Source organism: Peromyscus maniculatus, chromosome 10 (genome assembly GCF_049852395.1).
Source record: "Peromyscus maniculatus bairdii isolate BWxNUB_F1_BW_parent chromosome 10, HU_Pman_BW_mat_3.1, whole genome shotgun sequence".
Taxonomy (NCBI): domain Eukaryota; kingdom Metazoa; phylum Chordata; class Mammalia; order Rodentia; family Cricetidae; genus Peromyscus; species Peromyscus maniculatus.
This window is the reverse complement of record NC_134861.1, coordinates 49,698,007-50,274,722: the sequence shown is the minus strand read 5'-3', so window position 1 is coordinate 50,274,722 and position 576,716 is coordinate 49,698,007. Positions and strand designations below refer to the sequence as shown.

The 576,716-nt window shown below is 43.5% G+C and overlaps 4 protein-coding genes, 2 long non-coding RNA genes and 2 pseudogenes across 17 annotated transcripts; 5 read left to right on the top strand and 3 right to left on the bottom strand.

Moving 5' to 3' along the window:
- The first annotated feature begins 18,337 nt into the window (after positions 1-18,337).
- On the top strand, positions 18,338-49,925 carry LOC121832774 (uncharacterized). The gene is made up of 5 exons (XM_076546307.1): positions 18,338-18,477; positions 20,248-20,319; positions 35,294-35,412; positions 49,340-49,541; positions 49,892-49,925. Exons 1-4 carry the CDS (start codon positions 18,460-18,462, stop codon positions 49,467-49,469), a joined length of 339 nt encoding a protein of 112 aa, XP_076402422.1. The 5' UTR covers positions 18,338-18,459; the 3' UTR covers positions 49,470-49,541; positions 49,892-49,925.
- Positions 49,926-68,383: 18,458 nt separating this feature from the next.
- Tbc1d19 (TBC1 domain family member 19) lies at positions 68,384-188,065 on the bottom strand. Of its 5 annotated transcripts, XM_006994927.4 has the most exons (21): positions 187,836-188,065; positions 168,231-168,303; positions 167,280-167,325; positions 162,498-162,573; positions 154,322-154,396; positions 152,820-152,883; positions 151,340-151,386; positions 151,067-151,177; positions 146,619-146,691; positions 144,645-144,683; positions 143,064-143,176; positions 137,300-137,374; positions 133,257-133,319; positions 120,734-120,818; positions 117,610-117,654; positions 104,085-104,117; positions 93,041-93,150; positions 92,000-92,091; positions 85,639-85,754; positions 80,204-80,274; positions 68,384-69,656 (listed from the first exon to the last, which is right to left on the bottom strand). In XM_006994927.4, exons 1-21 carry the CDS (start codon positions 187,932-187,934, stop codon positions 69,582-69,584), a joined length of 1,581 nt encoding a protein of 526 aa, XP_006994989.1. In that variant the 5' UTR covers positions 187,935-188,065; the 3' UTR covers positions 68,384-69,581. The 5 variants fall into 5 exon arrangements, with proteins under 5 accessions (XP_006994989.1, XP_076402419.1, XP_076402420.1 ...); XM_076546304.1 differs by lacking the exon at positions 80,204-80,274 and having other exon boundaries at positions 187,836-188,064; XM_076546305.1 differs by lacking the exon at positions 168,231-168,303 and having other exon boundaries at positions 187,836-187,962.
- Positions 188,066-209,627: 21,562 nt separating this feature from the next.
- On the top strand, positions 209,628-214,581 carry LOC102908842 (large ribosomal subunit protein eL8 pseudogene; annotated as a pseudogene).
- Positions 214,582-264,400: 49,819 nt separating this feature from the next.
- On the top strand, positions 264,401-275,678 carry Cckar (cholecystokinin A receptor). The gene is made up of 5 exons (XM_006994926.4): positions 264,401-264,574; positions 265,301-265,552; positions 268,486-268,747; positions 271,072-271,199; positions 272,090-275,678. Exons 1-5 carry the CDS (start codon positions 264,463-264,465, stop codon positions 272,623-272,625), a joined length of 1,290 nt encoding a protein of 429 aa, XP_006994988.1. The 5' UTR covers positions 264,401-264,462; the 3' UTR covers positions 272,626-275,678.
- A 34,836-nt stretch (positions 275,679-310,514) lies between these two features.
- On the bottom strand, positions 310,515-517,677 carry Rbpj (recombination signal binding protein for immunoglobulin kappa J region). 5 transcript variants are annotated; one of them, XM_076546299.1, is made up of 11 exons: positions 517,550-517,677; positions 343,791-343,829; positions 334,071-334,166; positions 325,022-325,187; positions 323,749-323,923; positions 319,027-319,164; positions 318,756-318,868; positions 316,988-317,128; positions 315,375-315,530; positions 314,935-315,038; positions 310,515-314,827 (listed from the first exon to the last, which is right to left on the bottom strand). In XM_076546299.1, the coding sequence occupies exons 1-11, from the start codon at positions 517,579-517,581 to the stop codon at positions 314,512-314,514; spliced, it is 1,476 nt and encodes a 491-aa protein (XP_076402414.1). In that variant the 5' UTR covers positions 517,582-517,677; the 3' UTR covers positions 310,515-314,511. The 5 variants fall into 5 exon arrangements, with proteins under 5 accessions (XP_076402414.1, XP_015843958.1, XP_076402415.1 ...); XM_015988472.3 differs by lacking the exon at positions 517,550-517,677 and adding an exon at positions 389,565-390,658; XM_076546300.1 differs by lacking the exon at positions 517,550-517,677 and adding an exon at positions 389,305-389,414.
- LOC102907903 (reactive oxygen species modulator 1 pseudogene) lies at positions 319,649-321,261 on the top strand (annotated as a pseudogene).
- LOC121832579 (uncharacterized) lies at positions 410,320-412,211 on the top strand. Its single transcript, XR_006076196.2, has 2 exons — positions 410,320-411,398; positions 411,988-412,211. It is a non-coding gene; the product is annotated as an uncharacterized LOC121832579 (long non-coding RNA).
- Positions 517,678-536,443: 18,766 nt separating the features above from the next.
- On the bottom strand, positions 536,444-561,826 carry LOC121832773 (uncharacterized). Of its 4 annotated transcripts, none has more exons than XR_013042904.1 (9): positions 561,753-561,826; positions 559,256-559,418; positions 558,511-558,613; positions 557,677-558,373; positions 550,579-551,745; positions 545,601-545,708; positions 544,114-544,185; positions 538,847-539,223; positions 536,444-538,035 (listed from the first exon to the last, which is right to left on the bottom strand). It is a non-coding gene; the product is annotated as an uncharacterized LOC121832773 (long non-coding RNA). The 4 variants fall into 4 exon arrangements; XR_006076492.2 differs by having other exon boundaries at positions 561,662-561,799; XR_013042903.1 differs by lacking the exons at positions 536,444-538,035; positions 538,847-539,223; positions 544,114-544,185; positions 545,601-545,708 and having other exon boundaries at positions 549,349-551,745; positions 558,494-558,613; positions 561,753-561,819.
- Positions 561,827-576,716: the final 14,890 nt, after the last annotated feature.

Below are 576,716 nucleotides of genomic sequence, written 5' to 3'. Positions count from 1 at the left end.
AAAGCCTCTCAAAAGACTTGTTTTAAAGGATTCAGGCACAGAGTGTTACTCTTGAGCAGTGATGGACCCTTTAGGACATTAGAGTCTAGTGGAGGTCCTAGCTCATTGTAAGTGTGCCTTGAAGGGAGAGTGTGGGACCATAGACTTTTCCTCTTTTGCTTCTTAGTTGCAAGGTAGATTTGGCCCTGACATTGCGTCTGTGATGGCCTCATGCCTCACCACATACATAAGGATTAGCTATCCCATCATGGACTCGAACCTCCAAAACTGCGAATTAAAAAAATATATATCCAAAACCTTTCTTCTTTGTAAGCTTATTACCTCATGCATGTGTTGTAACAGACAGCTAACACAGCTTCTCAAATTCACATATTTGACAACTGTGTTCCAATTATTCTCTCCAGAGCTACATTCTCTCTAGAGTCCCCATATCAGTGAACAATTATGTCATCCATCCTCACATTTCCACACCTGATCATGTGACAAGTCCTGTAGGTTCTACCTTCAAAACAGGAAAGGAACATGGCATTTTCTTACCAATTTACAGCTACTGCTTTCACACAAGCAAACATTGTCTTTTCACAGGTTTCTCTAAATTTCCTCTGAGCATGTTCTCATGTTTTGCCCATGTTCTCCAGCATCTACTCTTGACATACCTGCCTTGAACCCTCCAACTAAGCTGGGCGACATATTCCTATAATCTTACTGCCAACAAGGCTGAGGCAGAAGGATTTGCATCTCTGAGGTTATTCTGCATAGTAAGTTTCAGGCCAACCAGGGCAATGCAATGAGACCCTGGCTAAAACAACACAACACAACACAACACAAACAAAAAACCCAGTGACCACAAACATCTCCACCTCTTCAACTGAAGTAAAATGGTTCATGGGATCTTCCATGATCCAGCCCTACCTGGCATTCTGATCTCATTTCCTGTTGCTTTCCTGCTCATTCAGTTGCTGGAGCCAGTCAGTCTCCTCATTGGAACAAACCAACCATCTTGCCTCCTTTTTAAATGCTATTCCCTCAGGAGTAGAAGTGGGAGTTTTGATCAGGTCAGTGTACTAAGAGAGGACATATAATGGAAGGAATGAAAGATAGAAAGAAATCAACCTTAGCAAGCAGAGAAAAAGTACAGCGAAAAAACCTGAAGATCAAAAAACAAGAATGGAAAAAAGAAGTAGGAGAGAGCTATCAAACAAAGAGTTAAAAAAAAAAAAAAACCAACCAAAAGAAAAAGTACAAATGGGAGGCATTTATCTGTGAGTTATGCATTTCTGCATTGTACATCCACAGATTCAACCAAACACAAACCACAAAATATACAAGCAAACGCTGAATATGGTCTGAACATGTACAGATTTCTTTTTCTTTCATGACTCCCTAAACAATACAGTACAATAACTATTTACATGGTATCTTCATTGTATTCAGTAACTGCAAGTACCCAGAGGTGATGTAAAGTATATGGTGCACACAAGCAAAGTTCAAATATTCTGCCAATTTATATTAGAGACTTCAGCATCCATGAATTTTGGTATTCAGAAGAGTCCTAGAACCAATTCCCTATAGATACTGAGAACAACTATACTTTGAAACAGAATGGTTAGCAGTATCAAATGTAGCAAGAAGGTAATAATAACACTTAAAAGTATCCATAGATACCTTTCAGTTGCTTAAAAATGTAGATAATTTTATACCATATATCAGATGAGCAAAGTGTTGCATCCAAATATTCAGAAAAGACATATATTTTAATGTAGGAAAGAACTTTCTAAGTTTAAATTATATAGTTTACAAATTTCCTGCTAGTTCTGACTCCATTAAATGAAAATTACTCTTTATCAAAAGGATACTAAAGAAAAATAAAATAAAAGTAACAAAGTAGTAAATCTGACAATGGGAGAAATTTTTATATTAAAAACTTACAATAAGAAAGATTAAGATTCTGGTACATGAAAATAGAACTATAAGCAGATGCCAATGGATCTTGTTGATTAACAAATGAAAGGGATGATAAGGTCATAAAATTTTTCTCCCATTAATTAACAGAATTTTAAAAATATAATTATGGTAACTGAATTGGGAGATAATATCACATATATGTTGTCAATATACCAAAGGAACTATAATCCATTTTAGAAAGTAATTAAAATATATGTTTGCAATAGCCAAAAGGTGGAACCCATCCAAACATCTATCAGTAGATAAACAGAGACAAAATATGGTATTTTACACACAGCAGCTTGTTATTGAGCCTTTAAAAGGAATGGAGTACTGATGCATGCTATAACCTGGATGAACTTGACATTATAATAAAGGATATAACTCTGACACAAAAGGACAAATACTGTATTATTCCACCTGAATAAGGTATCTACAACAGTCAAATCTGTACAGGAAGAAGGTAGAGTGCTGGCTTTCAAAGTCCAGGAGAGGGAGAAATGGGGTGTTCTTGTTAAGTGGGCAGGACTTCAACATCAGATAATGGACATTTTCTATAATGGTGATGGTTACACAACACTGTGAATACATCAATACCGATGTATTTAATTATAGACTTTGACATAGTTAAAATATCAGTGTTACATGATGTGAATTTTATTATACCACAATTAAAAAAAAAAAAACCTTGACAACTAATAAAATCTTGAAAATGACCCAGAAATTCTACTTTTAGAAATGACTCTTGTGAAAATGAACCAGAATTTAAGCAAAGATTTTTTTATCAAAAATATTATATGTAATTGCAAAACAACTCTTGCAAACAAAACAGTAGGACAAATAATTGTGGAATATTCCCACTAAACTGGCAGCCACAGGACAGCAGGGACCTTGTCTCTTCTTGCTCTGCATTTTCTCTCCACCTCCTTCCTCTGGTTGAAACCCAGAAAACACTCAATGGCTGATGGTTGTTGTTGAACTAATTAACATGCTGAAGTGATGGGTACAAGGGTATTTTAAAGGACTTTAACGACATAGGAAAATGGATTGATAACAGGAACTGAAAAATGCAGGCTAAAACTTGCGTGCCATTTCACTTCAGCTACGTTAAAACAAGGGTTCTCATTAAGCAAATGAATGAATTCCCTTATTGTTCAAGCCAATCTTGAGTTGTGGCTTATTACATCTGAAAGCTTCCTAGCTAATCCTCCCACCCACACAAGAACTTCACTCATAAAGAGCTCTTCCTGCTTTCCCAGAGCTTGTTAAAGAGAAAAAGCAGAAAATTTAAAACAAACACACAAACAACTGGAGTGGGGAATCATTCATAAAAATTACCTGACAGCAAAGGGAAAAAGTGAGAAAATTATTTAATCCATGCACAAAACAACTTATAGCACCATAGAGCACAGCTGCATGGAACCGTTTAGCGTAGGATTTGACAGCTTTACAGTGAGTAACTTTTTAAGCTATTCTTATAATGATAGATATTTGCAATAATGGTTCAGTGTCACCAATAGAAAGCCTGATTTGTGCGATGTATTTTGTTTGAGAAGATGGTGCCTTATGTAACATAGTTCACAAAGATTTTCAACAAAATGTTAAAATATTTAACATTAAACAAGGTAACCTGAAGTTTTGGTAACTTCTCTCAACTGGAGCTCCCCTTTTTCCAATGTTGCTAAAAGGAATGAAAAAAAAAGGCTATTTTGTTTGGCAATCTAAGTCTTGAATTTATGTCGGAAATTGGGTTTTTCTACACTTTGGAATGCATGGCAGATGGCCTGGAATGCATGCTGGATGGCCTGGGATGCATGGTGGATGCCCTGGCATATGTGGTGGATGCCCTGGAATGCATGGTGGATGCCCTGGGATGCATGGCAGATGCCCTGGGATGCATGGCAGATGCCCTGGAATGCATGGTGGATTCCCTAGGATGCATAATGGATGCCCTGGATGTGTAGTGGATGCCCTGGGGTGCGTGGCAGATGCCCTGGGATGCATGGCAGATGCCCTGGAATGTGTGGTGGATGCCCTAGGATGCATGACGGATGGCCTAGGATGGAGCAGAGGCCCTTCAAAATTTTGATGGATCTGAGATGGAGCTTAGGGACTGCTGTTGTCAACAGATGCCAAAGTGTCTGAAGTGGGATGGTCTAGATGTTCTGAAACAGTAGAATTGAACTAATTAGACTTCATTTAGGAATTGCTAGAGAGTTCTATGTTTTCTAATCCTCAAGTTCAGGACATAGCAATGCTGGCCATTCTACCCATGAAGAGGGTCAAGGAAAAATTTAACCTACCCAAAAACATGCACCAGATTCTTGAAGTAGGTGAAGATCATATCAGTTCTGACTCTGCCAGGATTTTGTGAGCCTGTGTTGAACTTTAAATCCTGTTCTGATATTAATAAACTCCAAACCAAAATTGGATTTAACAGTTCTACCTCAGCTTTATATTTAATGTTGATTAAAGGTAATAAAGCACATGTCATTGGTGGCAGCTTGTGTCAGCATGCCATGCCGTGAGTGCTGGGTGCTTTGACACCAGCCCTCTTTCTTTTGGCTCTTTGAGAGGCGGAATCCCTGCATCTGACACCTACATGGAGGGTGGTTTATTTGTAAGACACTTGGAAGATCATTAGGCAAATAGAGAGTGCACATTGCTGACTTCTTGTTGTTGTCCTGACCAAATGTCTGGCAAGAAGCAACTTAGGGAGAAGGGGCTTATTTACTCACGGCTGGAGGATCTAGTCTGTCATGGTGGGGAAGGCATGGCAAGCAGGAGCTGCTTGTGGCTGGCAGGGGAGCGTGGGCTACTGGACCCCGTGTCAGCAGAATGAGACACAGGAAGGGATGCTGGTGCCCACATCATCTCCACCCCCTTTGGGTTCAGTCTATGTGATAGCCGGTCAGGTTCAGTATGTCCCCCCTCCATCGTAATTCCTCTCTGGAAAAGCCTACACAGACACACCCAAAGATAGGGCTCATCAACACTTTAGGTGTTCCTTAATCTAATCGGACTGACGGACTGAGGGATCTTCACTGTAGGTGTGGCATGAGAAAGCTTAGGAAATAGGTCAGAGCAGACCTTTAACAGACAACCATGAAACTTTAGCAAATACCGTGTTAACATAGCCCACTAAAAATTTTAACTGTAAGGTTGATTTCAAACACTCATCAATTTCCACTATACCATGCTTTTGTAACTAAAGGCACTCCCCCCGACACACACACACACACATGCACGCTCCTGTTTTCTCGTTAAACTTCCTAACATCTGTGCTGAAAATGAACCTCTAGCCCCCTAGGAACTCCTAGAAATAAACTATTATATACTATATGTGGTGCCTCAAATATCTATCCATTGTTCAAAACCCAATTCATCCATGACCTCTTCCCAGAAGCCTTTTCATAACTGCCCAGGCAGAATTAGTCATCCTTCATTCTGTGATCTTACAGCTTGCTACGACAACATTTACAACTTTTACGATAACATGAACATTTATGCTCATTTGTATGTCTGCTTCTCCAAGCAGACTATGAACCAGTCAAAGGCAAGACCTGTATCTGGGTGGCAAGAGACTCATTGTGAACTTGAGAATATGAGAGAGCAGGAGTATTAGAATACAATGGCAACATGGATATGAGACATAATTCCCTTCATTCATTCATTCATTCATTCATTCAACAACTTGTCAGCTAACCTATTATAAGAGAATATTTAGGTGATATTTAATTAGAGAAAGAGGAAATACAAGGCAAGAAACCATCATGGAGATGAGATCAGATGAGCAGACTTTATTAAGGTTACCTACAACCCTCCCTCTGGGTGGCCTTGCAAAGCACACCCTCTGATGTGAGTCTAGAGGGGAAGAGCTGGGTCCAGTCTGTAGCTATAAGAGAACCTTCAGCCAATGGAGACCTGGGAAGAGCCAACTACACCATGGTTAGGGCCTGGTGAACAATGAAACTAAGGCCCGTTGAAGGCAGAGGAGATTGCCATGAAAGTCACTAAAGGACTAGAATGCTAGGCATTAAGAAAGCATCTCCATCCATCCATGGTCTGACTCTCAACGTATTATGGTGTTTTTTTTTTTTAAATCTGCTATTTAATGTTCTAAGTAGTGAAAGTGTATTATTGGCATTAATTTTATCGTCATTTTTGTATTGTGATAGCAATGCCAAATATAAATACCAGAATATTTTATTCATGTGTAGAACCACCAGAACCATGCAACTCACTCCTCTTGGCCTAACCCAAGAGGTACCTGAATCTGATCAAAACTCATGAACAGAGGATAGACTAGGAGGAATCAGGAAAGGGTCATCAGGCACAGGTTGACCTGGAGACTCTCAGAGCAAATTCAGACTCTCTTGAGGGCTCAAGGACCAATCTGGGGACTCAGAAGGTCTACGTGAACTCGGGCCTGGTAGTTGATACACTGTCCCTCCCACAAACCGTGTAACACCTCTCCACCAGGGGCAAAAAAAGGCCCCTTCCATGAGTCAGTCTAACTGATGGCAGATGGTCGGGTGTCCCTCTAAGGTGTTGGAACATCTGCATCAGAATATGCCTGCTCTTTAGACTGGGGTTGTTGAGATGTGGGCCTCACCAAATGCCACCAATAAATTATGTTACTCCACCTAAAGTGGGAGAGACCACTGCTGCCACACCTTTCCCCCAAATACCATTGAGTACAGGCACAACGACCCCAATCCTCTTGTCCCTGAACGTAGTTCCCTGCCAGGGTGGGGGGAAAACAGCAGTCTTGGGGTGATGGGTAGAAGAAGGGGGCAGGCAGGAGCCAAGATAGAAAGGGAGGAGGAACAGGTGGCCAGAAGCCTTCCTAGGGAGGAGATGGATTGCACTTCGGCTGAAATGCCAAGCTCCAGCACATGTGCTGCTGTCCCATGGAACCTCTCTCACAGATCGAGACAGTATTATAAGAATTTCATGACAGCAGCTGCAGAGCATTAGGCTGGGCACAGAGCCTTCTGCGTGTGGGGCCCTGGACAACTGCATTGGTTGGTTGAAAGCCCAGAAAGCTTGCCCTGGTCTATGACATGGCCCAAGAGGATTAGAAAATAGAAGAGGACCAAGGAGAAATGCTGGGGAGCCACAGCATGGGAGTGAAGGGTGCTATAAAAGACCGAAATGAGTGGGCAAGTGGGAGAGAGAACCAGCCCAGAAACCACAAGAATCCAGGAACCATCAACAGCAGAGGCCTCTCGTCAGAGGTCTAGAGATACGTGGATTGTCCCATGAGCATTTTTAAAAAGTTGAGTCCATGTTTAGAAACTAGAAACATTCCCATAAGAAGCAGGCTTTTTACAACAGCAACAAAAATAAATCAGAAGATGTAACGGTGTCCACAGTTCCCCCATGGCCAACATGAACCGTAGAGGAACAGCAGCTGCATCTATGGAAGGGACAGACACATGCCCACTCCAGCATCAGACTCCTTCTGACTCACCAGTGTCTGCCCAGACAGGCTTGCTGGATGCAGTTCTATCGTGAGGGTTACAGCCATCTAGTGGGACTACGTGCCTCTGGGACTTGTGCCTGTACCCCTATCCAGTGCGACAGAAAGTTCACCTAGGAGGGGACCTAAAAATAGGTCAGTGGATTAGGGATGTTGGAAAACAGCAGCCATCTTCATGAGAACATCTCAATGGGACGTGGGGATGGAAGCCAGATGGTGGTGGGCTGAGAAGTGAATGGGAGGTAATGAAGTTGAGGCAGAAAGGGTACAGACTAATTTTTCAAGGTTTTTTTTTTCTGTCATAAAAGAGAGTGATGGAAAAGTAGATTGAACCCACCCAGCTATCCCTGTTCCTCCCTCATGCTCCTTCCCACACACCCTCTCTGACTAAATAAAGAAGGAAAGCGACATGAAATGAAGCAAGATCTCTGTTTGAAATTTTACACTTCAGAAAAGTATCAATTCCAGACCAGAAGTGGAAATTAACTGGGATTTTAGCTGTTCCCCGGGAAGTGTCACATTCAAAGCTATCCATCTCTCGGAGATCCAAGTCCCTTATGTAAAGTTCTGCAGTATTGCCACACAATGCGTGCTCATCTTCTCAGGTTCTTTACAGTATCTTTAACTTACTCTCACTGTCTAATGCAATGCAAATGCTATGCAAATTAGTTGTTATGCCATATTGTTTCTGGAATAATGTGAACCAAAGTCTGTACATGTTTTGGTTTTTTTTTCCAAACATTTTTGATCCTCACTTTGAATCCATAGCTGTAATGATAATAAGGAGATAGAAAGCTGACGATATTTGTTGCTACTGTTGTTAGTAATTAGAAAAATAAAGTTAGGTTGAGACTAATTCAGAGGTTTTTATTTTACCCTTTGGCAATGGAATTTTTGTATGGGAAGTTTTAGGACAAACCTGTTTATATTAAAGAAAACAAAACAGAGTTACACAATCTGGGAGGTACTCTAAAATCTCAGAAAACAATGTGACAGCCCAATTTTATTTTCTGAAATAAAACTACTCAGATCCTAAGACGCTGTGTCAAACAGGCAACATCCCCCCCTTCGATTGTTGGATAAACTAATCTTTAAATAAACGATGACATCTGTTTCCACCTACTGCACCAATGTTTGGATGTTTTACAGGCTTGTTTGTTCATAAGAATGAAATTGGAAAGGCTGATATTTTATTATGAACATATTTAGATTTGGATTTAGCAGGCTCTGCATTTTATGAAGAGTTTGTCTTGATTAAGTAGATGCTGGACCTGAAGTGGGCCTTAGCAGAAGTATGAGAGCTTCATGCCTCGTTCTGGAAGCTACAGGGGACGGCCTGATTTGTGAAAGGCTCCTGAGAGGTGATTTAGGTTGGATTTGGGGATCTTCGTAAAGTCATCAGACTTAACTCTGCTTCAGTACATTTGCCAAAGAAGAGGAAACCGTCTCCCTCTTCTGTGGCCAGCAGAGGACTGTGGCCTGCGAAGTTCACTGTGGTCTTGGAGATACTCAGTGCTCAGTACATATCAGTGACTTCTGTCAGTGTGATTCTGTAGCTTCACGTGGGTGTACAATACACAATGCAAAGCTACACCTATGAGGAAAAAAAGAGGGGGGATTATAACACTTATCGCATTCTTTTGCTCTGACATTTTGTTCTGTTAGGAAGTCAGATGGCCCTCACTTAGTAAATACTAGAACTCCTTCAGAACTTTGAGTTAGTGTCTAGCACTGAGGACACCAATCTTTGATGTTTAGCCATAACTTGAGCACATCCGATAAACTGAAGTTAGTCACGTGAACTCTGTGTCTACTGAAGTTCAAGCTCACAAGTCAGTAAGCTAGCTTCATATAAATAAGACCAGCCACTGGCCTGGACTGGACATCAGTCAGGTGATGTCGTGGAATGTGTAAGAGAATCTTCTGAGGGATGCTGGGTGGGGGGCGGCAAGGGAAAGAATCCAACAGGGAGAAGAGAGAGGCCATCCTCAGCGCCCCCCTTCCTACTCGGCTGCTTTTCAGCCCTGAGAAATGTGGACTCTGTCTCCACTACATCACTGAAATAACCCTCCTAGTCGTCGTCCCCCCCCCCCCCATCTTCTTAACATCTGGTAGGACATGGCTGTGTTGGCAATTCTCATTTTTTCTTGATCTCTCTTCCCTTCCTTAGCACAATGCTGTCTAGGTCCTTATGCAAACTTTCTGCTAACCTGTCTTTCTAACCAACCCTTTTCTTGCCTCCAACACATCTTTTCTCCCCTTCCCCCTCCTCCCACCACCCATGCCATGCATCCTCGTAGGCCTGACTTTTTCTATTCTCCCCCTTGGTGATCTCATCTGCTCTCACGCCTTGGATCTTCTCTGCATATGGTTATCAGATTGTGGTATGTAGCGTTAACCTCTTTGCCAACTAGTGGAAAGAGCTGAAAAAATGGATTCTGATCCAATGAGATCACACAAGTGGAGACTCAAAGTGCTGACTACAAATGCCTTTTCTGCCTTCCACAGCTTCCCAGGCATTTCCACTCTGCCTTGCTGACGTCACGGAATGACCCCCACCTTCCAGTTAAATGGGGGAGATTGTGGTGTCCTCTTGGGTTTTCCTCCTACTCATTACACCCAACCAAGTGCCATAGCCTCTTAGTACCACTTTTTTGACAGTTTTTTACATCTTTTTTTCCCCTTTCCTGGCATGTAGCCACTATCAGAAATAACGTCTCATGCCCACTTCCAATCTTAGCGCTTAATTCAAGACCTCAATGAATCTCCAGTGTTAGCCAAAACCAGCACAAACTTTTCTTCGTGGGGTTTCACTCTTTCTGCAACACGGTCCTTTTTTGCTTCTGTAGCTTTTTGTTATACTTCTCTTCAGCCACCATGTTCTGGCCAAATTGAAAGATTTTCCACTCCCCAAGCCCCTTTCCAAACTCTATACCTGTGGACATTTGCTTATGGAGGTCTAGTCTATAGAGTGCCTTTCTCCCTCTGCCTTTGCCCTTCCAATGGGTGTACCAGTCCGGATCTAGGCGGGAGCATAGAAACTGCCGTAAGAGTTTCAAAGTGAAGAAATTTGATGCAGGTAGGCAATTGGGTTCTCCGATGGTTAAAAGAAGGAAAACAGGGAGAGAGGGCCGAGGAACAAAAAAGAGGCTGTGCCTAAGCAGTCATAGATTGGAGGCTCGACATTTACACCTGCTGCTGGTCAGTTCTGCATAGAACAGAGAGTGGGCCTGCACCCTCTGTTGCTCTGCCTGGGCTGCCACAGTCCAGAGGCCGCACCCCTGAGCCGCTCCAGCAGCTGCCAACACTCTGCCTCAAAGCCAGAGCTCTTTCCGGGCTCTCCGATTCCCCTCTGGACACAGCTGACATGGGAGTATAGCAAACACAGTTGTCAGGCACCCAGCCCTGCCTCTACCTAGCAGGAGGATAGGTGGGGGTGCAAACAACCAATGACTCCATGGAGGAGGGCCAATACAAATAACACATGCTTCCTAAAGTGTCTCCTGGGGCCTCGCCTCTTCCTGCTCTCTCCAACACCGCCAGCTAAAGGAACCCCCTCCCCCAACCCCTGGCTCTCTTGAATTCTGAACCCAGGCATCTTTGACGGGATTTTATATTTTTTGGGGGAACTACTCCCCTCCGGGTATTGTCATCTGTGCTGAAAATATAGCTGTGGGGCGAGCTTGGCTTCCATTCCTCTGAAGTTATGTGGGTTTGAAGGTGTGGTTGGAGAAGGCACAATTTAGTGTGTGATCACAAGGTAGTTTGCTAAGCACTAAAATAGAGGAGGGGAAAGTATCAAGCTATACACTGGGAAGGTCGGGAAGCGCTTCCAGAGGAGGCCAAAGTCTGAAGCCGAATAGATAGAAGCCAGGGAGAAATACTTTTGGTAGAAAGAAAGTCATATACAAAGGTCAACTTATAGCAGAATAGAGAAAAGAGTCCTCTATTCAGGAGACAGAATATGTATGGTACAGGGAAAAGAGAAACGAGTGAATGGGAATAAGAGGGTTTGAGGAAACAGTAGGTACCATAGAGTACAAGGTCTGGCCTGCAAGCCAATAAAGGCATTTGGGACAACAGGAAGCTATGGAAGATTGTTAGGAGGTGCGTGACATGAGCTGATCTTTAAGTTTAGGAAATGTGTGTTGACTTTGAGGACAAGAACTCACTGAAGGGAGATGGGGGGCCAATTAGGAAGCTGTCAGAGAAAACAAGAACAATGGCTGAGAAGAGGTTATAGCATTGGAAATAAATGAATGTTCTTTGAGAGGTATTTAGAAAATAGAGTGGAGATGAGTCTGTAGGAGGAGGTAGGGAGTCAAGGATGGGTCATCAATGAGCTTTGCCTTGAAAATTTCCTTGGTCAGAAGTAGCACATGTAAGATGGAAAAAATACAAGAGAGTGATATTTGAAGAGTGTATTGCTACTTTAACAAATTATCACAAACTTTAGAATTCATAATCATACAAATTTACTAGCATTATAGGTCTTGATGTCAGAAGTCTGTGTTGTCTCACTGGATTGAACTACAATAGTATGGAGGCTTTACTTCATCTAGAGCCTCTAACACAGAGGCCATTTCTTTGTCTTCTCCAGCTTCTCCAGGCCACAAGAACCCCTTTGCTCCTGGTCCCCTCCTCCACCTTCAAAGCCACCTTTAAATCCCTTTCTGTGATTCTGCCTACCTCTTGTAAGGGCTCCATGATTATACTGGGTACACCCAAATAATCCAGGACCACCTTTTCGTTTCAAGATCCTTGACTCACATCTGCAAACTCCCTTTTGCCACACACACACACACACACACACACACACACACACACACACAATAGTCACGTGTAACCCAAATTTTAAAAGGTCTTATTAATAAAAACAAAAACAAAAACACTTTCACTTGGGGTGAAAGCTGAAAGATCAGAGAGCAAGCCAGCCATGTTCTTACCTCTACGAAAACCTCAGCCTCAAGAGAGAGATTTCTTGTTTCCTCATGCCTTATATATTTTCTGTGTCTTGCCATATTACTTCCTGGGATTAAAGGCACGTGTGCTTCCCAGTACTGGGATTAAAGGCCTGTGCCACCACTGCCTGGTTCTGTTTCTAGTGTGGCCTGGAACTCACAGAGATCCAGACAGATCTCTGCCTCCAGAGTAATAGGATTAAGGTTGTGTGCCACCAGCGTCTGGCCTCTATGTCTACTCTAGTGGCTAGCTCTATCCTCTGAACCCCAGATAAGTTTAACTGGGGTGCACAATATATCACTGCAGTCACATGTCTCTGGAGCCTCTTGTCTTGCCTACTACAAGGAATGAAGGTACAAATAGGAGTTCAATTTTGCATGTGTGGAGTTGGTAACGATGATGATGGCAAACTAAATAAGGCAAGGTATGGGGGCTTTCTGTCTAAAGGGGTCTGGGAAAGTGCCTTCCTGGCCACCAATAGGCAACAGAATGATGGACAACATTTCGTCTAGAAATAACACACCTACATAGCTCTCATCATCTATGGGACTTTTAAAATGGCTCTCTGCCAACTCCACCATCTGCTTTAAGATGCCGTAGAGACATTTGATCTCTAAAAGCTCCTCTTGGAGGTTAGATTCTTACTTCTTATGCTACTTTGTGTGGTTATGGTTATCGAACAATCTGGAAAAGAGAAAACTAGAAGAAGAGCAGCTGCCGGGGGCTGGGAGTGGCAAGAGCAGCCAACTGAAAAGGGGCAGGAGGGAAGTGCCATTTTATAACCCTGTCAAAACTTGTACGACTATATACTGAAAAGGATGATTTCCATCTGCTGTAATAGCTTAATGAACCTGACTCTTAGGAAATACAAAAAGGAGGAGGGAAAAAAAACACCAAATTCCTTTCCTTCCTGCCGACTCATGCCATGACTGAACCCCAACTCCTTTGGCCTTGGCCCCATAACGATCAGATCACTCAGGTTCATGCGAATATATCTGGTTCCCAGAAAGATAAAGTCTTCCCTTGCCCTGCTTATATTTGATTGCTTTTCCTGGGGTGACTCTCAGCACTCACTGATTTCGAGGGGTTTGTGTCAATCCAGAAGATCGTTACAGTTTTGATTAACTTTTCTTAGTAGCTTTTGGCTTGTCTGGTGCCAGGTCTTTTTCTTTTTCCCATTAAAGAAAGAAAGAAGGAAAGAAAGAAAAGAGAAGTAGACCCTCTGCTATTGCTTATGCGTCAATATGAATGATCTCACTAGATAGCATGTAAAGGTAAATATTAAACAGGAAGGTAAAATGATATCTACTTATTTCAAATGTTGGGGGGTAGTAAAGAGCAGAGTCCCCATTGGTTGGCTTTGAGGAGGGAAGAAATGATAGACTTCAAGAGTCATCTTTTTTTCTCTCTCTCTCTCTAGTTGGACAAGCACCAGCCTGAGCCTGGCAGACTCCACCTGCTTGCCTATGCAGTGCCGAGCCTGTGATTCTGAAGATATCAGGTTTCTAGAAAAAGCAGAAGCCTACCTGTGGAGGATCAGGGTGGGGTTTCCCACATGGAGTGAGGCCTCAGGGCGAGAAGATTGTTTTTACCACAGTCGCTTGCCAACAAGCTGATTTCCTTGAGTCGCCCAGAAAGGTAAATCACAGCTTAAAGAACCCAGTGTTACATTTGTCTTGTGCCTTCAGAGAATCAGCCTGTGGAGTTGTCGATTTTTACTGTCAAGTGTTAACACCACCCCGACCTTGTCCAGGATGTAGAAATCTTTGTTGAAATTTGTCTTCATCCCACAACCACCACCAATAGGGACCGAAGTCTCTTGAAGTCAGTACGTGTTGTAGACGTGGCAGATATGTGAGCCTTATTGTTCTCATTCAATAGCTTCTTTAAACAAGACAGAGTTCAGCAACTAGCATAAGGACAAAATTGGGCCTTACACATGTGCTTTTGTAAATAAAGTTTTATTGAAATCCTCCAAGCCTGTGTATTATCTAAAGCTGCTTTTTCACTACAAGGACAGACCCGTGTAGTTTCAATACAGAGAATGTGACCTGGAAAGCTGAGACTCTTCATCTCTAACCCTTATCCCCAGAGGGTATGATGCCTCCTGCTCTAAGAGATCACAATTTCCAGAACCTGTTTTAGAAGGTCCACCAGGCCTGCACTCAGACATCCTTATTTTTGAAGGTAAGAATGGAAACATAGCATCTAAGATGTGGTAGTCTCTCATCAGAATTTATTTTTGTTCTCAAAAGGCTCTTAGGCAAATTTCCCATTGCCCTTTTGGTGACATGGCATTTTTGTCTCTGTGTCTGTGTCTTAGTAGTAAATCACTAAAATAACTATAGAATAAACTATACTTTGGCTGGGCAGTGGTGGCACACACCTTTAATCCCAGCACTTGAGAGGCAGAGGCAGGTGGATCTTTGTGAGTTTGAAGCCAGTTTGGTCTCTACAGAGTGAGTTCCAGGACAGCCAGGACTGCCTCACAGAGAAACCCTATCTTGAGAGAGAGAGAGAGAGAGAGAGAGAGAGAGAGAGAGAGAGAGAGAGAGAAAACAAGCTATACTTAAGTTGTGGTGGGTTAGACCCTTTGGGCACCTGCATATACAAAATGATCTCTTTTTTGGGACTGAAAATGGGCATATGCCCATGTTGAGATCACGGATCACAGAGGTATAGGCTAACCTGTTCATGCAGGTAAATTACTCTTTTTCTGAAGGAAGAGTCTTCATAGGCTAAACCCCGGATGCAGGTTGGGAATGTAGCTTAGTTGTAGAACACTTTTCTAGCATGTACAAAGCCCTGAGTTCCATCCCAGCACCACAAAAGCCATAAACAAATACATACATACAAACAAGCCAGTTTGAGGAGGGGATCGTGGGAGTCAGAAGGTAAATCAGGGTATCTCTGGCATCTGTGCAAAGATACTTCATAAATGACCACTTTGCTTTATAAGTCTGACATCTTAAATGGTTTTAAAAATGGAGGGCCTTGGGGTTCTGGTTCTATGTGATCTTAGGCACAAAATGAAAACATTTGAGACCTGATAAACTGAAGAAGCTACAATGGATGATTCTGGAATGCCCAGTTGTAGAAGATGATGGCAGAGGTTGATTAACAATATTATTAACAGATAAATGCAAACACTGAACAGTTTGAGAGTTCTGTGAGGCCCACACCTAACTCCATGGCCTGTGCTGTCGTGCGGTGGAAGTTAGTTTGAGAGGAATGTCGGGTCTGCAGAAGGAGGATGTCACACACACTTGAAGTAACTAACATCCTCATGCTGGACTCCATTGTCCAGCCTGAATACAGGGGGAGGTGCTTGGTCTTAGGGCAGCTTCATATGCCGTGCTTTGCTCATGCCCCGGGGAGGCCTGCCTCTTTCTGAATGGATACAGAGGTGGGATGGATTGGGGGATGGGAGGGAGGGGAGGCTGTGGTCGGGATGTAAAATTAATTAATTGATTAATTAATTAATTAAAAAACAGAGAAAACGATGAAATAGAGCAGCTACCGTACTGCAAAGGTCATCGAGTCGAGTTGAAGAACAGAAGTGAGTGAGGTATAGCAGTGTAGGACGGTATCTTAGTGCCGAGGAGGCTGAGGCAGGCAGATCTCGAGGTCACTCTGTGTTAGGCAGCAAGTTCCAGGCCAGCCCGAGCACGTTCACAAGACCCTGTCTAAAATAAGTAAAACTGAATTACAATAAAGGCTGTAGGTGTAGCTTGGTGGTAGGGTGCTTGCCTAGCGTGTTCAAACCCTAGATTCAATCTCCAGACTGATAAGTAAATGAAACAAAAGTAAAGACTGATACGATCTGGGGGTTAAAGTTTAGCTGAGGTGCCGAGGGCACTGTCCCTGAGTCCTGGTCAAACAAGGCCATTTGCATGTGTCAATAGGCCTGTTTAGTCAGAGATGAAACAGGGGGGTCATTTGCAAGGATTTGTCAGGTTGAGTAAGCAGTTATGCAATTCTCCCCTCCAAATTCAAATGTGCAGAGAGTGCTGCTCTCTGGAGGGAGCTCGATTTCACGGAGAAATCTGTTTGCTGATCTTGGTTGCTGCAGGCCAGTAAGCTAGAACAGAGTGGAAGGCCATCCCTTGAATCACAGTTCTGGGTGGTGTTTTACTATCTTGCACGTGTGGGCAGGATGTTAAGGAAATTCGTAGCCCTGTCTCTGTGGGGACAATGCTGAGCTGCCCCTTTATCGGATTGTGTTGCTTACTGAAGTCATCCTAGAGTTCCTGCCCAACACACATGCACACAGTGCCCCAGACGACAGAGACTGAACAGGACCCTATCCACATATGTCACAAAATGCTGCCAGGACCAAACACAGCAGCAAGATTTAGTCCTAATGAAATGAAAATAAAGGAAAAAATAACTTTCATGGCCGCTAATAACTTCTGCCTTGGATAGTTGATGATGGCTTGCTCAGCCCCAGACTTTGATTAATAATTGTGCCATTCGTCTACGATCAGATTATCCTTTTTTTTCTGTGTATGTGTGTCAGGAAAACCAGAAAATTTCACATCTGCTTGTGGCAGCTTCCTTTGCTCTCCCTCCCCCTTCCCCCTCGTCCCTCCCCCCTCCCCTGTTGCTCTCCCTCCCCCATGATCCTGAAGATGAGTTACAGAAAGGGCTGACCAGGGCTTTAAAAACTTGAGCTGGGCCAGTATTGATTTCAGCTCAGACAGTTGCTAAGTGGCCTCAGGCAAATCACTGAACTCCTTTGACTTTTTTTTTTTTTTTTTTTTGTCCAGCTGTAGAAAATGAGCTTCAAGGTTGGCAAGGGAGCTGGCTCGGTCAGTAAGTCTTGTTTTGCAAGCACAAGGAGCTGAGTTTGATCCTCAGAACCCCTGATTTAAAATAAAATAAATAATAGCAGCAAAAACCCTGGGTGTGGCAGAGTATGCTTGTAAGTCCTGGGGCAGAAGGATTCCTGGGGCCCTTTGGCCAGCCTGCCTCACCTGGACTAGATAGAGATCCAGAATAACGTCTGAATAAAAAAGTGGACAGTGCCTAGGGGACAATACCACAGATTGTCCTCTGACTTCTACACATACATGAACACACACATTCACACACACACACACACACACACACACACACACACACACACACAAGTGGGAACACAAGAGAGAAGGGGAGATGGCGTGGAGAGAGAAAAAGAGAGAGCGTATGTGTGTGTTTAGGACTGAATGGTTATGAAGCACCCTTCCTTCTCTAGAGTGATTTTGCGGCTGCTTTGGAGTCCTTTGGGGGCAGTCCCAGAGCCTTTGACTCTCACAGTAAAACCAGAGAGAACGGAATGGCACTGCACCAGTGAGGAGCCTGACCAAGAAACTAAACCACTTGGCCACTGTCACCGAGTCAGTAACAACAGAAGCAAGATTTGGAGGTGCTGCACTCCCAGGCACATGGCTTTCCAGCATTGTTCTTGGTCAGGCACACACTTGTGAAGCAATATCACAGTGCAGTTTTAAAAACGTCATTTCATCAGGAATTCACCGTCCATGCAATAGGCTAGTCCAAAGATGATTTGAACACGGCAAGGTGATTTGGTAATCTTCCAGCGCAAAAGGGTTTCAGGCCAAGCTAGAGATCAAAGGTCAGGTGGCCTCCATTTAAGGTATCGGAGGCTAGATTCCAGGAGGCGGCCAAAATTAATGTCCCGAACTGACGTACATTGTCTACCCAGGAGCAGTAATCAGAATGGGCGGCACTCATGTACACACAGCCCTTTGGTCCTCTGCCAGGCCTGTTTCATAAAAGAGGAAACGGAGGTGCAGGGTAGCCGAGGCCTCCCTTGGGGACTACACGACTAAAGGGAGCCAGGACCAGGTCTAGAGCTGGGGAATTCCAACCTGCCTCTTGGACACTTTCCATTTCCCCCTTATCGCCGCGCCTGTCCATCACAGTCTTGGAGAAGCCATCTTCAGAATCAGAATCTCCAGGCACGGGTTTGCTGGGCATCCTCGGTTACCCTCAAAGCTCCACTCCGGGAAAAACAGTTGCTTGACTTGCAGTGGGTTCCGGGCCAAGTTTGAGCCTCTGGGCTGATGGGTGTGGTGACTCAGGTGAGATCCTTGAGGAAGAAGCATAGTTACAGATGAGTGTTTTCATTTGGGGAAAGTGAAAATAAGGGCTTTCTATCTCTGTGAGTAACTCGTCATTTCAATCTGTGGTGGGGAATAAAAGTCGGGCTAGGAAATCAGTGGGCTTCGGAGCACCAGAAAGCATCATGGGGAGGCCAGTCTAGTGTGGTTAAAAATTAAAAATGAGTTACCTTTCCCCATGATATAAATGAATGAGCACATTAATAATTCATAAAAAGAGGTTGTGAAACTTGGTCAAGAAAAAGAATATTATGTAACCTGTTTAGAGGAGAGCCTGCCACCTCCCTCGTCTCAGTGGGGGGTTGGGTTACACGTCTGGGAGGTTCCTTCCTGTGTTGTAATGATTATTATTTCCCAGGAAGGGTTTATCTTTTATTGCTAATTATAATTTACTCTCCTCCGTTCCCTCAATCTACGTCACTGCCCACACCCAGAACCACTGTAAACATCCATCTTTCCAGCTTGGGGCACTAACTTTCATGAGGAGAAGTTGAAACGTCGTTAGGTCAGCCTTCACTGGGTGTATTGTTAGGGCTGCTGACTATTGTAGCTGAATCCCATCCAACAAGGGTCACGTCAGCATCAACGGTGACAGTGACTCAAATCGAGAAATCTGAAAGGAACACTGCAAGAAGAGAAGCACTTATGATTGTAACAGCCCTAGCATCCTCGTAAGGAGAGTTCCTTTGGAATTCAAAGGATGGTTGGCAGTAACACTATGTGTTTCTTTCTCCTGCATAATTTTCCCTTAAAGACAGTAAGGGATACTAAAAGCTGAAGAACAAATGGCTGTTTCTATTGACTGAATCACAGTAAACACTCAAATGGGCTGGGTATTGTTACATACATCCATTACTAATAGCTAACGCCCAGTGAAAGCTTAACTTGTACCAAGGCCTGCCGTGGGGCTTCATTCCTTGGTATCATAACAATCCTATAAAGTGGGTGCTTGTGCTAGTTACTGTCCTCATTTGTTACTGAGACAGAACACCTGACAGAAACAACTTAAGAAAAAAAGGACTTGTTTGGGCTCAGGATTTTAGAAGTTGAGGTCCACCGTGGTGGAGAAGGTGGGGTAGAGTTCATTGCAGTCGGAGTGTGTGTCCAAGACTCCTCACATCTCAGCAAACTAGCAAGTGGAGAGAACTCAGGAAGAAGCTGGCCAAGCCACAGCTCATAAGGCCAACCCTCCAGTGACTGACTTCCTCCAGTGAGGCTCCCCCCTCCCAAAGCTTCCACAACTTCCCCTAACAGTACCACCAGTTAGGGGACCGAAGTGTTCAAAGCATCAACAGTAGGGACCTGCTACATTCAAACAACAACATTTCTATTATTTCTACTTTATCAATGGGAAAACTAAAGCACAAAGATTTGGTTTTAAAACAGTGTTATCAAACAGCTACAAAATAGTTGCACTGGGATTGGAGCCCCTAAAGTCTGGACCAAACCTCTTTTGTTAGCTATTGTAACAATACAATAGTGCTTCTCCAGTCATTTTATTTCATTTGTGACAGGTCAGGCCAGTGTTAGAGGAAATTGGCAGCAAAAACTCAAAAGAATATCCACCAAATGTTTCTAACCAATGCCAACAGAAAACAAACAAAAATGAGTAGGCCACATACCCTTATAGGCTTAGTTTCCTCCTACCAAAAAATTAAAAGAAATTTTAGTTATGAAGAGGCAAATCAATAACATTACAATAAAAAAACATGCTCTTCTTAATTTGAACAGAACCATCCAGAGACCATAGATGAGTCACCAAGGGAAACGTTCAAGTGGCCTGCTGGACAGCAATTTTGCAAGGTATTATCAGAAGCCTGAGCAGGCATTGCCTCTACTCAGCAATTCTGCTTCTAGGAGTTTATCCCATGCAAAACAATGTATAAACATGCTCACTTAAAGATGTTTAAAAACAGTGGGTAAAAGAGAACCCGAGCACACGTGTGGGCATGCAAAGCCATTGTGAAGAGTGACCATGCCTGTGGGCTAAGATTCATCATCACAGATGCTCATGATAATAATAACTAGTGAACAACAGGGGTGGGGGAGGGAGGAAAGAAGGAAGGAAGGGAGGAAGGGAGGGAGGGAGGGAGACAGGGGAAGGAAAACAGTGCCGTCAGCTGTTGAAAAGAGGTAACTAGTTAACTAGGCTGTGGTGCAGGCGTATAACATGGACATTATGTATTGACTCACAAATAGTGCATGGAAAACGACACACTCTAAGACATCAGTAGCCACAAGTTCAGACTTGTTGGGTTCAAAGGGAATTTTGCTTTCTCTTCTCTGTGTTTTTCTGTGTCTCAGATTTTCTGCATTACGCATTCATTAATTTTAGACTAGGGAGCCAGGCATATTATAATAAATACAAATAAATGTTTGTTAGTCTGGGGAAATTCTTATCTACATTAGTCAAGATTCTATCGTCCAAGTGATAGAAAACCCATCTCCAACTGTCTTAGTAAGTGGGAAGCTATTGTTTCACTTACTTCGGATGTGGCCAGATCCTACACTGTTAGGACTCCGTCTTTTCTCAACATGCCTGCATCTCCTGTCTTTCTTTCCTCTGTACTACTGCCTTTTCAGGGTTGTTCTTCATACACCCCTTCAGCAAACCCAGGCAGTTGCCTTTTCAGTAGGAATGAGAATAAAAGATCCCAGACTTATTTTCATAGACCATCATGACAGCATCTACCTTTTCCTGATCTATTCAAATGGTCCCTTAAAAGGATTGCCCTGTTTGTGCCTGGGCCATGTGCCCAACTCTGGGGCAAGGAGTTTAGGGTCAACTAGCGTGATGACAGGTCAGATGCCCAAAGGGCAAGCTGCCTAAGCTTCCTGGGTGTGTGTTCTGTAAGAAAAGAGAGAGGGAGAAATGTTTGGAGGTGACAAAGAGCCAGAAAGAAAAACACTCTGACCACAAGATCAGCAGTTCCCAACCTCTGGGTCGCGACCCCTTCAGTGGTCAATTGACCCTTTCACAGGGGTGGCCCAAGACCATCGGAAAACACAGATATTTACATTACATTCCCAACAGTAGCAAAATTACAGTTATGAAGTAGCAGAGAAGATGATCTTATGGTTGGGGGTCACCCCAACCTGAGGAACTTATTAAAAAGGGTCACTGCATTAGGAAGGTTGAGAGCCATGGCTTTAGATGTTGACCTGGCTGGGAAGAGAGTTCACAGCCTTGAATAATTTAGGTCTCTTGCAGTTACAAGTAATAGAGAACGGGGAATTTATTTGCTCAAATATCTGAAAGTCTAGCAGCAGATCTGGCCCCGAGTAAGTCCATGTTGCACAGGATTTGCCATCTGTCATCTCTGAAGCGATAATTGGCAGTTCTGGACTCTCACCACACAAGAGAAAACTGCCCTGGAGGCTCCACAGCTGACCGGATTTTGTCACCAAGAACCGGTGATCACCACCTCTCTTACTAGCCCAAATGGGATGGACTGGTTCAACCCTGACCCATCAATGTGGCTTAAGGAAGATGTGTTGACTGGCTGGAGCTGGGTAAAGTCTATTCCTGAGGAGGGGCCAGTCCCATCCAGATCACCAAAGAGAATGGAAGAGGGTTGTCTTCCTAAGGAAAAGCCACACAGGAGAAGGAAAGGGGGTCCCAGCAGGGAAGGGGAGAAGCAGATATCTGTCGTAACCCCTGAGGAGCGAGGAAGATCGTGGCATGTTTTAAATTCTATCAACTGCTCTTTTTATCTGGCAAATATCTACCAAAATGACTGCCTGCTTGCTGTAGATTGTTGCTGACTGGTGGGAATAGATGGTTTCACACACTTCTCAATTTTCTCTCTCCAGGGTGTCGCTGCTATTAAGGGGTGGAAACAGCACACACCCTGGGAGAGTCCTCCCTGAGCCTACAGGCAGCCTCTCTTCTTTGGGTTCTAATAACCTGAATGCAGGTGTGTGTGTGTGTGTGTGTGTGTGTGTGTGTGTGTGTGTGTGTTGGGGGCTTGTTTGTTTGTTCTTTAGAGGTGGGTCTTACTTTGTAACTCAGGCTGGCCTCAAACTCTCAATTCTTCCATTTCTATTGAGTATTGATAAGATTATAGGAGTGTGTCACAATGCCAAACCCTTAAAAACAGTGTTTTTTTTTTTTAAATTAAATATATCTTCATGAGATTTTGTTTAGGAAAACGTGTGGTTTGGAAATGCCAGCACCCTGGGAGGAAGTCGGAAGTGCAGCGTTTTGTGCTCCTGTCTCCTTTGTTTACAGTGTGGGTTCAAAGTCGTGCTGGGTTAGCAAGAAAAACAAACAGAAGGATCTGGTGGCTCTGAGTGACATCTGTCCACTAGTAGCTTGCTTTTGGTTTTATAAAGTTTTTTTTTTCTAGACAGCACTGGCTAGGAAAGAAACACATCCCCTCTGAATCCAGAGGAGGTTTGGCAGGACCCCTTCAAAGGGAGCCTCCTTGGTGGTCGATACACCAGCCTGTGCCAGAGTGCAACCAGTAAACCTCAGCAACTGACAGCTCAAGTGGAGGACGAACCACCAAGGCTAATGTCCTTGCAAATGAGGCACAGCTTCGAGGTTGCGTGATGAAAACTCGCTCTGCAGTCAACAGCGGGCCTTGGCATATGATGTGACTAACTGATCTGTTCTCCCATGTGGCCTCTGCTACAGAACGCTTCCCCCTCTCGCCTCACATGAATCAACAGAGCTCTACTAAAGTCTCATAAAATGCCAGGAACATAGATCTGCCATCAGGGCCCAGGGGATGGTGGTGGTAGAGGTGGAGCGAAAAGGTCCACCTGGTCACCAATGCCCAGGAACTTAGGTTGGCTGTCAGGAGGCGTGGGTAGGGATCCCGGCTTCAAGGCCACTGTAGTGAGGCATACCTTGACTTTGCGACTTCTCCACACCGCCACGGAACATCATAGCAACTCCACTACAAACCCGGGACCTGTATGAGCACTCAGGAAAGTGAGACTTCATTTTTCTGACTCCCACCAGGGAAGTTGATGGAGGAGATTTAAAGGGTTCAAGACCGAGGCCTGATGAAAAGGCGGCAGCCCATAAACAGGGCTGGATCTCAAAAGAAAGTAATGGCTGTCTTAAATTACATGAGAAACAGTGAATTGCAAGTTCACAAGCGTTTAAGTAGATGGACGAATATCATAGGACAAATTGATTGCTCATAAAAATTTAACTACATTTGAAACAGTTTTTAGTTTAGATTTTAGTTCACTTACAAAGAATTGATGACTGCTGAGAGTCAGAGCCAATGTAAATTAAGTGAGTCATGCTGCGCATTGCCAAGTGATTTCAAAGCGGAGCTATGATATTGCTTTGAAAAAGGGTTCAGCCAAAATTATGTTTCATGCGGAAGGTAAACATTTAAATATCTTGCTAAGACACGAGGTGGGTCCATCAAAAAGGAAGAACAGCAAGGACACAAAATCCATCCCACCTGAAATTGAGGGCTTCGTTTACTTTTCTCACACTCAACTATTCCAAATTTTCATATCTGTTCTTCTCTCTCTCTCTCTCTCTCTCTCTCTCTCTCTCTCTCTCTCTCTCTCTCTCTCTCTCTCTCTCTGTGTTATATGTGCACTTGTGTGTGGGGGGGATGTGTCCACTTGTGTGTGCTGTGTCAGTGTGTGTGCACTTGTGTGTGCAATGCTCAGAGGCCAGAGCAGGAAGTCGGTTATCTTTGTCAATTTTCTCCTTACTCCCTTGAGACGGGGTCTCTCACTGGACCTGGGGCTGGGCTGGCAGCCAGGAAGCCTGTGTGACCCTCCTGCACACACACGCACACACACTACAGCACTTGGGGTTACAGAAGCATGGGTCATGTCCTCATATTTATTGAGCAAATGTTCTTTCCTGCTGGGCCATATCCCCAGACAAGCTTTAAAACATTTTAATGAACACTTTATTTTATATATTAAATACATGGAATTTCAAACTTGCCAGCTCGTGACTATGAATTTTTAAAGTTAGCATACAAAGAAATAGGTTTTTGTCAGGACATTTCATGCACACATGTCATTATACTTCATTCTGGTTTGTGTCCTTCCCCGAATCTGCACCCACACTCCCTGTGTCTTTCTGGTAGGTTCTATCCCTTCCCCCCAGGTGATCCCTACTTCTGCTATCATGCCGCATATATTCCTCTCTCCTCTCTCCTTTAAGATCTCTCCCTCATCTCTCATGATCCCTGTTCTAGTTACTACACACACCCCTAAATACCACCTCCACACATGTTCGTGCACACACATGCATAAACACACACCCCCAACAGCCCCCTCACTCCCCCCTCCACAATTTCCCTGTATGAGATAAAACATGAAGTAGTTGTCTTTCTCAGTCTGGCTTACTTTACAAGTTTCATCTATTTTCTGACAAATGTCACACTTTCCTTTTTCTTTATGGCCGAATAAAATTCCGTTGTGTACACGCACTACATTTTCTTCATCGATTCATCTGTTGAGGGACAGATTGGGTGGTTCCATTTCCTGGCAAAAGTCCTTTCTTCATGTACCACATTGAGACTCGGTGCATGTCTACCCAATGCAATGCAGAGACTGGGTTCCCAGCAACCTGAAGAGAATGATTCCAGTCTGTGTACAGCAAATGGAGATTTACAGGTCTGCTAAGTTCCAGGAGTTCTTCTGGATGCTGAAAATGCAGCTGTAAAAAACAAATAGATCCCAGAACTGACGGTGCTTCCAGTTCAACTGGGCAAACATTACCCCCATTATAATAGTTAGATGCTCACTGTGCTAGGTGGTTAGAACTGAGATTAAAGCAAAGCCAGGAAGGGAAATGTTGAGGGTTGCCATGTTTGACCATAGCAGCCTCATTGTGCAAGGAATTACAGTTGAAGAGGAATGTCATGTAGGTATGTGACGGGGGAAGCATTCCAGGTGGAGGCTTGAAGGGAAGACACGGAGCATCTGAGTCATGACAGGTATGGGAGTCTGAGGAGCAGGCAATGGGGCAGGGCAGGAGAGTTACAGCAGAGCGGTCATGGCTGAGAGGAGTACCTGACGAAATTAGAGGTGTCTGCGAAGCAGTATGGGTAAAGACATGCATATACAGCGAAGAAAGCAAGCTGCCCACAAACACAAGGAAAAAGGGCAGCTGGCTCCCCTGCCATCTTAGGGGCCCGATCTCCATGGCCTTGTTGCCAGTGGCTGTCTGACAAGGCCACGCCTTGACTGTGTCTGCCCAGAGTCTGTCTACCTGGCATCCCCATCGTCCCACACACCACAGTCCCTTTCCTAGATGCATTGTGTACAGTGAGCTGAGCCTGGAGGCTCACCTCGTGTGTGTCTGACATCCCGGAGGGGGGTATTTTCCTGCAGGACTTAGCCTCCAGGGTCTTACTCACCTTCAACTTGCTTTTCTAAACAACAGGGGTGATTTTTAAAAACTTAAAGCACTGTCAAGATAACATTCCTGCTCTCTAAGGCGAAACGACTTGATGCAGCATGATTTGTGGGTATATCAAGATTCAGTGTGCTCGGGGTCCTTCATATTAAATACACATTTAATTATTTCATTTTGTTATTATTTATTATTATCATTTTATCACTTTTACCAAGTGCTTCTTATGCACTGTAACGTGTAAGACTTTGCCCTTGACCTCTCTGTTAATGCAAAACTGTGCGTATGCATTTACTTGTGCACACACTTTTATGGAAATGAGACGTGACTCAGCACAGAGGAAGCCAAAGAGCACAGACCCAGGGGAGCTTGGCTGTTTTGACTCAACAGTGTATCACTGATAACCCTGCCTCTTGATCTGCAGCTGTAGGGAAGGACACACCATTTCACTGTCCCCAGCGGTGGCCATTTGTGTCCTCCTCCATTGTCTGGAGCCGATTTGCCAGCTCATTTTGCTCACTCTGAGGCTGTGTCCTCTTGGCCAACTGATGTAACTTCCTGAAGACTTATTTTTCTCCTTCTTCTCTTCAAGGCGGTGATTAACAATCTCTACAAGGTGGTAGGATTAAAAACTGTTTTTCTCCCAAGAGAAAGTGACCAGCATACAATCAGTGGTTAACTAATAGTTGATTGTCAATCATATTCTGACGGAGCTCTTACTTTGAGGTCTAAAAATATGGTGTTCTGAAACAAGCCTCCCTCATCTGAGCTTGGATGATGTAGCAGTGTGGCTTGTAGGGTGGAGCATATGTGGTATCTGAGCAATGCTTTACTTTGCAGGGATGAAGTTTAATGTGGCTGTCTTCATGGCTGCTTACTTCCATGGTGCAAAAAGCACATGTTTGTCAGCTTTGGAGGACATTCCTTAGGATAGTATTGAACTCTTCCCCCCCCCCTGGTTTTTAATTTTAGTATGATTTCAGATATGGAACAGCAATAGAAATAGTATGGATATTTTACTATGTATCAAGGGTTACCATTTACTAAATTTGTTTTGTACCCATGTGTACACACATTTTTCTTCTGAGCCTTTTGAGAGTCCATTACCATTTACAAGATCAAGTCATCAAAATTCCTGCAGCAGGAAGCTTCACTGTCCCAGGCAAGCTGAAAAGATTAGTCACTTTGGGGGTGGTGTGACTGTGCTGGAAACAATGACTAATATGGATAATGGTCAAAATCTGGACATTAAATTTGATACAAAATGTTTTCCAAGCTATAGATGCATTTCAGATCTTGCCAATGTCCCCACCACTGTTCTTTATAAACACAGATTCTTTGTACACACCTTCATGGACCACGTGTTCCATCTTGTTCTTTTCCATTCTGGCCCAGTTCTCCAATCCTTATTTTTCATAACATTGGTGCTTGCAGAGAGTCTGGGTTTAACATTGTCTACAGTGTCCTCCACCCTCCTGTGTTTGCTTGATGGTTTTCTTGACTGGGTGCAGATTAATTATCTTCAGCAGGGATGTCCAGAAGCACATGGCCTGGGGTCAGTGTGTCTTAGAGTGAATCTCAAAATAGTTTTGATCACTTGCTTGGGCATGGGGTGGGGTGGGTGTGGGGTCAATCCTGGAAAGTACTCCTGTGAAATCAGCCTCTTCTTTGCATGAATAAGTGTGTAACAGAGAGTTATTAGTATTTGGAGATTATGTAACTACCCCATTTCTCATTAGATTCTCCTACTATTCACTAATGACTTTTGCCTAAATCAGTTATTTTTCTGATGGGTTATTCAGTGGTTGGACTTTCTTTTTTGAAAATGATTGACAGAGGAGTCTTTACTAGAAGAAACCCAAGAGTTCATGGAGAAGACTAGCAACTTGAAGCTAATTATAGCACAATACAGCAAGTGCTCTATTAGAACAAACAAGCTACACCTTTCTGGATAAATCCACACAACACCTGCCTTTGTAGATGGAGTTTTACTGGAACACAGTCATACCCAGGTGCTGACTTTCCTATTGTCCGTGACAGACTGCTTCTGTACTGGGGAGTTTGTTGGGAAGTTGCAACTAAAGTACATGACAGGTAACACCTAACATAATTGCTCCTGAGCCTTTGCAAAAATGTGGGCTGGACTTGGGTAAAAGGCCCATGGAGAGAGTCCTGATCAAGTGAACTTCAGTTCTGTTTAATTCACATGTAGAGGCCTTTGGAGAAAGGAACTAGACCAAGTCCAGTAGATTGAACTAGATTCCAACAATAGGTTATTGTACACACTGCAGAGAGTTGTGTCCTTTCTTACTTAAGGGCCATAAACTCCTTGGAAAGATGAGGCAGAAGGATTGTCTTGAATTTGAGGCCACTAAGTACCATAGTAAGTACCAGGCCAGCCAGCAAGATACAGGGAGACTTTGTCACAAAAACAAACAAACAAAGAAAGAGATAAAACCACATCAAACAAGCAAAGAAAGAGATTAATTCCCTTTTTAGAATGACTATACATTATCAAGAATAAAGAGAGTCATACCAAGTTACAATAATTTAAAAAATTATTATAATTAGCCTGACCAAACTGTGTATTTCAAAATAATGCCAAAGCATTGTAAAACATCCTTTTTAGTTCTAGCACACATTCAATACAACAAAACTCCAGGGATGAAAAGAATTTGAACAACTCTCCAAGTTCATGTAGCGCAAACATAAAAATCTGTCTTGGCACTGGGTCTGGTGAATGCAAACAGTAAAACAGCAAGGGTTATCGGGAGGCTAAGTGTATTAATTATTCATTTACATGTGAAAGCCTTTTTATTTCCAGATTGTGTCTGGTTTCTTAAAGCACTCCCCACCACACACACACACACACACACACACACACACACACACACACACCTCCCTTGTAGCATTAGACTACACTGGATGAGTTGCTCAGAAAGCTGTATTTTGTGATAGGAAGAGGGAGTTCTGGAAAATCAATTAGGAACTCAAAGTAACTTAATCGTGTTGATTGTTCTCTTGTGTGAGACACACCCATGTGCTGCTTGGAGCCTCCCTGGGAAAAGACCTGACTTGAGGGCCAGGCTGATGTGATCCAAGTAGAGGAGAGTGTTAAATGTCTGGTGAATTCTGGCCACTGAATGTTGACCTCAACTTTTCAAAACTCAAAGCAACAGTTGTTTATTGGTAGACGCCACCTGTAGGGCATGCTTGCTTAGACATAGTGTTGACATGAGGGGGTGAAAGATGTTTGAAAGGGTCAGGGTACTTACTAGAAAGTCTGGCTTTATGAACTTGGGAAGTCTGCAACTTAAAAGCAGACAGTACAGTCGAAACACAGGATAGAGTGTGGATGAGAAGCAAACCCAGATGATAACATGTCAGGAGGGATGCAAAAGACACATCCAAGAGGATGATGAAAATTAAAACACAGGCATCGGAGCACCATAGCATCCCCAAATAGACAAAAACAAAGAAAAGAAGCCTGCCTGGGCTTTTCCAGCCACGCTGTTGCCTGCTTGGGTCTGAGCACAGGGTGTTGGTATACTTTACGTTAAACAAAGCATAGGCTCCTTTGTGCACAGAGTCAGAGGCGGCTAGTCAGAATAACCGCATAGTTGGTTTCCTTTAGCTCTTTTGCTTTCTTTTATAGTTTCTAGGACATTTTCACCTACACCCATTGGTTTCATCATGACAGCTTGCTCTGAAAAAGGCAAGACTGGCCTCTTCTTCCAGATAGGAAAACTACGGACTAGAAAACTAAGTGACTTAACCAAAAGCAGCCAATCTTCAAAGGAGGGTCTCTTGATCTGAGCCCAGTGCATTTCAAGGGCGTTCCGGGCTCGGATTCATCAACTCCTATTGAGAGCAAAGGGATGGGGTACAGATCCAAGAGAACTGCGAGGGGGCTGGTCAGTCAGAAATGGTAGTAGCCACCACACTCCAACTTTCATAGAACTGCAATATGCTAAAAATGTCTAATTCTAAAATTAATTTGAACCTACTTTATAGAGGCCCACCATATAATCTGTTATGTGCCCTCTGAGTCCAGTGTGTTCCAGAGTTCTGAATATTTTTTTATTCTAGAACAATACAAACAATGTCTAAGTGTGCTTAAACTTTCCATTATGTAATGCTTCTCATCAGGGCATAGGGTAGAACTCTGTAATAAAACACATTGGTATTTCAGTGATCTAAAAAAAAAATGTATAAATAATTACTTGGAGATAAATACTGACTGTAAATAAGTTTCCATTAGTTCAGGTCAGCATATGATACTACATGTATTTTAATGCTAAATTATCCCCTAAATTGGATTTGGAGCTTTTAGGGTGTTGGGATTGTGGATAAGGAATTATTAAGCAGTGTTTTAGCTTCCTAGGACCTCATGGCCTTTTGTGGTCATCATCATGAATGCCGACTGTCCCAAAAGCTTCTTTTATTTCCAATGGTTACATATATTCACCCATTTCTGGATTCTATAAAGTGGGAATTTATCTTCCAAAGTTTTCAAAATGTTTTAGTTGAAAGATAAAAGACCAGGGCAATTCACTTTACAACAGGACTTGGTACCGGAAATGAGTCATCCAGGGTTCTAGCCAGCATCCGGGTGGTGACAGTTCGGCTTTGTTAACAAAAAAGTGGAGTTGTCCTTTTCCTGAGTAGCTGTGAAAGCTATGTAAGGGACACCCTGAAAGTGAAGAGGGCGCCTCCAAGTCAGTCTCCATCCTCTGAAAGTCGGTCCTCTCTGAAATACCCAAGTGTCACATAGCGAGCGAGTCATGGCTTCTTGGAAGTCAGTGAGGACCTTTGGTAGCAGTTACGCTGGCAAGCACTCTTACTCTCGAAAGCTCTGAAAACTCCAGTTCTCAGAACCACTTAACAGGAAGCCTCACCCAGTAGCAGAGGAAGCTGAGGAAGGAAGGAAAGATGGCCGTGCTGGGGGAAGGGGAGGCAGATTAAACAATGAATGAAGTCACAGCTCTGGGATTCTTTGTGGTCCAGGACACACCCCACTTAGATGCCCCGCCAGTCCAGAAGCGCGGCTCAGCATCCACTCTCTTGCTGGCCTGGATTACTCCTTTCCCAGGTTGGCTCAGAAATATCCTCAGGGTCCCCATCTCTGGAGGCTTCCTCTCCCTGCTCCTCATCACCTCCAGTCTTTCGACTTAGCTCTCACCTCCTCCATGACCTTCAAAATCAATGTTCATCTCTTCCCAAAGAAGTAACCACTGACATTTTTTCCCACTCCATCAGACCACAAAGTGGTTTACAATTTCCTCAGAATGTCCACTGTATTTTACTCCATATGAGGAATCCTTTTATCCCTTCTACAAACTTAAATGTTTTATCCCTTTATGAAGTTTTTCAATCCGTTAATCAAGCACTTATTTAAAAACCTACTGTGTGTACAATAGCATGTTGGAAATTTGGGGATAAGTAAGAGAATTCCTGCATTCTGGAGTTTATAGTCTAGTGGGAGAAAACAGGCACCATCAAAATAGTGTCCTCATCTCTCAGTTTGGGCGTCTGCTGGTTGAAGGTGGTCAGGGAAGACGGAAGCCTTAAAGACAAGTGGGAGGTGGATGAATGAACGTCCAGTGGGTGAAGGCTGTTCCCAGCAGGGAGGACAGCATGGCAGAGGGCCACAAAACTTGAGCAGACCGTGTTCCAAGAACTGCCTACAATTGAGCGTGGCTGGTGGCTAGAAAGAAGTCAAGCAGGGGCGTGTTCTGGAGAAGGGGAGGGGGGAAGGGGCAGTGAGCAGAAGACCGATGGTCAAGGCTTTTTGGGACCTTGCTAAGGAATTCAGTCAGTTCATTGTGCTTGCGTGGCCTGTTTCGATGGGCTGTCATTTGTGTTCCAGGTGTTTTGGTTTGAGTTCTCATGAAGCAGAGTCTGAGACAGAGTTTCAAAGGCAAGTGGGTTCATGAGGCCGTGATCCTGTGACAAGTCAGGACAGTGCAAGTCCTCTGGTTTGGGTGTGTGTTCTTCCATATGCAAAGGTTTATAACGTCCCTGGGAGGTGCTGTGGGCCTTTAAGAAGTACAGCCTGGTGGGAAGTCCTTAAGCCAGTGGAGGTGTGGACTGTGAAACCTCATTTTTTTCCCCCTTTCCCTCTGGCTCATTAGGTTATGCTGTCATGCTCTCCTGCTGTTGGCATCTGGAACCTTCAGTAGAGGCCCAAAACCAACTGGGCTGCCCAGTCTTGGAGTTGAACCTTAAAAACTCTGGACTAGACAAGCCTCCTTTTCTTCATAAGTAGAGTGTGTTAGGTATTTGCTGTATTAATACAGGCATGGCTGATGAAGTGGGAGGTAAGTCAGGAGGTGGTTCAGGAGCAGGAGAGCTGGCAACTCAAAATACACCAATACATAGCTTGTTGCTGTAAGCAGGTCAAGTCAGACCTCTAGAAAACCGTAGAAGTACTTTGGAGGCACCCTACCTCAGGATCAAAAGGTCCAGGAATCATTCACCAGTTCCCCTCAGGCTTCCATTTAGAGCTGTTCAAACGGCCTGCTCTGTGTGAGGCACTCAGGAGAAAACCCTTCAGACAGACAGCCATGGATGCTTGAAGAAGCCTTGGCTGATGATAAGGATGTGGGCGGGACATAAGCATCTACTACATCCGATTCTACATACGGAAAAATGAAGGAAAATATGGAGGGTTTGGACCTTCACTCTTTCAAAGAGTCAGGGCAGGAAAGACATGGCGGTGCCCTCCAGGGGCTGACAGAAGACTGTGATGAGGGGTGAGTCACCGAGGTGTGGGTACCTGAGGGAGCCACAAGGAACAGGGGCTGCCCCCCTAAGTTCACACCGTCAGTCAGGGAGGTCAGTCAGGATTAGCCCTGCTTCTGAGCTGCCACATTTGAAGAGGTGGGAGCCCTGCCTTCTCCCTGCTCAGGTAGGGTAACTCTGAACCTCATCCTCTTTCCCAGAGCTCTGAGCCCAGTGGCTCCTCCGTGCACATTCATGCCAAGCTGCATGCCTTGTGACGCTGCCCTCCTTCACCCGACCCACTTCCCGACTCCCCTACACCAGGCTTCCCAGCCTCACCTCCCAGGTAATCTACCTGGTGGACGAAGGCGAGAGCTGGAGTCAAGAGAAAGAGGTTGCTCAACCCAGGTGTCACAAAGATAGAAAACTGCAACCCTGCCAAGTTCCAGCTTGTGTGGCAGGAAGCTGAAGGCAAAAAAACACTATGTGCCTTTTTTCTTGTCCAGTTCCCCAGCCATGGGTGCTGAGAGCCAGAGGACAAGGAAGTCCCAGGACATGCATGGTCCAAGAGAAGTATCTCCTGGGGCTTGGAGCAGGAGGGATGTGGAGAGGACACTTAGCAATGCCCTTCTTCCACACTAGAGTGTGTCTTTGTGACCTTCCCTGTCCAGACATGTGTCAGAAAGCTCCAGACTTCACGAGAGCACCAAGTTTCCCAACAGCCCCTTCTGTCGGTAGGCTTTTAACCGTTAGCTTCCATTGGCTTCAACGTAACTGGATCATCTGGGCCAAGAAGGTGATTAGAGCCATTCTCGACTGAGCCAGGGCCCGAGCCTTATCTGTCTTTGCAATCAAAGTCAAGCGTCCACTGCAGTACTTCACGTCTTCCCAATAAATGGGAAGTGTTGGTGCTTGGCACTGAGTGATTTATTCAGTTCACCCGAATATTTTCATAATAGTTCAGTTGGCCGTTGGAGCCAGAAATCAAATGCCTGATTCCCACAGACAACTTTTAGCTTTGAGTTTCTTAGTTTGACCATGAGCTAAGTTAATGTGTAACTTTAGATGGGACCTAAGGTGAGAATATCTGTCTTCATGAGGCAGAACTTCATACAAGTCTCCACAGGGTGAAGGATGTAGATGGATGTAAAACTGTTTAGTCCCAAATGCACCTACGCTAGCACTTCACAGTCAGACAGATCGGGGTCCAAAGGTGGGGATATCCTGTGCAAGCTTACTCTGCTGGGAAGGGTGGATCCAGGAAGGTCATATATATTTCACTGGCTCCAATGTCACACTCGTCTGTTTCGGTATGGGTTTCTGATGTAATATTGTTCAGAAAAGCACACTATTTGCTTCTAGAACTTCAACCAAAAGCACACCCAGAGTTGTCATCGTACAGCCTTTAGTGACAGTGTGAGCATGCTTCCTGCAGTGGTAGGTATGACTTCTGCCTAACTGTCACCAGTGTGCTCTTAGGCCTGGTCATCTGTCATCAGCTACTGGCCTGTGAGTCTTGTTCACTGCATAACCTTGGGAAAGCAGATCAGTCCCCCGTGACTCAGTTTCCCCATCACCAAATTGGAGTGAATGGCCATTCTGGGGGTACAATAAACACTAAATGAAGTTAATGGTGCCCGGGATGGAGAAGACGGTGGGTAAAATCCCAGTGTGATCGTTTGGATTAGCTAGCATTGCCCTAGCCACCCGATCATTCTGTAGAGAAATGCCTTCAACCCCTAGCTTGCCCTCCAGAATACAGAGATTCACCTGGAGAGGCTAAGAAGTGTGGGAAGAGGAGAGAAGGAGAGGGGGCCGGGAGGAGTACACAGTGGCTGGGTGCTTTTATGCCCTGGGTGATGCCACATGTGGCTAGGACAAAATGAACTAGCCAAGCACGTGGCACATTGAGAGGTGGAGATTCTTGTCAGAAACATGATTTCCTCTGTGGTTTCTCTGAGCTATTTTTGTCTTTGCCAAATGACCCCCTTGGGAAATACAGCTTTCACACACTCACCCCGTGTGTGTGTGTGTGTGTGTGTGTGTGTGTGTGTGTGTGTCTGTCTGTCTGTCTGTCTGTCTGTCTGTCTGTGTATACACACACTACCTCTAAGACTTGAAAGGGGAAGTGGTAGGTTTCCCTGGAGAGGGCAGGTCAGGACCTGGGGCACACAGTATGAACCCAGCACCGGACACTGGCAGGCACTTGGGATTTTCCAGACAATGGAAGGCTTTGAGTGACGTAGGTTGTGAAAAATCAACCACCCTCCTGGGCAGAGGACGACAGTGTCTTGGTGGCAGGTGGTGGCTCTGGCATCTTGGGTCATGTTGAGCTGAGCTGGTCTGAGGCACAGTGGCTGCTGCCTCATCTCTAAGTTGAAGGTGGGGCGAAGTCTGAGTCCTGACTCCCTCCTGAGAGAGCCGGACCTGCAAACCCAGAGAAGGAAGGTGTTCACCCTGTCCTGGGGTTCCGAGGGCTGGCAGAGGTGTCTGATTACTTCTTTATCCCTTCTCTCACTTAGAAATCCATTCTTTCACAGTCCTAAAGGACAGAAATGCACGCTGAGAGGGCTGGCCTCTCTCTGCGGGCTCGCACAACTCCCGCACCGCTCCCCCCCCATCCCCCTAGTTTCTGGCTTTACAGGAAATCTCTGCGGCTCCTTGGCTCAGAGCCGCAGAACTTAGTCTCGGCATTCTCTTTCACAGGTCTCCTTCCTCTGTGACTGCCTCTGCGTTGGCTTCACCGTCTTCTGTAAGAACGGTTGTGGTCCTGTTCTGATCCCATGTGACCTCACCTTAGCTGCATCTGCAAAGACTATTTCCAAGTAAGGACACACATTGAGACCCTAGGAGGACGTGCACTGGGTGGGAGGGTACTACCGACCTCAGTACAGGTGGCTTCTTTACGCCAGGCACCCTGCCAGTTGGCCTGCCAACCACGATGAGTAAGACCCCTCCTGTCTCAGAGTCTCCTGAGGAGATAGACACGTGAATACGTCGCCATGATTCCACAAGATAAATATGTGCTAACATCATACGTTGATTGGGCACTTCCCACATGCCCGGCGCTATTTAAAGAAATGTCCATATAATCCTCTTAGCAACCCTGGGCACTCTTGTCAAGATCCCCACTTCACAGGTGAGGAGACTGAACTCTGGAGAGCACAAGTTGCCTACTGGGGGTCGTGGTGGGGGTGGTCCCAGAGTCCCATCTTTGGCAGTAGAGGTTGTTCCTGTCTCTCTGAGGAGCCGGCGTCCGAGGAGAGGACGGCCAACGGTGCAGAGGCTGGGGGCATGCGGGGTGAAGACCGGGTTCCAGGCAGAAGCCAAGGCCGATGCCAGTGCTGAGTCAGCCAAAAAGCTGCACATGCTTTAAAAGGGTGAAACCTCTGAGCTCAGGGAGGGCTGCCGGGAGCCAGATAAGGTCAGGGAGGGAGGGCCCTTAGGCCCATGCTGAGGAACAGGAATCTGTTACATGTGAACGTCTCAGTCTTGTAATCATGGGACCTGGGGGTTTGAGGCATTCCTTCCAAGGTCTCGTTGGCTGTGGGTGGAGGGTGAGCCGAAGCGTGAAGAGCAGTGGGTTTGGTCAGAGGTGGGGAGGACAGGCTGGGCTCTGGGGTGTGCTGGTGGCACTTGCTGATGAATGTAAAGGGGTAGAAGAATACAAAATGACAGGCACCTAGTGGCTGAGGGGCAGATGGGGGACAATATGCCCCGGGGTACATAGAACATGCCGTGGGTAAAGCGGTGGCAGGAAGAAGCAATGAGCATCCTGGGTTGGGCATCCAGGTGTTTGAGAAGCCGGAGTTCGAATCCCGCCAAGACAACCTAGGGTGAGAGTTCTTCTAGTCAGTGTTGCGTGGGAGTACAGGATCCTAGGTCCAGACCCCGCTGCTCAGCTGAAAGACCTAGGCAGCATGTTCACAATCACACACAGTCCTGTGCTGTGTCTAGAAACCCTGATTTTTTTTCATTACCCTATGCTCTTAGTAGGAATTCTATAAAGTAGTAATAGCTCACATTTCTGAAGCAATTCCTATGTTAACATTTTGCCTCGATTTTTGAAAACTCTCTTTAAAATTCTGTGACGTGGCACACCTCCAGTTGTAGGTAAAAACACTAAGGCTCAGAGGAGCCCAGTGATTCGCTAGACTCTGGTAGCCAGTGCTGACCTCTGCAAGAAAGGACGGTGGCCTGCAGTCTGAAGCCCTATGTGGGTGCCACTGTGCCGCTGGGCCAGGCGACGGCCTCTCCTGCCTCCTTCCGACCTTGGGTTTGTCTCCTCACTGTAGAGGCCTAGCTTCCGGAAGGCGGCCTTCTGCTTCCCCCCTCCATCTAGGTTAACTGGTTCCAGCCTCAGTCCATCTCCTCTTTGTCTCCGTGTTTAAGTCAACTTCACATTTTTCCTCGTCAACCTTTCCAAATAAAAATAGACCTCGCCTTCTGGACTGGGTTGGCAGCTTCCCACACACTTGAGAGCTCTGTGTAAGGTGCCCAGGATGAGTGTGGGCACAGCGGGGCTGACAGATCACTGATGTCTGATGGAGGAAGAAGGGAACCCCTTCTCCCCACAAACCCAGATGCCTCTTCCATTGTTGCTGGGCTGCTCGGCCTGGGCTCTGTAGCCTTGATGTGTATGATTCTCTGGGCTCGTCACAGCTAGGGCACCTGCACAGAAACCAGATCCTAGCTGCTTGCTGTCTATGTCCTGGGGCTGAGGTCTCCCTGTTTCCCTCAGGCCAGAGGGTGTGCCACCTTCCTGACCGACTTCCAGATGCCAGTCAAGGATAGCACAAGCAATAGACCTTTAATAATAACCAAAACATGCAGCCAGCTACTTGCTTTGAAAAAATTATTACTATTCTGTACTTCAGGCCCGGGCGTTAGATCTTTACACCCTCAGAAACAGGTTCAGAGACCGAGGGACTGAAAGGGCTGACTCAGCTTGCCCACTTCGTTTCCAGAAAAATCTGTCTTTCCCATCATATTTCCTTCTCCCCTGTTCTCTTTGATTATAGTTCAAGGAGATCTTAGCACACACACCAACAGGAGCGTCCGGATGATTGCAGACTTTGACGCGAGGAGACTTTTCCTCACCCTCTTCCCCTAGCCATTCTCTCTTCCTCCTCTTCTGCCAGGGCCTGCCAGATTGCCAGAGCCACCCAGGAACAGACTTCCTCTCTAATCTGCTGCATCTGTTCACCCAGCCTACTCCACGCTAATCCTCCAAAGCGTACTGTTTGCCACAAACGGGCAGGAGACAACTGGGGTGAGACCACAGGGCGGGTGCGTCACTTCAGCCACTCACGTGTCCTTTCGTTCTCATGGGCAGCAAGGGAGCCACCTTGATGCCGACAGCCGAGTGACACTTAAGAACCCTTTAGTCACAGGGTCAGCTCCAAGTTCCCAGTCCACACAGCCAAGCCTTTGTCATTTATCCATTTGCGCACATCAATTTTACGCCCGTGACTTAGTTATATTTATCTGGGAATGGTTCAGATTCAAGCCATGGGAAAGTCAGGAGGCTTGCATGATATTTATGGTTCAGTAATTGCCTTACTGTGGGGCCCAGGCTCAGGAGCCTGTCTTTCTCCATTGTGAAACAGGGAGGAATCTTCATGCATGCAAGGTCAGATGTGTTGGAATCTGCTGTTACAAGCCTTGATTTATTTCTTCTCTCCTGTAGAAGTCCGCCCCCCCCCAGCCTTGATCCCCAAAGAACATGTGAGAACTTAGCACCAGTCTCCTATAATCTAAATGTTCAAATATCCACCTTCCAGCCCCAGCCCGCAAATTGAAGCCCTAGGCCCCAAAGAGATGGTATTCAAAACTGCTTCCTCTGCTAGGTAATTAGCTCCTGAGGCCGGAGCCCCAGTGAATGGGATGATTGCCCTTGTAGGGAGAGAAAGAGACACCAGGTCAGCTGCTGCTGCCACATGAGGACACAGCCACCCAGGAAGAAACTTCATCAAAACCAAGTCAGCCATCACCTTGATCATGGACTTCCAGCCCACAGTCCTGTGGGGGAAAAGCCACCCGGTTCAGGGTGGTGTATCAGCTCAAACTGACTGAAACACTGTCCCTCCACTATGTGTTCCTCCATATTCATATGATTATTGACATCAACAAGCATCTAGAAAGATCAGTACGTAAGGTATTTGCCATTGAGAGAGAGAGAGAAAGAGAGAGAGAGAGAGAGAGAGAGAGAGAGAGAGAGAGAGAGAGAGAGAGAGAGAGAGAGAGAGAGCACTTAATACTTAGCACCTAAGGGGCTCTTAATTCACTTGCTTCACTTTCAAATTACTCTTTTTAGTGCCTGAATGTACCAAGGAACAACTGTGTGATATAGTCAACTAGTCCCCAGGTGAGCATTATTTCTAGTTTTTTTTTTTTTTTTGCCAGTTATAAAACAGTACACATAGCTTTGCTTCTTCTAGGAGGGAATGGGACATCCGGGTCAAACCTTTGTGTGTTTTAATCATGACAGACATAGCCAAATCACTTCCCAAATGGACCATGTCTGTATAGATTTCCAATCAGAAATGTACAAAAGTCCCTCTTATTTTTAAAATTTTTTTTTCCTTCAGCAACAGGAATTGTAAGTCTCTTTGATGTTTTCCACCAGAGTAAATCTGAGTGAACTGACATATCCTTGAAACTTTAAGTAGTAACTTCCTGACTGCACATGAACCGAGTCTCTTCCTATATGTGTTGACTCTGTGGATTTGGTTTTAGGTCCCTGGCTTGGCTTTCTGCTCAGGTGTTCATCGCTGTGTTACTTGTTTTGCAAAAGTTTCACATGTTTTTCACATGTTTGAACCATTTGCTCTTTCTGCTCTCTGAGGGTCTGTTCTTAGTCTGCCAACTTTGTGTCTCAATCCAGAGGCTGTAACAAAAGACCCTTGACTGGCGCTTTATAAATAACTGAAATTTACTGGATGGAGGCTGAAAAGTCCAAGGTGAACAGTCAATGTCTAGTGAGGGGCTGTTCCTCAGCTACTGCTTCTGAACGCTAACAAAGTGGAAGGTGTGCACTAGCTCCCTCGAGCCTCTTACAAAGACACTAACCCCAGGCCTGAGGACCTCACCCTCATGATGTGACCATTTCCTAAATGCCCCATCTCTTAATGCCATTTCCCTGGGTAAAGTTAGGTTTCCACATATGCACTTGGTAGAAGAAACAGATATTCAGACCATTCATTTTCCATAAAGGGTTCTTCCTGTCTCTGTACTCTACTAAGCCTGTCTGTCCTTCTGCAGCTTTCAAATAAGAAGGCACTCAATCACCTTCGAGGTGGCATGTGTGCCCTGGTATTGGTGTTGTGTAAATGTTCCCAGGTATGTCTTCAGCTCATCTACAACTGATTTTTTACTTATGGGATAAGCGCTTAAAAGTTGCTCAAAGAATGTGTAATATAAGAAAGGTCACACGATCTGATAAAGAAGAAACCTGCGTGTTCTCCACTTACATGCAGGTCCTAGCCTATGATACATATGAAAACAACATATGTTCTCTATGTACGTATGAAAACAAATACACACATGGGTACAGTACAGCATGTAGGCATGAGAACAAGAAGGGGAAAGAAATTATTAGGTGATGAGGAAGGACTGAATGAGGTAATGGACACTTGAGTCATGAAGGAGGTTAGAAAGCTAATTGTTCTTCTAGTTTTAACTCTGACATGGATTTTTTCATTTTTTGGTGGTGGATAAGTGCATAGAAATATCTTTGATAGTGAAAGTATAAAATCCAGTGTGAAGCTCCACAGAACTTCATTGAGGGGTACAGACTTTGGGTCTGGTTAACATCAACATGTGATTCTTTTTTTTTTTATTGGCAAGTTCTTTATAATGAAGTTTTAATACATTTTAAAAAATAGAAAAGATATTCAAGTGGGAAAAAAAAACACAAAGAAAATGTATGGAGAAAGATTTTGTGGCTCTTGACTTGGCAGTAATCCAAAAGCTTTGTACTACACAGCAGTGATGAGGTTTCTGGCAAAGACATTCTTATTCATTGCTGGTAAGACCGTGACCCCTTGGGATGACCCCCAGGGAGGGCAATCTGGCAAAAGTTCAAATGCATATTCCCAGCAGTTGTGTGTTTGGGAAATGATTCTACAAATGCTTTGGCCAGGGGAAAAGGTATATATTTGGGGACACAACTTGTATTGACAGAATATTAAAAGCGACCTCAATAGTCGATAGTAGGGGACCAAGTGTGTACAACTTGATCAAGTGGAAACTAGATCAGCTGCAGTGTAGGTGACAAGAGAGACCTTTGTGCACTTACAAGTATCTTACAGACTCAAGCAGAAGCATGATGGAGTGTGAGAACATTCTACTGTTTGTGCAAAACACCATAGGAAAAAAATCAAGCTCCTTATCCATATAAAAAAACTCCTGGAAGCATCTATCTGGTGAGACGTGAGACTGAATTGAGCAGATGTGAGATACAGATGGGAGAAAAGTTTTCACTACATGCTCCCCTTGAATTTAATTTTATATTAGCCTTTTATCTATTCGAAAACTTTCTCCTAGTTACTCTTGGGCCCTCATCCTTCCATACATTTTGAGATAATTTAATCTAATGTCTATCTTCTCCAACAGTAATTGATTATGTTTATTTCTTAATTTTGGTGAGATGGACCTTTATATTATATTCATAACCAAGACTGAAATATTTCCCCCATCTGTCAAGATCTTGGTTTAGATCTTTCATAAGATGTCAATACTTCATGTCTTTCATTTTAAATTCATTTCTAATAAAAAGACCATCTTTACTGTGATTGAAATGTGTTTCCCATTCTCTTTTCTAGGTGATGACTGTCAGAAGAGATCACTTCAAGTTCCTTATTTAATTTCTATAGTGTTGACAAAATTATCCTTTTCTTATTTAAAATTTTTTTGTGTATGGATGTTTCACCTGCATATATGACTATGAACCACATTTGTGCATGGTACCCACAGAAGCCAAAAGATGGCATCAGATCTCCTGAAACCAGAGTTACAGAAGATGGTTGTGAGCTGCCATGTGGGTGCTGGGACTTGAACCTGGTGTCCTCTGGAAGAGCAGTCAATGCTCTTAACCACTGAGCCATATCTGCAGCTCCAAATCATATTGTTTTCAAAGCATATAACCACATTCTCAACATAAACATGCTATGTCAATATTTATAACAGTTATCTCAGATTCAATTCTTAATTTGTTAGATTCCAATAACAATTATAACTTCATTTTCAGGTTCCTGACTTTAATGGAGGCAGTTCCTAGTATTTTATTTTTTATTTAGGTTAATATTAGGCTGAGCAGATTGTTGTTATACAGGTCTGGAAGAATTGAACATTGGGGTTTTATTTGATTCGGTGTGTTTGTCCTTGGCTTCCACACCTATTTTAGGTATTTATTTGAAATTACTTTTACACCGTATCAAATGCATGGTTTGCTGACTGTGGTAGACTGTGGTAGACTGTTACCTAGAACAACTGTAGCTCTATGTGTTTCCTGCCTCTGTGCTCTTCTTTCTCACATTGATTTGACACATGCATGTGACCCCAGCCAACTGGACATGGCCAGCATGATGCAATCAGAACCGGATCAGCAATTGCACAATAGAATTGCTGCTCTTGGAAGAGGCCCACACTTAGAGTCCTGTACAGTCCGTATTAAAGAATGGGTTAGTCTACGAATGATAAGAAGCTGCTTGGTCCCTTTCAAAGACAATTATGTAAGTCACACAGTAGCACCACGTGGAACAGAATTACTCACCTGAGTCCAGCCAAACCGTAGAATCACAAAGAGTAACATATTGTTATTAACTTTAATTGAAATCAGCTCTTGTCAATCAGTGGGTCATGACCCCTCTGAGGGGTAGAGCAACCCTTTCACAGGGGTCAAATATCAGATATCCTGCATCTCAGATATTCACATTATGAATCATAACAATAACAAAATTACAGTTATTAAGTAGCAACCAAAATAATTTTATGATTGGGGGTCACTACAACAAGAGGAACTGTATTAAAGGGTCACAGCCTTAGGAAGGTTGAGAACCACTGATTTAAATTAATTAATTTGTCTTTTATAATAAAAAAACACATCACTGGGAGATTGTTGTAATAGTGAACCATGGTGACAGATTTTTCTCCTCTGGGGAAATTTTGAATTTTGAAATAACTTCAAATCGTGTAATTATTAATTATCCTTTAGTTACTATTTTTGATTAACTGCTGGATTCTTATTGGTTGATTTAACTTTTTCATTTAATTTTTGATTGTTTTTTTTTTCTCTTCTAATATTGATTTACACAACAACTTCAGTTTCTCCATGGCCTAGAGTTATTCAGGTTATAGTTTAACCATCTATGTTGAACAGTTAAAACTAAAGTGAAACTCTCAGGGCATAAAACATTCTAGGGTTGATGTCACCCTTTCCATATCCTCCAGAGTAACTCATGCTTATATTCACTAGATGTTGATATTTTACATATTGCTTACAGAGTATGTATATTTTAGATATCAATAGTTAGAGCTTTTTGTATCCTTTTGTGACTTTCAATTTCTTTCATGTATATGATTTTGCCTCTTTTTTATTTCCCAACTTATCTGCTTAACTCTTTTTTTTTTTCAATACTTTTTTTGGTGTTGGGAGTGGTATCTAGGGCCTCATACATTCTAGTCAACTGTACCACTGACCTATATCCTTAGCTCTATGATTTCTTTTATCTTCAATGAAGGTTTTATAATCTATTTATTAGGTTTTCCAAATAGTTGAATTTGGGATCGATTTACTTTTTATCATATTGTCTTTTTATTTTTTGCCTTTATTAATTTAATCTTCCTCATTTCTTTTGGCTTGCTTTCTTTTTAAAAGTTCAGTTTCAGAATTGAGAGCAGTAACGAAGGATGGTGCTGTCTGTACTCTTCCATGCTTTCACTCCATCCTCACTCCCTGGGTCATCTTTAACAGCAGTAAGGATCCCTCATTGAAAGAAGAGCGTTTCCTTTATAAGGAAATTGGCCTCAGTAGTGGAGCCACACACTATTGTCCAGTCCCTCCTGCAGCATGCTTCTCCTGTCTCTTTGGCAAGTGAATATTAATTTCCCTTTACGGCACCTGCCTCCCTGTGATCTCATCTCCACCCATGCACAGTCTGTGACTCAGGCCTAGCTAATCAGAATTCTCTATCTGCTTGGCCAGTGAGTGACTCAGGAACTGACACGTGACCCAAAATGGGCCAATCAAACGCCCTCCTAGGGATTAATTAGAGCTCTTAGGAAAGAGGCTGCTCTGTCCTGGATTTCAGCTGCTATGACCTAAGATTATCAAGAGCTGCTAGAGGTTGCTAATCTTTATTGTTTCTAGAAAACCATTGCAGAATGACGACAATGCACAGGAGGAGAGAGAAGAGATTTTTTTTTTTTTTTTTTTGAGACAGGGTTTCTCTGTGTATCTTTGGAGAATGTCCTGGATTTCACTCTGTAGCCCAGACTGGCCTTGAACTCACACAGATCCTTCTGCCTCTGCCTCCTCCCGTGTGCTGGGCTTAAAGGCGTGCACCACCGCTGCCCGGCAAAAGATGGGTTCTTTATGACATCAGTTGTGCCCATGATCAGCATGCCTGGTGGGGGAGGGATTCATTCTGTTTGTAATGTGAGTAAATCTTCACTTTCGTTTAGTGAGTCTGAGTGCCCTAAATCATAGGCTGAGTTCTGACAGACATAGAAAACATGGCGTCTTAGTCAGGGTTTCTATTGCTGTGAAGAGACACCACGGCCACAGCAACTCTTCTAAAGGGAAACATGTAATTGAGGTGGCAGCTTACAGTTCAGAGGTTTAGTCCATTTTTGTCATGATGGGAAGCACAGCAGCACACAGGCAGACCTGATGCTGGAGAGGTAGCTGAGAGTTCTTCATCTAGATTGAGGTTTTGAGACCTCAAAGCCACCCCCAGTGACACACTTCCTCCCACAAGGCCACACCCACTAATAGTGCCACTCTCTGTGGGCTATGGGGACCATTTTCATTCAAGTCACCCCGCATAGTATCAGGAAAAGCCTGTATCTGCCCATGAGAGTCAAATCACCCCACACAGTCTAGATGTCACCATGGGGGCCCTCCCATTTGTATCCTCCACTGTTCCTAGCTCACTCGGATGCTTCACCACCACACCTGCTGCATTATTTGGTTGCCCAAGTCTTTTGACTGTTAGATGTTGGTGTTAAGGACAACAGAAAAACAAAAAACAAAACAAAACAAACAAACATAAAACAGTCCAAATACTTTTTATCTGAAAACCTGCTAGAGTTTGAGCTTTCAAAGGGAGAAATATAAGATTGTTTATTATTGCTGGAATAGAATCACCTTCTTAGTGAGTCTATTTTCCTGGAAAGGTGGGAGGCTCCAAGAATCCAGTCAGGCCTAACCTGTGTTGAGGTAGAGGGAGGGGCGTCAACAGGGCAGCTCTGCTGCGGGGTGGAGGCCAGGAAGGCTGGGGCGACCAGCAAGCTTGTTCTAAATTCAGCCTCTCCGACAACAGCCTACATGTCCTGTCCAGTGCTTCAGGGAAATGGGACAAGAATAGCATTTCTTTGTGCGGATTAATTTTACTAAAAGACTGGCAGGAATCAGATTACTCACAAATTAAAACAACCTTCAGAACAAAAGGGAAAAATTCACATTTACAGAAAACTTACTATCGTTATCTGGCCGCTTTGGTCAACGTATCTAAGTACGATGCAGTTTAGCCGGCCTGAAGGAACCCCCCTGTGGACCTGGTGTTCCCCTCCAGCCCAGTCCTGGTGAGTTGCCTCTGTTACAGTCCCACTCACGGAACAGGTTGCGTCTGAGTTGTCTGTGCTCACTTCTCCCTGTCCTGATCTTTTCCCAGCCCACTCCTCGTTTGCTCTTGTGAAGTCTCTAGAAGATTCCACGTTGCTAACTGCAGTGGTCCATTTCCAGCCCTCGGTGTGTTGACCTCTCTGGGAGTTGATCCACCTCCTCTGGAAGCACTCCTTTCCTTGGCTCCCAGAACCCTGCATTTTGCCAGGTGCCTCTCCCAGTAGCCACTCCTCTGGTTCGTCTCTTTTGCCGTTCCTCCTCAGCTTCCAGACCCCTTACTATGGAGGAGCGCTTCTTTGACGTCCACGCTAGCCATGTGTTCTGACCTATGGTCCCAGCCGGCTTCCCAGCTTCAAATGCCATCTATATGCTGACAACTTCCAAATTTGTTCCCCTGCCTGGACCTTGCCCCTGAATTCCTATTGCATACTTGTCATCCCCACTTGGATGGGGAACATGCATCTCAGACTTAACACACTACCCAGAAAGGAAACCCATCCTCCCTCAGTGAGCCGGCTCCTGCCCTGTCTAGTTACACGGCAAGGCTTTCACGTTTTTAGGCTTCAAACTGTGGAGTCAATTTTTATACCTCTTTTACACTTAAACCCCCACCTCCAATCAGCCTGAAAACTGCCGGGCTCTATCCTCAAATATATGTAAAATTTCCACTCCTACCGTCCTCACCCTGGCCCAAGTCACCATACTCTATTATCTCTTGCCAAGATTCCTGTCCTGGTCTCCTGCATTCGCACTTTGCCTGGGCTTGGCTATCCTCCATCTAGCAACTGGCATGATCCCTTCCAATACATAGGTCAGGTCCTGCCATCCCCTGCCTGGAATCATCCTGGATTTCCTCCTTGCTCAAAGTCAAAGATACCCTCCCTATGAAGCTCCCGGAGGCCTTGCTTGATCCCACGTGTTCTTCCTAGCTCCTCACGCACCCACCCCATCACTTTCTCCAGCCTTGGTATAAATGCTTCACTGTTCCATGAGTCTTTATCACCTGGCTTAAAGTGGCATCTTCCAATTGCATTCTGAAATTATTATGCTCTCCTGACTTGTTTTCTGCTTGCATTTATCATATTTAATATGTCATGATTTCACTTATGTATTCTTTAGATTTTTACATTCAAATGTAAGCTTCAGAGATTTTTTTTTACCTGTTTTATTTACTACATTAGCTCATAGTCCATAGCAAGTACTCCCCCGCCCCCGAAAAAAAATCCATGCTATTTTGGGTTCTTCCCTAGGAAAGCCTGCAATTCTCTGGAAGAGGCAGGATGTGGGGCAGGGGGAAGTGGTAAAGGGGGTGTCCTGGGCAGTGAGGAGGACGTGGTGGTAGGTTGGCCGGATCATCCTGGTGATGAAGAGAAGATTGGTGGTGACTCGGGGTCTCTGCTTTGTTGGTGGGGACAGAAAGGCACCACTGTCAGGGGAACTCCAGCACTTGGTGCAGAGGACCACAGGAAGTCCACCCTCACCTGCTCACCCATCCCCTGCATAGGCACATCAGTGATGATTTGGGAGGAAAAATAGAAATTATTTTTGCATAAACACTCTATTTGGTTGAGAAGGAATGTTCTAATCGTCTACCTCATCTAAAAATGTATCTATCTAAAGGAACTGGTTTTGCACTAAGGACCATGATAATATATTAATAAATAATAATAACTAATAAATGACTCAACATAATTTTCTTTAATTTCATATTTTGCCACCAAAATGTAAACTTTAGAGCTGCACACACACACACACACACACACACACACACACACACACACACACACACAAAGAAATATGACTGTGGTCTACTGCCTTTACAAACTCTTTTCTTCTCTCTCTCTATTTTGCTTTCTCTCATTAATTTACCTAGGCATCCATCACAACAGGACTCACATATATAGATCATTTATATATGTCCCAGAAAGTGTTTCCTATGCTAGTTTATTTAAGTCTGCCAACCACCTTGTGGGACAGGATACCCTTTATAAAAAGTCACCCTAAATTCTAAGCCTTTTAGCGTAATAATTTTCTTTTAATTTTATTAATTTGGTTCTTTTTAATTAGATGTTCAGTGAAAATGTTTGGCAGTCAGCCTCTCTTGCGGTAACTGGAGGCCTTAGGCCTTAGGCTTCTTTACATGGTAGCTCGATCACTCCCCAAGGCTCTTGGGTCGGACACACCCTCAACCAGCAGGTGGTTAAGAGAGAGTGGAGGATCACATTCCATTGGCAAGAGAATCTAACTACACAGCAACCCTGACTGCTAGGAAAGCTGGATTGGGAGGACCAGGGTGGCCATGGCAGGAATGTCTTAACTGTCGCATGCCAGCCTCTGCCAATGGCAGATGCCTGGTATTCACCTAGAGGAAATCCAAGTGCAGAAGGACAAGAAACTTGCTGAAAAGTTAGTCAGCAATGCATAACGGAGCTGGGACTTAGTCCCAGGCTCTCAGTCTCCATGTGGGCTTTTTGTCATTATGGCTAGGGTAGGAATTAAGCCAATCATTTTAGGATGACAGTGGGTCATCCAGATGAATGAGAGGAACAAAAGGCAATGGCACACCCCAAATTGTTGTTCCGGTTTATTTTCCAACCGCTCTTTGCCAAGTGAGTAGCCACCTGGGCCAGAGCTTGCCCACTCTACCTCCTTGACAGTGCTGGGTAGTTAAGAACCGTCTTCAGCCAGCATGCATAGCACCAAGAGATGTCCCCTTAACCGGAAGTTAGCCTGACAGGTAGGTGGGGGCTATGCAGAGGAAGGCTAGCTAGAAGGAGGGTGGGGCTCGTGGTGTGAGGGCTTTCTAAGTAGGCTTTCACATGTTGAATTTCTGTCTTAAAGCCAGAATTAGAATGTCTCAGAAGGCTGCTTATTTTAGGCTCTTGTGGTGTCAGGGGAGTAGAAAAGGTTGAGACTCTCCTCTGGTGTAGACCAGTTGTGTGACAATGGACCAATCACCACAGTGAGTCTATGTGTGGGCAAAATGAGGAAGTGAGACTGTGTCAACTGATACACAAAGTTCTTAAAAGAAAATGTGTCTGATTGAAAGGGAAGGTCCTGGTTGGGCATCGCAGCATGTGCCATTTATTCCCAGCACTCAGGAGACAGAGGTAGGCAGATCTCTGAGTTCGAGGCCAGCTTGGTCTACAGAGTGAGTTGCAGGACGTCAAAAGCTACATAGAGAAACACCACCAGAAGAAGAAGAAGAAGAAGAAGAAGAAGAAGAAGAAGAAGAAGAAGAAGAAGAAGAAGAAGAAGAAGAAGAACAAAGAAAACACACAGAGAAAGAGAGAGAGAGAGAGAGAAAGAGAGAAAGAAAGAAAGAGAGAGAGAGAGAGAGAGAGAGAGAGAGAGAGAGAAGGAAGGAAGGAAGGAAGGAAGGAAGGAAAGAAAGAAAGAAAGAAAGAAAGAAAGAAAGAAAGAAAGAAAGAAAGAAAGAAAGGTGGGGAGGAGAAAGAGAGAGAGAGGGATAGAGAGGGAGAGGAGGGAGGGCAGGTTCTTCTCATAAAATGAACTCACTAGCCTAAATATTAGAGTTCACAGATTCCCTGAGAGAGAGAGAGAGAGAGAGAGAGAGAGAGAGAGAGAGAGAGAGAAGGAAGGAAGGAAGGAAGGAAGGAAGGAAGGAAGGAAGGAAGGAAGGAAAGAAAGAAAGAAAGAAAGAAAGAAAGAAAGAAAGAAAGAAAGAAAGAAAGAAAGAAAGAAAGAAAGAAAGAAAGGTGGGGAGGAGAAAGAGAGAGAGAGGGATAGAGAGGGAGAGGAGGGAGGGCAGGTTCTTCTCATAAAATGAACTCACTAGCCTAAATATTAGAGTTCACAGATTCCCTGCAGGGTATCCCTGAATTGCCTACTCAGACCAGGTGGATGGTGAGATCTTTCGTTTCTTGGGCTCTTTCTTCCCAAAGGCAACCATCACTGCCCTGGACTCTGCTGCCTCCTACAGAAGGGACCTTCCAGGCTCTAGGTTACTGTGCCAGCCTCCCTGCAGTCAGTGTGGCCGGAGATACAGTCTCTCCCCAGAATCATTGGCCCTGAGGAGCCTCCAAGCACCTGGAACTGTGCCCCGGATCTGCAGCCACAGACTGTTCTGGAGCCTTGTTGGAGAGGGTGAGTGAGGACACGGCCGGATGCTCTTTTGAGTCAAATGAGGTTGAAGGCTTTGCTTCCCTCAGTACCATCTAATCTTCAAAACTCATTGGCACCAGATGTAGTGGCCTATGCCCATAATCCTAGCACGTGAGAGGCTAAGGCAAGAGGGTGGCCATGAGTTCGAAGTCAGTCTTAGACTACATGGGGAAATCCGGGCTAGTCTGGGTTGTGTGAGTAGACCCTGCCTTAAAAAAAAAAAAAAAAAAATCAAAAAAAAAAAATCAAAAAAAAAAAAATCAAATCAAAACAAAACAAAAACCTTCAACCACATTGACTTCCTGCCAACTGAGAGTTTCTGTCTGCTGCAGCCTTGAAGCTGCTCCCTGGGGATGGAAGAGAGCTGCAGCTGCTGTGGACACAGGAAGTCATGGTCACTTGTAAAAGGTAAAGAGAACTATAAATACTGTTAAAAACAGAGCTTCCCAGGTCAGAGGAAGTCCGGATGTTGTCAAAGTCAGGCCGTGGAAGAAGGGGGCCCCTGGGAGCCTTCCCAGTTCTCTCTGAACCTTCCAGAAATCTCTCTGCTGCTATCCAGGGGAGGCTCCTCAGCATGGCCAGTCTTCAGGCTCTGACTTGCCTTTCCTGCCCCATGACTCTATAGCAGCCCCCCCTTCCCCCGCCCCCCGCCCCCTAGCCTCTGAAATTCCAGGCCCAGGTTCTGGTGCATCACAAACTACCCTGTTCCTCCTTCCCACCATCTCTGGCCACTCTTTTCTTGAGCCTGGCTTAAACCCCAGGAATACCTGTAAGATTTTCTAGACACCACTAATGTGCCTGAAAGGCTGTTCTCTTTGCTAAGGGCCTACTACCTGCCTGGTGCTCTACAGGCCTCATAGTTCATTCCCTTAACAAACATGCCAGGCAAACAGTGTCATCCCCATCTTAGATGGGGGAGAAGTTGGCTTTGGAGCAGCATTTAAATATCCTGAGGTCACATCACCAAGAAACCACAGAATAGCAAATCTTGTCTAGATCCAATGCCATTATATACAACTTACAATCTCTCTGTCCATCTGCCCACCCTACCATTCACTCAACAGACCATCCATCCATTTCCGTGTCCTCTTCCCATACTTAGATGTAAAGTCCTGAGTCACTCAAAGTTTGTGACCATGCTCAGTCAGCCCACTGTGGTGCTTCTCCTGGAGTAGGCATTAATCTTGAACTGTCCTAGGAACGCCAAATACAGGCATTCCTTACAAAGCCTGGCTGGTCTCACACTTTGAGGGCATTAGATGAACAACTAGAAGACAGCTGAATGCCCATCTTTGAGTATAAATGTGGTGATATTTTATTTGGCTCTGGGGTTTTTATTAATAAGCTGGTTTCGCAATTTGTGTTACATATAAATGTTCCTAGGGTACAAGGGTAGTTATGTTCCTAGGATCTAGGATTCAATGCCATTGGGCAACCAGGCCCAGGGAAGGCCATTCAAGAATTAGCAAGAGATGATAAGCTCCTTGCCAAAGCCCAAGCCAATGTCCTTCTGGACTCAAATGAAGCCCAGCTCAACTTTTAAAACTATCAACACTGCTATCAAGAAACCCTGCCACAGAAACATGAAAAGTTACCCTTGAGATTACAATCACAGGAAATGTAGTGTCGGCTTCTTTAGTAGACATAATTCATTTTCTTTCCATCCTGCTGGCTGCCTGGTTGTATAACAACGAGATCTCTGATGCCTAGAATGCAAACTGGCAGCATCCTAAGTATTACCTTTGGAAAGCCCCGGGAGATCCTGGTGCTGTGCGGCTCACACAAAAGGACGTGATGAGAGCATGCGCTGTCTGAATCCAAGGCGGTGCTGGCTGCAGAGGCAGGCAACGGTACCAAGAGTCGTGTATACACATGCACACTCTAAGTCTGGTGTGGGAAAGCTTTTGTCCCAAGAGCACCTCTGCCGTAGTCTCCTGTCCCTGGTGCTGGCCGCAGTCTCTGCATCTCTCTCACTGTATTATCACTGTCGTGTGATTATTTCCTTCAGAAGGCAGTTGTGGAGAGAAGGAATTGGTCCTTATCATGGGGGTGATAGTCAGGTCACTTTCAGAACTCAGTGAGTTGGAGAGGCCGTTGAGAGCCAAAGTCATGTGGCTAAAAGTCTCAGCAGGCTTGGTATGGAGGACTCCTGGAGAGAAGGGTGTGGAGCTCTGCTCTGACTGGTTCCTGGTGGCCAGGACAGAAGCTGGGGAGTAGCTTTGTGGTGATGGTGGACACCAGAAGTGTGCTGTGAGAGCATGTCCGACATGACCATTCCACCCTACAGCACACAGCAGTAAGAATAGGCCATATCTCTAAATACAGATGAGGAGCCGCCTTCCCAATTTGTGCACCCACCTGCCCTGGCCCTCTGTTGGCAGCTCCCCCCCCCCAGAAGTTATTTTGACAATGCACTGCCCATCTTAATACTTCAGTTCAGAAAGCATAGCCACTCGATTTATCAAAGGTGACAAACTTTCTGCCAACGGGGGAAATACAGCTGGTGAGTCTACATATACACGGCATCTCTTTAAAAGTGCTCTCTTAACTTGGTGTAAGACATGCCACGTTGTTCGGATCCTCCCCATCTATGTAAAACATTTTTTTTTCAGGTCTTCATTTCTGAAACAAAATGTTTTTCCTTGTGTGGTTCAGTAGAAAGTGTTTCTGCCTCCAACCCTGGTAGCTGGCCGACAGTTGATCGCATCTCAAATCAATCACTCCTCATGCCTTAATTAGAGCTCCAAATAGAAAACTGCATAGTGAAATTCTCTGTCCAAAATACCAAGTGAAAACACAAGCAGGCTTCATTCCCGGTTGTAGCCACGCCAGTTTTCCATGATCTGACCTGCAGTTGACATCAGTGGACCAAGACCTTTCTTCAAAGGCGTGCATATATTTTTATAACCTAGATGCACGAGATGATGACAGAGGATTATCTTCGGTCATTGAAGATGCTGGAACATTCTTTCATACGGATGGAAAAACTAGCCCTGTGGTTACTTCAGAGCCATGTTGAAGCTGACTTATCTTTTGTTGTCACATGGCAGGGACTCTAACTGTCGCGTGGGCGGCACCTGTACTTATTAGGATGGATATTTAAAAGCATAGTGATTACACGGCCCACATGTTCTATGGTCAGCCCCATTTTTACACTACATTTGAAAGTCACAGGTGATACACACACACACACACACACACACACACACACACACACACACACACACACACGATCTGAACTCTTTCCACAGGGCAAGCTGGCTGTCAGGATGTGCTGTATTTTATTATTCTGTGACCTTTTGGTTGTTTTGTGAGAAAAACAAAGCCAAACCTCAATGGTGTTTTTGATCGACACATTCTCTTCTTACAGAATATAAGTAAATAAATGCTCAGTTATGAGAAACACCAGTGTAACCACAGGATGCCAGTGTCAAGGGAAATTTAGCTTCACAATAAAGCTTTTGGTTTAAGCTTCTCCCTCACATAGATTGCACAATGAGAAAAAAAAAATCAAAGAGACAGATTCGAAACTTTCCGTGTCCATGAAAGGAGATTAGATCTCTACTCTTGATATTTGACTGTCCTGTTTCCATAGGTGCACCTAGTTCACGGGCAGAAAGCCTGTCTGTGGAGCAGAGAGAGTGTCTCAGGCCAACACCACCTCTGGCCACAAGTGAAATCCAGACACTGTTGACTTCCTCTACCATCTCAATCATTTTTTATTTTATTTTAACTGACTCTGGTTCCTGCTCTTCAGCAGAGAGTCTCAGTCATAGCAAACCATTCTAGACCTTCTTTTGCAAGCATGCTAAGTGCATGTGTGCAGACGTGTGACAAGTCAGTTTGGGAATCTAAAGATTTGGGGAATCCCAGCAGCATCACCATTAATTTTTACAAGTCTGTGTGCATATGAACATCATACATCTAAGCAGAAAAAGGGTACAAAGGAATGACTAAAATAGCTACTTCCTGTGAGTGAAAGGATGGGGTTTATTTTTCTTCTCCACATTTCCTTGTGTTTCCTAAAATTTCTGTTAAAAATGTCTATTTTTATAACAGGAAGCCACACAGTGTACAATACAGTGAAAATGTTCTTCATTACAAGGTAAGGTAAGTGCTCAAATAATTTTGCTTAGTTTTGTCAGATTTAATTACAAATTTAAAACAAAAGCATCACATGATCTGGTCTTCATCTCTTTAAGCAAAACAAAAGATACCATCCCGCCTCCAAGAGTGTAAGTGCATGCAGCTAAATTTCACTTTTAAAGAGTTTTAATCTAATCTTTGAAAGTATTTGGATAAAAGCATTGGAAAACATATTTCTGCTTAAAAAAAATAAATCCTTATCCTCAGAACTCAGAGGCTAAGCTGAATTACTCAGGCCCAGAAACATTTAAAAAAGTTAATTAGAAACGCATTAAGGGCAGCATTGTATACATGGATGTAGCCATCTGCTATCTTGAGATTTTTGTCCTAGGCATAAATTAGGTTTTGCAGACTTCCTTTTAAGTAGCAAGGTAGAGAAGGTAGAGGCAAACTCTCTCTCTCTCTCTCTCTCTCTCTCTCTCTCTCTCTCTCTCTCTCTCTGTGTGTGTGTGTGTGTGTGTGTGTGTGTGTGTGTGTGTTTTGTGTGTGTGTTTTGTGTTTGTTTTTGTTTGGGGGGGGGGTTCTTTTCGGCAGTACTGGGAACTGACTCCAGGGTCAAGCAAGCTCTTTGCTCTCTTCCACTGAGTTACACTCCCAGATCAGCTCATCTCATTGATTGGATGCATCAGGAAGAGGGCCGCTGCGGCCTCTTTGCAGTTGTTATTTTGAGACAGAGTCTCATTATGTCACCCAGGCCAGGCTGGAGCTTATACCAAAGCCCAGGCTGTCCTTGACCATGCCATTCTCCTCAACCTCTCAAGTAGCTGTGTTTTCAGGCCTGCGATACCTGGCCCCGGGGAGACAAACTTTGAAATGCCTGACACTCACGACTGCCCTGAAGAAGAGGTTGTATCTGCCCCATCTCAGAGTCAAGGAAACCCATGAACCAGGCTGCGTCACTATCAGGTCTCAATTTAGTTTTTTAAGGCCCTCTTTGTGACCTCTACCCCCTTACCTCTGGTGGATCCCCATTCAGTCTCACCTAAAGGAGCTGAAAGAATCTCATTAAAGCAGTGACCTTCCAATATAAGCCTCTACCAGGATCGTGTGGACAGCCTGTTGAGCACAGCCCTGGGATCCTCTAGCAGACATGCATTCTGACTCAGCAGCCTGGGTTTCCAGGTGACGCGGATGCAGCTTCCTGGAGACTACACTGAGAACCAGTGGGTGAGGCAAGAATCTTAACTGTGGTACATATAAGGCAGTTGGCTTAAGGCCTGGATCCTAGATGCCTCAGATAAGTTCGCCTAATTAATTGGATGCTTAAAGCTGCAGGCCCACCATGGCCTTGCTCCACCTCCAGAACTCAGAGACAGCCTGTCTGCACCCAGTGAGTTTCTCAATCCCCCAGGGACTTCCCTCCGCCATTGTTTGTCCTCTATTGGCTAATTAGCTACCCCTAAAGTGAATTTTCATTAGGCTAATTACTCACTTAGGGGCCAGGATATTTCTCCTCTTATTTCATATTCAAAACCCCACAATTAAATAGCAGCCCCAAGGGAGGTGGTAGTAGGCTGGGGGTGGGGGGAGGAGGAAAACACGAACCTGTTTTGGCCAGTCACAGGCAACCAGAGACCTCTCCGCAGAGGCTGACCAGCCTGCCTGGTTGGGTACCTGATCATTTGCCAACTAGGGCCGTGGTCTCAGGGAGGTTGTCGAAACACATCGTTTGGGAAACCAAGCCTTCCCTCAGCTGTCCTTTAGAGAATAGCTAGGATTAACGTCTCTTGATACTCTTTGTAAAGAAACCTCTGGGCTATGTGAACATTTTCAGGTCTTGGGGCGGCTTTTCCTGAACGATTTGGTGCTGGCCCCAAGCTAGGGCCTGTAGCATCTGCATGCGTATTGGGGGCGGGAACATCAGAGTCCTACTTAGTCGCCTGCCCATTGGACAGTTTCAGCTCTCAGTTTTCCTTTCCAGGAAGCCTAGAAAAAAAAATGGATTAGTTTGCTCCGTGGTAGAGGTTACCTTTGGCCCCGTGGAATTCTGGGGAGGTGTTCTATCATCTCAGGTGCAGTCAGCTCACGTGAGTTGTGAGCGAGGGTTCCTTGGACTTGGAACCTCCAGAAAGCAGGACCTACCCAGTCTTTGTTTTCAGAATCAATCATCTCCACTCTACCCCCCCAGGCCAGGGGAGGTGAGGCGTATTCTCTGGGCTATTGCTAAACCCAACATAGACTTGCCTCGGTGAGGTAAGTCCCTCACAACCTGCTGACGACAGTTGCTCAGGTCTTGCCAGAGAGAAAAGTATGTAAATTATAAGCTGGGGTGAGAACAGTGCATGTTAAATCCTGCTACATGGCAGTCATCAGACCAAATGCTGCCTGTCATGAATGGAGTCAGAGTGGAGAGCTGATCAAGTTCTGTCACGCCACGTCTCCTAGGCATTCGTCACCACGGCCCCTTTCCTCTCCTGGCTTACGTTCCTTAGTTTCATGGCTAAGACTAAAAAGTTTTAATTTAGTCCAAACCAAGGAAGCTTTCTGGACTCGGGAAGTCAGGAAAAGCAAGAGAAGCCTAGATAGGCTGGGAAAGAAGCCGTAGATGGGTGGTAAGGACACTGGCAGGGAAAAGGGGGTTCGATTGCAGGAGCTGTGGCCCTGGGGCGCCAGGGAGTGGCTGGAGACTGAGTGGCCCCCTGGGCCCTAGGAATCACGCCTGCCCCACATGCACCAGTACACATTAGGTGTGAGGTACCTGACGGCCCCTCAGGAGCCTGGAGCACCCCTCCCGTTCTGTCAGAAATCATTATATTAGCTCAGAATTAACACACCAGGACCACAGTGCCACAGCAGGGGTTGCCTCCCTTCCCTATTTGTCATCACAGGCAGTGCTGAAGGAAACCCTGGGCAGTTTCATTTCACTTTAGAAACACCTTGGGCCAGCAACACCCCTGCCACTGGGGGCCTTGTTACCAGGACCAAATCTTGGCTTCCACTGAACTAGCTAGCACATGTGGGCTAGTGAACTTGACTATACCTGGGAGCTAGTAGCCCTTATGCATGGGCTGGTGAATTTGACTGTACCTGGGAACATTTGACTTCCAAACACGGTGATCCAAAGGCTAGAGGTTCTGGTCTGGCAACTTAGATTTTATATGATTTCAGGGGATATAATATGAAGTGAATTGAGAAATACAACCTAAGCTACCTTCTTTCTCTCCTTTCTCTCTTCCTCACAGGCAAAGAGGTTTACTGGCATTTTAAAAAACGTAAGACTCCCATCATGTTGGCCCTCTGTGTTTCTATGTGTCCCCAAGTAATGCCAGGGCCACCGGTTCATGGAGAAGCAAGGCATCAAGGCATATGAGAGTAACTGTGTGAAGGAACACAGGCTGTAAGCATGGGAGGACTCTGTGCCAGATTTGGACCAAGTGGCAGGGTCCTGGAGCCAACTCAGGGTTCAGAGCTGGGCAGAGCTATGTTCTGGTCTTACCCCAGCTGTGGGACCTTGAACAAATTCAATAATCTTCCTGGTCACTATCAGATTTCTCAATTTAAAAATGGAGCTATGTGGTGCAGGGTCACACATGACTGTACTCCCAGCACTTGGGAGGGTAAAGCAGGGCACAGCAAGCATTAGGCCAGCTTGGGCTAAATCGCAAATGTCTGCCTCTCTGACCCCAGAGAAGAGGATAATAATGACACACAGTGACTCAAACTGTCTCTTCTTGTAGACAATGTAGCCAAACAGAATACATAGTGAAAATAAACTACAATTCAAGAAGGTTTTCCTGAGCTTTAAAAAGGAGATTAAGATTACATATTGAAGGGGAATACCATGAACCTCGGAATATGAACACAGCCAACCAAGACATTTTTTCCTTACAGCTTACTTTAAAAAAAAAAAAAAAAAAGGACACACATCTCAGGATAGCTGTACAAAAACATTACATGGCTTCTAAAGGAAAGAAAGTCAGATTGGAGCAAGGAGAAAATAAGAATACCACATTTAAGATTCTCAAGGAAAACACAACCAGGGATTTTATACCCAACTAAACTTACTTTTAAATAAACAAGGTACGCAGAACTTTATGCTCACCATGTAGCTCCTAGGGAAAATTGCTCTGCTACAACCCTCTGGGGGAGTCCACTAGAAAGCAAGAGTCACACAACCCTAATGATTAGGCAAGCCACAGGCAATGTAGAAGCAAGACTAGTATGAATGAAATGCAAGTGTGTGCTGCATGCCGATGATGGAGGTGTGCTGAATGTTTCAGCAGCCATTCTAGAACAGGGAGAGCAACTATTACATGTGGGTTGCTGGGTGAAGCAAATGAATACTTTATCTGTCATTTTGCCAATACTTGAGATCTGTGATTTAGTGTGGGGGGTGGGGTGAGGGTGGGGGGTGGGAGCAGAATATAAACTGAAGTGAGAACAGTTTGTATTGGAATTGGGAGTTGACTGCAGGTGCCTGGAAAGCCCTGGTACCAACAACCAACCTTGTTACAATGAATAACACTGACAAACAACAACTGGGACTTTTTGGGTAATTGACTGATTTGGGGTTTAGGGAAGAAAATGTACAAGACGAACTTGGGACATCTTGCTACACCAGACAACAAACACGCTTTGAGTGATGAGTCAGTAATATCAAAAGGACCCAGCAGGCTCCACAGAGAGGCTGCAACTGACCAAAAATTGGCCACTCAAGCTCCAATGGTAAAAAACCTGCAATGTCTTGAAATTTGTAAATAATTCATTATTGTGTTTAAGCTAATGTTTCACCATGATTAAAAAAAAAAAAAAGATCACCATTTAGAATAAGGAGCCAATTCAGTATCTTGATAATAAATAAAGAGAAAGAATCAGTATATTCTAACAGCTCTATATATTCTCATACTAGTGGATTTGTGTTGCTACGACAGAATATGGAACCCAGAAGTTATAAGAACAAATTTATTGGCTCATAGTTCTGGAGGCTGGAAAATCCAGTATCAGGGCAACAGCATCTACATATAAGGAATCTTCCTGCTGTTTCGTCTGACATTGGAGGACAAAGAGAAAATTCCTGCTTCTGAAAGCCCTTTAATTAAGGAGTAGGCCCACCTGCCAGGGTGGAACACTCATGGTTTATCAGGGCATTAAAAGCCCACCTCCTAAGGCAATGCTGTTAACACTGGCTCCTGAATTACAATATAAAGTTTGGAAAGGATAAAACCTAGACCACAGCAGTAGAGTGCTACATTAATCAAGATAATCACTGATCTGTCTTATTAACACATTAAAAGAGAGAAATAGTGATTATATCAATACATATAGAAAATGCATTTTTACAAAATTCAACACCAATTTCTAATTAAAATTAAACTCAGCAAAGTTAGAATTTCTTGAATACGACAAAAGGTGCCTATTAAAAATTGGCTGCTTTGATATCAAGGTAATTTCAGTACTTGGGAAGTTGATGCAGTTAGATCATGAGTTCAAAGCTAGCCTCGTCTACTTGTAGTCTGTTTGTATTGCAAAGTCCGTAGCCTGTTTCCAAATAGTTAAGTCTGGCCCTAGGCCACAATACATGCAGGTGCAGAGAATCCAGAACAGCCAAAACAACTTGAGACCATAACAAAGTCAGAAGGCTAACCCTGCCTGCCACCAAATGTATAGACATGAAGTTTTTCATGTTTTCATGCATATATCATCTTGGTTGTTTCTGATGCTGGCAATTTTTTTTTACCCTTATCAGCTCATATACAGCTTTATTACTTATTTTGGTCTTATCAAGGTCTTATCTTTTTTTGATATTTTTTATTTTTGTCCATTTCATAATTTTTTTGCTGTGATCTTTGTTATTTCCTTTGTCTTACTTAGTTTTGGTTTAATTTTCTCTTGTTTATTTTTCATAGCACTAAAAATATTTCAAAACACTGAACATCAAATCAGCCCTGTCAACAGAACTTTCAGTGTACAATATGCCTGTTTACTATCAGCACATTTTGTAGAGCAGGTCTCCAGAACCTGTTTCTCCCGAGTAGCTGAAATGTTATCCCCCAGTAAAGTAGCTCATTTCTCGAGATCCTGCCTCTGGCAAGCGGAACTCTGGCTTCTGCTCACAGTTTCATGTGCACTGCATATATATTGTTTGTCCTTCTGCAACCGGCTCATTTCACTTAGCATAATATTCCCAAGGATTATCCAAGTTTTTACAACACGCAAGATTTCCTTCTCTGCGGTATGTTTACACCACATTTTCTGTATCTATTGATTCATCAATGAAGTAAGTGTGTTGTTTTCATGCCTTGGATATTAAAATTAATGCTGTAACAAACACAGGAGTTCAAATAAATCTTTGAGATTGTCATTTTAATTTTTCTGCATAAATACTAAGAAGGATTGTTGGTTGTTACTATGTTTCTATTTTTAAACTTTTTGAGGCAACCTCAAATTGTTTTCCATTTTGGTGGCATCATTTTATATTCTTAGAAAGTGTGCATAAGAGTTCCAGTCTTTGCTGCATATCCTCACCAACACACACACACACACACACACACACACACACACACACACACACACACACACACTAAAGTTCACACTTACTGATGATCTCTTCTCTCTTGTCTCATTTTAGGTTGGTCTTGTGGTCCTTAGAATTCACACTAGTGTTTTCTTCCAAGAGGTCTAACCTCTTTTTAAAGCAGCCCCTTGTTCTGCATGTTAGATGTTGCATTTTCTCTAAAACATTGTCTTGGAACTTTCCAAAGCATCATCCATGGGGCTGGAGGATTCCTCCGCAGTTAAGAGCACTTGTTGCTCTTGAAGACCACTGGGTTCAGTTCCCAGCGTTCACATGGTGGCTCACAACCACCTGTAACTCCAGCTCGGAGGGATCTGATTCCCTGCCCTGGCCCTACATGTACCTGAATGCATGGGATGCATATAAATACATATATACACTCAGAAACACATGGTTAAATTAACAATGTCTCCCAAAACTCCATTTCCTGCAGCCAGATTCTTCTCTACCTTCTTGCTAAACAGGAAATATTTATAAACACTTTATTTGCCCACTCTGTTATCAGTGTCAACTTCAGTTTATTAATTTTGTTCTTATTGAGTCAAATGTTTCTACTTCTTGATGTTTGGCAATGTTTTAAATGAAGTGCCCAGTGTTGTGAGTTTTACCTCACTGGGTGCTGGATATATTTGCATTCTTGTAAGTAGTCTTGAGTTTTGTTCTAGGATAAGTTACCTAGGAATCATTAATCCCCTTGAGTCTTTTAAATGTTCGCAGGAAGTGATCAGAATAGCATTTGGTCTAGGGTTAAGGCTCCCCCTTAATGGGGCAGCACCATTCTGAGTGTACTACCTAATGCTCCAGGTATTAGGAAGTTCTTCATTCTGGCGGTCAAGGACAGGCGCTATTCTGGGCCCCACGTGAGCTTGAAGCCTCTTTGCCTCTAATCCTTTTGAGCAGTTCTCTTGTGACCTTGGGTGGTTTTCCTTACACAAGGGAGGCTCTCAGCTGTGGGGCTGAGGGATCTTTTGGATCCTCAGTTTTCTCTCGTGGTGCATTTTCCTCCTTTCTGGTTATTCTGTTCTTTCTTCAAACTTCCATTGTTCTGTCCTTATTCTACTTGGAGTCTTCTCTCAGGGAGATCCCTGACTTCTCCTGGAAGCCCCCTTCTTAGACTACATAACTGAATCATCCTACAGACAGCAAGTTGGTGCCCGCAGATCTTAGTGTTTGGTTTTAACTTAAGAATGGTTGTTTCTTCTGGTAAATCTGCTTCTACCGCATCCGTTATCTTAGACTGCTTTGGGGTGCCATAATGAACTATCATAGATTGGGTGGGTTAAACAACAGATATTTATTTTTCATAGCTCTGGAGAACAAAACGTCCAGGGTGCCAGCAAGGTAGTATTTATTCTAAGACCTCTTCTGCTGGCTTGTAGGTGGTCACCATCTCACCATGTGTTCAAGTGGCCAGTGTGTGAACACTTAGGGAGAGAACATCAGTCTCTTCCTTTTCTTATAAGGATATTAACTCCACTTTGGGTACCTAATTTTATGCTCTCTTTTAAGCACAATTACCTCCCAAAGGTAATTGTGGTTTTGGGGCTCATCATATGATTTTGAGGAAGGCACATTTGGTCCTTAATCTTCATCTTATTCAGAAGTGGGAATCCTCTCAGACTGTGTTTTGAGGAAGCCTTACCTTCAAGATGTGCGATATCAAGGAGCTCAGGCAGTTAATCAGGTAATTTCACCGTAAGAACTCCAGTCTCTAACGTCCTTGCGTGCAGTGTGAATTCCCATGAGGGATATATAGTACGGAAGAGCTCCCAAATGTATTATGAGAAAATTCTAAAGGGCAAAGCATGTTTGATGGAGCCCGCTGTTCGGACATCACTATTTTTGCATGTTTATGTACCTGTTAATTGTAATCCAGTCAATGAGTGGTGTCTCTTTTCCTTCTGATAGTTCAACTTTTAGTGTTAAATGTTTTATATGTTTTATACATCCTTTCATATTAAGAGGACCAATGTTGGAACACAGTCCAAGAATTCTGAGTGCTTGTGAGGAATCTCCAAGAAAACAGTCAAGAGTCTTGTGACCTCCGTTTCCTAAAAACATGGAATTGTTCTTGGGATGCGGTTTTTGTGCCCCTCCCAGGCATAGCGGGCAAGAGTGAGGTTACTTCCGATTATTCATTACACCTGGCTATTGTTATGTGTTTCTATGGAAAAAACATGCTTTTGCCGTGTGCTGCTTATCTATCACATGAAGCTTGCCGTTGTGATTGGACACTTTACTCATGTGACTCCTCTTAATTCTGAGTATAAATCGATCCTCTGAATAAAGGTGGCTACTGCATAATACTTTAATCCAACCTCACTTATTGGCTCCATTCTCCCAGGCTCCACTTGGTAAAGAGACCGAGTCCTATTTAATTGACATTCATTTGCATATTACATAGGAAGAAATGAAAGCTTATAAATGTTAGGCAACACATTCAGCAATGGTGGAGGCAGAATTGAATTCCATTTTTGATAGCCTATAAACAAAAAAATGGGGAGATATTTGTGCATCCACATGAGAATCTGTAACTGTAATGTCTGTTTTCTGTGTCTGCAGATCAAGGGTGACTAATATGCAAATTTTATACACGTAGGAAATGTGCCCCTCCCTCTCAGTCACCTCCCTCACTTAGACTGGATGTACCTTAGAAGGGGAGGCCTGAAGGTAATCCTGGGAGGTGACTTCATACAGCCAAGGATTTATACTGGTAAGAAGAATCTGGAATGCCAGGACGAGTGCTGTTGCCTTTCTCTGAGTCCACTGACTTGGTTTGCGGGCTAACGAGCTGGGTTGGCCTTCTGTCGAGGAGCGTTAGTTCCTTGTCACTCACAGAGTGTCTTACCACATGTCCGTACTTGAAGCAGCTTGGCATCATCCAGAGTTGACAAAGCTGGCTGGTGTGTCCCTTCTATCTATCTGTCTCCTCTCTCCTTTCTGCCCTCCCTCTTTCTGCCCTATGTGTTAGTTCATCTTCAGGTGGAGTCAAGCTTTGTGCATTATGTGTGCCGGGAAATTTGTATATTAGAGATAATGCATGCTTTCTAGTTCAAGGGAGCTTTATACTAATTCCATTGATGAAGAAAGAAGAATGGTGAAGTCTAGCGATGGCTGGCTGCTTCTTGAGATAGCAAGAGCTATGGACAGGTGCCTCTGCTCTGGCACTGTACTAGTTGGGTGACTTGGCTATTTCCCTTTGTCTGATGAATTTGGTTCTCTTCTTCCTCTTTTGGCTTCCTCCTGCTCATTATTTCTATTTGCTCAAGGCATGGAGAGAGATTATTTGAATTGTTCAGGAAGAACTCTTCTTGGAATTTACTGTAGATTCTAATCCATTGCAGAGAGAGAGAGAGAGAGAGAGAGAGAGAGAGAGAGAGAGAGAGAGAGAGAGAGAGAGAGAGAGAGAGACCAGCTAAAGGCACAAAGATTTGAAAGAAGCAATATTATCTTTATTCGAAGTTAATATACTATATATGTAGGAAATCCTAGGGAAGCTACAAAAAAAGGATAACAGACGTATTAAGTTTTTCAAGGTCTTTAGGATACAGGGTCAATATAAAATTCAGTTGTACTTCTATATATTAACAATAAACCATTGGAAATTGAAGGTCAAAAATATAATTTACAAGAACATAAATGTGAAATAACTAGGGAGAATTTTAACAAAATGTGTGCAAGAACTCTTCACTCAAAATTACATTATATTATTGAGTGAAAATGTAAAAAACCTAAGTAAATGGAGAGATAAACTGTGCTCATGGATTGGACAACTCAATATTTGTGATATCAGTTGTCCTCAAACCTATTTATAGAGCTAATGCTGTCTATTAAAAAAATCTTTAACAAACTCTTTCGTGGAAAATGAAAATGCTGATTCTAAAAGTTATTTAGAAAAGCACTAGTGAAGTAGCTTGAATCATTTTGACATCCGTGAACAGTTGTACTGTCAATCCCCAGACCTGCTCTAGACTCACAGAAATCAAGATGCTTTGTTGTTGTGGTAAGGACGACACAAACCCACAGGAAATAAAATCACGCTCAGACACCAGCTAGCTCCTCCTGACTCTATGGAGGTCCTGATGCAGAGGCAAGAGGGGGCTCTGCTAAGTAAACGGTGGGTATCCAAGGTGAGAACATGAACTCAGCCTTAACTTGCCACACACACTAAAAAGAACTTAAAAAAAAAAAGTAGACCTAAATGAATGAGCTAAATTTATAAAGTTTACAGAGGAAAACATGGAGAAAGTATGTGTAACTTTGAGTTAAACAAAGATTTTATAGATAGTATGCAAAAAAACTGTAAAAGAAAAAAAAAGGTAAATTTGGTTTCAATAAAATTAAAGCTTTTGCTCTTGAAAAAGATAGTTTAGTCAGTGCTCTGCATGGGGAGGTAATAAATTGTATGCAAATATGAATGAGAGCAAACTTTTAAATAAAATTAAAAAGAAATGGGAATGGTTAAAAAAAATAAGGGATAACCCACAGAATGGGATTTCTAAGCTATATTCACAATCAAGAAGTCTTACAATGTAAAAAGAAGGTCATTGATTTTAAATGGACAAAAGATTTGAGTATAAAATAATACTTCTATGTATAAACAGCAACTACGTGTAGTAAGATGCTGTTGTATCTAACTAAGGAGATAATAGGAAAAGTATGACCACCTATTAATGACAAGCAGGACTTGGAGCGACTTGGGTTGTTGGTGGGAATGTAAATGGTGGAATTCCTTCACAAAAGAACCTGGAGACATCTTAGAAAAGTCAACAAGTGCTTACATGTGACCAAGAAATTATACTGCTAGGCAACTGCCCAGGGAGAGGAAGATGCACGTCCATATGAAGATGTGAATTTGGCAATAGCCAACAATGAACTACCAATCCCACAGTACGGATCTCAGCACATTCTGCCAAGTAAAGCAAGGCAGATGCAAGAGGACAGATGTGGAACCTCTAGAGAAGAAGCCCTAATCTTTAGGGCTAGCCACAGTTCTATGTTTGAAGTGAGTGTCTGGAGGACTGAATAGGAAGGGCACAAAGGGAACCGTTTTGGGTGATGTAAATATTTTGCTACTACAATTGTTGAAAGTGGTGACATCGGTACATTTATACATTCATTTGTACATACACTTAAAGTGAATTCTACTTTACATATGTACAGCTTTATTGTATACATACTCACTTAAATGAAAAAATGAGGCAGTAATCTTTTTCCTCTAAAGATATTATTCCCGTTGAAACTTCCTCTGTAGGAAACTGAAGGTGAAGCGTCCAAATCTCACTGGGCATGTCATCGCTCTGAACAATGTTCCCCATGACAAGTAAAATGAGTATGGAATAAGATGGCTCACTTATTCACTCGTAAACACTCATTACGCCTATGACGGGGCAAGGACCATGCTGGGCTCTAGCGATGTAAAGCTAAAATGAGACCATTTCTGCCCTCAAGGAGTTACCCTGTAGCAGAAAAGCAAGACAAGCTCAGACTGGCATGACCCGGGCTGATTTAGGGTATGAGGAACAGTCTTCCTGATGATGCAGCACTTGAGGTAGGTTCTGAGGTACAAGTTATAGTTAGGTAAGAAAAGAAGAGAAAGCATTCCAAGTGAGGGAGCTATATGCTAAAAGGCCAAAGGTCAAAGACCCTTGTTAGGCATATCAAGTAGGCACGGAACATAGGCTTTATCCTTGTAAGGCCACAGTTTTTTGCCTTGACTGAGGGAAGTTTAGAAATTCTACACCAGTTTGAATAGTGTGTAGATGGGACTTCCTCATCTACTGGATCTCAAACCTGAAAGGAAAATAACCATAGAAGTTAGGATCCTTTCTATTGCAAAGAAAATCCTTTGGCTTATGTACAAAAGGGTCCAGCGGAAGCCTACTTGGGTGTGCTCTGAGGACCCACAAGGACCAAGAGCAGCTTTTGTCTCTCTCCATGGGACACCAGGACACCAGGTTTGGAGCATACTCTTTCTTTCTCACATTCAGTTTCCCTGAAAGTTCGATCACAGTCTTCTAACCAAGTGCCACTGGCTTTCACTGGTCATAGACTTTGAGTTGATCCCAGAGCCATCCCATGGCCAGTAGGATGGCACATGTAGCTGCCGGGCCAACCCAGAGAACTTGGGGGTAGGACTCTGTCACCTGAAGCACATTAGAAAGAGGCAACCATAAGTAGAACTCAGAGCCTTTGTGGAAGAAACGAGACTAGTATTTGTGTTGAAGAAAATTATATCCCAACCATTTTGGAACAACTAAGGAAATGCAAAAACATGTGGACGATCTCTTCTTGTGACTTGGACAGCTAGGAAGTTAATGACAGTTGCCTTAAGAATACCCACTATGACAAGCACCACATGAATGGATGGACAAAGACACAGAATAATTCTAATGTGTAGGCTCCAGCATATCTTGGCAACAGAAGAACCTTTTCTGAGTGGGACCTTGAATACATGGGCTCCTTTAACAGAGATAAAATGAAGGGAACAGCCAGACCTGGCCGAAGATCATCCTGCATTTTGCTGAGGTTGTGCACGGGAATGGATCATCACAAGGAAATGGAAAGGCCAGGTTACGAGGAATTACTCCTGCTCTACTAAGGAGTGGGGACTTCATCTTTTAAGCAACAAGGAGACAAACTTTGTAAGCACAGAAATAACTCAAACTGATCAGCATTTAGAGAACTACAGAAATAGATGAGAGACTTTGAGACAAGAAGGAAGAATTAAGTATGGGGATCAAGCTAAGCTTTGGACTAGAGGGTGGAGAAGGTACAGGCTTATTGGTCTCTCTTCTCCCTGTGGAGTAGGAGAAGAGTCCAGGTGGAGCAAGACACACTAGGCAGTTAAGTCAAGGTGGAAATTTCAGTTAGCCAGGAAACTGCAGTATCAAAGCATCCTGATCCAAAGATGCTCAGACAGGCTCTTCCAGACACAAAGCCGTGGTGCATGTTTGTGGACTGAGTTCAAAAGGACCAAACACAACTTGCCTGTGAGGCTGCTTCACTATGTGTCCATGACCATTAGCACCCACCACTAGTCTCCCAGACCCCTGTGGTCACTGACCGAGCAGAAGGGGAGGGGGTGTCAGTGGTTTGATCAGAGATGACACAGGAGAATGCCCTCGGAAGGAAGCCAAGTGAGGCAGTATGAAGAGAGAGTCAGTTAGGGATGGAGTGGGCCAACGACCTGATTGCTCTCTTTATAGTGCTTAACCAGCAGCACCAGCGGCTTAACCAGCAGCTAAGAGCAGCCTGACAGGGGTTTGCCATCATGGCAAAGTGGGAAGTTGCTTACCCGCTTTGGTTTGGGACTAAGATTCAGAGCTACTGACTAGAGCTAACTGCACTGAATGAAAGCATCTATCATGTAATGATTCATTTCTCAAGAGACATAATCTCAAGGTGTCACGAAATAAAGAACACGTGCCAGTGAAGCTGGGCATTCTTCATATGTCACCTTCTAGCAGGTGACCTTAAGCTGTCACATACAAGTTAATAACACTATATTTAATTGGTGTTTCACATTTAAAAAAATCACTTTCAGATATATTCTCTCATGTGGTCCTTTACAATCTTGTAAGGCAAACACAGCAGAAATAACAATTTGTTACTGTCTGTGTGATCTCCCTCTCAATTGCCAACAATAGAGATCTAATTATTTAGGAACATGTACTCAGGGCAGAAGTCTCTAATCCAGTGTATCAGACAAACTAATTAATAAGTTTATATTTTTCTTTAAAAAGTTTAAAGATGGGCATGTCAGTTTACATCTACTAATCATCTAAAACACAACTGCTTCCTAATATTTTTGCCACTGTGGCAAAGGGAGGGGACACTAGCTCTGAAATCATGCTTGTCCTCTCCATGGAGGTGCATGTGGACATGCACAATGGCAAGGCATATGACATGAATGTGTCACTTTCAACAACCATAACATGGGGGTTTATTAGGAATCAATCACAGAATAAACTGTTTAGTCTTCACGAAGTCAGCAGGTACCTGATGAAGAAGAGAATTTAGATTTTTCAGTAAATTCCTCATACCTAATTTCACCACACTTGAAGTATTATGTTGAATTTCATACTTTTCCTAATATATGCTGTGACAATAACAGTTTTGTAAGATACATTTGGATGAGACTTAATGAAATTTCAGATAAGGAGAGTATTAATCTATTGATTTATTTGAGCTTTATTAGTGTGATCAGCATCTTCAATTTTCATGTAAAATCAGAAGACAATGGTTTTTTTTCACATCCTATTATTTCATATACTAAAATGGTATGTCACTAAAGTACTATAAAACAAAACCTTTTGCTCATAATAAACACTGAAATAAGACCCGATGCCTTGAATAATGGCTTCAGTTCTAGAATGGATGAATACTTGTGGTGCCTCTGAGCTGTTCTGCTCCAGAAGTCAATCTGGAAGGACCAAGCTTCAGCAAAGCCACTGTGGTTTTGATTCATCCTCCTTGGATTCTCCCAAGGAAAGAGACTCTGGCACCATGCCTCAGCAGTGTCAAGGCTTCTACGTAAAAGACAGAAGGTTTCAGGGGTGCAAAGGGAGCCCTCTATACCTTTCTGACTTCCAGAGTGAAGAATAAACTATTATGCGATGGAGGCAGGTGGAGTGGAACACACCTGTAATCCCAGCACTTGGCAGACGGAGGCAGGCGGATCTGGAATTCAGTCATCCTCTGCTACACAGTGAATTTGAGGAGAGCTTGGGCTATATAAAACTGTCTCAAAAAAAACAACAACAACAAAAAAAAAATTATGGGATGGAGATAGCTGTATAACTTTATCAAATAGAGTTGTTTAATGGAGAAATAAAATGGAAGGGATCTGAAAATCCATCATAAAAGTTGATAAAAAAAAAATTACGAAGCACATTTGAATTCCCATTGAAATGGATTATATTTCCAAGCCTTTTCGTGTCCTATCCCATCATTGGCTTTAGTGGGGAGCAATTTGTAAAACAGAACTATGATCTAGGGAGAAGTTTACAAACCGACAAGAAGCTGGGTTACCTCTTGAAGTTTATTACAGTGCCTTGAGTTCTTATTGCATAATATGGTGCGTGCCCGTTACAAGTTAGCGATCTGTGCAGGTAGGATGCTCGGTTCAGCAGAAGAGATGTCTATTGCTTCTCTCTTGACCATCATCAGCATGCAAATGCAGTGTTTGGTGTGGAGGGCTATTGTCTCCGAAAGTGAACAACTTCTTAGCGTTAACTGAGGAAGGAACATGATCTTTATTGGCTTATATGCAGAGTTTAATTTTGGTTGTATGCAGAGTTTGCATAGTTCATGATTAGTTCCTAATGAAAAACTAGATGTGGTGTCAGTGACCTCGAAGATCAGGTGACAGTGGCGAACAGAAAAATTTGAAGAAGAGGCATAACTTTTAAAGTAGAAAGGTCAGCCAGAACTGCCTGGAACAAAAAACCAAAAAGGAATTATTAACACCAAAGTCTGTCAAATCAAGCACAACATAAACACCTGTTCAGTGCGATCCTGGCAGCGACCCCTCTAAGTTCTTCGGCTGGCTTCACTCTCTCCCAGGGCTACAACTTCCTTCTTGGGATCTCTGAACGTGTGTAAAATCTAAAGTACACATAAGAAAATAACCCGACCTCAGCCTTGCACTCTCTTCACATCCACAAGGCAGCAGGAGTTTATAGGAGGTCTAGCATTTCAGCTCGCTTCTATAAATAAACCTCCATTAGGAAGCCTAGACCCATTACTCTAGTGCAGAGTAACTGCGGGGAATCCTGCTGAGATGGAGTTAATATTTAGTCAGTTGCAAGACATATAAACATCCTCTTCCCTTTAAACACAACATGGAGGCAGCTATTTGAAGGACAAGACTTACATCTGTCTGAGAGAACACATACGGTACCACGGCAGGCACTGTTTAATTGAACCACATCTCAGGTCTAAACTCTGTTATTGAAAGAAATCAGCCTTAAAGTTTATCAGTGGTTACACCATGGAGAGGAATGACACGCCCCTTGAACAAGAGTCAATGGCAAATAGGCCCTCCCCTGGGCTCCAGTTAATGCAGAGACTCATAAGTGGTCAAAGTGCTGGTAATAGGTGATTGTCAAGTGCTCTGTTCTCCTCTAAAGCTCAGCAATATGGTGATATTTTATTTGTGCTGAAATGTGATTTTATTTGTATGTTAAGAAATAAAGTTGCCTGGGGTCAGAGCTAATAGTAAGCCATAGTGGAGCTGGGCGTTTGTGGTGCACTCCTTTAATACTAGCACTTGGTAGAAGAGCTAGGTAGATCTCTGTGTGGTCAAGGATACAGCCAGCATTGGAGACACATGCCTTTAATCTCAATACCAACCATGGAAGACCTGGAGGTCTGTACAGACAGGCAGTGATGAGGCGGTCATGTGGTTGGGTTTACAACCAATGAGAAGGCAGAACAGAAAGTCTATATAAAGACAAACACACAGGAAGTAGGTCTCTCTTGGCTGAACAGGATTGCTGAAGCAGGAAGGGTAAGGCTCTTAGTTCTGACCTCTTGAGCTTTTATCTTTACATTGGCTCTGTGTTTCTTATTTAATAAGATGGTTACTTCTACATTTGGCACCCAACGTGACAAGAATCCATTAAACCACTTGACTTGGCTTGGCGGCAGGTCCGGTTTCCTGCCTGGGCGGCTGGATCCCTAGCTCGGGCCCAGGTTGGCTTGGTCTCAGGCCGGACTGACCATTGCCCCATTGCAGCTGGAGCTACTTGCTTAAAGCCGGTACTACAAACAACTCAGGCCTGCCCTGCCGAACAGGGCCCCTGCCTGTAAAGCCAACGCACGTGGTCGGAGCTTAAGGAAGCTGGAGCCAAGGCTTGACTCAGCTCAAGTGGGAACAGTGGCTGATTTAAGCTTTTAGCCAGAACTTGTGGCTACACTTTCTTGCTCTCTCTCTATCCCTCCCTCCTCCCCCTTCTCTCTCTCTCTCTCTGGATTCACACCTCAAACACTAGGTGGCTGTTTTGAAATTCCCTCGGATTTCTACTGTTCTATGCAGACTTGGTAAGTCAATTAACATATCAGATATTTTAAAGGAAACTATTTAAAAGAGAAATTTTTTCCACATTTAAAAAAAATGGGTTTTATGTGTACATTGCAAGAAAATTGGGCTTTGTTTGAAATTTTAGGCAGTATGACAATGGAACAACTACATGAGAAGATTAATGTTGATTGTATTATGCAGTTTATTACTTTTCTTATCCTCATTTTACTATTTAAAAAGATAGTCAATTTAAGTGCCAGGATAACAGTTTTAGAAAAACCTGTTAAACCTGTAAAAATGAATTATAGAGAAATTCAAATTCAGACAGAAGAAATTAACAGTTGTTTCAAGATTGGATCATAAGGTTACAGAAAAAAAAGCCTGTTTTCACACAGTCACCCTTAATTTATCCTGTAACCGTACAGCAGTTGCCTAATCAAATGACTACACAAAATATTTGGGCTCCAATTGAGATGTTAGGTTTACAAAGGTTTAAGGAGGCAATAGTATCTTATGGCATGCATTCCCCATATGTAAAGCAAATGTTAAACTCTTGGTCAACATATAATAGGATTATAGCACAGGACTGGTAGGAGCTGGCACAGGCTGTTCTGGAACCCAGTCAAAGGCTCCAGTGGCAAATGTGGTTCAAGGATGAGGCTAAAAACATAGAAAAACAATGGAGGGATAAAGGAATACAAGTCTTCCAGGATCAGCTTATTGGAGAAGGCCAATATGCTTCAGTACAAACACAATGTTTATATAATGTCCAAACCCTAATTCTATGTCAAATGGCAGCCTTGAAAGCATGGGACAGAGTTGAGGAACCAGGGAAAAAAATCTGAGTCATTTACAAAGGTTATACAAGGCCCAAAAGAATCTTTCACAGATTTTTTTTTTTTTACAAAGACTGGCTTCAGCAGTAAAGAGAATGGTCCCGGATTCAGAAGCTAGTCAGATAATAATTGAATCTTTGGCCTTTGAGAATGCGAATGCAGCATGCAAATGAATAATCAGGCCGTTAAAGGCAAGATCTGCACCTTTGGAAGATTGGATTAAAAACACGGTTAATGTTGAGGCTCATGACCATGATGATATGTGGGTAGGAGAAGCAATTTCAAAAGGTTTGAGGAATGTTAGATGTTTGGGATGTGGAAAGCAAGGACACTTGAAAAGGGACTGTAAACAGGTCATTCCTAGAAACAATGTTTCTTCAAGGAACAATGGCAACAGAATGCCCCTTCCTTCTGGAGTATGCAGAAGGTGTGGTAAGGGAAAACACTGGACCAACAAATGTAGATCAACAAGGGACAGGCAAGGTAATCCTTTGTCTTGGTGGAAACTCCCAGAGGGGCCTCATGCAGGTCCCCATAGCAAATCCAGTTAAAACCTTTCCCGCAGTTGTAGAAGAAACCCCTACTCAGAGCAATTAAATAACCAAATGCCTATTGGAATAAATCATGCTGGTCAGGATGATGAAACAGAGAGAATAGAAAATTCAGGAGAAAACATAAAGAAAAACTTTTGGCAAACTTCTATTAATGAACAAAGACCAAAATTAACAATAAAAATATATGGTGTTTTGTTGTCTGGTCTGGTAGACACAGGTGTGGACGTTACCATAATCGCACCAGAATTTTGGCATCCAACTTGGCCTCTTTAGGAGGTAAACATTCAACTGTTAGGAATTTGGACATTATCTCAAGTGAAACAGAATGCAAGATGGCTCGAATGTATAGGTCCAGAAGGACAGAGAGGAAAATTAAAACCATATGTGGCTAACATAGCTATGAACCTGTGGGGTCGAGACTTGTTGCAACAATGGACTACTCAGATTAACATCCCTCCAATCTCAGAAACAAATCATAAACTAGCACATGTTTCTGAGAGAAATATTAGAAGATATTGTTCTAATGAGTGGTCACCAGCCATCCATATTATACAAGAACAGGGCACAACTGATGATCTTCCAAAGACACCAACAGCTCTACCTTTAAAATGGTTAACAGACAAGCCTGTATGGGTCCAACAATGGCCTTTAACAACAGAGAAACTCCAGGCTTCAGAAGAGCTGATAGAAGAACAGTTAAATGCTCATGATATTGAAGAATCAACCAGCCCTTGGAATTCTCCTGTATTTGTTATTAAAAAGAAATCTGGTAAATGGAGAATGGTAACAGACCTTAGAGCAATTAACAAAGTAATTCAGCCAATGGGCTCTCTACAATCTGGAATTCCTTTGCCTATTCTGTTACGAAAAGGATGGCCTCTCATAGTTATTGATTTAAAAGACTGTTTCTTTTCAATACCCTTACAAGAAAAAGACAGAGAAAGATTTGCTTTCACAGTGCCTATTTATAATAATTCTCAACCGGTTAAAAGATTTCAATGGAAGGTCCTCCCAAGGGAATGTTGAATAGCCCAACTCTGTGCCAATATTTTGTACAACAGCCATTGGAAGTGATAAGTAAAACACTTCCTAAATCTATAATTTATCATTATATGGATGATATTTACTACCTGACTCAAATGCAGATACTTTAGAAAGAATGTTTGAAGAAGTAAAGAAAATTTTGCCTTGCTGGGGATTACAAATTGCTCCTGAAAAGATACAAAGAAGAGATTCTAGTAATTATTTAGGATATAAAAATGGAGCTACAAAAAAATTAGACCCCAAAAGGTGCAAATTAGGAGAGATAGACTACAGACTCTTAATGACTTTCAAAGATTATTTGGAGACATTTCTCATCTACGAACTATTGTTGGGGTAAAAAATGACGAACTGAATAATTTGTTCAAAACCTTAGAAAGTGACAAGGACTTAAATAGTCCAAGGGAATTATCACCTGAAGCTGAGAAAGAATTGGCCTTCGTACAAAAGAAAGTTCATGAAGGGCACATGGATCGTATTGATCCAAAGCTAGATTGCATTTTGGTTATTTTACTTTCTAGGCATTCTCCTACAGGAATATTAATGCAGAGGGAAGATATTATATTAGAATGGATATTTTTACCAAATAATCCGAATAAAAAATTAAAAACTTATGTGGAAAAAAATCTCTGACTTGATTTGGAAAGGAAAATTGAGACTTCGTCAATTAATAGGAATAGACCCAGCAGAAATTGTCATACCTTTAACTAAGGAGGACATTGAAAAATTATGGACAGAAAGTGAACCTTAGCAAAGAGCTTGCAGTAATTTTTTGGGAGAAATTAACAGCAAATATCCTAAAAGCGATAGAATTGATCTTTTAAAGAGAGCTGATTGAATCTTGCCTCGAATTGTACGGGAAAAACCCATATCTGGAGTTCGTCCCTTTTATACAGATGCCAATAAACAAGGAAAGGCAGGTTACAAATCAGAAAATTTAAGTAAAGTGGTTCAAAGTCCTTATAATTCAGTTCAAAAATCAGGATTGTATGCTATTCTGTTGGTATTAATGGATTTTTCAGAACCTCTCAACATAGTAACTGACTCTCAGTATGCTGAAAGAGTGGTATTACATATTGAGACTGCAGAATTTATCCCTGATGCTTCAGAATTAACTTCACTATTTATCCAATTACAAGATACAATCAGGAAAAGGAGTCATCCTTTATATATAAATCACATTCGATCCCATACTGGTCTGCCAGGCCCTCTAGCACAAGGCAATGATGAGATTGATAGAAAATGTGCTGGAGGCCTCAGAATTTCATAAAAAACATCATGTCAATAGTAAAAGTTTAAAAAAGGATTTTTCCATAACCTGGAAACAAGCCAAAGAAATAATAAAGAAATATCCTACTTGTTCCTTCTACAATCAAAGGCATTATCAGCAGGATATAACCCAAAGGGTACTCAGAGGAATGAAATTTGGGAGATGGATGTGTTTTACTTTGCAGAATTTGGAAAATTGAAATATGTACACCATACCATCGATACTTATTCAGGATTTCAATGGGCAACTGCTTTGAGTTCTGAAAAAGCTGATTCTGTAATCACTCATTTGCTAGAAGTTATGGCCATCGTGGGTATACCTGCACAAATCAAAACTGACAATGCTCCAGCATATGTCTTTGTTAAAATGAAACAGTTTTTTGCTTATTACAATATAAAGCATGTTACAGGTATACCACATAATCCTACAGGTCAAGCAGTAATAGAAAGATCAAATAGAACTCTAAAGGATATGCTAAATAAACAGAAAGGGGTAACAAAACCCCCCAGAAATAGACTGCATAATGCTCTATTAACTTTCCATTTTCTCAATGCCAATGAGAAAGGAACAACAGCTGCAGAGAGACATTGGATAAACTACAGAGACATTGGAAAAAACTACAGAATTAAATCAGCCTATATACTTTAAGGATGTGCTGACCTCAGAATGGAAACCAGGGTATGTATTACATTGGGGACAAGGTTGTGCTTTTGTTGCTACAGGAGAAGATAAGCTGTGGTACCATCAAAATTGATAAAGGTTCAATTTGAACAAGAGAGACCTCTTAATTAGAGGAGGTGATAGTTCATCAACCAGCATGAACATCCAATTTAAACTAACTTATACCAAAAACACATGCCTTTTCATTTAATCAGATAATAACTTGCCAAAAAGGAACACCCCCAAAATTAGTCTTGGGGAAAGGTTTTTGTTTTTGTCTTTTAGGAGAATGAAGGTTAAGGAATTTGAAGAACACTGGACAAATCAGACAACTGAAGAAAAGGGACAAATCATCTATCCCAGGAAACAGAGTGAAATGGCGTATGGGTATATCATCTAAAAAAAATTTTTATAAGTCTTCCTAAATGCTTGTTTCTGCTCTTCTCTAAAGATTTAACACTATTTGTCCCAATTCAATTAAAATTTAAAGCTGACTTTGGAGTTGGAGAATGGCTCTCTCCTTCTTTAAACTCAATCTTGTTGTTAAAAGGAAAATGCAAACTCCCAGTATCATGCCAGAAGAAAAGAGCCATCTTCTGCTATGGGACAGGAGAAAAACCCAATTAATTAAGGGACTATTCTATTACTAATCTCAACTCTTTGATTCTATTCTGATTCTTTAAACTTTTCTTAAAGTATGAATTTTATGTCAAAATTTACAAGATATATATATATATATATATATATATATATATACACACACACACACACACATACATTTTAAACTTTGTTAAGATATGGTCATATAGCCGGGCGTTGGTGGCGCACGCCTTTAATCCCAGCACTCGGGAGGCGGAGGCAGGCGGATCTCTGTGAGTTCGAGGCCAGCCTGGGCTACCAAGTGAGCTCCAGGAAAGGCGCAAAGCTACACAGAGAAACCCTGTCTCGAAAAACCAAAAAAAAAAAAAAAAAAAAAAAAAAAAAAAAAAAGAAAAGATATGGTCATATAGAATACTAACTAATTCTAGAAAAAAAGGCTTCAATTAGCTGCATATATATGTCTTTGTGTTCGAGTCTCTTATCAGTTTTCTGCAGGAAATCATGGCCAGGCCTAACATCAACTGAAGTCTCCAGGAAGAAGATGGGGCCCCACAACAACAATTCCACGTGGACAATAATAATATCACTAAGCTGACAAACATCATCTATAGATCAGCTTTGAACTACAAAGTGCTCAGAACAATTTTGAGAGGGCTAGCTGAGATGATCCAGTCTTAAAGACTACTTGAATAAGGACTTGAGATAAACCCTGAACTTTGCATTATACACAGACTGGATAATGAAGGATATAGTTACCTTTCCTAGAATTTCACAATTAACCTAAAATTTTTCTTTTTAGGATAAAGATACCTTGGCCCATACCCAGCAGGAAGCAATTTTAAGAATACGATGCCCATATTCCCAAATAGGTGGTGTGGGGAGGGTGGCTTTTTGGTCTTTTAATGGGTTTTGTGTCTGGGATAATTTTCATTATTTACGGGGGTTGGTTACAAGTTGTCAAGGGTAAGGAAAAAGGCTAAGCAAAGGAGATTAGATTTAAGGTTCTTTTTTTTAAAAAAAAAAAAAAAAAGAAAGAAAAAGAAAAAGACAATTACTAGTTTTAAATACTTTACATTGGATTGGATTGTTTTATATTATATACAAATTATATATATTGAAATTGATATTGTTAGAAAATGCTATATGTATATTTCTAATCGTACTTATACTGTTCATCTAACAATGTAATGCAATTTTCTGATCCTTGAATGTTATTATTACCAACTATTAGGATATAAAGAAATGAAAGTTAGTAGTTCAACATTATAATAGAACTTGTAGTCATATTAGGTATGTTTTCAAGATTGAGCAGATATATTTTAGATAGACAGGTCATCTTCAAACCCTTCAGAGATCTACAGAATATGGCATTTAAAATGCTTTAATAACTTAGAAAATTTTTCTTTTTGTTATGACTATGAGACATGTTGGCTCCTGGCAGTACCAATCTACTTCAGAGAAAATATGGGCATTGAAGAAACTGCATATGGAGTTAACTTTCATTGTGGCAAAAATTAGCCACTGAACAACAAAGTATCCTCGAATCAACTGCTGACAAACAGGACAGACAGGACATGAAACAAAGGACTACTGATTCTCGCCAAAACAAGTGTGGTTATGGCTTTATCAAAAAGCATCTTCTGAGGCCAGGACAAAATGGCATCATCCCTGAAGTGGCCTTCGTAATCCGAAAAAGGTACAGTGCCCTTTTCTTCGAAGGCAGCTGAACAGGCGGTGGGCTGATGGCTTCTGATGTGCAATGGAACAGCAGTTGAAACAGTTATTCTTGAAGAGCAACTAAGCTCATGCCTCTCAATAGTAGACTGGCATTTAATAGAGGGATGTGGAGAAGAACAGGATGCTGAGATGAAGCCATATATACACAGCCAAGAAGAATGGACAGCTGAATTCAAAAACTGTCAACAATTTCCAGAATTTAAAATCCTGAATCATGACATGACACTAGTGGAATTCAGGTGTTTCTGGTACACGGACTGCTCTCACCCAATGTGAGGTTGAACTGTTGACCTTGTGTACATCCTACTTCACAAATGAGTCTGTCAGATACACTAAGCCTATAGGCTGAAGATGATACCCCAACACTGCGGAGAAACCTCAGGTGACTGTCCAGGCAGCTGGCTGTTTCTGTCAACTCACAATTTTTTTGGAAGTTGCTTGCATGCACTTCCTGTTTTTATTTTTGTTAGGTAATATTATTTCTTTCTTGGGTCTCTGAGGGAGTTGAAGATTAGTTAGTTATAGTTGAAAATTAGTTAGTTATAGTTGAAGACTAGTTAGGATAGAAAGTGAATTACATTTTGGACTTACCAAAATAGGATAGATAATGGAATTATTTTCTCTGAATTTGTCAAATACAAATGGACTAGACATTATTTAGGTATTTATTACTTGTATATATTGTATATAGTTATTGTACTTTTGTATATAGTTTTTCTTATGTTAGTTATAACCTTTTTTCTTTTTATTAAAATAGAAAAGGGGAAATATGGTGATATTTTATTTGTACTGAAATGTGATTTTTTTGTATGTTAAGAAATAAAGTTGCCTGGGGGTCAGAGCTAATAGTAAGCCATAGCGGAGCTGGGCGTTTGTGGTGCAGGCCTTTAATCCCAGCACTTAGTAGGCAGAGCTAGGTATATCTCTGTGTGGTCAAGGATACAGCCAGCATTGGAGACACACGCCTTTAATCTCAATACCAACCATAGAAGACCTGGAGGTCTGTACAGACAGGCAGTGATGAGGCAGTCATGTGGTTGGGTTTACAACCAATGAGAAGGCAGAACAGAAAGTCTATATAAAGACAAACACACAGGAAGTAGGTCTCTCTTGGCTGAACGGGATTGCTGAAGCAGGAAGGGTAAGGCTCTTAGCTCTGACCTCTTGGGCTTTTATCCTTACATTGGCTCTGTGTTTCTTATTTAAGAAGATGTTTACTTCTACACAGCAACATCGTGGAAGAGGGAAGAAAAAAAATGTAAGAGGCAGAGGATGGGGTGGCGGGCTGTGAGCCTGTGTCATATGGACAAGACATGGTCACCTTGCCCATGAACTCACAGTTGTCCTTATCTTCTCAAGGCCTACACCAATTTAAGCCTGTCAAAATTCCATCTGCATGGGGGAGAGGTTCATAAGGTCCTCACTGTCCCAGAGGAGTTCTTGATGGTTAATGGCTGATGGAGAACGGGGGTCATTTTCTCCAGTGGTGTAGCAGCTAATAAGCTGACCATACTTCAGTCAATAGCCCTACGCCCGAGCTCATGGAAGCAACCCTAATTAAACCCCTGGGGCCACACACATACATAGTGTGGGGAGCAGAGTAAGAAGCATGGGTATTGATTAATGGGAAAAAAGATTTCATCGAGAGAGAGGGATGAGAGGGTGTAAGCAGGGTGGCTGAAATTGACCAAAATTCACTATATAATTATATGAACATAATTGTCAAGGGAAAAAAAAGGCACAAACAGAAAAAAAAATGGTAGAACACCAGCAAAAATCATGCCTGGATTTGGAGATGGACAGAAATGAACAGAGATGACAAAAAGAAAGAAAGGTAGGAAAGAAGAAACCAGCTTTACATAGTTAATTCACCACTGAAAAGAGTCCAAAGCTTGTGCCATTAGAACTTCCTTCAAACACACACTATTTAACTCCTTCAACTAGCATTCCTGTTTGTAACGCATGCGCACAGAAAGCGTACCGTAGGTTTCCATTAAAATCAGTAGGTATTGGGTTTCCCATAATGATTATAATGGTTTCCTGTAATAATCTTGTTTATGACCCTTCATAAGAAGGTTGTTTTCAAGTGATTAGGGAAATCTGAGCACTTAATAATACTTAACTCAGAATTTATAGGTTTTACCCGAGTTACAAAATTCAGCTACAAGAAGTGCGCGTCCTATGCAGCAGACACTAGAGTGACAGCCTGGCGGCCGCCCAGGAACTATTTCCATCTCATCGGAGTGAAACTTATCCTTACTTCAGCTGCAGCCAGTGATGTCACCTCCATCAGGTTCACTGCTCGGAAGGCAAACACGGCAGCGGCCAGCACTGGAAAAGAATGCACACTATTTCAACTGCTGGCCTCCTCAGCAGCCCGGACACTCACGCCCCACCCACAGTCACCACACCATGCCCAAGGAGCCGGCAGGGCAGCTGTTCCCCTGTGGGACACCAGCTAGAGAACAGTGCCTGCCTGGCCACTTGACCGAGTGAGTCCACAGTTTGGGGAAAGGAAAATTCAGTGGCCTTAAAAAGTCATTTGTAAACTATCTCTTTCACACCTGAACTAGCATTGTATCTAGTTAAATGCATGACACTCTAATGGTGGTTTTAGAAATCACAGTTCATTTTGACACAGATATTTCTAGTTATGAAATTGAGAAGCCTTGAAAAGTTACATGAAGTTAAAATTTTAAAAAGTCATGTGTTTGAGGGAGGTGTCCCGATATAAACATGGGCATTTAAAAGTAATTTTATAATATCTTGTTAGAGTTATATCTTTACATTGACTTTCTTAGTATCACAAATGAATAGTTCTATGCAGAAGGCTGTTGTGGGGCTAATCTTGATATTTACAAAGTCAGGTACAAGAAAAAAAGGTTGAAAACTTGAAAACATATAGACAATTTAAAGTTTAGTAACAGACATGAAGTGGAAAACATTGGACTGTTTGTTTCTGTTAAACACACTCAAGAAGGGCCAGGCAAGCACACACTGTTTATCAATATAGGAATGACCATGAAACTCCATGCAAGTGATGAGCTATGAGGAGCAGAGGACCCACATACTAGACAGGCAACGATGGGAAGTAAATAGAATTGCGCCGGGCAGCAGTGATGCACACCTTTAATCCCAGCACTCGGAAGGCAGAGGCAGGTGGATCTCTGTGAGTTCGAGGCCAGCCTGGGCTACAGAGTGAGTTCCAGGAAAGGCTCCAAAGCTACACAGAGAAATCCTGTCTCAAAAAACAAAAGAAAGAAAGAAAGAAAAAAAAAATAGAATTGCTTGGGGAGAACTCCTTACTACCATTTTCTCAACATGGCCTGAGGTGGTAGCACACTCCCTACCTTTCAAAGCACTGAAGTTGGGGGATACATGGTAATAAGCATTAAACAGGATTTGGGAGACTGATTCCTGGGTGTACTGCATAGTCAACACAAACCTTTTTTAATGATTTTTGCTATGAGAATAAGCATGGCAGTTAATTTTCACACCACGCACTAAGTAGTATCATCAAGTCCATTTTGCTAGTGTAGGAACTGAGGCATGGTGAGTTGGCTGACATGTTTTTGGTCACACAGGGAGAAATAGTAGAGCTGATACTTAAGCCTGGTTCTAAAGCCTGTGCATGTGACCCTTGCATGATTTCCCTACTGAGTTCAAAGGTAAGGAGTAGGACTCAGCCCTGACACCCGAGTCTGTGCTCTCCTAGGGAGGGTCAGCTTTGCTGCGCCTCACGGACTTCCAGATGTGGCCTGCAAGGTAGGGCTGGGGTGGTCCTGGGCCCTGACAGGAAGGCTGTGCTTGAGGAGTGGATATGCGGTTCTTGCTGTCCAGGCCTCCAAATCACCCCAGGTAGGGAGCGGGGCAACCTCAGGGGAGCTCAGGCATTTTGCTTGGGGGTGAGAGATTTGGGGAAGTCTGGGCAAGAGCATTATAAATTAGATAGAAAAGAAGAGCCTGGAAAAAACCAGGGGATAGTAAGAAGACAAATTCAAATAAATCATCTGGAACTATTCACCATGAAACAAGGGATATGAGAGATCTGGATCAAAGGATTATTTTCTCTTTAACTGAAAAGAATTAAAAAGGAATGTAAAGTCATGGGACATCATGTTTACAAGAGTATTCAATCCATTTCTGTAGGCCAGCAATTGTTTACTGCTTCCCACTATCTGGAATTATATTTTGGACAGTGGAAACACTTTAGAAGCTAAGAAATACACTTTCCACTTTCATTCCTGTATATAATTGAGCAGTTGGCTGAAAGCTGAACAGGATGTCCAAATAGTCTGCTGTAGCAGGAAGGAGTCTTAGATGGTGGTCAGCTGTTGTCCAAAGGTAGAGGAGTCCACTGATTGAACTCAGCATCCAAATGTGTGCTCATAGCCTTTATTTATCTTGGTGTCACATCACAGAAGTGCCTTTCTGTTTTTGCTTCATGTTGAGTTTGTCCAGCCCTTCTGCACAGAACAGGGTTGCTTGCTTTGGAGAGAGGACGCATACTGTGGGATATCCTTAACTGAAATCATGCTGCATATGAAATGTGGAAATTGTGTTCACTTTGGGATTTTTACAACTATTCTCACTACTTTGATCTTAATAAACTATCATGACATTAAGATACTTCTGTTTTAAGCTCTTCTTTAGTGGTCCGTAAATCAGAGTAAAGGACAGATATATTTATGAAAAGATTTCTTAAGACTCTATAATAACATTTGATATAAAAAAGTAGCTCTTAATTACCTTTATCAAAAGTATATGACAGAATTGATGGAAATCTACCCATTACTCTGTGGGGGACCCCTTTCACTTTTCCCTAGGGTACTCTTGAGGAGGGTGAAGTGAGAAATATTTAGATAGAAGGATAAAGGGGAAAGAAACAGATAAACACAGGATAGCCTCGGGAGGGCCTGGATCATTATCCATCAGCCCCTTCTGTCTCATCTAAAGGGCCTTTTATAGGAATAGCAAGCAAGGGGTGGAGCAAAAGACCTTTCCCTAGCACAGCCAAGTGCAGACCCTTTCCAATCACCTGGTAACCACACATGTGGTCAAGCAATCATCTAAATGCAGCCCTGCTGGGTAAAGCCAGCTCAGATCTCACTAGGAAACCTTTGTGGGCCTCTAGAGAAATCTGTCTCTCATGCAATGATCTATTATTGCGGACTTTCATCTGAATTCCAAGGTTGAGAGCTCCCAACATTCCAGTTTCATTCGTAGATGGTCTAAAATTCTTCCCTGTGAGTTTTGAGAGCATTCAGGCAGCCGAATGGATGCAATATATGGACCAGTTTCTATCTCTAGGCCAGTCTTTTTGTTTGTTTGTTTGTTTTTTGAGACAGGGTTTCTCTGTGTAGTTTTGGTGCCTGTCCTGGAACTCGCTCTGTAGACCAGGCTGGCCTCAAACTCACAGAGATCCACCTGCTTCTGCCTCCCAAGTGCTGGGATTAAAGGCGTGCACCACCACAGCCTGGCTCGCCCGTCTATTTTTAATTAATTCACTGTGCTAACAGATTACCTGGTAAGGAGCAAATCCAGCATTCCACATACTTCTCTCTACCTTTCCCTTCAGCTACAGCAGTGTTGAGGAACAAAATCAGAGAACTTGAATCTGAAGAGTCCTGAAGGTTATCTGAATCAAAGCTTCTTTCACATGAAAACTTTCCCACTTTTCAGGTGACAATTTGGTTCACTCAATTACTCTCTGAGGAAGCACTTTCCCACACTGAGCATTCATGCTATAGCTACTCTCTGAGGAAGCACGTTCTCACACTGAGCTCCTTTCTTTAACGCTCACTCACTGTTTTCTCTGAAATGATACCAAGTGTGGAGGAGTATGCTTTTCAAAGTTTCTGGTATACACAAAAAAAGAGTAGCTTGGTGAAGTCTAAAATCCAAACATTTGTGAAATGGTAGCAGAAAACCAGACTCTTAGTCTAGAAAATAGTAGAGTCTAGGGAAAGATGGGTGAAACAGAAAAAAAACATGAAAACACCTTGGTTTAAAAGGGACATATTTGGAGCTGTAGAGATGACTCAATGGTTAGGAGCACTTGCTGCTCCTTCATATGACCCGAGATCAGTTCCTAGCATCCAGGCAGAGTGGCTCACAACTGCCTGCGATTCTAGCTCCATGAGATCAGATGCCCTCTTCTGGTGTCTGTGGGTACCTACACACACATGGCAAACACACACACACACACACACACACACACACACACACACACACACACACGTCTTTAAAAAGAAAAAAAGAATCATTTTTATCTTAGCAGTTATGTTATTTATTTTGTGTGTGTTCACATATGTATGTGTGTGGCTGTGAGTGCCACGGTGCACATATGGAAGCCTGGTATGTGTGTGGCAGTCAGAAAACAACTTGTGGTTCTCTCCTTCCACCATGTAGGTCTTGGGAATTTAACTCAGGCTGTCAGGCTTGGCAGTAGGCATCTTTACCCACTGAGCCATCTCAAAGGCCCTAAAAGGGGCACATGTTAGTAAGCCATATCCGTAAAGACATGGGGGCTCTGAAAGGGCAGGATTACCTAGCACTTCAGTATGGAACAAAGGATAAGAACAGTTGGTCAGAAATGTCTGAAAAGCCAGAGGGCGCTTTCTGGCATTCCTGCTTTCCTAGGTGATCTGGCACTGTCTTTTAACTAAGCTGAAGAAAGTAGACTGTTCTTCTCGAACAAGTTGGTATGAGCTTTAAGAAAAATGAGGGAAGGATGCTGGGAGTTGTTAAAGCATCAGTCAACGCCAGTCTGACTGCACCCGAGGTGACATCAATCTTCATGTACTTTATAGTTATTCTAATTTCACCTTTCCAAATGTCACCCAAATACTATGGGCTCGGACATTCAAGAAAATGTTAATATAGTGCCCAGAGAATATTCTTGGCACATTATTTTTCTAACTAAGCCTTATTTCCACAAATCCCAGAGAGGTAATTGTAATGGTAAAGAAGCAAACAAAACATTCCCAGCTTTTCTGTACCCCATGTGTTGTTGCAGAAATATCCGAGTTGTTACTTGAATTTTCTAATAATCCTAGTAATAAAGTAACTGAGTCAACTGTGCACTAGAGGTGCAGAACATATAAGGAACATGTACCTGGTGTGTTACAGGATGATTTACATCTGCTGTGTAAACTGCTTAATCATTAACAGTGGATGAATCTATGGCTTCCTTGTACAAAGGAAGAAATGCCTTTTTAATTTTTTTTTTTTAAATGAGAGAATACCTTAAAGAAGAAATTTTGGCACCAGGGTAGAAGCCAGAGACTACTAGAAAAAATGAAAAGGTTTGGAATCCAGGATAAATTGCAGTCTAGAAGAGATGTGCTTTGAGATATACAGAGGGGCTCAGTCTCTGAAAGGGGGAACCGGACAGAATGTTATGAAACTCATGGGTTAGAGCAGAAAGCAAATGTATCTGCTGCACGAACCTCACTGAGACTAGGAATAGACTGGTATAGAGTAGTTAGATGGATGTATCAAAAGTGCAGAACTTCAGAACATGTTTTTTAGGCCTGCCCAATTTATTAAAAGTCCATAGTCCTGCTCAATCAATTAAATGTTCAATGATGAATGTAGACCCTTCTCTAATGACAGTAGGTAAGTATTAGACAGGAAAGGAACTTCATGGAGAAACAGCATGGATTTAGTCCACAGACAAGCACTTACTCTTACCAGCAAGAATTTCCAGAGAGTTGTATCCTAGGATTCTATCCCACAAAAGCAAGAGTTGATCTGTAGCTAAGTATCCAGAAAAAGCTCGAACCATCCATTTAAATGATATACGAAGTCTGTAGACAAGAAAAATAAGAATTAATTTTGTTGTTAGGTCCTTCCCTCAAAAAAAGGGAATATTAGAAGAATCCAACCAATTTTGTCATTATTACAAATCTCTTGACTCCTCATTTCCTAAAAGCTGAAAAGGGTCAGTGACAAGAAGGTGGGTCTTCAATTTGATGTTCCTAAACTAAGAGGAAGAACTGTGTGTGACGGAGTTCATGTTTACAAACCATCTTACATTGTACCTTCTTGGAGTGCGATCAACAGCTGGATCCTAATAGTCTTAATTTTAGGAAAGCCAGGACATTTTGGATTGCTCTTCTAAATACTTTAAAGAACATTCAGTGCTTTTATACTTTTCAGTTTAATAAGTTTTACCCGTACATTTCAAGCAAACTGTTACATTGGGTGGATAAAATAAAGTAAACAACAAGTAGAAATCTGGAAGAAAAATGGTTTAAAGTAACAACATACCTTAAAACCCTTTGTTTTAATGAGGAGGTCAAAAAAACCAATTCAACTGAATTCATTTTGCTACAAAAAGTTCAAAGATGTATAAGGTCCCACTTTTATAAGTCATCTATATTATAGTAACAGTTTTTCACTAGAATTAGGAATGAGCCCTTTGGTTTATAATGCCCTAAGAGATAAACAAACCTCTCAAATTTCTGTATTATTTACCAGTATCTTAAAATCAAATGACTGTACCTGAGAGGTCACAGTCAAATTCTTTGTTGAATTATTCTAGATTCTAATATGATCAGTATTGGTCAGTAGTATTTACAAATTAAGTCTTTTGATTGGTTTAAAATCAAACAAAAGAAAACTTTGTCCATAAATATTTTAATATTGAAAAAATACATCTAAATTATTACATTTAATCATTTTCATTTTATTCAAATTCTCAGTGTTTTGGGGAAGGAATAGTGTCTCTTCCCATAGAGATAGCACAGCGATGGCTTTAAAAGCATAAAGTTTACTGGGGGATGATTTAGCATAGCAGAATCTTACCCTTGCAAGTATATAGTTCCATGAATTTTATATGAAAGATGACAGGAAGAAAACCGTAACATTAAATAGTATAATAGTTATTTGAAAAAGATGAAACATAATGATAAAACCTCCAAGTCACTGAGTAGGTCTGATAGCAGACTGAAATGACCAAGGAAAGAGTCGATGGATCCGACCATATATATCAATAGAATTATGATCTAAAGAAGTCTCTAGTCCAAATCACAGACAAAATGAATGGAGAACCAAATAACAAAAATTAAAACAGACACATAAACAAAAAGCACATATAGAGCTTCAAGCATCTTGGTGGTGGGGGTCGGGGGATTGAAAGTATTGATGTGGCATCATTGTAACCCAGAAGAGGAGAGTAAGTGTGGTGCTCAAAACATATCTGGAGGATGGAAGCTAACCAAAAAGTCCCACAATATGACAACAGCTGTCAAGTCATAAGATGATCAACAGAATACAAAACTAAAGAAATCTAAGTCTAGATACACTGCAATCAGGTTGCTGAAAGGTGAAGACGTGAATCTTGATAGCAACCACAGACAGGAAGGATTAAAATGATCCTTCCTGAAATGTTCAGGAGCACTTCTAGCTTAGAATTTGTTTAAAATTGGAATATGCTGTGAAAGAGGAGGCACCTACCAAAGATCGTTCATCAGCAGCACAAACAAACAAGGAATGGTGTGGATAAACTGGGGTAAAAAGTGCCCAGTTTTAACAGGAGGCACAAGATTTCAATCACACAATATCAATTATGTTAATAATAAGTGGCATAAACATACCAGTTAGAAGACAGGTTGCTATGTAGGAACACTATACTTTGACAAGAAACCCACTTGAAAATTAAAAGCACTGATAATTGATCAATTAAAAACAGAAAACACCATGCAATTTGTAATCAAGAAAAAGCTGTCATAGTTGTATTAGTATCCAGTACAGCAGATTTATGGTCAAGAATTAAGGACAATAATTAGGCCATCTCCTTAAAGCAGAGATTCAAATTATATATAACAATGAAGGAAGAAGACACCCACAGTTGTTTATAGAGACTAATATTAATCAATAAATAAGAAAAGAAAACTGACAAAGAGTTGAATAAAAGTAGAAAGAAGGCTTTTCAATATGAGTTGATTTATTGACATTTACAGACTTCTGCCAAATATTCATGCAACATAAATCTTTCGTGTGTGTGTGTGTGTGTGTGTGTGTGTGTGTGTGTGTGTGTGTGAGAGAGAGAGAGAGAGAGAGAGAGAGAGAGAGAGAGAGAGAGAGAGAGAGAGAGAGAGAGAGAGAGAGAGGGGTGGGGAGTTATAGAACAACTTTTAGGAGCGGGTCTTGTCTTCCAATTTCTTCTGAGGCAGGGTCTCTGACTGTTTCTCAATCTGTGCTGTGTACTTCAGCTCAGTAGCTGGTCTGTAGGTTTCTGGTACAGCCTTCATTTCTGCCTCCCACGTTTCCACAGTAGTGCTGGGATTACAGGTGTAAACTACTACATTCAGCTTTTTATGTCGGTCCTGGGGATGGGAAGCTGGGCTGTCAGGCTTGTGCATCAGATATTTTTACACACAGAGCCATTTCTTGGCCCAAGAACATAAATTCTTTTCAGGTGGATATGCAACATTTGTCTTGATAGATTATATTTGAGTCAAAAACAAATCTGAAAAAGTTAAAAGCACTGAAATCATATGAAATGTGATGTCTAATAACAACAGAATGAAAAGAGAAAGCAATAATAGAAAAATATCTAACCTTTCCAATATTTGGAAAGCAATATCACATTAAAAAATTATGGGATGGGGATTGAGGCAGCATTTCTCTACATAGCCCTGGCTGTCCTGGAACTCATTATGTAGACTAGGTTGGCCTTGAACTCATAGAAATCTGCCTGCCTCTGCCTCCCAAGTACTAGGATTAAAGGTATATACCACCACACCCAGCTCAAATTTGAATTTTTAATAAAATATTTTTCATACAATATATTTTGATCATATTTTCCCCCCTCTCTATCCACATAACTCCCTTTTCTTTTGCTGTCTTAAAAACCCCATCAAACACCAAACCAAACCAAACCAACAACAAAAATCACAAAACAACAAAAACCCATAGAGTCTGTTTTGGGTTGGTCAACTACTTCTGATCACAAAGCTTGTCTTGAAGTGTGGTTGATATACACAGTGTCATTCCACTGAAGAAAACTGATTTTCCCTCTCAGCAGGTATCAACTGTAAATAGCTTCTTGGTTAGGGGTGGGACTTGGGGCCCAGTTCATCTTCTCTTGTGCATGTTGTCACAGTCTCTGTGAGTTCATTTGTGCGTCAGCCTTGGAGGATGTGGAAGACACTGTTTCCTTGGAGTCATGTACCAACTCTGGCTATTATTTTCTTTCCACCTCCTTTTCACATAGATCCCTGAACCTTGATGGAGGGGGCACTGGGATTGATGAAGACATCCCATGAGGGCTGAGTGCTCCAAAGTCTCTCATTCTTAGCACATTGTTCAACTGTGGGTCTCTGTGTTAATTGCTATTTACTGTAAGAAGCAGCTTCTCTGTTTAGAGATGAGAGATGCACTGATTTATGGGGATATCAATATATCATTAGGATATCATCATATCATTAATTGGCTATATTCATTTAGTAGAATAATAGTAAGTTTTCTCTAGGGACCATTACCTGTCTAGTTCTTGGACTTGTTAGCAGTTAGTTAGTTCTATCTCTGGTTCCTGGACTTGTTAGCAGTTTCAGGTATGGATTGTATCTCATGGAGTAGGCCTTAAGTCCAGTCAAAACTGGGTCAGTTACTCCCCTAACGTTTGTACCACTACTGTACCCGTGGGTATATCTTGCAGGCAGGCTGCTATTGTAGCTCTCAGATTCATAGCTGGGTAATACTGATGATTATTTGTGTAAGGTACCAAGGATGCTATGTCAGTAGGGGTGAAGCTTCTAATGGGAGCATGAGCTCAGTTTCTCCATAAACATCACAGTTTTAATATAACTGACAACCAAATAGGAAGTCACAAAAGAAATGAAACATTTTTAATTCAATGAAAATGAGATGATAACATATCAAACTTTACTAGGTGGAGGTAAAATTGACTTTGAGAGAAATTGATAACATTAATGCTTGTATCAAAGAAGGAAAGAGAGGTACCTTAAATAAGAGCAAAATAAACCCAAAGCAAGTGTAAAGGAAAAAAAGATATAAATGGAAGAGCAGAAATGAGTGTAACTGAAACTGTAAAACAAGAGAAAACTCAATAGAACATAAAACTCATTCTTTCAAAGATGGATAAAGTTAATAAATCTCTAGGCAGAAAAATCAAGAAAAAGAGACAGGGCAGGCCCTCTCAACCTGATGACCTGAGCCCTAGTCCAGGACCAACTCCAACAAGAGAAGAGACTCATGCAAATTGTCCTCTAATCTCCACACACATGCTTTTGTGTGTGTGTGTGTGTGTGTGTGTGTGTGTGTGTGTGTGTGTGTGTGTGTGTATGTATGTGAGAGAGAGAGAGAGAGAGAGAGACAGAGAGACAGAGAGACAGAGAGACAGAGACAGAGAGTGCACAGTGTGTGTGTGTAAATACACTAAATAATAAGTAAAAAACAAAAACACAACAGCAGTAGTTCTCACTTATGAAAGCCTTTTAAAAATTGATTTCTACCATCTACGGAGCTTTTTATACTTCCTCCTGTTGAAGAATAGTAGACTAGAAAAACCATCAACATTTTATTTTCTAGAAATGAACTAAACATCTTCCACCCAACAAAGGCCTAGTTATAGCCAACTGCTAATTTCACAACAGTAAACAGAGGTCAGTGAACTTTTGCACTCAATATAAACAATTTTTGCCACATTTCTGTTTTATAGTCTCATTGAAGAACAGAATATTTTTCAAAGGGGGCCATAAAAGAAAGAGTATCAATTCTGAATTATCAAAGGATAATTTTTTTTTTTTTTTTGGTTTTTTTTTTTTTCCAAGACAGGGTTTCTCTGTGTAGCTTTGCGCCTTTCTTGGATCTCACTCTGTAGACCAGGCTGGCCTCGAACTCACAGAGATCCACCTGGCTCTGCCTCCCGAGTGCTGGGATTAAAGGCGTGCACCACCACCTCCCGGCCAAAGGATAAATTTTAAATAACACTTGAAATCTTTTTTAAATCCAATGGAGCTTTGGAGAAAGGCGATAGAGCATTCACATCTGTGCCTTCCATGTCTGCATCTCGTCTATACTCACTGAACCTGGAAACAATTCCACAAGGTGGGAATTCTCTTCATTTTAAGATAAAGAAGTTATCTTGATTTAAGTATAAATTGAATTTACAGCATAAATAACTTCACCTGGAAGGCATGGCTTAATAGAAAGGGAGTTTGCAGCAGGATTAGGTTGATATCCACTAAGCTAGGCATTTGCTGCAGATTGACATCTGAAGAAGACAACTATCACACTTGGTTGCCATGAAGTCCTCTCAAAGAGTTAGTGTCCCCTTTTCACATAGACCTTCCTTAACAGTGTGTGAGGCTGCTTAGAGAGGACAGGAGCAAAACCCTAATCTAGATAAGAGTATTTAACAGGAGACAGAACCATTTACTGAGGTCAGAGCCAATCTGCATATTTAACCCACTGCTCATACTGAGATCAGTGAAGCAAATGTAAACATCTGTCTGTAAGGGAACACACGGGACAGCTGCTGGGAGGTGTATGGTCTGCTTCCCTTGAGTGAAAACAGCAAACTTGAACCTTACACATTTCAGAGTTGGGCTCTGATAACTCTAAGTCACACTGACTTAATTTTGGTAGTATCACATTTCCCAGGCTCCATTTGTTTCCATAAATGTTTTCTTTATGAATTGAAGTTAATTTGTTGATTTCACAGCAGACACAGAAGCCAATCCCAGGGAATACAACTTCTAATAGGACACTCGTCATTGTTCTAAGTATATTTTGCCTTCAGTGCTCGACCCTGAACCCAGAGGCTCACACATGTCCGCCAAGTGCTTTCCCACTGAACCACAGACCCAGCCCTCCAAGAATCTTTCTTTCTTTCACAATAGAGTTGGGCTTAAGGATTAGTACTTTTGCGGGAAGAACTGTTGCCTTACTTCCTTGAGGACATGCTGTGGCTGTGTGTGTGTGTGTGTGTGTGTGTGTGTGTGTGTGTGTGTGTGTGTGTGTGTTTCCAGCTTCACCATGGGGAAGCATTGTGAAGAGGCAGCGAGGCAATAAAACTACTCACGGTTGAGCGCCGATTTCTCGCAGATGATAAAAGAGTTGGGGAAGATAGGTTTGAAGAAGGGTTTCAAACAGCAAACACAGTGACACGATACCCTGGATCCAAGAACAAATCAAAAGAGACATGGTTTAGTCTTTGAATATGAACGATGGGGGCAACTCATTCAAATATGACAATGCATACTAATATTCTTTGCGAATCAAAACAGAGCACACCAGTGGATCTCTGACACCGCATTTAAAGGTATATTTTATGTCATCGTGCATACACACTTGCTGACATGCTAAGCAGTCTCCTTTTAAACACAGTAGCCCTCACTCCCCACAGCTGGAGAACCCAAGGCAAACACAAACGTTCTGTACAGGAAATCTGCCACTGTGTGAGCCACATACCACCCCTCAGGTCTAGCAAACTTCGTTTTCTCTGGCTGTGTTCCAGTTCCCAGGCCCTTCCTGGTGCTGTGGGCATTCCGGACCCTCTCTCCCCATGTGTGTCTTTGGGAAACCATTTCCTGCTTTTCTCACCTCTTTGAATCACATCAAGAAGTTATCAGACAAACATATCTGATAACTCAGAACAAAAATTTTGTTTACTAAATCTACTTTTTTAAAAAGGGCATTGTTTGTAAAGTAGAAGTAACCAACTTAAACAAGTTTTTTTTTTTTCAAATGTATTTAGTCCTTAGCAACTCTGATTAAAAGTTTTCCCACAGCAGCACAGATGACCTCACCAACCTCTCTTCTCAGATGGAGACAGCAGTAAAGAAGGCTGGTAGCATCTTTGTCAAGGATGAGAATCCAGACAGCCCAGGTTTGCTTGTTTGGTTTTAAATTTTTGCACAGAGTGCTAAAAATCTAGTTAATAAGAGATGTTTTTCTCTCTACTCTGCAAAATATTTAAACATCACTTTCTTTTCTCTCATTGATTCTAGAAACACATTTGAAACCATAAATTACAATTTCTTGCTCTGTAATTTGAGTGGGAGACTTCTTCCTTAAGGAAAGAACAGTTTAGAGGCTGAGATGACCCAGCTCAGGAACTTACAGAAGGGTGTGAGGAGATGGAGTGCAGTCGGAAGAAAAAGCGGACGTACATCTCCCGGAATATCTGATACAATTTGTAAGGTTCATGATACAGAAAACACAGTGGAGCAACTAAAAGAAAAGAGAATTGGTAATACTGCATGACTAAAACATTTAGAATAAGTTCATGAAGTGCAAAGAATAGAACAAGAAGGCATAGTGTTCATGCCCACAGCAAAGTCTGTTGTCATATGTCCACTGTGTTTTAATGTTCAAAGGGAATATACCCATGTGGAAGTCCAGACAACTGCTAAACATTATAGATGTACAAGTTATGACACTTAGGATCACAGCCTATCATCTGACTGAGAATGGAGTGACAGAGCTGGTATACATAGAAATGAGGCCACAAGAAAGCAACACCCAAGCATTTCTTACCCTTTTTCTGAGACAGGGTGTCATAGCCCATGCTGGCCTTTACCCCGAGCTCCTTCTGCACCTCAGCCTTCCAAGGAGAAGTTCCTCCTTCTTTCTTTTAGTCATCATAACAACTAGAATTAGAACAACTGTTATCTGAAATTTGCAGATAGAGAAACTGAGGCACAAGGGAGCTGAGGTATTTATCCAAGGCTACAGCACAGACTTATTTCAGTGTCTGTGTTTCCATCTGTTACACCAGTTGTTCATGTGCCCTTGGAGAAATGAAGACCCCACCCCACAGCACATCTTTACCCTAAATCAGAGCTTCTACAAAAGATGTAATTTTCTGCACCTTTGTTGTTAGTACATAGGTAAAAAATTTCCCTTTGTATGGATTGTGTATTCATCAACCTTATTAAATTCATTTATTAATCCTCACCGATTATTGGATTATTCTTTTAGATTTTCTATGTATATAATTACAATATCTGATAATAATGGAAGTTTTATTATCTTTCCAGTATCTGTTTACTTATTTCCTTACTTTTTTATCTTGCTTTGTTTCATTGGTTATGACCTTCAATGGACCAAACTGTACAACAGTACCAAGGGGGGATCTTTATCGGTTTCTTAGAGACAAAGCTTTTAATATTGCTAAGTATAATATTTACTATATACTCAGGTATTATTGATATGAATAAAGATATTCCCTCCTATTCTTATATAAAAGTTCTTATCACAAATATTTTGCTTATTAGTATAAATTATTCATAAATTTTCATTATTACATTTTCATATACATATATAATGCATTTTATCAAATTCACCACCAGTTCCCCTTCGTGACTTCTTTCTGCAGTGGACAGTGGTAACTGCAGATGTTCACAACTGGTCAAAAGGATGGAAATGAGTGGCAGTTGAAAACTCAACCATGAATGGGGTACCTGTGTTACCCCTCCAAGTTTCTGGAAACACTGCGGAAGAATGGGTGGAGAGAATGTAAGAGTGGAGGAAGCAGGAAGCAGTGTGAAAGTAAAGATGTGGAACATGGGCTTCCTCACATCACAAGGCCGTTGCATTCTTCAACACACAGTGGCTATGATTGCCTACACAAGATCAACATTCGATTATAGACTGGGGAGGATCTCATCAGGCTCCAACCCTCCCTGAGGATTTATATTCAGTTAATATGGGGAAGGGGGGCATATTCCATTTTCTTCAGTGGTGTAGCGAACTGGCAACATGCCCTTGCTTCTCGTAAAGAATTCCTCAAAACAATCCTGAGCAAGAAGACCAATGTGGAAGGAATACCATTCCAGACCTCAAGATATATTCCAGAGCCATAGTAATAGAAACGATATGGTACTGGTACGGAAATGAACACGCAGATGGAACAGTGAGATGCTTCTGCTTCCTCCAGTTCTTACTTTAAGAACTCTATGTTCAGAGTCCTAGCCAAGTTTTTAAACGTGTCTTTGGTTGTTTGTTTTTTGACTGCTATTAGTTCTTCATATATTCTGGGTAGTAATCTTCTGTCTGATGTACTTCTGGCAAAATTGTCTCCCAGGCTTTGGGCCTCCTCTTCACTTGATTGTGAAGTAATTGAAGAAAAACAACAGAATAAAACAGAATACCCAAGTAAGAGTAACTACAGCCAACTAATATTTGACAAAGATGCCAATCACATACACTGGAGAAAAGATAGCATCTTCAACAAATGATGCTGGGAGAACTGGATGGCTGCAAGAAGAAGTATAGATCTGTATCTATCACCTTGAATAAAACTAACTCCAAATGGATCAAAGACCTAACTGTGAAACCTGAAAACTGAAATTGCCACACAAACACACCCGGGCAGTATCTTACACGACTTAGGTGTATGAGTGGAAATTCTGAACAGGACCTCATCTGCCCAGGAATAAAGTCCAACAATTGACAAATGGGAACTTACAAAAATAAAAGGCTTCTTGCACAGCTAAAGGAACAATCAATCAAGTGAAGCTAAAAGTCAATCTACCATATAACACAACTACACCACTCCTTGGCATATGCCCAAAGGACTAGACATCTTACTCCACACATAATTGTTCAGCCATATTCACTGATGGTCTATTCACAATAGCGAGGAAATGGGAAAATAACCAAATGCCTGTCATATGATGGATAATGAAAATGTGGTAAACACACACCATGAAATACTATTCAGTTGTAAAGAAAAACAAAATCATGGACTTTACAGGTAAATGGATGAGCTGGAAAAGGTCATATTGAGTGAGATAATCCAGAATCAAAAAGACAAGTGTGGTATGTTCTCTCCCATCTGTGGCTCCTAACTCTAGCTATTTAGGTGTGCTCCTGTAATCTAGAGTAACTACAGAGACCAGGAAAGTAAAAAGGGACCAGGGAAGATGGAGGAGGAGAAGAGAGGGAAAAAGAATGGTGCAAGTGATGTGAAGAGGGAAATGGTTAAAGAGTGTGTGTGTGTGGGGGGGTGCTACTTGGAGAGGGGAAGGATGCCAATACAGAGGGAGAGGGAATAAAGAAGGTAAAATAAAAGTAAAGATGTCTGGAAAACTCACAAGGAATCATATTATTATCTATTTACTGAAGTTTCATATAATACATATAAGTTTATGTGTATACATATGTAAATTAAGTGATATTTTCCTATGTAGGCTGACAATGAGCCAAAGACTAACAAGAACCCCAACACCAGGCATGAGAAGCTCCTTTCCAGTTATTGGTCATGGTAGTTCAAGACATTCCCCCAAATTGTAGGCTACTGCTGTTGCCACCAGTTATCTCCCAGAGGTGGAAGGTAAGTCCCTATTGCTGAAGACACCATGTACTTCAGACCAGGTTTCAGATGATCCAAGCTGAATCTGCCTGAAAACCTTCTCCCTGAGGTTTAGATTTCAATAAAGCAGAAGGTGCCATATAAGCTTCCAAAGGAGGGAATCCAATAATAGTTCTACCTACCTATGACACCTATGAAAAACAACAACCAGCACACACAATAACCCTACAAGTGCAGTAGTGGCAGGCATATCTGGGCAGTAACCAACAGCTCTCTCAATGGACTTTAGGCCACCTCAACAAGAGGGAAATCATGCCTGGTACTGGAAACCTAGTCAACTACGCAGGGCAGTGAGGTTATGGATGCTGGTGGAAAAGCTACAATTAACACTTTATTAAACCAGCAAAACCCCTAACTACATCCTAAATATTTGTCCTTATATCCATCCATAGACAAGTATAGCTCTCACCAAAGACTTCTCCTTGCAATAGATGGAGAACATTATAAAAAAAATCTACAATCAATAAAAACACAAAAACAGAGAACACGTAATAGTGGTACCCAACTGATACATCTACAACACAACTCCTGCACCACGGCTCAAGGATGATTGTAGGAAAAGGGGCAGGAAGACTATAAGAGCCATAAGAACAAGGAGTCTGCCCTAAGACTGGCTCTCCTAGAAAATCCAGGGAAGATCTGAACGAGGACGGCACCAACAGACATGGCAACATGGAAGGGCAAATCTCACGGGGCCTCAGCCCTAGACAAAGAACGACAGGCAACTAAGGAACACTGAGAGTGGGAGAAACAGTCCTTCTGAGGGAAGAGGCCCCCCGTTAGTTATCCAGTCCCCACATAGTCAGCCGTAAAATCATACACATCCAGGTAACATCATATAAACTGAGCAGGCTGTATTTATATAACAGAAATGAAAGAAAAACGAGGTTACAAATTGGAGAAAGAGCAAGGTGTATTTGGGGGGCCATGGGAGGAATTGAAGGAAGGAGAGGGGATGAGGAAATTATACTTTAAAAAAAAATTGTATGCATATTTGTGTGTATACATACAAGTGTGTGCAAGTACACACATGTGAAGACCAGGGGTCAATGCTGAGTGTCTTCCTTTATCACTTCCCACATTACACCGTGAGACAAATGTGGAGTGTACAAACTGGCTAGCCTGACTCCAAAGATCCACCTGTCTTCATCTCTCCCCAATGCCTGTCCCTCCCCAACTCCACCCCTAGTGCCCAGTTAGGGATGAGTGCCACCACACCGGGCTGCTATGTGGCCGCTGAGGGTCAGAACTCGGTCACCATCATACTTTGTGGCAGGCACTTTACTGACTGTGCCACCTCACCAGTCCTCAAGAACGTTAATTTTGGAAGTTAAGTAAGTAAAACATAAGATGACTTCTCAACATCTTTAATTAATTCACTTTGAAAGCAAACATTTGAATAATGTCTTCCTACTACTGGTTATATTAAATGTTTTATGGTCTCAAACTCACTATGGGGCAGAAGATGACTTTCTGATCTTCCTCCCTCTACCTCCTGTGTGCTGGGATCATAGGCATGCACCACATGTTCCTTTTGTTGTTGTTTTGTGATGCCGGGGAGTCCTGCGTGCTAGGTAAGCTGGCTGCCACCTAAGTTACATTCCTCAGCCCCTGACATATCAAAATAGCTTCCATCAACTTAACATGCTTCTTGGGCCAAAGATTCAATTTGGTAACAAGTGCTAAATGACGTTTTCTTTTGCATCCAGTTATTGTCAGTTAAGCACACTGTGGGATGTCAGAAAATGCTAATCATGGGGACCAATCTGACCACATGATCCTACTATGCTGACAAACAAAGGCACATTTTCCAGGAATATGAGTATAAACAATGCAAATATATAAAACTGAATCTCTAAATATTAATTTTAACAAAAAATGTCTGGCTTATTTGTAGTATTTTCATATGGTACAAACTGGCTTGGGCTCTATAATATCTTGGTAAACTCTGAGGACAGTGGATGGACATTGAGTAAGCAGGGAAACCAGTGGAAAAATGTAGCATTCTTCTTTTTGACAAAGTGAACAGAAAAGTTATAAAAATATTGTAATTGCTTGTGCACAAAGCTTCAATTACAAGCCTAAAGCACAGTTTGCACTGTGAATGATAAATTCAGTGAAGTCAGCATTTCATATGGCAAATTCTACTTTTTCTGTAGGGTATGCGAGGAACAAATTACTTTCAGGGGAGTTAAAATATATATTAATAAATGAATTACTTAGAAATAGAAAAAACTCATATATAGTACATATTTTATATAGATATACGGTTGATAGCCAAAGAGGTATGCCCTTTCATTTCAAAACTAACATTTGAAATTTATCAAAATACATTGCTACTTCCAGAAATAGCCCAAATTAAAGCACTCCATATACCTAAAATTATAATTCATGCTTTAATTTTAATAAATTGTTAATAAAACTACAAAATGAATAATTGGAATTTATTTCCAATTTCCAATGATTAAAGACTAGGACATGAATTTAAGGACAGGAGGAGTAGAACGGGAGGAATTGGAGGGAGAGGGGGGTGTATAAATAATGTAAATATAGTAATCATGTATGAAATTCTCAAAAAATTATTTTTATTAATTAAAATCTGCAACCTCCAACTGAAGATTTTATAGCTTCTGAGATTATTAACAACCATTCTAATGCAGAAATGAAGAATGAGCTTAAAAATAAATACATTTCCATAAACATAAATAATACAAAAACTTCTACAAGTAGTCAGTATTCAAGGCACCACAATATTTTGTTGAATTTCCTGAAAGAGCAAAAAAACAGCAAACCATCAATCTATTACATATGACAGGTAAAAAGTAAACATGACCGAAATTTTGATTTCATGCATATTCCCCTACTTGGTTCTTCCATAAAAAGAAATGTATTCATTAACTTTTAAAGCAACATAAATGTGTGGTGGAACTTTACCAATGAAATGATAATGGCTATGTACTTATAAGACTATCTATATAAATGAGGATCAGAAGACAGTTTAAACTAGTACATTTTGAGTGTATTTTGAGAACAGATAAATACTGTCATTTGTAAAATGAAGAAACTGAAATGGCCAAGTGCTAACTACTTTGCGATGGTTTGCTGTGCTGGAACACTGGTGCCGTTAACTGGCTGCTGCTAATGTCTCCACGGATGCCTCCTGTTTCCTAACGCGATATATGTGAACTCTCCATCAAATATTTTGCATCATTTATTTCCCTATCAAACATTTCTCCCTTAGGTGTACCAGTGTGAGCCTACTTAAGTGATCATGAACATGAATGGGCAGAGTCTGAGTCTACTAAAATATGCCAGGTGTCTAATCCTTCATGGCATCAAGTAGACTTCAATTCACTTGTGTATACTAAACATTTGTTTGTTTGTTTATCTGTTTTTGCTTGTTTTTTAGAGACAGGTTTTTCTTCTGTGTGAGTAACAGCCCTAGCTGTTCTGGAACTCACTCTGTAGGCCAGGCTGGCTTCAAACTCACAAAGATCTGCCTGCCTCTGCCTCTCCAGTGCCAGGATTAAAGGAATGAACCACCACCACCAAGCTAAACATTTTTCATTTGTAAAATGTTGAAACTTGGAGCTATTAAATTAAATAATAAAATTCAGACATTATTTATTGTTAAGGGTAAAGTTTATATTCTTAACCTCTTCATGTTTCTTGTTTCTGATTCCTTACAATCTTATAAAATTAATATGCCAGAGGTTCACTATAATACTGCAAGTTTATAAAATAGAGCACACTCTCATGCAAGCCTGTGAACAACACCATCTGGACAGCACAGTGTGAAGGTCTTCTAGGTCCCCTGCACATTTCTTACTGTTTACAACTTTGAAAAGTACATTCTGTCATTCATAATGACTTTGATTGTCAATGTGGCAGTGTTTTTTTTTTTTAAAAAAGAGATATTGGTATATTGCTTGGCTTGTGTTAAAATGGTAAAATATTTAAGTATTTCTATGTATCCTAAAGGTCATGGGGAGAATAAAATAGATGCCATAAGTTTAGGTAACTCAGGAACACTTACAATCTAAGTGACATCATGAAGTATAGTGTGTTCTTCCTCTTGCCAATCTTTGTTAAGTGTTCACTATTCCTCAATGACCTGTAAGGCCCCCACGGCCTCCGAGTTCTCACGTCTGTACAAGACACTGATCTATGGCATATAGCAGTATGTCACTAGGGATTATTGTATTGCTATGTTCCTTTAGCAGAATAAGGTAATAGCTTTTCCTCCAGGCCCATGATCTATGTTGTCTCAGGTTCTTGGCCACATAATAAGCATCAGGTAAGGGTTCCATCTCATGGAGTGGGCCTTAAATCCAATCAAAAGGTGGTTGCTTCCTCCCTATGGAAGAGGAGGTGGAAAGAGTATAAGAGCCAGAGGGGATGGAAAACACCATGAAAACAGGTCCTCTAAATCAGTATGAGCAAAGCTCATATGAACTCACAGAGACGGAAGCAGCATGCAAAGGGCGTGCACAGGTCTTCACCAGGTCCTCTGTGTATATACTATGGCTTCCAGTTTAGTGTTTTTATGGATTCGATTCCCGAGTGTGAGAACACATGGGTCTCTGATTCTTGTACCTTCTTTGTGGCTCTTTTCCTTCTGTTGGTTTGTCCTGACAACTTTAATGTGATAGTTTTTGTTTTATCTTATTATATTTTGTTATATTTTAATATTATCTCTTAGAAGTCTGTTATTTACTAATGAGAGACAGAAAGGAAGGGGATCTGGATAAGAAAGGAGGTGAGGAGGAACTTGGAGAAGTGGGTGGGGTGAACTGTAATCAGGATAAATTATGTAAGAAAATAATATATTTTTATAAAAGGGAAAAAAAAAGAGTGGTTGGTTCTTCCCATAATATTTGCACCACTATTTCACTACTGTATCTGACAGGCAGGTTACTGTTGTAGATCACAGGGTTTGTAGCTGGGTGATAGCGATGATTATCTTTCTTCTCTGAGAGTGAGAAGGCTACCTTCCAATACAATAATGGTAGTCATTACTGAAGCTTCTAGGTAGGCACAGCTCAACATTTCTATGTTCGATGATTTAATTAACTGTTGTCTTCAGCAGTAGGGCCTTACCATCAGATTGTAGAGAGCAACCAATAGCCTTAACAATATCCTATGTTTGTGGGTTTCCATGGAGCTCCTTTGGCCAGTGATGCAACAAGATGTAACCTATTCCTGCCCTGAAGGTTTACTTGGTGACACAAGATGTCTAGCTGGCACACTGTCTCCCCCATTATTTGGTGATTTCATTTATATTCCTTTTATATATGCGTTTGTGTGTGTGTGTTATATAAAGCATATTGATTTATATATTAAATTTATATTTATACATTAATTTACTATATATAAATATATATTCAACACAAATATATTTATGAATATAAATATATAGGTATGTCTATTTCAGAAATCTTCTATAGTAGTAGGTATCCATATGGTTTTTCAAATGGCCTTTAATATTAATTGGCCTTCCCCATATTCCTTCCTTTACTCTTCTCTTCCATCCCTCCCTATTTAATCTTCTATTCTAGTTTCCCTCTGACCCTCCATAACACCGTATTGGAGGTTCTCTCCTGCCCCCAGTCCCTTACTAGTTACCTAACCTCTGTGGTTATTTGGATTGTAGCATACATACTTACTGAAGGCTTAAAATCTAAATCCACATATCAGAGAAAATACACAATAGTTGTCTTTTGGTGTCTAGGTTATTTCAAGCAGGGTGATTCTTCTACCTACAACCACTTACCTACTAATTTCATAATTTTATTTTTCTTAACAGCTGAATTCTGTCCCATTGTGTAAATATAGCATATCTTCATTATCTATTCATCAGTTGAAGGACATATAGGCTGTTTCCAATTTCTGGCTATTATGACACAGTAATATTATGACACATCACAGTAGCAATGAACATGGGTGAGCAAGTATCTCTCTGTAGTAGGATAGTCCTTTGGGTATAAACCCAAGAGAGGCATAACTGACTTCTGAGATAGATCTATTCCAGCTTCCTGAGGAATCACCTTAAATTTCCATAGTGGTTGTAGCAGTTTGCACTCCCACCAGCAATATATGAGTGCTCCCTCTTTCTCCATATCCACACCAGCAGGGGCTGTCACTTGTTTTACTGATCTTGGCCATTCTGTCTGGGAAGATCAAATCTCACAGGAGTTTTGATTTGCATTTCCATCATGGCTAAGGATGCTGAACATTTCTTTAAGTGTTTCTCAGCCATTTGTGTTTCATCTTTTGAGAACTCTCTGCTTAGCTCTGTACCCCATTTTTAATTGGGTTATTGCATTCTTGATGTTCAGAACTTTCAGTTCTTCATATATTTTAGATACTATCTCTTTATCAGATGTGTAACTTATGGTGATATTTTATTTGTATTAAAATGTTATTTGTATGTTAATAAATAAAGTTGCCTGGGGGTCAGAGCTATTAGCAAGCCATAGGAAAGCAGGGCAGTGGTGGTGTACGCTTGTAATCCCAGCACTTGGTAGGCAGAGCTAGGTAAGTCTCTGTGTGTTCAGGGATACAGCCAGTATTGGATACACATGCCTTTAATCTCAATACCAACCATAGAAAACCTGGAGGTCTATACAGACAGGCTGTGATGAGGCAGCCATGTGGTTGGGTTTACAACCAATGAGAAGGCAGAACAGAAACTCCATATAAAGACTTTAACACAGGAAGTAGCTCTGGTTAGGAGAGGTAGGACCACCGCAGGAGGAAGGGTAAGGTTTTAGCTCTTAGCTCTGACCTCTTGGCTTTCTTCTTTGCATTGGTTCTGTGTTTCTTATTTAATAAGACGGTTGGTTACATCTACATGTAACTGGTAAGGATCTTTTCCCATTCTGCAGGCTGCTTCTTTGCCTGCAAGATGGTGCCCTTTGCTATATAGAAGCTTCTCAGCTTTGTGATGTCCCATTTGTTTGTTTGTTTGTTTTTTGAGACAAGGTTTCTCTGTGTAGCTTTGGAGCCTGTTCTAGAACTCGTTCTGTAGACTAGGCTGTCCTTGACTCACAGAGACCCGCCTACCTCTGCCTTCCAAGTGCTGGGATTAAAGGTGTGTGCCACCACCGCCCGGCATGATGTCCCATTTATTAACTGTTGGTTTTAGTGTTGTGCTATCAGTGCCCTGGTCAGCGTTTCCTTTCTGTGACAATGAGTTCAAGCCCATTCTCCCCTTTCTCTTTTATCAGAGTCAGGGCATTTGGTCTTATGCTGAGGTCCTTGATCCATCTGGAGTTGAATTTTGTGCAGGATGATGAGTATAGGTCTATTTCTTTCTTCTACACGTAGCCATCCAGTCTGATGAGCACCATTTGTTGAAGATGCTGTATTTTCTCCAGGATGTATTTTTTACTTCATTGTAAATACACATTGTATCCACGGCATGTGAACCTAGTCTGGGTCTTCAGTTTGATTCCATTAATCAGTGTGTCTGGTTTTGTTCCAACGCTGTTTTTATTACTATAATAGAGCTAAATACTAGTGTGTCCTTATTACATTAGATTAGTTGGCAAAGATCACAGCAACCTTCACAGTGTGTTTTAATTCTCATCTGATGAGAAATCATTACCTGAACAATTCTGATCTTTATGATTAATTTTCTTAATTAGAAACATAAAAATACTGAATTTAATGTTTAAAATATACATAGTACGTTAAGCATGTATGAATGGTGAGATATAAAGCATTATCATTATGTTTAAATTTCAAAAACATAACAAAAATGGTGACTATATCAAGCCCAACTTACCATACATGGAAAATCCATGGAAAGGGATTACACCTGCAAAGTAAAAAGAGTATTGGTCACACACTCTGCTTCATGCCGGAAGTTACAGGATCAAAACTTCCAGTGGAGTTGTTTCTAGCTGTCTTCTACTTTGTTTGAAATGTCAGAAAGACAGTGATTGTAACCAATAACAGTTGTTTTAACACGCTTAGAAAAGGAAACTAGACATTTTCAAGCATATATCTGAGACTGAGTAAGCAAGGAATTAGCCACGAGGTGACTGTGGAAAGCTACAGTAGCCTTTGTCTTAGGCAGGAAGCTAGAGAAACGACCTGCCCACGTCTTGGCATGTGTGTCCAGTTACGTTTAGAATGCAGCTTTGTGCATGAACATCCTTTACTGCAGATGCTTGTTCCCACTGTGTCGGGAATTAAGGCGTTATCCTTTCCTAACCATGACTTGGGCACTAGCAAGGGTCAAGTTACTATCATCCTCAAAAGCCCAGGGTTAAGCTTTAATCATAACACGTTTGCATTACAGTTTGGACCTTTTCCCTTGTGGCCTTTTCATAGGAAGATATGCCCTATAAAGGAGATGGGGTTCACCATGATTTGCAAAGGGGTAAAAAGGTTACCTTATGTCCATGAATAAACATACCACAAGCTTCATAAATATTTATAAAGCAGTAAAAAAAAAATTGACAAGGCAGTACCCAACTGTCTATCCCCACACCCGCCCTCACCCCTACCCTTACCCCCACCCCTACCCCTACATATACAGATTTGGGTCAGCCTGCTCCAATCTCTCCAGATTGTTCTATCATTTTACATTGCTTTGAAAATTAACTTCTGCCACTGTCTGTATCTCTTAGCTAGATTCTTTCCTTTGGAAAGACCAGAATCGAAAGGAAATCTTCACCTGATGAGACATGCAATTAATTTTCTATTGAGATGGTAGAGCAAGAAGAACTGAATATACATGATTACAAAAACCAGAATCAAGCTGTAAAGGCTGGCCATGGGACTAAATTTGAGAACCACCTCAATGATCTTAAAGTCAGGTGTTAATGTTCCTCCTTAACAACTACATCCAGCTTACTAGAATCCAGTCTGCCAAGGACCAGTGAGACTTTCAAGGCACTTTTTGTAAACATCACTCTATAGAAATTACAATTATTTCATCAGTTTTACTAATAATTACATCCTGGAAGTGACTTAGGAGACATATTGACAGGGCTATATTATAAATTCATATGGTATAATCATTGCCAAAAATTTTACACAAGCCGGGCTGTGGTGGCACATGCCTTTAATTCCAGCACTAAGGAGGCAGAGCCAGGTGGATTTCTGTAAGTTCGAGGCCAGCCTGGTCTACAGAGCGAGATCTAGGACAGGCACCAAAACTACACAGAGAAACTGACTTGGAAAAAAAAATTACACAAAATCTACATTGTTTACAAAGAAAGACCCAAATCTTAACTAAACATTTTGCTATATTCTGTGAAAAATTGGGATTTGCATAGCTTTGGTTCTAAAGAGAGCATCTGTAATATATACCATTGAGAATCTTGCATGCACTAAATCAGTTTAACAATGCACTCTAGAAAAAAATTCAAGTTTATATTTATTTATTTTGAAGTATAGAAATGCTGTGTTCTTCTAACCAGTCCTGGAAGGCCAACTAGACTAGGTTATAAGAAACCCCAGCTGGTTCTCAGTCTAAAGCATGCCCAGCGATAGAGGACATGGGCCACTGCCAAGGCATCTTTGTGGGCAAGTTTCTCATCTGGTTCGATCTCCAACTACCTCTAATGATTACTACTACCTCTAATGATTACTTCTTTTTCTTTTAAATTTTTTATTCATTTACATACCAACCACAGTTACCTCTCCCATCCCTCCTCCTGCTCCCTCCCACCCTCCTACCCTCTAGCCCCCATCCAATCCTCCAAAAGGGGAGTCAACAAAGCCTGGTACATTCAGTTGAGGCAGGACCAAACCCCTCCCCCTGCATCAAGGCTGAGCAAGGCGTTCCAACACTCCTCCACTGCTGGTGGGAGTGCAAACTTGTACAGCCACTTTGGAAATCGGTATGGTGACTTCTCAGAAAATTGGGAATCAAGCTACCTCAAGACCCGGTGATACCACTCTTGGGCATATACCCAAGGGATGCTCAATTATACTACAAGGACACTTGCTCAACTATGTTCATAGCAGCATTATCCCTAATAGTCAGAACCTGGAAACAACCTAGATGCCCCTCAACTGAAGAATGGATAAAGAAAATGTGGTTCATTTACACAATGGAGTACTACAATGTAAAACAATGACATCATGAAATTTGCAGACAAATGGATGGAACTTGAAAATATCATCCTGAGTGAGGTAACCCCGACTCAGAAAAACAAATGTCTACCTCTTATTCCTAATTCTGATCATGAAAGTCATATGCAACATGTCTAATTTGCTTTCTAATGTACAGGAAAATGTTCAGAAATATTTATTCTCACCCTAGCCCTGTTAAAATTGGGGACCCACAAAGGCTCTATGAGGTTCTTGAATGATCTGGCTCCCTGATTTATTCTCATCTAAAAGTTTATGACCAAAACCTCTAAGTGTTTTTTTTCATCCCCACATAGCCACTATGTCAGTGCATCTGGACAGCTGATTTTGGACCCGAGCAGCGGCTGTCCTCTTATCTGCTACATTTCTTCTTTGGGGAATCACTCCAGTTGGCGATAACTCTGGGTTTGCATGGTTATCTAACGTGTTTGCCATTCTCTCTGACACATACTATCCACGTGCCCATCTAAGGCCACACAGAATGGTGAACAGGAAAGGGTGAGGACAGCAATGTCACTAGACCACCTTCCGGTGGGCTCCAGCTCATTACCCAGAGCCCTTGTGGGTGGGGAAGAGCGTGCGGGGGGAACAGCAGAGTTGGTGGCTAACCTGGTTTTGTCATTTAGGAGCTTTTGATGTCCTTCAGTAAGGTTCTTAACTTCTGTGGGCTTCAGTTCCCTTATCCACAAATCAGAGAACATGCTAGAGCTAGTTTACATGATCACATGAGACAATGGCTGTGGTTCAGCCATCAACAGAGAGTTAAAATGCTTGGGCTTGTAATAAACGGATAAGCAGTCACAAAGCGATGTTATATTTCTTTAAAAACAATTTAATAAAAACATTACGATGGGAATGCAGTTATTCTTTTGAGCTAGTCCTCCAGAGCCCCCAGAAGTCAGGCAGCATAGCTCTTAGATGTCCCACACTTGAAGTTTCATTCCTTTCTTAGGTGTCTCACCCCACAGCTCGCGGCAGGGTTCTAAGTCATTGTCCACCCTGGCTGTTTCTGGGCTTTCGGGGTTCTATTTGTCTAGCCACTCTCTGCTTTGAAAACGTTCTCACTTTTAACACCCAGCAGACCTTCCTTCCCCTGCACGAGAAGGCTGACGTCACTGGCGTGGACTCTGACCTGGCTGTGGTTTATATTCACTTTTCTCACTCACATTCTCAGCAGGAAGACATTTCCCTTTCCTCTCTCGGATCCCTAAATCCTGGTCCTTTAACATCCGCAGCTGTTAGCAAGCTAATTCTGCTCTACAACCTGTTTATGTTTGCCTCGTGAGCCCGAGGATGGCTTTTGTATTTTTGAGGACATATATAAAAACAAATAATAATATGGAGCAGAAAGACGCTGGCCAGAAAAACTGAAAATATTGACCATCCAGCTGGTTAGAGGAAAAGTCTGCCAACCTTGCTTTGGAATCCCGTCCATCAAATTATCCCTTCTCCCTTCCATGCATCTTATTCAACAAGTATCTGCTGAACTTCTAGTACGTGCTGGATGATAGTCTAAAGACTGCACTGACCTTTGTTAGAGAAAAATCCTAAGTTCCTACATTCTGACAGTGATAAGTACGATCAAGAAAAAGAGCAGACTGAAGAGGGGTGAGGTTGACAGCCAGGCCAGGGGGAGGAAGCCACTGAGGCTGTACAGGTTAAGTTTTGGGTGAAGGGAGCGGAAACGCTGAGAGTCAACTGATGGCTGTGAGGAGGAGGAAGTTCACTGTTCACAGGTGGTTCTAAGGTGGCTGGCGGTGGGTCTGCTCTTTACTTCTACTATGGGGGCACAGAGGTTCCTAAGTTTTTGTAACTTTCGTTTCCATGGAAACTTTTCAAAGATTTTACACACACACACACACACACACACACACACACACACACACACACACACACACACACACCTATACATCTCCTCACACATCATCAGAAGTCCACTTTCTTCCCCAGACACCCTTCTATGAGGAAGTCTATTTTCTGCGTATATGGTGATAACTTCTGATCACCAAATCTCGGGGCTCTCTGCCTGTCATGACTAAGTTAGCTTCCAACAACTGAAGCATCTTCTCAACCTTGTCCTTCACATGGCAATGATGACCTGGCCAGATCAGGCTGTTCCCCCCAAACTTGAGTTTCCGTGGTTTGTTTTCTGTGGTTCTTCTGCTCATTCCTAATCTCAGCTGCCTTCCAAGACTTTACTTCCATTCTCTCCCAGAATACTCATTTTTACTCTTTAATTGAAACTGTGAATACCAGAATCTTGCCTCCTTCTGGATGCTGTTTGTATGAATGCACAGCACATCTCCTGACAAGCAGGAAAGGGATCTTTCGGCTACTACTGCTTCCTAGTTCTCTTTTGGATCTGGAACCCGATGTAGTATATGTCTCTTTCTGGTCAGCTGTGCGCTTGGCTACACCAGCAACATCATTCTTTTTGCCTACCCTACAAACATGACTCTTCCTCCCCAGTGGACAGCCTCCCCTTTAGCCTTTGGGTGGACAGGGCTACAGGCGATGGCATTCTCCTCCAGCCTTGTCCCTGACTTACCCTTTAAGGTTTTTTTTAAAAAATATCACATTATTTAAGAACTTATACAATGTATTTTGATCATATTTAGCAACGCTCTAGAATCATCTCCCCACATTTCTTGACTTTCAACAGTTCATCACAGAACACTCCTGTCCCAGCTCACCTGCCCTGACCAAATGAGGCACCACTTTTTCTCTGTGTACCCAGGCAACACTATGCAAATCTAGCTTTATCACTGTCTACAGACGTGGAGGGAAGTTACTGAACCTATTTGTTCTTCCAGAACTCTCTCAGGCTATGGACAGTGGCCCTGGGCAGAGGACTCTGCTCTGACAATACTCCCTACACCAAGTTCACGTCTCCTTTGAGTAACCATCCCACACTTCCAGGCCAAATTCCCTGAAGCCAGCTCACAAGGCTTACACGTTCTTTTCAGTCCTGATGGATGTATACTGCAGGACAGAGAAGTGGTCCAGGGGTGGGTCACTGTGGAAGCAAGAACAGGATGAGAGGGGTGTGTATATTGTGCTCTGCCGAGGAGTCAGAGAATCCAAACCTGGCCTTCCGGGTTGTTATGAAGGTGTCTGTGTCCAGGAAGAAAACACAGAAAGTGTGACCAGATTACTGCTTTGATTTACAACTTATAATATTTAGATTTATGGTAGATGGATCCTGTGAGGGTTATGGATAGACCAGCTTTCATAGGAAGTGTTGCCCATGGGATGGTTGGGTAAATAAGATAATGTATGTAATGCAGCACAGTATTTGACAGAAGTCAGTAATTAACACAAGCCATTTTCCTTCTCTTATCTCACTGTCCTATAATTCATTTTTAGGAATATAAATCCTTTGAGCATAGGAACTACTTATTACTTATCTATCCACCAAGATAAGCACTGTGCCAAGAAAATAAATGTGCCCATTACACGCTTTCAGAAAGAGTAGGGAGCCTAGAGAGCCTGCTTCTGCTATTTCTAAACCTTTTATTTAGTTACCTTACATCCGGGACCTGTAATTGAACTCTATGAGCTCTTACCTGTGGTTCTGCAAAGCCTCCCAATTTCTGCTCCTCCCTCCAAATGCTCGAGTCACTACCAACTTTTGAAATTGCTCGTTATCTTCTGAAATACTGCTCAAACTATGAGGAAGGCCTCTACATCCGGGGCTTCCTGCTGCCTATTCATCCTCCACTGAGTCAGTTGAGACTATAAGGAAGACCTCTGCATCTACAGCTTTCTGTTGTTCATTCATCATCCACTGAGTCAGCTGAACTTCTATTGTTGAATTAACTGATACTCAGATACCTACTCTGTAGCCTCTAGAAAGGTTAAAATAAGTGAGATACAGACCCTTCAATACTGAAATTCAAATTCTGCTTTTGTTACTTTGGTTAAATGTCTACAGAGGGGAATTTAAACCTGGGACTTGGCCCCGCAACCTGAGATACATCTGTTTCTTCTTTATTGTACGATCCTGAGTCCAGAGCCTCTAAGGTGTAGCAAACTAGATTCGCCATCCAGGGTACTTTAGGTCTCATCAAGTACTTTCATACTTCAGTAGCTTTTAATAATGATTCTGTATACAACACATCCTATCAAAACTCTATTAAAATGAGCTATAACCTAAAAAGAAAAAAAAAAATCCCTAACCTCTTAACCTTATCTCAACACTCAGAGCACCTGAACTCTTATGCATACTCCATCCCTTCCCCCAACCCCCCACCCCCCGCAACATTTACATTTAAAAATAAAATACATTTTTTAAAACCTCTACTGTCTTTCCCTGTTAAGCCTCTACCGAAACATTTCATCAGTGGGTTGAAATGAAGCCATTGTTATTTTTATCGACAACAAATCCTGAGGATGTGCTAAGGGAGTCATAGCTTCATCAGGACAGGCACTTTCAACAAGGACGATTAAGGTGAGGTGCTGGTGACCTGCACAGATGCACAAAGGGGCGTGCACATCGATATCACTGTGGCCAGTTAAACTTTCCCGACATTCTCCCAAGACCTGACATCTGCAACTGCTCCACATAAAGCAAGGCCCACGTTTCACACTGTGGATCTTCTTCAGAATCCAGCACAGCCTCTTCTGTGAGGTGCCAGATAGTTAGTGCAGTTAAAGTTTAGAAATACAATAAAGGCTTGTAAATAAAACATTCAAGTAAAAACTCATGTATAAATGTGTGATTACCATATAGCACAGGATGTTCTATATGACAGTGTAAAGAACAAAGACTCAGTGATGTCATATAGACATGGATTTGAATTTGTTGTGACCTTAGTCAAGCTACCATTCTCTCAATCCTTGTTTTAATTTATGGACTTTTGCTGGGTTCCCTTCAAACACAAGTGAGTTGTTATATTTAAAATATCCCAGTATAATCTCTAGTACACACTGATGTTCAATACCCACAGCTATTTTATGCTCTTCACGGAGAAAGAACCACAAAGGATGAGCATAAACCCAAGAAAAGCCTGACCAACACTAAAGAGTGCTCCAAAAAGCCTCCATAGTCTGAAGAGGGACACAGTAAAATGATGGGGGAAAAAAGCAGGGGCCTGAGGAGCAGTGAAGTACCCATGAGCACTCTGGGATGTCCACGGGGTTTCTTTGATTGCAGGGCTGTTTCTTAGTCGTTTCTTCAGACCCATCCTTTGTCTCCCAACACTTCAGCCTTTCAAGAGTCAAGTTTCATTCACCTGGCTCCTATCCAAGCATGTGTTTTCTGCAAACATCAGAGCTGGGGACACTTTTTGCATCTGGCTTCCAAGTTCCACAAGTGTGCTATGAGTGGCTGTTTTCAGATCCATGCCTCCCTTATGCATCTGAAGAAGCTCTCAAATGTTAGCTGCCCATCCCAAGTAATATGACTAATGGTCCAAACATACCCTTGTCAGATCTCAGAAAACACTGTCAACGAAAATACATCTTGAACTAGATAAGATATAGATAGTAAATATGACTCACAAACACCACAAATATCAGCACGCTTCATACTTACAAATCTGTTGCCCCCTTTCCTGACTGTCTTTATAACTTACATTTGATTCACTTCAACTCACACCACTTGAAGGGGTTACACCCCTTCATCTGGGATTGCTTAGTACATTTTATTACATTCATTTGTTGAACTAATGAATTCCTCTGTTTATTCTCACCTTGCGTATAGCCAACATGTCAGGAAGGATAGAGATTAAGACATGGACAAACTGGCTTTTTAAGCTATTCTCATCATCTTTCTGAATTAAAACTTTAAACTTTGACTTTGATGCTTTATTTAAGTAATTAAAGTTTTCCAAAGCATTACAATATAACAACATCTAAATGTGAATCCAAAGGTCATCTTTAATATAAAATTTTAATGAGTTTCTCAATTTACATCTAAATTCACGCTCTAAATAGACATGAGGTGTCTGCTGACAATCTCTGTTCTAGAGCCCAACCTTCCCTACTCAGTGTCATTTAGTGATTAATGTTTAGTACATTATGGCCTTACAAATCACGCACAGTGAAGTCTCAGGCAGATGTCTGGGTATTTTTCCTGCTATCATAGGAAGATCTCCTCAGTTCTCTTCTTGGTCCTCTGGATTCTTCTGCATTAGTTCCCTCATATTCATCCCATAATGTTTACTGATTACAGACTTTATGCTACATATGATTACAAATGCTGGATATATTGATCATCAAAACTGTTCAAGTCTGTGTTCTCTTCAAGTTTACATGGTAAGGACACTCATAGTGTACATAGAAGCCAGGATGATTGTAGTCGAATGTTTTTTGACAGTATTAATCAGAAAGTGGAAGAGAGCCATCATGAAGAAGAACGGAGGAGGCAATTCTCAAACACTGTCCCTTTAGTTAAAGCAATGCTTAACCGAAAAAAATGCTAGAATCAATTTTTTTAAACACTCTGGAATCTAATAAAAAAAAAAATACCCTCACAACAAGGGGGAAGCTCAATGAAGCAAGAATTTTGGTAAGACATAACTGTGGCATTTTAATTTGGCCACCCACTGCCATCCCCGACTCCCCAGCCTGGCAACAGCCATGAAAACAGCAGCCCACATCCCTGGTGTAACCTGCTTGTGTGAAAGAGGGAACAACACAGATCTCTATGGGAAAAAAATGTTCCTCTGTGTTCTGAGCTGTCTAGCAGCTACCTGAAGGACAGGTTCAGGTATGCTTTGCTACCCCTGCTAGTCCCAGTGATTTCTCAGGACCAAAGTGGCCTGCCAGGCAGCATTTGTCATGAGCTTTAAAGGCAAATACAATAACTATGGCTCCACGGAAGAAGGAAGAACAGATGGGCCAATAAAAGACAGACTGAAAAGCATGGAAAGGAACAGGCTCAGAAAGGAGCTACTGGAGGAAATACGGACTTTGAGATCTCCTGCGTACAGAATACAAAGGGTCGAGCAAGGACCTGAGAACCCAGCTTTCACTTCTGACTTTAGGCCTCTGTAAGAGAAGTGCACACTAACAGAGTTGTGAATTGCCTAGATAACCTTCATTGTGGGACCCATTCCAAGGCAATTTGCAAACACCGAGGTAATGTTTTAATTAAAAAAATTAGTTCTGAATATTTAGGGAAATTCTCATCAAATCACTAGCTCACTATTAAGCTAAAGGAATAGAGATTTCAGTACACACAAAAGCAATAAATAAAATAATTATAGGAAGAGTTGTCATAAATACTAAACAAACGAATACAAAGCACAAGCAGCAACCGTGAATTCTGGGGGACGGAGGGGAGTCTAAGTCCCCCAAATCACTGCATCATAATTGGGGAGACAGCCAACTTTCAGCAATGGAAAAAAAAATCCACTAGGTATGCAAAGAAATGAAGTACAGCTTATCCACGAGGGGGGAAAGTAGAAAGAAATGAATACAAACTGTCTTAAGTGATCCTGGATGGACTTACAGCAATCATATCCCACCCTGGTGTGGCCCGTGTTTGCCTCTCCCACTTACCCTGTGTCAGCTCATTAGATGTCACCCTACCCATCGTCATGTTCTTCAGACCATCAGTCTTGGTCCTGCTCTTGCCCTTAAACATGCTACGCCCTCCCTCTGGAATGTTCTTTTCCCACTGCTTGGCATAGCTCGCTCCGCTCACTCAGATTCTAGTCTTTTCTACTTCCTCTGGGGTGCCTTTTCAGCTGCCTTATCTACACCAGCCAGGCCTATCCCAACTCCCCACACTTTCTGATACCTTTTCTGTTTAGTTCACCACCCTCTCCAGGATTTTCTCTTCCCTCTTGTCTCTCTACTACACTAGCATGAACGGTCCTTGGCAGCAGCTCCTGTATTTCTAACTTTCCTGCCTTGGGTCACTCAGCTTTGAGCCAGAGTGAGCAGAGGCAATCTATAGATGGTGAATAACAACAATAAATATGAAAGACTTTGAAGACATCTGTGAGAAGTCTCCCTCAGCTCAGACATCTTGTTTAAGAATTTAATTTATCAGAGAAGATCTGTCCACTGATGACTCTTCAGTGAGGTAATGTCTCATGCCACCATGGCTTTCATTTCCATCCTAGGAAAGGTAGTCGTGGGTGCGTGGAGGGAAAATGTGGGTGGGGGTGAGAAGACTTCTGTCCACGGGAGCACTTGCTGGTCAGGGACAGAGCACTCTAGAGAGCTGCAGGGCAATGTCTCTGCCCAGGAAAGTCAGGCCAGTCCTGACTGGGACAGTGCTATAGATATCCCTCAGCTTTCAAAGTACTATTATTCTGGCAGAGGTTGGAAACTGTGAAATATGCTGTAGTATTGCCTAAGCTTCAGAGAGAGGAGTCCGTACACGAAGTGGACTTTGTTTCTAGAAAAGTGTGCTTGACTCTGAGTCCTAAAACCACCCAAAGGAAGTGATTCTGTAGAATTAAATTTAGGAGCAGCTATGAGTTTACATCCCTTGTATTCAACTATTTCTTTCTAGTATGTGCAGAACTCTTTGGAGGACTACTCTATGCAACTCTTTGTCAATACTGTAGCCACTTTCTTTTCCTCCAAAGATACTATAACAACTTTAGTTACATGTTCTGAGGCTTAGGGGCAAGTCATAAAAATACTGTTTCTGAAAGCCAGATATCCTGGGTTCAAAGCCTGGTTTTTGTCATTCACTAGCTGGGTAGCTTAATCCTTTGTGCCTCAGTTTCTTTAACTGTAAACTGAATAACAGTAGTATCTGTATCATAGGGTTATTATAAGGATTTCATGAGTTAATATATACTTAACACAATTCTGGCTGCTTAGTGTGGCTCAACTTCTCCTAAATTGTTATGGTGACTGTATATACATACTTCTTGAAATGATTATAAAGATCTTATCTTAGGGCTAGAGATATAACACAGCAGTAGAACATGTGCCTAGCATACCTGAGACACAGGGTTAACACCCAGTACCACACACATACACAAAAGAGCTGAAATTACAATGTGTACACCTATAATCATTGCAAAGATCAGAGAGTTACTGGCTTTTATATAAATCAGTCCCAGGATGATTTGCTGGAGTGCTCCTGTATAATGTTTTATAGTGTGAGGTCTTTACATTTCAGTTCTGACACATGTCGGGCATGTGTTTAAGTAAAAGCTAAGATCTTCTAAACCATGCCTCCTGTTACCTTAAGTCTATGAACACTTTTTTTCCCAGTTACTGAGACATTTTTTTCTGATTTTCTATTTCTTAAATATTAAAAAGTTATTGGAAAATTAAGTCCCTGGGATAAAGGATAAAAAATTTATGTCTACAACATAGATATTAAAATTAAAACATATCTAATTTAGTTCAAGTAAACTTGCTGCAATATTACTATATGTTAGATACTGGGAGCGCAATGATGAAAAAAGAATATGGCCCTGGACTTTATGAAGTCTGCAACATTGAGAAGGAGATGAAGTTGAGAGGTACCAAAGTTCTCTGTCCAGACACATGAGAGCCAAGAGAAAGGCCCTTAACCTAAGAGGAATGCAATGATGCACCCAAACAGTTCATGTCTGAACTGAGCCTCCACGATGACCAAGGGAAGAAAAGCTGAATGGTCCGTCCTAAGCTAGAAACAATACTGGGCATGAGGTTGGAAACAGCACAGTGCTTATGTCAGAGTGTGTGGCTGTGTGTGAGAATAAGCAATTGGGTATCGATTTTAATTTTTTAACACTGAGATGGGAAATGGTAATATGTGAAGCTAGGGAGTCGAATGTACAGGAGTCAGACCCCAGGGGTCCCACAATTTGCAACATACTGAGAAGCCTGGGTGTTAAACTTTTCAGCAACATTAAGAAACTTTAAGAAAAATGGCAATCTTCAGATTTTCATTTTGGAGGTATAACTGAGATGGCGGAGGCAAAAACCGAGAACTAGAAAAGGTAAGGAAGAGGCACCCGCTTAGATGGTCATCACAGTTCCACGGGAGACAGTCAGGTCAGACGGAGGGCAAGGCAGCCGTGAGAGTGAGAAGAGACGACCCCAGATGAGAGCGAAAGGCTCTGGAGACATGGATGGGGCAGGGCGAGACCGAGGCGTCTAGGATGACTTCCAGGTCTCAGGCCTCGGGAAACCGAGTAGAGGAAAATGGCAGTTAACTGAGACAGGTATAGGTTGGCTGCTTGTTATTTTAATTTGTTTTTGTCTTGAGGGGCACTAAGTTGGGTCACATTAAGTTTGGGGTAATCACAGAAGAGGTTAGAACTAGAGAGAGAAATGTGAGTAATTAACAAATAGATCCATGAAAGGTGGAGGGCTAGGGAAATGTGTGAAAAGAAAGAGGAGAAGAGCACCAAGACATGGATGTCAGGACCCAGGTCACAGAGCTGGAAGGTACAAGATGGACAGGCAGGAAAGCCATGTCTGATTTCAGACAGTGCTCGATCCTGCTAAACACAACCACCCTGGCTGCACTGTCCGCACTCGCTAAGTAGGCCCTGTGCTCCTGTTTTCATAACAGACCTCATGTGACCATTATCCACATGCTAAGCTGATGAGACTTGAGGTCAGGGAGGTCAAGTAATTTAACCAAGGGCAGAGGATGAGATGGCAGAGCTCAGATCTGAACCCTGAGTTACAACGCCCAAGCTCTTAATTCCTCTAAAGCAAATGTTCTTCAGGGTGTAGCTTAACCCTGGCAGGAGGAGGACAGTTACAAGCTGTGTTTCTCTACATACTAAAAGACATGGATACTGAATGTCTAAATGGTAAATATAGGTCATGTGCAATCACGTCTCAGCAAGTTCAATGATTTTCTTCACAATCTTTATATTTCATAAATACACACTGACTGCTTATGAAGACAATGAAATATAGCACAGGGCAGTCTGCTCCCCTAACTCCAGCACTGTGATGATAACATAGAGTGAAAAAAGTCCTAGTTGAGCTAGTTAGTGTTCCTCAAGGAGAACTACGTGCCTTATACCTGGGTGCTTGCATTGACTCAGCTTCTCACAAATCTATTGGTCCCAAGCAGAGCTGGAAAGGCTGTGTGCAGTTTGGCATTGAACTACACAAACATGGAGGAAGTCACTAAAATATAGCTTTTAGAGAAGGAAGGAATATTCCAGATGATAATTTGTGCTCCATTTTAAGGACAGAATGAGGAAGTTACATGCCCGGGACAAGAGCTGTCATTTCCCCATCTCCCTCTAGAGGAAGCCGAAGCATCACTTATCACTTACCGTTTGGTGGATAAAAGACAGCGTATTCTTCTAATCCTAGCTTTCCTGTAAGAGAAAGTCATACACACGGTAAAATAAAGTTTGCTGGTTTCGTTTTGATGTTTTGAGACAGGGTTTCTCTGTGTAGCCCTGGCTCTTCTCGAATTCATTGTGTAGACCAGGCTGGTCTTGAATTCACAGAGATCCCCCTGCCTCTGCCTCCTGAGTGCTGGAGTTAAGAGCATGTGCTACCACGCTCAGCTAAAGTTTTAAAAACCAACATTCTGTGAATGTCCCAATAACGAATGGATAACGAATGGAATTTTAAAACTAACCACAGTTTAACTTTATTTCATTTCCTTATATGGAATTAGTTGAAAAATCTGTCAGCCAATTATCTGATATCAGCAAAGTCTTTTAGGAATTAAAGTCAATAATACTGTTTAAACAATGTTTCCAAATTTCCTTAGGCACTTGAGAATAATTTGAAAGCATAAAATTATTTTTTCTAAACTTAAAAACCCTGTCCCTTAAAGCAAGTCTGAAGTCTTGCCATATCCCATTAGCTTACATTTTTAGAAAATGTACTGAAGAGTTAAAAATTAAGCATCTTCAACTACAACAGTCATCTATCCTGACTCCCAACATAGTTTGTATGATCAGAGAAAAAGAATAAACATTTGAAAACAGAATTCTTCTACGCAAGTACATTCTCTATAATGTTCAACAGCTGCTCACTTTCCCCATCTTCCACTGAATAACTTGAGGTACTGTGCTGGCTAGTTTTATGTCAGCTTGACACAAGCTAAGGTTATCTGAAAGGATCAAACCTCAATTGAGAAAATGCCTCCATAAGACCAGTCTGTAAGCAGACAAGCCTGTAGGACATTTCTTTTTAATTAATGACTGATGGAGAAGGGCCCAGCCCATTGTGGGTGGGGCCATCCATGGGGCTGGTGATCCTGGGTTCTATACAAAAGCAGACTGAGCAAGCCATGAGGAGCAAGCCAGTAAGCAGCACCCCTCCATGGCCTCTACTTCAGCTCCTGCCTTCAGGTTCCTGTCCTGTTTGAGTTCCTGTCCTGACTGCCTTAGATGATGAACTGTGATATGGAAGTATTAGACAAATAACCCTTTCCTCCCCAAGTTGCTTTGGTCCTGGTGTTTCCTCTCAGCCATAGTACCTCTAAATAAGACCGGTGGCTTTGGTTCTGGTATCTCCTCACAGCAATAGTTTTCTTAACAACTCTGGACTTATTAAAAAGACATTCATTTTTGTACTGGGATTTGAATTAAAATTAATTATTAAGTTTTTGGGGGGGTATACGGCAGGAAGAAGAGAGAGTAAAAAGTGTGGCCTTAGGTGAAGGTGAAGACACACAGAACTGATCTTCGTGAGAGGAACAAATGGAATACTGAATACAGACACACAGTTGACTAAGTAGTAGATATCAAGACAAACACAGCAAACAGAGGGCACAGTTCCCACCCACCTTATAATCCAGGGCAAGCCACAAATAATAGACTACGTTTGCTGACTTCTTGTAAATGGGCTTTAAGGGTTTCAATGCCTGGGAGGGGGGGATTGATGATAGGTTGGTAGACATGAGATAGAGGCTAGTTCATCGAGGACCTGTAATTTGTGGGGAAGGAGTGTGAAGCTTTTCATGCACCAGGGCTCTGGAGGGGGGCTAGAATGAATGTAGCACATTGTGAGATAATCGGGGAAGGAAAGGAGGGTAAGATAGTGTGCACAGGTGGAGTGTCTTAAAATTATAGCTCATTTCAACCCGCTAGGAAATTAAATTTTATTACCACTCTATGTGCAGGTCGGGATGTAGGGGTGTGTTGTGCACCACGTGTAGGGGTGTGTGTGTGTGTGTGTGTGTGTGTGTGTGTGTGTATGTATGTATGTATGTATGTATATATGTAGAGATCAGAGATCAAAATCATCTGTCTTCTGATCACCCTCCACCTTATGTTCTGATGATTCAGCTAGAACGGATGGCCAACGAGTGTCCGGGACCCGCTTGTCTCTGTACCCCAGTACTAGGGTTATTTATAGGCATGCTGCTCTGCCTGGCTTTACTGGGGAACCAAAGTCAGAGCCTCAGGTTTGCACCACAGGCAATTTATCCACTGAGCCATTTCCCCACCCCAACAATCGCTTCAGATTAAAAGAAAAGGAAGCTTTTCTGTATTCATGTCAGCCCCAAGCTGCGGGAGCCTGACTCCAACACACGATGGTGGGGTCTGTCCCAGGGCAAGAGTTGCAACAACCAGGCAGCGGTAAAATCCTGCAGAAGTGGTTTCATTCTTCATGGAAGTGGCCGAAGGGCCACACACAAACACAACAGGGCAGTGAGACTTTAGAGCTCGGTGTTTACCCCTCCGTGCAAAGGGGAGAAGGGCTCAGGTTAGTTCAGTCTTAGGTGATGACAGACACTGACATGGATACGGTGAGGCAGCCAGCGTTAGAGAGAACACGAGAATAGAAATTAGAGGGGTAATAGCACGTGCTTTATACCACAATTTTAAGTGTAGGTGGTATAAAGAATAGACAAATTCAAAGATTAATTTACAAAAAGAAAGTTAAAAGACAAAACAAAAACAAAAACAAACAAACACAAAAAACAACTGTGATGAGTGTATGGGTAGAGGAGAGAAGAAAAACCGGCAGGTTTGGCACACATGGGACAGGGAAGCAGGAGATGACGAGGACAACCGCAACGTATCTCTGTCACTGGAGGAGGATCTGTGATCTGTTGCTTGGGTGCTCACATTGAAAGGAAAAGACAATAGTCAGTGCTGCAGAGAAATCGGAAATGATTTTCACTTTAAAAACTGGAAATACAGCTGGGCGGTGGTGGCACACACCTTTAATCCCAGCACTCAGGAGGCAGAGGCAGGTGGATCTTTGTGAGTTCGAGGCCAGCCTGGTCTCCAAAGCAAGTTCCAGGAAAGGCGCAAAGCTACACTGGGAAACCCTGTCTCGAAAACAAAACAAAACAAAACAAAACAAACAACAACAACAAAAAAAAAAAAAACCCTGGAGATACCAATGTAAGATATAAAACATTCAAACATCCTTGGAATGATTATGTAAGTGTTTAGTAATTTATCTTTAGTATTATGAAAATATTACCTCTGATGTACGATTTCGGCGGTGAAGCACTGTTGTATGCAAAGTGACCCAGTACAGACGTATCCCGTGAAAAACAAAGTAATACCTGCATATAACATTGGAAAAATAAACAATGAGCACTGCTATAGAACAACTGATAGCAATTAAATTAATTATAACTTCATGGGGAAGAGGCACTGGAGTGAGACCGCTCAAGTTCGGCACTGGGCTTCGCAATGGGAAGAGCGCCCTCTATCGGTACACCTACATTACTCCTCACGAAGGCAGGCAAGTCTCATAAAGATTTTTCCTTATTTGCTTCCCAGACTTTGAACACCAGAAAATGCACGTTGCTAACTATAAGCTGATTTTCCTGTGTTTTATCTGGAAAACAAAATAACCTTGAGAAACTTAACAGATCAGAACTACATAGGGGCACCTGTGGGCGATCACACACAAGCACTGAGGGTATAGGAAACTGAACCAGACAGGTGGGCATGTCAAGAACGAGGGGAGGGCATCCATCCCCAGACAGGATGGCGGCAGCAAAGCAGGAGTTTTCCCAGTACAGGTAGAAGCTGGCTGTCCTGGCCAGCAGGGGCACACGGCAACTCTATCAAGAAATAAAATGGAGAGGGTGCAATCAGGACCCAGGCTTCCCAGTAGAAGCAACTGGATTGTTGACACTGGTCTGGAATTGGGGGCAGGAGTCCAGTCCTCAGGAAGGTGAAAGGACATTTAGAAGACCCGGGATTCTAAGGATATCACAAAGACAACTGCATAAAGAAAAATGGGCATAGAATGATTTGGGACCTTTTGTGCCAGGGCAGTTACCCATCTAGACTTAATTTTGCTGGACTTTAAACTGTAGCTACACAGTTCATTAACTGGATGACAAGGGCAAGTATTACATTTTTTTAATGATCCCCACTTTTCTCTGTTTACTTTTACAGGACTTCTATAATTCTGACCTACACTTATTCAACCTTCTGTCCTTTTCAATTATTTTTATCACTTCGAACTCCACTTTGGAGAACCTCCACAGATTTCTAAAAATTCAGTCTTACTGTACACCAAGCACAATGTCAGGGTGAAGCAGGGGTACATCAAAGGAAGACACGCGCTGGGCGGTGGTGGGCGCACACCTTTAATCCCAGCATTCGGGAGGCAGAGCCAGGTGGATCTCTGTGAGTTCGAGGCCAGCCTGGGCTACAGAGCGAGATCCAGGAAAGGTGCTAAGCTACACAGAGAAACCCTGTCTCGGAAAACAAACAAACAAACAAACAAACGTACAAAACAGACATGCAAACAAAGCACTGCGCACAGTTCCAGTGGAGGAGGTAATAGAGAGCCACAAGCGTGGTGAGTGAATTAAGCAGCACATTAGGGAGCAAGTGCTGCAGGAACAGGATGAAGGAGACCCAGGGAAGGGCTTGCCATCCCATAGAAAGTGGTTTTTGAGAAGCTGCCCTTTAGTCAAACACTTGAAAAGGGTTGGGAAACTTAAGTGTGTGGCTAACCGGGGAAGAGTACCCTGGGAGGGAGAGGCAGCGGCTAAGAGAGGAGGCTCTGGGGCAGTGGAGATGGACCGTGACGCCCAGTGGTAGGCGCAGGTGCCTTTGCGTCAATGGGAATATGCCCAGCACTTAACAGTAAGGAATGCTAAATTACATTAGGACAGGAATGCTGCTATTATACAGACACAGTTATGCTGAGAAATGCATTTCCTTTCTAGGATATAAGTGGTATAAAATGGATATTAGGTTGTAAATATTAACAATGTAAACACTGAACATCACCAACTGCACACTAAGGAATGGTTAAGGTGGCAAATTTCATGTTTTTTTAAACCACAATTTAAAAATATTATTAAAACCAGCTCAGAAAATTATTGGCATCTACTGAGTAAATTTTTAATTTTGACCTATTAATATAATGTATATTTTCCAATAATTAGGCAAAACCATTGGTCTCAACAATTATAAAGTTATAAAATGTTATTGAACTGGTATATAATATTGATCTCTTCTCATTTTGTGTACTCTGATTTTATTTTTAATTTTAATTTGTTTAGATTATCATATCATTACAACATTCTCCTTTCCTCTCTCCTACCATTCCCATGTAACTCCCATCTTATTTCATTCAAATTCATGGCCTCTTTCTATTTAACTGTTATGTGTGCAAGTGTGTGTGCACATTTGTGTGTGTGCGCGTGCACACGAATGTATGTTCCTAAACATATAAATACAACCTGCTCAGTCCATATAATGCTCCTTGTGTGTATACGTTTCCCGGGCTGAGCATTCGATACTGGATAACCAATTGGTGTGCTTTTCCCGAGAGCAGATCTCTGATGTCGGCATCGCTCAGGTGCCTGTACTTCTAAGGCTGTCTAGGGTTGAGGCCTTGTGAGCTATCTCCTTTCATGTTAGTATGTCACTTGATGACGTCCTTGTTCAGGTCATGGTTAGTCAGTCATATTGGTGAGACTTCATGGACGAAGCCTCTCTGACAGATTTCTAGGAGACACAATCTCAGCAAACTTCTTGGTCCTCTGTCTTTTACAATCTTTCTGTCCCCTCTTCCCAATGATCCCCAAACCTTACTTACAGGAATTACGTTCAAGATGTGTGGGTTGGCACTGGGGTCCATAAGTGATCAGCTGCAATGGTCTCTGCCTGTTTCACAATAACCCTAAGGGTGCAATACTTGCCTGCATATCCTAGTAAGTCTAACTGGACTTGAGGCTGGCTCACTGAGAGGGAAATCAAGCCTGGTATTGGGTATTGGCAACCCGGGGATAGTCCTCAGGGAGGGGCATTCAGATCAGTTTCAGCTCAGGGGCCTCTCTCTGTGCTCTATATCTGAAGTGCACGGTGTCTTCAGCAATAGGGACTTACCTTCCACTTCTGGGGGGCAACCAAGGGCAATATCAATAGCCTATAAGACTTTGGGGATCTCCTGAACAACTCCTATACCTGAGGCTCAGGGGACATTTTGGAAAGAGAGTGGAAAGATTAACACAGAAGAGCTGAACGTTTGCTGTGAGTCTGCGTCTCCTAGAAACATCCAACGCTACCCCCATGAAATCTTAGCAACACAGCTGCCTAAACATGAATGGAACAAGGAAGAGACCAGGAGATATGCAAATATGGGAGGGGGGAACTCATGAGGCCTCAGCAAGAATGAAAGAGCCTTCTAGAAGCTGGGAAGACAAAGCAATGGGTTCTTCTTCAGAGCCCAGAAATAACACAACCCTGTGGATACCATGAGTGTGACCAAGTCAAACCACTCAGATTTCTGTGTTTCAGAACCTTGAGAGGATTTATACACTTTAAATCACTGAACTGTAATAATTCATTACAGTCCCAGCAGTAAGCTAATACAAACAATAAACTAATATAATAGATACATCCAAATAAAGGCAAAATACCCAAATGTAAATCTTTAATAATTTATCGTTGCTTCAGAGAGGAAAATCCCAGGAAAATGTCTATATGAACATCCCCTTGGTTTAGCAGGCTGGGGTAGTACAGTAACTTTAGAAGAAGCGCTGTGCTTAAATATATCCCCGTGGAGGCCCCGCTGCCTGTGGCCTGGGGGAAGGCACGACATCTGAGACTGCTCCAGGAGAACCCTAAGGCTGTAAAGTGAGAATGCCAGAGGCGGTGGTTAGACAGTGTGTACTGGGTGCAAGCCTGGCCTACAAGCAGAGAGCTGCCAGCTCCTACTCCAGTCTGAGCTGGTTTAATGCTGATTTCCTTATCTGGAAGGAGATGGCAGGCTCACTGTAAATCTGCTAGGATATATGCTCAGAAGATGGTGGCTACTTAAAAATTAAGAAAAACATAAATGTACTAGGCGAGATGACTCACAGCAGGGCTCTCCATTATTTAAAAGAACCATAAAGAAACCAGGCATTAATATGAACTGTGGGCGGATACCACAGAGTTAGACCAAGAATGTCTGCAAAGGGTTTACTTGGTCTGAGAGCTTTCTTAATATGTCAAAGTATATTTCTTCTAAATGTTTGTAAGAAAGAAGTCGTTTGTGTCATGAAAACCACAAAAGAAATGATGGGTACCAACTGGACAACATCTTTAACCTATAAGTGCTATACATCTTCCCATTTGTATACTTCTGCATTTTCTCCAAGCTAATGAAGAAATGATCAAATTCCAAGAACGGTTTTAAAAGTACTCTTCCCTGCTGTAAATTTTCATAACTTCAAGGGCAGTGTGGCTCACTGGGTTTTGGACATGGACGGAACTGGCTGGGGGTTCTGGTAGTTGTAGGAGCTTGGGATCTTATCTTCGGCATTTCATCTGCAGAAAGTGAATAAAGTTACCCCGTAGAGCTAGTCATCCCTGCAGTCGTGTCACTTGAGATTAGCCTGAGGCAGGAGGATCACTAGTTTCAGGACAGCATGGACTATATAGCAAGACCCTATTTCAAACTCAAAGCCAAACAATGGACCATTTTATGAGGTTGTACGAATTGGCTATCAAGAGAGTTCTCCTAAGATGATGAAGTAGGAAGCACATATTGTCCCATGCAGAAAACCACCGTGCTGGCAGATAGGTCTGCTCTAGCTATTGGGAAGCATGGAGTCGGCTGACATCCTGGAATTTTCAGGGGCACCTTCAGTTGTGGTTAACCTGCTCAATGCCAGCTTGTAACACAGCAGCATTTACCCACTCCCCACTCCCTAGTCTTGACAAGCAGCTGTGTGTATGTTCTTAAGACTCTTGTAAATAAAGCAAATAACTACCATGCATAACTCCACCCAATACAAATGCAATTTTTACTTACTTTGTAAGTAACCAAATTTAAGTTTTCTAGGTACAACTGCTACTTCCTTAAAGTGTACATCCTAGAAAATTCCAGCATGCCTGCCATTTCCTTACAGAATGTCACATCAGAGTGGGAGCTGACAGCCCCTTTCTTGCTGCACTGCCGAGCTGCACACCACACAGGACACCTGCACCCCGACTGCTGGTTACGACGATGTCTGCCCGGAGTGGTGCAGAGGCAGAGGGTGGAGCTGGAGGAGGGTCTGTGTTATGCACACCTCTACTGCTTCTGAGCTGAAGTGAGGGCCTGGGATTTAAAGAGAGAATCATCCCGACCCCACCCTGCTCCTTTCTCCCTTCCTCCTGTTTGGAGACAGGACATTACAGCAAATGCCCCTCGCTACGGAGAGAATGAGGAGGTGATCTTACATGCCCAGGTAAAAATGTAGGCTCAGGAAAGCCCTGTATGGACCTTAATGGTATGTCTCGTGCGGTTTCAGAAAGAACTTACAAAAACTAAAGCAACAAAAACAAAAATTCCAAACAGTAACCAAAAACCATGAGCTGAAAGATGAACAGAGTATAATTTTCAGAGATACATTATTATACTCCAATATCCAGTTTTCAACAAAAATCATAAAGAATAAATACAAAAATGTGGGAAACTATGGGCCATTCAAAGGAAAAAGTCAAATAACATTGTTCCTGAAAAGATTCGATGGCAAACTGAATAGGTTCAGGTGTTAAGACAATGCTATCAAAGATGTTCACATAAACAATGACATTTGAACAAAATGGAAATCCAACCTAGAGACAACCAACTCAGAAAAACAACAACAGAACAAAACAGTAACCCTGCGCCAGACAGGAAAGACAATAACTGAAGTGAAAATTCACTGGAAGATGAAAGGCAGATTTGAACAGGCAGAATCTATTCAAGACAGCTGAAGATAAAGCAATGGAAATAAACAGGTTTGTGCAACAGAAACAAAATAGTAAAGTGAACAGACATTGGAACCTATGCCATGACACTGACCACTGTATGCGCTGTGGAGAGTCCAAAAGAAGGAAAGAAAGAAAAAAGAAGGGAAGAAAACGCTTGGGAAGTATGGTGTAGGGATTCCAGAAAAAGACATCAGAGAGGAGGAAACACAGAGAAATCAGCCAATGAATGAGAATGCCAGCAGGTAGGACACAGGAAACTCATGCGCCTCATATCCTAAAGGTCAGGAAAAGAAAGAAACTTGAAGAGGGCATGACCAATTGTGCACATAATCTCACAGGGGCTCTGACTGCATGCTCAAAACCTGGGTAAGGACCAAGCAAGACAAAATCCCTATGGACAGGGGAGAGGCTCATGAAGTCCCACCCGCAGCTGAGGAACTATTGGCAACTGATGACTGATGGAGAAGGAAAGTCAGTTTTCTTCAGGAATGCAACCCCTGACAGGCTATCCATTCTACAGGAGATGTTCCCCCACCAATGCACACATAGGCAGCCTTAACTGGACTCAGTGTTTTGTTGGTGATGGTTTTGTCTTTGTTTTTCTAAAAAAGAGCATATGAAGTTGAGAGGGAAAAGTGATGGGGATTAGGGAAAGCTTGAAGGGGAAGGAATGGGAATGCATATTTATATGTATGTATGAAATCCCCAAACAATAAAAAAGTAGACATTGCTTAAAATGTTTCATTCTGTAGTTACTACTGAACTCTGTGCATTCCTAGAATTTTAACTGATTTTGCACAGAACTGAACACAAACCTCTAGTATACTTGTCAAATAATATCTATATATTTACAATTCTCCCAATTTCCCCAAAAACATAAGCTTTAATAAATATCATCTTTTGCTAGCACCCAACAGTGTCTATATCAGAACATTCAAAAATGTACTTAAGTGGACACATGAATAAAAGAAGTTCTTTCTTACTGAAAGCATTATCTCTGCAGCATTAGTGCTGCACCCTGAGACACAGAAGCAGCAGTGACATGCTCAGGGGCAGCCTGCTGCAGGTGCAGCATGGCCAGGATGCTTTTAAAAAGGATCACTGGAGACTCCCCCTTCTGTACACGGATACCACCATGCCACATGCCATCTAACTCTGTAGTCTAGTCACAAAATCCAATAGACTCACATTAGCTGGAAGGGATATAAGCCCTTATGCCAGAAAAGCCAAATTTACTCTATTACCATTAATAATTTTCCTTAGAGCAGCTGTGTTGCTAGAAAATGGCCAATGGAAGTGTAATTAAAGATGAGCAAAGTTTCTCCTGTCTTACTGTTTTTTTTTTTTTTTTGGTTTTTCGAGACAGGGTTTCTCTATGTAGCTTTGCACCTTTCTTGGAACTCACTTGGTAGCCCAGGCTGGCCTCGAACTCACAGAGATCCACCTGCCTCTGCCTCCCAAGTGCTGGGATTAAAGGCGTGCGCCACCACCGCCCGGCCTCTGTCTTACTGTTTTTAATGACACACACATATATGTTGCGAGATATTTGATTACACTGTGTAAACTTATGTCACTCTGATTGGTTTAATGAAAAGCTGAATGGCCAATAGCTAGGCAGGATTTCCAGGCACAGAGGACTCTGGGAAAAAGAAAGGTGGAGACTGGAGGAGATGCCAGGGATGCAGAGCAAGCTGTATGGGCATTACCAAGTAAAGGTAACCGAGCCACATAAAAGAACATAGATTAAAAAATATGGGTTAATTTAAGTTATAAGAGCTAGTTAGAAACCAGCCTAAGCTATTGGCCAAAGTTTCATAACTAGTAAGTCTCCGTGTTGTGATTTGGGAACTAGCTTTCAGGACAGAGAAAAACTCACTACAAATATATATTAACAAAAATCTGTAAAAATTTCCCTGAGGAAAAAGAACTCATTTTTTAATAGTCAAATGTTGTTTTCAATGCATACAATTATATATATATATATATTAAACTTTAAATAATTCAGACTAATTCTAAAATAATTATATTAAAAATATTTTTATACAGCTTATATTAATGTTTCTCCTCCCCTGATTCTTCCCACATCTTCCCCACCTCCTTCTTCACCCAACATTATGTTCTTTTTCTCTTTCATAAAAGAAAAAAAAACAGCAAACAAACCCCTCAACAACACAAAAATTAAAATAAAAACACACAAGCAAAACGTTGATAAGACAAAGAAGCCCCAAACAAAGCAAAATCAAACAAAAAGTCCAAAAAACACCACTGAGTTTCTTTTGCATTGGCCGACTACTTTTAGGCATGGACTCTACTTTGGAGTGTCGTTGATATAAACTGATTTTCTCTTTGTCCGTGGGCACCAACTGCAGACAGTGTCTTGGCTGGGGGCAGGAGCCTGTGTTCAGTTCCCCTCCTCTCACTGCTGGGACCCCATCAGGTTTGAACCAGTGTAGGTCTTGTATGCACTGTCATGGTCTCTGTGAGTTCATATTTGATTTGGTCCTGTAGTGTCTGGAAGATGCTGTGTTCTTGGAGTCATCTATCATCTCTGGTTCTTAGAATCTTCCTGCCTCTTCTTTAACATAGCTCTGGTACTGGAGGGGAGGAGTTTGATGAATTCAGAACTGAGTGCTCCAAAGTCTCTCACTCTCTGCACATTGTCCACTTGTGGGTCTCTGTGTTAATTCCCATCTACTGCAAGGAGAAACTTCTCTGATGAGAGCCGAGGAAAGCACTGATCTATTAGTAGAGCAGTATGTAATCAGGAACCATTTTATTACTATGTTCCTTTAGTGTAGCAGTTCTCAACCTGTGGGTCACAACCCTCACAGCGATAGCATATTAGATATACTGTGTATCAGATATTTACACTATGATTCATAATAGTAGCAAAATTACAGTTATGAAGTAACAACAAAATAATTTAACAGCTAAATACTATCCCATGGTGCAAATGTACCATATTTCCATTATCTATTCATCAGTTGGTGGATATTTAGGCTGTTTCCAGTTCCTGGCTATTAGCAATAGAGCAGCAGTGAACATGGCTGAACAAGTACCTCTGTAGTTGGACAAAAAGTCAGGTATTTGCCTACAAGTGGTATAGATCTTGAGGTAGATCAAGCTCAGCTTTCTGAGGAATCATCACACCGATTTCCACAGTGGTTGTACCATCTCACAATATGACCATCAATTAATAAGTGTTCCCCTTTCCCTACATTCTCGCCAGCATGTGCTGTCATTTGCTTTATTATCTTGGCCATTCTGACAGGGGTAAGAAAAATCTCAAAACAGTTTTAATTTGCATTTCCCTCATGGCTAAGGATGCTGAACATTTCTTTAAGTGTTCCTTGGCCATTTGTGTTTCATCTTTTGAGAAGCTGTACCCCATTTTTAATTGAGTTATTTGAATTCTTGATGTTCAGAACTTTTTAGTTCTTCATATATTTTAGATACTATCTCTCTACCAGATGTGTAACTGGTAAGGATCTTTTCCCATTATGCAGGCTGCTTCTTTGCCCAAAAGATGGTGCTGTTTGCCATGCAGAAGCTTCTCAGCTTCATGATGTCCCATTTATTAACTGTTGGTCTTAGTGTTGTGTTATCAGTGTCCTGGTCAGAGTGTCCTTTCTGTGACAATGAGTTCAAGCCCATTCTCCCCGTTCTCTTCTATCAGAGTCAGGACATCTGGTCTTCTGCTGAGGTCCTTGATCCATCTGGAGTTGATTTTGTGCAGGGTGATGAGTATAGGTCTATTTCTTTCTTCTACACGTAGCCATCCAATCTGATGAGCACCATTTGTTGAAGATGCTGTATTTTCTCCAGCATGTATTTTTGGCTTGTTGATCAAAAATCAGATGTCCTTTGGTGTATGGACTGATGTCTGTGTCTTCAATTCCATTCCACTGGTCAATGTATCTGTTTTTAATGCCAGTACCATGTTGTTTTTATTGCTGTAGCTCTGTAGTACAACTTGAAACCTGTAATGATGAGACCTCCAGAAGTTCTTTTATTATTCAGGACTTTTTTTGCTAGCCTTTTTCGTGTGTGAGTGTGTGTGTGTGTGTGTTTCTATATGAAGTTGAAGATTGTTCGATTTCTTTGAACTGTGTTGGAATTTTGATGGAGATTGTGCTGAATCTGTAGATTGCTTTTGGTATCGTGGCCATTTTCACAATATTAATCCTATCAATCCATGAGCATGGAGCTCTTTCCATCTTCTGGTGTTTTCTTCAATTTCTTTCTTCAGTGTCTTACAGTTTTTATTATACCAGTTTTTCAGGTGCTTGGTTAGAATTATCCCAAGGTGGTTGTTGTTGTTGTTTTAGGCTATTGTGAAAGGTACTTTTCCCTGATTTCTTTTTGTCACTCATATATAGAAAGGCTAATGATTTTTTTGTGTTAATTTTGTATCCTGTTACTTTGCTGAAAGTGTTTATCAGCTGTACAAGTTTCCCGGTAGAGTTTTTAGGGTGTTTTATATATAAAATCATATCATCTATAAGTATATTAATTTGCTTATAGTTTTAAATAATCAGACTATTTATAAAATAACTTTAAAATATCATCATGAAGAAAGTATTTAATACCTGACTATATAAAAAAATTAAGTCCTCAAAAGTGTTGTAATTATCTTCTCATTATGCAATGAGGATAAAGATGCACATCAAAGCTTATTTAGAAAAATGAACAAAGAAAATGGTGTGTATACACAATAGAATAATGTTTAGTCTTTAAAAAGAAGGACACCCTGCCCCAGGAGACAGTACAGGTGAACCTACAGGATAGAGCTCCTTGAGGTAAGCCTGTCACATAAAGCCAAAGATGGCAGTATCCTACTGATATGAGACTTCCAAACAGTCAAACGCACAACAGCAGAGACCAGAATGGTCCTTGCCAGAGTCTGGAGAGGGCACAGAGGGAGTTGATATTCAATGGCATAACATTTCAGTTATGCCAAAAGCAATCATAAATTTGTGAGCGAGGCTATTAAAGGAACTGTGGTTTATACAGTAAGGATCCCCTGAAGATTGTCCTGGTTCTCCTCAGCAAACACATGCCCTGCTTGAAAATGATTCTGCTGTCTGACGTGTTTACTTTCAAGTTTCTTACACATCGTCATTTATGTGTGGGGAAAATGGATATGCTCTTACGGGTCACTTTCTGGTATTAACTGGAGAAATTGTTATGCTTGCTCACTGGCTCTGTCAGCAAGGAAGATGCATTTGTCACCTAGCAAGAAGCTCCTGTTACCACCACAAAAGACTTTATAGTTGGAACTTAAAACTGACACTCTCTCTTCATTCACCAGTGAAACAAACTTGTCAAATTTATACTCTCTGTGACCACACATAGAAATACAATAGTCTGAGACTATGAATCATGTCATTGTTGGATCTTGGTCGATACATGGTAACTGATATGTCCATAAGTTTGGTGTTATAACACTTTTAAAATTTGGTATGTTATGCATGCATGCATGTATAGATGCATGTGCATGTGTATATGTATACACATTTGCATGTGTGCGCATGTCCACATGTGTATGAAGATCCAAGATTGATGTCAGAAGTCTTCCTTGATTGCTCTTTACCTTAGTCATTGAGGCAGGGTCTCTCACTGAACCCGTAGCTAGAATACAGGCACCATAGTCTAGCCAGCTGATTTGCTCCAGGGATCCTGTCTGTGCCTTCTGAAAATTGGAATGATTGGCAGACCACATGCCCACCGACATCTACATGCATTCTGGGGATGAGAACTCTAGTCTCTGAGCTTGCATGCCAAGCTTTCTTCAGAGAGCCACGCCCTTGGTCCTGCTGCACAGCCATTTTGTGTTTGTGATTGAAACAGCATAAAAAGGACCACACGTTTTAATAAGCAGAGAAAGTTAGACATTTCAGGTTTTTTTGGTTCAAATGATATCTTTACTTGTATGACATTAACTACTCTAATTTCCTTAGGAATCAGTTCAGAAAAGGATCCATTACAACAGGAACTAAACCATAAAAAAAGGAAATCTAGAACTCTATGATACTGAGGAAACCTCAGCCAGATAGGAATACTAAAATACTAAAAACAGTCAACTTTTGGATAAGGAAAGCAAGTTCAGTTCATTAGCTACTGATCTATCTTCCAAGTTCGTTGATTACTTACTGATTTTCCAAATATACTGTTGAGCCATCCAGAGGATTTTTCATTTCAGTTATTTTATTTTTCAACTCTAGAATTTATCTTTTTTATTTTCATCTCTTTATTGACCTTACCTACTTGATTAACAAGTCATCATACTTTACTTATTTCAGAGTGGCTTCTTTTAGTTCTTTGACATACTTATTTTAAAAAGTGTTTATTTATCCTTTGACAATTTTATACATGTATACAATATATCTTTCCATATGCCCTGAACTCTCCTCTCTTACTTACCCTGTACTTTGAAATATTTCTAATGGATGCTTTGAAGTTTGTGTCTGTCAAAATAATCAGAATACTCATGCTTCTCCACATTGATTTTAAAACATTTAATTATTTATTAATGTAGCCAATAGAAAGTATCATGTAAAATGCATTCTCTAACATCTTGGGACTGCTTAAGTATTAAGTTGACATCGAGTTTTAGAGTTTGTGCCAACAAAAATTTTAGAAAATTGACCTGCTAGCATATCCTGGCTGTAGCATATACAACCAAAAGGGGCGGCCCAGAAAGTCATTTGGGAATTCGGAAGATTTACTTAACTATAGAATATCTTTAAAGTATTATAACTTAGAGAACCTAAAACAAAGATCTGGATAATGTAAAAACTTACCTGATATAAATAATCTTCAAATACAAAATAGTAATCGTCATTGCTTGCTGTCAGCTTCACATCCTAGAATTAAAGTTGCAAAGCACTGAAAATTACTCAAAAGAATCTGCCTCTAATTCTAAAGAATAAATACAACATTTGGAAATAATATTACAATGAATTTTATATCTTATGTGATGTTATAGAAATTTCCTGGTGAGAATTTATTCCTATGACATATTTATTCGGCAAAATATGTACTACATTATTTGATTTCTAATTCCTTAAGGTTTCATTAATAACTCCTTATGATTTATTTCAGTTAATCTCCTCTTAGATGTCTTAAAGCTGTAAAAGAAAACCAAACAGGATCATAACTCCAGCAGCAATCATAACACTCTCTTTCCAGACTAAACTCTGTCTTCATCACTCACACCTAAGACACTTAGGCATTCCTTCAACTGTCTCCTATGTGTGTGTCATTGGTTACCTGAGAATCATCATGTGCTCCTGGGAGGCTAACATCTGAGATTTCCTGCCCCATGAACTTCAGGGCTAGTGCATGTCATCCCTTGGATAGAACGTTGGTCCTTTCTTTAGCTACTTCTATGTGGATTTCCTGACCTGGGGCTACTTAAAAACATTCTCCTCTCCCAGTGAGTGAGACTGAGGACTCTCTCAGCTCTAGCACCTTGCTTCATACACACCTAGCTCCCTCACAGGGTCTGACACCTAAGTGTCCAGCACATGTTTGATGAGTCAATGATAAAGTGAATAGAAACTAATTGCCTAATTGCAGTTCTCTGGGATGCTGTTCTCCAACAGCAAACAAACATCAGCTCATGGGAAAAGCAAAATATCCACATTCCCCCTGGACGATCTCTGAACAGTTTTTATGGTGAGATGAACACACTCATCATGTACTTCAGGGTGAAGAGCACAGACATTCCACCAGATCTGACTAAGAGTTTAATTCGGTTACACCACTTCTAGCTACATAACTTTGGCTAGTTACTCCAAATCTAGGTCACTGTGCTTTGATAAGTGACCCCTAAAAGCCTATGTGTTAAAGGCTTAACCTCCCCCCCCCCCCCACTTCATGTACTCTTGAGAAGGGCTAGAACTTTTAAGTTCTGATACCCAATGAGGGAAGTCCAGTTACTAAGAAGTGATTCTGAGGGGATATGGAACCTGGTACCTATCTGTCCTTTTCCTTGTACCCTAGCTGCCACAAGGCAAGTAGTTTTGCTCTACCTTGACTCTTGCCACAAGGTACTGACTTGCCAGACCCAAAAGCAATAGAGGTCCACGGCCATGAACTACACAGTAAGGTAAGCCTTTCCTTCTTCAATGATAGTATCTCACATGCTGTCACTGTAACAACAGAAAAATGAGTCTCCATGTCTGTAAATGGGTAGTTACTATGTTTGCAGGATATTTGTACACTGTGAGAAGATGTACTGCTGTGATTGGTGTAATAAAAGGCTGAACGGCCAATAGCTAGACAAGAGAATATAGGCGGGACTTCCAGGCAGAGAGAGAACTCTGGAAAGAAGGAAGGTGGAGCCATCAGCCATATGCCAAGGCAGCAGGATGGAAAAATGTAGATTTTAAAAATATGGGTTAATTTAAGTTATAAGAACTAGTTAGGAACAAGCCTAGGGTAAGGTCAAACTTTTATAATTGATAATAAGTCTCCATGTCATTATTTGCGGGCTGGCGGTCCCAACCATAAAGTACTGCTACATTACTACTTACTTCAAAAGGTGTGGCAAGTGCTTAGAATAGCATCAGATTCTGAGCCAGTACTCAAAAAACTCTGAGAGTTGATCAAAAGCCCCTCCAGGTATATACTGACTATACCTTGAAGAACCTCTGCACCCAAAGGATGGTGATACTTTTGAACCCACCATATAATCATTTCAACAAGTACTGATTGGTTGATCAGGATGAAGTACACCAAAAATCAAAACACATACAAAGAAAACAAAGATAATGTTTACTTTTCAGGAAATCTACCATATTGGCTGGAGAGATGGCTCAGTGTTTAAAAGCACTGGTTGCTCTTCCAGAGGACCTGAGTTCAATTCCCAGCACCCACAAGAGGGCTCACAACTGTCTATAACTATAGCTCTATGGGATCTGTTGCCCTCTTCTGGTGTGCAGATATTCACACAGACAAAACCTCCATATACATAAAAAAAAAAAATCTACCATAGCAATGAAAAGAACAAACATGTAATAAAAATGTGGGAAGACTCACAATGACAGATTAAAACAATCCATGACTACATAGCTGAAACAGTCCAGGACATTCAACTAAACAGCTGAACCAAAGAGAAGTCAAGGGCTCGATGGACTAAGTCCTGCATAGCTCTGGAGAAAACTTGAAACTACAGAGTACAGGGGAAAAAATGGATCATTCGTCTGACGTCGAGGTTCCATGGGTGGACATGAGAGTAGTACCTTCTCAGCAAAGGTGATACTGACGCAGCCAAAACTGGTCCTGGGGTTAAAATTATGAATTACAGTGGCACGTGGAGCCCCAAAGCTAATCCTCACTCAACAGAGTCTTGTTCACTGTCATTTATTATTAGAGATGAATTAAGCTTTTCCCTTAGGGGTATGAGAGTAAAGAATGAGAAACACTGGTGTAACTGGCAGGCCAGAGTAAAGAGTAGAACAGAACTAGAGGCTCCAGACACGAGGCCAACTGTGGGGAGGTGAGGGAACCCAGCACAGGTAGAAGAATCCAAGTGTTCAGTTCCGGGAAGATATTAAATATGACTTCCCACACAGTCCTAGAGCCACAAATTATCCCAGGGGGAAATCTACCCAAGGGGAAACTCCTGGCACCAACAACTCAATGTATCTCTACAATAAAACTTAAGATATACTTGGCCACATACTTAGAAGCTTAAAAAAGTGTTTGTTTTCTTTTTGTGGCTGAAGAGATGGTTCAGTGGTCAGTACAGTAGTACTGCTCTTTCAGAAGACTCAAGTTTTCCCACTTCAGACAGCTCACAACCACCTGTACCTCAGGGGTACCTCATTCACGTGCACACTTCCACATGAAGACATATACACATAATTTAAATAGCTTTATTACAAAGAAAATATACAAAGACCTAAATAATCATGAGACAAATAGGATTACAATACCATACTCTTGTTTTAATTTTAGCTGCTTTTCCACTCTCTTTGTGTGGAATGGAAAAACAGACTTGAATTTAAGATGAACAATGTTTTTTCTCTTCATGAAAACATGGAGAGACTGGGAAAAGAACACAAGAACAACTCCCTAGGGAAGAAGACCACAGTGTCTGCAGGCCTCAAGCTTGGGAAGCCAGCCTCGACTTCACAGGCACAATGATCACATCAGGCATTTCCTTCCCTCCCTCCCTCCCTCCCTCCCTCCCTCCCTCCCTCCCTCCCTCCCTCCCTCCCTCCCTTCCTGCCTTCCTTTCCTCTTTCTTTCTTTCTTTCTTTCTTTCTTTCTTTCTTTCTTTCTTTCTTTCTTTCTTTCTTTCTTTCTTTCTTTCTTTCTTTTCTTTCTTTCTTTCTTTCCTTTTTCTTTCTTTCTTTCTTTCTTTCTTTCTTTCTTTCCTTTTTCTTTCTTTCTTTCTTTCTTTCTTTCTTTCCTTTTTCTTTCTTTCTCTCTTTCTTTCCTCTTTCTTTCTTTCTTTCCTCTTCTTTCTTTCTTTCTTTCTTTCTTTCTTTCTTTCTTTCTTTCTTCTCTCTCTCTCTCTCTCTCTCTCTCTCTCTCTCTCTCTCTCTCTCTCTCTTTCTTTCTTTCTTTCTTTCTTTCTTTCTTTCAGACAGGGTCTCAGGAAGCCCAGGTTAGTTTCAAAGTCACTATGAATCCAAGCATGACTTTGAGCTCCTGGTCCTCCTTTCTCTGCCCTCAGGTACAGGGATCCTAGCTATGTACTATCACACAGCCACTCCAATTATTTTTCAAGTTTAATATGTACTTTTGCCCACAGTTCAAGCCCTGCAGAGAGAAAACTCTTCATTGTAAATGCTATTGATGAAATGGAAAAACAATGGATACTTATACTTACTTTATAAATTAGACTGTCCACCAGAAGGTCATGCTGTATCACGTTGGTTTTAAGTTGCTCATAATACAGGATGTCCTATATTTGAAAGTAAAATACACAAAAATTTAATGTTTATAAGGTCAGCCTCAAACCTTAATAAACAATAGTCAATAATAAAATTATAACCATTAAGAGATAGGGACTCTTTTATTCATTACTACATAATGATAGCTAAGTAACAGTAGATGTTTAATAATACGCCCATTTCCAATACTGGTATCTAGTGGGTATTCACTCAATATTTACTAATAATAAATACAATATTTATGAACTAGGTGCATCTTACAATTCCTTTAACAACATGAAATGGATCAGTGAGAATTATCTCCACTCACATTGGAGGAGCTTAGGTCCAGAGAGAATGATAACTCGATGTCCAGAGCCACAGACTGGTCACTGTCATGGCTCCACAGTTGGGCAGGACTACTGTAAATACTATAAGAGCTGGTCCTCAGGAGAAGGCTTCCAGGTCAAGTCCTCTAAGTCTCGGATATCACAATTTTAAACTCATGCCCCTAAAATGGAGACTCAGGCTGTCTCTCGGTAGTTTGTCCCTACGCATACTGCTATAATAAATACCCTTCCTGTGCTGTGCTCCCCTGTGTGCAGGACAAATGGGCAAAGCAGAGCTGGAGGGTGAAAACTATTCTCATCTTACCTCAGCATATGAACTGCCTGACCACTTCCTAAGAACAATAGCAATCCAAATTTCCCCCAGCCAAATGAGGTGCCATTGTGTCTACACCTTTATCTCAGAAATGATATTTCATTATTGTGTTCATTGGTGCTTTTTCAACCAGCAACCTGAAGAGTCTCCCGCTGTTCCCTGGCCACTTGGATTTCCACAGCAGGGATTCGCCCTTCCCAGTAGTATCTGCCTGTCCTGTAGGTGGTCTTTCTCGCTAGAGTGTGTCAGCCTCTTCATTAAGAAGGAGAATCGACCTCCTGCCATTGCGCTGTAAGCACTTTTCTTCAAAGTAACATGTTCCTTGAATTTTATGATAAACCTTGACAATTTTAAGTGTTCTTTAAGGCTTTGGGTTTTCTTGCATTAGGACAGGCTTCCATATCACATGTTCATACAAATAGTTTTCACTCAATTAGCTGTACATTTCCTCGATCTTATTATCGTGCCTTGTATCAAAAGGTCTTACTGTTCTCTGCCAGTGTAACAGTTAATTATCAGCATCAGCACTCTCAACTGAAGTAAAATTACAGAGCGAGAGCTATCTATTAAGTCACTACTCCATTTTCCTTAATAATGGATTTGGTTATTCTTAGACACTTAACCTCCATAAAAACCTTAAGGTAACTACACCCAGTTAAAAATAACAGAGATTTTCCCAAATATTTGTTTAGAAAAGAAGGGATGTTTCATGATGCTAAGGCATCCCATCAAGAATATGATGGAGATCTTTGTCGTGTAAGGCAAATCCACAAGCTTTTGTGGGCTTCAGAGAACGATGGCAGCCCCTTTTCTGTAGGGCTGTTGTGGGGAAAATGGAAACATACCATAAGCTCAGGACAGTGCCAGGCAGGTTTTACTGTTCTGCCTTTTGTGTCCACTGTTTTCCTCATAGGGGCTCCAAGGCTCTCTTGTTCTCGACATTAAATGTTTTCATGTTCCTGCTATTATAAACCTGGTGTTTCTCACTTCTGTATTTCAAGTTGATAATATGGATAAAAGAAGCCAGGCAGTGGTGGTGCAGGCCTTTAATCCCAGCACTTGGGAGGCAAAGCCAGGAGGATCTTTGTGTGTTCGAGGCCAGCCTGGTCTACAGAGCGAGATCCAGGACAGGCACCAAAAACTACACAGAGAAACCCTGTCTCGAAAAAACAAAAATATGGATAAAAGCAACTAATTTTTAAATATTTTATATAATGTCTTACTAAAATATTTTATAGTAAATTTTTAGTCTTCTAGGTACTCAACCATGATCATAATCATCTCTGGAGAATATGACGGTGTGTCTTCTTCCTCCAATCATAAACCAGTTCATATTCCTGACTTACAACATTGGCTAGAACCTAAACAATGATGCTGCGTAAACTGGTGCTACTGCAGCCTTCTGCTGGTTCTAACAAGGAGAGTGGGAGAACTGCTCCTCATTGCACTCAGATGGCTTGTAGGTACAGTCTCCAGTTTCAGTACTTTCATTTCAAGATTTGATTTGAAAGGGCTGCTGGATGTCATCTAGGCCATGTGGCACCCACTGCTACTTTTCTCTATGAATACACTGATGTCTGTGATTTGAAGGCCCAGGGCCACCCATCACTCAGTGGCCTGCCAGTGTGAATTCAGTTGATCCAAGCTGAACAGGACACTTTCTTTCCCCCCCTTGGTGACTGTCTACAGTGTATGTGTGGCCAAAGATGACCATTCCTGTCGGAGGGGACAGCTCTGCAGTTGAGAATCACCAGTGAGATATTGCACTAAACCACATTTTATCCTAGGACTTTTACATCTCCCATAGAAAGCAGAGAGAAACACAGTCCTGGTGACATCTGAAAAAATAGTGCTTTAGAAAAGAAAGGTTCAGTGAGTTTACACTATTAATATTTATTTTAATTTGTTGTTAAAACTTTTTGTTCATATGTATGCCGACATAAATAAATAAAATAAAATCAATTATAGGAATTAATTCCTTGGGTAATAAATACTGGGAAATTAATCTGCATTATTATTTATGAATTATAAATGCTCACAGAGAACTTCATTTTAATTGCTATACTCAACATTATTTATTTTCAGTTGTACTTGTAATGCTATTTATTATCAATTAATTCATGCTTTTCCTGGCTATTGCTAGAAAAGTAATAAATATCTTAATAAGAGTAATTAAAATACTAATTTTAGGATCAAATATTTCTGTAAAGAAATATGTATTCGGGGCTGGAGAGATGGCTCAGAGGTTAAGAGCACTGACTGCTCTTCCAGAGGTCCTGAGTTCAATTCCCAGCAACCGCATGGTGGCTCACAGCCATCTGTAACTAGATCTGGTGCCCTCTTCTGGCCTGCCGTCATACATGCTGTATATATAATAAATAAATAAAATCTAAAAAAAAAAAAAAAAAATATGTATTCAAAAGCATTGAATAAAATTTTAAACACAAAGAAAAATTTTACTGGGCCCAATTACTCAAAATGTCAACAATCCCATAAATATATTTATATAGTAATCTTGTGAGTTAGTTGAACTGGCTACAATTCAGACAAGCAATGAAATATTGTGCAACAAATACAAAATGCTGGGTGACTGAGTGAAAACAAGGTCATGTTGGTTCAGAAACTCATCTGTCCATAAAATTTCAAAATCACAGGCTCGATATCTAAGACACTTCATAAAACAAGTTCACATTCTTTTCACTATGTAGTTAAAATATATTGGCTTCTTCTAATAAACAAATGGAGTTGTTTCTGTAGCCTTCATAAAATGATGATAACCATAGTACCTTCACATTGATTTTAGTACCAATTAGCATACAAAATAAACTATAATAATTTATTGATACTGCCATGTACCAAAGCTTCTGTGTACTCAAGAAATAATTATACAATTAAATATCTTTGTACTTTGCTTTTAATTATTTTTTAATGTCATATGACTTGCTAAACAAATGTTTAACCTTTAGCATATTTATTTAAAATTGTTTGGACATTTAATATCCTATCTTTTGGAGATAGAGCTAGGGAAAGAATCTAGATAGACAAGTTATCTTCACAAAACTCCACTGATAAACATTTACTGAGTACTGTCTGTTCTGAGTGCCCAGGCTCAAGCCTGCAGGGCTATGCCGAGGGACGGATGCACCGAGACACAACTCTTTTCTGCGGTAGAATTTGCTCATCACGCTTGAACGACACTCTCTAAGAAAGAATGTGATGGCCATAAGGCTAGTCATACTAATTCTCCATAAACATGCCTATCATTAGACGTCTCAAAAATTCAGTAAGTTGGGGTTTGGAGAGATAGCTCAGCACTTAGGAGCACTGGCTACTCTTGCAGAGGACTCTGGTTCAATCCCCAGGCTATAAATTCCAGCCAGGGAATCCAGTGCTTTCTTTTGGCCTCAGAGGGCAATCATTATCTGTCATTATTAAGGTAATATTTTTTGGAAACTCCTAAATTTGATTGTGAAAAGGTAGCATTTCCTTTGCACAGAGAACAGGACTTGTTTGACTCTGCAGCAGTTGAGGGTGGCATGTTACTTGGAAACTTAAACCCAGTGAAGAATTATGTTTTCTAGAAAATCACACAAACAGAAAAATGTCTGTTTTGTAAACAATTCTCTCCAAAGTGTTACAAAAGATAGCAATACCTCATGCTGCAAAACTGTTCTGCAGCAAATCCCAAGCTTTCTTCTTTCAAATAAAAGATATGGACAGTGCTGTTCACAGAAGGAAACTTGAAACACACACACACACACACACACACACACACACACACACACCATACATAGATATACACACATACTTCACATAATTAGCAAAGGTTAGAAATGCAATTTTTTATAACAAACATTAATGTCTTATTTTATCAGAATTATTCATTACAATTAATCTGTAACATAATTACAAGTAATACTAATTATTATGACTACTGCCATTAGTGGCAAACATTTGTGTCCATTATTACATAATAGACATATATGTTACTTTCTGTATATTTATCACAAGTCTGTGACATAAATATTATTACCTATATTTATGTACAGGTTAACTTAAGCTTGAAGAAATTTAAGCAATTTGCTCAATGATATGTCTTCAGTAAGTTAGGGAACTCTGAGTTTAAACCAGGTTTATATAATCATAGAACCTGTCACACTATTAGTATGACAATGATTAAAAATCTTTAAATGGGTGAATTTACAAATATATATATTACAAATATATATATATATATAAATTCACTATACATAGGTAATTACATATGTGCATGCAGTGAGAATATTCCAGAAGTCAATGTCTTATGCAGGTTTTCATTACTAAGTCTGTGACCTCGGCTGGGGATATAGCTCAGTTGGCAGAGAGCTGGCTTTGCAGGCATGAAGCCCTAGGCTCCATCTCCAGCATCAGAAAACAAAACACCCATGGTCTGTTAGTGATTTTCTCACTTCCTTTAATATTCATTGCATTTCTTGAAAAAATAATCATGTATTTGGGAAAATAATATTTGTACATTATGTCAAATTTTAGAACCATAGGGATAGCACACACTTCAAAGGGAATCATAAATCCAAGTGTGGTTGTGCATGCCTATAATCCTAGCACTTTCAGAAGCAGAGACAAGATCATTGGGAGTTCAAGGCCAGCCTCAGCTGCCTAAATGAGTTTTTAAAGCAATACAGGCTACATGAACCCTACCTCAAAAAACCAACCAAATAAATAAAAAAACCACGGAGAATTCACTTACTCATTCGCAGTTGTTTTTCTGCATTACTTGCTATTATAACATCCCACTCTGTCACATCTTCGCTGATCTGAGTTCTTAAGATTTAGCTTCTTGTTTTATTACATATATACAGGATCACGGTATTTAGAAGTGTCTGTTGAGCATACTGATCAAGTTTGGTGTTAAATCCTGCCTTACCTTAAAACAACTGTGATGCTGGGAATGAAAAGCAGGGTGAATAATGAACTACGTGGCAGCTTTTCTGCTTTGAAAAACCAAGATTTAGAAAACAAACTGAACAACTAAATTTGATCCCTCTCTTTGCTTCTTACCTCGGGTTGACTGGAGATATTCAAAATGAGCGCCCAGAGCTCAGCTCTCAGTGCCGTGGGACTTCCTTGTCGGATGTACTGCTGGGCAGCAGCGCTATCCTGCTGCACTAGAACTGTCAAATGCATGTGATAATCCTGTTAGAAAAGTCACAATGCCAGGAGCGTCTCAGACATCTCTCATTACAAATCTTTTGGGAAGCAAAACTTCAGTCTCTGTATGTGACCTCACGGATCTATCTTTTTCTTCCTTCACTCTCTGGGTTTTGAGATGGCCCTACTACAGACCAAAAGTTTCAAGCCTTAATCTCCCTTAGCTCCTCCTCAGCCAATCAAAGCTTTCAGCGTTGAAAGCTTTAGATCACTGTGCTTTTCCACAGCTCCACAGATCTACAACTACTACCGAGAAGGGTGTCTGCCTACCATGACCACGCAGCGCCTCATCTTCAGAACCCACAATTTTCACAAATGTATGCTACCAAGTCATGGAGCTTCTGTTATTTGGAAGCAGTACTGTACATGCAGTATCCTGCCCAAGAATAATGTATAAGAATGTTAAGACACCCATTCTACCAAATGACTCCTTAGCTCTGAAAATTTTTTTAAAAAGGTCAGATTGGGAAAGAAATGCAAAACAGACTAAGAAACTTTCAACAAAATTATCATTAAGCACCCATATTAAAAAAAATCAGTATAGTATCATTTTGCTTCCATTTTTATTTTCTTTAATTAAAATATGAACTATTCAACCTGAAAATAAAAAGCCCACAAAATAAAAGCAAACAAACAAAAATATGAGACCACCACACATCCAATGTTTATCTAACAGCATCATTTTCTTGTTTCCTTTTAAAGGGAAGAGGAAATTTTCTAATAAAAAAAAAGACATGATGAAAAGACACATGGAGAGCATAATAATTTTAAAGAACATTCTTTATCTGAATGTTTAATGAAAGAGGCCAAGCCTACAAAAGAAGTCTTTGAAATTAAAATGACTTTGAAGCGCTGAAGTAGGGACATTGGTACATGACAATAATTGTCACAGACGGTTCGGTCTGACACACAGCCTTCTTACCTCAAAGACAGTCAAGGATTTATAGAAACAAGAGAAAGAGCCAAAGGATGGGCAGTTGTTCCCCAGGATATGGAGACCTGCTACGCTTATTAAGCCTTATCATTGTGAGCCATCAGCAGGATTTAAGAGCTCCATCCTCTCCTGATGCAGGAGCATGCCCTCATTAGCGCTAATGAGAGGTGTGTGGGTGCATTAAAGAGGAAGCTGCCTCTTTGATTGTGAGATGAAATTCTGCTGTAGAGTGCTCGCCTCTCATGCGGCTGATGAATGTAGGTCTGCATTTCCTGTTCAGGGAGCCAGCTGTGTGCTTAATTTCCTAAGACAGCTAAAACCCTGCATTGGCTTCTAAATAAAGATCCCCGTTAGATTACCTGCTTGGTTAAATATTATGACTCTCCGGTGCTTCACTTTACAGAGAATGAATTTCAACTGAGACTATTTCATGGGAACCGTTACCTAGAACTCTCTCAATTTTTTTTATAGATTTTAATAAATGTGACTACACTTACCTTTTTGCCCAATACGCACATGCTCATTTTCAAAAAGTTCTAAAAATATTAAGAGAAAATAAAATTATTAGACACAAACATGATTAATTACAGTTAGAGTAAGAAGTATTTCCCCATTACTGATACTTATTTTTAAAGTTGGATAACTATGCAGAAAATGTAAGAATGTATTTGTTTATTTATCTGTCTGTCTGTCTGTCTGTTTATTTAATTGAGACAGATTCTTGCTGCCCAGGCTGGTCTTCCTCTAGCAGTCTGGGGAGGCCTCAAGCTCTCAACCCTGTTGACTCAGCCTTCTTCATTCAAGGCACACACTACTACACTGACTCTGAACACTGGAATAAGCAGCCTAAGTGCAAAAAACCCTAAGTTGTTAAAAGTAAGTTCACGCATTTAATTGGGGAACAAAAATGGACAAATTAAGTTTTCTTTTGTTAAAACAGAATGTATTCTTATACAAAAAATATTTCTGTACATCCAGAAAAAATTCAAAAAAAGGTTGTTTTTACTATTATTCCAGTGGCTGGAGACATGGCCCAGGGCTAAGAGCTGTTGCTGCTCACTCAGGAGGACCTGAGACCTGTTCATAGCGCTCATGTCGGCTGCTCAAACCCCCTGCAAACTCCAGCTCCAAGGGATTTAGCACCTGCTCCAGTTCTGTGGGCACCCTCTCACACACAATCACACAACTGCATAGACACATACATATAGAAGTACACATTCACACACCACATAAATAATATAAAGTAATTAGTTTTAAAAAATCAAGAAAAATTTCTTTGAACTAAAAACCCAGCCACCTTGCTAACAGCTTCATTTATAAAGTCTTATTTTCACTCCAGTTGAGCATCAAAGGCTATCTAAGCACGGCCTGCCTCTTGTAGGGAGAAGCTCTGCCTCATGAATGCTATGCAAAAGCTTTCACTGGAACAGTTGCTCTTTAAAAACTATCAATCATAATGCAAACAGACTCATTAACTACGACATATTAAAATAAACTCTGTTCACAGTAAAAGAAAAGAACACCATCAAGGGAGTTTTTTCAAGGTAAGTTTCTGAATTTGTAATGTGTATGTGGCAGAGGGCTTGTATCCAGAATTTACGAAGACAGTCTTACAGAAAGAGGCACTTGCCAGACACAAATAAGCCAAGAGTTTGAAAAAGTTCTTTACCAACAATCAACCAACAATGGTACAAAAAAACCAGAAAACATAAAAACTGCTTGACCCTATTAATCATCAGAGAAAATAATTAGAATGCATATAAAACATGGAGCCATGGCTGTGGTAAAAACAAAAAAAGACTGGAAATCTGTGGTAAAAACAAAAAAAGACTGGCAATTTTAAATGAAAAAACGTATGGAGCAATGAACTTCTCATACAAAGTTGATGGGAGTGTACGTCGGCATGGTAACTTTGGAAAACTGGCAATATCTACTGACATTGTGCATATGCACATGACATGATAACTATCAGTTCACTCTCAGGTATGTGCCCTCAGATGGACATACACATCCAATGGCCTGTCAAAGAATATTCACAGCAGGACAACTGACGATTACCAAATGATGAGAATAATTCAAATGGCCATCAACCATCTTCAAAATAGACAGCAGTATTTGCATATGGTGGATCACAATACGAAACTGAAACAAATAATTTTTTGTCACAACACTATGTATCTTATAGACAACAGTAAGCCAAAGAAACCAGACGCAAGTGGGTGCAGCGAATAAATCCAAACAGTCTACACTAGCCCTCTGGTGTTTCAAGCAGGATAGCCGTTACTATGGGGATGGCAGAGTCTGTACCTGTGCCCAGGGGGCATCTAAGCTGTTGGGATATGTTGTTTCTTGACTGAGCTGAAGGTCACACAGTGTGCCCACTTTGTAACCCACTGATCTGCATACAGATGGCTTGTGTACTTGGAAGCTATCACTTGTCACTAATTAAATGTCGCATGGGAAATACTAACCAGGAGGCACTTGTGTAGAATCATCTATACCCAGTTGTCCTGTATTTAAGCCAAGTTCTACAAAGCATTCTTTCTGAAAAATAACATATGAAGAATTAGCACACATCTCAGACTCTGGTGTTTTCAAAAAAGGTTACTTTTACCTAAATATCAACAAGTAAAGAAAATCACATGTAAAAATGAATCTTTGTTTCATTCAAATATCAAAAATAAAAGAACAGTAATAGACTCTAAACATTAAGGGGCAGAGTAACCACAGTTGTGTACTGCAGATAGGGCTATGCATTATTTTCATGAAATAAACGTGACTAGAAAAGCCATAGCACTTAGGAAAAATTAGTAAACATAATGAGAAAAGAACATAAACATACAGTAGTTTTCCAGTACAGGACCTTTGGTAATGTTTTTCTTTCCATCACTTTTTTCTTTCTAAACTTTTTCACTTTGAACACTTTGGACAGGATGAATACTGGCATTATCTTCTTCAAAAGTTTTCTCTTCATTTTGCCTCCTTAGGTAAGCCACAAATCAGCATAGTAAGAGGTGATGACTGTCCTTCTAGGTAAAGGCATAGTAATGCTCTAACCTTTCCTAAAGCAAGCAAGCAAGCACACACACACACACACACACACACACACACACACACACACACACACACGCATGCACGCACACATGCATGTAAACACACACACAGACACGCACACTCACTCACACACACAGAGCACTCACTCACTCACTCACATCATATTTATCAATTTTATCTAACACCACTGTAAAATCACCAACATAAACTTCTCTGTGTTTTCTATGACTTGGCATCTTACTCTGATGATAAGAAGCTAAACCACAAATATCCAAAACAAGTTCAGTTTTGAGCCAAAATGAACTATTGAGTCCTCAGCTAAAATAAGGATGGATTAGAATTATTCATAAGATTTCCTTCTCTTATCTGGTAATGTCCTAAGACAATAATCACATTTGTATTTTGTAAGCATAGAAAACCCCATATTAATCATATTATTTTATTTTACAAGTAATTAAATATTTCTATTAATAGTTGCTTCAGTGTTTTGTAACTATTCTGATTGATGAGCCATACTTCATTCTCCTTTAAGATTGAAGGGTTTTTTTTGTTTTTTGTTTCTTTGTTTGTTTTTTGAGACAGGATTTCTCTGTGTAGCTTTAGAGCCTGTCTTGGAACTCACTCTGTAGACCAGGATGGCCTCAAACTCACAGAGATCTGCCTGCCTCTGCCTCCTGGGTGCTGGGATTAAAGATGTGCGCCGCCACCACCTGGCATAAAATTGAGTTAATTTTAATTTTTCCAAATTATCTGTTCTGTATGTTGGTGAGTTTCATGATTCTTCCATTTCAACCACTGTCTTCCATGTATTTTATGACTCTTCTTTCACTGAATCATTACTGTTAATGATTACGAATCTCAGTTTAAGAATAGCATTGATCTGGATACTAAAACACAAATCTACGGCCAAGCAACACTTCAATACTAGGTTCTGTAATCAAAATGAAGAGTTTTACTTATGACATGTGAGATCTGAATGTCCATTTTCCATGTCATTGCTCTGGACTGTGTGTCATTCAACATTAGCAAATTCTCAGATTCCCATCAAAATTAACCATAGGGAATGTTCCTCCCCAGACGTCTTCCTTGCTGTGCCAGGCTGACAAAAGGCACTCTCAATATATTATCTTTACTCAGCCTTTACCTATACTATACTACACTATACTACACTACACTACACTATACTGTACTATCCTATTCTACACTATAGTAAAACTGTTCTTTTACTGTCCATCCCCCTACTAGCCTGCAGTCCTTTGGAGATGAGGACTGTCTCTTAGTACTGAGCTCTCCAGTACTTATCAAAGCACCTGACCCAGCAAATACTGAACACCGGTGTCTGGTCCCATCTGGCTGCTCCACTAAATTAGCCACAAGCCCTCTTTAGAGATATTAGATCTCCATTTCAAGAAATGTCCTTGTACCTTGGGAGAATCAGAATCACCCTGACACAGTGTACGGATTGCAGGGACTGGTCCTAATGACTACAGATGAGGAGTAACCACACTCTTCCATGCTGCAATACTGACCTGGCAGGCAAGATGTGCCCACTGGCGGTGCAGTGGAGGCATGGCCGCTATGGTGTGACTAGCCACTTTCTGACTGGACTTGAGGCCTGCTCCACAAGAGGGACTATCGTGCCTGGTACTATAATCCTTGTCAAAATCCATGACCAAGAGATCATAGGCCATAGGGTAGAACCTGCAAGCTTTATTTTGCCCAACAAATACTATTCTAACCATAGAGAAGGGGAATTTCTAGAAATGGCAATGAAGAGAGAAAATAGAAGGGAAAAGACTCTACCAGGACCCCAAACAGACCAGGATTGGAGCCAGAGCTTGAGACCAGGAGAATGTATTTTTGACATCAGTGCTGGAACACTGGCATGTCTGTTTTCTGTCTGTGTCATTCTATAAATCTAAGTTATTGTGGGGTCAAGCTGTGGCCTATTCTCTTCATGTCACCCTAAATCCAAACCTTAAACATCTACAACACCTACTAGTGGCCATTCTATAAATTTATATTCATACTCATTCAGTCTCGGTCTTTCTCCCCATCCCCCTCTCCTTTTGGTCTCCGAGTTCATTGCCTCATGCCCTCAAATTGCAGCAGTTTAAATATCTGTGGGCTTTAGCTTCACCACTCAAGTCTGAGAATAAAGCAGTAAAATGTGATTAGGAGCTATGCAGTAAAGACTTTCCTGGAGTGTGGTGGGCCTCTCTGTCAGACAACTCTGTAGCCAGCCAATTTGCTTTACATAAGGTTCTCCAAATCTCCACCAGCTTTGCCGGTGTTCTAGAGTTGGTAGAGGGTCAGGAAGCAGAGCAGCAAAGATAAGAATATAGTCTCACTACTCCATAGACTTTCACTTGATCCCCGTGTTAATGACTTCCATCTTCCTACTGTACATCAGAGGTTTCTGAGCTTACAGTTGTTCTGAGTCTGTATCTCTGGTGAATGTGCCTCTGGGCTCCTATGGGGATGGAGAGAGTCGTGTGACTCTGAATAGTGGGAAGGAGCCCCGCATGATAGTCTTCCACAGAAGTTCTAATCTCAGCCCTGTGGGTTGCCATGGCAGTACTCAGGATGTCTCTGATCCTTGAGCCTTTCCAAGGTTCTTCGAAGAAAACCATTTTGCTTCTTTCATCAGTCAATTTCTACTTAGGAAAGAAAAGGCATGCCACAGGCGTCAAGAGGGAAAAACAGAAGTAGCAAACGCAGAAAGCAACGATGGCTTCTCAGAGCACAAATGAAAAGGAAGTATGAAATCACAAGTGTCCTCCCAGGGCTCAAGGCCATGGTCAAGACCAAGGGTGGTGGGGGAAAAAACGCCCAAAGGAGCCGGCTGGATCTGGGCTGCGGATGACATTATTACACATGGGAATCAGAACGGAGACGACGTCCTCCTGCGGGAGCCTTTCAAATGTCCCTCCACAATCATCCTTTCACTGACAAAATAACACGAGGCCTGCTGCCAAGATGAAACAGTCAGGATCTAGCACAATGCTGCAGATCACAGAGTGGAAGATGTGCATCCACACTTTCCATGCGCTCTGACTGCTCAGGCTTTAGGTTATTTATCAAGGCCTCTCCATCTTTAAAGTTCAGAGCGTCACCACAGAGGTGCTGACTATGCTGTGTCCTTTATTACTTTGGAATGGGTGACAGAAGTGATGACAACATGGCTCCACCATCAGGAAATCTGCTCACAATTCATCTTAAAAACGAATGCCTCCCTGAAACGATAGCTTCCAGAGCAAACACAGTTTCCCTTAGTGTCTCACCATGTTCTGGGCTCCAGGAAAGTTAGTTAAATGAAATGACATGTGCTTTCTTTTTTTTTTTTTTTTTTTTTTTTTTTTTTTTTTTTTTTTGGTTTTTCGAGACAGGGTTTCTCTGTGTAGCTTTGCGCCTTTCCTGGGACTAACTTGGTAGCCCAGGCTGGCCTCGAACTCACAGAGATCCGCCTGGCTCTGCCTCCCAAGTGCTGGGATTAAAGGCGTGCGCCACCACCGCCCGGCTAACATGTGCTTTCTTAAACATCCTTTTATAAATCTTAGAATTTATTCCAATCATTTTTGCAGCCATGCATCAGAAACCTGCGTCCCAGCAAACTCCCTCGTAAATATTTGCTCTTTATTGAAATACTGGGCAAAACATTTATAGGCCAATGGGAGCTTGCTTTGACTTCTACATAAAAACTTGTTCTTTCTATGCACATATTTCCAACTAAAAAGATATCACATTAGAAATTTGTTTAATGCATCCATGACTCTTCTTATAATAGATACATGCTGCACTAAAATGTTTTTCTAGTGGTTATCTTCTAATACACGTTAATTTATTCTTTAATGTCTATACTTACCAATTCAGGGATGTCTTTTACTTTCAGAGGAACTTGGATTAAACCCAAATGAGTCCTAAAACTAAGAGAGTCACCATTTTCATAATTTGGGTTGCGGAGATTAATTAATACCTTTAAAAATAAACAACAAGCCTGGTTAGTGTTTTGTATAGATTTGCCCTTGCCAAACATGACAATTCTTGTTGCAAAGCCATAGGTTAAAAAGCCATTTGAGGCCATGCACTGTCTTCAATTACACCCATCTTATTTGCATATCTTTCCAACAGAACATACCTCAAGAAAGTCCTTAGGTGCATAAACAGGTCGAAAAAGGCTTAAATCTGGAATGAGTTAAACAAAATTTCAGGTAATATATGAAATGACTAATAAATACTAATGTCACTTTACTGTGTTTCTATAGAGATGGATCACATATGTATTGAGTATTGATTATTAGTTGTACATTGTGTGAAACACTGGGAACACAGAAATAAAAAGACAGTCCTTGACAACTTAAACAACATATTACAGAAGATCTTAAGAGTTTCAAATAAAGATTCTGTATTTAGAATACAGATAATGCATTCTCAGTGAATTCCTCTGCTTGTTTTAAACTTCTCTGATTTCAGGTGCAACATTTCCTATTATAGCATGTTGCTTGCCTGGTTCCCAGACTAGCTTTAGTAGTGGGGGCCACAAGCTGGGGCCAGCCATGTATGCATCTGTCCATGTAATTATAGGCATCTACAGTATACAGTTGTTACTCATTATATGTTTATAAATCTGGCTGTATATTAACTTTAAAGAGAGATAAAATACAATTTAAAACACTTTAATTTTTGAAATTTACTTTTCATTAGTCAATCTCCTCAGCATAATCAAGCTTACAGAATTTCTACCTTGGGAAGCTATTGAATCCATTTTCTTTACTTGTTTGATTTTTTTCATTTTCATTAGCATTTACCAATTGCATAAACTGACAGGCTTCATGATGACATTTCGCACATGTGTATAACCTACTCTGATGACTTCAATCCCCGTCACCGCCCACCTCCTGCCACTGTCCCACTCTCTCTAGCTCCAAGTCCCCCTTCTGAATTCATGGATGATCTCTATTGCCTTTCTTCTTTAATTCTATAAACACAACCAACCACGTCCACTTTGTGTTGCTCATAGCATGTCTTTAGGGCCGACCACTCGGCATTGGATAACTGTTGGGGCACCCCTAGGGGAGGCTGGTTTTCCTTCTCTCAGCAGATGTTAACTATCTGCAGTCCTTCCTCCAGGAGAGGGGGCTTCATGAGATCTTTCCCCATCCACGTTGGCAAAGCATCTAGTGTCCTTGTTCAGGTCTTGTTTAGGCCACACTGCCATGCTGCTGTCATTTCATGGGCACAGCTTCCCTGTCCTGTATAGAAGACATCATCTCACAGCAGATCTCCTGGCCCTCTGTCTTTTACAATCTTCCCCAATTGATAAATCTATTAACAGACCCTACCCCATGGCTCAGTGAACATCACAGAAGAGGGGGCAGAAAGGCTACATACTTTCTTATAAAAATGTTTAAAATGCTATCTGAAAGAAGGGAAACGTGGTTTAACGCTGTCTAAGCAATGGGAAACACAGCCTAAAGTTGGGAGTCCTTGAGCTGCAGACCAGACACCAGCAAATCAAACACCCAGGGATTAGTGGAGATGGAAGGTTGCAGTTTTCCAAAAGAAGTATTCTGTTACTTCAGTCAGATTAGAAATCTTACAGGAAATCCTTCACATACCTGGCTCATCAGTTCCCATTTCATTCCATTTATTGAGAAGTTCTTTCTGTTCTCCAACTGGTCTCTAAAATTTGTTTTAAGTAGTTTCAAAATCAATAACTTATTCAAAAGTTTAAGGTACCATAGCATAAGATAAACAAATTACACATGGACAACTTCTTTGGAATTACACTTAAATTAACTTTTAAAATGATTGAAACATATCTAGTCTCAATGGCTTAGTTAGAAGCCAATGGCTTGGTGCCAATGAGTCCAAGAAGAGAAGGTAAACGATCAGACTGGCCAGTAACTCTCACAAAGAACTGCCTGCTCCGCAGCCACATCCTACGGTTCCTACCCCATCAGCAAGCTCAGAAATGCATGGCAAGAGGATTGGCTGAGGAAAGATGCCTGACTCAGTAGCATAATCTTCTGATGTGAAAGACAGTATCAAATCATACTACACATGCAGACAGGTTCTCGTCTAAGCTTTTTCTAGACACTACCCTGGTGGTGCCTTCAGTGGCTTCTCCTTGGCTCTCATCAAAAGTGTATGCACCCAATCTACTCAACAGATAACTGGCAAGCAGAGAAAGCAGTGAAAGGAAAACTCATTCTCTTCTACTTGTGAGCAGCCATAGTATCTAGAACAGACTCCTGGTGATTTTTCTCTCACTTCCTACCTCTCCCACCATTAAGTAAGGACTAGATCTAAATAGACGTCCATGTCCGCAGAGATACAATAAACTATTCTTTTCATTCCTTATACTAGTACTGCAAGATGTTATCACATTGCCAATGACAAGATTGCAGTCATCGTGGCCCTCGAGGAATAGTGCTACTGTGCTCACTGGCTCACAATGTACAAAGACTAAATGTCATTAAAATCTTTAAAGTGGACTCACGCTTCACAGCGTGGTGGTTTGAATGAGATGCCCCCTAAAGTTCCGGGCATTGAATACTTGGCCCCCCCACTAGTGGTGCTATTTGCGGAGGTTAAGAGGTGTGGCCTTACTGAACAGTATGTCACTGGGGGTGTGCACTTTGTGAGTTCAAAGGTTTGCACCATTCCCATTCACTCTCTGATTCCTGCTTGTGCTACGGGCTGCTGCGCCGTTCAGCAGGCCTGTCTACAGGACACCCTCCTGTCCTTCACTGCCATGCTTCCCCACTGCGGCAGTGAAGGACTCTACCCTTCTGGAGCAGTCAGCACCAGATAAACCGTTCTTTCTACAACTTGCCTTGGCCACACTGTTTTAGCACAATAGAAAAGTAACTAAGACAACAGCCAAATGTCTTAGTAGGCTACAGCACCAGTTCATTATAACAACCACTAAAGTATATAAAGTACGAGTATGTGTAAGACATAACCAAACAATTGACACTTACAGGTTTGCATTAAAAAAAAACAAAACTGATACACCAGCAAATGAAGACTAACAAGCCTAACAGCTGCACAACTTTGTGACATTTTTCAGTTAACTCACAATAAAGGTACTTCAGCAGAAAAATGTTAAATTTACCTTTCGTGCCAATGGGATACTCAGTTCAGTGCACATACTATTTAAACTCTTCAAGATTCTTTTTTCCCAACTTCCCTGAAACAAAAAGAACAATCTGTCATCGTTTTTCACTAGCAATATCCACACTAATAAGAAAAAACATTACCATGATGTTCATAGAAATGACAAAGATGGTTGAGATCAGCATCCTCATTAGTTCACTCAACAAACACTGATTACTTCTCACTCTGAATCGGGTACCGCCCATAGTGCTGACATCAACCGTATTGTAGTTTGGTCAGTCAGTGTTCTTAGACCCATATATTAAAGTCTTGGACCCCAGCAGTGGACAGTTGAGAGGAAAGGGGACTTTCTGAGAACTAGAACCCAGTGAAAAGTCCTTTAAGGCATTGGGAGGGTGTCCTGTAGAGCACTTTGGAGACTGATAGACATACACATGGTGGTTTTTGAGTTCCACAAGTAGATAAGGGCTAAATGAATTCTACCAAGAAGCATGGATTCTGGTGCACACTGTCCGGGTCTAGTTCCACTGACTGCTTTGGTGAAGTTAAGCAGAGTGACTCTCCTCATCAGCTGCCATGGATACTAAACAAATGGCCACATGTGAAGTACTAAGTTGCTGGCACATTAGAGCTCTGTGTGCCACTGGCACTAGTTTAAAAGAAAACTGACCCATTTACAAGCACCACACTTGTACCAGCTTCTTTGGATACTGTTCTTTGAATGTACCAAAGCAGTTCCCAAGGTTTTTTATACAGAAATGGGGTTTCACAATCATGGAAGTTCAAATAACACTGGATAAAATTTTACACGTTTAAATTTCACTTAATCCAATGTTGTTCAAATTTATGTGACTATGGAAGCATGACTGGTAGAAAAGCTGCAAACTCTTAGTTCAATATGAACTGAGCTCCTGCTGCATCGAGGTCAGGAGAGTAGAGGCAACGGATGCAAGGATGCTTCAAGTGTCCTTTGAGGGGCAGACAGCTACAGAAGGGTGTGTACAGAAACTGCTAATGCAGCTGATGCTAAGGGCTATAAAACAGAGAGATGTGGGGTTGAAGCGGGGCAGATCCTTTCATCGGGGATACTGGACAACAACATCAGAGAAAAGATGCCACCTTAATTGAGCCTCACAAAATAGATGGCATCTTGATGATACAAAGCAAGCAGAAAGCTCTTTCCAGGACAGAAAGACAAAGCGCAAACAATGTTCATAATGCAGGAGAGAAGGACCCAGTACCCCAGATGAGCACACAGGACAGTCATACAACAGCGGAGAACACGGAAGGGAAGCTGAGGGCTGAGAGTGGAAGTTCTTCATGCCGAGCTTTAGATTAGGAGCTCCACCTCCCAGGCAACTGGGAATCACAGCGATGTCTTAAATGGCTTGGTTTATCAGACGATCACAAAATTCTCAACAAAGTAAGCGACAGACACTAAAGAGGAGTGGGACACTAGTAGAACTGTAAGTCATTCAAGCATGGCGAAGTTCTGGTTCAATCTAAATGGAAGGCAGATACTAAGTAAAAAGTATAAAATTATTAGCAGGAAGAAAATTAATCCATTAAAAGTTAAACAAATGATTTTGGACTAATGGTTAACAAAATTAAGTGACTTTCTGACCCCAAAGTTGTCAACAGTTTGAGAGGAGGCAATAGACAGTAGAAGTACCATTAGTCTAAGGACTTGAGCAGCAAACAAAATACATCTGAAGGAGTAAAGGATTCTGAGGCACAAGAAGGGACGTGATAAAATGGTAGTCATGAGATCTAGACTAAGTAGGCTCCCTGGAAACTGGAGAACATTGCTCAACAGGACAAGGGACTGAACTGGCTTTCCTATGGACAGCAAATACAGGGAAAAAAACACTGGTATTAACTAGGAGAATATTCTAAGGGTTTGAATACAAACTGCTCTGCCACAAGCTATTATTAACTGGCAGTCAATAGTGTTTGGGAAGTGGTTGGATCCTGAGGGTTCTGACTTAATGAATTAAACTACTGATGAATCTATAATATAATTTCATTATTGGAAGATAGTGGGAAATAGGAGGTGGGACCTTGTGGGAGGATTTAGGTCACTGGGGACACACCCTACAAAGATGTGTCTTGTCCTCGACCCCTGACTCTTAGCCATTTTCTATCTGACAGAGGAGAGAAAATCTGTTCCTCAACAGCCTTATGCCATACCATGGCACAGAACACAGGAGCTAACTGATCATGCGCTGAAGCTTTTGAAGTGTGAGCCATAAACCTCCCCTCCTCTTGAGTTGTTCTCTCAGATACTTGTCACAGTCATGAAAAGCCTAATAGGAAATTGGTACCAGGAGTAGGATCATTACTATGACAACACTCGACCATGTGGTTTATGGTGAGAACCAGGAGAGGAAAAAATGCAGATCAGAAAGATTCAAATATTGAGGTTTGATCAGAAACATCTATGTAAAATTGGGGTTAAGGAAGGTTTGTTTTATGAAGAGATTCACGTTATTAAAAAGAAGGCAGATATTTGAAATTCAGACAATAGAACAGACATCTTGAAGGCATCCCAGGAATTGGCCAGAGCCCACCTATTACAAACCCAAAACTACAAAAGGTACATTCATTTGAAATTGTCTCATGACAATAGCATGTGTTGAGACAGGGTACCCTGCTGGCAGAGTCACTGTGCTCAGCTGGCCAGGGAGGCAGAGGCTGCTGCATGCACAGTTCCGAGAGGCCTGGCTGTCACTCTGGCTGAGGCAATCTTGTTGTCATCCATGGGATACTGGCTTTGCAAGCACACAAAATGTACATAAGCACTCTGGTGCCACAGAGGCATTCACCCAGATTTCAAGTAAGGATAAACTGATGCCAGGAATGTGGAATGTCTGTAGGCTGGGAGAAGCCAGCATAGGGGAGAAGCCATGTGGACTGCAGCTGGACACATCTGCAGAGGTGGGGCTGCCCAAAGCACCTGGGGCTCATGTCAAACTACCCTGTGTCCCAGATGACAGATTAATATTCTGTTGGGTCACAGTCTTGCTTTGGTTTGACCCTTCCTTTCCATGACCCAATTACCTATCTTTTGGAATAGAATTGTTCACTCTGTACCATTGTGTAAGTAGGTAACTTGCTTTTTTAAATTTATAAGGGTTCACAGAAGAGTTTTCCCTAAGTCTTAGAAGACAATCTGGACTTAGATGTTTGAGCAATAATAGAAGTGTTAAGAATATGGGGACTCTTGAAGATGGAACTAAATGTCATCACCTTATGAAAAGAACGTGAACTTTTAGGAGCAGGGAGCCCAATGTTACAGTTTAACTATGAGATACCTCCATAAGCTTATGTGTTGGGCAGGAGCTTTATTGTTGTCAGCTAACTGAATCTGAAAAGTGAACGGGTAATAAGACCTCTGAGATAACTGGTGGATTATGCCCTTACAGACACATAATACTTAGTATTACTGGGAAGTGGTGAGAGAGGGAGACAGAGACGAGTTGGAGGAACTGGGTCTCTAGGAATCTGTTCTGTGAAGATGGATCTCATCCCTGGTCCTTCACCTTCCCTGTGATTTCTGTCCACCAAGGGATAAACAGATCTGTTCCCCCACACCCTTCCACCATAACGCTCTGCTCAAACACTGCACAGAAACCATGGAGCTGATCATGGACTGAACCTCTCAACACTGAACCAGAATAAATCTATCCTCCTTCTCAAGTGGTTCTCTCAGGTACTTCCCACAGTGACAAAGACCTGACTAATAGAAAGAGATAGTTCATAGGGCATGGGTAAGGAATCAATTAATTCAACAGACACTTATTCAGAAGTTCTCTAGGCTAGGCACTAGTGGGGTGCTGGGGCAGATGGTCTCAAAGGCAGTAAACATTTGGAACAAAAGAACAGGTAACACTACAGGTTTTTCAGGTCACAGGGCCTCCATTGCAACTACTTAACTCCTGCAGTGCAGAAAGGGTCCGAGACAATATATAAATGATTAAGCATGACTATTTCCAAAAATATATTTTAGAAATTCCTATCATTTTCCTGTGCCATAAACTTATTATTCCTCACTGCTTACAGATAAAAATTTTCACACATAAAAGGTGAAAAATAATTCAATTGTATATCCATATACATACCACCAATAATACTTACAATTCTTACCTCAGTATGTAACTAATGTGCATAAGAGAAAATGCATAATCTAAGTGTGTCATTCCACAGAGCTCACACAAATAGATATACATGTATAACCTAAACCATAACGAAGACACTGAACATGATTGTCATCCACAGCAAATTCCCTCACACTTCTTCCTGTAAACTTCTACCCTCAAACTTCCTTATTCTGAAACTTTCCTACTCGATTAATTCCCCCATCCTAGAACTTATCAATGGAATAATATAGCATATATTCTACATTCTTTTTTAATGAACTTATTTAGTTTATGTATATGAGTACTGCATGTACAACTTTACGCCAGAAAAGGGCATCAGATCCCACTATAGATGGTTGTGAGTCACCACGTGGTTGCTGGGAATTGAACTTAAGACCTTTGGGAGAGCAGCCAGTGCTTTTAACTGCTGAAGCATCTCTCCAGACCCTAGCATACACTCTTTATGTAAAGTTGATACAACTCAATATAATATGTTGGGGTTTATTTATACTATAGTGTGTATTAATGGCTTGTTTTTATTCCTATTTGAATGATAGTCCAACTATGCAAAGGACACAGCTCATTATTTTTCTAACTGATAGCCAGGTGATTCTAGTTTGGAGCTCATAGGAATAAGGCTTTTGTGAACATCCTTCTAAAGGTCTTTTCATGGATACTTATTTTTTATATTTTGGACAAAAGATAGGGGATGGAGCTTGCGGGTCACAATACACACGTTTATTATTGTATGAAACTATCAGACTTCACTCCAGCGGTGACACCACTGAATTCAGGCTGCCACCACCCCACCAGTGTTTATCTTGTCAGTTTTCAGTTGTGGCCATTCTTCTGGTGTACACAATTCAGTTCTTAATATTATTCTAATTTGCTTTGCAGTCAGTTAAAAACACTTGTAAAACTCCCCTTGTTAGTCCTAAAAAACAGGTGTCAGACTGCACTGAGACCAAAGGCTATTGTGTGACAAGTCCTCAGTCTGAAAAGAACACAGAATCCATCATATACAGAATAAACTGATACCACTCAGAGTCGGCCACTGGCAGTTTTAGAGATGAAGTTACTATTTGCCTGTTGTCTTACTTAGGGTTGTTATTGCTGTGAACAGACACCATGACCACAGCAACTCTTATAAGGAAAACATTTAATTGGGGGGCTCGCTTACAGTTTCAGAGGTTCAGTCCATTATCATCATGGTGGGCAGCATGGTGGCATATAGACAGGTGTCATGCTGGAGGAGTAGCTGAGAGTCCTACATCTTGCAGGCAGCAGGAAGTTGACTGAGACACTGGGAAGTATCCTGAGCATATTAAACCTCAAAGCCCACCCCCACAGTGACACACTTCCTCCAACAAGGCCACACCCACTCCAACAAAGCCACACCTCCTAATAGTGCCACTCCCTGTGAGATTATTGGGGGCCAATTACATTCAAACTACCACACCTCTCTATCTCTCCTTTCAGTCATGCTAGAAAGCCAACCTCTGCACTTTGTTTCTCAGATGCTAAAACTGATGGTTTTTCTATATTCATTAATTACAATTTTCTGCTAGGCCTGGTAGTGCACACCTTTAGTCTCAACACTCTAGAGACAGAGGCAGGTAGATCTTTGTAAGTTTGAGGCCAGTCTGGTCAACATTGTGAGTCCCAGGCCAGCAAGGGCTAAATAGTAAAACCCTGTGATTTAAAACTATTTTTCCTATCCTGGCATGGTGGTGTACATCTTTAATCCCAGAACTACAGAGGCAAAAGCAGATGGATCTCTGCGTTTGAGGTCAGCAAATTCCAGACTCGCCAGGGCTACATAGTAAGACCCTACCTCAAGAAAAATAGTTGTTTTTTGTTTTGTTTTGAAAAATCATATCAAAGCCCAGGCTGCTGCCAAGGACCATGTCCATGGTCCTATAGCCAGGGTCTGTGTTGATGTTCATGGCCCCTGGTGCCACACAGATGCCTAGGGTGTAGGTCACAACCTGTGGCCATGTTGGTGTCCAAGGGCCATGCCACCACTGGGGCCATGCTGATCTCAATGGCCTGTGCTGCCACATGGGGCCATGATGACTTCTGGGCCTGAGCTGTTGCCAAGGGCTATGTCTGGGCCCGTGGCCGTATGGTAACCAGGGTCTGTGTTGATGTCCATGGCTTCAGTAATCACCAAAAGCTGAGAGGGTACCTGGGGTCTGGTCAGCCACCTGAGGCCATGTTGGTGTCTAAAGGTTATGCTGCATTGGGGCCATACAGATCTGGGTGGGCTGCACTGCCACAAGGTGCCACGGTGACATCTGGTCCTGGGCTGCAGCTGAGGGCCATGTCTGGGTCCATGGTTCTGCTGCAGCTGGGGTCTGTTAATACCCACGGCCCATGTTAACACAGGGGGGCCATAGGAACCATGCATGTTGAAATCTGAGGGCCTGTGCTGGGTTGGCTCTGGTCTTGGCCCTGGCTGGACACTGCAGCAAGGGAGCTGGCCCTGCCCCTCATGGGAATGCTCCCCTACCCCCGCGCCACAGGTTTGGGAGAGCTGGACCTGCTAGCATGGGCCTAGGAGAGCTGGCTCCACCCCTTGCCTGAGGTGAGTGGTCCACTCAGGCCCACATCCTGGGCCTTGGGTTGGCCCACCCTAACATCTATGACCTGCTGGAGCTTTTGAGGGACTGGTCCTGTAGAATGATAGCCGCAAGATCTCCATGACTCAGGTCAAAAGCAGGATATCTGAGAGGATTTCCAGTGAGGCTCCAGTGATGATGATGTACCAGAAACCAGAGGCCTCAAACCGGACCAATGACTCATGACTCATTGGAATGAACATTTTGTTGGTAGGGCTGATTGGACAAAAGGGTATACCACATGATACATCACAGCTCCCAATGCCACTAGGATGAACGAACAGGTGTTGGAAAGACAGAAGCGAGGTGGTGGGTTTTTTTATTTTGTTTTTAATTAATTTTTGGAGGGGTTTTCTTTGGAGGGGGATGCTGCAGAAATGAGGGATGGATATGGAGGGACAGGAGGTAAGTGGGATTGAGGTATGTGATGTGAAATTCCCCAAAAAATCAATAAAGAATTGTTATTAAAAAATATTTAGACCTTACCTTTCTAGGCTTTTTTTTTAGTTTAAATCTTTATAACAAAAGCCATATGACTCTTTCATGAATATATTTAATTATCATGCTTTTATACAAACAGATAAATATTATCTGACCCTAGAGATACCACCTAGAAATAAATAGATTTCTGTTCCACTGTCTTTGTCAGCATCTAGTTGAAGGTGGTTTTAATGAGGATAAAAGGTAGAATCTTGCTAACATACACTACTGTGAAGCTGGAAACTGACATGGCAGAGCATTGTCTACAACAGCAATGGCATGTCGGCTGGAGCAGAGGGATGAAGGCACAGGATTTCTGTAGGAATGACTTCAATCTGTTTCGGAGGCCATGCTGGAGAGAAGAACCCAGTATATATATATATATATTGGTTTATGTGAGACAGGGTTTCTCTGTATAGTTTTGGTGCCTGTCCTGGATCTTGCTCTGTAGCCCAGGCTGGCTTCAAACTCACAGAGATCTGCCTGGCTCTGCCTCCCAAGTGCTGGGATTAAAGGCGTGTGCACCACCACCGCCCGGCATGTATTTTTAATATGGTATCGGTAATATAGGCTTCAAAGGACAGAGGGTTTTTTGTTTGGGTTTGTTTTTTATGTTTGTTTTGCTTGTTTTTTAATGCATTATTCCATTCTTTTAAATGCACGGGCCATGAGGAGTAGATTGTTACAGAAGATGTTACCCTATTTCAGATTTCAAGCCCTTTCCTTTCTATGTACTGTTTTCCATGGTTACTATAGTTAAACAGGTATGAACCTTGATTACCAAAAATAAAAAGGCAGAGTGTGCAAGAATTATTAACATTGCTTAAGAGGTTCTCACCCAGTCTTTATATGAAGTATATATTGCCAATAAGAATATACTCTGCACTGCATTACTGAGTATGGAAAAAGAAAACAAAGATGAACAGTGGCCAACCTGTGCCTTCCTCATGTACACCAAAGGCTCTTTGAGATGCTCAGGAGGTGCAGAAGGATGACTGGGTAAAGGGTACCTGGAAGCAGAAACAGGCAGCTAAGCAGCATACTGAGCTCGCAATAATGAATTCTCTTGGTAAAAAGTAACTTACCTCTGCAGTGCCTGCTATGAACAAAATAGAGTATCTGTTAACAGTTCAGGTGTGCACACCAGATCTAATAGAAATTTTAATTAGACCATTCTAGTACTGGTAATGTTTTGTTCTGTATTTCACACAGGGTCTTATTGGATAGCCCTGGAAGGCCTGGAACTTGCTATACAGACCAGGCTGACCTTTAACTAGTCCCTGCCTCTGCTTCCCAAGTGCTGGGATTATAGGTGTGCATTACCACACCCAGCTAAAATGTAATCAGTTAAGAACAGAAGCACTCTGGCTTACAGTTCTAGACCCCAAGAAGTCAAACATCCAGGCACCAACATCTGCCAACATCCTCCTATACCATCTGGTTGTTGCATTTATTTACATTATGGAATATTTGTTTAACTATGTAAAGATGTGTTGCATTTGTTTAATTATGTAAAGATGTGCTGCTGGTTTACATTGCCTGCCTAAGGCACCTGATTGGTCTAATGAAAAGCTGAATAGCCAATACTGAGGGAGGAAGTATAGGTGAGTAAGTAAGAATTTAGGCTCAAAAAAAGAAAGAGAAATCAGGGAGATGCCAGGGGCCAGACAGACAGACAGACACGGAGGAAGAAGTAAAGTAAGGCATACAGAATGAAGGAAAGGTAAAAAAAAAAAAAAAAAAAAAAAAAAAAAAAAAAAAAAAGCAAGGCAAAATGTAGATGAATAGAAACAAAATAAATTAAATTAAAAGAGCTAGTGCAACAAGCCTAAGCTAAGGCCGAGCACTCATAATTAATAACAAGTCTCCATGTCTTTATTTGGGAGCTGGTTGGTGGCCCAAAGAAAAATTGCAATGACATCTGGTGACAGAAGGTAAGAAGCTCACTGGGAAAACAGGGCCCAAACTGGCCTTTCACAGTATCTCCAGTCCAACCCATAAGGGAAAGGCTCTTGTGCCCTAATGGCTCCTAAGGGTCTCAGTTGATAATACTGTTACAGTGGCAATTACATTTCACCCATGAACTTGGAGGGGACATTTAAACCATAGCATCCCACTTAAACAGTTGCTAGGTCTTCGCTCAGGGCAGCACAAAACAGACTAAGACATTGTCTGGGCATTTACAGACAATGGGCTCATGGACCATATGTGCCCAAGTATAGCTATGAATGTGACTCAAAACAAAATCACAAACCTATTTGTCTTAGAGTTTCTATTGCTATGACGAGACATCACGACCAAAGTAACTCCTTTTAAAGGAAAACATTTAATTGGGGCTGGCTTACAGTTTCAGAGGTTTAGTCCATTGTAATCATGGCAAGAAGCATGGCAGTGTGCAGGCAGACATGGTGCTAGAGAAGGAACTGAGAGTTCTACATCCAGACTGGCAGACAACAGGCAGTGAATGTCACACTGAGCATGGTTTGAACATCTGAGACCTCAAAGCTCGCTCCCAGTGACAACTTCCTCCAACAAGACCACACCTCCTCCAACAAAGCCACACCTCCTCCAACAAAGCCACACCTCCTAACAGTGCTACTCCCTATGAGCCTATGGGGGCCATTTTCTTTCAAACCACCACACTACTTAAAAATTATTGGCTTAATTGCATTTTTTTCCTTTGTAACTTGATTGAGTAGTTGAGTATGAACATTGCAATGTCAAAAAATTGGGCATGTCAGGTAGACTGCTCTTCCATAAAATGCTGATAATATGAATTCTTACTTGGTAGAAGTGGTTATAAAGATTGCATTCCATCTTTTTCTCTCTTTTTTCATTCTTTTAGGGGAGTAGTGCTGGGCATTGAACCTATGTCCTGGTACATAAATAAGCCAAAGAATATAAAGTGTTCAAGACACTGATACAAAGTAAGCATTCCAGCAATGCAAACTGTCACCAATATAACCTGGATAGCTGTAATACAATAGAAGGTATATATTTACTTTAAGTGAATGGAAAATGAAATAAGGTGTGCAATCTGAAGTGGGAAGGACCAAACTGAGCTAGAGTGGCAGATTTCATGTAATAACAGAGTATGAAAGACCTTCTGTTCAATAAAAGCCTAAAATCTTTGAAGTGTTCATTAAAACAAATAAAATGAGGTAAGCTTTATTAGGCATGAGTGTGTGTGTGTGTGGAGTGTTTAGATCAATTATTTGTTACCTAACAAATATTTCTACCCTACACTTTGCCTTTAAAAGGATTTATTTTACTTGTAATTAAGCATATGTGGGAGAGGAGGTATGTGCACAAGGGCAGGTTTTCACTGATGCCAGAAGAGGGAGTCGTTGCATCTCGTGTTGCTGGTGACAGGTAAGTGAACTACCTGATGTTAGTGCTGGGAATCTAACCTGGGTCTTCCACTAGAGCAGTATGTGTTCTAAACCACTGAGGCATCTGTCCAGCCTTTTGATTTATCCATCCAGTGGTTGCTGCTAATGAAAAGTGCAACAGAACTCATTCTATAGACCAGGCTGGGCTAGAAACTCACAGAGATCCACCTGCTTCTGGCTCCTGAGTGCTGGGATTAGAGACCCTGTGTCAAAAAAAAAAAAGGAAGGAGCCCCAACAAATACACTACGTCCACTTTCTCCTTTTGCTCACATCAGTGGAGACGCATTTTCCCCATTCTCGATGTGCCATTTCCTGGGAACAGAGCCCGTCTACTACAGCCTCGGCTTCTCCCCAAGCGTCACCATGTCACAAGTATTTGTTAGAAGTATTCTTAACACCTTCTCCAACCTTTCAATCCGAGAGGACTCAACCACGCTCGCTAACCCTGATCCAGCTATGTGACTGGATTTTTAAGACTATCTAATCTTTGCATTGAGGTTAGGGTTTCCCTCAACTCTCATTATAAGCTGTGGCCTTTATTCAGTCTTTAAAAAAACCAACTCTATGTGTGTTTACATGTGTGTGAACTCGTGTGAGCACATGTGCATGTGTCCCTTAGTCTCTATCAGTCATGAAAGTCTGATTTTGAGCTTTCACTTACCATTCTGTTTTATCATTTTTCTCCTTTTGTTCAGAACTCAAGTAAGAAGAAAGGCAGTATTAGTGAGCCCCCATATAACTCTCAATTAGTCATTAAAATATATATAAAGTTGCACTGTGTAGGGTACTGAAGATATGACAAAGAATGAAAGATGGGCCTTGCCATCTTTGACAGTTGGCCATACAAAACTACTTTCAGAAATTAGATCTCCAAAACAGAAGTCACTAGTAATCTCAGATTGAAAACCCAGTATTAGGAATAATATACAACAGGTCTATCTATTACATTGTGTGAATTAATATTTTTATTTGTCATGACAAACATCTATTCCTTTGGCGGCCAGAACTCTCAATGATATGGTTACACTCAACTTCAGTAATAGATACCACTTATATCTTATGTTATCTGAGAATTCAAAGACCAAGTTGAAGATGGTGATAAAAAAACACTAAAAATAATTTTTTAAATGTCTGTGGTGGTTTGAATGAGAATGGCCTCCATAAGCTCCTATATTTGAATGTTGGGTTCTGAGGTTTTGGAACCCTTTGGGAAATATTAAGAGGTGTGGCCTTGTTGGAGGAGGAGTGTCACTGAGGTGTAGGTTTTGAGGTTTCAAAAGCCCACACAGGCCCAGTCTCTCCCCCTCCCTCCCTTCCTCCCCCTCTCCCTCCTCTCTACCTTGGCTTACCCATCAGATGTGGGCTCTCACTATTACTCCAGGCCTATGCCTGTTTGCCCGCCACTTTCCTCCCCACCAGGATGGTCATGAACTCACCCCCTGAAACTGTAAGCAAGCCCCCAAACAAATGATTTCTTTTCTAAGTTGCCTTGGTCACGGAGTTTCTTCACATCAATAGAAAAATAACTAAGTGTATGCCCAAAGTGTGAATTGACCGATCTTCATCTGGGCCTACCTCAGGAGCAGTCTGGTTAAGCAAGGATATCTTATTTCCCAGTCAACAACAGGTTAAACAGAGAATGTGGGAAATGGGAGTGTTAGAAACTGGAAAAGGCTAGAAACAGAGCAAGTGGTAAAACAAAATAGCAAACAGAGAAACTCCTTGGGCCTGATTATTACACATCATGAGAACAGGATGTGGGCCTCGTTTTCTAATCTACACCCCGAGTGCTTCTCATCCCACTACCACACAGTGAACACTCCATGAACAATGGGTAAACAATGGGGTGTTGAATAAACTAGTATTCTGCGGCTATAGTTTTTTAGAGTACAAGTTCTATATGCTTTAATAAGCCCTGTTGGTAAATCGAGACAAATAAAAACATTGGGTTCTTAGCAACAATAGTAATCCTACAAAGAAAAAGAAGTATTCAGAATGATCAGTTTGTAATGTCAGAAAGAAGTATGACATTCAAAATTCAACAATAAAAAGAATGCAAGTATTATGAGAACTATCCCATTACCTAATTACACTGGATGAACACATTCTCTGTATACAAATTTGGTAATAGAGAAAAGTACCCCCAATCATTACTCATTCTCAGACCAGACTAGGGATTTGTGACAATAACTTACTAGAAGCCCTATAAGTACACTAATTCAAAATGGAAATATACATAAGGACAGCAACACTAATTTTACTACATACAAACTATATCTACTTACACAAAATAGTATCTCAAAATAGACAGAAAAGAACTCACACATTCAGTTCACTATAAACAGCATTCTGAAGTTTCTTCTCCCAACCTGTTTTAAGTTAAAACAAAACATTAGTGTCTTAAATATGCAACAGAGTAAAATTTTTTAAACTTCTAAAATGTATTTATTTTACTTCATGTGTGTGTGTGTGTGTGCCTGAATGTACATATGTGCACCAAAATTCATGCATGAGCCTGCAAATGTCAGAAGAGGGCATCAGATCCTCTGGAACTAGAATTCCAGGTTGTTGTGGGCTGCCATGTGTGGGCTGGGATCTGAACCAGCATCCTCTGCAAGAGCAGTCAGTATTCTTAACTGCTGAGCTATCTCTCTAGCCCCAACTTACAAAAGTGTTGGCATCGTGGTTATTTGTGAAAGAATTTTGTCAACCATTAACTGTTATGGAAGTAAAACTGCTGAGTCATTTTTTCAAGTTAAGAGTAACGCCTTCCTCTGTCAACCTGCTAAATGAACACCAGTGGCTTTGAACTGATGCTGTGATGGATGTGTCAGGAAGAAGGACAAGAATCTGGTACGTGCCAGAAACAGAACAAAGAAGCAGTTACAGATAACTAGTCATCAAACTGCTGGCCAGCCAAGGCAGAATGAACATTCTGAGGTGCTGCCACTTAATCTCTCAGCTCCCACATTCCCACATGCAAGGGTTGACGCCAGGTCAACCCTTCTGTCCAAAAACTAAAGATAATGTAGAAGGAGAAGAGCCTCAGCAGGAAGTAAAAAGACAACAACTAAGTAAGGATATATTCACCACACTCGGGACATACTTTGAGTAGGAAGCAGTCATTTCTACAGTGTCCTTGAGTATTTGCACAATTTTATCAAAATGTGAACTCTAAACCTCTCCGAACAGAAGCCCATCAGCCAAGTTATATTAGTTTTGAGGAAGAAGCTGAAAGTCTGTGAATGCTTAAAGAGAGGGGGGCTTTACAAACCTGATATTTTAAAGAATTCCTTAATATCTTCTTTGAGTGACTCAAGTCTGATCTCGGGTCTCTGAAGGCAGGCCTAGATTTTTGGGAAAGAAGGCAAAGAGAAAAAAGAAGTGGAAAGTCACCAGGCATTTGAGTTCATATGCAACGCTAACACATGTGTAGAAGGAAACACCAGATGTCTTCACATGCACTGGAGGGTAACGCACCTTAGACACATCCAGACTGGCTCACCATGGAGAAGGTCTCACTCACTCCTCTCATGATAGCACACCAATCTACACAAAGCACACGGGTGTGCAGCTTACAAACACTTAGCATGTTTACCTAAAGTCCCAAGTAGAAATATGCTCAGATTTTAGCAATCTCTTCTCATATTAGACCCCAAATCCATGGTACCCTGCTGTGGGATGTTCTGTAGGTCCTGTGGGAGCCCATTCTCAGGTTCTTTGTGGCGTTACCCAGCAGGTCCGTATAGAGGATGATTAGGACCATGGGCCTGAGTGCAGGTGTCTGAGATGGTCTGCACTTGGCTGTGCTGGGGGATGGTCTGTATGTCAAGTTGCTCTGATTGGTTAATAAATAAAACCTGATCGGCCGTGGCTAGGCAGGAAAGATAGGTGGGACTAACAGAGAGGAGATATAAAAGGACAGAAAGGCAGAAGGAGACGCTGCAGCCGCCGCAATGACCAGAGAGGCTGCAGCCGCTGCCATGACCAGCAGCATGTGAAGATGCCAGTAAGCCACCAGCCACATGGCAAGGTATAGATGTATGGAAATGGATCAATTTCAGATAAAAGCACAGTTAGCAAGATAAGGACAGTTAGCAGGAAGCCTGCCACGGCCATACGGTTTGAAAGCAATATAAGTGTCTGTGTTTATTTGGTTGGGTCTGAGCGGCTGTGAGACTGGCGGGTGACAAAGATTTGTCCTGACTGTGGGCAAGGCGAAAAAACTCAAGCTACAGTACCCATACCTAGACACCAAAGCACCAGCTCTCTCGATGTAAGTGAGTGCAGTTTGGATGTCTGTTCAATGTACCCATGTGTCATGCCCGTTTATAAAAAACACATAAAAGTCCGAATTTATTAGTGTTTGTTACTAAGGTCTCTTTCATCTTCAGATGGATGCTTTGTATTCCACACTGCAGTTTTTGCCATAAATAGTGTATTTTTTTCTACTTGTGATAGAATTGATCACCCTCAAGGTGTTGGGGTTTCATGACTCAGCTCTGTCTAGGAATGCTTAGAAGCACAGTTCTTAACAAGACATTTCCGTTACTTCATGGTATTTTATGCTCACTTCAAACCTACTAAGACAAAGCTTGCTCTCATCCTCATGTACCTTGCTCTTTTCCTAAAACTTTAAATATTCTTCAGGGAAACGGCCACCCATCTCATCGTCCAGGTCAAATCTAGTTATTCTCAACTGTGCCTTAACCCCTCATGGCTCAAGCTCTTGCTGAAAGAGGAGGCTGGTAGCCGTGAACAGTGTGTAAGATGTATTTTTATTATCTGTAATTTTGCAGATATATGTATTTATCTGTGCAGGAGTATGAGTACATAAGTACAGGTGCCTGGCGAAGACATAGGCATCTGATCTCCCTGGAGCTAGAATTATAGGAAGTTGTGAGCTGCCCAGCATGAATGCTGGGACCAAACTTGGGTTCTCTCAAGTACTGTGTACACTCTTAACTACTGAGTAATCTCTCGTTTAAAGCATTTTTTTATCTTATTTATTATCACATACAAAACAGACCAACTAATAACAAAACCAAAATTCCAGAAAAAAACATGTATAGCAAAACTAGGTGATATCTATCATAAACCCAAAATACGACTGGCTATGACCACTTAACAGCCAGGAGACCTGTATAGTGTCAGCACCCGTGTGGGGAAAAGCCAAAGATCAGGAGTACCTGACACGTGTGGGAAAACACAACCCTCAAATAGCCAATAAATCTGCTCTGGAACATTTAATGAGTCAACCGTAGAGCAGAACCTAAAGCCTGGTGGGGCTGGTCTACTCCAGTGTGAGACATGAAGACACTAGAGCAGTCCAACCAATCTGGGCTCCCTTTTCTAATAAGAACACACTAGAGCGAAAACATGGATAGAGTCACCCAACTGTGGGTGATGGGGAAATATCCCATTTACCTTGAAAACTGATAAATAAAGAAAACACATTTATCCTGTCTTTCTAATAAGAACTGTACAACTGAGAAACCAAACCATAAAGGGAAAATGTTTATTTAGTAAGTATTGCAGCTTAAGGGCTGGAGAGAGAGCTGGGCAGGTAACACCACTTGCTGCTCTTACCAGTACCCACATGGCAGCTCACAACTGCCCATAACCCCAGTTGGAGGGGTTCCAAAGCCCTCTAGCCTCCATGGCACCAGGCATATATGTGGTGCATGAATATACATTTCAGTAACACACACACATAAAAAATTAAAGCATTGTAGCTAATAACTAAAACAGATCTGGTTAAACCATCACATTTGCAATCCCAGTGAATTGCTGACTCTAGGCCTTAAGCAGACACAGCTATTAACTCTGCAGAAGAGACACCTAGACAGTATGTGCCACTCATGAAAAAACACTCTGCTTCCAACAGCTGTGCCAAAAGGATGGCACCTCTCCTGCAAATGTAATAATATGAAGTAGGATATCAGCTGATTATGACAAGCTAATACCTGGAAGAAGCCAAGGGCCTTCCAGAGGTCAAGCCAAGGCCCAAGGTCTTGGTGATATTAGCTCTTGAATATTAGCCATTTTGCTGCAATGATACTTCTTGCGTGCTGTCGTAGCTTTTTCATTAGGTTCCTTTTCTAAGAACAGTGTGTTGATCATCCATTGGGCCCAATTTCCCCTCTACTAATGGAATATTTAGATAACCTTCTGTGCAGAAATGCAGCCAAGATCCCTAATTTCAGGCCTTTCTATAATTATCGTCATTAGCAGCATCCAGCCAGAACCATCCCCAGATGGATGAAAGTATCTTATCTGAGATACTTCACAGATTCTCTAAGAACAGACTTAAGCATCCAGACTATCTGCTTGAGAAGACCTGGCAGATGTGCTAATTAAGCTTAACTTTCTCCTTTTCAAAGTCTTATCTCTAGTTTTAGTTCCATTCTTAACAATTAACTCAGAACAAAAGGGTTCCTACTTACAGGTACATTTCTCTGTGATGGAAGTTGCCTAGCCAAATCGCCTAGTGACCGAGCACACTTCCCCTGCCCTGCCAGAAATGGCAGGAGCAGAAATAGCTTGGAAAGATAAGGGCCAAAGGGAGTTTTATTTTCAGAGCAAGGATGGAGAAGAAAAAAGAGAATGGAAGAACTAGATGGGTAAGAACTGGAGGGGAATGAACTGAGATGGACTAGATTGGAAGAGAACTAGGTTAGAGAAGAACTAGATTGGAGGTCTAGGAGAGAGAACTAGAAAGATGAGATGGAAGATGGGGAAGAACGAGATGAGAAAGACCAAGATGGGGGCAGAACTAAGATAAAGGAGTCAAGACAGTCTTAGAGGGAACAACAGAAAGATGTGGAGAGAATCAGGCAAGGAAGGAGCTAAGTGTGAGAGCAGAAAAGAAGCTGTGTAGAGAGAGAACTGACTACGAAGAATAAAATGTATGGACCAAAGAGTTTCGTGTATATAGATTCATCCACCATCCTTAAGATTAGACTTCTCAGCTGGTTGATAGATTCTTCCACAGACCCTGGGGGAGTGCTGTCGAGGAGCTGGACCCCAACAGTCCTCAATACACCTGAGTCTGATGAAGCCTGGGGTCCACCTGCCAATCAAGAGAACAGACAGAGGACAGAGCATGGTGAGCTGCAGTATGAGTTTACAGTCAGTAAGGTACAGGCTATGAGAAATGCTAAGATCAGCCCTTTAGCTAAAGAAGCGTCCTTGAAAAGGAAGGGAGAGGCTGGAAAGAAGATTCGGTGAATGAAGTGCTCCCTGTGAGAATGTGAGGAGCAGACAGGGGAGCCCAGCACTCACAGAAATGCTACGCAGATACAGTGGCCTGCTTGTACTTCCAGGACTGGAGAGACAGTGACAGGGATCTCAGAGCAAGCTAGCTCACCAGAGTAGTCAAGTTAGCAAGAGCTTGGTTTGTGTGAGAAACCCTGTTCAGTATATATAGTGAAGAAAGCTGGGGAAGACGCCCAGCATCAATCTGAGGCATCCACATACATGCAAACACATGTGTACATGTACCTAAGCACACACACGAGCATAAACACACATGACTATGTCTACACACACACACACACACACACACATACCACAAAGATAAATATGCAAACCTAAATTAAAAAGACTAGAAGGCATTCGTTTTTTGAGTTGGCGAGAATAAGCTATACTCAGAGATATACATATGCAGGAAGTTGATCACCATAAACATCAGGTGGCTGGGAAGAACTGGTCTGCAGTTCTAATGAGGCCAGCAGAGGGTCTGGCTGTGACAGTCTGACCTGCTTCCATGGTAGGTGATAGTCATTCACCTTGAATAATGCATTACAGACTTGTCACTTGTTTATATGAGAAAGCTTCAAAAATGAAAGAAAAGAAACATATCTTCCCAAACACCCCGTTTCTCCACCTAAAGTCTCACCTTTAGTCTAGTCTTTTTTTTTTTTTCTTTTAAAATATACACAGGGAGAGGGTGTCAGATCCTCCAGAACTGGAGTTACAGACGGTGGTGAGCACTGGATATGGGTGCTGGGAACCAAACTCAGGTCCTCTGTAGGAATAAGTGCTCTTAACCACTGTGCTGTCGCCACAGCCCCTGGCCTCGTCTTTTCCCTGAGTAACTACAATAGTTTCTGAACTTGGCATGTTGTTATCTTACTTAGATGGCACTCCTCACCTGGCATGCCCAAGCTCCTGTACTTTTTCTTCTTTCTTAGCATCTCCTAGCTCCTAGCCTATGCTCAATCAATTCATTTACTATGTTTATTGGCAAAGCATATGTCTCACTGTTTAATGGCCAGCTCCACTAGGGTAGCTATCTTTGAGCCTAAACTAGTTACTTTCATAAAGTGGATACACAATGTATGCTCATTGAATGAATGAATGAATGAATGAATGAATGGACCAACATCTCCTTTTCCAATCTGCTCTCTAATGCTTTCTTCCTAACAGAAGTCTGTCCTGGCTGTGGCTCTGCAGACATACAAAAGAGCCAGAAATTTTCCACAGGCATACACAGTCCTTTGCAATGTAAATCTACTTTATCCTACAGATCTGCTGCTGCTGCTGCTTGACCAAGCTAAAGATGCTCTCAATTTCTCATCATGGTAGTCACTAGTCATAGGAAATTACATCCAGTGATCCCACAGCTGGAAATCCCTTGAGGGCTCCAAGCTTCTGTTCATGTCATTTCCTTAGGAAAAAATGCTCCCTCATCACAAATCCATAGTAGCTTCCAAAGCCTCCTCCCCAGCTCCCCTAACACAGACAGGACACCATGTCCTCGGTGACAGCACGGAGGCTATACTGGAGCGCTCATCTCACTATCTTTCTGACTAGATTATCTACTGAAGGACAAGGGCCAGGTCTCCACTGTTACATCCTACATATTACCCTGGCATTAATCGCTGCTTGACAAAATTTTATTGACCAAATCATGTTCTTTCGTTTTTAGTCAATTTTATCCCAAAATAAATAAGGAACTTCATAAAATTATTTTTAACTGAGCAGAATAATTTCCAGTCCATTATTCCCAGGAGTATTTTAAAAGCTGTAAAACCTCCGGCTCATTATTCACAATGGCCAAGGCAAATGGAAATTTAACTTCTCTTGTCTGTCTTTCCCATCTCTGGCTTGTATTTGGAAATGATTCAGAGTACCATTTAAAGAATTTGAAGAGAAAAGATTCTTATTATTTCTAAATATTTTCACTATTTCAACGGTGCTAGGCCTCCCTGATGGACTTTTTATACTAAACACAAGCCTGTAGAGAGAGGGAAGCCTGAGTGGGTGGGAGTCCTGAGTGAATATGTACTGCTGAGCTGGGCACAGCTGGGTCAGAGACTCCAGAGCCTCAGGTCCATGGAGGAATGGCAAAGCCTTCCCTTCTGGTCCATGTATGGATGGTGACAGTGTAGAAAATATCTACCATAACAATCCCCTAAGATATTGACTGAAGACTACTTCCCCACAAGATAAGATAAATCTGTCTCCTTGGTTCAGCTATATACCATAAACCCTGCCTCCTAGATTACCTGTATGCAATAACTCATCTCTCTATTCAACTCGATTATAACAAGCACACTGAGCTGGGGCGGGGGCAGGGACAGGGCCTGAGGTTTCTCTAGCAGAAAGTCCAGTCCACTGGGTCACAGTTTTCTGCCTGTGTGTCTGTCTGTCTGTCTGTCTGTCTTTTCTTCATCTCCTCGCTGCCCCAGTGAGGTCCATTCCCAGAGCCCTGCTGGACATGGGACAAACCAAACTCACTAGCCATTCAAGTTAATTATTAAAATCTTTAGAAAATGGAGACCTGAAGCAGGACAGGGTAGGTGAGGATGTAGCTAAGTGGTAGAGGGTGGCCTAGAAGGCTCAAAGATCTGGGTCTGAGCCCAGGACCACAACCACAGCCACCACGCAAACCAAGACACAGAACAGGGCAGTAACTCAGCATCACATGCTACTGTGACATAGTTCTGATGCATGATTCAGTAGCATGAGCCTCTCTGAAAACTCCCTCGAAACACTCTTGGGAATCCGGCTGTATAAACCACATTGAAGGCAGCTTTCCTACACATTGAGAATGAGCCTTTTCTCACAAACATTCAATCAGTGTTTAAAAGGCGCAGCTTCTCTGATACAGTTCCAATATCTTATTGCTATATTTTGTTCTGATCACTCAACATGGACAATAATTCTGATTCACAGAGAAGTATTTGCATTACTAATTTCCTAGCAACCTAACCACACTCCCAAATTAAAGCAATGCAGGAAATTGACAGAGAAGTTGTTAGAAATTTTTAGGATAAGTCCAAAATTCCCTTATCACTAACACAGAAATTAGACTAGGGCTTCTGACCCACCTGCCCAAGTGTGTGTGCATAGTATTCCTTCTGCTTGGTGTGGGGCAGCCCAGCAGCAGGCTACAGTAGCAGCCCCATGAGCATGCGCACGGTGTTCCCCCAACACCCTGCCTTTCACAACAGCTACAGCCGCATGCATCCTCACTTACACGTGCAAATGCAGATGTCTGCAGGAGCCATGCACACCATGCACTAAACGACTTTTTTGGTGCTTAATGAGTTGGAGAAGTTATTTTAAAAGTTCTTAAGCCGGGCGGTGGTGATGCACACCTTTAATCCCAGCACTTGGGAGGCAGAGCCAGGCGGATCTCTGTGAGTTCAAGTCCAGCCTGGGCTACAGAGTGAGTTCAAGGAAAGGCACAAAGCTACACAGAGAAACCCTGTCTCAAAAAAAAAAAAAAAAAAAAAAAAGTTGTTAAATTGCCTGTTTTTAAGCTTGGATATAAAAAGCACAGTTTAAAAAGCACTTAGGATGGCATGTGCATGGGTTTGGCACCAGAGAGCTGAAATTATCTCCCAGACTTACTTAGTAATTTGATTAAGCCATTTAACATCTCTGTATTTGTTTCATTATTTAGCAGAGAGAACAAAACTAAGTTATTATGATAATCAAGGGAAAAATTATCAAAGTAATTTTTAGGCTATGTAGTCCAATATAAAGTGGTGTTATAAAATAAGGTGTGCCCAGATGGTAATAGCCTGGATATCTGTAACAGATTTTCATGGAAGAAGATAGGAGTCTTGGAGAGAGATGTTTTTAAAAGATCTACAGGCAGAACTTTAGTCTTCTTTAAACCCAATGCCTCTAGCTCACAAGAACTGAACATGCTCCTCTAGCAAGACAGTGAGTGGGTAGAAACTCGGGGTTCTGAGCCTGTGCTCACTCTCCATCCTTTCATGCTGATGGTGACATCACCCTTCTGTGTGTCAAAAACATGATCTTCCTCTTCCCAATGCACAGGTGTGCAGACACACTTGGTCACACACACACACACACACACACGCACGCACGCACGCACGCACGCACGCACGCACGCACGCGCACACACACGGTTTCCATTCCATTCCATTCCCACTCCAGCAGTCCTAAATTCAAAACGTTGGCTATGAACATCTAGCATCTCTGATCTCGGTGAGTAGAGGAAACTGGAGAAGGGAAACAGCAGCTGGGTGGGAGAAGGAGGCTGAGGCCACAGGCTCTGGAAGGGAAAGCAGGGCACACAGCAGGGTTCACCAAAAGTGCTCTGTGAGCCTCTGCTGGATGGACCCCATCACCTCCTCTTCTTACTACACTTACATACCAATGCTGGACTCCAGGAAGCCATCGATGCCTGAAAATCATGGAAATTTAGGATTAGAAGGGACCATAAGGAGCTCTGCTGGGCCACTAAGCACTTAAGACCCCTGCAATCTGCAAGTGGTGATCTGCCTGAGAAATCCAACGTGGAAGCTGAACCAGCTTTCCAGCTTAGAAATGGTTTACATCCCTACCCTAGCAATGTCCTACCTTGCCTTACATTATTGCTCTGAATTATTGTCATGAGATAAAATGCACTAACCTAACATGAGCCACCACTCACCCCTCCACCCTCAGGCCACAGTAGGTTTGATCCCTTTTGGTGAGAGGCCTTTAATCAGAGCTATCATGCCTTCTCTGAATTTGCTTTCCTCACGGCCACATCTGTGCCAAGCTCTCTCCCCTGGCCGGCGTCTGCCACTGCTGTGGCTTCCTAACTGACCTGGTTCACTTGTTCCTCCAGATCACTTATTCTCAACCTTTCCGGTTCAGGCTCCCCATTTTCTTAAAATCAAGGACTCTGGGAGGCTTTACACGGATTATACATATTGGTACACCATTTGATTAAAGTAAAAATAATTAAAAATAATTATTAGTATGGTGATTAAAAATGAAGCGCATGATTACTGTGTGATTTGGGAATTCTCCGTCTGGCTACATACCCAAAGAATGCAAAGCAGGACTCAAACAGATACTTGACACCAGTACTGTTCTCAACAGCCCAAAGGTGGAAAGAGCCCAAATAGCTATCTATAGATAAGGAACAGATACACAGAATACTATTCTTCCTTTTAAAAGTAACTTCTGAAGCATGCCATGTAGTATGGATGAACTTGAAGACATCATGCTACATGAAAGGGACATACATAAGAAAACAAAAGCAAATACGATGATTTGCTTTTGCCCAGAACAGTCAGCCGAAACAGAAAGGGGCATGTGGTGACCAGGATGGGGAGAGGTTGGGGAGTCAGTATTTAATAGCACACAGCTTCAGTCGGGATGATGTTCAACAGTCTAGTGTTTAATAGTGCAAATGTACTTAATGCCAAAGGACTGCACCCCTAAGGGACAGAAGTAAACTTTATGCATATCTGATCACAATAAAGAATAGCCTGATTCATTTTAAAATAATCATAACTCATTACATATTAGACTAAATATTTAAAGTAGCTGAATTTTCAGAAACAAATGTGAATTCAAAACATCAATGAGAAGCACTATGTAATCTTTCAATGTATGAATCAGTAGATGGAAACCATCACATCCTTGAAATGTCCATGGCAGTTAGTCTATGGCACTTGCTGTTTTGTCTGATGTATATGGAGCACACATATGTGTAACTGGAAATGGAGTCGAATTTTATTATCCTTGTCAGACAGTTCAAGATGTTCTTTTAAGAATATACCAAAATCTGCTAAGTAGTGGTTTTTGAAAGATTGGCTGTGATGTGGACTCTGACATCAATAAACTCTCCAGTCTCTAACACTTAAAAATGCATTGGTCAGCCTTGAACTTGAGTCTGTTCCCTATATATGATTCTGTTACAGCATGCATGGTCAAATACTGTTTAACTAAGTCAAGTGATTGACACAAAGCACTGAACAACATCAAAAAGTAATATTCATTAATGTCACCACCAATACCACCCACAAATAGTTTTTAGATATTGACAAGCCATTAAATTCACAGTGGCAGGCACACTTTCCCAATGTCACATTTTTATTCAGAGCTTGAATTTTATCACCACACATAATGCCTTTCTTTTAAAGGACATGTTAACTTCATTCATTTTTTGATAAAGTATCTTCCAAATACTTTTAAATAGTAACATGAATTCTATGATAACAGCACACATGAGTAAATATGGATTATAATAGCTTTTGACAGTTGCTCAACTGTTTCACTTTTGAAAAGTCAATTCCATTTCCTTGTAACTCCTAAGTGGTTTTGAAATTATTTCTTTTTTTCTTTGAGATTATAATTAAATCATTACCCCCTTCCCTTTCCTCCCTCCAAACGTTCCCATACACCTCTCCTTGCTCTTTTTCAAATTCATGGTTTCTTTTTTCATTAACAGCTGTTACATAAATATACATGCATATTATTCCTAAATATAACCTGCTCAGTCTGTATAATGTTACTTGTATGCATGTTTTCAGGGCTGACCACTTGGTACTGGATAATCAGTTGCTGTGCTCCTCCCTAGGGAAGACTGTTTCTCTAGCTCTCAGTGTTCCTTGGTTGCCTGTAGTTCTTTATGTAGGGTTGAAACCTCCTGGGATCAGTTTGTGCTCTGTTTGTGGAATCACAGATGGTTCTGTAGAATGTAAGAAGTAAAAGTAAGTAGAGGAAGGGTCCCATCCACCCCATCTCTCCTGATTAAAGGAGCATGTGTGTGCTCTAAAAACAATCCTGTGCTTTCCCCCTCCTGAAAATACCTCAAGCCCTTCATGCCCTGTATAGTTAACAACAATAATAATAGCAATAACTGATACTCATTCATGAACTTCAAACTCTCCAAAACACTAGTCCCACCCAACCTAGATACCTTTACCTATCTAGAAAGTTCCTGCACTTGGCCTTCTCATTGCCTCAACACCGGTAACTGGGTTTCCTCTCCCCGGGCCCCCCCCCCCCCCGCCCCCCGAGTGCTACACAAGACTTCCTAACGCTGACTCTCCGGCCACTTCTTTTAGGTGCATTTATGTTCCATTTATCTGTATTGCTCTTGCAATAATTAATTGAATCCTTTGTACATGTCAGTTGTTGAGTTTAAAAATAAAAAGAAGATAGCCTCCCTTACTTTTGAAGATCTCACAGCATAATTAAAGACATAAAAACAAAAGTGAGAGATACTATTTAAAAAGATATTGCCCTTTCCCATAGTAATTTCCAAACATCCTTGTCATTACCATAATTGTTCTGGACTTCATCCAATTCCTCTCAAGAGCCTACTACCATCACTAATGAGATGCTCAATGAAAACATGTTGAATTGAGTATCTCCATTTCTTCCTAATACTTCTGGTTCCATCTAAAACTGTAGGGCAGACTCATTGCTGTAATCCTAGAAGTCCCAGTGGACACCCTGTAGCCAGGAGTAAGCGTTAATTTCAGATTGGAAGGTCCGGCGCCCAGAACACTGACTGTGCCTTACACTCTACATGTGCTGTATAATTCCAGCCCGACTCCAGTTTCTGTCACCTGAAGATGGATCCTCCCTTGGCCACCTTCTGCTGACATGCCCAAGCTGACCCATTTTTCTGCCTACACTCTCTTCCTTCATTCTCACCATTACGTCTTATTCTCTTTCATAGAATCATTCTCAGGTCACTTTCTGTGACCAATTTTCTCCCTTCGCCCTTTTAGCTTGTTCTTACTAATTCAGGAATCCTGTGAGACATTTTTTAAACAATTCAGTGATGAAATAAACCACAAAATGAACAAGCCAAATTCACATTGTAATATATATCTTGTATTTTAGGCATAAATTCCATACAGGCAAAAGCTCTTGGAATTCTGTATGCCACCATTCATTTCTTTACTATCCTACCTTATAGAATTAAAGATACAACAAAAGACAACATAAAATGGATAAGGAGGACATCACTTCCTGGTTCAGGACAACTAAGGGACCCTGAGTTTCTAATTTGTATATCAACTCTAACAGTCCAATCCAGATCTTCCCCAGATATATGCTAAATAGTACCTAAAAATATACCATACTATGCATACTGCTCTTCCGCAGGATCCAAGTTTAGTTCCCAGCACTGACATCAGCCTGGTTACACCACATATGATTCCAGCTCCAGAGAGATCGAGATACCTCTAACCTCATGGGCAGCTGCATTCACAGGTACACACACACACACACACACACACACACACACACACACACACACACACTCACATACACCAGATCGAGATACCTCTAATCTCATGGGCAGCTACATTCACAGGCATACACACACACACACACACACACACACACACACACACACACACACTCTCTCTCTCTCTCTCTCTCTCTCTCTCTCACACACACACACACACAATTTTAAAATAACTTTTAAAAATATTTTTTAAAAGATAGAATTATTTTGCTTTCATACTAATACAAATTCTATATATCAGAGATATAATTTCATGAGTTTTTTTTTTCCTAGTATTAAGATGTTCTGGGGTTCTAGACATGATAGTACCTATTACATATTCCTCTCTCCAAAGTCTATCTGTCTATCTTGTTTCAGGGCCCTTCCTGTTATAATTCTACTATTTATAATTAAAAATTGAATCACAGCCGGGCGGTGATGGCGCACGCCTTTAATCCCAGCACTTGGGAGGCAGAAGCAGGTGGATCTCTGTGAATTCGAGACCAGCCTGGGCTACCAAGTGAGTTCCAGGAAAGGCACAAAGCTACATAGAGAAACCCTGTCTCAAAAAACCAAAAAAAAAAAAAAAAAAAAAAAAGAATCACATAGATCTCATCCATTTCTCCATCATTGGGCGATCCCCGTGTCTTTCTTGGGGCCCTGTTTTCCAGGTAGCCTCCCTGGTGATGTGAGTAGCAGTCCAGTCATCCTTGTTCCACATCTAGTATCCTCCTATGAGTGAGTACATACCATGTTTGTCTTTCTGAGTCTGGGTTACCTCACTCAGGATGATTTTTTCTAGATCCATCCATTTGCCTGCAAACCTCATGATGTGACTGGACCTGCCTGGACTGAGTCTACCTGGTTGATCTCAGTCCTCGGGGGAGGCTTTGCCCTGGAGGAGGTGGGAATGGGGGGTGGGCTGGGAGGAAGGGGAGAGGGGTGGGAGGGGGGAGAACAAGGGAATCTGTGGCTGATATGTAGAACTAAATTGTATTGTAAAATAAAATAAAATAAAAAAACAAAAAAAATTGAATCACAAGACATATTAAATGCTTAATGGAATAAAAATAACATTCCAGGGCTTCATATAACATCCATTTTAATCACAATAAAATAAAGTAACAATACTGATGTTTCACTGGACATCAGTTTGGAATGGGACTGTCACCCCAGTGTTTAGGGAATGAAGGAGAAAACTCCATCCTAAGATTAGACTAACTTCAAGACAGCTACTTGGGAATATTCAGAATTATATATACTAAAGACAACATTAGATTGCAAGGAGAAAAATCTAAAAATCTATATTTAGCCTTGAAACATCTATGCAAATATATTTTTCTATGTAAGTTGCTCTACTAATTTCTGTGAACACCTAAATAGAAAACTTGAGGCAGTACAGGAGCTGGGCCAGAGGAAAATATGCTAATTAAATGTAAAAGACACATAGGATCCCCTCAGCTATTCAAAAGTACTTTAGCAAAGCTAACTAAAGGAATAAATAGGTCAGTGTTTCAAGGGTGAAAGGCAAAGTACTGTATGAACACTGAGACAATGAAGGACACTGGAGGAAAAATGCTGTCTCATTCACACCTTAAAAAAACCCAGGTTTCCTTTTATAAACCACTTACTAGTAAGTGTGAGATATATATTATCATGTGATATATATATATATATATATATATATATATATATATATATATATGGATAAATCTGTACAAGGTGGATGGAAAAACTGCTAGCTGGTTAATACTCTTGTCTAGAACAAAGATTAGAGATTCTCTCTCTCTCTCTCTCTCAGAGAGAGAGAGAGAGAGACAGAGAGAGACAGAGACGCAGAGAGACAGAGAGACAGAGAGAAGTAGAAAAGCATTGCTGAGTAAAGAGGAGTTAGAGTAACAAGAAACCCTCCTGGGAGGGGAGAGTAACTGGCTACACTTCCTCTGGATGGTAAGCCTATTGGGAAAGACATGGGCTTGAGGATCAGGACCAGCCCAGCACAAAGCCTCATGAAGAACTGCCAAAGACCACAAAGAAGTAAGTAGGGACTTTGCAAGTATGAAGTATCCTCAAGAACTGGGACTCTGGGGGATAGAAGGCTAAAAACCTAAACACAAAAAAAGCACTGAGGAAGTATTTCAGCAGTCCAAAAAAAAAAAAGATTAAAGTTTTACATCCAAATGTAAAGGACTCACAGAATACATCAAGTCCTTTGCTGAAAACCTGAGAGACCCAGGAAAGAACCAAGGGCAAGGTGATCTTGAGAAAACTCAGCCTTGACTCAACACATTCCAAAATGGCATTAAAGTGGGTAATTAGTCCCAAGACTGACTCGTGGGGCAAGGTGACAATGATGTTGTCATTTGAGGTTATATTTTAATTTGTACAGAATACAAAGCTTTCAATAAAGGCATGCTGCGGTCTGACTGACATCCCACAAACAGAAGCAAGAGGAAAAAGATTACAAAGAGCTCCATGAGTAATCTAGGTAAATGGAGAGGGACTGTTACAATATGAAGACACAGCACCTAACATCACACATTTATGGAAAAATGATTATAAAAATCCAGGAAAATAGACTCAGAACTGGCTTCCGTAAACAATAATCCCCTGAAAGGGCTGGCGACAAAGCTCAGCGGTTATGAGCACTTGCTGATCTTCCAGAGACCTGTCTAGTTCCCTAAACCCAGTCCCAATGGCTCACAGTGCCCTGTAACTCCAGCTCCAGGGGACCTCATGTCTTCTGACCTGCACCTGCACACACACTTATGGCAGGCACGCATGCACGCACGCACGCACGCACGCATGCACGCACATATACATCTTTACAAGAGAACCACCTGGAAATTTCAGAACTGAAAAATGTATGGATAAGAACTCACTGGGTGGATTTACCAGAGATAAGAAACAGCACAACACAGAATGAATGAATTAGAAGGTACAAAGGAAATCTCTAAACTAAACAGGATGAGGGCAGGGGAATTACTAAAAAACATTAGAGACATAATTAGCCACGAGGCCCTCTGTGGAACCAAGGAACAAGTGGCAGAACAGGCCTTTGAAAGATGCCATTCAGATGATTTTCCAAACTGGTGCTGGGTTTAAACAGGCTCCAGACCCTGTCTTACTTAGGGTTACTAGTGCTGTGAGGACACACCATGAGCAAAAGCAACTTGGGGAGGAAAGGGTTTATTTGGCTCACACTTCCACATCACTGTTCATCACTGGAGGAAGTCAGGACAGGAACTCAAACAGGGTGGATCCTGGAGGCTGAGCTGAAGCAGAGGCCATGAAGGAGTGCTGCTTTCTGGCTTGCTCTCCATGGCTTGCTCAGCCTGCTTTCTCATAGACCCCAGGACCACCAGCGCAGGCGTAACACCACCCACAATGGTGTTACACCCACACCTCCCCCATCAATAACTAATTAGTAAGAAAATGCTCCACAGGCTTGCCTACAGCACGATCTCATGAAGACATTTTCTCAACTGAGGCTCCCTCTTGTGTCAAATTGACATAAGACTAGCCAGCACAGACCCAAACAGAATAAATGATCATCAATAATAATACAAAAACAACAATACCTTACCAATGTGCATCTTAACAAGTCTGCTGAAATCCCCCAAACAGAAAGAAAATGTTAAAAGCCACCAGGTAGAAGCAGGCAACACATATTCAGTGATGACAGAATTCTCAACAGAAGTCAAAAAGGGAAAGACAATGGATAACACCCCAAACACTGCCAGAAAACCACTGCCAACTTAGAAAGCCGCGTGCAAAAGAAGTATCCTTTAAACTGAAGATAATGAAACATCACCAGATGGATAAAAAACAAGAAATGTAAGACTCGGGGCATAACTCAGTGGCGGAATGCAAGCAAGACTCTGGATCAATCCTAGACCCTAGCCCCCATGCAAAAGCTAGCAATTTGATCTAGAAAATGTGTCCCGAAAGAAATGCTATGTCACATAATGAGTCACACATACCAGACATGGGTGACTACAAGTACTGGAAAAAATGTGATAAAATGGGAATTGTCGTCCGTTGTTGATGAGAATAAAAACACGCTGTAGCCCCCGGGAAGACCAGATGTCATTTTCTTGCAAATTAACCATAATCTTAGCATGCAACCCATCAATCACTGTGCTTCGGATTGTTGAAAATGTATGTCTACACCTGCAGCATAAATATGAATTGTCTAGAGAAGCTTCATTCATAACAGCCAAAACTTGGAGGAAACCAAGATTTTTGTTCAGCAGTTAAGTATACAAAATGGTGAGTTTACACAGTAAAATATTACTTAGCAGAAGAAAAATTATCAAGTCATGCAAAAGACACTAGGAACTGATGCGTTATTGGTAAGTTCGAGAAGCCAGTGTAAAGACCACATACTGTGTAGGTGTGATGGTATGACATTCTCAAAGGGAAAAGTTTAGAGACAGAAAATGATGGTGGTAGATGGAGTCTGGGCACTCAGCACAAGGAAGGGATGAACAGCACAGTGGGGCACATCGAGTTTTACATGATATATATCTCTGAAAGCTCTGGAGCTATACAGCAAGAAGAATGAGCCCTAGCGTGAACTACAGAGTGCAGTAATAGTGAATCAGTTTTAGCCATCCGTAAGAGCTGCACCACACAGCAGTGGGACAATAAAGGGAGCTACTTGGAAGGTTAGAGCAGTGACTCTATACTTTCTGCTCAACTTTTATATAAACCAGAAGCTACTCTAAAACAAAGTGTGTTGATTTAAAAAATTAACTTCCCAAGCAGAAAACCCTAAACACCGGCTATATTGGAGAACTCTCCCCAGTGTTTAAAAAAAACAAAATTTCTTAACACTTGCAGAGCGTAGCAAATGAAAAAGGAGGTAACACTCCCTTACTCAGTTTATGAGGCCAGAATACCTCTATATAAGATGTGACAAACACATTAGAAAAATGGTACAGAGATTTTTCTCATGACATAGTTATATTCCTTAATACACATATCAGTGGGTTTTTGTCAACTCCATCTTAGAAAGCCAATGTGAGACAATCTCATGCACAGACTAACAATGAGAAAAGTATATATTATTTATAAAGCCATAACATTTTTGCCTTTAAAAACTTACTTGTAACAGAGACATAGCAATAAATAAATGTAACAAAATATATTATACAATAAATGTATGTATAAATACGAGACTGCAAAGAACTTTGTATGGTATAAGAAATGGGTAGAAATTTTCACAAAAATTTTACCAAATTTTACAGTATAAATAGAAATTCATTTGACAGAAAACAATAGAAGTAGAAATGGAAAGTAGATTCTAGATTTAAAAAAAAAAAAAAGAAAAGCAAGTGTAGAGGTGAGAACCCTAGCACTCTGAGTGTTCTACCTTAGCAAAACCCCTAATTGGGATTTATTTACTTATTTATTTATTATTTTAAAATTTCACAAAAATTAACACTGTAGGATTAAAACCATAGTTTGGCCCCAACACAGGATTAGTGAGTGATTTCAATATCCAATGCTCACCAAAAACAGGTCATTTGAAATAAAATCATAACTTTTTCTCTTTTCTTTTATTTTGGATTTTTGAGACAGGGTTTCTTTGTGTAGCCCTAGCTGTCCTGGAACTCACTCTATAGACCAGGCTGGCCTCAAACTCACAGTGATCCACCTGCCTCTGCCTCCTGAGTGCAGGAATTAAAGGCGTGTGCCACCACCACCTGGAAAAATCATAATTTTTCAGACCACTCTGACTCACCTCCAAAGAAAATCTGAAAGTGTTAAGAACACAAAACAAACCAGATTCTAAACAAGGTCATACAAGGACAAACTGGTCTCCAAACTATTGGCAGGGCATGGGAGGAAAAGGGGGGCTGACACACAGGCGGCAATAGCAATCAACTACTAAACATATAGACTGATGTTTTTCACTTTTGTTATATTGATTTTTAATTATTACATTTCTCTATTTTAATTAAAATCTTTTCAGACCATATATTTTTATCATGTTCCCCACCCCATGCCCCTCAGATTCTCCCCACCTAGCTACCTACTCAATTTTATGTTCTTTTTCTCTCTCAAAAACAAAAACAAAAGATAAAGAAAATCAAAATAAAGTGCCAAAAAATCAATGAGACAAAAAATGGCAAAGTGAAACAGAAAGTCTACCAAAAAAAAAAAAAGCCATTGAGTTCATTTTGTATTGGCTAAATATTCCTGGGCATGGGGACTGCCCTGGAGCGTGACTGATAGACCCAGTTACAATCTATTGGAAAAAACTGCTTTTCTCTTTGCCAGTGGACACCAACTGGCGATTGAAATTGAAAGTGTATCCACTTTCCCCTCTCAGGGATGGGACTCCATCTGACTTGAACTTGTGCAGGTCCTATGTATGCTACCAGTCTCTGTGAGTTCATATGTGCAGTGGTCCTGTTGTGTCTGGAAGACACCATTTTCTTAGAATCACCCATCACTTCTGGCTCTTACAATCTTTCTCTTCCACAAAATCTAAATAATTAACATAATATGAATGCTCTCCATCATGGAGTTAAACTAGACATCAACAAAAGAAGGATATTAGAAAGGTCTCGCAAAATTTGAAAATTAAACAGTGCATTTTCTAGATAACCCATGGATCAAAGATAAAGTCACAGAAAATACATCTTGACATTTCCCATAATTTCTAAACAACCTAAATATCCACCAGGAAAGCACTACAGAGAAACTAACAATGAGGCTTCCAAACAATGAAATACTATTCAGCAATTAAAATGAACAGAAGTACTGAAATACCAGCAGTATGGGTGGACCCCAAAAGCCTAACACTGACAGAAGCACCCACAAAAGTTTACATCCTGTATGATTCCATTTACACGACATTCTCATATAGTAAAGATCTCCCGGTCATTCTATGTATTCGCGGTGCCTAGTCTGTTTGAATGTGTTGAATAAATGCTAGATGGGCACGTCAGAAACCCCTGCAGGGACAGTGAAATGCAACAAAGTGACACATTTTTTAAAAAATGCATATTGGGCCCCAATCCACCCACAAGACAGTAAAAGAGAAGGAAGGCATGCCAGTCAGTGAGCCCAACGCTTAAGAGAATAGGTCCCTTAAATGACTACAAGAATAGATAAAGAAATGAGACGCCTTTGCCATTCTCTAGCCTGAAGAAAGGCATGATGTGCCCCACCCATCTTTAATAAAATACAATCGCCCCACCCCTGGGTCTGAGCAAACCAAGGTGCGGGGTTCAGGGAGGGGTTTAAGACACCAAAAGAGGTGGGGAAGAGCAGACAGCTCTGGCTTGGGTGAAGGCAGTGTGGCAGACAGGACGTCCTGCGGCCCGCCGGTCTCCATAGCTTCCCATCAGCCCCGCTTACCCAGGCCTGCCGTTCCAGCTGAGCGTACAAATTGGAGCCCTTGAGTTTCTGGACTATCTGGGCAATGATAAGAGACAGGTCGGACTCCTCCTGCAACATTTCCCCTGCCCTAGCCCGCCCAGCCGCGGGGACAGCCGCTGGCACGGAAAGAATGCGCTGCAGAGTCCCACTCCCGGCCGCTGACACTTCTCCCGGACCTTTTTTACGCTGGGACTCCTCCAGCGGGCGTTGCCAGGCAACTGCTGGGCCGTGTGTCCGTCCCTTTCTGGTCCCCTCCGCATCTGAAAGGCGTAGCACTTGCGTTCCGAGGACGGAAAGAGCCCAGAGCCGGGAAGTAGATTTCATTTCATTGTTCCTACCCAGTTTGATCGAAAACCCAGAACAAAAGCTTGTTCTTCGGCAGCCACAAGAGTGTGTGTGTGTGTGTGTGTGTGTGTGTGTGCTGAAATTTAATATATAGACTCAGTCTACCTCTTCAGAACACGCCTGTGAACACAATTGCTGGTGATCCTACCCAAGAACTGTGGACTCTGATACTAGCTGTCGCATTTCAAGGAGGTGCTTAAATTTCAGAATTCAGTTTACACCAGTTGACAGGATGTTTTGATGGTTGGGTGAGGTAGCAAACAATGCATGAAGTTGCACTTTTGTTTCCTTTTCTACTGTTTCTTATTCTCTAGAGTCATAACCTAAGACTAGTCTCCTTACAGATAGAAATTAACCAACAAACATAACTAGTACTTTTCTTTTTTAGCATTATTAATTCAAAGATGACTAAGGTATTGTCCTGGTCTTCAAGAAATTTACATCTAGATATCTCCTCTTCCATGTGTTCATTCAGTCTTTTAGTCATGGTTCAACTTTCAGCTTATCAAACATTTACATACAAGGAACTGTGTGAGCACAAATATTTAATAAAATGCAGTACTTGTGCTCAAGGAACTATATGAAAGACATTTGTAATTAGAAGAACTGATTTAACTAATTGAATGTCAACCCAAAGGCCAATTGTAGCTCAACAGAAGCCCTAAGGTAAAATTACACATTAGAATAATATCACTGGAGTAATTAAGGATTAATTTCAGTTTTGTGTGTGTACATGTATTTTAAGCAAGGCAAAAGTAGCATTTCAGGAAACCAGCCTGAGATTGCTGAAAAGGCTACTCTGGTCTAATTACATTGAGCTTTAATGAGCTTAAGAATCACAGGAGATTTTGCTAAATCAAATGTGGGTTCTGATTCAATGAGCCTCTAGTGGGAGCTGGTAATTTGAATTGCTGACAAAGCCCTGGAGATTGTAATGCTTGTAATCAAAAAGCTAAACTCTAAATAGGGAGGGACTAGAGCAGATAAACAAGAAGAATTCAAAGACCTTGAACACTTATCATCTATGTACACCTACCACATCCTGGCATCTGTCAAGCCATCGCAGAGACACTATGAAGATAGATACAGATTCTAGATAACCCATCTGGTCTACATGGTTTAGGAAAACAACTCTGAAAGAGCCGAGCAGGAAAGGGATATGGTACTTTCTTTACAAAATAGTCCCCCACAACACAGAATGTCTCGGACCTGTGGATGAATTGATCTGGATTCTTTGTTGTCCCTCCAAAGCAATACCCTGCCTGCTCATGAACCTTCAAAGCAACCTGACTTTGAATAACAATAAAAATTTTTTTAAAAAAAACATGGTAAATTCTGCTTTGATGTTGAAAATAAGGGGCTGGTAACAAAAGAGGTAACTGTGCTTGCTTGGGCTTAGAAGGGTCTTGGAGTAAAGAAGCAAGACTTGCATTCAGAAAACATTCTCGCTCCCTTCCTAGCATGTGCCCCAAGAATTACATGACTTCTTTCCCTTTCAGCTTTCTCACCTGAAAAAGAAGTAAAATGCCATCCTAGGAGTATTATGAGAGAAAGGGCATCTAGTATTTAAAATTTAGTGAATAAGATAACAAAACTGAGGTAATTAGATAAAATAATATCCCATAATATTGACAGGGAACAGAATGTAACTAACCATACAAGAAATGTGTAAGTGCCTGGCAAGTTTTTGTACAGATGTCTGCTTTAAATTATTTCTGAGAGAACAATTTTCTGGCTTAAAGCAACAATCAAGAAGTTTGTATTTGACTTTGAAACCATACACAAGGAAAATAAACCCTTCATCATAACACTAAAAAATGTTTCTTACCAATATAGAAGCAGGTGTGTCAGAGTATGATTCAATTCTAGACTGCCCTCTGCTCTCTTTTTCCAATTCAATTTGGCAAGACCTTTCAAAGCACCTGCTGCGGGCTAAGACTGGCAAGAAATACAAAGAGAAGTAAAATGGTCCCTTCTCTCATGGAACTCTCAGTCCTCCGGGGATGATGCAAAGAGCTGTACTAAAGATAGACCCTGTTGGCCTCCCACCTGTGTGTATGCATGTTTTTTTGTGCTCAGGTCCCCGATCCACAGTTAACTGAACAGGAAAAGCCTCATCTCCAGTCTCCAGTTGAGGACTTCGTAATCAAAATCCTTACTGCACCCACAATGAGCAGAGACTGAGAAAATGCTCCAGTTTTACATTTGAGACTGAAACCTGACTCAACCTAATAGGTGAATGACAGAGTCCAACCTCACCTGAGTGGTTACTGCTGCCTAAACAGAACCGGAAGTAAAACAGTCCGAGAGACATCTCCTGAACTGCTCCAGGACTTGTAAGAGCAGTGCTCTGGAATCAGCGGATTTGGGGTCTCTCAGCCCCGCCCACCTTCCTCAGACATGCTCTGCTTTGCTGTGTGGGTCTCACTGGGTAGAGGTTGAGCCACGCCTGTGAAAAAGCACTGAACAGTGGTACCAATGACAAGGATGTGGATTGTGTCAAATACACCCTTCCAGCCTGAGAAGTCATTGAGGCGTACCCCAGGGGTACTGAAAAGCACCTTTCTTTGCTCACATGAGCATGGTTTTCATAAACTCTACTGTCTATACTGAGAATTATTCCCACTTGCTTTAAAAGAAGATGCAGATTTTAGCATGTTGTATTACAGAATAAATTGAACTACATGCTGTCAGGAATTGACTTAAAAGATTAAAAAAAAATCCAAGCACATGTATTCCATGTTATCCCAAATGCCACACACCTCACTTACTTTGGGAACAAATAAGTTTATGATTATATCCATTACCTATCAGTTGGTGGACTCTGCTACAGAGGTATGATATGTGGTCCAAATGACATTAGCATAAGGGTGGCTTTGTGATGGAATATTTGTAGTATTTGTAAATAAGCATACTTGAGTGAGCCATGTGCTAATCAGTCCTATACAGACTATACTTAAGAGTTAGGCAATCTCCAGGTTCAAGACCATTCACATAGAACTCATATCAAAAAATCCAAAGTATTTATTTATGTGGCATGTTTCTCAGTGTCATGGTGACATTTTAAAAGCAAAGAAAGAAAGAAAGATGGGTGGCCTTTTGAAAATATGGTTTGAGAGTATGTGACAAGAGGAGAATGTTTGCAAATGGTATTTTAAAAAATAGATTTAAAAGATGGATGCCTTGAGAAGGAAGTAGCTTGTTTGGAAATACTTCCATCTAATTCCTCCCTCTGTTTGGAAGCCACTCTGATAGAATTCTTAGTGATTTTCTTTGGCTGTACAAAGGAGAGTGGACTTTGGAAATACAATTTGCACTATTTGGAGCAAATGAGTTTCACTGGTTAATTTTTAAAACAGAAGAGGAAAGAAAGGGAAGGAAAGGCAAGGTGACTCCCTGGTTTCTCCGGGTTCTTCCTGCAGGTGGGGTGAGAGTGGAGCAAGAGTCCCCTAGCTCGGTGCCTCCTCAATTCTCTAATCACAACTCTGTTTACTTATCCTGCCAAACTTCACCTCACACACTCACACCTTTTCATTCCAGGTAAATATCTTTCCAGGGTTTTATTTTTCTTATTTTATATGTGCTTCTCTCTCTTTTATTTTTAACTTTTATTGATTCTTTGTGGATCTCACATCATGTATTCTGACCCCACTCATCTCCCCGTCTCCTCACATCTACCCTCTACCTTTGCAACCTCCCCCAAATCAAAACCAAATTTGAAAGAAAAAGCAAAAACCAAACCAAACAAAAACAGAAGAATCTTGTTGTGGAAGCTGTGATGTGACCCTTTGAGTCACACCATTTACCCTTTAGTATGTTCATCTTTACATGCGAGTGTTCATTACCATGAGTCATTGGTCTGGCTCAAGGCCTCTGGCTTCTGCTATACCACTGGTAATGGGCCCTCACTGGGGTTCCTCCTGGGGAACATCCTGTTGTAATGGAGATCCTGCTGTTTTGGATCTGTGGGTTAGTTCCCTTCACATGCTCCAACAGTTCGTAGATTCAGTGGGTGTAGGGGTGGGCTGTAAGTAACTGTTGCAGCTCTGTGGCTTTGGTCCTGGGTTTGGGCACCAAAATCTGAGTTGCAGCTCTGGGGGAAAGGTATCCTGACTATTTGGGAAGTCAGGCGACATCTTGAGCTGCTAAGACAGCTCCAATGGATGGAGCTGCATGAGACAGCTCAGTCCTGGAAGGGAAGGCATGCTGACTGCTCAGAAGAGTCAGGCCTGGAGCTGCTGGGACAGCTCAGCAGGGAAGGGTATCCTGACTGTTTGGGAGTCAGGCTACACCTGGTGTGGTGAGGGATGGTCTCCCCGCAGGATATAGCAATCCCGCTTCTCTCCGGGGGAGCTCCTACAGCTTTGCTCAGCCCCCACTTAAGAGGGCTTCCTAGCGGAGCTCTGCTTCTTGTCAGGCCTAAGATGTTGCTTCTTTTGCTTCACTCTGCAAAAGGGGAAACCCCTGTAGAAATCTCCCAAAACACTTTTGAGAAAGGGATTTATTTGGGAAGGAAGAGTCCAGGAGAGTGGCTTCCTCTACCAGGGTGGAGAGAACAGCCCACAACTGACCAGGCAGGGTGATTTATATAAGATCTCTTGGGGGCAGAGTCAACCAGGGATTGGTTAGTTTTCTTCTGCCCAGGGATTGGTCAGTTTTGTGGGCTAGGGGGAGAGATGACCCTGATTTCAGAGCCAAACTGTGTTTCTTTCACTGGCTTTTCTTGGCTTTTTGACACTAATTCTAAGGCCAGGGCATATTTCTTTCACTGACTCTGATTCTAGGGACCAAGAGTGTTTCTTTGGTACTAGTTTCAGAGTTAGGGCATGTTTCCTTGGTTCTGAGTTTGGGGATAAAGTGTTTCTTTCTCTGGCTCAGTTCCCAGACCCAGGCTGTGGTTCTTTCCCTGGTTCTGGGCTTCAAGGTCAGGGTGCTACTTCCCTGCTCTATTATTGGTTGGTTTCCCAGGTCAGTTGGCCAGGGGCAGAGATGACTCTCATCTCACTGAGTTTGTTTAGCCAGCCCCTTTTCCCTACATGGGCCAACTCATAGGCCTGGTTCTGGGCCTGGGTGGTAGCTGGGTTGGTCAGCTTGCTAGCTTTCCCTCATCATCACTACCTGGGTGAGCTCTCCAGCACTGCGTGGGCTAGCTCACCCAATGCCCCCTACACCAAGGAGCGGGGGCAGTTCCCCTGCTCTCAGGCTCTCAGATCCAGGTCCTCATCACTCATATTGCCAGGGCCAGCTCTACTGTTCTGCCCAGGCAAGGTGCAGGGCCCTCTCTCCTGATTGCTGTAGGGGGAATGAAAAGGGGAGCAGGGTCAGCTCTCCTGCTCTCATGCCCTCGGGGCTGGCTCACCTGCATCCCTGACCACAGGGGCAGCTCTAGTGTGCTTCCTAGGTGAGGTGAATACCTATGGTGAGCAATGGGGTCATCTTACCAAAAGCAGGAGCAAGCTCTCCCCATGAGGGGTATGGCCAGCTTGCCTGCTGCAATATCCATCGAGGGGCAGGACCAGCCAAGGGCGGGGCCAGCTCAGCACAGCATGGTTCCAATGGCCCCTGTGCTAATACAGACCCCAGCTGCAGCAGGACCACAGACCCAGACATGGCCCTCAGCAGCAGCTTGGGCCTGGACACCACCACAGCCCCAGTGGCAGCACAGGCCGCTCAGATCAGCATGCCCCTCCCTCCCCCCCGCCATGGCAGGATGGCTCCTGGATACCAACATGGTCTGTGGTGGCGACTGGCGACTGGCCAGACCCTGGGCATTTGTAGAGTCCTTGAAGGCAACTGGAGCCAATGACATCACCCAAGACCCTGGCCTTCATTGGGCCACAGACTCAGACATTGCCCTAGACAGTGGCCAGTGCCAGGATGTCTCCATAGCTCCAGATGGCAGCACTGGCCACCCAGATCATTGTGGCCCTGGGCACAGCATTGTCCTCAGACACTGACATGATCCCAAGTGGCTGACCAGACCCCAGTCATCCTCATGGCCCTTGGTGACAACAGGAGCCCTGGATATCAACTCAGAACCTGGCTGCTGTAGGGCCACGGACTCAGCCATGGCCCTCTGTAGCAGTCCTAGCCCAGACAACACCACAGCCTCAGGATGTCCCTGATGGCAGCATGGCCCTTGGACACCCTCATAGCCACAGGTTGTGGCTCAGAACCTGGGCATCTATGTTGCTTTTGGTGGCAATGTGGGCCATGGACATCAATATAGGCCCTCGCTGTGGTAGAACCAAGGATCCAGACATGGTCCTAGGCAATAGCCTGGGCCTGGATATCATCATGGTCCCAGGTGGTGGCGCAGGCCACCCAGACCAACATGGCCCCAGGTGACAGCCTAGATCCCTGGGATTAGCATGGATTTCAATGGTCTCAGGAGCCACAGATATCAACACAGACCCTGGATGTGGAAGGGCCACAGATTCAGACATGGCCCTCACCCATAGCTCTGATCCAGACGATACCATAGCCCCAGTTCATAGCTCTGGCCGCCCACATCAGACTGGCCCTAGCAGCATCACAGTGCTTTGACACCAAAATGGTCACAGGTTGCAGCCCCGACCCTGCACATCCACGTGGCCCTGGCAGCAACATGGCCCAGGGACATCAGCACAGACCCCCAACTGCAGCAGGACCATGGACCCAGACATGGTCCTTGGCAGCAGCCAGGGCCAGGTTGTCACCATACCCCCCCCCAGGTGTCTGTGCAGGCCACCTAGATTGACATGGGCCAAAGCAGTGCAGCCCTCAGACACCAATGTGGCCCCAGGTGGTAGCCCAGACCACAGGCTCCTGCACAGCCCCCAGTGACGACAGGATCCACAGATAGCAACACAGGCCTCCTCGGTTGCTCTAGGGCTCTGAATCAAGACCTGGCCCTTGGTCATAGCCCAGGCTCAGACATCTCCCTGGACTTGGGTGGTCAGCTGGTCATTCATGTCAGGCTGTTCGTCACCACCCTCACCTCCCCAGATCCACCTCTCTCCCAAGCCCACAGACCATTCCACCTGCCCACCCTGTACTCTCTCACCACAATGGTGGCCGACCACTCAGTGCCAAGGCCCTTGACAGGGTCATAGGTGGTGCTTGGTGGAGTACTGCCCGCCCCAGCCGCAAGGGATGGTGGGGAGCTGTTGTCTTTTCTTCTCTCTCATGCCTGGGCCTAGAGACCTTGGGCAGTACTTGCAAGCTATGATGGAACTTGATTGCCCAGTGCCAGAGGCATCAGGTGGGCTCCTGGTTGATTGTAGCCCCCATAGACCCAAAAATCTTGAGGGGGGCTCCATCTATGTCTACCACTGATTCAGGCCCGGCTGAGGCCAGTGGTTCCTGCTTGATTGTGGTCCCACAAACACAAAAGTCTGGGGTTGTGCTTTTCTTTACTGTCTCCTTGGGAACTAAATACCAACTGCCATCTTTGCATGTGCAAGAGATTCCAGTTTCCTTGAATGTGTAACAATATGTACAAGAGAAGTACATGTGTAAAGAAAAGGATGGCTAAAGTATTAGCACTTGAGGTCAATTTGAAGAGTACAGTTGGGCATCTTCAAATCCATCGTGGAAGTCCACAAGCTGTTCACATGGTTGCAGATGAGAAATTAGGATCAGCTTATAGAACTTGAAACATCAGAGACCCAGTAGTCAGGACAGGACTCATGTGTAGACAGAGGGTGGAATTTCAGACTCACTGAAGATGCCTTTAGCAGGTGAAGCCCCGGAGCAAGGGCCAAGCATCTATTACCAGGACTTGACCCTGAGAAAAATTCAGTACAGGGTATGGAGCAAGGCCATAAAGCTTAGGGCAAAGTGGGTGAGCAAAGAGAATCCTTTGATCAAGAAATCAAACTGTTTATTATAAAAGAGAAGGAGGGGGCATAAAGACAAAGACTGTGATAAAACGATGCTTCTTAGTACAAAACGTTTATGAGTTATCTTGCTTTTGGTTAAAGATTCATAAGACTACATACTCCAGAGCATATGTTTGTTACTGTGATGTGAAAAGCCTATAAATAATGTAATATCCTTAAAAATCAATGCACTATTGCAACTGCTGGATTTTGGTTTACTCCCAGGCATCCAGCTAATACATACCCGCACTGCCAAGTCTCTGACATCCCAGCGCCGTTTATCTCAGTGGCCACATCTAGACTCTACTCATTAGCCTACACTGTGTGGCCAACCTCCCTTTTCCTCTCTCCCATCCCGTTCCTCTATCAGCATTTCCTAGAGTCACCTCCACTGTTCCTCTTCTTTTCTTTTTCTTTTTTTTTTCACTGTCCCTTTTATATGTAAGTTCTTATCTCACTGTTGGCTTCCTGGAAACCTAACCCTGTCCAGCAGCGACTAGGGTACCTGCAAGGCAGAATGTACTTAAGAGGTTTGGGTTGAAGAAAAACACAAACCATCTCCAATTTCCTTCAGGGTGCAGATTGGTGGGTTCTTGGAGATTTAACTACGACTTTCCAGCTCAACGGGATCTTCCAAACCCTGCAATGGAGAAGGAAAAGTGCTAAAAGAGGGGTGGATCAGTCTATATTATCAGGAGCCAATAAAGAATATGGAGAGAGGGGAGGGAGGGGATGGAAAGGGGAGAGAAGGGGACGAGAGAAGAAAGCAGAGCTGTTGAGAATTTGGTCCACACAGTCGGGGGTGGCGTAACTGACATCTACTCAGCAAACCCTGCAAGCTCAACGTCAGACTCGAGAAGAATTTCAATGTTACAGTCCTGACACAGATGCCTTTCTTCTTGGCTTCACTGTGGAGACCCTCACATGAGGGATGAGGTCCACCTAGAATCAGATGATCACAAATGCTCATCAGGTCTGTCAGATAATCTCACAGCAACATCTGAATTAATGTTTAAACAACTGGGTGCCATGGCCTTGCCACCGAGGCACATAGTAATAACTAACCATTACCACAGGTCTCCATGCTCTTGATATGACCCTTTTGTTAGCCCTGTCCTGGTCACAATTTCCTCTGACGCATCTCCCTGATATCTCTACAACACTTCTAGTTTGATTCTGTTTTAAGGTGCTCTTGGCTCTGTTTCTCCATTCTTCTGTGCATTGTTCCCCTGCTGAACAAACTCCATACTTGGAGCCTAAGCCCTTGAGCTGGGTGAGGGTCCATTCAAAATGCAATCTGCAACCATCTGCTTCCGGTGGTCCATTGTGCCTCAGTCAAGATGTAAGACTCTCTCCAGATTCCCCCAAACAAAACAAATTTTAATTCATGGAACTAAACACAAAATAATTGCCAAATTGCACAGTTGTTAAGATAAATGGAATGTGGTACAAAAAAAAATCAAATGGTGGTCCCTAGATGGAGGAGAAGGAAAGGCCATGATTCACCAGGAGTAATTCAAAGCATTTTTATTTGTTTGATGGTGTTACTTAATGTCTAAGCATGCTGGCAATGCTTTCAAACAGCATCCCTAGAACACTGCATTATATAAATAAATGATTTCATCTCAACAGACTCACTTGCTGGAACCACTTCACTGGACAATACGAAAAAAGCAAGGACAGGAAATGAGGACAGTCAAAAATACATTCTGTGTTGTTCAGGATATGAGTAAAGGTATAAAATTGTTAATCAATTTTAAGATTTATGTCTGCATTCCTGAAATGTTAGCTGTCACGGCAAATTTGGCAAGCTAAAATTTTCATTTTCCTTCAACGACAGTGAAGTATATTCTTTCCAAGAGTGGAACTCAGAGACTCATATAGCTACACAATGTGATGTCAGCACAGTTCCAGGTCCACAACCAAGTTTGCCGAAAATTTGTACAGCCGTTTTCCACTACTCTGGAATGTGCATCTTGCATCAGGTTCCTGGCTGCCGACTTATTTCTTCGACATGCTTTTTTAGTTTCAGGAATGCAAAGAAAAAAGTTCTGATACTGTTTCATTTGACCCTTGGCACTCCTCCCAAGTTAAGAGCTATTGTCTCTAATTGTTGATGGATTAAGATGCCAACGTTCGAAATTAGATAACTGGACTTGGGTTAGCTGCCTAGGCAGCTAAAAGATTGTCTCACTTCTCCTTAAATTCATCCTTCTCAGATCTGATGGTGTTTGATGACTAGGATGCCAGTTTAACAGCCCCCAACCCCAAGGTTACAAGCACCTCGATAGCTCATTAATAGGTTTCCTGTTAAAAGTACAGACCGGTGTGCCTCATGCACAAGCTTCATAGTCCAGGATTAACAGGTTTCAGGTGTAACTTTGGAGGTTCAGAGTTTTAAATTTCCCCTGTTTGTCTTCTAAAAATGTTCATGCCTTTTAACCCAAAGCCATAGCCTTTTGCTATGACACCAAGATGCAAATCTGATCCAGCTCTCTTACAGACACCTGCAGGTTCCTGGGGAAAGTTCTGCTACTGTATCAAGGAATCTGGTCAGATGAAAACAGTCTCCAGAGCCCATTTTGACTTCACCCATCTTTTAGCATATTTTGTAGTTTCACTCATCCTGCCCGACTTGTGCCAGGGCCAGTCTACGAGGGTCCTCCAGATACATCAGCCTTGCACCAGCTCTGAGGATGCCAACCACCCAACCGAGGACACCAACCAGGAGAATACTAACAGGTTAACTTCACCCACATGCCCACTCATAAAAACTCCGTTATCTCCTAACTTGTTGACACTTTCACAGAATGGGGGCATTTCCCACCTCCAGAGAAACAGCAGATATGATGGCTCCTGTACTCCTAGATCACATCATCCCTTAATTTGATGTGTCATCTTACCAAGCTCCTGGGACTTCACTGCTGGCACCTACCCAGCAACTGGAACCTGGTTTTCCAAGATGTGCCAAGGAAGGGCATATCCGCTCTCGTGTCTCGCTCACTCATTCTTGCTGCTTCTGTGCAGCCAGGGCACTCTTCCATTCCATTCTTTCTGGCAGTTACCACTTTTCCATGGCTAGCGCTGCTCATGGGGCCAATGGTAACAATCTATTTTTTTTCTCCTAGCAACCTGCCTTCTCAGTTCCCTCAAGGAACAGACACCTGAGGACTCCATGATAGCTAACTGAATGCTTCTTCATTCACACCTCCCGCTGTGCGTGACCTCAACCCCATTTCGTCCCAACTCAGCAGGCAGTGGTCTGGAGAATTCCGTGCCCTCACCCCCCCCCCACACTTGCTATGTGTAACTCCCCTTTTTGTAATAATCAAAAAGGGAGGAATGTGAGTGCTCAGGCTCATTTCTTGGAATCCTGGCCAATAAACAGATAACAGCCTGGCCCTGATGTCATCTTACATAAAGCCCACTTTAAGAGAAAACTCCTTCCCCCTCCTTTTTTCTCTATATTCCCATGAGGTGTGCACCTCCTCTCTCTCTCTCTCTCTCTCTCTCTCTCTCTCTCTCTTTCTCTCCTCTCCTCTCCTCTCTTCTCTTCTCTTCTCTTCTCTCTCTCTCTCTCTCTCTCTCTCTCTCTCTCTTTCTCTCCTCTCCTCTCCTCTCCTCCTCTCTCTCTCTCTCTCTCTCTCTCTCTCTCTCTCTCTCTTTCTCTCCTCTCCTCTCCTCCTCTCTTTCTCTCCTCTCCTCTCCTCCTCCTCTCTCTCTCTCTCTCTCTCTCTCTCTCTGCCCTTCCCCTTTCTCCTTCCCTCCATTCCCTTCTCACTTCCCTCAACAAACTCTCCATGTGGACATTGTTAGGATTCTGCCCTCACTCTTCTGGGTTCTGGAATCTTACATCATCAGGGGGCACAGGCAACTGCGTATCCGCTGCGTGGCCACCACCGCCCGGCTTGACGTGCCTATTGTCAAGGGCAGTACTAGATACCTCAGCCCCTGATCTCAAGCCACACCCCAACTCACATGTTCCCTGTCTCTTGTTTAATCCTATGTGCAACCATAGCTTATAAAAGGTGTAGTATGAATGGTCATATAGAGTACTAACTAATTCTAGAAAAAAGGCTTCAATTAGCTGCATATATATGTCTTTGTGTTCAAGTCTCTTATCAGTTTTCTGCAGGAAATCACGGCCAGGCCTAACATCAACTGAAGTCTCCAGGAAGAAGATGGAGCCCCACAACAACAACAATTCCACGTGGACAATAATAATATCATTAAGCTGACAAACATCATCCACAGATCAGCTTTGAACTACAAGGTGCTCAGAGCAATTTTGAGATGACTAGCTGAGATGATCCAGTCTCAAAGACTACTTGAATAAGGACTTGAGATAAACCCTGAACTTTGGCATTATACACAGGCTGGATAATGAAGGATATAGTTACCTTTCCTAGAATTTGACAATTAACCTAAAATTTTTCTTTCAGGATAAAGAAAACTTCGCCCATACCCAGCAGGAAGCAATTTTAAGAATACGACGCCCACATTCCCTAAGAGGTGGTGTGGGGCGGGTGGTTTTTTGGTCTTTTTAATGGGTTTTGGGTCTGGGATAATTTTCAGTGTTTAGGGGGTTGGTTACAAGTTATTGTCAAGGGTTAGGAAAAAGGCTAAGCAAAGATTAGATTTAAGGTTCTTGTTAAAAAAAAAAAAGAAAGAAAGAAAGAAAAGACAATTACTAGTTTTAAATACTTTACATTGGATTGGATTGTTTTATATTGTATACAAATTTGAAACTGATATTGTTAGAAAATGCTATATGTATATTTCTAATTGTATTTATACCATTCATTTAACAATGTAATGCAAATTTATAATCCTTGAATGTTATTATTACCAACTATTAGGATATAAAGAAATGAAAGTTAGTAGTTAGACATTACAATAGAACTTGTAGTCATATTAGATATGTTTTAAAAATTGAGCAGAGATGTTTTAGACAAGTCATCTTCAAACCCTTCAGAGATCTACAGAATATGGCATTTAAAATGTTTTAATAACTTAGAAAATTTTTCTTTTTGAGACATGTCGGCTCCTGGCAGTACCAATCTACTTCAGAGAAAATATGGGTATTGAAGAAACTGCATATGGAGTCAACTTTCATTTTGGCAAAAGTTAGCCACTGGACAACAAAGTATCCTCGAATCAACAGGACAAAATGGACAGACAAAACACGAAACAAGGGACTACTGATTCTTGCCAAAACAAGTGTGGTTATGGCTTTATCAAAAGGCATCTTCTGAGGCCAGGACAATATGGCCCCATCCCTGAAGTGGCCTTCGCATCCAGAAAAGGTACGGTGCCCTTTTTTTCGAAGGCAGCTTAACAGGCAGAGGGCCGATGGCTTCTGTTGTGCAATGGAACAGCAGCTAAAAGCTCATGCCTCTTGAAAGTAGACTGGCATTTAATAGAGGGATGTGGAGAAGAAGGGGATGCTGAGATGAAGCCATATATACACAGCCAAGAAGAATGAACAGCTGAATTAAAAAACTGTCAACAGTTTCCAGAATTTAAAATCCTGAATCATGACAGGACACTAGTGGAATTCAGGTGTTTCTGGTACATGGACTGCTCTCACCCAATGCGAGGTTGAACTGTTGACCTTGTGTACATCCTACTTCACAAATGAGTCTGTCAGATACACTAAGCCTATAGACTGAAGATGATGCCCCAACACTGCGGAGAAACCTCAGGTGACTGCCCAGGCAGCTGGCTGTTTCTGTCAACTCACAAATTTTTTGGAAGTTGCTTGTATGCACTTCCTGTTTTTTATTTTTGTTAGCTAATATTATTCCCTTCTTGGGTCTCTGAAGGAGTTGAAGATTAGTTAGTTATGGTTGAAGATTAGTTAGTTATAGTTGAAAATTAATTAAGATAGAAAGTGTATTAGATACATCTTGGATTTACCAAAATAGGATAGATAATAGAATTATTTTCTCTGATTTGTCAAATACCTGTTTAGGTATTTATTACTTGTATATATTGTATATAGTTATTGTACTTTTGTATATAGTTTTTCTTTTGTTAGTTATAACCTTTTGCTTTTTTTCTTTTTATTAAAATAGAAAAGGGGAAATGTGGTGGTATTCTAATTGTACTGAAATGTGATTTTGATTGTATGTTAATAAATAAAGTTGCCCGGGGGTCAGAGCTATTAGAGCCATAGACAGAGTGTGGCGGTGGTGGCACACGCCTTTAATCCCATAGATCTCTGTGTGTTCAGGATACAGCCAGCATTGGAGACATATGCCTTTAAGACCTAGGGGGCTGTACATTCAGACAGTGACGAGGCAGTCATGTGTTTGGGTTTACAACCAATGAGAAGGCAGAACAATAATACTATAAAAAAGGCATACAGACAGGAAGTAGCCCTCTTTTGGGAAGCTGGGACACTGCAGGAGGAAGGGTGAGATTTTAGCTCTGAGCTCTGACCTCTCAGCTTTCTCTTTTACATTGTTTCTGTGTCTCTTATTTAATAAGACGGTTGGTTACATCAACAGTTATGTCCCCTTTTTGTTTCTGATTTTGTTAATTTGGATAGTCTCTCTGTGTCTTTTAGTTAGTTTGAATTAGAGTTTGTCTATTGTTGATTTTTATCAAAGAGCCAACTCTCTGCTTCACTGATACTTTGTATTGTTCCTTTATTTGTATTTTATTTATTTCAGTCCTCAGCTTGATTATTTCCTGCCATCTACTCCTCTTAGGTGTACCTGCTCCTTCTTGTTCTAGAGCTTTCAGATGTGCTGTTAAGTTGCTAGTATGAAATATCTCCATTTTTTTTTATGAAGGAACTTAGTGCTATGGACTTTCCTATTATCACCTCTTTCATCGGGTCCCATTAGTTTGGGTCAGATGTGCATTTATTTTCATTGAATTCTAGAAAGTCTTTAATTTCTTTATTTCTGTCTTTACCCAGTAGTCATTAGTAGAGAGTTGTTCAGTTCCCATGAGTTATGAGCTGTTGTTTCTGCAGTAGATAATATTCAGTTTCAACCCATGGTGCTCAGATAGGATGCAGGGACTTATTTCAGTTTTCCTGTATCTGTTGAGACCTGCTTTGTGTCCAGGTATGAGGAAAATTTTGGAGAAAGTTCCATGGTATGCAGAGAAGAAAGAATAATCTGTGTTTGGGTAAGTGTTCTGTAAATATCTTTAGGTCCATTTGGTGTATAACATCTGTTAGTTCTAGCATTTCTCTGTTTACCTTTTGTCTGGTTGACCTGTCCAATGGTGAGAGTGGGGTATTGAAGTCTTCCTCTATTGGTGTGTGAGGGTCAAGAGGGGATTTAAGCTGTAGTACTGTTTCTTTTACAAACTTGGATGCCCTTGTGTTCTCGGCATAGATGTCCTGGCTGTTGTTGGTTGTACTTTTACCCCAGCATCTAGGCATCTGGGTTCAGGGTGATTATAGGTCTAAGGTGCTGATTTCTGGGTTTGTCTTTGTTGGGTGGGTGTTTCGTTCCTTGGTTTCTCTTTCCTCTCTGGGTTTCCAGAGAGTATGCTGGCTGTGTGGCGCTGTTTTACTGCACTGCTCAGCTGGTGAGACTGTGGGGAGACACTGGGACCTCAGGAGCAGTAGGAGAGGGGTGGGTCTGCCTTTAGCCTACTTGTTGCCCTGGGAGGAGTGGTGTGCAGGTGAGCAGGGGGTGCCTGCTGGGGTGGGGGGCTGGGATCAAGTGACGGAGTTGGGGGAGGAAGATTAGGAGGGGATGGACTGTGGGAGCCACAGGACATGTGGACAGCAGAGAAGAAAGCTGCAGCTGTTGTACTATGGCAGCACTGGGCATGAGACTGGGGGATTGGATCTGGGGACATAAAGAAGAGAAGATGGCCGGCAGTCTGCCTGGGTTTTTGTCAGGCATGGCCTGTGGTTTAGCAGGGGTTGCCTGCTGGCGTTGGGGGCTGGGGTCAAGCAAACGGGGGAGGGGAGGAGGCTGTTAGCAGGGTGTGGACTGTGGAGTCCGCAGAATAGATGGGCAGGGGTGACGGAGGGCTGCAGCTGGTGGTCTGTTTTAACACCGGGCAGAGACTGTTGGATTGGCTTTGGAGGGGAGGAGGGAGTGGTGAGGGTCTTCAGTCAGCTTACCTGTTTCCCTTCTCTGCTTAGTCAGCTGGTGTGTTCCAGTGATTGGCTGCTGGTGTTGGAGGCTGGGACACTGGGATGAGTTGGGGAATGGAAGGTTGGAGAAGGTCTTTGTGATCCCTTGGGGACAGGGTCTGGTAGGAAGGGGAGACTGCTGCAGGTTTCCAGCTACAGAGCTGGGGGTAAGGTTCTACATTATTAATTTCTAAATATTAGAAGATAATGGGATTTTATTAAACTTAGAGATTCAATCTTGAGAATGTTAGAAACATGATTAGTAAGAAAATGAGTGTTGGATTCTGCAGCTATATAATAGTATTTCTACCTATTCTTGAAAACTCATAATACTTTCTCCCATAAATAGATAGAACCAGGGGTCACTGTTGGCATTCTCCATTTCAAGAATAACAATAAAACTTGGCATGATGGTTTTGTCTGAGAGCAATTATTTCCTCAGTCCATTCCTTGACTTAAATCAATCTTCATATGCTTTAAAGTATATGTGTTTATCCAAGATGCTATTACTTCACTAGACAGACAGGAGCTATGAGTCCATTTCCTTTCTTTAGTAAATTAATGGCTTGGCCAGAAAGATTGGGATATTATTAAGTGAAAAATATTTAGAGGAATTAAGTTTAAACTTGAATATGAGTCCCCCTTGGGGACTACAAAAGGGAAATCATTCTAATAGAAGAGTTCATGAGTCATGAGCCTGTGGCTTGTGTTCACATAGATAAAAGTTAGATATCAAGATCTCCTACTCACTAGCTTTGTGATCTTGGGTATTTTTCTAAGGTGTGTGTGCCTCAGTTTTCTTATCTATAAAATGGAGCCATAACATTTCATACCTTATTAGGTTATTGGGAAAATTAACTGAGACACTGAACCTCAAGTGCTTCATAGTATGTCTCATTCCTCATAGGCCTCAGTGAAGGTTTGAACCAGTACTTTTTCAAATTTGGGTGAGTATTTGATCACTGAGAGGAAGTGTTAAAAATCAAAGACAGTGGTTTTAGTCTATCTCAGTGATCCCAGGATTTCGTGTTCACTATTAACTTTCTGTCTGATAATGGTACACACTGATAGAAAATCACCAGTGGAAACACCGACAATAAACATCTGTTAATCTTTCGTATGGGCCAAACACTGTGCTCAATGCCAGGGGCAGATAAGAGTGTATCTGCTACAGTTCATCTGCGAAAACCAGACACCACTTCAGCTGTCTTACCCAGAAAAGCATTTGGGAAAGGCTGCTTAAACACTTACAGCAAAAGAGTTGGAAAAGCTGGGCAAGCTCTAAAGTAGCCCGTCGAGGCAGCTGCTACTTCTGCCACAAGCAGGGGAGGAGGGGATGGCCACCCTCAGGAACGACTGAATTTGAGCACACCCTGCTTAGGCGCCATTTAATGAACCCAAGTGCATCTTGATCACTGTCTCAGAGCCTTTGGGCCACCCTCCCCAGCTGGATCCCGCACTGCAGTCTTCTGAGGGACTGCCCCCCCCTCCAGACGACGCTCATTTCAACAGTGCTTACAGCATCTGAAAGTGGTCCCTTCCCCTCCTTAGCCCTCCACATCTCATATGTGGTTACCCAACTGGGGAATCGAATTCATATCTGGACACATGTTTATGAGGTGTCTTTCATATGCTGGACCGTCCTAGACAAAGGATGAAGACACAAACTGGGCCGTGAAGGCACCCGATGGAACAAAGTTTGCACTCTGTAAAGGAGTGAACTGGGAACAGACGAACTTTTCAACGGTGGTACAGTGTAAATGACCGCGGTAGTTTTGGTGAAAAGGAGACACAGCGACAAGGTGGAGGTATCCGAGGACTGGGGGATCCAGGACAGCAGTGACATTCCACGAGGCTGGCTCTGGCTGCTAGAGTCATTAGCCTTGTCTACTTGCTTTCTGTTACTACGCTAAATGCCATCACCAAAGCCAACCTCGGAGAAGAAAGGCTTGATTCCATGCTTACGTTTCATGCTACGTGTCGCTGATGGTGACAGTCGTTCAGCGGGGGACGTCAGGGCAGGAACTCAAGGCAGGAATTTGAAAGCAGAGTCATGGAGGGATGCTGCCGCCTAGCCTCCATGGAAATAAGTGGCTCACTCTCTGGCTCACTCATGGGCCCAGGCTTAGCTAGCCTTTGGCTAGAGCCCGGAAAACCTAGGAATGATGCTGCCGACAGTGACCTGGCCCCTCCAACATTAATCACTAGTCAAGACAATTCCTCACAGACATGCCCTCAGACCAGCCTAATCTAGGCAACTCCTTAAGTGAGGCTCCTCCCCCTCAGATGACTAAGCTACGTCAAGATGACAATGACGCCTAAAACAAACATCAAATTATATTCGTCGCTCAATCACCAGACTCAGAGAAGTAGTTAATGCTTGTGCAAACACGTAAAAAGCGAAGGAAATGAAGCCCCAGTGGCAGGTGGGGAGAGGTTTGCTGAGAGCGGTGACGGAAACGGACTAGTCTAGTCACGTGGGGCAGGGTCCCCACTCCAGTAGGTTTCCGTGCGCTCTACAGATTTCTTTGCAGACTCCTTCCCAGAAAAATATGAATGCTCGAAACCGCAAGTTCTATGTAGATGTTTCTTCCTGTCAGTAATCAGTATAACTCTGTGCTGATCATTGCCTAGACTCTGGCATCACATTGAAAACTTTAAAATGATGATCTCGGCGAGCCATTTACATGTAAAATGCACCTCATTATGCTTAAAGGGCGCTGGCTTCTGATTGCAACTTGCCTCTGGATTGCTACAGCCTTTCGTTCACATGCTATTTCCCTTTCAGCTAATTTTCGCTTATTTTAGTTGTGCGACCTCACATCCAGCTAAACTCAGTTCATTCATTAAGACAGTAATCATCAAAACTCATGGCTGGAATTTCCAATTATATTCCCGTGGAAACAAATTGTTCCTTGATGATAATGCAAGTTTGAATTTCAGAGTAGACGGCTGTAAAGATGGCTGATTGAAAAAAAAAAAAAAAGGTACCAGGCTATCATATGATATTTACAAATAGTTATATTTGTTATGATGTGGCAACGTTACCCAAACAATCGACTGGGTTTTGTTTTGTATCATTTTCTTGTATTTTTTTTTCAACTTTTCCCCGATGACTCAGGGTAGATAAAAGCAAGAAATTATTTGGATTCTAAATGTTCTAGCTTCAGACGTCTAAAATCAGCACAAAGCACTGCCTAGCTTAGAAAGGCCTCTCTGGGGCCTAGGAACCCGGTTTCTAAATCCATTTGGTGACTTTAACCTTGATTGTGACTTTTGCCCTTTAAAATGAACTCCCGAGTTTTAAATACAAAATGGAAATACTGAGGAAAGCATAAAACAAACAGATAATCAAGATCTTAATGACTTTATCATTACCTGGAATTTTCCTTCCTTGTAAGACCAAGCAGAGGAAAATGTGGAACTAAATGGAAAATCAAACTCTTAGAGACCAACACATTACCTGATAGCACACGGGTGATCTCATGAGACTGGGGGAAAGAATCGAAAGATTCGCCAATTCTCTCCTCCTGTAGAATTAGGTTTGTTCCAAAGAAGCCATGCCAGTCAATGGCCCCTGGGTTTGAAGGATATGGGACAAGTGTTGTTTTGGAACCACCGAGGACTTCTGACCTTGACAAGTGGCGCCCCGTGCTATGGTGACAGAGACCTCGATAGCACTCAGAACACATTGTCTTGCTGAGAAAGTGGTGGTATAGAGCTCTGTGTTTGTATTGTGAGGACATCATATGGCTAGACAAGCTCTTTAAAGATAAGCTTGGGAATCCGGCATGGTGGCACTACCTGTAATCCTGCTGGATGGGAAGCCCAGGCAGGGAGAGGGTGAGTTCAAAGATAACATGAGCCTCATAACAAGTTTGAGGCTTGAACTAATGGGGAGCTTTGTATCAAAAAGAAAGAAGTCTATGATGGTCTGAAGCTAACACTGGCCCAATAGCTCAACAGTGCTGTGTTGCGAGGAGGGGAATATTTTACAATATAGTAAAAACTGTATTAACAAAAATCTGATTTTTTCAGAATTCTGCTACCTATTAATTTCTTGATGTACTGAATATGGATATGCTATATTTATACTGGATATAAAAGATCAAACTCAGGAACTATTGATTGATGTAGGAATAAAAAGTAATGATTACATTATGACAGCCAAACATCTTGACAGGTACCGATAGGCAGTTAGGTCAGTAGGTACAGTCTACACTGCTCCTATATGATTTAATTACATTTTTGGCATACTAACAAGGCCACAAAGGACGAGTCTGTCTTTTGGTGTGTGTCTAAATTATAATACATTGAAAGAGACTTTCTCAGTCAATGCGATGCTTTGTTTTCGTACTGCCAACTTCTGTGATTACTAAAACCTGTGAATTTTGTGGCTCTAACTTTAAAAATGGTCCAAAATTCCTTGTGGTTTAGTTCTTTATCTATAAAAAGGCTCAACCACACGAACGTGAGAGATTCCCCCAACTGCTGACATCCCGAGAAGCTATGTTTTGGGATAATTTTGAAATATAGACTCATTAGTTCATTTCAACCAACCTAAGAAATGCCTGCTACCAGCTATACAGGCCTGGAGAGAGAAAGGAATACCTTGCCAACTAGCAAAATGACTTCCTGTACACAAAAGCTATTTCAAGACTATCACAAAAGGACATTTTCAGGTCCTATGCCCAGAAAAACACTCTCCCACTGCCTGACACATAGAATTTGAGATTCATCTGTTTAACTTAGGACCTTATTTTCTGGAAAAAATTACAAATGCCACTGGAAAGGTCACACATTCAACATTGTCAGTAATTTTTGTCTTTGTTTGAATAATTTTTTTTTTCAGTTTGACCCTGTCTTCCATGAAGGATTTGACACTGTTTACTGGGAATGAGTTAAGCAAATGCATTTCTGAGATCAGATCTGATAAAAGCCCACAGGAGCCAGGGAGGATATAAGGAAGGTGCCACCAACAAGGAAAGCTCTCTGTAAATTGCAAAGGGCTCTAGGAAATATTAGAAATCCTGCTAGGAACAGGGAGGCTGAGTACTCAGAGATAAACCTTGCCCACTTGCCAAATGATTCAGAGTCCACTACGGCAACAAGTCAAATCTGTCCTCTTTCCGAGTGGGGGAGCCTAATGTCCCTTGTCTTACTCTTTGGACATGTTATTAAAAAGAAATCCATTTGCAGTTTGCTTTTTTCCTTGCTCACGTTGCTTCATTTCCTGAGTGGCATGAAATCCCTCTAGCCCTAGCACCGTCCCGTCCCTGACTCTCGGTCTCCAGGTCTTCCCTCTTTCCTGGAAGTGCAAAGATTCTTTATCTTTGCCTAAATAGGTATCTATTAGGCTCAGGAAGGGGGAAATGACTTCACATTGCCAGAGCTGATTGGAAGCAGACAGACTATTCTGGGACAATCGGATGAGTCACGGTCCATTTCTGAACGATGAAAGCGTTAGGCAAGGATGAAAGCATCACGATGAGCAGGTCAAAGGGCAACTTTCAGGAGTCGATTTTCAGCCAGCCAGTAGCCACAGCCTTGAAGGACACTGACCCTCCTTCTCCAAGTAGCTATCACTTGCCAAGAGCTCCTAAGCAAGAGGCGAGAGAGAATTCAATGCCACCTCCCCACTCCATGCTGAGATTTTTGTCTGGCTTCACCTCTCACAGGACTTGTGCCTGCTGTCACAATCTCTGTGTGTTCCTACGTGCATCTGCAATGTGGTGTCCAGAAAATACTGTTTCCTAATTGTCATCCACCTCCTCTGGCTCTTACGATCTTCCCACCTCTTTTTCTGCAATGATCCCAGAGTCTTTGGAAGAGGAAAATACTGGTGTGTGTGTGTGTGTGTGTGTGTGTGTGTGTGTGTGTGTGTGTGTGTCCCATCTAGGGCTAAGTATTCCACAGTTTCTTCTGCACATTGACCATGTTGTGGATTTCTGTTTCAATCACCATTTATTGGGGGGTGGAGGAGCTTTCTCTGATGAGATTTGAGAGATGCATGTGTATGGCATCTTAGTTATTTTTCTATTGTTGTGATAAGACACCATGGACCAAGATGACCGAGGCAGCTTATTAAAAAAAAAAAAAAAAAAAAAAAAGCATTTAACTTAGGGCTTCAGTTTCAGAGGGTTAGAGTCGACGATCATCACGGCAGAGAGCATGGCAGGCAAGCAAGTAGGCGTGAGACTAAAGAAGTAGCTAAGAGCTCACATCTTGAGACACCACAGATAGGCAGAGAGAACTAACTGGAAATGCCATGAACTTTTGAAACCTCAAAGCTCACCCCTAGTGACACACCTCCTCCAACAAGGCTTCCTCCTAATCCTTCCCAAACAGCTCCACCAAAGTAGAACCAAGTATTCAAATGTATGAGCCCAGGGGAGCCATTCTCAGTCAAACCACCACAAATGAGTACGTTGAGAAGTCATTTGGAGTTAGCTTAATACTACATTCACATAGCAAAATAATGGTAGGTTCTCTCCTAAAGGCTACCACCAATCTAGCCAAAGGTTTGTGACTCTGATAATGGTTCCAGGCACGGGTTCTGTCTTGTGGGGCAGGCCTTATGTGGCTGGAATCCAACATATGGAACGGTCTCAAGGCAACTTTATTTATTAACATACAAATAAAATATCACATTTCATCATACACACAAAAAAAATCACCACAGCCTTAAATCCAGTTAAATAGTTGGTTACTGCCATAACACTGGTGACACCATTGCACCAGTGGCATATTTTGCCAAGCTAGATGGTGTTACTGATGATTGCTTTTCTCTTCTGGTGTCACACACAGCACCTTCCAGCTCTGTCAAAGCCAGCCAGTTAAAAAGTCATTGTTCTCTGGGATATATTTACGATACAGAGATATCATTTTTTAAAACTGATATTAGAAGTTTTCTACAATTTCATGATGCTTCTCTAAACAATTTATGTTTTTACTTATAAAAATGGCCATATTGATACACTAGTAAAACTGGGTAGCTGAACTTTGTAGGGCTTTGAAAATCTCTATTGATGTTTGGGTAAGTGTATGTTGCTTTGTAAGTTATGACTCAAGGAAAAAAAATTCCCTAGCAAAGAATGTTTGTGGTTCTCATGCCTCTTGTTGGAAGTAATGGATAGAGCATCTTTTGGTTTGTTTGCAAGAACAAGTGATAGACATTGGGAAGGTAGAAACTTCCTAGATGAATTCAACAGTACTCACAAAACTGATGTGTGGGGATGAAAAAAAGCAGCATTATTTGGAGAGTAAAATAAATGATACCTTCCCTCCAGCTAGACTGTGTGTCCTAGTGAAGTATTTTCTATAGCTGTGACATAAAATCAAATGCCAAAGGAGTTGAAGTTAGAGTCTACCTTCTCATTGCTGTGATGTGAACTGTTAAATTGATGCTCAAAACAAGCACAACTAAAGTGTTTCTCTTCATACTGTCCTTTCAAAATATCCATTTTTGCACAATCTTAAATTTCATGTAAGAATGATACATGTGAATAATTTACAAATTTGCATTTGTCATTAAGGTTTGTGAGGCATGAAGTCACACTGTGGGGTTTTTAAGAATGGGGTCTGAACACACATGTGTGTGCTGGGGATTATAAATAAGTGAATGCAGTGTAAGGAGCAAATTCTTAAAAATATTTTACTGATAGGAATAAAATGATCTCAAACTTTTAAAGCATTGAAAAATGCGTATCTTCTTATATTCATGAGCTCCTGCCCATGAATACTTTCTCTCCCATATCTTTACTTCCTCCAGATGCCTCCTTAAACTCAGACAGGCACCAGCATTCATACTTAGTCCTGCAGCCTCTCTCTATGATTCCGTTTCCTCTCTTTGTTGCCAGGTTTATGGACTTCGTGGTCACCACCAGGTGATTTGGGAATGGTCTAATTTGCCTGTAGTAGAAAAATTTGTCCCCATTGCTCAACATAAGGGAAGCCAGCAAGTGATACAGCAGGGTAGCCACAGAGAAGACTCGGGTGCTGCTGGACACATCACCAGAGCAAACACTCATCGGGGAGCTGCAATGCAGGGTCAGGACAGTGATACAGGAGAAGATCGGATGACCTGCTACACCGTAACTCCAGCTCTATTTTGTTTGGAATTGTATGGAGAACGGTACTTAAATGGTCTTTCTGTCTTCTTACTGCCCTAAGGGTTCCTGTGAAAGATTCATTGTGAAATGCAATACTGATTTTAAGAATCTTAAATTAACTTTACTATTCTGTATGCCTATTTGGATTTGGTGCAGGAAAAATAGTTATCTTATAATGAGAAGGTTTAGGAAACACATAGCCTATAGGTTTAATGTTGGCTTCGGGTCCATTCCAAATTTATAGCTTAAGAATGAATAAATTCCCTTTTATCCAGTGGAATAAGATGCCCAAAGAAAGTCAAGGGAAAGAAAGAGGTCCCAGCCTCCACTATCATGAAGAAGCAGGAAGTCAAAAAAGGTTGTGAATACTGTTTGAGAAAAGGCCTAAGAACTTTGACATTACAGAGGATACCCATCCCCAAAGACATCCCACTCACTTCATCACGCGGCCTCGCTTCGTCCAATGGCCCCGCCAGCCACATCAGGCTGCAGCGGCAAAGGCCCGTCCTCTGTCCTATGTTTCCTGCGACTAACCAGTTCACCCAGGCCCTGGGCCCTCAACCAGCACCCAGCTGTGCGAGCTTGCGCAGAAGTGCAGGCCAGAGACAAAGCAGGAGAAGAAGCAAGGCCGCTGGCCTGTGCTGAGAAGAGAGCTGCTAGCCAAGGGGGCGTCCCCACTAAGAGACCTCCTGTCCTTCGAGCAGGGGTCAGTCCAGTCACCACCTTGGTGGAGAACAGGAAGGCTCAGCTAGTGGTGGTCTCACACGATGTAGATCCCATTGAGCGGGTGACTCTTCCCAACTGCCCTGTGATGCAAGATGGGGTCCCCTACTACATCATCAAGGGGAAGGCCAGGCTGGGGCGGCTGGTCCACAGGAAGACACGCACCGCTGTTGCCTTCACACAGGGCTCTGGAGAAGCTGTGGAAGCTAGCCGGACCAACTACATTAGATACAGTTGAGATCAGTCACCACTGGGGAGGCAATGTCCTGGGTCCAAAATCGGCCTGTATTGTAAAAGATGACCCAGAGGCATAGCCACTTGAGGATGTCAGTCTACGGACCTCTGTGAACCAGGAGGCAGGCCCTCCGCAGACCCCAAGCCTGCGCACCTTGATCTTGAACTTCCTGGCTGCCAGGACTGTGAGGAGCAAATTGGTGTTGTTTACAATGCTTGAAGTCTGTAGGGATTTTGTTGTGTTGTTGTTTTAAAAAATCAGAAGGGTCAGCATTGTTACAGCAAGAAGACCAGAGATGCACTCTTCCCTGAACAAATGGAGTTTATGCTTTCTTTAGACATTTCCACCACTTAGATTCCTATTCAGATCATGTCCAATCCTTTATAAAATAAAATGTAGAACCAAAAGCTCCAGTCGGGGGAAGAATTCCTTTCCTTTGCTTGTGGTGCCTCTGCAGACTGTTTAGTACCAGGCTGGGTACAATAACCAGCTCTGAGGACTGGGCTCAGCCCCTGAGACCCCATGTGGCCTGGGACAGTTAACTGACATCTCAATGTGCATATTAGTTGAATCAGGTGATGGTATTGCCTTTTCATAGGCTCCTGCAGAGCCCGTGGCATGATAGCGTCCAGTGAACAACAGCTGTATTCTTTGTAGTATGAAGTCCAATGTTCTCACCTGTCCTGTGCATAGGAAGGTACTTCACACCCTGAATGACAACCATTCATTCTCTGTCCCCAAATTACCTCACTGGTTCCTTTTTGAAGTTTATTTTTATTTTTGATGGATCATTTTCTCAAAGGTGACTTTGAATTATATTTATTTTCCCCAATGTGTTAACGAGAAGACTCAGCAAAGTAATCAAGAAGCAATATAAACAAGCTTGGAGATGTTTTCACCCACATAATAAGAACTAAATTATTTTGACCTCTATCTCATAGAAGACCAATCAGTGTGATTCTCCTGGGTGGCTGTCAGCACTAGTCAGTCTACAGAAATCTCATCTTCCTGATTTAATGAGGAGAATTATCAGCAATCTTTTATTAACTGCCTAAAACATTTCTAAGAAGGGGCAAGAGACGGAGAGGACCAGAAAGTTCAGTTCTGCTACAGGGAGGCTTTGGAAACACATACAAACACTTGAAAAAGACATGCAGATAACAAGAAACAAAACATCACCAGTGAGTATTTGTCTGGGACGGTGCTAGGTCAAAATGGGCAGAGCTCAGACAAGGAGCTGGAACACAAAGCTTAGATGCTGAGTTGCCTTTTACAGACAAGGGCCAAGTTTGAACATTTTTCTCTCATCTCTACTCCAAATCAGATCCTGTTCTCGACACCGAGGTAAATGACTAATAGAAACTGCCCCCCCACCCCAACTTGTGAAACTAACAATCTAGTGGTCTCTGGCAGGGATGTGTGAGTGTGTGTGTGTGTGTGTGTGTGTGTGTGTGTGTGTGTGTATGTGTGTGTGAGGGCGTGTGTGTGTGTGTGTGTGTGTGTGTGTGTGTGCGCGCGCGAGGGTGTGTGTGTGAGGGTGTGTGTGCATGTGTGTGTGTGAGGGTGTGTGTGCATGTGTATGTGTGAGGGTGTGTGTGCATGTGTGTGTGTGAGGGTGTGTGTGCATGTCTGTGTGTGAGGGTGTGTGTGCATGTCTGTGTGTGAGGGTGTGTGTGTGTGTGCGCGCGCGTGTGCGCGTGCGCGCCCATTCATTTTATTAATGAGAGTCTCCTCTCCTTTTGGTTAGTTTGGCTAGGAGGTGATTACATTTACTGATTATTTTTCAAAGAACCAGCTCCTTTTTACTATGTAAACTGCTCTTTTAGTCCCATGACTAATTTCTTCTCTAATCTTCATCATTTCCTGCCATCTACTGTTTCTGGTTTTGGATTGTTCTTGTTTTTCTAGATGCTGGCTCGAGATGCATCATTAGGTTATTTATTTGAGTGCTCTCATTTCTCAGTGTGAGCACTTAGAGCTATAGCTTTCCTCTTGAACGACCCTGGCTGTAGCCCAAAAGTTTTGCTTTCATGTTCATTTGACTCTAGGAATTATTTAACGCTTTCCTTTATTTGGAAAAAAAGGGGGGGCACTTTATAATCAAGTTGAGATTGCCAAGCAAGCAAGCCCAAAGTCCCATGACCAGTGTTTTGCTTAGAATGAGGGAGAGGGAGATTTCACAGGCAGAAGACAATGGGATGAAAACAAGGCTGAGCTTGAAGTGATATAGCCATAAGCCAACGGAGCCAAGGGATGATGGAACCTCTGGGGCCTGGAGGAACAGAGAGAGACTCTCCCCACAGGTTTCCAGAGGGAAAGAGGCCCTAGAAGCACATTGGCTGATTCAGACATCTGGCTTCCAGGAGAGAGTAACTTTGTTGTTTGTAGGTACAAAGTCACTCACTGAATAACATTGGCCACAAAGTGGCAACAATCCAGACCTATTAATCTTATGTTAAATGAGCTTGACCACACAGAATATAATAAAAACAGCATTTTCTTTTCTCTTATTCAGTAGCCAGCTCTGTTGTGCCTCTAGGTAAAATTCTAAGCTGCTCTCGTATTTCTGCCAGATATATCATTCTCCCAGAAGATCATTCAAGGGCACTTGAAAGTTTTCATTGTAAGATTTCTCTTATTGTACTAAACTGAATACCCAACCCAAACCAACATTAAAAATATTTATTTTGTTATCCCAATTAAGGATGTCCTGTCCCCTCAGCCAAGTTGAAAGTTTGGTTTGGAGTGGGTCAAGGGTATGTTAGCTACTTCTTTTTCTTCCTAGTTCATTTCCTCCTAGTCAAACACCAGGTCTGATCGATTCTCCACTGCTGGAGAGCAAGATTAGTGGGAGAGGAAGAATTAAGAGGTGGAAAAGGACCTCCCTGTTTGTCTCAGAGGGAATGTGGCAGAGGTAGGTGCTGGAATACACCACTCATGTTTAGACTGACCGTAAGCACAGACACATGCTCCTTTGTCCTTCCGCCATGGTAAGCCGCCTTCACTGGGAAAGTGTGCTCCTCACCCACATCACAGGCAACATGACTCAACATCTGACGAGGTCAGCAGGGGCCTGCCTTGGCCCTCGGGAGTTCAGAACCTGCTTCCTCCAGCCCTTGGCTTCTCGGCAGCTGTGCAGATGGCGGGGAAAGAGAAGTGGCGTTGAGGATCCCACAGGAAGCACCATGCAGTCAGGTAAGAAGGTGTCTGTCTGCCCTGTTACTTCTGTCCATGCGCCACTGGTTGTGACTTGGTCACATAGCTATACTCAACAGCAAGGGGAGCTCAGATGTGTGGTCTGTACCTGGGATTTGGAATACAGGGCATTGTCTCCGCTGTATACAGAATCCCAAAGCTGGTTAGTTTGTGAGGTGCACATGTTAGTTTGTGTATGTGCACTATGCTTCTGTAGTGCACATAATTTCTCCAGAGGGAAAAGGGCCATAGAGGGGGGAAAATCCTAACCCTGACTTGACCCCAGGACCAGGGTTTGAAATCCCACCAATCCCTGAGCTTGCCCTAAAATCAGATCACAAAAATCCACCAATCCCAAGCCACCCTGGAAAGCTCCACCCCCCAAGAAGCCCTATGTAAGCTCTGTGCCCTGCTCAGTTTGCTGCTGTTTCTCACTGGAGGCAGTCACCCTCCTGGATTCTTCCTTCCCAATAAATTTCTTGAGTGGAGTTTGTTGTGCAGTGTGACATTTTCACCAGAGTGAGTCCAGCTACAACAACTTTCACCAGAGCAGAGCAGAACTGTAACACTTTCCCTGGGGAAACTTTCCCCTAATGGAGCAGAGCTGTAACACTTTACCTGACCTGAGCAGAGCTGTAACACTTCTCTGGGGCAGAGCTGTATCACAGGTACTGGGGAAACCCTCCGCTGCCAGAGCAGAGTTGTCACACTTGCCTAGGAGAACCTTTCCCTGGAGCAGAGCTGTAAGCTGCTGTGCTTATGGTGACTTTGTGGTATTCCTCCACACCTGACTGCCAGGATACCTTTCCATCTGAGCTGCAATGCTTACAATTTCTCCGCTGGATAGATATTTATAATTCCTCTTAAGCCTGTGGGCATCTGGCAGCTACTCTCTATTGGAGTCACATTAGCCTTCCAGAGAGTTCTGTGGATGGAGTTCAAGATGGTTTCATCTGAATCCTCCCCAAATGTCCCCCGTTTGGTCCGCTCCCCACCCCCCACCCCCCACCCCGACTCCAGAGTCTCTCACTTGTCTACTGGTGAGTTACCATTTGTCCTCACTGAGCCTTTCTGTTGGCCATTTGCAGCTACCTCACAGGTCACCTGCCTACAGGATCTGTCAGGCATGCATCAAATGCCACTTCCTAGGCTCTTCTGAGTCCAGTGGACACAGTCCAAGCCATCGCATTTGGCTTGAACTGAGAAAACAGGAGCCTCCTCTCCAACCTATGTGAGTGTTCTGGTGGATGCTCCACCTCAGCCCCTGGCATCCTGGCTTCCATATACCCAAAGAGTCTGGAATGTTCTGGTGGAAGATCCACCTCAACTCCCCTCTCCCATCTCTTTCCCCAAATCCGCCCCTTCAAAGCCGGCCAAACGCGACCCAGAGAGGCTCAAGCCCACTCCCACAGGGTATTTAAGCTGCATCCCAGAAAACAGACATGTGATTCTCTGGTCTCTCAACCCCATCTCCTTTCTGGGGGACCAAAGAATCAGTGGGCATGCTTTACCCATTAAACCAGGGCTTTTTCTAATTCGGTCTGATTTGGTTTGATTTGGATTGCTGTATCAGTAGAGAGCCTTATTGGGGTGCAAAAACCTTTCAGTGAAGAAGGCAGGATGCATAGCCTGTGCACATCTCCCTAAAGAAGAGCCTCGCCCTTGGTGCTGCAAGATCATCTACTACGATGTCACAAAGCACAGCTTTGCACATATCCTCTGCCAGTTTTGCATAGATGTTCACCGGGCACCTCACTTTGGGATGCAGACATTTGGGTCACTTTGCTTAACTCAGATATTTGTGCTATGCACATGTCTTTTTGTATTTGTGTGTGGTATGTGTGCACACATGTATGTACATGCACATGCATGCAAGAGGTCAACCTGGCCTGTTGATCCTCAGGTGCCATCTACCTTGGTTATTGATACAGAGTCTCTCACTGGCATAGAGCTTTCTAAGGCCACTATGGATCTGCCTGTCTCTGCCATCTCAACACTACAAATGGGGGTCACATACTGAGACCCTCAGGCTTCCACGGCAAGCATTTTTATCAACTGAGCTGTGTCTCTAACCCCAGTTTGTATTTTTTTCAAATGTACTTTGAAACATTATTCTTTGAGCCCTGGGTCCAAATAAGAAGAAAAAAAAAAAATCCTTTTGTCACTTTGGTCTTAGAAACCTTGATTCTCTTTCTGGTGGCTGGGGGCAAGCTCCCTGATGGATGAAATGAGGACATGACCGCTCCATGGTATGGCTGAGGAGAAGGGTTTTTATTGTAGATACGAGGGAGAGAATAGCCAGAGACATCTGGAAGAGTCCAGAGCAGAGGGAGAAAGTAGCAGATTGAACATGGCCAGAATGTTCATGAGAGGGGCAGGGGTGGGGGAGGGAGAGCAAGAGAGGAAGAGAAGGGAGGGAGGACAGAAGAGGGGGCCAGGAAAGGGAGAAGAACCAAGAGGCCAAGGGTGGAGCCAGGAGAGAGCATGGGAACTAAGATGGCGAGGTTATACAGGAAAGAGAATCTGGGGGAAAGGAAGTGAAGCTCGGGGGCTGGGGAGCTTTGGGGTCGGAGGTGGGAGTGAGAAGTGTTGATGAAGAGCCAGAACTCTACAACAGGTACTCATGATGCTGGGAGAGCCCGGGAGCCAGAGCCAACCTCTGCTTTGATATGGTAACAGGCACCTCAGCCATTTGCATTGGGGTGGGGTGGGTATGGTTCTTGGGGACCTAACACACAGGGGATGGCCTTAGCGTTTCTTCACCAGCAAAATGGAGCAATGCTCAGCAATTCACCAATGACTATGAGGAGTTGAAAGGTCTGTCAAAGTGTCTCATTCCTCACTCACAAATGTTCCATGAGAGAGCTGCCTTCCTTTCTGTTCTAACCACAGGCACCCAGGTTATTTCCAAACTGCAAGGGAAGAGATAACAGAATAGAACAGTTTATAATTTAAAGATGACTTGGAAGAGAGGCCCTAACAAGGGATACATTTGCTAAAAACAGAACCCAAACTCTGCCCTCAACGTTGCTCTGTGTGAATGTTCTTGTGCGTGGGCAGCATTCCCCTTATCTAAGGTAAGAGAGGAGGGCACAGAAATTAGATTTAGATTTTTTTTCTTCACTTCCACCATCCCCAACCCAGTCCTGTATAAACAAGACCAAACTGCAAAAATCCACCCTCTGCTCTCTGAGACTATCTTTTTGAAAATAAAATATCCTGGGTGGACTGATAATATACCCTGAAACAAAACAAAGAAAGTATATCCAACTCACAACAGGCAATTGAGTTTCTTGTCAGTGTTTGGATAATATTTAGCCGTGACATAACCAGGGAGCCTTGTCAAGCTTGTGTACACAAGGACAGTGGAATGATGGGTGGTCCTAGTGTGCTGAGCCAACGCCTGGCAGATGCAGTTAATACAACAAAACTGTCAGCCAAGCCTAAAGGCTTATTATAACCTACTGGGTGGTTTCTCTCACACTGTTTTTACTATAAAGCATTTCTTTTTTGCTGGGAAAATGGATGTGTTTGAAAAATTGGGTAGCTCTGTTCATTTCAGAAGTCAACAGGAAAAAAGTCGAGCTCTTCTATATTTGGGAGCCCCAAGTCAAGCTCTACCCTGCACAGGGTATGTATGGGACCCCAGGAGAATTCTAAATTAATTGAAAGAAAAGCAGGCAGAGTGGACTCAAGAAAGATTCACTTGATTCAGAGTTCCATTCACACAATACCCCAGTCAAGATCTGAAGCCTAATGTTCTTGTTTCCAAATCCCCATGAACTTTGCTCTGTACCCATTGTTTCTCAGTGAAGGTCACTGCCCCTGGTAGTGGTCCATTCACATGGCCTCCACTTTGCCATGTTAGATCATGGGGCAGAGTGATAAGCCCATGCATGGGCCTTAGAATTGGCCAAGCTTGGGTATGAAGTTAACTATGACTTGTGCTATTACTTAGCTTGCTTGAGACTCAGTTTCCTCCTGGGTAAATGATGATTACAATAGCTCTTTTCAGTGGGGCTGTTACCTGCAGTCAGAGGCCTGCTAGCAGGCTGTAAGACTAGAAGCTCCTTCCCCAGGGGGACCTTCTCTCAGGTGTGGCCTGGACCTTGTGAATGAGTCCAGGTGAAACAGAAGGCAGACTGTTCATTCACACCCAAGTGTGAGTGTGGGTTTTTCAAGAGCGTGACTGGAATCATACTGGAGTGCGACTTTGTGGCTTTTGAAGTTGTATTGCTTAACAGGCGTAATTCATAGGCAAGTTCAAAGGTTAAGTAAAGTTTAAAAATTAAGTCAGGGGTGAGATGGTTGACTTATTGCCCTGAAATCCTTTCATAAATGAAAGCGCGGGATAGTTTCTGAGTTGCAGCGCTGGGGTTTAAGGACAAGAGAGAGGCGCGGAGGTTACACTCCAAGACTGGCCTAAAGCAGGTCCAGCTGCTGTTTTAACATCTGCTCTAGTTTTCTCTCTGTTGCTGTTCCCCGGGAAAACGGTCCTGGGCTGTGTAAGGAGGCTGGCTCGACCTGAGCCAGTAGAAAGCCAGGCAGCTGCATTCCTCCATGGTTTCTGCTCCAAGCCCTTGCTTGAGTTCCTGCCTTGGTGTCCCTCAATGAAGGACTGTAACTTGTGAGATTAAATGGGCACGTTACTCCCCTGGGTTTCCCCCGTCAGGGTTTGCTGTTTTGTTTGTGTGTTTGTTTGTTTGGGGGAGTTGGTTTTTTTTTTTTTTTCTTTCACAGCCCAGAACCATTTACACAGGACACAGCACTACCCATAGTGGGCTGGACCCTCCCATGTCAGTTAATAAGCAAAACAAACCCCAACAGACATGCCCTCAGGCCAATCTGATCCAAGAAATTATTGAGTTGAGAGTTTTGTTTCAGGTGACTCTAGGCTGTACCAAGAAGACAAAGTTCAGACAACATCTTTACTAGATTGTAAACAGAAATCTTTTTTTGTGGTGCATTTGACATCATGATTTCCTCTTTGGAAAGGGAATATTGTCTTTGTGAGTAATCCCCCCTCCCATTCTCTCTCCATCCATTTCTCTCTCTCTCTCTCTCTCTCTCTCACACACACACACACACACACACACACACACACACACATCTATCTATCTCTATCTCTCCCTCCTTCCCCCACTTCCTCCCCAAAGCTACAAGGAAATCTTGACTGTCAGCCTGTAAGAAACACAAACCAGATCCTGAAGTAGTGGGGCTTTTTTTTTTTTTTTTAAACCATGTCTATTTCATCCTCCGCATCTTTTCAGCCTGCCTCCTGGTTATTGTAAAGCCTTAATTAGCAAAATGCACACGGAATACTTGACAGAGAGCTTGCTCTGTAGAAAGTATGAGTTGTCTCAGGAAAAACCATATGCCATCCATTCTCGTTGTTTGAAGAACTCGTATTTGTGAAACTACCTACTGATTAAAAAAATATTTGTGCCAGTTAACACCCATGGTGCCCTTGAAGTCTTTGTGGGAAAATGCGGAATGTCAAAAACCTTTGAGTCAATGTCCAGACTCGGCTGAGGCTAAGCAGGACAATGCTCCAGCTTTGCTTCATCTTTCAGACTGAACAAGAATCTTCTTTGTGGTCCATTTGACATGGTGGTTTTCATTTTTTACTGCTGTGTGTTTTTCATGGTGAATTTACTACTTAAAAAGCTCAGGTGCTTGATGATGCTGTGCTTCTGAACACAAGACGACTGTGATGCCTTAGAGTGAAAATGTGAGTGTTTGTTCAGGCCTGAGTTACAGTGCCATGACTTGGCATGAATTCAATGGTAATGATTGACAATACAAGTAAGGTGTCTCTAAATGGAAACACACGGGGGCTGTAGAGATGTCTTAGTCAGTGAAGTGCTGGTCCTTTGAACATAGGAACCTGAGGACCTATGTTCAAATCCCTAGAACCCCTGTTGGGGGCGAAAAAAAACTTGGTGCAGTGGCACATACCCATAATCTGATGCTGGGAGAACAGCGACAGGACCAGAGGCTTGCTGGCCAACCAATCTGGTTGACTCAGTGACCTCCAAGTTTACTGTCTCAAAAAAGTAAGGTGAAGAGAGATAGAGGAAGACAAGCAACATGGACCTTTGAAACACACACACACACACACACACACACACACACACACACACACACACAACACATGAGTAAGTATGCATGCATATGCACACACTGCATTCATTCACACACAAGGAAAACAAGTTTATATATTAATCAGTTGATGAAAACATGACCAGAGGACTTTGGTCCTTAAGATGTCTCAGCCTCCTAGGAACAGCAGTTTTCCACTTCAGCGCTCACACCAATTTCGTAAGAGCTGCAGTAGTAGCTGAAGTTACAGCTAGGCAAGGCCATCCCTGCAGGCCATCCCTGCAGGCCATCCAGAACCCATCTGGTCCCTGTAACCTGTGCAGCCCTTCCTGAGATACAAGTGATCTGACAAGCTTTTATTTCAGTCTCCAAATGTCCATTGCAAGTGTGGCCAGTTGGCTTTGATGACGGTCAGTGAGACGTAATTATTTTCGTGGTTGTGGGTATTGCTAATGGGAAGCATTATCCTGATGAAAGAGTTGGAAAAATTGGTTCTTGGAGAAAAGACCAACAAAATTGGTGTCATTTTCCTCAAAGAAAGAGGAAGAAGCATCACACTGGCCTTCTAAAGGGCACAGGAAGCAGGTGGGCAGCGACTGTCCGTCCCAAATTGAACTGTTAACTACAGCCAAGATTGTTCCTGCGGTTGAGATTTCCAGAAGTGTCTGTAGAGTCCTTGTTAAAGTGAGTCGTGAGCTGCTCTTTTTCTTAAAGTGACTTTTTTCCTTCTGTTGATACAAAACCAGCATGCATTTATGTTTAAAAACATAGAAGAAGCACAAAATATGGGGAGAGTGTCTAAGAGTGCTTTGCAGCTCAAATGTAAGAATCCTGAGCTCGGGTCCCAGCACCTACCTTAAAAGCAGGGCGTGGGAATCTGGAAGAGATGGCTCGGGGGTTCGGAGCACTGGCTGCTCTTCCAGAGGATCAGGGTTCGATTCCCAGCATCCACATGGCAGCTCACAACTGTCTGTAACATCAGTTCCAGGGGATCTAATGCCCTCTTCTGACCTGTATAGATACCAGGAATGCAAGGGTGCACAGACACACAAGCAGGCAAAGCACCCACACACAAAATAAAATGAGTTTTTAAAAAGCCATGACCATGTGCTTTCCTATAAGCACTGACGGTGTAGTAGGGTAGGAGCCATTGGTATAGTTCTGGGGTGTAGTGGGGGTAGGAACCCTTAGTGTACCTCTGGGGTGTAGTGAGGAAGGGGCCATCAGTGTACCTCTGGGGTGTAGTGGGGAAGGGGCCATCACTGTAGCTCTGGGGTGTAGTGAGGAAGGAAGGGGCCATCAGTGTACCTCTGGGGTGTAGTGGGGAAGGAAGGGGCCATCACTGTACCTCTGGGGTGTAGTGGGGTAGGACCATCAGGGTAGCTCTGAGTTCAGTGAGAGAACCTGTCTCAAAGGAGTAAGACAGAGAAAGATAGAGTGGAACACCCAGTATCCTTCTCTGGTCTCCTTGTGCATGCATGGGCATGCATAATGGCACACACACCATGACATTCACCCCACACTCAACACAGATACATACATACACCAAAATAAAAGAATGATGGCGGGCGGCAGTGGCGGTGGCGCACGCCTTTAATCCCAGCACTCGGGAGGCAGAGCTAGGAGGATCTCTGTGAGTTTGAGGTCAGCCTGGTCTACAGAGTGAGATCCAGGTCAGGCACCAAAAAACTACACAGAAAAAAACCCTGTCTTGGAAAAAAAAAAATGAATGAGTGAATAAATAAACAAGTAAGAAAAATATAAAGTAAACCTAAGTTTTCCACAAATCTATTACTTTGAGATGAACATAGATAATCCTTTGATGAACAGTCTTCCAGGACTTTTATTCTGTATTTTTCCTCTTACGGAAGAATCCCTGAGACAGGTCCTGAAATCTTACCTGACACCATTGGTGTGGGATTGTAATCCTGATTTGTTGTCATGGAAACAAATGCAAAAGATATACTAGCTAAAGACGCTGGCTGCTTCCCTTTGATGAGGGAAACTCAGAGTTACTAAAAAAAAAAAAAAAAAAAAAAAAAAAAAGCTCTAGACATCCTGCTTATTTGTCCTTCTAATATCTACATGTCTTCTTTAATTAGAGGGGAACTATTTTCTTTTCATCCTAAATCAGAAAAAAGAAATTTTAAGTTGTTTTTTCTTTTTTTCCCTTGGTTGACTATTGCTGTCCTTGGACAGAAGCCCCTCAAACTGTTAGGAGTGACTTAAGCTTAAAGGACTTGAACCCTCTGTTTCATTTCCAACAACATCAGCACCAGGTGCCAGGATGGATGAGGCAAAGAATTTCCCACAACTCTGACTGCTGTCAACAAACAGGAGGGGGAAAACATCTCTCTCCTCTATAGAAGAGGAAATGAAGGCATGGCTGGGCTGCTGGGATGTAGTCACCATCACAAAGCTGGTAAATGGGAGGGTGAGGCTTTGAACCCAGCTATTCCCGACTCTAGAGTCTACGCACACAACCATCAGTTAGATGGCCTGTCTGACAGCATCTCATTGAGGATATTGCATGGATAGAGACTGTAAAACTTGCGAAACCCAGGGGTTTAACTCTTGAAGACTGCTGATCTGAAGAGTAGACCCAGAAAATAGGCCTGGGAAACAAGAGAGAATTCGACAATGGTACCGAGGTGGCTGGGTGAGAAAAAGCCTGGTACTTCTGCTTCTAAGCCATGGAAGTGAAAACACCCCTTTCTTTCCATTTCTAGGCTCTAGAGCAGTGGTTCTCAACCTCCCTAACCCTGTGACCCTTTAATCCAGTTCCTCAGGTTGTGGTGACCCCACCACTATAAAATTACTTCATTGCTACCTCATAACAAATTTTGCTGCTGTTATGGATTGTGATGTAAATATCTGATATGCGATCTCCCCCCAGAGGGGACATGACTCACAAGTTGAGAACCACTGCGGCAGTTTGTCAGATGAGTTTAAAGGTATCTGCCTTACAGAGGTGCTGGTAAGGTGAGGCAATGCCTGCCTGTGCCCTGTACTCTACCGTCTGGGTCTCTGGGATCCTTTTACAGCTGCCATATTCATTGCTTAAGTCACTCATGCATGGAGTTGAGATTGCTTTTTAGAGTTCCCCAAGGCACGCACCGCACGGGAGTGTGTAAGGAGTGTAGACTGTTATGGTTTAGATATGAAGTACACCCCCAAAGACTCACATTTTCCTTTGGTTTGGTCTTTCGAGACAGGGCCTTCTGTAACCCAAGCTGACCCGAAGCTTGCTATACAGCCAAGGATGACTTCTATCCTTTGCTCCCATCCCCCCCCCCCAGGGGCCTGGATTATAAGCATTCGCTACCATGCCCCACTCAAGGCTCCGGTATTGACCAAAGATCAATTCCCCAGTGGTGGTACTATTTTGGAAAGTCCTAGAAAATTTGAAAGGAAGGACTTGCTAAAGGAAGTAGGTCATTGGGGGAAGGTCCTTGGGAGCTGTATTATCCCTAGCCGCTTCTGGCCACACTGTCTGTTTCCTGTCTGTACGATATGAACAGCTTCTGCCACATGCTCCCAGGGTCATATTTTGTCACGTGGACCCAGAAACACAGAGCCAGGTGATCACGTACCGAACCTCTGAAGCCGTGAATCTTTCTTCCACTAGATTGTTTTGTTAGGTATTTTGCCACAACAGTATACAAAGGAACCAATACATAAACTGTACTAAAGATTGTGGGCAGATGGTAAAGAAGAGCTTAGTGTATTGGTCCCCAGCAGACGGCTTACTCTTGCTTTTCCCAGCTCCCCTTGACTGTTAACCTGCCACAGGAAGAGAAGGCAAGGAAGGTACTTTAAGTTCTCTCTCTCTCTCTCTCTCTCTCTCTCTCTCTCTCTCTCTCTCTCTCTCTCTCTCTCTCTCTTTCTCTCTCCATCCACACACACTCAGCTTTTAGCCCCATTGCCCCTCCAATATCTCACACCCCAAGAAAATCTAAGCAAATTACTTGGGCTCTATACCACCTCTGAGTTCTCCACTCACATATGTGAGTTTGATGTACCACCAGGTAGACAAAAGCTCCCCAGTTATTCCATCAGGGTCCATGTCTGTGGGGCATTTACCCACTAACCCCACAGTTCCCCGGAGTTTTCTTGAGTGCGAGCAGCAGGAAATATTAGATAGAAGGATTTATATTGTGGAGATAAACAGATAGAAAATAAGGATAGCCTCAAGAGGGCCTGGAACCTTTTCCAACAAGCCCTGATTGTTGACGCCAAGGGGTGGAGCAAAAGACCTCCTCCCCCAGCACAGCCAAGTGCAGACCATCTCAGACACCTGCACTCAGGCCGGTGGCCCTAATCATCCTCTCTATGCGGACCTGCCGGGTAAAGCCACGAGGAACCTGAAAATGGGCTCCCACACATGTCTCCATTTTAAAACTCCCAAACATACAAGTTCCACAAAACGACAAAAAAAAAAAAAAAATTGCTATGTTCTTTGGGTTGAATGTGTCTAATCTGGTAGTTACTGTGTGGTTCATAGATGTCGGTTAGAGGTGTTCATGATCGAGAGACTGGAATGTTCCAGATGGCTTACTTACTGGCTGCCAGTTGATGCTGGCTGTCTTCGGAGAGATGACCTGGGACACCTCAGCTAGATTTCATGGGGAGAAGCATAACCACTTGCTTGTGCTTCCCATTCCTTCTCAACTGGGCTCTGAGAGCATCCCAGTCACTTGAACTCAGGAGCCGTCATGAGTGTATATAGAAAACGTCTATCACGTCCCCATTGGTCAAAGCTAAAGCCAGCTCATGTTGAAAGGAAAGAGGGACAAAATAGGTACACCATCATCAATCCAGCACACCCATCAGGGTTATAAATAGCAATGTTTTCCATCAAGCACCTGTTCAAAATACTTGATATACACACACCAGAATGAGATTTTCTAATGTTTCCCACTCCTTTTAGTAAAATGTGGACACTGGAAGGTTTACAGAGAGGGGAATGCCGAGGTTGGAAAGTGCAAGCTAGGAATAGACCTTAAGTTTTACATCGATATTCAAGTCCTCTCTTGCCAAATCTTAGACTTCTAACTCTAAAACAAGGTTGTGTTTATCGGACAGCGTTCTTTACTATGGAATATTGCTTGTTCTCTCCCTCAGCCTCCAGCGGGCCAGCCTAGGGGATGGACCCCAGGTCTGTCCTGCTCACAGGTTCAGCATCTCCTGCCTCACACCCCTCTGAGCATCTCTGTGCCAGGCCCCATCTCATTTTTGTTGGATGTTAAGTTTATTACACTCTGAATGCTACATTTTAAATCTAACAGGAAATCAAAAGGCAATATATTTTATGTTGCCTGTAAAAAAAGAAAAAAAAAGTAATTGTCAGACTCTAGCTAGCCATCAAAGCCAAGCCCAAACATTGTCTAGTAGCTATAATGAAAAGGAATAAAGAGGATTCTTCTTAACTGCCTCCACTTCAGCAATAATACATTCAGAAATAACCTTGTAAACAGAGCCAAGGGAGCTAGGGAGAAAATCTACTTTGTGACCCAAGTCATCTCTGTCTAATTAAAACAATCTCATAAGTCTAGACATTGATTATTTAAATTCTTCTAAAGACAGAAAGTAATTTGGACAATAAAAATAATTAAACTTTCCAAATATGTAAGAGCAATTCTTAAGGGAGAAGCCACAGCTTCTTCCTCTGGAATATCAATAATTTCCGAGAGTAGAGTGCAGCTGGGTTTCAGGCAATTCTGAGAGCATGGAAATGGTTTCATTTGGGGCTTAAGCTGTGTGGTCTCCGATGACCATCCAAATGTTTTTATTCACTTTAGCTTGGCCTTCTACATGCGCAGATTTTAATGGGGGCAAACAACAACATGGGGTGATCAGTCAACTTGTTTGTGGTTTGCTCAACATAAGACTGGTGTTTTAAGTAGTTAGACCTATTGATTGCTCCCTTTGTGGTTTTTTTCCTATTGCTTTTATGCTCAGAAAGTGTCATTTTTATTCCAAGATTGGTTGACTAACTGCTTACGTTTTCTCCTAGACCTTTAGGCGTTCCTTTTGTACAGGAAACTTTTTAAAGATTTATTTTTTTATCTTATGTGTATGTATGTTTTGTCTGAATGTATTAATGTGCATCATGTATATGCCTGGTACGCTCATAGTCAGAAGAAGGTACCAGATGCCCCTGGAACTGTAGTTAAAAATGGTTGTGAACTACTATGTGGGTGCTGTGAATTGAATCTTGGTCCTCTGGAAAAGTAGCCCTCTGTATGGGTAACTCTTTGACTCAATTCCTAGAATTTATTTTATAGTATTACAGTGAGCATTAAAAATATTTTGGCTCATCAGATTTTTGATATATTCTTTGAGTGTGTGTGTGTTTAGAGTTCCTACCTTATCCATTTGTACATCTCTCATGGCATTAGCCAGGAAATGGATGTCCCATCTGCCTTTGCACGTAGGACATAACCAAATAGTTCCAAGTGAAATTTCAGTTTTGTAACCTATGACAAGGCTACCACATTTCAGGAGTGCTGACCGAGATCTCATGTACTATGTTTGGCTTTGTTAGGGCATAGAGTGCTGTTTTGGGTACACAGAGGTGGCCTTCTGATGGAGGCTCATTATGACTCTCCTGCACCATAATATGGCCTTTGTCCCTGACTGTACAATCACCAGATCTGATTCCTGTCTTTCTCAGTGAGCTCAGAGCTACCATATCCTTTAGTAATTTAGCAATTTCCGCTTCCATTTGTATGGACCAAAGAGGTCTGCAGCCAAGAACACTAATAAAAGTTGGCTGAGGTAAGGAAAGAATGTATTTGTTTCCAAATAGCTACTAATGGCTCCTATATGACTTGTTGAATGATAATCCCCCCAGTTAGCTGGAAAGAACATCTTATTTTCTTCAATACAGGGAGGTTGGTTCTGTTGCTCTTGATTGTGTTTGACTGATCAACAGCCAGACCAATTGCTTGGGAAAGGAAGCAACGCAGACGCCCGCAAACCTCGTTTTGGGGCACGCCAATGAGTCTCTGCTTCCTCACTCCCCCACCGATGACCGTGCCCTGGCCTTGACTGCTATTCATATCATTTAAGGTAATGTGATTTTCACATTCTGAGTCACCTCTCCAATTTTCTTCTTAAACAATACAAGCTAAGGAAGTGTCTAACCTTCTCTTCACCTCCGTCAAGCAAACGGCCTGATGGCAGTTAGAGGAGCCTGTTACTTGGTGGTTTGGGGGTCCGAGATAAAAATTTGTATGACAAGCAGAATTTTTCCATTGTTTAGATACATAATGTAGTCTTTGTCTCTCTGTCTGGTCTGTCTGCTCTCTCTCTCTCTCTCTCTCTCTCTCTCTCTCTCTCTCTCTCTCTCTCTCTGTGTGTGTGTGTGTGTGTATATAACACACAACAGGAAAATTTTCACATGCAAATTCCTGCTACAAGTCTCAAATTCAAAAGCTAAACAGTCTTAATTTGGGTATTGTAAGAAGCAGGTTCAAATCCCAGTTGGGACATTAAGTGGCTGTGTGACTTGAGGCAGCAGGCTCTGCATGTAGAACAGAAGCCACACCAGAGTCAATAGAGTATATTCATTACCACACACTGGTTGCTGTAGGAGAACAAGAAACCAGGCTCATCGAAGAAGAGGGAAGTAAAGGAGAAAGTTTGGGGTGCTCATAACACTCATGAGAAGGGCAGGGAACTTGGAGAAATAGAAACTAATGAAGGACCAAGAGAGGTTGGACACAGGAAACAATTTGACTCTCCAGATACCCATTTTGCTCCTCTGCTTCCATGGGGATTAATCCTGGTCAACTGGGTCAAGTACCAGCCACTTGGACTCCACAGGAGCCAAATTGTTCACTTCAGACAGCACTACGTTGATGCTGATCAGTCACCCCTCAGGCCCCTAGCAGCTGGAGACTGGAGCTTGTTTTTCAGCTTGTGTCTATCATGTCTGAAAAGCTCTGCCTCCCTAGGCCAACTTCCAGGCTTGCCTGCAAGCCCTCCCTGCTATCTCCAGTCCCAGGTTCCTTCTACATTCATCTCTTATCTTCGCCAAGATTCCCCACTTGGAGCAAACCCCCTCCTCATCTATTCTTTAGGCTTCCAGGCTCGGGGTTGGTCCACTGTTTGGGGACGGCTCCAGGCTGGACAGTTTGCTTTAGCTCTTGACCTGCATGCGCCCTTCTCTAATGGATCACTTCCACCCATACCCCCACCCCTGTGCTATGGTGGATTTAACTCAATGCTAATTCTCAGGTGGTCATGTGGCTTGGAGCTGGCCATTTATAGTTCCCTGACACTAGGAATGAGGTAGGAATTTCAGCAGTCAGAGCCAAGGACAAATAATTCAGCTTGCTGCTGGTACTTTCTGGAAAGAAGACCATCTATGAGCCTGAGTGAATACTGATCTGGAGCTCCTGGCAGCCATCTTGCTGTCAAGATAAGACTGAGACTAGAGTATACAGGAGATTAGAAGGTAGAGATGCACCAGCCGGCCGTGGTGCAAGCCTTTGATGCCAGCACTCAGGAGACAGGAACAGGCACATCTCTGAATTCAAGGCTAGCCTGGTCTACATAGAGAGTTCCAGGCCATCCAGGGCTACATAGAGAAACCCTGGCTTGAGAAATTAAAAAGAAAAAGGAGGAGGAGGTAGAAACACTGGCTTCCAGTAGCATCCTCTGAGTCTCTGAATAAAGTCATTTTGACAGTCGGAATGTAGGTAGACATTTCAATTTTGGAAGTAATAATTTTCCTTTGTGTTCAAGGTAATTTTAGTTGATTTCTTAAAATTCAAATCTTCCTAACTACTGGACTAGATCCCATCGAGTCCAGAATCAGAACATGGACAATGTGGGTCTTCAAGGATCACCAATGTCCGGGGTTTCTTGTGGCTTTTGTTTTTCCCAGGTCCTGCATTGTCACTTGGGACTGTCTTGATGTAGTGAGAATTTGTGACTTTTAGCTGCCCATTATCTGATACCTTACAATTTCTGTGCAAAGGGATCTCTCCCTCTCTCTCTCTCTCTCTCTCTCCAGTCCTTGGCTGTTATGGAAGGGACAGATGGCCCAGATTTTGAGAATCAATTCTTCTATCCAGAAATCAACACAAAAGCGTGCAGAAAATGTTCATAGCAGAAATGACAGCTTGAATCCAGTGGTCATGGGAGCAGTGGTGTCTTAACAAGAAAGTTCAGCCCCAGGATCATCACTCAAGGATGGCAGACCTCCAGAGACAGGATATCGTCCATGGAAAATTCCTCCGTCAGAGCAAGGACATCAAAGGAGTCGGAGCCTCTCATTAGATTCTCTTGACAACAATGCTACAACTCTATATTAAGATAAGTAAGTCTAGCTGCTGGAGCTGGTGTCAGTGAGTCAACACGAGAACATTTCTTTCTACTTATGCAGAGTTCACTAAGGTCAGATGATACTCCTGGGAAGTTGGCTTCCATGGTGACTCAGGGATCTAAGCTTCTTTAAGTGACTATCATCTTTGAACCTTTGTTCCAGGGTACCCAGCTGGAGAGGAAAATAGCATTGGATTTAACACAGTGTTTTAGGGTTCTCCAGAGAAATAGAACTAGGGAAATATGTGTATCAATCCACAAAGATTTATTTTAAGGAATTGGTTCCTGTGACTATGAAGACTTGTATCTTATTCCCTTAAAGACTAGTATGGTAAAGGCTTGATATCTAGAGTAGCAACATTTGGACCTGGTAGGCCTTTAAGGAGGTAACTTTCTAGAAGGTCCTTGGGTCATTGAAGGGATGCACTCAGAAGAGAGTATGGGACCGGACTCCAAACCCCCCACCCTGCCTCTTTCCTCCTTGATTTATGTTATTCTTCCACCATGTACCCCCACCATTGCTGCCCGGAACACTGAGATCAATAAATGATGAATCCACAACCTCCCAAACTGTGAGGCAAAGTGACATTTTTTGATTGATTGATTGGGTATATATCTCAGGCATTTTTTAATAGTAATGGAGAGCTCCTTGACACCCTGAATGATGGGCCAGAAGTCTGAAGACATGGAGATGGTCAGCACCATACGTTCAAATCTGAAGGCATCTCCAGGCAGAGAGCAAGCTGGTGAGATCATTAGGAATCTCCTTTACGAGATTCAATCCAATTTAACTCACATTAAGCCTTGGCTTACATTCTATGCTAGATATTCTTTTTGATGATAGATAATGATGAAAATTATCAGAATAAAAAATACTGTTTTAGAGGTGTTTTTCCCAATTCTTAGTACATGGGAAGTGCTTTTGGAGAACTTTGGCACATTGATACATGTCAAGGGATCAAGGGAGTATAGAAAGCAATATATTTGGATAATAGAAATAAGAGGATCAGAAAATGTAAGCACTTGAGGCACAAAATGCCACCATTGCTGAGTCCCAGTTCGTAAAAGGAGGGGAGGTTAATGAAAACAGCACATCTGATGACGAGACAAATAGTTTAGAGCTATTGCCCTGCCTACTGCATTTCCTATCAGGCAAGTTACTTAACATTTCTACATCACATTTATTCTGTGCGTGCGTGTGTGTGTGTGTGTGTGTGTGCGTGCGTGCGTGCGTGCGTGTGTGTGTGTGTGTGTGTGTGTGTGTGTGTGTGTACACGGATACACTGACACTGGGGATTGTACCCAGGGCCTTGTTGACTGTTCTTCCAGAGGACCGAAGTTTGGTTTCCAACACCCACATCAGGCAGTCAGGCAGCTCACAACCACCTGTAACGTCAGCTCCAAGGGATCTGACACTCTCTTCTGGCCTCTGCAGGCAGGCAGGCAGGCAGGCACGCACGCGCGCACACACACACACACACACACACACACACACGAGGAGGGAGAGAAAGAGGGAGGGAGAGAGAGAGGAAAGGAAAGACAGAAGGGGGGAGAGAGAAATATAAAGATAAAGATAAATCTTTAAATGGGGATTTTAATAAATGCTCTGACAGCTGGAGTATGCAGTATATTGTAGGAGCTTAGATGTGAAAGTTCCTATTAAAAAAATCACTTAAAACAAGCCAAGAAGTCTATGAAATGCTCATGACCTCTGACTTCGTGTGATCACAATATTGTAAGACTACTACTATTATTGTTCATATTTTTAGGTGAGGAAAGCAAGGTCGAGGATGATTTGATGACCTGCTCAAAGTCATACCAAAAGTGACACCTCTTGGGTTTGAACCCAGGTGGCCATTTCAGAGCAAACACAGTCAACTTCACAGTACACATAATGTGTAATGTAAGATTCAAACACAGTACACAAGAGGGAACCGGATTTGAGATTTTATGTGTATGTGTCTCTGGGTGTGTTTACATATGTGGGTATGGATTGGTCATGAAACAGGCAATCATGAGAGTGGGGGAAGAGATCTTAAAGGAAGTGATACAGAGATCATGGCACACTTGTATTAGGAGAGCAGAGAGGGACTAGTTGTAGGGAGAAACAGGGCAAGCTGGCAGCAGGGGCCCAGCATGGGAGAAGAAACAGTAAGAACAAGATGTAATGGCAGGTACATATGAAGATGTCCTGATGAAACCCATTAGCCTTTTCAAAAAATCATTAAAAATCAAACAATTAATTAAACTAGCCATGAAGATGTGTTGGAGTTACTTGCTCCCAATTAGAAAATTAAAAGTATGCTCCGACTTTACATCATACAGAGAAAAGTGAACTAAAAGTGCTGAAGGTGAATCAGAGAAGACAACAGCCTTGACTGCAGGAAGGTTTTTCCCAACCATGAAATGAGACCAAAGAACTCAAGAAGACAGACAGGAGCCGCTGACACATGAATGAGGGAGAACGCTTGTGTTTGGTAGATTAGAATGAAACGAGCTATCACAGACCGCAGAGTCCCTGTGAAATCAGGAAGTCCAAGTCACTTAGTAAAGACATGGCCACCTGATTTAGCAAGGCAGCTCATTGCAGAAAGACGTGTGGTTAATGAATATTAACAAGTTGCAAATGCTCCCAGCAGTGAAAGGAGCTGACTTACGCAGCCTCGGGATTCTGGTTTCTGATTATGGCCTCATCAAAACACGTAGAATGGATTTCCTGTGGTATGGACAAGCATCCCAAGGAATAGGCACTGTTGTTGTTTGTTTTTGCTCTCTTGGGGGGCCCGCCACCCAGCTCCCAAATAAATCATACACAGAGGCATCTTATTACTTATAAATGCCCAGCCTTAGCTTGGCTTGTTTCTAGCCAGCTTTCCTTAACTTATTCCATCTACCTTTAGCCTCTGTGCCTTTCCTGTTCTCTTACTTCTGTAAATCTTACTCTTACTCCATGGCTTGCTGTGTAGCTGGGTGGCTGGCCCCTGGAGTTCTCCTTCTCTGGCTACTTCTTTCTTCCTCTCTCTCAGATTTCTCCTTCTATATATTCTCTCTGCCTGCCAGCCCCGCCTATCCTTTCTCCTGCTTTGCTATTGGCTGTTCATTTCTTTATTAGACCATCAGGTGTATTAGACAGGCACAGTAACACAGCTTCACAGAGTTAAACAAATGCAATATAAACAAAAGTACACACAAAATAATATTCTACAACACACTGTATTTTAATGGCTGATACAACCTTTGGGGTGTTACTTAATGATAATATCTTTCAATACATGCACAGATGTCACCTGTGACCCAGAAATTCTGCTTGCAGAAATGGAATCTTCAGCCATACTAGCACCAACAGGTAAGGTACACAGGAAGATATTTGTTGAGCCATTATTTAGAATGATCAAAAACCGGATATGATCTAAGGCACCATCAATTAGAGTATGGTTAAATAAGTTGCTGTATAACCAAACTGTGACCCTCTATGTAACACCTGGAACAAATGAGGTCATACTCTATCAATTGATCTCAAAAACATCATAGATTTTTCTAAAATGAAAAACAGATTATTATACAGTAATACAAAAACAGTCCCAAAAGGAGTGGAAACAGATTGGACAGGGATATATTTTCTTTATACATGTAGATGCTAGTGTATATTTTCAAAGAAGGTTTGTGTTTAAAATGCAATAAAATTGCTGGGCGGTGGTGGTGCATGCCTTTAATCCTAGCACTTGGGAGGCAGAGGCAGGCAGATCTTTGTGAGTTGGAGGCTAGCCTGGTCTACAGAGTGAGATCCAGGAAAGGCGCAAAGCTACACAGAGAAACCCTGTCTCCAAAAACAAAAAAAAACAAAAAAAAAAACAAAAAAAAAGCAATAAAGTATCTAAAATTTTGACTTTAAGGCGTTAATCGTAATTACCTCTGGAGAGCTGTACTGGGAAGGATGAGTTCCCAGAAGACAGAATGATGTCTTTTTAAATTATATGTTATTATTTGAAAATTTTCAGTATGTATTAATTTTGTGAGAACAAAAAAATCATTGAGAGAAAAACAATAGCAAAAAGCAAAAGAAAAGATGGGAAACATCACCAATGTCTCCAGCTTTTACTGGCTTTCCTTTAATCTCTGTCTCTACAAGCAGACTGAATAGCAAAGACTATTTAGAAGCTGAACATGTTCCAATCAACAGGCTTGGTGGCATTTATCTAAAGTACTCAGAGAATGGGGAGATATGACTGAAAAGCCATTAACTGCTATTTTTTCCCCCTTTGGAAGAATAAAAAGAAGCCATTGGAGGGTGAGAAAAGGTCATTCTGATACAAATGAAGAAAAGGGCGGACCTCGGTGTTAGAGCCTAGGCCTCTTCAACTCCCCTCTTACCCTGCAAAGGTGTTAGAAACGGGCCTTGAAAGAGTTAAAGTGCACCTGCTAAGATCTTGTGAAGCTGGGGGGCTGGGTGTCATAATGTCCCCTTCAGGCTTTGCAGGAACACTCAGGAACAAGGTCTCTGGTCCTTCAAAGGTTACCCTGTGCTGTGTCAAACATGCCCATCTTGGAGGCAGGTGAGTTGGGTCACACGTCCTCTGCCACCTTAAATATGGGAGGGTCTATGAGGGTTTACTGAGCATCCAAGATCCAGTCTGTCAAGCTGAAGCAGGAAACCTGGCTCTCTCAACTGAAAGCTCCGACCAGGTGACAGTCTTTGTGACTTTTTCTAAGCCCTGCATTCGCACGAACTCCATATTTAATTGTCTCCTTTTTCCTAGAGCCCCGCCCCCAGGCTTCATGCCCAGTAAAAGAGGACCCTTCTCCGGGCTCCACTCCAGATGGACTTCTGTTGGCCCTGAAGAGGTCACTCCTAGAGCTATCAAGTCATTCACCTTCACAGGGACCTCAGACTTTCAGTGGAGGTATTGGCTCAAATAATGACAAGCGTGCCGCCATTGGAGTCAAAAACCAATGTCTACTGCAATCCCATTGGGCAAATTACCCAAAACAGCCAAGTCTGGCTTTTCTCGTATGTATAGAGGATGGATGCAAGGGCTCATCTCATGAAATGATCGAAAGGAAGAATCTGAATAAAAGCACTTGCAACTCAGAAAGCACAATTCGAAAATGGCACATCAATGATACCATGTGCCTTAAGTAACAGGAAGAAAAAGTCAAATGAAAAAAACACAAATCTAGCGAGAGAAATGAATTTAGAAAAAGGCACGTTGTTCAGAAGAGAAGTGAATAGGGCAAAAGGGAAGGAATCAACCGAGGCCACAAATTTGAAAATGAAGGAGGGCCCAAGCAATGAATGGTCCAGCAGGTAAAGGTGCTTGCTGCCAAGCTAGACAACAGGAGTTCGATCCTCGGGACATACGTGGTGGCAAGAAAACAGGGTCTGACCTACACACACACACATGTCATGATACACGCTCCCCTGCCCCCCACTATACACCAGTAATTTTTTAAAAGAAGAAATAATGGGCATTTTTTAAAAAACAAAGGTGCAAAGAGGCCACTCTCCACAGCCAGTGGAAAGATCAATGGTTGCTAGGGACCAGAGGTAAAGAGGGAGGACAAGCAGGACACAGAGGATTCTAGGACAGTGAGGGTGCTCCACGTGATGCTGTCATGACAGAAAACATGTCCAAACCTATAGCCTCCAAAACGGGAGTGAAAACAAAGAGGAGTGAACTTTACTGTGGGTAGTGATGATGCAGTCGTCATCTCGCAGGTCCGTCAACTATAAGAAATTCACCCGCTGGAGGGGAGTGAATCATGGAGGAGGCTGTGTGGGAAGCCCACCTGTGAGAGAAATCTCTGTACCCCTTCCTCTCTTTGGCTGTGAACCTAAAGGCACTCTCAGTTAAGAACAAAGAAGAAGGAAGGGCTGACATGGCAATCTGTTGAGGAATCTGACATCGGCTTGGGAAGCATCTGCCCAGACCCAGGAGGGAGGGGAGTCTCGGGGTTGTGAGGGTGATGGGTGTGGGGAGCAGCTCTTGGTAGCTCCGGCTTGGGAACCGCCTAGCAGGCAGCCCCAGGAGCCTGGCAGGAGCGCTAAAGAAAGACCTCTGTGCTCCTCTGCAGACAAGAAACTCGCTGGACTCTCTTCAAAGTGTAAACAAGCGCTTACTCGGCTGCCTCTGTTCCCTGGCTCCCGGAATGGCCTAGAGTGGGAACGACACACACTGGGGAAGATAAAGACGCTAAGGTTTATTTTATGAAAAGCAAACATTTGTCCAACATTTAACCTATTGAAGCCTGTGTGGGAAAAAGCCATTAGAAGATGCTGACTTCTCTGGAAGGAACCGGCTTTTCCACCTCTGTGCGAGAATGGACTCTCCCTGGGGGAAACAGCTTGGAAAGTGACTCCTGCCTTCCAGTTCGCCTCTGCCAAGACCTTGGCTTGAGCTCCCCTCCGTTCTACCTGCATCATTTTCCTCAGCCATAGAAAGGGGGCGGGGCTCGATAAATACTTCACAGGTCCGCTGTGAGGATGGAGCGAATTAACACACCAACTCTAAGGTCCAAGCAGCAAATGTTAGCTAAAATAATTACTTTTTTACTCTCTTATCAAAATATCTCAAATCCCCAGGTGGTGGTGGCTCATGCCTTTAATCGCAGCATTTGGGAGGCAGAGGCAGGCAGATCTCTGTGAGTTCGAGGCTAGTCTGGTCTACAGAGCAAGTTCTAGGACAGCCAGAGCTGTTACACAGAGAAATCCTGCTTGGAAAAAAAAAATATATATAAAATCATGATATCAGCCATCTACAAAGATCTAAAATCGGAATGTCAATTAGACATATTTTTTTTCTCAGCTGTAGTATCTCCTATTCAAATACCTCCTGCTCATATTTAAAAAAGGAATATAAAAATTAGCATACATTAAAATTAAGAATTTGTGTGCCCTACTCTATTCCTTCATTGCTACCTACCCAAAGAGCATTCAGCCATAGGGAGTGATACAGAGCAGAGCAGGGTGGCTTTCGCTGAGGACACCCAGCCCCTCTTTCCAGGACTGAAAGTCCCCCAGCCAGGGGCTGCCAGTCTCACCCCTCCCACTTGCCTCCACGACAACCACCCTTCCTCAGCCTCCTAACATTCTCTTCCTCTCCTCCGTCCACTAAGCCGGGCGTCACTCTCCAAACCACTTCTTGCCCCAGACAGTCCAATGTTTTTCCCATTAATCTCAGGGATCCATTAATTCTGTTTATACAGTATGTTAGTTTCAAGTGAAGGAACAACCCAGCCCATGTTCCTCTACCCACCGCGGGTGATTAAGTCTAAATCCATCTGAGGTGCTCCCAGAAGTTGGTCCTTCGTGCCCATTTGCCTTGTCCAAGCTTGTCTCTCCACAAGGTTTCCCATAGTGAATGGAACATCCCTTTAGATTCCACAAACCTGCATGCTGACCCTTCCCCTGACAGTCCTGCCTGAGTCAACTCTCTTCCCACTGTGACTCTGCTGTCAGTTCTAAGGTCGCCAGCCAGGCTCACCCTGTATCTTCCTTTTTACCCTGTTTGCAGCTCTAGGTCATGTGCCAGTAGTTCTCTCACCAAAGAATGCTTGGCTCTTGGATGGCAGTTTCTCAGGGTCTTTTAAGAGAGAGATAACAGCCGGGTGGTGGTGGCACACGCCTTTAATCCCAGCACTCGGGAAGCAGAGCCAGGCAGATCTCTGAGTTCGAGGCCAGCCTGGTCTACAGAGTGAGATCCAGGATGGGCCCCGAAACTACACAGAGAAACCCTATCTCGGAAAAAAAAAAAAAAAAAAAAAAAAGGAAATGGATAACTTTCTGCATTAGAAATGAACTCATTGAGAATGTCTACAGCACACAATATTAAAGCAAAGGCCTTTAAAAACAAGCAGGATAGGAAAGTATGGCTTTCACAGTTACTCTGGTGTGACTGTGATGATAGACGAACCATAAATAACCAAAAGGAAGAGAGATATCTTCTGCTTCTTGGTTTCAAAGATGTCAGTCCATCATGCCAGGGGAGTTCTGGCAAAGCAAAGTGATTCATACCGCAGTAGGTCAGAAAGTAGAGAGAGGTACACAGGAAGTAGAGAGAAGTACACAGAAAGCAGAGAGAGGTACACAGGAAGGAGGAAGGTAAGCCACAGCTGGAAGACATGCCATTGGTGTCCTGCTCCTCTCATAAGGTTCCCCCTCCCACCTTTTACCACCCCCCAGTAATGTTATCACGTGCCAAATCCATCATAGAATTAACTCGTTGACTATGGCAGAGTCTCGTGGTCTAATGTCTCACACGCTGATCCAGAGGTGTGTGTCACTAATCTCTCAGGCTAGGCCTCTCAGCTAATCCAGCTGGCAATTAAAATTAGCCACCATACCTTCCTGACAGTAGAGAAGCTGCCTATCTGCTCTTTGCTGTGGGGCAATGGCCTGTTCTAAGTCATTACCTCAACGGATTTGAACTCTAAGACACAGGTTCTTAATAAGATCTGTGACCAGAGTGTCCTCACCTCCAAATTCATATGTTGACAATGAATTCCACTGTTCTGGTGTTAACAGCTGAGGCCTGTGGTAGGTGATTAAGTCATGAGTTCAAGGCTACCATAGAAAACACCCAGTGGAGTTTATTCATCGCTACCAGGTACCTTCTATGAGCTGGAAAGTAGGCCTTTGCCAGACACTGAATCTGATGGCATCCTCAGCTAGGATGCTCTAGTCTCACAACTGTAAGAAATAAATACCTGTTGTTTGTGAACCACACAGCTTGTGGTATTTTGTTATAGTCATGCAAGTAGACTATAAAAATACCCCACAAGAAGGCTTCATTTTCTGGTACTTATTATGAAATAGAAATAAAGTTCACACATTTGCAGAGACATGTGGATTTCCTCACATTTCTCATGCTTTGCACCCATATATTCAAGGTCCTCACTTGCTCCAGTATTTGTCTTTCTCCCTAGGAAGAATTCTCTGCTTGCTAATGAGCTTGAGGTACAGAGGAAGTATTGCCAGTTTCAGAGAGTGACCATTGCTGTGAGTTTTCTAATGTCAAATCAAAGAAGTTTGTAAGTGATAAGCTCCACTGGGATTTTCTGTCTTGAAGTCTGTGACAGGAGTGAAGACCACACCTGGGTAAATGGTATTGCTTGTGTTCCATAGACCTACCTGGGTGTGTGCACTGTATGAATCACATGATGTCTCTGCATCCTTTTACGTGTGATTTTTCTCAGTGTAAATCCTGTAGTGTTGGCAGATGTCTGGGCTCTGGGTAGAGGAATTCTTACAATCTTTATGTCTATAGAACTGTTCTCTGACAGGCGCTTGTACCAGGCAACACTGAAAACATGAATGACAACCCTGCCTTCTCGGCCACTCCATGTGCTCCCTGGATGTCCTGCCTATACCCTCCATGCATTGGTTTCACTGGTTGTTAATACTTTGGTGCCTAGGAAGACATAAGCATTTGCTGAAAGCCTTCCTATGCCCACCACATTCCTGGTCCTTACACACATTATGAACTACAATTTGGAACAAAATGAGAGTCTTCCTAAGGCTCAAGACCTCTTATCATGGCTAATCTTCATTGTCAACTTGACTGCATTTAGAGTCACCTGGGAGATACACTTTCAAGAATATCTTGGAGGGCACTTCCAGAGAGGATTAACTGAGGAGGGAAACCTTGCTTAAATACGGGTGGCACTGTCTGTGGACTGAGATCCAGGACTGAACAAAAATGGGAAAAAGAAAGCAAGCTGAGCACTAGTGATCTCTGCTTCCTGTCACAATATGATTAGCTGCCTCCTATTCCTGTGGGATGTAGTTCTGTATGCTGTGAATGTGTTGCTCTGATTGGTTGATAAATAAAAAGCTGATTGGCCAGTAGCCAGGCGGGAAGTATAGGCAAGACAAGCAGACAAGGAGAATTCTGGGAAGAGGAAGGCTGAGTCAGGAGACAACCAACCCTCCGTCCAGGGAGCATCACGTAATGGCACACAGGTAAAGCCACAGAACACACGGCAATGTATAGATTAACGAAAATGGGCTGAGTTTAATGTGTAAGAGCTAGTCAGTGGTAGGCCTGAGCTAATGGCTGAGCAGTTTTTATTAATATAAGCTTCTGAGTGTTTACTTGGGTCTGAGCAGCTGTGGACCAGGAGGGACACAGGAAAACTTTCAGCTACAATTGTACATATCTGGTGAGCAAGAGACAATGCAGAAAGGTGTGAACACTGGCTGATTTGGCCAGGAAAGAAGCAGCTAAAGTTGCAGATAGCCAAGGCAGGTGCAGATAAGGGAGCTATTCTTATTGAGGAGATTGGCATCAGATCCCCTGGAGTGGGAGTTAGCAGTGGCTGTGAGCCTCTTGAATGGGCCCTGCAAACCCAACTTGAGTCCTCTGGAAATAGATCCTCTGCACTCTGAACCACTAAGCACTCTCTCCAGCTGAAAAACATTCATTTAAAAGGTGCTTTGTGGGCAGTGTTGGTGTATGCCTTTAATCCCAGCACTTGGGAGGCAGAGACAGGTGAATCTCTATGAGTTTGAGGCCAGCCTGGTTTACAAGTGACCTCCAGAACAGCCCGAGCTACAGAGAGAAACTTTGTCTTGGGAAAACAAAAACAAAAACAAACAAACAAACAAAAAAAGGCACTTGCACCAAAGCTCAAGGTAAAAGCTGGTAAGGTCAACAAGATTGGAGTCCATGTAGATAAGCCTGGATGGGCCATTGCATGAATCTGTGAAAATAAAGCCTGAGTTTCAGGGTACATGCCAGGATGTCAGAGCTACTGGAAATATGGAAATATGGGACATCTGTTGAGTAAAGCTGCAGGCACCAAGTGGAGCTTTCTGACCAAAAGAACCTGTATGTGCTGCAGGCAGTAGGGCCACAAAGGTGGAACTACCTAAGCCTACTGGAGCCTGAATAATGTTATGGCTGTGTGCCCCAGATATTATAACATCTAGCTTCAAGATTTCATTGCTTTGGTTAATCTTTTATTGCTTTCCTCTTAGACCTCCCTTTTGTGACCATCGTGTTGACTCTGTGCCCTTGTATATTAGAAGTATTAGAACTTTTCTCCCCCAGAAGCTCACAATGAAAAGATTGTCTTGGTCTTAGAAAAGGCTGGTCTCTTGGACAGTGTTGAGAACTTTGGGAGGTCTTGAAGTTATCCTAAATGAACTTTACATCATGTGGTGGCCATTAGCTTATCGAGTCCAGGGGAGGAACCTTACTCTGGGGGTCTAAGATGTCCCCAACAAGTTCATGTGTTGGAACACATAGTCCCTGGCTGGTGGTGATGTTTTGGGAGTCTGCAGCACCTGGCTGGCAGAGGTGGTCTCTTGGGACGGGATTATAGTCTGGGTTTTTATTCTCTGCTTCCTGATGGAAGGACACGAGCAAACTCCCAGTCACCATGGACAGAGCTACCCCACGGCCGTCACCAAAGTCTCATAAAACCATGAGCCCGAATAAGTCTTTCCTCTTCCCTCGAGTTCTTGCTGCCAGATGTTTGGTCACACACGAAGGAAAACAACCGTTCCTTCCCAATTCTGCCTTCTGACCCTGCGCCCAGAGATTCATGCCTGAATCCTGGGGAGAGGAGATAAAAACCACGCTGCTTTTTTGGTACCTTAATGAAGGCGAAATTACCTAGTGTTAGCATATTCAGGCTTAATAAAGCAAAGAGGAAAAACATCCAGAGCACCGAGCAGTGTGGAAAATGTTAATCATAAATGAAGTCTCTCTCAAGGCAGCCAGAGCAAGAGCCAGCTGGGGCAGTCTGGGTAGTCAGGCCCTGCCTGGGAGGGAAATTGCCAATAAGACAAGAGCTGGGGAGGGTGAAGCCGATAACAAGGTAAATATTCCCGGCAGCAGCTGCCCATTGCTCCTGTGGAGCTTTCCCAGAGGGTAGGCGCTAGAATATTCCATGCCTGGTAAAATGCTCTGTAATTTTTAAGTCAACAGGGGTTGTTTCACATCAAAGCTGTCCTCCGAATTGACTCCTTCTGTTTGTATTTTCTTTTCTCATTGGAAGGGGAGTTGCTGTTTCCTGGGTTCTGAGAGCCTTGTCTTTCCATTTGCTCCCCGGTGGAGCACAGTCCTGGCCTGCAGACTGTGCTTGATAAACGAATGAGAGCTGTCTGTTTAAAGCAAAAAAAACACACACACATTTCACATCTGGAAATTAAAAGAAAGAGGAGGTCACTCTGAAGGATTGCATTTTCAGTTGGCTGTAGCTGGTCCACATGCCTTATGGTCATGGCCGGGACCATCCACACATTATGCTCCGGTGTTGGGAAGAATTGGCTCCTAGAACCACTTGCCAGGGTGAAAACCTGCCAAGGCTTATTTGTCTTGTTGGCAATGATTTGAGGAAAGACAAAGAAGATCTTTGCCCATAAATACGTCTAGCGCCTGCTGTCATTAGTCGTTTATTTAGTTATTTATTTGTGAATTGTGTAGGAACTTGTAAGAATGAGATAAATTAGAGTCCACCTTCCTCTGGTACCTGTGTCATCCCTCCATCCTCAGATCAGCTCTGATCCAGGCCTCCTCTTACTCATTGATGCCTCTAATTCAGTGGACTCCAACGTGAGTAAGAACATGAGGCAACTCACTGGGGCTGCAATGTTCTGTTTCTATTTATTTCACCCTTTAAAATTCCTACACAATTCACAAATAAATAAGTAAACAGATAACTAATGGCAGTGGATGCTGAACATTTCTGACCTACGTTAAATTAAGATGAAGAAAGCTTATTGTTTTTGTCTCCAAGTTCTCCGGTTCCCTTAAGGCTATTCATATTAATTCATATTCATATTAAGGCTATTCACTCTTTCAATTATCAAATATTAACAAGTGCCAACTATGTGACTGTTTCAAGTATGGGAAGGTAACAATAAGATTAAAATTTCCCTTGCCCTCATCAACATTCCTGAGAGAAATAGACTGAAAAAATATTTTAAAACTTATAATATTACTAAGCAATGGGTACAATTAAAAATTAAACAAGTCAAAGAGCTAGAGGTGATAGGTGGTATTAGTTTAAATGATAAGGTCAGAGGTGGACTCTCTGAAAAGAGGACAGTCAAGTTTTAAATAATAAAAAGGCAGCCCAAGCAAGCACAAGATAGGCTGATGTAGCAAAGAGACTCCGCAGCATAGCCACAAGAACCACGAATACTTCTCTCTGCTCTGAAAGACTAAATAGAAGCACCCCAAGCTGATATGAGAGGGACTGGACTCTGTCTCTGATTCATCTGCTCTCTCAGTCTGCACTGTACTGTTGCAACACAGTACCACTGACGGGATCATTTGTAACAAACGGAATTTATTGGCTCATGTTCTGGAGGCTGGGAAGTCCGAGGTGGAGAGGCTGGCATCTGTGAGGGCCTCTTTGCTGCATTATCTCATGGTGGAAGGATGAGAGAGATGAGAGAGGGAGAGAGATCACCGGCCCACAAACTTGCCTTTTCATAACAACTTCATTCCTCGTGATAACAAACTCACTTTCACAAAAACATCATTAATCCGCTTATGAGGGTGGAGCCTGTGTGACCTAATTACCTCACATGGGGACCCACCTCCCAACACTCTGGCACTGAGGATAAGTAACAGCGCCACACGATATTGTTGCCTTGAGAGAACATGCAAACCACTGTATCTGCCATCCCCGGAGCAGAAGTCAGTAAACTGAGGTACACTCCCTGGCCAAATCTAAGCCACTATCTGTTTTTGCAAATAAAGTTTTATTGGCACACACCCATGCCTGTTCATATGGTTTCCTTCATGATTAAAGTAGAGCATCATGTTGTGACAGAGGCTACTTATCTCCCCAAACCCAAGCTATTGAAGACCTGCCTCTTAATAAAATATTCGCTGAGCCCTGCGTTGGCTTTCTGGTTTGAAAGACGCATTTTTAATGTCATCTTTCCCCAACTAAGCAATTAACTTCACTGAAGTAGGTAAGATGCTGAGTGAGGACTATTTCCGTGGATTTTGCTTTACAGAGGTCATTCAGAATGGCCAAGGGATTAAGAACACACCAATTCTATCACCCCATCACCCCCCAAACTCCCACCTTAGGATTTATGCACCATAACTCCATCAGACTCACCATCTCCAGAACACTCTTATCCTACTCCGGAGTCCTTAATGCTCTGTCAACAAACCCAGGGGACACCAAGCAAAGCTGAATGGGATGAAAAGGGCCACCACATTGTGGGTGTGACCTGGGCTGTGTGTTACACCTCGTGTGATCAGTTCCTGAACTGAGTAAAACCCAACAGGCTAGTCAAGGAAGTGCTAGAGCAAGAGGAAACAGGGAGCAGTTCCATTCCTCTGCAGGCCTGTGTGGGCTCCCTGCTTTGCACAAAGCCAGGCCTGGCACGGCTTTACTAATAGAGGGCACCCCTGCCTCACTGGCCAGAGGCAGTTTGAGAAACAGGTTTCATGTCATGTCAAGAGTTTGAGGAGGTAGGGGGAGGAGCGGACAGACACTGAGAGACATCTCCTTTTGTCCCCCACGTGTGTAAGGGTTTGTCAAGAATGGGACAACTTGAGTAACATCACAGCTTGAGGATATGTGGTCTTAAGTCATCATAGCTCATCAGCAGGGCTGTGCTTAAAGTCACAGAACATCAGATAAAGAACAGGAGAACTATTCCATTTAGCTTACTTTAATAGATGATGGTGCCTCCTGCAACCTTTGGGGAGGACTACCTTTGATCTAGAAACCCCTGCCTCTCCATCCTGCTGCCAAGGTGTCGATTTAGGATGATTAGACCCAAAGTCAGAAGAGAGGCTTCAGAATCCCTTCATCTAAACATAGCTTGCTTCATTTTCTGTATTAATCACACAGCACAGAAGGTTGGATGAAAGAATCCTGTCACACTAGCCTCGTCGTGGCAGAATAGGAGGAGAGAATAGATGTATAGCCACCTGGCCTTGTTCATCTACCCGTGTGTGCATTAAGGATCCACAGAAGGGAGAATTTCTGCAGGTAACAGTCTACAGAGAATGACCTCTATTGGGGTAAAAAGGACGCCAGAGTAGAGGGTGTTCCGGGATGGGGAATGTGATGGGGTTATGGTGAATAAATCCTATGGGGGGGGGCGGGGGGTAATGGTGTGACAGAATTCACTGTGTGGTCTTAATCCCTTGGACATTCTAAATGACCTCTGTGAACCAAAATCCACAGAAATGGCCCTCACTCGGCATCTTACCTACTTCACGGAAGCTAATTGCTCACTGGGGGAAAGGTGATGCAGGTATAGGGAAAAAAAAGAACAGAAGAGGTGAGGCTCACCTTGACCTTCTACTGAGGATCAGAGTGTCAGGCAGGGTGGGCGCCCTTTGCCTTTTTGCTCAGGTTCTCTTTGCCTGCACTTCTCTGGGCATCCCATGCTCTGTCCCTAAGTCTGGGTTTAGAGAGCACTGGACATGGTGTCTTCTAAAGGGATGACAAAGTTCCTCTCATCTGCCTTTAACGGGGTGCAGATAGAATCTGACTCTATGAAACAGTGAGCATTGGGAACCCAAGAAGAAAAAGCTAGCAGGGTGTGTGGTGGTAATCTAATTGTACTGAAATGTGATTTTGATTGTATGTTAATAAATAAAGTTGCCCGGGGGTCAGAGCTATTAGAGCCATAGACAGAGTGTGGCGGTGGTGGCACACGCCTTTAATCCCGTAGATCTCTGTGTGTTCAGGGATACAGCCAGCATTGGAGACATATGCCTTTAAGACCTAGGGGGCTATACATTCAGACAGTGACGAGGCAGTCACGTGTTTGGGTTTACAACCAATGAGAAGGCAGAACAAAATACTATAAAAAGACGAACAGACAGGATATAGCTCTCTTTCGGGAAGCTGGGACACAGCAGGAGGAAGGGTGAGATTTTAGCTCTGAGCTCTGACCTCTTGGCTTTCTCTTTTACATTGTTTCTGTGTTTCTTATTTAATAAGACGGTTGTTTACATCTACAAGGGTGTGCCTTGCAGGGCCTCTGAGCCCACGCTATGATGGACAACTGCATCCTTGGCCCTGAAGGACAAGGAGTGAGCTATCATTCTGTACAGTGCAAGAGCAGCCTGGGAAACGTTCTGTCCCATGAAAAGACACTTTTTTTCCCTTCAAAGAGTGCTTGATATTCAGAGAAATGCAAATCAAAACGACTCTGAGATACCACCTTACACCTGTCAGAATGGCTACGATAAAAAACACCAATGACAGCCAATGTTGGAGAGGATGTGGAGCAAAGGGAACACTCCTCCACTGTTGGTGGGAATGTAAACTTGAACAACCACTGTGGAAATCAGTATGGCGGTTTCTCAGAAAATTAGGAATCGAACTACCTCAAGACCCAGCCATCCCACTCTTGGGCATATACCCAAAGAATGCTGATTCATACCATAAAGATACATGCTCAGCTATGTTCATAGCAGCACTATTTGTAATAGCCAGAACCTGGAAACAACCTAGATGCCCATCAACGGAAGAATGGATGGAGAAAATGTGGTACATATACACAATGGAGTACTACTCAGCAGAGAAAAACAATGAAAGCATGAAATTTGCAGGCAAATGGATGGAACTAGAAAAAATCATCCTGAGTGAGGTAACCCAAATCCAGAAAGACAGTCATGGTATGTACTCACTCATAAGTGGATTCTAGATATAAAATAAAGAACAATCAGACCACAACCCATAGAACCATAGAGGCTATATATATAGTATGGAGGTCCCTAGGACGACTGTGGCTTATAATAAATTTTGGTTCTACTCAATTACTGAAAAAAAATAGCCAAATGAATGGAAACACATGAACTATGAACCAAAGGCTGAGGGGCCCCCAGCTGGATCAGGCCCTCTGAATAGGTGAGACAGTTGAATGGCTTGATCAGTTTGGGAGGCAACTAGGCAGTGGGACCAAGTCCTGTGCTCATTGCATGAGTTGGCTGTTTGAAACCTGGAGCTTATGCAGGGACACTTGGCTCAGTCTGGGAGGAAGGGACTGGACCTGCCTGGACTGAGTCTACCAGGTTGATCTCAGTCCTCAGGGGAGGATTTGCCCTGGAGGAGGTGGGAATGGGGGGTAGGTTGGGGGTAAGGGGAGGTTGTGGGAGGGGGGAGAATAGGGGAACCCGTGGCTGATATGTAGAACTGAATGGTATTGTAAAATAAAATTAAAAAAAAAAAAGAGTGCTTGATATAACTTCGCTGGAAAACAGTTTGGCAATTTGTTTAGAAAATTAAACCTGCATTTACCATACAACCCAAAACTCCTACTCTCAGGAATTAACCTGAGAGAAATTAAGACTCAGTTTTGCACCAAAAAAAAAAAAAAAAAAAAATAGTACAGGAACAATCATTAAAGCTCTACCCATTTTCACTCTAAGTTGAGAACCAGGCAAACTGTTTCGTGTGGATGTATGGATAGATGCCCAAGGTCCCACCAATAAAGGAGCACTGCTCAGGAGTGAACGTGAGCAACTATTGGTGCGTCTAACTTGAATGCTCTCAAAGACATTAGGCTCATCTCAAAGACAAACGTCATTCTCCAAAGGTCACATATGGCAGGGTTCCATTCATAAGATATTCTCAAAATACAAAAAAGATCATGATAGGGAACAAGTAAGAGGTTTCCAGGGATGGGGGAAGGGAATGGTGTCACTGGATGTATTGATGGTGGAGAACAGTCTACAACTTGATTATAGAGGCAAGAACATGAATCTGTGCCTGCATTAAAGTTCATGAGAATGTGCTCATAGCCTCCAATGTCAATTTTACTGTATAGTAATTTAAAACACTGTTTTTTAAATTTCCGTATGTAGAAGGAGTTCTTGGAAAGGTATATAGAGATTAGAGAGCTACTTCCAAATAGGTGTCGTGTTTAATAAATCCATCCATTCATTCATCTACCCATGCATGCATTCACATTATGCAAGCATTAAGGATACACAGAAGGCAGAATTTCTATTCAGAAGGTCTAGTGGAGGGAATCAAGAGGTAGACACATGGCTTGAGTGTGCCTTGACAGACATTGCATATGGTGGCTGAAGATACCTGAAAGGGGACCCAGCTCAAAGAAGAAAGACTACAGATGAGCTTGTTCCTAGGGACACTGTTTCCTGGGACTTGGAGGCAAAAATTCCCCAGTCCTTTCATGGGGTAGAGACTTTCAGGGGAGTCAAGATCATAAAGAGGGTCCATGGCCTGTGGAGCATGGCCAGCATACAGAAAGGCTCACAACTGTTCAGCTTCACTGGAAGCCGCCTAGTTTCTCAGCACCGGGAGCTGATTTTTAAGGACAATGATTTTGTAGGTAATTTCACAAAGGGAAAAAAGGACAGGATGTTTCTGCATCTCCTCAAGCTGAGGTTATTATGAAAAATGGTTTTGTAAATTTTGTTTTAAAAGTTTTTGAATGAAGACAATTTGACCTCTACGCAGACTTTGCCCTGCTGTGCTGACCATTTGATTTCTTCAACACTGGCTGGAAATGAAAATAAAACAGGCCCATTGTAAAAGTTATGAACTAAAATCAGATGTAATTTTTTTCTACTATTCAGCCTAAAAGATGTTTATGATGTTCATTTTTTATTTTCTGTAGAAAATAGATCTATAACAAATAGGTTGAAGTTGGAGGTAGGCATAATTTCCTCACTATGTGAAGCATCTTTTTAAGATCAGCAATGAATAATAGTCAATAATTACCTGTGAGGGCTTATTATACACTAAAAGATGATATGTTTGACAAGGTTAAGCAATATTTTAAATCAGAGTCCAAAAGCAAGTTCATTAACCAATGACAAAAAGATGGATGTAAAAACAAAGGAAACATAATTCAACCACAAAAAAAAGACAAAAGACAAAAATGCAATGGCTGTCACCACTAACTTCAAAAATTAAAACTAAAATAATAATAAGAAATCATTTCTATCCTTGGTTACATCTACAATCCATCAGAATGGAGAAATTGGAAATGTTACTAATAAAAGTAATGCTTGGACATGGGCATATTATAGATTTTATACAGTATCAGAGGGAATACAAACAGCTTTTCAGGCAAATTTGACACATCTACCTTTTATAATTATGTGTATGTGCAGCTGAGTGCAAGTACCCATGGAGGTTAGGGATCCCCCTGGAGATGGACTACCAGGCAGTTGTGACCCCCCCGGTGTGAATGCTAGGAACAATACTCTGGTCCTCTGCAAGAGCAGTATGTACTCCTAACCATTGGGCAATCTCCCAGCCATGATCCATATGTGTTCTCTGAATGTATGTTTATGTACCATGTGTGTATCTGGTGTTCTTGGAGACCAGAAGAGGGCATCGGAGCCCCTGGAGCTAGAGTTACAGATAGTTGTAAGCTACCATGTTTGTACTGGGGATGGAACCTGGATCTTCTGAAGGAGCAACCACCGAGCCTTTTACCCAGCCCCTAATTTATGTATTTTTAAACTCATATATTCTGTCACCCAGTAGTTCTATGGTTTTGGTGTTTTTCACAGACAAATATCTGCCTCTGTGTTTGAGATGATGCACAAAAGTATTTACTGAGGCTCTGTTGTTTGGAAACTAAAAACGCTGGAAGCCACCCAGTCATGTAGAGAGACACTGGTGATAGGTCTGTCTTACTGTGGAATACTATACAGGAGCTTAAATGGAAAAATTTATAAGAATAAAAAAAGGAGCATGAAAATGTCCTTTGTATAAACTTTCTTTGTGTGTGTGTGTGTGTGTGTGTGTGTGTGTGTGTGTGTGTGTGTATGTGTGTGCGTGTGGATAAACTTTCAAATAACATTCAGCCATGCCACATAATTTTCAGACATGTAGCTACTCAATGTATTCTCAAAATGACATAAATTAATGGATCACAATGGTTACTCCAAGGAAGGGACCTGTAATCAATTGGAGAAAGGAACTTTGGACACCGTCTATAATGTTAAAGTTTTATGGCCCTATATTAACTCACAATAGCACTTAAAAAATAATTGTAAAAATATAGGAGGCAACTAGATGCATCTGACTCAGGGCCTGGGGATTCTGTCACGTTGTTCATCAGCCTGGGTGTGTGGCCAGGTTCTTAACAAGTTCATGAACTTTCTGGCTTGTACGAGAACTACATTCTTCTTCACCTTTTGTAATATTGGGTTTCCAAAGAGGATCTGTGTGAGTCTGCTCTGATGGCTATTAAAACACTACAGACTAGCTTGGCTTGTAAACAAAGAGAGGCATTTATTGCTCAGTCCCTGAATCTGGGAGCACCAAGATTGAGGCAGAGCCAGGATTGGTGAGGGCTGCTTCCTGGCTCATGGAAAGGCGCTTTCCTGTGTTCTCATGTGGCAAAGGGGGAGGAAGATGCACACACCCCTCTTATGGCCTAATCAACCCCCAAAGGCTCCACCTCCACACAGGGGTTTAGGATTTAAAGTACAGTAGGGGTAGAGGGCACAGACACTTAGGTCCCAGCAGCATTCAAGACCCCAAAGATAGCAACAAAAATTCTGGTGGGAAACATTGTGCCTTCTTGTGGCCTGGAGGAAGTGACCTAGCCTCTCCAGAAGATAGGGATCACAGAAACACCTATCTGGGAATTCCTTCATTTAAGAGCCTTGAAGTCTCAAAGTGGTTATATCACATGCAAAATACATCATTTTATCTGGTCCAAAAATGCTACTCTTTCGGACTCAAATTTTCTTCTACCTATAGGAGTGCTAAAATGACACTGAGTGACCTCAGTTCACGAATCTGTTTATTCTCTTGCCCAGTCAACGTTTAGTAAATGTGAACAGTGCACACTAGAAACTGTAGAAATAGCTAGGGTATAACACATCATTGAAAGTGGTCAGAAGGGCACCGACTACCAGAACCTTGGGGTTCACTGTGGAGAGAGATTGGGGACACCATGACACACAGCACTGCTTAGGAGGCTGTGAGCTTGTGCCCTTGGGAGACGAAATTACTCTGTCATCGGTGAAGAGTTTTCTAACATAACTAAATTTCAAATTCAAACGTATCTTGTTAGCATATGTATAAATTGCATTTTTTAATCCTCAAATCTGACATTTCTCCTTTAATTTGCAGGACGTGGACGGGCCTGGGATCAAGAGTTCCATCCTGGCTCCACTTTCCTAGGCATTAGGCCAGATAAGCATTTTGTGTCTAAACATTTCAAGGCACTTGGGTCTTCAATGGCTCTCACTGTTAGTTCAGCTAATGGACTCGGTAGCTGTTAAAAATCCCAGAATAGAAAGTGGATACAAGTGGTCGGACCACTTTCCCATAAGGAGCATGTTGGGTTGCTCCCACAGCTCTGCGGCATGTCAACTGCAGGGTTTTATTGACCCCAGAGTGTGCAGTGGCCTTGTCCTGGCATAACTGGAACCGGTTACGGAGGGATGGTGATACGATAAGGTCGTGTGGCACTTGGCTGCCTGAGCGGGGACAAAGACCTTCCACCTCATCCCCATTAGTCATGGCTGGGGAATGTGTTCTCTTCATTTGTCCTCGAGGAAAGAACCTTGGATTGGAGAGCACAGCAGGAGAGCAGGGGGGTGGAGACCAAGAGGGCTTTTGGGTTTAGGGCCAGAGTTGATGTGACTTTCACGGGAGTTTTCTGAGGTCAAAACCAAGAGAGGCTATCTGAGTACTCAGTTCTCCTTTCTGCATATTGGTCAAGGACCAAGCACTCTAGGAATGTGTGGGGAAGCATTCTGAGCATGAACTTGATGCTCTCTTGGTGGGATTCCAGTTATTTCAAGGGTGACATTGGCCATGGTGAGTTCCTGGATGGACGGTAAGTACTAAGATGTCACAAGATAATGCAGATGAGAGAGGACTTGAAGGCACGTGGGAGCCACTTTGAGGATACCCACTCATGATGGCAGGATGCTCTGTCATGGAGAGCTAAGCTATATATATATATAGGAAAGGGCACACCAAAGTCAAAATCTGGAGGAGTGTTTGGACTCGTGAAGTGTAGGTGCTGATATCAACCCTGCTTCATTTCTTCGTGTACAACCTTCACACACATATACCGTGGACTCCCTGGAATGTCCATGGGGTTTTATACTGTGGTCTGTGCTTTATGGATAAGGAACCAGAAATGTACAGTGATGAAGTTCAATGATGGATTCATCTGATCACTGGAGATGAGCAAGGATGAAGACTGGGCTTCTTGTGTGCTCTCCAGACAGCAAGTGGCTGTGGGCATCCTTCTTTGGGTTTTCCTTGCAGAGAAGTTGTCCTAAGGAAAGTTGGGGGAACTCTACACTGATTCCACTTTGGCTTCCTGCTGACTCCGGTGTTAAGGGACTCACTCGAGGATCTCTCTGTGCCTGACACACTGAAAAGCCTCTCAGAGAGTTGTGTACTTGAACCTTAAAGCTGACAAGCTTCCGGCCAGAATTTGCCAAGGGCCAGATGGGAGTGTGAGTCAGTTGCTGGCCTCTGCCCCTTTAGATGGTGGGGAGTTGCTATGATGATATTTTACGCTGTAGCCATTGGTACCAGGTAGCAAGCCTCCTGGAATGTGAATGTGGACTCTACACTATAATCTCTTTGAGACTCATATTCCTCATCTGACGAGAAAATCACAATTTACCTCCTGCAGCATGTCCTTCATGTGGGCTGCAGGTCGCAGACAGTCAAGGCCAACAGTGACCACGATGCAATACAAAACTGCGAGCTTACTTAAAACATAAGAAGTGTGTATGTGTGCGTGCATGCGCACGCGTGTGTGTGTGTGTGTGTGTGTGTGTGTGTGTGTGTGTGATTTTGTTTCCAGATTCAATTGTGCTGCTTTCAAACAGAAACTTTGTAGATAACAATGTCATCCTGCAATGTCAAGGGTTGGAGAGGCCTGTTAGGGGGTCTCGAGGAATATCACGGAGGAGTTACTATGGTGATGTGCAAAGCAGATGCTCTTGTCTTCACAGCACTTCAGCCAGATGTGGCTATGAATCCCATCACCATGAAATCCCGAATTCCAGTCGAGACTATGTACCCTGAGAGCCAGTTGTACATACAATGAAGAAGTGTGTTCTGGTCTGGAGTCCAGGGAGAAGGCTCAGAGGAGGTGACAGCTATGGGTATTGTCCAAGGTAGGCATCTTGGTAAAATAGTCTTGGCAGAGAGAACAGCTACCAAGGTGCTAGGGAGACAGGTGGGACTAAGGGCTTGGCACAGAAGAAGACATGGAGAAGGACCAGGGGGAGACAGGGGAAGATGGAATATAGTGAGATTCCCAGGTCATGCACTCTTCGGGGTCAGACTGAAGAGACAAAGTGTACATAGGAATGACATTCTGATTAGTGTTTTAAAAACCACACACGCCTGGCTGCAGTGGCACAGGCCTTTAATCCCAGCACTCAGGAGGCAGAGCCAGGTGGATCTCTGTGAGTTCCAGGCCAGCCTGGTCTACAGAGCGAGATCCAGGACAGGCACCAAAACTACACAGAGAAACCCTGTCTCAAAAATCCAATCACACACACACACACACACACACACACACACACACACACACACACACACACTATATTCCACAGAGGATGCAGGGAGGCTAAGGAAGGCAGATGGTGTGAAAAGTGGCAGTCATGTACCCTGGGGAGACAGATACAGGTGAGAACATTGGGCCAAAACTTACCTTCAGCCTGTGACAGAAGGAGTTCATTCAAGTCCCCGTGTGTTGGGATCATGGTGAGATCTGTGGCCATGGAGGGGAAGCAGAGTGATAAGCAGATGTGTGCTGTGGATGGCTGCTGGGTGATGGATGAGGCTGGGACCCTCCAGCCAGGCCAGCCAGGTTGGAGAAGTATGATTGAAGATGGCCATGTGGAAGTTACCCAGATAGATCCTGAATACCATTGAGGAGGATTCTGGGAGAAAGACGGGATATAAAACATACAAACTCTAATTCATATTGCTGCAGTTTGGATTGGATTGAAAGCTTCAGAGAAGTCAAAACAACATGAACTTGTTTTATGAAATTTAAAAAAAAAATCCTTCTCATATGAATGAAGGTAAGCAGTCCAGCATCCCAAGTGCCTGTGATTATAGGCCTGTGCCACAAGGGCAGACTCACATGTTCCTGACAGAGCAGTAGACTGCACTAGAAATACGGCACCTTGGTAAGGAGGGAGGGAGGAGCTGGGTGGAGGTAGCTCAGCTATTGAAATGCTTGGCCAGCAGACACAAGGACTGGAGTTCTTCACTTAGATCCCTGGTCCCTGGAACCTCACATAAATGCTGGATGGGTATTTGGCCTGCATATAATTCCAGCCCTGGAAGAGCAAGACAGAAAATCTCTAGAGCAAGCTGGCTAGCAGGACTAGGTATATCTGTGAGTTCTGGGTCTGACTGCAAGACTCTATCTCAAGGAACAAAGTGGAAGAGAAATTGAGGATGAATCCTGACAACCACAGGCTTCCACATGTATGCACACAGATGTGTATGATGTACATCCCCACACACATGCAAAAACATGTATGCATACACATGTACAACACACACAAAAGAGGAAGAAAATTTGAAGGATTTATGCTAAGTGAATACAAAAGGCTGTCCTATTTTATACATCGTATGTGTAAAATGTGCTTTAAATATTCTGGATGATGGAATCAGGATTTTTTTCTTCCTAACTTAACTTTTAAAAAGTAATTACATTTCGCCCTCGAACACTACAAAAGCCATTTTTCTCATTTTTGAGGTAGACATTTATCTTAAAATTACATGCTTGAAAATGGAATGTCAGCCAGATACTGCATGCAGAATATCACTCCAAAACTGTTTGTGAAAACTGCAGGGCTGGAAAGATGTCCTCCTACCCATTAACAAATGTCATCTTGAGGCAGCACACTAGAGTGCTTTGGTTTTCCTGTTCAACATAAACGATGGAAAAATCATTCTTAGGGTCATCTGCCGGGCCCTTGTGACATCCAAGCACCCTGCGGTGAATTTCACACACTCTGTAAAGGAGAACATCCTGGCAGCTCTCTGAGGTGAACCCAGGTAACAGGTGAGGAAGTGGAAATAATACTACTTCCCAAAGGCTCCGCTCTGGCACATGCACGTGGAGGCCAAAGATCATTGGGTCTCTTCCTGGATCAAGCTCCACCTTATTTTTTGAGACAAGGTCTTTTTTTTTTTTTTTTTTTTTTTTTTTAGGTTTTTAGGTTTTTCGAGACAGGGTTTCTCTGTGTAGTTTTGGAGCCTGTCCTGGAACTCACTTGGTAACCCAGGCTGGCCTCGAACTCACAGAGATCCGCCTGGCTCTGCCTCCCAAGTGCTGGGATTAAAGGCGTGCGCCACCACCGCCCGGCGAGACAAGGTCTCTGGAGGAACATGCAGTTCACAGATTTGGCCAGGCTAGAAGCAGGCAAACACCGGAGACCCTCTTATCTCTGTTCTCCAGCGCGGGAGTTACAGATGGACGCTGCCCATTCAGTCTTATCTGTGTGCCGAGGAACCAAACTCAGTTCCGTGGGCTTGAAAAGCATTTTACCCGTGAAGCTGCCCCTCCTACCCAGCTTGCTAAACTCTAATCTCATCAAAAAGCCTCGCCTCTCTCTGGAGTAAGGCACAGGGGTATTCTTCTTTGGGATCCATTGTGACTTCTCCCAGATGGCAGCTGCTGGCTGCCCTCTGTGGGGCGGGCGTGCACAGCGCCTCACTCATCTACCCTCCCTACTTGGAATGTACCCATCTTGCCCGGCACACAGTGAGAAAGCAGGGAAGCCCCGCTCTGCCCCTTACAGAAAGTTGAGACGTTAGATGGAAGACATGGAAGGATTAGGAATTTAGACAGTTGCGTTCTGAGCAGAGGCGGAGAGCTTTAAGAAATGTCACACTGCCCTACCTGTGAATTGGGTCTTCACACTGGCAATCACTGCTAACAGCTCCTGGCTGTTAGAGGGTGTTTCTTTCAAATGGCTTCACACTGAGAAGCAATTTTGCAGGGTCCTGAAATGTCTGTTGTTTTTATACCTACCTCTTCCCCATTAACTTTTATGCCCACCTTTATTATTATAATAAGGAAAATAGCACATACAGATCTTGTTGGTGTTTTAGAAGGATTCTTCCTTAAGACAGAGATGAGTTTGAGAAGCGGTCAGTGATCTCAGGTCTTCTTTTCTAGTTCAGGGTTTGGCAGAAAAGGCTCTTACATCTAAAGGGATTTTTCAAATTGGACGGCGCTCTCAGGCTCAGCCCTAACTGCCATTGTGTATCTCCAAGACTGGGGAGACACTTAAGCCACTCTTCCTCAATTTGGACAATTTTTATCAATTCACCTGGAATTGCTACGGATCAGAGCAGACGGCATTTCTAGCACACCCGCCGCCGCTGCCTCCTCCTCCTCCGCCACCACCACCTCTTCCAGTGATCTCCACAGTGGACTGAGGGTGTGTAAGGACAGGAATTCCGCGAGCTAATGCTCCCGGCACTGGAGCTGCACCATGAGAACATTTGATACAAGTATGGCGAGGATCTAGGAAGAGGGCTCTGTGGAGAAGGCACCTGCCGTGAACGAGTCAGGACCTCAATTTCGATGCTCAGAGCCCATGTAAAACTGGATGCGGTGGCCTATGTCTATAACCCCAGCACTCCAGGGGTGGGATGGGAGCTGGATAGGAGGACACCCACCCCTCAGTTCACAGGACACAACTACTAAAATCCTGTCTCAAACAAGGTGGAGGGTAAGAACCAACATCTGAGATTGTCCTCGGACCATTGCACACTCACCGTGGCACACACGTGCCTGCACTCACACAAATGCACACGCACACACCCCACCAGTGTGCTGAGGCCTGGAACAAGGGCTCAGTGTGTTTTTTAGTTTAGCAGTTACATATCACTGGCTCACAAACTCGGAGTGAAAAGTCCAGAGTTGGCCAGGGAAACAGCCATGTAACCAAGTTATAGAGAGGCTTGATACATGAACTGTGGCCTCCCTTAACTGCCCGATGTTTATGCTTTCCCATTTCCTGACACCATTCCACATGCTGCGTGGGGAAACTGGAAAGAGAAACTCTTTTTTTTTTTTTTTTTTTGGTGAGGGGGGGCGGTTATGAGACAGGGTTTCTCTGTGTAGCTTTGCGCCTTTCCTGGAACTCACTCTGTAGCCCAGGTGGGCCTCGAAGTCACAGAGATCCACCTGCCTCTGCCTCCCGAGTGCTGGGATTAAAGACGTGTGCCACCACCACCTGGCTGAGATAAACTCTTAATCTGGCCATGATAAGGGGATAAAGACAGAACTCCTAGAATTGATCTCTTCCATTAATAATGACAACTGGGATCCCGGCCTCGGTGAGCATTTTTCCACAGGTGTTTTTGTTTATAGTCACTACCTATGAACATCACTCATCTTTCCTGTTGGACGGCTGAGTAAGCTCAGGCTCCATGACCTGCCATGTGCGTGCCAGGCTTCAGGCCCTGCGTCTGAGCTGGTCCTCCTCTTGCTCTCACCGGCTTCTGGGGGACTCCCCACAGGCAACCCCGAGCCTGCTGTCCTCTGCACCTGGGGCTGCTGGATAGAGATGCCGAGTCCTGGGCGAGGGCTGAAGAATCAGGACCTTTGGAAAGGGAGCCTGTGAGTCCCCATTATTCAGCCACTGAGCCTGGCTGTCTAGAGGTGCGCTAAAGCCCGTGGAACACAGCATTCAAGTGTGTGACACCCCTTGTTGTGGTTTTCAGCGCTCCTGGCACTCACGCCCCATTTCTTTCCTTCCAAAGAAGAAAGGAAGGGAAGCGGGGAGGAAAGAAGGAAGGACGGAACTTAGACAAATCGGGCTCCATTTTGGCTCAGAGCAGGTCCAATCCAAGCCCCTCAGCTCTTGTAGCTTCAGAGCCTACAGCAGCAGGTGGCCCTCGGGGTTGATAGCTCTATGAGCCGCAACAAGAGGCCCTTCCATGGTCTGTCATGCCTGGGTCAGCCATCAACCCCAGGGGAGAGGGGACAGATGTGCCCAGGCTTTAAAGCAATGCTTTTTCACAACCAACTGGGACATTATGACATGGGACCCTTTATCGCTATCAGCTCTCAGAGTTGGCAGTCAGTCTGAAGATGCGGAAGACTCGGCTCATGGGACCTGTGGCTGGAAGGAGAGGTAAACACCACAGCTCCGAAATGACCTGCAGGGGAGGAGAATTAGCAAGAAGTCTCCAGGCACAGGAAGAGGCCCAAGGCTAGAGCTGGCAGGTCTTGGGTGTGCGGCGGTGACAGTCTTGGGTGTGCGGCGGTGACAGTCATAACGAGTTCTCACCAGCAAGTCATGAGGCCACCAAGGGGGTGGTGTTCATAATTCTAAAAGGAAAATAACCATTTGAATTAGTCAGTGTTCTCTGGAAGAATAGAACAGATAGAATGAATAGATCTATATATCTACCTGTATCTTTACCTATATTTCATACACACACGTATACTTAATAAATTACATATATATGTACATGTATACGTATATATAACATCTTAATTGATATAGGGAGATCCACCTCCAATGTTTGCTGCACTTTCTATAGCAGCCCAATAACTGCGGCGGGGGGGGGGGGGGGGGGGTGTTATTAGCCTTTTGCTTGCTTGGTCACCACTCACCACTATATACGTGTGTGTGTGTGTGTGTGTGGTGTATGGCTAAAGAATACAATTTATAAAGCCCACTAAATATATATATATATATATATATATTGATATGGATACACATACACACATATTTATGTATCAGCTTTTGCCGAAACGATAGCTTTCTCACAGCAGAGAAGCAGAGACCCCAATAGTTGTCCCGCACATAGTGCCTCAACTCTGACACCAAAGACTGGGCATTCCTGGGGAGCCTCTGGCTCTGAGTCCACGTCGGAAGCCCAGAAACTCTGGTTCTAACATCAGTCAAGGAATAAGGTGCAGCAGCAACCACAGGATGAACTGACTCGGTGCTAAGTGGGAGACCCCACCAAAGGGCCAATAATCCTCCTTCCGCCGGCCTTGACTGGGCGGCCACCAGAAGGTGCATCCAGTGTTGGAAGTGGATTTCCCCACATCAATAGGGACAATCGGGACAACGCCTCGGTGAAGGCTCCCTTCTCGGGTGGTTTTAAAGTGTGGCCAGTGGGTATTGAAAGCCATCCGACCATTATTAGGCCACCAGTGAGAGGCTCACAGCACTTCACTTTTCACAACTACTTACTGCACTCTCCACCGATTAGTCTATCTCTGTTACAAATCCAGTGAAGTCATTCTGGTCTGGAGTAGCACTTTCTGGCAGGTAACCAGCGAGACCGGGATTTGATCCTAGACCCGTGTGATACCCAAATTGGTTTTCCTAATAACTACCCACAGGTCCTTCCATCTGGTTTCTATGACTCCTTGCCCCAAAAGGGAAGAGACGTTTATGGTTTTACCACTGTCTTCCCAGCCCCTCATTGTAAGCCTCTGTGGAAAAAATTGCCAGTTAGTTTTGGGGTCAGGAAGGGGCTGGGCAAAGATTCAGCATATGGTTCTGTCAATGGGAGACTGTAGCTGACATTTTCTTTGGGCTGCCAACCGGCTCCCAAATAAAGACATGGAGACATTAATTATGAATGCTTGGCCTTAGCTTAGGCTTGTCCCACTAGCTCTTTTAACTTAACTTAACCTGTTTCTATTCATCTACATTCTGCCTCAGGGATTTTTACCTTTCCTCCATTCTGTATGTTTTACTTTCCTGCTTCCTTCATGTCTGGCTGGATGGCCTCTGGCATCTCTTTTTCTTTCTTCCCTGAACCTAAATTCCTCCTCCTACTTACCCTCCTGGCCCAGAAGTTCTGCCTATACCTCCTCCTTTGTTATTGGCCTTTCAGCTTTTTATTAGACCAATCAGATGTCTTAGGCAGGCAAGGTAAACCAGCAACACATCTTTACATAGTTAAACCAATACAACACATCTTTGCTTAGTAAAATACCGAAAAACAGGAGACTTGTACACAAGGGGCACCAGGGATACCTTGCAAATAGATCAAGTCATGGTGCGCGGGGCCAAACCAATCAGAAACACAGACCCTATAGTCTCCTTCAGAACTCTCCTCCTCTGCCGCCCCCAACCTGATCGCTCATGTTCCCATCCCCACCCACCCTCAGTTCACTCATGAAATGTCTTCTATTTCCCCTTCCCAGGGAGATCTGGGAGTTCCCCCATAAACTTTCTTTCTTACTTAGTCTCTCTGGGTCTGTGGATTGTAGCATGGTTATCCTTTTTTTTTTTTTATAGCTAATATCCACTTATGAGTAAGTACATACTGTGTCTTTCTGGGTATGAGTTACCTCATTCAGGATTATTTTTTTCTAGTTCCATCCATTTGCCTTCACATTTCCTGATGTCCTTGTTTTTAACAGCTGAGTAGTATTCCATTGTGTAAATGTACCGCATTTTCTTTTTTTTTTTTTTTTTTTTTTTTGGTTTTTCGAGACAGGGTTTCTCCGTGTAGCTTTGCGCCTTTCCTGGAGCTCACTTGGTAGCCCAGGCTGGCCTCGAACTCACAGAGATCCGCCTGGCTCTGCCTCGTACCGCATTTTCTTTATCCATTCTTCAGTTGAGGGGCATCTGGGTTGTCTCCAGGTTCTGGCTGTTACAAATAAGGCTGCTGCGAGAGACTACTGGAATCGGGAGCACTTTGGGTTCAGGTAAAAACCTGGCACAAGGGAATTTTCCAAAAATCTACAAGGACAACCCCAGCTAAGACTCCTAGCAATAGCCTGAACTGGCCATCTCCTGTGACCAGATTGGTGCCTAGCCCAATTGTCTTCAGAGCGGCTTCATCTACCAACTGATGGAAACAGATGGGGACCCACAGCCAAACATTAGGCAGAGCTCAGATAATCCTTCAGAAGGAGGGGAGAAAGGACTGTAGGAGTCAGAGGGGTCAAGGACACCACAAGAAAACTCACAGAATCAACCAACCTGGGCTCACAGGGGCTCACAGAGACTGAATCGGCAACCAGGGAGCCTGCATGAGACTAACATAGGCACTCTGCATGTATGTTACAGTTGTGTAGCTTAGTACTCTTGAGGGTCTCCTAACATTGGGAACAGGAGCTGTCTCTGACTCTTTTACAGGCTTTTGGGACCCTAGACCTCATACTGGGTCACCTTGCCCAGCCTTAATACACGGAGAGGTGCTTAGTCTCACTGCAACTAGATATACTATGTTTTGTTGATACTTATGGGAGACCTGCCTTTTCCTAAACAGAAATGGAAGAGGAGTGGATTGGGGGTGGAAACGGAACTGCGTCTGGGATATAAAAATGAATGAATGAATGAATGAATGAATTTATAAAAGAAAGAAAGACAAATCCTAATGTGTTACCTGTTTCTCAGATGCTCAAACTGAGGCCAGTTGTGCAGTGAACAGTGAGGGACTTCCGAATACTGTACAGCTCCCTGAAAAAGGCAAGCCCCTGGCCAGGTCCCTCACACTGAGCACCTCCAACATGGCCTTCGCTCAGGCCTTCTGTTCTTCACTTAGGCCAACCTCATCCCCGCCTCAGGCCTTTTGCACTGGCCGTGACCTCTGCAAAAGGTATTCTGCCTCCTGTTTGGAAGCTTCCTTGCTTACATCTCAGGCCATGCACCACTAGTGACCCCTACCCCCCCACCAAAAAAAAGGCCTAAACCTCCCCCCCATCCCCTCTCCACACTAAATAGCCTCTGGGGTAGTCTTACTTCCTGACGTGCTTGAAAAGTACACAGCAAATGGTTGACTCTCAGTGAACAGGTCTGGGGTGGGTGAACAACCCCAACAATAAAAAATAAACAAGCGAATGAGAAACCTCGCTGACATCTGTTGTGACAAGGACCTGGGAATCTGCATTCAAAGAGCCCCCTGCTTCTGGTTAACAAGGGCAGAGACCACAAGACCGAGCACCATGCTCGGTAACACCTTAACAACCACCCAGAAAGCTCCCTCCATACACATTGCTGGGCAAGGCTCCAAAGCTAAAAGGCACTAATTGCTTTTCTATAAGGAGATAGGAATGCAGTCCCTCTGTGTCCCTTAGTCCTGATGGTCTGCATTATCGGATCTGTTACCAAGTTAATTGACGCTGTCTCACACAGACAGTTTAGGCTTCACTCTGAATATGTCTGGGACAATGACAGGCAGAGAAGAGAGGTGGTAATTGGGAAGTCTCTCTCTCTCTCTCCTTCTCTCCCCACCCCCATGTGCGTGTGTGCTTGTGTGTGTGTGTGTGTGTCTGTGTCTGTGTGTCTGTGTCTGTGTGTGTGCGCGTGCGCGCATGTGTGTAGATGTAGCCCCAATCTAGAAAGGGTTAATATACAGCCAGACTGCCTGTGCTCAGGGCCTCAGACTGGCCCAGGAATGGGAGGGGTGGGTCTGGAAGGTGGAGCAGGCTTGACTTACACAGGCTGCCTTCTCCCTACAGGAGTGCGACTGCTTGCCTGCCCAGCTGCTCTGGGAATGGGGAACTCAAGTTGCCTTTAGGAATGGCTGCAAAGCCCACACCTGGAAATCCCTCCTCCCTGCCCCTCCACGGTAGGTTGCGTTTGGGAGACTCTCCGGTCATTAGAGGAAGGAGCCAGGAGTGAGCCGTTCACCAGCTCGTCAGCACTTGGTAGAGAGCAGCAGCAGGATGGACGTGGTCGACAGCCTCCTTATGAATGGGAGCAACATTACTCCCCCCTGTGAACTCGGCCTGGAAAATGAGACTCTTTTCTGCCTGGATCAACCTCAACCTTCAAAAGGTAGGTGTTAGAGACTGCGGCGGCGAGAGTTCAGAAAACTACCCAGTTGAGGGAGATAATAGCAACAAGCAAGGCTGACTAAAATGTACATACATTTGTGTGTGTGTGTGTGTGTGTGTGTGTGTGTGTGTGTGTGTGTGTGTGTGTACACAAAATCCCTGTGAGATAAAGCTAAATGGAGAAGTTGTATGTTCAGAACTTTGGATAAAAGAGTAAGAGAAATCTACAGTTAAATATTGTCATTGTCCCCATAGGAGAGTTGGGGACTCATGCAGGATTTGGGGGGGGGATGACAAAAGCCTAGAAGAGCTGTAGGCAGAAAGGGGTGCCAAGTGTGAAAGCTGGGACTTACCAGCATTACAGAAAAAGGCATTGTCGGGGTAGAGGTTGCCTTTTCTTAGGGGAAACCCAGCATGAAGAAATGATTAAAGCAAAATAATGCTTAGCCTCAAGGAAAGTGCCCATTCAGGAGCACTGTCCTTAGGAAAAACTGCTTTCCCGAGTGATCTGTTGACAAGCCAACCTTTACAAAAACAATTGGATTGTCCTGTGCTTCCCTGGGCTTGTGTCTGTGATGCAGCCAGTACAGGAATACCCGGGTTCAGTGATGCATGCCAGCGGGGGACATCATCAGAAATGACCACTCTTTTGGAGGGGCTAAGGTTTTAACATCCCACCCTCCTAACCCGCCCCCCATTCCTCCAACTCTTCCCCATTCCTCTGCAGAGTGGCAGCCTGCCGTTCAGATCCTCCTGTACTCCTTCATATTCCTCCTCAGCGTGCTGGGGAACATGCTGGTCATCACGGTGCTGATTCGGAACAAGAGGATGCGGACCGTCACCAACATCTTCCTGCTGTCCCTGGCTGTCAGTGACCTCATGCTCTGTCTCTTCTGCATGCCATTCAACCTCATCCCCAACCTGCTCAAGGATTTCATCTTCGGAAGTGCTGTGTGCAAGACCACCACCTACTTCATGGGTGAGTCGAGGCAGGTGGCTGTCGACAGGGCTCTTGTCACAACCTGCTTAGCCCCGGCTTTTGCCAGACCCTTGACAGTCACAGCAGAAGGACCCCGCTGGATTCCTAAATACCCAAGCATCTGTCCGGGCTGTCGGGGCCCATGTACAAGGACACAGGTGTTCTCTTTATCGCAGGCCCGTCCCCCTACTTGTTAGGAAGTGTGTGTGTCAGAAGTTGATACCAAAACACAGCGGAGTTTGAGTGGGCTTGCCTCTTTGCGGAAGGACAAGGATTCATAGGTGACTTCAAGTCACTCTGTCCCCTTCTGGTGGCAGATGATTGTATTCTGATTAACTCCCAACTTGGGTCGGGGTTTCTTGGAATGGAGCGGGTGCATAGGATCAGGGTTCCTTTGCTGTTGTTTCTTGTTCTGTGAGGAATGGAAGCAGTTTTAAACCATTTCATCTTGGTCTAGCTTCTCCTCTCAGGATTCACTTCCCAGATTGTCCTCTCAAAGCCTGGGAGCATCTTAGGCCAGGGGTCTGTGGGGTGTGTGTGGGTGTCCCTAATAAGAAGCCGAATGTGTTCCTAGGGACGATGGGTTATGACGTAGACCCTGATTGGATGAGCGACGTAGCTTGCCGCTTATACCAAACATAGTGCTGGTTATAACAAAGCTACTGTTTTAGTGTGCTTTATGTCCCAGATGGTTTGCTGAGCACTTTTACTTCTGTGATCTTGTTTTTAACCTCCTGGTGATAACTATCATCAATTCTTCCCTGGCTCACCAAGCACTTGCCAAGGGAAGTATGGTGGCTAGGATCTGAACCCAGCTTAGCAAACACCACAGTGGTGAGCACATGCCTCAGCTTGTCAGCTGCCACAGCTGACCACATCCTCCCCACCCTGACCAGAGACACATCCCTTGGTCCTCTCTGTCTGTCACACCGCCTTGTCCCTTGCCCAACCAACTGGGAAGAAGAAGAGGGTGAGGTGTGTGTGTGTGTGTGTGTGTGTGTGTGTGTGTGTGTGTGTGTGTGTGTGTGTGTAAAAGGGGATGTTTGATTCTGGCCCAAGCTGTATAAAACAGACCGCACTGAGTAGGGCTAGGGCAGTCTTCTGAGACCAGAAAGCTTTGAAAAACCTTTGAAAAGCCCAGCTGAGTGTTCAGGATCCAATAGACGACACGATGATGAATCGCTGACCCTCATGGCCCCAGATTAGTAACCAAGAGTATGTCATCTGCGTTCAAGTCCCCCGAACATATTCTAAAGCCTTAAAAATGAGAAGGTTGGATAATGAGGCGTTATTGAGAGCTCGTTAACTTCTGAGGCCGTCATGTGTGTCCGACGGGGACTGTACCTCAGCATCTTAGCCAGACTGGGGAAGAGAGTTCATGGAAGTGCTCACGTAACTGTTTGCTTTGAGGTGGCCAGTTCCGTGCTGTGTGAATTTCACCTCAGAACACTTTTAATAGCTAGCATTATACAGCAAAATAATTCTGGAATTATTTGGAATGTCATAATAGCTTACTTTGTTAAATCTACTTTTTCTTGTTATTTGGTATTGGTTTTAGCTTGGTTTGGGTTTTTTTTGGGGGGGCGGGTAGGGCGAGGATTGAACAGGGTTTGGTATGCAGCCTTGACTGACCTGGAAACTTACTGTGTAGCTAGGTTGGCCTTGGACTTGAGGTGATTCTCTTGCACCTGCCTCCCAAGTGGTAGAATTACAGGCATGTCCCATCATGCTCAGTCAGGGCTTTGTTGAATTTCTAATTCTGATGATTTAGATCGTGCCCTCTCTTGTGTGAGATCTTCGATAATACTGCTAACAGTTCCCACCAGACACCTAATTTGTTGGTGAGGGGAGGGATGTGATTGACAGCGGGTTTATAGTAACTGTGGACCCATTGTACAGAACAAACTCAGTGGGATTTAGAGCTATCCTTTTGAATCTACATGTCATAGGCTCTTTAGAGTGAAGTCCAGTAAAACACAGTGAGTGAATCCCACTCAAATAAAAAAAAAAGCTTTTACTTAAAAGTTTATATATAGATGGTGGTTTTTAGAGAGTTACTATCTACCCTGGGAAGTAGTCATGTTTTAGGATGCCACGTTTAGAATGTCTGTTCCCACATCTGTTGGTAACAGCTGACTGGGTAAGTGACCGTTCTCGTAGCTGAAGGCTCTAAGGTGAACTTAAAGGATAAGGCGTTGCACTAAACACGCACACCGGACACCATCGAGAGGAGAAGGGGCTCCTTCCTACTGTGTGCGGGGAACGCCCTAGAGGAGATGCAATCCTCTCCCACTCTGATCGGGTGCATGGCCACTTTGTCAAACACAAGGCTGGACGGCTGCAAAGACCCGGGGTCTCCCGCTCACAGACACCATTAGTTCACCCCAGACCCCTTCCCCTGTCGCCTTTTCTCACTATGCATTTTTTCAACAGATAATTTAATTTAGAATGTTTCTCTCTTCTAAATCGTGTAGTAGAAATGTTAACACCCCAGAGACCTTTGGGGAACCTTTTGGAGTCCTTGACAGTTTCTGCCTTTTAATGTCTATTTAACCACATGCTCAAGATCAAAATTAGAGCTCTTCTCTAGGTTTCCAAAAGCCCTTCTGTGGGATGGCGATGTATTTTTATCCCCTTGCTTATTAATTAATGAGTACCTTTAGCCCAAGCTGGAGTTAGATCGCAATCAAAGCTCAATAAACTTATCTGAAGATTGGCAATGAGATGTGTTGGCAAATACATGTGCTTAGCCGCCTTAAGTTCTTTTTCATACGAAGCTGGAACTAAATCATCTTTTAAAAATATACACGGTCTTTCTTTACCCCTGAGCATTTGCCTAGGGTACTAAACTGTGGCTCTGATCCACTCAAGCTAGTGTACAAACAAACTTGGGAGTCAACACTTAAGTAACTGCCTCCTTGGTTCCTCCCCAGGCACTTCCGTGAGTGTTTCCACGTTCAACCTGGTCGCCATCTCTCTGGAGAGATATGGCGCCATCTGCAGACCCTTACAGTCCCGAGTCTGGCAAACCAAGTCCCACGCTCTGAAGGTCATCGCCGCCACCTGGTGCCTCTCCTTCACCATCATGACTCCGTACCCCATTTACAGCAACTTGGTGCCTTTTACTAAAAGTAACAACCAGACGGCAAACATGTGCCGCTTCCTGTTGCCTAGTGATGCTATGCAGCAATCTTGGTAAGGCAGTGTTTGCTCATCCTTCAAGACACAGCTTCACCTAAGTTAGCAATGTGAGGAACAGGAAAGCCCTGCCCGATGACTACAGGACAGGTCTCCTGGAGGCTTTCTAAGGAGGGTCCTTTTACTATTATTCTACGTTGGCAGTTTCATATACTTATATTCTGAAGTTTAGTTGTCTCCCCACTCAGGAGACAACTTCTCTCCCATCCCCTCTCCATTTCTGCATGAACCCCTTTTCCCCAACAAGTTCCTCTCCGGCTTTTATGCCCTCTTTTTCTATGTAACCTACAGAGTTAAATTAGATCTTCTTACAGAGCTGAATAAGAAGTTATTTACTGGAGCACGGACATCTTACAAGTGGCCGCCCCGCTGAAGGAAATAACACACAGCCCAGCAAGTTAGAGGCCCTCAAGTGTGGGGCTTCAGGGACCCCTCTGAGGAGGGCCCTTCTAGCTTGACAGGAAGAGTACACAGTGGGAAACCAAGACCCTGAACAACATACAGTTATAGATGAAGTGCTGTTAGCGTGTCCATGTTACAGATAAGTGACTTGGAGCTTCCAGAGTAGCTAAATCCACAAGGTTAGGAAGGGCCAAAGCCTCTCTCTGTGCTTAACCACTGTGCTTAGGCATCCCCAAAAAGTTCAGACTGGATTACTTACAGAGCTATGATTTTCTAAAGAACTGAGGAGTGACTAGTATTAATTATTTTGTGTATACGTATATCTGTGGGGTACACATGTACCATGGTGCCTGTGCAGAGGTCAGAGGACAACTTGAAGGATTACTTCTATCATGTGGGTGCCAGGGAAGAAACATAGGTTATCAAACTTGGTGGCAAGTGCTTTTACCAGCTAGACTATCTCAACGCCCTAACTCCTAGTGTATATAACCACTGTGTTTACCCGAATAGCTTACCAGAAGAGAAGATGTTCCAATACTGGTTCATTTGCTTACTGGCTAAATAGCCTTGGGGAAGTTTACTTAATCTCTTGAAGCATCGGTTCTTCATCTCTAAAGGAGTTAATAATACAGATTCTTTTTTCTAAATCTGTATTAATGGGCAGCTACAAGGTTCAAATAAGATGCCATAAAAATACTTTTAATGAAAAGATGGCACCAATGTGGGTGACGTTTACTAGTTATAGGGCTGTTTTTGAAGCAGGATCTAGACATTCCAAAGTGGCTAAGAACCCAGATTGTGCTTCCTGGCCTCTGCCTTTCGTTTTCGTCAAGTAGCTTGCTCACAGAACAGCATTGCATCACGACAGAGAAGGATATACAAGACTTATCAAAACATGTCCAATTGCAATGAGAAATGGCCCGGCCACTGTTCACCTCTGACAACAGTATGGTCTAATCTGCAGCTTACACATGCCAGGCAGCAAAAGTGATTGAGGGGCCGGACTCATAGAGCAGGAGGCTATGAACCGTGTTTAGAGAAAGCATAGCTCAACCCTTCCAGGCATAAGATTTCGTGCGCCACCCCACCAGCTTCGCAGCATGACAGAGAGTGGATACTCAGGGAGATTTATGGATGGCAAATGCCACTTTTGGTAAAAACTGAAAGATTTTCCGTGATTCCGACCTAAACATTTAATGACTCCCATTGTAGAGTCAACAAGTTGTATAGGCTGATGTGTGTCGTTGGGTTCAAATCTCACCTCTGATACTATCTGTGTGACTTAGGACACATTTAATCTCTCCAAGACTTGATTTCCTCTTCTCTACAGTAGGTGCTCAGATAATAGAAGCTACAGCTAAGGTTCTTATGTGAGTTAAACTGAAACATGTATGCAGAGCTTAGCCTCACCTGTAGTTCCCAGCACTAGTCCTTATTAGCTAGGAATGTTTTCATATTTATTATTTCAACATATAATCTACATACTCCCATTATTTTTAAAGACTTCATTATTTGTTCACTGTTCATGTCATTCATTTTTGTAAAGAATCTCACCATGTCACCCAGGCTAATCTCAAACTCCTGGGTTGGAGCAAGCCTCCTGCCTCAGCCTCCTAAGTATCTAGGACTGTAAGCACACACCACTTTATGGGTTTTGCTGTTATCATTTAACATGCTCATTGGTTTGGAGCATAGAATGATGCCACATTTTCCTAATTTAAGCAGTCTTTCGGGGATATTTTAAAGAGTATGAGAAGTAAACAAGTTCTAATGACCGAACCTCCAGACGTGGAATTTTCAAGTATGTTAAATGCTAGAAATTAAGGCGTCTGCTCAGACCAGCTCCCCATGCTATTTTTGCCCATTGGAACTTGAAGGTCCAGAGTCACTGGTGATTAGATTTGTTTTCATTGCATTAGGCAAACATTCCTGCTACTCATCCTCTTCCTCATCCCTGGGATTGTGATGGTGGTGGCCTATGGATTGATCTCTCTGGAACTCTACCAAGGAATAAAATTTGATGCTAGCCAGAAGAAATCTGCTAAAGGTAACTATCTTTGGGCTGGATTTTTATTCCCAAAGAACTCAAAAGCTCACTTTATAAGTTAACAAGATGGACTCAGGCTATATAGAGCATGTGCTGGAGACTTGGTATCAGAAGGCAGCCAGAAGACCTGGTTTCTCTAATATCCTGTGTGTAAAATGAAGAGATGTTTCTTCTTGGTGGGGTCCTGAGTGGAATCAACGGAGAACATGCTCACACAACACAGTTGCACACAGAGGGTCCTGTCCCCCAGGCTTCCTGTAATGTAGACACTTAGTGGACACCCTCTGGTGACTCTGTCCTGCATGTGACATTGAGACATTAGGTCCACAGCCTACAAGCCCAGCTTTTTGTCATTTATTTCTCACCCTCCATCCTTCCTCCCTTCTAGAGCCCACTGAACCTGTCCCCAACACCTGTGTTGACATAACTTTTTCCTTCTCACTTTGCCTCTTTCTCAGGCCCTTACTATGTAGATAACACAGTCTCTCTGGCTCTTGTTGACTTTCTCTATTACTTGGAGTCCTCACAATAAAAGTAATCTAAAAAACTCAGCAAGCAAACAGGAAAGAAAGGACAGAGAAGAGTGTTAATATTTATTTTTGCAATAAATTTCAGCCTTACAATCTTTGTGTGTAGGATTTTATTACTATTAATATATATATATATATATATATATATATATATATATATATATATATGATTTACATTGCATTGGAAGATTAGTACCAGTGAGACTAATACTGATGTAAATCAGTTCAGGCCAGGCTGCCTGCCCATTTCTCCAGTTCAAGTTGAGCTTGGTCTCCTGGACTGGGGCAGTCGGGGGCTCCACGTCTTCTCTCTGGCATGCCATGTCCTGAACAATAAAATGATGTCCCTTGCCCATCCAGAGAGGAAGCTGAGCAGTGGGGGCAGCAGTCGCTACGAGGACAGTGATGGATGTTACTTGCAGAAGTCCAGGCACCCGAGGAAGCTGGAGCTCCAGCAGCTGTCCACCGGCAGCCACGGCAGCAAAGTCAACCGCATCAGGAGCAGCAGTTCTGCCGCCAACCTGATAGCCAAGAAGCGTGTGATCCGCATGCTCATTGTCATCGTGGTTCTCTTCTTCCTGTGCTGGATGCCCATCTTCAGTGCCAATGCCTGGCGGGCATACGACACCGTTTCTGCCGAGAGACACCTCTCAGGGACCCCCATCTCCTTCATCCTCCTGCTCTCCTACACATCCTCCTGTGTCAACCCCATCATCTACTGCTTCATGAACAAACGGTTTCGCTTGGGCTTCATGGCCACCTTCCCTTGTTGCCCCAATCCTGGTCCTCCAGGGGTGAGAGGAGAGGTGGGAGAGGAGGAAGACGGGAGGACCATAGGGGCATCACTGTCCAGGTACTCCTACAGCCACATGAGCACCTCGGCTCCACCCCCCTGAGCTGTAAACCTGGCCCACCGCTGCGGCAAGAAGGAAGGGACCAGGGAGCAAGGAGGAAATGGAAAAGGAGGAAGAGGAAGCTGGAGTAAAGGAGAAGAAAGACCTGTTTCTCATGGGGACTCTTCAGGGTCTGTTTTTCATCCTTCACAGAGTTCCAGAAGGAACTTAAGGTGGGGCTGGGAAAATGCCAAGACACTTTCCACAGTGTTCACCATGGAAGAAACCTTAGCAGGCCAGGAGAGGAGCCCCAAAGGGATTATGCTACAGTGTCGCTGACAAGCCCATGTTCAAAATGGAGGTACAGACCCCGATGAGCTTTAGAATTTTCTGGAACACCCCAGGTGAGGTCTCTCCATAGTGATGCACTGCTATGCTCTGTTTCTTCTGATCATGCAGAATTACCCTATTTTCCTTCCCAGGGAACCCACGGCTACTTCCCATATGTACTACAACTACACACCTTCTCACGGTCACCTCCTCTGGCCACTTCTGAATAGTCTGACACTTTTTAATCTTGAGGGTGGTCAAGGACACTCAGAGCTGGACGTTTAGGTCAATCATCAGAAAAGCAAAGCGAGTGTGCCTAAAAGACAGGTTTTAGAATTTTTATTTCTGCAAAGGAAAAAGCGTGCAAGGCCAGTCACCTGAAGGAATGTTTTCTGTCAGCAATGGCAAGCTGCAGAAAGGGGGGTGATCCGTGCTGTGTGACTTCTCCTTTGTACCCTAACCCCACAGCTTTTTTAAAACCTCAACTTAGTTTCTTCTGTTCATCGGGACTTCCTCTTCTCCAGAAAGACCTCTAGGTAGGAAGGGGAGTTGTATATACCTGGGCAATGGAGGAAGCATATATAGTCAGACCCCAAAGAAAACTGGCATGCTGGGACTCAGTTAACAGGTAGCTTTGAATGTCAAAAGTGTATATGCTTTTAAATACCATCTATGTAGCTCTTGATAGTTGACTTAGTGTGTGTGTGTGTGTGTGTGTGTGTGTGTGTGTGTGTGTGTGTGTGAACTGAACATATGGTTACATTCTCTATGTGTTAAAAACTTGTCAGTGGATATTGGAATTCAGCAAGTGTTACCATTCTTCCATAAAAAGCAGGAGTTCTGTGTGAGTTTTGGTTCTTTGCAAAATTCCTGTTGAAAACACTTGACTCTGAGAACTCTCTGTTTAAAAACAGAGATAAACTATACATTGAGACACCAGGAAGAACGTTCCAATAGCATGTAGCAATCCAGTCTACCAACGCACCCACTCTCTCTCCCTCCCTCACTTCTTCCTTCCTGCCTGTCTCTCCTTTTCTCCCCCTTTTTCTCGTACAATACTGTCTTGTCTACTTAATAGGGTTAGTATGGACCTTTTCAACAGAAACAAGTTTGTAGGTACATGCAAAAAGTATAATATGCAAAGAAAAAATCAAGGAAAGTTTATTGCAATGAGCTGCCAATTACCCAAGGGATGAGCATTCTTCTTCTCCTTTCCTAAGGCCGCAGCCAGCCACTGAGGCAGGCTCCACACCCTCAACACCCCAAATCTCCCTGTGGAAGGGGGAAAGAGGAGAGCGGCAAGGGATGACAAAGTCCCCGGTGTTCTAGAATTAGACAAGACGGGCATCTTACAGTGATAGTTGTGCCCAGCAGAGCGTACTAAGGAGAAACAGCTGAGCACGTAACTGCCCATCATCACACCCAGCCTGTCAAGCCAGACCACTCCCTCCTCAGACTTCAATCTTATGAGTAGCAATCACCACCCTCTCAGTCAGTGATTGTAAAGTCAAAACGTGGAGTTCAAATTGTAATGATAAAAGATGTAAAAATGTCTTTGATACCTGAGTAGGTCTTATAGTCTACATACCTTTCCTGCCTAAATAGAGACTGATCCATCCCCTCTGACCCCCTGACAGTATTAGGAAATCAATGAAGAAAAATTAGGATTCCCCCCCCACACACACACACTCCATTATTAGGAACCTCTGGAGTTTCTGAAAGTATAGTAACCTAAAAGCAAGATTTTGAGATTTAGCTAACAAAAATACAGATATGCAGCTAAAATGTACTTTTGGATAAGACGTCCAGTAGTTCTGAACCTTCCTAACGCCCTGACCCTTTAATACAGTTCCTTATATTGTGGTGACCCCCAACCATAAAATCATTTTCATTACTACTTCATAACTATAATTTTGCTACCATTATGAGTCATAATGCAAATAAATGTTTTCCAATGGTCTTAAGTGACCTCTGTGAGAGGGTCGGTCAGCTCCCAGGGGTCGCAACCCACATATTGAGAAACACCCTTATAGACACTAATTTTCAGTTTTGAATGCATCTCATACACTGGAGGACAGCCTATATTTTATCTGCCAACCCTACTTTTGAAATATTTTAAGGCAGGCAAAAACATAAACAAGATTTCCCACCCGTACCGTAATAAAATGCCTTTGCTGATTTAATTTATTGGAAAGTCTTGCACCTATTGGAAGCTGAGAGGTGGGTCTAGGGGGCTATTAACCTCCAGAATCTGTGATGAGCTGGGAAGGGTCTGATTTTTACTGATGAAATTTTTCTCACATCATGCTGCTTTCACACTTTGTCAAGTCAACTTCCTTTGCCTCGTGTTAAACAAGATTACTGATTTGAGCATGAATTCAAGTTAAGGAAACAAATACATGGATTTTCCAGTATTTTAGTGTCTTCTGGTAGCATCCCTTCAGCAGCAGCATAATACACTGGAGCGTCGGAACTGAGAGGTGTGTCTCAGCTTCGTGTGCCCCAAGCACCATGGTTAGGTCTCCTCATGCACTTGACGTGGTGAATGAGAGTGCCTGTGTATCTGGGGTTTGGTTGCACATGTCCCTGTATGCTTAACAGGTGTCTCTCTGCTTAAGCAAAATGTCGTCCTCGTGAGTTAAGTGACAACAGCTGCTGGATTTCCACTGTATGCTCTTCCTGTGTTTTGCCTAGCAAGGCACACGTACCGTGAATGTTTAATAAATGTTATGACTGACTTCCGTCGTGCCTCTGATGCGTTCAGTGGTCTCGTTTTCCATCCACAGCTAGGCTCCTCAACAAGGGGAAACTCACGCTTGGGGGAGAAGAGCAGAGCTTGGACCAGACTTTTTTTTCGTCTTTGCATGCATCCACCCCAGGTTCTCACGTGTGACCATTTACTGTGCTCCCCTTCCTCATTTCCTCACCCCCATAACGCAAGTGGGTAGAGAGAGTGGATATAACCCCAAGTGTTTCTGATGGTGTATCCTGCCTAGCAACAGTGTTGAGACACAAGTAAACAAAGCCTGGGAACCACTGGTCCCTAACATCCCTCAGCTTAGTTCCCCTAGCCGTCATTGTCATTTCGTTGGAGAACAGTCAAAACCCTTGCCCACATTCCCAGCTCTTGCTGAAGAACCCAGCTCTCTCCTGTCATCAGAGCTCCCATTGCTATGCCCCGCTTCATTTGCTTTCCTCTAGGACCTCAGTGGCAACCACATGGAGGCACCCTGACCCATGCTGCATCGGCCAGCTCCCCGGCGCTTGCCTCTGAATGTGCTACTTCCCTCTCTCCTGGATGGGCTGTCTTTGACCTCTCTGGTGTCCTGGCACCTCTCTCAGGTTTCCAAGAGTTGGTCTCACAGACCGGGGCCAGCCCCACCACTGCACACCGCACACCACACCCACGCCAGCCAGCCCTTTAAAGCAGAGCCTGGGTGGAACACATGTCCTTCTTGCACAGGAAGAGAGGTCAGATGGGGGCATGTATACCATGTCCTTCCTTCTGGCACACGACCATCATCACCATCCTGAATGACTACCACACAGCAAGTGTGGCTACCCACATGTGACATTTGCAGGGTTGGATATCCACTAACAGAAGACGGAGAAAAGTTAACGCAACTACGTGACGTCATTCACAGCACATTACAAGGTCCAGTAACTCCTCCTTGACATGAATGGATGGGTGGATGGATTTGAATGGAGTCTGTTCTCAATGCCAGTCCTTCCCTGGGCCCTTTGGGAGGCTCCACCTTCCCACTCAGGTGGTTGCAGTATAGATACGCACTTACATTTGCTCCGAGACAGAGCTGCCTGGAGAGTCAAGGTCTGTTTTCAGTTGTACACAATGTCCAGAAAATCTGGCTTCCAAGCTCATTGACCATAAAAAGCTACTTCTGGGGTAATGAAAATAAGGCCCAGAGATCTGTATCCAAGTTCAGTGGCTGTCTCTAGCTTGCTGTGTGGTCCTGTGCAAGTCACACCCATTCCCAGGAGGTCAGTTCCTCTTGAGGGGTGATGGTGATGTGTGTGATGATGTAGACTCCAGCAGGTAAGGATCTACTATCTGTTTCCTATCCCATACCCTCCCTTAATTTGGGCTTCATACTCCCTTTGTAACAGGGAAGCTGCCTGGTGTCTAGGCATACAGTTGTCTCTGCATAGGCCTGTTGAGGAAAGGAATAAGGAGTCGAGAGAGTCCCAAGTGGGATGGTGAATGAACCTTTGTTCCATATGGCTTCTCATTCGAATCTCCAAACACCATGTGTGATGCATCATTTCTCACATTTCAACTGAAGAAGTTGAGGCCTAGAAGGGCAGGTAGCCTGTCCAAAATCAGACAGCTGACAAATGACAGAGACAAGGTCCATCCTTATTTCAATTCCATCATGGGCTGACAAGATGGTTCAGCGCGTAAAGGTGCTTGCTGCTAAGCCTGATGACCTGAGTTCTGTCCCCAGGATACACATTATGGTAGGAGGAAACTGATTCCCCCAAGTTGTCCCCCATCCTCCACAAGTGCGCACACAACATGAGCAAACAGAAATGTATCCGTTCCTCCAGGCAGCCCTTGGTGTTACATGGCATTCCCCCTTCTAAATCGTCTACGGGCAATGGGTTCATTTCAGTAATGCTGCCTCGTGTGTCCTCCTAATGCCATAACCACCACAAAGGAAGCAAGTCCTTATTCTCCATCCTTCTCCTGCCTCCCTGTGGACACAGGCCGAGCTCGCTCTGAGCTGCCTGCCTGAGGATCTGAAAGCTGGTTCTTCACACCTCTGTCCTAGACACACCCAGCCCCGTGTTCATTTTTAGGAGTACCACCTCCCAAGAAAGCCAAGAGATGGTATCGGTAAATGAGTTTTCACCTCTTTGGCAAATACCAGCGTTATATTAAAGTGGATCTGTTTTCTCGGATTCACTAGCACGAAGATAAACCGAGGCCAAGTTTTCCATCAGCCATCAGAGTAAAGCTTCCCAGGTCCCCTTCCTTGTTACCTTTCTGCCAAGTCCCCCTTTCCCAGAGACACATGGAATGACTGCCAAAGGGGGTTGGGAGGATGCCGGGATCCACCCCAACCTCAAACCGATGCGATTTACAGTGGAGATCTTTGCCACATCCCAAAGCAAACTTCCTCTCCTGATTTTCCCTAATTGCCAATGGTGTTCGAAACCCTGCCTCTCTCAAGCTCAAGATCTGGATCACTTCTGAAAATCGGTCATCAAGAAGAACCCAGACTCTGGAGTTAGATTGAATTCGTGTCTAACCAACTGTGGGAGATTCACTCAGCCTCCAAGTCTGCAGTATTTACAGGTTTTATGAGACGTAAATGACATTATTGAGCCATATCCCCCAAACCCCAGGAAGCCACACATTTTGAGTGTCCATTACCAAGGCTCCAGAAACATAAGCAACTGTCACTTGCAAGGCAGCTTAAGGTAATGTGATCCCTAAACTAGTTCCAGTCAACGAAGTGTGTGGAGTGGTTCCTGAAGGCTTCTGGGTTTATTGGTCAGTGTCTGCTGCGTTATGCTTCAATGACAAATACCTTCACGTCTAGCACTGCGTCCTGAGTTAGAGAGTTCCAAACATGTTTGAAGAAACAGATCTTTCATATACAAAGTCTTGCACTGGATTGATGGTCTTCACATTTTTATGCAAGGAAGCCCTCTTTCCCAAAAGCAGCTCTGTATGGAGGTCCAACATGGGAATGAATAGCAGTACAGTTACCTAGGAGAAGCAATGGGGCTTTACCTTCCCTTGAAACCCTGGCAGGGAGGAGGAGGGGGATCCCTGGGTTCCACAGGACATATTTTGAAAGCCATTAATGCAGAGCCCCTTGGGGCCCATATTCTGTGACTCCAGGGCCTGCAATGCCGGCCTCTGTCAGGAGTAACCAGTGGCTTCAGTCAAGCTTTGCCACAGAAGTTCAGAATCCTAATTTCCAGACATGCCCTACCCCTGATCCTGCTGAAGGAGAAGGCCACCTCCCACCAGAGTCTAATGTTTAGACTCTCGGCACATCATCCCAGTACTCCTGGCAACGTAACAAGACTTTCCCTGCAGGGTTTCCTAAAAGAGAGATGTTGGTCCAGTGCTAGCTGGCTGGGAACTTGGTTGTTGTTCAATGCAGTTGCCAGAATGATGCCCTGATACCAGGAATACACCAAAGGGCTCCACAAGTCAGCTGCACTGGCTGGAGTTTCCTAGTTTTCCAGAGTAAAACTAACAGACCAATAAAATCAAGATCCCAACCTGGGCTCTACCCTGCATCGAAGGACTGTGATTTCTTAGTTGCCAAACTACCTCTTGGAGGGTTAACTGCCTCTGGCCCGAGGTCCCTCCCAGGTTCCTGCCATTATGATCCCTTGGCCCTGGTGGAAGTTTACAGAAGGCCTCTGTGAACTCCTCCCCTTGGGCCACAATCCTGAGCTCTGAGGGATGTTGGGACAGTTTATCCAGGCAGCTTCCTGAAGCGGGCTGAAAAGGTCCTGTGTTATTCATATGCAGAAGTCATAACTACTGATACCTCACTATGTGGCTATATTTGGAAATAGAACTTTGCACGGCACTAAGGTATAATGAGGACGTTCTGTGGACCCTAACACAATCTCAAGAGAGAACCATGTGGACAGAAGGCAAGAGAGTGGTCACCGACCACCCAGGAAGAGAACGCTTACCAGAGACCAGATGCCAACACACTGATCTTGAACTTACAGCCTCTGGAGTAAGAGGGAACAAGTTTCTGCTACATAAGCTCTTTGGTCTGTGGTACTTGGCTACAGTGGCCCTAGCCAGCCATGATTCCTGCCCTCCTTGGAAGATGCAGAGTGCTTACAACCAGCCCCAGATGGACAGAGAAGATGGCAGCTCAATGATAATTCTTGCAGGAGGACACCTGAGCTGTGGTGCCGAACCCCACACCTGGTCCAAGCTCCCTCCTCCCGCATCATCCGCTGTGTTTCCCACCTGCTCTCTGATCTCAGCAATGCCCCTCAGGGACAGGCCAGCCAATTAACAATTTGCTAAGTGAGAACTCCAAATGGGGTTCAGCGGAGCTGAAGGCGTCTCCAGGGATGGAGGGATCGGATCTCAGAACCTGAAAGCAGCAGGTGTTTCCCCGGCACAGGGGTAGAGTTGCCGGATGAAACACAAATGCCTCTAATGTGAATTTGAGATAGGCAGTGGTCACTATATAACAGCACGTCCATGCAATGTGTTTTTATTTGCCCAATCTACAGGCCCTATCACAGGATTCTCAGTGGGTTATCATGGGTAGTGGAGAAACTGAGTCAAGATAAAGCAAATGTGACCAGGCACTGTCCTGATGGCTGCATACGCAGAGGGGAAAACAGACACCACCCCCACCATACACTGAGCCAATTGTGGAGGAAGGAAAGGACTACCCTGGGGGCCACAGGTCTCAGCTACCATCCAAGCCTGCTGCCCTTCTTTGGAGTCTGGTCAAAGAATTTCAGACGCCTCTATTTCCTTTGGCCGCCACGGAGATCCATCACAATTGTGACTCAGGACAGCACAGATTCCCTTTCTCGTACTCTTGAAAGTCAGACTGAGAACACGGAATCAGTAGGAAATTCTAGGGAAGCATTTGTTCTTACCTTTTCGGGTTTCTTGAGGATGCCTGCCTCCCCACCCCACCCCCAGCTCTTGACCTCTTCCTCCATCTCCAAGGCCCACACTGTAGCATCTTCAAAACTCTCCTCTCACTGTTTCCTTTTCTCCGTTTCACTCACTATTTCACCCTCTCTCCATGTTTCTGTCTCGCTCACTCAAGTTTTCTCTCTATCACCCATCCGCTTTTCTGACCTTCACTTACAAGAATCCTTGTTACTACATCAGCTCGCCTGAATAATGGCCCCAGTCACATGATCTTGTGGTTAGGGTACCACAACATCAGTGAGGGCCCATTAGTCTGCCTACCACCATGTTTCTCCCCTGGGACACCTGTTACTTTGCCATGGCTACTGGAAGGGGAAGAAACGGGGTTTGACTAAGGTTCCTGGTTCCTAGCACATACAGGCAAAGCAAGGTTCTAAGATTCAGACATTGAGGTTTGAAGAGGCTAAGAGGGGGCGTTGTATTAAAAGCAGAAGTATGGATTTGCAGCTAAAATACATAGATAACACTCAGCTGGTACAACCCGGAAAGACAGGACTGTGGATTCTGGGGGACCTAAGACTAACTCCAACCTGCTTGCAAGGTCTCACTTAGCTTTGGCAGATAGTGCAAGATACTTTTTTTTTTTTCCAGATAGTGCAAGATACTTTTTTTTTTTTTTCAAGAGAGACACCCCGGAGTGGCTATGAGCTCTACATTGTCTCAGCCACAGTCCGATCAACAGATGCCTGTGGGAGGTAGGGCGATGCTAACTATTCGTGAATCTCTGTAACCATGTCTGAATGCTGTGGCTGCCACAACTAAGGGCCATAGACTGGGCAGTTCAACATGAAGAATCTGTCATGCATTTCTGAGGCTGGAAATCCAACGTGAAGAATCAGCTGTCTGGTTCCTTCCGAGGGCTAGGACGGAGAAACTGCTCCAGGCCTGGAGGCTGTTGGCCGTCTTTAGTGTTCTTTGCCTTGAGGAAGCACCATCCCATGGCTGCTTCCAGATGCCTGGGGTGCTCTTCCATGTGCATGTCTCTGTATTAGGACATGGGTCACCTTAGATTAGGGCCACCCTAATGAGCCGACGGCAACTGTAAAACGCCATCTCATAATAGGGCCAGTCTGAGGTGCTAAAGGCTTAAGGCCTCAGAATGGGTTTTGAAAAGACAAATTGAGCCCATAATCATCTCTTTGGAACTTAATTGTTTCTAAACTGCCCAGCTTTCTGTGAAATAGGCACAAACCACCATACACAGGGGTATTTGTGGTCTCATTCAGTGAATGAATGAGCTGGATCCCATCAAGTGCAGGCAACTCCTTGGCTGCTCAGTCTAGATCAGATGTGTATCACTCCAAAGATGTTCGTGGCTTTTGGAGGTGAGTAAAGACCTCAGTTTATGGCAGAGGCCTTAAGAAATGAGCACCAAATCCAAAGTCACACTACCAATGAGGGTAGAGCAGGAAGGTGCGCACTTGGAACACAAATGCACTAGCCTCCTCATAAGACAGACAAATGGGCAAGACTCGGGTCTATTATGACCAAAAGATGTCCCCTAGTAGGGGGCTGAGTCCTCCCCAAGGCACTGATCAGGTGACTGGGTCTTCCCTGTTTGGATGAAATCCCTGAGGTTCAAGATGTTCCATTAGGGGACAGCTGAACATCCCAAGGAGGCCAGCTCCATCATAGCACATCCCGCAATCATGCCTAGAGAAGGCAAGGCACTTCTCAGGTCACAGATGCAGATACATGGCTTGACATTGAGCATTCTGAACTTCCAGCTGCCACACCACTGGCTTTTGTGTAGTCTGGGTCTGTCTACGTGACTAGCACCCCACACCCAAGCAGCATTTTGGGGATTCTCTGTGAAAGGGGGGTGGGGGACCACATTCTCACACATTAGCATACAGCAGAACATAGGAAGAGATTTAAGACTCTGGGGCTTTGGCCCGAGGTTCTCCTATGTGAGGCTCAGAGAGATGTATCGTTACCCAACACCCCGGGGTGATATTTGTGCAAGTGGACCAACAACTGAACTTTCAGAACCTCTGTTCTGGAACTTACTATTTATTAGCCCGTTTGACTTTCCTTTTCCCGAGACAAGAATGGCAAGGGGACAGAGCTCACCAATGCCCCTACTTGTGGACCACTGGAAAGATGACTGAGTCACAGGCTGGGACTGACCAAGGACTAAAAAGAGGTCAAGGGCAGGAAAGAAAACCAGCCTTTCTGTTCTGAAGGCCTCGTGGAACAGGAGACATACAGTACATGGACTGGGAGGGACATGGGTGTACAATGTCACGAGACCCTCCTAGCGTCTGCCTCAAACCCTCTCTCTGAAGCTGGACTCAGGACTGCCATTGACAACCCATCAAGAACGGCTTGCCTCTCCAACTGGGTGAATCCATGCCATGCGGTTTCTGCTGCCAGTGAGGCGGAAGGTTGCCTGTTTGCACCAGCTGTAATTGTGAATGAGCTTTACCCAAGCAAGAGAAAAGCTTCTGTGGGTCGCTGCCATTGCCTGTTACTGGTTCCCACTCCAGGACTTTATCTCTTCACGCAGGCTGCAGGTTCACCCAGATGAACCCTGCTGCCAGCAAATGGCAAGATGGAGTCCAGAAGCCAGAGGTTCTGCTCATGTGCACAGAGGGCTGATCAAATAAAATGTGTTTGGCTTCCCATTCTGTCCGTTTTGGCTTGTCAAAGTCTCATTTTTAGCTTAAGAAAGCAAAATATGCTTATTAACTGTGAAAATAACTGTAATTATTGAGTATCCGTGGGAAATATAATCTTATTAAGGTGATTCTGAAACTCTGGCCCCTAGGGTGTACAAGTGGAGTTTCAGAAATACAGCAACACTGGAGGACAACTGGGTATTTTATGGCGAGGAAAGTGTTGGCCTCAGGAAGCAAGCCAAGAACAGAAAGCTCCTGACAGAAAAAAGGGAGTCTGACAGGCTTTAGCACAGTGAGGTTAGCACCCTAGAGTTTGGGGTGGTAGAAAGTGGAGGAGCATTTAAGACAGGAGAGAGACGCTCATCAGGAACATGGTTTTCTCAGGGTGAGGCTCATCCATTGTACTCTGAGTGTGCTAACCTCTGAGATTTCCCCAAATTCAGGAAAGTCAACTGCATAATTGGGGCAGTGGGGGTTCCATTGCATCTTCTTTTGGCTATTATGATGTTTGTGGTTCCATGGGAGATCTGTGTGGAAGCATTCACAAGGCCCTGGGCTCTCCAGCACCACCAATGGTGGGTGGGGGAAGGGGGGAAAGGGGGACCCTTTGAGGATAAAATGATGTTACATGAGCAGGGACTTGGGGAGGAGTGATGATGCGACCTGAAGGCCCTGAACTCCGAGTCATTGTCTTAAAACTCCAGGAGAACTCAGAACTGGAGACACATGCTGAGGTTGCTGAAGATGTGATCTCCATAAATATTGCGACCGATGGTGTGGCTTGCTCTGACCCAAAGAATGGAGTGAAAGCAACAGTGAGCAAGTTTGGAGCTGACAAGTGGAGAGAATGAGTATCTCCATCATTCATCCTTAGTAGCTGCTCCTAGGATGAAAACAAGGGGCCGGGTCTGGGTCTTACTGCCGCTTGAAGCTAAGCCCACAGCTCTACACAGGTCTGCTGACCTCAAGTTGATTGACAGATGTGTGAGGGAGAAAGCCAAGCTTAACATGCACCTCTAAACTTTGCTTTGTTACACAGCATCAGTACTTCAGCAGCTGACTGGTACACCATGCTTTCTTTGTTTCCTGTCATCTATTCGTGTTTCCCACGCTTTCTATCAAAACCTTTGTGTTTAAACATCTTGGGCCAAATCTTTAACTCTTGGAGTGAATTTCAACTGTAGACTTTCTCCTCCCAGTTGTGTATATCTTCAAGCCATTTGTCTCTGCAGAAAGACTTTACTATTAGACTTCTAGGCATCTTCAAGCAGATGAGAATAGACATATACATGCATTTTTCTTGGATCTCTTGATGTCACACTCCCAGGGTAAGACAAACTCCAGTACATAGCTGATTCTTTTTTTTTTTTTCCAGAAAGGCTCAAAATCCTGCAAGGGAAGCTCAGCAAATGTCATGTATCTTTTTTAGCCTCTTGTTTGCCCGGAGAAGGTGGAGCATGGTGGCACCCCCAGCCGGTGGATAAGAACTCCTCCTCCCTGTCCCGGCTCCAGCTCTGGCCAGCTTCCCAGTCCAAATGGCAGAATGCATTCAGGGGGGTGATTAATGTCCACAAAAGGCTCCAGAGAACCTCTCGGAGTTTATTAAATCAAGAAAACCATGTTTAAATGTAATGTCAAAGGTATGACACAGACCGACGGATCCAAAGCAGACTGCCAGCCTTAACCTTGATTAACTAGGTGTTCTTCAAGCTTTGACTCGAAGGCTTAAAGCCTCTAACAGTTGGAGGTTTTTGTTTGTTGGTTTGTTGGTTTGTTTGTTTTTGTTTTTCAGGAAGGTCCCGAATCCTGGAGGAGAGGTCAGCACTAGCCAACAGAACCATCTATTTCTGTCTATCAATCACTCTTAAGGGCAAAGGCAGAGGTCATGGCTTTTGTGCCAGGGCCACCACTGTGTACCAGGCAAGGCTCCCACCTGGGCTGGAGAGGTTCAGCGTGTCCACCCTTCACCCCTAGAATTCTCACGTGCCTCTACCCAACCGTTTGTAAGTAGCAAGATGCCCTCACACATAAAGTACTTGACAATACCTTATCTTCTGGCTCAGAAAACACATGGCTATGCTAGCAGGCAGTCTGTTGACAGGTTGTAAAGAAAATAGAACAGGGTGACGTGGTTCCTTTTGGTAAAAGAGTGCACCGAATTAGGTGAGGGTGACTAGGAGCAGCAAGGAGACGTTTCATGCGGCTAACTGCCTGACAGATACAATACATGACGCCATAGAAACTCTTAAGTCCCCTTTTACAGCTGACTGCACTGAAATACAGAGAGACCAGGTAACTCCATCTACATCACACAGCTAATAACACGCGAGGAGCCGAAGACAAGTCCAGGTACTGTAGCCACCAGCCACACTCTTATCTACTAGGCTACGCACCACCTTGTGGAGCCAGGGAGACTGGAAGGGTAGCAAGCTGCAGGTGGAGGGGCAGCCATGGAAAGGTCCAGGGGGAGTGTTCTAGACCCAAGGACAAGATCATTTCAATCCTGTAGGTGAGAGATGAGGGGTCACGAGCCAGAAAGGAAGGGACAGGTTCAGGAATGGTTTTCATTGTGTCTTCTCCTGCTTAACTAATAACCCTACAGGACTCGTGTTCCTTAGCGCTGAAGTATAGTGTTCAATTCATGAATTTGTTTGTCTTTTTTTAATGTCTGAATTCTTTTGTCTTTGACAATTTCATCCATGTATATGATGCATTGGGGTCCTAGTCACCCCTCCTTAGCGCTTTCTTACCCCCTCCCCCACTGCTGACTCCCTTCTGACCAACTATCCTTCCTCTACCTTCATTATCTCTCTGCGTGCGTGTGTGTGTGTGTGTGTGTGTGTGTGTGTGTGTGTGTGTGTGTGTGTGTGTATCTCATGCAGGCAGCCACAGCTGCTAAATGCTCATGACTGCCACAATCATGTCACATCCAGAACTCAGCATTTCACAGCTCTCCTCCCCATCTCCCGGCTCTTACAGGCTTTTTTCACCCTTTCATCGACCTCGGACGGGGTGAAATAAATGCCCTGCTCAGGGATGGGATGGCACAATAATCTCAGAACTTGGACCAGTTATGAGTCTCTGCATTAACCCCAGCCCACTGCAAGAAGAAGAAGCGGCTATTCTGACCAAGGCTGAAAGCAGCATTGGTCTCTGGATATGAACATAAATATTCAGAAGACCATCTGATATCATGTCTATTTATCAAAGCATCCGTAGCAGAATTCCCCTGCCCATTGACAGGGGAAGCTGTGAGCTCCCCGGCCACAGGTTCTTGACCAGGTTTACAGCAGCAGGCCTCCAATCCAGCCAGAAAGTGGTTGATGAACCCCAAACACTCATGTCACTACTGCCCCAGAGTGCATGCCTCGCTTGGCAGGTCCATCATACAGCGTTCAGGTCTGCGGCTGGAGATGACTGTTGATGACTTTTCTCCTGCAGCAGCCTCTATAATACCGTCTGGCCTTATGAGAGCTGGGCAGCAGGGAGGCAGCTACCAGCTCAGGGCCAGCTTGACTTCTCTTTGTTCTGTATCCAAAGTGTGCGGTGTCTTTAGTAATCAGTCTTATCTTCTAAGTGTGGTATACATCCAAGAACAGTAGCAATAGCCTGCATTGTTTGGGGAGCCTCTGGGGACTCTCTGGCCAACAACTCATAGTGAAGTATCCCATGCCTGGTACTGGAATGTTCCTTTGAAAAACTCACGGCTTCTGGGATCAGTATTCAATTCTCTTTGGGATGATGAGTTAGATGACTAATTATTGAGCATCACTCCAGTCTGATCTTGGCTTCAATCCTAAATCTTTCACTGATTAATTGGTCAACGCTGGGAAGTCACTCAGCTTCTCTGGTCCTTTCTGTACAGCAGGGATGCAAGGCCATCCCACAAGGTCATCTGTGGAGAGGCATAAGTGGGACAACTTGTGTTGAGTCAAGGGCAAGGCCGCCCCAGAGCAGATCCTGTGGACAGAGCCTGAGTCACAGCAGTGACAAATCCCTACTATAGAATCGAAAGGTGAGGACAGTGTGCCTTGCTGCTCACAATGCTGTCCAGTGACCAGCTCTCCTGGATCTTGCAGGAGGTGGGGACCAGAATTGAGCCCAGATTTACCCACAGACACACTGAAGCAGAATTAGTAAGGGAAAGTCCTTGATCTGTATGTTGAATGAACACCTCACCTACCTCCATGTCATTCTTATCATCAAAAGGAGGTTGAACGTTGGGCATGGTGGCATACATCTGTAACTCCAGCATTCAGGACGCTAAAGCAGCAGAACTGTGAGGTAAAGGCTAGCCTGGACTCTTGCAATGAGGTCATCTCAAAGAAAACAAAGGGAAAAGCTGGGCCAGGTTGAGCCTGTGCTAGCTCAGGGCCCCTTGTCCTTTGTAGTGTCCTAAGCACTTGAACCCCAGCCCTCCATGCTTCATATATCACTGCCCATCCAGCTGCCATGCCTCAGACACCTGACACTTGCAGCTGGACTCCTGATAACTTGACAGCCTCTCATCAGATGTCCCCACAGACCAATCAGCTGAGTCCAGGAGATTCCATGTGGGGCGTTTACCCACCACCCCCACAGTTCCCCAGAGTTTTCTTGAGTGCAATCAGCAGGAAATATTAGATAGAAGGATTTATAGTGGAGAATCTTGCAGAGATAAACAGATAGAAAATAAAGGATAGCCTCGAGAGGGCCTGGAACCTATTCCAACGGGCCCCGACTATCACTGGCCCAGGGTTTTTATAGAGACGCCAAGGGGTGGAGCAAAAGACCTCCTCCCCCAGCACAGCCAAGTGCAGACCATCTCAGACACCTGCACTCAGGCCCGTGGTCCTGATCATCCTCTATTCGGACCTGCTGGGTAAAGCCACGAGGAACCTGAGAACGGGCTCCCACAATTCCAATAGCATCAGGCACAAGGACAGCAAGTGTCCTGCCCCCACTGACCAGCGCCTCTGATTCCTGGGGGCGTGCCTTCTCCTTTTGGCCATCCTCCTGGCCCACTTGCTATGTTTGAGAAACCTACAAAGCAAGGGACTTGACTGTGGCCAGAAGCTCCTTACTGTGCCGCTGTCCCAGCTTCATTTCTGTTGCCATGACAAAACACCTTGACCAACACCTTTAATCCCAGCACTCAGGAGGCAAAGGCAAGGCAGATCTCTGTGAGTTCAAGGCCAGCCTAGTGTACATAAGGAGCTTCAGAATAACCAGACAGCCAGGGCTATGTAGGGACCCTGTCTCTAAAAACAAACAACCCCCCCCCCCAAAAAAAAACCCATCTTGACCAAAAGTAACATGGGGAGAAAAAGTTTACTGATTTACACTTCCATCATTGTTTATTGGCTTACACCTCCATCATAATTTATTGGTTTACACCTCCATCATTGTTTATTGGTTTACACTTCCATCATCGATTATTGGCTTACACTTCCATCATCGCAGAGAAGTCACAGCGCAGGCACTCAAAGCAGCTAGCTACATCACAGCCATAGTCAGGAATAAAGACATAATAAGCCCATCCTGCTTGCTCTCCTCTAGCTTTGGCCAGACCCATATAGTTCAGGAACCCCTGCCTTGACAGGATCTACAAAGAGCTAGGTTTTCCTCCACAATTAACAATCAAGACAACCCCTCACAGACATGCCCAGAGGCCAACCTGGTCTAGACAGATTCCTCAATTGAGTCTCTCTTTCCAGGTAACTCTAGGTTGTGCCAAGTTGGCAGTTAAAACGAACCAGCCCAGCCACCAAACCCACAACCTGAAGGCAGAGGCAGAAGCAACGACAGCTCCTTCCTAGTCCACCAAACATTTCCGGGCATGTCTACAGTTGTTCGCCTACCCTGAGCTTAAGAGGCAACCGCGATTTGTTTATTCACTTTTATGATATAACTTTCCAGAAACAGAATTTTCTTCTCTTTTTTTGTTTTGTTTGTTTGTTTTTGTGACAGGGTTTCTCAGTAGAGCCTTGGCTGTCCTGGATCTCACTCTGTAGACCAAGCAGGCTGGCCTCCAACTCACAGAGATCTACCTGCCTCTGCCTCCTAAGTGCTGAGATTAAAGGTGAGAGCCACCACCACCTGGCTTCAAAATGTTCTTCTCTTACTTGGCACAAAAATCACTCCTGAGAGGGATGGGACCGGCTTTCTGATTCCCATTTGGGCTGGTGAGAAGAGTGAGCTAAGAACATCTCGCACATCTTTCTATAAACATCCCTGCTTTGCAGCTCAGTGTGCCTGTTTTCAGTGCATCACCTACAGGCTGCTTGTTGAGGGACAACAGCTACATGTGTTGTTGTTTGTTTTAACTCTTTTGGCTCTTTGGGGGGCCTACCACCCAGCTCCCAAATAAATCACTCACAGAGGCTTATTCTTAGCTATAAACACCCGGCCTTAGCTTGGCTTGTTTCTTGCCAGCTTTCCTTAACTTAAATTATCCCATCTATCTTTTGCCTCTGGTCTTTCCCCATTCTCTTACTTCTGTAAATCTTACTTTCACTCTATTCCATGGCTGGCTGTGTAGCTGGGTGGCTGGCCCCTGGAGTCCTCCTCCTTCTCTGCCTACTTCCTTTTCTTCACTCCTCCATCTCTTTTTCCTCCTCTCCTCCCAGATTTCTCCTTCTATTTGTCCTCTCCACCTGCCAGCCCCACCTATCTCTCTCTCCCCTGCCTTGCTATTGGCCATTCAGACCAGTCGGGTGTTTTAGACACTGGCACAGTAACAATAGCTTCACAGAGTTAAACAAATGTGACATGAACAAAAGAAACACACCTTAAAATAACATTCCCCAACATACATGGTTGCATTAAAATGTAGCTTTCAAGTGGGCATCAGTATTCTGCTATTCCCTTCCTACCTGGCACAAAGTGGGTGTGCTAGCCAGCTTTCTGTCAAACTACCTGAGATAACCCACCCAACACAAGAAAAGGAGTAGTGTGGATCGAAGTGTCAGAGGTTTCAAGTGAGTGGACTTTAGAGAGAAACCTATTATGCTGAGGGTGGGAGGTATGGTGGTCTGAATAGCAATGGCCCCTGAAGACTCGTGTGTTTGAATGCCTGTGACCTTGTTGGAATAGGTGTGACCTTGCTGGTGGAAAGTGTCACTGTGGGGTGGGCTTTGAGGTATCAGACGCTCAAGCCCAGGCTCAGTGGCTCACAGTTCGCCTCCTGCTGCCTGCATATGAAGATGTAGAACTCTCAGCTCCTTCTCCAGCACCATGTCTGCCTGCGTGCCGCCATGACTCCCACCATGATGACAATGGACTAATCCTCTGAAACTGTAAGCCAGCCCCAGTTAAATGTTTTCCTTTATAAGAGTTGTCATGGTCATGGTGTCTCTTCACAGCAATAGAAACCCTAACTAAGACAGGAGGCCATTGCCATTCTTGTTCTATCCAAAACTGCTTGCTTTTGTGTTGTGCTGGGTCCCATGCCTCGTTCATGCCAGGGAAGCCCTTTCCCGCGAATCACATCTTCAGCCTTCCCTTTACTTTTGCATTTTGAAACAGGATCTCACTGAGTTTGTCAGACTGGTCTTGAACTCACTCTGTAGCCCACGTAGAACTTAAACATATCATCCTCCTGTCTCAGCATCCCAAATAGTGAATAGAGCCCTTGTCATTTAGTCTGTGGCTTCTTAGACTTACAGATCCAAAGGCATGCCATACACCCTAGAGGCAGGTCCAGGGATAAGCCTGTACCCCCAGGCCTGGCTCATCTTTCCCTCCTTGCTGGGCTGGGCCTGACTTGAATGCTCCAAATACAAGCAACATAGGCTTTCCTGATCAAGTTCGAGTTTGCTGCCATCTGCTGGCCAACATTGCGTGAGTTTTACCTGGCTCCACTGTAAACCTTTGAGAAGCGTAAAAGCTCTTGCAGAAAATTACAGCATAGGCTCCCCATAGACTTACTGTGGCATTCTATTTTGAAAAGGATGGACACAAACTGCTATTTTTGATTGATAATATTTCTCTAAGTTTATATTATATATTAGAGCTCCAAGACTCTCCAGTCAATAAATGGTGGTTGATGCTTGACCAGGCACTAGGGTGTATGGCATGCCTTTGGGATCTGTTAGTCTAAGAAGCCACAGACTGAATGACAGAGGAAGTGGCCAGGGATGTGGCTCTGTTGGTAGAATTCTCATCTAGCATTCAGGAAACTTTGTTTTCCATCCCTGGTGCTACATAAAGGCAGGCAGGCTGGCTGGTGCAGAGGCAGACTAAGAGCTCAGAAGTTCAGGGGCATACTGCACTACAGAGAGAGTTTGAGACCAGCCTGGGCTGCAGGCCTTGTCTCAAAAAGAAAATTAAAAACACAGAGACTGGGCGGGGGTGGGGGGGGGGGTGGGGGGGGTGGGGGGGTGGGGGGGTGGAGTGGCACACGCCTTTAATCCCAGAGCTTGGGAGGCAGAGGCAGGTGGATCTCTGAGTTCGAGGCCAGCCTGGTCTACAGAGTGAGTTCTAGGACAGCCAGGGCTACACAGAGAAACCCTGTCTCAAACAAACAAACAAACAAACAAAACACAAACAAACACAGATGCAGCCTCCTGATAAGGCTCAAATCTGAGCCCAAGAATTCAGAAGAGCAGATGCAGCTACCAGTTTTGCAGGATTTGCCAGGAGAGTCCAATCCCCATCAAAAAGACCGTGCCCATGAGTGTGCATGTGTGTGTGCATGTGTGCACATGCAGCTGTCGTGGGTAAGTGTCACAGAGAAACAGCTCCCTTCATACTGCCTCCTTTTCAGAGGTCGGAGCAAGGTCTAGTCTGGTAAGTTTAACTTCCCCAGAAACAAAACGCAGAGAGAGACAGAGACAGAGACTGAGAGACAGAGGTGGGAAGAGAGACAGAGGGAGAGAGAGAACTTTCATGTCAGAGAGTCCCTGGAGACATTTAAAAAATTCTTTCCTGCTGGGCAATGGTGGTGTACGCCTTTAAACCCAGCACTTGGGAGGCAGAGCCAGGCGGATCTCTATGAGTTTAAGGCCAGCCTGGGCTGCCAAATGAGTCCCAGGAAAGGCACAAAGCTGCACAGAGATACCCTGTCTCGAAAAACCAAAAAAAAAAAAAAATTCTTTCCTTTTACATATCAACCCGTGTTCCTTTCCCTCCCCTTCTCCCGCTTCCCCTCCCACCTACCTTCATTCCACTCCCATTCCCTCCTCATAGAGGGTAAGGCCTCCCTTGGATAGTCAACACAGGCTGTCACACCAGGTTGGGGCAGGACCTAGCCCTCCCCCCCTGCATCAAGGCTGAGTAAGGCATCACACCACAGGGAATGGGCTGAGATAAGTCCTGGTCCCATTGCCAGGGGACCCACAAACATATCAAGCCACTTTCAAGAGAAAGTGAGAAGTAATCTTGAACACATTGGCACAGGAGACCACCTCCTAAATATAACACCAGTAGCACAGACACTGAGAGCAACAATTAATAAATAGGACCTCTTGAAATTGAGAAGCTTTTATAAGGCAAAGGACACTGTCAATAAGACAAAAAGGCAGCCTACAGAATGGGAAAAGATCTTCACCAACCCCACATCTGACAGAGGGCTGATCTCTAAAATACATAAAGAACTCAAGAAACTAGACAGCAAAATATCAAATAATCCAATTAAAAAATGGGCTACAGAGCTAAACAGAGAATTCTCAACAGAAGAATCTCAAATGGCCGAAAGTCATTTAAGGAAATGTTCAACATCCTTAGCCATCAGGGAAATGCAAATCAAAACGACTCTGAGATACCATCTTACGCCTGTCAGAGTGACTAAGATCAAAAAACGCAGATGACAGCTTGTGTTGGGGAGGATGTAGAGTAAGGGGAACACTCCTCCACTGCTGATGGGAGTGCAATCTTGCACAGCCACTCTAGAAATCAGCATGGCGGTATCTTAGAAAATTGGGAATCAACCTACCTCAAGACCCAGCAATACCACTCCTGGGCATATACCCAAAAGTTTGCTCAACCACACCACAAGGACATCTGCTCAACCATGTTCATAGCAGCATTATTTATAATAGCCAGAACCTGGAAACAACCTGTGTGTCCTTCAACAGAAGAATGGATAAAGAAAATATGGTGCATTTACACAATGGAGTATTACGCAGCAGTAAAAAAAAAAAGTCATCATGAAATTTGCAGGCAAATGGATGGAACTAGAAAAAAATCATCCTGAGTGAGGTAACCCAGACCCAGAAAGACAAACACAGTATGTACTCACTCATAAGTGAATGTTAGACGCAAAGCAAAGGATAACCAAGCTACAATCCACAACCCCAGAGAAGCTAGGTAAAGAGGAGGACACTAAGAGGGACACACATTGTCAGGTGATTCTAGCTGTTCTTTCATAGAACCCCGGCCCCCAGAAAATCCTCTCTGACCAGGGCCAAGCAGGAAGGCTGTGCTGTGGTCCAGGGGATGTCCTCCCACCTCAAAACTCGATGTAAAGTCACTGGGAATGAGCATGGGAGAGACAGCGAGGGGGACCGTCACTTAACGATCTTTATTTGACAACAGCTAGAGCCACCCCATGAGCTTCCCTGACGTCTGGACAGACACTGTCCTGGGCTCTGGGACTGTACTATGGTGGAGCAGAGAGACAGTGCTCTCCGTCTACTGGCTCTTGTCTTCCAGGGGAAGAGAAAGGCAGTAAATGCACACAGAGATGTAGGAGGAAGCGCTGTAAAGACAGCAGGGAATGAGGGCCAGAGCGAATCTGCCACGGGCCCAGGAGAGAGCCTTCCCGCCTTCCGAGCCTTCAGCAGACGGTCCTCATAGGCCCACGTGCTAGAGCCTTAGTTACCAGAGCAAGATGCCATGGGAGATGGGGAAACTTTTCAAGGGTGGGGCTCTGTATAAGGAAACTATAAGTCGGGCCAGGTGGTGGTGGCACACACCTTTGATCCCAGCACTCAGGAGGCAGAGGCAGGCGGATCCCTGTGAGTTCGAGATGAGCCTGGTCTACAGAGCGAGTTCCAGGACAGCGAGATCATGTCACAAAAAACAAAACAAACAAACAAACAAAAAAAAAACCACCAAAAGGGAAGCTCTAAGTCCCTGGAGGTTGTGCCTTTGAAGGGGCTATTGGGGATCTGACTCCTTTCTCACCAGCCGTGACTGAACAGGCTTCCTGTGCCTCAAGCTTCCTCCATGATGCTCTTTCTTACCATAGACCCAGTGGGCCTAACCAGCCATGGTCTAAAACCTTCACAAGCGTAAACCAAACTTTCCTCTTGTTACGTTAATTATCTCAGGTGTCTTGTTACATGGATGGAATGCTTCTGAAGGGGCTTGGTTGTGGGAAAACATTACGGATTGCTTCTTCGTCCTCTGAGGGCAGAGGCTCGCAGTGGGAGCCGCGGTTTTACTTTCAGAGGAGGGAACATAAGTGGTGATGATTGGAAGAAACAGCCATGCCTGAGCCAGGTGTGACAGCGCATGCTTGTGATGCTGGTCGTGGGGAAACTGAGGCAGGAAGATCATGAGCTTAACACCAGCTTGGTTGCAACACTAGATCCCGTCTCAAGGAGAAAAATAAAACAAAGCCGACAAACAACAGCTAAAACCGTCTTCTCTCCACCTGAAATCAGATTCTTATTTTTTCTTAGTCTTTTGCCTTGGTACAACAATTCTAAAAGCTCCGGTTCTGGGTGACCTCAGTCGCGTTTCCATTGCGGGTTCTGCCAAGTTCCCTTGCTGTGAGACTAAGTAGCACCTGCCCAGAAGAGTAGATGAGGCCCAAGGGTCCCCGCAGCTCCAGGGATGAGGAAGTGCTGTGGCTCCCTGCATTGAGTCCTCCCTGGTCCTGGGTGTCTCCAGGCATCTGCTGGGTGTTGGCCAGGCGTGGAGCAAGCAACTCTGCTGGGTGATGCTTCTCCACTCAGTGACACTGGTTCCCGGAGCTGCGCTGCCAGCGGTGAGCAAGCAAGCATAAGACACACACTGTGCGCATCATTCACGAATTCACCCCTCCCCACCCTGCTCACCTCTCCACTAGAGCTTATTTGAGTAATTATCAAATACTGCTTAATCCCTCTGGCAGGTCCTACGGGTTTGAAAATAGAGAACCTAAGTAAGACCTTCCATGTCCACCCTTTATCCCCCAAGATACCCGCCCATTCGCATATGCGGTTGAGACTCGCAGGAACCAGAAATCGGGCAAATAGCACGCATCCACCTGAGGCGAAGCACGTGGAAAAGAGCAGAGGCGTCGGAGTGACACTGGGCGTCCAAGAGGCAGCCAGGGGTTCGCAGAGGACGTGACATTTGGGTCAAGCTCAGTAGATCATGCTGCATTAAAGGTGACAGGGATGAGGGAAAAGGCATTCCCCGCCAAAGCAAAGGACAGGGCTCAGGACACAACATAGAAGAAGAGACGGGGGCCAGGTAGGGATGCAGAGCCAGGAGAGGGAAGAGGCGATGGGAGAGGGGCTGGACCTGCAGGACTCCCCCAGCTGTACTCAAAAAGTTCACTTCTTACACTAGAGCTCAGACAATTAACTCAGCCCTGGAGAACGGTTTACTTTTTTTTTTTTTTTTTAGCTAGGGGGTGTGTAGTAGAATGTTATTTTAAGGTGTGTTACTTTTGCTTGTATTGCATTTGTTTAACTCTGTGAAGTTGTGTTACTGTGCCTGTCCTTTTTTTTTTTTTTTTTTTTTTTTTTGGTTTTTCAAGACAGGATTTCTCTGGGTAGCTTTGCACCTTTCCTGGAACTGGCTTTGTAGACCAGGCTGGCCTTGAACTCACAGAGATCCGCCTGGCTCTGCCTCCCGAGCGCTGGGATTAAAGGCGTGCGCCACCACCGCCCGGCCACTGTGCCTGTCTAAAACACCTGATGGTCTAATAAAGATCTGAATGGCCAATAGCAAGGCAGGAGAAAGGATAAGTGGGGCTGGCAGGCAGAGAGAATAAATAGGAGGAGAAATCTGGGAAGCAGGATTGGAGATCTAGCAGCCAGAGAAGGAGGAGGACATCAAGAGCCAGCCACAGAGTAAGAGTAAGATTTAAGGAAGTAAGAGAACAGGAAAGCCCAGAGGCAGGAGGTAGATGGGATAATTTTAAGATAAGGAAAGCTGGCTAGAAACAAAGCCAAGCTAAGGCTGGGCATTCATAATTAAGAATATGCCTCTGTGTGAGAATTTATTTGGGAGCTGGGTGGTGGGCCCCCCAAAAAAGAGTAAAAAACCTATAACAACAGGGGTGGAGGGGCTGAGGAATGTGTGTATGTGCCACATTATGCACATGGGGGTCAAAAGACAACTGTATTTGTTGAGGTTTGGTGTTTGGTTTTTCGAGAAGGGTTTCTCTGTGTAACAGTTTTGGCTGTCTGGAAACTTGCTTTGTAGAACAGACCAGCCTTGAACTCACAGAGATCCACCTGCCTCTGCCTGCTGAGTGCTGGGATTACAGGTATGCACCACCACTGCCTAGCTCAGAGGGCAACTTTTGGGAGTTGGTCCTCTCCATCCACCACACTGGTTGCAGGGATTGAATTCAAGCATCAGTCTTGGCAACAGTCATTCTTATCATCTGAGCCACTCTGCCCACCCACATGGGTAACACGATTAAGAGAAAGATGTGATACCACTTTTCATTTAGAACATCCCATTGGTTTATATGCAAGGCCAGAGTGTATGAGGGGAAACTCGTTAAGAGGAGCTTGGAGAACCCCATCCAAGAAGTGATGGAGGCTTGGATGCTAAGTGGCCTTGGAAAAAGACAGCTGGAGACAGAGACAAGAAATGGATGGCCACGCAGGTTCAGAAATGCTTTTACCTTTCCCTCCCAGCTGTTTGAAAGTCATGGACCCTGTCTGGAACCGAGAAGTGACAGGGCTGGACTATTCATGGCAGCTCAAGAAACCACCTCCTAGGGAGGATGCTGGCCATGAAGCCGTGACAGGCAAGTGGCTCGAGGACTCTGAGACATCGCTTTCCCAGATGCTAGAATGCCTGGTCCAGGCACCAGAGGATGAAATTCGGATGCCTCTCCTCTCCTCTCCTTGCATTCTCAGGTACCTGTCTACAGAACTTCAACTCCTCACCCCCAGATTTAAGGCTCTGCTCATTGAGATGTAATTTATGATCAACCTGTGACCTGATTATCTGAAAAAAAAAAGTAAGTGAACAATCAATATGTCTAATCTCTTCGGATGCCCAGCCGACATGCAGAACTAGTATGTTTGACTGCAATCTGACTAATGTCAACATTTGGTTTTTTGAACTCTTTGAAAACTTATCTTTGTCGTTATTTGCCTCTCCAGTTCTTGCCCTGTGTGAGAACTACCACATGCAGGGCCTGAACTCTAACTGCTTCTGCATCCATGAGATCTTGCACACCTGTGTATCCTCAAGCCCGCCTTATCTACAAGGGCTAGCACACCTTTGAGCTCCAGGTGATGAAGTCAATGACATTATTGTTTAGGTGGCTGCTGGTCACCTCACCTGTTCCCCTGGGAAGATGGACTTCTTCCCTGTAGGTGGAAGGCTCTCATTGGAGGGCAAGGGCCCTGGACAGTTCCCATCTCCTCCTCTCATTTTTGACTCCAGGGCTCTGGACATTCTGTGTCTTTGACCATTGGACGTTACCAACACCAGTAACTCAGCCTGTCTCTGGGCTGCACTCGCTTGGAAGTTCTGCCTCCCATCATGCCCTCTCAGCCCCCAGGACTCAATCCCTCCACCAAAAATACTCCCAGTGAGGGGTCTCTGTGGGGTGAAATTTGTATTGGTCAGCAGAAATGCAAAATCCCAGCCCATCGTCCTGGGAGTAGATTGTCCATCTACAGCAGAGAGGGTGTGCCTGTCCTCTTTCCCTGTGCTCAGCGTTTATGGTCTTTGCTCCTGACCTTCCTCGGGTCAGAAAAAGCAATAGTGAATGATTGGGTCTGAAACCCAGGTCTCCCACACCCATGCTCATGCTTTTTCAAGTAGAGTCAAGGTCATCCCAGCTGAGTTTTGAGCTTCTGCACAGCAAGGGAAACAATCAGCAGAGTGAAGAGGTGCCCTGCAGCAAGGGATGCCATCTGGCAGCTGCATGGCAGACAGTGGCCAAATACCCAGCTATAAAAAGAACTGCAAAAATTAATCATCAAAAAACCATACCAGCCAGCAAATGGATTACTGAGTTGAAGAGACAACCCTCAAAAGAATTACAGTGGCCAGGAAATATCTGAAAAATGCTTAATATCCTAAACCATTGGGAACTTCAACTAATACAGCCTTGAGAATCCATCCCACTCTAGTCAGAATGGCTGTCACCAAGGAAACAATGACAGCAGATGCTGGAGAGGATGCAGGAAAAGACGAACTCTTCTTTGTACGCTGTTTGCTTTTGGAGACAGGGTCTCTCTGTGTAGCCCTGACTGTCGTGGAACTCACAGAGATCACTCTGCCTCTGCCTTTATAGTAGAGCAGCCTCTAGAGAGGTCCATTTAAAAGATTCATGAAAACTGAAACTACCATATGACCCATTTATACCACTCCTTAGGTATATAGTTGAAGGACTCTGAGCCAATATAAGCCATAGAGACACTTACACCTCTGTGTCTGTAACTGCATATTCAGAATGGCCAAGGAATGGACCCAGCCTAGTTGTCCATCATTTGGTGAATAGATAAAGACAGTATGGTATAGATACACAATGGGATCTTTGTAGTGTAAAGAAAATGAAATTGAGCATTTACAGGGACATGGGTAGAACCAAAAATCCTGTTAAGAGAAACAAGACAGGCCCAGAGAGACAACATGTTTCCTATCATATGTGGAACTTACATCCAAAGTTACATATGTGTATGTGTTTTAGTTTGGCTTCTATTCCTGTGTCGAAGCACCATGACCAAGATCAACCTGGGAAGGAAAGGGTTTATTTGGCTAACACTTCCACATCGTAGTCCATCACTGGGAGACGGTAGGACCTGGAGGCAGGAACTGAAGCAGAAGCCGTGGAGGCGTGCTGCTGACTGGCTTGCTCTCAATGACTTGCTCAGTTTGCTTTCTTATACCAGCCAGGACCACCTGGCCAGGGGTGGCACCACTGCCAGTGGGCTGAGCTCTTCCACATCAATCATTTATCAAGAAAATGCCTCAGGCAGACAGTGGTGGCGCATATCTTTAATCCCAGCACTCGGGAAGCAGAGGCAGGTGGATCTCAAATTCAAGGCTAGTCTGGTCTACAGAGTGAGTTCTAGAATAGCCAGAGCTACACAGAGAAACCCTGTCTCAAAAAAAATAAAAAATAAAATAAATAAATAAGTGAAAGGAAAATGTCTCACAGACTTCCCTAGGGCAATCTGATAAAGGAATTTTCTCAACTCAGACTACTCTTCCCAGATAACTCCATCTTGTGTCAAGCTGACAAAGAACTAATCAGGACAGTATGTCCATACACACACACACACTTACAGTGTACTTCCAGTGTGTGGATAGGTCATAAAACTAGAAAGGGGATCATGAGAGGGTGGGAAGAGAGCCTAAGGAGGTGGGAAACAGAGAGGCATTGGGGTGTGTGTGATAAGTAAGCAGAACGGGAGACTAACTGGGGGAGGGGAAGGAGCCAGGTTGGGGTGCAGGTTCAGGCAATGGGGTGGGGGGTAAATGAGAACAAGGTATAATGACACACGTGTGAAGATGCGATGATATACTTTCCATACCAGCAAAGTTGGCCTTTGAAAGGAAGAACCGTTTCCATGTCTTGCCCCTTACAGTCCGTGGCTCTCTATTTTCTTGGGGGAGGGGAGTCACAGAGCGTACCAAGTCAAAACTGGGAGAGACTTTAGAGAAGGTCAACATGAGCCAGCACCCTGAGACATGGGGCTTCTTGGGTCAGCATCAACACCACCTGGATCTTCTATAAAACGTCACTTCTTGGACCCAACACAGTCAGACACTGTAGGAGTGAATCCTAGACACCGGCAGGTGACTCTTCAGGATTAGGTCTGATAGCCTTCAGTCTGAGGCAAGTGCGGCAAACATCTGGTCTCTGTGCCCAAGCTCTCCATTCCACCCACACTCAATGTGAAGTCAGTCACTGATGGTTTGTGACACTCCTGAATCCTGCTCAGCACAGCACAGGGACGACCATCTCCACTACAGTCCACAGGGAGGCAGCAGACAGTCAGGTGACAGTCCACGGGGAGCAAGAATAACCTGCCTGGACTGAATCACCCTGTCCACAACTTGTGCCATTTCTGAAGGCGTGCTCAAGACCCGAGCCCTGTACAGGGATTTGATGATTCTCCTTGGGATCCAGGGGTCCATCCCAACATAGCAAAATTATGGAATGAGCAAACCTAGAGGGCAACTTGACCTGGCAAGGTGGGGTTGGGTTGAGAGCAAAAAAAAAAAAAGGAATTGTCAGAGGACTTAGTGAGGCTCCGATCTTATCCTCATCCATTACCATGAAAATGTCCCAGTAGGGACTGGGAAGCTGGCCCAGGAAATAAAATGTTGACCACACAACCATGAGGACCTGACTCCATCCCCACCACTCATATAAGAGGAAAAATAAATGAATGAATGAGATTGTGTCCCCTCACACATTCTAAGTCTATGCATTTTCTTACAAACATTTTAACCTCATTTTCTTTAGAGTGGAGTGGTATTCCATTATATCTATATATATAAATAGATATATCATTTTGATATAAATATATAGATTATATACATACACTAAATTTTCATTATGCATTCATCCATCTGTTGATGGGCAGTGAAGTAGATTTGATTATTGCTATAGTAAATAAAGTAGCAATGAACCCGAGGGAGCACATATCTCTAGGATGGAGTATGGAGTTCCCTGGACATATGCCCAGGAGTGAAATAGCTGGGTCACATGTTAGTTTTATTTTTGAGACATTTTCAAATTGATGTTCATAATGGCTGTATCAGTTTGTACCTGCCTGTGGTGAGTGGGCTTCCTTTCTCTCTACATCCTCGCCAGCATCCGTTGCCAGGTTGGCGACTGGGATGAAGTGGTACTCTCCACGTAGTTTTCCTTTGGACTCCCCTGATGACCTATGATGCTGAACACTTTTAAAGAGAGTCATTGGCCATTTGCCTCTCCACTGTCTCTTCAGTTCATTTCCCCATTTGTTGATTGGCCATTTTATTCCCTAGGTATTTCATTTCTGCGATTCTTTGTAAACTCTAGGCATTAGCCTGGTCTCAAGTGTAGCTGGTTAGGATTTTCTCTCTTTCTGTGGGCTATCTGCTCTGCTGACTGTTTCCTCTGCTGTGCGGAAACCGTTTGAGAGGCAGGGTTTCTCTGTGTAATCCTAGCTGTCCTGAAACTCACTCTGTAGACCAGGCTGGCCTCAAACTCACAGAGATCCACCTGCCTCTGCCTTCCGAGTGCTGGGATTAAAGGCGTGTGCCACCACCGTCAAACAGAAACCTTTTATTTTGATATAGCCCCATCTGTTAATACTTGGGACTAGTTTCTCTTCTATTGGTGTCCTACTAAAAATTGTATGCCTACCCCAGTATCTTAAAAAAAAAAAAAAAAAAAAAGTATCCCCTTAATTTTATTCTGAAGTTTTCAGTGTTTAAATTGCAGTCTTCTGTACTATGGAGAGGAACAAACTCATCATAATGTGGGTTTTGACTAATGCCTTAACTATGGTGAAAAGGAAGGAGAGGGATGGGGACAAGGGCACAGGAAAAGAAAGCTGTCATTACTACTAGGACAGATGGACGGAAGTACACATACAGCATCCAGCATGCAGTCACTTAACTGCGGGTGGCAGTTCCATACGGGTCAGATAACTGAACGTGGGGCGTGTGTGTGTGTGTGTGTGTGTGTGTGTGTGTGTGTGTGTGTGTGTGTGTGTGAAAAATTTGGCAACAGTAAAAGGTTTCTGAAAGGGCAACAAGCAAAACTTAATTCAAAATCAAATGTCTGATGAATCTGGGTGTTTCTGGGCTGCTTCAGCAGCTGTATTCCCAAACATGCAACATGCAGAGTTAGCCCTGTGCATGTCAGTGCCCTGTGAGGCCAACACACTCTGCCTGAAACACTGTGCCTCAGACCAAACACCACCGTATGCTATGAGCTGCAGTGATTTTAGCGTACGTATAAGGCTTTCTGCTCATATGAACAGTCTAACATTTTTTCTGTCACCATTCCTGAACATAGACGTGTCAAACTAATCTATCTTTGAATTTCACTAGGTTAGAATGCCTGATTTTAAACATTGTTGTTTGTAGGGCCCACCAGATGGCTCTGAGAGCAATGGCATTTGCCACCAAGCCCAATAACCTGGGTTCAGTCCCTGGAGTCCACATGATGGAAGGAAAAAATCGACTCCTGTAAGTTGTTTCTGACCTCCACATTTGTGCCGGGGCTATGACACCCCCCCGACACACACACACACACACACACACACACACACACACACACACACACACACACACAGACCTACATACAAAGTAAACACGTGTGAAAAAAAATGCTGTTTGAGCTGCTGACTTGAGTTTCATAAAAAAGAAATCATTAAATAACTTTTGGCTTGGGACTGGGACACCATTTCCAACACTTTCTGAAACGCTTCTGCTATTTGTACTATGTATTTATGTAAAGCAATGGTCTCAGTATTAACGATCATAAAATCAAAACATCAATCAGGCCTGAAAAGTCTTGTCGATGCTCTGTATCCTACAGTATCAATTATTCAGATAATATTTAATTACTTATATAAAATAAACAAGCATATCTATTAGTATGCAAATTTGCCAGAATGTTTACTAAATAATAAAATTTAACATTAAGGCCCATCCATAACTCTAGTTTCAGGAGATCTGAGTTTCACAAGCATCAGGCACACACATGATACACATATGTACATGTAGGTAAAAAAATTCATACACTTAAAATAATCTTCTAAAAATAGTAAAATTATATATATATATACATATCAAATAATTGTTTGAAATACATTGCTTTTAAAGAAAAAATTTCTTTTTGATGTGCATGTGGGGGTGGGTGGACCTGTGCACGTGTGTGCAAGCGTTCTTAGAGGCTAGCTGAGGTGTCCGAACCTGTCCTTGAGTTGGAGTTACAGGTGGCTGTGACCTGCCCAACATGGGAGTTGTCTGCCTTCTAATTTCACGGCACCTGCCACCCTCCACTGCCAGCAGTCCCCCAAGTTTTCCATTTCTAGAAATCCTCCAGGCCTTCAGCACCAGAGCAGGACTGCTGAGGCCTCCTGCCTCCTGAACGGGGCAACTGCTGGATTCTCTGACTCTCCAGTGTGTAGACAGTCCATTGCGGACTGCCCAGGCCCTGTGTGAGTCAACCTAATACATTCTCTTTTATTACAAATATTCATCAGTTCTGTTGTCTAGAGAGCCCTGCCCAATACAGTGACTGGCTTCTCTGCAAACACCCACAAACCCTTTCATGTAGTAACTGGGAACTACCCAGGAAAGAATGAGGCCGATAGATTTAAGCTCGCTGTCTCTCCAGGTATGGGGAGCCCTGCCTGCTGCTTTCACTTAGTTCAGACGTCCTCATTGCTCAACCACCAAGGGTCCCTTCACTCCCAGTATTTATGTCCTCGTCTGTCTGCTCTGTTGGGCTTGGGTGACTGGTGACACAAATACACGTTTCTGCCATGGAAGCAGGACAGGGTAAAGTTTCTTTATTAAGAAATAAAGCAAAATGGGTTATCACTCTGATAAGCCCTACCATCCTGGAAACGCGTGCTCGTGAAGTTGATGTGATATTTATGGGACAACTGCCATGTGCCATGTACTGTGCTGGAGTTTGAAGATACCAGGAAAAAAATGATGTCTCCAGCGTAAGCAGCTTTCATGATGGTTGTAGGAGAGAAATAAACAGCCCAAGTAAATACAGATAAAAGGTCAGGTACAGCAAAGGCTATGAGAAATCAGGTCAAGGGTATAGACAGAGACAGAAGGGCAGGGAAATGTAATTTGACAGGTGCCCAGAGAGGGTGTGACAGACTTGAGAACATCACAGGATGGGTTCCAGACATAGCTTGTCTGGTTAAGTTCAAGGGAAGACACCAGAGTCCACATGGACTAGAATCTAGTCCACATGGGGAGAGGGTAGAAGGTGAGAATTGAGAAGTTGGGGGACCTAGCTGGGGTGACAAGCCTGTGGAAGAACTTGGTGAGATAGCAAGGTTGAATGTCAACACGGAGAAGCCTGGAGACTGGCAGAGAGAATCTCTGGGTGTGTCTGAGGCTGTTTTGGGGGGTGGGGTGGGGTGGGGCGGTGGGTAGCACCACTCCACATGCTGGGAGTCCTGACTAAGAGGAAGGAGAGGCAGCTAGGCAGAGGCATTCCTTCCTTTCTGCTTCCATCCGGTTTGCCACAGTAACTGAGCCTCTTTCTTCATACTCCCACTGTCAATGGTGCTGCTTCAACATGGGCATCAAATCTACATGGCCAAGGGCAGTGGACAGAGATGACCATGGACCCAAGGAAATCTTTGGACTTTTACGTTGTTGATGTCGGGTATTTTGTCAGGACACTGAATTGTGAAGTAGCAGCTGTCGTCCTTAGCGGGCCTGCACTCTCCATGTCTCCTTTAACACGCTTCCTGTGCACATACTCTGGTGGTGTGAGCTCTCTGTCCAATCCAAGGCAATGTGCTAACCAACCCCAGTCGACAGGCTTCCACTATGTAAGTGGTTGTTCCTGTTCAATAAAGCAGACAGACGCTGTTCCCTGAAACAGTCTCCGGAGTGGTTCATCTCCACACTTTTTACTGCCCATTGCAGTTTTACTGGGGAACACTCTAGTAATGCTGGCACCTGGGCAGGACCCATGAATTTGGAAGTCGCTCCTATATGTACAGGGCTTCCACAGGTCAAGCAGAGAGGGGTCATCCTGGGGGGCAGTGTTGCAGGGGAGCAGAGGAGGGGAAAGACTGTGCGGGCTGTCAAAAGTAGAAAGGCTGAGACTGCAGCCAGAAAATTTGGTGTCCTGGAAGCTAGGTGCAAAGGGTTCACAGGCCCTGAGAGTGATGGGGGTGTCACAGTGAGCCCCCAGACAAACTGACTATGTAACATGTTGCTCTACTGGCTACCACATCAGGGGCTTGCAACCCAGCCCCTCTCCCCCACCCCAGCTACTTCAAAAGCATAAAGTACACATACCTTACACTCGTCTCCAAAAATCCCTTTATTACACGTTAAAAAGGAAAAGTTACAAACAGCAGTTCAGGTGCCCTGGGCTTCAGTATCAGCTCCTGCCAGGCCATCTTCTCACTGTTGATCATGGTGAGAAGCCAGTGTTCAAGCCATGTAATGGAAAACGGCAACAATCCATACCAAAAGACCCCTTGGCTCTGTTCATGTTCAGAGTAGGCCTCCAAAGACATGCAGTGGTGTGGATGTGTGTGTGTGCACATTTCTGTATTTTCCAGTCCAGTTGGATCTCTTCCCTCAGCTCCTTTATCACCTCTAGGATTCTGCTTTTCAGCTCACCAGACACCTATATACCCACCTTGAGAATTCTTTTCATCTGTCCTCTAGACGTCCAGTTACTTCTGTGAGAAGAGGAACACCCATGGTCTTCCCAGCACCAGGCTGCGAGGAGAATCCTGTGCAGCCCCCACCCCAACCCTGCCCTGTATCAGGCAGCCATGCTACTTCTATGTCAACCTGACATAAGCTAAGGTCATCCCAGAGAACAGAAATTTCAATGAAGAAAACGCCTCAGGAAAGGAAGACAAACCTTTTTCTCACAGCAACTGTATCTACACAGGACACAGGCTCAGCCAATGTAATCCTACCACATATACTGCTCATTAGGTTTTTTTCCCCTCTTAATTAGACTCTAAGTTAGTAAAATCTGCCCTCATGAAAAAGGAACCAATGATTTGAAAAGCTTCTCTAACTTCTGGGCACTTTCCATTTGGATACTCAACAGCTGTGGTGTCTTGACACTTGGTCACCTAACTGGTCATGCATGAGAATGGGCAGTTTTGGACAGGCAACATTCACAGCCCTGGAGATGGACTAGCTAAGCTGTGATTAGATCTGAGGCCTTCTCTGGTGTAAAGATAAACTTAATTCCAAACTGGTTGTTAGCAGGTGTGCAGTGATTTGGAAAATGTTATTTAAAACTACTGGACAGTGAAGCACTTTCCTCTTTGTTCTGTGGATCAGCCCTATTTATGCCTAGGACCCCTCGGTTTTTCATGGCTGAGAATCTGCACTCCATTGTCCTCTCCTGGGGAGTCCTCTACACATGTAGGAGCAGTCCCTTGACGGGCAATGAAGGGCTCAAACTGTAACCTTTTTCCCTCCTTCACACCCCAACAGGGGACGGCAGCAGTTCAGGTATGTGCTCCTCCTGTTTCTGCAGGAGACAAGCACCTGCGTCAGGCAGGGATCTGCCGTACTGCTGGCTGGATCTGAAGTATCTGGCTGTGGCACTGCTTAGCAATCAGTCAGGTCTAGAAATTGCCATCAGCGCTGTGTAGATAGCAGAGACCAGGAATCTTACTACATAATCTCACATCACACAGTAAGAGCCCTCCCAAGGAACAGTGCAGAGCCTCAGAGGTTGAAATTCGGATGGCTCTCCACTGTCTTTCATTCTTCCTGTGCGGGTTCTTTCTGAGTCTCAGTTCATCTGTCAAAACAAGGCCAATTTGACTTCCCAAGTTTGTCCCTGCTTAGTCACTCAAGGGTCTCATCTACCAGCTACAATGGGGGGAATGCACGCCAGAGCTGCCAAGGGCCTGCCCCGTAGAAGGGACGTTTGTGGAGAAAACTGAAAGACATGGGCAGTTTCAGCATGTGCCTTTATACCTGGGCCTCCTCCCTACAAGCTGCCTGGCTCATCGGTTCACAGGAACTTGAGCATGAAGCAGACTCTTACCTTAGCAACCTCAGCCTTCTCCCTTCACCAACTGGAAACCTACCCTCTGAGAGGAACTAGTCAGCCCCTAGAGACTCATTCGACCCATTTCTCTCACCTGCACTGGTGAATTCAAGAGGTGACTTACGGATAGAATGACCCTCTAACTACCCTTTACAAGACGTTTCAAGTGACCAGTGTTTTTTGTTTTTTAAATCGGCAGCATCACATGCAAAACCAACATTATCATTCTTTTCTTGGGGAGGGGGGGTAGCAGACATCTGCCCAGCTCCCTAGAGTCACACTATCCTGAAGACCTAAGCCAGACAGAATCTTAAACCCAACAACCAGTCGGAGCAGAGGCCAGGAACAGAGCTAAGTCTTTAGTGTATTCTCAACTAGATTGCCCTCCACCTCCACAAGCCAAAACTTAGTTGAGAGAGTGACACTAAACTGAAATTCATACGCTAGATTAATGGTAGAAAATAAGTAATGGCAGACAGGTAGAGCTTTTTCTTGAGCACAAAGATGGTATTGTTTTGCAGTCTGGCTGAGTCCTGGTCTTCCTAAAACCAACACTGAGGTCCAGAAACATGGGACATCTACCTCCAGTTAATACTTGTTTTCTGACAAAGACCCACTATTTTCACCAGAGGACAGAGATGCGCTGAGATGTCCAGGACCACTCCCTAGTGTGTGCCACATGCATTTATGTGTGAGACTTGGGACAGGGGACTAAGAACAGTAACAGAGACCAGGACACCAAAAGCGAGCAGCACTTATTGTCTACAAGGCAGTTTTGAATCTACCATGACGGACAGGAGTATGCTTCCGCTTCTCTAGGCCAGTCTTGCTCACTGGTGAGCTGTAAAGGTTTAAACAGAACAGTTCACCTCCATAAAGAAGACACAACTTGACACAACAGCATCTAGGGTCACCCTCTAGTTCTCTAGCTCTGACAATTATGGGAAAAATCTAGTGTGATAGTTACGGGATGTCTCTGGAAGATCTTGATGCAAATATGACATCCCAGCTAACTTAAATCTGACCTTGAGAAAACTCCCTAACAGTCTCCAGCCAGTCTCCCCTCTAAAATAGGCATTCTGGCTCAAGTTGATTGTGAAAGTAACTTCCCAGTTTACAAATGGTAACGAATATGTCTGAGAACATGGCAGGCACCAGGCACACTAGGAAAACAGTCTACTACTGAACTGTACCTCCACTCTTCTCCCTAAAGCCTGCCCCTCTGCTGGTCCCCTTGGCTCAAGTTCATACATCTTAAACCTCAACTAGGATTTAAGATGCAGGAAACCCATGTCATCAGCAGACAGATAATTTATCATTTAAACAGCTAAACATGTAGATCTGGAGCCTATGACTGTTCTCTCTCTGCTGTAAGAGCATGGTGAAAACCAGAATCCAACTGTGCTGGCTCCTTGATCTTGGCCTTCCCATTTTCAAAGCTGTGAGAACCATTCTCCATCACTGATACTCAGTCTACATGAATCTGTTATGGCAGCAGGACTTTGTGGAGTCATTGCCAGAAGATAACTACACCCTAATTGAGCTCTGGGCCTGCAATGTTACAGAACACTTAAAGATTCCAGTCTTGTCCTAACCAAGCTAACCTCCTGGTTACTAGAAGATAAACCTTAATACTGGGAGGCCAGGCATGGTAGATAGCACATGCCAGTACTCTTACACGTGGCACAAAGGCCAGGGGTTTAAGCCCATCCCCAACTATAAGGTGAACAAAACTAGTCTGGGCCATATGAGACCCCCAAATAAAAACATCAAGAAAAAAAATGAACACCCACACTTCTACTAAATGGCTCCACATTCTTTCCCTTACCCTTTCTCTGAAGCTCTTGCCAAGGATCACACCATTTGTGCCGTTGGAACCTGTCAGCCACCAGCACACTCACAATTCATGAATCGGCACTGCTCTCTCAGGACCATAAATGTAGAGTATCTGTCTCTCGATGCCCATTGTCCAACTGTGCCCAAAGATCCAGTTATTTCCTAAAACTTCATTATGCCATTGAATAATTTGTTGAGAATTTGTTGACAGAGGAAACCAGTTCAAGAGGCCACTGTAACAACAATCTGGTCACAGTCTCCCTGTGTGTGTGTGGGGGGAGTGGTGGTGGTGGTGGTGGTGGTAGAGGAGGAACTGGACAGTTTAGGACTTAAGTAAATGCTGAGAGCCCAAATCTGCGCAGCACTGGTATAAGGCATGTCTGGGTAAAGAACAATGGCCAGTGTGTGTGCCTGTACTGAGCTGTGGCACAGAGGGTGAGAAACACAAGCCACATTCACTGAGCCGGAAAGACCTTCATGCTGCACATACCTGACACTCACATTTGCAATAAATGTTCAGAGCATCAAATTTTAATTGTCACTTCTGCAAAGTCAACACTAATTCCAACAGCTGCAAGATAACCTATTTGAATCTAGTATGCATGTTACTCACACAAACTCTTCTTGTATTATGGCTTAGCTGCAGTTCTTGGTTAAGAAACCAAGATGCGCCATGCTTCCTGCATCCATAGACATAGCAGCACCTTAGTCTGAACTGAGTACTCCTACTTCAGGAATGTCAGTGATCCTATCCCTAACCCAAGGTCTCAGGTTCCAACAGGGTCTCAGGTTCCTTTCTTCCTGCTCTTGGCCCTGTGCTCTAGGTGTTAACCCCAGGTTGGGGCACAGTGTCATCTGTCTTTATAAGTTTTTTCCTATTGTTAAACTTTCTGGTGTACAATCTGCATGTTATTTATCCATTTTTCTGAGATTTCCCTCTATGACCACTCACTCATGCTATCGTATGTGCGATGTACATGGCTTCTGCACTCCTGTGATCAGTGACCACTTAGGGATCAATAGCCAAAGACATAATGTATTAAAACTAATCTTTTAAAAGACTGATCAGGAAGAGATCGAATACTAAAATTCGCAGTATGGACTACAAGCTTGCTATTCTAAATTATAAATCAAATGACCCACTGACAGTTTCAACCTTTGTAGACTTCACAATGCAAATTTCAACTAAATTGTTTCTTAGGATAGGAAGACTCGATTATAGCAAGGTTTCTTTATCAAAGTTCTTACAATTCCTTTTTTCGAGGTCAGAGAATCACTTAACCTGAGATCAGAAATGGTTTAATTTTTTCCATTATATTTGTCTCAATATTGCATGAAATACATTCAGCCCTATTTTGGGGAGTCTCCTAGAAGCATAAATGAACTGCCGTTATGACTCTTTGGTATTCTACACAAATTGACAACTCTGTACTACAAAAGCAAGGCATTGCTAAAAGGCAGTCTCCAGTTTTGTTGGAGTTGGCTTGGGAGATGTGCCCTTTGAGTAACTCCCAAACACAAGGAAGAAAAGAAAATCATTTTTAAAAACAATGAAAAGAAACTAATTTAGCATAATTATTACTTCAATATCACCTAAAAGACAAGGTAAGATTCTAAGTCCACAAACTGTAATATAGAATTTAATTTTATCTTTATGAAGTATTCTGAAATCAAAGACGATGATACATGCATCCGGCACATCTCACAGAAGACATTTACAATGGTTTACATTTCCTTTTTATTTATTCCTAGAAACTGCTCGTATTGCAGATTTTTCATGGATGAAGTATGGAATTGAGCAGATTCTTTTTTCTACAAAATTATGGTATAAACTTGCTCAATTTTCTATCTTATTGCTAAATAACCCTTACAGGCGCACAGTTTGTAAAGTAAACCCCTTAAGGACTGAATGTGTAGAGCATGCTGCAAGGTACAAGAAATAAGCTAAAACTGAGCTTTTACAGAGACCTACATTGGGAGCAACACAGTACTGAATGCTGGCAAACAATTACCACGACACAGGGAGAAATTAATAGGTAACACAGCTCAGTCCTGAAAGGGTTAAGTAAAAACCCTAATATATTATTGTTTCTAACCATCCATCCCGAGTTACAGTGCTTGAAAAATCAATCAAAAGTGACACAGAAAAATCACGTTTGTTCAGTACTCACCAGAAACACAGCTGCTTTGGAAAACAATGTCCATTAACTTGGCTAATAATCAAATAGCATTTCTTTCAAATAGGAATTCCCCCTGTCAGATTTTTTGATTAAATTACTAGTTGGGTTAATAAAAAAACACATTAGAATTTCTCTGTGGCTGGACAGCTTGACCAGTTTCTCTGAAGACAAAAGCAGTGGTGGCATCCCGCCATACCTGGCGTCCCAGCACCTGGAGGCTAAGGCAGGAAAGTCTAAGAACGCCCTGAGGGGCTACATGGATGAGAACCTTGTCTCATGAAAAAAAAAAAAAAAACAACAACATCAAAAAGCCTTAGCAAATGTGCTTGAGGCCCTGGATTTGACCCCAGTACCACACAAAAAAGAAAGATACAAAACCTTCAAAGATGATGGCAGAGAGGGACAGGTGGTTCCACTAGTTAACTGTACACGAGGAAGTTTTCCCCAGCTTAAGAGTGGTCAGCAGCAAGTTCAAAATCCCACTAGCGCTCAGCTCTGCAATCAATGGAAAGGGCATCCCCACATTTTCAGTTTTCAGCCTGCCTTCCAATCTCTTGACAAATTCAAGGAGCTTAAAAAAATACATGCTGGGTCTCAGGTTCTGCATGTTTTGAGAAGCTGTGCAGACTCATTCTAACAGAATGGGAGCACAAACCAACACACTGCAACTGACGAAATCCCATCCTAAGTAAGTCTTCATGAGGGGAAACGACCAGCATCTGTAACAGCATCATCTGGGAGGAAACATTCTGAATAAATGGGGGACAAGACTCCTATACATCATATATTGAAAATGATTTACAAATCCATAAAAAGGACTTTTAATAAAAGCAGCCGACAGAAGAACTATCAATAACATGGTAAAACAGATGTATCAATTCACTCACTCTATTCTGTGGTAGGACTGGCATGAACCATACGAAAGATGTCTTTATTGTTACATTCTTGGACTTTGTAAAAAAGAAAAAAAAAGAAAGAAAGAAAGAAAGAAAACAGGAAAACGACTTATAATCTAGTTATTTCAATTCTTATTAAAATAAACGAAAGAACCAAAATAAGATATAAACATTTAAAAAATCAAAGTTCATTTTAATAAAGCCATGAACTTGGTTACTGTAAGCTACAAAGCTGGGTAAGGAATAGTTTGTTCTTCAAAAGCATCTCATCCGTTCTCAGTTAACTGAATGATTTCTTAACTAAATCCCAAATCTAAGAAGAGGAGAGACGTGTGACCTGGGAAAGCACTGAGACCCAGACTGCAGTGTCCCGATTCCACGGCAACTGAGGGGTGGTGCTTGGAAGGAAACAGGTCTGAAGGAAAGCTGAGAACAGTTACTGCAAAGACAGGTAAGGCCACAGTGAGCTCTGCCCTTGACCATTGAAGCAGAATGAAGGTATGAGGCAGGGGAGGAGACGGACTGCTGCAGATCTGAAGGGAAAGGCTACAATCGCTAGTGCAGCACAGCCTGGGTGATGAAGAAGGCTGGCGGTAAGAGAGCGCCACAGCAACAGACTTAACCAGCACATGTTGTTATAGATGGCCTTCTCCTTGAAAAACCAAGGAGGGGCAGTTTAAAGATGTTCAGAGTGGCATTTACAGTGACAGTCTCTAGAAACAGTGAGTGGCAAAGCAGCAGAGACGGAAAACAGTGCTCCTGACAAAGGACTCTTAACACGTCTACACGACAACTTTCAGAAGTCCAGGGAGCCAGAGAGACACCGAAAATGCCATACAAGTTACAGTTTGCATCAGGAGGTCCTTGTGGCTCCTGTTTTAAGGGACAGTGAAAGCTTACCACAATCTAGAGGTAGTTCTTACTCTATCAAGGAGGATGGCACCACTAGACCGTGTCCTCTAGCATCACACATGTGGTTCCTTACTCAATGGAGCCCAGTGAGTCTGCTGCAATTCCCAAGAAACTGGACAAGGCGTTACCAAAGTGCAGGAATGGAAGCAGATAAAACTGGCAATATGAGCACTGAGTTTGATGGGCCTGAGTGCAACCCAAGTTTAACAGAAAAGAAAAAAAAAACAGAACATTTCTACTGGAGGAAAAACAAACAAAGGGCAAAAGGGGAAATGGAAATATAAGTTACATTTGTATTTTTATAAACTTACAACTATTTGTTTCTAGGTACTGTCTTCTGGCTATTTATTCAGTTCAGTTTATTTAGTTATCATCTAATAAAAGCCATCTTATGATCTTACGTTTAGAATTATAATGATGTTCTGGCCTAGGCTAAAAAAGGAAAATGAAGTACAATAAAGTATCTTGCAGAGACTTTCCTCATTTTACCCTAAGGGCACCATCTTGGCAGCAAACAATTCTCATGATATTTTTTGTCATTTGCCAACAAGGTGGGAAACACCCTGTTAAATGTAATCACTGGGAACATTCCAAGATAAAGATAAAATGTTTAACTTACACATAATACACGATATGTACAAGACTGGGGAGGAAGGGAACCTGAACAAACCTGGAACACAGATAAACTGATGGACAGGCAAAGAGGCACAAACCCTTCAAATGTGATGTTCTCTGCCCTTAACTCAGAAGGACTAAATGGCCACATTGAACTCCACGTAAATGTTAGAATCTCTTGGATTACCACTATAAATACATTTAAAAAAAGGAAAACAGAAATAACTACCAACAGTATCTGAGAATAGACTAAGTTAACATACATTGCATGTATTGCAGGCAAGGCAGAGGCATTTTTTAAAGCTTTTGCACAGACTTCATATAATCTTAAAAAAAAGTATGCAGGCCTTTACAAAATTTGACTTGCTGAAATCAAAATAATTCTAACTTATGAAAAAGTCATAAGACTTCAGCTTAAAAAAAGTTCCAGCCTTAGACCAAAAGAACCTGGAAGTGTTCGGTACTCAGATTGAACAAGCATGGTCAGGCTTGAACCTGAATGTACTGAGAGCCGAAGCTCAAGGGGCGGAGAGTGCAACCTATTGATGACAAGGTGTACTACATACCGTGATAGAAAAAAGGCATGGTGAAAAGGTACCTTTCACTAAAACTTCTGCAAGTCCCTTGGTCCATAGAAACTATGTTAGATGCGTGTCTTCTAGCTTAACCTGTACTCCAGCCACATATTCATTTCTTGACCATTTAATCAAAACCAAACAAAAACCAACCAAAAAGGGGTGTGTGTGTGTGTGAGAGAGAGAGACAGCTGAAACCTTGATCTCCAACAGTTTGTACATTTTGATGTTGTCGTTTTACTGTGGCTTCTGCATTTCACATCAGCACTTGCAGGTAACAGGGTTTGGGACAGATCACCTGGTATGAAAAGTTTTCCCAAGAAACCACAAAAGATTGTTCATTTTATCCTTGCCTTTCTTTTTTTTTTCTGTTTTTCTTTTTTTGTGTGTGTCAACTTTTTGCCGCATTCAAGTCAGTTTAAGTCCTAGCAAAAAGACGGCTGTTAGGACACCACGGTTGCTGTGGACGATGTGACACTGGTAGAATTTGTGCTGGCGTTCGTGTAACTCCCCTCGCTGTTTGTGTTGGATTCGTTGGTGGGCACTTGGCTTGAGTTGGCTCTGAGGATTGCTCCTGCTGCGCTGCAGTGTGGCCTCGGCCCTGGTTCTGGTGTATAGGTAAAGGTAAGGCTGGTGGAATAAATGATTCCATCATTACGGACCAAAGTTACTGGAACCTGGACTGGCTGCCGGACCCATCTCCAACCTTCTCGGAATGCAGAAATGTCTGGGACCACACAGAGCATGCTCTCCCCACATCTGAGGAAGAAACACACACCACTTAGAAGCATTTTCAAAACAAAGCATAGTTCTACATTGCCTGCGCCCTCCCAACCCTTGGGTGACAGAATAGTTTCTATCAGTACCTGTACATTGTTTCGGCTTCTACATCCCCAAACCACACTCGTAAATTTGGAGTGAAGTTCTGTCCTGTAAGTTCAAGCATCGCTACGTCCCCGCCGCCATTCAACTGCAATTCAGAGAAACCACAACGTTGAGACAGCTCTTCACTCCCCACTGAAGAACACAGCTTGGGTTATATGCGCTTTCATTTTCATGAAGTTCAGATTTATAAAACAATTCTGTTAAATGACATACTTCAAAGCCAGCTTAAACTATTTCAAGATAGCATTCTATGTGACTTAAACGTTCTTCCGTGTAAACATACTGCTGCTGTTTTCACTTCCTACTAACAGTGCATGTCCTAAGACCCCAATCCTAACATTCACAGAAAAATCAGCAGTTCATGGCAGGGATAGCTAGGACAGCAGTAAGGCTGAAGCCGCCTGTGACCAAGGGGTCTCACCTGAAGACTTTCTACGACAGGCACGGGAGTGACTGGGGCAAGGACAGGTCCCATCCCCTCATAGAACGTATACTCTGCCTTATCTGTGCTAATGATTGTCCACGAAGCGCCATCATTGATCATTTCTTTATTTGGTTCCTTCGGACATGGAGTGGCCTTAAGAAAAACAAATATTCATATATTGAGTTTTGTATACATAGCAATATAAGAGAATTTACCAGCCGGGCGGTGGTGGCGCACGCCTTTAATCCCAGCACTCGGGAGGCAGAGCCAGGCGGATCTCTGTGAGTTCGAGGCCAGCCTGGGCTACCAAGTGAGCTCCAGGAAAGGCGCAAAGCTACGCAGAGAAACCCTGTCTCGAAAAACCAAAAAAAAAAAAAAAAAAAAAAAGAGAATTTACCAAGCAACATTGACAGACTTGAGTTAAGGAGAGAATTCAGAAAGAAAAACTGAGAACATCCTAATACACTTAATCCCTACATCCCTAAATGAATGTAGACAGATGTTAATATGAAGCCCCACAGGCAGTAGTTTTTGTTACAACACAAACATTTCAGTGATACACCAAGTAATGAGTCACATGTTAGTAATCATTCAAGCGTGTCCCATTACTATAAAATTTCTTTTTCTTTCAGACTTTCAAGACAGGGTTTCACTGTGTAGCCCTAGCTGTCCTAGAACTCTCTCTGTAGACCAGGCTGGCCTTGAACTCAGAGATCCACCTGTCTCTGCCTCCCAAGTGCTGGGATTAAAGGTGTGCGCCATCACCATGTGGCTCGTTACTATTTAATTTCATTATCAGATCAGTACCTGTGATGCAAAATGCAAGAGGAGTCCCAAAGAAAGGGAGTTGTGGGAGATCCTTGAGCTTGCAGAACTATTAGGAGCTTTGGTACTTCCAGCAGGAGGAAACAAAATGCTGGAAACAAAGTCTGAACTAGCTGCCCCAAACCCGGACCTGGGACTCAGGACACTCATTAGTGTGGTACGGAGCCATGTCTCTGCAACAGTGGTTTAAAGGGGAGTTCAGCGTGAAGCCACAGTTATCCTGTTATAGCATCAATCTATGTCCTAGGTGTCCTCTTGAACATTTCTGAGTAAATGGAATTGAATATTAGCACTTCAATCATATTAGTGTTACTACTGGGGAGCTCCCACTGAAAAGCAGAGAAGATTCGAACCCTCTTGTTGAATGCTTTTTCTACACAGTGTGCGTGTTTCTATACATCACTTTGCAGGATTCACGGAACACCAGTGCTCTACTATTAGATATTTTGAGGCTCTCTGAATGCCAGATTTAGAATCTAAGAATATTCTCTTGCTTTTGAGTTATTTCTGAGAGAGGATCATATATGCATGCTTTAGAGTATCGTAAGGACCAATGACCTAAGATCTACATATGAGCCCAGCTTCTTGTATATGGACATAATTACCAGCCACTAGGAAGCATGTCTCTAAACTATCACTCCACTAGTTCTTCAGCACATTTTAGTCGGTTGTCACTGATCTGCAAGGCTGGGGACTGAACACAGTGCTGTACAGGTACTTGTCACTGAGCAGCACCCCAACCCATTGTGTATAGCTTGGATTCCACCAGTCATTTTATAACATACCTGAAATTGAATTATTCTTTCTTGAGAAAGGCACAAGTACATTCTTTCTGTATCCTTAAGGTAAAATGCACATTTGTGGAGTTGTGATACAGGGTCGTCTGCATCCAGTAATGCTGTCTGCTTATCAACTTTTCTAATTATCTGTAGTATTTCAACAATTTAAAAAAAGCAAGTCATCCATATGCAGTTTTTATTTTGTGCATTGTCACAGTCCACAGAATATACTACATAAAAATCTATCAGTCATTTGTCTTACACCTACATGTTAAAAAACATTTATAAGCAATAAGGATAGGAATAAAAAAACATTATAAATTTTATAAACATATTATAATGTGGAAATCACCCCTTCAAAGAATACAGTAAAAAATAGGGCAGTCAGTCATTTGTTGTCTAGACTAGTGCTTTTCAAACATTGATATACACATAAATCATCTGGAGTTCTTGACTAAAAATACCTAACCTACCATGACTCCTTTGGGGCTCAATACTCTGCATTTTTAACAAATTGGTGTTGTGAATGCTGCTAAGGGACAGAAGTATTCTCATTGTCAGGTTCTAGTGATCTTTACAATAATATACAAATTTAATACCACAAAGAAAACTCTTCAGTAGGCTACTGTTGAGTGTGCTTGTCAGAGACAGGCATACTGTGGCGGAATCAAATTATTTATTAACGTATTTTGAAACAAACACGCCCATTAGAAAATGGGCTGAGAGAAGTGGCAAAGTCCTTAAAATCCCCATGTTACTAGCTGAGAGACAAGAGCAGGAACCCAAAGCAGGCTGTCTGCTCACCTCCCATTACACTCTCTAACTTTTATAATCTATTTCAGTGCTTCCCAACCTTCCCAGTGCTCTGACCCTTTAGTACACAGTTCCTTGCATTGTGGTGACCTGACCTCCAGCCATAAAATTACTTCCGTTGCTATTTCATAACTGTAATTTTGCCATTGTTATGAATTGTAATGCAAATGGCTGATATGTGACCCCAAAGAGGCCACACCACACAGACTGAGAACCACTGTCCTATAACCTTCTATCTTGAAGTTTCCATTGTTAACTGCTTTCTAAGGCCATCAAGAACCTCCAGACAGGTGACCCTCATGCATTTCTTCTCCATAGTAATTCATAGCCTCTGCAGCACCTGACTGGGACATTTTCCTAGGGCCACATCTGCTCTAACAGACCTTTTACAGTGCCGTTACATAAGTCACACCTAGTTAACATCTCCACTTATCATATTTAAGATATATCTTTAACATTGTTCTGGAAAGCAGAATTTTGGGATTTTTTCAACTTAAGGGGAAAATGTCTTTATAGTTTCACAACCTAATGAACAAAAAGGCCTAAATCCCGTGCATTGTTCCTAAAGCAAGAAATACCAACTCTACCTAATTTTAAACAAATGTCTTAGTCAAGTAGACTAATAAAAATTATGCTTGTATTTCTAGGCTTTTGAAAACTTGGCCCTACATTCAGATATAGCATGTAACACACACAAACATTAAAGGAAAAAAAAAAAAGACATACAACCAAAAAGGAAACCAACACCAAATTCATTTTAAAAAGCGTAGGAGACTGACATCAGCAACATACTTGTAACAGACTAATTCTTTAAGAGCACTTATGAAATGAGGCAATGGCTAATAGGGAATAATTAGGACATTACATTTTCACATTAAACAGTATAAAAACTGAACTACATTTTTCTATCTTTCTTGATTTGTTTCTTCCTCATATTCAGTAAAGTAAAGCCAAGTCTTACCAATCTTGGGAGTGCCATGCCAGTAACTGAGCATACAAGTTTGACAGTCTGTCCATAGTGGATGTAACCATCTCGGACTGTGAACTCCTCTCCTTCTGATTCATCGTCATCCACTATAGTGGGTGCAAAAATAGACAAAATTGCTATCTTTTAAAATGTATTATATATTCTTAAGAAAACAACAAAATGACTATATTCATACATTTTATGGCCCCAAAGAGGAGACTATTACTTCACACTAAAAACATCAAGTGCACATTCTTATACTCACAGAGATGAATATAAAATGCTCCCCACTGCTGTGAACTAGCATGGAAGTTTCCCCCTTCTACGTGCAGGTATCTGGTACTAACTGTCTGGGATCGAAGTCGATTAAACAAAGCCACCTTTGTTCCTGAGGCAATGCACACTGCGAAGACAAGGGGAGTCCGCGTTATACGACTGGGGCAGAGGTTCACCAAGCAAAGGATTGCTGCTTGGCAGAGTATGAATATTCTTACAACAATATAAATATGAACAGATTCTGGTGGCAAATATTTTATTTAGCCTTCTAAGATGGGAGGGAGGGAGGGAGGGAGGGAGGGAGGGAGGGAGGGAGGGAGGGAGGGAGCAAACAAGCATATTTCTTCACAAAGTATTATCAAGATAATGACATAAGCCGGGCAGTGGTGGCGCACGCCTTTAACCTCAGCACTCAGGAGGCAGAGGCAGGAGGATCTCTGTGAGTTTGAGGCCAGCCTGGTCTACAGAGTGAGTTCCAGGACAGCCAAGGTTACACAGAGAGACCCTGTCTTGAAAAATCAAACGATAATGATATAAAATGTTTTTAAATGTGTTCTTGTTCTGGGTTTCATCTAACCCTGTTAAGTATGTGTCCAAAGGTCTCTAGAAGGATGCGTACCAAAGAAGACAGCCAGTGCCACTGCATTATGATTTTAGGGAATTCTGCTATCTCCCAAATACCACAAAGTGTTGCACTGTATGAAAAAGAGTACTTGTCTTATAATTCATAAGATGAGTAATTAAAAATAAAGATGTACTTTAGATGTGAAAAGCACATCTACTTAAAAATACTCTAAACGTGAAATATGCTCTTTATATCACAAAACAATCAATACAAACTCATAATAAAAGAACTTAAAAAAATAAAAAAGAGAACAACAACCCCCCAAAACCAAAACCCCAACACTCTGCAATCTGAACGGAAACTGCCTGAATTCAAGACAAGATGTCAGACATGACCGGTACACAAGAGCATATGGCCATCAATGAGGCAAGCTCAAATGTGACCATGGCAAACATGTCCTCTTGAACAAACTTCCAAGAGCTCCTCCCAGCATTCCTTTCTATCAGTTTTCATCTCAACGCCCAGCCCCTCACCACCTTCTAGGTCAGGTTGCAGGAAATCAGTCATGCCCTCCCTTCCCTTGATATGGGTCACGCTGGCTCTCACTAGCAGGACTCCTATTAAGTTGCTTTAGCAAAACTCCCCTGTCCTTGGTTCCTTTTTCTCCTGGTAATGGTTCCATCCATTGAGCCTCTCATTTTCCTCCTTGGCTGAAAACTGGAACTTGCCTTTGTGAGACTGAAAGTGAACATGACCCTGAACTAAAGTTTCTTCTCCTGAAACGGTACTTAATGACGTCTTTCTTTACATTTTTCACTAATATTCAGTTTTTTTCTCCTGAACATTACCAATTTATAGAATATACATTGAACTACACCAAAAGAATGAACTTAACAAATCTGAATGCAGAAATTCCTAATGCCTAAGGTTAACTGCATGGGAACATAGATTAAGGAATACCCATGTAGATGCCAATCTTGTCTATATATTGTAACATCCAGGGAATCTGAATTTTGACTCATCTGGTTAAAATTCAATTATTTTATTATTTTTTGTTTTTTCAAGACAGGGTTTCTCTGTATAGCTTTGGAACCTATCCTGAAACTTGTCTTGTAGACCAGGCTGGCCTCAAACTCACAGAGATCCACCTGCCTCTACTCCTGAGTGCTGGGATTAAAGGTGTACACTGCTGCCATCACCACCACCCGGCCCAAACCTCAATTACTTTAGAACACTCAAAATTTGACATTAACAGGACATTAGATGACTGACATTAGAAGCACTTCTGCCTATGCTTGCTTTGTACATTATTTTTTCATGATCATCGCGGTGGCGAACAAGATGCCAGGGTCCCTACGGGTAGTCCCAGCCCAGCTGCTTCAACCGTGTGAAGATGGGCTGTCATGGGTTGTGCCCTGGGCATGGCGGTCAGGGCACTGTTCAGCACCTTCTCTTGTCTCGGGATCGGAATGTGAGGTCCAGAGCTGATGGGTGGCATTGGGAAAACCAAGATGCAGAGTGGCGGCACCTTTGGTACATTCATGGCCATTGGAATGGGCATACGATGCTAATCAGGGCAGTGATTGCCTGCATCTATATTTTCCCATCCATTTTGACCCTTGTACAAGAATAAAGTTTTTTCTTCTCAGAAAAAAAAAATTATCTTTTGTAGCCACACAATAATACTTATGTAAGAAGCAAATGTCTGAGATGACATCAAATAAATGAGTAAGATGAAAGCAGACTGAAGTGGAAGAATGAATTATGATGAAATAAGACTGGCTTGAGATTAAGGTCACTACTGAAGTTAGGATTTCCATTTACTATTCTGTTTTATTATTTATAATAATGTATTATTTCCATTTAGTATTCTGTAACTCTGTTTGCTTTAGTGTGTCTGGAATTTTCCATATTAAATAAATGATAGGAATAAAGACTGAATGGAGTAAAAGACATGTGACATAAAAATCCAAAAGTTTTTATGCTCAATTTTAAAGGCAGAGAAATGATCTTTTCTAAAAACCACTGGCCGTTATCAAATACTATTAATCTGCAAATTAGTAAGCAATCAATTGTTTATCAAATGTCAAATAGTTGTTATGTTGAAGTTCTTCACTGAAAACCCCTTCATCTAAATATATGGAAGTTATATAAAAGAATTAGAAAATCAGTATTTTGTATACCTTGATGAAGTAACAGTCACTAAACCATTGGTTTACAGGTTTCTGAAGAGCCTTAGGAGTAAATTAAACAAACTGCTGAACTTACTAGTCTTAGTGTGACAAAAAGGAGTAACCAGATCCTCTATGATTTCTAAGCCAATGAGAATGACCAGCTAATTTAAAAGTCTTTAATCACCAGGCTATAGAAAAACTGAGGCAGAGAAACAAGGGACAGGTCAAATCCAGAGTATGGAAATTCCACAGGATTTAAAATGACCCAGTTTCTTTAATAAGTAACTTACAGCAAGGGGGCAGGGAGAGAAGAATAGGAAAACTATCACAAATTAAAACTTATGGTCCTTATTTAATTCTATGTTTGAACAAGCCAACTATAAATGTAACAAAATGTAACAAAAACAATTATAGAAAAAAAAGATGGGTTTGGGATTTAGGTTAGTGGTAGAGCGCTTGCCTAGCAAGCACAAGGGCCTGGGTTTGATCCTCAGCTGGGGGGGGGGGGGGGGGGGAGGAGAGAAGCTGAAAAAAAGACATTGCTGAGACACTATGAATACTAAATGACATTAAAGGACTGTCAACTTTGTGAGATATTGTGGTGATATATTGTGCACCCCAATAAAACTTATCTGGGGGTCAGAGGACAGAGGTAGCCATTAGATTAGACATAGTGGCCAGACAGTGGTGGCATATACCCTTAATCCTATCACTTGGGAGGCAGAGATCCATCTGGATCTCTGTGAGTTCAAGGCCACACTGGAAACAGAGTCAGGCAGTGGTAGCACAGGCCTTTAATCCCAGCACTTGAGATCTCATGCCTTTGCCTGGAAAGTACACACGTCTTTAACCCCAGGAAAAGGCTGGGTGGAGAACAGTATATAAAGCATGAAGAGACAGGAACTAAACAGCCGTTCAACTGAGACCTTCAGGGGTGAGGACTCAAGAGGCTTTCAGTCTGAGGATTTGTGGAAAACAGGATCGGCTGAGGAGTCGGCCAGGTGAGGTTGGCTGTGGTTTGTTGTGTTTCTCTGATCTTTCTGCTTTCACCCCAATATCTGGCTCCGGGTTTTTGTTTTTTGTTGTTGTTGTTTTTAATTAATAAGATCTTTTAAGATTTGTGTTACAAGATATGCTTAAAAAAAAAGACAAAAGCCACGCATTAAGAGTCACTATTACAGAAACCTCAGTTGAAAGCACAGACAGGCAGCTGGAGAGTTACAAGAAAATACCCCAGCAGTTAGAAAGGGAAGAGGTGCTGCTGGTGACCGCCCACCAAACAGAATTGGTGACATTACTGAGGTTGTGACGATTGCTGCATCATGCTTTCTTTTTTTTTTTTTATCAATTTCAAACTTGACACAACAAAAAACTTCAAGAAGCCAGCCAACCAATTTCAAATGTGAATTTCAAATGTGTTGAAATGTAGATTCACAGACGGTACACAGCCTTGGGGTGAACAATCTGCCAGTGAGCTAGTCGTCCGTGCTGTGGAGACCTTTAGCCATTTGGTTTAGTGTCTTACCTGGCTTTCCAGAGCACACTATGTTTTTTGAAATGAAAACTTCTGTCATTCTGGAAGGATAGATTCTTTTGGAACAGAAATTACCTTAGGTGTTGTAGGACATTTAGCATCATTGGCCCACAGGGTCAGGTGCTTAACATTTATTTTCCCTCCCAGTCACTGTGACAAAAGGAGAAAATTCCCTCCATATCCCTGTAACAGTAAGAATAACCACTCTAAGGTAATCCTAAAGAAGGAACTGAGATTCTCAGAACACTAACCGAGAATGAATCACTTCATTAGGCCAGACACTACTTATTTACACTTAAATTTAAAACACAGCAAGGCCTAGAATAATAGTAGTAAACAATGACCTAGCTCTTGACAGAACAACCTTGAAGTTTCAAAGTTTGTCTTGTTAATGTGATGTGAGAATTGGGAACAAAGAAGGAACTCAAGCATGCGTACAGTCAGCGTTTTTCAAGGACTGCTTCTTTTTGGAAGGTTTAGAGATGACTTTGATCCGCTTGCTGAGGAAGACGCCAATGTCATCGCTATTGCCATAGAACATCTTCACAGACAGCATGAAGTGTTTTCTCTTATCTGAATCAGATATGTACAATGTTTTGGCTGTGCAGTAGTTCTGTGAAAGACAAGAAAAGCGGTGTTAATAGCAGCAAACACTTAGGGCTATGTACTGAGATAAGGCATCTTTGGGTACATACACAGGCCCACCATAGTTTTTAAATACTAGCTAAAGGTTAAATCTGGAACTGTTCAACTTTGAGACATAGGATAAAGTCAATGTGTCAAAGCAGATCATCACAGAACAAAAATGAGATGTGGATGTAAACAAGGCAGCTGCATCCTCATGAGAAAGCCTAAGAAAAGGGAACTTGATTTTGAGTGCTAACATGATGGGGTTTAATCTGCATCAAGAAACAGAAGATACTGTCTAGCATAAATAGAACAGGTGAACAAAAGTTGGTGGGATAGCTCAGTGAGGAAAGGCACTTGCTGCCAAGCCTTCAGAGCACCCCCTGGGTCCTCCATGGTAAAAGCGGAAAACAGACGGACTCCTCTGTGCGGTCCTTTACCTCCTCACATGCACATGTGTGCTTCCATCCTACCAATGTCCAGGACTTGTGTAACAAGGTCTACTATAGGACAGAAGGAAGGTCTTCATGCTGAGGCAGCCCTGGGGGAGTTTAGTGTCAGTATCCCAGGGGAGACAATCAATGATGCTATTGGTTGGTTGGTTTAGTATTATCTTACTGGAAGGGAAAATGATTGAAAGCTAGAACCGATTAAAATGAGAATGAAGTTCAACCAACACAGTTACACATACTGGTAGCTAGATCCTTGGCTTTTTATTACCCATCCACTCATTAAAGAATTGAATGTCTAGGTGCAGAGTGTACTGTATGTATCTCCAGGAATTATAGTAACAGGAGAATAAATCAACAGTCATAATTTAAAATGGTTTTACTGTTCTATTTTCTTTTACAATAAGTATTTACTATTGCAATGAACATTATACCAATTTTACCATTTCTAGTTTTTAATCCATGGTCAGCATGCCTTATTGATTAAAAACTATAAAAAGATAATGACTTACAAATAGGCAGATATGAAGGTTAAGGAATAGCTTTTATGTGAACTTAAGATACCAGGTAGTCACTGCGATCAGAACCATTTTCTAAATATTAAGGAAAAATAGTGAACATTAGGAAAAAATTACCTTCCCTTCCAAGTTCAGCTGCTGCATTTCTTGGTCACTATTTCCTATTCCAATAAATGCACAAGGTTGAGACTCTTGTTCCGAGCAACCATCTCGTTCCATTTGTTCTTTTTTTTTCTTCCACCCACTGCCCATAAGATACACACAGGGAGGAGGACAAAAAAAGCTGTAAAAAAAAAGGGTGGGGGGATTACATTCAAGATCATACTTCATTTTTTTTTAATATATGAATTCAAAATCATACTTCAATGTACTATGTTCCTAACAAAGCATTTTGGTGAAGTCATCTATAAAGCAAATCATGTCAAAAGGAATGAAATAAAGATTTTCTTATCTGTTCTAATAAAATCGGAGAGTCATACCTTCAGTTAGATCAGTCTTGCTTTAAGCAGCTTACCTTTTAATTCTCACAGCTCAAGGCTCTGAGCTACTCTATTGGAATTTGGCAATTGCAAGAAACAAAGCACAACAGATCACCACAGAATCTGTGATTACTAATTAAGTTCAAGTCAAGATAACAGCATCATTAATTTTAATGCTATTCTTAGTATATTACATTTAACTTTATTTGGCAACTCACCTGGAAAATAGCATTAAGGCAATACCTCAAGTGAGGTAACTAAGAAAAAAGAGAAAATAGGCTACTTGATATGAGCTCTACACTCGTCCATGTTTTATGTATCTTAGCCTGAACACCTAGTATGTATGACTGGGAAACATCTTGAACCAAAAGAACAAATACACTGTATTCTTTCAGCTCATGACTACTAACAGATTTTTCTGCTGTGTGCCAAAAAAAAGTTCCTTCCACATAAAATGACTTTGTCTTAACCTAACCATCGAAAAGCTGAGTTCAAACTATGAATTCATCCCTTATGTAGAGCATAATGTACTTTGCTCAATGACATGTAATGTACTTTTGCCTATGATACCCACTGACATGTATACACCTTAAAACATTGTATCCTGTCTCTTTAAAGTGCCTGAACACTCAAATGACTATACTAACTGGGCAAATAGCATAAATGAATGAATCAGGTAAATAATTAACAGGCAGGAATATCTGTTACCCAAATAACTAGCTTCTTTCCCCTTTTTCTTAAAACAAAAGGCCCTCATGGTAATTCCTACTTTTTGTAGTTATGAAGTCAGAAAAATGTTTGATTCTGCTATTTTCACTATAAACAAAACAGCCTAACTGTAACAATAATCAACCACCTGTGCCAAGCTTCAATGAACTAGCAGTACATGGGCTTCCTACTGGCCAGGGACATCTTCCAGTCAATGGATACTGGAAATCAAATTTTACCTGAAACCCAGACTAAAGAAAATAAATTATGTGGCTGGGTGAACACAGTGGCACACACCTTTAATCCCAGCACCCAGGAGGCAGAGACAGGCAGATCTCTGTGAGTTCAAGATCAGCTTGGTCTATCTACATAGCGAGTTCCAGCATAACTAGAGCTATATAGTGAGACCCTGCCTCAAACCAAAACCAAAAATCAAACAAAAACAAACTAAAAGAAGAAGGAGGAGGAGGAGGAAGGGGGGGGAGGAGGGGGGAGGGGGGAGGAGGGGGGAGGGGGGAGGAGGGGGGAGGGGGGAGGGGGGGAGGAGGAGGAGGAGAAGAAGAAGAAGAAAGAAGTATGTGCCTATGCATACAATTTCAGGTCGTTTGGGGGACAAGCAGTTTGCTTCCTCTTGAGCAAATCAATAGCATGTAGTGAACAAACTCCAAATGTGCACTGGTACCTTTTCTCAACTCTAATCAGATGACTTTCCATGTAATTGACACACATATCTTACAAGAATTGAGCTGAGATTATTCAGTATCTATTAGTTCTACAAATTACTTATTCTACCCTCCAGGTACCAGGAATACAGTAATAAAAATAAACAAAATCAAACAAAGTTCCTACCATTATGGAACTTGTACTCTAATAGAAGAGAGACAAGAAAAACAAATGGGTTTAAAAATAGAGACTGTTAGCTAGCAATACATACTTAGAAAAAATGAAGCCAGGATAGGGTGCCTACAACGTGGACTGCCTGAGGTGGCTACAGAAAACTTCCCTAAGGAGGTTAACTTTGCAGCATCTAAAAGAAAGAAGCGGAAATACTGAAGCAGTGGCTGGTTAGAAGAAGGGGATCAACCAGAGAGAGGAAGCCAGGGCAAACAGAGGTTGAGTAGATCAAGTGTGTCCTGGAGAGGAAACAGTGTGGAGTAGAGCAGAAGGCCTCTGCAGTGTTTCTGTAATATCTAATTAACCAACACAAAACAAGAGGAGCTTTCATGCTCATACTTGAGACCAGATAGCAAGGTCACAGCCAAGGTACTGGGCCCAGGTCCATGTCACTTCAAGTCTGAAGGGATGCCTATACTGGCTGGGCATGTTGTAGAATGGGTTCAGTTTATGTCTAGACCAGGGATCTTTCAGGCCTTAAATGGCACTGGCCCCAAATGCATAGCTTGATATATCCCATATACCTAGGCTAATGCACTCTCAGGAACTTCATCCCATGTTAGTATTTTACTGGACACTGATTATTAAAAGCTCCTTGGTGAATTGACATTTTCAAATGAATGACTATGCTTTTAGAGAATATACCAAATGTAGTTGTCAAATTTCAATGAATCACCAGAAAGTGTACTTTTATTTCACATCTGAAGACTATATGAACAGTGAAAAGATAAAGGAATGGTACACTGAAATGATAAAAGAGTGAGTGTTCTAGGTATTCACGATAGCACTGTAACAAAATACAGAAACTAATGGCAAAAATGAGTCAAACAAGCTGGGCACCTAGTACTTGAGAGGCAGAGGGAAGCAGATCTCTGTGAGTTCAAGGCCAGCCTGATCTACAAAGTGAGTTCCAGAACAGCAGAGAAACCCTGCCTTGAAAAAATAAAAAACAACAACAAATAAAACAAACCAAAATTAGTCAAACAGACTAAAAATTCTTCTTATAAAACACTAATCAAAACCAGGCATGGTGGCTACTGTGGTTTGAATAGGAATGTCCTCCATAGGACTCATGTGTCTGAATACTTGGCCCACAGGGAGTGGCATTATTAAGAGGTAGTGTGTCAACTGTGGGTCTCATATGCTCAAGCTATGCCAAGGGTGGCACACGAGTTTGAGGCCAGCATGGTTTACAAAGCAGATGCTAGGACTGTTACACAGAGAAACCCTGTCTCAAACACAAACACACACACACACACACACACACACACACACACAAAGTAGAACTCTCAGCTCCTGGAGCACCTTGTCTGCCTGTCATGTTTCTTACCATGACAAAAATGGACTAAACCACTGAAACTGTAAGCCAGCCCCAATTAAATGTTTTTCTTTATAATAGTTGCTGTGGTCATGGTATCCCTTCATAGCAAAAGAAACCCTAAGACAGTGGTCCATGCCTTGAATCCGAGCACTCACAGGCAGAGGCAGACAGATCTGTGAGTTTGAGGCCAGCCTGGTCTATGTAATGAGTTCCAGAACAGCACAACCAAGGCTATATAGAGAGACCCTGTCTCAAAACAAAACAACCACCCACCCAAAACAACAAACAACCCCCCCCAAAAAAAACCTGATCAAGATTCTACCTTCCAAGTTTTTCAAGCATACAATAAATATAAGAAAAATGAAGACTCTTAAATAGCCTGTGAGCTATCCCTGTTTATTTTTCTATAATCACTAGAATTATTCAAAATAACTTAACAAAAGAAAATAAATTTGGGGTTGGGGATTTAGCTCAGTGGTAGAGCGCTTGCCTAGCAAGCACAAGGCCCTGGGTTTGGTCCTCAGCTCTGGGAAAAAAAGGAAAAAGAAAAAGAAAATAAATTCATCAGAATTAAAACACAGATTCTTTTGTAAGATGCAGGTGAAATCACAGCTTTAACGTCCCCAAACTGTCATTCCTAAAAGTAAATTAACCAAAACTTTATTTCCACACAGCTAAGTAGTAACACAATAATCAGATGAAATATAAACATATACACAAAAATAAAGATAAAGGAAATTAAAGGGAGTGAGAAATAAATGCCCAAACAGTTAACCGAAGAAAAATTAAGGTGCATTTATGTGTTTGAAACTGACTTTTAACAGCTGCTATAAAATGAATCCTGCAGAACAATGTGGTCTTTCTTTTTCTTTCTTTTTTAGCGTCTCTCAATTGACAAGCAATGCTATTTTTTCCCACTTGGTGGCGATATGTACACATTTAAGGTTTTATTCCTTTTAAAATTCAGTCATTCTTTTAGTGAATGATTTAACAAATTTATTCCCGCAAATCCGGAGAACACACAAGGGAAGAAAAGAAAAAAAAAAACAAAACTATAGGTTCAAAAAAGGGCTTTTATTTAACTGAGTATGACAATTAAGTTTGGTTAGACAAAACCCAAACTTGTCACTGACATCATCTGACCATCTATCTATCTGGGAGCTCATGACACATAGGTTACTCCAGTTAACACAGTCCTTAGTGTGACTTTAGAATCACTATCTAAGTGTCTAGTTAGTAACTGTCCCCAGAGCACCTCTCTAGTATAACTGGTTGCTCACCAGAAAACAATGCTGAATATTAATATCATATTAATATCAAAAGGTAAATTAACACAGCCTCTAGAGAAAACAATCTTTCTAGAAAGTGTCATCTTTTAAGAACCATACTGACTTAATGAAAAAGTAAGACAGATGACTACCATCAATGGGTGGACTAAATATGAAGCACAAATGCTAATACAAAGAATAATTGAAGCTTTTTAAATGAAATTTCCTGACCAGATTTTTTTTTTAGCATTAGTCACTAGAATTATTTTTTTATGACAGAGACATGGCCAAAGTGTCTGTGGTCGTGTCCTCAGGTTACCTCATGCCTTATGCCTTAGTAACTCTTTAAAAGATCATCAAGGAAGACAGACCTTCCTTCTTCTTTCCAGAGAGTGGAGACCAGACCATCATCACCTCTTTAATCCACAAGAAAACCTCAGCAGAACTACCGCATGCCTTTAATCCCAGCACTCAGGAGGCAGAGGCAGGTGGATGTCTGTGAGTTTGAGGCCAGCCTGGTCTACAAAGCGAGATCCAGGACAGGCAGCAAAACTACATAGAGAAACCGTGTCTCAACAAAAAACAAATAATAATAATAATTAAAAAAAGATATTGGAGAGTAGTTACTATAACATCAAGTTGTTTTTGCTTTTTTTCCATTAATATTTATTTGGGGGAGTCAAAAGCTAAGATTCTTCAAGTGTTTAACTGGGTTTATGGACTGACCAAGCCATAGTCAAATAAAAGATGGTAAAAACAGGAAATTGCAATAAAAGACAATCATAAAATGTTTACAATAACTTTGATAAGCCACTGCAGTCCTGTGGTGCTGTATTTCTTACAATGACTAACAAACTTTTATTACTTCACTAGGTCTCAGCTATCCATCATAAAATTAAATGCCACATGATTTTTTTTTGGATAGGTCCTCTTGTACTAGCACCTAACAAATAATTTTCTAGAAAAGAATAAATGAAGAGATTAATTGGTAGGATGCTTTGTCAAAACTCCAGAGAGTGAAAAGCAGAACCAGCAGTACCCATGTTTGAAGGCATATGATTAACAAGTTTGCCCCATGCTTCTTCAGTGAAGTCTAGCCTGGTCTCATCTAATCAATGGGAAGGATGGGATGCTTTTCCCAACATCTTTAATTCCTTGACACTGACACCTTGCTGTTGCGAACCTAGTAAAACGTACGTCTGCGTCAACACTGAATCCAGGTGATGGCATACTCCTTCAGGATTTCACTTCATGAGGAAATACAAATGAGACTTTCTAGTTTTTTGAAACCACAGGAATAAAAGAAAAAACCCTAGAATTAGACAGAATTGTAGAATCCCAACTCTGGCACCGAGGCTAACTGGCTAACGGGAGCAAAGGCATGTTTAGTGTGTCCATCTTTACTCCCCTTAAAACGCTCTACCCTACTATTGTAGAGCAAGCACTTCTCTGGTTCAATACTGGAACTGTTTCTGTCAAAAAAGCACTACTGGCCTTGCACAGCATTCTTCAGCACTGAGAAGCACTCCTGTTTTCCTTAGCAAACAACTGACTAGGTGAACTAAAGTTCCCAGTAAAAGGTCACACCCATGTCACCAAGGCTGACTGACTGATTAGAATGCAATGGTTGTGGAGAGTTGGGATGGTGCAGATCCAGGGCGAAATTCTCCTGGGCTATCTTCAGTCTCCTCAACAGCCATTCACTGCCCATCAGTGCCTGACCTAAGAGCACTATGTGACTACCATGTAAAATCTATCAGAACATTATATAGGACCACTCACTTTCACCAATCCAACAACTAAGAATGTCATCAGACAGCAGTTATGACTTTTGCTGTAAACCACCAAACCAGGAAAAGTTGCTTGATTTACGACTTTTTGTTCTGTAGCTATAAAACCTGACAAACCATATTCACACTAAACATAGCATTTGAGGCAACCTAAATCTGTATTCCTGAGCCATGACCATTCATGCTTGGCTCTAGAATTAAGGTAAGAACTGTTTTGTGTTAAACACTACACATATATACTAAATTTCATTATTTAGAAACCCAAACCTGGCCAGTTCCAGGCCAGCCTGGTCTACAGAGCGAGTTAGTTCCAGGACAGCCAAGGCTACACAGAGAAACCTTGCCTCAAACATAAATAAGTGAATGAATGAATGAATGCACACATTCACTTCTATGTTTAGCTACAAATCAGTGATCAGGTTTCACGTGTCACTTAAACAAAACAGGACTGGGGCTGGAGCTCATTAGAGAGCCTGCTTAGTATGAGAAAGGCCTGGACTGCATCCCACCACGACCACCCCAGCCTGCCAGACACCTGGGCGGCAAATTTAGAAATGCTGAACAATAATTTTAACAGTAAGATGTACGAATCCTAAGTTCTCAGTATTCATCCTCTTTGAGGATAATTATCAATTCAGTAGCTTTCCTTTCCTTCCAGCTCAGAGATCAAGCAAGAGACTTCCTGATTATCTCCTATCCTGTAAAGCACTAAGGAAGGTCTTAGTGCCTTACACACACAAAGTAAGCCAATCGGGTTCTTCCGGTACTGTAAAGTAGCAGGTTTACCTTGGAAACGTTAACAGTACACATGATTCAAAAGACACTGGAGAGTAGTTACTATAACATCAAGTTATTTTTGTTTTTTCTTGAGAGGGGAGTCAAAAGCTAAGATTCTTCAAGTGTTTAACTGGAGTTATGGACTGACTAAGCCATAGTCAAATAATAGAAGGTAAACACATGCTACTCTATAACATAAGGGAATCATTAAAATGTTCACAATAACTTGATAAGCCACTGCAGTCCATATTTAACTACATATTTATATTTCCCTACTTTGCTCATATGCCACTTCCTTTGTTACACATTCTGAGATTTCTTTCATTCTTTTCAACCCTGTCTCCAAACATATATTTTTCATTCCTTCTGCTAGTTAGGTGCACTCCCTGGCCAATCCCAAAAACTTTTGATACCCACCCACTCAAGCATGCTATCTTTACCCACAAATGCTTAACAAAAAAATGCTGTTTGAAAGACAATGCCTTAAAATTCCTGGAATCAAGTGCAAACAACAGAGATGAGGTTCTGAGACAACAAACAATGACCTGGTCTAGCAGGCCAGGTTCTGCTCACTGCCGTGCCCCACCCTGTGATAACTGTAGCCAAGAATGCTGAGCTGAAGATGTGACCAAGTGGTAGACCATGTGTGTTGTATGCATGAAACTCTGGGTTTGATCTCTAACACCAATTTGAAAAGCAAAAACAAAACCCAAACAAGAAATCCATAATTAAGCCAAACACAGTGCGATATATGAGTTTTCATGAAAGACTACACAGAAATAACATTCACTAATTACCTTTACAGGTCATTTCTGTAGTAGCCTGTACTTAGGTTTGAGTATGAAAGAGATTTCTGCCTCTTGTTCTTAGATGGACCTTGCAGTGTGGCCCAGGAATTCCTGGGCTCAAGTAATCCTCCTGACTTAGCCTCCCGAGTGGCGGGCCTACAGATGCACACTGCTTCCATACACAGTTCATGCGGCCAGGCAGGTGAACTTCCTTAACTACCAGATAGAGGCTTAAGGCAGTTGGGGCTCTTTACAACATCTCCAAAGGTCAACTTCAACTGACCTCAAGATACATTTACAGTTATAATCTTTTAGCCTTCATTTATGTATATTATTATCTCTGCAACTATGTGCCTGTCTGCCTGCTTGCCTACCTACCTACCTATCATGGCACTGGGAATTGAACCCAGAGCCCTGTGCATGCTGGCACACTCTCTATCACTGAGCTGTATCCCCAGACCTTTTAAAATAGATGTGAGTGTGCGTGTTTGTAAGCCACATGTGTATGGGTAGTCATGGAGGCCAGAGGGGGACGACAGTTCCCCTGGAGCTGGAGCTATAACCAGTGCAGACATGAGCACCCGAAAGGGAACCCAAGAGGTCCCCTGCAAGAGCAGCATGCGCTCTTAACCACTGAGCCATCTGCTCAGCCCCATCCCTAGACTTTTCTGAATCAGAGTCCATTACTCAAGACAGGCCTCACATTCACTCTCTGACCTTGCCATCCTCCGGCCTCAACATCTCCAGTGGCAAGGAGTACAGAAATGTGTCACAACTGTCTCTTCCTTTTTAAAATGGTACCAGAGGGAGGGGAGGCTGCAGTTGTTTATCAAATCACACTTTATCCCCAATGGAAAACTGCTTTGCAAACGAGCTAATATGTCACTGAGATTCTTGGAACACAGCCCTAAAGAAAAACAGACTTAAATTTTGTAAAATTAGGGATGTGGCCAGATGGTCTTCACTAAATTTTTCTGACTTAAGCACGCCACAGTTCACTGTTTGTCCCCTTTAAGAAATAAGTCTCCTTTTCATACTACTATGCAAATAAGCCCAGTAATAAGTATAGCCTCAGATATAAATATAAATCATATGCAAATTGTACAGTATCTATTTGCTCAAAAATCCCCAATAATCTTACCGTTTTTCATTTCCATAAGACTTCTGTGCAACTTTTGCATGAAGAATGAGTACTGTTTGATCCCCTCGTTCTTTTAAATAATTTCGCATAGCTTCTCTGAAATCAAATATAAATATTATTATTGTAGGGATGGTATTTTTGACAAAATCTTTCACTGTATCTGTGATGAGAGGAACGCTTATGAACATTTTTTAAATAAGCAAACAACACAGAAACAAATACATGAGCTACCTTAAAGAATGCTGTGCAAAGGACAATACAGACCCACTTTCGCTCTGCATTTTGGTTATTAAAATTAAGATTTATAGCTGGATGTGGTGGCACACACCTTTAGTCCCAGCACTTGGGAGGCAGAGACAGGCAGATCTCTGTGAGTTCAAGGCCAGCCTGGTCTACAAAGTGAATTCTGGGACAGCCAAGGCTCTTATTACACAGAAAAACCCTGTCTCGAAAGACCAAAGTTAATTAATTAATTAACATTTTAATGCTATAGCTTATTTGTCTACCCTTTCACTTCTTAAGTCACAACAACAACAAAAATCAAATCATCCAAACTGCTATGCCTAACCCCAAATTTACAGTTCCATGTAAGGATTTAGAAAGGCCTGTCACTTATACACAAACATACACAATTGCCCAAAGGATGCTGCTAAATATTGTAGCAAGAGTTTTTCTCTCCAGGTCCCGCCAAGCCCCGGCAGTCCCGCAGCCCACTTATAAAATAAACATACAGACGCTTATGTTATTTAAACTGCTCGGCCATTAGCTCAGGCCTACCATTGTCTAGCTCTTACTCTTATACTCAGCCCATTTCTGTTCATCTATATGTTGCCACGTGTTCCGTGGCTTTACCTGTTGCCTTTACATGATGCTCCCTGGACAGCAGGCTGGCATCTCTTCCTCCCTGCTTTCCTGTTCTCTCAATTCTCTTCTCTGCTAGTCCTGACTATATTTCTTGCCTGGCTAATGGCCAATCAGTGTTTTATTTATCAATCAATCATCCACAGCAAAATATATTAAATTCATACAGGATAATTGAAAATTGCTGAAAAATGTATTAAATTTTCAATATTACATCAAATCTAAACTGCAACATGCTGCTTATTAAGCAAATGTTTTACAAAAACTTCAATGTGCATTTATTCACTCAATCCTGTCAAGCTAAGTGCTACGGGGGGTGGGGGTGGGGGGTGGGGGGGGTGGGAGACACACAACACACTACTCTATAGGTTTAAGCAGAATCTCAATTCAATTCTTGAGATGTTCTTACACATCACAAAATTAAGTCGCGTTGGGCAGTGGTTACATTGCCTCAGGCAAAGGCAGGCAGATATCTGAGTTAGAGGCCAGCCTGGTTGTGGTGGTTTGAAGGAAAAGGGCCCGTAAAGGGGGTGGCACTATTAGGGCTGTGGCCTTGTTGGAAGAAGTGTGTCGTAGTGGGAATGGGCTACACAGAGAAACCCTGTCTCAAAAAATTAAGTCAGGACAATCAAATATTTTTACTAAATTTTAATTATTCTACTTACAATGTAAATAAAGACACCACACAGATGGATATCCAAATGACAATAATAAGCTGTCAACTGTCAAAAGTTATTAAATGTAGGGAACTACAGATTTGTGTCACTTGCGCCCTAAACTGCTTGGACAAACCCCTGAGCCTCAGCCAGCTTTTATTTTCCTATCTGAAAGGAGGAGCTAACACAATCCACCTAGCTCGGTGGCTAAAGGGTCAAACGAGGTAATCTAAATGACCCGCACTCTTACTGAGGACGTCTTTCAGCTGCAATGCATGGCAAGTGACAGCACAGTGTAGGCAAAGAGAATGGACCTCTACCACTGAGGGAACAGGAGAACAGAAGGGCATATACAGACAGCCCTGAAACATGGCCTCTATCTAGGTCAGGGAGTAGGGGATGAAAGACCATGCATTAGAGTGAGTCCTCAAATGACCAACCAGGGCACTGGACAACCTGGCCATGGAAGGGACTGGAGATGCTGCTATGGCAGGTGACTGACAGTTCAGGAAATAAGACTGGGGGGTGGGGTAAGAAAGAAAACACAAGGGGACTGAGAATATGGCTCAGTGGTTAAATGTTTGCAAGAAGGTGGATTTCCAGAACTCATTTAAATGGCAGATGACTGTGGTGACCCACCTATAATTCCAGCCTTGAAGGCAGAGCTAGGAGATCCCTGGAGCCAGACGAGCTATACTAGCAAGTTCTGGGTTGCTAGACCCTGGCTCAAAAGAATAAAAGTGAAAAAGAGATTGAGGAAGATTCCCTAGTATACATGAAAAAAGGCAAACGCATAAACAAACAAGATAAAAACCATAAGAGAAAGCCAACACCTTGTCAAAATTTGTACAAAAGTCCCAGGCAGTAAACTTGAAAAGCAGCTATATACTTGAAAAGTTTTAACTGCAAGCATATTTCCCAAACTAAATTCTATTAACATTTATGGTCTCTGCTACATCACTTAATGATTATTTGCTACTGTTTATCAGGTTATATGTTTTCCTATCTTCCCAGACAGACTATAGAGGCTTCAAGTAAAAGAACTTGAGGCAGGCAGAAATTCTTTCTACAAAGATAATATCACTATTAAAAGACTGACACTGAGCAGTGAGGCTCCATTAGTTATTTCTCTAAGCAAGTATTAATATAATATAACCATCAACCTTGAGCATGACGTTTGACCAAGCACATTTAGAAATGGGGAAAGGTTAAATAACTTTCCGAACTGACACAGAAAAGCCAGGATTCAAAACTGGGTAGTTTAGCTATCTCAGAGACAAAGCTGTACTGCTCACAGATAGTACAATGGCTGAGCCACAGCTTTGTTCTGAAACAGAACAGGGTCTGCATCTCAACTCTGCCACTTACTGAACCTGGGGTTTTTCTTCTCTATGAAGCTACTGGAAGGGGTGGAGAAATATACCCCAAAGTACGTTAGCCCCCCACTGACAAGCAATTCCTATCAGCAAGTTACAGATATCACTATTGCTTTCTTTTCTAAAAGCCATTCCAAGCTCCTAACTATACAGGTTGCAGGAGAGAATGGGGAAGGGGACTTCCACAAAAGCTTTGTAGGCATGCTTATGAAGGACTTGGGGCGTTCCTGGGCATTTTAGCCAACTTGAGCAGCACAGTTTCTGATAGCACACCTATCCATCCTTCCATCTAGGATGTACTGAGAGCTACCACATTCCAGGCGCTTGGCACTGTCCTAGTGTTTAGTATTAGAAACGACTACTATTCAGAGTTACTATCATGGTGTTAGGGCTACATGGGGCAGCTCCAGTTTTCCTTCTTCCCTTCAGTACTAGAACACAAATAGATAGTAACTAGAGCCTGATAGTAATCCTTAGTAATAATTGTCTGCAACAGGGATTTGCAAATAGCTTCTTGCAACCAGAAAAAATAATAAATGAAATACGCCATAGTTACTTTTTGTCAACTTGACACAAACTTAGCCATGCCTGGAAAGAGGGAATCTCAAATGGAGGGAATGCCTCGATTAGACTGTCTGAGGGCACATCTGTGGAGCCTTTTCTTAATTGCTAATCCTTGGGAGTTCAGATCAGTGTGGGTGGTACCACCCCAGGGAAGGTGGGTCAGGCTGTATAAGGAAAGTAGCTGAGTAAGCCATGAGAAACAAGTCAATTCTTCCATGGTCTCTGCTTCATTTCCTGCCTCCAGGTTTCTGCCTTGAGCTCCTGCCCCAACTTCCCCAAAGTGTAAGATGAAACAAAATCTTTCTTTCCCAAGTGCTTTTGTCATGGTGTTTACCACAGCAACAGAAAAGATGGAATATTACGTATTAAAATGTACTAATTAAATGTTAATTATTAATATTTATGCTATCCGGCTATCTGTAACTTAAGCTATTGAAAAAGTGATGGTGTACTTCAAAGAAACACACATGGTAAAACCCACACATATTTCACCCAAATACAGCAGGGCTTCTATCTCATACTACTGACATCCCAGACACCTCAGCTGTGGGGACATCTGCACTGCACTAAAGGATGCTTAAAGGCACCACATCCGCCTGCTACTCAGCAGATGCCAATAAAATATATCTCCTGATACCGACAAAGATGGAGGTAGAGGATGGGGAATGATGCTGTCACCTGAACTGAAAACCACTGAAGTCAAAAATATTCCAATACGAAGTTATTTATCACCTAATGTTTTTTAGAGAGAGAAAGAGTAAGGTTAACTAACTGAAAAAACATGATACAGGAGCTCAGGACCAGAGTTAGTATACTGGCATCTAGTTCTGCTTTCTGTAATTTCACCAGTCCATCTTCAATTGGGATCTGAAAATGTTAGCATTCATTGACTCTTTAGGAAGACGAGTTTCCACATCTTATTAAAACACTATAATTGTCCCTGTTACTCTCTTAGTAAGTGTGTGCATGCCGGAAAAGCAGCACGTGAGGGTGCAGTAGTGCCCTTAGGTTCAGGAATCCACTAGGGGTCTTGGAATTATTCCTATGAATAAGGGGGAATTATTCTTCATGTAAAAACAAACTGAAGTGAGAGATGGATCTGGGAGGAGTTAAGGAGGAAAAAATTAGCAAAATACATTGTATGTATGCATGAAGAACTAAAGAATAAAAATATATTTAAATGAAAGAAATATCTGCTGAAGGTGAAGGCCAGCACTTCACTTGGTCTATATGATGAAATTGTTACCCTGAGCACTTAAAAAAAAAGTTTGCTGATCTATTAAACAATCAAACAAACATTTAGAAAGGAAGTCATAAAAGTGAAAAGTGATATGTATCCTAAAATCAGCAAAGTATATCATACACTTGACAATAACTTTTCCCCCCACAACTTTTTCTTGTTTTTCTGTTTGTTTCCACACAACTCCGCCTAAAATTGGACTTGAAGAAAGGGAAGTTGAGGTTTTACTGCTCCAAGCTAGGCACCTCAAGCTCCATTTTGCACCCACAAAATGAATGAAGCTCTTTACTCTTGTCAGAAGCTGTCATTTCCATCTTTATACTATCACACACAAGGCATTTCAAATTCAGCTTCATAATACAAACAGCGGACCTTCTTCCTAAAAGAGGAACAAGGAAGGAAAGTCCTTTCTTTCCACACAAGCTACTCAGGTTGACCTTTCTTTTTATTGATTCTTTGTGTCTTTCACACCATGCACCTCCATCCCATTTGTTTCCCTGTCCCTTTGTATTTACTCTCTGCCTTTGGTTACCCCCCCAAATAAAATAAAATTTAAGAAAAGAAAAAGAAGCAAAAAGAAAGAAAAAGCGGGGTTGGAGAGATGGCTCAGAGGTTAAGAACACCGATTGCTCTTCCAGAGGTCCTGAGTTCAATTCCTGGCACCCACATGGTGGCTCACAACCATCTGTAATGAGATCTGGTGCCCTCGTCTATATATGATAAATAAATAAATCTTTAAAAAGAAAGAAAGAAAGAAAGAAAGAGAGAGAGAGAGAGAGAGAGAGAGAGAGAGAGAGAGAGAGAGAGAAAGAAAGAAAGAAAGAAAGAAAGAAAGAAAGAAAGAAAGAAAGAAAGAAAGAAAGAAAGAAAGAAAGAAAGAAAGAAAAAGAGAGAAGGAAAAATCAATCTCGTGATGGAAGCTATAGTGTGACACAGTGAGTCACGCAGGAAACCCTTTTCTTCACACACACACACACACACAATGTTTTTCAAGACAGGGTTTCTCTGTGTAGCTTTATACCTTTCCTGGAACTCACTCTGTAGCCCAGGCTGGCCTTATACTCACAGAGATCTGCTTGCCTCTGCCTCCCAAGTACGGGTAGTGAAGGTGTGCTCCACTACTTCCTGGCTACATCAATGTATTTTTAAAATTCCTTGACTTATAACTTTCTTTGTTTTGTTACCATAAAAACTCCATGAAACTGCTTCCACATTGGAATGTTGTATTTGGAGACCTAAATGAATGCTCTGGGCCATGGTCACTTATATTTTGCTATTGATTAACCTTGTCTTTTTATCCCTTCGAAGTGAGAGCTGTTTCATTCAACCATACACAGCATACCTATCAAGCTTATAATCACATTTATACAGGATTGTCTTGATAGGAAAAATGAATGGATTAAAACATCCTACTAAGTAAAAATATAGACAAGAAAGAGCAGCATCTTACTATACAAAAATATAGAGAGGCCAATAAATGGCTCAGCAAGTAGAAATTGCCTCGTAAATCTGACAATCTTGAAAGATTAATCTACCCCTGAAAGTTGTCCTCTCATTTCCAGACACGTGCCATTGACACATCACACACACACACACACACACACACACACACACACACACACACACACTAACAAATTAAATAGAAAAAGAGAGAATAACTGACTACTAGAAACTGTTCAAAACAGGTATTAACCTAGCTTGAGTCAACAAAAACGAAAGTTCGTGTGTGAACAGAGCAGTGTCTCCGTAAGAGCAAGAGAGGAGAGGCTCTCTGAAAAGCATTACTCCTAATACAAATGAAAGATATGCTGAGTGAGAGAACAACATAAAATCATTCTAACAATGCTATAAATTTTAAAGTAATGGTAAACCTTACAAAGGAAATCCTCTGCTACTAAGCAAATACTAGAAGGAGCATGAGTTAGCAGCTACTAGTCTGCAATTATGGGAGGAGAAAATTAACCAACTATCTCTGAAAGAATGTGTAGCTTTCGATCCCTGGGACCCACCTGTGGAAGGTGGGAAGATTCTCCTTTCTCAAGCTGACTTCCCACTTCCATGTGCACAGTGTAACACACACACACACACACACACACACACACGCACACGCACACGCACACGCACACGCGAGTGCACAATAAATGTAATTCTTAAAAAAGCAAATTCAGTCATGCTGAATAGTGCAGTCTTTACTCCATTTATTTGTGCTTTTAATTAAAATTTTAAATCATGTAGAAAGAACCCCCACCCCAATGAGAGACTCTCCCACCAATACGGTTTATTTTGGAAAACAGGAGTAAGAAAGAACAGCCCAGGGTAGGCTTTCAAAGTTCCTTAAATGAGAAGACATGGCCCCCACATTATACCCTTTACAACCCAGTGGAGACAAATTCCTTACAATATTTTTGGCAAAATAAAACATTGTTTTCCTAAAGCAGAATTACTTCAAAGGAGAAACAGAAAAATACCATTTCCAAGTATTAGATAGTACTAAATTTAGTATAAAAATTAATAAGAAAATATCCCAATACTCAATAAAACTAATTTACCACAGAATTGATTACTGGTTTTCAATTTGCATTTGCCAATTACATGGCTTTGCTAAGTTTCTATCAGCAATGAAGACGTCTGCAATTGTTTTCTTTTTAAGAGAGGAAGCTTAGTGGAGTTCTCCCGCAGCGAATATGCTATTCTCTGAGGTTACCTCTATGTAAAAGGTTACTAAGATGTTTTATTGAGATCTAACTGGCATACCTTGTGGTGGTTTCAGCATGAGTGCGCTACACCACCACTATCTGCTAGTTTAAGATACTTAAGCATTTCTTCTGAAGTTATTAAACCTCTTCCTGAACAAGCTTAGTTTGCTAGTTTAAGATACTTAAGCATTTCTTCCAAATGTTATGGTATCTGCAGGGTCTGTAGTAAATGTTATCTTTCTTGTTCTTGGACCAGTAAATTAGAATCCTTTTTCTATTCAATATTGCCTTTATGCTTGGAAGAATTTCTTTAAATGTTCTTCAGGTCTGTTTATGATGGATTCTTTGGCCGGGCGGTGATGGTGCACGCCTTTAATCCCAGCACTCGGGAGGCAGAGGCAGGTGGATCTCTGTGAGTTTGAGGCCAGCTTGGACTACCAAGTGAGTCCCAGGAAAGGCGCAAAGCTACACAAAGAAACCCTGTCTCGAAAAAACAAAAACAAAAATAAATAAATAAATAAATAAATAAATAAATAAATAAATAAATAAATAAATAAATAAGATGGATTCTTTGTTTTGAACGTTGTTTAAGGTCTCTATTTGAACCCTTTTGGATATTTTAAAGCTGTCTTACCTGTAGCAAAAATTCAGATGAAAAATCTGCTGTGATCTTTATCTTTGTTCTTTTGAAATCCATCCTGTCCCTCGTTTTTAATTTTTTACCACTAGTATTAATCAATCTGACCATGATGTGCTTTAACATACTTTTACACTTAAGACTTAACTGAGTTTCTTGGATCTATGGTTCAAAAGCTTTCAACAAAATATTTCCAGGCATTATTTCTTCCCATAGTTTTGGTCATAATTTCCTCTGCCTCTGAGTGCTAGAATAAAAGGTATGCACCACCACCTCCCGGCCCTGTGTTCATCATTCTTAAATACAATTTTCTTTCCCTTCCTCCCTTTTTCTTTCTTTCCTTCCTTCTTTCTTGAGACAGAGTCTTACTATGCAGCCTTGGCAGGCATGGGACTCACCGTGTAAATAAGTTTAGCCTCGAACTCACAGAGATCTGGCTGCCTCTGCCTCCTGAGTACAGTATGGAATTAAAGTGTGCACCACCATGTCCAGCCCACAATTGTTTTTATTTTATTATCATTTTTTTAATTTTTTTTTTCCGAGACAGGGTTTCTCTGTGTAGCTTTGGAGCTGGTCCTGGTATTCACTCTGTAGACCAGGCTGGCCTCGAACTTACAGAGATCCACCTGCTTCTGCCTCCCAAGTGCTAGGATTAAAGGCATGTGCCACCATTGCCTGGCTCCACACTGGTTTTTAATAAATATTTTAATAGTAGTAATTACTTGGTAATAGCCTTAACAGTCATCAATGTGAACCAAGAAAGATGCGGATACAACAGAACACCATAGAGCTATTACAGAGAACTCTGAAGTCTAATGTCATATAATACATTGTGGGGTTTAAAGGATGTAGAATAAAAACAAAGTGGGATCTCAGTTTAGGTTCAAAAGCAAACACACACACACACACACACACACACACACACACACACACACACACACCTACCTCCTTAGATTAGTTAGAAGGAAAAAAAAAAAACCAGGCCAACGCTTAAGAACTGAAACTGTCAAGACCACTGGGTTTCCTTATTTTACAACCCAAAAAATTTTTTATGAGTTTTTAAATTAATTCTTTGAAATAAATGATTGAGAAATTAATGTACATAGTTAAAACACTACTTATATTGTCATGAAAGTGAGTAAATCTTAAATTTTCATAAAAATGAGAAAAGTAGTATTTTAACATTCATAGATCCTTTAAAAAAGAATCTATTAGGTAGCCGGGCGGTGGTGGCGCACGCCTTTAATCCCAGCACTCAGGAGGCAGAGCCAGGCGGATCTCTGTGAGTTCGAGGCCAGCCTGGGCTACCAAGTGAGTTCCAGGAAAGGCGCAAAGCTACTCAGAGAAACCCTGTCTCGAAAAAAAACAAAAAAAAAAAGCATCTATTAAATCTCTCTCAAGTCTTCCCCTTAAACATCCAAGTGTAATTGGCTAAGCATAGTTGTAGCTGTTATTGTCACAATCTATTACTTAAGATAAGTTTCTGAAAATACTTCACTTTTTCACTTTTAAAGTATATTCTTTTAGTCCTGTTTTTTTTTCCTTAGGAGAGAAGGAAGTGAAGGGGTGGGAATATGCTCAAGATGTAACTACCAATATCTGAATGATTTCTAAGGAGCATTCATATTAGTGTCTAAAATGACAGAATCTACATCACAGTCAATGTTTAAATGGCTAGTATAATGCTTACCTAGTAAGTCGTTTAGGTGGAGGCCGCTCACCAAACTTCCTGGAAAAAAATTAAAGAAATAAAGTAAATAAGCTGCCTGATAAATACCACAATAAGATATAAGGCATTAGAAAGTGTCCCTTATGACTTGTCAATCTTGATGAACAGTGAAGAGAGAAATCCCCCAACAATCATCTGTGCCCAGAAATAACAAATGCACAATACAAAGTTCTTAAAAACAAAAGCAGTGGGGCCAAAGAGATGGCTAAGCAGTTAAAAACGTGTTGTTTTTGCAGAAGACATGGATTCAATCCCTAGCACCTACACAGCTCACAATCAGCAGTAACTCCAGTTCCAGGGGGTCTGTCCTCTTCTGGCCTCCTTGGGTACCAGGCATGAATATGGTACTCACACATATGTGCAGGCAAACACTCATACACATAAAATAAATCTAAAAACAAAACAAAAACCAATGGCAGGCTTTACACATCGCCCTGAGTCCAGTGGCAATGATCAAATGAGGATGGCTGACCACAAACTTCTGAAGCACCTTAGAGAAAAAACACCCAGACCCATGAGGAGAAAGTGGTTCAAGCACTCGCTACCAAGCCTGATAACATGAGTTCAATCCCTGGAACCACATGGTGGAAAGAGAGAACCAAATCACGTTAAGTTGTACACTAGAACCCCAAGATTTTGTAAATCTGTTTGATTTTGTAAACACTTGTGTTTAATTTTTATTCTATTTTATTTTATATAAAAAATTTGAAACCCACAACCCACCCACCTCAATGTTTTCCTGACATACCAGCAAGAAAGCCTAAGCTGAAATATTTTAAGACATTCAATTACTTCACCACTCATGACTACAGCTACAGAGCATAAGGTAAAAATCTGCTCCTGGATTCTTTTCCACAGAGGATTTTTTTTTTCTTAAATCATAGACAGTGACCAAATGCACCACTATGTCACATAGGTACAATAGAGAGATCTGATTCAGACTGAGCATACTACAAAAACCACAAACAGGTGAGGAATTACCAAAGTCCACTGAAGCATTAAAATAGTAAGAACTTTATATATAGAAAGAAATGGGGAACGGAACAAAACATTCCAATAACCACCATATACCAAATCCATCTAGAATGAGATCTGGTGCCCTCTTCTGGTCTGAAGGGATGTATGCAAGCAGAAGCAGAACATTGTATACATAATAAATAAATCTTTTTTTTTTTTTTTTTTTTTTTTTTTTTTTTTTTTTTTGGTTTTTCGAGACAGGGTTTCTCTATGTAGCTTTGCGCCTTTCCTGGAACTCACTTGGTAGCCCAGGCTGGCCTCGAACTCACAGAGATCCGCCTGCCTCTGCCTCCCAAGTGCTGGGATTAAAGGCGTGCGCCACCACCGCCCGGCAATAAATAAATCTTAAAAAAAAAAAAAAAAAAAAAAACAAATAATCAGGGAAGGAGAGGCTACTAATTTGAGAGTGAGGAAGGGGACAAGGAAGAAGTTGGAGGGAGGGGAATTGTGAGGGTAGGAAAGTGATGTAATTATATTTTAATTAAAAATATGTTTTATGGGCAATGGTGTGCACACCTTTAGTCCCAGCACTCAAGAGGCAGAGGCAGGCAGATGTCTGAGTTTAAGGTCAGCCTGGTCTACAAAGGGAGAGAATTTCAGGACAGCCAAGGCTATACAGAGAAACCCTGTCTTGAAAAAACAAAAAACAAAAACAAAAAGGGTGAGGGGAGCCTGCTGAGCCTGGTAACATTTTACACAAAAGCACACATCATTCAACCTAGTAGCTATGTTTGTTATAAAAGAAAGATCCAAATTGTTGCATGCAATCCTGACCTTCTTTAATGAATAAGCCATCAATGTATTTATTGGAGAGAGTGATTACAAAACAGGTTTTCTGGGGAAGCTACATGATAGACCCCAGAGTACTCCACTGGAGAAAACTGACTTTTCCTCTCCCAGGAGGTCTCAGTTACAAATAGCTTCTTGTTTAGGGACGAGAAGCTTGGTAATTAACAGTGACCCACAACTGGACAATATGCAGAGAGTGAGAGACCTTGGAGCACTCAACCCTGAATTGAATGTCTTTATGAAATTCCTCTCCTCAAGGCTCAGAGATCTATGCTGTATAGGAGGTGGAACCATTGTAAAAACATGGAAGAAGACTCCATGGAAAACAAGCCTCTTCCACACACAGGAGACCTGATACACATATGAACTCAGAGAGGTGGCATCAGGCATCAGACCTGTATAACTTCAAGCCAGACAAAATCCCAACAAGTAGGGCGTGGGAGGGGGGGGGAATAGGGGAACCCATGGCTGATATGTAGAACTGAATGGTATTGTAAAATAAAAAATATATATCACAAAAAAAAAAAATCCCAACAAGTAGAAAGGGGAGTGTGCACAAAGTTAAAATATATATATATATATATATTTTTTTAAATGTATTTTCAAGGCTAGGATATCGTCTAGTTGGGAGAGTACTTAGCACACACAAGGAAATTTTTGCTTTTATAAATTATGAATATGAATACACTAATGTTTCTCCCTGTCCATTTGCCCTAATTGTGCATACGTTCTGGAAGGGCACGAGTTTGTACCTTTTGCTCATTTTGATGTTTGGACATACCTGTACTTGGTCCCTAGTAGCTACTCAATAAGTAACTAGTAAGGGACAAATCTGGTGGACAAATTATAGCCTCACAATGAAAATCTTTAAATTTGTAGCCTCAAAAAAGAAGTATAATCACACTGGGCAAACTACTCCAATTGTGTCACTGAATGAGTCAGAGAGTGTAGCTCAATGGCAGAATGTGTACTTAGCATGCATGAAACCCTGGGTTCATCCCCAGAAACCCAGCTCCCCATAAAATAAGGCAAGAGAGAGATCAAACGGGACTGAGTTAAATCATACCGAATGCTACTTACACAAAGCACTACAGAAAAATATCATTTTTATAATTCTATGGTGAAAATGTAGAGCTTAAATCCAAATATAAGGAACAAATTCAAATTGTGAAATAGACAAAATAAGAAACTAAGACACTGACCCAGTTAAAGACACAAAAACAGGACCCTGCAACACATGGCTTGGAAAGTAATTCAACTGTGGAGGACATTAGAAAATTAACAGTATCTGCATTAAACAAATCAGATCAATTTTAATTTCCTAATTTTGATTACTATACAGTAGCCATGTAGAGGAATGTTCTCACTTCTAGAAATACTCACTGTAGTGTTTAAGAGAAAAATAGGATGCTAACATCTAATCTTCAAATGGTCATCTGTGTGTGCCCATCATATGTATATTTGGACAGATATATATAGGAATAATATAAATGTGGTCAGTGTTCTCATTTGAGGTATCCAGGTGACTACTGTAATAATGAGATTACTTGGAGAAACCAGGATCACAGCAGAACAAAAGGCCAGGCCCAGAAGTCACCTTTTCATCAAGATACTGCCCTGACTCTGCTGATTACGAAACTTGGTGGTGAAAACTGTCAGAAACCATTCATGGAGATAGTACATAACAGGCACTGTGGCTAGTTTCTTGCCACAGCTCTTTTATTATTAGCTCAGCTATATAGTAACTGCTGTAGATGCAGAGCTTGTTAATACCCAGGGCTGGGATACATGCAGAGAAGCAAACTGTCATACACTGTTAGGAGTTCAAATGTGGGTAATCCTTTGAAAGACATCTTGATAATGTCTATTCTAATTCAAGATGCGTATATCTTTGACCTAGTCTTTCAATGCTAAAAATTTACATAGAAGTAGCTAATTTGGTCCATGCAAAGACATTCATAAAGATGTTCAATGAACACAAAGAAACCTTGTCTCGAAAATCAAAAGAAAAAAAAAAGCGTTCAATGAAACATCATCTACATCAATAAAAGAATCTCCAAACTATTACATGTCTAGGAATCCACTGATTACACGGCAACTCCCATATATCATTGTACACACAACACACAGTGTGGAGCATTAATTCTGAATGAGGTGTACATTTTTAAATCATTCTGTGAGTACATACATAACACACCTATATACGACTTAAACACAATTATCAGTGTCCACAATAAAAATCCCATTTTGCTCTACAATGCATTACATAAAATGTGAGATTTTCTTTTTCTCTTTATTTCTTCAGTTTGACAAAGATATCCAGCAAGATGAAAGGTACTCTCAAGCCATTCTCAAAAGATATTTCCTGGACTCCAAGAACAACATTCAAGTCCTTATTTAAGGAAAACTTAACACTTCCACAAGTAGAAATACAATGCAACTTAAAAAATATTAAAGACACAGGCTCTCCATGACGCAGGGCAGCCCCTGGATATCTCAGGAGTTTCTGTGAGGATCCAGTAATGTGGATGTACCAAAAACCAACATCTTTGAACCAGACCAGTGACTCACTGCAATGAACCTTTGCAAGTAAAGCTGATTGGACAAAAGGGTACAGCTCCCAATGCCACCACGATGAATGAAGAGGTGTTGGAGAAGGTGGCAATGATGGAGGAGAGAAGAGGGTTTTTGTTGTAGTTTAATTATTGTTCGTTTGGTTTTGTTTGCTTCCTTGCTTTTTTTTAAAAAAGTTTTGTTTGGGGGCACAGCAGGAGGGGAGGACATGGAGGGACTGAGACATGAGGGGAATTAGGGTGATTGATGTGAAATTCCCAAAGATTCAATAAAGACATTATGTTAAATATAAAAAAATTGAAGAGGTTCTAATCATTAACTTTTTAATAACTTCCTCAGAAACTTCACTTCATCTTATAAACTGTTGTTTTTTTTTTTTTTTTTTTTTCCAAATTGTATATATGCCTCTGTGAATTTCGGCCATGATTTGCTGATCTAAAGACTGGCCTTTTCCTATCCTCTCACTCACTGGAGAAAAGAAAGATGATCTGTTTGGAAGAGTAGGGCAGTGTTCAGACCTGAAAGTGCCATCTGATGAAGTACAGTCAGTCGGTCATGGGAAAAGTTCTGTGCTGAGAGCACTGACTCCCAACTCCAGTGCAAACTAGTAGTGTGATCTAGAATAAGAAAGTAACTTCAGTTTGAGGCCAACCTCGTCTACAGAGCATATTCCAGAACAGCAAGGATAAACAGAGAAACCCTGTCTCGAGAAACAAAAAACAAACAAAAATAGAAACAAACAAGCAAGCAAGCAAGCAAACTTCAACTCTATGCCTCAGTGTCCTCAAATGAAACCACAAAAGGAAGAACTTCTACACAGGGCTTTTGCAAAAATTCAAAAGGTTAGTACATGGAAAGAACAGACAAGAGTACCCAACACCAACTACATGCAATAAAAACACTACTGCTCCTTCAAGACTGGATTACTGAATGATATTCACATACTGCAATGAAATTTGTAATGGTGCCTTCAAAACAAGTACATTTTATATTGGCCTTAAAGCCCATGCAGTTAATATCTACAGTGTCTTAGTCACTGTTCTATTGCTGTGAAAAGACACCGTGACCAGGGCAAAAAAGAAAGCACTTAACTGGGGGCTTGCTCAGTTTCTGAGGGCTAGTCTATTATCATTATGGCAGGAAACAAGCATGGAGCAGTAGCTGAGCACTTTATACCTGGATCCACAGGCAGCAGGCAGAGAGACACTGGGGTCGGTGTAGTCAGATGATGCAGGATTGTCTTTCTGTATGCTGCAAATATGTGTTGCTCTGATTGGTTGATAAATAAAGCCGTTTGGCCTATGGTAAGGCAGCTGAGAGGCAGGTGAGAAATTCAAAGAGAGAGACAGGAAGAAGACCGAGAGAGACGCCAGCAAGCCACCCAAGGAGCAACATGTAATGGGTCGCAGGTAAAGCCACAGAACATGTGCAATACATAGATTAATAGTTATGAGCTAATTTAAGATATAAGAGCGAGCTAGCAAAAAGCTTGAGCCATGGCCATACAGTTATAATTAATATAAGCCTTTGTGTGTTTACTTGGGGGACATGTGAGAGATTTGTCCCGACTGCTGGCAGGCTGGGACACAGGAAATCTTCCGACTACAGGTCGGTGTGGCTTTTGAAACTTTAAAGTCTACTCCCACTGGTACCTCCTCCAGCAAGGTACACCCCTCCAACAAATCCTGTGTGTGACACCACAATAGCCACTATGACCAGCCTCATAAGCACCAATACTGCCCCAGCCTCCCAAGTTGCTAGAGTTAATAAGCATGAGGTCCAGCTAATCCAACAATGGCTGTCTCCCAACAGAAAGTCCAAGAATCTAGTAGTTGTTTAGTCCATGAGGCTGTATATCTCAGCGGGTCTTCAGTATATGTTAGAATCCCAAAGAAGTAGGCTCAACTATCAGTGAAGGGTGAGCAAGGGCAAGCAGGCAGAGAGCAAAAGCTTCTTTCTTCCTGATCCTTTATATTAGGCTGCTACGAGAAGGTGTAGCCCAGATTAAAGGTGGGTCTTATGACCATGATATGGATTTAAGGTGGGTCTTCCAACCTCAAATGATTTCATTCACTAAAAATCCCTCACAGCTATGCCCAACAGCTTGAGTTTTCAGTTAATTCCAGATGTAGTCAAATTGACAACCATGCAGCCATAACTTGTGAATTAACATCCAGAATACACAAAGAATTCCTATAACTCAACAAAAAGCCTAATGAAAAAGGACATCTCTCTGTAAGGTAAACAAACAATATACTATGAAAATAGGTCTTAAATCATCACTAAGTAAGGAAATAATCAAAGTCACAATAACATACCACAACATACCTGTTATGATGACTAATACAAAACACACAAGTAAGAATGTAAAATGCTGCAACAGCTACACAAGACAGTATGATTTATCAAAACATGAAACAGAATTACTACATGATCCATGGTACAATTCCACTTCCAGGCACATACTCAAAAGAAGTGAAAGAAAATAGAGGGTACACCAACACCATAGAGCATTATTCACAATAGCTTGAAAAGTGGAAAGAATGCACATACCCACTGACAATTAAGTGGACAAACAAAATGTGTTATATAAAAAGAGGTATTGTACAGCCCAAAGGAAGGTAATGCTGGCATATACTACATACATGAACCGTGACGAAATGCTAAGTGAAATAAACCAGACATAAAACTTAACAAATAGTATTGAGATTGTAGAGTAATCAAATTCATAGACAGAAAGCAAAACTGTAATTGTAAGGGATATATATGCCTGTGGTCAGAAGACACTTCATAAATGTTTGTTGAATGGGTATATATTCCTTGAATACAACAGCTTCTATAAAATACAAATCATGACTAGTAAAACACTAAATTCTTTACAACCCTATCATGCTGTAAGTGCTGCATACCAGGCATGCACAACCAGGTATCAAATGAAAGAGAAGGAACACTGTGGGGACCAGCTCCCACATTTATTTACCCCAGAGATTCTTGAGGAATGAGGAATAAGAAAATTAGGTAGAAATAAAGAGGGGAGAGCAACAGATAGAAACACAGGATAGCCTTGGGATGGGCCTGGATCCTTATCCACCAGCCCAACTGTCTCTGCCAAAGGGCTTAAGGGAATGCTAAGAGGTAGAGCAAAAGACCTCCCCACAGCACAGCCAAGTGCAGACCATCTCAGACACTTGGTACTCAGACCTGTGGTCCAATTATCCTCTTATGCAGACCTGTTGGGTAAAGCCACTAGGAAACCTAGATGGGCTCCAACAGAGCACCCCAACCTCATCTGCACAACTGGTCACTGATAATGTCATCACTGCAAATAAAGTACAGAGGAGGTTGTTTATTGAGCACCTTAGCTCACTGTGGTGGTCTGAGTAAGAATACCCCCATAGGCTCATATATTTGAATGTTTAGTCATCAGGGAGTGGTACTATTAGAAAAGATTAGAAGGACTAGGAGGTGTGGCCTTGTTGGAGGAAGTGTGTCACTGAGGGTGAACTCTAAGATTTCAAGAGCCCAGTGTCTGTCTGTGTCTAACTCTCAGCTACTGCTCAAGTACCTTGTGTACTGCCATGCTCCCCACCAGGATGATAATGAACTAACCCTCTGAAACTGTAAGCAAACTCCTATTTTCTTTTGTAAGAGTTGCCTTGGTCATGGTGTCTCTTCACAGCAACAGAACACTGACTGAGACACTTTCAAAAGATGGAATTCCATTCTAAAGAAAACAGAAAACAGTGCAATTGGAAACCTGGCCTAGCCCACAGAGCTAAGATGTAGGCAGGGGGCATGGTTCAAGCCTGACTCCCAAACCAAATGATTGTCTCCACAGTTACAAATTAAGTCCTAGGATGAAAGGTTAAGTTCAAAAAAGCCTGGCTCTACTGGGGGGCCTGGAGGGAGGAGTCCCATTTTTAGGACATAAAGAGAGCACAGTGAATACTCAACACAGGAATAAAACAAAATGATGAGAATCAAAATCCTTATGTTCGAATCAGGGAAGATATTATTAAGCTTTTCCTGTAACTTTACTTCATGAAAAAGAAGTCTTTAATGTTAACACCCAAACAATACATTTCCTCTAAATTATAGATAATTATGCTTTCTGTTATCACATGCCACATTATTAATGAACTAATCTACATTTGTGGTAAAGTAAAACACACACACACACACACACACACACACACACACACACACACACACACACTAAATGGTCTTAACCACAGTTGAAAGCTTCAAGAATGGCTTTCTACCAAAGTATATCTGAGGCATTAAGCTGTCAGTCTGCCTTCATGCACTGTTTAGGCAGTAGAGGGAGCCCAGAAGTTCATACTTGCCCATAAAAACCTCGGAGATGTGGCTCAGGAGATGATCTGACTGTTTTACTTTACATTGCTCCATCTTCTACAACCATCAGAAATACCAGTGCCAGAGGCAGACTTGAGACTTGTTCCCTGATCAGCATACTTGGCTGCTTGAGGAATAAATTCCTCAAAGCCCATTCTTCCAGTAACTGGCACTGCTCAGCAGGCCAAGAGTAGGCTTGAAGTGGCACTGAAGAAGATAAGGATGAGGCCTCCGCAGTTGCAGAGCAAACTCTGTTTACAGTTTAGCTCACTCCTGTTTTATCATTTACTGGGGACTTGGTTGTTCAATCAATTTAAATTATGCAAACTGCAAAGCTGTCATTAGTTAACCTGTTAGCCAGATTTATTTAATAAAAAAATCTAGAACAGCTTTTCTTTAGGGCTAATTTCCATTACAGTCACTTAATATTCCTTCTCTTACCGACTTGTATACACACATGTTCGATTAGGGACATGTGAAGTCTCTGCTCTACAGTATCCGAGACCTCTTCTAACATTCTTAGCTTCTACTACAGCAATTCATTGACAAAGGCCATTAATTCTTTATCTCCATTCTTTGATGCCATAAAGTTAGAAGAAATTCTCCTTGTTATCTCCTCTCATGGTTTCCTAACTTGGCCTCATGTAGCAGAGTAAACAGACAGAAAAGCAACAGAGAATCTATCTTTACATTCTTCAAAGGTGGCAGTAATTTTAACTTACAAGGCAGGGCTTTCCCCTACATCTTTTTTAAGATTTATGTTTAATTTATGTGTATGTTTTGTATGTGTGTATGTATGTGCACCATATGTGAACCAGGTATCCAAAGAGGCCAGAAGAGGGGATCAAATCCCCTAAAGGTAGAGTTACAGGCAGTTGTGAGTCACCCACTGTGGGTGCTAGGAAGCAAACCTGTACATTCTGCAAGAGCAGCAAGTGCTCCTAACCACTTAGCCATCCATCTCTTCCAGCTATCCCCTAACTTCTACTTACACATTAATCATAATAAGATAATGAGAAAGCCCCACATAAAATCTAGAAGGAAGCCACGTTCTTTGTTTATCCTTGTTTTCCTGCCCCCAGATGCCCTTTCCTCTTAGTGATAATGTTCCTTTGCTTTTCCCATTATACCAACCACCTGGCATATCTTGTTTAATCTTTCGGGAGGGGAAAAAGCAATAAAGTATCTATGAGTAAATGAAAACTATATTCTAAGGATCGAATATTATAGTAATTCAGCCAGAAAATGAACTGGCATATGGTTAAATAAAACAGAAAAAAAAATGACTGTAGTAATTAATGGCTCTAAAAGTTAGTCAAATACAGATTCTAAATAATTGTTAAGAAGCCTAGAAACAAAGACAATACTGTCTCCACAATAAGCCTGACTTGCATAATGGAACCTTAGGCTATCCTTTTATGCTGGCCAAATTTTATGGCAGACATGTACACTGAGACAAACTAACAGTATTATAAAGGTTGTCTTAGCCAAATTAAACATTGACTGAAATACATATAATGTCAAAATGTCAAAAACAGAACAAGACATTCCACTAATACCTTGGTTTGGTTCTGAGTAGCTGAAGAATCAATCCTATTAGTCAACCCCAGCCCATATGCCTTCTCCCCATTCAAACATTGACCGGGCACAAGGCCTTGGAGGAAATGGATTTCCCAGCTTCCTCTTTCTGCAGTCAGTGTTGCAAAAAGCACACCAAGACAGGCTGTAGCAAAAGAAATTCCAAGAAGCCAACAAGGTCCTTATTCTGAAGGAGATAGTTTGTCCTGGGTCAGTCTTTTAGGATTAAAGGTTTATGGTATTTTCCCAGCATGCTCACTACTGACTCTTGTTGGTCTACTCACTTCTCATTTGACCTGCCTGGTTCTGTGACACAAAGGTTGACCTCAGTCAATGTTCACAGTATTAATCTACAGGAAGAATTCAGAGCAAAGTCTTTTGTTTGTTTAAACTGTAAGCAATGGGGGTGGGTGAGGCTGGAGAGTACAAAGAGAAGATAGAGGAAAGGAAACAGAGGCATTAGCGCCAAGAGAGCAGCAACAAAAGACAGGACAAAAAGACTGCTTTGGGGAGTGTCAGAGGCACTAAGTCAAAGGAAGCAGAAGAGTAATGGAGAATCCAGTGGCCATAAAAGGGCAATTGTCCACCTCCTAACAAACCAAATCTGGTCAATCCCAAATATGGAAATGTTTTAGTTGGGTACATCTTCTGTGGGATGTGAAAAAAGATCAGTTTCCTTATAAATAGTCTCACACTTGGCTATCTTTTCATTGTGAGAAAAAGCTCCAGTTATTAAGTTAGCTACTGCAAGTTTGCTCCAGCAAAGCCCGTTCTCCTAATGTTTTCAGTTATTCTATTATGTCAGTCTCCATTTCTGTGAAATGGGAAAGATGAGTCAGTGTGTCCAGTGGGCTAATGAACTCAAAGCACTTAGCAAGGAGCACACACATCACTTTCTGTCAGTACAGTAACACACGGAAGACTTTCTAGCCTGCAGAGCAGTGGTTCTCAACCTTCCTAATGCTTCAACCCTTTAATACAGTTGCTCATGTTGTGATGGCCCCCAGCCATAAAATTATTTCCATTGTTACTTCATAACTGTAATTTTGCTGTTATGATCTTAGGTGACTCCTGTGAAAGGGTCATCCGACCCCCAGGTTGAGAACTGCTGCTTAGACCTACCAGTATCTAACTCACAAGAATAATGCATTTGTGAAGGCAAAGACTGTTTCAAAAACAAGAAACACTTTTGAATATTTTGTCATTCAATCTGTAAACCCAATGTTAAGCAAATAAGAGTATGAATGAACTTTTACCCCATGATAAGGTAGGTGTTTACCATAGAAACTTACCCATCATAAAAAATGTATTTCTTTTGTAAACACTTATTCATCAGGAACAGGACTATGAGAATTAACAGAATAAGATCTGTTAACGGCATACAGAATAAGTTTGGGAACCAGGACGAGGGTTAAAAACTTGAAGAGGAAACTAGTGAAATTTTCAAATGTGAATACTCCATGGATGTACTCCCGCCCCCGACGCTGCCTGCTTTTCTGTTCTGTCACTGACCTCAGCTAGATTTCTCACCCACAGGCTTTTTCACAGGAATTTCAACATAGGAGTCTTAATAAAAGTAAATTAATACATACTTAGTTAATTTAGTTGCTCAACTTCATCACTGCTACTGTTATAGAAAAAACACAAAGCCCTCAAAGTAAAATACTTTTTCAAAGAGTTCTATCTCACCTTCCCACCCACAGTTCTGCCCCAGGACTCCTAGCTTACAACAATCTTGAGTCTTTAGAAAAGAGGCAGCTGTGCTCTCCCTAACGACTGTTTTCCAGTGTTGCATGCTGAGAGTCACAGCTTTTCAAGATTCTATATTAACAAGAGTTGTTGAAGCAATGCCACCTGACATTGCAGTTTCTCTGCAGCTTCCCCACAATGGGCTAAACAAAGTCTCATGGCACTTGAGCCCTCTGCTGTACAAGAACTTGACTTCATCACTAATGAAAACTGTACTTGCTCATCTCAGCTAGGAGTTTGGCACTGTGAAACACAAGCTCATCTTCCTGTTCATCTGTTCCTCATGTCCTAGCAGTTTGATGGTGCACAGAAAAGTGACTTCACTGAATTTTTCAAAAGGGTCAACTTTTCTTGTTCCCTCATTTTCCTCACAGAAACTAACCCGACCCAACATATTCATTCCACTTTCTCAACTAGGCTCTAGGAAGCAGTCTTTTTTGAGCTCTCCTACATCCACAAACATCCAAAATAGTACTATTTTTCAAAGTAATGAAATTCAGCATAAAGTCAAAACTGTGCTTAATGACAGTATCATCACTTACTCAGAACACTTTACAAGTTTAGTCAGCTTAAAAATTCTTTTGGGGGGAGGAATTGGGAGGAGAGGAGGAAGGGAAAACTTTGGTTGGGATGTAAAAAAAATAAGCAAAAAAAATATTTTAAGGCATTTTAAAAGGTTTTTAAAAAGCAGCTAATTTTCATTTTTAGAGGATGATTCTGACACTTCTTTAAATCGTTGTTTTATTTTATGAGTGGTTTGCCTGCAGGCAGGCACTTCCTGGTGCCCACAGAAGCCAGAAGAAGGCATTTGATTCCCACAAAACTGGAGTTAGTTACAGTCAGTTGTGAGCTGTCTTGTAGGTGCTGGGAGTCCAATGCAGGAAGAGCAGCCAGTGCTATTAATCACTGGGTCATCTCCCCAGACCCTCTGACATGTTTTCAATAAACAACAATATACTGAAATCATATCAAATACTGACTGCCTTACTTACAGTATGCTCTTTTTATCTTTTTTAGAGATGACGGAGTTCTGCTGAGTCCGGCCACAGAACCCACTAAGCTAGACTATTGTCTTTAGCTGTGTGCTCACCGAAAGAATAGATAAGATGTTATGGAGTGTGATGGGATGGCCAAACACCCTAATAGTTGTGCCAGAAACCCCATCCAAGGACTGAGGAATCTGGATGCAGACATCCACGGCTAGGCCCCAGGTGGAGCTCCGGGAGTCTAATTAGAGAGAAAGAGGAGGGTTTATATGAGCGAGAATTGTTGAAACCAAGGTTGGATAAAGCACAGGGACAAATAGCCAAACGAATGGAAACACATGAACTATGAACCAAAGACTGAGGGGCCCCTAACTAGATCAGGCCCTCTGAATAGGTGAGACAGTCGATTGGCTTGATCTGTTTGGGAGGCATCTAGGCAGTGGGACCAGGTCCTGGGCTCATTGCATGTGTTAGCTGTTTGAAACCTGGGACTTATGCAGGGACGCTTGGCTCAATCTGGGAGGAGGGGACTGGACCTGCCTGGACTGAGTCTATCAGGTCGATCTCAGTCCTCAGGGGAGGCTTTGCCCTGGAGGAGGTGGGAATGGGGGGTGGGCTGGGGGGAAGGGGAAGGGGGCAGGAAGGGAGAGAATAAGGGAATCTGTGGCTGTTATGTAGAACTGAATAGTATTGTAAAAAAAAAAAAAAGTTATGGAGCATTTATGATACCAAAGAAAAAGGCCATATCTCTGAAGATGCAAATGCCACAGCTCTCAGCATCATGAAGCAGGACATGGTGACCTTCATGTTGAAAAGCTAAGCAATGCTACTGAAAACAGAAGAAAGGCATCATCTGGAGACAAGGGACAGCTGGGCTATGGGGAAACTTGGAGGAAAGGAACAGGATAAAGAAACTGAACTCTTCCAACCCCCAAATCCATATGCTCTCATCATTCACTACCTCCCTACTAACAACATATATCTGCACATCTGTACAGACAATAGCTATGGGAAGATTTGAACAAATGTCTATTCCTACCAGAAAAGGAACCAATGATAGTCTAAAGCATGATCCCAAAGTCCAACTTGGCAAACCAGTGAGTTTCTTGGGAGTACTTACAAAGCACAGGCAAGCAGTGATTCACAAGAATGAGGGTGACCTGAAAACTGCTATACAATAACAGACTAGTCCCAGCCTGGATAATAACTTCTCCATAGCAGTACAGATGGTGTCCTCCCCTTTAGACAGCCTTCTACCCTTTACACACTCGGGCTCCCAGGCTTTAAGACACATACAGCTGGGAGTGATGGAGGAAGGAATGGCTGGAATCTCAAGTTAGTTTCTGATGACCTTCCCTGCCCCCTTCTTCTATTAGGGAAGTCAGGAAGGGATACATCATATACAACTCAGAGAAGGAACCATATCTTTTGGCTCAATTTCTAATAACTTACAGAGAAAGATGAGTTATGCTGATTATCTTTACCTCTTCTTCTGACAAAGACTCCTTCCCTTTTTTTTCAACTTCCCAGTATAGAAAACTAATGCATAAATTCTATTCCTGTGAAACAACTCACCAGAAGTCTTCGTCCTCTTATTGTTTACTGCTTTCTAGGAAGCATAATTTTATTTTAGATACAAGGTAAAATGTACCTATGCTGACACTTTCCTTCTTGGAAACATTATTTACTTAAAAATATTTACCAACATTCTCAAAAGATCTATAAAGCAAATATCTGCTTTTATGAAGATGCTATGGTAGGCACAGGTACTTACTAGTCCAAGAAAAATGTGTAAATGTCATTTAAATCCTGATGGAAACAGAAATTCTAACATCTCAAACACCTTTAACACTGACATCTTTTTAAACACTGAACTTCACCTTCTGAATTAAAGAAACTCCTGCTAAATGAACAGTTCCTTGCATATCACAAGAAAAAATAAATTTTTAACTATATGTTTCTTTTACATAAATGAAAAGCAAGAGCAAATTATAACTAGTAATACTATAAATGTCTTATAGTGATGAACCTCTGAATATGTACACGTTAACAACAGACAAAATGGAACAACAAAATATGGTCTTCTAAGTTAATGTCTAACTCCTTCCACATGAGACAGTGATTCACTAATACCTGAGATGCCTGCAAGCTTTGGAGCCTAATAGCAGTTTAGCAACAAACAGGCTTTCATCAGCTTCCCAGCTTGACAGTACTAGAACTTAGATTTCCATAATCCAGAACCTACAACATACATCCTTGAAACAAAAGTTTGACAAGAGCCAGTGAGGTGGCTCAGCAGATAAAGATGCTTGCTACCAACCTTGACGATTTGAGTTGCATCTCCTGGACCCACAAGCCAGAGAGAACTGACTTTACAAAGTTGTCCTCTGATCTCCACAGGCAAAGCACACGCTCTCGCTCTTTCTGTCTCTCTGTCTCTGTCTCTCACACACACAGAGAGAGAGAGAGAGAGAGAGAGAGAGAGAGAGAGAGAGAGAGAGAGAGAGAGAGAGAGAGAGAGAATGGTACCTAAGGCAGCCTTGGCTAACAGCATCAAGAGTCATGTTGCACCGTTTTCCCATTCTCCTCTAGTCCCCAGACTCCTATAACGTACTTACATAAGATATATGTAAGGGGATGGATCCCTGCAGGCAATATGGAGGATACAGCATACATACCAATAAAAGCCACAAGCAGACAAACATACTCTGATCACTTCTTTCCAGCAAAGCAAGACCATGCAAAACCAATACTATTCATGAGGACTTTGTGGCTATAGAACAGAACTAGAGCTAAGAAAGAACACAGATTCATATAATTGTGTATATTTTTTTATTTTTATACTTTAAAAATTGAAGTAATTTTTAAATTTTGAATATATCCTTTTCTTTATTCGGTGGACTCCTTATTTTTTTTTGCCATATGATATTTTTTCAATAATGGTCATAATCTGCTGACTTTTTTGACCCATTAGTAAATATACAGGCTGAAACTCACAATTCAAAACACAGAACTTTAGAGAACACAAAAGTTACCCTAGCAAAGTAACAACATCACAAATTACCAGTCCCCCGTGGCCAACTTTCAGTGCCAGAATGAAAGCCTAAACTGAAAATACCGATCCAATGATAAGTTTTAGCTGTAGGAAGATCACTGGAAAAGTGCAAGTTTCAGGATAGGACAGACAATTGTACCCCAAGAGTCCTGATTTCACATATAATAATTATCGTTGTTACTGTCTACTACTGATTCTTATTGCTAAATCCTTCATAATGCAAGCGATCATTTAAATATCAAATTTAAATTATACTATTTAGCATACACAAAATATATATAAATTTGTGTTTTCCAGGTTATTCTTACAAACTGTCAAGACAACAAAGAAAATTCAATATGAAACTTAGGAAAACAGACTCCAAATTTCTTAAAACAAAGCCATAACTCTTACACCAAAAACAAAAATTGCCAACTTTGCTAGAGCACTAAAATCCTCTCTGGACTTCAAACGAAACAGAGGCCCAAGTGAAACTCAGAAATTAAACTTAACTTTGAAGTAGCAAGTTTCATAGAAAAACCCATTTTATAAACAATGTACTGAGCACTATCATGGGAGAGCTCATCGTTTTGGAAGGTAGATAGTATTGTTTGCCATCAGGCATGAACTTCTGGGTTGAAATGAATGACTGCCTTGGCTCATAACCACCAGATGACTCTACCTTGGAACATGATCTGATCACTGTCATCACTGACTAGATTTTAATATGAAGCAGTTTTGTCCTGGCTTCAATAACTACATTCCAGTAATAACATAGTTACTGACATGCCAGAGGATCCTGTATATGCAGCCCAATTAAACCATGACCTGTATCAGTGTGTTTCCATTAACCTGTTGATGTGTTGATGTGTGGCTTACACCTTTATCTCTCCAATGAACACACTTTCCTTCATGTTGTAAAAGACAAGCAATTCTAAATCTGATAGAACATTAATAAGCTCAGTCCTGCACCCAAATTCATTTACTTCTATATACAAAACAAACTCAGCAGCAACCACAGCACAAAAACTAGGTTCCAAGATTTCAAATAATGACATAATTTTACATTATGCAAGTAAAATTTTATGAACATAAAAACTGTAAAGACTCTTAATGGATATATATATATATATACACTTTTTATATATACAGCATATATGACAGCAGGCCAGAAGAGGGCACCAGATCTCATTACAGATGGTTGTGAGCCACCATGTGGTTGCTGGGAATTGAACTCAGGACCTCTGGATAAGCAGTCAGTGCTCTTAACCGCTGAGCCATCTCTCCAGCCCCTGGATATATTTTTTAAGTCACTCATTTTCCACTAAATGATTTTTTTTCCCCACAAAGGACAATACTGTTTACAGTCAAAGAACCATTTTATTTAGTCACATTAATACCTAAATGAAGAACTTATACAACTACTTTTTGTTCTGGCTACTGTGAAATGGCAACATTGTAGAGAATTAGTCTAGAGACAACCTATTAAGATAATTACAGAAAAATACATAACTAACTTTAGTTATGTATCTCTAAACTAATTGATGAAAGAAATTATACAATTAGCCTAAGGAGAGCATCTATCATGGTGTTTTCCACAAACTTATGTCAAAAAGGGGGGACGGACAACCTCCACCATAAAGCTTGTGAATTTAACAACAAAACCCCCACGATATATCCATAACCATGACTGTGATCTAAGTATTAAAGTAACTTAAAGTATAAAAAAAAGATAGAATTATTAAGTATTGATTCCACCTATGATCTTTGCGTCACTGAGAGACTTCTAAAAGCATACCTTTTAATCCATGCCATGGTACTTCAAGAACATGTTAAGGTAAGTCATAGCCTGGAACACTTTGAAGCACCTCAAAACACCTCAGCCAGTATATCTGTATCATTTTCCTTTCCTTTTGAGATCATAATGATTCCGAAGAACTATAATGCATCCATTTGAATTGATAGTCTCATAATTTCAATAACTTAAAAACAAAAACAAAAATATAAATAAGGACTTAAGTGTTGGTTTATTACGGCATTAGTGCACTGTGTTAACTGCTACTATGACTTAGAAAAACAAGCCACTGCAGCCAGCCACTATGAAACACTGTCAGCAATTACTTTATACAGATGTTTCTCTAACAGTTCCCACAAATTTGTATCTTAATTGCTTCTTCTACCCATTGTTCTATCCATCTCTTCATCTGACTCAACAGTATTCTTTGCAATATCCTTCATAATCAACCAGCGAGCAGTAGAGTAGGGCAACTTTAGTACTGCCCACAGTCCTGTGAGATCCTCTTGCACATTAAAAGAACTCAGAGAAAGGACTGTAGGAGCTCTATTCCATAGCTTAGCTATCAGAAGCACAGGTAAAACGACCCAGAGCTTGAGTCTGGAGTCTAAAAGGGACAGAGCAGTCTTGGGGACTGTACCCTCAATGTGTGGTCTAATGCTACTTCTGGAAAGATAGTGTCAGAAAAGACTGAACTACAACAGCCAAGCGGACCAAAATTATCTGTTTGCTTGCTTGTGTGGAGGTGGAGCTTGATCACAGAAGTCTTCTAAGTTAAGTGCTGTAAGATCAAGGGAAAACCTATTCCTCAGAATGGCTTCACTGCTGCTGTGAGTACCCTGGTAGACATCTGGCCTTTTCTCTTCAACCTGACCTACTTTTTTTAATAGAAAATATTAAGAACATTTCATAATTAAAATACAGTAATAAAATTCATATACTGCAGTTTTGTATCTACTAAGAATTCACAATCTTTGCTGCAAGTTTAACATAGAATATTTGTATTGCACAAAATAGAACTGATAACTTATCAATGAATATATACATTTACTGTCATAAAACAATTTAAATTATTCTAAGATGATAGGTCAGGAAATTTTTAATGAAGCTAGACAATAAAGTAAATTTCTAAAGAGAGTGAGTAAGAAAGGCTGTTAAGACTCTGGAAGGATGGAACAGAGCTGCAAGTCTGTGCTAGGGACAAAGTGAAACTACTTCCTGTTTGAACATATTCCAAGTCCAATGTCAGATAATGACACATTCCTAAGATTTAGATTTTTGCAGGTCGTGAGGAACAAAAGCTTAATGTATATTACTCTATGGAAAGCTGACAATGAAGGCAGAACTACAAATAAGAGCTTTACCAGGAAAAAAGAAACTAATGAAAAACAGAACTGAAGGAGCCAGTCCAATGAAATTCCTGTCTTCAGCCACGGCATCTTTTCAAACTAATGATTTTGCCATATGAGAGCGCCCCCCCCCCCCAACTCCTGCTCAAAACAAGTTAATAGTGTGATGTTTACATGTAGTGTGTCTGTCCTCTCCTGGAAGAATGTTATATTGTTTCCCACACTATGCCCCTGCAAATAAATGCATCCTACACACAGGATACCAGGTAAATGCTTCTGAACAGTTCCTCTTCCACATAAGAAAAAAAAAAAAAAGTAAGCCACTGGAAAACAAGCAAACATACAAGTACATCAGAGAACAAAGAATACAAGCATAGGTCTACTAGACTTGCTCACTGCCTCATCCAATCAGAAGAGCCCTGTTCTACAGAAGACAACATCTATACTCAAAAAACTGGCCTAAAGAAAACACATGTAGTATAACCAAAGTAGAAATTAAATTGGATCTTCTAGCTAGAATTTTAGAATGTTCCTACTACAAAACCGTTATGCAATGCTGCTAAGGGAGAGAGGCTCTAGCTCTGGCATGTGTTGTCCCAATACAATGCTAATACAATGCTAAACACTTGGCATTCCACTCCATCCTGACTCCTCTTGACAGGTGAAGAGACTGGAACTCAGAAAGATGTAGGCCAGCTGCTTGTACTAATACAGTTTTATGAAAATACCTCTTGACCCCAAAGGCTGAACTCCTGAGGCCACAGTTTAGAGCAAAGTTAATACTCTACCTTGAGGTCATGTAAGAATATGTACTTAACCTACTATCCTACTGTGTACTCACTCACTGGCTTAAATTCAAACTGCCTTTAAAAGAACCTTACTATAACCAGGTGTGGTGGCACACGCCTTTAATCCCAGCGCCCAGGAGGCAGAGCCAGGGGGATCTCTGTGAGTGAGGTCAGTTTGTGAGTGAGTTCCAGGACAGCCAGTGCTATTACACAGAGAAACCCTGTCACTGGAAGGAGGACGGGGGATAGGGGAAGACACCTTACTATGCCCTAATGTATACCTTTCATCTTAAATTATGTACTCTTCCATGCCCCTGAACCAGAATAACACGTGTGTGATGTGTGATGTGTGATGTGATGTGATGTGATGTGATGTGCGTGCGTGCGTGCGTGTGTGTGTGTTGTAACCGTTTGCTGAAAGCAGCTTAAAGGTTGGAAGCAACCTTAAACAACAAATATCATCATCCATGTTGGAAGCAACTTGTGGATAGCTTGAAAATGTGTGTTTAGTTATGTTTGCTTTTTCTGGGTCAGTTTGGGGTCAGTCAAGTTTCCTCCCTGTAAAGCTCTGCTAAAGATTTCTGTGAAGAATCCTTCATCCCTTTCCTTTGCATGCTTTCTATGAAAGAAGTTCAGGGCAAAGCCCTTTATGAGGGACAGCAATAGGGAACACAAAAACATAGGGACAGTCATACATCAGACAGCATTTGATCAAGCACAGACTCATACAACAAATGACTACAGTTTTGACAGAAAATACCGGGAGGAAGTGGAGAATTCAAACTTGAGCTCATTCTTGATCAAACTAATCCAGGAGTAAGTGTGTTTTCATCCCTTAACACATCATCAATACACTTCGGTGTTCTCTGATTTCATCTTTAATTTATTAACCAACACAACTTCTGAATCTTAAAAACTAAAGTAGTAGGACAGGCATTATATCTAATGCCCAAATATAAAACCTATTTTAGCATTGCTATACCAATGTTTCTTCTAGAAGAAACCAAGTCAAGCAAATAAATTTATTTCTCATTATGGCTGAAATGGTAATAACCTAATTATATAAATGCTTCTCAAGCAAAACTTGATCAGTTTTATACTTGAAATCATATAAATACCTTTTAAGTTATATTATACCAAGGGTCTGTGTGCTATTTAGTAAGTCACTAGAATGACAGCAATCATATTTAATCAAGTCAGAAACTTGGCACCTACAAATGAAATCCACTTTTCTCATGAAGTGATGCACTTGATCTTTTATGGTTCCTTTAAACTGTGTGGTTTGGGGTGAAAAGTTGGTTCAATGGTTGAAAACACTTGTTGCTCTTGCAGAAGATCTGGGTTTGAGTCCCAGCACCCCAATGACAGCTCACAACTGTAACTCCAGTACCAGGGGAATTTATACCCTCTTCTGACCCCCACAGGCACCAAGTACACGGCACACACATAGTGCACATACATAAATACAGGCAAAACATTCATACATATCAAATAATAAATTTGAAAAAGTTTAAACCACATAGCTTTTCCCAATGTAAAGTAACCCTGAAGGAAGTCTGCACAGATGGATGTACAGATCCATTTCCTCAGCTCGTCTAATAGCCAAGTCCTGTCTTTGCAAGGGAAATCAAAGTGAGAGGTGAAGCTATCCTCTCAGTTACAGAGATAACAAAGTGAGGAGCAAACAGCCCTTCAGATAGTGACTACACTAAAACAACACCACTGGCACTGGCAAAAACTTCCCAAATTAAGTCCATGAAACTCCTAAGCAACTTCAAGATCTGAAAAAAAACATCTATTCATTCCAAAACCACTCACAGGATAAAAAAATGAACTATGCCAATGCGTGGTAACAAACTGGACAACACAAACAAGAAACCAAGACACCATTTTTTCGTAATAGCTGATACAATCTTGCAGAACTGTTACAATCAAGGATTTAAAATCTGTTACAACAAGAAAATTAAGAGATCATTTTAAAATATCTTCCCCCAGGCCAGTCCAATGATGCACACCTTTATTCCAGGCAGTCAGGAGGCAGAGGCAGAAGCAGACAGATCTCTTTAAGTTCCAGGCCAACCAGGGCTACATAGTTAGACACTGCCTGTGCCCCCCAAAAATACCTGATTAAAACAGCATGCCTTAGGCAAAACTCACTGTAAAAGCCTCGAGTAACAAGAATGTTCATAAGAAATCCTCAGCCTTAAACCCTTTACTTGTAAAATTAATAAATACAAAGAGCCCATGCAAATGTCTACATGACAGTTCACTTCATCTTGTTCCTTTAGTAGAAGAGACAGACATAAATACATTTCCATGCCAGTTCTACATCCTCCTTTTGATTTTATTCTCATAAATGTGTTGTGATGTACACTTAGAACTTCTATGGGTGCAGTAGTAGCATGCATAATGCTTTTTGTGGAATATTGTTTTTCCTTGCTACTCTGTGAAACTTTACCCCAGGTCTTCGGATGGAGAAAGTATGGTACATAAAAGGTGGCTAACGTACTAGAAGCCCATTAGCTTACCACAGCCTTGTGTGGAAGACCTGGGATTTTATTTAATCTCAGGCTGGTCTTGAGAGGCCACTTCTGTAGCCACTTTTACTGCCATGCTGACACCTTCTGGCTGAGGGCCAGAGGTACAGGAATAAACATACCTGAGGTGCTTCTCCATCTTATGGAACTTCAATGTACTTGTATTTATACAAGTATTTATAATTTTCTATTCTGGATAAAGTCTAAATAATATAAACAAAATATGTACTTTGGAAAGAGATGATATACAGTCAGGTAATCTTCTATCTAGTATATTGCCATGTCAATGTCATTATTACTTAAAGACTACTTTAATTATGGGTGTACCATAATTTAACCAACCCCCTTTTGCTGGCAAGAATTTCCCAGGCCCTTTCGTAGTCAGTTGCAGTGAACATGGGACACCATAATACATTTTCATTGTCTTCAGATTACTGTGTGAGGTTTGAAATCATAAATGTTTAAAATTGTTGACATCTGCTTTTACTTAGATGCCTGAAATTTATGTTTTAGCAGTAGCTTTCTGTCTGAAAAATCTGTGTATAGTGTGTCTTTATAATTATTGTGTGTTATAAGTTCAATAGTCAAAACTAAATCGAACAAAATAAAGTTGTCCTGTAGTATCCTCAGGGAATTGGTTTTAGCATTTCTTTGGGACACCAGAATTTATTAAGGCACAAGTCCTTCATAGTTACTGGTATAACTGCATCTGACCTACATAAACTACACACTTCAAGTCATCTCTAAATTACTTATAACACCTAATACAGGGTAAAGGAATCAAAGGTAGTCACACTGTATTGTTTAAAAAGACAAGTCTGAATATAGTAAGCAGAGACAGAACCCGTGGAACTGGAGTTACAGATAGTGGTGAGAAGCCAGTGCTTTTAACCTCTGAGCCATCTCTCCAGCCCCTAGGCCACTTTTAATAATGGTCAAGATGTGTCTGAGTTGTGCATTAAGATCTTCCACAGCGACCCCAAGATAAACATATTTTCCAACAAATAATCTTTTTTTTTTTTTTTTTTGGTTTTTCGAGACAGGGTTTCTCTGTGTAGCTTTGCGCCTTTCCTGGAACTCGCTTTGGAGACCAGGCTGGCCTCGAACTCACAGAGATCCACCTGGCTCTGCCTCCCAAGTGCTGGGATTAAAGGCGTGCGCCACCACCGCCCGGCCCCAACAAATAATCTTAAGACCACAATAGCTTAGTTTTACCAAAGTGAATGTATCTGTCACTCTTCAGTAACAAGGCAATTCATTCTGTAATCACTAAAAGTAGCTAATCAAATGAGTGAAACAACACAATGTAAGTAACCAAGTCTGTACAACAGATGAAAGGATTAAAACTATGGTACATATACCCAATCACTTCTAAAAGGAAAAGAACTGTCGCACAGACTACAAATGTGGATGAATCTTGAAGACACCATGGTATTGAGAATATACCAGTGAGTAGCAAGAACTTAGAGACCCTGTCTTTCAGTATTACAGATATGAAATACTTAATTTTTTTTCTTTTTCTTTCTCTCTCTCTCTCTCTTTTTTTTTTTTTTTGTGTGTGTGTGTGTGTGTGTGTGTGTGTGTGTGTGTGTGCGCGCGCGCGCTAGGGATTGAGCCCAGGGCTTCATGTTAAGTAAGCGTTCTCTCCAACCTACATACACTCCCCGACTAGACTGTAATTTTAGGGAGATAGCCTTTTAGGAGATAGCTATCTGGGAGGAAGACTCTGAGACTGACTGTAATACGTGATATAAATGCAAATCTTTCACTAGGATTGTCAGTGATTTTTAGCTAATAAGTGAGGTTAGAGTTACTTGGATTTTTTAGTTTACCCCCATCTTCCCCCACCCCCATAAGCCTTTGACTCTTATTGAACATTTCTAGAACTCACGGTTTGTGAAAACATGTGGCATTATGGCACATTCCTATTCCCATTAGATAAAACACCCGTTAGGTTTCTATGATATAACTAGAATGCCAGGGGAAAAACTTTGCTTGGTTTTATTCACAGTTTTGCTGATTTTTTTTTTCTTTATATGGTATGAGTGCTTTGATCTGAATATTTCCTCAAAATGTATTACTGAAATCCTCACCCAAGGCAGGGTAGGAGTGGAGGCTAAGGGAGGTGATGAAGTGGGGGGAGGGGGTACTGAGAAATCATTAAGTCCTGAGGCTAGAGCTCTCACGGATGGAATGGAATTAGTACCCTCACAAGAGGGGCCTAGAGCCTTTGCACTGTAGGCATGGTCTGAACCAGATGTCCAGCCCTCAGCAGACTGAACCTGCTAGCTCCTTACCCCAGAACTTCCAGACTCGGCATCTATGACAAGTGCCTGTTGATTACAGAGCACTTTCTTTATGGAGTTTTGTTATGGTAGCCCTAGTAGACTAGGACACTGAGGCAAACTCCAACTCAGAAAACAAATTAAAATGTCTACCATTAAGACACAAATTCAGGAATAGAGAGCTACTCAGATATAAAAAAAATTAATTTTCTGTGACCCTAGCAAAGTAAGTATGAAGAACTCCCCCATCCTACTCATATACATAAAGCAGTTTTTAGCACATGCTGACTCCTAACACAACAAGAAAAGTTAATACTCAAGCTCTTGGTCAACTAACCCAAAACTTCTCCTAATGTAACAACCCTACTATCCATTTATTTCAGTGCCACCTCATCCTAATAAATGCTACCAATGTTCCCTTGGAAGCCATGTGATGTATGAAAATTTTCCCTTCTTGACAAAGTTTTTTTTTTCGAGACAGGGTTCTGTGTAGCTTTGCGCCTTTCCTGGAACTCACTTGGTAGTCCAGGCTGGCCTCGAACTCACAGAGATCCGCCTTTAAATGTGTAGTCCAGGCTGGCCTCGAACTCAAGATCCTCCTGCCTCTGCCTCCTTCAGCAAATCCTACTTGGTGCGCGCCACCACAACCGGCGACAAAGTTTTAAGAGCTCTTTAACTCTCCTCACTCTTAGAACTGGCCCAACTAGTTATATATTTATACTAGAAATATAAAACCTTACCCTCTCTCCCCAAAATTCAATTCATCTTCATACTATCTCAAAATGTCACTGGATTGTTTTTAGGTATCATCAAGAAAGGACTTTAAAGTAAACCAAACATTTACTGCTATTTCAACTAGAGTCTACAAAGTTTTTAGAAACTTAGTAAATGATTTTTTGTTTTGTTTTGTTTTTTTGTTTTTTGTTTTTCAAAACAGGGTTTCTCTGTGTAGCTTTGCGCCTTTTCCAGGAACTCACTTGGTAGCCCAGGCTGGCCTCGAACTCACAGAGATCCGCCTGGCTCTGCCTCCCGAGTGCTGGGATTAAAGGCGTGCGCCACCACCGCCAGGCAGTAAATGATTTTTTAAGAACACAAATGTGTATGGATATCCCAAATTTCTATTTTTTTTTTTTAATTTTCCCACAGGAGAAGAAAGTCAAGCATGAGGCTGGAAAGATGGCTCAGTGGTTAAGAAAGAGGTCCTGGTTCAATTCCCAGCAACTAACATGGTGGCTGACAACTACCTGTAATGAGATATGGTACCCTCTTCTGGACTGCAAGGACACATGCAGGGAGAACATTGTAAAGGAAAGGAAAGGAGAGAGGAGAGGAAAAGAAAGGAAAGAGGAGAGGGGAAGGGAGAGGAGGGGAGGGGGGAGAGGAAAAGAAAAAGGAAGGAAGGAAGGAAGGAAGGAAGGAAGGAAGGAAGGAAGGAAGGAAGGAAGGAAGGAAGGAAGGAAGGAAGGAAGGGTGGGTAAATCAAGTACACTGAAAACTAGGGAAAAGTAACCCTATTACTAGCAAGTAAAATCTCCACCAAAGCTTCCTACGGAACTGAAAAGACGACAGTTTTGTAACTGTAAACCGTAACATGACTGCATGCTGAAAGCCTTCCCCCAGAACAATGGAACCTATCTTAATTCTGTTATAAGCCACCCTCAAAGCACTAAATAGAAGTTGTCATCTGATTAAGCAGAAATGAAAATAGCACACCGAGAGCAATAGGCCTATAATCCCAGCACTCAGGATGCTGAGGCAGGAGGATCCCAAATTCAAAGCCCACCTGAGGCTAACAGGAAGACCTCTAAAATAATATGGGGGGGAGGGGTTGATGAAAGTAAAAAGGCTGAATAAGCAGCTAAAGAATTCATGAAAGGATGACTGGAGAGAAAGAAAGAATAAATAACCTGGGATAGAAGAGGAGTATTTATCTCTTAGGTGAAGGAAGTGGCCTTCCTTCCCCTGGAACATGGTTAAGCATACACAACTCCAACTGTGGGAGCACATATCTACATCATATTCTGTTACAGGCATGATCATTCCAAAGTACACTGAGTTGGTATGACTGGGAAATCGCCCAACACAAACATCAACTTCAGGAGGTACTTCTCAGGAACAGCAATAGGAAAGCCATCTGCTTGATGGAAATAGTATTTCAACTTCCCTGGTGAGCTCAGGCAATCAACCACAATAGCACAATCCTAACTGCTTCCAAATTTTTAATTATTCATAAAAACTGGCCAGGAAATTAAAGTTAAATGTTACACAAAGAGATCTCTACCCTGTTAATATTTTCTGGCTAATTCTCACTGCTAGTCTACTGATGCTCTGTTAAAACTTGATAATGAATTAGAAGTAACTCACTGGAAATACTTTTCTAAACGTATGGTTAACAAATACAATTCACAAAATTGTTCATTTTATAAGAAATTAAAAATCCTTCTGTAAACATATCCCACAATTAAACATCAAATGTTAGTCACTGTCTAAACATTTTAACTACTAGGAAAGATAAGGCAAATTTTATTTATTTAAAAAGAAAGAAAAGGGAGAAGGATTTATGGTACAGCTCAATGACAGAGTGCTTGCCTAGCATGTTCAAGATGCTGGGTTCAAAGCCAAGCACATCAAAATTTAAGTTAAGTTAGATATTTAGGTAACTATAATCTCTATTTTCCTTTATAACCTGTTTTCAGAGTATGTTCGGTACTGAATGGTTTACAGTATGAAATCATGGTAAGCTCTGATTTTGTGTATGATCTAAGGCTTTCACAAACAGTAAACATAGTCCCATGTAGTGCAGTGCAGTGCGCGCACGCGCTCGTGTGTGTGTGTGTGTGTGTGTGTGTGTGTGTGTGTGTGTGTGTGTGTGTGTGTTTTCTAGAGGAAGGGTGGATAGGTATGGCAGCACAAACTTTTGATCCCAGCACTCTGGAGGAAGAGACACAGTCAGATCTCTGTAAATTCAAGACCAGCCTGGTCTACATAGTGAGTTCCAGGCCAGCCAGGACTAAACAATGAGGCCCTGTCTAAAAACAGATAGATGATTAGATAGATAGATAATATACAAAATAAATTCTAGGATTCTTTTAATTTGGGAAAACTGTCTTATATCTTGACATAAATATAAAATATATATAGGAAACATAAGTAACAGTAACTAATTAAAAAAAAAACATGGTGAAACTCCAATCTTTCAATTTTTGAGGTATAACAAGTCATTTTAGCCATTACAGTGATTTTTCTTTTCAAAGAGAGAAGTAATTATTTCAACTCCAAATAATTCAATGTTCATAACTTTGCACAGTAGATACAGGTAGTGTTTGTCACCCATAATGCTGTCACACATGGCAACTGAGTACCACTATCCAAGGACAGAAAGAATGCCCATAAAATGTCTTACACATACACTATGTCTGAAGAGGAAAAAAAAATCATTAAAATAACCAAGCAAGAATGTTCCAAATTCCTTCAAAGGCAAAGAAAGAAAAGAGCAGCGTTAAGATGACCAAGGCAGAAACACTTGCTTGATTAGTGTCTCCCCCACCTCAAAAACCCCAAGCCCAGCATTCACTGCAGCTGTGGCCAGTTTGTAAGGAGCCTTTCACTGCTCCACAAAGGCTTATCACTACAGGGCTCATCAGTTTTGAAGCCACATCCATGGCTGCTGTCTTCTAAAACAACCAAAGACTTTAAAATGACATGTAGAATAAAGCAGTTTTAGATACAACTGAAATTAAAAGCACTTAAGTGTAACCATGGTAGACAGGCATAGTGAGACATAAACCTGTGGCTAGCCTGAGCTACATCAAACACACATACAACACACCTCTAAACAACAACAGAAAATTAATAGTACCTAAAGTATCAAACTATGAGACCAATGAATGACTCTTTATAACAATACCTTCAATTTTGATGCTATAGAAGCACTTTCTAGGTCCTTAGCATGCCATAACCAACAGTTGGGAGCAGAATGTTTCTCATGACTATAAGCTTATGTTCTTGTACAAAATGGCCTCCCAAACTCATACTGAAATACAAAAACTAGAAAAATTAATAAAGAGAAGTTGGAGAGATGGCTCAGCGGTTCAGGGCATGTACTACTCTTGCAAAGGACCCAAATTCAGTTCCCAGCACCCATGTCAGACAGCTTAAAGCTGCCTGTAACTCCAGGTCCAGGGAATCCAACATGCTCTTCTGAACTCCTCAGGCATCTGCGTGAGTGAGTGAGTGAGTGAGTGAGTGAGTGAGTGAGTGAGTGAGTGAGTGAGGAGGGAGAGACAATACATATATATCCTGTCTGCACACACATACACATGATTAAAAATAAATCAAAATAAATAAAACTAACTAATAAAAATAAAATTAATTAACACAGGAACCTACAACTGGACATGTAGAGTCTCTGGGGCACTCAGTCCTAAAATGGATGTCTCCATCAAAGCCCTTCCCTCAAGGCTCAGAGACCTATGAGGAAGTAGCAGAAAGCCTGTAAAGAGCCAGAAGTGATGGATGACTTCAAAGACACATTTGGACTGATGGGCAGATGAGAACTGAGACAGCATGTACAACACCTGCACAGGTTCAAGCCAGAAGGGGTCCCAGCACTAGGAAGGGGAAGTAAGACATGGGTTCCCACTCCTAACCAAGAGGCTATCTACAACTAATACCCACTGGCATAGGAAAAAGCAATTTTCTCAAGAGAACGCTGGCCACACCTCAGGGCAGATCCCATGCCCAGGAGTAGCTGGCCAACATAAGAACTCAATGGTATTTTTCTGAACATTTTATTTCATTTTTATGTTTATTTGTTTCATTTCATTTTGTTTTTTGTTTGGGCATTTTTTTTCTTATCTTTTGTTTGTTTTGATTTTCATTTTTGTGGGGGGGTGTTTCTTGGGTTTCTTTGTTTAATATTTGTTTTAAACATAAAGTTGGGTAGGCAGGGATGTAGGGAGGATCTGGGAAGGATTTGGGGACAGGAAAACACAGTCAAAAACTATAGTATGAAAAAATGTTGCCTGTTAGGCAAGTGCTCTGCTACTGAGCTATATTCCCAGTCCCTACTCCTCTCTCTTTCTTTCAAGATAAGGTCTCACTGTACCCCAGGTTAGTCTAGAATTTATTCTCAGGTTAACCTTAAACTTTCAATCCTCCAATATCAGCCTCCTGAGCTAACATTACAGGTCTGTGCCAACAAGACTTTCAAATTAGTAATTGTTTAGGTTAATTTCAATTAAAAGCAAGTGAAGGTGCTGAAGAGATAGCTCATTAATTAAAAGCAAGTACTGCTCTTGCAGAGAACTCATGTTGGATGGCTTATAATGGTCTGTACCTCCAGCTCCATGGAGATCTAATACCTTCGGTTCCCTGTGGACACCTGCACTCATGTGTACAGACCCATACACAGGCACAAATACAAACAATAAAAAATATTTAAAAGCAAAAAAAAAGAAAAGAAAAATATTGTCAATAAAAAAGTTTAAAAAATGAAAATAGCTACATTTAAAAGGTAAGAAAATTTTCATTTTAAGTCACAAATTATATTATAGAATTTAGGAAGTCAAACTAAGAATGGAGCTCTAGTTTCTAAATAAAACAATGAGAATGTGTTAAATACACAAGACACAACATTCTTTAAATTTAAAAAGGAAAGAAAGAAAGAAATGAAAAATAAGTAACTAAATCCCAAATTGTACAGGCAAGACGGCTCAGTGGGCCAGGGTACTTGTTACCAAACCTGAGTTCAAGCCCTCTGGCAAGTTCAAGCCCACATGGAAGAATGAATCTCAATCTCTCATCCTCCCTGCCTGCTAACTGACCCAACACACCAAATGCTGCTGAAGTAAGTTCAATCAGATATAAGAACCTGCCTGCTACTGAAGGCCCACTGTGTGAAGAGAACTGGAAACTTGAAAGGCGTGATTCTGGAGTAGTGGGAGCCAAGGAAGAGTGAGGGTGCAAAGAAAAGCAGTCTAAGTAGACACTGTAAAAACTGAGTCGAAGAAAGCAGGAGAGCTGCTGAGTTCAATGTCTTTACCTGGACAAGGTGGACAAGGCTTCTAGGGCACAAGCTCAACTGCCCTTAGAGCTCTCCAAGTGTCTGCAAACCGCAGCATGCATGGCCTCCTCTTGAAGGCCTGCTGAAGCAGGCAGTAGACACTATAGTTTCTGATACAGGAAATATGGGGTAAAATTCAAAGTTTGCATTTCTGGCAAGTTTCTAGGTGACCCTGACTTAGAAATGCTATATTCTTGATTATCCTCTTTAAAGAAGTTAGATCCTAGGGTGAAGAGATGGTCCAGTAGTTCAGAGTACAGTCTGCTCTTCTAGAGGACCCAGGTTCAACTCCCAGCACCCATATGGCAGCTCTAATTCCAGTGGATCCAACACCCTCACAGACATACATCTGGACAAAATATCAATGCATATAAAATAAAAAAGAAGTCAGATCCCATATCCAAATAAATCAAGCACTCAATCAATAAATGACACCCCCCCCAACAGTTTAAAGGGATCAATTTCTTTAAATTGTGAAAGAGCATGGGGGAGGTGAATTAAGAATGCTTTCATAATCCTAGGATGAAGGAGATAAAATACAATTTTATTTTATTTTTTAGCTTTTTCAAAATGGGTTTCTCTGTGTAGTTTTTGGTGCCTGTCCTGGATCTTGCTCTGTAGACCAGGCTGGCCTCGAACTCACAAAGATCTGCCTGACTCTGCCTCCCAAGTGCTGGGATTAAAGGTGTGCACCACCACTGCCCGGCCAAAACACAAACTTCTGACTACATAAAAAAAAAAAAAATCTTAATTCCTGTTCAACAAAAATAAAACCAATTAAGTAAAAAGCTAAGAGAAGTAACCACACCGTTAGTAGTGGCACACACCTTTAAACCCAGCACTCAGGAGGCAGGTGGATCTCTGAGTTCAAGGCCAGCCTAGTCTAGAGTTCCAGGACATTGAGGGCTACACAAAGAACTCCTTTCTAGAAAGAAAAGCAAACAAAAAAGTAAGAGAAATACTTAATATAAAGAATTGGCCTAAGAACAGTTACACTTGGAAAAATAAAAGTTCTCACACAATTGAGAAAAAAAGACTTCAATAGAAAAATTCATTTATAAATGCAATTCATAAATAAAATGTAAATGGATTAAGTACAGCTGAAAACAGAAATTCCACCTTAAAATATCCATTTTCACACATGCACAGCTATATTAATGGCATCAATGTAAAGAAATAAGATAGATGGAAGGAGCCTCCAAGCTGCCATTAAGATGATGGGAAACCACACCTCCCAGGCACCCACAGCAGCACATAGAATATTGTTTAATGGCCCAGGTGGAAGAACAATGTGCTGCCTAATTAATACTGTCCAATTAATACAACAGAAGCAAGGACTAACAGAATACATAATTTGAGAAGATCACCTATGCAAGTCAATACATGCCATAGAAGTCTTTAGAAAACTACTTCAAACTGTCAACAAGGGCCATCTACAGGGCAAAGACAACAAAAACCCTCCTTAGCTCTACAACTGCCATTCACTTTTCATGTACTACTTGGGGAAGGGGAGAGACTTAAATTTGCTTTAAGTTTAAAAGGACACACACACACACACACACACACACACACACACACACACACATATATATATACACACACACACATTAAAATGTTACTTGTGTTTAATTTAGGATTATGAATTTTTTCCTTGTTATATTTTGTTAGTTTTATAGTATTATGAATACCAGATGTGTTGAATTTATTTAACACACACACACCCAAGTTTATTCAAACCTCTTTAAGAGTCAAAAACATCCAGACATGGTGGCTCACATGGTAATCACAGCAATGGGGAAGGATGCCAGTACAAAACCACCCTAGGCAACCCATTAGCCTCAAGTCAGCCTGAGCTATAGGATCACGTCTCGAAATAATAATAAAAGAGTAAGAATGATCATAAAACCTGTAACTAGACACTAGAAATGTTAAGAAAATAACTTCCAAGTTGGAAAGAAACTTATCCCACTGACATTTAGCATATTTTCTGGGGGTTGGGACTTACACGTGTAGAGAAATGACTTTATACACTTCCCAGTGACTTAGTTTATAGTTAATACATATGTCTGATATCTTTTTAAAAACTCAAAACAAAACTTTAGGATGGAAATAGCAGTCACATAATTTTACCATCTCTCACAATACAAGGCAGCACTAGATGGTCAAACCAAAATTCACGGACACAATTTTCAACAAAGCTAGCTTACCAAGTATCCCTATAACCCTCAAAATGCTAACTAGAGAAAAACTGCTCACAGCCACAGACAACAGAATGAAATAACGGGGTGACAGTAGGGGTGTTGGGGTAGTTAAAAAAAATGACAGTTTACTGCAGGATGAGGATGAGGCAGACCTCAATAATAAGGCAGTTACAATAAGCAAGGAGAAAAATGCTTTTATTCTTACAAAAGTAAGAAACATCTGAAGAGTATGAAAAGATCTGGTCATCAACAAAACAAGAAAAATGAGCTCAGGAAGTGACACACAAAGACAGCAGATAGCAGCAGACACTGCTTCCCAGGGGGCAGTCTCCTCCCAGGGGCAATCAGGACAGCAGCACTATTATCAGGTATGGAGCTACTAGACAGTTGACATGGACGCATGTAGTGCTATAGAAAACAAACTTGTTTTGCAGAGCAGACAGAGGGAGTTTTAGTCATACAGATCTAACACCAAAAGTAGTAACAGATACAAAGTAACAAATAAAGCAAAGAGGGGACAAGGAAAATTTTTGACAATATTTTTGACAACAGAGGAGTATCTAAAGGAAAGAAAAGATCATGTACAAGCAGTAGTTTGCTGCAGTCAAAGATACAAAGGCATTCTGGTCAATAAAAACAACAACACCCCCCACCCCTCATCTCCCACCATCACCCCCAAACACACACACACACACACACACACACACACACACACACACACACACACACACACTAAATAAAAACTGGATTTTAACACCTAACAGGTAAGGAGTATAAAGAGGAGTCCACAATGTCACAAGGTACCTTCAAGAAAGAGGAAGGCAGCAGCTGCTTCAGCTGCAATAGATGAAAAGAAGATGAACACAAGCAACTCCATAGGGCCAGCCTCTTTTTACAGGCCCTTTGCGGTGTGTTTGGTCCTCACAAGAAGAACTCTGTGCTTTTTCTTCATTTCCCAAGTGGGGAAATTTTAGCCTCAAAGTTAGTCAGTCACTCTCACCCAAGGCCATCCTGTATCTATACACAATAATTACAAGACCTGAAATTGATCTGTAGGCAGAAAATGAATTATTTGGGGATTTGAGAGGTGGGGTGGATCTGAAAACACAAAGTAGAAAAGCATTATCTAATGAAACAGCGTGTCAAGAATGCCTGACAATTACCTTAAACTTTTTTAAATAAAAAATTTAAAGATAAACTGTTACTTCACTACTTTAGTATAAATACTAATCTAATCAAATATAACTTTAAATGCCATTTCTAGAAATGTTTACTTTTATAAAAAAAAAAAGCTCTATCGCCCTTCCTTGAAGTACTCTACGCATTTACTTGAACCAGTAGCAGTATGAAAGCAGTCCAGTGGAAAGACAAATACAAAGCCAGGCAGTACAGGGTGGGGAAGTGCAACCCAGACGTAGAAGCCGAGTGGGAAGTTCAACAACCCTGACCTTCACATTTCCTGAAGACATACCACCTGTCCTTACGGACTGCCTACCTGAGGACTCTTCAACAACTCTGATCTTCTTAGAGTCATGCCTGTACTGCACTGTACGGGTCATGACTGTACTGCACTGTACGGGTCATGACTGCACTGCACTGTACGGGTCATGACTGCACTGCACTGTACGGGTCATGACTGCACTGCACTGTACGGGTCATGACTGCACTGCACTGTACGGGTGTTCTGCCTGCAGGTATGTCTGTGCATCACTTGTGCCTGGTGCAAACGGAGGTCAGAAGAGGGCAAGGACCCCTAGAACTGGATTTACAGATATTTGTGAGCTACCTATGGATGCTGGAAATCAAACCCAGGTCCAAGTGCTCTTAACCACTGAACCATCTCTCCAGCCCCCAACCCCATCTTTTTTTTTAATATTGCTGGCTATCTGTTGACATTTTTAATATAAAACAGAATGTTAACATTTGTATTTATAAAAAAAATTAAAGAATATACTCACAAATTTAACAAGTTATTTCTTGCTATATGACTGCAATAGCTCTCTTTACAAGATACATTTATGTAAGTTTTTAAATTTTTGTTAACATTTTCCCTATTAGAAAAATAACCAAGTACATACCAATGTGACACTAACCCTTAAGAAAAACTTCCATGGCTAGGGGTATAGCCTGGAGAATGCTTGCCTCACAGGCACCATAAGGCCAGGGGTTTGAAAGAAGGAAAAGGTTCTGCTACACAAAGTAACTATGGAAAGAGCCAGGGCACAGCTACTGGATAAATCTGGGTTTAAAAATCAGCCAGGTGGTGGTGGTGCATGCCTTTAAGCCCAGCAGAGGCAGGTGGATCTAAGTTCCAGGCCAGCCTCGTCTACAGTGAGTTCTTATATAATTATATAATTTAACAAGTACCTAATTTACCAACTGACAATTTCCAGGAGATAAAATTGGGAAACTCTAGGTTTAATTAAATGACATGTCACCAAACTCTGTGTGCAAAATGTACGCTGAATAAAATAGAGAAGGCTAGGTTAAAGAATGGATTGGCAATATTCATGAAATAACGTTTGCAAGGGACAGCTACAAAGGTCTGATTGTTTAAAAAAATTACACCAGTGAACCAGCAATCCATTTAATCAAATAATGGCATTCATTATTAAGCTTAAGTGAATAAGCAAATCCTACCACCACTATCTTTGAATGTCAAAATGAATTTAATTCACTTCCTTGACATCTGCATAAGCAGAGATGACAGGCACAAAAGATTTAATAACTCCATAGTTAAAGAGTATTCTTAGCATATACACCAGAATAATGGCTGCATGCTCATCATTAAGTTGATAAACCAGTCAGCTTCTCAGCATAAAATTTAAAGTTGTGGCATTTTTTCCCATTGCAAAAATCTTTGTCACCCTCTTCTCTACCATCTTCTTCCAGGGCCAGCCAGGTGCAAACTAAGTAAAATGGCAGAGACAAGGAATGAGGCAGGAGTATCTACATCCTCAGTGAGTAAGAAGGTATGCAGTAAGAATTTAGTCAGTCAGAAATAGACAATGCATTGTCCAAGAACAGAAGATTTCAGTTGGATATGGTAATTAGCGCTATAAACGCGGTACTGGGAAAACTAAGTAAGGCATGAGGGTATGTAGAAAACCAGACCGTACTACAAACAGCAGCAATTCACAGCCAGCCAAAGCTACATAGTGAATTCCTATCTCAAATACAAAAGAAAGGTAGAGTGGTACAGGACTGTAATCCTAGCCAGTGGGAGGCTGAGGTAGGACCGCAATGAATGAGGCAGCCTGGGCTAAATAATCAATTCAAGGCCAACTTGGACTACACATTGAGACCCTGCTTCAAATAAAAAAATAACAAAAATAGGACGGCAGCAGAGGAGGAAGACACAGCAATGCCAGCGGCAGTGGCATTCCACTGGGCCTAGGGGGCCAGAGAACTTGCTCAAAAGGGCTGGACACAGCAACAGATGGCCAAGTGGATAAATAAATAGAAAAGAGTGAGAGCACAAGCATATGCTTCCCCCACCCTCAAAAACAAAAACCACCAAATAAGGATCTCAGGCACTGAACCTCAATCTAACCACCTGTCAACTATCTAACCTGCCTGTGCCTACTAAAATGAGTGAGGCGTTTAGAACATAAAATTAGTAAGGTCTTTTCCAGCTCTTAAGTACCCTGAATCTAATGGATTCTATATACAATGTATACAGTCCAGGATACAGCTACTATCATATGGCATATTGCTGAACAACACAGACTAAAACAGTAATGCAAATTCAGAACTGGGAATAAAGACATGGGTCAAAAAAAAAAAATCCTCATTGTCAGGACAGCCTACATTTCACCATCTGTCAACGAATCCGCTAAAAAACACACTGCCACACTCTAAAGAAATCTTACCAACACAAAACCCCCCTACAATAAAATAAGAATCTGTGGGATATAGTCTAACACTGTTCAGTTTCCTACTTGGTAACACTCTGGGTATTCTATTTGATCTCTGGGATTTCTACTTGGTATTTTTCATATTCCACTAACAATACAGTGTAGAAATGCAGAATAGTGAATCTAATCTAAGAGTCAGTTTCTATATGGACATGTAAGTAGAAAAGCCACTCTATGCAGAATGCCAGATTTATCACTCAAACCAAGTGCCACCTAGTGGCAAGTGTTACATAATATGAAATCTTTTTCAGGCACAGCCACTCATCCAGCAAGCAGCAATCTGGGGGATGGTCTATTTTAATTATTACAGACAAATAAAATGGCTCTAGTGCTCTGGGATTCACAGGAAGAGTAGACAGATACAACAGAAAAATCTACAACTGGAGAACAAGGTTAATTGTTAACAACAGAGATACGTATTTTGATATTTATTAAATAATTCAAACATTTTGATATATAGGTTCTCTTAAATGTATTCACTTCATTCAGACTCTTCATTATGTCAACATTCAGGTTTCAAACATTAAATTTTTTTTCTCCCTTCTTTTCCATATACCCTTCTCCTTATCTGAAAATTCCACAGTACAAAAGGAGGGATACTGAACTATTTCTTAAACATCTACTACTTCTAAAACTGAGCAAGGTATTTTACATCCCTTACTGTATTCAATCCTCACATCAGCACCATGAAGACTTAAGACTTAAGTTAATTAACATGCTCATTACACAGATTCCACAGTTCCCAATACTACGATGCAAAAAAAAAAGCTGTTTTGCCTTTCCATTCCTAGGCCTATCCCCAAAATGAACCTCTATTATGTTTCTCTTATGATTGCCACCAATTCCAATCTAATTTACAGTTTACAACAAGCCTTGGATGAACTAAAATCTGTCTATATTCTATGCATCCCTAACTTAGCTTGACAAGTTTCTCCAAAGAGCCCCAAACTACATCTCTGGCTTAATTAAAACTCCCTATTACCACCCACCTTTACTATAAACACCCCTCCAATTGAACACAATCAATGATAGCAGTGTCCCTACCAACACTATACCTGTGTCTCTGCACCTACCCCAACTTCTCTTCAACTACAATCATCGGAACACTTTCCACTAAATCATGGCCAGCACTGCATGTTGGGCACTTTGAAGAGACTATCACAGTGAAGCCCTTTACTTAGGAATGCTCAACAACTGTCTCTTTACTGCACATTGTGAATGAAATATACGAAGGGAGGCCAGCCTCCTTTCCCTGACGTTACTCTTCACGTCTTGGAACCTCCATATTTATGCTTACTCCAACTGGTGGAAGGATTAGGAACAGAATTAACTGGTTTGGGGCATGGAAATTACTCTCACATCTAGAAACAAAATATGATTTGAACAAGTACGTACACCTGCAGAAAACCTCCATGAGCTTACAGAAAAGGGGGAAAATACTTTTTCCAATGCAAACCAGTCTAAGGCTAGTATGTCCTAGAATCCTGAGTAAATTAAGATGTGTCCAAAGCAAAGCTGTTTATAATTCACAAGCACCTATAACACTGATTCTATACTTCGTAATGCAGCCTGAACTATTACATTCTCTAACCCGTACACAAAGTAACGCTTTTACAGAACACTTTTATGAGAAACTATCCTAACAATTCAGAGTATCATCTAATTATCAATGTAAATTAGCTCTAGTGCCTACTAAACATACTAAAGGAATATAGGAATCATGGCAGAGGGAATTTCTAGTATATTTTAGCTCACATCCATCAGATGCAAGCAGCACTTTCAGTTCAAATCTTTGCAACTTACAATGCCTTAAAAAAATGGTTTCTTGCCGGGCGGTGGTGGCGCACGCCTTTAATCCCAGCACTCGGGAGGCAGAGCCAGGCGGATCTCTATGAGTTCGAGGCCAGCCTGGGCTACCAAGTGAGTTCCAGGAAAGGCGCAAAGCTACACAGAGAAACCCTGTCTCGAAAAACCAAAAAAAAAAAAAAAAAAAAAATGGTTTTTTGTCTTTTCATATATAAGCTTAAAATAGTTTAACTATTCCCAACACTGCCAGAGACCTCACCAATCTGACTGAACAGATGCTGTGTGTACCTCTGTGCATTTCCTCAACCCAACAAATTTACACAAATATTTATAAAGACTAGGTGGTAGTGGCACACAGCTTTAATCAAAGCACTCAGGAGTTTGAGGGCAGCCTGGTTTACAGACTGAGTTCCAGGACAGCCAGAGCTGTCCTTTACACAGAGAAACCCTGTGTCAAAAAACCAAAACAAACAATAAAAAAAAAGTATTTATACAGATAGACAATTACCACCACTTATACTTCCTCCAGCCCCATAAATCTGTTGCATGCTTGAAAAATACATTAGACTATCACTTCATTCACTAAAGCAGCAGCACGCCTAATGAGGCATAAGCAGCATCATGATGCAATGCCAGACTCTAAGAGGCATCCAGAAATGCCGACAGTGTCTGAAAGATAGCAGCAGCTGGGCAGTCAACATTCCTTTATTATTGTGGTTGCCCAAGCAGATCCATGAGTAGCAAGAAGTAAACCCTAAAGTTGGGGTGACTCAATGACAACATCCCTGGTGAAGCAGTAATTCACCAAATATGTGTGCTCAAATGTCAAAGCACGTATCTCAAGGGCTGCGGTTGTATGTACTAAATACACTGCTGCTTTCCTAAAACATGACCCACAAACCACAGGATGCAATAGAAAAGTGTGTCTTGAGCCTAGTCCATGAGAGGTTACCAAGGAAACTGACAGTCAAGTATCTCCCTATCTTATTTGCAAATCACTCACACCTTGTTTTATTGGACTTTTATAATTTCACATGTAACATAGTCACAATGTGCCTGACCGATACATACAATGAAAGCATACCTCCCTATTTTATAAAGATAGAAGCTGATGAAGAAATATCAGTAAATAATCTTGCCTAAAGATGAGTTTTCTTGTAGATCATAAATTTGATTCTGTGGCATAGATCAAAAAACAAAGCAGTACACAGTGCCCCAAGGTTTCATATACATTTTTATGCATATGAGAAGTAAATGAAACACTTAAAAATAATTGAACCAGCTGGACCCGGTAGTTATATAATGAGTTTGAGGCCAGCCTGAGCTAGAGAAAGACTGTGTGTCTTCTATGTGAATATGTGTGTGGAGGCCAGAGGAAAACTTCTGGTGTCATTCTCTCTGGCCTGGAACTCACCAAGGAGGCTAGGATGACCAAGTGGGGAGCCCTACTAGGATCCAAGGATCCACTGTCTCAACCTCCCCAGAGTTGGGATGCCAGCATTTGGGACTCAAATGCCTATTCTAAGCACTAAAATCTAAGCTATCTCCCAGGCCAAAAATCTTGTCTTTAAACAAATAACCTATTGAGAGCTACTTGATAACCAACCACAAAAAAACACAAATGTGAAATTTACACTTGTCATTCTTGGACAACTTACAGCAGCATTTTCTATCATCTAAAAGGTATTCCCATGAGCCTCACTATGTTTTCTAATATTGTGTGATAGCCTGAGGCTGAAAATACCAAGTCCTTTGGGTTCATCAGCAACAGTTTCCTAACAGAATCATAAGCAAGAGATACATAGTATCTTATTACATGAGAAATTTATATATACGAAATTCAGACTATAGAGTCATAGTACATTCATATTTCAAAGTACGTAACTCTTCTGTTTCTGCTGACTCTATCAAGTACTGAGCACACTTGTGAGTATGGATATATAAATGATTAAGAGAAAATGGTAGGGGGTTGGGGATTTAGCTCAGTGGTAGAGCACTTGAGTGCAAGGCCCTGGGTTTGGTCTGCAGATCCAAAAAAAAAAGGGAGAGAGAGAAAATGGTACTGTCACCCAGTAACTAGCAGTATTTGAATATAAAAATTACACTACAATTTAGTAACATACTTCCAAGAGAATTACACCAATCTTTCAATAACACACAGCAGAGGCATGGAATTTAGCCTGATCTATCTGGTTAGACTATTTTCTAACCTCAGTCTCAAAGAATAACCTATTTTTCAAGTTTAGGGAGTCATTAAACTGCTGGGCCTATGTAGGAACTTCAAGTTCTGAAATATGAGCTTTGAGAACTGTAGAAGACATCTATGAAATAAATAGCTATGAAGAACCTGCTATGAATCACTAGCAAAGATTTCTAAGAACTAAGTATATGCCTTAAATTCTATTAAATGCTTTCAACTATTATCTCTTAACCTTCAAAACCCTCTAAATTAGGAATAATTATCTTGAAATTGATGGAAGAGGAAAGGATAGGCCAGCCTGGTAATATTACAGAGATTTAAGAGGAAAGAAAAGCAGAACTGGAACCCAACACAGAGGCAAATCTTAAATGTGACCTCAAAGCCCTCTAGCTTGCTGCCTCTCCTTAGTGAAGGCTGTAGGGGGAGCCATTGAAAGCTTTTTAAACTAGAGTGATTGATTTACTGTTCAGAAACACTGCTCTGGCTGTGGAGAAGCTAGAGAATCTAGAGGTAAATCTAGAAGGGGAAAGAGGCCTGTGGTAAAATAGGTGAGAAGTGGTATCAGCATGCATTGTGGCATTATGGATGAACAGATTAAAGGGTTTGTTTAGGTGGTAAAACTATCAGTTCTTAGTAATTAGAAAGAAGTAAAGACTCAGCTATGTGCACACATGTAATCCCAACACTGGGGAGGTTTAGGCAGGAGTATCTTAAGTACCAGACTAGCCTAGGGTTCATGGTGCAACCTCCTCTCAATGATTCAAAAATAAAGGTTTAGTGGGAGAGGAAGCCTAAAACTTTGTGTGTGTGGGGGGGGTACCCCTAGATGACACCTCACTATCAGCTGCCAAAAGGAGCAATGGGTTTCATCACTAGAATACAGAATATCGCAAGTGCAAAACAAACAAAACATGACAAAAGAAAACCTTCCCTAAACCCAAGAGTCAAGTCTAAAATTACACCGTAGTGGTCCGAAACTATTCTTGAAAGCATAAGAGAAAGCATCCAAAATATATATATAAGTATGTATATATATATATATATATGCCAGATATAAAAGTTTTCATTACTATTAACAGACCTGGCTATGAGTGCAGAGAAAACATTCTTTACTAATACTTTTAAAAAGTATTACTACATGCAGAAATCAATGAAGGCATCCCATGATTTTACAATGGGTCATTACACTTCAGTCTAATAATCTTCAATCTCGTACACAAGCCTGTTTTGTTTGATCTTCTCCCTCTAAATGCATAGGGAAGACACATCTTTTCTACAAACTATAATACATGGCTGGGTTTTCTTTCCATTCCACCGTCACTCCTGTAACTTGCCAAGAACTTAGTTCACAACCTCCTACTTGACTTCCTATAAAATATAACCTACTTCACAATCAGCTCGTTTCAATAACAGTTCCTAGATCTTAAGTACACTGTTCATCCAAGGGGGTTCTGAAAACCCCAGGGTGCATCTCTGCAGATGTGGCGAGTTATTCCATTCCCATTCTACAGAGTTAGGAAACTGGCAGAGGAAGTAGAATAACTTGGAAATAATCACAAAGCCAGACGCCAAAAATAACAACTTTTAGTCAATCCATGAGAAAATACTGCCCCTAGCTGAAATAACATGAATTTAGTATTAGGAGGAAGCAAAATGCAAAATAATGCTTTCAAGCCAAGTCTTATTTCTAAAAATGAGTAAACCTCAGAATTAAAACATGCAAGAACTTTAAAACATAATCATTTTCTCCTAATGCCTTACTCATCCATGATCCCAAAGATTATCTAATAAATTATATCTAGCAATAGCAGCATCCCCCTTGTTTTTTTATCTTATTTATCATAGTAGGAGAAATCTGTGCGTTTGTGGCAAAAAGTGACTTTTATATAAATTTAACTTTTTAAAAGTGAATGCCCTAGAAGTATGTAATAAAACAAATCTAAAAAATACTACAAGCCAGCCTCATAAATTTCCTACAAATATTCAAGGATAATAAATTTAAAGCTAAGATAGTCAATACTCAGAAAGTTTTCCAGCCACAATCCATCATGTATTGTATTATTTCCAAATATGCTGCTAAGTTAAGGCATTGTTTTTATCTCATGAAAATTCTTACATGACCACTCCTCTCAGCCTTTTGGCTAAGATAATGTATAAAAGTCTCACATGCTTAGAAACAACACAACTCAATTGTAAAACTCACTTTATTGGTGTCGTTGTGATCATTCTTAAATCCCCAAATCAGAGCAAACTACATTCCATTATCACACAGCATTTACATGGTGCTTTCGGTCAGAACCAGCGTGTGCCTGATTTTAACCTCAGGAGTTATGCACTAAGTATGAGACAAATGCAAATTCTCCCAAAAAACTTCATGTATCATTCATAAAAATTTGATTCCCACTGAAAAAAATCCGCCTACTAATTCTAATCATCACGTCTTAAGAAAAGCCTTCCAAAATGCCAACATTCCCTAGACCCCATCTTCTATGTCCTCATCAACAGCCCTCTGTGGACAACTCTAGAAGAGATGAATGAAGCTGCATATGACTCTACGGGTAATGTATCTTCTAAAGTAGTGATCACCTAGCAGAAAAAAAAAAATTTTCCTGAACAATACATTACTCTTAGCACAACAATTCAGGCCATTAGTATACAATAACCTACACCACACCCCCTAGCCATCACCCCAAGCTTTTAACATTATCATAACAATAAGAGCTGAACACAACTTACTGCTCCTGTAACATAAAGAAGTACCTTTAAGATAACCAAACTAAGAGCGACCACTGTCTTTTGACTGCCTGTAATTAATATATTCCACAAAGATCCTAAAAGCAGTATTCATCAAACCAAAACTGCTCTTTGGCCCCTGATCCCAATGTCGGAACGGGAGTTGCCACACATCCACAGAAATAAAAATCACGAACTGCAAATCCAAACAATCATATATGGTAAACTCTAATTATTTTAAGAAGCAAACCATTAATCAAATTCCCTTTGCCAAAAACCATTTCTCAAAAGTGAGATGTCTCTTCCTTATAAAGCAGTAAGACAACAATTAAACTGTAGGTCTAGATGGGGGGGGGGGGGTGATGATACAATTCTCCACCCCAACATTCACAAGTTTTCAACATCAAAATTCACTCACCTACTCACACCAACTGAACATCCATTGTGAATATTTGAAACTATTCTCCAACACTAACAGGGAAGAAGAAAAAAAAAAACAAAGAATACCTTTGCGCCTACTTCTAACAGTCTTACAATAAACCCTCCATCAATCCTCAGGTAACCCAAGTGCAACGCTACTGCGGATGCCCTTGGTCCGGGCTGTCAGAAGCCAATGATGGAGGGCAATAACCATCGAGAATCGAGCTCTTTTTTTCCGGCGCTGTTACCAAGCAAAACAATCACGGGCCCAGAAAGATGGCAAAGAAAAGGGGAGTCGTTTTAATCCCAGGAGAACGGTGCATGGGGGAAGGGGAAGGGGGGACGTGGGGGTGGTGTTGGGGTGATCCCGAGAGAAAGGGGTGCGAAGGAAAGGTGGGGCGCGGAGGAGCAAACTTAAGTACCCCCCCCCCAAAGCATCTACCAGACTCAAACAACAAAAGCAAACCGTAGAGACTGTGCGCACTTAGAAGCACCAGATGGAGTCCCCGGGGCTGAGACAGTTCAACAGACACAGTAGGCAGTGGATAAATCAAGCAAGCAGTGACGCGAGAGGAAGGGGATGCTAAGTGATTGAGCCACTAGATAGGGGAGACAAAGCCTCTGGGGGTGACCAAGGACCAAACAGAAAAAGGTGAGGGGTGGGGGGGGAAGATACATACGAGAAAGACAATGGAAGAAAGGGAAAGGCAGGGATCTGGTGCCTGGGCTGTGGCAGGTCACCCGGCTACCGAGGAGAGGGCTACAACAAAGGGGCACGGGAGGCAGGACAGCGGAGGGGAGATGCAGACGGGATGCGGGGCGCGCAGCGGCTCCCACCGAGCGCCTGAGGCGGCGAAACAAAGGGGCCGGGGGGCAGAGTCGCGGGGGGCAGCGCGCACAGACAAAGCGCCCGGGCGCCTGGGGGGCAGCGGCGGAGCGGACAGGCGACGCGGGCCCGCCGGGAACAAAGCTGCGCCGTGGCCCCGGGCCAGGTCCGCCCCAAGGGGGAGCGCGCGGCGGGCGCGGCGCCCACCGCCCCGCGCGCCGGCCGCACTCGGCCCGCAGCCGCCGGCCTCCGTCCCCGCCCGCCCGCCCGCCCTCACGCGCCGGAGCCCCGCTCCACCGCCGCGGCGCACGGGCGAGCCCCGCGCCGGCCCCGCGCCGCCGCGCCGCCGCCGCCCGCGCCCCGTCCGGAGCCGAGACGCGCCGCGCAGCCCCGGCCCGCCGCCCGCCCGCGGGCCGTCAGGCGCCCGCAACTTTCCCGGTCCCCAGCACTCGCTGGCCCCCTCAGACTTACCCTGTCACAACAGGCGCCATCTTCCACAAACTCTCGCCAAAACTCCAACCCTCGCGAGATTCCCCCCGCCGCCTTTCCCTGCTCCTCTCCCCCGCCCCTTGCCGCGGCCTCGCTGATCGCTGCCACCCGGCCCCCGCGCCGCCTTGCCCCGCTCCGCCACCGCCGCTGCCGCCGCCGCCGCCGCCGCCGGGAGCCCTGCCACCTCGCGCCGCCCGCGGACTAGGGGGAATCCTGTTCGCTGCCTTCCCTTGGAAACCTACCCCGGCGATGGAGCATGCGCAGGCCGCTCCTCCGCGGGCGAGCCCTCCGTGTAGTCCATGGGGAGCGCTCCGGTTATCCGGGTTTTGGGACGCGCCCTCGGGGACGTACGTGGAGACTGAGGAAAACCGGAGGGGATTACTACGGGGACAAGGACCGGAGGGGTCAGGAGGCGGGGCCCAGGGGCCGGGAGGAGGGGTCCTGGGAAAATGTGAGCGTTTCACAGGCCTAGAGGAGACGCCTCCTCAAGTGGGTGTTTTCCGAGCGGCTTCCCGCTCGCCGCGGGTTCCCAGCCCTCTCCATTCATTCCGACGTCTCGCTCGGACCCCTCCTTTATGCTAATGTGGGTGTCAGGTGCCCGAGCGGTGGAGACCGGACCGAGATCCGGACCCCGTGACCCGCCAGCCGCTGCCTTCATTCATTTGTCCCTGCGCTCCCCGCACACGTGGTGGGGACGGGCAGGCAGGAGGGAGCTCTGCAGACGGGAAAGCATCGGGGATTGGTAACTCGCGGGTCTCCGCCGCTTCTCTCCCCCGGGGCGGTGTGAGGTCAGCCCGAGGTCAGCCTCGGGCCAAGGCGCGTCCCCCTTCCCCGGATGCCCACCTCGCAGCCACACATCACAGCCCCGAATGGCTCGCCCCAGCGCCACCCCGACGAGCCACATTGCAAGCCCAGGGACCCTCGGGAGCGCGAGCTTCCCGCCCGAGCTCATCAGGATGCTGCTGCCTAGCAAAGCAGAGGGGGGGTGCAGCCTCCAGCTCGCGGGAGCTGCGGCTTGGGGGAGACTGCGGAGACGCCTCGGCTCCTGGTGGCCCCTGGTGGCTCCGGGTCCTGTCTCCCCGCTGCGTGCACCCGACAGCGCTGCGTGCACCCGACAGCTCCCAGCCAGGTGCAGGCCCGACCGAGCCCCGCCCCTCCCCTACCTGCGAGCCTCCCCGCTTCTCCCCCCCATTTCCCGGCCCTTTCCTTTCCTAGAGATTCCCAGCTCCTGCGCTGCCTCCCGCAGGGAGCCACAAAACCCGGACAACTGGACTCCACCGCCCGAAACCCGCTCCGCGACGCCGCAGGAGGACTGGCGCGGCTCGCGCGCGCGCGTGGGCCACTGCGCATGTGCGCAATGCGGGCAGCCGAGTCTCACGCTGCACCGCCTGCCACCGCTCGGCTCAGACACAACACGGGCCGTGGGAAATTTCCGAAGCCTCGCGAGAACGTGCTTTCTTTTTTTTTTTTTTTTTTTTTTTTCCTCTCCCCCCCCCCCATACACACGCGCACACACACACACCCCGGGCGACTAGGGGTGCGCCCTAAATCTCGCGGAGCCGGGGCCCGACAGGTGTTCGTCTCGTGCGCCTCCGGCGCGCGTGCCCGGGCGTGGAAGGAGGCCGGGTCGGGCTGGCCCGCGAGGCGGGGCGGTGGGCGCGTGGCGGGCGCCGGCGGGCGGAGGCCGCCCTGGCACGCTCACGCACGCGCCGGGGAGGCTTCCTGTCGCCCTCCCGAGCCTGGTACTTTCCTGAGATGTGCCAGACGCAGTGCCCCCCGCCTCCGGGAGTTGACAGACAGCCCCAGTGTCGGCTTTGAGTCATGCGTCTGAGTCATCTAGTCTGGCCTCCACTTCACTTGCTTTACAACAACTTCGGGTTCCCTTAACTACTCCAGCGATGGGTGGTTTTTTTTCTTTATGGAGTGTCTTCCTTGTGAGCCGGGCAAGGCTCCGGGAAAGCTGAGCTTGGCGATCTCACGTGTTTGCATTGTCTTACAAGGACACGATTTGAAGTATCGTTCCCCTAGTCCGTTCCTGACCTTTAAAGGAATCCCTACACACCAGTTTCTGCCTCCCCTCTCTCCCTCATATGACTTAAAATGCCGGGTTTGTTTCCTTCCTCTTTCTATGCTTTGGTAGTAAGCATCCCATTTTAGGTACTGTTTCATCAGCTAGGTTAGTGGCTGCTGGTTTCCACGCACCCTTTCTTTTGGGATTATTTGCCCAAGAGGTGTCAGAATATTCTTCAGTTAGCCACTTCTCAGATTGGGTCTGTCTTGGCACTGTGTAGGACTAGTGTCTTACTGGAATCACAGACCCACAAATACAGACTTGAACTGGGGTTTTGACATTTTAAGGACAGCGAGCCCCCTAATAGCTAATGCCTTACAGTCATGCTATAAACAGAAAAATCAAGCTTTCGCATTTTGAAGGTTTATAGGGGTGTATGTATGGGTTTGCCTATTACTTTGGTCATTTACTTCACGCAAAAAAAAAAAAAAGGATGCATGGCCTTTTAATATGCTATGTCAGAACAAGTCTCATCCAGACCAGAAGAGTGCAGCAGAAGGAAAATGCCTTTAAACATTTCCTCAGAGCTGTCATCCCAAGGGTTTTCAGACATAGTGTAGTCTGTGACACTAATGTTGGACCTATGGCCGTCGGAGACCTTGGAAAACCCTGTTAGTCATAAATCTAATCTCAACTCATCAGCTCCACCTACAATGTTTTCCTTTCTCAATAAAGGCAACTCCTTTGCTCTCCCTTAAGAAGAGGACCTTGAAATTACTTTTACTTTTTATCACTCACCCAGAATTGAATCAGCAAGAAAAATCATGCTAGTTGTATCTATTCGTCTACTTTCAAATCAGTAATAGTAAGGAAAGGAAGTTAAGACTGCTCCAGCTTGGAGGGTGCAGGAGCAGAATGCTAACATCTGCTTGGCTGTGTAGAGTTCTCCTGAGCAGATGGTATCACAATAGCAGAAGTATGTGCATACAGAAGAGGTCACATAGACTGGAAGACAAAACCAAAGACTGCAGGAGCCAGACTTGACTGACAGCTAGAATGACTTTTTTTTTTTTTTCAAGTAAGGTAACCTTTTCTTTTTTATGTGTGTGGGTGTGCACAAGTTATGGCATACATGTGGAGGTCGGAGGACAACTTGCTGAACCAATTCTCTCCTACTATGTGGGTTCCGGGGATCTTTCCCCTGGTTGCCCTAATTACCTGCCACTGGGCCCAACTTCTTAAAAGTTCAACCACTGCTCAAGTTACTACTCTGGAGACCAAGACTACCCATGATCTTGGGATCACAGGGGAACTAGGTGCAAACCACAGTATTGTAATTGTACCTTCCAAGTAGACCTACATCCTAACCTCTCCCTCCTTAGCTACTAGCCTCCTCTGACTCACGTTTCCCCACCTGGTTTACAGGTCGTCTCCTACACAATCCTCCTTTCTTCCATGCTTGCTTGCTTCCCCATGTCTCTTCTCGGTGGACCATTCCTCATCATCCTCTAAGACTCCAGTGGTTTTTCCATTTGACTATGAGAACCTAGCATTTGTGCCAAATTCTTCCAGCCTCTTTGACCCTGGCCCTTCCTCTCTTCCTTTACTTGAAGTTCTAGCCTGCTGTCCTCCTGGAAGCTCCCAGGGCACATGAAGCGCTCTCAACTCCAATCCTGTGCCTTTCCATGCCCTACAATGCTCTCCCCTAACACACACAGGAGGAAGGAAGACTCCTTTGAAGTCTTTAGGTAAATGTCATACCCTGGCCTGGCCTGGCCACCCTTTACTAGAGTGACTCCCATGCCTCTTTCTTCTTATGTCCTTTCTCAAGGCATCACTCTAATGCACCATTGAAGACACTTGGTGTGTTGACTCTCCTCATTATAACAACTGTTGGAAATAAGGACTTTGATCATTGTCAAGGCTCGGTTCCTGGAACATTGCCTGGTATTTGCAGGGGGATGGAGGAGAGATAGTCTCTCACATTAGGGCAAAGTAGAGAGGATTTTAAACGATGGAGAGAAGATGGTTTGAAAGGGAGAAGGGAAGAAAACCATTTTGAATTAGACCAGTAAATGAAACTATACTCTTAAGAGTTTTCCTGCTCTCCTTGTGAGCCCCTCAGGAAAGGAAAATGCTTTTAATGGACAATAAAGAAATAGATCTTTTCATGGGTGGCTTGTGGAATTAAAAACACAGTCTCTGTGGAAATTGTTTAGGCATATTTGTCACTGAGTGTTAGTCATACAACTCTGTGTAGTTTTTGCTACAAGTATACTAACCCATTTGTTAAGCTACCTGTATATTACAGCACTTCTGATGATAAAAGAAAATACTGGGACCCTCCTGCATGTCACTAAGAACTGTTTTTTTCAGTATGTGTATGTCTGAATGTGGACATGTGCATGAAGATCGAAGGACAACATTGTCAGTGGTCACCTGTCACTTAGTTTGAGACAGGGTCTCTGTTGTTTTTCCCCTGCAGACTCCAAGCAAACTGACCTGTGAGCGTCCAGGGATTCTCTTGTCTCCACCTCCCACTTCCCCATAAGAGCACTGGGATTATAGATGCTTGAAGTAGGAGTCTGGTTGTAACATGGGTTTTGGGACTTGGAACTCAGGTCCTCATATAGCAAGGTTTTTTTTACTCACTGAGCCTTAGCAGCTCAGTGTTTTGTTTTAAATCAAGAAAAAAATGACAAAATGTAATAGTATGTATTTGTTTATAAGTAAAAAACTACTCTTCAGGTACATATAGTTTCAATAACAAGCAAACAGTTGTATATAGATACCATGTATATGTTTGCCTGTGCTTTCTAAAATGTTTCTGGAAACAATGTAATAGTATGTATCTACTAGTAAGCAGAAACTATTTTTATATACTTATGTGGAAGAATGCATAGTTCTAACAACAAGCAAACAGTGATACATAAATGTACACTTAATGGCTTATTTATATCTAAAATGGCTCTAGCTTTCCTCAAAGCAGGCTTACTTGGGTCCTTGGAATTTGTGCCATGGGCAATATAGTCAGCATATAAAACAAGGAAAATAAAAGTAAATGTAATAAATGTTCAATAAGCAAAAAAAAAAAATTTAACCAGTTTTGGTTTTGGTTTTGTTCACTTCATCGGAATAAATTTCTAATAGAAGTTATGCATGTAATCAGCCATCTCAGTGGAATTAAAATGGAAGGACTAACTCAATCCACTTGGCACACTACCATTGAGCTCAGGCATCATCTTCGATGTTTTACAAACACGGCTGACACAAAGGGACTCCAAGGTCCTCCTGGCTAGCAGAGTGCACTGACAGACCATGCTGGAGAGCAAGCCTAGGCTAACAAGATCGGAGCAGGGTGGAAGATCTAACCCTTGCCTGATTAATGCAGGAGAGCCTCTGCAGAGAGAGATGATCTTCGAGTTCCTCTCACCTTTTAGAAGACAGTAAGAGGGGCAGAAGTACACAGGACAGCAAACAGCAAAGCTCTGTGGTGTAAAGAGACTTAGATTCAGAAGAACTCCAGTTGGAAGGCCAGTACATATATGGAGGAAATACCCAGCTTCCACGCCTGGTCATAAGCAAGGATGTAGAACAACCTCAGTCCTTAAATGTAGGTTGCATCTGACACACTTATACATCCATGTTAACGTTGTATTATTCAAAACAGCAAGGAAATAGAACCAGCCTCAATGTCCATCGGTAGATGAATGGATAATGAAATTGTAGCCCATATACACAATGCAATTTATTCAGTGGTAAAGAAAAATGAAATCATTAAATATACAGGAAAATGAATGGGTCTGGAAAATAGGTTAAGTGAGGTAACCCAAACTCACAAAGACAAATATCAAATTTCTCATGTGTGACTCCTAGCTTATATTTATACATAGGCATGTAAGTGGGTGTGAGTGTGCGCACACAATATGAAACTAGAAGGAGCCCAGGAGATGAGAAAAAGGAGAAGGTGAGGAAGCAGAGGAGGGGCAGGCAATGCGACACACATGACGTCAAAGTGGGAAGGTGGTTAAGAAGTGCAAGGTCATGGGGAGGGGGAAGCCAGAGTCGGGAGGAGAAGAATTAGCACAAACACATTTTGTTTGAAAACACCATCATGAAACCCAATGTCGTCTATGCCAAAGTGAAAATGTTTTCATTGTAAAGGGATGGGAAGGGGGCTGGAGAGATGCCTCAGGGTTTAAGAGCACTGGATGTTCTTCAAGAGGACCTGGGTTCGGTTCCCACCCACTCACGTAGTAGCTCACAACTTTCTGTAATTCCATTTCTAGATGATACAGTGTCCTCTTCGGGCCCCTGCAGGCACAGAGCTCACAAAATGGTGCACATACTCACATGCAAGCCAACTACCTACACACATGAAAAAAAAAGTTTAGTGTGCATCATTGAAACTCTAAATGTGAGTTTAGTAGCCTGTGCCGTGGAGCAGGTGTGTATAATAGACTGTACTAGAGGTGTCAAGCATGCCGATGAGTGACCTGATCCTGGCTTGATTAGTATGTATAATAAAGCATGAGGCTCACCTTTCCCCAAGAGATTTTCATTCCAGGAGTGATAGCAGATATTTCTTTTTTTAACCCAATGAGTGAAATATTTAAATAGGAAAGGAATGAGTTGGGAAGTCCCTGAACATATGTCCAGTGGGCCATCAAAGCAGTTGGTAGCTCATTAACACATGTAACATTCAGTACTGCTTTTATTCATTCTCTCTATCTCAGGAGGGTGTCAACTATGGAGTCCTGGCTGGCTGGAACTCACTGTGTAAACCAGGCTGCCTTTGAACTTCTAACAAACCTACTTTTGCCTCCTGACAAGGCTGATAATTGCTTTTAACCTGAAATCACGTCAAATCAAGATTCCCACACTAATGAACCATACCCCCAACACTGAGCTCTTAGCTATAAGTCATTAGAGAACGGGTTTAACCTCCAAGGCTTGTCTCTCACCTGTAAAATGTAGGCGATAGTACCCAATTTGTAGAGTTGTTCCAGGGATTCTAAGTGTCACTATACATGAAAATGCCATGAAATCAAGTCACTATTAATCAGCAAGTCCAGGGCTCTCATTCTTGCCAAAGTCCTTCTAACGCATGTCAAAGTGTTGTGAGCATCTCAAAAAACATCTTAAAATAGCCAAATATCCAGATAAGTGTTTCTTTCTTTCTTTAGCATAGCCCTTCAGAAATGACAGTTAGTATTAATTTCAAAAAGGCTCACATGCCTCAAGTAATTGAGAAAAACCACTTGTAGCCAGTGGGTACCTCTGAGTATATAAAACAGGGTATCCTGCCATCATTCACACGGCATGGTGACAACATACATAAAAAAGACTTCCTGGGGGACAGGGATTAGCTCAGTTAGTAGAATGTTTGCCAGACAATCATGGGGATGATGGGTGATATCGCTCTGTAAGCTGTGAAGGTGTTGTTCTGATTGACTGGTAAATAAAAAGCTGACTGGCCAGTAGCCAGGCAGGAAGTATAGGCGGGATAAGCAGACAAGGAGAAATCTGGGAAGAGGAAGGCTGAGTCAGGAGATGCCAGCCCGCCGTCCAGGGAGCAGCGGGTAATGGGACGCAGGTAAAGCCACGGAGCATGTGGCAATACATAGATTAATAGTTATGGGCTAAATTAAGATATAAAAGCTAGCTAGCAAGAAGCTTGAGCCATAGGCCATCCAGTCGTAATTAATACCTCTGTGTGCTTACTTGGGGGATGCGAGTGGGAGAGATTTGTTCCAACCGCCAGCCGACCGGGACACAGAAAAAACAGGAGGACCTGAGTTCAATACCCCATTACCCACGTAAAAGTTGGGAGTGCTCCCACACCCACGTAATCCTAGCTGAGAGGAAGAGACAGGATGAGTGCTAGCCAGTGAGTCTAAGAGAATCAGCAAGTCCCACACTCAGAAAGAGACACTGGAAATACTGGATGGAAAGCAGCTGAGGAAGACACCTGCTGTCAAGTGCTGGCTTCCGTCCACACATATCCTCCTTTTCATTCATCTTTCTAGCTCCCTTGTATTTACAGCATCATCTCTGTTGTATTCTAGTGTATGTTAATCAAATTTTCAGAAGGTTAAAAGGGTGTGGAAGATGTTATTACACGATGCAATTCTATAAGGAACACGAGCTCTAACTCCAAGATTAAAAAAGAATAAGGAAGCCAGGCAGCAGTGGCCCACACCTTTAATCCCAGCAGAGGCAGGTGGATCTTTGAGTTCAAGGCCAGCCTGGGCTACACAAAGAAACCCCATCTTAGAAGAAGGAGGAGGAGGAGGAGGAGGAGGAGGAGGAGGAGGAGGAGGAGGAGGAGGAGGAGGAGGAGAAAGAAGAGAATATATTGGAACACTGGAAGCGAGTCACAAAATAAACTTGAGAAACAGGCTTCAGGTGAACTTGAGAAAGGAAAACAAATACCCAAGCTTCCTTTCCAGTTATGTCCGAGTTTGAGATTTTACAAGATTCTTTGGCCCCAGCAATTTGACCTTTCTGTGGGCCTGGTTTGCGTTTCTTTTCGCTTAGCTTGCTAAGGTGCAGCGATGCTAGGAAAACGTGCTGTCTGCTCTAGCTGAGTGCAGCATGGATGAAATCAAATGTGCACTCGGTGCAAAGCGTGTGTACAAATCTAATAATCTGCCAGAGGGTTTAACAGAAAGCTAACAGGAAGAAAGTGTTTCCGTGTGCGAGTGATGATGTATTTCATTCTTTTTGTAACATAAAAAATATAAACACAGTTAACACTAAACAAAAAAATAATAATACTGTAGGAATCACAAAATTCCAGTTATCCATTCATAGAGGCATATATTAAAATCCTGACATTACGGACCTTCCCTCTTTGCCATACATCGTATATTGCACTAGTTAAGGGGTTTGCATTGTCAGTGTTAAATGTCCACAGTTTGAAGAAACAGCTGGGGCCATGGCCTTCACCACGGACCAGCTGGTCCCCTGTGGACAGGGTCATTTTTTCCTAATCTGCAAATGGGGAACATAGGGTTTGAAATATCACAGGAACTTACTGGGTACACAGGGAGCTTCTCACCCTGGGAAATACTCCCCTCCCCCCACCTCCACATTCTGCTTTCTGAACCCTTAGATGGACTATCCCCTGCATTAGTGTCTTGTGGCATGCCTCGAGTTAGATCATTGTAAGCCATCACACAGAAACAGTTGACCTTAAGGAAGGTCATGGCACTTAATTTTCCATTGGCACACTGGCTTTTGATAAGTCTACTGTGGAGCTAGGGCATTGGCTTAGCAGTGAAGTGCTTGGGCCTCCACATGCACATGCAAACACAAGCATGCTCGTACACCCCCAACACACAGACACAATCACACACATACACAGAAAAGGGTTTGGGGTATTTTGGGGGGGGGGTGTTTTGTTTTCGAGACAGGGTTTCTCTGTGTAGTTTTGGTGCCTGTCCTAGATCTTGCTCTGTAGACCAGGCTGGCCTCGAACTCAGAGATCCGCCTGCCTCTGCCTGCATGCACCACCACTGCCCGGCTTTTGCTTTGTTTTTAAATAATTTATTTAACTTTATTTTATGTGCATTGGTGTGAAGGTGTCAGGTCCCCTGGAACTGGAGTTACAGATAGTTGTGAGCTGCCACAGAAAAGGGGTTCTTGAAAGGTTAACTGTGGTTATAAAGTAAATCATTATGATAGAAAACAAGCCGTACATTTTCTTCTCTGGACTATGTTACCACTATTAAGCTTCTGTCCTGGACATAAGGATGGTCTCTCTGACAGTTTCAAGGCAAGCCTGCCAGTATACAAGTTGTATGCTTGTATATTGTGTCATAATGATGAGCATCGACCTGCAGAGAGACCTTTGTGGTGAACATCTTTGTCCAAAACAGACTGAGTCATAAACTTACTCTTGGAAACCATCTCTTCAAGCAATAACAAACCGGGTTTTCAAACAATTCCTGTGAAATTCTCACTGTCCAAGTCAGCTCAGTAGCCCATCACCTACTCAAACATTGTGTTTTCTCCCCTTCAATAGTTGCTATTGATGTTATGACAGTTTTAGATATTAACTAAGGTAAATTGTCATGACATCAACATGTAGGGATTTTAAAAAATTATTTCTAGGTTTTTTTTTTTTGTTTTTTTTGAGACAGGGTTTCTCTGTGTAGCTCTGGTGTCCTGGAACTTGCTCTATAGACCAGGCGGGCCTCAAACTCAGAGATCTGCCTACCTCTGCCTCCCAAGTGCTGGGATTAAAGGCGTGCGCCACCGCTATTTTTAAGACAGGACTTCTCTGTGTAACCCTAGCCATCCTGGAAACTTGCTCTGTAGACCAGGCTGGCCTCAAACTCAGAGATCTGCCTGCTGATGCCTCCAAAGTTGCTGGGACTAAAGGCATGCACCACCACACCTGGCTTACAAATAAGGAATTTTTTTTAAGGAGCTCTTGAAACTTTTGCAAAAACAAAAATCAAAAGAAGAAAAGGAAAAGTCTCTGGCAATTTCCAATTGAACTATTGATAAATCATGAGCACAGACATCCTGATACATAGTAAATATGTTTGAAAAGTTTCAGCAACATCTAATGATACAGTCATTGGAAAGTGTATTAGAAAATCGATTTAAAAGAATCATTAATGATTGCGTTAAGATTTATAACTGGTATGGTCCTATATAATTTTTGCTGCTTAAGTGATTATTTAAATTTTACAATGATTAGCATCCTGTAAAAGGTAAAATAAATTATACCAAAGTGGAAGGAATATTCCACCAGTGGAAAAAACATTTCTCAAGCTCATAACTACAAATTGCCTCTCTTCTAAGTACTCTGGAAAGATTCGGAAATTTATTCATGCCTTTTTTTTTCTTCCAGTTTTCCAAACACGTGGCCTAAACTCTACCCTCAGAATTACTTTTGACTTCACTGAGAGTTATAAATTACCGTCTGGGAAAAGCATTTGGCTCCTAGTTTTCAATGTACTCTCAATTTCTCCAGAAATGTTCTTATGAAATGCAAATCTGGTGTTCATCAAGCAGTTATACCTACAGAGAGCATCATATTTTCCTTCACCAGCAAACCTAAGTCTTTTATTTTTAACTAGCATAGCTATATCTATATTTGCATGGTACTTTCCAAGTTCCCAAAATAAGCAATAATCATAGAATCTAGGCAAAAAGAGTAGGACGTAAAAACCGAAAGATAACTTCTAAAGAACAGGTTACATGCAGAAGTATTTCGTTTTACACAGTACAGGGTTTCCAAAAGGATGTGTGCCAAATCTGCAACTGCTTTCTGTTCTAAAAGATGCCAGGGCTGGCCATGTGGCTGGCTGCTGGTAGAGCACATGCCTAGTTATGGATGAGGCTTTGGGCTCAATTCCCAACACTGCAATAAATAATGAATGCATGCTTTGACATATAATTTGTGAACTCAATAAACACCATCAGATCGTCGTTGTCTGAGGCCTTCTCAAGAACATCAGTCATCTGGGTCAATCCTCAGGACAGTGCCGAGAGGAAGCAACTTTCTCCATTTTCACAGATTATTCTCAGAAAAAATCATTCATGCTCGTTGTACTCTTAGAAGTAGAATCTATGACTCAAAGACAGATCTTTATTTAGGGACTATAGACATATAAATTATTTTATTATAAACTAGCAGGAATATTATGGGGCTATCTCTATGCAAAAGAGTGAAACTGGGGGCTGGAGAAACGGCTCAAGTGTTCTTGAGGAGGATCAAGTTCAGACCCTAGCTTTCATGCTGGCTGACTCATAACCACCTGTAACTCCAGCTCTAGGGGATCCAGAGCTCTCCTCTGGCATCTTCAGTCAGTCAGTTACACACACACACACACACACACACACACACACACACACACACACACAGCATGCATATACACACACACACATAAATAAAAATGTCTTAAAAATTGGACCATATGTGAACATAAAATCCCACACTCCCACACTCATAGAAGAAAGCATTTGGAAAATCCTCAGGAGTCTGGACTAGCAATGGTTTTATGGCTATGATGTGAAAAACATGTAAATAATAAAGCTGAGCATCCCAGAACTTAGGAGGCAGGGGAAGAGAGATCAGGAGTTTAAGTCCAACCTGGGCTACATGGCACATAGCCACCTTGTGCTATGTGAGAACCTATCTCAAAAACAAAAGCCAAGCAACAATGAAAAACAAAATAAAATTGGATTTCATCCAAATAGAATCTTCTGTGCTTCAAAGGACACTCTCCGGAAAGAAAAAATGAGGGCTAAGTAGAAGGCTCAGTGGGTAATGTGCTTCCTATGGCAAGCCTGAGGACCTGACTCCAGATTTGGCACCCATGTGGAAAGCCAAGAGTCTGTAAACCCAGCCCAGGAGAGGGAAAAGGAGGAACAGGTTGATTCTGAAGGCTCACTGGCCAGCCAGTCTAGCTGAAAATAACAAGCTCCAATTGAAAGCCTGTCCAAAAATAAGGTAGGAGCTCTGCTCATGAGGTTTCATCAGCATGACTGCTTAAACAAGACATGAAGAAGGATGACGCTCTTAGACATGTTAACATGGAAAGGGGAAAGCTCATGAGGCCTGGACCCTAGACAAAGAACTACAGAAAACTAAGGAATGCTGAGAGGGGGAGAAACAGTCTTCCCTAGGAAGAGCCTTCTTCCCACTGGTTATTTAATACCAAGTGGTCAGCTCCGAAATTATATGCATACAAATATACAGACTGAGCAGGTTGTATTTATCTATCTAGAAATGTGTATGTCTGTGTATTTGTGAGTGTCTGTGTAATAACAGAAAAAGTGGCTGTGAATTTAGAGAGAGAAGAGTAAATGGGAGGCATTGGAGGGAGGAAAGAGAAAGAGGAGAATGATGTGATTATACTATAATTTCAATAAAATTATAATAAAAATGAATTTTAAAAACCCTCAGACTTACAGTATGCCAAAATAATACCAGTGTTGCTTATTCAATGTTTACTCTAAATACTATGCCAGCACAAAATAAATGTGTCAACATTTTTAGTTATACGTTAAGAAAAAAAAAAGTTAGAGCAAGATTGGAGAAGACATGTGACCTTGTCTGAGCTTCACACACTAGTGCACCCACACGTGTGCGTATACTACACACAAAATAAACTCAAACATAAATAGAAAGTGAAAACACAACTCATGGAATGAAGGAAGATATTTGCAAATCATTCATTTGCTAGGAGCCTAGCAGAGCGAGTTAGTAAAAAGTTCTTAAAAACTGAATAATAAAAAGACAAATAACTCAGACTGGTGAGATAGCCCAGTGGGTAGAGGCACCTGCCACCAAGCCTGAAGACCCGAGCTTCGTTTTCGGTGTTCACCTGGTAGAAAGAGTGAACTGACTCCCTCAAGCTGTCCTCTGACCTCTCCGTTTGTGCTGTGGTACACACACACACACACACACACACACACACACACACACACACACACTTTTAAAAGACAACTCAATTTAAAAATGGACAAGGAGCTTAGGGATATAGCTTATTTGGTTGAGTATTTGCCTAGCATGCAGGAAGCCCTAGGTTTAATCCCTATACAGAAGAAGGGGCGGGGGGTGGGGGTGACTGGTGATAGAACCCTTGTTTAGTGTGTACAAGGCCTTGGGTTCAGTTCCTAGCACCTCAGAACTAAAGGGCGTGACTAGACGTTCTTCCAAAAACTATGCAAATGATCATTAAACATTATTTTTTAAAGTGTTCACTGCCATCAGCAACATCATTAGTGAGATAGAAATCAAAACCACATCCGCTTCGTACCTACTAGGAAAGCAACGAAGAAAAATGATAATGACAAGAGCCAAAGACTGACAAGGACTGAAACCCCCGCACCCAGCTGATGGGGATGCAAAGTGATGCAGCCATTTTGAAAAACACTGGCAGTTCCTCAAAAGGCTAACACAGACTTTCTGAATGACTCATGGAGTTCACGCTCAGGTATGTAACCAAGGAGAACTGAAAACAGAAAATATATGGCCATACAAAAGCATAAAGATTCGTGGCAGTGTTATTGGCCATATCTACAAGTGTGAAACTGAAATGCACACCAATTGACGAATCCATAAACAAAATGGGATAAGTCCAGAAACAGACAATTAAGCTATTAAAAAAAGTAAAATACTGATAGTTGCTATAAACTTCCAAAACTGCGCTATATTGTAAGAGGCATATTGCAAGAAGATACTGTATAGTAGGATTCTAATATCCAGAAAGAGAAGTCTGTAAAGACAATAGATTGATAGAGGCCGGAGACTGGCTGGCTAGACCCAAGGGATGTATATACAGATGTATACATAGATGATATAGAGGCCGGAGACTGGCTGGCTAGACCTGAGGGATGTATATACAGATGTATACATAGATGATATAGAGACTAGAGACTGGCTGGTTAGACCTGAGGGATATATATATATAGAGAGATGTATATAGATGATATAGAGGCTGGAGACTGGCTGGTTAGACCTGAGGACTATAAATAGAGATGACATAGAGACTGGAGATTGGGTGGCTAGACCTGAGGGATGTATATATAGATGTTAACTGCCAAAGGGTGCAGGGCTTGAGGCGGGGCCAGGGAATAATGAAAATTGACCGGAACGACAAGTATACACCTGTGTGAACTTACTAAGAATCACTGAATGTGTACTTTAGTTGGTTTGTTGGTTTTGTCTTGTGAAACAGTGTTTCACGAATCCCAGGCGGGCCTGGAACTCACTATGTGCCTGAACCTGACTTGAACTCCTGATCCTCCTACCTCCATCTTCAGAGCCCTGGGGTTAGAGGCATGTGCCACCACACCCAGTTTGTGCCGTGCTGGGACTGAACTTTGGGCTTTGTGCATGCTAAGGGAAGACTCTACCAACTGAGCTATAGCCCAGTCCTGAATATGCACTTTAAATCATTCGATTATATGGCTTATACATCTTAATAAAGTTGTTAAGAGAGCGGGCAAACAAACAAGAGGAAGGGAGAGGAGGGGGAGGGGATGGCTACACATCATCCAATTAAATGATTTCCAATGTCATCACGAGCTTTGCCTTGGTGAGACATGTGCTGATACAAATGTCCAAGTAGGACTGAAACGAACTCCTCAGAAAACCCAGAAACTTCTCACACCAAAATCAAGATTGTTTTCCAGGCGGGTCCTTTAACATCTCATAAGTGGCATGATCATATTTGTGTGTGTGCACGCTCACGCCAGTACAGGTGGGGTTGGAGGTCGACTTCAGGCTTCTTCCTCAATCATTCTCTCTGTAATTTCCTGAGACAGTTTCTCACTGAACACGGAGCTCACTGATTTGGATAGACCTGCCAGTTATGAAACCCCAGGATCCTTCCTTCTCTGCCTCTCCAGCCCTGGAGTTACAGGTGTGGGCCACACACCATGGCACCTGGCTTTTTTACGTGGCTGCTTGAGTTAGAATTCAAGGCCTCGGGCTCTCGCGGCAAGCACATTACCGATGGAGCCATCTCCTCAGCTTATCTTGAGAGGAAAAAATTAATGGGTGGAAGTATAAATCACCCACTTAATTCTAGTAGTTTTAATCAACATGATCTTTGTGGCTCCTTCTTTGTCCCTAAGACTTCTGCACCCCTTTTTAAGGAAGTTATGTCTCAGAGAAATTAAGGAAGGAAGCTATGACCCAGAGAAATTAAGTAAGGTTTCCTAAGCTCTCACAAATGGTTCCAGATAGCTCCAGTTTGTGTACTGTTCTAGCCTTTCTCCGTAGCTCAATGAGTGGCCTACGATGCCTTTTCTCTTCCCCACCTTTGATTATAGCCCAGAGGACAGGGAAGCGGTGATTCGAAGGGGAATTACACAGTCTGTGCTGATGTTCCCTTGAAGACCACGGCCAGGCTACTCCTGGAAGCGCTGCTTCTGGGAATCAGGGAACAAAAAAGGAATGACATCAGAAATGGTATGGGAAACGGAGCTCTGTTATTTTTCAAATGTGAACGGTAAGAAGGGGAAGAGGAGTTAACAGTGCATTTAAGGTTCTGCCTAGAAGTTACATGGTCTGGATTCCAGAGACCTTTGTCTCCCTCTCTTGAGGCTCCAGGCCCAAAGAGGACTCTGAGAGCTTCCTTTACTACAGTTTTCCAGGAGGTATGTTTTCCAATGTTCTCCTCTTTGCTGTACCCTCCACCCGGGTACATGTCTTTAAAAGTCACCTTTGCAAACTCAGTCCTTTAATGCTTATTTTTTAAATTATTCGACTTCAGCTCATTCCATTGAGCTCCAGTCTGATGACAATATTGCTTCTAACAATGCCACGGTTACAAAGAAAGAAAAAACAACAACAACAACAAAAAAAAACTTTATTATTTTAAATCTCAATTACATTTTAAATGGGCAATCTGTGCACATGGAACAAAAATTTAAATGTATAGAAGAGAATCTTCATATTTGCTAGATTTAGCAAATAAAAGTACATACATCTGAATTTCAGTAAACATCATGTGCACCTGTAGTGAGGTTTTTGTTCTGTTGTTTTGTTTTGTTTTGTTTACCTAGAACAATACCAGCCTAGTTGAGATCAAAGACTGGGTTTTTTGTTTGTTTGTTTGTTTGTTTTGTTTTTTGTTTTTTTTTTTTTTTGATTTGGGAATAATTGGGGTTGTAATCCAGGAAAACAGATTCAAGCCTACTTTAAAATGTACACGAGGCTGTCCAAAGTAGCGGAGCTGACACCTGCCGGTCAGGGGGCTGGTGACTGCGTCACTTGCGGGTGTTTGGTGCTGGCAGAAGTTAAGCTGTCTTCTAAAAAAGGGTTTGAGCGGGAGGTGGTTGTGCACACCTTTAATCCCAGCACTCGGGAGACAGGCAGGCAGATCTCTGTGAGTCTGAGGCCAGCCTGGGCTACAGAGTGAGTTCCAGGACAGGCTCCAAAGCTACACAGAGAAACTCTGTCTCAAAAAACCAAAAAATTAATTAATTAATTAATTAATTTACAAAAAAGAGTTTGAATATGGTCTTAGGCTTTGAGGGTTGGGGGTGGAGTTTCTTGTGCAGGTGGTCTGCAGATGCTAACACATTTCAAAGGTTAACCGGCATGCAAGGAGGAGTTGTCTACAGCCCAGCTCAAAGGTTCAAGTGCAGAAAAGTCTCTAGGGTCTGGTTAATAATGGCTACCTAACTTCATTTTAAGTGCCCAGAACCAATGTTATTCCATTTTAAATTATTTTTCCTCGATAGTATACATTTGTCCCATGTGTGAGATAATAAGCCGGGCAGTGGTGGCGCACGCCTTTAATCCCAGCACTTTGGAGGCAGAGCCAGGCGGATCTCTGTGAGTTCGAGGCCAGCCTGGACTACCAAATTTGTTCCAGAAAAGGCGCAAAGCTACACCGAGAAACCCTGTCTCGAAATACCAGATAATAATTACACTAAAATTATTTGCTGTTTGTCTCACATTATTAATTTACTTTATTCATGCATGTATTTCACAACCACGTGTTAAACTTAGGACCTAATATGTTGGTCAAGTACTTCACCACTGAGCTACATCTCCCAGCAGTTGAAATGAAAGTTTAATAGTGTTCTTTATCTGGCAACATTACATGCACAGAAAAGTCAGACTCCCTCTGGCCATGTTCTGCCCCAGGGGGGTGAAGGGTGGGGTGAAAATCTTATTATCAGTTTCCAGGAATATTCTGTTTCTTTGTTTGTTTGTTTGGTTGGTTTGGTTTGGTTTTTGTTTTTTAAGACAGGGTTTATAGACCAGGCTGGCCTTGAACTCAGGGATTCGCCTGCCTCTGCCTCCCATGCTGGGATTAAAGGCATTCGTCACCATGCCCTGCTTCCAGGATTATAAGCAATTTTGATTTCGAGCAATCAGTCCCAGAAGAGAACAAACAACTTTCACTTATAGCAATCAAAGAATCTGAAGGGAAACACACACACACACACTCACAGACACACACACAATACAATGATGTTTTTTTCGCCGTGAGATTTAACCCAACACAAGATTGTGAGGCAGGGAGGAAGGCCAGATTTTAGTCGGCACCGTTGGGAACTTTGCTTATACGCCTTAACTTCTGAAATAATCTATAAATTAGGCTAGTAACCGTGATACTAAGCTCACTTGTCTGGTGCAAAGCAGTCAGCAGATTAGCGATCCCTTTCTGTCTGGATGTTTTAGGGTGAATTTCTTTAAAGTTTGTGGTGAAGATATCTGCCTAGGACCACAGGCCAGATAAACTCCCCCTAGCTCAGAACAACTTTCTGAATTTACCATCAGGCGGTTTTACCAAATATGCACCTCATTCAAGAACCTTACGGCTTCATTCAGCTTAGCTCCCTTTTATCTTATTGAACTTTCCCCTGCCATTCATTAACTCAAAAATAATATTTGCTGAATATGTACCGTGAGCCAGGCAAGAACTGGGGAGACAGGGCTGAACCGGAGGTGAGGCTGTCCTTGGGGAACTTGCATTACGAATTCAAATATGAAGACAGAAAATCAAGGACAGCGTATGTAAGGGATTTTCAGTGGTGATAAAAGCCTTGTAAGAAATTAAACAGCAGTGGTAAATGCTAGGGAGAGAGAGAGGGAAACTCACTTCACACAGGCTGCTGGGCTTCCTCATCAAAATTTCTTTTACTTAAATAGTGAATTTGACTCAGGTAAGATGACCAAAGTGCTTTAAATGTGAATTCCAACAGGAAGGTTGTCAAATGCACAAGCAGAGGACAATAGCCCTCAGTTTCCAGTTCACCCGGCAAACTCCAGCACTCGGTAGATACTGGGCGCTTTCAGCAGTACAGATTCAGACATTTCTTTGGTGAAAGCTATGTGGGAAAAGGAAAGACATGCTGGGCCCCTCGATATCAATCATTATCATTTGTAATACCCATCCCCTGCTCTGCAAGGGGGATGCTTCTGATCCCTATTTGAAATGAGAATCCAAAATTCAGCTGATTTGCCCCAGGATGCCCAGGTCAGATGCTGACAAAATCATGGCTGGAGATGTACAATGGATAGGTGCAGAGCCAGCTCCTTGACATGAGGTAAGGTCCTGGGTTCAAGCTCTAGGACTTCAGAAAGGAGAGAGGGTGGAGGGGAGAGGGAAGGACAGAGACAGAGAGACACTCAATTTGAAACCATCTTCTCCCTGAGCCCCAAACCTTTTAAGCCATTTCCACTGCTTCCCAAACCCTGCCTTTGCATTAAATAACCTATATAAATATGAATTGAGAGATAAGTACAGCCGGGGGTGGGGGGGTGGGGGGTGGGGGGGTGGGGAGGTGGGGTGGCGGCGGCGGCGGCGGCGGCGGCGGCGGCACACGCCTTTAATTTAAGCACTCGGGAGGCAGAAGCAGGCGGATCTCTGTGAGTTCAAGGCCAGCCTGGGCTACAGAGCGAGTTCCAGAACAGGCTCCAAAGCTACACAGAGAAACCCTGTCTCGAAAAACCAAAAAAAAAAAAAAAAAAAAAAAAAAAAAAAAAGGAGATACAGTACAAGGAGCTGGATGTGTGAAGGAGTTTGGGCAGAACTGCCTCACCCTGGTTCAAAAGCGATTGTCCTGAAGCCCCCCTCCATTTTGCCTCAAAGGTCACACATCATCAGTGCTAATATTCAGAGATAATTATCATTTTCATGATGAGTACCAGATCATTCTAAAGCAGCCTTGGCTCTGTCTTCTGAGAAGCCGCTCACTGTTTCCTGCTTGTGCCTGGTGAGCTTCACAGGGCTCCTAAGAAGAACCTCTATTTTCTTTTGTCTCTCCCGGTGATATGATGCATTTTCACGATGATTAAAAACCCAAACGGCCTATGATGCTATATTAGTCCACCCAGGCTTCTCAGAATCGTGTACAAAAATCGAAACTGAAACGTTATGGAGGTGGGAAGGCCGACTTGCAGGCAGTTCATTACAGAGGAGAGAATCCTGTCAGTTCCTGTAGAGCTAGTCTGAGTGCTGTATGATACTATTAAAACTAGGCATGAGATTTGGGGTGGATCTCTAGATAATGCTGTTCTTCTAAACAAATCTTAAAGAATGGATGAATTCACAGACCATTAAAATTGACTGAGGGCTGAAATGAGAAATGGACCAGGTAGCATCATGTTAAACTTTGCTAGGGAGGTAAGGAGGTAGGGCCATGAAATGATTCTGATTTCTCAGCTGCTCATCCCTCTCATGCCGCCGTGTGTGTGTGTGTGTGTGTGTGTGTGTGTGTGTGTGTGTGTGTGTGTGTGTAAGGATTTTAGTGCCTCTTCCTTTTCAGTCCTTTTCTGGGGTAGAGATGACCTGCTCCCATAGGGCAGTGTGCACACTGGGGTGGTTCTCTGCAGCTTCCTCTTCCCACCTTTTCCCTTTGAAGCCTGACCTTGCTACACAGCATGGACTTCATCTTCCTAGAAATCATCTTCAGCACCGGCACTCCTGAATCCTGCTCGGTGGGCTCTCAACGACACGACTGGTGTCCCTGCCTAGACTCTAGTTGGATGTTCCTGACTCAAGGACGGAAAAATGTCTGTGGTCTTTTCTCCAACACCCTTCCTCCCCCTGAATCGGTCTCCACTGTTATGCTAAAGATGGGGTGTTAGCTGCAAGGCTTTGAGCTTGAGTTGATAGGCATTTATTGCCCAGGAAGTTTCCTCCGATATTTGTAGATATGAGTTGTTTAAAAAGACCGTTTGGGTGTTTGGAACATGGCTCAGTGGTGGTGGCTGGGGTTTTAACTGCCATTTCAACCCCAGCATGGCTTCCAACAAACGAGAGGATCCTTTTATGAGCTCTTCTTTACTAACTGTCAAGGGATTGTTTTCTTCTGGAGACACTCAACCGACATGGAATTTAGCTCTGCCCATCTACAAATCCCCTGTAGGGTTTGTGAAACGGCAAACCATAATCCCCCCCTCCCCCTGCGCCCCCCATGAAAACACACACTGGCTATTTGTGCTCATGCTTGGTCCAAATATTACAATTGTTTCTGGATCTCTGCCACATTCTTCTCTAGATGGTCATTTGGGAGAGTTTGTTTATAATGTGTGTTTTGAATGAAAATTTAAAATTCCAAGACCACAGGATGTAAGACTCAATTGTGGGTTAAACTCCATTTTGCATTTTTCCCCCCAAAGAGGCCCTGCTTACATTACAACAGTGAACAGTGAATGGAACACAGGAGAAAGGTATGTTTTTGTTTTTGTTTCAAGGATCAGCATTTGAAGGAATATGAGAAGCACATGCTACCTTTAATAATTAGGGAAAGTTGTTTCAAAATGGCCTGTAGCAGTCAGTTGTTGGTTCAGGTGAATTAAGGCATTAAGTGCGTTTATGGAAACCAGAACAGACAGTTTCTTTAGTACTCGTGTGAATGGTGATGTTAAAATCACAGACAAAACCCTGGAACTCAAAGACTGTGTCTCCCTCCTCACACAAAGTCAAGTTCATTGAAATGAACAGTGGAACAGAACTTTTTTAAAAGTTAAAAAAAAAGTCTAAAAGCTTTTATAAAGACTCTTTCTTTCTATTAAATTCTAGGCTTTTCCCTTGTGGTCTTTGTTTATTTTTTAAGCTGATGCTAATTTGGGAACCCTCTGAGATTTTATGGGAAACAGTGAACTTTTAAATATAAATTAGGGTTTCTTGTGTTTAATTGCAGCTTCAGGATTGTTTTTTAACGTTACGAATGATAGAGAAGAAACTGGAGTGTCTGGCTTTCATGATTTTCCTATCCCGGCTCCTCAGCCTCTGACACTTGGATCTATTGTTTACTTTCTGCTACTTAAGAAGTAGACAGCCGATAAAGCGCTTGGGAATGAAGGCCAGCATCTTCGGAGAACACCTCGGGCACCACCAGCGGGTGGATTTCTCCGCAAGCTGTTTCCGTTTACGGTCTCTCCATAAATCGGAACGCACGTTCGCACGCGCACGCCAGCGATTTCTATGACATAGCCTTTCTGGAATTCCATAAACACAGGATATCCAACGTGGGCTAACCACTCGTCTAGGAAAGAAAATAAGCAGATGGTTGCCCACAGAACACATCTTACATTCGGGCTGTGGAGTCCGCCAAGAGAGCGATCGCAGTTGAGTCTGCCTGAATAACAACCCAATCTGGGAGGCACCAGGGCTCTTTTCAATGGCTGTTTCTTGTTAACCGAATGAGTTACAGCCTCCGAACTAAGGGGTTATTTTATTGTTGACCTTGATCATCAGAGAGGGTGTGGTAGGGAACCAACTGCAAATACCAAGTGTATCTTAGGTACAAAAGAAAATACTCTACTTGGGGGAAAAATAGGATCAAAACATTTTTAAAAACCATTTGCTATCTGATGGAGACATTTAGCTGTTCATCTATGACAAGCTTTCTTAAAGCCTTTAATAAAGGAATACGCTATTGACTAGTTTCGAGCTTAATACAGCCCCCAAAAATAAGAACACCATCCACAACTCCAGGCTTCAACAGCGGAGTTTTACGCTAAAGTCTTCTCTCAACTACTTAATGCTGTAAAAAAAAAAAAGAAAAAAAAAAAAAAGGAGGGGGTAGGTGGGTGGGGGATGGGGGGGAGTGTGGCACTGACAGATGGAGGTAGGTAGGATGTGACAGCCTTGCGTTCCTGTAACTACAGTGGGAGAGCACTATGCTAAATATTACTCACATTTTCTGTTCTAAAGGTGGAGTTACTGAAACTGTCAATTCTGGGGCTCAAACAGTTCCTGTAAACTCAGCTTTCAACACAGCCGAAGGAAAGACCTCCGTGAAGGAAGGAACACCGTCTCCATTTGTCTTTCGGGAGTTACTGGGCTCATTAATTCAGGCGCTCTGATAATGGGTCTAAGTGGGAAGAACCCATTTTCTCAATTATCCTTGTCAGATAAGCATGGCAGCAGTGAAATGAGCTACTGGCGTTATGTAATTTTACCATTCCTCTGGTTTCACACTGTGGGCAACTCCATGGCATCACAACTTGAGTGTCGACCTGCTGGGGCGTTCTGACCCTTCCTCTCTACAGCATCACAACTTGAGTGTCGACCTGCTGGGGCGTTCTGACTGCCCCCCTTTCTCCTCTTCTAGTCTACTGCAGTCCACCTTCCATAGTACTCTGTTTTCGCTTCTTTATTTTAGTCTTCCGGAAACAGGATCGCACTAGTAACCCAGATTAGCCCCAAACTCACAATTCTCCTACTTTAACTTCCCAGTCCTGGGATTTCAGGTGTGTGTCACTACCCACAGCTCGCCAGGACATCTGGAATGATCTCTTTAAAATGCCTCATCACCAACCAATCCCTGTTTGACAGACAGCCATATCTTCTGTTGTTATACAGTTCTCTTCCAAGCTCAGAGTAGCAGATTTGTCCAGAAGGGGAGCTGGCCACTACCAGCATTTCTGTCACTATAGCAAAGGGGACATTGTGGCCATCAGTGACACTTAATTGATCTCCATGGCATGATACAATATTCTAGTGTGATTCCACTCATGGTGAGTAAAATGGCACAGCCAAGGCTGAGAATAGGAAGGTTGTCATCAAGGGACAACTCATATGCATCTTTTAAGAAGGAAGACTCTGCCTTCCTCAAATGGTAGGTCAAAAGTGCTGAATATGTTGGGAATCTCTCTGGCATTTTTTCACTACCGTGGAGAAGGCTACACTCATTTGGAAGTGCAGAGCCAAAGATCCAACATTTCGCCCCTTTGCTGATGTCCATATTTGAGATGAATACAAGTCGTGATCAATTCCTCATGGTCAGCAACAGTGCATTTTGCAACACCAATTTCTTAAGCATTCCCAGCCAGTCATCCATGATAATTTTGGCATCGTGGAGGAATTCATAGCCATGGTCTAAGATATCACTGCCCCTTAGAAGACTGCAGGCGGCCCCATGAACATGAAAATGACTGGAATGCCAGCCTGGTAGCTGCTGGCCCTGACTAGGCTGGGAGCCAGGTAGTAAACTGAGCTCAGCAGCAAACTCACTGGTATGGCTAATTAGGTGTCTGCTCCAAAAGAGCCGGCTGTGGATCTGTCCTATATGGTGATATTGTGTTCCCCAAAATATTGTGCACCCTCATAAACTTATCTGGGGTCAGAGAACAGAACAGCCACTAGATACAGAGGCCAGAAAATGATGGCACACACCTTTAATCCTAGCATTCTGAAGGCAGAGATCCATCCGGATCTCTGTGAGTTCAAGGCCACACTGGAAACAGCCAGGCATGGTGACTCACGCCTTTATTCCCAGGAAGTGATGGCAGGAAGCAGAAAGGTATATAAGGTGTGTGGACCAGGAACTAGAGCCTGTTAAGCTTTTAGGCTTTCAAGCAACAGTTCAGCTGAGATCCGTTTGGATGAGGACTCAGAGGCTTCCAGTCTGAGGAAACAGAATCAGCTGAGGAACTGGCGAGGTGAGGAAGCTATGGCTCGTTCTGCTTGTCTGATCTTCCAGCGTTCACCCCAATACCTGGCTCCAGGTTTGATTTTATTAATAAGACCTTTTAAGATTCATGCTGCTGACCTAACGTTCAGACAAAGCTGCCAAAGAAGGCAGTAGAGCGGCAGGAATGGTGGCTTAGAAGTTAAGAGCCCTGGCTGCTCTGCCAGGGAACCTGGGTTTGGTTCCCAGCACCCAAAGGTGAATCACAACCATCGGTAGCTACAGTCCCAGGAAATCAGATGCCCTCTTCTGGCTTCCTTGAGCACCAGGCATGCATGTGATGCCCATATATACAGGCGAGACTCATATGCACACGAAATAAAAATAATCTGTTTTTGGGGTGGGGGGGGGAGGTAGTGCAGACAGCATGGAAAGGTCTCCTAAAGGGCACCCTGGTCTAGACTGAGAACCAGTTGTGCCCTGAGAACTTGGCAGTGACATTCACTCGTCTGCTTTTGATGTTGAGACCGGCATTGCCCTTAATAAAAACAATCTCAAACACATTTCCAGGTTTGACAATGAATTTGGCTGCACCAATAGGGAATTAGAGTTTATGGTTGTCATGACCTCCAAGGAGATACACTGCCTGGGCCACCAGCCCCAGAAGAAGCTTGGAAGAAGGAGAGATGTTCTTAGCGGTGGTGATTCCCGTCTCCACCAAAGGAGCTCAACAGATAAGAATCTCCCTTCCCTTCTGTTTCTGTCCCAGAGATGAAGGGTTGAAGAGATGCTTGATTTCTCAGATTTCACTGTAAAGTCCAACACACACACACACACACACACACACACACACACACACACACACACGTCGATTATTTTTGTCATCTCTCAAGCATCGGGCCATCACATAATTCGCACTGAAAATCTGTTAACACGAAGGCCATGTACAGCCCTACAGGAAACAAAGAGGCTAGGAGCCCAGGGCACATTTCCAGATGCCAGAGATAGGGTGGTGGATCACGACAGCTGGCTAAGCAGAGACTGAGCAGCCTGGGCGTCTGTGGCCGGGGAAGACAGGAGACTGTTCAGACCTGACAGGTGCCTGCAGGCCCCTGCAGAAGACCTTAGCAGGCTTGTGAGGCCCTTCAAGGTGTGGTTCCTGGCCACCTCTTCAGCCTAGGTTTCTCAGTCACTCCCCTCCTGTCCCTTATGTTCCAGTCCCACCAGATATCCAGACACATGTTCAAAGGCGCTGTGTGCAGCTTCCCCATTCCTGACTCTGTATTCTGAGGGAAGAAAACCAAAATCTCAAAGAGGCAGCTGCGCGTCTGCGTTCACTCCTGGATAGTCCACGTACGAACGGTGTTGTGGAAGATTAGAGAAAGTAGTTATGCCATATGGAGTGGGATGTAGCTGGTGATCGAGGGCTTACCTAACACACATGGCATCAACCGACAACAATATTCACACACACACACACACACACACACACACACACACACACACACACACACACACAACCAAACAGCTGTACACCATTTCTCTATCTTACTAGATCAGTCTTCATATATATAGAGAGATGGTGTACACAGTAGAATCTTATTTTTCTATAAAAGTCAGCACATGAGAGGCTCACGCCTATAATCCCAGCACTTAGGAGGCAGAGGTAAAAGCATTATTCTAAGCTCCAGGCCAGCATGAGCTACATAGTGAGTTCCATATGAGACTGGGACACAGAGTGAGACCCTGTATCAAAAACAAACAAAACATAAACAAACAAACCCTAACAAACAATACAATCAGTAGATCCTAATATTCGAAATAACAAAGATGGCTGGGCAGTGGTGGCGCACACCTTTAATCCCAGCATTCAGGACACAGAGGCAGGTAGTTCTCTGTGAGTTTGAGACCAGCCTGGGCTACAAAGCTAATTCCATGACAGCCAGGGCTACACAGAGAAACACTATCTCAAAACAAACAAACAAACAAACAAACAAACAAAAAAGAAGTAACAAAGATGAACCTTGAAAGCATTATACTAAGTGAATGGTGGCACACACCTGTAATCCCAACACTCAGGAGATGGAGGCAGAAGAATCAGGAGTTCAAGTCCAGTCTATACTACATGAAACCCTACATCCAAAACAACAACAATAATAAATGATACAGGTAGAGGAAAACAAATACTGTCCAACTGGCATTGTCTTAGGGCATCTAAAAGGTTGGACTCAGAGAAACAGAAAGTAATACAGTGGTGGAAAGGGCTGAGGGCTTTGGAGAGATGCTACCAAAGATATACACTTTCACTTAGACAACCAACAGGAATTAATGAAAAAAGAGCCATGAATTTGAAGGGGGGATGTGAAGTGGGAATGGGTAGATGGGGGTGGGGTCTATAGTGGAGGGTATGGAGGGAGGAAATGAGTGGGGAAATGTTTTAATTAAATTACAATTTCAGCCTGGTAGTGGTGGCACACGCCTTTAATCCTAGCACTTAGGAGGCAGAGGCAGGCCGATCTCTGTGAGTTCAAAGCCAGCCTGGTCTACAGCATGAGTTCCAGGCCAGCCAGGAGTACACAGAGAAACCCTATCTCCAGAAAAAAAATTTTTTCAATCTCAAAGGTAAAGCAAAAACCAAACCAAATAGAAAAGAAAACGAGCAAGTTCTTGAGGCGTAAGGTATAGCATGGTAATCATAGCTCAGCATACTGTGGCGGGCACTTGAAATTTGCTAAGAGCATAGAGTGAAGTTGTCCTCAGTGCCACAGAAAAAATGACTGTGAGGTGACAGATTTCTTAACTAATTTACTGTGGTATTCATTTCACAATATACATGCACAACAAACCATCGAATTGTACACATTAAAATTGTACAAATTGCCAATTTTCTCTCAAAAGGCTAGGGAAAAAAAAACAAAAGCAAAAGCAAAAAGAAAAGAAAAAAAAAAACCTTAAAAAACAAACAAAGCAAGGCAGGCAGTGGTGGTGCGTGACTTTGATCCCTGCACCCAGGAGTCAGATGCAGGTGGATCTCCAGCCTGATCTACAGAGTTTCAGGGTGGCCAGAGCTACACAGAGAAACCCTCTCTCAAAAAAACCAAACCAACCAAACAAAAAAAGCACAGGACTCCCAGCGGTAGATGTAGGAGGAGTACCTATACGCTCGCTGGTCTACCCTCTCTTTCCTCTGGATGGAGGACCGTAGCCAGTGTGTCCTGCCGGCAACTATTCAATTCATGCAATTCTTCAGAAAATATTCCCCACCCCGGTTGAAGTTCTTAATTCTCTCTCTTGGTGCATTTTAAAAAATATGTCAAATCTAAGAACACTGCTATTGAACTGCAACTTCCAGCCCTGAAGTTGGGATAGGAGCTAAAAGTACTTCTTAGGTTTAAATGACAACTTTGCCACAACATCCTTCAACGGCTTCTGTGACATTTGCAGTAGTTCTACAGGTAGTGAAAAGCCCCGTTCATAAGTGTGTGTGTGTGTGTGTGTGTGTGTGTGTGTGTGTGTGTGTGTGTGTGTGTTGGGAGGGGTGAGCTATAGATCAATGTTGTTCTCAGCCTTGGTCAGAGAAGCTCCTGTGTGCAATGGGTGACAGTTTTAATGCAAAGACTCATAACTTTCAGTCAAAGTGCTGAAAATAAATGGCTACTGACTGCTCAGCCCTAGATGGAGCATCAGTATCAATCCATCCAAGGTTCAGGGAATATTGCAGAAGAAGGGGTGGAGAGAAGGTAAGAGCCGAGGGGGAAGGCTGTGAAACTGTCTTCTGGACATGACATGGATTTTGCAAATATGAACTCAGGATAGCAGTTGTTACTGCCCAAGGCCTGGTCCATCAATGTTCTATCATGGATGGAGGGTGGGGCTCATTAACAGTTTAATGGTTGCTAGGAGACCGGGGCTTCTTGGTGCAGTCACTGGTAAGTAGCCCTTGCTCTAGTAAATAACCCATGCTCAACTCATCAAGCCACCTTGATTAAATACAGCGGGACACAAAACAAAAAGGCAGCAAATTAGGAGAGAAGTTTGTTGGGGAGCAGAGGTGTTCAGGGTAGAAGGAAATAAGAAAGGTTAATGTGGGTGTTTGATCAAAGTATATTATACACATGAGTGAAATTGTAAAAACATAAATCATTTTTTCGAAGGTCATGTTGAACAAGTCTGTTAGCAGTACATTAACCCACAGCCCAGACAAGAATTGGAATGTAGTGCCTCTCTTCATTAACTTCTTCAACTCTGATTGCTCCTGGACTCTGGATTATTCCAGAAAGATTCACATTCGTTTTTTGCTTTTTCCATATGCACTCATTATCGTCTCTGCAACACGCCTCAACCATATATTATCAACATGGAAGTAATCAGCAGAAAGCAAAGCATTGTAAGCAAATATGTATTTGCTCAAGACAAACTGGATTCAAGGGGATGTCTTCCGTTTTGTTTTGTTTTTTTTAATGAAGGACTCTTTTCATTACTATCTGCCTACATCCTTGGAAGAGGACCAACTGGCCTCAGACAGAAATAAAAGCTGCCAGTATTTATGTTTTTCATTTGGAATTCTATTCTGAACAAAGGAGATTCCAAAATAAATAGGAACATTTGTAGTCACTATAGTATCTAAATGAAAATATATTAAATCATCTGCCTTTGGGGACTATCTAGGGTGTACTTTTCGGTGAACTGAAGAGAATCTGACAGAATGTGGGTGCTTCAGAGAGGGTCTATTATTTCTGGCGCTCCATTTGCGTTCTTTTCTGGCAGAACGGGACAGCTGTTCACACCTGCCTGCCCTTCGTTTTCAGGCTGACGTTATCTATTCCAGGATCCTGTAACACGTGACATAAAGCTTTGCTTTCAAGTAGTCACTAGCACAGAAGCTTGCATATATTTGAAATTCCTTTTAAGGGGAAAAAGTTGGCCAAGGCGTTAGCATAATATTGCTTCTCACAGGCGGCCAGAGTAGGCTGAAGTAAAGGGATGTATTGGTGTCTCATTCTTAAAGTTGAAAATTGTAGCATATATATTAGGATTTTTGTAGTCAAACTTATAATTTGACATTTTCCTATAACATTACACTATCTTCCTTGCTCCATGAGAGCAGATAACCAAAGCCCTCAATTAAAGGGGTGATATAGAACACTTGAATTAGTGGTTCCTGATAAAGGATGCCAACTTAAATAAATAAGACCTAACAGGCCGGGTGGTGGCTCACGACTTTAATCCCAGCACTCGGGAGGCAGAGGCAGGTGGAGTTCAAGGCCAGCCTGGTCTACAAAGTGAGTTCCAGGAAAGGCACAAAGCTACACAGAGAAACCCTGTCTCAAAAAGAAACAAACAAACAAAAAGAGACCTAACAGTTCCTTCAAGGTCACTCTTGGTTACTTGGGATGGTCCGGTAGGCAGATTAACCACTCATTCAGATGTATTCTCTCAAATGATTTCTCAATTTAGAAAGCAATTAGCAGACAAGGGACCCCAGGCTGTATTCCTTCCGTGTTTTGTTCAAATTTATCCACCAAATTACAGGCAAAGCACATCCTCTGTGGTAATATTCCAGGTTGGTATAAGAATGTCTGCTATAGGAAGCATGATGGAAGATACCAACTAAAAGGTCAAATGCCACTATCACTACACATATCCCTGCCATGAGGTTCCTGTTGACTCCAGATCCAGGCCAGGACCTATGAAATCTTTGTCACCTATCACGTTCTTTCTCCACCTCCAGAAAAAAAAAATAGGAACCAAATTCATGGCCAAGTGTTGCAAATCCAGTCAACTCTGGTGCCTGGAAGCTCTTCCCACTTTCTACATAAACGCTCATAAACTGTCCCAAATGGTTTTAGAACAGTGGTCTCCACCTTCTAGTGCTGCGACCCTGTCACACAGTTCCTCGTGTTGTGGTGACACCCCCCACCCCCACCACCACCATAAAATTATTTTCGTCGCCACTTTATAACTGTAATCTCACAACTGTTATAAATCGTAATATAAATATCTGATATGTGTCATGTGTGTGTGTGTGTGTGTGTGTGTGTGTGTGTGTGTGTGTTGTCCATCGTCTCCCCCCCCAAGGGGCTGCAACCCACAGGTTGAGAACCTCTGGTTTAGAAGTTGAAAATAAAAGTTCAAATTAAAAAACGTGAGGTGGTTCTTACATATCAGCCAACATTTGGAAAGCAGAGTTAAGCAGATGCCACAAAGTTCCAGGCTAGGGTGGATGTGGATTAGGTTGTAAATTCCAAGTCAGCTTGGGCTACAGAGGGAGACCTCGCCTGAAGAAACAGTTTGCTGAATATCTTGACAAAAGTCACCGGATCCCATTTCCTCTTTCTAAATGGAGATGTTAATGCCATTGATTCCCTAAGTAGGGGAATAATGGCTGAGCAGGATTGCTCTGGAACTGTGTGTTAGTGCCCATCGTCCTCCCATCCCCGCTGTGTTGAGAGGCCGACCCGATCTGAACAATACACAAGGAGCAAAGGGGCTGGCTAGGTTCACAGACTTTCAGACTGTGATGTGAACGTGTGAGCTATATAAACCCTTTCCTGCCCACGTCTGGCCACGGTGCTTGATCCTAGAAACACAAAGTAAACTAGGAGAAGAGGCACAAGGCTGTAATCCAGCTACTTAGGAAGCGAGGCAGGAAGATTGCAAGTTTCTGGCCGGTGGCGCAGAGTAGCAAGAACCACCTCCTACAAATTGTCCTCTGACCTCCACATGCATGGACACACACACTAAAATGTACAAAGAAAACCCATGGGTAAAAAGCCTGTCTTTAGAAAGAAGAAAAAGGGCTGGTGGTGGTACATGCCTTTAATCCCAGCACTGGGGAGGCAGAAGCAGGCGGATCTCTGTGAGTTTGAGGCTATCCTGGTCTACAGAGTTCCAGGACAGTCTGGGCTATACAAAGAAACCAAAACCAAAATGAAACAGAAGAAAAAGAGAAGAATTTACATTTTGAAAACAACCAAATATTTACTTCTATTCTAATATAAAACATACAAAGTTGATTTCACATGTCATAATGTAAAATATTTTTCGGGGGAGGGAGGGTGGTTTCAGGCAGGGTCTCTCTACATAGCTCTGACTGTCTTGGAACTATGTAAACTAGGCTGGCCTCAAACTCACAGAAATCCACCTGCCTCTGCCCCCCAAAGAGTGTTGGGATCAAAGATGTGTGCTGCCACACCCAGGATAATTTACATTTCTTTTCTTTTTCTTTTTTTTTTTTTTTTTTGGATTTTCGAGACAGGGTTTCTCTGCGTAGCTTTGCGCCTTTCCTGGAGCTCACTTGGTAGCCCAGGCTGGCCTCGAACTCACAGCGATTCGCCTGGCTCTGCCTCCCGAGTGCTGGGATTAAAGGCGTGCGCCACCACCGCCCGGCAACATTTCTTAAATGTAAATGTCACTCCTTTCTGTCTCTCACCTTTTTTTAAATCAGAGCAAAAAAAACCAAAAAAACAAAAACAAAAAACAAAACTATGTTGGCTCCATACTTAATATTAAAATGGAATTTAAATTTCAAGTGTGACCTCAGTGGTAGGATTTTGACCCAGGGTGGAAAGTTTATTCCAGAAGTAAACTCACCAGACTCAGACATGTTTCTTCTCAAGGCTTTATTTCTCTCAGTGACATGATCCTGTCCACTGCCAACTCCTCTTTAGATGATTCATAGGTAGAGATTACATTGGAGAGTGGGGGAAGGAAGGTCAGGATGAAGAGAACTATTTACATCTTGTAGAACTCTTGTTTGATGAAACCGTGTGTAAAGTTTGCATAAGAACTCATCGGTGGGGGCTGGTGAGATGACTCCTCTGGTCCAAGCCTTTGCCACCAAGCCTGACTGCCTGAATGTCATCTCCAGAACACACGTGGCAGAAGCAGAGACCCATCTCCAGAGAGATTAGCCTCTGGCTGCCAGGTGCGTGGGCCCCATCCCGCTCCCTGCCTTTGTGATTGTTGTTGCTTGTTTTTGTTTTTCAAGACAGGGTTTCTCTGTGTAGTCCTGGCTGTCCTGGAACTCCCCATGTAGACTAGACTGGCCTTGAACTCAGGGATCTGCCTGCCTCTGCTTCCTGTATCCTGGTGTTAAAGGTGTGCGCCACCACAGCCTGGCGTCCCTAGAATCCGAGTTCTATTGTGGAGATTATATACTGATCCCACCCTCCAAACTTTCTGATGCCCACTGGTTGTCCTGTAAGTGAAGCTCCCAAGAGGCTTTTTAAAAACACAATCCAGCTGGGGCCTGGTAGCACAGGCCTGTAATCCCGGCTGCAGGAGGCTTCAGCTGGAGGATCCTAAATTCAAGTCTGCACCGGATTTAAGAGTAAATGCCGGTCTAGTCCCAAGCAATTTACTGAGATTCTGCCTCAAAGGTATAAAAAATAAACAGACAGACAGATAGACAAACAAACAAACAAAGAAAAGAAAAAATTATAAGAGGAGGAGCTAAGAGGTTTGTAGCCCAGTGATGGGGTGCGTGCCTGATACCCACAAGCTCCCGGAGACTAACAGAAACAGAGTAGGATTTTCTCTTTGTAAAGTCCATCAGGAAAATAACCCAGAGTTGGAAAAAGACCCCAGAAAACCTTGGGCATCCTTCAGTGGAATCATAGGTGCTATAGCGCAGACTTCCTGAGAATTGTTTGAGCCTAGGAGAGTGCATCCCTCGGGTTGTCTTGGGCAGATTGCCTTATTTTTTATAATCTTTAGGGGGGAAAAGAAGTTAAATTGTAGAAAACTACTAAGTTCAGATATGTCCTGTCCATAGCAATCCCTATGTCTCCTGATCTAGAAACACACATGCATTCCATCTCACTGTTTTGGGTAGATGACTTGAAACATTACCCATTTTGCTCTGCATGCTATTGGCCGTTTCATGTATCACTCTAATTCCTTTCAGCATTGCCAATTTCATGCATATACATCTGTTCTTCACAATGTCCCCGGAGTCGCTGGGTTGCTCGTGAATTAGTGAGCTGAACAGGCTCTTTTGTGCAAGTTCATTTTCATACTTGTGGGACGATTATGCTTTTTCACTTTTTGAAAACTGTATTTAGGAGCCTGTTTTTGATAAAATATTGAAGGTGAATCTGAAGCTGTAAAGCCGATGTGATAAATATACCTAGAAATTTGTTGGAATTCCTGTTTAGAATGTTGGTGTTATGGCAGTCTTATTTACATATAGCATGGAATAGGTGCTCAGTAAGATATTCTGCAAAGGAGCTCAGTTGGAAACCAAGACAGACAGACAGACAGACAGACACACACATTTTCTCTCTCTCTCTTTCAGCTAGGGGAAAACATGAAGACATCACATGAAAATAACTTGGAAAGTTAACACAGTGCTGACTCCAACTTTTAAAGGCGTGATGGAAGCCTTGGGGGAAAAGAATGCATTTAAAAAGACTAATGATGCCTGCATAAACCTTCCTCTGGGCGTTGGGAGCAAGGGTCAAGAGGGCATGTCTCTGAGGGGGGAAGCAAGAGCTGGTAAGGATAAACAGCACACCAACATTGACAGTGGTCCTTCCTTCATTACTGTCATCCTGTAGCATTAGTTCCTGTGGAGGAGGAGCCTCCCGTGTCCTTTAAGGCTGCACGTGCTCACACACCACATTTTCCGTGGCGTGGGCCTGACTTTCTTGGGAACTCATGGCTTGGCCAAGCTGGCACTTGACCTTCACAACTCCCAGGGGAAAGCCACAAAGGCCAGCTATTGGAGAGCCCTGGCCCACAGCCCTCAGGCTTAAAGCCCGAGACTGGTCCCGGGAGAGGAGAGAGGCTCGTGTCTGGTTGGGCTAGGCAGCCTGGCAGAAATCACTAAATCATAAACTTTTCAATTCCACCAGTGGCTGGTTTTCACAAACTGCTAGCATTACAGAGGGGGACTAGAAGAAAATGTCAAGTATGGCTTCTTACAGAAAATGATGTACCAACCAAAAAATAGCATACCAACTGGGAAGATACATCATACCCAGTTTCATAGACTGAAGAAGGACAGAGTTGTCTGACTACCTTCGTAACAGAGGAAAGGGAGTTTCTCTAATGGCCAAACAGGGACATCAAGCCTGACTCCTCATTTGCATATTAAAGTTTTTGTTGTCGTCATCATCATCATCATCATCATTATTATTACTAGAGTTTTATGTAGACCTGGCTGGTCTTAAACTTGCTATATAACCCAAGGTGACCTTGAACTTGTGATTCTCCTGCTTCTGCCTCCAGGATCACACATATATATCACCATGTACAGTTTATGGGGTGCTGTGGATGGAATCCAGGTACTAGTGCATGCTAGACAAGCACTCTACTAACAGAGCTGCATCCCCAGCCCCCAAGGTGTTTTTTTTCCCTCTCCCTTTAATATAGTGTGCTTGGTTGTCTTAATTGATGTTCCATTGATGTGAAAAGACACCATGATCATTCCTTACAATGGAAAGCATTTAATTAGAACTGGCTTATAGTTTCAGGGGTTTAGTCCATCATCAGAACGGCAGGAAGCATGGCAGCATGCAGGCAGACATGGTGCTGGAGAAAGAGCTGAGAGTTCTACATTTGGATCCTCAGGCAGCCAGAAAAGAGAGAGCTACTAGACCTCGCTTGGTCTTCTGAAATCCCAAATGTTGTGCAATATCATTTTAAGATGTGTTACATTTGTTTAACCTGTGGAACATTTGTTTAATGGTGCAAAGATATATTACATTCTTTTATGTGGCATTTGTTTAACTCTGTGACGCTGTGTTACTTTGTCTGCCTAAAACACCCAATGATCTAATACAGAGCTGAATGGCCAATAGCAAGGCAGGAGAAAGGATGAGTGGGGCTGGCAGGCAGCAAGGATAAATAGGAGGAGAAATCTGGGAGGAGAGGAAGAAAGAACAAGAGAACAAGGAGAAGAGGATGCTAGGGTCCAGCCACCCAGTCACACAGCCAGCCACGGAGTAAGATTTACAGAAGTAAGAAAAGGAAAAAGCCCAGAGGCAAAAGGTAGATGGGCTAAGTTAAGAAAAGCTGGCTAGAAACAAGCCAAGCTAAGGCCGGGTATTGATAAGTAAGAATCCACCTCTGTGTGATTTATTTAGGAGTTGGGTCACAGGCCCCCCAAAAGAGCAAAAACAACAAACAATACCCAAAAGCCCACCCCTAGAGACAGGTGTCCTTTACAAAGACCACACCTGCTCCAGCAAGGTCACACCTCCTAATCCTTTCAATAGCGTTACTCCCTGATGACCAAGTATTTAAGTCTATGAGCCTATGGGGGCCATTCTCATTCAAACAACCACAATAATAAGCACCAATCAAATGTCTACTATATATATAAAGGTATGGTGAGTCACAGATGAGTATTTTTTTCTCTCATTTGAATTATTCTATTCTCCTAATCAGCCAGTCCACGGGTGAGAAATCAACAGAGTTTCCACATGTTTGTTAGAAGCAAAGCAAATGTGATTCTGGAACCCCAGTAGGCTTCCCATAGACAGTCCTTATAGATTCCTGTGGATTGTGTTGCCTCAGGGAGGTGATTTCATCAAAAGATGAAGCATCCATACTCAAGCCCAGACAGCCCAGCCTGGGCAAGAACACAGAGCCTCCAGAGCCCACGTGGCATCTCCTGCTTTCTAGAGCTTTGTTTGTGTCACCTGAAGGAAAGGTGTTGTTAAGTGCAGGACTTTAGGAGTTGTTGACATGATTATTAGCGCTGGGGCCTGAACCCAAGCCTTCATGGATGCTGAGTTAAGCGTATACCTACTACTGAGCTACATGCACCCTGCAGACCCCAAAGTAAACTTTTCAAATTAACAACAGCTTTCACATTAGCGTGGCATTCTCAGCATCTCGGTGGGGCCATACAAACTGTGGTTAGAAGAGGAGATGGCATCTGTCATCTGTCAAGCCACCTCCTGCCTGGGTGGTTTTCCTCCGGGCCACTAACTCGCCTCGTCGCTAACCTCGTGATGAATCCTCATCCTACAGGTTTTCATCTCTTCCTCAGAATCATGAACACTGTTGCCCTTACTACCTTGCCAGGCTGTGGGGAGGAGGAAGTGGCCCTAGAGCTCGATGCCACCTCCATGGGAAACAGAATCCCGCCTACTCTCATCCTGCCAGTGACTCGCAGAGCTGGGGTTTGAACCCGGTTCTTGCACCCATTTTCCTTCCTTCTCTCTTCGTTGAGACAGGGTTTCCCTTTGTCCCAAGCTTGTCTGGATCTGACAGTCCCTTCTGCCTTAGCCTCGTGAGTGCTCAAATTACAGGGGTGCACTGCCAGGCCAGGCCTAGTCTTGAGCATTTCAGCGGGTTCTGCTCAGAATGCCAAAGCAGCAGCCATTCTCTACGTAAGTCACAGAGGCCGGCTGTGGGAAGAGGGAGGCTGTGGGCAGCCATGCCTGAGGTCGCCAGTCACCATCATGTCTTTGTTTGATCTTTAGTAAGTTATGTGAACTGAACGTTCTCAGTTTGGTGAAACAGCGTGATGGCATCTCACTCAGTGATTAATTGTAAATATTAAGTGGCAATTTGACTGTCTCCCCAGGCCCCAAGTGCCACCCTCCCTGACTTCTGCTCCACCCCTTTAGTGCTTTAGAAGAGCCCCCTTTTGAATAAAAATCAAGCAACAAGAACTCCCCACATCTCCTTCCTTGATTCTGTTCCCAATTTCCTCCATTGTCCAGCAAATAACTACAGAACGCTATTCTGCATCTTTTCTTGGAGCCAAGAATGCAGCAGTGACCAAAGCGATCCACATTCCCGCTCTTGAGGCATCTATTTTATTTATTTATGTATTTCCAGAGCTGAGGAGGGAACCCAGGGCCTTGAGCTTGCTAGGCACTCTACCACTGAGCTAAATCCCCAACCCCAAGTTTTGTATACAAGGTAGGGCAGGGGGCAGAAGCCACCAAGAAAGATGTAAATGGATGCAGACAGAAAGTTAGGAGATGATAAAGACTCCAGGAAAAGAAACCAGAGAAAAGGAATAGTATACAACCGGGAAGGGTCTGTGTGTGAGTAGGAAAAGTTACATCTAAGTGAAGACTCAGGGGTGGTGAAGGAGTGGACCGAGAGCAAATGTCTCCCCTCAACCACAGATGACACAGCATGACCAAGAGAAGAAAAGGTGGGCCAGTCCCAGGAAAACACAAATGGAAATCCTGTGTCTGGTGCGTGTTTAGTTTTCACCGAGGTAACAACTATTGGTGGCCCAGGCTCTGACAGGCTGTGGTCTCACTCTTGAGAACAACCTGCCCACTTCCCAGTCTCCCTGAAAGCCCTGGAGGTGGGGAGACAGCTGTATGAAGAGCTGCCAGCCTAGACACGTGTAAGATTTCTGTCAAATGGACCACATCGGGAACAGACCGGCTCCAGGGGACTTCTTCCCTGAACTTGGTTTCATTGTCAACACTGGAGAATCACTGGGGAAGAGAGTCCCAGCCAGGGACTGTCTACACTGAGTTGGTCTGGGGCCATGTCTGGGGTAGGGAGCTTGTCTTTTTTTTTTTTTTTTTTTTTTTTTTTTTTTTTATTTTTTTTTTTTGCCATTCAGGATTTATTATAACACAACAGTAACAATCAGAAAATATACACAAATGTGACTTAGATGGTATTGCACTATTTTTTAGTTTATTTTTTAAATCTAAGGAATGAAGACTTCAAAATTCGATAGGAGGTACAAAAGGAGGGATGGGGAAGGCTTTGGAAACTCTAAAACATGATCATCAGGTAGTATAATTATTATACTAATGAAGAAAACAAGAACTGCTATATGAATTAAATGTGGTTAGAGAAATACTCAAATGAAAGTGTACTATACAAACAGCACATAAGAGAGGAACAGAGGAGAATGGACATAAGAAAGCCATCAGTGTATTTACAGTGGCAAATATAAAGGAAAAATTATGAAGCCTAGTAATTAATCAGGCTGGTGGAGGACAAAAAAAGCAAAACACAGTTCAACTTCCATATCAAGGAAGATAACAGAAATAAGGTCAAATAATACAACCCCACTACCTTTTAATGTTGATTAAAATAAGTCACAATTCTCATTTTTTTCTATTGACTCTCCACCTTTGAGAAAACATTTTCCATAGAGCATGTTGATTACTTTTTCTTGTAGTCAGGCAGAAACTAAAACTCTAAATAAATACAGTTGAGAGAATTGAACATGTAAAGGGTTTATTTATTATAATTTTGAAAGATTGATACTTAATTAAGACTAGCTTGTCTTAATTAAGTTAGTAGATATGGGAGGACCCAGACTACTATTGGTGGTACCATTCCCTGGGCCAGAGGTCCCAGATCACATAGGAATGGAGAGATCAGGCTGAGCACACGCAAGCTGGTGAGCATGGCCTTTCTCTCCAAACTTGACATCTGTGGATGTCCTGTAACTAGCTGCTTGGAGTCCCTGCCACCTTGACTTCCTTGCAGTGATAGACTGTAATTTAAAATTGTGAGCTAAAAGCCAGGTGGTGGTGGCACACGCCTTTAATCCCAGCACTTGGGAGGCAGAGACAGGCAGATCTCTGTGAGTTCGAGGCCAGCCTGGTCTACAGAGCGAGATCCAGGACAAAAAAAAATTGTGAGCTAAAAAGAAACCTTTTCTCCCCTAAGTTGGCTTTTTCACAGCAACAGAAACTGGAGCCCTGCGCCAGTGTCACTTAGACCCTCTTTTTCCTGACTTCCAACATGGCCTCGGAGATATCCTCTCTCTGCTATAGGCTTCTTTTCTACCACTAGGCCTGAAAAGACTCCTGCTCCTGCTTCCGGCCAAGGACAGAGGCCCTCTTTGCTCTGCTGGCTATCTCCCCCTCCCTAAGGTCTCCAGGCAACCTTGGAAAGCCAGGAGCTTGGAGGAAAGTCACTTGACTTTTACAAAGTGGTAACTGCCAAGGGCTTTTATGTAATTAGACCTAAATGCTGTTTTATACACCCCCCCCCCACCCCCGTAAAGCTCTGGTGAGGTAAGAGTTCTCTTTAACGTCAACTCAGGAAGTTTTACCCAAGAAAAAGGAGGTGGGAGTCAGGGGTTTGCCAAATCAGGAAATGTGAATTAACTGACAGGGGAACTTAAAGAGAGAGAGAGAGAGAGAGAGAGAGAGAGAGAGAGAGAGAGAGAGAGAGACTGAGGCAATGGGCGAGAAGGGAAGTGGGAGACAGCAAAGGTGGTCTTGCACATGAGGGAACTTAGGAAAGGCAGGCCGGTTTTCATTTCATGTACATTTTGCTGGGCGAAACTTCCCTTTCCATGGTGAGCGGCCTTGAAAGAACTGAAAGGAAAGAAAACTTTCCAACTTAATGAAGTCTTCAGGAGAGGGGACAGGAAGTTCTCACACAGCAGGCTCAGTCCACCTTGGGCATGGGGACTTGTTCTTTTGGGAGTTGGGGGATCCTATGCTTTGTGTCACAAACCCACCTGAAGCCCGCCAGACAGTGTATGGTTTTAAAGGCTGACCACATTGTGTAGATCACGAACAGGATATCTGCCCATCACCTTTCTCCTGGTACCATGCCTGCCTGGTGGTTTCAAACATGGATGTCATGCTGTAAGAACAGGAAAGAAAGCCCTGTTTCTAGGCAGGTGGGTTGAGGAAGCGAGCTGAATGAATCATTTTGAAAAAAAAAAAAAAAAAATGAAGGCAAACCACAAGTTTATCTGTTACCAAATTGGTAACGAGTGTTAGAAAATAAAATTAGCCTTTTCATTTTCTCTTTCTGACTAATACCTCTTCATTTTACCTAGAAACAGAATTCAGCGTAAGCAATTTTGTCCCAAGAGGGTTTGGGGAGATGATTCAGTGGGTGAAGATCTGAACTTGTATCCTGATCTTCTTTTTGCATAGGAATCTGGCTTTGGTGGCTGATGCCTTTGCTCTCAGCACAGAGGACCAGAGACAGAAGGACCCCTGGGGCTTGCCTGACCAAGCCAGTCTAGCCAACTTTGCAAGCCCTGATTCAGTGAGAATCCCTGTCTCATATAAGGTAGATATGACAGGCATTTAATCCCAGCCTGTGGGAAGCTGAGGCAGATGGATCTCTGTGAGTTCAAGGCCAGTTTAGTATGTATAGTAAGTGCCAGGGCTACATAGAGAGACTCTGTCCTAAAAATAAAAAAGGTGAGCGACCAGAGACCTGGCTTAATGGGTACACATGCTTGGCGTGCAAGTGTGAGGACCTGGGTTGGAATCCCCAGGACCCACATGAAAGCCAAAAGTACAGTGTGAGCACCTGTAATCTCAGTGCAGCTATGGAGAGATAAGAGGCAGAGGCAGGAGAATCCTGTGGAAGCCTGATGGAAAAACAGACAGACAGACAACAACAAAGAGACCCTGTCTTCAACAAGGTGGAAGGTGGGGGCCAAGGCTGTCATTTGATCACCGCATCTGGGCTACATGTGGACCTGCACTCACATACATGAGCATGCACACATGCATCACATCCTCACAGAAAGAACAACACAGTAAGCTGGAGCTCCATGGAGGAAGACACACAGCATCGATTTCTGGCCACTGCATATACATGTGCATATAAACTCATACACCACACATACGCACAAACAAACAAATACATACATACATTAAAGAAAGACTTTGCTTTAAAAAAAAATAGGCTTTCCATTTTGTTTTGTTTGTTTTTGCTTTTATTTTTGCCTTGGCAGCTCTCCACCGCTACTCCCTATTGGTCCACTTCCTTTCTAGACTCAGTCCTGGTTAGGGCTGCCCTAGTCTGGAAACATTTTAAGGACCAAAGCAAATGACTCCAGGCACTAGCACCACAGGGACCTGGAATCTACTGTAGGTGCATGTGCACATACACAGGCAAATGCCCATTGTGCCTGTGTTCATGTGTGCATGTATGTGCATGTGGTTGCATATGGCTTGTGTGTTGAAGGCCCCCAGACTTTTCCACATGGAAGAGGCTGTCTTTTACAGAGGGCACCAGGCTTTAGATAAAACACCCCACACCGATTGCTTTTGGGTGTGCTAAGAGGGTATAAAGTGTTCTCAGAAAGGAGGAGGTCAGGTTTGCAGAAGTCTAGTGTCTTAAACATTTGTCTTTAAAAAAAAAAAATCCCTGAGATCCCACTCCAAAGATTCTGAGTCAGTTGTCCAAAGAAAAGTAGGGAGTGGGTGGAGATTTTAGCGGACATCCCAGGCTTAGCATAGGCCAAGGAACAGTAGTGTGTATTAGGGCCCAAGCCTTGCCCTTTCCACGCATGCTCAGTTCAGCCTTTGGCAAGTGTGCTCCTCCCTACTGAGGGTCTAGGTCCTCCCTAAGGGTAAGCATCAGCCATGCAGCTTAAGACAGAGCCCTTGGCCTGAGTAAGAACTCCCTGAAGTCTGGTTGGGGACAAGGCAAGACAGGCCATGGCTCTCTAGCAGGGAGAGCCATGTGTCACCCACCGTAACTGAGGTGTGGGTCTTCACACCAACTGCCTGGCCCAGGCTGCTCACAGGAGAGGGTCTTCGAAAGCACCCTACTCCCAACCCTCAACAAGACCATGTTTAACTTTCCAAGTACTGATTTACTCCCAGAAGAGGCTGAGAAGCTGAATATCATAGAAAAAAAAAAAAAAAAAAAAAAGGAAAAGTGATGCAGAGTTGAAATGGTAGTGTTTAAAATGTCCAAGGATTAGCTGAGAGGTGGTAGCCCAACACCTTTAATCCCAGCACTCAAGAGGCAGAGGTAGGGGGATCTCTGGATTAGAGGCCAGCCTAGTCTCCAGAGTGAGTTCCAGGACAGCCAGGGCTACACAGAGAAACCCTGTCTCCATAAAAACCAATCAACCAACCAACCAACCAACCAACCAACCAAACAAACAAAACCCCACCAAAAAGTCCAAGGATTAAACATACATTCATCAAGTAAATATATGAAATCTGCCAAAGACACAATGCCCAAATGTGGGGGTTTTGTTTTACTTATTTGCATAAGAAGAGCTTTACTTAACGGATGAAACAGAAGACTTGAGTACATTCACCTGCATGGCCACACCCCTGCATGGCCCCACCCCTTTACCTATCTCTTCTTCTTTCAGCCCTGCTTGACCTTGGATAAGACACTCTTTTTGGTTTCTTACTCCAAAGAAAGAAAAATTTGAAACAGATTTCTAAGCCAGGCGTGGTGGGTGATACACACCTATAATCCCAGCCCTCGAGAGGTAGAGGGAGGAGGATCAGGCATTCCAGGTCATCCTCAACTACATAGTGATTTGAAGCTGGTCTGTACTGAAAGAGAGCCTGGCTCCCAAAACAAACTAACAATGTACAAACATCAGCAAACAGGAAACTTTAGCTCTTTGAGAAGACATTGAGATTTCTGTATGGATTCTTGTGGGGTTACCTTGACTGAGAAGCAAGGGGAGGCAGAGGACACACATTTTATTTCCCCATACTCTTTGCTGGCTAATTAGAAAACAGATTTGTTAAAGTTTTGGCTCAAAGAAAAAGCCCAAAGCTCAAAAAAGAGACCAAAGATAGTGACATCATTTCCTCTGACTCTTCCCTCAGGGGCACCCTGGTGTCGGGGAGAATGACTCAGGACCCAGAAACGAAGCAAAATAGAGCAATTTCCAATACTGATGATTCTGGTCCATAACCTTACCCAGGAAAGGAGGGTATTTGTGGAGAGAGGGGGAATAAAGGAGCAAAGAGATAAAACTTGTTTGCTCACTGGGCCCACAATAAAAGAAAAAAGGAAGTTCCAGCCAGATCCTAATGTACTACCACTCCCTCTTCTTCTATGTGTGCTAGCTCATTCAGATTCCCCCAAAGTTCTTGGAATATGTTGGTTTAGGAGCTTATCCTTTTTGAGGTTTGTTTTTTACTATGATGGGATTGGAAGACCTTTTCACTTTGACTTCTGTAAGTAAATATTTCTCCTCTCTTGAAATTATAGTCCCCTACAATGCCATGCCTTAGGAAGTCCATTCCTCTACCTCCAGCAATAGGATGCACTCAGATAATTTTTTTTTGTTCTTTCTCAGTAAATGAAAAAAAAAAAAAGAAATAAAAGGGAAAAAAACCACAATACTGTTCCTCAGGGGTTGAGGCTTTTATTATAGATATAAGGGGGGCGCATAGGCAGTGGCATCTGGAAGAGTCCAGAGTGAACTGGGCCATGGGGAAGAGGGTGAGAGAGGAAGAGAAGAGAGAGAGGAGCCACGGACCAAGTGGCCACGAGACCTGCAAAGTCAAAATAGCTGCCTTATATAGAAATCAGAGAAGCTGGGGAATGGGAAACCAAGCCCAGTCACTGGGCTGGAGAGTTTAGGGTAGGGGTCAGGGTATGCCAGCAAGGATGTCTCTGTAACAGGGCTGAGAGAGCTGAGAGAGCCTGGTGGACAGGGTTCGATTTGATATGTGAATAGGCACCTCTGTTAGCCATTTGAGACCTAACATTCAAGTGATGATAGAGTACTGACAGTTATATACAATGTATGTTAATTCTTCAGATGCGTTAAAGACATTCAAAGGAACATAGGGATAATTCTAACTGAACCCAAAGCAGATCCTGAACTGGGAGTTTGTTATTCAGGTTATTGAGATGGGGACACACACACACACACACACACACACACACACACACACACACACACACACACGGACAGGTGGGAGGGTGTATTTTTTGGCGAGGAGAGTGCTACCCACCTTCCAAATAAACACACGGAGACTTTTTCTTACATATGAATGCCCAGCATTAGCTTGGCTTATTTCTAGCCAGCTTTTCTAACTTAAATTATTCCATCTCTCTTTAACTATGTGTTGTCTCTGGGCTTTTTACCTTTCCTTATTCTATATACTTTCTTTTCTTCTTACTCCATGGATGGCTGTTTGGCTGTATGGCTGACCCCTGGTATCCTCCTCTCCTTCTCCTTTTCTTGCTCCTTTCTCTTTTCCCTAGATTTCTCCTATTTATTCTCTCTGCCTGTCAGCCCCACCTGTTTCTCTCTCCTGCCTAGCTATTGGTGTTTCACCTATTTATTAGACCAGTCAGGTGTTTTGGGCAGGCAAAGTAACATAACTTTACAGAGTTAAACAAATGCAACATAAGAGAACGCAACACATCTTTGCATCATTAAACAAATATTCCACAGCATAAATGAATGTAACACTTTTTTTTTTTTTTAAACACAGTGGGGCTGGGGATGAAGTCCTCTTATATTTCACTGGGTTGATCTAGAGCTCCACTGACTCCTACTGATGCCTGGGAAGAAAGTGCTACTCATTTTCAGCTCTACCTTGAGCTTCTGAGAGAAGAGATAATTACCATCTACGTTATCAGAAAGCACCAGGTCTAAGGCTACTAGAGATTCTCTCCATAGGACGTCTGCAGTAAGAGCTGATTGAGAGCTTGAGATTATGCAAGGAATCTTAGGAATACCCTTGATAACAAGCACTTCTGCCATTCACACATTAGACCTGGGAATTCTGTTACCATCACAGTTTTCTTAGCAGATGCCACTAGTGATGCCTGACCTTGAACTCAGTGGCTTCAGCTCTCTCTCCTGAATGTCATGCATCTGTACATTTGTGCATTCATCCCCTGATGGGTTCATGACATGCTACCTCAAAGCCTGGAACCCTGGCATTTGAGAAAGCAGCAGAAGCAGGAAGGTCACTCTACCTTCTGTTCCTACCCCCAAGCAGATCATAAAATCCTCCATTGATTAATTAAATGCAGATTTGTTGAACTTGACTGGGACCAGACTGTGAATAAAACCACATTTGTCCCCACAGAATTTAAAATATGGTGGGACCGAGTAAGGAGTCGCCAGCCAGACACAGAGGAAACAAGATGTAAAGACAGAACTAAGAAAAGAAGATGAGAACTGATAGATTGCTTCCAGGTAAATATGGTTTGACCAGCCAAGACCCTCTGAAAGGTCTCTGATGATACCATGGCCCAGATGATCCAACATCCAAAACTGCTTCAAGGCAACTGGCTCAAAAAATACAGTGTCACAGACTATTTCAGTCAGGACTTGACCATAAGTCTTAATTTTCTCAGGATCCCCATAAGAATACAGTGCCCTTTATCAACAGAATGTAGCCTAAAAATATATGCCCACATTCCCAAAAAATAGATTATGGATGTTTGTCTTTGTTTAGGTTGTTGGTTACAAATTGTTATTGGTCATAGTCAATATCTTTCTAAAAGAAGAAACGGGAATATGATATGGAAATATGGGTTATAGATATGATAGGACAAAAGGATGGATTATTGAACCTACTTTTAAAGAGCAACTTGTTTAAAATGTTTTACATTGATATAGATTTTTCATTTATTGATACAAATTTAAAGTTAATTTTATTATACTGTATGTATATTTCTACTCTTGCTTAAGGTATTATGTTTATGCAGCTCATTTAAATTGTAATAGATAATTAAGAAATACAGATTAGTAATTAGTCTTCTATGATAGTCAAACTTATAGTCATGTTAAGTTTTCTAGATATACATAGATATAATTCAGTTAGGTAGGTAATCTTCAAACACTTCAAAGACCTACAGAATATGGCATTTAAAATGTTTTAAAAACAGATTTTCTGAACAGTGAGACTTGTCTGCCCCTGGCAGCACCGATTTACTTCAGAGAGAAAGATGGGCATAGAAGGAACTCCATATGGATTTTATCTTCTTCTTGGCAAAAATAGCCATTTGGGCAAGAAACTATTCTTGTCTGTACTGCTTGACAAAATGTTGTATCGACTGGACATGCAGGACCCATAGAAAGGTGACTACTGTACTTTACAAGATAAAATGGTCCTTCAGGTTCCTGCTTCACAGAAGAAAGTGCCAGACATTCTACACAGAGAAGTGACTGAGACTAGGCCTATGGCCTGAAGATGGATGCCCCAACATTGCAGAAGAACTTTGGATAATTGTCCAGGTAGCCAGCTGTCTCTGTCATTCTAGATTTTTGGAAGTTTCTTACAATGCTCTTCTTATTTACTTAGGCAATATTATATCCTTCTGAGGTCTTTGATGTGGCTGAAGACTAGATAGTTATAATTATGGTTTTCCTTGGTTATGATAAGTAAAAAGGTAGATATAAAACTTTAGACTCACAAATACAGGATAGATGATAAAAATATTTTCTTTAATTTTGCCAAATATAAATAGACTAGATATTATAACTATAATTCTTGCTTGATAACTGTTTTATTATGTGTAATTTTACTATGTTGAAGTTAAAACCTTTCTTTTAAATAGAAAGAAAAGGAGAAATGATGGATGATGTCTCTCTGCATGCTGTAAATGTGTTGCTCTGATTGGTTGGTAAATAAAATGCTGATTGGCCAGTAGCCAGGCAGGAAGTATAGGCAGAATAAGAGACAAGGAAAATTCTGGGAAGAGAAAGGCTGAGTAAGGAGTTGCCAGCCAGACCCAGAGGAAACAAGATGTAAAGACAGAACTAAGAAAAGGTACCAAGTCACATGGCTAAACGTAGGTAAAAATTATGGGTTAGTTCAAGTGTAAGAGCTAGTCAGTAGTAAGCCTGAGCTAATGGCTGAGCAGTTCTAAATAAATAAATAAATAAATAAATAAATAAAATATGGTGGGATATTAATGATACAGTGGTACAAATAAATTGAGAGTGCAGCCATCTTAGGAGGTATGAGGCAGAGAGTGCTCCCCTCAACATCTGCTTGTTTCTTGACTCTGGTAGACAGATGGACTACATTTCCCAGCCTATGTTGATGATCTGGGAAGGGTCTGGGCCTGCTCTGTATCTGTGGAGGAAGGTTGAACAGATAAACAGAGCGCTAGCAGTAAGTAGAGTGTTAGATGAGCAACTATGGTCTGTATTTCACCTGCTTGTTGTTATCAGCTTTGCTTGCCTATATATCAACATATGTGATATATAAATAATCCACATATACATGTATCACAAAAGTGAGGTGTAGGTTAAAAAAAATAAAAGCACAAAATTGGGGGACCTGACATAATCTGAGGGAACAAAGTCAGAGCAGCTTCTCTAGGGAATTCTGAAGATAGATAATAGCACTTATCTGGGATCAAAAGAAGTGGACAACAGATCAAGACATACACAACAGGGAGACTCTGGGGAAAGAGAACTTGGTGCCTGCTTGAAGAAGAAATTAAAGGTGTCATATAGGATTCTGGGAAAATCAGTGGCTGATAATGCTGACATAAAAACATAGGAGAACATGTTTTGAGGGGAAGACAGTGAGATCATTTGGGCATGGGAAGCTTATGATGCCAGGGCACTGTGGAGATGTTGAAATGTTAGCTCAATAGGGAGGATTTTTTGGTGGCAGGTGGAGCCTGGGGAGTCAGCCACCCTTGGACAGTCATTACAGCAAAGGAGACCTAGAATACGCTCCAAGGAACAGTGACATTTCAAAAAGGCAGTGAGTCCAGAATAGACTCCCACTGATTGCCAATACAAGGGAAGAATCTAGAAAGAGAAGATTTCAAAGGAAAGCTCGGGAGGAGCCAGAGAGAACTGGCTGAGAAAGGAGCTCTCAAGGCCAAGGGAGAGAAGCCACACACACCTCAATGTGTAGTTTTAACTTAGGTAAAAGAAGAATGAATGTTTCTGTGAAGTTTTTTCAATAAGAAGGAGGATTCTGGGGTGGGAAAAGCTGAGGTGGGCAGTCATAAGACATTGCTAGATTTGTCACACAGAAGTTCAGGTGTAACATGATTGAAAAGTTCTTATGGGATGACATGTTTACAAATTCCAGCTAAAACAATCCATGTTGTACTTTTCCCCTTTTCCTTTTTCAACAGAGCTGGGGCTGGAACCTGGGGCCTCCCACATACCAGGCAAGCCTCTGCCTCCCTCCGGGCTGCACCTCCAGCTCGGAATGTGAATTTGCACTCGGTCCCCGTGTCTCCCACCTAGTGGGACAGAGCATTGAGCATCTTCAGGGGCTGTTTGGGTCTGTGCTGCCCTCAGGGTAAAGCAGAAAGTGGAAGTGACTTGGAAGCACAGTCCAATATTCCACTGTAACAACACAAATCGAGTTTGCACTCCGAGTTCGTTTCCTTGCGGTTTTCTCTTTTCCCTTTGATTCTGCAAAGTTGTTGAAAACTGATTGCGTTTGGAATCATTTCAATAACCAAAAAAAGGATCCGGCCACTTCCCTCTCCTCTTCCCCTTTCCTCACTATTTATTTTTCTCAGTTCTCTTACCTTTGGCCATGGGGTTGAGCTTCCCCATTCTCTACTTCCCAAAGCCCAAATTAGTGCTTCTGGTTGGCACAACGTATTTACTTAAGAGGACTATAAAAATGCTTTCCTGGCCTTTTCCTCTGCCTCCATCCTTAAACCAAAAGAACAAAACAAAAAGGACAACTAAAAACTGTTTTTGTTTCTCTGTTTATCTCCTCTCCTACCAATGAATCTTTATTTCTCCTGCTTGGCCTTATCTTATTATTTTGCGGTTTATTTTCTCATTGTTCATTTCTTTATACTTCTGCCTTTAAAAGTCATTTCTTTCCTTGCTGTCGTGCCTGGTACTGTTTCCTCCAGGGTACAAATCCACCTAATATTTTCTTCACTTTCCCAGTGGTGTGCGTTGGTTCCTCATCTGCGGGGTGGGCATGATAATGTCTTTTCTGGGGTAAATCCTTCCCTTTTTCTCTTACGTTTATGTACCAGATACTACCTTAAATCATTCAAGGAGGAACACATGGGGGTTTCCTCTGCCCGCAAGTTGTTTATCATAAACAGGTAAAATATTGAGTTTTCCCAGCAGCAATCAGAGTGAGCAGGTGTGTAATGGAACAGACAAGGCATGGCAGTGGCTTTTCCCGAAGGCAGGATGTGGTAGATTTGAGAAACCAGGGAGGCTCCATGGAGGAGGAGGGGAGACATGAGAGAATGGCTAAGCATTTCCAGAGTCCCAGGGAAATCTAAAGGTGTCAAAAGAAGTATTCTAAGGAGAAAGACTTTTTAAAAGACAAAAGTGGTGGGGCCTTTTCTATTGATTTGAAAATTATCACCTGGCGGGGTAGTGGTGGTGCATGCCTTTAGTCCCAGCACTCGGGAGGTAGAGGCAGGCGGATGTCTGTGAGTTTGAGGCCAGCCTGGTTTACAGAGTGAGTTCCAGGACAGGCACCAAAACAACACAGAGAAACTCTGTCTAGAAAAACCAAAAAACAAAAACAAAAAGAAAATTATCACCACTATAAAAAAAGCAACTTCACAGAGCTGCACTGTCTGGTCTTTTGAAAATGTCAGATTATTTAAGCTTCTGAGTGACGACAGAATGAACAGTTCCCTTTTGCACGCTTGAGTCAACTAAAATGAATAAAATCAATAAAGCTTTGATTCAGGAGGAGGGAGAGGAGCATCAAGAGTTTAGGATTCCAGCCTGGTGGTGGTGGTGGCTCACACCTTTAATCTCAACCCTTAGGAGCCAGAGGTGGATGAATCTCTGTGAGTTGGAGGACAGCCTGGTCTACAAATTGAGTTCCAGGACAGCCAGGGCTGACACAGAGAAACCCTGTCTTGAAAAAAGAATTTATGATGCTCAGTACCGAATCATCTACATGGGCAACATTGCTAAGGAGAGAAGGGCTGGCAGTACTTTTATTTGAAACTTTACCCTCAAGCTTAATTTCTATAAGACTGAGGCTGTTAGAACATAACACACAGAATGGTATTTATGCAAACTTCACTAAGTGCTTGCACACTCGTGGTTCACTTTTGAACATAATGGTCATGTATGTTCTATATGATCCTGGGCCACAGCTACAGGACCATGAAGTCTTCTTTTCTCTAGTAGAAGGAAAGGCATCCTTCTGGGAAGTGTGAGATGGCCTGACAGGATGGTGCACCCCATGGAAGGGGAGCACAATCTACTTGGTGAACCAGGAGATCCAGTTACGTACCCAGCCAGACCCAGTCTTTGCACTAGTATTCAACAGCGAGCCTTGCAGAAAAGCGCATGGGTGGGAAATAGAGACAAGCAGGAAAGGAAGGGTGTGGGAGAAGAGAAGAAGGAAGAGGAGGAAGAAGGGAGGAGGAAGAGAGAGGAAAAAGGGGAAGAAGCTCATTGATAGCGCTAAAAGATAAGAGGTAGGTATAGAAACCAAGTCACCCTAGGTAGACAACTAGACCTTCATCGGATGAATGACCAGCACTACTGTATACCAGCCACATGAAGGAAAAGAAGGCTGTTCCTAAGGCCTGGCTGTGTGGCCTGTGCTTTCTTCCTTTCCCATCAACTTATTATATGAACATGTCTCTGCTGCTTCTTTTATGAAGAACCGAATTCAGAGTGCTTTACACATTATCTTTTTGTATCAATCTGTGTCTGGTAAGTCCCTCAAAGTCAAATATATCCAAATCGAATCTCAGACATGCCAGGTCCTTTGGGCTGCAGATGGCCTCTGGCCCTGCTCTGCTCTTCTCTTCTCTTCTCTTCTCTTCTCTTCTCTTCTCTTCTCTTCTCTTCTCTTCTCTTCTCTTCTCTTCTCTTCTCTCCTCTCCTCTCCTCTCCTCTCCTCTCCTCTCCTCTCCTCTCCTCTCCTCTCCTCTCCTCTCCTCTCCTCTCCTCTCCTCTCTTCTCTTCTCTTCTCTTCTCTTCTCTTCGGCTTTCCTGCCTTTAACTGTGTCTCTAGCAGCTAGTATCGAGGCAGTAGAGCATTTGAGGGAAAAGTCGAGGCAAGCTAGTCATGCGCTATCACTTCTAACAAGTTGGTGGCAGGAAAATAGAGATGCACAGGTTAGTGGCAGGGCTGCAGACGCACACTTGAGCTTGAGTGGTGACTCAATTTCTTCATCTGTACAGTAGGGATAGTAGTAATACTTCAATAATACCTCATAGGATTGTTTTGAGGATCAATAACAGTAGATGTAGTGGACTTAGACAAGTGCCTGTCACAAAACAACCTACCCCTTAGAACCACTGTAGGTAGCCAGGCAGTGGTGGCCCTTGTCTTTAATTCCAATACTCAGGAGGCAGAAATGGGTGGATCCCTGTGAGTCTGAGGCTGGCCTGGTCTACAGAGTGAGTTCCAGGACAGCCATGGCTACACAGTGAAACCTTGTCTCAAGAAACAAAAACAAAAAACAAACAAAAAAGAACTACTATAGGTATTAAACAGAACAATGAAATTAACATACAGAATAATATCTGACACATAAACTTAAAGCAATTATCAGTGATGGGGCTAGCATGTAGACAGGTGTTAGAGAGTGAGCTTAGCATCCGCGAGGTCATGGGTTCAATCTACAGCACCAGAAAAAAACCCCCATGTAATTACTACCCCATCTTCCTAACGGCTAACACTCAAAATACTTTCCCAGGGAACGGATTGATCACTCTCTACTGCACTCTGCCATGTTCTGTGACTGGGTTATGTCAACACAAAACACAGCTCACCTCAAAGAGACCATTCATCTTGAGCCAAATACGGGTGACCATGGCCCGGGAACACAGACGCAGGTTGCCTGGAGTAACATGTTCCAATGTGGAAGCGTGCACATGAACTTTTATAGCCACAGAAGAAAAGCCGTGGCAAATCGAGGCATTCGTTTCCCAAATTCACTGGTGGGGGTGTCAAGTTGGCAGCTGCTAGCAGAAAGGAGGAAATGGCTGAGTGAGCTGATTGTTGCCTGATGGCCTGCTTAGCTTTTGTGTTGGTGAAGACTCTGGCCTGCCAGGTTAGTACATTCCAAAGGTTCTTCGTGATAGTTGAAGGGATGATAGTCAGGGATGGGTGATGAATGACTGGTAAGGGGGACTGAGGACAGCCCCAAATGATTTTGGCTAGGGATCTGCTCCATTTCAACTCTCTACAGTCATCAAGTTCTAACTGGCTAGTCCACCTCCTAGGATCTTAACACAGTCATGCTTTCTAAACTGACCACTTCCCACCATAGCTGGAACAGGGCAGAGGCAGCTGTTGGTATCCATGGGCTCTAGGAAGGGCAAAATAATATAAGGAGAAATGCATGGAACTGCCAGGTAGGAGAGCAGAGGTTTAGCTTTAAGCCCCAACACTAAAGAGTGATGGGACCTGGCCATTTGATCCTTCTGAATCCAACTTTCTCACTGTTAAACCAAGGCCTTGTCCACCTCCTCACACAGATATTGCTGTTATGTTTTTATTGGTTTATATTTTGATTTAATCAATTCCTATCATACATATATTTGGTTTTCTGAGACAGGGTTTCTCTGTGTAGCCCTGGAACTACTATGCTGTCCTAGAACCCTCTGTAGACCAGGCTAGACTCAAACTCAGAGATCTGCCTGCCTCTGCCTCCCAAGTGCTGGGATTAAAAGTATGTACCGCCACCTAGCTTTTATTTTTATCATTATTAAAAGATGATAATTTTTGTGCTAGTGTCTCACCCTGTAGCCCAGGCTGGTCTGGAACTCACTGTGTAGCTCAGGGTGGCTTCAAACTCATGGTAATCCTCCTGCCTCAGCCTCCTAAGCATAGGAATTATAGCCATGAGCTATCAGCCTGGTTTAGTTTTATAATGTTGGTTCATCAATATGCATTTAAGAGGAACTTAAGATCTGTTCTTATAATGAAAACCGACTTCAACACTTCTAGCCATGAAGAAGATTTCCTTTTTATTTCCTGAGGCCATTTCTCACAGGTGCTGAGATGGGTTGATAGCAGCTGAAGGGCAGCATTGGTAGCTAATCACTATGCTATTTCTAAATGTGCATTCCTGGTGTGTTCTAAACTAAATGGCTGAAAGTTGAGCAAGTACAAGGGTAGTTATTTTAATTATGTATGGACTGGATATAATAGTTTAGAAACTGTCTGCCAATGAAACAATCCCCATTTTCTGCAGGGATGTGTTTCAAGAGTCCCATGGATGCCTGGAGGCCCCAGGTTCCTGACCCCTGGATGTAACCTTGAAGGTTTTTATTGTGTGCGCACAGCACTACCACACAGCAGCAGTCAGTTTGTCCTTCCCTGTTGTATGTTCTTGGGCCCTCTTTGTGTCCTTACTGTTGTGGGGCCATGTGGAGTGGATTAGGGGTTGCTGGAACATCAGTGCTCTCACAGCACAAAATGTCCATCTGAGAACTGGGCTAGCTACTAGCAGGAGGGTAGCATATACAGCGCAAGCACACTGGCAGAGATGATTCATTCCCCCAGGCAAGGTGGAGTCGCGTGGTACAGGATTGCATCACGCTACTCAGGATGGTTCAAAAATCTAAAACTTATGAATTGTTTCTTCCCCGGAATTTTCCATATAATATTTTTCAGTCTGTGGTTAACTGTAACTGAAACCCTGGAAAGCAAAGCCCCAGATAAGCAGAGAACTACTATCTCTAAAATTTCATGTCACTGTTCCCTATTAACTTGGGAAACTTTTCCATATGAAGGCATCTCATCCGTCCTGCCAATCATGCTGCGATCTCTCCAGAAACAAGGTGCTAGTCAGGAATCTGGGCAGTTCATTGACTGATTGATTGACTGATTTTTTTTTTACATTGCAGCAGCCAGAGATCCTTCTACCCCATTTTTACTTCTAAAAGCAGAATCAGGCTGTGGCTTGGCCATGGAGGGTGTGGTTTCAATGGGATCGGCCAGGCAAGGGAAAATAAACACTGTAACATGTGGTTTTGATGACAGTTCGGCGACTAGAGACCATCACACATCCTTAGAATCTCCATGTTTATGCAGAAAATATCTCTAACCGGTTTAGAGCTATTCATGGGATGAGGAGAGAGGGGCGGGAACACACACAGGCCATGGAACGGAGGATAAGAAGGATCCTTAAAGACCAAGGAGTCTAGTGGACACAGTAGTTACTCATAAGAGAAACTGAGGCTCAGGAAAACTTAAGTACTTGCAAGAGGTGACCCCGCTAATAACCAAGCCGGGACTAGAGCACAATTGGTTTCTGAAGCTTCCACTCAGTCATTCACAGAAGCCACGTTTGAAAGACTTGCTCTCTGCAGCCCTCAAGGCACCCAGTGACAGGACAATTCCCCAGCCTGCATTCTAGGGGGGCGGAGCTGCAGCACAAGCTACAGGACAAAGACGGAATCAGAATACTGAATGTTCTGAGGCAAATCCAACAGTGTGAGACACGGCATGGTCCGTGCAGGGAATGAGGCTTCTCCGAGGAACCAACGGGGCCATGACAGGGAACGGCTTTGCCAAGGCTGGGAAACACAGAGCTTTCTGGGCACAGGCGACGGCACAACTGGGAGTCTGGTGTGGGGACATATTTGGAGCGTCTGGAGAGAGCATGCTTGTAAAACACTGTAAAGGAAAGGCAGGGTGGTTTGGACAGAGGGAGAAAAGGAGGATGGCCCAGATCTTCTGGGGGTATATCCTGCAGCAGCGTGGATTCTGCTCTGCACGCTGTGGAGGCCATTGGAGAGTTTTGAACAGTCAATAGCATGACTTGACGTATAATTACAAAGGCCCAATCTTAACTATTGTGTGGAGAATGGATTAGGACATTCTAGAGTGGAAGCAGCGAGGCCAGCTAGGACGCTGCTGAACTGTGTACATGCAGCGCTACCGCAGAGAAGTTGGGAGAAAGGGACGGTCTCCAATAGTCAAGGAAAGCGCAGCTGGCATGTCCTCAACCTTGGGACTCAATGTTCCTGCTAAAAGTGGGGGTGCTGAGGGTGAGAGTTATAAAGCAAACAGATTTCCAAGGTCTTTTAAACATGATTCTAATCATTTTGTATTAATGTTGTTTTAAGGCCATGTGACTGCTTAAAATGTGAGTCCTGTTTGTAAATTCTGAGGCCCCAGGATCTCTACCCTTATAGAAAAATAATAATACGAAACAACAGATTTCATAATTTTCAGGAAACTCAAAGACCAGCTTTCAGTTTATATGCTCTGAAGTAAAGGTGGCTCAATTTCACATGTAGATAGCATGTTTACTTCTCCACACAGGGTCACATTTCAGTGATTTTTTTTTTATCATAACCAATGATGTGGAATACAATCAACAAAGTGTACTCTTTAAAAGTAAAGCAGGAGCTTTGGAAAATAGTTTCTGAGCTGGAGGCTGAAATAGCTGTTTTCAAAATTTTTAACTAAGCCGAAATATCAGCTAAACTATTCATTGAGCTGGAGCCTAATCTAAGAGCTAGAGTTTTGTTTCATTTGTAGTTTGGCAACATGCACCGTGATTCCATGCACTGTCCTGGGTTATCCAGCTCAGAATATTTCCCCAAATGTGGAAAAGTATTAAGCATGACATAAAACTCAAGGAACATGCCAAGAACCTCCAGCTCAAATGTCCCTGTAACATCAGTGGCTGTCACTGAATACTCCCAAGATGTCCCAGATGCTTTAAATATGTCAGATGTAATCCTTCTAGCAAACATGCGAGCTTGGCTTTGTTATCAACCCCTAGAGAAAACGCAGCTGAAGCCCACAGCTAGTACAGCCAAGGCAGGAAACCAACCAAGCCTTGCACTGAGGTCCTGTCTTTCCAATGTGCCCGTTTTTACGACCTAGTCAGGGCTGACTTTGGTGAGAAGAGACATTTATATATGAATTCACACTCAAGTCCAAAATCTGATATGTTCTAGCCAAGTGCTTTTCTGGCTGCTCGTGCTGCTGACATTTTTCCATTCGGATGACCCTGGCTTGGACTTTCTGCGTTGACCTGGTGTTTCTTAGACTGAGCAATGCCCGAAACTCGTCAATGAAAATAATAAATAAATAAATCAATTCAGTAAGTTTTCAAAGTGAACACATAAGTGAACCCAAAATTATTTACAAATTCCTTATGCTTGTGGTTTTAAACCAGGCAGTGATAGAAACAAAAATAATTGAAAATTATGCTCAACAAAAGTATTAAAAAATCTACAGGAATTTTGTAGTCAATCACTGTAGTCCTTCTGAAAGGTGGTCCGTAATCCTGTATTGACATTGCTGACTGCTCCATTACACAGGGTTCCTGGTTTGTTTGTAATTTGTGTGTGTGTGTGTGTGTGTGTGTGTGTGTGTGTGTGTGTGTTTGTGTGTGTGTATGTGTGTGTGTGTGTGTGTGTGTGTGTGTGTGTGTGTGTGCTTTCTTTAGTGTGCATGTACTATGCTGGAGATCAATGTTGGGTGCGTTCCTCCGTCACCCTCTTTGCCTTATGTGTGAAGACAGACTCTCCCACTGAACCAGGAATTTACCCTTTGGCTGGAATGGCTGCCCAGCAGGACCTGGGGTTAGCCCTCGTCACCCCGCCACTCCACCCACTGTCAGGGTTGTAGACTTGCACTACAGCTCCTGGCTTTTATTCGGGTGCTGGGACCCCAACCCAGTGGGTTGTTTTTTTTTTTAATTTTTATATTTTCCATCCTCCCTCTCTTTTCTTCCTCTCATTTTTTTTTTTTTTTTGGCAGTGCTGGGGATTGGACCTTGAGTGTCATGCATGGAAGACAGGTGCCATCACATAAGTTTCCCATTTGGCTTTCCTGGTGCAGGTCCACCACCACTCATCTCTCTTCTATCTACTTTTAAGGTTTCATTCCTATGGTGAGCGTGATACCATTTGGTCTGAAACAATCCAAACTTATTATCTGACACCTTTCTTTTGTGTTACCCCCTTGGGTAGACAACGCTCCAAAGCTATAATAACAACAACAACAAGAAACCCACCACAGCAAATGGTGGTACCAACATTGGTTAATGAGGTTCACTAGTGCCTGGTCATTCAGCTGATGAGGTAAGGATAGTAACTGTATTTTAAAAATCTCAAAAATGATTTTAAAAAAACACCTTCATTTTGTGAAGTAAAATTGTTGACCTACAAACCTAGGTTACCACTTGTTTAACAAATTCCATTTTGAGAAAAGTTGCACTTATGCTACATGGTCTGAGGTTCAAGGAAGAGAAGAGTTCTCTCCATGGAATGTCTCCCCCACACCGTACCACGAAACACAAAGCAATTAGCGCAAAGGATGCATTAACCTTGTTTATACTGGCTTGAATAGGTGCCAACATCTGCTAAGGGGCAAAAGACACACATCAGAATTGGCAACAGGACTCCAACAGATTCCTGTCTACAGTTGTTCATAGCAGCCTCACTCATTGGAGCTGAAAGCTGGAAACAGCTGGAATACCCATCACCAAATGAATGGATAAGTAAAATGTGGCAAATATACCCAACAGAATATTAATCAGTCATAAAAAAGATGAGCCTTGAATACTAGGATAAGGGAAATAAGACAGGCAGAAGGCAAATACCGCATGCATCCACTTCCATGAGGTATGTAAAGCTGTTAGATTTATAGAGATGGACACGGCGTAGAGACTACTGAGAGCCGGGGACAGGGAGAATTGGCAGTTACTGCTTAATGGCAATGGAGTTTCTGTTTGCGATAATGAATAAATTTGGAAGGACTGGAGAAGGCTGTCCATTATGGATATGATAAATGTCACTGAGCTGTACACATAAAAGCACTTAAAATGATAAATCCGAAGCTAGATATATTTCATCACAATAAAATGTTGAGGAAAAATGAGCCAATAGACATTTATACATGTGTATATATTTACCTCCACATGTGTGCAAATTATACATATACATTAGTGAATGTATAGGAAAATTTCTGTAGGATATTGTCTCACTTGTTAAGTAGTTAAAGAGGGTGATTGTAGTAGGATATTATTTTAAGGTGTGTTACTTTTGTTTATGTTGCATTTGTTTAACTCTGTGAAGCTGTGTTACTGTGTCTGTCTAAAACACCTGATGGTCTAATAAAGAACTGAAAGGCCACTAATGAGGCAGAAGAAAGGATAGGCAGGGCTGCCAGACAGAGAGAATAAATAGAAGGAGAAATCCGGGAAGAGGGAATTGGAAAGGAAGTAGTAGCCAAAGAAGGAGGAGGACTCCATGAACCAGCCACCCAACTACACAGCCAGCCACAGAGTCAGAGTAAGATTTACAGAAATAAGAGAACGAGAAAAGCCCAGAGGCAAAAGACAGATGGGATAATTTAAGTTAAGGGAAGCTGGCTAGAAACTAAGCCAAGCTAAGGCTGGGCATTCATAAATAAGAAGAAGCCTCCGTGAGCAAAAGCGGAAATAAATAACAACAGGTGCTAGTAGCTGAAGGCACACCCCTGCTGTGGATATTGCTCTATATATAAATAAAACACTGGTTGGCAAGTGGCCAGGCAGGAAGTAGGTGGGACAAGGAGAGAGGAGAATTCTGGGAAGCGGAAGGCTGAGGGGAGAGACACTGCAGCCACGGCCAGGAGAGGAGCATGTAAAGACGCTGAGAAGCCACCAGCCACGTGGCAAGGTATAGATTTATAAAAATGGGTTAATTTAAGATAAAAGAACAGTTAGCAAGAAGCCTGCCACGGCCATACAGTTTATAAGTGATATAAGCGTCTGAGTGATTATTTTATAAGTGGATTGTGGGACTGCAGGGCTTGGGGAACCTGGAGAGAAGCCCTCCAGCTACAAATGGCGACATCTTCTTTAATATTGTAACTATAATTCTTGCTCGGTAATTGTCTTGTTATATGTAATTTTACCATGTTAAAGTTAAAACCTTCCTTTTTAAAAAAAGAAGAAAAGGGGAAGTGCTGTGGATATTGCTCTATATATAAATAAAACACTGGTTGGCAAGTGGCCAGGCAGGAAGTAGGTGGGACAAGGAGAGAGGAGAATTCTGGGAAGCGGAAGGCTGAGGGGAGAGACACTGCAGCCACCGCCAGGAGAAGAGCATGTAAAGACGCTGAGAAGCCACCAGCCACGTGGCAAGGTATAGATTTATAAAAATGGGTTAATTTAAGATAAAAGAACAGTTAGCAAGAAGCCTGCCACGGCCATACAGTTTATAAGTGATATAAGCGTCTGAGTGATTATTTTATAAGTGGATTGTGGGACTGCAGGGCTTGGGGAACCTGGAGAGAAGCCCTCCAGCTACACACCCCCAGGACATCAAAGGTGTAATCTAACCCCTGCTCTAGTTTCCTTTCTGTCGCTGTGATAAAACATCCTGACAAAACAAGTTAGGGGAGAAGGGGTTCATTTCCGCTCGCGGTTCCAGGTCACAGCCCATGACAACAGGAAAGTCGCAGGAGGAGAAGCACAAAGCAGCCCGTCCCATCACACCCAGAGTGAAGAGGATGGAGTACGCGCATGCTTCTTGCTTGCTTGTTCATGCTCAGCTGTATTTCTCCACCATTCCACGTTTCAGGAGTGACCAAGGGGATGGCGCCACCCACAATGGACTGAGTTTTCTCACATTAATGAAGACTTTCCTCAGCTGAGCTATAGTATCACACAGCTTTAGTCCCAACATTTGGGAGGCAGAGGCAGGCCGAACTCTGAGTTTGAGGCCAGCCTGGTCTACAGAGTGAGTTCCAGGACAACAGGGGCTACACAGAGAAACCCTGTCTCAGAAAAACAAAACCAAACAAAAAAACACTTTGCTCTACAGACACACCCACATGCCAATCCGATGTAAACAGTCCTTCATTGAGTGAAGGTCTCTTTCTAGGTGATTCGAGGTTGTATCAAATTGATAGTTAAAAGTGTCCATCACATCCCAGGACCTCCGAATGTGCCCATATTTGGATAAGGACTGTGGGAGTATAGGTAGTTTTGAGCTCATTCTGGGATAGGGAAGGTCTTTATTCCATGATGGCTTCTATCTGTGAGAAAATATAGCCAGGTGAGGAGTAACGGGATAATGCCATGAGATGAGGAGGAGGGGACTGATGTGTTAATAAGCAGAGGAAGGTCCAGGGTTGCCAGTTTTGTCTAAACCAGGTGGAGCAAGGAAGGGCTTCCTGAGGTTTTAGAAGCATGGCCCTTCAAGCAACTTGATTTCAGGCTTCTAGTGTCCAGAACTGTGAGATACTGAACAAGCACCTGTTTTGATAAGCCACCTATTCTGAAATACTGTGCTGGAATAGTCCTAGGAGGTCAACACGGTGGGCTTATTTTTGGTACACTTGTGTTATTAGGCATTGTATAGAGCTGACTGCTTTAGTCATGGGGAAACGAAATTTAAAGTTGCAATGTAAGGGCTGGCAAAGTGGCTCACTTGCTGTGCAAGCCTGGCGACCTGAGTTTGATCCCCAGCGCCTGTATAACGGTGGAAGGAGGGAACAGCTCTGCACAACTGTCTTCTGACCTCTCCCAAGCACTGTGGCATGAGCTCTTTCCCACAATAAGAAAAAAAAAAGACCTCCCATGTGATAGCACTGCACATCAGCCAGAACCGCTAAATGCAAAGGACAAACCAAGGTTAGGGTGGAGACAGAACAGCTGTAGACCCCGTAAACAGGATCATGTATGACCACCAGGACACCCAATGATAGCTGTGGAAGTTGAACATAAAAATACCTGTGTTCCACCAATGCCATTTGTGGTGATATATTGAGTACCCTAATAAACTTGCCTGAAGATCAGAGGGTAGAGCCAGCCACTAGATTAGACATAGAGGTCAGGTAGTGGTGGCACACACCCTTAATACTATCATTCGGGAGTCGGAGAGCCTCTGGATCTCTGTGAGTTCAAGGCCACACTGGAAATAGAGCGGTGGCACACACCTTTAATCCCAGTACTGGGAAGCACACACACCTTTAATCCCAGGAAGTGATGGCAGGGTGGAGAAAGGTGTATAAAGCCTGAGGAAACAGAAACTAGAGTTCAGCTGAGACCCTTTCGGGTGAGGACTCAGAGGCTTTCAGTCTGAGGATTCGTGGAGTTAGTGAGGTAAGAGGTGGTGGCTGTGGTTTGCTCTGCATCTCTGATCTTTCAGCTTTCACCCCAATGTCTGGCTCTGGGCTTTTTATTAAAAGACCATTTAAGATTCAAACAACAGCCATTCTTAAAAGCACAGACATGCTGGGCATGTTCCTCCCAAGGCGTATTAAACTGCTTAGAGCCGGACATACCTTGAAAGCCCACCAGCAATGCCGTGGATAGTAATGTATACAAAAACTGTGGTGTAATCACAGGACTGAATACCCTGCAGAGTAAGAAAAGCCAACTACCACTTCACAAGACAAGGAGGAAGCCCATAGATTTGGCCAACATTATGTTGATAAAGAAACTGCAGCTAAAAAACTATCCTTTGGGGTTCTTGTGATCATTCTTTTAATGGGGGCGGGAAGAAGCCTATGAGTGATGGTTTACTGAGCTGTGTGATTTGAACACCTTTCTGCATACAGGTTACAGTTCAATAAAGTAACTATTTTATTTTATTTTTGGTTTTTCAAGACAGGGTTTCTCTGTGTAGCTTTGCGCCTTTCCTGGAACTCACTTGGTAGCCCGGGCTGGCCTCGAACTCACAGAGATGCGCCTGCCTCTGCCTCCCGAGTGCTGGGGTTAAAGGTGTGCGCCACCACCGCCCGGCTAAAGTAACTGTTTTAAAAGGACATTTAAAAGTCATCTGTTTTGATATTAGACTTCGCTGCTTTCCTTTGGCACATGAGAGCCCGTGGCTCCTGTCTCTGCTCTCTCTCCTTCATTTAAAAATGTATTGACTGCTCAGCCCTGCTAACAAAGCATTGTCCTAGGTAACAAACTCCACCTTTTCTCTAGGAGGTTGACCAAGCTGTTTTGGAAGCTTGGTGAGCTCTCTGGAAGCTGCTTGTCACGACTTTCTATGAATCCTCAAGGCTCTTTCCTATCAGTGCTTCTCGTTCCCTTTTTGGCTTCTGCAGAAAACTGTTTTGACATCGTGGTTACCTCCCAGCTGGGGGTGCTGGCTTTTGCCCAAGAAAATCCTGCTTGCTGATCCCTGCTCGCTCGCTTCCCCAGCTGTTCTTAATCTTTGAACTCTTAATCTGCTATTATGGATACATTGGACTCTTCCTGGTTCCCCTAGCCCATGACTTCCTTAAGAATGCAAGAAGTGAAAAATTCTTAAAATCCCTATTTCTAGCCCATGGGCACTATGCACTGTCATACATCCTAAATATGAGTATTGTTACATCCCAACACGATAAAGTTTACTTTCTTCTTTTGTACAGATTGTGTTTGTATTGGCTGCAAATTTTCAAGAGCAAACACTTCAACAATGGACTTCAACAATGGATAAACAAATATCACCATTATGATTCTGCCTTATGGGGAGGTACTAACTACGTAATAAGACAAGAAAAGTAAATTAGTATTTCAAAGATGGAAGAAGAAAAGGCAGGAGAATTAGTGGGTCAGTGGATAAAGGTGCTTGCTGCCAAGCCTGACTGTACGAGTCTGAGCCCTGGAACCCTTAGGGTGGAAGGCAGGAACCAATGCCCTTGGGTTGTCCTCCCTCTGACCACACCACACAAGCACTGTGACAAGTCCCCATCAACTAACCAACCAACCAACCAAACAACCAACCAACCAACCAACCAATCAAAGAAAAGGGAAGTTACTATTACTTGAATATGATAGAAAGCTCAACTGAGTCAATTAAGAATACTAGAGCCAGTGAGAGGCTTGTCAGAGTGAGGATGAGATAAACATTTTTAAATCAACAAATTCTCTTTATATGAGTAATGGTTATACGTAGAAATTATAAAAATGCTTTACAATAGCATCATGAGCATATTTAATAAGAAAGTTTAAAACAAAACAAAACCTAGCCGGGCAGTGGTGGCACACATCTTTAATCCCAGCACCTGGGAGGTAGAGCTAGGCGCAGCTCTGTGAGTTCGAGGCCAGCCTAGTAGACAGAAAATTCCAAGACAGCCAGGGCTACACAGAGAAACAAACCCTGTTTTTTTGTTTTTTTTTTTTAAACCATAAAAGTTTAGGATCTGTCTGAAGAAAGCATTAAAATTTTGTTATAGGAAATAAAACCTATTTGAATAACTTGAGGTACATTCCAAAATGCTAGAATGGAAAAATATCATGGAAATAAAATCTTTCCCCATTTAATAGAGAAATGTTATTGAATAAAAAAAAAATCCCATTGAGGACTGGTAAATGAAAAGGCCAAAAAAAAAAAAAAAAAGGAAAAAAGAAAACTCAAAAGTTGTCAAGAGAATGTTGAACAAAAATCCAAACAAACACTCTCTATAAGACTAATGAAAGAAAACTACAACATCCAGGCGACTATTCATCAGGTAAATTTTTATCCAATCTTTTTCAGCCTCAATCCACATAGATCCACATAGATTTTTCTTTATAAAAAGTCAGTATGCCGGGTGGTGGTGGCACATGCCTTTAATCCCAGCACTTGGGAGGCAGAGGCAGGTGAATCTCTGTGAGTTCGAGGCCAGCCTGGTTTCCAAAGCGAGTTCCAGGAAAGGCACAAAGCTACACAGAGAAACCCTGTCTTGAAAAACAAAACAAAAGAAAAGTCAGTATGCAGGATAGTGGTAGTGCATCTCAGCACTTAGGAGGCAGAGACAGGTGGATCTCTGTGAGTTACAGGCCAGCCTGGTCTACAGAGCGAGTTCCAGGACAGCCAGGGCTCTGTTGCACAAAGAAACTCTGTCTCGGGGTGGTGGTGGTGGTGGGGTGGTGGTGGTGGTGGTGGTGGTGGTGGTGGTGTGGTGGTGGTGGGGTGGTGGTGGTGGTGGTGGTGGTGGAGGAACAAAACTCAGCATACAGACTGTGGGAAAAAATGTTTCTGAATTCATGGGACCAATAATCTAAACATTTTCCTTGAGAGCATCTTGTTTTGCATTTAGTATATTTTATAATCATATTTCTATATCTGTATACCATTATATTCTTTGCAGAAGTCTAACACAACATTGTAGCAACCACTTATTTGTTGGAAGCTTCTACTTTACTGAGTAAATTTTTCTGTATAAGAAAAGATTAATGAAGACAGCTGGCCTCACCACTTCCTTTTAAAATGCACTGTGAAGTGACTGTAATAAAATAGCAGAGGAGTTAGGCACTGTGGGCACAGGACCTAATTACTGTATCCAGGAGACTGAGGCAAGATGATCATGTGGGAGAGGCCAGCCTACAGTGAGATCCTATCACACACACACACACACACACACACACAAGCGTGTCCCATAGGTAGTAGATAATAGTTGGACAGTTTTGGAGAACAGGTGAGCATCATCCCTGCTGCCCTGAGCTATCCCACTCTTCCAGACAACACACATAGGTGCTACATTCACAGACATGAATCAGTGTGATTCAGAGATTCCAGGACAGCCAGGACTGTTATATAGAGAAACCTTGTCTTGGAAAACAAAACAAAACAAAATTTCTGTAAACTCACAACTCACTTTAATTGGGCATCTCTTTTTGCTTGCTTGCTTTTTCTCCGGCGCCCCCCCCCCCCCCCCCCCCCCGGTATTTTTATTTACTAAAGCTGGCAACTCTAAGCAAGGAAGGACAGAGAGGTTTTGCCCACACTGCCCACACTGCCACCTGCCACCTGCCAAGGCTCACAGGAAGGACTGATGGTGACTTACTTTGTGTATTCAGTCATTTAAATTTCTACTGGGAGGATTTGATTTTCCTTAGGATAACATCCTTTACAAGAAAAATACTGCAGAGTTGTAAACTACATTTTACATTTCCTTTAAAAAAAAATCTTTCCTTTAAAAAAAAAAGAAAAAAATGGTTTCAGGAGACCAAGGATGAAAACGGAGATTGAACAGTGGAACACTTTCTCGGAGACTCTATCTAGGTTTTCCTTCCCCTGTGTTCTTGTCTACCCCCCTGGGCTTTTCTTTGTCTGTTCTAGGTCTCTCCCAACCTGGAATGAGTGGTTGGCACTGGCTCTGAGGGCGAATTCAGGTCACCTTGGGCCAAGTTTCTAAGGATTTTCCTTGATTAAGCCGAGCCTAAAGTATCAACCTGTTACTAGTCCGGGTACAGATTTCCTCAATGAGACCCTTGTGTGCCCGACAATGTAACTTTTATTTGCACAGTCACCACCATAGATACTCCGCGCTGCTCTGTACAAAGTGTTACCAACGTTTGCTTTCTGTCACTGTTTCTCGTCAGTAACCAAGAGAAGCAAAAACAAAGTACAACTAAGTGCTTATTCAGAAAGAAATCTCAGATGGTTCCTTAAACCTGCTCTAAGGCAGCAGATTCAGACTTTTGAGTGATGTGGAAAATACGGAAAGTACTTGGCTGGTATACAAAACCCAAGTGGGTCTGCCATGATGGCAAAGTAGAAAGAGGAGTCCCACCGTCAAATGGATTTCTGTGTGACAGAGCCTGGCGCTGCCTCTGGCTTCTGGAGGGCGGAGGAATCTCAGAAGTGAGACTATTATCTGTGTGCTCGTTGCTTACAAGCAGCGGGTAATGACACAGATTTGCTCCAAGGACTGTCCTCAATTGTTGGCTGATTGATTGAAAAAGGCAAATGTGGCCTCCCATCCCTGCCAAGTGTTTGCTTCTGGCTGGGCTCTCTCTGGGTATCTGGAGTGTGGACGCTCTGTGGCTTCACCTGCTGCTTTGTGGGGACAAAGCTGGCGTCTTGCAGCCGCTGCCACTCGTTGTCCCGGCTGTCCTGCGTGTATAAACCCTGCCGCCCCCATCTGCCCAGCCACCTGCCTCCTTGTCTTTAAATATCTTCCTTCGACCCCACCCACCGGCCTCCAACTGCTGCCACAATGGACTCTCTCGAGCCGCACTGAAAATGCTTGCATCTCATTTCTCTCGACAGAGGAGAGCATGCATTTGACCCGAGTCGGCCTGTGATTCACTGACTTTGTCACTTAGCAGCTCAGTAACCTCTGGCCCCAGTGGTCTGAAATATACTCTCAGCTTCAGAGTTCTTGTGGTGTGCCGAGTCTGTATTCCATACCGGAGATGCCTGGTTTGGTTTTCTCCCCTTGTGAAAGCGACAAGATACACAATTACCCTCCTTGTTTCACAGACAAGAGAGCTGGGAGGCAAAGGAACTTGAAGAAGGTCAAATAGCTCCTTCTGAGAGAGCTAAGACTGGGACTGGAACCCAAAGGGTCAAGCTGCAGGTCTAGATTCCCCACCCACCCACCCAGAGACAGGGTTTCTCTGTGTAGCCCCTGGCTGCCCTGGAACTTGTTCTTTAGACCAGGCTGGCGCAGACTCAGAGATCTGCTTGCCTCTATTCCCTGAATGCTGGGATTAAATGTATGCACCACCCCTGCCCGGCTTATGTGACCCAAGCACAAGGCTAAATAGCTTCGTTATTCAACACTTAAGGGGCCAACAAGTGCACGGTGTGTACTTGGCATGGTAGGAGGCAGAGGATCCCAGACTTAAAGGATTTCCCTGTGATTAAGTCAGATCTAGGTGGGAGGTTGGATTTAGCCCCCGGTTCTTCCCCATCACCATCCACGGAGGAAGGCTCACACTTGTCCTGAGATGGAGAAAAGAGTGTGCCAGGCTCTAAGAAGCAGCAAAATGCTGGTCCAAGTCCACTGAACACGGTTATTTTCTTCTAATTGTAGGACTTCCTAGAGCCTTTAACACAATGTGCGGTGGGCACTGGAAGTCTTCAGAAAAGGGTTTACTAGGCAATCTCTTCACGTTTATTTGACCATAAAGCTTTAAACAAAACAAAACTTAAAAAAACAAACATATACCTTGTAATTACTCTTTTTACAGTAGCACTTTGCATGGTATAAACTCAGAACCATTTGCAGAATATAAACTGGGCGCCATTGAAGGGTGACATGTGCTGGTGACACTTGCTGATAAGAATAGAGGGACATTTGTTGTTATTGTGGCTCTTTAGGAGTTCCCAGGGTTTCTGGGAGCTTCCAAGGCTGGTAAACTATGCAATTTGCCAGCTCTAAGCAGTACAGTACCTGGGAGCCGTTAGCTCCGAGAACCACCTGAATTGGTGTTTGTTACCCTGTCTGAACTTCATGGGTTTTGGGTTTCTTATTGCTGGCTTCCAACGTGAGGTTGGGTATTTCACAAGGTAGCTGCTTGTTAAAAGCCAATAAAGGAGAACTCAGGGCACCAACCTGAGAACAGGTAGGTGGCTAACATGTTGGTAATAACCATTTAGTTGGTGTTTACTCCCGCACTTAACAAAGGTTATTTCATCTGCTCCTCCCCACAATTGTAAATACTCTTATAGAAGTCTCCAAGAGGTCCTTTTGTGGTCCCTCCCAGCAAAGAATTAGGGGCTGCTCTGTGTGAACAGTGGCACTTCCCAGAAGTGACTGACTGTTTAGCCCGAGGGTAGTTGCTATCTCAGTTTCCTGAGTTGCTTGCTGGCTGAAGCTGGTATCATTTTGTTAAAGTTCACACTTTCTCTGTGGAAGAGGCCACTGGAGAGAAGTCAGGTTGTGTGGGAGTGGACCACCTTAAATGTGGCCCTGCTGCTCCACATAGCCTTTCAGAGGCGTGCAGATGCCAGCTGTCATCTGATTGAAATCTCATGAAAGACCCCAAGTGACAGTTCCCCAATCAGAGTTGTTGTCAACTTCTTGGTCTGGAGGGGTGACCACTGTTTATGCAAGTAGGTTTTTGAGTGATTTGTAGCAGGAAGTCAGGGGTACAGCTGCCCTTACACACTCTCCTTTTGCAAATGAGGAAATGGAAACTGTAAGAGGTGGGGACCCCTTTAAACACACAAGCTCACTCAGGGCTTAGAGAGGTCTTCTCTCCTCATGCTCCAAAATTCTGCTTTCAGAATCTGCATCAGTCTCTAGAATTCTATTTCTGGCCTTATCAGTTCATTGTGGCAATATGATAATACAGAAAGTTTTTGAGCTTGTCTATGCTTTACCTCTCACAAACTTCAGCTCCTTAGGGAGTAATATCATCTACCTACTTGGAGATGACATAATTTAATATATTAAAAGTTCAGGCAGATTCTAGGCACTGGCTATTTGGAAGTTCTCTTTCCTCCCAAGTTTCCCTACCAGGGGCCTCACTTGAGTGGTGAGGAAAACAGAAGGTCCTCCCAGCCAACAATCTGTCATTCCCACCCTGAAGAGAATTAGCTCATCAGGATCCAGTCCTGGCTGGCAGGAGCCTGAGGGGGCAGACTCTTTGCTTGAAGAGCAAAGGATAGCGAGACATAATTTCTGAGTATAAGTTACACTCAGAGCAGGCAGGCTTGGCTGGGTGCCCCAGAGAGCTTTTCTAATAGCATTTGAGGTCTAGCAAGGACCTATCTTTTGAGGGCTACCCTACCATATCCCATCAACAGAAATGACTATACAAAGCACCCTCCACATACTCTGCTCTTCAGGTTTGGCCAAGAGGGACCAAGCAAAGAGTGCAATACATTTTGTGGCTTAAATTGACAAAGCTTCCTGTAGTCTTATGTTTTGAATGCTTGTTCCTCAGCTCTGGCTCTATTTTGGGAGACAATGGAACCTTTAGGAGGTGGAGCCTAGCTGGTGGAAATAGGTCATTAGGGGTGGGCCCTGAACATTATATACCTTCCTTGTTCTCTGGTTTCTGGTCTCTTGTGATGTGGAAAGCCTCCAGCACTGACTCTTGCTACCGTAAAGTGGGCTGTTCTTTCCTGCCTTGCAGTGATGATCGATTGAAGCTCCGGAAATCCTGAGTCAGAAGAGAACCCCCTTCCCTTAAGTTGTTTCTGTCAGGCATTGTCATGGCAACACCAAGTAACCAATGCAATCATCCTCTGCTGTGGAATGATCTTTTGTACACTGTAAATATGCATTACTCTCATTTATTAATAAAGAACTGACTGGTCTCTAGCTGGGCAGGAAGAGATTGGGCCAGAGAGCCAGATGAAGAGGATGCTAGAAAGAAGAAGGGTGGAGTCTTGGGAGTCCCAAAGAGATGCAGAGAAGCAGGAGATGAATATGCCATGCTGAAAGAAGGTACTGCCACATGGCAGAGGGTAGATAAGAAATATGGGTTAATTTAAATTGTAACAACTAGTTAGTAATAGGCCTAAGCTATCAGCCGAGCATTTATAATTAATGATAAGTCTCTGTGTGGTTATTTGGGACTGGCTGACAGGACAGAAAAGCTCACCTATAATCCTCCTGTGTTTTTTTGTTTGGTTGTTTAATTTTAATTACTTAACTTCATTTAGAGACACATCTTTGGCCCCCAGCATCTGTACTTTCAGACATCCACATAAACCAAAGTTAAAGTGTCTTGCTCTAGTCATAAAGCTAAATGAAAGCAAGATTCAGCTTAGAATTCAAAACTATTATCATTGCTGTATTTGATCAAATTGATTGGTTTTGATTTGAAAACAGAACACCTCACTTCTTCCAAGATTTTCCTAATTAACAACTTTACCTAGCTTGGATTTTTTTATGTTAATACGTACTCTGACATGCTATTCACCTTAGCACTTTACTAAGCAAATTGAACACCTACTAAGTGCTGTGGGACGGTCTGTATGTCAAATTGCTCTGATTGATCAATAAATAAAACATTGATTGGCCAGTGGCCAGGCAGGAAGTAGGTGGGACAAGGAGAGAGGAGAATTGTGGGAAGCAGAAGGCTGAGGCGGAGAGACACTGCAGCCGCCGCCATGACCAGCAGCATGTGAAGATGCCGGTAAGCCACCAGCCACATGGCAAGGTATAGATTTATGGAAATGGTTAATTTAAGATAAAAGAACAGTTAGCAAGAAGCCTGCCACGGCCATACAGTTTGTAAGCAATATAAGTCTCTGTGTTTACTTGGTTGGGTCTGAGCGGCTGTGGGACTGGCGGGTGACAAAGATTTGTCCTGACTGTGGGCAAGGCATGAAAACTCCAACTACAACTAAGTGCCAAGCACAGGCTGTTAAGGGATTAGCACTGGATGAATTGCAAGGCTCCCTGATTTTTTTTTTTTTAAGATAGGGTTTCTCTGTGTAGCTTTGCGCCTTTCCTGGATCTCGCTCTATAGACCAAGCTGGCCTTGAACTCATAAAGATCCACCTGCCTCTGCCTCCCGAATGCTGGGATTAAAGGTGTGCACCACCACCGGCCGGCCAAGGCTCCCTGATTTTAAGAAGGCTTGTTTGGAGGTGGAGAAAAGGTGGCATTGAGTTTATGATCAATGATAAATTAAAATACATGTTAAGCTAAGAGATGGTGTGGAAAAGAACAGAGATAGGGTTTGTCTAGGGACAATCCTCCTGGAGAGATGACGCTTTTCTGAGTCCCAAGAGATGTGAGGAAGTATTGCTTAAAATTGGCCTCTGATTCTCCTGTCTGCAGTTTGAGTCTTCTGTCGTGTACTAAATTGTCCGGCGTGTGTGTTCCATCTTCTGCTTCCTTTGGGTACACTATAAACGCCTTTGGCACAGTGTTCTCGTTCCACAGGTTTTTAATAAATGCTTGTTGAACATTCTGGTTAAAGTCATTTTCTCACTATTGCCCTTTTTAGGAAAGAAATGAAGAGGGAGACTACAGTCGATGAGTATTCTGTCCAATAGCCCAAATTACTTACATCGTACAAACCAACATTTAGCAGGATAATCCAACATTCTAGGTTAATATTCTTAGCCCTCCATAAACATCACATCTAAAAATATTTGTGAACGTCCTGGCTTTTCTTAAATTCAAAACAGGATGCCTCTATATCCTCTAAGCTGTGTTTATTCACCTCCAAATCCCAAACTGGAGCCCACCATTAGTTTTAGCGATTATGATCTTTGGGACCATGAGCTCTGACATCCTTTGAAAATGATCTCTTGCTTATGCTAGAGACATCTTGTTATCCTTAATAATATTCTATGTGACCTATTATGAAGGTTTCTTGAATCCATAGGGACAGAACAGCCCATGGCTCATTACTTGTCCTTCTTTGATTTTTGAGAAAAAATAAAAAAAAAAGATGCTTCACAGCTCCCAGCTCTGCTTTCCAATTTCCTTTTGAAAAGGATTCTTGCTTTCTCTCTCAATGAAACCTTGACCTTGCTCGATCTCAGGGCTTTTCATTAGGAGATATAACTTGTGCTTATTTTATTTGCTCTGACTCCTGTTTTGAAGAGAGAGATTGAGAATGAAAAGAAGTTACAATAATGCAGAGGATCCTCAGGGTTCCAAGGAAAATGGCATTTTGAAAATTGACCAGGAAGTCAAGGCCAGAAGACGGTGGCCGCCGCTGAGTTAATACGACACATGGGAACCGGAGACAAGGCAACATCTTAATGAAGGTGAGGGGTCTGGGAAGGCAGAGAGAGTGCAATTCCCGAAGGATAACTGGAATCACCTGTAAGTGGGTAAGAAAAGCGACTCCAAGAGCTTCGTCAGATGGGGGTATAAAGGCAGCTGTCAGGGACAAGGACAGAATCTCTAGTTAGTGGAAAAATACAGACCCCCAATAAGACAGGGAACGAGATCATCTTACAGTCAGGTTGCCTAGCAACAGGACATTGAGTCAGAGCCCTTGACCCTCTCACCCTGTAAACATCCTATACAAACATCCTGTTAGCTTGCCCCCCACCTTATGCAGATGACAGCTTCTTGCTCCCCCCACCCTGTGGAACTATATAAACCTTTGTGGAAGAGAAATAAAGTGGCACCTTGATCGGAATCCAGACTTGGTGTCTTTTTCTTTGTATCTCCTGTCCCTACATTCCCTCCTTAGGGTGGTTGAGAACCCATTGAAGCCCTGCAGGCAGGGCAGGCAGCCAGCAGATATTATAATGACACGCGTGTATCATGACTCATGGTTTGCTTGCAGTCTTTTACTTTTTCACTTCACGCATTCTCTCACCGACAGTTTTCAAATGTGTTTCTATGGATGTTTCAGTCTCCATCTGGGGAACCAGGCATCCCATCAAGTGCCACCTAGCCAGGCTCATCAACCCTTCAGGACGTTAGATACAATCAAAAGCACTGTCCTCATTCTTTCCACAGTGTACAACAGTCCCCAAGTGTGTTAAGGAGGAAAAGCAGAGGTTTCTCTCTGTGTAAGACCTTGATCAAATCGTTTGCCTTTATAAGCCCTATTTCCTTTGACTAAAAGCAGTTGTAGTAATGCAAACCTTAGATGATGCCTGGGAATGTAACAATAGACAAAACAGACCAGACTGACTTTTAACTGTTTATGTGTGTGAGTTCTAATTCTGACAACAGTCCTTTGATGGAGGTATCATGGATTGCAAAGGAGAAAGCCAAGCACAAAGAGATCCAAGTCATTTGCCCACTCAATGGTAGAAGTGACATCAGAGATTCACTCCCTACTTGGAAATACTCTCATTATTCTTGCTGATGTTTAGGGAGCTGACTGACAGGTTTCCTTGTTGGCTGTTATCAGAAAGCCTAAGGGAGGGGCACATTCATGCCTCCTTTGCTGTCTCTGAGGATGGAATGAATATGGCAGCCAAATGAAGCACTTTAATTAAGTCATCCAAACATACTGATTATTTGTTACAGGACACCCGAATCCAAAGTCACTCTTTAAAATTATGAATTATGTTCATGGACCATTTTGATGTTTGGAGAAAAGTATAGAGAGCCAATGGCTATTTGGAGGAGAGAAAAAACTAGAAGAGAAATGAACAGAATTTATTTATAAGGAAATTAAAATATGCTGTTGGTTGCATGCAACATCAGAAGCATTTAATGAAACAAAGGACTGTAGGTAATGGATCAGTTATGCATGGGCAGCAAAACCTAGAGGATAGAACAGGACTCTCCGGAGCCTTTCAATTTCAACCTCTGACTGGCACTTATTTGTTTTGCAGGAATAAAGGTATTACTAAACTCACCAGGCTTATTTCCTTGTCTATACACAGGAACAAAAACCAGTGCCTAGCACACAGAATCTGATGACTATTCAAGCCATTAATACGTACAAACACCCCGCACACGGCATGTACCACTTAGTGTATTATATGTTCTTATTGTTATTAGCATTACATTTGAACGTACATGAGTTAAAAACAAAAGGTTGGCCACTCTGCTGACCTTTCCCATTATGCTGGCCCATTTCCTCCCCTGGAAGTGTTCCCTTAGAAGCTTCTCTCTATCTTTACCACCCTCCGTATACCGCTGGTCTCAATCCTTCCAGGGTAGAAGAAGCCGGAAACTCTAGCCTGTGCCTGTAACAGTTGGCAATACTGGCCAGGAGGCATGATTTTAAAAACAAATAAACAAAAATGGAATTCACTCTTTACAGAGGGTACACAGAGCTAGGATATGAATCCATACCTAGTTATGCCTAGTCTTGTGTCTTTCTTCATTATTTTATTCTGCCTCCTAGTAAGTGGAATAAAAAAAGAGAAGCACTATGGGATTAAGTACCTCTCAATGGAGGAGTCATTGCTCATGTGCTCGTGTGTGTGCTTGTGCGCATGCGCCCGCATGCACGTGCATGGAACTGCTTCAAACCTCCAGTGAATAGCTTTACTGGTAGAGGGCAGGAGCCTGCAGTGGAAGACGGAAGCCATGCAACTGGAGCCCAGATATGGAAATCTTCATTCACGACAGGGCTGGCTCTGTAATTCAGAAGCACACTAAAAATCTCAAGGTGCACCCCTTCCCAGCTTGTCCCTCTGCTCCCCAACTTAACCAAGGGGACAGTCGGCCCACTATGGATACCATAAAACTTTCCTCTACATTCTGGAAAAATCTAGCCGAAAGCAAAGAGAAGAGAGGCATAGGCTTATTGAATTTCTTTCGGGCTCCCTGCCTGCTCTCCACCCTGCTGCCTAACTCGTTTTAATTTCTCCTGAGGGAGCGCATGGGTATTTGCTGATTTTCTTGGCCACAGTCACGGGTACTTTTTAGAAAAACAAAGTCAAGAAGAGCTGTATGGCTCCCGTGACTTGGACCATCAGCCAATCGTTGTTTTATTAAGTGCTGATTCCCCCTGTGAAGCTGGGGTAATGGAGGTGGGGGAGAAAGTGAGGCTCAAACAAGGAGCCATTCAGATGTGGTATTCAAAACAGAAAGGTAACAGAGGGTTTCTGTAGCAAGCCCTGCTGGGCCATGTTCACTGTCAGTCAACGAAGAACAGTCTACATCCACGCAGTCAAGCTATGCAGAGACCCAGCAGCCCGAGAAAGACGCTCGCTCCTAGCTTCCGCTCCCAGCAGTCCCCGGAGATGCACAGCTCTTTGCATTTTGTCAAGTTCCATGGTGAAGACTTGAGTCTTACCTAGAATTTGTATTGATTAGTAACAGGCTGTGTTCCTGGGTGTTGCTTGTCTTCTCTTGCTTTCTAAAAAGAAGGATTATAGGCACTTGAAAGCAAGAGGCTAACCAGAACATAAAGGCTGGAACTGGGAACTTTCTGAAATACCGAACAAAATATGAACTGGAAGGAACACTGAAAGCTGTGTAAATCATGGCCTTGAAAACAAAGTGACAGTTAATGACAAATGCTTGGAGCAATAAAAATGGAGATACACAGTTCCTAGAATTCTAGGCTGGACAGATGCTGGGAATCTCTGTGCGTGGGTGGGAGTGTGCACAGATGCATGTGTGTGTGTGTGTGTGTGTGTGTGTGTGTGTGTGTGTGTGTGTGTGTGTGTGTGTTTTAAAATGAATAACTCTACCAGATAGAGATGGTCTGCTGCTCAGCAACCAGGGAACATGGAATGGGGATCAACGGCTGAAGTAGCCAAGCCCAGCTGAAATTGCGACCAGATTGCCTGTGCAGAGCACATCAGCTCCAGCAAAAGAACCCTGTGGCAGGTTTGCATCTACAAGCGTATGTCTGAGATACTGCCAAGACCCTCTTCCTGATGAAAAATGAGAGAGAGAGAGAGAGAGAGAGAGAGAGAGAGAGAGAGAGAGAGAGAGAGAACGTGGGAGAATATGAGAATAAGCTGTGTTCTCTGGGGGAGGGACGGGACAGCTCATCCAGCTCAGACTGACTCAGGAATAAGCCCTGCTTATAAGACCAGGAGATAGAAGCAGGCAGGAACAGGGATGCTAAGGGGTCTTCTCTTGGGACACTCAAGAATTTTAAGGCAGCAAGGAGAGGAAGGGGGCCAGCAGGGAGAGACCAGCAGGTGTGCGGCCTGCACGTGTGCTGGGACCAAAGCTCGCCAGGGACAAATCTTTGCACGGAAAGCTGCGGAGTCTGCGTGGTGTGGGCATGTGCTCATGTGCTGGGACTCACTGTGCAGATGCAGAGGAAGAGACGGGTGTCCTCAGACTGGCTGAAGCTCCACTCCCATCGTGGAGGAGAGGAGAAAGTCAGTCCCTCTTCCATCCCTAGTGGACTCGCATGTTGAGCCCTTTCAATACTACCAATCTTCCTTCCTTCCTTTCTTCCTTCCTCCCTTCCATCCTTCTTTCCTTCTTTTATTTTTTCTATTTTCTTTTTGCTTCTTGTTTTTTTTTCTTTTTCTTTGTGTGTGTGTGTGTGTTTTAGACAGAGTCTCCTATAATAACCCAGATTGGTCTAGAACTCATTATGTTGCTCAGACTGGTCTCAAGCTCTTGGCACTGCTCTGGCCTCAGCTTTCCAAGTGCTGGGATTACAGGCATGTGCCACTATGTCTGGCTTGTTCTTTGTGTTTTCATAGTCATGCCTCTCAAGTCTCCTGTGAAGTAGCCATTAATATGATCCATCTATCATACATAGACGTTCAGCCGCTAGCCAAGTCATAACAGCTAGAACCAGGCGGTTCTGGACCTAAACAGCAGCTCTGTTTACCACAGGGTTCCCTTAACAACCTGGTGGAAGGACTGAGGCCTTGAACTCTCTATGACTTAGGAAACTCCCCAAGTCTCTGTGATGACAAAGGACGCAGAAGAGAAACCAAGCCAAATTACATGGCTGCTAATCATACTGCTGTAACCACCACCAACTGTAGCAACAGGGTTTTTGTTCTCATGCTGCTCTGTAAACACATGCCGATTCACCTTGATGGGTAGTACAGGTGACAGCCTGGCAGTCAGGAAAAGAGCCATGTACAAGGCTTTACCATGGTCACCAAGGATGAGTGCACATGCCTCTCTTGTGCCCCTATCTCTGCAGCTCTGAACAAGAAACAATATTTGAAAAGATACTCAGCCGATGTGTGCTGAATGCTGGCGTGCCTTTTCTACTACTCAGGGTCTATCATTAAATAAATTGAGATTTCATTCAGCCTAAACCACTTCTGCTGCATGCATCCTAATTCTGAGAAAACTGGATGCCTCTGTATGGCAGCCATGACAACCCTCTCAAACAGAATATGAGATTAACCAGACCACTCTGTAGCCTGACAATCTAGATGAAGGAGCTAACCATAGATAGAAGCAGGGTGGCGCTTTTTATTCTTGCCAGTTTTGGAAAGTGTATGCCTATAAGCTCCTAGAAAGTACCCAATCAGGGCTGGCCCGTGTGTCAGGTAGAGGACCACCGCAGAGTGATTGGGAATCTCGGTCTCCTCCTCTTAGAGCTACAGAGATTGGGGGGTGAACTCCTCTGAGCACCCACCCCTTCCAATCTTTATTGACTTGCCCTAGACTTTTTGTTTTTTTCTTTTTGCTCTAGGGAGTGGCGTGACGGTTGAGAACAACCTATTTCAAATTTGTCTTTTGTCCTTGATTATTTTAAATTAATAAACATTTTTACAGGAGGCTTAGGCTTATAGAGAAATTGAGCAGCAACTGGTTTCCACATTTCCACATGTCCCTATTTTTCTCTTACTACTAATGCTGTATGTTGATGTCTGGTTATTTCAATTGATGAAATATTACCGACATATTACTATAAACTAAAATCCCTTGCTTATATTAAGTTCGTGCTTCGTGTTGAACATTTCATGGGTTTTGACAAATGCACGTATATACCAAAGGTCATGTAGACACCATTGTGTCACTGCTGGCTTTAATTGTCTATCAGACACAGCCTACAACCACCTGGGAATGAAGTCTCAGTGAGGGATAGTCTACATTGGGTTGGCCTACACTGACTTGTCTGTGTGGGATTATCTTCATAAATTGATCAGGAAGGACCCAGTCCACTGGGGGCAGCAACATTCCCTAGGCATTGGGTCTTGAACTGTATAAGAGTGGAGAAATTGAACTGAGCACAAGTATGCACATGATAGTGCATTCAATCATTTTCTCTCTGTTCTTGAGACACTCTTGAAAGCAATATGATCAGCTCTTTGAAGTTCCTTCCTTGACTTCCTGACAATGAAGGACTCTAGCCTGGAACTGTAAGCTGAAATAAACTCTTTTTTTTTTTCCCCCAATAAGTTGTATTTGTTAGAGTATTTATCCCAGCAACAAAAACAAGATGAGGACACTGCTCCAGTATTTATGTAATATACAGGACAGTTTCACTGTGCTGAAAAATCCTCTGTGCTCCTGTCTTTCTCCCTTCTCCTGGAAAAAAAGATCTATCTCTACTGTTCCCACCATGTTGCCTTTCTTAGACTGCCATGGAATTAACACCATTGACCATGTAGCTGTGGCAATCAGCTTCTCTCCCTTAGCTAAATGCAATGAAGTTTTCCTCCTGTCTTTTAAGCAAACATGTGAACATATATTTTCTATCAAGATAAAGACTCAGGGCTGGGGGTGTGTTGTGGTGCCAGAGTACTTGCCCAGCACGCAGTCTGGGTTCAATCCCAGCGCGCAGCAAACAACCAAAGAGCAACTTCATCAATGTTTATCGCCTAGTCTGCGTTCCCACCACACAGCCCTGCACTCCTAAATTCTATTTTTTCTTCATGTTAGAGACTTGGTCAACTTTTACAAATTTGGTATCAAGAATTTCATTTATAATTTATGCCTTTTTCGTGTGACAGATATTTCTTATTTAATATCTGAAATGCATTCAGCCATTGCCACTCACTGTTTAGGTAAACTCTATGCTTCCATTATCATTACTGCTTTTATTTCCCACTGTTTCTTGTATGCCGCATCTTACTTTAGTGGACTCTTGGATCTGGTTGTGACTTTTCTAGGTCTTTTTTCAGGGCTAGTGAGCAGAGCTGTAACAAACAGGACCAGAAATACCTTAAAGGTTGACATTCCAGTTGGAGGTAGGGCCAGGCTTCTGACTTCAGCGTCCTGTCACTGTCTCGGGAGAATTGTTTTACTCTTGATTTACTGAAAGTTGTCTGACTATTTATTGAGCACGTACCAAACATCTAGAAGCACTTAATGCTTCCAGACTGAAGCAGCTCTTGGGTCCTGTATCTTGGTTGCTGTGGTAAAATGTGGAGCAAAGAACTCAAAAAGAGGAAAACTTTGTTTAGATTCACAGTTGGGGAGGGTTCAGTTTACAGTAGGGTGGCTCATTGCTTTGAGCCGGTGACAGCAGAGTATGTCACAACAGGAGAAGAGGAGAGAGAGCTTGAGGCAGCCAGGAGGCTGAAGAGAAAGAAAGGAAATTGGGTTCCCATATCTTTTTTTTTTTTTTTTTCAGTTTTTCCAGACAGGGTCCATCTGTGTAGCCCTGGCTGTCCTGAAACCCCCTCTGTAGACCAGGCTAGCCTTGATGTCACAGAGATCTGCCTGCCTCTGCCTCCCAAGTGCTGGGATTAAAGGTGTGTGCCACCACCATCACCCGGCCCTCATATCCTCTTGAAGAGTATGTTTTCAAGATCTAACTTCCTTCCAGTGGAATTCACTGAATGAAGGGTCTATCGCCCTGAATAGTGCCATGGGCTGCAGATGAAGCCTTCAACACGGGGCCCTGAGGGAGACGTGCAGGATCGAAGTCTAAAGGGCCCGAAGCCCTTTCCCACCCAGCTCAGCTATCTCTAGCACTGGTTCCTCTAATTGAACTCTGCTTTTCTAAATCTCTCTTGGTCCCTGCCTTGCCAGACTGGTACTCCTTGCTTATGCTCCTCTCACACATATCCCCTTGATTCAGATTGTCCTTGACTCTCAGGCAAAGTTAGCAGTTCTTTTTCCAGAGCATCTGAACGCTCTACTCCACCCTTTCATCATGACAAAGTGAGACAGACATTACCATCAGTCCATTTATCTGTGCCGTTCCTGGGTGTCATGGCGTGTGTCTCATTTGCCTTCACGCTTTGCTTTTCATAGGGTTCGTAGTGTATCTGTCCATCAAGACGTAACCCATATACAGTACAAGCCCTGCGGTTGTAACCCCTGAGAATGGTCCTCATTAAAGCACATCTACTATGTAGAGTTAATCAAGTTCTACACTACTTCTGTCTGCTAAGAAAACAGCTAACGTGTTTTATGCACCACAAAGCATCTTATGGATATGCCTTCTTACTCACCACTTTCAGGAGCCACTGCCCAGGTGGCTGTTATTTACTGGATCAGTCATTCACTGGTTTCACCCATCACTACAATAAGCAATTATGTACTGGAAACCTACCAGGTTCCAGGCATTCTCTTTAGTGATGGTCTATCATCTCCCAACACACTGTCTCCTAGCCTCAATTTTCAAATCTCAAAGTCCACTGCAGATTTCTAGCCCAAGGATCATACTGTCCCTCTTATTATGGGTCCATGCTAATCTTAGTTCTGAAGATAGTTCAGCCTTCCTGGCCTCTTCAGCTTTCTCTGCTTGTCTACTAACAGGATTCTCTTTGATGAGTCATTTTCCAGAAGACTCAGAAAACTGGAATCTTCCCTGCCTAGACTCTAAAGGGAAGAAGAGGAAGACTATGATACATTAACAGTGTGTGTTCTAGTTACAAATTAATGAAAAAAAAAACATTTGTATATATGTATACACACACACACACTCACACACACACAGAGAATCAAGCAAACATACTCTGTTCCCAGCGGATGATGCAATTGCTAGATACTATAAGAATAAGGGCCAAAATATGCGTTGGGCCTCTGAAGAATTTCCTCATAGTGACCTAACCACTGGCCAGCAATGCTCAGCTCCTGGCTCTGTCCCTCAGTACTGGGTGGACTATCTGGAACAAACACCTTAACCCCTTCATCCTCGGGTTCCTCTTCTCTAAGGATGAAGACGGCCATTCTAACTGTGCTCCTGTCCCAGTGTGAAAAGGCTCTCAGAGAACAATGGAGGTCTGGGCCTGTGGTTCAGAGAAGGGCAGTTCAACCCAAATCATCCTGTTCTCAGTTCTGTGTGTGGAGGGACCCCGACAGGAGGCATTGTGACCACAGGCTAACACTTGTCTTGTGACTAAGTCCCCTAAACCAGCTGCAGGTAAGGTCTGATAAGGCTATGTGTGGCTTTTGTCTCTTTCACTAATGTATCTCAGTGCCTGTAACAATACCCAATGGAAGAACTCGGTCAATATCTGGTCAAATTAAAAAAATTAAAATTTCAGTAGAGGACACATTTCAGTATTTTCTTTCCCTTGTGTGTAGAGCATGTATCATAGAAGTGCCTACCTGTTTCAGGAGTGGTTGAGAGTTTTAAAGACATATAGAGAGTCAGAGTATCTTTGTACAAGGAGTTGCATGTGTTTATTTTTTTTATATTCTTGGGGAGTTTAGATGCTCTCAGTTGCCATTTATCTTATACCTGAAGCTCAGAAATTTTAAATAATGAAGGTATAGAGTCAGATGAGAAACTGGGATATGGACGCTTGTCTGGTAACCCAGTGCTCAGAGGCAGAAACTCTTCAAACCCCAGGGCATCAAGGATACCAAGATAGTCTTCCTGTGGAGTATTTCAGCCATGGCTATTTTCTTCAAGTATTTTGAGGCTGAAGAAACAGAAGTGTCAACATTTCTGAATAATCGTGTACCTTAGGCTGCATATGAAATGCCCTTGGCAGATCTATGTGCTAACGAGTTAACTCTCTAGGGAGCTATGGGATGAGACGGAACCTTGGGAGGCAGAGTCTAGTGGTAGAGGTTAGTTCAATGGAGGCACGCCCCAGAACGGATAAGAGGACCACAGCCTCTTCCTCCCTTTCATGCTGCTTCCTGGTTGCAGTGGGGTGAGCAGTTTCCTTGGTCACACACACTTAGTATGACACACTGTGCTGCCGTTCGCCCAAACACGACAGGATGGAGTGAACCTGCAGTCACTCTGATAACAAGAGCCAGCAGCCTTCCCGCCTTTGACGCTGTTTATCTCAGCATTTGATCACAGAGACAGATTGGTGTCTAGCATGTCTTGCTTCCCAATGCCATATCTAGGACTGTCTGGACAGGATCATCTCCTTCTACTAACATGACAAAGAATCCAGAATTCTCTCCTCTGTTAGATTCCAACTTGAATTTCCATCTTTATTTTCCTTTATTTTATTTTTTCCTAAACCTACTTTATCTAGCATGATTATTTTCATCTCTGAAAAATGTCCAAAGTCCTTCTTGGGGCCAGGTAGGCTAACAGTGCCTTCTGTGTCTTTCAAGCTGGGGGTTGGGGATAGAGCACTCTGAAGAGGTGGAGGCAGGGACATCCACCCTCCGGCTGTTTCTGAGCTCCCCAAGAGCCTGCTCTGAACACATGGGCTGGTAAGCAGAAGCAGGGGTATCATGTGTCCTCTGTGCTGAGGACTGTGGCTCCTTAGGATGTCATCTCTTGGCATCTCTATGGAGATGGATACTCCTCCAGGCACTTAGCTTGGCCAAAGCTGTGTTTTCCTCCACCATGAGAGTTAATCAACATGGGGTTATTAAATAGCTATTGTATAAAAGACCAAATTGGGGGCCATGGCAGGGAACGCACAGAGCTACGCAACGACAAAAGGTTCAGCCCAGAGGGAACTGCAAGGCTGCCACATCTAACCACAGTGACAACAGCCCCAGAGCAACCAAGGGTCCACCAAGGCCCAGTGCTGTGACCTTATGAATGTGTCCTGGAAGGACTTCTCCCTCAGTGTTCTCAGTGTGAAGCCCTTCTTGGGATAGGGAGGAGGGAGGTGAGCAGGATCATGCCTTTGGGTCCTTGGTGCTCCAGGGTGCTTTACAGGGAGTTTCCGAAAGCTCAGCCACAGGGCTGGGATCAACTTTCACTTCCGTCGCTAGAATCATCTGCTCAATTCTCTCTTGGTTACATCATCCAGAATCTGTCTGTGGTTACTTCCCCATGAGCAGAAGGGAGCTCTGTCTGCACGTAGCTGGGTGGGGATGGGCACCCTGATTACCATGGAGTCTCCAAACCCCAATCCTCACTTCAACAGAACCGAGGCCCAGATGCAGAGCTGGGGACTGCTGAAGGTCAGGAGGTGAGATTTGCTCAGGGCGCCTCAGTTCCCCAGACAAAGTTCACAGTGGGTGGATCGACGCCACTTCCATCAGCGTGAGCCTGCAGCATTTCAGGGAGGCAGAAAGGGTCTGCCCTGCTTTGTTTTGCTTGCCTTTTTAGTGCCTTGGAGCACAGATCTCCTGTGCAGGAGAATTTATAGACCACACCAGCACGTCCAGCACTGCTGACACTTCACAGGAGGCACACTCACCCAAAGACCTGGGCTTTGTCCTCTGGGGGAACTGTGAGGGCAGACTAGCTCCACCCATGATACTACAAGGTCGGTGCCAAGCCAGGTCGAGCCCCGAAGGCAGTCTGGCCATGGAGCAGGCTGGCTCTTAGAGGGGAGGTGGATATTCACAAGTCATATGTCATTGTGGAAGGAATTGGGTGAACATACTTGGGCTGCATTTTTTTTTTTCCAACCAGGCAAATTTTCCATCCACTTCAGGTTTTACATTTAATGCACATGGCATCACCAAGATGATGGAGGCTCTTTCTACCATGGGTTAGGCGCCCACTCCACGGTTCTTTGTGGAACACAGATGCTCTGCCCTGAACCCTGGGGTGGGGGAGAGTTACATCCTTCCAAGTTACTGGGCACTCAGATTCCTAAAGACCCTAATTGAGTTTCTGGGGTCCGCTTGTGCCCTTCCAGCACTGGACTGCTGGCTAAAATAGCCCAGGCCATAAAAATAACAGAATGAAAATACTTGAAATAACCACATAGCCACAGATTCCATGCAGAGGCTAGTAAAACTTCCAAATTACACCAGGGCTGCTCTTCAAGGCCACAAGAGCACACAGCTGAATGGAAAAGGAAGGGATATTTTCAGAGTGAGCTTAGCTCCAATCAGTGTAAGTTTCCTCTATCCTCCTCAACAAAACCTTCTTGGAGCCTTTTGGAATAATTTATAAAGGTTGACTCCTTTTGAAAATGGTTTTTCAGGCCACAATAAAGCATGGGCTTTCCATATTGCCCTTCCTCAACATGACTAATCAAGTATGTGGCTGGGAGAGACGAGATCCAATAAAGCTTGGTGGTTCTGACCCACCCAGTCGACTCTAAAATAACTCTGCTACTCATCCGGTCTAGACCAACACCATGTTTTCCCTAGACTTCCAAAGAACAGCTCACCTGGCCTGTCTAACCCCACTTTTCCTCTCATCTCTGCCCCCAACAAAGCACTCATCCCCCCCCCCCACTCAAATGTACATCAGTTATGACCACCAGTTCAATGCACTCTAGTAGATTTCCCTTGTTTCCAAGTTCGAGCACCTTCCCAGAGCCTGGGGGTCCACAGTGTAGTCTGGTTTGGCCTGTCTTGGTCTTATCATGTGTGAATCTTAACTTGGTACCTATCCCGGGAAGCTCTGTACTCTCTTTAGGATATTCTAACTTTCCTCTCTTTTGCTCAGTTCCTTTCACACTCCTTCTGGTCTTAGTTACAAAATATCCCAGGATAAAGGGGTTACATCTCCTATGCATGCTTGGAGCAGTTGAGCAGTGGCTCCCCGAAAGTATGAATATCCGAGACCTGTGGATGTGGCCTGGTTTGGACAAAGAATCTTGGCAGATCTAATTGCCCTAATTAACTCTGTCAACTTGACATGGAGTCATCTGAGAAGGCAGTCTCAGCTGAGGAATTGTCCACATCAGACTAGCCTTTAAGTGTGTGTGTGTGTGTGTGTGTTTGTGCGCGCACGCGCGCTCGAGCGGGTGTGGGGGTGGGTGGGGGTGGGTGAGGGTTGCTTTTATTGTTAATTGATGTAGAAGGGACCAGCCCACTGTGGCCATCACCATTCCCTGAATAGGAAATCTAGCTAAGATGAGGCTGTGAACAAGACAGCAGACAGCATTCCTCCATGGTTTCAGCTTCAAGTTCCTGCCCTGACTTCCCTTGGTGATGGATTGTAGCCTGTAGGCTGAAATGAACCTATGTCTCACCCAAATTGCCTTTGGTCCGAGTGTTTACCATGGCAACAGAATGAAACTAGAGCACTAACCACCTTAAAGATCCTGAGATAAGGCCATCTGAGCTCTGCCAGGTAGGTTCTGACTACAACATTTAAGTGCCTTCTCAATAGTAAAAAGACAGGACTCACGGTAGAGACCTTAGGCACACAGCAGCTGGGAACGGAGCCATGCAGCCATGAGGAAGAGCGACACAGGCCCACTATAAGCTCAGACAGGGCAAGGAACCTTGAGAGAGGGCCAAGGTAGCCCTGCTGACACCTGATTTCAGACCTCTGGCCTCTTGAACTGTCTTTTTCCTGCTGTTTAAGATGCTCAGTTGGGGCAGCTTGTGAAACCAGCTCAGCCCACAAGCTGCCCAAACCATTTCCTGATAGAGTTAAAGACACAGATGAGGTGAGGTGGATGGGGAGTGCGAGCGGGGAGATGCACCAAGAGGCGCTACCGATTGATGGGGGCTGGTCTCTCCTCTTACATGAAGCATCTAGAGGATTCAAGTCATGTTACCGGGTTTTGTGCTTCTAAGTGCTTGAGAACAGACAATTAATAAAACTGGTTTATTTAGCTCGTGATTCTGAATGTGGGAAGTCCAGGGGCACGGCTCAGCAGCCAGCGAGGCCCTTCTTTGGCACATCCTAACATGGTTAAGGGCATCATGAATGGAGACAGACTAAGCACTGGCTCCTGTCTCTTCTAATGGAGCTATTAACGTCATCACCAGGGCCCAGTCCTCATGACCTCATCTAACCCTATTTTCTTCCCCCAAAGACTCCATTTTCAAATTCCATGAACATAGGGCTTCAGGAATGATTTCCAAACATGGTCTTTGTAAGAGAGGGGGCGGTGGGCGGTGGGGGGGGCACATCCAAAGTAAAGCAGCTCCCTGTTTTCACAGCATGTGACCCTTAGACTCTCAGGGGCTTTTGAAATGTCTTGAAATGCTCCCAAAGCAAAATGAGATTCACTTCCACCTTTAACAGGTAGAATGTATTCGGAAACACATTTCAGTCAAGTTCTGAACAGCCCTTTTGAACTTTCCATGAGGGGAACAGTCTCTTGGTTTCCACCCAACCCCCACCCCACCCCCCTACCTCCCCTTGAAATCTGTGCTTTTCTCGTCTTTGCGTGTTGGTAAAGTATACAATTGGTTGCAAAAGCCCAAGACTCGAGTGACAACCCTATTTTCTCCTTTGCCACTATTTCCAACAGCCAAGTTTGTTAATTGTATTTTCAGAACGCATCTCCTGGTGGTCCACCTTCCCCACCTCCAAATCTACCAAAGCTCAAGCTGTTGTCGTCTGTCTTGGATGGCCTTCCTTCCGGATTCACAGCTTGCTCTCTTATGGTCTGGCCTCTTCCCCAGAGACATTTTTCCAGAAATAAACCGAGTCTCAACAATGCCCTGTTTAAAATCCTTTAATGGCTTTTCATTATACTTAAACCCATGACCATGGCTTCCCAGGCCAGGGTGGCGCTAACCCCTGACAATCTTTCTGTTCCCATCAGTAATCCTTGCACCACAGCCTCATGTGTCAGTCTGTTGTTCTTTTAATGTTCTGACCTCTGCTCTGGGGACGTTTGCATGAGCTACATCCTCTTTAGGAATGCTTGCTACTTATATCCTTCATCTAGCCGGTTCCATTCCAGACTTTTCAGAGAGGACCTCACTAAGCACTTGGTAAATTACAAGTAACTCCAAGACTGGTATATAGTGGCCAGCATGCTCAAAGCCCTGGGTTCAGTCCTCAGTACCGAATAAGCTAGGTGTTGTGGCACATACCTGCTGTGGTGGTTTAAATGTGAACGTGCCCCAAAGGTTCAGGAATTTGAACACTTCATCCCCAGCTATCAGGAAGCACAGCTTAGGATAAACATTGGAGAAAGCAGTATTGTCAGCGGGCCTAGTTTCTTCAATGGAAGGAAATGAGCGACCCCTAGTCAACTACCTGGAATGCCAGAGTGAAGAGGGGTCAGTCAACCTGGTGATGTTTTTGCTATTCTATGAGCCAGCTTTCCCAAGTGCTCCAATATCCTGAGCATTGTTTAGGCCCTGATCCTGAGCTTTATCTCTCAAATGAATAGAATGCATCCTCCACCAATAGAGTCGTTCCTTATGCTTATACAGATCCTTCTCTAGGCCCTAGCCCCGAACTCTCTTTATCAGCCAATAGAGTCCATTCTTATTGTAAAGGTCACAGGCCATAAGTTCTCCTGTGTTTAAATGTGCAAGTAAAATAAACCGCAGGGTCAGACCCTGGAGGTCTTGACCCAGTGCCTGCAAACGTTTTCACTCTTATCTCTCTGCGGTCCACGTTCCCACCTGTGGCAATACCTGCAGGAATCTCTCACACCCACCTAGTGCTGGGGGAGGTTTTAAGAGGTGTGGTCGTGCTGGAGGAAGTATGTCCTTGCAGGTAGGCATTGTCAGTTTATTGCTCCCTCTCATATCCCGTTCACTCTTCCTGATTTGTGCTTGTGTTTGAAGCTGTGAACCCTCAGCTTCTTAGTCCTGTTGCGATTCCTGCTGCTCCATGGCTTCCCTCCAATGATGGACTCTAACCTTTTGGGAGCCATGAGTCCAAATATCCTTGTACTTCTGTGAATTGCCTTGGTTGGGGTATTTTATCATGGCAACGAATCCACCTACAGTCCTACCACTTAGCAAGTAGAGGCAATCGCATCAGCATTCCAAGATCATTCTTGACTATGTAGTCAGTTTAGGGCCAAGTCTCAGAAAGCGAGAGAGAAAAGAGGCTCCCTTCACTTCCTATTGATCACCTGGAAGCTGAGGCAGAAGCAGGGTATTTATTAGTTTGCTTGAGTGCCGAAAGTGGGTTGACTAGATGTCTAAAGTCAAGATAAGGGCAGGGTTGGTCCCCTTGAGGCTGGTGAGGGGTAGACGCATTCTGTGTGCTGCTCCTAAATTGTGGTGCTTGCTTGCTGTCTGTGGAAATCCCTGGCTTCTCCTCCATCACCACCTCTGCCCCCATCTCTCCCTGTGCCTAAATGTCCCCACTTTATAAGGACACAGTCATGGTGGATAAGAGTCCATTCTGCTTCAGGCTGACCTCATTAACTAATTATATCAGGAGTAATCCTATTTCCAAATAAGGTCATGTTATAATACAGGAGGGGTTAGAGCTTCAGTGTATGGATTTGAGGGTGATGGAATTCGATCTACAGCAGTGTCAACTTACTTATCACTTACTGTCCACTTCAGTCAGCTTCTAGAGGGCAAAGCTGCTCCCCCTCTTGCTCTCACTGCTGTGTTTGACACTAGGACTCTCAACTAATGCTTATTGCCAAGTGGTGGTGGTCACACGACTTGGCAAATACATTAAAATCTGATGAATTGTACATCTCGGGGGAGCTGATCTATGGTGTGTAAAACACATCTCAAATAAAATAACTACCAAGAAATCCCTGCCAATGCAATGACGGTTGTACAGCTCTCATTCCGAGTTGTAATCCTAATTCCCCACAGGTTTCTGGCTGCCCAGTACTCCTTTTGGGGTCTTCAGGGTTGTGGGTGGAGAACATCAGTAGGGTGATGGATCTTCAATGTTTTTAAGAATGTGATAAACATTTGCTATGGTTTGAGTGTGTCTCCCAAGAGCCCAACAGTTGAAATGTGATTTCCATTTGATAGATGAAGATATTAATTCAGCTCTGGTGTGTAGACCTGGGACTTTGGGGAGTGATTAGCATTAGGCAAACTCATCATCATGGTGGAGCTTTGTGATGAATACTGGAGGCTTTCTAAGAAGAGGGAGAAGGGTCAGAATCTGTGCATGGGCATTTCCTGTCTCTTACTGTGTGATACCCCTTCACTTTCTTTGGAGTCTATCATCAAGAAGGCCATCCGATGAGCCTTAACCCTGGGACCTTTAGAATCAGGAGCTGAAACGAATCTTCCCTTGAGGTTGCCCAAACCAAGGTATTTCATTATAGTTACACGAGAGAGACTAATGTAATATGCCACTAGATGCACACACAACCCTCTGCCTACAGTGCTGTTGACTGCTTCAGCATGGAATATCCTTCCCCCCAAGACTCATGTGTCTGAACAGTTAGTCCCCAGATGGTAGTTCTGTCTGGGGGGGGATTCTAGAAGCTTAGGGCAGTGGGGCCTAACTGAAGAAAACAAGTCACAAGGGAGTAGCCTCATGAGTTATAACCTACGTTTGTGTCAGGTGGCATGCTCTCTACTTGCTGAGTGTCAAGACCTCATGCTCCCATTGGCATAGCTCAGGCTGCTCACTCCACCGTACCCTCCCCTCTGGGATGCATTGGGGCCCCGAGAGCCCTGAGCTAAAGTAAACCTTCCTCTCTTAAGTTGGTTCTGTCAGGTCATCGCCATGGAAAAGCAATGACTGTAGGCACTTCCTGTATGATTGTAGAAGATTTATAGACACCCTAAGCAAGGCTCTTTCTACTGACTACAGGAGCAGTGCCCAGGTTACCACTCCAGAGAGTAAGGGATTCCACCCAAAGCACAAGGGCCTATGGGGAAGTGAAACACTTTGCTTCTGCTTGCAAGGAACTTAGGATACACTTAAAGAGGAAAAACACAGAACAAAACCGTCAGCCCATGCAATAGGAAATTATGAGGAGAAGTCGAAGCTGCAGAGAAAGCTACCCCAAGAGCTCTCAGGTGGAAGCTACTACTTGCTGGGCTCCCCACAGCTCACTGAATTAGACACAAGGAGAGACAGGGCAAGTAAGCTTGTTTCAGGGTTTGCAAACCAATAGAAGCTGGGCATGGGGGCTCCCACCAATAATCCCAGCACTCGGGAGGCTGGCGCAGGAGGAACATGATTTCCAGGCCAGCCTGAGCTACCTAGCAAGACCTTGTTTCAGAAAGAAAAAACAGAAAAAGGAAATAAAATCGATAGAAAGCAGGCTTCAGTCAGGTATGGTGGAACACACCTTTAATCCTGGCACTGTCGGGGCAGAGGCAGATAGACCATTATAAATTTGAAGTCAGTCTGGTTGACATAGCAAGTTCTAGGCCAGCCTGGTCTACATAGCAAATTCCAGACCAGCTAGGGGGACAAAGGGAGATAACGTTTCTTAAAAAAAGTAGGCTTTGCCATATAAATTTAATTTTTAAAAGTCTTATTGATATTTTAAATCTAAATTATTTTTAAAGGATTTATTTATTTTATAGATATGAGTGCTCATCTGCAAGTATGAATGTGTACCACAAGTGAGTAGGGTGCCCACAGAGACCCAAAGGTCATGGGAAATCCCCACAACTGGAGTTTGTGAGGCAAACTTGGGTCTTTGCAATAGCAAAGTACTCTGGAATCCTGAGCCATCTCACCAGCCCTACAAAAACATTATTTTCTTTCTTTAGAAAATGTTTCATGTCCTCCAACTTCTCATACACAATACTCACAATGGTTTTTGGATGTGATGGGAATGGTTCCACATCCATTGAAGTGTCTTCTGCAACGCTCTGTAGCCAGCGGGCTCCATCATTCTGTTCCAGAGAAGCCAGTTTCTACAAATGAACAGCCTTCTCCCATGCTCCCCCACCCAGCATCAGCTCCCCACCAAACAGAACTTCTCACAATGAGGGTTTTGATAAAGGAGAGAGGGTAGCCTGTGGGGGAGGGGAAGAAAAGGGCAGCGAAGGCTTTGTGAGTACAGGAGAGAGAACAGTCCGCCATGCTGGACTCTCCAGTCTGTGTCAAGAGGTGTCATTTCCCCGCTACATTCTGACCTCTACAACCCCTGAAAGAAAAACGGAAGAAGGAGAAGAATTTTCTAGAAGATGGGCCAGAAGGCAAGCCCTTCCAACAGTGGTTTATATCCTATAAGAGGTGATTGCACGAGTTTAGGTTGGTCAGGTCCTTAGCCTCCAAAGTGTTTTCTTACCTCAGTAATGACATAATCATGTATCACCCAAGTGAAATTAGCAAGAGTGATACAATGGTGAAGTGGGGGAGGGGAGGAAAGAAAGAAGGAAGAGAGGGAGGGAAGAGAGAAAGGATGTTCTCTGGTTGTTTGGTTGGCTTGACAGTGTATTTTCAGCTTCATTAATTTTTTTTAGCTTCATCAATTTGAACATAAAACCCATCTTTGGGATGACCAGGTGAATGTGATGGCTATTTTATACGGTTTGTCTTTCAAATTGTCATAGCACAATCCAGTCCCTCATGTTTTAGTCCAACCTGAACAATCTACTACTAAGAAAGACTTTTTGGTTTTGAGACAGAAAACCAAAAGCTACCACATCCACCCCCAAAAGCACACTTTAGGAGAAAAACCTAGTGTAGTGTTTTAAAGTCAATTGCTCAACTTTCAGGCACGGTGAGAGCACTCATTTGTATGATGATAAATTCTGCAAATCAAGACCTCTAGAAAAATATCCCCGACATGCTAATTGTTAAACAGTTAACCAGCAGCTGTGTGGTGGTGGTGCATGCCTTTAATCCCAGCACTCGGAAGGCAGAGGCAGGTGGATGTCTGTAAGTTCGAGGCCAGCCTGGGCTACAGAATGAGTTCCAGGAAAGGCACCAAAGCTACACAGAGAAACCCTGTCTCAAAAAAAAAAACAAAAAAAACCCAGCAAAACAAAACAAAAAACTAAAAAACCCAGTTAACCAACACAGTATCTTTCCATATGAAGACTGACAGCTCTCACTGCAAGGGGACAATGAGAAACCATCTATTTCTCAATCAGAAAGTTGGAATAGGTACAGATACTTCTGACGACCAACTGAGAACTTGTTCAGGGACTGTCATTTAAGTAGTCAGCAGATACTAAGTGCCTACTGTCTGGTCCCTGCCACGCTAGGTTGATGCTGGAGAGCCAGGAATGAGGAATGATGTAGCTCCTGGCTGCTGAGTGCATCAGGATTTGTTTGGGGAGACAGGATGGGCGTGCACAGAATAATTATGGGAGAACACAAAGCTCAGTGTAACTCCATGGAATATTGTCTTATGAACTCAGCATGGCAAGAGTTCAGAGAAAAGACAGATTACAGGGGGACTAAAATTAGGCAGGAAAATTGTGCAAATCATGGTCCTTGCTAATTGATAGAAGTAACAGATAGCTGGCTTTCCCATAATGCGATGTTTGGCTTGTGGCAAAGGGATCCTTAGACAATTAAAAAACCCTTTGAGCTTGTCTCTCTCTTACTTAATAGCAGTACCACTCTCGAATGTATTATTGGCACAGGGAGCCCATTGTTCTTTGTGACAGATGGTGACATCGCTGGCAGAGTGGCTATTCATGAATTTTTGCCACTTGATCAATGGATTGGTCTTATTTTCTGCCCAGAAAAGAAGAGATGGCTGTCCTGGGGGCTGGGACTTTAGCTGCCATTGGATGAGACTGTTTAGGTTTGAATGACCTGGGTTTGAATCTGAGACCCACTACTTAGTGACTCAATGGGTTGTTCCTTAGTTGCCTCTGGTAGGGTGGGAAAACGTGGTGGTATCCTTCTCACTGAGATAGATACTCAGAGGATTAAAATGGGTTCCTTCATATATAACATGTAGAAGAATGTCACATATGCAATAAACAGCATTTATTAGTATGGCTTTTGTCTACTAGCTTTGCCATGTGGGGATGCATGATGTCATGGAGCCACGTATGATCCCATACATTGGTTCCCTCATTTGTAGGACTGCAATGGTCACCGCTGTTCACCTGTGGGGCTGTCTTGAGGATTGTAGGGAACTAATTGTGTAAAGCACTTGGCAAACTGGAATGCTCTTTCCAATGTGAACTACAGTGCCAGAGTAAGAAATGAGTGAACTGGCTTCCAACCTCACGGTGGCACATGCATTTGATGTGTCTTGTGCCTTCCAGAACTCCATCACCGTGTCTATGTGCACAGAGCCATGGCTTGCCTGCTTCTTCAGAGAGTCCATCATATGAGTGTGCATAGCATACCTCATCTAAAGATTCATTTTCTGTTTATAATCTGTCCTCCAGCTTATTAAACATTGGGTCAAGATCTCATATGGGGTTCATATAACTAAATGTGGGGGTTGAAAGAAATCTGGCAGCAGCAAAAAGATTTCTGAACACAACTCTAAATGCAACAGGCTTTTTTTGTGGGGGAGGGTCACCAACCAGCTCCCAAATCATGACACAGAGACTTATTATTAGTTATGAATGCTTGGCCTTACCTTATGTGTGTCCTGCTAGCTCTTATAGCATGTTTTAACCTGTTTCTCTTCATCTACATTTTGCCTTGGGACTTTTTACCTTTCTTTCAGTCTGTGTGTCCTACTCCATGTCTGTCTGACTGGCTGGCCCTGGGCATTTCCTTCTCTTTCTCCCTCATTCTCTCTTCCCAGAGCCTAGATTCTTCTTCCTTATTATCTCTACCCAGCAGCCCTGACTTTCCCTCGACTGCCTACCTATTGGCCATTCAACCTTTTATTAGACCGATCATATGCCTTAGGCAGGCAAGCAACACATCTCTACATAATTAAACAAATGCAAGCATAAAAAACAATGTAACACATCTTTAGATAGTTAAAATAATCCATGACACCTAAAATTAGTTCAAAATCAAGTGTGTAACGAATCTGAGATATTTGTGACAACACTCACCCTTGGTGTAGTATGTATGTGACAGTGTTCAGCCTTGGTTCCAAGCACACAGTCACGCAACATGATGCCCGTGCCCTGGAACACCTTGGCTCACTTTGCACTCTGCTGCACGCTATGAATGGCGGTGCTTGCACTGATATGAAGTTATTACTCTTCTAGAAACACAATAGTCTGATTACAGAGAGCAGACGCTTCATGTTTTCCCACCGTCGTTCCTCAACATGGAAATACCAAATTACTACAACTTTGGATTGCATTGTTTCAGAATGTTCGCTTTTAAAAAAATCGCTGCTTGGGGTGATTATTTGAGCTTTATAAAAAATTCATTAAAATGAATTTGGGCTTGCAATGAGTACAGAACTTCCAACAATTTCTGAAATGCCCTTAAACGTACTTCTGCCCTTTTATATGAGATCTTTATATGAAGCAGCATTCTCAGCATTGGTGATTACAAAATCAAATATTGGTCAACTCTTAAAAGCACTGATGATGCGCTCCATCTTGCAGTGTTAAACATTTATCCAACATTTAATTCTTTAGTTAAAGGAAACAAGTACATCTATCTCATTAACATGCAAATTGCCTCCACCTTTGACAAATGGTGAAATTATATATATATGTATATATATATATATATATATATATATCAAAGAACTGCTTTAAAATCAATTTCTTTATGATTTATGACTGGTAAACACTTGATTTTGTATACTAATTTTATATGCCTATATAGACAGGATCTTATTAAAAATTTCTGAGATGAAAAGGGACCATGAATAGGAGAACTACGCTCAAGTCCACTTGCTCCTCTTCCTGTGGAACCTGTGCTCCTCAGAGGACAGAGATCGCTGTACTCCAGGTGTCTAGACAGCAGCCTGGCACTGGGGAGAAGTTCCACTTACACCAGTGTCAGAATAGGTGCTTGCCTTGTCCTTGGCTCATACTGCCTCCCAAGCAGAAGAGTGAACCGAGAAGAGTGGATTAATCAATATACTGCACGTGTTTAAAGAGAAGTCACCTGCATTACTCACTTTTCTATTATGTGACAAAATACCATGGCCAAATTAACTTATTGGGGCTTATGGTTCCAGAGCGTTAGGATCCCTAGTGGCAGGGACAGCATGGCTGACATATTGGCTGGAGCTGGAAGCTGAGAGCTTACATCTTGAACCTCATGCAGGAAACAGAGAGCAAACTGGGAATGCTGGGAGTCTTTTGAACCCTCAAAGTACCCCCCAACCCCACCAGCGACATACTTCTTTTAGCAAGGCCATACCTCCTAAACTTTCCAAATAGTGCCACCCAACTGGGGACCAAGTGTTCAAATGCCAGAGCCTATGGGGGACATTCTCATTCAAACCACTATAACATCAATCCATAACTGAGGTAGTACACACTGCCATGTGCACACACAACTTGACCAGGCCCTTTGAGGGGAGGCAGATGCAGAGAAGGTATGATCTCTGTTTTTACTATTAACAAACAAACAATCAAAAACTCCACAAAACCCAAAACACAAGAAGCAGCCTAGGTTGAGATCTCATAAATCTCAGTATTTTTCCACCTTACCCTCACCTTCTAAACCTGACCGCTCATGGCTGACACTAGCTCCCCAAAGTGAACGCTAGGAGATTTGGATCTGGAGAGCCACAAGGGCTTGGTTTACAAAGCCCCGTATGTCGACCACTTGTTTGCTAAGGTTTTCCATTTCAGAATCAGAAATGGAACCACAGAACCCTTCTTCCTCCAAAGGGCTTAGAAAAGACTCCGTCATTTCCACATTAAGAACAGGGGTGGGGAGGGCGAGTCTAAATCAGAAGAAGATGAACAGAGTGAGCGCTGTGCAGGTGGACAGCCTTCAGACAGAAAAGTAAGCCTCAGTCACCTGTGCCGCCAACAGTCATGACATTCACGAGAGGTATAAAGATTTAGGAGACTTTTATGTGGATATTTAGAATAATCCTTCCTTAAAAACTACCACTACTCCAAGGACCAAAAAAATGTTTGCTTGGCTAAGTTTCTTTTAATGACTATGAAAACCCATGAAGGAGGAAAACTGGCCAGGAATTTTTTTTTTTTGAGGGTATGAAAGCCTCTTATTTTTATAGTTTTGAAAATCCTTGGAGTTTAACTTTGAACTTTAACCAAGAAAAATTATATCTTATAAACAATGGCGTTTGTTGATTGGATGAAGAACTGGGTCAATATTGGTCTTGGCAGCCTGTATTGGCTGCTGCAGCAGAAATATGCGGGTTGTGGTGTTAAAAAATTATGTCAGTTCCTCACCATGCATATCTTTTTCTTGGCATTTTGCCTGGGAATTAGTTTCCAAAGACACTTCCAGAAGTCAGCCTAGAGCCTGGCCTCCCTGGTCAAGGAAGTTACACATGAGCTCTCGGAAAGCATCCGGGCCTGGTGAGCTTCCGGAGGGGAGGGAGAGAGGGAGGATGAGGGCCTGGGCACTCTCCCTACATAGATTTCATGGTGATTTTTCCCCAAAAGGGTGAAAAAAAAAAAACCCAACAAATCCAAAATCAAACAGTCCATCTTGGGAAATGAAAAGTCAAGACAGGCATGTTAGAATGTTCTAAATCTTACAAGGGGTGAGAGTCGGGGTGGAATTTTTAAGGAACATCAGTAGCAAACTTTCGGTGTTTCATTTTAGACTAACATAGGGTCCAGGAGTCTTTGACACAGGTTTATCTATGGGGTACTTTTGGGTTGGGGTGTGGTGTGTGTGTGTGTGTGTGTGTGTGTGTGTGTGTGTGTGTTTATTTGTATGTGGAGGCCAGAGGACAACCTCAGTTACTTTTCACTTTTTTTTTTTGAGACAGTCTCTCACTAGTCTTGAACTCTCCAAGTAGACCAGGCTAGCTGTGCAGAGAACCCCAGGAACCCATCTGCTTCTGTGTTCCCGTAACTACTCGACTGACTGACCTATCTCCCAAGCCCACCCACTGCTATATTTGGAAAGTGTGCTGAATGGGAGTGGGCCCCCGGGCACTCAAGGCTCTTGTCCCTTTCCCTACACAGCTTTCACCGGACTCGTCCCACATAGGATGAAAAAACAAAACCAAACTCAAAACCAAAGCAAATCTCCTGTGCAGGCCCGGTTTTGCGTGTTCTCTTTTGTTGCATAGGCTTGTGGGGGTGAGGGGTGGGGCTGGCAAGAAAAGCTCCGTGGAGATCCACATTTGACCCCATCACGGAAGGCGTGTCCCATCTGTTTGCCTTACAAACTCTCTGTTGCCTCACCTACACTGTGAGGGGGTGGGGCATTGCCCTACACTTCAGTGCTTGGTACAGTGCTCTGTCTTCGATACAGTTGGGTAAACCCTTGCCACTGCCTGGAAAAGACCAAACAAAGAACTGTTACTGCGGGTGTCTTCTGAGGGCCTGCTGGCTGACCCCGTCCTTGGGCTCCTGGTGGCCACTGGGAGCCCTTTGGCCTTTGCATCAGTCTAACACTGTCACACTGCCACTAGAGACACCCCTGGCAGTGAGGCTGAGACCTTGGCACATCTCTGTGCAAAGGTCGCCAACTCCATGGCTGCCAGATTCTCACAGCTTTCTGACTATGTCTCAGAGACATGAGTGCAAGGTCTAGGACTCCTTTTAGCCCGACTCAGTAAGGGTGTGCTAGGCCACATATCAATAGCAAAGAAATACGATCTCTGCTGATACTGAGTACTGATGGTCTCCCATACTTGCCCAGAGCACTTTGCATGCTGTCTCTAACTGAACCCACAGCGTTCACATTGAGGAAATCCAGGAGAGAGATCTTGCAGTGGGTAGTAATGGTCAGACTCTGCTGTTGGTCTCAGGGCAGAGATGTACCGTTTCTAAGACAGACACAGCAGTGAATCTCTCACAGATCCTCTTGTTCTATCTCTTTTCAAGTCCATTTTAACCCAGTGGCCAGCAATCCCACACCTAGTGGATGACTGGCAGAACCACCCATGTCCATAAGCACATTGATTACCAGTACAGATGCTAGGCTCACCCACAAGTCCCCAAGACCTGCAGGGCTGGCCTCCTCTGTCAGTCATCCTCCAACTCTCCCAGCCTGTGCAGCAGAATGCTCAGAACCCTACTCTATGTCTCATCTTCATGGGCCTGCACAAGATAGTTTCTCCTGCTACAGTCAGCATTCCCAAAGCACAATGGTGACTTTGATTGCTTCTACAACAAAAATAATAGATTAGTTGCCAGGCAGTGGTGGTGCACACTTTTAATCCTAGCACTTGGGAGGCCGATGCAGGCAGATCTGAGTTGGAGGCCAGCCTGGTCTACAGAGCAAGTTCCAAGACAGCCAGGGCTACACAGAGAAATCCTGTCTTGGCAGAAGAAAAAAAGATTAGTCATTGACTGTCAGGGCTGGAAAGAGTCCTCGTGTCACCTGACCCAATGTAATCATTGTTAGAAAAAAATGCCCAGAGAGTTTAAACAACACAGCTGAGGCCACACAACAAGGAAGAGGTCACTTCAGTAGCAGAACCTCACCCTCATTACCATCACACGTAATACATCCAGTTCAAAGTGATCTGCATTGATCTATGAGGATAGAATGAGGTAGAGAAGACAGGTGATGAAGACATCATTCCCTAGCCTTGAGATGAAGGTATTTTGAGGGATAGTAGTATGAAGCCACCTCGGCCTGCTCCCCAGAATGTCATCCTGTGTGGCTTTGCTGTTCCATGACTTGGAAGAAAATGAGTCGAACTTCCTTTCTCTGCTGTAGTAAGTCCCACATGACATATAGTCACAGGGCTCTTCTTCAGTGCTCTGGGACACTATAGAAGTCAGAGAACAACTTGTGGAAGTCACTTTTCTCCTTTTACCACATGGGTTCTGGGAACTGAAATCAGATGGTCAGCCCTGGTCGCAAGTGCCTTTACCTGCTGAGCCATCTTGCTGGCCCCGTTATTCTTTTTTTATTCAGGATGAACTCCAGCTCATGGGATAGAGCTGTGCATATCCAGGGTGGGTCTTCCCTCTTTGTTAAATCTCTCAGGAAACACTCTCACAGACATGCCCAGAGATGAGTCTTGTAGGTTATTCTACATCTAGTCAAATTGACAATGACCACCACAGGGGACCAATGACATTAAACTACCACAGTGTCTGAGGCAGGTGGATCTCTGTGAGTTCAAGGCTAGCCTGATCTACAGAGTGAGATCCAGGACAGGAACCAAAACTATACAGAGAAACCCTGTCTCAAAAAAACAAACACATAAACAAAACAAAACAAAAAAAGAGAAGAGAGTGGGCCATGGTTGGAGAAATTTAGCCCTCTTAAATTTCTGAGTGGTGTAAGCCCTAAGTTTTTGTGCGATCCAAGCAAGAACAAACCATGGGCCATTGGAACAATTGGTGGCTCTTGACTTGTTGGAGTGGAGGAATGAGATAGATTTAAATTCGTTTAGAATATGAAAGAAATGTTGCCTTTTTGTGATGTCTACCATCACATTCAGTCCACTGCACTGAGAGTTCCTTCAGAGAAAGGGAACAATGGGAGTGGAAAATAGAAATTGGACGCAAAGTCCACCTCGTCCTTGGAAGCACACCGTTGCCACCCTGGGGGGAGAGGGTTGAGGCGCATGTGAAGGGAGGCCTCTGACATGCTTTTGGCAAGAAGTTGTCATGAAAGAGAAAATGCTCCTTGCCCTTGAGTGCCACAGAGGGAATTAGGAAACACCTCCTCAGTTATGTCACCCAGCTAAGCACAAGTTACACCATCCCTCTTCCGACTCCAGCATCCTAATTGCACTACAAGTCTGCGACCACAATTAGAACCAGAACCAGACCCCAGAGGCAAAAACCAGTCAACCGTCTGAGTCACCGAATTAGAAAAGCACCCGACATTTGGAAAGAGAGCCTACTGAGTGAGGGGACCTTTAGACTCTAGACATCGTTGGTAACAAGTTAATGAGTTTCTAAAAATTGTTTTTGAAATTACAGTGTAGAGAGACACTGAAAAAGGTTCTTGAAAGTAAAGACAGCAAGTAATATTCTTCATTCATTCACTCACTCACTCACTCATTCATTCATTCATACATTTGCACTCTTTGATTTTGAAACACCATTCATGCATCATGGGGAAGAGGTAGAAGTGATAGGTGTCTTCATACCACCTACAGTCTGGGCATAGCTGGGAAAGGAGAAGATTGCTGCCTTCTGTGACCATGTCAGAGGAGTAACACAGGTACCAGAAGACCAGAGAGAAGCAACATGATCAAAGGGAGGCGTCAGAAGGCTTCTGAGGTGAAACAGCATCTAAGCCGTTGTCTGCAGTCAAGGGCAGTCCAGGGACGTGTGAATATCTACCATCATAAGGAGACAGTACCATGGACATCAGCAGCCAATTGCTCAGGTTTAGGTCTCGGAGCCTCTAGCAGCTCCGGGCATTGCTTGGGTGAGTTGTCTTCCTCTGCTCCAGTATCCTCACACAACAATACCACTACCAATCACGAGGACTCCGGAGGGTCAAACAGTCCACACCACACTGAGCACGAATCTACTCACAGCCAAGAGACAGAAGAGCTGCGGAAGGTGCCATAATCCCTTCTAAATTAGACATTTGTTTCAGAACTGTTAGGAAATGGATTTCCTAGGATTTCACTACCACATCCCAATCCTTATTTCCCTGCACTGTTTCAAGCTCCTCGATGGCAAACACACCAGCTGCCAGGTCTGTAGCCTCTGAGGTGGAGAAAGAGGGCCAGGGCTTAGATGAGAATCATGAGCTGACAGGATGGCTCAGCAGGAACAGGAACTTGTGACCTGAGTTTGAGCCCTGGGACCCGCAGGGTAGAAGGAGAGGACAGCGTCCCACAGGTCGTCTTTTTATCTCCACACATATGCCACAGCATGCACACCTGTGTGGACATACATAAAGATAAATGAAGATGCAATTTAAAAAGTTTTAAAGGGAGAACTGCTCAAAGTTGATGTGGGGAGATGGCTGGAGGGTGGGAGGCACCATCCTCAGTCACTGGCCGCAGAATCACCTCCCGGGGCACAGGCTCAGTCAAAGTCATTTATGAAATAGAAGAATAAGTAAGGGCAGAGTGACCAGAGATCATTGGCCTGGATTTGCATTTTTTAAATGAATTATTTGTGAATTTTATGCAATGCACCCCGACCACAGTCATTTCCTATTCTCCCCAGGCCCACCCTCCTACCCTTGGGACATTCTCCTCCCCCAAAAATAACCAAAAATCACCAAGTCCAATTTGTGTTGTCCATATACTCATTGGGGGCATGGTCAAAGGGCATTTAAAAAATTAGTAATAATGAAAAAAGATAATGAGTTCATGTATCACCTCCACCCCCGTGGGCACAGAGTTCTGTGGCTTTCAGTGCTGGCCCGGGCTATATGACCAGCACTGCTATCTGATTCCAGAATGTTGTCATCACCTTATAAGGAAATCATTTGCCAGGCTTTTGAAGCAGCAGCCCTGTGGCAGAGTTTGTGTTGTAGAAATAGAGGATCTATGATCAGGAAATCGATAAACAGTGCAGATCTGGAGTTGAGAGCTCATTTTCGGGACACGCCTGCCTGCCTCCTGCCCTGCAGCTTCACTTGAGATTCCCTCCCCCCCAACCCCGCCCACCTCCCCCCCACCCCCCCACCCCCACCCCCACCCCCAACCCCGCTCTGCCCCATCTCTATTGACCGTGGATTGGCCCACAGCCACACTATCTTCTGGTCTATGACTGAGATCCCCTGAAATCCTTCCTCCTTTAAGTTGCTCCTGCCAGGTTTCTGTTAACAACAAGACACAAAACGAATCCAAGCACTACTCCTCCCTTTGGGTTCTCAAAGACCCTAAGCTCTCCAACCTCACAAAGAGCATCCATTGAATGGGAAAGAAGAGAGGGCATATTTCAAAGGCGGGCTTCTCAATGGCCCCTCTCTAGTTATCCCACATGGCTGGCTAGGCTCCTCCTTTTCTTATTTAGATTGTGTAGGAATAGGGGTCTAAGGAGTACAGAGTCCCAGCTGGGGAAGATGAAAATGTTCTAAAGAGGTTAACGATTTCAGCTGTGTGTGGCGGCACACACCTTTAATCCCATAACTTGGGAGGAAGAGGCAGGCGGATCTCTGTGAGTTCCAGGCCAGCCTGGTCTATGTAGTGAGTTTCAGGATAGCTAGGGCTGTTAAACAGAAACCCTGCCTTGAAGAACCAAATTTAAAAAGAGAGAGAGAGAGAGAGAGAGAGAGAGAGAGAGAGAGAGAGAGAGAGAGAGAGAGATGATGGTTGTTCAACAATGTGTATGTGCTTAGTGCCACAAACTGTATGCCCCAGAGCAGCTAGGATGGTATATTGCACGCTATACATTTTTCTTTGACACATTAAGAACTAATGCTATGGTTATGCTAGTTTTATGGTTAAACAGTTCCATGAACTTTAGATGGTCCTACAGTTGGGGTTCCTTAGCAAGAATGTGAGTGTCCTCTTCTGCGAAATGGGCCTAACCTTTGATTTAATTTAAAAAACACCTATGGAGCAGTCACTCTGGTTGGAAGTTCAGGCGGGTGGCCTGGGACTGTATGGCTCCCTGGGCTTTGGGAAATGGGTAAGTCGAGTCTTTCTCTGTGCCTGGGTTTTGCCATCTGAAAAATGAAGACTATTGTTCCTCCATTACGAGGCTGTGAGAAATAAATGAGTGAATGCATCACGATTCCAGTGGGAGTGCCACCTATACTTAGTATCTGTCCTGCTCTCCTGGAGCAGACAACAAAGAAGAATTGTGGGTTGTGAGTGTAGCCAGCAGTTAAAGTCCACAGATGCTGTGTCTAAGACCGGGAGTTAGAGCCTCGGTACAGACTTGTCCACAGGAGGGGGAGGGGATAGATGAATGGAGGGAGGGGGGCGAGAGAGAGAGAGAGAGAGAGAGAGAGAGAGAGAGAGAGAGAGAGAGAGAGAGAGAGAGAGAGAGAGGGAGAGAGAGGAGGGCCAGAGAGGAGAGAGAGACAGAGGAGACAGAGGAGAGAGAGCACCTGGTACGGTCAAGGTGCCTTACATAGGCACTGGGTGAATGCTGATGTCCCTGACCTGCCCTTTCCATCTCCCCATCCGGTGGAAGATCATGGCTGACGGGGCCCCTGCCGCCTGAGGAGCTGAAGCCACAGCTCAGGCCGGCCTGCAAAGGCTGGCTGCCATCTGTAGCAGGTACTTTTCCTGTTGCCCTGAGAGGAAACATGAATCAGCCGCTGTTTGGTTCCATTTCCTGGGAGGCCGCAGGCCCAGGAAATCTGTGGTTTGAGCATCAGTTCAGAGATCAAATGAAATGGCTATTGGCAGTGGAGTGTGTTGTTAGGACCACTGACAATGTTCTCTTAAGCCAAGTGACTCACGTTGAGCTGGCTCTTCAGCCCTCTTTCTCCTGATTACAAGCATCTCCTGAAATGAGTAGAATTTCCTGGCCTGGGGTGACTCTCCCTTAGCTGGGCTGGATGGGGGAGCACATCTGGAGCAGGCTGGGCTAGGAGTGGAGGGCCCAGCCTGCATGGTACAGAGACTGGTACAGAGGCCAGGCACGCTCCCCCTCATGGGTACCACCGCAGCTAGTGGATGCTGGAGTCAGGGGCCTGCTCTGACCACGCCACACTCTCCAGCTACTGAGCAGAAATCCCACTGTGACCAGTCTTGGGACAACCAAACCATGTACCACACCTGGCCAATGGCCAATTAGGTTAAAGTTCACCTATTTATATAGCGATTCTCTATCTGCCAGTGTAATGAAACAATTAAGAAATCTTATGTTTTTTTTTTTTTTTTGCAAAGACAGCAGTTAGCCAGTTATTAGAAAAGACACACACACACACACACACACACACACACACACACACACACACGAAAGAGAGAGACAGAGAAAGAGACAGAGAGAGACAGAGAGAGACAGAGACACAGAATATGTACAGGTGTAAACAACACCAAAGTGTAAATCATTCCTTCCTTTGGGCCATGATTCCCTCCAAATAGTTCCTGTGTGCCACGGGATCTTCCTGTGCGTGGACTGATCGTGAAGGAAGAAGGGTTCCTCAAGAAAGATACCAATGTGGTGACTCATCCGGGATGGCAGAGCCTGGTGCAGGCTAAGTGAGGATGCTGTGATGTTAAGGATGCTTGAGCGAACAGCCACACACCAGCTGCACTGCAATGCTGGTGTCTGTTTTGTGGTTTCATTGTATGTGGTCTTGAAGTATTTCCTACAAAAAAGCATGGGAGTTGAATTCTACCTCCTTGGGCAAGCCTGAACATGATTATCTGGGAAATGTGGACAATGATAGATAATTCCTAGGTAGACAACACCCAAGAGAAAGTATTGGAAACAGTTCATAAAGTTGGAGTCACCATACAAATGCTATCAATAGTGATAATGATACCAACAATGATAATAAAGAGTGAGACAGTTCGTGTGTGGAACCTCTCAGGTAGCAGGGAGGAGCCTTTATAGGTGGAATGGGTGGTGGGTGGGTGGGACAGCAATCTACTGACATCTTTTCCAACTTTGAGATTCTGTGAGCGAGCGCACGAAGTTTGTGAGTTGGGGTATGGGAGAGAAAGAGACTGTGAAAAACTAAATGCACGCCTTGTCTAAAAGGGGGAGATGTTATGTAACTTCAACCCTAGATAACTGAAAATTTCCAGCTGATATATACACATGGCTGTATTAGTCTATTCATCCATCCATCCATCCACCCACCCATCCATCCATCCATCCATCCATCCATCCATCCATCCATCCATCCATCCACCCATCCATCTACCTACTTATCTATCCCTCCATATATCTATCACTCATCAATTATTTATCTATAAACATCTATCTATTGTCTATCATCTATTGTATATTATATATAGTCCATCTATGTATATACATAGATGTGTTTTTTTTTGTTTTGTTTTGTTTTTAAAGGCAGGGTTTCTCTGTGTAGCTTTGCGCCTTTCCTGGAACTCATTCTGTAGACCAGGCTGGCCTCGAACTCACAGGGATCTGCCTGGCTCTGCCTCCCAAGTGCTGGGATTAAAGGCATGCACCACCACTGCCCGGCTGGATGTGTATTTTTTGATGCATTCAAGAGATATATGAAGAATGTTCCTACCACACCAGACCCATTTGCATTCACATCCATCCTCTTTGTCCCCATCTCAGGCAAACACTAACTTGCTTTCTGTCTCTAAGGATTTGCCTCTTCTGGAATTTGACATGAACAAATCATGCACTATGGGGCCTTGGGCAAACTGCTGCTTCCACTTAGGCTCCTGTTTCCCAGGTCCATCATGCTGCAGCGTACATCAGTGCTTCATCTCTCTTCCTTGCTGAGGAGTACTCCATTGTATTGTTACATCCCACTCATGCATCCCTCATCAGCTGATGAGTGGTTAGCTATTTCCACTTTGGGGGAGTTGTGAATCATGCTGCTATGACCCTTTGTGTACAACTTCTTGTGCAGATATTCTCATTTCTTTTGGGTACACATTTAGGGGATGACAAGTATCTCAATATTTCACACAACAGATCTCTCCCTCTCTCACACATAAAAAACAAACCAAACCAACCAACCAACCAACCAAAAAAACATATGGACCAAACACAAGGCATCAGAGAATAATTTTTTCTCTCCTCTCCTCTCTTCTCTTCTCCTCTCCTCTCTTCTCCTCTCCTCTCCTCCCCTCCCCTCCTCTCCTTTCTTCCTTCCTTCCTTCCCTTTCTCTTCCCTTCTCTTCTCTTTCTGTCCCTTCCTTCCTTCTTTCCTTCCTTCCTTCCTTCCTTCCTTCCTTCCTTCCTTCCTTCCTTCCTTCCTTCCTTTCTTTCTTTCTTTCTTTCTTTCTTTCTTTCTTTCTTTCTTTCTTTCTTTCTTTCTTTCTTTCTTTCTTTCTTCCTTTCTCTTTTTCTAAAACTCACAGAGATCCACCTGCCTCTGCCTCCTGAATGCTCAGCTTTCTGTGCTCAACTCAGAGAATAACTTTCAAACTTTGGTATAGGATTTTTTTTTTTGTAGCTGACATGCCTGAATCCTTTTGGATTTCTACTTTCTCCAGGATTTTAGTAAACTTCTGCATTCAATTTTTAAAATAATTTAATCCCCTCTCTTCCCTTCCTCCTTCCCTTGCTCCCTTCCTTTCTTCCTCCTTCTCCTTTCTTTCTTAATCTTAAGTCTGTGCTTGTTAGATCTTGTGAGACAGATAAACATCATATCCCACTTTATTTTCATTTTATTTATTTATTTTTTTTGCCAGTCCTGTTTGGCTCTATCCTAGGTCCAACTTTCTTTTTATCTTTGTGTTCTTGGTTTGTGACACTGGGGATTGAACCCAGATCCTGTGGCTGCTTGGCAAGCCCTCTCCACTTGAGCCACACCCCTAGCTTCTTGAGATGATAGAAATACCTGAGACAACTGCTAGAATCAATTCAGAAAGAGAATTCCTAGCTGGAGCAGGACCATGGGCCAAGAGGGTCACTTGGGAACTCACTGTGCCTAGTTTCCTGGTGGTGTTCACACAGGCACAAGTGTAGTTCAGACAGTGTTTGCAGCCAGGGCTTGAGAATACTGATAGCAGTTACTGCCCCAGGAAGAAATGTTCTTCTTTCTGAGCTTAGGGACAAGGGACAGGCTCCCTTTTCTGAGGAATGACTGCCCAGGTGGGCACATGGACCCAGTATACTCCATGCCAAGGTCACTCTGGAAGCTCAGAGAAATGCTTTAAAGTGTGCCAACAAAAGACGTGAAACCAGAGAAATGTAACGAAATTTAATGGTTCTGCCCAGCTCTCCCATATTATATGATTTGGTGATGCCGTCACTAATGTGCTGGGTAGTGTCAGGCATATAATCTCATCTTCATAATCTAGTTTCCCCATCCATCAGTGGACACAAAACAGTACCTGCTTTATAGGAAAGTTTTTTTAATTAAAGAAACAAAGTGTCTGGGAAAAGGCTGCCACACTGTAGGCACTGAGCAGACATCAGTACTGTTACTGTACCAGAGTCCATCAGTATTTTCTTATGTATCTAAACTTGTGTGTGTCAGTGGAGTCTTTTGGGGACCGTGGGAAGGACCCTCAGAGGCCTCTGCCACAAGACTGAACAGTACCAGCTTCATGGGATTGACATGACTACATTGTCCAGCCAGAAAGGACATGCTCAAAGAGATAGACATCTGATGGGTCGATGTCTGTCCTAGAAGTCAGAAAAAGATCACAGAGGAAGGCAGGCTGTAAAGTAAGCCAGGGAGAATGCTCCAGGCAAGCATTTGCTGTCTTCCCAGTGCTTCGGCTGTCTACCAGTTCAACAAGCTGTATCGGTGAACCGGAGGAGTGGCCAGAATCAGTGTGATTGGAGAGGGAGCAGCTGATGCCCCTGGCAGAGGAAGCAAGCCATGCAGGGGCAGAGGGAAGCTGCCACGTTTCTGAGCAATGAGCAGCTAGATAGGACCTGAGCATGGGAGAGAATGGGGAGAAACAGGGAAGGCTAGGACGGCAGCGAGGGGCCATTGATCCCGAGAGGCTCTGTGTGTCAGGTTTACCATCTGAGAGCAACGGGGGGTGGGGGGGGGGTGGGGGGGTCAGGGAAGGAATGTGAAGATAGGTGCTACATGGTCAGGTTTTTCTAAATTCCAAACCTCCCTCTGACTTCAGTGAGGCAGAGGCAACAGCAGCCATTGTCATTAGGTAAGGGTGGAAAAGGAGCCCACAGGGGGCACGAGCATGGCGATGCGCTTTAATAGCCGAACGGCGATAGAGATTCCAATGTTGTACAGAGAACTACACGGCAGAACTGGGCTCCAGTGGAACCGACTCAGGAGGGAAAGTTTTGAAGACTCTTGAGTATTAAAAAAAACAGTGTATTGACACTGAGACAAAGCAGGGGGAAATTCCATAAAACAAACGACCCAAGCCAACTTTGCGAAAGTGAAACCGAGCCGTCCACGGATAACTTTGACTTATTTGAAAACTCAGATGAAGGGCATCTCTATTCTGAATACGGAACCAAGAACTCTTGCTGCTTTGCCACCCCTCAGAGGGTTTCCTGGCCGCGTGGGCAGCTTCAGTTGGCGTCTATGAAATGGGAAGGCTCATCTTTTCTCTGATCAACGCCTTTTATTAGAACTTGGCTATTTGGATTCATTTCCTATTGCTACTCCAGTCATTTACTATTAACAGAGTGGCTTAAGTCAACAATAGCAGCAAACCATCTTCCAGTTTGGGAGATTAGAAGCCCCAGCTTGGGTCATATAGAACTAAAATTAACATGCCTCCGAGGGCTTTGTTGCTTTCTGAACGCTCTAGGGGAAAATCTGTTGCTTAGCCTTTTCCATTTCCAGTGGTCGCCTGCATTCCTTGGCTCCTGGCCTCTGCCTCCATCTTCAAAGCCAGCGACTGCCTCACTCTGAGGTCTGCTTCTGTCATTACATTCTGGGTCTCTGCTTTTCCTGCCTCCCCTTGTCACTTGTAAAGACTGTTGTGAGTTGCTGGGCTGACAGGCGTAATCAGGACCATTGTCCCTGCCTGAAGGTCCACATCCCCAACTGCCCATTCCCTTTGTCATACGTTTACGGGTCCTGGGGGTTAGGATGTGGGCATCTGAGTGGGGGAGGCATTTATTCTGCCTACCACAGTGCTTGTGCATATTACAGAATAGATGCCAGAGAGGCAATGTGTGTGGTGGTTAAACTCAAGCTTTGTGGCCAAGTACATTGGATTTTCAGGCTGCCTCCCCCAAGTGCCAACCCTGTGGCTCCCGAGTGTCTGTTTCCTCATCTGGCAGTGGGACAGTAATCAGACTCACCTCATAAAGTTGTGGTGAGGACCAATTAATTGCATATATAATATGTACGTACATACACACATGAGTACATACTTGTATTTATGTGATGTCAAGAACTTTGAACAGTAACTAGCAAGTGCTAGGGCTCATCAAATATTGTATTATTATCTGATAGATGGATTTTATATAGCCTTATTTTTTATGGTTGCATTTGATGATTAATGGCAATGTCTGGAGTGTGTTGAAGGAATTCATATGTTTAAGAAAAATACGAGGGTAAATATAACACTATGTTAAGTGAAAGGAGGTCATTTCAAATGAGCCCATACTATATGGTTCTGTTTATAAAGCTGGGTAAACATCTATTCTGCGAATAGTGGTATGAGAAAACAGTTCACACAGCAGGTGTCAGAGATAGTGTCCTTAGAAAGATTGGCTCACAAAGTTGGTCCGATGCCATTAAAAGAACAGATAATAGTTAACTTTGTGTTTCTAGAATGAAGTACCAGTTTAAATTAAAACAACAACAACAACAAAACCTTAGAATGACCTGTCCAACCACATGGAAATCTCTATTTACAGCCAGAGGGAAAAAAGTGATGTATGGAAAATGGAGTGAGAGTCAGAGACTTTGAACACGGTCTGTTCTCTTGGCTACTGGCGATTGGCTGGGCCTTGGAGACTTCCTATAAATGTTGGTTTCTATCTGTGTGGGCATCGAATTAAGTGACAGTGTATCATGTACTGAAGAACCTCAAGGCCGAACTTCACAAGTGAGTGTCGGCTTTGTGCCAGCCTGACAGTTCACTCCAGCAGGTGAGAGCCGGGAACCTGACTCTCAGAATATTCCCAGTGAACAGTTAGCTGGCAGGAGAGGTTCGTGGACTACAGACAACACGATTTATGATGAGTATTTGCTTTGGATTTGGGCAGGTGGCAGGAGGGGGTACCTGGATGACCAGACCCAGTTAAACCCCTGAACTCTGTCTGTCATGAGTTTTCCCAGGAGACAACACTCACAAAAGAGAAGACTTTTGTGAGTCCTGCTGGGTTCCATTGGGAAAGGGGCCTCAGGTTGTAGATTCAGGTTTTATGAGAATTTCTCCCAGCAACATTTCCCTTGTTGATGTTTTACAGTCTTCCACCATAACAAATGACAGTCATCGGCTGAAGTCTGTGCTGGATCCCATGACCTCTTCTAGTGCATCAGCAAACCAGGCATGATCTGGGGATCCCACCAATATGGACAGTCACCTGGGATTGGGGGTGGATAATGGGTTGAAAGGGAACATGAGGACATCCTTCGTGGCGCTGGGGCTGTTCTCCAGCCAAGTATGGCCATATAGCAACAGAATCACCAAGTAGTGGACCTGACATGAGCCATCTCATCATTTCCTGGTTGGTTGTGACCTCAAAAGACTGATGTGCAAAACCTCAAACACCCTCAGCTCTTGCTCATCGCTACAGGCATCGTTTGGTGTCCTGTCTTAGATGTAGCTTGTGAGTATTTTTCTGTTAAAGAAAGAACTCAAAGGGGGAAAAAAAAGGTTCCTCTATCTAAGAGAATCACACATGAACCGGTCAATGGTTTTCCCCTGCTGAAAACTGACCCTGAAGTGGTAAAGACAGTTTTTGGAGGTTGATTCTAGACCCAAAGGAGAGGCCTGTCTGCTCGTGCAGGTTGCCAAGTTTCCCTCTTCTTTTCTTCCTTGTAAGGAGGAGGCAGGTGCCTCAACCCACTCCCCAGTTCATCATGGTGCGATGCTCCAGAGTGTGACAGTCTCCTGGCCACCCAACTTGGGTGCCCTTTGAATTACCCATGCAGAGAATCCTCATGCAAGTAATAAAGTCCCATAAACAGGTCTCGGACTTGGGTTTTCCGTTTTTGAGTTTCCCTAGGGGTTAGCTTTAGCCGGGTATTTTGGTCTGTTTCACACAGAAGGCAATATTCCATACGAATACAAATTGTAGAGCGGAGGTGCCGGGTGCTGCCATAGATTTGAAACTTGTATGACTGCCAAGGGTTTGCTGTTCTCGAGGGAGATTTGTGAGATAGCGAAGCCAAGCCTAGCCAGCACTGATGGCTAGAAGCCGCTATTTCTAGGCATGGCAAGGCGAACTACTCACCTTTTTTTAGGGGAGGGGGGCAGGACAACTGGTACCCAGCAGTGCGGTGTGAATGTGTCCCCGTCTCTTGATGTATCGGAAGCTTAATTCCCATTGCAGCAGTGTTCGGATGGAGCTAAGGGGGCGGTGCTTGGGGCTCTGTTCTCATGAACGGATTTGTATGAATTATAGAAGAGCTCTTGACTACAGTGTAGGCTCCTGCCCTGGCCACCCTGCTCACATGTGCTCCTCTGCGCACCTGACTCTTCTGCTTGGATGATGGAGCTGGAAGACCCTCCAACACATTTTTCCCCCTGTGGCAGTTAACTAGAGCAGTCTGTTGTACCACAAAAAGAGCTAGGACATGGTGCTCACTACTTACAGGCTGTGACATTTAATGGACAGGTATCATATAACTAACTTTCCCCCTGAGGATGAGTCTGATTAGTAATGGCACCCTCACACCTGTGTGTGTGTGTGTGTGTGTGTGTGTGTGTGTGTGTGTGTGTGTGTGGTGTGATGTGTACTTAAGAAATTTGTGTGCTTAAGAAAAATCTACTTCCTATCAGCAGGCTTGTCTTTTGTTGCGACGTCCTGACAACAGTGAATGGAGCTGAGTCTTGCTAAACATAACATAATCTACTTCCTAGGTCCACCAAGATGCCCAGGATGCACTGGACAAAACCCACGAATGGAAAGAGTTTTAAAGTCTTTCGCGATCTGTATGCACGTGTGTGAGAGCAGGTGTGAGCATAACACGGAGCTTGTGTGGAGGTCAGAGGAGAGCCTCCAATGTCAGCCTTACCTTCCACCTCATTCCATACAGAGTCCCTCGCCCTGGGCTGCACGCACCAGGCGACCTGGCTTGTGAGCTTCTGCAGAGTCTCGTTCATCACTGAGCCATATCCCAGCCTCCCGCCCATGACTGGCACACAGACAAATTTTGTTATCTTCCACAGTGTGTGCTATTGGTTAAGACGGATTCTATGATATCATATATTATGTACTTCTTAAGTGTTGATACATGCTACCCCAATTTGTCTCAGCATGGTGCATATGTGCTTTGTTTTTCTATTAAATAACTTCATTAAGTAAAAAAAAAATTGAGGATTGGGGCAATTGAAAGTATTTTTGACTTTTGAACACAACCCCCTACTTAAGCCCAAAGTTACACATCAGAGTTATATGGACACTCACAGCTTGAGGACAGAATATTCTGCCTTCTACCACATTGCTGGCTTCTAAGTAACATGATTTTTGCAAATTAAATAACAGGAAGCAATGCTTCAGTCTGGTTTTGTATTTACAGACTCAATTCCACCAGCCCTCCATCAGTGTGAACTTGATGCTCATTTATTACGATGCATGTTGAAACTCCTTCCTCAGTGACTTCTATACTACTTTTCAAAATGAATATTAAAACAAACTGAGAAATGAAGTTATACTTTTTTTTTTTTGGTTTTTTTTAAAGACAGGGTTTCTCTGTGTGGTTTTGGAACCTTTCCTGGAACTCACTCCATAGACCAGCCTGGCCTCGAACTCACAGAGATCCACCTGCCTCTGCCTCCCAGTGCTGGGATTAAAGGCGTGTGCCACCATGCCCAGTGGCCTTTTCATAGGCATCTCGGAGAGACGACTAAGCAACAAATTATTGGACACTTCCAACGTTTACTTTAAGCAAGATTGGAGACTGACCTAATCAAACTGACTAACCCTTAAGAACTGTTTGTGTTTGGGGTACATAGTGCAGAAGGAATTCCAGAAGACCTATTCCCGTCTCACCAACCTCCTCTGTGACTGACAGTTCTCTGCCATCCCCTCACGGGAAACAGGAGTTTGCTGCTCTTCCTGGCAGCAGCAGACATTTGTGGACATGTGAGCCAGCTCAAGGATGCCTCTTCATCTGTGTTTGAGGTGCATTGATAATTACTTTTAGTATAATTTCAAGTCATGTATCACTCACTGACACTTTGGTTAACGGCCATGGACTTCAGATGCCACAGCGGTCTCTTCAGCTTACTAATAGATCTGAAAAGTCCCCTCCACTCAGTGTTCTTCCTGTGCCTGGCCCCTTCTTAGAGACCTAGAGATGTACAAGCACTTACTATGTGCCACAGCATGCAGATGGTAACACACCATAGAGTTCGCATCCTAGGAACAAGAGGTGAGGGTATGTAGCCGAAGTGTATGGCGGGCTAGACTGTGTATATTTGTGTGAGGATACTCTGATGTGTTCATGTCAGCATGGCTTAACAATGTATTTCTCAAAATGTATCTCATCATCGAAGAATGCATGGCTGGCTGTGTTTCAAAACTTAAAATATAGTTATGCTGGGTTTTGTCAATTGTGTACAACCAAAAATTTTGCAATGCTTAAACTTCCAAAAAATATTTTTAAAACTTTTTCTGTTCATTCCCTCACTCTCCAGTGTGTGTGTGTGTGTGTGTGTGTGTGTGTGTGTGTGTGTGTATGTGTGTGTGTTTATGCACATGCATACACATATAGGCATGCTCCTGTCATGGCATACATGTGTAGGTCAGAGGACAACTTGTGGGAGCTGGCTTTCTCCTTCTACCACATGGGCACTGTAGATGTAACGGTCTTATTAAAGAAGAAACACAGAGCCACATGGGCACCAAGGATCAAACTCAGGTCATCACTCTTGGCCTTTTCCTTATGAGCCATCTTGCTGCCCCATACATGCTTACTATGAACAATTAGAAGACCAGAGACTCATAGATGTATCTCAGAGTGAGAGAGTGTGATTAGTTAGCAAACTACACTAACACAAACATCCCAGATGTGGGGATAAGATGTTGAGGGAGAATGAAAACAAACAAAAGTATGGATGAAAAGATTCAAGAGCAGACATTCTGACTTCCAAGCAAAGCTCATGTGTGGTGGGTTTTGGGTTTTGTTTTTTTCTAGGTGGTTCATGGTAGGCACTGAATTCCTAGGGTGTTTCCTGGCTAGTAAGTCTGCCAGCTTCACCTAAAACACCCATGTGCCCACTTTCCTTCCCAGTATCAAAAGGTCTAACATATTTCAAATCTTGGGAGCCATTTATTTAATTTGAAACAGAAAAGATAAAGTCAAGTCCAAGGAAACTAAGAACATACAAAAGGTACAGTTTTCGGACATCTCTTTCTTGTGTTTTTTTTTTTTTTTTGAGATGGGGTTTCTCTGTGTAACAGCTCTGGCTACCCTGAAACTCACTCACTCTGTAGACCAGACTGGCCTCAAACTTACCAAGATCTGCCTGCCTCTGCCTCCTGAGTGCTGGGATTAAAGGCGTGTACCACCACTGTCCTGCTTTGTACCTCTTTTTAAAGTAAGTATTAATGCCAAAATTTTTCATATTTTACTTATTTTGTTTCCAGGAAAGTATGTCAGCAGGTCTGTGAGAGCAAATGGCTTTGACCCTGGCACCTGGCCTCAAAGCACCTCAGTTTGATTCCCTCTGCAAGAAAGAGAGTGGTCACATCGTGGGCATGCCAGCCAACACCGACCTTTAGATAACTTTGCTTGATTTTCTTAAACACGATTCTTTTCCTCAAGTGTATTTATCACATACACATATAGCATCCATACTATAATTACTGAACAAGCCACATAAACGATGAGATGTGTGCTGATGTATCCCCATTAAGCAGACGAGGAACCAAGGCACAGAAAGCCTGAGTGACTTCCAGAATCACACAGTTAATGCACACTAGAACTGGGCCTCCTTTTGTAGTGATCTGTTTTTAACAGGGAAGTGGGTTGAAATGGCTCTATTCTCCTCACTCTGCGGAGGCTCATCAGATTTCCGCTGTCCCAACATGCCCTCGGAACTCACGCTTCTGTTTCTACCCCCAGCCCTTGTCCAGCCCAGAAGCAGATGGCATTTACTTGTGGGGATGCTAAGAACCCAGGACTGAGATGGAGAGGGAATTGAAATCAGTGACCCGCTTGACACAGGCTACTCTGGCCTCTGAGTCATTGTATAACGGCTTATTCAGAGGGCGAGATGGAGGATCTGCGGAGGGCCGGGTAATTGCTATTGCAGGTCGCTGGTAAAAAGCTGTAAACCAGAAAGCATTGAACTATCCCAAGAAATGATTTTTCCTGGCCTCCTGCATCAGACCTCATAATTCTAATTTCAGATGTTTGGCCTGGGCAAAAATGCCCTTGCAATTTGCTTTACAGCAACAAGGAAAACAGAGGGGAAGACAGGAGCTGTTCCCCGGCCATCGCCTGCTGCCGTCTCCCAAACGACTTCACTGAAGACTCTGACACAGGCAGAGGCTGTGCATGGAGGCCATGGAGGCAGCAAGAGTGTTGAGGGTGAAAAGTACCCCCAGCATCCTGCTGCTTTCCAGAAGGAAACCACTTGCAAGATGTACCCCCTTTTTAAAAGACTCACGCCCCCACCCCACCCCCAGAACAACGGAAGCAAGCTCCGCCTTTACAGCTTGCAATCCATTAACTTTCCTCTTGGCAAGCTGTCACCACCTAAGGGTGACTCAGGTGTCCAACATATTCACTATTGTGGAGGGTGCTTCAGAGAGGCAGCAGCCCCTACAGCCTGGCCCTGGCTCTGCGCGCCAGCCTCCTACTAGACTGGTAAAGATGCTCTCATTTGACCAAAGCCTCTCTCTGCCTCTTTTTGGTCCTCTGCTTGCTGAGCGATGACCTTGGCCCTTCCTCACCCTCTGTGTAGAATCCTGCTAGATCAGTTTATCGAAACTCCCGGCCCCTGGAGTCTGACCACCCTCACAGATGATTTCTCCAACTCAACTCACTTGCAACTGCAGTCCCATTAATCTGGTCAACAGAGATACATTCCTTGATGTTCCCTTTCTGAACCCCAGCTCTGCCCGCCACTCTCCATCCCTCCCGTCCCATTGACCCCACTCCGTTTGGTTGTAAATCTCTACTTCGCTATGGCTAGAGTCACGTTCAATCTCTTGCTCCTGTTTTCAGACCCAGTGCAGGGGTCTCCAGTCCTAAAGCCTTGCCTCCTCTTAAGCAACGTCTGCCGCGTCCTCCGGAAGTGTTTGGATAAATCTCCATGGGCTGTGAGTCTTGGTGGGAGGACACAGGAGGTGGCCAGATGCTATTCCACCATGGAGCAGACTTAAAGTCATTTTAAAGTCTCCCCAGGCAGGGTCTCATGGGCTCTACACCTGAGTATTAGTAACTAGTTAGTGGGTGTTAGGGGAGGGAAAGACGTTTTCTTTAGTTGTGTAGCTAAGTGACTGGTCGGGAGTTCATAATCCTGTAATAACCACTAACCCGGGACTCTGTGAGCAACCCTAATGAAACCTGGTAGGTTATCAAAAAACAAACAAACAAAGAAACAAACAAACAAAAGTAGATGGACTGAAAGGAAGAGGAAGAATTTTTTTTTTTTTTTTCGAGACAGGGTTTCTCTGTGTAGCTTTGCGCCTTTCCTGGAACTCACTTGGTAGCCCAGGCTGGCCTCAAACTCACAGAGATCCGCCTGGCTCTGTCTCCCGAGTGCTGGGATTTAAGGCGTGCGCCACCACTGCCCGGCCGAAGAGGAAGAATCTTACTGAGAGAGGAATAGGACAAGATAACAGGGCTGAATATGATGAAATATATGTGTATATATATTTGTGTGTGTGTGTATGAAAATATCAAAAAGCCCATTATTATGTATATTCAAGATACGCTAATACAAAGCTTCTCCAAACTTTGTTTTTCCCCCACAAAGATCCAGTTGTTACCATCTAGCTGTCTCATTTGTTGGGGTGATCAAAGACAGAACTGGGGTACAGCTCAGTGCTGAGAGCACTTGCCTAGCATGTGACAGCAGGCCCAGGGGTCCAACCCCAGGACCGCAAAGCAAATCAAACAAGACAGAAGTGGAGAGCAAAACTTCGGTTTTAAAGAGTTAGGTCAGGTCCAGCCGTGGGTCACGTCTGCGTGGAATGTGGACGGCTGCCCCAAGAACCTGGGGGCTCCCTCTTCCCTCGTCCCGGGCCTGTACAAAGTAACTAAACTAAAATGTTGGGATGTTGAGGGATGTCATCCTTAGGGGGGTGGGGGAAGATGTTCATTATGAGCTAAAGATAGAAGCAGCAGTCTTGAGAATGCGGCAGAATTCACGAGGGTTATCAGTTGAGGTCCTCTTTAATTTGTTTTACAAGACATGAATCAGATGGGCTGTGGATGTAGCTCAGTGGGAAAACTCTTTCCCAGCATGCACAAGGCCCCAAGTTAAACCCCCAGTACAAAATCAAACAAACAAACAAACAAACCCAAACTTCAAGTTATAAATCAGAAATTGCAATTACAATTTTTTATTTTGTTTTTCCTGCGTTTTGGGGTATGAAATTATGCAGACGCCAGGCCAGCCTCAAAGAACCTTGGTGATACAGAGTTTCTGGAAATGGACAGGCAAATCTTTGCTACCACTGAAAACACATTTTTCATTCATCAGATAATGTTTTAGAATTTGGGGACAGAGATGCTTGCTGGCTGTGGTAGGCTGTTGAGGAACTGAAGAAAGGGGGGGAGAGGTTGTATCATCTCAGGGTACCTGCAAAAAACCCCACCTTGGCCTGTGCTAACAGTAACATTGACTCAATAATGCTGTGTTTCCACACCACACTGGTTTCCACAAATCAGCTCCGGGAAACTCATCCATTCCTATCCCAAAGCATTATATCCACATTATAGACACTCAGTGCTTGTTTATGAGGAAGTATGAGTAGGCACATATTTTTGGTGGTTGTTGTAGTGTAAGAATTCCACAACGTTTTAAAGTGAGTGTTCTCATTTACAGACACATGGATTATTCTGAGCCTGCATTTCAGTTAGTTCAAAGCTTATTCACATTAAAAACTTAGCTTAAACATGTTTGAAATGATTCTGGGTCCCAATGGCACAGAGCTCTCCCTGCCTCTTTCCGTACCAGCCTTGAATGTTGTTTCTGTAAAGCTCATTTATCCATTTAGCATGTATCTGAGGCCTGGCTCCATGCAGAGCAGTGTAGCCTAGTTGGCAAGGGCTACTGTCTCTCTGATTGCTGGCAAAGGCCCCTGCAGACTGCACAGTACCTCCCCGTGCATTCCTTCATTTGAGCTGCCGCTGAGCCAAGGTGTGCTTTCTCCTTGAGGAGAGAAAAGGATGATGTGGTTGTTGTTTTTAAAGGAACAAAATGCTCAATAGGGTTAAGATATGACATCTAATCACAGCTTCGGGTAGCATATGAGACAGAGCTTCATGCAGTTCAGGCTGGTCTTGAACTAGTTACGTAGGGAAGGCTGGGCTACAGGCACCACCATGCCTGGTTTATGTGGTGCTGAGGATTGAACCCAGGGCTTTGTGCCTGCCAGGCAAGCATTCTATCAACTGAGCTGTGTACCCATTCATTCCAATCCTTTGTTTTTTGAATAAGGGATGTAACCCACGTCCTTGGGACTGTGTGTCTAGCACTGCCACTCAGCTGGACAGGACTGTAGTGGCTGTTATTGCCTTTCTTGGCTGTATTTCCTTCCTGTCTCCAGGGTCTTTCATTGAATTACTGGGTCTTTGAGGTCCAATCCAGGCACCATCATTGTGCTGACACCTAATCACTTTGCCTCTTGAACTGAGTTGCCCATGACCTCGGAAGACAGATGTCCTGGTTTCTAATCCTGGTTCTTCTCCTTGTGAGATGTGTGACCCTGGACAAGTCACTTAACCTCTGTGACCCTCTTTTGTCCCTGATGCTCTGGAGTAATAATAGTCTCATTACACTGACATGAGGAATGCCTACAAGCCACAGTGAGTGTCCTCTGCCGGTACTGCACGTGGCCAGTGAACACTATTTTCTTGCTATTTTAATCTCATTCTTTTTAAAAAAATTTTTCAATTATTGTTTCCATGCAGTTTGTGTGTGTGTGTGTGTGTGTGTGTGTGTGTGTGTGTGTGTGTGTGTGTGTGTGTCAGGGGTTAGGGTAGTGACAGGACTTCACTGTGTAGTCCTTCAAGGATGGTCTTGAATTCATGACATTACTCTTGACTCCGCTTCTCCCAATGCTGGTATCACAGACATGAGCCACGACAGCCAGCTCCTAGTTCACTTTTTAAAAAGGCTTCACACAATATTTTATCTGTACCAATCTAATAACACTGGGGTGCTTTTTAATATAAAAACTTAAACATTTTCTGATTATTAAAGTGATGTATACTCATTGTAAATTTTCATACAAACAGAATAAAGCAAAGGGGAAATATGACTTATAATCCTGCTGGCTGGGATAGTCACAGTTAACATGTGTGCACTTTTCCCCATTTTTAAAATACGTATAAACACACATGATTTTGAAGCACAAGTTATATTAAACATCACCACTGGTGTGTAGTACTTTCCATGGGAGAAGCTATCTGTACAAACTGACATAACTTGTCCCCATAAGAGGTCAGCAGTAGGGGCTTGCTCTGATCTAGCCCGTGGTTTTAAACAAATCCAGACACTATTTTAAAAATCACACTCTTCTACTTTGGAAAATTCTTCTGATTCCATGGCCATAATTGTCCTGTGTTCCAGGAAGCTGCCGAATACTGACTTGGGGTCTACTTCATGACATAAGGGCATGCTTGCTCTCCCATACTCCGGGATGGACACGTAGCATTTTCTGCTTATTATGGCTATTGGTTTGTTTGCTCCTTTTTTTTTTTTTCTTGTTTGGTTTCTTGAGACAGGGTTTCTCTTTGTAGCCTTGGCTGTCCTGGAACTTGCTCTGTAGACCAGGCTGGCCTTGAACTCAGAGATCCACCTGCCTCTGCCTCCCAAGTGCTGGGATTACAGGTGTGCAGCACTGCTTGTCTCGTGGTCTTAATTGTTCTAAGTGCTAACCAGCTTTCTGTTGCTGTGACAGACAGAATACCTACAACAGTCAACTAAAGCAGAGGGAAGGGTTATTTGCCTCATGGCTTCGGAGATGTAAGCTCCTGGTCAGTCAGCCTTACTGCTTTGGGTCTGTGGCAAGGCTGTGCACCATGGTGAGCACCACAAAGCTGCTCACTTAATGACAGCCAGGAAGCAAAGAGGGAAAGGGGCAGGGATCCCCATTCATCTCTCGAGGGTATGATTTCAGGGGTCTGCTAGGCCCACCCCCCAATTGTGCTCGTAACCAAGTGGGAACTCTTTATGCTCAAACCCCAACCTTCATTGCCTACATGGTTTATGACAGGCCCTTAGCACTTTCCCTTTCCTGAGACCTTCAGATTCACGTTGCATAAATACTTGCATGAGTGGACTCATGGGATATTTCAGTGTCCATGTTACGCTGGATGTTAGGGGAGCCTCTGTACCCTCCCAGAGCACTGGGCACAGGTGGGCTCCATTTACACCAGTGACTGTGAGGAATTTGACATCTGCCTTCCCAGAGAAGCCTTAAAAGCTTCCAAAAAGTAATCCACTACAATCACCTCACTTCCCACAAATGCAGCCAGCACTGAAGCAAAAGATGATATTCTCAAATAACCACAGAACCTCCAACACTGGAAAGGAGCGAAAGAGGAGAAAGATCAGCGTCATGGCCAGCATTTTCGCTTGCTTCCCCCCCCCCACCCCGTGGGTGCTGGCATTCACATTAGAAGCCAAATCTCCCTGCTGCTCCACCCTGCACATAGCACGTGAGGCCCGACCACAAGATGGCTAGTGAGTCTTTCATCTTGGCCCCAACCTTGGCTTCTAGAGCTGGAGCCTCCAAAATTTGGGCTTATGTAACTTATTTGTTTATTTTTAAGGCCAGCCCTGTCCAAGTTGAGAACACTTAAGACTGCCTTTTAGAGGGAATTTGGAGCCCAACATTGTCATTAACTAAATCAGCAAGCGGTGGTCCTGTTAAAACTCCAAGTAGCAGCATCTTAAAGACTTGTATCATCCCATCCCTGGTGCAGTGAATATTATGATGCCTGAAATTGGTCCCTGGATTTCTCCTTTGTCTCTTGAACAGGAGCCCGAGGCCGCCAGCCTGGGCCTGTCAGCCTTGAGATTGCTATGCAACAGCAGCATCTCTGTTTGACTGGGGGGTGTAGTAGAGAAGGGAATTTGTTCCAGAAGCATCTGCAGAGGCTTTTTACCTATGCACACTGTTGTGGGATATTCAACCACACTGTGAACCCTGAATCTGCATTTGCATTAATTAAATAAAACCAACCTTGGGTCAGGAGGCCAAGTTAGCAACTAGTTGACAGAAAGTCATCATAGAGAGTCATAGGGTGTCTGTAAGATGATAGAGAGACACACAGGAGGTAGTAGGGAGGGACAGTGTAGTGTGGGTTTTTTTTGTTTTGGCTAAGCAGAAGGGCACTCTCTTTTGGAGACTCCGGCAAACAGAGAAAGTCGGCTAGCTGCTACTGAACGAACCTCTCTGAGCTAGCAGGTTTTCACCCCAGCCTTTGACTCCTGAGTCTTGTTGATAAACAGAATGATAGTGATTTAATTAAAAGCTGTATTTGGCAGCAGCAACATAGCCGGTGGCTGTGGGAACAGAATTCCTGACGGGCCGAGGCCTGAGTGGCCGGCCGCTGCCAGAGAAGCAGGCCAGTAGTAACTGTGGAGCCGCATTTGCTGGCTAAAAGAGCAGCAGATTGAAGTGCAGCCTCTGTGCCGACGGAAAACAGCAATGCCACTTGCAGAAACTTCTGGAAAACATGGAGCTTTTTACAGAGCAAGCCCAGACTAAACACATGAGAAGACATGTACTTTTGGGTCAGAACAGACACCATTTTAGGTTAGCTTCTAGACAGGAAGGAGCAGGTGCCAATGAGTCTGATGGAGACATGGATGGAGTCCCTGCCAACCGTTATTTCTAGCAGAGAAAACACAGGGTACAATGTCAATGTTCAAGTAAGAGAATAGCTTAATAAATGATAGTCGTTTCCAGTGCGTCTCCCTGAAGAGTCATCAAAGCCTGATGGGGTCTTCGATGTGTCTTTCCCAATGTGAGGGAAGTGTTATGATTCATTAGGTTTGGAAAAGCAGAGTGCAAAGCCACACATGGGCATTGGAGTAATTATGTTCAACATATATTCTTAGGAAATACACCACAATCTTAGGAGAGGATCTCTCTCTCTCTCTCTCTCTCTCTCTCTCTCTCTCTCTCTCTCTCTCTCTCTCTCTCTCTCTCTCTCTGTGTGTGTGTGTGTGTGTGATTATGGGTAGTTTTCACCACTTTAGATTTTTCAGGATCCTCAAACCTTTCTACAATGAGCATTTATCACTCAGTCAGAAAAAAGGATAATTACAAGGCAGCTGACTTTCTGTGTTGACATGTTTTTTAGAAATCATCTTGCTCACCACTCTCTGCCCTCCCCTGGCTCTGTCTGAGGAGCTGGAGGGAAAGGCTGCAGCTCAGGTTTGGGTAGGGAGGCAGAATAAGATGTTCCCTGATGCCCAGAGCTATGGCAATTTCCCCCCAGGGCCTGGAGTCCCCCGGACATTGGTGATTCCTCTGCACTCCGTCTAGCCAGCCTCCCGTGTGCAAACTCAGATTCTTCCCCGGGCTGAGAAGGAAAGCAAAATAACAGATGCTTTGCCTCTGGGGCGTCATCCATGTCCCCCGAGAGTGTTCTCACAGGACACCCTTTCCCTCCTCTCTTCCCAAGGTCTCTGCTTCCCTGAAATGGCACTGAGGGGAGACTAGAACGCAATCTCTATGGTCTGGCAAGCCAGCCTGGTTCAAGTGAGGCGACAGGGCCACTGCACAGGCTGAGCGTGGCCGGCTAGCCAGCCAAGAGAGGCCTGGCCGCTGTCTCCAGCCAGCCAACCTCCTCAGTCCTTGTGGGTTTGTCTCCTTCAGGCATTAGATGAATGTAACAGGATTCGAAGCTACCCCAAGGCGCTGTGTGCCATGACCTCATCGGCCACGGCCCTTCCGCCTGGGTGAAGCGCTCTCTCTCTCTGTGTGCCACAGTGTGGTGTGGAAGGTGCTTGAGTCTTACTCCGAGAGCCTTTTGGGGGAGGAGCTTGTCAGCTGCCAAGCATGGTGAGAGCTCAATCATTCATTTGGTATCAACGTTATTTCAACACCAACATGGAGTACAAGAACTCCCTAGACTCCTTGGAGCAGTGGTTCTCAGCCTGTGGGTCGTAACCCCTTTGGGAGTTGAATGACCCTTTCAAAGGGGTCGCCTAAGACCTAAGGTCACCTAAGATTGGGAAACACAGATATTTACATTACAATTCATAAGAATAGCAAAATTACAGTTATGAAGTAGTAATGAAAATAATTTTATGGCTGGGGATCACCGCAGCATGAGGAACTGTGTTAAGGGATCAAAGCATTAGAAAGGCTGAGAACCACTGCCTTAGAGGATGCCTTGGTGTCTTCCACAAGCATTTGATCCAGCCCTGCAGCTTCAGGCTGGGGCTCTCCTATGGTTTTTGTCCAACTACCACGGGTCTTGAAATTAGCGCTTCTCAGGGAAAGTCTCATTTCTTACTTGCCACCCAAAATCACAGTGGCTCCAGGCACACCTAAAGTCTCCCCACATTCCTTCTCTTTACCTTAAATCAGGGTTCAGAAAGCCGGTGTTGTGGGATTATTCTTAAGTATGGTTTCTGGAAATATAAAACAGACATGCCCAGTGAAACTGGAATGCCCTAGAAATGACTTTTTAAAATACCATATTCCATGTAGTACTTAAGGTATGGTTATACTACATGTCAGTCTACCCCAGGCACTATGTAGGTTATTAGAGCAGTTGTCTCGGTGGCATTCCTGCTTAACTGGGAGCCTGCCTGTGATCAGACAAACTTACTCTGGAAGCTGAAGTGGAAGAGGCCAGATGGTGGTGACACCCTGCCGTAGTTTCTGCACCCCTGGCTCTGAAAGGGAGGCTGGCAAGTGATTGACCCTTTCCCCTTCCGAAGCAGAGGGAGTCACAGGGTGCAGGGACTGTAAGGATGCTCTGTTGGGGGTGGAGCACTCCCATGGGACTCGCAGCTAAACCTTCGCTTAACCGGCATCCTTGAAGACCTTAACAAGCGGTGTCTGGTGGTGCGTTTAATGTCCTGGGTTTACTCTATGTACGCCTGTCATTGGAGGTGAGGTAGGCTAAAGGAACCCAGATGGGAACGCTGACCCCAGGAAACCTCCTTCAAGGCATGACTGACTATTTGACCAGCCCCAAAGGTCAACAGTTTTATTAGACATGGGGACTTTCCTGAAGGTTATTTTCGAGAGGAAAAAAAAAAAAGAAAGAAAGAGATGTGGGTGGGGGTGGGGGTAAATGTCACCCAGAAGGGAACAGGAGCAGGGGTGGGAGGTGATGCAGAGCCCTCTTTCTGGTCTTTTCTGTGTGAAGGCTCCTTTCAGTGTCTCCTGAAGTCTCCCTGAACTCACATCCCCTCACGTAAGCTTCCTGGCTCGGTCGTGGGCTGGAGACGGACAGGTGGCAGGCCCACTAACCAGCCTTTGTGTGAATGAAGGCTGCCTGGGCAGGCGCCCTCCAAGCCTCGGGGTATCATTTTCCCCTTCTCCACTTGTGAATTCCAGGCAAGGAGCTCAGCTGTCGTCGGCCTCAGGGAATTTTTTCCACCAGGATTGAAATTGGGGCCAAGAAAACATGGGTCTGTAGAAGGCATTGTTCCCTGGGACTCAGATGAGTTTTTCTTCTACTTTGGGCCTTAGGAGATGGCGTCTTTACTTCTTGGAGATGAAAACTTTGAATTTCATTACACCAAGAAAATGTCAGAAGAAAGCCTGGCTTGCTGAACTTTCTGGTCTCTGTCATGTCTTCCCCATACCCAATGGGCTAGTGTGTACTGAGGAGTTTTCTCTGAGTTCATTCTCTGAAGCTTCTCACTCGTTTTAGCAACAGTGGTTTTGAAACCTAGCATTTGATGCCTCCTTCCTTATAGAGGAAGACATAATACAATGCATTTGTGTGACTCAACTGTGAAAAGCTCATCTGTATGTCCTTGAGAACTGCCAGTTAGAGCACACCCCTGCTGCCTGGAGTTCCCTGAGACCAGGGCGTCCCAGCTGACTGTCCAGGTGGCAGTAGTTTGAACCTGGATGGAGGGTTTCCCCCATGGCACCGCCAAGTGATGGACTTCTCCCACACGAACTCCTTCTAGGAGCACAGTGAGGATTGTATTCTCCTTGACATGATAACAGATAAGGGCACTGACTTAGAAGTCAGTGAAGATCCTAGCATTAGTCACAGAAAGCCAGATTCAAACCCCAGCGGTCAGAATTCAGAGTCTATGCAACCAGCTCTCACTGAACTCTCTGGGGGAAAAAACCCCAGCAACCACAGGTATGGATACTCTGCTTGCCAGGAAAAAAAAAAAAAAAAAAAAAAGCAAACAACCTTCTGTTGAAAAGTGAGTTCATTTCGTATCGAATGGTAGGCAGGTCTTTCCCAGACTTCTACCACAACACAGTTCCCAACTTGTCAAGCGCTGGAGTCCCAAAGTTCATTTCCAAGCAGTTTTCCAGTCCCCACCCACCCCCGGCACTTTCCAAGATGCGGTGCTGAGCACCCCCACACTCACCACGTTGTCTTTCGGCGACATTCACATCCCTTTCTGACAACTTTCTGATTTTGCCATTCCTGCCCGCCAAAACAGTGCCCCTCAAAGAAACCCGGAGAACAGACATACGTGTTGTGTTGAATTGCAAGCGGTGCGCTTACAGCTTATTTCTCTGATGAAATTCATTTCAGGTGGGCGTGGAAATGCTATGCTTCCAACAGACTCACAAACGTGTGTGGTACCCTTCCCTACCCTCCTAAGGGTGCAATGGGTTACCAGGAGGCACGGGTGGACAGAGGTAGGTGGGGAAACAGAACATTTTCTCTCTGTCTCCAGGGTGTGTGGTTAGATTTAGATGAAATTTTACCTGGGACAGAGTTCATTGTTGGTTCCTTCCAAATTCCCTTCTTCCACATCCCATCCCCCCCTCCCCATCTCCCACCTGTGAACATGGCGGTCTCCCAGCTTCATCCTGAAATTCAGCCATAGATGAGCGCTCCCAAATTTTCCTGGACTAACCTTACCCTGTCCTCCAGAACGAATTCTCACTTCCCCACTACAGCTGAGCACAGTTGACTTCTTGTAGGAAAGTCCTCTGCTGGGTAGATTCTTGCTGCTTTGTTAATGGCTGTCTCCAATACCACTTCACCTGCCCCCAGTCTCCTAGGCCAGCTGGGTATGACTCTTCCGAATAGTCGATAAGGCTGTGAGATTTTAAAGACAGACCTGGGTTTGAATCCTGGGTCCACCTCTAACTTACAAGGCCTAGGTAGTCATGTGACTTCTCTGAACCTCATTTTATTAATCTGTAAAATAGGGAATCTTTATAAAAAAGAAATGATGCTTTCAAGACTGGTAATGTGTCCTGACTCAGAGCGTGAAGGACTTTTCACTTATTCGTTTTGGCTTTGGTGTGAACCTATGAGGTAGCTATTTCTAACTATTATAAAGGGGAGTAACATTTCAAGAGATTTGACGAATTCCTTCCCTTCCTTCTTCCTAAACTGCTGTGAGGCCTGGAGGTGACCTGTGTGAGTGTCTGGCTCTGTGGATGGGAGAGGGAGAGCAGTCTGCCCTGGGACTGGATTTTCTGAGCCAAGCCCAGTCACCCAAGGCCGAGGATGGATCCCAAGAGTCCATTCCTTTCTTTAGTTCCGTGTCCACAGCTTCCTCCCTTCCTCCCTTCCTCTGCCTTAACTTTGTGGAATCTGCAAGTGGTCCAAGATTCCCCCCCCCCCTTCTTTCCTTTTTTTTTTTCCACACAGCTCACGGCAGCTGCAGGGTAGTGGGGGCCGGCGGATGGCGGCAGCTGTTTGGATGTATGGGCTCTCTTGTCCCTTCCCTTTGTGAGTCAGGAGCTGTTTGTATATATCACAAACCACCACCTGGCAAGATGTTTAGTTCCACCCGTGTTTGCATGTTTCCTGCATGGGATCATGAATGCAGAAGGGTAGGAGGAACCTTGAGATCTTGATCCCAGCCCCTCGCTGCTTTGCAGTCTTTTACTTAAAGGTTTTGTGGCCAGGCAGACGGCTTTGGGCTTGCTCTCTGTTCCTTCCTACTTACACATGGCAGAGATCGTATAGCCAAGCAATACAACCGGGCCAAGACCAGCAGCGCAGCCTGGGAGGTGCGCATGCGCCTGGCAGAAGGCGGGTGGCAGGCTTACCCTCTGTGCTCTCACTGTGGGTCTTTTTGGGCATAAACAGCCTCTCTTCTCCAGCCTCAGTTTCCTCTTCTGTCAAGCTCAGAGGGAGCAGAGCATGTGATTCACTCACTCTTCCCCTGCCTTCGTGGGCCCTGGACTCTGACTCTCTGGTTAATTCCCTGGAACATCTGGTTGTTCATACATTTCTGTGTCACCCACAGGTGGACAGTCCTCTGGAACTGTTCATTGTAAGCCTGCTCAAAGCTCCCTTCCTCCTTAGAGCTGAGACTTCTCCCGGCACCCTCATTGTTAAATTCATGGTGTATGTGAAAAATGTGTGGCTGTTTTTACTCTTCTGAAGAGTGATAAGAATCCCACCATGGTTCGAATCCCAGCTCTATTGTGTACACTTACTGTCTAAAGTGGAGAGTGAGTTTTAACCAACATGATTTATTTTCAAAGCCTTCCTAGTAATGACAGATTTATACATGGCATTTATATTTAAGAGTGAACACCAAAATAAAATTAGGAGGAAACAAGTGTCATGTTCACTTGTTACACATGAGGCAATTCAGGATTTTGAGCCTAAATGCCTTAAAAAAATATCACACAGTCACTAAGAGGGAGGGTCGGAAGCCATGAGCAGGTCCTTTGCATCCTGTTTAGGACATTCAATCCTGTTACTATAACCCACCAACAGCACCCGAAGGATGGCTACCCCAGCCGGCTGTTCCCTGGGTACCTTATTAGTGAGGTATACACAACATCTCCTATCTTTGGAGCAACTGGGCTCCAATGGGAAGTGTTGTCAGCCTCAGGTTAGGAGCGGGAAAAACTGAGGTTCAAAGAAATGAAGCATTAAGGATTTGTCCGCAGGCTAATGGTACCAACGGCAAAACGTACACGCAAATCTCTTCTTCTCTTTCTTTCTTTCTTTTTTTTTTTTTAAAGACAGGGTTTTATGTAGCCCTGCCTGGAACAAGATAAATAAACAAGGTGAGCCTTGAACTCAGAGACCTGCCTGCTTGTGCCTGCAGAGTGCTAGGATTAAAGGAGTGCACCCCTCATACCTGGTCCATGCCGGTTCTTCAGAAAGCCCTACATCTTACTTAAACACACATCATGTAAAACAAAAGCCCCAGATTTAATCTTCAGGAAATTTTAGAGTCCTGTGCATTATTGTTTAGTGGAAATGTGGCAAACAAAAATGCCAGCTCTGAATCACATGGACTAAAATTCTCCCTCACTCAGGTGCCCTTGAACTTTCCCATGGGGCACTGTTCTGCTTCTTAGACTTCTTTTTTTGATTTTATTTTCCATTCTTTAAAATATAGCTTCATTTTTTTCTGGCCTTTCTTAAATGTCTCCACTCTGATGTTGAAAGACAGGCATTTGGCATGAACACAGCACCCTTAGGAGAGATCAGAGTGATGTCCAGTAGAGGAGTCTGTCACCTGCTCCTTCCCATATCTAGGCTGCAGATCCCAGGATCATTTTGTGTGCTGTCATAATCCATGTTCCTAGCTCACCCTTGCCTGCTCTGTCCGTATATAATTCGTCCCTCATTCTCAAGTGTTTTTACTTCACTCCCTCACCCCTTCTTCAGGGCTAGGGCTTAGGAAACCCTGGCTTTGTTTCCTAGAGACTCAGTATACAGTAGGTGCTCAGCAACTGTATAGTAAACACATGAATGAATGAAGGAATGAATGGACAAATAATGCTATGATATCACAACTAGTTTACATTTTGAGGAAAGCAGATACAAGGGCGGCTCTTCTGGGTCCCTCATTTAGGCCAGCAACTTCAAACCCTTCAAGAAAGCGGTCTTTTTTAGGTAAATAGTCATCTTCCCCAGTATCACCTCTCAGCATGCATTTTGAGAAGAACTTACTTAACAAGAAACATCTACAACTTTAAATATCCCAAGGGACCATAGGTATCTTTGGTTCCAGAAAACTCCTGGTGTTTCTCTGACACTGAGTAGGGGAAAGCATGTCTCTCAGGAGGACACAAGGTGAGGTGAAGGGATCTGAGGCAGAAGCTGCGCTGTTGACTTCAGGAGCCAGGGAGAAAGAAGCTTGCTCCCAGGACAAACAGCTCAGCTATTTCAGCCCATTCCCATCTTTAGCTATGTCACGAATGGTCTCATCAGAGAGAAGGCGAGACGACAGAACTTTCTACGCAGAGATTTCATGGCAAAGGAAATGGTTATTCCACACATCCTGAGATAGGAACATCAAAAAAGGAATTTACTTATTTCTTGAGCCAAGAGCAGGAGCCTATGGCAAAATGCTTACTTAGTATGTGTGGGGCCCTGGGCTCCAGGCCCAGTAACACACACACACACACACACACACACACACACACACACACACACACACACACACACGTCTTCAGCTGAAGCATATTGAAGGGATCCATACTAGTCACTCACCTCAGCAGCTGTGGGTAGAATAATCCAGTCATCTCGAAAAGAAACTCTCAACCGAGGCTCCTCGGGAAACAGGTCTTGAGAGGTCCTGGAAAGAGGCTGCGTCGTCCACCCGTGTGTGTGGGGGCCACTGGCCCTAGCAAAGGAAGTGAAAGTGTCAGTGTTAAAGGGGGAAAAACTGACCGTTCCCTGGAAGGGTAAAATGCAAACCCAAGCCCTTTTCCCAGTGTGGGCTGGAGGCTTAGGAAGTCAGTTCCCTGATGGTAGAGGGTATTTATCAGGACAAACAAGAGAATCTTCCTCGCTTCTTTTCCTGCAGCAGATCCTAAAACTGGAGGCCTGTTTTTGTTTTAATATAAAATATAGCCTAGAAATAAATCACCAGGAGGAAAAAGAGGCTAAAAGGTACTATAGTTCCCTCAGGCCGATTTGCTTTGCTTTTGTGTTTAGAGGCTGCCTTGGAAGCTCTAACCAGTTACTTCTGTTGACTTGAAAACTCTGAGTGAATTTTTGACTCTCTAAATCCTAGCTGGAGGCCTGCTCAACATTGGGCCACATTTCCAGTCTTGTGGCTCTGATAGCTGAGGCACAGTGATGTGAAGTGACATGTAGTGAGTCCTACCGACCTATAGCATGATATTCTCCATGGTCTCACATCCCCAAACGCAGCTTCTTAAACAGAGGTGCAACCCAGCATAGCACAGTTGTTCCTGTCTGAGTCTCCCAGGCTTCTAGCACTTTGCCTGCATGATCTGTAGGTCATCTGGGATGGGGGATGGGCGGGAGAAGTCTGCTGGCTTCAGATTTGGAGTTGAAACTGCAAGGTCGTCTCCATGACCACTGGACCACACACTGTGGAGCCTAACTGTGCACAATGGCATAGAGCTGTGACTTAACAGTGATGTGATGTTGTCAAGTTACTAAATCTCCTTGTGTGGCTCAGTTTGTGCTATAAGATGGGGATACTAGTGCTGCCTCTTTCTTAGGACTGGGGGAAAGATTAAGTAAATGATTCCAGGCAAAGCACCTAGTGCTGTGCTTGGTAGACTGTGGGCACTCACCATCACCATTGTAAAGTATGATTTCTTCTTCACCTGGCCAACAATGGTCATGTCCCAGGGCTGGAACACTAAGGGATTTCAAATACATGGCCAGTTGAAGAAGAGAGATGAATGAATTAGCAGTACCACCTCAGTCAGACCTCTCTGGCTCTCCATAGCTCCTTCTAAGGAACATTTGCAGATCTTATATTCACTGGCCTTGGTATAGGTGACCAATTTATCTTGGTTTCCCTGGGGCTTTGCCGGTGTTGGCATGGCAAATACCACTCCCTGCAAAACTCATTCTGGGCAAACTGGTTGGCTGGTTACCTGGGACCTCTTGGGTCATTCCTGTTTTCAGGGTACACTAATGATCAGTCCTTTGAGCACCCCATTTCCTAACTTGATGTCACCATTAGGGAGTGAATGGACCATGTATGGAGGGTCAGAGAGTTTCACCGCAGTGTGACTGCTTTGCTAGCTCTTCCTCAAGCCTTCCTCACCTGCACTGCCTCAGTCTTCTCTCAGGGAGTGTTTCTAGCCAGAGGAGGTGACCAAGACCCAGTCCACCCAGTTACATTTTTTTGTTGTTGTTAAAAAAATTACACACATTTTTTTGTTGTTGTGAAAAAATTATGGTGACATAAATTTTTCTGGACAAGATATTACTGCCAGATACCTGGAAACTGTCACAATAATTAACTAATTAACTGTAATTGGCTTCTTTTTTTTTTTTAACTCTTTTAGGGGCCTGCCACCTAACTCTAAAATAAATACACGAAGATATATTCTTACTTATGAATACCCGGCCTTAGCTTGGCTTGTTTCTAGCTAGCTTTTCTAACTTAAATGATCCCATTTCTCTTTAACTACATTTTGCCTCTGGGCTTTTTGCCTTTATTTATTCTATATATCTTCTTTCCTCTCACTCCATGGCTGGCTGGGTGGCTGGGTGGCTGTGTGGCTGTGTGGCTGGCCCCCGATGTCCTCCTCTCCTTTTCCTTTTCTCTCTCCTCACTCCTTCTCAAGCCTAGATGTCTCCTCCTATTTAATCTCTCCGCCTGCCAGCCCCATCTGTTTCTCTCTCCTGCCTTGCTCTTGGCCGTTCAGCTCTTTATTAGACCATCAAGTGTTTCAGACAGGCACAGTAACACAGCTTCACAGAGTTAAACAAATGCAACATAAAAGAATGCAACACATCTTTGTATCATTACACAAACATGTTCCACAGCATAGATGAATGTAACACGTCTTAAAGTTGTTATTGTTATCCATAACAATTAACCTTATGTTAAACATAAAGTTCTGGTCCCTTCTCTCAGTCCATTTGTAGCAGAATACCTGAGCTGCAGCAGCCTGTGTCCCTGGAGGCTGAGAAGTCCAAGAGCAAGACACTGTATCCGTGCAGCTGCTCCTGAGGGCTCAGTGAGCTTCATTCATGGTGGGAAGAGGAGCTGAAAGCAGATGAGGGAAGAAAAGGCAAGCCACAGCGCACAGCCTCACTTTTTACCTCGCTCCCATGCTGGCTGATCCACTCTTGCAAGGTGTTGGTCATTCCTAATGGCCCAAGACCCCCATAAAGAGCAACCCTCGCAACACCACCATAACGTAGTCTAATTGCAATGTGAGGGGGATAGACCATATTGTTATTTGCATCTCGTAGTCAGACTGAGTTAGCAGGGGAAGCTGGCTTGCACTGGGGTGCTGCCATTGGTTGTTGAAGCACTGAATTGTTACAGTGAGGTTTGGTGACAAGGTGTTGCCCATGTCTAAGGACTCCTGCGCTGAACCTCCTTATAATCTATGAACAAGTGAATGCCTAGTACCACAGAGGGGCTCCTGTGCCTGGGCCTATGTCTTTGTTGGCTCAGTGCCCTTGCCTTTGTGTCTTACACTTCACAGAATGACTCACCTAAGAATGACCTGCTTCTGCGGATAGGTGGCAGCAATAACAGGTCCATCTACTTTCCTGGGGTCACTATCCCTTGTGGCAGCAGCTAGAGCCTAGGTCAGGGTGCAGCTGCAATAATGTCCACAGTGGCAGGCACAACAGTATATTTGATCAGCCAGTTCCCATGGTGTGATTCCGGCAAAGGCCGAGGGTGTCTGAGTCTCTCAAGGATACAACCTTTTAGTAAATCCCTTTTAAGCTTAAATAACTATGCCGGCTTATGCTTGCATTATACCACCCTAAACTTAAGCGTAAAGCAAACATTTACCTAGCTGTGAGTCATCAGCCTGGGCTTGGCTCACCTTGGTCCATCGCACACTTGCAGTTGGCTGCTAGGTTGGCTGAGGTGATCTTGAAGGATGTTAGCTGAATAGCTCATGCCAATCTGTGGGGTCGATCACCCTCCAAGAGATGAGCTCAAGCTTGATCATCAGGCTTATTCCCAAAGAGAAGGCTAGACAGCTTCTCCATCTCCCTGTAGATATGAATAAGAACCCAACTGTTGATCCTTTGTTTTAGCACTGGGTAGGGGGTAGGGGGTAGGGGACATTGTTGTTGCTGCATGATTAACTCTACTATCCTGGATTATGCAATACATAATAAGACACAAGTCCTGAAAGATATAATATATATACATACACACATATATTATATATATATTAAAACTTTTGTGGATAAACACATTTGGGAAACTGCTGATGGTGCTTGGTGTTAGCATACCCTTTATGAATTTTGATAATAGAACACAGGAGTCTTGATTCAAGGGTTTCAACCAGACGTGTAGGCATCCAACTGAAGATTGCCTTTCAAAGCCTCTTTTGTATCTGGTTCTATCCAGGAGCTGATCTACTTTCCACTACTATGACAAATACCGAAGGTAATCCAATTATTTATTTTGGCTCACAGTTTTAGGAGTTCCAGTCCATGATCAGAAGGACACGTTGCTTTTTGGCCACTGGTGGACATGTAAGATGGCAATAACCGAGCAAGCAAATCAAACCATGCACTTCACAGCTTGGGATAAAAAGGATACACCGGGTCCTTAATACCCTTCCAGGGAATGTACTCAATAACCCAGCATCTTCTAGCCCCCATTTCTTTTCTTTTTTTTTTTTTTTTTTTTTTTTTTTTTTTTTTGGTTTTTCGAGACAGGGTTTCTCTGTGTAGCTTTGCGCCTTTCCTGGAGCTCACTTGGTAGCCCAGGCTGGCCTTGAACTCACAGAGATCCGCCTGCCTCTGCCTCCCGAGTGCTGGGATTAAAGGCGTGCGCCACCAACGCCCGGCGTTTTTTTTTTTTTTTTTTTTTTTTTTTGGTTTTTCGAGACAGGGTTTCTCTGTGTAGCTTTGCGCCTTTCCTGGAGCTCACTTGGTAGCCCAGGCTGGCCTCGAACTCACAGAGATCCGCCTGGCTCTGCCTCCCGAGTGCTGGGATTAAAGGCGTGCGCCACCACCGCCCATTTCTTAAAAGTTCTACCACTTCCTAATAGCCCCACTCTGAGTGAAAAGCTTTTAACACATGGACCTTTGAGTGACATTGTAGGTCATAGGTCCAAACTATAGCAGTCCATATGGTCAAATTCAGGCCAGTGGAATGAAGCACAGATTTGTGTGTAGCCACCATATTGTTTAGTGGTATCTAGCCCACCTTGCCCTGCCTGAGAAATGTAAGAGCTGGGTACCATCTTGGAACCTATGAGTTGAGGTTGCCAGTCTTGGATCAGTGCTCTGGGTTTGAATGCATGAAAGAGAAATGAACTCCACCCTACACTTTACTTCGGTTCTTTAGGGACACTTTGTTATCGTAGCCTAGGGCATCATCTGACTAATAGCGTACTATACCCTTCCCTGAGACATTCACGATGCTCTGTAAACACACTAAAGTTTCTGAGGTATCATTCAGGAAAGGAGACAGCTCAAATTTACCCACTGATGGGATCTCCCCCTACCCCGTGTGTGTGTGTGTGTGTGTGTGTGTGTGTGTGTGTGTGTGTGTGTGTGTGACATTTCTTGATATATACTATACACTTTGGCAAGTATTCCTCACATACATTTTCTCTTTGGGAGGTGCTAGAATAGACATCCTGATGGCGGGGGACGGGTGGGGGAGGAGCTGTCAAGTATTCATCAAGGGGCGTGACACTACCCATCCTCACCCAACTCAGTTCCAACTGTTTTCTTCTTGGAAAAACTTCTGGAGAGTAGAAAAAGCGGGAGGCTGACAACAAGGCTGGTAGACTTGAGTCAGGATTCCTGTGAGCTTTCACCTCACCCCTAATCCCTCCAGTTTGCAAAGTGAGAACAAACATAGCTTTCTTTTGTTTCCATCTTGCCTGTGGAAGTGGCTAAAAGAGTAGGAACCGAACAGATAACTACAACCTGAGGAACGACCCCAAGAGAAACGGACAGATGAGCCACTCAACAGTGCCCAGCCCAAATTGTTGGCTCACAGAGTCACGGGCCAGCACAAGACTCGTTGTTTCAAACCAGTTTGGGGGTTGGGACGGTGACTGTGTGGTTAAGGGCACTCGGTTTATTGTCTTCATCTTCCTGCTCTGCTCTTTCTTCTTACAGTCTGTCAGGGCTTCGTGGGCCTGACGCAGCTTCTCCTGAGGGCTCTTCTGAACTGGTTCTTCCTCAGCAGAGGCAAAATCAACTCCACAGACGCTTTTCCTTCAATCACCTGTGTTCTGGAAGCTCTCACACTTAAAAAGAGTCAGAGAAACCGAGTCCCAGCCGTCACCAGGAAGAGCTTGGGAGAGGGTCCAGTGGGGGAGGTGCTTTGCCACACATGTGTGAAGACCTGAGCTTGAATCCCAAGAATGCACGTAAAGCCTGGCATGGCGTCGTGTCTCTGCAATCCCAGGATTCCTATGGTGAGGTGGGGGATGGACACAGGAGACTCCCTGGAAGCTTGTGAACCTGGCAGATGGAGCAACAGTCACTGAAAAGACAGACCCTGGGGCTAGTGTGACAGCTCAGCTGGTAGAAGTGCTTGCTTCACAATTCTGACGACCCGAGTCCCATTCCTGGAACCCATTTATGTATGGGTGGAAGGAGAGAACCTACCCGACAGAGCTGTCCTCTGACTTCCACACATGGACCACAGCATGAGCACATCTGCATGAGCACATCTGCATCCAAATACACTCACACAGGCACACACACACACACACACACACACACACACACACACACACACGGTCATTACATTTATATATATACATATACAAAACAGTCACGAGGAAAACCACTCCACCATTCACCCTCCTTGGGGCTCTGGGATATTCGGGGAAAGTGACTTTCACTTCCTCGTTCTTTCCAGCATCTGGATAGCTTTAGGCCGGCGGTGAAGAATGGGACCTGCTTACTGGTTTTTCCAAGCAGATGACACATGGCTTTAGCATTCAAGCTAACAAGGAATAATTCAAAGTCTACTGTGTTGGCAGAACTCTCTCTGGTTGCTGAGTCTGTGGATCAAGGGGAACAGTTGAGTGGAAACTGGAGCTAGGAGGATTCCTGCCTGGGACAGCCCATGACCGTAAAGCCTCCTCCTCCCTTCCTCCTCTGCAAGACCATCATGGTGCTCTCCACACGGGAAGTTCAGCCCCTTACCGAGCCCTTTCAATCTCATCTCGAGGGTTCAAAGCTCTTGGAAGGTGACTTTTGCTAACCAAGAACTGGGGGTGCAGTTCAAGTGACAGACACCAACTCCAGCTAGCACAAGGGTGAATCGGATTTGCCTGAAGTATGCCAGGGAAGCTCACTGGATCAGAGTAGAATAACCAGGCCTGGAGCAGAACAGAGCCAGCTTGACCTTGGAGAGCACTGAACTGGGATTCACAGGCCATGCACTTGGAGCACTGATACATGAGAGGAATGGGATCGGTCCAGGCTTAGCCAAGGTTCACCTTTACTAACGACTCCACGCAGGACTGTGGGACACACCCGTGACTTAAGAGATAGTGCCAGAAGAATGAGGATTTATTGTGACCCCAGGAGTCCTTATAAAACCCCCTGATTTTATGGATCGCTCATCTTTTGTGCACAACAAACCTCTTCACCACTTGCTTTAAAGAACCGCTACGCTTGCTCATGACTCTGGCTGGAAAATGTGGGCTGGCCTTAACTGGGTGGTTCATTTGTTACTTTCTCTAGGGATCGTTCTTCAGGCACTAGCTGTCTGGTCTGTTCTTATTCCATGCTGCTTCTCATCTTTAGTTAAGCTTTCTTACGTGGTAGTCTCAAGGAAACAAGACAAGGCTTAGAGGTCCTTTTCTTCCCTACATCCGCTGGTGTCCTGGTGGAAGTGAATTGCACTATCAAGTCCAAACTCAGGGGCTGAGAAACAGACTCACTGGGAGGAGGGGCAAAAATCATGCACAAATTCATTGCCATGTTTTTACAATAACTAGTCTGCTTTATATTGGTGTCTATCCATACATTTTCCTAAGGTATAATCCTACTTTAAAGTCTTCTCATGGTTACTGAAAAACTGAATAAATCACTAATGAGTTATTCCCAATAAATTATCTCAATAAATAACAATAAATACCACCCATGTGAAGATCTAGTTTTAATCTGAAATTCTAGTTCTGTTTTTCTGAAGAAATGCGAGGCACAGGAATGATGAAAGAAACCGGACAGGTTCTTAACCTCATGACCAAGACTCTAATTAAATCTAATTTGAAAAAATTTAGACATTTTTTATATCTATGAAGTCATAACACATGCGTGCCTGGAAGTTACAGATGATTGTGAAGCACCATGTGGGTTCTGGCGATTGAACTTGGGTCCTCTACATAAGCAACAAGTACTCTGAACTGCTGGAGCATCTCTCCAGTGCCTACATCCCATTGTCTTTAAGAGATTTTTTTTCTCTTTCTTTCTTCTTTCTTTAATACAGTCTTTGATCTGATAATCCTCCTGCCTCAGCATCTCAGGTGAGGCTATAGGTCACACACTACCATGCCCTGCAAAACATGACTCTTGCCCAGCTGATATTCATATCATCAGAGGACAGATTAATAGTTTCAGTGTAATCAGGTATTCACCATGTTAACAGATACCTGAGGTAAGTGACTTCCACCGAGAAGTTGACCAGGGCTCCGAGTTTTATATGCATCTGTCGTGGAAGGCGGGGCCCATCGCTTTGGTCTGCGATGAGGTTGTTTGGCATGGCAGGGATATTGAGAAGAACAAACTGCTCTTCTTGTGGCCGAGAAGCACATCAGCAGCAGAAGGGGCCGAGGTCCCACAGCCCCACTCAAGGACACACTCATCTGTTCTCACGCAGTCAAAGCTCTCCACCTTCCAGTGGCGGCACGCTGGGGGAGGATATGGGCTTCAGGAGGGGTCAGAGGGACCCTTGGCCTGCAAACTGTGGTAGATAGATTCCATTAGCGGCAGCAATTGCCATCGGGTGACTCCTCCATAGTAGAATGCTTTTGAGCTGCATTTCTAATTCCTGCAGTAGTGTCAGGCAGGTATTATTCCTCCCATTTTATAGTTCAGGAACTGCAGCCCACAGGTTAAGTAAGCTTCCTGCCTCCACTGTTACAGAATGGATAATGTCCCCCAAGGTCCGTGTGTTAAAAGCAGTGGAATGCTGGAGATACGATTTAGCTGATGAAGTGCTTGTCATGCAATTGTGAGAGCCCGAATTGAAAATAAACAAACAAGCTAGGCGTAGTGGCCACATGACTTTAGTCCCAGCACTTGGAAGGCAGAGACAGGTGGATCTCTGTGATTTCGGGGCCAGCCTGGTCTACAGAGTGAGTTCCAAGCCAGCCACAAAGTTACATTGTGAGACCCTATCTCAGAAACGAAAGAAAGAAAGGAAGGAAGGAAGGAAGGAAGGAAGGAAGGAAGGAAGGAAGGAAGGAAGGAAGAAAAAGAAAGAAGGAAAGAAAGAAAGAAGGAAATGAATAAAGGGAGGGAGGGAGGGAGGAAGAAAGAAAACAAACAAAAGAGAAGAAGAACGTGATACATACACTTATAATCCCAGGACTGGGTAGACAGAGACAGACAGATTCTTGGGGCTCACACATGCTAGAGCCTTCCTGGTGAGAACACCTGAGGTTGACCTTGGCTTCCATACTTAGGTACACACACACACACACACACACACACACACACACACACACACACACACACACACACCCTGGATTGGGCTCCACGGTGGTACTGCTGACAGGTGGTAGGAACTTTGCGAGGGGAGACCTAGGGGATTTTTAGGATACTGGGCATGAGCCCTTGAGAGGGATTAGGGGATCTTGGGCCCTCCTTCTTTTCCTCCTGGCCATGAGGCGAGCAGGCATCCTGGAAGATGGTCACTCACATGCACACTAGAGGAGTGTTGGGAGCCGTTTGCATTTTCTCCTGCAAAGATATTTCATTAGTTTTCAAGGCTGAACTGCGGCTTTCTAAACACTTAATATTCCTCAAATGTAGCCTTGTTCTCCAATGTCTCAATCGCTACTTCCGAGTCAAATCCCAGATTGATATGATATGGTAAGATATGATATGATAAAAATGACCTGTTTTCAGGTTGAAGTCAGATCAGGAAACACATTTTTCCAGGAGGCCAGCAGTTCCTTTGGACTGAGCGTGGAAGGACATGGTAGGTAGGACCAAAGGGCAACACAGCTGTGACAGACAGCACCACACAGTGGTTTCTGGTAGGTTCTGAGATCACTGACATTCATCAGGTACCTGTGCTGTGTTAGGCCGACTTGAAATGATCAGATTTTCCCTCCATAAACAATTGAATGGGTCATCAAAATTATCTCGTTTCTCTGATTTTCCTGATATGGAGAGAGAAGCAATTTGCCCAGGGTGCCAAATCTAGTCAATGCCAAAGCATGATCCTGAACTCAGATCTAAGACGTTCCTGAGAGATTTTCAATAAATCATTCTTCTCTCTCTCTCTCTCTCTCTCTCTCTCTCTCTCTCTCTCTCTCTCTCTCTCTCCCACCCTCCCTCCCTTCCTTTCTCTTTTATTCATTTATTTATTTTTGTGCTTGTCTATGCAGGTGTGTGCATTCATGTGAGCATGCAGGTAGAAGCCAGAGGTCAATGTCCTGTGTCTTTCTTAGCTGATCCCATTTTGGCTTTTTGTGATAGGGTCTCTCATTTTCACTTAGAACTTGCTGACTAGGCTAGTCTGGCTGGCAAAAATGCCCCAGGGATCATCTGCCTGTCTCTACTTCCAGCCTCCTGTCCCCTCCCCCACCTCTGGAGTCACAAGTGTGTGCTGCCGCGGTCAGGTTCCTCCCTCCCTGTCATGGGTTCTAGGAATCCGAGTTCACCATCTCAGAAGGTCTTCATTCCAAAGATTCTATTCTCTCTTGCCCCCCATGTTCCCGTAGGCACTATCCACACTGTATCTCCAGTTGTAGACCGATATGAGAGGCTGTGGAAACTATGAGTCAACAGCTTTGCAGGAGCTCTGGACTGAGGAAGGAGGTGAGCAGGATTAAGAAAGCAACGGGAAAGCTCTGGTCCCTCCCACCTCTTTGGTCCACGCGCTAAGTGTCTGACATATGATTGGTCATCCCTTGGGACAGATGACATCTTTCTTGTGACTTTCTAAGTATGAGTGTACCATCTGATGGGCTCATCCTGGTTAGCAAACTCACTTTATTCTTTCAATTTCTCAACTCCATTGAGGAAGGACACAGCATGGACTTAGTTATCAAGAGCTTAAGCTGGTGATAGCGAGCCATCCGGTCAGGATCATCTGCATCTTCCTTACCAGCTGTGTGAGCTGAAATATCCTTCTCATGGTTTGATTGTACCTTCCAAAAGTTAATCTCCAAAATCATGTGTTAGTGGGGTTTGGAGGGAAGGCATTTGGGAGGTAATTAGGATTAGACGAGGACATGAAGGCAAGGCCCCAACATGGCATTAGTGGATTATAGGGAGGGAAATAGAAACGGGTGGGAACATGTTTGCCCTGTTTGGCCATGTGACACCCTGTACCAGGTTTTGATGTAAGAAGACCTCACCAGGCACATGGCAGCACTGTGCTCACAGGCTTCCCTGTCTCTGGAGCCATAAGCCAAATAAACCTCTGCTCTTTCCAGATGATCTGATTTCAGATATTTTGTTCAAGCAACAGAAAGCAGGCTATGGCTCCCTTCATTCAAAATTTGAGTGAGAACTTTATATAAAAGTTACAGGTTTTCTGTGACAATGGAGATGATATGGGCCCAGCACTGGCGTAGCCTATGACCTTGTGAAGCACGTGTTAATGTTAGTGGGGAGCCATTCTGGCTCTACCAAGCACCAACTCTGGGATGTCCTCAGGCTTCCCCATGAGGCAAGGCTAGGTCAGGTTGCTATAACAGCAATCTGAAAATATCACACTTTCGGTCAGCTTGACTTCTTTAGACCTCTGGGTTCCGGCGCAGCCTGTCTTGAGAATATTGCCAGTCTATGGTGGCAGACCACAAACTGGAAGGTGTGTCAACTCTGTGTACATTGCATCAGTCAACACCATTGACTAGCCACTCTTGAGTTCAATAGTGCAGGGGTAGGTAGTATTCCTACCGGGTGGAGCAGTGAAAGGCAGACTATGGTCATGTTTAATCACACAATGGATCAGCGCTTTATCCTGACCCCTGCCCTCTGTGAGGTTTCTGGCACATGCTAGGGACTCTTAAATAAGAATGCTTATCCTCTTGAGTGTTCTGGTGTCCCCTCCACTCCCAGTTTGGCTTTAAGAGTTGTCAGATCCAGGCGATCCTCTTGTGCCTTAGTTAGCTCAACATCTGGAGAGACTCGGCCCTGCTACATATTTGTTCCCAAGTCACAGAACTGCTCACTGAGTTGGCTGCCGAGCCACTTTTCCAGACAGGCAAAGAGGAAAAATTTATTTGCAAAGAAAAAGAGAAGGTTCCTCATGGCAGGGCCGAGGTCTTCTTTGGAGATAGGCCATACCCTGAAAGGAGAGTGTGTTGAATACCGTGGCATCAGACAAACAGGGCCTTGGGTGATAAAAGGCTGTCACTGGTTGGCAACATGATCTCAGATCGTTCCTTTGTGCCTCAGTTTCTTCAGTTGAAGAGGGGGTTGGAGGACTGTGACAGTGTCCTACATAATGGAGGCTGGAGTAAAAATACATTAGTGCATAGTTTTATTTAACAGGACAATCACATTTCTCATTGATAGTATTACGGAATATATCTGATCATAACATTATATCAATCTGATCATAAATACGAAAGAGACTGCTGAGTGTCCAAAGTGTGGAACACTCCTTGAGTCGTCGGAGCTCCTCTGAGGCTCGTGAAGAAGAGAAAGTTACGCTATTTTGCTGCTCAGATTGCTGGCAACCATTTGATGCAATCATTTGCCATTAGTCATGGATGACTACATTTTTTTCTCTACTAGATGGAGTGAGCGTACACAGAAAGATGTGGTGCAGCCTCCAGGAAAAGGGGAAAAAAAAATTGAGTCTTTGGGCAGTTCCGGGAGATGAAAGCCAGGTGGGCCGCTTGATGCATTGGCTGGGTCCTTCTTGGTATCATTTCCGTATTCTGCTCTGTGTTGCTCAACTTTCGCCATCTCCATCATCAAAAAGTATTTTTAGTTGCTTTCATTACAGGAAATGGTTGGCATTGTTCTCAGGGCTGATCAGAAGGGGGAACATGAGTTGTCTACAACTTGCAGGGATGCCTGCAAGTGAGAGTTAGGAAACCCATCTTGGCATCTCAAGATTGCAGCGTATGCTTTCACCGAACTTGGCAGGGCCCAGAGCAAAGGTGGGATGAGCTTTTTCACACTGTCATCAAGATGTCACAGCCACTCACCAAGAGAATGGCCTCCTGACACCCTTCAGTCTCTCAGATGGGGCCATCGACATTTCAATCTCTGGCTTGTGTGAAGCTCGCTGTGCGCCTGGCATGGCTTTAGTGCTTTAGTGTCTTAAGCATTTGATGGAATGTCAATCCTTGGAGAGGTTTTGATTTTATTTCCCTTCAGCATGGATGACCCAAGGAGACTGAGCAGTTTCTCTAAGGTTGTCCAGTGTGGGCCTTTGCAAGAATAGGCTGTAAGAACTGTCATCAAGAGCCGGGCGGTGGTGGCGCACGCCTTTAATCCCAGCACGCGGGAGGCAGAGCCAGGCGGATCTCTGTGAGTTCGAGGCCAGCCTGGGCTACCAAGTGAGTCCCAGGAAAGGCGCAAAGCTACACAGAGAAACCCTGTCTCGAAAAACCAAAAAAAAAAAAAAAAAAAAAAAAAAAAGAACTGTCATCAAGCTAGGTGAGTGTTTACTATGTAGAGAGAACCCTTTAGAACAAATGTGAAATGTGTATGGTGACCTCTTTAGGACAAATGTAATACAATGAAGTGATCTCTAATCCAGGTCTTTTCTCAGCTCTCCATGATTCCTGTGATGTGAAATTTTTGACTTTGAGAAAGCCATGCATTTCCTCCTGAAGCTTGACTCCATTCATTTTAGACCTTTCCCAGATTCTCTCATGGTAGGGCCAGTGAGGAAAGCATGTCCCCTACTCTTCATGTGTCTGTGGAGAGTTGGTGACGTGGAATTCCCAGGAGAGAAATACATAGAAAACTCACTTCTGCTACATTCTTCTCTTTTCTCCCAGAGGGAGAAGTTGCTTGCTCTTGGGGGGAGGGTCTTCTGTGGGCAACACAGGTTGACATTGCTCAACTCTAGAACGGCCTCGTAACCAGAAGCAGGCAGCCTCCCTTCTCTGTAGGCTCAGACTGTGACTCAGGACTCCAGCTCCTCTTGTGGGAGATCGGTTCTCTTAGGGTCTTCAGTTGGGGAATGAAGTGGGGGGGATTCAGAAGTGCAGCGGGCTTCAGCATCGTCCACTGTCCCCAGTCTGTCACGAGCTACTCTGAGTCCATGCTTGTTTGGATCAGGGTGGACCTTGACCTTCTTCTGGAAACATCTTTTCTTGCTTCCCCGACACCACAGACTATGAACTGATAGCCACACTTGCTTGACCTCCCTATGTTAGCCTTCTGGAAGACTCCAGCACACATACTTAACTTCAAATCTCATTTTTGTTTTTGGATAACCCTCCACTACCAACCTTACCAGTTTTAAGTACTATCTGAATACTGATGCCTCCTTACCTGTCTCCCCAGCATAAATCTCTCCTCCAAACACCAGACTCATCCAGCTGTATACTTGATTCCCTCACTCCACCCTGTGCCTATGAACTATGTTTTTCCATAAAAGAATTCCCAAGTCTTTGTTCCCCCAAATCAGCTCCTTTTAGTCTGTCTAGCCTGGTAGAAGGCACACGTGTCTAACCAGTAACTCAAGGAAAGATCTAGGTGTTCCCTTGACTCTCCTGCCTTCTCCAACTCCATGTCAAATCCATCCAGAAGGTCTGTAGAGAATTTCCAAGCATCCCTGCACTAGATGTTAGCACGCATCAAGACCATATGGGCGGCCTGTGAGACTAAACTGCAGAGTCTGGGAGAGGTGGCCCAGTCAGGAAAGGGCTTGTCACACAAGCCCAAGGTCCTTCCTGAGCACTCCTGTCAAATGCCTGGTCCGGTGGTGCAGGTCTGCAATCCCAGTGCTGGGGAAGCGGAGAAAAGAGACTCCCTGGCGCTGCTGGCCAGCCAGTCTAGGCAGGATGATGAGCTATAGGTTCAATGAGAGACCCTGTCTCACAGAATAGGGTGGACAATATCAACAGTGAAGGGACAGAGACTGGCCATGCTGACGCCTCCAGCAGTCTGAGAAGTTTTCCTAGATTTTGTTTTGTTTTTTCCCCAAGACAGGGTTTCTCTGTGCAGTTTTGGTGCCTGTCCTGGATCTTGGTTTGTAGACCATGCTGGCCTCGAACTCACAGAGATCCTCCTGGCTCTGCCTCCTGAGTGCTGGGATTAAAGGCGTGCTCCACTGCTGCCTGGAGTTTTCCTAGATTTTTAAGAGACCTTAACTTAGAGCTTCATTGCTGAAAAGAATTTCAGGATTAGCCAGTTTATCAGGGAGAGATGGGTGTTTTTATTAAAGACATAAAGATATATAAAAGGATATATAAGCACAGGCTTAAGCACACAAGGGTTAAGAGAAAGAGAGGCACTCAGAAGAAAGAAGGCAGCTTAAGGGTATGTTGGAGGTGGTACGTGCTTTTTAAGGGAGAATCGGGAAAGTAAGATGTACGGAGTAGGGATACAATAGGCTCCTCAAGGCACACTGAGCAATTAACTCTAATCATTAACTATATATACTGTTTTGGTTGCTCTCAAGCTACATCTCAAAAGGTTGCTAAAAACGTCCCCTCCCCCAAGTGAGATAAATGAGGTAGGTGCCTCTGGAGATGCCTTGGTAGAACTGGGATCTGATAAGGTAAAGCCAGGGTCCTTGGGGTTGCACAAGGGTTTAGTGAGCCTGTCCTTGCCATGTAAGTGGGGTTTCTTGTGAGCTTCCTAGGGAATTGCTGGTTTATGGCTGGAAAGGGAGAAGGGCCTTAAGCAGTGGTGACTTGGACTGGAATTCCTGCTGCTTCTGGGTTCAGAGGCCTCAGCCAGGTGCCTGCGTGAGGACTCCCTTTCCTTCCCATGGCCTTACACTCTTCCCTTTCTGTCCTGTCTCAGAGTGATGGAAGACTCCCAACATTTACCACCAGCCTACGCACAGAGACACAGACAGGCCCTCCCATGTGCGCAGCCACTGGAATTTATATCTGTACTCACTCAATTCTGGGGGGTTTCCCTCTTCCCTTTCTGACTTTCTAATTCTACGTTGTAAGAATATCTTCCTTAAGTTTGGGGAAAGTCCACCTTTGGTAGTTTTTACTCCCGGAAGTTAAAAACCTAGAAAACTCAAGGTCCCAGCTTCCTTTGCAGTGTGGGTATCAGATGGTGGCCCAGGCTCTGCACCCAACACACGTGGGAGACTCCAGTGGGTGCTGAGAGAAGCCCAAGAAGGACGTGTTGGGCAGAATCCTTTCTGAGGTGATTGAGGGAGACTGGAGTAGATTCCACACACACAAGCTTTCCTCAGGGGCATCCGGATGGTTCTGTGGCTTAAGGAATCAGTGTTATCAGTTATCAGTTTGACCCTGAGTTGTATTTGTTGTTGTAACATTTTCTTCCTTCCTTCCTTCCTTCCTTCCTTCCTTCCTTCCTTCCTTCCTTCCTTCCTTCCTTCTTCCTTTCTTTCTTTCCTTCAAAACAGCTATGAGCTGTCCAATATTATTTGGAGAAAAAAGTTATTATGCTTATTTGTTTTATTCTGTGTGTGTGTGCGTGCATACATTCTTGTGCACCTGTGTGTGCATGTGGGCTCATGTCACAGCATGCCTGTGGAGGCCAGAGGACAATTTGCAAGAGGAGTCATTTCTCCCTGTGTGGGTCCTAGGGATCAAACTCAGTCCCTCAGGCTTGACAGCAAGCTCCTTTACCCACAGAGTCACCTCACTGGCCCACAGTATAATTTTAAGATAATTTTTTTTCCCCGAGTAAAACCAATCAATCCACTTCAGTATTTTCAACTGAGAACTCTGCGTGGTACATCATTCACATGGCGGTGAGTACATGCTCATGAGGTGCAGTCACTTGAATACAGACTGCTGCTCCCCTCACAACACCCCAGAGGACCAGACCTGTCCCTGCTCCTGCACACCCCTGGCTTCTAAGTCTGATCCCCTTCCCTCCTCTGACAGAGCTGTGGCTCATTTTCCTGAACACACAAGCTTGTTCCCACTTCTCGGCCTTTGTCCCTGCTGTTGTTTTTTTCATCGAGAATGTTCCCTTTGGGTCCTCACATGATGGGCCTTTTGCTTGTTTTATTTACAGAACTCAATTGTTCAATTTAAACGACAACTTTACGGAAAACTCTTTTCCCACTGTGCAATCTAACATGGCTGACATCCCACAGAAGTCTGACTTTTTACTGATCATTTACCATTAGTTTTTCTTATCTATTTGCTCCCTGTATGCCCTTATTCTATGACCCCTAAAGTAAATAAGTGTCATGGGAGCACGCATTTTGTTTACAAATACCTTCTCTCAGGTTATTGCTCATCTTTCCATTTTTCTTAGTGTTGCTTTGAGAATCACGGACCTTTTAGTGTCATGGGGGATGTGACAGTTGCAAACTGTTTGCAACTTAGATTTCTTCATGATCCACCAGCTCTTCCCGCACCAGAAGCCTTCTTCTGCCCAGAAGTTTCTGGTGTGATCTCACACTGGGCCGCCATATCTTCAGGGTCATTTTCAGACAATCCCTCACTGACCTTCACCACAGTTCCCAAGACCGTTGACAAGTCCACTGCTTCCCACCAGCCCAAACTCTGGCTCCGGAGCTCCAGAGTGAGCTTCCTATGAGTAGACCCACCTCTGGGGGTCTGTGTGTGCTGGCACATCATCTCAGCCTTCATTTGGCTCGTCCCTCCCTTTCTGCCTGCTGGAAGTCCGAGAGCTCTCTGCAGCTGTTCCAGAAGCTGGCTGCTCTGGCTGGCAGATGAACAGAACAAAAGAATCGATGTGGTGTCTCCCCACATCTGCACAGCTCCAGAGCGCAGAGAGCAGATGCCCTTAGCACCAGGGGACTTTCAGGCTCAGGACAAGGGAAATGTACCCTGAAGGGGAATGTTTCCCTTCGAAGAGCTGACGGAGCCACTCAGCAATGGGCAAGGAACATCATGAAATGGAACATTAAGCTTTGATGAACTGCAAAGCCTCGGAGGTTTAAGCTGTGAGTCAACAGAGACCTTCTAATCTATATAAACACTCTGCACGCAAATTCCCACCCAGCTTGGGGCCTTATTTGGTTGGAGTTTCTGACTGTCTCTCACAGGAGACAGGGCTCTGAGGTAAGGCGAGCTGCTGTGGTTTTCTGGGTAGCTGCCTACAAGGAGCTCTCCTCAGGCCTTCCCCATCCTCGTGGGCATGGGTCAGTTCCCAAACTGAGGTCTTGTGGACACCGGTCCTCCTGGGTCTCCACTCCTAGCTTCTTTTCCCACTTTTGAGGTGTGGTCAGGGACTCTGAATAGCTCTGATCTGTCAATTTTCCTCTTTCTCCTAAAAGCTTTCCTCCCAGAGGCCAGCACTGGTTACACGGGCTGAGCGGGAGAGACATGAGCTGGAGTTTATTAGTGCCAAGTGAAAGCTGGTGGTTTCTGCAGGCATTACACTTCCATTAAGTCTCACCACACCCTGTGTGCGTGCGTGCGTGCGTGCGTGCGTGTGTGTGTGTGTGTGTGTGTGTGTGTGTGTGTGTGTGTTTAGCACCACTTTTGTTTAAGCATTCCCTTCACTTTGTGACTCTCTTTTCTGATCTCAGGGGTGGCATTTGGCACACATCCAGCTAATCAGGATGCTGGTGACGATTGTACGGCCCCTGCAGGCCAATCAGTAGAAACGGGACTCAGCCGGGGCCATTGAGAACTCCAGGGAAGGATGTGACAGCTTCAGTGTCCACCGGCAGCCATCTTTTGACCATGAGTGGAGCGCAAACTCTAGCATGGAATCAACAAATGAAAGAGAACCAAGTCCAGAGAGACAACACCAGATCCTGAGCTCGGCCTGTGGCCACCAAAACCAGGCCGCGCACGCTTGAGTCACGTGCCCTTGTAAAAATCACATTTTTTTTTGCTGGTGTCTGTTTGGGGCAGGCTTATTGCTGTGTGGAACTGAAAGGACATAATGCCCCTTCAGTGACCCCAGGGCCACTCTCAAACAATAGATTAATATGGGAGAGTGTCTAAAGCAGTGCCTGGCACAAAACGACGTAGTTCACAAAGTAAAACAGTTGGGCAGGGGTGAGGCTCAGTAGTGGAGGGCAAGGTGGGTTTCTGCCCCACAGGAAAGAAAGAGAATGGGGGAAGAAGAAAAGAAAATTAAAGAGAAAAGAATGGACAGGCTGTTGCTCGTGATGAAAACAATGACCATGATGTGTCCAAGGGTCTGTTAATGACCATTTTTTAATGAAATCATGTAAATTTTCCAGACTTGATCCCTGCTGGGATGCTGGCAATCAGGCAATCAGGGCACAGGCTTGCCCTGGGAGATCCAGCTGTATCCTCTAAAGTTACCGCCTCCATACCTATCGGGATGTCCCCATAGTCACCATTTCTGGGTCACTCAAAGAAGATTTGTGCTCTGGTTTCTTCACCATGGCCAGAGTTTGGAGGCCAGGATGAGGGAGTCACAGGGAAGGGCTTACCAGGCAGGCCTGGACTGCATGCCAGGCATAGAGGTGCAGGTGGGTGTGGGATGATGGTAAGAGGGATGGAGGAAGCCAGGCTTTAGGAGGGAAGAGCATCCTTTGTCTCTCTGGATTATAAAGTGGGGCCTGAGCCTGAGCTTCTTCCCTAGGAAGGGTTGCAAAGAATAGCTCTGAATGGCCATGGCTTAACACACCTGGGCTTTCCATCTCAGATCTGATGCTAGGTAGAGCCATGCCTATGCCAGAGGTTATAACAGCCTTCTCCTGGGGACCCTGGAGGTCAGCACCTAGGGACCCATCACTCAACAAGCAGTGGAGGTTTCCTTCTACCCCCTGTATTCAGTTCCTGGTTCAAGGATCCTGCCAAGGGCAGAGGGCAGAGCATGGACAGGTATGGAGAAGGATCCTGGGAAGAGCTTCTGGCGGGGGAAAGTCATTGGAAGAGACCAGGTTTCAGCTGCCTGCTGGCAGCATTTATGACTATGGGTAGGTAATTGCCTAACCCATTGGCGCTTCAACTTTGTTGGCTGTATAATATTTTCATCAGTTTGGTGGGATGATTGTACTTAGATCTCGTGTCGACCACTTCCTATGAGAATAAGCCACAAGTCAGCTTCACCATCTATAAATGGGGACAAGATGCTCCCCTTCAAGAGTTGGGGTGAGGGTTGGTGAAAGGATGGCTGCAAACAGCTCTCCACAAGGCTGGGAGGATTTGCCAACTCCGTGATGTGTGGACACCCAGTCTTGTGAGACCAAGCTCATTTTGTTTCAGTAATTGGGAGAGATTTGGACATGAATCCGAGTTTACCCACAGGGCACCCTGAAGGCACAAAAGGAAAAGGAGGTAGATCCTCTGTACCCATCAAGCCCCTTTTAATGTTCTGCTTTGGCCATCTTGAAGTTCTCCAAAGCTTTTTGAACAAGGGGTCCCTGAGAATGATGTCTTGGGTTCTTGTCCTCTAAATAGGTGAAGATATGCAGAAAGAACATAGTCGGGTTGTGAAATGAGTTTGTTGTCTTGGTGTGTCTGACGCCAAATCTCATGACTTTGAGATCCACAGGACTGGATTCAAACTAGTGGGGCCTAAGAATCCAGCCATCAGCCTTCCCAGGACCTGAGAAGTCTCAAAGTGGTGGGGAGATGTCTCAGGGACCTATATTCTCTTCTGGGTGTGTAGGCTTTCACTTGCGCTGTCTCCTCATAGGCGGAAGTCTGCTGGATAAACTCATTCAACTTCAGGGGAAAGATGATTGTGTGTAACTCAGGCTGACAGCCCTTGTTGGAAAGACAGACAGACTCTCTTCTTGTTCCTTTGTTTTAGCTTTACTGTACGGAAAGTAAAAGGCAAAGAGGTGAGTGGGAAGTGGACAGGATCTGGAATCTGGAAATAGAATCCCAAGGCCAGCTCTGCTATTTACTACACCGGTCCTTTGAACTCTGGAGTGTTTTTGTTTTTTTTTAATCAATAAAAGATTATGCAAACACAAACAATTCCCAAGAATGTGGTAGGATCAGATGAGCAGAAGTAACTGACAGCATGTAAGGAGCTCTAGAAACCTGGGTACTGTTTGTCACTATTATGATTGGCAGGTCCAATGTGCAAGGACATGGTCCTTCCAGAGAGGACACACAGGTCATGCAGAGACGTTGGCTCAGGGAAGCCACTTCAGGCAGACTCAAGGTAGAGTTGGCTCAGGTGTGACCGAAGTTGAGAAAGATGTGGGAAGGTTGGGGAGGCAATCAGGGGCTCGTTGCTCAAGGTGTCTCTACTGTGAGAGAGGCAAACTACCATTAGTAACAATCAACCCACCTAGGATGGAGCAGGGCAGAAGGGGCCCAACACTGACAAGGGTTTTCAGTGAGGACAAAAGCATTTAGGTACAAGTGCCATCTCCACTAATTGGTAAAGATTTGGGTACCCTCATGTTAGGGTGGGATGGGGTGGGATTTGAGAAGTAAAGAACTGAAGACAAGCCCCAGAGAAAGGCATTGTTCAGACCTCAGAGGCAGTGTTCTTATTTGGTTTGTTTTTAAAACTAGAAATTAAAAAAAAAAAATCAGATTTTGCTTCTAAGGCCCCAGGATTAGAATAACTCAGTGCTTTGAGTCTCTGGCTCGCAACGGGCTGGGGACTCACCGGAGCAGAAGTCCGTGGAGCTGAAAGGGGAGGGCAGGGTGAGGCCAGGGTGGGTCCCAGCCTGCACAGCAGAGGGTGAGTTCCTCGGGAGCCGGAAACCTTGTGTGGGTGGCGGCACCAAGGGGAGGAGGTGCCAAGAACAGCTGGGGAGGGAGAGCAGGTGGGTACGGCCCATCGCCATGAGAGGTGAGCCCACACAGGTGAGGCTTCAGCTGCAAGAGCCGGGTTCGGTGGCAGATCCCAGAAGGAAAAGCTGTCAGCCAAGTTTCTCAAACCAGGGTCCATAGGTTCTTCCGTGTCCATAGACGGATCCTGAGAGTCCATAGATGATGGTCCATGAGGATATTCAACCTTAGGCTTGACATGGTGATGGTGACCTAAAAAGAGTTTGTCAAGGCATATTCTAGGTTATCTGAGTCAGTGACCTTCTTTTGAGCAGTCACCCACAGGAGGACTCCATCCCACACCATGACCTCGTTTCCATATACTGCGGTACACACAAGACTGAAGTTCTGCCAGCCTAGACCAGGGCAGCTGGACCAGGTGTGAAAATACAGAAATAGTCCCGGGTAATTGTTAAATGACTGTGTTAGCTAGCTGCCACCACATCACCCCCCTCCAGACAAAGTCCTGGTGCTTCCTCTGGGATTTCCCTCAACCACTCAAAAAGCAAGTAACTAGAGAGGGGAGGCATTCATTTCCTGTGATACTGTAACAAATGACTGCAAACTTGGTGGTCTGAAACAGCAGAAATATATTCTTTCAGCTCTAGAGTCTGAAGAGTCTGTAGCCTGAAGTCTGTTCCACTGGGTCCAGCCAAACTATCAACAGGCCATGCTTCTGCATGGGTCAGATTTCCTTCACCTTTCTTTTGTAAGAATGCCTGTAGAACTGGGAGATGACTTGGCAAGTAAAGTTCTTGCTCCGTGAATGTGAGGACCAGGCTTAGGGTCCTACATACAATCCAGGTGCTCGTGGTAGCCTGCATATAGTCCCAGCATGCAAGAGGCAGAGACAGGGAATCTTTGGGTACTCTGGGTGGTTAGACTAGCTGAAATAGTGAGCGAATGACCATGCCTCAGTGTATTCAGTGGGAGGCAATTCAAGAAGACAACTGATGTCAACAGCAGTGCATACACGCACATGTATACCACACATACACTTGAGATACCCCATCCCCTATAGTCCAAAATAACCTAATATCCATCTCTTATTGCTCATTAATCACATGTGCAAAGACCCTTTTTTCCCTATAGAATAACATTGACATGGCCTAATAACCAAAACCTGGTATCTTTAGAAGCCATTATTCAGCCTACTAGACTGGTTGTCTCTCTCTGGTCTTGCCCCAAAGCTGATACCAGCTTCTATTTGGATCCGTCACACCTGCATATTTTGGTATACTCACACATGTGTACACATATGTCAACTCCACTGGATTTAGAGTCACCTAGGAGATTGGTGAGGCCCACTTCTGAATGTTTCTACAAGGATGATTTCAGAGAGAATTAGCCGAGGGGGATGCCCTCCCTTGAATGTGGGTGTCATCATCCTAGGTTGCGAGACAGGGTAAAAAGATGAAAAAATCTCTCCGTTTTATAGCCACCAAGAAGCAAAGCTTCCACCACACACTTCAGTAGCTGTGATGCTCTGCCCCAGTGCATGGGGTCAGATGACCATGGACTCAGGTCTCTGAAGCCATGAGCCAAAGTGAACTTTTCCTTCTGGAAAGTTGTCCTGTCAGGTGTTGATCACAGAGTTATAAAGTGATTAGCATAGCATGGCACATTCCTGAACCAATACTTACTCTGATACCATGTGAGACTTAACAATGTCCTGTGTACCATTCTGTTACGAAGTGCTTGTGACAGCCCACTGAGGTGATTTTATAGTCCACCACTGGGATGTGACCCAGTTGGTCTGCTGGCCTGACAGTGCCATGACTTCCCACTGGCTGTGGTGCTTTCTGTCTTTACCATGTTGACACTCAATCTAAATTACTTGAGACGGTGAGAAACAAGCAGGAGGACTTCACAGGCAAGCGAACGCAATGTCGAATGAGTGACTTCTCTGGACCTTCTATTTGGGTGGCATAAAGAGGCAGGAGAATTGAGAGTCTATACAAGACACCAGCAGTGGCATAACCACCGACAGATTCTGCTCTGTGTGGCCCTAATCACAGTCATATTCCATGCAGATTCAGTGCTTGCAATACAAGTGGCCCTGTCTGCCGCATCAAGTGAACGGGGTTTTGTCACGTTGGTGACACTTCCATTGCAAGTTTGCTTGGTTCCACAAGTTTGACTCTCAGGAGTTTTGAACAGTTCCTCGGACACATGCTAATTTTCAGGCGATGAGGTAAAACAAACAAACAAACAAACAAACAAACAAACAAACAAAACACTTGACTTTGACCGGGCCAGGGTGGTGATGAGGGAGAATACAGGTGTTTGGCTGTTGTTGTTTTTCTTGTTCTTGGAATTGAAGGAGGAATGTACGACACTTAGGCTTAGGAAACACTGCTGTCTTTGGAGGAGTGCAATGGAATGGACATGTGTGACAACCCGGGGAACAGATGAGAAAGTGCAGGGATGGTGGCCGGACTCACTGTGCTCCTGTTCTGGCCGAGGACTTGAGAAGGACTGAAGGTGGGTGGCAGGGAGGCCAAGGGGCTAGCCCTATGTGTTCAGAGCTGTCTCCACAAGAGGATAGCAAACCCAAGGGTTTTGGAGTCAAGTAGGAGTCAAGTAGGAGAAGCCCAAGGTGGGGCTGAGTCCTAACTCCTCCCAGAGGAAGACTTAACCCTCCCCTGGATAAATGAAAGCTGAAAGTCATAGGACCCTGTGCCTCACAGTGAGGCACAAGAAAGTACAGGCGAGTATATTTAGGTCTACGCAAAACACAGACCTTCTCTGATTCTTTAAACAAATTCCTCTGCGTTTGATGTGAGAGAAAACCAGAAACCTTCAAAGGTTCCTGTTCTGGTTTCATTTCTGTGGCTGTGATGGAAAAAAAAAAAGAACTCTGACCCAAAGCAACTTAGGTGAAGAAGAGATAGAGTCACCGAGGAAGAGGGACCCTCAACTGCGGGAATGATCTTAATTGATGATTGATATACAAGCAGGGCCCAGCCCACTGCGGGCGGTGCCATCCCCAGGCAGGCAGGCCTGGGCTGGAGAAGGTGAGCAAACCAGAGGGAACAAGCCTATAAGCGATGTTCCTCTGTGGGCTCGGCTTCAGGTCCTGCCTCAGGGTTCCTGCCTCGAGCCCCTGCCCTAGCTTCCTTCAGTGATGGCTTGACCTAGAACTTTCTTCCCTAAGTTGCTTTTTGTCAACTTTATTATTATTTTTTAAATCACAGTGACAGATGGGCAAGCTCCCAATGAAGAACTTTAGTGTGCTTTTGGGTTACATATACTCCAATTCACTACAGGGTGAAGTAGGAAGATGAGCAGAATAGGGATCAGCACACCTACTTGAGTTGCCAAGTTCAGCACTCACTCGTTTTTGACCCCCTTGTGTTCTCTCAGCCTGCATTTGTGTCCTTGTTTCTAAAGGAGGAATACACGCCTGCATCGACTCTATGACATGAAGATGAATTGAGACAATGTTGATGAACGAACATCGTGTCGATAAGTTGTAGAGTATAGAGCACCTTAGATATCTCCATGTGCTGGGCTGAAACAGAGTGAAATCCAGGAGACTGCCTGAGCTGCTTAATCGCTTCAGTTGGGCCTGTGTTTTAGGGTCTTGGTAATGATGCCATGGTTTCATTCCTGCAAAGCCATTGCCTGGCACACTCTCAGTGCTCCATAGATGCCAGCAGCTGTTAGCTTGCAAATTTTCTGATAGTGAAGTTGATTTTTTTTTTTTTGGTGGTGGTGGTGGTAGATGTTTTCTTTATTGTATTCATGCAATGGTTTTGAAGTTGGCAAACTTCATCACCTCTGGGCTGTCAATGGAAACTCCACATCCCTCTGGGAGTCCTTCCACGTTTGGTGCTAAAACAGGACAAGCAGAGCTATGTTCCAGAGCCAAACTGCACCACGCACCTGCCACCAGCTTCCTAAGACTGGCCTGACATCAGTGGGAGCCTCACCTGCATGAGAAGCGACCAGTCTTTTGTACTGCCCTGGACATTGCTGTCATCCGGAAGGCACTGGGGGCCCCAGGCCTCACCACCCCTGGTGGAAATCCTGGCAGAGCAACACGAGTCAAACAGGATCAGGCGGGGCCTGGCTTGGCCCAGAGGAACCATAGGCACTGGCTCAAGAAAGGTGGGGACAGGGAGTGCCTCCCATGACTCAACAGTGGGCAGGCTTCCCTCTGAACGGGGGCCAAAGATGCCTCCTGGGCACCTGGGTAAGAGGCAAAGAGTCCATGGGGTGGCAGAAGGGCCAGGTGCTGGGGGGAGGGTTGCTCCAGCTTCTCTCTCACCCCTGAGCCTTGACACATGTGGTTTCCTCTGCTTGATGTAGCTGACGATCTCCCTGGTGGGCACAACTTCTCTCTGAGCTCATTTTCCAAGGCCTAATTTAAGTCTGTGAGGAACTTTCCCAGGTACTTTCAGGTAGACAAAGTTCCTTTCCATAACACCCATACTGAAATATATGAATCTATATGTACCGTCTATCGAACACAGACATTTATACTCCATCTTAAATACCTCTTCCCAGTGTACACAATTTCTGCCTGAAGCATAAGCCAGGCATGCCATTTTAGTCATCCAGCAACAGTCTGTAACCCAGTGACCCCCTGCACACTGACCCTGTGAAGTGCTAGGTGTAGGATACAGGTCCTTCCTGTATGATCTTGCTTTTAGACACAGTTGAGTGGATCGAGGGTATGTGTGGGGGGGGGGACCAATCTCTAAATGATAGCTGACCTGTGATTTTGAGAGTCTCTCTCACTATTCTAAGAAACAGAGTTCTTTCTCTCAAGATGGCCAGAGTTGACTTCTGTGGTCAACAACCAAACTCCTCAAATGCAGAACTGCTCTTTAGGTGTTTTTGTGAGTGTGAAGCCAAGAAACTTTCCTAAGCTGTCTCAGATAACGTGATAAAGGCCAGATGAAACCAGCCTCTTATCAGCAATGATTTGGGCTGGATGACTCCTGCCCTAAGCAATAGGGACTAACGTGGAAGGTTAAGTACTACGGAAAGACCTGCTGCTGCTCTGTGCTTCTCAAGTCTGTCCCTCCGAGGAATGAGGAATGTATTCTCCCACCCACAAAGAGTCGGCCCTCAGCCCTCATCTTCGGGGGCTACCTTCAGTCTGTGTGGCCACGCTGAGGTCAGGGTCTCCCCGCCTCATTCACCAGCAGGCATGCTCCTCAGGTGCTGCGGGCAGACCAAATGAGACTCAGTGTTAGAAGTTGAGGCAAGAGTCTGGTTTTCGTGTGCAGAAGCATCTGGTAAGACACCAGACAGTTTGGCTGTAGGGAAATTCTGCTCTGTCCATTTTATGTCATTTCTGGAGAACTTTACGGGGGAAGAAATGCACCTTCCCAAGGTGTGACTGAGTGAGGCATAGAGCCTGGGGCCTGGGATGGAAACACCACCAAATGTTTGTGCGGGAGGAGAGGCCAGCCAGGCTTCTCAGCAGTCCAGAGAGGAGACAGCCCTCCCTTCACCCTGGGGCTGAAGGCAGCTTCTCCAGGAATAAGGAAATAAAATCAACCATGAGCGGCAGCCCTTCTCCTTGCTCCTGGAGTTATTTAGTGCGCCCCATCCCTATGTATCGACCCTATCAATAAACAGAATGGATGCCCACTGCAGATGCGCCTTCCCTGAAGGTACTACGGGGAAACGCCTACTCAATACGGAAAGACCAACCAAAGCATGACAAGGGCACTAAGTGATTTTAACGGGATCAAGTGACGTTTAAACAACCCAGGACATGGTCATGCCTTCTCTGCAAAGGCACAAATGAAGTGTCTAATAAAAAGAAAACAACCCACAATCCACCATTTATTTTCTTACTTATAGTCCTTGCAAGATCAATGATAAAACACAAGCTTTTACAACCCCAATATTTTACAAACTGCAACTATACTGAAAAAAGGAAGGTTTCTTTCCTTGCTAAAATGGTGTTTCATCCAATAACTACTGCAAGCCTCCTGGATTTCCATATTGCTAAGTGTTGCCAGGTGGAATGGACTGTTCATGTGTATGATTTCTTCAGCCTTCCCCTCTCTGAATGACACAAAGAGAACAACCTTTCTTTTACTATTGGAGCCAGTTTTTAGAGAGGGGGACAGACAGAGAAAGGCAGGCACAAAGAGAGTCATCTTATGCGTTTTAGCATGGGACATTGTGTGAGAGTAGGCTGAAACGAATTTGCCCTTCATACTGGAGGAAACTCACAGGTACAAATGCTCTTATCACATATGAAGCATCTACGCTGTCTTGCTAAATCTAACATCCCCGCCCCCCCCCCCCCCCCCCCGCACCCCCGACATCTGACTTTTAGGGATTGCTTATTATCACAGGTTACATACTGTTCCTCTAACTCAAATGCATCACTTATTATCACAGGTCACACACTAGAGATATGATGATATGAAAAGTGAAAATGGGTACTCAAAGGTACACATGAAATTTTCATCACACCCTTCTGGGGTAGGTAACTCCAATCTCTCTGTCATGCACAGGGTAGATTCCACCCTGGACTTTGACTCAGTCTCTCTTGTGCACCTAGTGGTGCAAGCTCAATAGATATCCTTATCTACAAGTCACCCAAAGAAGGAGCTCACACTGAGGGACAGGAGGTCTGGACTCAGCGGCAAATCTGGTGTTGCAGGCATCAGCAGGAGGTGGTATTTGCTAGTCACATCCTTGAGTTCACACGCAGGGATTCATGTCTGCATCATAAGTGGTAAGGAGTGTAAAAACAACAGCAGCAAAGACAGACAAATCATCGGAGGTCATCCTAAAACTCATGTACATATGCCCATGGTCACAAGCAGCAGATTTCGTTCCCACCTCTTTTCAATGCAGATGAGAGGGTCCTCTGCCCAGCACCTGCCCACCCCTTTCTCCTTTTCTAACTAGTCCCAACTTGAACAGTTCCCCTTCCTCCAGGGACATAAGGAAGCTTACCGTAGGCATCTGCCCCATCCCAGCCTGAAGGTAGACTTACTGGCTACAAAGTGGCCTCACACCCTGTGCCACTGGCAGGATCTAGGTGAGCCCTGGGGGAAGGGGACTACGCCATCCTCTCCCAGAAGCAGTCTATCCAGAAGCGGCCTTCGCTCTCTGGATCCCATCACTGTGGCCTGTTCTGGATGTGCTCACAAAGTTACCAAATTAGAGTGAGACACTGAGCAGAGGAAGCCAAGAGAATCAGAGCAAAGCAGGGGGAAGCCCTGGAAGCCATCCACCTGGAAGGTGCTTTGGCAGACACTGTCCCTCCCCCCCAAGCTTTTCTCCCCATCTGCCATGTATTTGAGTCCTTTTATAGCTGGGCCCCTGGCCATCTAGAGTGAAGAGATCTCTTTGAAGTTTGGTGGTCCATGTAACTAAGCTCCGGCTAGTGAAATACAAGCAAAAATATCATGTGACAGCATCTAGGAGTCTTCTCTATAAGTCAGTTCAAGGACATCATCTGTACTCTTTCTTCTTTCTACTGCATGAAGGCGAGGGCTGGATCTCTAGCCTCTATCTTAGCCCACAGCGGCCATTTCCTGTTGCTTTAGGAAAGGGCAGAACAGGAGCTGGAAGGAGCCTGGAAGGTGAAAGGGTCTTCATATTTCACTGAGTACCGTTATTACAGAAACCCCAAACTTTGTCTCTAGCCTTGCATGTGTGGAAGAGAAACAGATGACGATTGAGTAACCTGTTTGTTACTTTCATCATTCCTATGACGTGATGCCTGACAGAAACAGCTTGAGGAAGGAGAGATTTACTTTTGCTCATGTCTGAGGAGACAGTCCATCCCCATGGGGATGGCTTGGAGGAGTAGCTGTGTGGCACCAGGAGCGTATAGTCTAGGTTTGGTTATAAGACGTGGACCAGGAAACAGAGCAGCCTGAAATCAGAAGTGGTTGAAAGCTTCAAAGGTCTGACCATGGTGGGTTGCCTCTGCCATCTAAACCCCATATCCCTAAGGTTTCCCAGCCTCCCAGAACAGCACAAAGAGCTAGGGCTAAGAGTTCAAACGTATGAGTCTGGGGGGGATGTTTCAGACTCAAGCCGTAAGAGAGACTGTTAGTTTGGGTGTGTTTCTTGCATCCTGTCTCAATCATGTGTTTTCTTATCTTCTGCTCTATCACCTGCCAGATAATAAATCATCTCATTGATTGGATTTTCTATTCACTAGCAGCCAAAATCATACTAACTAATGCATGGGATGAAGCAGTCTCCTCCACTGGGGTTTGAAATCCATGTAATAGTTTGATCTATCAAAGATGGCCACATTAGGATAGATATGATTTTAGCAAAGTTACCCAATAGAAGACAGCATTCCCCAATGGCAGTTAGCAGATGTCTGGATGAAAAACTAAGGAAGAAGGGTTGGGCATATAACTGTATGGTAGAACATTTGCCTAGCATGCCCAAGGCCCTAGATGCAACCCGCCAGCATTAAAATAATAACAACAAAACCAAAACAAATACCCCAACCCCCCGAAACCACCCAAAAAACAAAGTGCAAACCACAGAGTAATCAACGTGGCCACCAAGCAGATTGTGTGGGAGTTAATGCCAGGCACCCCCGAGTCTTCTAAAATATTCAAGAAATGTATTCCATTGACTAGATGGGATAAGAATGAATGGAATATGCTTTATCACCATTAAATTCAATTGTTTTCAAGAAGCAGTTGATGAGATTAAGGCTGAATTCCACACCAATGAGGAAATAAGCTCAGAAAGGCTGTACAGCATGCACAAGTTCACATAACAAGTTTCACAATTTGAATCAACACCAAATCCCAATAAAAGGATATTTCAGTGTCGTTTTGTTTTCTTAGTGAATGTTCCTGCCTTCCTCTAAACAAATACATCTTTGCTTTTTTGCCAAGAATGTTTTCTAGCAGTGGATGAGATGAAGTCATTGTTACAGTAACACCCACTTACCCAAGAAAACCTATTAGGAATGTTGGTACTCAGAAGTTCCCTTCTAAATATAAATTCTCAGATTCTATAATCCAATCCTTCACTTTTATGGTAAATTTAAAACTTTATTTTTGAAGCTTAGTCCACATATAAATTCAGCACAAATAAAAATACATGAAATTTAAGTTAATTCAGTCTTGGAATGATCTAACTAATTCTTATTGCTAGATTATTCCGTCTTAAAAAAATAATCTTCCCAGTTTGAACCAGTTGGCCTCATCTTTGGAGCACAAGTAAATCAGGAAACCTGGCAGAGAGAACACACACATTTTTCCAAGGATGGGTCAGAAAATGTGTGACTTTCCCCCCCTCGAGCTATTGGCTCACTCACTGCAAAGAGAAAATCCTCTGGAGACTCCAAAAGCACCACTGAATAACATCCTAAGCTTGAGTGTTTATCCAAACTCTGTCAAAGCCAGGCCAGAAAGCGACTCTTCTAAGTGAGGTTGCCAGCATTTGCTGTCTTCATAGGATTGGACTGTCTCAAGAAGAGTGTATTTATGACTGGGACCAGCTGGGTCTAACTGGGGAATGCTGGGAAAGTGGAAAGCAAGCAAAGAGGGAAGAGTGTATGCTGTTTGGAGCTGCAGGAGAAACGATGCTCATATCAGCTGCTGAACACAAAGTTGACTTGTCCCTCCCTTTAATTTCCTGGAAACAAGTCCCAAGAGGTTTATCCTTTCTGCTTTTGGTAGGGCTTCAGAGACGAGACCTGTAGGGCTGTACTCCTGCTATCACTGTTGTTGGCTCCCAAACAAACCCACGCAGTAGCTTAGGGCCATGGTATGCTGTGTATCTGTCTCAGCCATTGCTAAACGGCTGTGTGTCAACTAGCTGGAGGAAGCCACAAAGCAACCTACAGTAAATAATAGTTGGATTATGAATCATTTTCCCCTGAGCCACATAGGGCTATCCTCAGTCATTTCAAAGAAGTGGACAATAAACCTATTTGGAGAAAAGGATTCTGAAGAGCCACTAAAGAATGTTAACCTAACTCTGTGGTAACAAAGCGCCCATCTTATGCAGCTTCCTTCTTGTGTGTGCTTGTGTGGCACAGGGCAAAGAGTGAAACAGTATTTACCAGGCTCCCTTGCAGCTACAGCCCTGGCTATCACTTGGATTTTACTAAGTAGAATCACTGTTGAAAGATTTGAGGTGGATGGTGAGATGAATGCTGTTTGTCTCTTCTGTTATTGGTGTGAACCTGGGTTCCACTCACTGGGGAGGTTTGTGGCAGGGTTCAAGTCATCTATCTAATAAGTATGGATTGCTGTAGGCACAAGAGCTGGCAAGTCATGGTCTTCCTGATCATGGCACATTCCTGACCCTATCAGTGTTTTTTATGTCCTATTTACTCCATCTTTTTTTAAATTGTATTCATTTATTTTTATGTGTATGAGTGTTCTACCTACTTGTATGTCTATAAACTCTGTACATGCCTGGTGCCCTTAGAAACCAGAAAAGGGTATTGGATCACCTGGGACTAGAATTACAGATGGTTGTAAACCATGTGGTTGCTGGGAATCAAACCTTAATCTTTTGGAAATGCAGATAGTGCTCTTAACCTTTGAGCCAACTTTCCAGTCCTTATCCTACCTTTTTGTTGTTGTTTGAGACAAGTTCTCCTTATGTAGACTAGACTGGCCTTGAACTCACAGAGCTCCACCTGCCCCTGACTCCTGAGTGCTGGGATTAAAGGTGTGATAGTAAAGCATTTTTTAGAAACAATATCTATATGGAAGGAACTTGCAAATTCATCAAGTAGCTTCATAATTATGCAAGATTTACATGCAGTCCAATGTCCCTGTATTGCACTAAAACTCAGCTTTTCTAATAATCATTTGCCATTTCTTAATAATTCTGTACGCCATCAGATGTTTCCTAATACATCTGTCTGCTTTTTTTTTTTTAAATTGGACAATGTCTCATTATGTAGCGATGGTTGGCCTAGAGCTTGCTATGTAGATTAGGGTGGCCTTGAACTTCCTTCGTCTGCTTTGAACTGACTAGGGCACATGCTTACTTCGTTTCTGCACTTTACCCTGAGCCACATACCTCTTTACGGAAGTGCCCGCTTCTTCCAGTTTGGGCAGATGGGCGTCGGGTAGAGAGAATGAGGAGTGAGGATGGAGTAGAAACTGACCTAGAGGAAAGTTTTACCCTGCAGCCTATTTCTGAACTCAGGACCCATGAGGGGAGACAGAGGGAAAGCCAGGAAATGGTGCCAAGGTTCGAGTGAGGGAAAAGTTCCACTCGCTCTTGAATAGAGAAACCTAGATGAAGGCAGACTGAGGTCCGCAGGAGGGGAGTTGAGTTGAACGGTCCAGAGCTAAAGAAATTCAGAGTGTAGAGGGATGAGCAGATCAGCTTTGGACAAGTTCTTTGGGTTGCTATAGTCAACTGCTCCTTCAGAATTAGGTCAAAATGGACTCAGACAACTTTAACAGCTGTCAACATGTGTGTCCAGAAAATCCAGCCTTTCTTCCAATACAGCAGATCCCCTTGGAAAGGCCAGGTAGCTCATGTCTCTTTAGGTCCCCTCGGGTCCCAGGGTCACTGCAATACCCATCTTGGCCCTCCCTTCTGTGACCCACTGTCCCAAGGTTTTGCCCTTCCCACCTTTCTCTTCTTGAAGGGCCCATTGAAGACACCATCTAGCTGATGGGACAGAAACAGCATGATGGCTCATGGCAGAAAGCCACAGGGTGGATAGGAGTCCTTTTCTTAAAATCTCTTGGCCATTGTAGCCCTCAAAGAATTTTCTCTGGTCTCTGCTGTGGTCTGCATGGCTCCAGGGATTGACCTAACCAGAGTGGGGAGGGAATGAAGAAAAAAACACACACACCATCACATGGACATAGAAACATTGGGAGCGGGTAGGCTAGGCTATTGGATGGAGAAGCCATAGCACCCAAAAGCTCAACATGCTTATTACATGCAATTAAACAGAGAAGCAGGGGTAATGTATACAGTTGAACAAGGAGAAGTTATTACAAAGCTAAGAACAAGTAGGGAGAGTTATTATACACAGCTGATCAAGGAGACGGGTTTGGCTAATCTCGGTAGGATCTGTTTCTGCTGAGGAATTGTCTTCAGGTCATGACCTCTGAGGAGAGAAAACAATGGAGGACATTTTCTGTAGACTTCGTCAACATTCGCACCTAGACCCGAGGAGGCTTTATCACCCCTCTGAGCTTCACCCTGTGGGGAGGGAAGACTTTGTCACTCCCATAGGTCTGGCCCTGCTTGTATCAGACAGCACACACCGACTGGAGACTTTACATTCTCCCTACAGGTCTCTGTACTACTTGTGTTCCTGACTTAATCAACCATGTAATCAAGACCCTCCTCAGTCTCTGCTGCCAGGCTCATCGCGGTGAATCCCTTTTGGTTTGGGGTTTTGTTTGTTTGTTTGTTTTGGAGAAGTTTACATTTTTTCTTCCTCTTCACCCAGAATAATCTGCCCAGATGGTGCCTTCATTAAGCAAAATGGTCCATTAAGTCCCTTTGTCCCCTCAGCCACTCTCTGCCATTTTCTCATCAATCAGAGTAGAACACAGGTTTTCATTTGTATAGAAGCATGAGATGTGATACCCAGAGCTCAGATGGAGGGTGACTGTCTGTCAGCTTTCCGTCATTGTAACAAAATACCCACGCGAATTCCTTACCTGGGGAAAGATTCATTTGACTCACAGTTTCAGTTCATGGTTGCCTGGCTGACTCTCTTTAGGCCTCTAGCGTGGCAAAATGTCATGGGTGGAAAAAAGCAGCTGGCCTTATGGTGACCTGTGTGGGGCGTTTACCCACCACCCCCACAGCTTCCCAGAGTTTTCTTGAGTGCGAGCAGCAGGAAATATTAGATAGAAGGATTTATAGCGGAGATAAACAGATAGAAAATAAAGGATAGCCTCGAGAGGGCCTGGAACCTATTCCAACGGGCCCCGACTGTCTCTGGTCCAGGGTTTTTATAGAGACGCCAAGGGGGTGGAGCAAAAGACCTCCTCCCCCAGCACAGCCAAGTGCAGACCATCTCAGAAACCTGCACTCAGGCCCGTGGTCCTGATCATCCTCTATTCGGACCTGCTGGGTAAAGCCACGAGGAACCCCAGAACGGGCTCCCACAGGTCCCCCCTTCTTAATATATAAAAAAATAACTATTAATGGCTTACAGCAATCTCCATAGCTGTTACACCTCCCAGTATGGGAGTAGAGGATGATATAGATAGCATTTCTCTTTTGAATTAGGTCCAAGGTGACTACAGCAGTCTTAGCTGCCTCAAGCCCTTTCTAAACCAAAACTCGGTGACTACAAACTTAAAGAATCCCTTAGCTTCATCATTACCATTAACAGGTTAACATAAATATTGCTATACATAGTCACAATTCTCTCAATCTTACAACTCAAAGCAAACTCTTAACAGAACCATTAGAATTAGCATATATGGTGCTATATATAGTTAACAATTTTCTCCGTCTTACAACTTGAACTCAGTCATTTGAATTTTCTTGTTAACAGAACATAGGAAAAACATCGATGTATTCACAAACTTAAACATTTCCTCAATTCCACAAAGCCAGGGTGCATTAATATCAATAGGTTTCTGCGAACATAATTCAATCTCATTGCTCCTCCTTTTCTTTATAATTTTTAAGCAAAATCTCAAGCCTAGTTAGAAAACCCAAAATTTTCTGTTTAAACAGTTCCATTTGTAACACAAAACCTGTTCAATAAGTAATTTCATTTTTACATAAACAGTTCCACAAAACAATTCATAAATCTCCAGTTAATAAAGCATATATGCATACACAAAATTGCATCTTGATTCTAAGTAGAAATACATTTCTTCATTTAAACAGTTCCATTTTTAACCCAATTCCAGAAAACTCTTCCTAGGTCATTACTATAAGTAAGCTCATAATTGTCCCATTGCAATGAAATCGCTATTGTTCATTCCATTTAAGTACCAAAATTCAAATGATAAATATTGGTACTAGCCTTCCAAATTTGAAGAAATCCATAACCAAAATCTTTGTAATTTTAACTCATTTTTAAGTTCAAAAAGTTCAAACAAGAAATAAGTTCTGGTATCAGGCTTTCATTTCCAAATATGAAGAGACGTTTTTCAACCAAAACTTTTTGCAGTTAATTTTTGTTCAAACAAGCGTCTCTGCAACTTTTGTTCTCACAGACAGACCTTTTTAGTTATAGTAATATTTTAAACCGCACCGTTTTTGCTGTTAGCTCAGGTTTTTCTGTGCTGCGTTGATATTCCATGGATCTCAGCTGCGGATGCTTTGTGCTGGTTCTGGCCTCCGCCATTCTTAGCTTCTTAGCGGCTTCTGGAGCTTTTGAAACCATTCAGACTGCCTACCTTGCAGTCTACTAGGACACTATCTCCTGTGTCTCAGGTGTTTTCACCATATACATTAATAGACTCACACTTAACATTTACACTTTTTCACAAACTCACATATAACATTTTTTTGCCTTGCAAAGCATTTAGACTCATATTCAACATTTACACATTTTTACAAACTCACATACAACATATTAACATCTACTTATTTATACTTTATAGAACTACTTTAGCAAATATATTTCCTATTAATTCTTATATACTTATATTCATTCCATCTTATTTCTTATTTAAACTTACATTTACAACTAGCATCTTACAAGCTTATTACTACATGTCTTAAGACTACCTTAGATACTTCTTACAAGCTTATATTCTTAAAGGAACTCTATAGATCTATTTTACAAACTTATATAGGCTACCATTAGCATATATCTAACTTAGCAAACACCTAAAGATTTCTTAACACAGATCTAACAAGACAGAATTTTTACAAACTCACATATCTTATATTCATCTTTCTACTTCTTACTCTTAATTATTATCACCATCTCTATCAGAAAGATTCTCTTAACTAGACAAGGACGTACATACATCATTTAGATGTTTATAGTCAGCTTTGTTCTAAAGCACTGGGATTTAGTGAGTGTTGTCATTATAGAGTTGTGATACTTGTTGCTAGGGGATTGTAACATTCTCGGGACGAAGCCACACTCCAAAGTTGCCAGTTCTCTCAGCCGTTCCGGACCGGCAAAGATGCACTGTCAGCGGTAGACAGTTTTTAACTAGAGGCTGTCCCTTCACCTAAATTCATAATAGCTCCCCTAAGAACTTCAATTCAAACAAACATTTCTATCACAGCAGTACTTTTGGTTTGTTCTACTGAAAAACTTTACGCTGAGGGTGAAATTATCATATTTAGCTGCTGTAAAGCTCTTCGCCAAAAACTGCACAGCTATTAGGTGATATTTTAAGGATTTTAAAGTGACTCGTTTGCTCTTATAGGCAGCTTTTTTGTCATCCAATTACCGTAAAAACTTTGCACAGCTATTAGGGTAAATAAGGCATTTTACCAATGGAGCCCCAAACCGTGAAGCACCTAGTTCCGTATCCTTGCAATCTTTCATTGGAACTAATACTTAAACTCTTAGACGACTTTCCTCCTTATTCTTTTAAAGGCTGTATTTTAAGTTTACCATGAATGTATTTTCAAGCTGACAAAAGTGTTTCAGGGCAATGTCGCCATCTTTAGCAGAAAAACTACCTTTCCCAGAATGCATTTCCCTTATATCAGTCCATAATAATATCAGTCCCATATCAGTCCTTTATATCATTTCCCTTATATCAGTCATTTCCCATAGTTCTTTTTGGGTCTGAGAGTCAACTGGTTCTCTTTTACCAGACTTGCTTGCAAATTCTTGTCCGGGAGGTTTGAACAAAGTTTTTTGCTTTTGCAACGGGAGATTTGAACAAGCATTTTACATTTTCAGCTATGGCACATTGGGAGGTTTCTGGTCTCTCCTCAGCTGGCTTCAACAGGTGTCTCTCCTTCATTAGACACTGGCCCCCGAATCAGAACCACACCTGCCTCGTTAGCCGGCATTGAGGCTGGCATTTCTGATAGCAACTTTGCTCGGGGCTTGTGTTGGTTTTAGCCAGTCAGTGAAAAACAAGATCATTTGCAACAGAGCTTTTCCATAGCTCCTTCAGAGATTTTTCTCCCACTGATTTATCTCATTTTGCTTGTTCCTTCCCCCACAGATGCAGAGCTTCAGCTATCTGTCTGCAGCTCTGTACTTCTGCTAGCTGCCTTTGGAGGTAGGGGCTTCTTTTTCTCCCCCTGAATCTGCCTCAAACTCTAGCAGCTTTGTCAGGTCATGCATTTTCTGGGGAGGAATCTGTTCTGTTTCTTCAGAGTCTTTCTCCCAGACAGTTCCCAGTTTGGTCTCAGTTTATCCCCTCTGCCCCAGAAACAGTTTCCGACACTACAGTGGCGGCTTTTCCTGCTACTGAAGGTAGGGGCTTTTTGTCCGCTTGTTTTCCGGGTCTGTGTGGTTTGCGTACAGACTGAAAATCTAACAAGGGAGGTTTTTGCCATTTCTAAACTCCCATTAGGACAGGTGCTTTGTCTCATCAGGCCTTCACCTGGCCTAGTCCCCCAGTGGGTTGTGTTTGCTTGTCTGGGTGCTCAAGGACAGAGCTTATGCCAGAGGCAATCACCCCTTAGGCCTACACTCCCTCATCTCATCAGGAGTCAGTTGAAACAAAGCTTTTCTCAAAGAGGTGCTTTCTCTGACAGAAAAGAAAGCTTTACTCCTGGTTAGTTCTGTTCTGCCCTGGCTGGGCTCTTTCCCCAGACAGCGTTCTGACTCGGCAGCACGACTGCTTCAGACCCAGTTCAGCTTTACTGTTTTCCCAGAAAGGTCCTTTCTCTGATAGGAAAGCTTTTCTCAGATTTCTTTTTGCAGCTGTGGACCTATCAACCCGGGACTTGTAGGAAAGTGGACAACTGTGCCGTTCCCACCGGCTTTAGCTTTGTTTATTAGCCATCTTCCCCTGGGTCCTGCACCTTCCTGCCTCAGCTCTGTGCTCCAGGAAGTTTACAACGCAGGAACCCTAGTATCCCCGAAATGCACTCCAACTCAGAGATGCTGGCCAGTCACCTCTGGGTTTTTGGTCAGAAGCGAGGATACAATGCTAACAGTTTGCATTGCTTCAGGGGATCTTTGCATTAGGAAGATTAGGAGCACCTTTCCATTCTGAAAGGCTCACTCAAACAAAGCATTTGATGCCTCAGCTCCACTGTAACTGAAAAGCTTGGCTTTTTTGCTTTTCTCTGGTAAAGTTTCCAGCCCTTTTGGGCTCTCTGTAGCTCTTTACCCACACTCTCCCAAGCGTTTCCCTCAGGGTACTCTGACCCACTGTCTTTTACTAGCTTGAAGAGACAGAGCTTAGAAAAGGTTTTTAGGAACTTGTTCCTGCCTCCTGCATTGCAGGGAGGATTGTTAAAGCTTGAAAGAACTTAGAGAGGTTTTGCTGTCTTAAGTTTGTTGTTTTCTCTTAGAGCTAATCACAGGTGGTCCCCATACTAACATCTTCAGGTGATTCTAATTTTTGTCCTCTCTCAGAAGGACAAATTTAGTTTTTAAGTTTAAGAGAGCTTTTGAGAAAGATTAAGGCTTTTTAGAGAGATTTTTTTCCCCCAAATTTTCCAAGAAAAGCTTTAGAGTTTAAGAGAAAGATTTTTTTTCCCCAGGAGAGAGACCAACTTTTCCCAAAACTTCCCAACTTTAAACTTTGACTTCTTACACCCCCATTTTTGCCTCAGGGAGAAATTACTTTCTCCTGCCGCTTGGACTTAGCATTTCAGCTTCCCCGGGTCAAAAGCTTCCATAGGAAACTTTTTCTTCTCCATAAGCTCAAAGAAGAGCTTTTTTACTACCCGTAAAGCCCAAAGAAAGATTTTTTTTTCCCCAGTTTGCTTTCAAAGCCCCCAAAGTGAGAAAATTGAAGTGTTTTTCTGTCTAGTTGCCTTACTTATTTTTTCCTACACAATCTTACACTTCTAAGTTTTTCCTAAACTATATTACTACCCTATACCTTATACTTATCACAGATAGAAATTGAGAAAGGGATAGAAGATAGAAAATTTTGACAGAAGAGAATTTCGCTGCAGCATCGGACATCCTTCCAGTCCGCTTTCCTTTTCTCTCGAGGATAAAACCCCTGCCTCACCAAAAAATATATATATAAATATATATGTATATTCCATAAAACCGGCATGCCTTTCCACTGGCAGGGCTGACTCAGCACTTTCACCAAAAACTCTGTAATAAAACTATTATTTTCCTTTATCTTTAGTCCCTATTACTTTGTCTTTAGTCCCTGTTCATTTGTCTTTAGTCCCCCCTTTTTTTGTCCCTTTTTTCTTTAGTCCCTTTTTTCCCCTTTCTTTAGTCCCTTTTTTACTTTAGTCCCTTTTTTTCTTTAGTCCCTGTTCACGGCACCATTCTGTGGGGCGTTTACCCACCACCCCCACAGCTTCCCAGAGTTTTCTTGAGTGCGAGCAGCAGGAAATATTAGATAGAAGGATTTATAGCGGAGAATCTTGTGGAGATAAACAGATAGAAAATAAAGGATAGCCTCGAGAGGGCCTGGAACCTATTCCAACGGGCCCCGACTGTCTCTGGTCCAGGGTTTTTATAGAGACGCCAAGGGGTGGAGCAAAAGACCTCCTCCCCCAGCACAGCCAAGTGCAGACCATCTCAGAAACCTGCACTCAGGCCCGTGGTCCTGATCATCCTCTATTCGGACCTGCTGGGTAAAGCCACGAGGAACCCCAGAACGGGCTCCCACAGACCTGGAAGGAGAAAGAGATAGAGAGGGCAAGCCTGGAGTCCTAACATCCCATTCGAGAGAGCAGACCCTCAGGGAGCTAACTTCGCTGGTGAGGCTTCTATCACTTCCTGGTAGCATCTCAGGCTGGTGGCCAAGCCTTTTGAACACTGGAGCTGGGGAAAATAGTCAAGATCGAAATCACAACAGTGGTTCTCTTCGGATGCCTCTCACTGAGAGGGCTGGAGAGGAGCAGAGGCAGGCAGATGAAGGAAGACTGTTCTCATCCCCCTTCATTCCTCCCAGACTGAACATCGGCAGGCAGCTTGCTTTGCCTTTCCACTCAACTTCAGCGTGCCCTGTGCTGGGTTACGAGTCTTTGCCAGAGCTGGGCTCCCTGAATAAGGATCCTTACTCAACTACTCAGTAGCTGTGCATCTTGTAGGTGAGTTTGCCTGACTGTGCTTGCTAAGGGCCAGCTCTGGTTACCGTGGCAGAAGTGCCTTTTTAAGGAACCACCTAGCATCACCCCAACAGCTGACTTGATGCAGTTCAGTTGGTCAGAGGAGCCAGGTGAATGGAGAGGACCTGGACTCGGTGTTTACAAGCCATGTGACGGCCCTGTCTCAGCTTCAGTTTTCTCCTCTGGAATGCTTCTCTTGTCTCCTCTTTTTCTATACTTCCTTCCATGCTTCCTGACTGATTTTACAAACAAAATAATTCTGAAAAAAATTAATGCCAATATAAGCGCTCTTATAACAATAATGCTTATAACCTGCCTCTGCCTCCCGAGTGCCGGGATCAAAGGCGTGCTCCACCCCCCCCCCCCCCTCCCCACTAACCTACTGGTTTAACGAACCAGGCTTGCTTGAGGGCAGAGGATCTATCTGAATTGTCCATCTGTTCTGTTCTCTTCCACTCCAGGACAGAATCTCAGGTGAGGTTGTGCAGCCTTCACGACCCTGTTTAGATAATAAAAAGCCTCCAGGACCTGTCCAGACACTGAAGAGAACTTTCCAGGGCAGTGATCCCTCCCTCAAAACTGCAGACTCTCACCTGCTTAACCCTTGCCTGCCCTTCCAGAGGCCTATACTAGGTAAATACCTCCACTGGGCAAACAGACCTAAATACTATCTCCATCCTTCTCCCTCCAGATCCTCCCGCAGTCACTATTTGCTGACTATGGATCTTGGTGGTCTAGCACAGCGGGCAGCAGGAGGCAGAATAAATACTTATTTGAAGAAGTTGTTATAGGCATTGGCACCCCATGGCATAGCGGACACACACACCGCTGGACACACACCGCTAGCTTTAGCCTCCCATCTCTTTGGAAAGCCATCTTCTAGGCCACTCCAAGACCTGTCTATGCAATTCCTGTCCTTAGCTGGGTGACTGACTCATCCTTCCCTTAGCCCTGACTTCCATGAGCTGAAGGAAACCTTTCCCTTGGGGTGAGGGAACAACAGTCATGTGCATACCTCCCGGCATTGTTGTGTTCCCTACCTAGCATTCCAAGGACAATCCCACAATGCGCTGGCGAGCTGTGTCCCATTCCCTTCAAGCGAGGACCTGGGCAGTGAAAAAGATTCTGCTGGTAGAGGAACCTACCGGCGCCTCGATGCTGGAGTCAGTGAGTAATCTGAGGAAATGGGCAGGGGGGCCTGGCTGCCATGAGGCCAGCGTGGGTGACCACAGGTTCATCTCGGTCCTAGAATCAGTGCTGGACCATTTCCAGGTCCTTTCTCGGGCCATTCTTTCGAGAAGGACCTGTAATTGGGACATCAAACTGAAGTTTCTTCTAAAGATCCTGTAAGTTGCTAATGTCTTTTTACTAAATACCTGTATATTTAAAGCGACTGGTAGAGTTCTCTCGTTAGTGACTGCGGTGGTCTGAATGAAAACGGCCCCCATAGGCTCATAGGGAGGGACACCATTAGGAGGTGCGGCCTTGTTCAGTAGTCGTGGCCATGTTGGAGGAAGTATGTCATTGGCTTTGAGATTTCAAGTGTTCAGGCCAGGCCCAGTGTCTCTCTGTTCCGGCTTCCTGGGGAATCTGGATGTGGAACCCTCAGCTCCTTCTCTAGCACCATGTCTGCCTGCATGCAGCCATGTTTCTTGAATGATGACAATGGACGCATTGAACTGTAAGCCAGCCCCAATGAAATGTTTTCCTTTATAGAGTTGCCATGGCCATGGTGTCTCTTTACAGCAATAGAAACCTTAACTAACAACTCTTACCAAGACACGATCCCCCCACACACATACACACACTAGAAGGCTGTTGGTAAGTTCTCTTCAAATATGACCTCCAGTTAGCTTCCTTCTATGGGCCACATTATTACCAACAACAAAACTTGGATAAATACAACCATCTGCCTTCACTGTTGTTGGATAAAAGGCAATTGGCAAAGCTTCAGGCTTTCAAACTGTTATTGTGAGAGTCACACACCAGGCCTGAACCCTAGGCTCTCCAACTATCTGTGCATGCAGCTTCTCCTAACTTAGCTTTCACACCTCCATGCTGCAGGCACAGAAATTCTTAGCACTCCCATGATGCACTGGTATGCTCTCCATCTAATGTTCCCCAAAGGCTCCTGTGTCAAAGACTTGGTCTTCACATGGTAGTATTATTGGGAGGTAGTAGAGATGTTAGAAGGTAGGGCTGAGTGGAAGAAACTAGGTCATTAGAAACATTCCCTTGAAGGATGTATGTGGACCTCGGGGCCCATGACTACTTGGCCACTGTGTGATGAACAGCTTTCCTCCGCCATGTGCTTCTTCCATGATGTGTGAGCTCACTATGGGCCCAAAGGCAACAGGGCCAAGGGACTATGGGCTGAAAACTCTAAAGCCGTGAGCCCAAATTAGACATTCCTTTTTTAAAGTTGGTCTTCTTAGCCGTCTATCACGGCACTAGGAAGCTGACTACCACAGCCCCAGGAACTGCACTCTCCACTGGCCTCCTCGTGGCTCTTTTCTTTCCCTCGGCAGCCGAGGAACAACAGCTGATGGGCTCAGGTTGCCGCACAAACTCTGTAATGTCATGGCTTATTCTGCAAGGCGGTTTAGACCTTTGCTTCAGTTGTGGCTGCTATGGTACCTACTGTGCTATTCTCATCTCTGAGGGTTTCTGGGAGAAGCTGTAAGAGAAAGACATCCCCCTTTTAACATCCTGTCTAGAATACACTAGCATTAGGAACTGAAAATTTCCAAAGAAAACCACACCAGAGGCTAGAGAGATGACTCAGCAGTTAAGAGCACTTGATGCTCTTTCAGAGGACCCAGGTTCAATTCCCAGCACCCACATGGTGGCTCACAGCCATCAGTAACTTTAGTTCTAAGAGATGTAATGCCTTCTTCTGAAACTCTGAGAGTGCCAGGCACACATGTGGTATATATTTATACATGCAGGCAAAACACTCATACATGTAAAAGTTAAATAAATCTACAAACAGCTTTAATAAATAAAAAGTAGGAGGTATAACACTCTAGTAACATTTTTTGTTTGTTTGTTTTTGATTTTTCGAGACAGGGTTTCTCTGTGTAGTTTTGTGCCTTTCCTGGAACTCACTCTGTAGCCCAGGCTGGCCTCGAACTCACAGAGATCTGTCTGCCTCTGCCTCCCGAGTGATAGGATTAAAGGCATAGGCCACCATCGCCCAGCTAACATTTTTTAAAAGAAAGAAAGAGAGAAAGAGGGAAAGAAAGAAAGCCATAACAAAGTTAGTATGTCATTCAGTTTTAAATTTTTCATCAAATTCTCATTCAATAAAATGAATTGATTCAAGATTTCCCATCTGTGCTGTCCACACTAAAAAGACCCACAAATTCGTGTTGACAGGTTCCACTAGATTGACTCCGGCAGAAACATTGACAGTCTGCGCTGAGCGGACAGATTGCCACAGCAATGGCTGGGCAGGGAAAGAGCTTTCTGGTACTGTTGCCCACAGCTGGTCCTCATCATATGGATGCCAAGGATGCTGAGAGAAAGCAGTCAAAGAAAACCTTACTGGACTCCTGTCTGTGAGCCAAGCACCTTGGAGAGCACCGGCTTGAGGTGGGGAGGGTCACGTGCTCCTCTGTTGTTTAATCCCAGCCTACCATGGTGAGATCCACCAGTCAATCGAGATGGTAGATTGATTTCTTTGCATAAAGGACTTTCCACATTGTTCTATAGAATGCAGCAGTCTTCCAAAATGGAAGCAGCAGAAGACGTTCTGTCGTTTGTTGGCACGACTGCTCCGTGTGGCTGCCACACACATCCCTTCACAGTCTTGCTTGACCACAAACCAGGGTACACACAAACCCCTATATCCCAACTTTGACCCCAGATATCTCACTTTACTTCTTTGAACCCCCAAATCCCAGCATCTCTTCCCCATTTCACGTGACCTGTACCATTCTCGACAAACCAGGACCTGCCACAATGCATATTATATAATAGATGATGTAGTTTGTGGTAGTCAAATGTAAAAGAAAATACAATTCAACATTGCACACATGTATTGGCAACCTACTGGACAACATGCATTTGAATTATAAGATGCAGGGCCAACAAGATGGCTCAGCAGGTAAAATCATTTGATTTGAAAGCCTTGAGGACCTGAGTTCAATGCCCAGATGGAAGGAGAAAACAGACTCGCCAAAGTTATCTTCTGACAATTGTGCCCCCCCCCCCCAAATGCATGCACACTTAAAAAAATCTTGCTGGAGCCTGTGATATGGTACCACAAATAAAGTACTTGCCACACTAATCCTGATAACCTTATTGATCCCCAAAACCCACAGAGATGTGAAAAGAGAAACAGAGACCACGAGATACTACCAAGTGGTTTTTTTGACCTCCACATGTACACTGTGGCACACACATCCCTGCCCCACCTCACATCATGTACATATACAACAATAATGATGGCTCTTCCCATCTATTAGAAAAATGTAGCCTGGCCAGAGTGTTGGGAGTCCAGACTTAATGTACTTAGTCACCACAGACAGATGGATAAACTTCATGTATATTGACTTAGCCTTCAAACAGATTTGAGACATGGTCTTATGAAAAGATTTGAATAAGTGTGTCTAACAACTTTAGTATTTACAGTAATAATTATTAATAATGGAGACATTGTTGGCCTCTGATATGATAAAAATAACTTAGAAACATGTATTGGCTAGTTTTATGTCAACTTGACACAAGCTAGAGTCATCAGGGAGGAAAAAATTTCTCAACTGAGAAAATGCCTCCATAAGATGCAGCTATAAGACAATTTCTTAATTAGTGATCAATGGGGGAGGCCCTGGCCATCGTGGGTGGCACCATCCCTGGGCCGCTGGCCCTGGGTTCTATAAGAAAGCAAGCTGAGCAATTCATGAGAAGCAAGCCAGTAAGCAACATGCCTCCATAGCCTCTGCATCAGCTCCTGCCTCCAGCTTCCTGCCCTGCTTGAGTTCCTGTTCTAATTTTCTTTGAAGATGAACAGTGATGTGGAAGTGTAAGCCAAATAAACCCTTTCCTCCCCAACTTGCTTTTTGGTCATGGTGTTTTGTTGCAGCAATGAAAACCCTAACTAGACAAACTGTGATTAAAGTCCAGATCACAACCAGTTACAAACATACCCTTGTTTGAAATAAAGCTATGTCTGCCACTGAGATCTAAACACTCATTTGTCCATATTTATTGACTGTCTATAATGCACCAGATGCCATGTTGGACATGGAAGGCAGAGTGGAAAGAAAGACTCATAAGATCTCAGCCTCAAACTGATGTGGTAACACACACACACACGTAATCCCAAACACTCAAGAGGAAAAACAGCATATTTGTCTTGAGTTTGGACTTAGCCTGGGCTACCTAGTGAGTTCTGGGCCAGCCTGAGCTACAATGTCAGACTCTCAGGAGAAAAAAAAAATCCAAAGAGGGAAGAAACTCAGCCCAGACCTTAAAACATGGATGGTTAACCAGCCGCTGTCTATAGAACGAGAGACACAGGTCTGCCAGATGTTTATTTGTGTGAACTAAGGCACCTCTTAGTTCCTTGTTCAGTATTGTTCATCTGCCAGATGGGTATAGGCTCCTGCTCAGCCTGTGCTTTGTTACTGCTCAGCCAGCTGTGGCCCGTGGGTGGCATCACCTGGTGGAAAACATGGCTGTGGCCTCCTCTGATGCAGGCAGGCTGGTCTCCCGCACAGTGGGTAGACGGGGCCCACGTGTTGACATAGTCTAACATGAGTGGGCAGGTGTGAAAGACCGATGGCGGTCAGAGGACAACGTGCAGAGGCCCAGGGAACAGAGCGGCCGCCTGTGCCAGTCTAAACACAAGGGGCCAGATGGAACAGCTGACTGGTCCAGCCTTGCAGAGCTGCCTCTTCTGACCTTTCAGAACCTCTAGTTTCCACCGATACTTAGGTTTGGTCATGCATCTTGCCTTGAGGGAAAGCCAAATCATACGCTAATTCATCTTCCCCCATTTCCTCCCAAGCTCTCAAGAAAAAGGAACTCCTTTATTTGACCTCCCCATCTCTGTCTTTGCTGCTCCCGTGACTCTCCATCACCCACTCTGAGAAACTGGAAACTCTCTGACGCTACATCTTTCTCTTGCCCGTTCGTTAGTGAAGTTGGTTGCCATGGAGACAGACCGGACCAGTCCGTCCACTGAGCATGGTTTGGGAGTTCTCTAGACCCGAGTGCTAGTGTTGGTCAGCAAACAAGCAACAGCTACCAGAGTCTCAGTTTCACAATCTGTGAAAGGACACTAGCATCTACCTCACGCTCTCACTGTGGGTTAAATAGACTGCTACAAGGAAAAACCCCGGCAGGAGGCTGGCTGTGCTGAGTGAATACGCATGAAACACCGGTGGTTGTCTTCTTCCTGACAGGTCTTTGCTCCGTTGTCTCACCGTGTTTTCTCTGACACACCCTGGAAGGCCAATAAAAACTTCCTTGTCCTGTGCGGTTTCCTAACCCAACTCATGTTGTGGCCAACTGTCACAGGTGCTCTCCCAAGAACACTGGGTGGTCCTTCACAGCCCAGATCAGGACGTTTTGATGGCCTCTCCAATGCCAACCTAATAAAAGTGTGGACTCTAGATGTGTTTTCATGTCTCAGCTTCTAATCGCTCTTATCCCTCATTTCGGGTGTCTCCCACCTTCCCAAAGCAGATGAATCACTGACTCCCCTCAAATCCTCCCATACCTGCCCTTCTGTTGAGGCTTCTCCCTGCCTAGAATGCCAGCCTCCACCTTCTTTTCTGTCCCATCCGTCCCTCCATCCTTTCATACCCATTTTATTTTCACCTTACCCGTGATGCTTTTCCGAATCCTTAGTTAGCATAAATCTTCTGAATCTCCACGGAACACTGTAGTTCCTAGTCTCACTGGGTACGGTGACAGATGGGTTTTGGGGGGTGGGGTGGGGTCTCGTTCCTTGTTTTCTTGAAGGAATTAATCCAGTCAGGAGACAGTTAAAGCAGAAGTTTACTTAACAAAGTGGCGGCTTAGTTAAAGCTAAGTAGAACACTCCAGTGAGGGACTGGCGTGGGAAGACCCAGGCGGCCTTTCTTCGCAGCGCACAGGTAACATTGTGGGCCTCAGCCTAGTGGGTTCTACACTGTGGACTCTAAAGACCTCTTATGAATATGTTATGAATAGTTAGGGCGCTCCAGGCTTAAAGCAGTGAACTCTGGGGAAGCCTGGCCCGCTCCCTGCAGCCGCCAGCAGGAGCATGCCCATCTATCTCCCTGCTGTCCTGGGCCTAAGGCAACTTGAATTATAATCGCATATTAATCAGCTCTAAGTCTCCCCTTCCCTGTTCAGCCATCTTACCTACCTTCTTCAGTGTTTCCATCCTCGCCATTTTAACCCTGACATTTGGGGCTGGCAAGACGGCTTGCTGTGTCAGGGTGCTTGCCACCAACCCTGATGACCTGAGTTCAATTCCTGGGGGCCCACACAGTGAGAGGAAAGAACCACTTCCTACAGGCTGTTCTTTGTCTTCCACACATGTGCCCAGGCATGTATGCTGCGCACACAAACGTTCTTCCATGCCAGAGTACACATCACCTTTATGCTACTCCGGCTTCTCAGTCGAATAGCTTCAGTTTTGTGACACGCAGATTAAAGATTAAAGATGTAAAAAGGGTACGCAACTACTAGATACAGCATGAGGCCTCACCATGCCAGAGAGAACTTGGTTTCCTTTCTTCGCAGCTTACAGGTGACTTTGCCCTGTTTGGAATAGAGGGCCCCCGCTATCCCGGCTGCAAATGACCGAGGAGGGCTTTGTACCTGAGACAAAGGTACCTGTTTCGTAGACTGTCTTTAGACCGTCTTTTCTACTAGGTGTCCTTGGATACACATTGAGTGGGAGTAGCTGGCATTGTGCAGTGGCCAGAGGCCTCTCACCTCAGCACCGTGGAGTGCTGAAGCATTTGTGAGAAGCTAAGCAGCCGCAAGAGACACCAGTGAACAGACACCATGAGACAGAAATGCTCCCAGTTCTTCAGCGGAGGCACGGACAGTTAAAGCTGGCAGGTGTGCTGTGGTTTAGAAGGAAGATTGTCAGTCGGGCCGTGGTGGCGCACGCCTTTAATCCCAGCACTCTGGAGGCAGAGCCAGGCAGATCTCTGTGAGTTCGAGGCCAGCCTGGTCTACAGAGCGAGTTCCAGGAAAGGCACCAAAACTACACAGAGAAACCCTGTCTCGAAAAACAACAAAAACAACAACAACAACAAAAAAAAAAAAAAAAAAGGAAGATCGTCATTGGAATTCCTGGGGTACCCTAACTATTCTTCTCTAGGCCCCATGGGATTTAGACTGAGAAGAATGAACACAGTAGAGATAGAGCGGGAGATGCATGGATGCATGGATGGATGCATGCATGGATGGAAAGGGAGAGAGAGAGAGAGAAGGAAAACTAAAGTGCTTAGCAGTTGAGGCAGCAGCTTGCCACAGGTATCGCCTGCCTCCTAGATGACCCTTCAAAGTCTCCAGAAAGTGATGAGTTCCCTGGCCCTGTCCGACTTCATCTGATAGAGCAATGGATCTACAGCCAGCTGGCTACCCTGCCTTTTCACCTCTGAGTTGGATTTCATCAAAGCGTTTCTCCTTCCAAATCTTGCTCTGTTGCTTATCAGTAACTGGAGCGCCAAGTAGACAGGGACGAGTTTACACCCAACTCATGCACGCCCGGGGTGAGAATCATCTGGAGGGAGGGAGGGGGGGGGAGAGAGACTGCATCCTGACGAGAATCTAAATCTGATAGTCCTCGTTTTATTAATTGTATTTTTTAAAATTTCATTTTACTTGAGACTCCATCTCACTGCGTAGCTCAGTCTGCCCTGAAATTTGCTGGTGTAGACCAGGCTGACTTCAAACTTGCAGCGATCCCTGCCTCCCACATGCTGGTGTTGCAGGCATGCACCCTACCCCCAGCCTCATCCTCCCTTTAGAAAGAGTAAAGGAATCTCAAAAGCACCAAGTATTTGTTCAAGACCACCCAGAAGCTAAGGACGACAGCCCTCAACCCCAGGGCTGACCCTCCTCCACGGCCTTTTGCAGTTACATATAACTGTTTCACAATCTATCATTTGAACAAAGCGGATTATTGACTACACTCCAGTTTTTCAGCAGACTTTTAAACTCCCTAGTCCATAAGTACTCAGTGTTCACCTGGGCCTGTGATGTACTGAGCTGGGTGTTGTAATTGAAAAGATAATTGTGTAGCACCCAAATTAGAAAACAGAGGTTGTGCATATTTAGCATTCAAGTAAGTGTTACCTCTCATGCCCAGAAGCATTAAAACTACATGCAAGAACTCAGCTTGCCTTGGAATAATAGGTCATTATTCTGTATCTCTTTCTGTCTATTTCTGTCTGTCTCTGTCTGTCTCTGTCTCTGTCTGTATCCGTCTGTCTGTCTCTGTCTCTGTCTGTCCCTCTGTCTCTGTCTCTGTCTCTGTCTCTGTCTCTGTATCTCTCTCTCTCTCTCTCTCTCTCTCTCTCTCTCTCTCTCTCTCTCTCTCTCTCTTATATGTGTGGAGGCCAAAGGATAACCGCTGGGTAAGTGTGGGTCCTCATCTTTCCACCCTGTTTGAGACAGTGTCGCTGTCCTGTGTAAGCCAGGCTGTCTGTCCTGTGTAAGCCAGGCTGTCTGTCCTGTGTAAGCCAGGCTGCCTGGCCATAAGCTGGAGATTCTGCCTCCCTCTCTCATCCCCAGCTGGACATACCCTGGGGTTACAGACTCCTGTACTCCTGCTTCCAGCTTTGAGGTGGGTCCTGGGGTCTGAGCCCAGGTTGTCAGGCTTGCAGCATTTTTAACCCCTAAGCCACCTCCCCAGCACTGTTTTATTGTTTTTAGTCTCCTGTGCCCCTTTCCCTTCTTAGTTAATAAAACCATTATTTCTTGAAAATTACACATTCCATTGTTAACTTTGAGCCTCTTCACCTGGAGAATAAAATCATTCCTTTTTCCTAGACTCAATAATTGGTCCAGGCATGAACTTTGCCCAGTCAGAATTGTGTCTTTGAATTTTAATCTGTAGACACATCTATAGATTTAAAAGCATCCATGGACAGTTCAAATTTCGGGTATGTTCACTAAAGCTCTATTTATGAAAACAAGGGGTGAGCCAGAGTTGACCGCAGTTTGCCAACCCTTGGTTTATAGAACCAGCTACTCTAAAAGCAATTCAAAATGACGAGTGACTAGGGATATAGTTCAGCCGATAGAGTGCTTGCCATGAGTGCCCCAAACCCGGGCTCTATACTCAGCATCACAATAAACAGGTGTGGTGGTGAAAGCCCATAAGTGCAAGGATCATTGCACTTAGAAGGTGACTTGGGAGGATCAGGAGTTTAAGGTCATCCTCTACCACATGGTGAACTCAAGACCAGCCTGGGCTACATCAAACTGTATCTCAAAGCACTGATATTAATATTTTATTAATTAATAATTAATAATTTTAGAAATACCAATAAACTATAAGTAGACCTCTTTCTCACAAATCATCTCACAAGCCTGCTCTGGTATCTGTAACATGTCAGAGTCCCAGACTTTGCCTCACTACTTTACCATCCATAGGTCATGTCTTCATGTGTGTGGCCAGAGCTACTACCATGGCCATAGTCCAGATACCAGAAGGGGGAAAGGGTTGGGGAGGAGAAGCAAAAGAGAGACACATTCCTTTTTCTTACAGAGGACTGTCAGGAACAGCACACAGGACTCCCACTCACATTCTATCCTTAGCAATATGACCACCCTTATGACCATCCCTGCAAAAGGATGCTGGGAAATGGAAACTATATTCTGAGCAGCATGTGGCTGCTGCCAGTTGATGATGGACACCACACTGCACACTCTGAAGTCTAGGCAGTGCATTTCAACACCCGACACTCCTAGGAAGAGGATGGAAACAGCACCAGAGGGCAATGGTTGGTTTTCCTCCACCTGACTTGGGAAAGTTTTTAGGCACTGTTGCTAGCTCGGAGGGAAAGGCTGCTTAACCTTTCCTTGGAGGATGTGCACTGCATGTATCAGAGACAACAGTCAAGGTGGCATCTGAAAGAGGGGACAAAGCCCCTTCCTTAGAAGCAGGTGTCCTCAGGATAGATCAGAGGGCACTGAGGGACCCCACCCATTTTCTAGTGGTAGGGTAGCAGGAGCACCAACTGCTCTCTCCTAGACAGCCTGAACTGTGGGATGTGTCTATCACACATGACTTGTGTCTGCATAGACACATCCCTGCTTGGGTGCCCTGGTCCCACTTCTACGCTTCAAAGTCCACAAGAAGCACTGGAGCAAGCACCAGCACGTCTAAATGAATGTGATCCTTTGAGGAGAAGACATCATCTAACCCACCACTTCTTAAGACAAGCCAATGGGGCTTCTGTGAATGTCAGGCACTGAGCATTTGGAATACAAAGAAGAAAACTTATAGTGCCTGCCTTAAAGGCTTGGAAGGAGACACACAGCAGCAGGTATCTATTGTTTTCTGCCTCTAGCCCCTAAACCTTACTTCCTCCTACATATCACTGCCCTCTGTGGAAAAATCTCACATGGCATATGTTTGAGGTGTGCAGTCTTCTCTTTATGAGAGAAGCCAGAAGCTCCTCTTCCTTTCTCTTCCATTCCTCACAGTGTTGGGATGTCATATGACTGGGCCAGCTGATCAGATGGTCTCTGGGTTCTTCTTATATCTTCATAGGGATATAAGAGACCTAACCATGGCTGTAGGCTGTTAGTCATCACAATGTTAGTGGCAGGTCAAGCTGATGCTAAGCTCATTTTCCAATGTTACTCTACAGCCTTGCTTTGAAGTGGGGGACCTTTCATGGCATTCCACTGAGTTTATTTCTTTCCCTTAAGATGGCCAGAACTGACATCTGTGGTCAACAATCGAGCTCCTGGAATACAGGCCTGCTGCTTCTGAGTACGAGGCCAACAAACCTTCTCAAGCTACCTCAGAAAGAGAGGATGTATGGTAAAAACACAGAGAGCTGCATGGGAAGTAGAGATGCCTAGAGAGGTAGGCATCCAGATTACAGGAGATCCTTCACAAGCTTCCCAGACTGAGCTTGAAATATAGGTCTGTCTTTTTGTTTGTTTGTTTCGAGACAAGGTTTCTCTGTGTAGCTTTGCGCCTTTCCTGGAACTCACTCTGTAGCCCAAGCTGGCCTCAAACTCACAGAGATCCACCTGCCTCTGCCTTCCAAGTGCTGGGATTAAAGGCATGCGCTACCACCGCCTGGCCAGGTCTGTCTTAAAGAATGCACCTGAAGATAACAGGGATGGTGATACCCTAGTGGTCCTCTAGTCTTGATGAGCGCTTGTGCAAGTTACTCCGAAGCTGAGATGGTGCTTCAGCACTTTCTAAAGGGCTGGCCCTACTCTGCCAACCAGTCACTAGCCACTGCTTCCTGGGAAGGGCCTATGACGTTCACTGGGCTAAGTTTCCTCAATCTGCCTGCCTCTGCTTCTGAGTCCTCGTTCTCTCTCTCTCTCTCTCTCTCTCTCTCTCTCTCTCTCTCTCTCTCTCTCTCTCTCTCTCTCTCTCAAGACAGGGTTTCTCTGTGTAGCCATGGCTATCCTGAAACTCTCTTTGTAGACCAGACTGGCCTTGAACTCACAGAGATCCGTCTGCCTCTGCCTCCCGAGTGCTGGGATTAAAGGTGTGCGCCACCACCATCCCCTGTCTCTTGACAGAATATCCTCCACTCTAGCCTTTTCCCCTGGAACCAGTCCCCACATCCTTTCATCATCCAAACATCAGGCTAGTGCGTCTCTTGACATCCCCGCATTTTTGCACTTCCATCCCAAGAAGATGCAGCTCAGTCCCAGCGTGTGGTGGCCTCCTCTCAGCAGCCCATCTCCATCTAAGTATATTCCCCGATGCTGAAAACATTGCTTCACGAGGCCACAACTGATTCCTAATTGTGCCTGGGGACAAGAGTGCCCCATAGTGAGCTCACGGGATGGCTCAGTGGGCAAAGGTGCTTGCGGCCAAGCCTGACAGCCCGAGTTTGATCCCTGGCTCCCACGTGGTGGAGGGAGAGAGCGAACTGTCCTCTGACCTCAACATGTGTGCCATGGCAAGTGTGTGCCCATGCAAACACACACACACACACACACACACACACACACACACACACATAAATGAATGTAACACAACATTGAAGTGCACCATAGAACAAAAAAGTAAAAGTATAAATTGGAAATATCAAAGAAGCTGAGGCAGGTAGGTAATATCCTCCAATGGCCATGAGTAGGAAAAAATAAAGCTTGGAAATGCTGGCCCTTGGGAAGAGGGTGTTGAAGGTCTTGGCATGTGCATCTTGCCTTTGCAATACCTTAAGTGACAGACATCTGTCTCCTTAGCCCATGTAAGTGAAGGATCACTCATCTTTGGAGGACATAGTTGGTGCTTACTAACCTCCATCTCCAACTCCCCCTGTTTCAGTTTGCTAGGCCTGGTTAATGTTGGGAACGCCTGCAGGCCTCTCTGATCTGATTGGGCTCAACTTGAGCCTCGTTTGGTGGATATCCCTGGGAGGCCAGCTCTTGTTCTTTTCTTCTCTTTTCCTTTCTTTTCTTTTCCCTTCCTTCCTTCCTTCCTTCCTTCCTTCCTTCCTTCCTTCCTTCCTTCCTTCCTTCCTTCCTCCTTCCTCCCTTCCTTTCCTTCCTCCCTTCCTCCCTTCCTCCCTTCCTCCCTTCCTCCCTTCCTCCCTTCCTCCCTTCCTTCTTTCTTTCTTTCTTTCTTTCTTTCTTTCTTTCTTTCTTTCTTTCTTTCTTTCTTTCTTTCTTTCTTTCTTTCTTTCTTTCTTTCTTTCTTTTTTGAACGGAAACAGGAGGAGTTGATCTGGGGAAGAGGGGAGGTTGGGTGAGGGACTGGGAAGAGTGGAGGGAGGGGAAAGCGTAGTTGGGATGTAATGTATGAAAAAAGTTTAAAAAAAAATCTGCAGTGGCTGATGTTGGGTAGTTCTGGCCCCTTAGAGTCTCAGGAGGGACCTAGTGCTTTACTGAGTACTCTTAACTATGGTCTACACTACAGGTTCTGGGCTGGGAGTGAGAGTATTATGTGTAGTCTGGGTGATGGCTATGAGCTCCAAATGTTTTGTTTGATAAAATGGAATATTCCGCTCATATTCATACACTAGATTTTTGCAGAGCAAACTACAACCATAACATCTAGAAAAATTTGAACTTGAATATTAATCCTAGAAGGCTCCTCAGTGTCTTCCAGGGTGTCCTGGAATGGAGGAGAACAAGATTCTGAAGTTGCTGTAGCTACCCAGTGACAAATGACACATCTGAACACCCAGCACCACACTGCTCCTCACCCCACACAGCGCCACCATCACACGCGCATCACATCCCCCAGCTTCCACCAGAAGCTCACGAACCCACCACAGCTGCAGCCACACAGCAGTCTGAAGGTGGCCATTTACCAAAAGCCAAACCGGAAGGTGGGGTGGAAAGTCTTGACGCGCTCATAGAAAACCCCCCTTGACCCCATGGCCCCATTTATCAAATGTCCTAGCACTCTCATTTCCTTTAGAGATACTGGGTGACAAGAGGTGTTGGCACCCGAGGTTTCCTGTCCTTGTCCTGTCTCCAGCAAGTCAATGTCCCTGCTAGAATCCTCTTTGACCCCTGTGATCAGCTCCCGCTGCCATTGCTTTGAGGACACTGCTTGGCAGCCATCATCAATGACGTCACTTTATCAAAGGTGAGGGCTGGCTGCTGCCGCTGCTCTCCTCGTCTTTCTGGAGCTCCTCAGAAAGACTCTCTCCTTGTTTTGAAGCCGTCTTCTTGTGTTTCGAGGGTGCTTGCCGCTGCTAGCTCCCTTCCCATTTCTCTGAACACTTTGGCCATCTCTGCCAGCCCCACAGCTACCTAAGATCCTCAGTCTCCCCAGAGTTCCTCTTATCTTAGCATCGCACATGCCTTCTTGGAGACCTCTGCTGCAGTCCCCGTTCATTCGTCTTTATCTGTTTTAGTCCCCTGTTGCCACAACAAACCAACCCAAACGTTGTGGTTTCAAACTGCAGCAAGTTCTTGTCCCCAAGATCCTGTGGCTTAGCTGGGTGCTCTTCTGTCTGTGGTATTGGCTAGGGAGCTGGGGGGAGGACTGTTCAGAAATAGCCTTACTAACCTACAGCTGGGAATTGGTTCTGGCCCCTGGCTGCGAGCTCAGGTAGAATTGACAGTGGACAGCCTGCTGATTCAAGTGCCCTTATTTCATCTCCTCCTTCTGCTTCCCGAAGATGTGGTCCAAAGGGAGAAGGCAGAGCCGCCAGTTCTCATCAAAACTCCTGGATGCCCCCCTCTCCTGCTTCATGTTGGTCAAGACAATTGCCCAGGGAAGAGAGCTACCTCTTTATGGGATGTGGCATTTTGTGCAGAGAGAGGGGATGGATGGCAGACATATTTGATAATCTGCCACAGTTACCCTTCTGGCTGAGACCACAGCTAGCATTCCAATGTGCAAAACGAACTCACACCTGCCCAAATTCTCACTCCGTGATGGGATCTGTGCCAAGCCTAGGATAGCATCGTTATAACGTAGCACCCTGTGCCCTCCTCCCTGAAACTGCTTCTCAGCGGCTGCTTTGGGAGGAGGCATCGAGATCGCTGGATCCAAACAGCAAGTTGTATCACAAACTAAGAAACAGTTGTGGGAAAGGATACAGAATAAAGCAATAAAGTCTAGAGCCCACAGGGCAGGCCAGCACCACGGTTCTTAGCGATTCCGAAATTCGACTGGGCACATGCTACCATTTGCTCTGACTCCTCGGCCAGAGAATGTCCCTGGATTGGCCGCATGTTTCTGTTCTTTGTGAGTAGTTTTCCATGGCTCTTGGCCCTTCCCCGTGGATTCCTGGCTTTCCCTTCTGAATCGCCCTTCCTTTCCTGTAAGAAATACCATGGGAGCTGGGTGTGGTGGTGCACCCTGTCGTCTCAGAAGGCAGAGACAGGAGGATCACTACAATGCACAGGCCTGCCTGGCCTGCACAGTGAGTTCCATCCAGTCAGAGCTACGTGGTAAGACACTGCCTCTAAAGGCCCCAAACGGAACCAAGCAGACAAAACCAATGTCCCACGTGCTTAGTTGAGGAGTTCTCCCAGCCTGTTCCCTGCTTGGAGGGAGTTGGAGGTCTTGGCATCTTGTTCCATTTTCCATTATCTGTCCCCTCGAGTTTAAGCTGATATAAGTCTTTTTACAAATGCTGTGAAGTCTTTGTGTTTTAAGTCACCACAGTGCCCTGCGGCCATGGCCATCTTTATCAGAACGGCTGTGATTAACCACAGGCAGCCCTCCACAAGATCATGCCCGTTTGAGCTGGGCTAGGTAGAGTCATTGACTAGCATGCAGGAGGCCCTGGGTTTGATCCCCAACCCTGTGGGTGTGATAACACTCGTCACGCTGGAGGTGGAGGCAGGGGGATCAGAAGTTCACCCCTGTCAGAAACAACTTGTTCCCATTCCTGCAAGTCTAATAATAAAGTCGTTGGTTTGCCAAACTAGATTCCAGTGGAACATTTCTTTAGTCTGTCACTGGTGTCTTACCTGAGAGGAATAGACATTTGCTCATGTTTACTCTGAACTTCAGGTCACACTATGCCCAAACAGATCTATCTGGGACAGGACAGCCTCAGCTACATGATCCTGTCTTTAAAAACAACCAGGATGGGGGCTGGAGCCATGGCTCACCTGCTAAGAATGCTTGCTGCTCTTGCAGAGGACCTGGGTTCGGTTCCCAGGTCCCACATCAAGAGGCTCACAGCTGCCTGTAATTCCAGCTCCAAGGGATCCAGTACTCTCCTGTGGCCTCCATGGTCACCTGGACACAGGCAGTGCACACACATACACTCAAACATAGACTCACAAAAAATACAAAATAAATAAATCTTTAAAATTTCCCAGAGTGCTACTGCTGTATACTTCCAATTCTGGAACGTAGTTCCCTCGACTTTTTTTTTTTTTCCTAATAGGGAGATGAATGAGCATCACTTACACTTTTGAGATTTCAACTGCCTGACAACTGCACGTTTGATCTGTTCTTCACCTGGAGGCTCTAGGTAGCTTCTGACATGGATGGTTACCCTGTGGTCATTTCTTCTTACTTTGAGAGTGTTTTGTTACCCGGAGGAAGAGCCGATATGAAACTACTCGAAAACCTCTCATCAAACGGTCTCGTGTTGAAACTGTTGCCTCTAAATTCTACCTGAGAAGGGAGCAGATCCTTGCCCAGCTGATCTCAGCCTCCCTGTGTTCTATCAGCAGCCTGGAGATCTTCTTAGCCAGCTCCACCTGCGTTCTTTCTCCTGTCCAAGCACTAACCATACCCAAACCTGCTCCAGATCAGGTGAGGTGAAACATGTTCAGGGTGATATGGCCAGAGACTTAGGTATTCTGTCTCCTGTGTTTACCACTAATCTGTGTCACTGATAAACTCCACTAACTTTGGCCTAAAGCTGTCTCCCTACTTAAGATCACTATATGGTAAACTACAACATGACTTAGTATGCAAGTCAAACAAACTGCACCCTAACATATGAAAATACTTTTATAACAAATAGCTAAGTCTCAGCCATTCACAGCAGCTGAGTTTCCACCAATCACAGGCTGGCTGCCTGTTGATCAGAATATGTCTATATAAGGCGGATGTCTTATCACATCATGCCCAAATTAGATGAATGTTGACCAGTAGCTAGTCAAGTTACTTCTGACCATCACCTCCCTTTTCTGGCTACTAAAAAGGCTTCTTCCCTATGGTTCTTCACGCACAGATTCGACCACTCTCAGATGGTGTCCTAGGACCAAGACGGTCACATCTACACTAAACATGTATAGGCTTTATTCTGTCATTGCTTCCTAGGCCACACAGTGACTTACATTTATATTGTATCTGGTATTATAGTAACCTAGAGATGACATAAAGTATGTAGGTGTACGTGTGTAGGTCATATGCAGAAAGTCACAGGTCAGCTAGCCTGGTATATGTAGCAATCAACAATAAGAAACCCTGTCCAAAACAAGGTAGAAGGTAAGGACAGACACCCAGGTTTTCCCTATGACCGCCACACATGGGCCATGAACAGCACCTTCATGAACACACACACACACACACACACACACACACACACACACACACACTTTAAAAATTGACCTCCTCCTCCAACAAAACATGTTATTCCTTTAGAATGAGATATCTCTATGACTTTCTGTATATACACTGTGAGATTATCATAAGAAATGGGAGATGGTTGTCGGGAAGGCTTCTTCTGAACATCCTGCATTAGAAGTGATATACAGAGAACCACTGCTGCGGGCCTGGGGGAGACAGAGGCCTCCACCTCGGGCTGATGAACTAACTCGTCTACAGGCTGTGGCTGTGAAGAAGATGGTGAAATGGCACATTATGTGGGGAGCTGCGATGTAACAGGAGGTGATCAAGAGACCACGAAATACACGAGCTGTTGGCCGCCACGCCATGTTTCCTGTGTGATTTCTGGGTGCACTGTTGTAGCCGATTAACCAAACTCATCCACCCTGGGCATTGATGACGACAA

What these genes read in the sequence shown, in the direction of transcription:
- LOC121832774 (XM_076546307.1), top strand. An exon ending in CTGGACAGCAATTTTGCAAG is followed by an intron (nt 20,320 to 35,293) that starts GTATTATCAGAA and finishes TCTCTTTCACAG; the next exon opens with GTCTCCTTCCTCTGTGACTG. An exon ending in TCTGCAAAGACTATTTCCAA is followed by an intron (nt 35,413 to 49,339) that starts GTAAGGACACAC and finishes TTCTTCCCAAAG; the next exon opens with GCAACCATCACTGCCCTGGA.
- Tbc1d19 (XM_006994927.4), bottom strand. Translation starts at nt 187,934, where the DNA reads ATGTTGCAGGAGGAGTCCGACCTGTCTCTTATCATTGCCCAGATAGTC. An exon ending in CACCTAAGGACTTTCTTGAG is followed by an intron (nt 151,178 to 151,339) that starts GTATGTTCTGTT and finishes TTATTTTTAAAG; the next exon opens with GTATTAATTAATCTCCGCAA. An exon ending in TGGACAGTCTAATTTATAAA is followed by an intron (nt 133,320 to 137,299) that starts GTAAGTATAAGT and finishes CTTTAATTCTAG; the next exon opens with GATGTGAAGCTGACAGCAAG.
- Cckar (XM_006994926.4), top strand. Translation starts at nt 264,463, where the DNA reads ATGGACGTGGTCGACAGCCTCCTTATGAATGGGAGCAACATTACTCCC. An exon ending in TCAACCTCAACCTTCAAAAG is followed by an intron (nt 264,575 to 265,300) that starts GTAGGTGTTAGA and finishes ATTCCTCTGCAG; the next exon opens with AGTGGCAGCCTGCCGTTCAG. An exon ending in GACCACCACCTACTTCATGG is followed by an intron (nt 265,553 to 268,485) that starts GTGAGTCGAGGC and finishes GTTCCTCCCCAG; the next exon opens with GCACTTCCGTGAGTGTTTCC.
- Rbpj (XM_015988472.3), bottom strand. Translation starts at nt 389,623, where the DNA reads ATGGACTACACGGAGGGCTCGCCCGCGGAGGAGCGGCCTGCGCATGCT. An exon ending in GCGCATGCTCCATCGCCGGG is followed by an intron (nt 343,830 to 389,564) that starts GTAGGTTTCCAA and finishes ATTTTTTTCCAG; the next exon opens with GAAGTTTGGTGAGCGGCCTC. An exon ending in CCACCTAAACGACTTACTAG is followed by an intron (nt 334,167 to 343,790) that starts GTAAGCATTATA and finishes ATTTGATTTCAG; the next exon opens with AGAAGCTATGCGAAATTATT.